The sequence below is a fragment of the Helicoverpa armigera genome, chromosome 7, assembly GCF_030705265.1.
Source record: "Helicoverpa armigera isolate CAAS_96S chromosome 7, ASM3070526v1, whole genome shotgun sequence".
Lineage (NCBI taxonomy): Eukaryota > Metazoa > Arthropoda > Insecta > Lepidoptera > Noctuidae > Helicoverpa > Helicoverpa armigera.
In genome coordinates this window covers 5,730,248-6,305,977 of record NC_087126.1, presented here as the reverse complement: position 1 = coordinate 6,305,977, position 575,730 = coordinate 5,730,248, and the positions used below count along the sequence as shown (strand labels likewise).

General features: G+C 36.0%; 28 protein-coding genes, 6 long non-coding RNA genes and 1 other non-coding gene across 52 annotated transcripts; 15 read left to right on the top strand and 20 right to left on the bottom strand.

Annotated features, from left to right (window-relative positions):
- The first annotated feature begins 1,623 nt into the window (after positions 1-1,623).
- LOC110381258 (palmitoleoyl-protein carboxylesterase NOTUM) lies at positions 1,624-6,152 on the top strand. The gene is made up of 3 exons (XM_021341532.3): positions 1,624-1,915; positions 4,644-4,747; positions 4,860-6,152. Exons 1-3 carry the CDS (start codon positions 1,856-1,858, stop codon positions 5,998-6,000), a joined length of 1,305 nt encoding a protein of 434 aa, XP_021197207.3. The 5' UTR covers positions 1,624-1,855; the 3' UTR covers positions 6,001-6,152.
- Positions 6,153-6,228: 76 nt separating this feature from the next.
- On the bottom strand, positions 6,229-15,219 carry LOC110381257 (uncharacterized). 2 transcript variants are annotated; one of them, XM_021341530.3, is made up of 8 exons: positions 15,059-15,137; positions 11,865-11,948; positions 11,193-11,344; positions 8,991-9,238; positions 8,507-8,719; positions 7,772-7,859; positions 7,283-7,517; positions 6,229-6,899 (listed from the first exon to the last, which is right to left on the bottom strand). In XM_021341530.3, the coding sequence occupies exons 1-8, from the start codon at positions 15,120-15,122 to the stop codon at positions 6,556-6,558; spliced, it is 1,428 nt and encodes a 475-aa protein (XP_021197205.3). In that variant the 5' UTR covers positions 15,123-15,137; the 3' UTR covers positions 6,229-6,555. The 2 variants fall into 2 exon arrangements, with proteins under 2 accessions (XP_021197205.3, XP_021197206.3); XM_021341531.3 differs by lacking the exon at positions 11,865-11,948 and having other exon boundaries at positions 15,059-15,219.
- A 4,687-nt stretch (positions 15,220-19,906) lies between these two features.
- On the bottom strand, positions 19,907-27,533 carry LOC110381276 (glutamate receptor ionotropic, kainate 2). Its single transcript, XM_021341570.3, has 16 exons — positions 27,208-27,533; positions 26,803-26,943; positions 26,048-26,365; positions 25,260-25,351; positions 25,039-25,155; positions 24,332-24,514; positions 23,724-23,870; positions 23,227-23,424; positions 22,840-23,082; positions 22,526-22,749; positions 22,259-22,396; positions 21,716-21,914; positions 21,267-21,495; positions 21,045-21,160; positions 20,608-20,760; positions 19,907-20,196 (listed from the first exon to the last, which is right to left on the bottom strand). The coding sequence occupies exons 1-16, from the start codon at positions 27,299-27,301 to the stop codon at positions 20,014-20,016; spliced, it is 2,775 nt and encodes a 924-aa protein (XP_021197245.3). The 5' UTR covers positions 27,302-27,533; the 3' UTR covers positions 19,907-20,013.
- A 163-nt stretch (positions 27,534-27,696) lies between these two features.
- Positions 27,697-34,130, top strand: LOC110381266 (glutamate receptor ionotropic, kainate 2). The gene is made up of 16 exons (XM_049847730.2): positions 27,697-27,886; positions 27,954-28,091; positions 28,176-28,279; positions 28,372-28,534; positions 28,869-29,083; positions 29,421-29,567; positions 29,708-29,884; positions 30,028-30,228; positions 30,306-30,533; positions 30,679-30,902; positions 31,186-31,323; positions 31,512-31,710; positions 31,935-32,166; positions 32,442-32,557; positions 32,794-32,946; positions 33,216-34,130. The coding sequence occupies exons 1-16, from the start codon at positions 27,793-27,795 to the stop codon at positions 33,411-33,413; spliced, it is 2,727 nt and encodes a 908-aa protein (XP_049703687.1). The 5' UTR covers positions 27,697-27,792; the 3' UTR covers positions 33,414-34,130.
- A 49-nt stretch (positions 34,131-34,179) lies between these two features.
- Positions 34,180-41,952, bottom strand: LOC110380093 (glutamate receptor ionotropic, kainate 2). The gene is made up of 16 exons (XM_021339968.3): positions 41,408-41,952; positions 41,185-41,280; positions 40,748-40,891; positions 39,412-39,521; positions 38,302-38,458; positions 37,842-38,050; positions 37,264-37,449; positions 37,030-37,182; positions 36,505-36,942; positions 36,203-36,426; positions 35,986-36,123; positions 35,708-35,906; positions 35,384-35,615; positions 35,090-35,202; positions 34,741-34,896; positions 34,180-34,361 (listed from the first exon to the last, which is right to left on the bottom strand). The coding sequence occupies exons 1-16, from the start codon at positions 41,418-41,420 to the stop codon at positions 34,182-34,184; spliced, it is 2,748 nt and encodes a 915-aa protein (XP_021195643.1). The 5' UTR covers positions 41,421-41,952; the 3' UTR covers positions 34,180-34,181.
- Positions 41,953-73,289: 31,337 nt separating this feature from the next.
- Positions 73,290-98,092, bottom strand: LOC110380091 (glutamate receptor ionotropic, kainate 2). Of its 6 annotated transcripts, none has more exons than XM_021339963.3 (19): positions 97,759-98,092; positions 93,050-93,126; positions 92,057-92,212; positions 89,976-90,160; positions 86,220-86,377; positions 85,762-85,903; positions 85,302-85,469; positions 85,189-85,209; positions 84,852-85,004; positions 83,605-83,823; positions 82,938-83,188; positions 82,544-82,723; positions 82,090-82,221; positions 77,698-77,896; positions 76,564-76,795; positions 75,895-76,010; positions 75,018-75,173; positions 74,440-74,448; positions 73,290-74,373 (listed from the first exon to the last, which is right to left on the bottom strand). In XM_021339963.3, the coding sequence occupies exons 2-19, from the start codon at positions 93,123-93,125 to the stop codon at positions 74,215-74,217; spliced, it is 2,712 nt and encodes a 903-aa protein (XP_021195638.3). In that variant the 5' UTR covers position 93,126; positions 97,759-98,092; the 3' UTR covers positions 73,290-74,214. The 6 variants fall into 6 exon arrangements, with proteins under 6 accessions (XP_021195638.3, XP_021195637.3, XP_021195640.3 ...); XM_021339962.3 differs by lacking the exon at positions 82,090-82,221 and adding an exon at positions 81,349-81,486; XM_021339965.3 differs by lacking the exon at positions 74,440-74,448.
- A 27,615-nt stretch (positions 98,093-125,707) lies between these two features.
- LOC110380092 (glutamate receptor ionotropic, kainate 2) lies at positions 125,708-134,109 on the top strand. Of its 2 annotated transcripts, XM_021339967.3 has the most exons (18): positions 125,708-125,973; positions 126,061-126,221; positions 126,294-126,461; positions 126,545-126,711; positions 126,799-126,995; positions 127,116-127,381; positions 127,451-127,555; positions 127,634-127,750; positions 127,821-128,027; positions 128,172-128,333; positions 128,604-128,803; positions 128,879-129,080; positions 129,192-129,283; positions 129,415-129,551; positions 132,665-132,780; positions 132,991-133,143; positions 133,544-133,620; positions 133,801-133,936. In XM_021339967.3, the coding sequence occupies exons 1-18, from the start codon at positions 125,901-125,903 to the stop codon at positions 133,820-133,822; spliced, it is 2,622 nt and encodes an 873-aa protein (XP_021195642.3). In that variant the 5' UTR covers positions 125,708-125,900; the 3' UTR covers positions 133,823-133,936. The 2 variants fall into 2 exon arrangements, with proteins under 2 accessions (XP_021195642.3, XP_021195641.3); XM_021339966.3 differs by lacking the exon at positions 133,544-133,620 and having other exon boundaries at positions 133,801-134,109.
- A 1,856-nt stretch (positions 134,110-135,965) lies between these two features.
- Positions 135,966-147,707, bottom strand: LOC110380097 (glutamate receptor ionotropic, kainate 3). Its single transcript, XM_021339973.3, has 17 exons — positions 146,918-147,707; positions 146,508-146,653; positions 145,027-145,194; positions 143,399-143,550; positions 142,235-142,431; positions 140,627-140,874; positions 140,347-140,451; positions 140,083-140,196; positions 139,788-139,985; positions 139,181-139,342; positions 138,655-138,854; positions 138,145-138,343; positions 137,889-137,977; positions 137,643-137,773; positions 137,457-137,572; positions 137,127-137,273; positions 135,966-136,571 (listed from the first exon to the last, which is right to left on the bottom strand). Exons 1-17 carry the CDS (start codon positions 146,988-146,990, stop codon positions 136,314-136,316), a joined length of 2,703 nt encoding a protein of 900 aa, XP_021195648.3. The 5' UTR covers positions 146,991-147,707; the 3' UTR covers positions 135,966-136,313.
- An 18,903-nt stretch (positions 147,708-166,610) lies between these two features.
- Positions 166,611-249,029, top strand: LOC110380088 (monocarboxylate transporter 10). Of its 5 annotated transcripts, XM_049847760.2 has the most exons (12): positions 166,611-166,736; positions 178,890-179,660; positions 179,765-179,997; positions 240,516-240,689; positions 243,863-244,022; positions 244,306-244,613; positions 245,003-245,224; positions 246,555-246,692; positions 247,038-247,164; positions 247,326-247,432; positions 248,143-248,363; positions 248,646-249,029. In XM_049847760.2, exons 2-12 carry the CDS (start codon positions 178,981-178,983, stop codon positions 248,886-248,888), a joined length of 2,613 nt encoding a protein of 870 aa, XP_049703717.2. In that variant the 5' UTR covers positions 166,611-166,736; positions 178,890-178,980; the 3' UTR covers positions 248,889-249,029. The 5 variants fall into 5 exon arrangements, with proteins under 5 accessions (XP_049703717.2, XP_049703720.1, XP_049703718.1 ...); XM_049847763.2 differs by lacking the exons at positions 166,611-166,736; positions 178,890-179,660; positions 179,765-179,997 and adding exons at positions 222,022-222,233; positions 231,308-231,738; XM_049847761.2 differs by lacking the exons at positions 166,611-166,736; positions 178,890-179,660; positions 179,765-179,997 and adding exons at positions 222,022-222,241; positions 231,308-231,738.
- Positions 207,094-207,165, top strand: Trnag-ucc (transfer RNA glycine (anticodon UCC)). The gene has a single exon. It is a non-coding gene; the product is annotated as a tRNA-Gly (tRNA).
- A 223-nt stretch (positions 249,030-249,252) lies between the features above and the next one.
- Positions 249,253-252,769, bottom strand: LOC110380090 (uncharacterized). Its single transcript, XM_021339958.3, has 7 exons — positions 252,583-252,769; positions 252,235-252,314; positions 251,438-251,595; positions 251,006-251,077; positions 250,759-250,897; positions 250,314-250,432; positions 249,253-250,229 (listed from the first exon to the last, which is right to left on the bottom strand). Exons 1-7 carry the CDS (start codon positions 252,633-252,635, stop codon positions 250,083-250,085), a joined length of 768 nt encoding a protein of 255 aa, XP_021195633.1. The 5' UTR covers positions 252,636-252,769; the 3' UTR covers positions 249,253-250,082.
- Positions 252,770-252,890: 121 nt separating this feature from the next.
- On the top strand, positions 252,891-282,739 carry LOC110380087 (DNA mismatch repair protein Msh2). The gene is made up of 16 exons (XM_049847727.2): positions 252,891-253,364; positions 254,275-254,324; positions 269,961-270,155; positions 272,042-272,233; positions 273,156-273,308; positions 273,595-273,830; positions 275,039-275,197; positions 276,126-276,333; positions 277,083-277,242; positions 278,052-278,226; positions 278,887-279,071; positions 279,500-279,721; positions 280,429-280,661; positions 281,358-281,449; positions 281,766-281,991; positions 282,470-282,739. The coding sequence occupies exons 1-16, from the start codon at positions 253,328-253,330 to the stop codon at positions 282,698-282,700; spliced, it is 2,754 nt and encodes a 917-aa protein (XP_049703684.2). The 5' UTR covers positions 252,891-253,327; the 3' UTR covers positions 282,701-282,739.
- On the bottom strand, positions 254,209-266,038 carry LOC110380089 (mediator of RNA polymerase II transcription subunit 12). The gene is made up of 3 exons (XM_049847716.2): positions 265,878-266,038; positions 258,072-259,948; positions 254,209-257,117 (listed from the first exon to the last, which is right to left on the bottom strand). Exons 2-3 carry the CDS (start codon positions 259,927-259,929, stop codon positions 254,509-254,511), a joined length of 4,467 nt encoding a protein of 1,488 aa, XP_049703673.2. The 5' UTR covers positions 259,930-259,948; positions 265,878-266,038; the 3' UTR covers positions 254,209-254,508.
- A 1,491-nt stretch (positions 282,740-284,230) lies between the features above and the next one.
- Positions 284,231-425,538, bottom strand: Diap1 (Death-associated inhibitor of apoptosis 1). Of its 5 annotated transcripts, XM_064035467.1 has the most exons (4): positions 425,528-425,538; positions 295,341-295,405; positions 295,072-295,134; positions 284,231-286,773 (listed from the first exon to the last, which is right to left on the bottom strand). In XM_064035467.1, the coding sequence occupies exons 3-4, from the start codon at positions 295,130-295,132 to the stop codon at positions 285,692-285,694; spliced, it is 1,143 nt and encodes a 380-aa protein (XP_063891537.1). In that variant the 5' UTR covers positions 295,133-295,134; positions 295,341-295,405; positions 425,528-425,538; the 3' UTR covers positions 284,231-285,691. The 5 variants fall into 5 exon arrangements, with proteins under 5 accessions (XP_063891537.1, XP_021195650.3, XP_021195649.2 ...); XM_021339975.3 differs by lacking the exon at positions 425,528-425,538 and having other exon boundaries at positions 295,072-295,208; positions 295,341-295,411; XM_021339974.3 differs by lacking the exons at positions 295,072-295,134; positions 295,341-295,405; positions 425,528-425,538 and adding an exon at positions 291,113-291,462.
- LOC110380096 (uncharacterized) lies at positions 335,735-337,327 on the top strand. Its single transcript, XR_007511828.2, has 2 exons — positions 335,735-336,160; positions 336,808-337,327. It is a non-coding gene; the product is annotated as an uncharacterized LOC110380096 (long non-coding RNA).
- Positions 352,476-363,862, bottom strand: LOC110383246 (baculoviral IAP repeat-containing protein 3). Its single transcript, XM_064035466.1, has 10 exons — positions 363,195-363,862; positions 362,146-362,288; positions 361,363-361,524; positions 358,906-359,110; positions 358,064-358,231; positions 357,683-357,748; positions 356,966-357,068; positions 354,753-354,897; positions 354,039-354,351; positions 352,476-352,657 (listed from the first exon to the last, which is right to left on the bottom strand). The coding sequence occupies exons 1-10, from the start codon at positions 363,606-363,608 to the stop codon at positions 352,535-352,537; spliced, it is 1,842 nt and encodes a 613-aa protein (XP_063891536.1). The 5' UTR covers positions 363,609-363,862; the 3' UTR covers positions 352,476-352,534.
- On the top strand, positions 363,923-366,429 carry LOC135117077 (uncharacterized). The gene is made up of 4 exons (XR_010276632.1): positions 363,923-364,298; positions 364,402-364,542; positions 364,996-365,078; positions 366,009-366,429. It is a non-coding gene; the product is annotated as an uncharacterized LOC135117077 (long non-coding RNA).
- Positions 369,330-371,562, top strand: LOC110383245 (3-ketodihydrosphingosine reductase). Its single transcript, XM_021344013.3, has 3 exons — positions 369,330-369,969; positions 370,113-370,354; positions 370,749-371,562. Exons 1-3 carry the CDS (start codon positions 369,426-369,428, stop codon positions 370,950-370,952), a joined length of 990 nt encoding a protein of 329 aa, XP_021199688.3. The 5' UTR covers positions 369,330-369,425; the 3' UTR covers positions 370,953-371,562.
- LOC110383244 (uncharacterized) lies at positions 371,551-375,710 on the bottom strand. The gene is made up of 8 exons (XM_021344012.3): positions 374,995-375,710; positions 374,696-374,853; positions 373,074-373,182; positions 372,911-372,996; positions 372,698-372,838; positions 372,497-372,596; positions 371,917-372,069; positions 371,551-371,686 (listed from the first exon to the last, which is right to left on the bottom strand). The coding sequence occupies exons 1-8, from the start codon at positions 375,587-375,589 to the stop codon at positions 371,586-371,588; spliced, it is 1,443 nt and encodes a 480-aa protein (XP_021199687.3). The 5' UTR covers positions 375,590-375,710; the 3' UTR covers positions 371,551-371,585.
- Positions 378,291-379,430, top strand: LOC110383243 (pupal cuticle protein C1B). The gene is made up of 4 exons (XM_021344011.3): positions 378,291-378,433; positions 378,641-378,811; positions 378,943-379,098; positions 379,181-379,430. Exons 1-4 carry the CDS (start codon positions 378,422-378,424, stop codon positions 379,280-379,282), a joined length of 441 nt encoding a protein of 146 aa, XP_021199686.2. The 5' UTR covers positions 378,291-378,421; the 3' UTR covers positions 379,283-379,430.
- LOC110383240 (protein farnesyltransferase/geranylgeranyltransferase type-1 subunit alpha) lies at positions 379,753-382,961 on the top strand. The gene is made up of 5 exons (XM_021344007.3): positions 379,753-380,202; positions 380,518-380,641; positions 381,112-381,202; positions 381,514-381,653; positions 382,082-382,961. The coding sequence occupies exons 1-5, from the start codon at positions 380,073-380,075 to the stop codon at positions 382,596-382,598; spliced, it is 1,002 nt and encodes a 333-aa protein (XP_021199682.3). The 5' UTR covers positions 379,753-380,072; the 3' UTR covers positions 382,599-382,961.
- On the bottom strand, positions 382,892-384,179 carry LOC110383241 (uncharacterized). The gene is made up of 2 exons (XR_010276629.1): positions 384,039-384,179; positions 382,892-383,378 (listed from the first exon to the last, which is right to left on the bottom strand). It is a non-coding gene; the product is annotated as an uncharacterized LOC110383241 (long non-coding RNA).
- LOC110383247 (uncharacterized) lies at positions 388,048-389,103 on the bottom strand. The gene is made up of 2 exons (XR_002430042.3): positions 388,947-389,103; positions 388,048-388,206 (listed from the first exon to the last, which is right to left on the bottom strand). It is a non-coding gene; the product is annotated as an uncharacterized LOC110383247 (long non-coding RNA).
- On the bottom strand, positions 389,950-393,162 carry LOC135117182 (uncharacterized). The gene is made up of 2 exons (XR_010276683.1): positions 393,078-393,162; positions 389,950-390,169 (listed from the first exon to the last, which is right to left on the bottom strand). It is a non-coding gene; the product is annotated as an uncharacterized LOC135117182 (long non-coding RNA).
- Positions 410,957-411,882, bottom strand: LOC126056119 (moricin-like). Its single transcript, XM_049847787.2, has 2 exons — positions 411,705-411,882; positions 410,957-411,071 (listed from the first exon to the last, which is right to left on the bottom strand). The coding sequence occupies exons 1-2, from the start codon at positions 411,801-411,803 to the stop codon at positions 410,991-410,993; spliced, it is 180 nt and encodes a 59-aa protein (XP_049703744.2). The 5' UTR covers positions 411,804-411,882; the 3' UTR covers positions 410,957-410,990.
- Positions 419,866-424,140, top strand: LOC110370287 (uncharacterized). Of its 3 annotated transcripts, none has more exons than XM_049847502.2 (7): positions 419,866-420,572; positions 420,675-420,800; positions 421,026-421,226; positions 422,000-422,065; positions 422,299-422,421; positions 422,871-422,998; positions 423,415-424,140. In XM_049847502.2, exons 1-7 carry the CDS (start codon positions 420,452-420,454, stop codon positions 423,553-423,555), a joined length of 906 nt encoding a protein of 301 aa, XP_049703459.2. In that variant the 5' UTR covers positions 419,866-420,451; the 3' UTR covers positions 423,556-424,140. The 3 variants fall into 3 exon arrangements, with proteins under 3 accessions (XP_049703459.2, XP_049703458.2, XP_063891645.1); XM_049847501.2 differs by having other exon boundaries at positions 422,299-422,433; XM_064035575.1 differs by lacking the exon at positions 420,675-420,800 and having other exon boundaries at positions 422,299-422,433.
- Positions 425,539-427,521: 1,983 nt separating the features above from the next.
- On the bottom strand, positions 427,522-432,138 carry LOC110370320 (lamin-like protein). Its single transcript, XM_021326066.3, has 6 exons — positions 431,957-432,138; positions 431,165-431,282; positions 430,196-430,331; positions 429,030-429,093; positions 428,719-428,873; positions 427,522-428,085 (listed from the first exon to the last, which is right to left on the bottom strand). Exons 1-6 carry the CDS (start codon positions 432,038-432,040, stop codon positions 427,962-427,964), a joined length of 681 nt encoding a protein of 226 aa, XP_021181741.3. The 5' UTR covers positions 432,041-432,138; the 3' UTR covers positions 427,522-427,961.
- A 25,434-nt stretch (positions 432,139-457,572) lies between these two features.
- LOC110370327 (uncharacterized) lies at positions 457,573-489,795 on the bottom strand. The gene is made up of 5 exons (XM_021326074.3): positions 489,529-489,795; positions 466,395-466,524; positions 463,947-464,092; positions 462,470-462,611; positions 457,573-458,890 (listed from the first exon to the last, which is right to left on the bottom strand). Exons 1-5 carry the CDS (start codon positions 489,563-489,565, stop codon positions 458,674-458,676), a joined length of 672 nt encoding a protein of 223 aa, XP_021181749.1. The 5' UTR covers positions 489,566-489,795; the 3' UTR covers positions 457,573-458,673.
- Positions 489,796-491,546: 1,751 nt separating this feature from the next.
- Positions 491,547-493,318, top strand: LOC135117100 (putative nuclease HARBI1). The gene is made up of 5 exons (XM_064035522.1): positions 491,547-492,064; positions 492,163-492,495; positions 492,573-492,717; positions 492,801-493,127; positions 493,203-493,318. The coding sequence occupies exons 1-5, from the start codon at positions 491,831-491,833 to the stop codon at positions 493,262-493,264; spliced, it is 1,101 nt and encodes a 366-aa protein (XP_063891592.1). The 5' UTR covers positions 491,547-491,830; the 3' UTR covers positions 493,265-493,318.
- On the bottom strand, positions 493,309-494,436 carry LOC135117101 (uncharacterized). The gene is made up of 7 exons (XM_064035523.1): positions 494,369-494,436; positions 494,212-494,278; positions 494,099-494,134; positions 493,898-493,990; positions 493,746-493,820; positions 493,561-493,652; positions 493,309-493,468 (listed from the first exon to the last, which is right to left on the bottom strand). Exons 1-7 carry the CDS (start codon positions 494,381-494,383, stop codon positions 493,316-493,318), a joined length of 531 nt encoding a protein of 176 aa, XP_063891593.1. The 5' UTR covers positions 494,384-494,436; the 3' UTR covers positions 493,309-493,315.
- Positions 494,437-532,646: 38,210 nt separating this feature from the next.
- On the bottom strand, positions 532,647-534,644 carry LOC110370301 (tyramine/octopamine receptor). The gene has a single exon (XM_021326048.3). The coding sequence runs from the start codon at positions 534,420-534,422 to the stop codon at positions 533,031-533,033; it is 1,392 nt and encodes a 463-aa protein (XP_021181723.3). The 5' UTR covers positions 534,423-534,644; the 3' UTR covers positions 532,647-533,030.
- A 1,511-nt stretch (positions 534,645-536,155) lies between these two features.
- On the top strand, positions 536,156-538,778 carry LOC110370254 (transmembrane protein 127). The gene is made up of 4 exons (XM_021325996.3): positions 536,156-536,377; positions 536,958-537,191; positions 537,523-537,822; positions 538,233-538,778. Exons 1-4 carry the CDS (start codon positions 536,353-536,355, stop codon positions 538,511-538,513), a joined length of 840 nt encoding a protein of 279 aa, XP_021181671.1. The 5' UTR covers positions 536,156-536,352; the 3' UTR covers positions 538,514-538,778.
- A 1,012-nt stretch (positions 538,779-539,790) lies between these two features.
- LOC110370255 (nuclear receptor-binding factor 2) lies at positions 539,791-541,653 on the bottom strand. The gene is made up of 2 exons (XM_021325997.3): positions 541,503-541,653; positions 539,791-541,419 (listed from the first exon to the last, which is right to left on the bottom strand). Exons 1-2 carry the CDS (start codon positions 541,524-541,526, stop codon positions 540,646-540,648), a joined length of 798 nt encoding a protein of 265 aa, XP_021181672.3. The 5' UTR covers positions 541,527-541,653; the 3' UTR covers positions 539,791-540,645.
- Positions 541,654-544,806: 3,153 nt separating this feature from the next.
- On the top strand, positions 544,807-546,306 carry LOC110370281 (protein D2). The gene is made up of 4 exons (XM_021326026.3): positions 544,807-545,150; positions 545,281-545,373; positions 545,478-545,532; positions 545,638-546,306. Exons 1-4 carry the CDS (start codon positions 544,920-544,922, stop codon positions 545,829-545,831), a joined length of 573 nt encoding a protein of 190 aa, XP_021181701.3. The 5' UTR covers positions 544,807-544,919; the 3' UTR covers positions 545,832-546,306.
- A 3,636-nt stretch (positions 546,307-549,942) lies between these two features.
- Positions 549,943-550,849, bottom strand: LOC135117157 (uncharacterized). The gene is made up of 2 exons (XR_010276665.1): positions 550,648-550,849; positions 549,943-550,208 (listed from the first exon to the last, which is right to left on the bottom strand). It is a non-coding gene; the product is annotated as an uncharacterized LOC135117157 (long non-coding RNA).
- Positions 550,850-575,730: the final 24,881 nt, after the last annotated feature.

Sequence of the window (575,730 nt, the reverse complement as noted above, 5' to 3'; positions counted from 1 at the left end):
ATATTTTTTTAAAATTGTATAGTTTATGATTGGTTGATTGAGCTGTTATTTATCCTGAAAAAGCCTAAATGAAAATATCCAACATTCGTAGGGTCTATCGACAAACAAGTAAAGTGAGTTTGAAAAAGGAAAATATACAGGCTCTCCGGCATTTTACAGTTTTTTAAACATCTTTTATTGCTTAATGCTCATAATGATTTAATAATAAGAAATATAAAGAGAACGCGGAACGAAAAAATATTATGTTCATTGTTATGGAAAATGGGCCGTATAATGGTCTTTTATATTAAAAGCTCTTTTAAAAAGGCCGTCCCACTAAGTCTTTAATGGGATTGAATAATAAGCTATAAAGATTTTGAATGGTCTAACTAAATGGTTTATTCTTTCCGCCCTGGTTGTGAGCGGTAGCGGGTAATTCTTTGGATGCCCGATTCACTATCCGGGATAGCTAGATTGTTGTATTGGGAGTCGATAAAATGAGCTTAAATGGGTTCGGCTCGTATATCAGAGTCGGCATCATAAAGGTACCAACTGTCAAATGGCTCATTGTGGCGGCTTGGCTTTATGATGGCATTTTTACAGGCAGGTACACGCTTTGAACGTCTGCCATGCCGCCCGCCAATTATATTCTACTTAACTCGGTGTCTACGTCCACTTTTATACACTTCGGACAATTTGCTTTGAAATAACACCTGCGGGCCATACATATGTCAAATCATACGATAAAATCTTTATTGACTTGAAAACTTGGTTCTTTAACTTAAAAGAAATTATACAACTTCTCCTTGTTAAAAAGCGATCGTAAAGTTTTAAGGCTTTCCTAAATCATTGTCACTTTACAAAAAACTCTTTGAGATATTATATTATTAAACGTAAGATAGCTTGAAAATAATCGTTAATAATGGAAGGTGGATGGAATATAATGTTAAAATTCTAAATTGGAGAAGTAGAGTGAGGTTGAACTCTACATAAAAAAGCAGGTTTGCTAATGATTGTTAAATTGAAATTAGGCGTCCCAAATAAGCAACTTTTAAATACACTTCAAATTACATTGAATAGCAGCCCCTAAAATCGTTCACCGCTTCCGACTAAGCTCTACTTTCTCGACTTCTTACGGTTAAACTACGATCCCGAATCTAAAGTAGAGTTTGCCCTTTTGTTACTGTTGGGTCCACTATATTGTGAAAACTTCAATCATTATAGATCTTGAACAGAGTTCCCTGGCACGACATTAAATATTTGTAGTACATCCGCTGCAATGGAGTAATAAGCTGAATTTATGTAATAAAACATTCAAGTCAAAATTAAAGCGCCAGTGCATATGAAAACATATTTGTCTAAGACACCTGCGCTGGCTATGCTTTCATCTTTGAACTCGTATGTTTGCAAGAGTTAATAAGGTGCAAAATGCTACTCAAAGGGAATATAATGTATGGCTAATCTGTGGAGGAGGCGGCGTGGCAGGCCGGAGGGCGGTGGTAGTGTGCGTTGACAGGTGGAGGGCGCAGGCCGCGGGGGGTGGCGGCGCCCGCGCAGCTCGCGTGGCCCTCTCGCCTGAGTCACGCGCGCCTCGTAATGCTTGCATAATAATAATGACGGATGCCGATCGCGCGGCGGCTCCTTTGATCTGCGGCGCGTTTGATCTCGCCGCCGGAGCCGGTCCCGCCGCCCCTGCCGCACAAACGAGCCGCCCGCTCGCCTACTCGGTCGGGCGGCGAGCGCGGCCCTTCGCCCTCGCTCTAAATAGAGGCTTTATTTAGTAAACAGCGGGAGTGCTACCGTGCGCGTGGTGCTGCAGTGGTGCGCGTGCGCCCGCCAGTATGGGGTGTGCTCCGGCCCGCTGTCTGCGCCCGCGATGACGCGTCTCCGCGGCCCGCTCCGCCGCATACAACACTGGATTGTTTGGACACTCTGTGTACGCATTGCTTTATTATTTTCTGACATGTGTTTTTCACGCTGATCTTAGATAACAGTGAGAGTAAATAGTGAAGCATCGAGTGATTTACTTCCATGTTTGTGGTCTTTAGCTTCAAATGGAATTTATATTGAGAGTTTATTGTTGATATTATCGTGTTCTTTCGTCTCCGTATTGTGATAAATGTTTTTTTTTTAGATTATTTATTACAAACTAGGTTTTCACACATTTTTAGAACTTTCTCAAAACAGTTAAAAAAGCTTGGATTTAATTAGTTTCTTTTTCTCTTACGTTGTTTAGCTAAGATTTTCTTAACATTTATTAGAGCTTCATTTAATAGTATTGGTTAGGCTGTATTACAGTGGGGGTAGTGAATCGTTTTTGCAGTTTATAATTTGTTACTTCTCTGTTTATTTAGATGTTTTTCCAATTAACGCACGAAGATGTAGGCTACACATAAAAAAAAGTATTTATTACAAATATGGTCTATTTATTTAGTTCTCTAAGAAATTTTGGTTTCGGTTGGGTATTGAAAATTATTTTTTGAAAGTATTTTCTGAACTTCTGGAAAACAATTTTGTGGGTACCTATCAACTCAAAACAATATTTCGTTTACGGTTATCAACCTATGTGCCTTACACTTTACATCGTAACGGCAACATTTTGTTTGGTCGCAGGTTCTCATTATTATCATTTAGATGAATTAAGTAGTTAACAAAGTAATATTTCTTATTTTTCTTTCATCAGTAATTAGAAAAATACGCCTTTTAAGTTCCGTTTTATTTGACCTGCAGACTAGGGAGATTGTCCAGTAGAAGCATAGACCCTAGAATAATATTAGCAGATTTGTCTAACATAAGCCGGCTTAGCTAGCTTTGTCCAGAAAAACAGTATTAGTCATACAAACAGATCTATCTCCGAGATTTAAGATTTTGATTCTTCTCGATCTTGTATTTTTTTGTGAAGATGAACTTCGCAAACGTTCCTTATTTACTTAATTAATATGCTTATACTTAATACATCTATGTCCTAAGGAAGCATATTTTGAACGACTGAAGCATTAACTTTTTATTTCCATTTACTTACTAGTAAAAGGTACTTACTACATAAAGAAGTAGATACTTATACATGCAGGAGTTAATAGTGATTACTATACTAACGATCCAAGATTCTACAAGTTGCTAAACAACATCAAACATATTCAAATAAACATTCTTACACCTACTTGAGTAAAATCACAACTTCACAAGCTCGAGAAACAAGATTTACAAGAGTTGCGAATAATTCTAGTAGGATATGGACGCCCACACACTCAGTTACCGACTTACCGTACTTTGCAATAATCTGTATCTCGATATAAATATCTACGAGCTGTTAAATTAAATTGAGTGTCATTCATTAGTAATTATAAAATGGAAATCTAAGTGGAACAGGTATTTAGTAAGATTGGTCAAATTGAGGATACCGAAAGCGGACCCCGTCACAAGACGGGATAAACGCTAAGAAGAAGAAGGTCAAATTGAGGATTTTCGTAATCTTGTTGTCATTTTCTCTTGTATCGGACTTGTGTCTGATTATATTCCTTCTACACCCCTCTTGAAGTGGGATACCACCAGATACCTTTCCGCTGCACCCACAACAGGTCGGCAGTATTTACTGACTAAGGGTCAGTTCACACCGAGACGCGACGCGACGCGACGATACTCAAAGAGGCCAATGATTTCGCGCTGCGCCGCGCTGCGCCGCTGCGCCGCACAATGTAATGTGTATCTTTTCGTGTAGTGAATAAAGTATATTCTGAGTCGCTCTGTGAAAAATGTGCGCGCAGCGTCGCGCCGCGTCGCGTCTCGGTGTGAACTGACCCTTAAATTCCCCTTGGTTCTTCACGAGCCCTTTCTGTACTAGGATCGCGGTAACTCTTCTGAACAATACCACAACTCAGATCCCTCTACTATAACAAGTGTGTTGTAGTACAGGTGACAGTGAAAATTCTAAAGCCAAGCATGAGTCCGAGGTGTTATCACAATTCTCTATACCTTCATTCTGTTGTCAAATCAAACAGGAAATTTGGAATCGGTCGTGTAGTTCCTGAGATTATCCCCTTGATTCTAAATAACTTGGTGAAAACAATCAGTGTTCACAACATAGATAATGTTCTTTCAAATTAAAAATAATAACGGTCCTCATTTCTACAGCACGATATTTTAGATAAGTAGGTAATTATTAAGGCTCATTAGTAAGTATGTCGACTATGAGGCACCTAACTCAATTACTTGGGAAGGTACCGATGAAGGCACCTTTATCTCATTAGTTATTGCCTACATGTTGTCTTTAGCTCAATTCATAAACACCAAGCGGGTTGAACATTAATTTTGTGTCAATGAAACCTTTAAGTATTTCTTCTTTTATCTTTTAATGATATAATGTAAGGAAAACTTCAGCTACATTTTTCTAAATTCTACATAGCCCAGTAAGTCATATCCAAAAAATATCTATTACATTTGAGAATTGAAAATTCGACTCTCAATATATAATTTCATTTCATAAGAGCCGTATTGTTGGGAATAGCAATGATATAATGAAAGCAAATAATACATGAATGGGATTAAAATCTTGTTTTACAAATTGCTGCTACAATTGGCTGTAGCATTTCCATCTTTTATTTTTTTAATCCGTCACGGTGTAATTGTGAGTTAAATTAATTAATTATTATTAATTGCATTTGCAGGCGATACTGTGTGGATCATGCGAGAGCTCGGCGCCGCCAGATAGCCTGCGCCTCGTGTGGCTCTCTAACACTTCTCTCGCGTGCAACGATGGATCCCCCGCTGGGTATGTCTCTATATTTTTCAACAACTAAAACAAGGGCTAGAATAGATAAACGGTACGGTTTTTCACATTACTATCATGTTCTTTGTATTGAACACGTTATTATCATTTTCAGGTACTACTTTCGGCGCGGCACAAACAGCGACCACTGGGTGGTGTACCTCGAAGGTGGCGGCTACTGCTGGGACACGGCGTCGTGCAACGCGCGCTGGCGCCGCCGCCCCGCCCTCATGTCGTCCACGCGCTGGCCGAGGGCTCGCCGCGCCCCTGCGCTGCTCTCTGCCGACCCTGCCGCGAACCCCCTGTGGCACGCCTCCAACCACGTGCTTCTACCCTACTGCTCCAGTGACATGTGGGCCGGGACCCGAAACTCTCGTCACCCCAGTGCCGGATTTGTGTTTGCCGGCCGACTTATCGTCCGCGCTGTCCTCTCTGATCTGTTCCGCTATGGACTCAAAGGACGAATGTTGCTCGTTGGCTCCAGCGCTGGCGGCGCAGGAGTCATGTTGCACGCGGACGCTGCGAGACGTTCGATGCGCTCACGAGGTGTGCGTGTTGCCGCTATCGCCGATTCTGGTTGGTTTCTGGACCGTCCTGCACGGACACGGAGAGCTCCTGCCGCCACGGTGGCCCGACTAGGACATACCCTTTGGCGAGGCAAACCACCGTCTTCATGTGTCCGTGAGCACACTGCGGAGCCGTGGCTCTGCTACTTTGGCTACCGACTCTATCCACATATACGCACGCCCTTATTCATCTTTCAGTATTTATTTGATTCAGCTCAGTTAGCTGCTGAAGGCGTACGGGCTCCTCGCACTAGGTCTGAATGGGATGCTGTCCATAAAACAGGTTCAGCGTTACTGTTAAGTTTGGCCCCGGTTCGAGCCGCCTTTGCGCCGGCGTGCTTAGCACACGGAGCGCTAGCGCGGCCTGAATGGCAAGCTATAAACGTATCGGGCATAACATTACCACGCGCTATTGCCTGCTGGGAGCAGAGGCTGGGAGGAGGCCGCAGGAGAGCCCGCGGCGGGTGTGCGCCGCGGCGGCTGGTGGAGCGGTGCACGTGGCCGCAGTGCAACGGCTCGTGTCCGCGGCTGCGCGACCCGCGCACCGGCGAGGAGGTGGCGTTGGCGTCGCTGCTGCAGAGCTTCGGCCTGGACGTGCGCGGCGCGGCGGCTGCCATGGGGCTGGACGCGAGGGCGCTGTCCCGCATGAGCCGAGCAGAACTCTTGCCACTATTGGCGCCACATATGTGACATAGTTTACAATATGGACTTTAAATGTGCTATCTAGCACGGTGAATCTACCTCGTTTTTGTTGCACAAGTACAAGTAATATTACGTTTAGATGTTAGATATTATTTATTGTTCGTCGAACTCTTTGTATTTAGTAAAGGGCTGGAACTCTTTCACTTTTGTTTTAATAACTTTCTCACTCACAAAATCTGTTTCTCACACGCAAAATCACAATGAAAATGCAAGATATCTTTGGCACACATGTATTTTATGTACAAATTAATACCCACCAGTCCTTTTAAAGGACCGACAGACTAGTATGGGTCCATCTACAAATAAAATATCTAAAAATATCTCACTACTTGTCCACTGGCCGCTTTGTGTATGGCAGTGATGAGGCGGATATTCGCGATCAGCAGGTAACTAGTTGAATTGATTGGGTAAGTATAGGCGGCGCGGCGGTTCCGAGCGGTTTCGACCGCGCGGCAGCCACGGACGGCGGCCCGAGGCGCCGGCGCGCCCGCGTCGCGACACGTTCACGTGGAGTCCACCACTTCGAAATCGTCTTTGGTGCCGTCATAAACGTGAGGCACGTTCTACACTGATCATTATGGATAAGTCAACTACGTCATTTCCTAAGAAGAAGTCGGTAGAAACTATATTGGCTCGAGTCCTCCAGCGTGATGCGAGTCGTGCAGTCACGTTGCGGTTGACTTCGTCAGCGTTCTCTCGCAGGGATCCTCGTAGGAAGAGTATGTCGAGTACGGTCGGCGTGGTCTGCGCCATCGCCGAGAACAGCGGCGAGCGCGCCGTCGGCTGCGGTGATGCGGCGATGGCACCGTCTAAGTACTGTAGCAGCACCGTCGGACTGTTCGTGTTGGCCCACAGGTGAGGAAGAATGGGCCACAGCCAGGAGTTTTCTGTAAATGCCAAATACAATTAAATTACATAGATTTATACTGAATAACAAGAAGGCACAATTATTTTATTAGTGATTTAAATTCTTGAATTGGATATGATTGCGTTATTGAAAAACATGCTTTATCATTATTTACTAATTTAATTAAGAAGATATTGAAGTTGAATTATTTTAAATTATCATAACTATCTGGTAATAAGAGTCGTTAGTAAATTGATAAGGAAATAAATTAATTTAATTCCACTAACTGATATTACGTTCTGTAAGAGTTCAGATTATAATAATATGTGTAGATAATAATGTCAAATGTTACAAATAACATCACGCCATGAATGTTTGAGGTAAACAAGAAGCTTAGTGAGTAAAGTTAAATATAATACTAACGTAATACTATGGAGTTATCAACATAGCTGAACAATAGTCGCTTGTTGGCGTTGATCAGCGTCTGCAGAGTGGGGCCTCTGGTGCCTACACCAGTGCCGAACTCGTTGGCTGGGGCCAAGTGGGGGCCCAGTTCTCTTTGCACTATTTCAAGAAGTCCTGCGTGAACACTCCATATAGGTGCCCCGTCAGGTTGGTAGAAACCAACGGGAAAGTGATGGGCATCCAAGAATACGACCTGGAATCACGGAATTAGGGCCTTAATACCTTTCTAGAATAATGTAGCATTTAATATAATGTACAAATGGATGTTTTTTATTTTATCATATCGAGTTGTCCTATGTGCTCAAAACCACAGAAAAGTTTTAGTTCCAGATTATTTACTTGTGTTACAGCTGCCCAAGAACCACCATTACAATATAATTTAATACGAATACATATTTTGATTTTTGATTTTTAGGCTTCTAGGATAATATAAAATGTTTAACTTACCTCCTTAGTAACGTCAAGGAATTTCCTTATTTCTTTAAGAAGTGGAACTAATGGACGGACTCTAATTAAGTTATGATTCAGCCAGTATCTGAAATTATAAAAAAATCTAATTAGCGCGAAAAGTAAAAGGAACATTTCAATTTTCCTATACCTAATAATTTCCCTTCATTTGACAGCAAAGAAACTTCTGGCTTACTTGTGTAAGCAATCGAAGTAGCCATGCGAGACCATTGAGCACCTGACCGTTTAATGTTTATTTGGTATTTAGAACAATAGGTTTACAGCCACATAATTTGCATTGACTTCTGTTACATAAGTTACACGCAACTACAAGCGCGCTTCAATTGACAGAAGAAGGCGTGAACTATGTTTATTGTCAATGCTGTGACACTTTCTTTGCGTGTCTTTGCCACGACTGTCCTGAGGGGTTCAACGCAACGATCCGATGACTCGGTCAAGTATTGCTTGAGCTTGGCCATTTAGCACATCGAGACTATTCCAGATCTTCAAGAGCACTCTAGCCGTCGGTCTCGGTTGTAATACAAACACATGTGGTTACTGTCATGGACCAATTGACTCCCGAAACTCGAGAGACATAAGTACCTATAAGATATGGGATATCAGTGTTGAGCGCTTCAGATGTTTTTGGATAGAAGAGACTAGAGTCTTCTCTCTGTTATGTAAGTATCATCTGGTATATAATAAAGTACAGCACTAGGAACATAGAAAGTATACCTGTCTTCCTCATTTTGGTAGAATTCGTAGTAAGCAATTCTGAAGTCGAAGTATCTGATGCCGTGTACGAGTTGACCCCAGATGGATCGGTCCTGGCACAACACGAAGCTATCCCTCGAGACGGAACTGATCTCTGTGTTGAACTTCCAGGCTCCTGCATTGTGGGTCCCTGCTATCGCTAGCTCACCGATGCGGAGGTTGTTAATTTTGGACCTGAAGTTCGAAAAATATAAAATAGACTTATAGAGCTAGGAGTGTTGGTTTTGGCATAGATTCAAACTAATATATAATTTATCCTATTTTAATATGGGTGCGGTGTGGTGGTATTTCACAATATGAGGTTTAAGAACACTGCAGACTAAACTATCTGCCAACAGTTTAGCCTACGCGAACTCTATCAGTACTATTTTGTATCGGTATTCCTGAAATCGGTGTAGCAGTAACATGAGAACAATTAGAACAAATACAAATAAAGCGATCTTACCCGAGGTCTTCCATCCACGTAGGCTGTATTTTCAAACAATTGTAAGTTTGTATTTCATGTAAGTCTCCGGCTCCCGCCCACGGCCAGAGGCAGTGGGGCCCTTTAGAGCCCGCGCCTGCATCCCAACCCGCCGGTAGGGTTCCGTGACCAAGAGACATGTTGGTGACTACATGACCTTCCATAGACGACACGGGATACACTGATAGCGCGCTGAGCCATGATTGTGGTCTCTCATCAAACAGACCAATCTGCAAATAGGAAAGAGTGAAAGTTACAATACAGATTAAACCCTTCCTATAAACACGTAACAAATAAGTGAATAATGGAAAGTTCTAGCTACGTTCCACTGCTCCATAATTTTACCACAAGCAATAATAAAATATTATGAAATAGAATGCAGGAATTTAATAACGAGATAATTTTGATTGGTCGTTGCAGTCGATGGCTAAAGCGTGATACATGACCGTTGATTTCCTGCCTCACATTCACACGCAATTGTATTTGATATGTGGATATGATCATTCATCGGCAGGTGACATGTAAGCGAATACACTTCCACTATTATTATATTTCGTAACGTAGTATTTGAAGGAGTAGTCAATGACGCAGTGAACAAAATTGATAGTCACCGGACGGGGCGTCACGTCCGTGTCATTGTCATACTTGTTACGCAAAAGATGATTTGTAGAAATGAATTTTGTATTGGTAAGTAATGTAACAACTCTTTTATGGGTAACTTTAACAATGAAAGTTCACAAAGTAGCAAACCATTGATGGCGTCTGCGTGTTTGACCGTAATTACGGTTTCTAGGCAGACATAATGGTGGTGGAGCATTTCGCCATAATAATCTTCTTTTTGAAGAACTGCTAAATAAAGTTTAGTTCCTAATTCTATCTCACTAACAGAACAAAGCGGGGAATAATAAAGTGGGTGTTACACTGAACGGGCAACGACTTTATTAGTGTCAATTTACTGAGTCAGATTTGTTATTTATCGTTACCAAACAAAGGGTGGTTTGTTCAGAAACTCTAAATAAGGTGTCAATTATCATTAAGAAGTTTAAGTGAATCAACGATGATCTTATTTCTGTTCAAGTCCTTAAACAAATTGTTTGGAGTTTAAGACTAAAACTAATTGTAATTGCTTTAGTTCGTATCGTAGGTTTTGATATGTACGTGGTTCGTATTGATCCTCAAGATTTCGAAATAATCAAGACCAGATCAATGGTTTAATTGAAAATTCATATTTTTTTATTGTTTTGTGATTGAGATGACACTATAATGTTATGAATGTAATGTAAGCTTTACATGAATGTCCACAGATTTTAGCCCACATCACGGGGGAATAAAAATAAATCTAGTCTTCAGATGTTTGTCATAGAATTATTGTAACGTTATAATAATAATAAATAATAAAATATGTTTATTTCTCCCAATAATACAAATGCCGTTCATTTTAACAATATTAATGTAAGGAAGGGAGACATGAGCCCATACTAAGTAAAAAACTTGTGACATGGGTCTCCTGGCCTCCTTGACCCGAACAAGTATGTTGGTTCTAACAAAATAAAGAACAGTTAGTTTGGGAGTGAGCTAGATGAGTGAGTTATGGAAGTGAAAATGTTTTGGGGTGTGTGTGATTGTGCGTGCGTGTGAGTGTGAGTGTGTTGTGTTTGTGATTGTGTGTGGATGTTAGATATCTTTGTGCGTGTTAAGTAGTTCCTCTGTTTCCTCATACTTAAGAGTAAGAAGCCATTTGATCACTTTTTTCTTACATTCTAGAGTTGTATTTGAGTAGATTGAAAGTTTTCTATTAATATAGTTATATAAACGTGCACCTTTAAAAAAGAAATATTTATTGCTGAAGGCTGTTCTGGCTGGTTCTGTAGGGCATATTTGATACTTACGACGCTGAGACAACGTTGGGTTACTTGGGTTAAATAGAAGAAGCCTATGTTGCCTAAGAACAACGGAAAGAACATACAGTTGCCTAACTGTTAGTACCTCAGCTAGTTCATAGAGTTCCGAGGTAGAGAAAAGCCTTGGTTTAAATAAACTAATTTTTAATATAAGTCTTTGGGCCCTCTCTAATTCTATTAGGTGGCTCTTAGCTGCTCCACCCCAGGAAGAAATGCAGTAGGCAGTTATGTGAACTGTAACCATAAATGTAACAGTATAAAAATAGCAATGTAATGTTATTACTTGTTTAGGTAAAGAGAAGCAGCCGTTGAAGTCCCAGTTGAGTTCCACGGCATCCAAAAGAGTCACGCCTGCGTTCATGCGCACCTCAGGCGAATGAACCGTCACCCATACTCTGCCGCAATGTGACTTCTCCAAAATCTGATGCTCTGAAGCTGAAAGTAAATATGTGAATGTCTTAAAAGCTGTATGTAAACTGTTAAGTAATAATTTTAGGGTATTATTTACAACAAATATGTAACCATTTTGTACCTCTCGCATTCCGTTTTTACCATACAAGTAAAATTAGTTAATATTTGCGTCAGTGGTATTTTGTATCGGATCGTCGATAAACAGTTATCATGATATCTGAATAAGTAGTGACGTGATTTCAGCTTATAAATTGAGATAAGCTGATTATTTAAATCTAGGTAGGTATAATAATTATGTAAACTAAAAGATTTATTCTTACTTAAGTACCGTTTTTCAGTTTTTTAGAATTGATGAAATACTTATGTTTATTTGTTATATATTACAGCCATAACCAGTTAAGACGTAGATACAATTTTGTTAGTAACGGGTTATTGCCCGACTGTTAATGTTAATTATTCATATGTTTAATATTTTTGCAATTTACATAGCGTGCCTCCAAGCTAGTGTCACCAGTGACCCTTTGGAACCTTACAGTTTACGTACATACACGTTTAAGGGTCCGTATGATCCGGCTCGGTTTTACGACCGGTAAGACAACGGGTGACTCCTTCTGTGGCACTAGTGACACTGAAAACGTTACATGCTTGTTAAAGAGGTGTAGCGAAAGTAATCGATGTGCTGCGAGGAATGGCAATGATGTGTCTGAAATAAGATTTGAGATAAGCGGATTATGAAATAGTGTCTGTATAAAATTGCAGCTTTTGACCGATGTCGCGATGTAGTTGGTTGCTGAAATGTCAATTGTGTCGTGAAATTTCCATAAGCGCGAAAAGAAACTACTTAGTTATCAGCTAGGTTTAGTTTAACAATTCCACTCTCTAAAAGAGAATCAAAACCGTGATCGAAACCAAGAACAAAATTGGGATGATTATCTAAGCAAGAATAAAATTGATTGCACTGGTAAGGCGAATTAAAGTGAAAAGATAACATCTGTTTTAAAGGCATTTTAAGTATTACCTACATGAGAACCTAATCTTCAGATCAGTGTTCTAGATTGTTCAAAAGCAACAACGTACATAAATTCATTGTCCAGACAAAACACTATGTGGACTGAAGTCACGCAAAATAGTGCGTGTCCTTAAATTAGAGCCACACGCATTAATTGACACTGAAACCGGTATATCGATCATTAATAATGTATCAAACACGGAAAACAATGAAAATTATAGTGTTCCGCGAGTTCCAGCGAAGTTAAGTAACACGAGGCTAATGACATAATTGCACAGGCCATGTGTGTCGAGGCATATTTATTAACTATGTGTTTAGTAAGTCCATCGCGTGGTCCTCCGGATGCGTCTGCTTATGTAACTTGTACTACTGTTTTTGTGGCTGGACGAACCGATGTTGCAATGTAATGCTGCTTAGCCTTTTGAAAGACAATACTTTTTTTGCTGAGAGCAATGCTATTGGCCTTAAAGTTGAACTTCGTTTTTTTCTCAGTTTCCAATTTCAAATCCATTTCTCTGTTTAAAATAATTTGGGAAGAAGGGACATTCGTATTAGTTTTCTTCAAACAAATGATGCTTTACTGTATGAACATTTACCAAGAATACGGTTCAAGTAGTCTAAATATTATTTTTCCTGAAATTCTCATTTCAATTGATTTACTTAGAAGTTGATACTGAAGTAAGTACTGCCAAGCACGTTATGAGAGAAAACCGTTATGTAAGATAAATAAGATGAGAATTTCGGCTTGATACAGATTTGATCAGATTTAAATATTGGGAGCAGTACAAGATGATACAGTATTTTATTTATGAACCTTCAGATCATCCGGCCAGGGTTTTAAGTGCAATTTGAGATATGTATGTATTTAAGGTTAAGGCCAAATACGATATCAGTCAATAATTATATTCTTATTCATCGTTATGGAAGAAAGCAGGTTTTCTTGTTTTTGTGATTTCGCTACCGATATCGGAAAATTGCTGCCTACTTTGGTTTCTGAAATTCATTCGAATCGTGAGTGGAAATGCGAGCCGCGCCAAATTGGTTATTATACGTAATACTGGAAAGGAAATTAAGTATTATCTTATCTTATCTCAAAATAACATCTTGTCTAGTTTGTTATGAAAAGATTTACATTAATTAAAAACACATCAATCTGTATTTGTCATGTTTTGATAAAATCGGGGTTTTTAGTAATTTATGACGCTGTAAGAATTATTTACTTGTTTTGTTGAAATAATTAGGTACCTAAGCAAATCACTATAGCATCTTGTGATTGTATTTGCTTTCCGATTGCGCGTTCATTTGATAAAGTAGGCAAGTAAGACGAGGGTACAAAGCCCTTAGCTCGAAAAACAGATTTTGTTCCAATTCATTCCATGTATTCGGCGAAATCAGAGCACTCTGCCATGAATTGATTTGTTTGATTCGATTTATAGCTGGCGCCTGTATTAGAAGGTAAAGCTATGAATCAAATAAAACAAGCATGATGTTCGTTTTAAGATTAATGGCCGTCAATTAGCAAGTTAAGATCAGAGCTGTGATGTCAGACAAAAGAAGATCAAGGTTTGCATGATAAGTTTCAAGCTTGCAAAATCAGATACTTACTGAAAATAATATTACATTGTCTTCATCTTAACTAAATGAAAATTCGGTGTTATTTTTATTTGGTATAAATAGAAATAATACGAATAAAGTAAGAGCGTGCGCCAAAACATGAAAACGGCGTTGTAAAAAAACATTGAGAATCTAGGTTGCGAATAATTGGCTTATTTACTGTAATTGCTTATTAAGTTTTTATGGCCTAAAGCCTGACTTATAGCAATTTCATAAGGTGGTTGTGTGTGATCCGTGAAGGCCGAACGGATGGATGCTAGCAGCTTTGAGCATGTGATCTGTATGTAGGAGACTAAGCAATAGCTCTAAAGGGCTAAGAAGTAAGAATGGTCCATCTCTTAACCGTTTTAGGACTTTCTTCTGTTTGGATGTTTGCCTTCGGGTAAAAACAAATTTTTCAATTGTTCGGCGAATATTAGCTACAAATTTGGTACACTAATTAAATACACTTTTTGATAAACAAGATTACAATTTTAATTGTTGTTTTATAATACTTAATGGTGAAAATATACTTACAAAGACTAGTGTTACAGATTATCTCTTTCCGGACGTATTTAGAATAAAATGATGCTGTACAGATTTAATCTATTTTATTACGTAAATAAGTAACAACTCGGAAATAATTTATCTTATGTAAGGCAGATAATTGAGAGTCTGAAGCAATATGAATCTTTTTAGTGTTTGATGTTGTTGTTATTATTTTATCATTATAAGAATGGTGTGCAAATTAAATTATATTTTTAATATTTTTTTTCGGTTTCATTTATATTTATTTGCTTGCTTTGCTTTTAATTGCTAGTTGTTTACTTCATAACTAATTCATAAAACATATTTTTAAAATAATGTTATATGGTTTTCTGTGAACATTTTTTAAATTAATCTACTCACTGATACTTGTGAATGTTGTGTTACGTAAAAAATATTTGAGAGATAAGCGATTAGGTCCTTATATTCTATTTATCACAAAGCCAAAATCATATTTGTCCTCAAAAAATATTTAAAAAAGACTTTTTTTATTCTTGAATCACTGTGCTACGAGCGTGCATAAAAACTCAGACACGTGACAGAATTTCAATCACTAAAATGAGACTTGTTATGAAAACATAAAAACTCACGTCCAATAGTGGCCCCGAGCGCTGTGGCGGCGAGCGCGACCACGGCGTACCACGACACAACCATTTCGCAGTGCGACTCCCGCGCCACTGAACTACGACCACATCGAGTTCTTGCGATACAATTGACGGCTGCGCAGGAGACGTGCCATACGCCAAACTCCACGGCACAACCTGATTGTTAAGCATAGCTTGACTCATTCCTGCCCGCACCACTAAAATTCGCACACACTCCCGCGCTAATGGACTGTGTTCAATCAAATTCTCTCGTGGGGCCACAACAGCCATGGAGTAGGTAGACGTTAATGGTAGTGCGGGCTTCCGACAGTTCCCTCATTTCCGATCGGGTATCGCGTGCTTCGACGCAAGAGCCTGCGTTTTGGACCACGTGCAGCTCGCCGGATGTCGCTGATCAGCTCACAAAACGGCTTAAAACAGATTTGTTTCATTGATCGAATGCAATTCAGAACCTCTTCACACTTTTTAAATCATTGAATTGAGTGTGCTGTTTCTTCTCGTATGGATGCCTGTTGATAAGTACAGTTTTGTATCAACATTGTCGAAGCGAATTGATGTACTTAAGTTATGCATACAGTGAACCCTCGTGCGTATAGGTACAATGAAGTGTACTTATTACATTTTTAGAACACCGATCCAGATTTAATTTAAAGTTAAATCGGTTTGACCCAGCTGGGCTCCATCAGGCGTTGGCCTGCGTCTTTTCAACGTTATTAGAGAGTGCAAAAGGTTCAAACAATTTCCTTTCCTCACAAAGTGATTAAATTATGAAATATTTGTTCCCCAACTTTGGGAAATACACAAAAGACCGTAACTTTCTTTAGTAAATCTGAAGTCATCTAAGTTTGGTAAAGAACTGAAATCCAATCTTCAAGTAACCGTGAGATTAATATTATTTGTTACTTTTCTTTAGTTTAACCAAGTATTTGGTATTGATGTGTTGCTATTATTTTGCTCATATTTTAGCTAGGTACTGGTGTAGGAACTTTGCTCTTATAAAAACAATGTATGTGTATGTATGTGGTAATAGTCTGTCTGTGCTACAAGTACAACTATTGGACTTTGAGGTCCTTGGGTCGATGTACCAAACTGAAGTATTAATTAATGACTCCTAAGTGAGGTTTTCCAATAATTTTGCTGTAGCCGAATGTGGGTCTATTCACCAATTCTTGTGTAAGCATGCCGTATCTCATAAATGTAAGAATATATTCTAATCAGCTTATATCAGATTATAGTACTTACGTATGCTAGTCCATTGATGTAATTAATTGTTTTAATCTCTAGATAAGTACTTAATGTTTAAAATCACAACATGAAGGTTAAGGTCACTTTTGTTGTCAAGTGATAAAGTTATGATCTGGGTAGTTAAATTAACAAAAACAAGTGAAATAACAACAACTTCACTCAATAAGGGGAATTCCTGGAAAGCTGAAATGAAGAATGGACATAGTTTTTTATAAACAATGAGTCGATTTAAGTAATTGATTTTCATTATTTAGGTATCTATATTCAAAGCTAGACTTCAAGTTTCCACTGATAAAAAAATGCTACAATAATGTACAGACCTACCAGATACCTAGAAGATAGAAGCTTAAAATAATAAATAACTATAATTTGTTCTATGTACCTAAACGAAAGTTAAGTAAAACTTGTAAGTGTAATTTTAAAGGTAAAATTTGTAAAGGCAAGTTATGTGATACAATGTGTTGTGTATAAGTTATATAGTTAATTATCTAGATTTTAGTTAAATTGCTGCAAGGGAACAAGGTAATGTAGGTATAACTAGGATAAGGATGCATATCTGTAACAGTACACATTTTGCAATACATAAATAACTATTTGAAAGTAACGAAATAATTATAATTATTAATTTTTGTCCTGTTGACGACAAGGAAGAACTAGCAAATGATAGGAGACAAACTATAGATTTTCATAAGTATAGCTGTAGGTTTAAGTAATGACAGTTTCTAGAAATTATACGGGTTTATGGCACGGAAAACTGACATGTGATTACAAGGTTAGAAATTATAGTTCTTACATGTTTCATGGAAACTGTAGTAGTTGACATTGCGAGGTACTTTCCTAAAAGAAAAGAGTAAATATATAGTTAACTGTTGCTGCTACCGTACCAAAAAGTGTGCGCAGTGTAAAATAAATAAATTAACCTATTGCGTCTAGGGCGGATCCACCGTTGTGGGCACGATGGGCATGCCCACAACCTTATTAGACTTGTGACATCACACTTTTTCGGTTTTTTGAAATCGATAGGCTGATGATAACACTAGGGAACAGAATAAGACTTTTTTGTTGCATTTAATTTTATGACTGCTGTTTACTAATAAATTCGAGGTCACCATATTTTTTTTCTAACAGCTTTAGATTTTGAGGTACTTTTGTGTCCCAAAACTCAAAAAAATTCGCGCTCGCTACGCTCGCGGCTTCTTCACTTTGAGGTGGTTTAAGTCCAATGTCGAAAACGTTAGATTAGTAATTCAGTTAAAATTGAAAGTAGAAAAGGATAGCACCCCCATAACGCCCTCTTTCAGCACTTTCTGGTTAAGAAGAAGCGGTGAAGAACGAAACAAACTTCCCAGCAACGCAGCTGTCTATTACAATAAAATTATTATTATTTACAGTTACATTTTTTTAGTTGTTTTGGTACTGTTTTGTACCAAAACTCAAAAAAATTTCGCGCTCCCTACGCTCGCGGTTTTTCCACTTAGCAGTAGCTTCTTTTTTACTTGTTTGGGTGATTTCGTGTCCCAAGACTCCAAAATTATGCGCTCGCTACGCTCACAGCTTCTTAATTTCACAGTACTTTTTCTACCTCTATAATTTCTATAGGTATATTTGTGGCACAGAACTCAAAAATTTCGCGCTCGCTCCGCTCGCGCAACTTTATACGGTTTTATACCACGTCTTCGCTTTTGGTTCTATAACTTGGTAACTACGACGAAATCTTAAAATGTTCTGGCTTGCTACGCTCGCGCACAAAACAAAACTACTCACAATCTTTCCATACGTTCTTTAGTAATGATTGCACCCGGTAGGTACATAAGCTAGAGACGGAACTGATAGTGAGCATACATAATATGCGTTTAGACATACTTACTAAAAAAAAAAATACGTCAAATATCGTTACTCGCGTTTTTAGCATTATTAGATTGGTTCGTAATTTTATTTTGTCGTCTTTTTTTTTGGGGTGCTCAATAGGTAGCAGCGCTGAGTGCCACCCGATGCTATGCCGCCACTGGTAATAGTTGAGAAGTGCACCAAATGCGTCAAACCCTTCCTATATAGGCTTACTGACTACTAGAAGTTATTGATTGAAATAGGTTTGGATCGAAACGGACAATTTATTTTTATCGGGTCCTACTTCCTCATAAGTTTATTTTCATTCGTAGCCGCTTCTAGTTCCGATTTTCTAGTAGCTGTGACCACAACCTTTTTTGAGGGCTGGATCCGCGCTTGGCGTCTATGTTATTAATAAGTTGTTGATGCCATGACCTATCTCTGAAGTAAATTCCCTTACAGACACTACGTCACGTTATACGCATCTAGGTATAGCTGTCAATATAAACAAGAACGTATATTATTGATAAAGCAATGCTTGTAACGTTTCATCAATCTCGTCGGAATTGTCGACCAACAAAAGGTCAATTAGCGCACATGAGACATCTGATATCAGGGTAGTAATAAAAAGTTGGTTCAACTTTGTAACCTGTATCCCTATCTAGTGTAAGAGGTCTTGCAGTTTTTACACCGCGAGTTAATTAGTACCTTCAAGGCGTCAGTTTGTTATCACTTTCCTGTTTTATTTATTTATTTATACAGCATGGAAGACTTACAGCAAAGTAAAATACAATGTAATTTTGAATGGTAATCGGACAGCCAAGTCCTCACGTTTAACACTAGAGTATAAAAAATAACCATGAACTACGGTTTAGAAAAATAAATAATAAAAATTACCAAGGAACAGTACTTACTACTTATATAATAAAAGCATGCATAATATGTGATTACTATGTGATTACTCCACATTGTTGTTTCTGAAAAACTCAAGACTTAGGCGCCTCCTGGCTGTGACTATACTAGTATTAAACACATCAATATCATGCTGTTTACATAGCCTATTTACACAAGCAATATTAAATATTTGCTTACAACCACAATTGATGGTTGTTCTTAGAAACTGCAACAGTCAAGCACTTCGTTGCACCAGAGTAGAGGTACGTAATATATTCATTGCACGTTTAAGTGAACATATAAACATCAGGAGTTTATGAGGTGGCCTCATCATTACTTTGTGTTATTTTTGTAACGCCAGCTATATTATATCCCATACTTATATGAAACCGACAAACCTTCATTAAGGTCTATTCATTCACTTTAGCCAAGTTATCCAAAAAGTTCATTCGCTCACTGCCAGAGCAAAGGTTTGTTAACTAAGTATGTCTGCGCCCGTAACTGCGATAAGTTTATTTAGTTTTGATTTAATATTAAATTAATCTATTTTGATTGCATTAATTGAGTCTTTCACCGTCTAGTCGTTTTATGATAGAAGATAATTCATTTGGAAGAGACATGCACAAACAAAATTCTCTAATATTTATAGCTTTGATATCTGATTTAATGCCACGGCTAGACTTATGACCCTTTATTTGAAGTTTTAGACTGAAGTTATCACGTAGCGTAATCTTATTGCTGTACAATGTCAGCAATTTATTAACGTTTGATAGAATAATGGAAAAATAGATTTTATATTGCTTTGTAAAACAACTTAAATAAAAAATACTTTGGTTATCCTCAGCTTAAAGATGAGATAAAAGTCTGTTTTCTATTAAAATGTTGTGATTTATTAAATTAGTTTTTCTATTCATTATTAGTAAATAGCTACACCAATTTATAAGAACACTAAATGCGACATTGGTTATTGTTGATCAAACAGCTTTCTCTAAATTCATAAAGTTTTCGATGGCTTTAGCTTGATTTTCTCGTCGCTCGTCACTGCCTGAAGACGCGATTGACGGAGCCCTACTGGGATTGCGAAGAACTGGCTTCTGCAGTTGGAAGAAGTTCAGGGATGCCTTCAATTCCTTTATAAAGACTTCCTTGTGAGTGACCTGGAAGAATATGTACAGTCAAATAAAATGTAGCTAATGTTTTTTTGTGGCTATTTTGTGGGTAAACATCATAAAAGAGCAGTGTTTCTTCTCTCCACTAACTTTCTTTTTCTAAGACATAGTAAGAGAGACGGATAATATTTTAGGAAGCGCGTTCTTTTACGCACGTAACTGAAAAAAATAAATAAACATGTTGTATCACCTCGGTACCTATATGTATATAGGTAAACATACCGGGTATATAGATATTCAACATGTTATCTTATTGTGATGAATATCTTATTGAGATAGTGATTATAATTTGCGAAGGTACACTGATTACCTGATACCTTGTTGTGGACTGTTATTTTTTGTTTCAGAGACAAACAAGTTTATCTATTATGTAGCTTACCTAAATACAAAACAACGCACCTGTTCCCGCACGACAATGTTGCGGACCTCGTTCATGAACTCGATGGCTGTTATAAAGAGGCAGAAGACTAGCCCCACCACTAGAACCACGAATGCTCCCATCAGATTCTCCATTTCTAAATCACCTTCAATGTCGTTTTCGTCAACCGTTGGCTGAAATCAAGTAATTTTTGAATCAAAATGTTAAATATCAATCATTAATGTAAAACCTAAAAAGTCTAGAGAGAAGCCTTGAACATGATATTACAAGTTTCTTACAAGAACAACCCTAATTTTGGCTATAAAAGCAATATTGGAAGAATCTATTTCCAAGTCATAGGTTTTTTGTTATCAGTAATAACGGTCAAAATACATTATTCGTTTTCTTAGTATTCGGAAAAAGTAAGACGAAGAAAAAAGTATGAATTGTAATGTTAGAATAACTGAAGTCTCCATACTTCACATTTCTGCGCTCCGTATTTTTCGTGCCACCATTTATTTTTAATTTTGTCTAACGTAGTCAATTCTTTTAGTCTTAAAATGGCTCTGTTTATATCAGTTCTGAATGGTGAATCTGGAAAATAATTATTTTCATGTTAAAAATTCTCTCTTATATTCCCTGAAATGAATGCTTTATATTCAGCTTTTGTGAGCCTAGATTAGTTAAAAGCTATACTCACTAGCAGGCATTGCTATTCCATAATCTTTGCTATCCAATTCGCCACCAACTTTCTTCAATTTGCAGTTCCTTTTTAATTTGTACTCTATGGTACTGGACTCCATAAAGAAGGCGTACGTGTTTTTACTCTTCAGAACTCTTTCTTCTCCTTCGTCATTACTGGTTACTAAGACAGCTGGATTGGCATTCATAGTCTCGTACATGTGTCGGTATGTTTTGTCCTTAGAAGCCTGGTGAAGAGATAAGTGCATTAAATAATAAGAAAAAGATTTCGACGAACTGAGAACTTCCTCTTTTTGGGAAGTCGTAAAAATATTGAAAAGTTTATTTTCATTTGGCGTTTCTAATCACGAGAAAAGAGATATATTTTAATGAATGACATATGTTTTTTGACAACATTTCGGTAACAGTATCCAACCATGTTTAGCATTCCAGGTATATTTTTCTCACCTTAAAAAATTCAAGTGTAGATCCTCCAACAATGGCTCCGTAACGAATCTTAGTTTGTTTTGCCAAATCATCGACGCTGTTGATCGGTTCGTTTTCTAACGCTGACGTCATAGAAGCCGACAGCTGGGCGATGTATGTCTGACATACGATCACTGCGAAGAACCACCACATACCACAGACCCAGCGGGTGCCGATTGCTCTGGAAAAATTAAAAGAAATATTATAAATGCGATGGTTTTTAAGGATATATGGATGTATGTGTGTATATAAGTATGTCTGTATGTTTGTAAATCTTTATCGTTAACACTGCTGGTCGGATTCTAGCGCTAATATGAAATTTAGCGGAAGAACGAATTGGCAATTTTTATCCATGTGCGGGAAGAAGTTGAATCGAAACGCGGTAGCAAACTCGGGCAGAAGCTAGTAGCTTATATACCTATATTTTGAAAAGAAAATAATTATTGGAATTAGGTAACGAGGATTCTATGAGGTTCATTAAAGCATATTGATCGAAAAGATTAAAGAACGGCGCAACAAAATTACTTGGGCAAGATGTCGCATCCTTGCGTCATGATGGAGCCCATAGTAAGCCAGGCGCAATTCTTAAACGTCCATATATTTTCTAGCTCCTCTGGGTCCTTTTCACAGGGTTCTGGGTTTTCCCAATCAGCTGGCGATATTCTGAAAAAAAATAGAACATTGAACCATCATATTTTCATCAATTTTGACTATGAAAGTGAATAAAATGAAATATTTATAAAAAACTTGTTTTTCGATTGTTTCGAATGGTTTTCATAAATGAAATGTTACCTGGCACAAATGAAAAGGACGATAGAAACAACACAATAAGCGGTGGCCGTGTGCATCCAGACCTCAAAAGTGTATGGATTTAGGAAAGAAAACATTCCTGGCTGGACTTTACGATCCTGTGTGTATAGGATACTAATTCCAAGAGACATGAAAGGTACTGAAAAGTCAACTACTTTTTTCCTTTCTTCTGTTATGGTTAAGTCACATACTGCCAAATCAGCTTTCTGAAACGACATTATAATCATTTTGTCATTGACCTACTTATCTGGTTATATTGTACGAACTATGTAATCGAATTACTATTCATTACGTACTTTATCCAATAGGTATCCTACAAGCCCAGTCCATGTGTGTGTAGTTGGATCTACTTTACCATATTCCATGTCGTAATCATGAATAAATCTGTAAGTATAGTTATACTTTTCTTCCCTCAATATTCGGAATATGTTATCGACTAGGTCGACGGAGAAACCCTCGAATCTGTCGTCATCTTTACATTCTGTTTTTTCACATTTTTCTTTGAATGAGAAATAAGGTTTTGCTCGACGGGATATTACCTATGAAAATAAACAGAGCATATAACTATCCTGGCACCTAAATTATGGTTAAATAGTATACAATTGTTAAAAGATATTCTTTTCATGAATGGAAAATGATGTAAAATCCAATAACAATGTAGCAAATACTTTCTAAATACTTACAACAAATTCCTTACTAGACTGTTGGTTCGCAGCACTACTGTCCAGACGTTTGGTTTCATTGATCATGCCTGTGGCCGACTCCCACCTACCTATGGTCTGTCTGTCTCTAATGTGTATTTCATTTATATACAGAACGTAGTTTATTCTCCGACCTCTTTGGTCAAATTCTACATTACCCGTGACGCCGTAGGATTGAGTCTGAAAATACATTTAGTTGAATTTAATAAAGCTGAACATAAGGTTGATTATTTTAACCAAAAGGTTCAGAGAAAATATTGATACAAACGCATTTTGTTCGTTTTGCAATTATTTATTTTTCGTCCTTCATACGTCTGACTGTCGTTTATGATTATTTTCACCTATTCTTTATTTGAACAGAATGCAAACAAAACACAATCACCTTAAACCAGATTAATTGTTTTCTTTCTGGTGTTTCTTTTCTAACTTCAAAACGGATTAGATTTAGAATTAGAACATTAAAATCTGGAGTAGTGTACCTTCAATATTTTCTGCTGATACGCAGCACCATGAGCCCACGGTTCCTCATCGCCGGTACAGCTGAAGACAGGGGGCTGAGCTATGTCTTTCACATCCAGCGCCTTTACTAGGTGACTCGCAACATCGTCCATTATTAATGAATCGAGCTGTTAGGAAAGAATAGTTGGTTATTCTTGCTTCTATTTTATAAAGTAATGTAATATTACTTTTTTAAAAGTCTATAAGAAATCTTAAAGTTTTTTGGTGTGATAACAAAGATAGGCACGGTTCGCCGGTTATGATAGGAGGTTGGACCAGACAGCGACCGCTGCTCTGGTTCACAAAGGGCTCCAAAATGCACCTATGTTAGGTGAGAAAAATAGTTACCAGACAATAATTATGAAATAACATCTTATGATTTACTAAATGCAACCAGTATACCAGAAGGTAACGTTAGCTACGTTAACAACATTAAATTCATTTACTATTAACAAAGTCAATTACAAGTTATTACATATACAAGCAATTACCTAAAATATTCAATTAGAATTCTGTAAAAAAAATATTATAAATAAAAAAGCAAGGGCTGCAAAAAAGAAACTAATAAGACAAAAATAAAGCTTCTCACTTTGAACTGCACCACGGACGGCGACTCCTCATTAGACCGCCAGTTGCCCACTCTGGTCGCCAGGTAATGTCCCCCATCCTTCAGCTTGTCATATTGAGTGATGCTCAACCACGTTATGTTCGATGGCATTTTTATCAGACTCTCAGCTACCGTCGACGTGTCCATGGAAACTAGGACAAAGTGCTGGAAAGAGCATGTGTCATAAAGACAGATTAAACAAATAAATTTTAGTTTTTACCTACCTAAAATTTTTTGTTCTTAGTTTAGTAGTTATTTTTAGAACCTAAATTGTCGAAACTTATATTGTAAAAAGTTTTATTTTCATTGTTTTCAAGTAAATGCTCCAAAACTACAAAACGGTTTAGGAAATTCTGTATCCTCTAAACATTCTTTAATTTATTCGGAGATTACTTCTATAAGGAACGAAGCTGATCCCCTTGACACGGATAAATAAATAAAACGGATAAAGAAATAATAGAAATAGGTATAAGGACTTTTTAAATAGAATTTCGAAGATGATTCCAGGAATTCTTATGCCTATCGAAAGCTACTAGAAATTTAGGTAGACGTAGGAGTATAACATTGAATTCTATTTAATTAAAAAGGATTGAAGGACTTTATTTCTAGCACACCTTTGACCTTTAAGATCAACATTTTATTAGATTTAACTAAGACATTGGTATTAAATTATTCAACAAAATTCATACCTGATATTCGCTGACTAACTTCGCATTGTCAGCTTCACCCAGGTAACGCAAAATACGATCTGAATGACAATCGAGTAGGAAGCGGCTTACTTGAAATTTTCTTAACGCCTTGAAAATCTGAATCAAAAATACGAGTATAATAAAATCTAGGTACTTTTTTATGATCTATTGATTTCATTTATTACTGTGGCTTACAATTAATACAAATTGTAATCACTTACTCTTCGATTATCGCCCTTCGGATCCAGTTTATACATAAAGATTTGTGACTGCAACGATACTTCAGCGAGAATTTTTTGTACTCTCAGCAACCCTGAAAACACGAACTATTCATAGAAATTATGTTTCCTTAATTTAATTATTTATATATTTTTAGAAGTGACGTGTTTTCTTATAACTGTTACGGCCTTTGTATCGTCCCACTGTTGGGCACAGGCCTCCTCTCACGCGGAGAAGGATTGAGCATTTCACCACGCTTGCTCAATGCGGGTTGGTGATTTCAGACTATATATTCCTATTTAGACTGTATAGTTTTCTCATAAACCTCAAGAAAAATCTTTGTCTTTGTATCTCATGTCTGTTTTCGAAAGCCAGACGTACTCGTCCATTGCTACATGTGAAAGATCATTAAATGCACTCCACGTCTAAGCTGGTTTATTCTGATAGCACTAAGTTATTCACATCATATCTTTAGCAATTAGGAAGATAGGTATACATAAGGTTACCTATCTATTTTGAAAAGTATTTCTGTTGGTTTTAAGTTATAAGACTTCAGTAAAAACTGATTAAAACTTAAGGAACAGATTAAGGTACAGAAATACATTGTAATAAAGATGAACAACACCCAAGTATCAAGATATTCTGCGTTTATATTTCCCATAACTTTTTATTATTATTTTGGTAGTCGTTAAGTTAGCTTTAAATATACTCTGAAACCAAAAATTAAGACTCGTTTCTCTTTCAGTGGTCTTTAAAAACTTTCAAATATAATATTATTTTTAGTACCTACCAAAGTTATCTTCATAAAGAGCAGCAAAACCTCCCCATTTGTAATACTGCAGAAGCTTTCCATAAGCTAATGCGATTTCCTCGGAATCAGGATAAAAGTTTATGGAAATCTTTTTGAATGGTATCTCTGATTCCTCGTCTTCGCCCTCCTCTTGTGCAGTTGTTTCCTCATTTAGCTCCAAGTCGGGATCCATCGACTGCCACGTGGCTTGAATGTGCGGTATGTTCGCAATAGCGCACTGGTCTCGAATAGCACCGTCTGTTATTGGATTTTGTGGACCAAATACTGCCACCGCTTGTATCGCATTGTTTGAACATACTGCAATTGAAACAAGAACGTCTGTACTGCTTGTGCAAATAAAATCAATAGAATAATGTTTGTGCAATCTCTTTACGAGCTTTGGCGTAGGATTATATATAGGAAAGCTTCGCTCATTTTGAAATGAAATGAGTGCTTGAGATCTGGGAATTGTACTGTATAAAGATTTCATTATAAGATAATACGTACTTGACAAATACAAAGTATGGTACAAAGCTTTCAAAGAAAACTCACTGAAATATTAAGTATTAAATTATAAGAAGCCCGTGGGTACGAATAATTTTGTACTACATTTAACAGGAAAGCATTTTTATGAAAATAAAGCGAAATACAAAATCGGAAAACAGATGCAGAAAAAAATATGTAGATACAAACTTTTCCAACGAATAATAAAAATAATGCCAGGGTGTTGTTCTATATTAACAATTTTTACTTACATTCTCTCCAGACGGAATAGCTGTCAGTTCTCCTTGGCTGCAGGGTGGCCGGTCTGATCGTCACCTCTTGGACATGGACATGGTTTAAACTGTCGTTGAAAGCCGCCATCTGAATCGTGGCGTCCTTCTCAAATATACCCACTGCAAGTATATGGAATATATTGAAAGAAGGTACCTACCTACATTTATCGTTTTTTTAGAAAAAAATCTGCTGTACAAAGTAGCATAAAGCAGAAAAAGTTACTTGTTTATTGACAAACTTCAAACACAAAAAAGGGAAAATTTATCACTTAAAGCTCGGCACGAAATATGATGAACAACCAAGATAGGTCCTGATAAGGTTCCGAAATAGTTCAGTTGTCCTTGTTTATTATTAAACACATTTGTTTATTAGAAAATACTCACCTATTTGATACGAAATTTCGGTCATTTCCGTGTATACAAATTGCGGAGTACATTTTTGAACACAAAGTAATAACACCAGTAAATACCAACACATGGCGAAAAAACTTTAATGTGAATGCATAGTTTACTTCATAAAAACTGTTTCACGATAATTTGTGGGCGCACCGCTTAGCGAATGAACGTCTGGATAGCAGTTCACTCAAATAAAATTAACTTCTTCCAGAGTTATGAACAAATGGAGACGGCAACGTAGCGAAAAAGAAAAAGTTTTTGTTTAGTTCTTTTCGCAGGACGAACGTTATATTTGGATGTGGTATCTGCAGTTATGACTAGACATTTGAATATGTTTGCTAGTTCCGTCAATTAGGTCATGATTCAAATATTTCCTCCTATTCCACATCAGTCAAGTTTGGACTCGATACTCTGAAGTCAGACGACAGAGGCGACAACGCCATGGCGACGCGTGATGGCACACGTGACCTAAAACTGCTTTCCAAAAATACTTCAGACAGCGGTGAGGCGGCCGGCGCGCCGCATGCCGCCCAAACAACATATTGTATTCATAAACCAACACCAGCTTCCACAATGATTACTTTGAAAGCTTTTATTATTGCCATCTCAATGGTATGCTCGTTCATACACAATTCCCATGCGCTCCGATTGACCGCTTTCCCCATAGGTACGTGAATATTTAAATAAGTGTGTCACAAACAACTTTGTCAACATTGAGTTGTGTATGTTTTCAGGGGGCCTGTTTAACCGAGAGACGTTGCCGAGTTCTCTACAGGTGTTTAGCAACATGATCGAGGCAAACAGAATGACGACGTATCATGGACGATCCTTAGTCTCGAAGGTAGTTGACAGCTATTCCACTTCTCTAGAACGTAAGTTATACACCATGTTTCTTAACCTTTTAGCTAAGTTCTTCCGATATCAAGGACCATATTTATATTAAACTGTTGTTTCAGTGTGTCCATTTACTTCAGAGGACAGGGGAATTGTGGCTTTAATAGATGCTCGTCCAACTTACGGCATCTGCGACATTACTTGTTTGCTGTGTAACAGATTAAATGTAAGTCAATCATTTTTACAAAAGGGTTTCACTAAATCTTTTAGTGTAACTTTAACTATACTTTGAATAATGTAACTTTTTCAACATTTCAGATAACCCATTTGTCTTTGGGATGGGAGCCTACAGACACTCAATCGGAAGATTTTTTCTCATTCGCGTATTATCCACCACCAGAAATGATATCAAAAGCTTACGCAACACTCATCAAAGACTTAGGTTTTGATAAGTTCACAATCCTGTACGAAGATGACGGCAGTAAGTTCCATGATTTAATTTAAAATTATGAACGTGAATATTTTTTTAAACGCAATTCAATATAATCAGTATAATGGAATTTGGCAGTCTATTCATTTCCGTTGGTAGATCACCATAAAAGCCGAGGTGAATTTAGTAGATTTAGGGAAGCGCGTTTTCTATAAATTTTACTGGTCGTAAATGTATTCCTTGCAATATGCAATGAACGTTTTGCTGTAGCACAGCACGTAATTTTCTAAGAAATGTAAGAAATTTGGAATGTAGACCAAAACTCTTTATATTCCATTCCTTGTAATATTATTGTATCATAATTATCTAATTTCATTGTTTTCAGGTTTTATACGTTTGCAGCAAGTAATAAATACATGGCCGACTACAATGGAACCAATTTTATTCAGGAAGTTGGATCCCTACGGTGACAATCGTGAAACTTTCAAATACATATTCAAAGTGGCAAGAATGAGCTACCATGTACTAGACTGTAATATAACGAACATTCATAAATATATGAATGAAATAGTTCAAGTTGAAAATGCCACGGAATTTCAGGTATGAATTGCGAATAATGGTGAACGCACGTTTATCAAAGCTCAAGGCGGGAAACGTGCCGAATGAAATGAATTTTATAATATTTATTATTTTTCTCTTTAATATTTATTATAATTTATTATTATTTCATATAATCTTATGAAATTTTTATTTGCTCACGTCGAATAGGTTGAATCGTCCGAATCTGGAAGCACTCTACTTTCAGCAACGATTTCTTCCTCTCTTGACTTCAATTCATTCGGTTCTATTGGATCCAATAACCCTCTAAAGAATCACATAACCCTTTCTCAAAAGAATAGGGGTTGATTGCTTATATGATACGTCTATTCTTTTTCAGAGTTTTATACTAACAAACCTAGACGCATACAGCCTTGATTTTAAAGCCATTGATGACCTCATGGCGAACGTTTCCACACTACACCTGACGACACCGAGCGAGGCTACATGGAAAGACAAAGGAATGCTGGGAGCTAGGGCATTCGGGGTATTTTGCACTTTTTGTAAATTTTTAACGTACTTTTTTAAACTTAAAAAGTGCTCATCTCGGATATTGAATTATATTTTCTCCATATTTCGCCAGAAACGATCAGTTTGACATAAATTGACTTGTCGGTTTCATTTTAGCTCGAAACAGCTTTAGCAGCCGATGCTTTGAGTCACTTAGAAAAGGCAATAAGAAGCCTTCAATTGACCACTGACAATCTCCCAGACCCACCGCCTCTTTGCCAAAAATCTACTCGATCAGAATATGAAGAAAGTGCATGGCCGTTGGGATATGATCTTCGCGAAGCTCTTATCAAGGTAACACATACATTTAAAAATCTCTAATGAATAAACATATACATTTTTGAAACTTAAAATTTTACTTCATCTGCAAGTATAAACCAAAGCACAACTTTATTGGAATTCGAAATAATTTTAAATCTCCGTTGCTTTTATTTCAGACAACAACCAAAGGTTTTTCAGGACACATTGAGTTTGATTCAGAGGGCAGAAGGACCAATTTTATGTTGCACTATTCTAAATTGGATAAGGAGAGCCAGTTTGTATATGCAGGGGATTGGGATTATAAGACAAATGTTATCACTAAGAAAGATCACGTCGATGATAGATCACTGGCTTTGAAACCGGGCTCAAAAATACGGGTAAAATAAATCATATACCAGTATATTACAAAAATGTACAATTTATATTCGCCGATTACATTGATGATTTTATTTAGGTGGTGACCAAAACGGGGAGTCCATATTTTTCTGTAGTTGACACACCCGAAGGAAAAGTATATCGGGGCTACTGTGTGGACCTCATAGATGCGATATTTAAATACATTAAAGAAACCAGGAAAGAACATTTTGAATATGAGTTCTATATAGCTCCAGGAAATGAATACGGTAACCAGATAGAAGGTACTAATAAGTGGACGGGAATAATTGGAGAATTGATGGATCATGTAAGTTGATTCCCTTGATTACTTTTGTCCCTTAAGGTGAAGAGTCATAATGCTACTCGTATATCAGATAGTATATGTAAATAGTCATATAGACTTTAAAATAATGGTTTGAATACAATAAATATGCACACATATTTTTTTTCAGAAAGCACATTTAGGCATATGTGATTTAACGATTACCTCCGAAAGGAATTCTGTACTGGACTTTTCCATTCCATTCATGACTTTGGGTATCAGTTTGTTGTTCAGAGAAGAGGATCCTGAAGCTCCAGATAGATTCTCATTTATCAAACCTTTGTCGTTAGACGTTTGGCTGTATCTTGCGACTACGTATGTGATTGTGTCATTTGTGTTGCTGGTTTGTGCAAGGTTGGTATAATCATCTTTATTAGGACTAGGATTCATTAAATACTATCATCTTTATCCTTTATTATTTAAGTTATAGTAACTAACTGTAAATTGAAAGTAGTAAAAGAATGTAAGAAAGTTCCAAGTGAGATTTATTTTTATTTCACAGCAATTCTACTACAGTGAAAGAATTTTCTGCTAGCTACATATTGTTTGTGTAAAGTTTTTCTACGTATTTTGCCAATTAAATACATGTGTCATTACAACGTTGGAAACAATAACTATTTTTTATTTGTATTTACAGAATGAGCCAAGATGACTGGGTGAATCCACATCCATGTAACCAAAATCCTGAAAATCTGGAAAATATATGGAGTCTGTATAATTGCATGTGGCTTACAATGGGTTCTATTATGACTCAGGGATGTGATATTTTACCTAGGTAAGATTTTTTAAAGTAAATTAGGTACTCTTCATCCATGCAAAGATACACCAAGCTAAGCGGTGCTTAACCTTTCGTTCGATTGACTATTTAGCTACAAGCTCCACGATTGTCGTTGATAAAATCAGTATATAGTATATATTAATGACTTTGTTTAAATTGCAATTTCTCGATATCTATTTAACCAGGGCAGCAGGTTCTCGATGGATAGCAGGCGTGTGGTGGTTCTTCGCTCTGATCGTAACCGCATCGTATACTGCCAACATGTCCACTTTCCTTAGTAACAGTCGCCGAAGCAACGTCATCAATGATGTCAAGGAATTGTCGGAGCAGAACAAGATTTCTTACGGAGCGGTATACAACGGTTCTACTTACAGGTTTTTCCAGGTAAATAAATCTTACTAGTATTGTTAGAATTTTTGTTTGCTAGTTTGTTTACCCTAAAGGCTCCGGAACTACGAAAGCTATTTGGAAAATAATTTCGCTGTTGTCAAGCTACACTATCCCCGGATGACGTAGGTAGTATTATATCTGGGTACACGTAAAAATTTCCAGAGACGAAATGGAAACAATGAGAAACAGCCAATTGAATATATTTTACTATTTTTTAGACTTCAAATGATACAGTGTACTCAAAAATTTGGTCGGTAATGAATGCCGCAAAGCCTACCGTATTCACGACCAGTAACCTTGAGGGTAAAGATCGTGTCACCAGAAGTAATGGGAAGTACGCGTTCTTCATGGAATCAACCTCTATTGAATATTACATCAAGCGAAATTGCACGTTGAAAATGTTGGGCTCTAAATTGGATTCTAAGGAATACGGAATCGCTATGCCAAAGAGTAAGTTTAAAGTAAAAACTTTATGAATATTTTTTACTACTGTTCTTTTTGGGACGGTTTTCGGACTAACCTGATGATAGTACTAAAAGTTTTAGAAGCTTTTTCCACTTTTACGATAAACACATAGTTGTCAGTTCTTGCTTCTCAACTATTGCTAGTAAACATAATCAGCCTAACACATGGTAGCAACCGGATAAGATGTTTGGTGTTCTGACACTTAACAACGAGCCTTTCAATAACAATAAACTAAAAGTATAATGTTAAAACATTTTCAGATTATGGATTCAAAGGAAAGATTGATCACGCAATTCTGTCATTACAAGAATTAGGCGAGCTTGAGAAACTTAAAAAGAAATGGTGGGAAGATGAAGATAATCAAGAACATTGCGAGGTTTGATTCCGTTTACTTTATTTTTTTATTTATTTATTTATATTTTTACAATAATGATAAAATAATATCCTAGTAAAAAAAACATAAATATATACTTTTGCAAAAGGGCTTACAATATGCTTCATCTGATGTATTAAATCTTTTCAAGTAGCTATAAGAATGTTCTCGATATATATTTTTTCACATAAATTACTTTCGTGTGAAAAATTATTTCAGTTATTCATATTATATTTCAGAAAATAGTCAAAGAAGAGGATGACAATGGTTCTCTTCAGATGAAGAATACGAGTGGTATCTTTTTAGTACTTGGAACAGGGGGGATCCTAGGTCTTATTGTGGCTATCATAGACTTTATGTTCCATGCTCGACAGATCAGTGTCAAAGAAAAGGTAACAAACCAATTTTACAGTAGTAAAATGCATAAATGTAGTACGTTGTGCGCACTATAAACCTTTCTATGTCCATGATACGAATACAAGTTTTAAATAAATGTATTCACGGAAACCATATTGCTAATTTTTTTTAACTGAAATGAATATGCAAAAGTCTGTTTCCTTTTAAAGGTTTTATTATTTATTAATATGTGATAAAATAAAAACTAAAAATAAATAACAAATAAAAAAAATACAAGACTTATTTCACTTGACGTTGATTACAGGTGACGTTCAAAGAGGCGCTGTCCAGCGAATGGCACGCATCCCTCAATCCCCGTGAGCTGCACAAGCCGACCGCCCCCCCGCGCTCCGCGCCCCCCTCCACCGCCAGCCCCTCCCCGCAGCGCGAGCGCTCACAGTCACGAGCCGTATCTGTGCTCAGAGCAGCCTCTTCTTTTATTAATTTTGATGAGATTTATTGATTAACATCATTATTTATGTTACGATGCGGGCACAATCTATGGAGATTTCGTAATTTGTTGCTGGAATAATCAGGCGTCTAAAGACAAAAAATGTTCTTTACTCTCAAAACTATTGTGTGATTGATGCTAAGCAAGTTACTAATCGGTGGGAGCACTTTGAAATCAACTAGCATCAACATACATTTTGAATTACACGTGCTCGTATTTTTAACCCACGCCAAGCAAGCTCCACTCTGTTTGTGCCTTGCCCAGATTTCTAAATCATACGCATATACGAGTATTTATCATCATCATACATACAATTATGAGTATAAGGAACATTTACGGTGTGAGACGTTTGATTGTTCCAAAAGCAAATTTCGAAATCTGCCTAAATTGGAACAGCGAGAATAGCGAACACCTAAGAGGGTTTTGAGAGGGTTTCATTACATCGACAGGGAGCGTGAATTAGCGACGTATAATTGATTGGCCCTAAGTGTGTTAAGTAACAGTGCTAATCTAGTTAATTATTAATTAATTTGTGGGTGTATATCAGGCGGAAGCTGTATTAGTTACATTGTTATTAGTGTTCGAGATCGTTATAACAGCTGTTATCTAAATAACTTAGTCGCACGTGTAAACAATAAAACAAACCTCATTGTTATTATCATATTTATTTTTAATATCTAAAGTTATTACCTAAGCAATAAATAAGCTCGTAACAAATGTCTTGCACATTGTAAACTAGTCAATTTAAAAATAAATTATTTTATCAATATTTGAGCACTTTCATTTGAAAACGTCAAGATGGAACAGATCAGCCGCAGACCGGAGTACGGAGGAGGCTCGGGAAGCACCTTGGGATTCTGACGCACTGGACGACGGACGCGAATGCTTCACTGGCTTTTCAGTCTCCCAGAAACTTAGTGCGAATGTCAGCTCCGCCCAGAATGCTTCTGATTGAGTCATCTGAATAACAAAGAAAAAAAAACTGATTGAGAACCACCTATTTTTTTTATTCGATTAGTTTAGGCGTGAATCAAAAATGATTCTCTGAGTAATAAACCATTTTCATGTTATTCGGTCTTGTGTTGTCTATGTTCATAAAGTTAAAGTCAAATTGTTTATTCTATGAATTACTACATAAATGAATTGAGAGTTGTGTCTAGTTATATTTCCAAAACATTATTTAGATCATTTTCCTTTTAGAAACGACCGAAATTCCCAAACAAAATAACGACAGCTATTTCATGCAAAGCGGCGAATATGTGCTAGTCTACGTTCCTAAGTCCTACATATACAGCACATTAACATATGAATGCTATTTGGCGCTAAGTGAAGTTCGTACCTTCTGTTCGACGGCGACTTCTCTGACGTTCCAAAGGAATTCAAATATACCCATTGCGGCGGCCATACCGCATCCAGTACCCAGTACTACGAACACACCGCCGACATTCTCCACGCCTAATTCTCCAGCCGCTCCTTCTTCACTCGCTTCTTCAGTCTGAGAAGGACAAAAAAAGGACATTATTTGCTGTTTTGCAATTAGAGATTGAATTTCAATGGAGTTTATGGCAAAATTCAACACAAAAAGGCGTAGGAGAGATCGTTCTTTAAGCTAGGTTGTATATGTATACTTAGATGTTATAGTTCACTTTAGGGTAGTGCATGAAATCACTGTTTATTAAGTAACTTACGACACACGCTTTTTCCGGGGGCGCTTTCCACCACCGGTTTTTAATCTCCACCAGTTTGCCACTTTCGGCTAATTTCAGTAATGCGTTGTCCACAGCTGTTCGGTACGAAGAATCTAATAATGCGAGATTAGTGTAAATAAGAAAATATAGTATAATGTTTTAAGCAAATAAATCGAACATGGCATCAGAGCATTAGAGTAGAATAAAAAGGAAAACGATTCAAATCTCGATTTTCTATTCAGATGAAAAATGTTTGGGGCTTAGTTTTGTGTTGTTTATATTGAAAACACTAACCAAATGGCATGGCTATACCATATCCTTTAGAGTCGAGTAATCCTCCAACTTGCATCAATTCACAATGTCTCTCCAACTGATATTCTATAGCCGTTGATTCCATAAAGTATGCATAATCCCTTTTGCCTTTCAACACTCGCTCCAAACCTTCGTCGTTATTTTTGACGTAAACAGATGGGCGAGCCGACTCCATTGCTCCGTACATTCTTTGGTATATCGAGACATTAGAACGCTGAAAAAATATATAAAGTAACAACATATGAGTACAGTATGTTTGTGAAAGTTAAACCAATAAAATAAAATAATTTGTAATATCCATCGAACCTTAAAAAATGAATACGTAGATCCACCAATCAAGGTTCCATATTTAATTTTAGATTGCATAGCAAGGTCTTCAGCACTTTTGATCGAGTCGTCCATTGCAGCATTGGTGAGGAAAGCAGCTAGATTAGCTGTATACGACGAACACATGATCAGACCAAAAAACCACCACATTCCACACACCCATCTTGTTGAATATCCTCTAGAAAAAAACAATATTTAATTCACAGTTCTTAGACTAAATACATTTGCCATGTAAGTCTTTGTGTAAGATTACTTACTTTGGCAATATATCAGAACCCTGTGTCATAATTGAGCCCATTGTTAGCCAGCAAGAATTCTTAATGTGCCAAATATTTTCCAATTCCTCAGGAGATTTGTCACAAGGGTGTGGATTCTCCCAATCGTTCGGCGCCAATCTAAGTGAAAATAAATCATAGTATTCATGACAACGTATAACTTGAAATAGCTGGCGTGATTTGTAATTCTATCTCTCACCTAGCTAAAATATGAAGCAATAACGATACCATTAAATAAGCCGCTGCCATATAGATCCATACATCAACCGAGAATGGCTTGAGAAAGGAAAATAGCTCCGGTTCGGGAGGAGTGGGTTTCAAATATAAAATACTTATGCCTAAAGTCATGAACGGGGTCGTAAAATCAACAGATGATCTCCGCTCGTAAGTTATGGTTAAATCACAAATTGCTAAATCAGCTTTCTGAAAAAAGAAAATAGAGGTTAAGATTTATAAGGTCTGTTCTTTATTTAAGATTACATTGTAATGTTACTCACGAACCCTTTCTAAAAGATGTCCCACAAGACCATCCCATTTCTTTGTCTCTTTGTTATATGAACCGTAACCATTACCAGGCACTATTTCGATTTCATAGTTCAAGTGTAGTAACTCTTTTAATATTTCATGTATTAAATCTTTCGAATATCCTTCATATCGATCGTTGCCGGTTAGCGTTTCGCCTTCCTTGGGGACTACTTCAACTAAGAATGGAGCTCCAATGCGGGACACAACTTTGAAAGTTTTGTTCTGCCATTTTTCTGCTAAGCGGTCGGATGTTTCATCCGCAGATCGACCATATTCAAAACCAACTTCTGGGTTCCACTTAGCTATGCTATTAAACCCACTGTTCGATAATTCCATAATTTCGACACTAAAATTCATTCGCTCACCCGTAGTGTTGTCTAAATTAATTTTATTAGTGATACCGACAATAGGATTCTGTAATTAGAAATACTTAACAATTAATCGCTTGAATTTGCATCATCGGTAACATAATGATAATCGTTAACAGTTATTGTTAATTACCGTTAGTAAATGATTTGTAAAATCTTCCCCACTTTCCCATTGATCCTCGGAATCACAACTAATTTCCTGAGCTTCTAATTTGAATTCTTCAGGAGCATTTTCAACTGCATCTGTTATTAATCTGGCTGCATCACTGGCGAGTGCCGCTTCTACCTGAAAGTTATGTAAATATAAAAACATGAAGAGATCGCCTTTGAAGCATAGTAAATATTGATTTAATAAATGAGAGCTCACTGTGATTTCATATGATTGCCGTGGAATCTTTACGTCGTCTGAGCCTCTTACTTTCCAGTCTGCTAAGTAAGCCCTAGTTCTTGAATCTGAGTGATCAAATATCCTTAAACATGTCACGTTTGATAATCCATAGCGCAACTCTTCCAGATCCAAGGTATGGGCATCCAAAGACATCAGAACGTAACTCTGGAAATAAAAATCTTCTATTTACCAGGAACTTGTGTCAGTTGAATATTGAAAAGATAAACATCCGTTTATTTTTCTGGTATCAAGGAAAAGACTCGTTAGTATAATTCATTTAGCGGCTGTATTTGCCTTAATATTGGGACTCAATTCTGCTTAGGTAAAATTCGCAGCTTTTTCCTGGCGATAACGAGGTACAAACAAAGCGTGTTTGTTTTATTTATATCAAGTATCTACGTTGTTCTAAGTTTATAGATTACAGTCATATAGTTGGCCAACTAAAGCACCATCCAAAGTTAAAAAGTTTTGATGTTTCTTTTAGTTTGGAAATACTAGCCGTCATTACAATATTGGTGTGAAATGCAATAATAGAGTTATCATCTACCAAAACATACCATATAGTCTTCGAAAAACTTGACCTCATTGGCTTGCCGTAGATATTCAAGCACCCTGTCTGCAGGACAGTCTAGGATGACTCTGGTTTCACCGGTACCCTTCAATGATTTTAACAACGGCCGATTATCTTCACCAGGCACTAGTCTTCGCACGAGCCATTTTACTTCTGGGTTGGTATGTTTTAGTACTTCTTGTAACCTTATAAGTCCTGCGAACGGAAATATGTGCGATTGTTAATGTGGATTGCTGGGTGATAGATTTGGAACATTTTTTTTTTATTTTGAGTGTGTTCAATTTTTATTGGGACTTTTTAGAGAAAGTGCCTGATTATTAGTATTTAATAATTATTGATGTGAGTGATTAATGATTAAAAATTCTGTGGCGTTCGAGCAATTACTATATATTTATTTCATTCTTTCTTAATTTAAAGTAGTCCTTTAATAAATAAAACCTAGTTACCATGGTCATCATCATATAACAAAGTATAAGATCTCCAATCACTGTCGTCTATAAAGAGTGCGACTGCTTTCGACAACGCCACGGCTTCGGGGTACAAGTTGATGCCAGGCGGACTTGGTTGCTGCTCACCACGGACCGGTGGCGGTCGCCATACTGCCTAATTAATGAATAAATTAATTTTAGCACCATTTGCTCAATGTTTCCAGGTTTGTTAGGTGGATATTGCTCAAAGCTTTGACTATTTGTAAAGACACAATATTTACTTACGTCTAACTAAATATACATTAATTATAATGTATTTCATACCTTACTAAGTTGATTATTTCAGCGTCGGCTGTGATATATTTAGTGAATGTATTAATTAGGTCTGCTCCAAGCCTGTTACCTTCAGAATCTTACGCATCGCATTACCCTAGTTATATTGCCAGCTCGTTATCACCGCGTCAAGTGTGTTAACAAGTTGTATGGAATACCATTCTGTAACTACAAGTTTCTAGCATGTCATCTAAGTTACTGTGAAATGCATAGCTTTTGATGAAGTTCACAATTAAAGCACTACGTATACCTATAATTTATTACCCAGTGTTTCTGTGTTATATAGTACAAATGCTGAGGCAACGGTCCTAGATTACGAAGTCAGGCAAATAGATAGTGTACTTATTCATGAGCAGTTTTTCAATAGTAATCCAATGTCTGAATCCCGATCGACGGCAATAAACTTGCCCTTATTATGTGCGATCCTCTATAAAGCTAACAAAATGTGGATGTACGTACCCCTTCTTTCTTGGCGAGTCGATGGCAATCAATCTTATATTTTAGAGGTTCAATATTTCGCCACGGAAACTGTGTACCCCTGTCTTACGCTTTAAAGAAGGCTGTCCTGATCCCTTATTCGAAACTTTTATGTCGATGTGACCTTTAAGGGTGCATGTAGCTGAAGCAAGTTAACAAACGCAAGTGACACGTGACAAGAGCACGCGGGTGGGTACTCTACTTAGGTACAGGCGCGAGTCTCTAGACCCTTTGGAACATGCGCAAGCTACTTGCACCGTGTAGATGCACCCTTATTTTGTTGTTTTGGGATCTACAGCGGTGCTCAATCATACGTACCTGTATGTGAGGTACCCTGGCGGCTCGGCAATGCGCCTCAACTGCCGACGCCGACACCGGGTCAGTGGGCCCGAATACTGCGATTACGCCTCCGGACAGCAGCTCACATGCTGCGAATGCAGAATAATGCAGGTGAATAAATTACACTAACGTTTGTTAATAAATCGAAGAGAAAGATGGTTGGGACAGAGCGAAGTGGAAGAAGAAGGTTCTAAAAGGGGACCCCTTCACAAGACCGAATAAACGCTAAAGATTAATAATATGAAATATCCTTACATGTATCACTTCTCATATGGCTCTCTTGTTCCTCACTAGGTTCAAACATTTGTATACGAAGATTCCTTGTATTCTAAATGTAAAATTAGACAAGTTCACCGACAGTTTAAACGTCGTTTTTTCTTAAAACTACTGTTGACTTTAATAATTGAACGGGAAAATTCATAGTAAACAGTTGTATGAAGTAAACTGATGTTTATGTTGTCGTTGAATTTAGGCCTAAACTGAAAGCACGGTAGAAAATACATTTAATTATGTTTTATTAATTCCTCAACATGGTTAATAATTGTTATAATTGTAAAAGCTTTTAATTAAATAGAATATGCTCTCTAAATGCAATGTAAATTGTTCGACTATTTAAACATTGTGTTTAAACAAACCACTTCATTAGCCATACGTAAATAGTATATTATTACTGCAATAACAGCACGTAACTGAAAGCTGACGATCTATTTGTGCATTTGTTTCTAATCACATGAAACTGTAGAGTGTCCAAGCATTGGATGTCAGAGCAAATTGTAGTAAAGGACAATAGGAATGCCCTCAATGCGGTGTTAATAATTTAAACAGTTGTGGTGAACGCATTGTGATCGGAAAATGCAAAATTGATCAAACAACGTGCGCTGTTTATTTAGCGTGTGTTGCGCAAAATTAATCTAACATTAATGGCGTCAAATAATAACGGGGAAGCGTAGGTATTGTTTGCTATGGGAAGCACCGCTTATTATGTGTTGCTAATTGAGTTTCTCGAGAACTGTTTATTTATGATTGGGTAAATATTTTGTTGTAGATATAATATATTGGCTACGCTTAATCGATATTGTAATGAAGTGTTTTGATATACGCCGATTAAACCAAATCTTAGTACCTGTATACGTTTTATTGCTCGCTTATGTAAGCTTATGTTAAGCTAAAGATATCAATGGAGAAACGAGTAACAAGTAAAACGTTCAAATAAAGAGATAGAGAACTATTTTGACATCATAATATACACATTAGTTGTAGAATTGATCCGTAGATTCCTCATACATTATGGAAATTAAGATAATACGAGACTGACCTGCTTTAGACGCCGCGAAGCTGTCTCCGTACGGCGAGTAAACCGCCTTCATAACAAAATGGTAATGTTCACTCTCCATGGAGGCTCGCGCTAAGGCCGAGGCGAACGCTACCTCCGCCACCGTGTTCGGAGGAAATATTGCACCTGAAGAGCAGGAAATTGTTGCATATAAGTATATTGATATGTTAATACGATAAAGTATAAAGGTACACTACTGATCTATATTTGTGCATAGTGTTCTAGAATGGTAAAGACAGACAGTTCGTTATACAGTTGTGTCATAATTTTATATTTTTATTTTATTATGTGAAAAGTATAGGAAAGACTGCAAGAAAAATGAATTAGCAGTGAAAACTTGCAACACTCTAAATGGCATTTCTCTCTTAGTAGGCCAAGATATTTGCACAAAGTCGTATCTCAGTCGTAAACCAACTCACCGATGTTAACAGTCGTCTTCAGAGTTTCGAATTTCCGAAGTACGGCACCAACATTCCCAAGAATTAATATAATTGTTACCACCGTCACGTACACTCCTGCAAGAGCAATATTGTAGCAAACAACTTTGTTTCGATACTAACTGAAAACAGATTTAAATGACACCGAGATAAACACAAAATTATTTCTAGTAGAATTCTACTAAAGTAAAAACTTGGTACTCGCCCCGGAGTAACATTTTCGAGACTGGATTTTCCGGAATAAAAGTAGTGAATTGGAACAATGAGATTCAGCGCGGCACAGCTGTCGCATTACAAGTTTGTCGTCGGCGGGTGTTTACTGACACATGGCAAACATCGGATGGCCGGATGTCGGAGCGCCGTGCGTGGCGCAGCGCGGGATGCACCGCGAATCGTCCCCGCGCTTTGATGCACATTATCACAGCTGTTTCGCCAACTGAATTTCGGCTAATAATAGATATCGCTATCTAGCATAATAGTGCAATGCCCTAGTTTTAGTTTAACAGGTGACAAAATCAGCTGCGATCTCATATCTGAACCACTTCAGATTTCTCCACTCATAAAGTCTGAGCGATCGTAAAATATCACCGCTTCACACTCCTTGTTTGCGAATTCCAGAACATTAAACCCAGGTTGCCTTTTGCGATTTTCTTTCAATGTAAGGAAATGGTGTTTTCTGTTAGTCTGCGAAGTACAATGTTGTAACTTTTATTGCGTAATTTTTATAGACTTAAGTGTCCCGTAAATCACCAACAACAAGAACATTACAGAAAAAAAGGAGTAGAAGTTTTTTGGAAAACAAAATGTTCGTATTCAGTTTCTCCAAGTTTTTTGTTCCATACAACGTGCTGAACGTGTTTGACGATATTTTATGTTTTAGAAAAGCAATTTTTTCGTCACCTTTTACTTAATACAAGATCGGTACCCATCAGACACTTCAAGGTATCCAATGAAGGTGGTATTAAGCGCAATAATTTTTTGTTAACCCCTCTGCAGTTAAACCTATATATCCCTAGCTATATTATAACCTAGTGGTGCAAACCAGGTGAACTGAAAACGCCATGGTCAGACAAGTTGGCCGTGGTCCAGTGTCCCGACACACTGTCACGATTACTATCATCGTAGGAGACTGCTGACGGTTCAGAATTAACTCGCACAATAGTTCTGCTAATTCGGCTCTGTTAAATAGCTCCATGAGATTTTGGATTATTTGGATAGTGTTAATACGCTACTGAGTATGAAAATGTATGTAGGTTTGAATATTTTAAATAAAGGATTAATTAGGTCATAAGTTAGATTAGCTATTTTGGTTTATGGATTTGAAGTAGGTAAATAATTAACTTTAGCATCCAGAGATTTAGGACTCTATAGTAAAAGCTTTTACTAAAATTTCCGTTTAATAAGTTTTCCCGTTTTTCCATAAAATCTACCTAAGTAACCCTGAGTGATCTCATAATTTTACAATAAAACATCACGATTTTAATATCAAATCATTACGCTTTACATAATTACATTTACTTAATTCAGATTCATCGTTACACAAATTACTTCGCCAAAAATAATAAAATAAAAGTTGTTGGAACAGCAAAATCCTTTTCAGCCCCTTTCATCGTAATTTAACGAGATCTGAAAGTGAGTCGGTAATGATCAACGAGAGATATTCTACATTTTCGTCAAACTTATACTAACGAATACAGAGGAGCCATTAAAATTAATTGAATAAGGTTCAAAATGAATACGATGGAGATAACTGTAAATAAGTGTTGGTTTTTGGTGGTACTGTCAATTTATCTAAATCGATTCGAGCAATTTTGTAATATTTATAAATTGTAGGACTAATGGACTGATTCCGTAGGTAATTGTTTTATAAGTGTTATAATAGTTTGTACGGTACTGAAGAAAGTAGGTGACAAAGTGAGTTAAGAGATGATACAAATCGATTGGACGCCGTTTCTGGTATTTTATTACAAGTTAGCACTTGTATATTACTAGTATCGCTTATACTAAAACATATGTAGATTCGTATTTTATTTTACTGATAAAATGAAATCGCAAAGCCTCAAAGTGACTGTATGACCAGCTTTTTAATTTTCACGCATCATCGTAAAGTAATTTCCCACACGTGAAGAGTGAAGCCATTTATTGGACAGCCGACCGGATTTAAAAATGTAATAAACGTGCTCCAATCGTGGGTATCGCTCATCGCTGAAAAATATATTTTGAACGTATTTTTTGTTACACCCGCTACGTTTAAAAATCAAGCATAAGCCCCTTATAAATTTATGGTGTAGATAGCCAATAAATTGAAATGATACTAGTACCACGGTGCCCGGGGCATTTCTGGCTATTAGTACATCATATTTTAGTAGGGAAATTACTTATTGAAGTGCAAAATTATGTTAGACAGATTTCGGTTATATTTAGCATTGCAACCAAATAAAAAGGGGTTGACTGCCGAAATTTAACCTATTCCAAACTGTCAACCCCATGGGAACAGTTGTGGCTAGAGTGGTTAAAAATACTTTCCCCTCAAATGTAACCAACTGTATTTAAATTGTCGTCACGTTCGCATAAATCAGATCGACTTTAGAGCTCAGACCTGAATCATTTCTAATTCGCCGCAATTTCCATTTTAAAGTAGCGTGGGAAGCGTCTGAATTTCCTTTAACCCCCAAAGTCCTTTGGTGCGAGTCAAGAACTTAATTATAACGGGTTGGTCGGTGCGGTCTTCACCAACGGCACTTAACTCTTCGTGTGTGGAATAAAAGGCGACCACACGAGTTCGTAATTGTTCGCACTTTGACGCATCGCCCGAGTCGCGACCGACCTCAAACAAGACTAGTTCACAAACTTATTTGGAATGTAAAGCTTCAGTAATGAATTGTGTTAATTTCTTTGAGTTTTGGAAGCTTCAAACTGGTTGTTTGATCTCTTTGTGTGGGTGAAACAAAGTCGGCTTTAGTAGATCGAATGTTACGCCCATTGAAACCGAGTAACATGAGACATGACGGTAATTTAATGGTAGGTTCTTTATTGGAGTAATTTGGACGAGCGACACAATATGGAGCAAGAAAAATCTTTGTGTGCGCGTTAATAGGGGCAGATAAGTAGACGTACTTAATTATATTCCGAGAAAGGTCCAGCCGATAAAGGTGCCAAATTAAGACACGTAACGGAAGAATTGAATTAAATTAGATATATTTATGTCTAAGTACATTATTTAGATTTATAAGGAATACTTTTATTTGATTGATTTGTTGATAAAGTTGTGCGATGTTAGAGTGAGATGGTTTGAAGTTAGTAAGTTCAACTGTTATGAAATAGAGTGTTGCCACGCTGAAGCAGCTAAATGAAATTAAAGAGCAAAAGTCGCCTGCGGTCGTTTTCACATTCGCGGGTCCGACACTTACTTGTTTTCAATGCCTAGCCCAGATACAGTCGCATAAAATTTTATAGACTTGTGTAAACTCGGTCTTGTTCAAGTTGGAAAAGTGGTAATGGCACCGCGCGGGGTTTTCAGAGATCCTCTCACTGGAATACTATTTGAAAATGGAAAATAATTTTCACTCAAATATGGCCGATGTTTTGAGATTTTTGGATGAATAATAACTGAGACGTAACATAACTTATGAATAGCAAAGTAAATATTGAATTGATTTCGGTCAATAAGTTACGGAACCTTAGTTTTTCAATAGACATGCAACAAAGTGTTCGCTAACAAAGTTGTGTGGGCTCAGTAAGTTGGTCTGCGCGACTGGCGGGCAGGGCGCGCCGGGTGGACGGAACTTGAGCGTTTCTTAACAGCTTCATTACCGACGGAAAACTTCTAACTGCTGAAAACCTGATGAAAACTAGCCAGCTGAGACTGCCGCCTAGCTTTCTCAGTAATTGAAATTACTCGCTACTATATTACACAAGTTTTTGCTGACAGAACGTTCTGCTGATATTGCTGTAACCTCGGAATAATACGAATAAACTGTTCCGGGTTTTATGGAACCAAAATATCAAGGGAGCTCTAGATATTTTCATAGTAATAGAATTAATTCATAAAAACCTATCGACACTTTAGCAATTGAAAATTCAGATTTAGGACTGCTCATGGAAAAAGACGAGAAAATTTAGTACCAGTGGGTTAAACGTGTAGAACAATAATAAAAAGGTATCGTATACCTGTTTGAACTATGAAAGGATAACATGGCTATAAGGGAAAATATAATGTTTGAAATGTGTTTGTTTGTATTTGCGGTTTTCATTATACCCATGTAATACTATCCTGAGTACACAGTAATATGTGCCATTTAGATTCAAATTGAGATGGTTGAACTGTCGAATTAATATCTGTTACTGGTATAATATTCACTATTACCTGTTTACATACTTACCTCTGTATTATGTAGTCATTTGTTTTCGAAGTACTGCCAATGTTGTTGATTAGAAATTTTATGTGTTGACCACTGACATTCACAGAGGTAATTCTGTAATTAATTAAATCATTAATTACAGGTGGAAAAATGATTTGTGGTACATTAACCAAAGGATATTTAATTTATTGTTAAACAATTTACTTATTCCATAGGTTAAATACGTATAGGTAATATACGAAATAAACCAATTTGGTAAAATTATTTTTCTGATCCTAAAAGCGAGTTTATAATAAAATTAAATTTAGCTAGCGTCTATTCTTTGAAAGGCTTTAATTGGTTTAGGTCGAACTAGTTTAATAACAGGTCGTAGTGACTGTGAAATGAAACTATAATCTTAATCTTTTTTTTCTATAATCATAATCTAAAACTATATTTTTTTTCTAAAACTATAATCATAATCTTATTCTTTTGAAACTATAATTACTATTAAAAAAAATCTTTTCGATTAAGTACCTACATTCTTATTTTAGTACAATACACCTAAAATCGTGCGACTCATATCCATGCAGTAAATTATAATATTACGCCCCGACTTTCCACTTAAAACAAAAAGGATCCTTTCCTAACCGATTACGCAACCTACATCCATTCCATGCTAAACCGTACCTGTTCTTGACGTAAACTCCAATTTCATTATGCATTCCTCAAACATGTCTGGAAGCAAAGCGCCTTCGTCTCGCCTCGTCATCCACCTGGCATGCAGCCAGTCCTCAGGACACAAGAGCTATCGAAATCTATCTACGAAGTACACCCCCAATAATCCCTTACCTGTTGAATAATGGATGGTTCCACGTATTTATTCCTACTCTCAATGCTCCCCCGAGTCCAGTTTACCTACTCCTTATTTGAATCGCATTTAATGATGTTTACGACAATAGCCCTCCGGGTCTCAGTTGGTTGTCATTGCCAAATATTGGGATTGATTGGAATACTTCGTTCTAAGAGATTACTCCTCCATAAGATGTAAGCATTGGTATACCTACCTACCTATATGTCGAAAAATACAATTACCAAAAGCTTGCCGAAAAAGTTGTAGCAAAATATCGAAACTGGCCTTTCGATATCCGTAACTATTTATAGGTACTCTACAACTGTTTTGTTACAATACAATGTTATCATCAAGCATTTTGGGATTAGCATAAAACCTATTTTAGTAGTTAAATATCTTGTTAGAATCTGTATTCCAAGTTTGGCTGGCCGTCGCCGTGGGATAGCAGTTTACGTGCGAATGGTTACACGTTGATAACGTTTAGCTACAAACTCGATTCGCTTACCGGTAGTTTACAAAACTTGCAGCGTCGGCGGACTTGCTTTCAGCGAAGCAAAATACAAATAATAGGTACTATTTTCAACACTCCTACTTTATTTAAATTACATAGATTAACTTCTACAATATCAAAAGTATTTTAGTATCATTTTAAAGTGGAAAGAATTGCTTAGATTGATGACACGGATTAAAAAGACAAGAAAAAGCGTCGGGAGATTTCATAGGGCTGAACTTAAAAAGAAATGAGTTAAGGAAAACGTTTTAGACTGAAGGTTAATAAATTTTCCTAAACTTTGAAATGAAATTGATAAAGTGAATTAGCATCACTTGAAAGTAATCGCTTTGTGTCCGAGTACCTACTTTCTTTGTTTTATAAACGAGTATAAAATGAGAAGTAACATTTTGAGCTTTCTATTAAAATTAAAGTTTTCCTCTAGTTTTGCAAAACTATTCAGAAAATAGGCCTTTTTTCGTTAATTAACTGTTTTTGGTACTTATAAAAAGAGAATGTGTTTTAGTCAGCAAAATTTTCCTATCTGTTGTTTGTTTCGAGATTAAGATTATCTGAAGGAGTAAACACGTGGGCGGAGACAACGATTAACAGTTATTTTTTGCTTCCAGTTATCCTGTTTATTCGTGGAATTTTTCTTTCGCTATGTTTAGTTTTGTAATGGATTGTATTTGTCACTATTTTAGGTTTACCGATGTAGCGTAGGTTTGAAAGGTGTTAAGGTACTCAGGTCGGAGTCAGACAGCGTGTCGTGTCAGAAAGCCGGAGCTCAAGTAAACGTGACAAGTCGTAAGTATGAATACATAAGCGTTCATTACACGCATACACATTTGCATCTCGCGTGGGCGCCGTACGTAACTCGACTCAACTCAATTTCCTAGCACTCAAACGGTTTCCCGGTCGCAGGGGGTGAAGCCAGGCCCGCCGCTAGCTGTTTGTTCGCCCGCGTGCAAAACCGATTATGCCGCCCTACGACTACATATTATACTGGGTTTTGTCAAAAAATATATAAGGGGGGTCCAGGGGGTCCGGACCGGATTCAGTAAAATATGTTATTAATGGTTTTTGGTGGGTTTCCCGTTGAAAAAGTCAACGCATGAGACATATTTCATATGTAAGGAAGCGCGAGCGAAGCGAGCGCGAAATTTTATTAGTCTCAGGACACAAAACAAATAAAAACCATTGTAAATTAACAAAGCAAAGTCAAAAAGTAAGATATGCACAGAAACGAAGTGCAAATGTACATAAAGCCGCGAGCGAAGCGAGCGCGATTTTTTCCTTAGAGTTTTCATGAAGTAAACAAATCATAAAAAGCCAAAGTGAACAAAAAGCTATATGGGACGTGCGCGAAAAATGATTTTTCGGAATTGAATGCCTGATCAATTAAACAAAGATAAATTGCGATCAGTGCCGGTTTTAACTCTACCAGCACCCTGGGCGAGATTTCTACGGCGCCCTCCAACTGCAATTCAAACCCATACGTACAGAGACGTATGTAGTTACCGATTGCGCGAGCGAAGCGAGCGCGAATATTTTTTTTATAGTTAACAAGTCGAAGCAAAAATTACGTAAAATGTAGCCCAATCGAACATAAGTTATTGCTGGTTGGTGAATGCAAAAACATTGGAACAAGTCTTTTGAATTTTTTTGTTATATTTTAGAACTCAAAACAAAAATTACTTAAAATTTTGCCCAAACGTACATAACTCTTTGTTGATGATGGCGCCTATGTATTAAAATTTTGGGACTTAAAGTAGTACCGTAAATAAGAAAGTTCATATAGAAACTAGAAGTTACTTTCTTATTAATAAAAGAACTTAAAAACGTCGCTCACTTTTTGCTACGGTAGACTAGAAAATTCTTGAAAAATAAAAACATAAAATCAACTAAAGTGAAGCAAGCCCGAAAATTTTTGAGTTTTGGATCACTAAAAGTCCTAAACATATATAATAAAAAGCGACTGTGAAGTGAAGAATCCGCGAGCGAAGGGAGCGCGAATTTTTTTGAGTATTGGGACATTAAAAGTAGCTATATGTGATAAAAAACTGAAGCGCAGAGTAAGGAAACCGCAAGCGCGAAAAATTTTGAGTTTTGGGACATAAAAGTAGTGTTTCTTCGAGAATTTCCCAAATTTAACGCGGAATTAAACACAAATTCGCTTCGGCGCCCCTGAGCCCGCGGCGCCCGGGTTATTCGCACACGCTGCACCATAGGTTAAGATGGCCCTCATGCTATCGATTCATTTGTATACAGTTCTTGTAAGTTGCAATCTTTGATGAAATTTAAAACAAAAATAGGAGTAACATTCTGATCAAGGATTGGTTGGGCGGCACTATTATCCGGCGCCCTGGGCCGTTGCCCAACCGCGCCCTACCCTTAAACCGCTACTGATTGCGATAACTGATATGGAGGCGCGAGCGCAGCGAGCGCGAATTTTTTTGGGGATGCAAAGGATGAACCCGTCAAAATTGATAGAGGACGACCAAAGCGAGGGCGGCTTTTTCTGAAATTTTATTGCTCATCTATTTTTAGTAAAAATATTTTTATTACGTAATTATGGTTTAATTTTGCCGCCCCCTAAATAGTGCCGCCCAGGGCATTTGACCCCACTGCTCTCTCCCCCCACACTACGCTAATGGTTGATCTTAAATCGCTTGCAATAATTTTTAATTTTGAAAATGATTAACAGATGTAACTGAAATCGGCAGAATAAGTAATATTCTTAGCGCTATTGCTGTGTTCGGAAATATTGAAATCAAATAATTGGTAAAAAGATATTGTATTTTTTTAATATTACGTGATAGGTCGCTCGATTTGCCGCCCCCTAGGACGTGCCGCCCGCGTGCGGTGCACGCGCTGCACGCCCGCTTACGGCGGGCCTGGGTGAAGCCTGAGGATCGGGGGCATTACTCATTTCCGTATCATAAAGCACTTGTGCTATGCAAATTTATTTACGCTTTACAGTACTCTGTAAATAAGGTAATAACACTCGTATAATTGCTGTCGGTGGCGTAGCACGTAATTATAAATAAAATTAATTTTCAATGCAGTAACAACGTGAAACGTCGCGTCTCGTTCGTGGAACAACCGACAAAAATTCGCTTCGTAATACAGGGTGGTGCTTGGAAGCTCTATTTCGTAATTTCGAAATGGTTGATGCAATCACATTCTTGTTATTTATAGAATGAAGTAGGTACGAGGAACCTGCTCTTTGTGTAGGTGTAAATATGAATCTCTATTTATAGATGAAAGGCTTTGTGTGCTGATATAATAAGCAACATAGTTTGAAGAACAAATAAATTGCTTTCGTGAGCTTACATATTATATTCTATGAATTTCTCACACGTGTTTCATTAAGTGGGTGGGTACAGTGATTTAACAAGTCGAACAACACATTATTCGAAATAAAGTAAGCAGCAATCTCATTAATTAATATTTGAAAAAAATCTAAAACACCACAAATACCAATAAGAAAGTACCGCACCGACTTAATTACCTTGATTATAATGGACTTTGATTTATTACGACCAAATGAAATTGGGCAGAAGATTGTTTAAATTCGACCGCGTCGCCGAGCCATCTGTCACTCCAGTCTGTTGGAATAATCGAGAGTGATACAGTGTGATTTAGCTACATCCGTCATTCGGACACTGTTTGATATTCCTGTGTATTATTTACCATATTGGTGCCAGCTTAATTTGTGTTTTTTGTCGGTGTTAATAAAGTTAAAAGCGATGTGCTACGAATATGTAATTGATATGAGAGTTCATTGTCACCATCGTATATACTAGCCCACTGTACATCTCGTCGCCTTTTCATAATCCAGCATATTGTTTCGAAAATCCAGCTTCGAAACGTGATTCCGTAAACTGGAAAATTCAATTACAGTTTTACTGGAGCGAGTGTTTGTATGACGTTTCATGGTAAGCTTAAAATCAGAATAGCACCGCTTGGCCATTCGAAATTCAATAACGTTTCGACGTTTCGTATAGTTAAAAGCGAATTCGTAAAGCGAGAATATCGTATGCACACTCTGACTTTCACCACTGCCTACTGCGTTTGGTAGGTAACAAACTTTATATTTCATGTAAAAGTAAAAATTTTGTTAGAATAACCACACACATCAGACTAAACATTCGGCCAACAGTTGACTCTTTGATTTATTTTTAAAGAAAATCTTGATTCCAATCAAAGTTTGCAGTCGATCTTATTACATTCAAAAAACTAATAGATTGCAACTGGCACTCTATTATACAGGTATAACCAAACTTATGCTTTTTGGTAATCCAAACTATCCGGGGTTTGAACAACCATGTCTCTTACAACTGTATCATCGATGTAACATAGTGTCATATCATGTAGTCACGAATCTGTTTTGAATCTCTTAAAGCTATCGAACGCAGAACGAAAACATTCATATTCGGATTCTTCGAAGCTTTTTCATTTGCGTTTGCTTTTACAACGTATATATGAAACGGAATGTGATTTTGCTCCTTTTAAGAATATCATTACTCGTCTTATTCACATCTTGGTCTCAGTATTTATCAAAGTAAACTAACACAATTTATATGGACTTTCTAAGAAGTCTGAAGCAGGTAACATATACTCTTGAATGCATATCTAGTAAAAGATTTAAGCTCTCTGGATTGAGCAGAGTGTAGAATCAACTAATCTCGGTTAGCTTCGAAAATATTATTGTTTCGCGAAAGTGTTATGACAGTCTCACTGATAATTTAAATAAATTAACGTTTCCATTAAATTATACAATCAGTCGCGCCCACTGAAGGTCAGTTATATTTAAGTCCTATGAGATAGTGGGCGATCCTATTTCCATCACTGGACAGATTTAAATGCTACGAACTCGATTTCAAAGGTGTCAAAAACAAAGATCTGAAAACATCAGTAATACGAATAATTAATCACTTGAAGAGATAACTAATGTGTGTACATCGCACTAAATAGAACTATTTCTATCTAGACACACGGCAGTGTGTCCGCCAAGTTCGAGCAAAAAAAGCGACACACCGGCCGTGGGTTATATTACACGAACCATTTCGGGCCAAATTCGACCCCCCTGTAACTCAAAATCTATTTTATTTACGCATATCAAATTTCTAGTATCTGTTGAGACCCCCTCATTTATCTAAAATCCAAAATTTCATTAATATACCTATTGTAGGTCTTGAGATATTGACTTCACAAAATCGCTATTTTTACTATACACTCACTGACTGACTGACTGACTGACTGACTGACTCACTCATCAAAAACCTAGACCACTTCCAATGGTCGTATTGACTTGAAATTTGGCATGGAGGTAGGTCTTTATGTCAAGGTAAAGGGAAAAATCTGAAAATGGCCAAGTGTGAGTCGGTTTCAAAATAATGAAGGTGTTTTGTACCCGGTGTAAATTTATACCCCTAAAGAACTAAAACGAACTAAATGTATCTATATTTATATAATATATCTTCGAATGGTACAAAGGTTTGTATTTAGTCAAAGTAAAGTAAAAATATGAAAACGGCCAAGTGTGAATCACTTTCGAAAATAACGAATGTGTAACTTTGATCCACGAACATAATATATGATAACATGTCATGTCAGTCAGTTGGTAAATCTAGTCCATTTTGTTAATCTAGTTCATTTCTTTGTAAGAAACATAGTGCATATTAAACAATCTAAAAGATAGTATAAATGAGACATTTCTTTAACTAACTTCATCATAAGAAAAAAATAAAATAAACAACCTTACAAAAATAAATGAAATCCCACCCAAAACAAAAATGTGAAAGACTGCCAAGTTCGATAATATGGGAATGCTTCGCCTATAAAAGAAGTGAGATCTGAATAAGTACCAAGTTCCATACACATACCTCATTTAAAAATAGTTACTTTTTGATGATGTTACTTGGCAAGTTTTAATAGAAAATTAAATACTTGATTCATTGCGTTTAGTAGGTTTATACAAGGTGTATGAAAACTTGCCAAGTAACATCATCAAAAAGTAACTATTTTTAAATGAGGTATGTGTATGGAACTTGGTACTTATTCAGATCTCACTTCTTTTATAGGCGAAGCATTCCCATATTATCGAACTTGGCAGTCTTTCACATTTTTGTTTTGGTTAGATACACTATGTAATCACTTGGCCTTTATATACTCCGTTAGGTCCGGTCTGGCCGATCCGTCAGACTTATTCCATAATTCATATCTATTCTTTTTCCTTCAATTTGGGTCATTGCGAAATAGAAGACTAATGGAACTGGATTACATTCTTATTGTAGTTTTTAGGACGATTCGTGCCTGTTTTTGAAGACATTTATTGGGTTCCTATTAGGCGTAGAAATATCCAGGCATTGAAAATCTTGTCTAAAAAACAAAATTAATTTAACCTTGTATAGTTATATACATAGATGTTTACAACACGACATTTTTCTTCATTGTTTTATAAGTAACTTCTTCACTCATACTCGTCCTGATACAAATATTCCCCAGTCAAGAAGTTATAAAGAATGACATGAACGTAAAAGACAACCAAAACCTTCTTTCAGCTTGTATAGGCATAGTGATGGGATCTAGGAAAAAAAATTGTACCGACGTTGTCGCCGTTGGCACTTTACGATCCATAATGGCTCTCTATACAATAGTTTACGTAAGCCTTACTAACTTAACTACTAGTTTCAATGATGGATCGCTCCCTTTAGTCAATAAATCTGTAGATTGTTCACTCCATCGTACACCCCCTTTATAAGCGAACCGATACCCGTCGAAGTGTTCACAACGAAACTTTAAGTGTATGAAAACAAAACTTCACAACTCTAATATTTTGTAATCAACTTAAGCGTCTTTATCGATACTCATTAAGTTTTTCTTGTAGTAAGTTTATAAAGGTATGGATCCGCTTGAATGAATTAGAAACTCAATTACAATCCGTCTTTGTGTGACGAATTCCATATTACGTGGCTCTATTTGGTAAAAAAAAACTCTCCATTTTACAGTTGGCCCTAAAATCTTGTAAGATATACAGCGACATATTGAAGACAAAGGTTCTATCTAAATATAAGGTCACCGGGCGCGGACATTAGTCAACACCCGCCGCTCGATGCTAAACAAATAATATATTGTCCGGGATCGCCCACTCCCGGGATGTTTTTATTCCGTGTCGTGAAATCCTTTAACGATCGTATCTTACTTCTTGTTTTACTTTTACTTTTAAATAAGCTGCGTAAGTTTGTGAGAAATGTTGCGGAAGCTAATGTACGTTGTTTTATAGGTCTAGACGTGTAGGAGAACATGGGTTTATCGACAAGGCCATTTGTTACCCCACGCCATAAGGTTGTTTTGACGTGGTACAACAAAAATAGAAAACTGTTTGCCCAAGCAAATAAAACTAATCAAATAGAAATGTAAAAAGCTAGTAAAACGTCAGACGTTGAGCTAGTTTGGAAAAGTAGAGGTATTATTAAAATAATTAAAAGTTTAGATGAGGGAAGTACCGGAGTGGGCGTTGCAGAAATAAGAAAAAAGGTATTAATAGGAGAGTTTGTTAGCTGTGGGCGATGTCGAGGCACTTTCCTTGCCAAGGCAAGCTCCAGCCATTTTCTGGTTAAAGAGTCCTTCTTGTGCGGCGAAAACGTTTACCATTCCGTTAAAGCCTTCATTTTGCATACCCCGCTCACCTTTAAAATTTGCAAGCAGAAGATTCTCCTTTACTGTTCCACATTATTCCAGTAAGTATGTTTATGTTCAGAACAAACACGATTGTAGAATATTTTAATCTAAGAAAGGATGTTATCTTGCTTTCATAAAAAAATGCTTATTCACAAATTACTATTCAGTTCCTGAGTGTTGTTATCTTTTCGGAATAAAACCTACCAGTATAACAAAGAAACGCAAAAAAAGTCTAGAGTCTTCACCCACATTTTGGACGAAGCCTACAATTATCTGGATAAAAACTACTGTATTGTTCTAAGACAAATGGTAGGCTAGTTAATGATGTAGTCACTCTACGGAATACAACTTCCCCTAACACGTTGTTCTATAATCTCCGTTTCCTATGAGGCAAAATACAGAACAAAGGAACATATGTCACACACACATGTCCTATGTCACATTAAAAAGTAGTAGACATCATAATACATTATCCACTAAGACACACCGCACTGCAGTATACGGTAACAGTATTTTTTGTATGAGTATTAAAATATACAATAAACTTCCCACAGAAATTAAGAGCCTAAAATCTGTTACCATATTTAAAAGGAAACTCAAAGATTTTCTCATTCAAAAAGCCTATTACTCTGTAAAAGAGTTTCTCGAAGAAAAATAATAATATAATGAGAAACGAATGTGATATAAATAATATGATCTCACTAAATTTAATTCTGTAATAGTAATTAGTTTTATTTATAAGTAGTAACATAGGAACCTAATGTTAATGTATATAAATAAGTTAATAAATTGCAATGCCTTAACGGGCAACTAAGTCATAAGTACGTACCTAGTGATAAGATCCTTTTATACCACTTAGTTCGCAATAAAGACTTTGAATTTGAATTTGAATTTGAAAATTTGGAAAACAAAATAGGATCGCAAAAACTGCTCTATTTTTGACTTAATTTCGCGTTTGAGGCAAAAACAATTGTGCTTGTATAGGATAGGTAATTTAAAACGTTCTCGTATTAAATAAAGGAATTGAAAAAATAAATAAGGTTTTTGTTACTCTGAAAGAACCTAATTTAGGGAAGTTTTTGAAATTAATAAGCCGAGTGTCGAAAGCAGATTAAGACATTCCATTTGCAATTTCAATTTGATAAGGGGAGATGAAGATTTTTTTATTGCTTTTTAAGCTTTACATTCATTATAACAATAGGTTGCCAAATTAAAAAAAAAATCTTTTTGCCATTTTAAAGTTTTGATTATTTTTGTATAAGTCAAAAAGTAACAGAACAATGAACCCACAAGAAGAAAGAAATATTTGCTAACGGAACTTGTAAAATATAACGGCTTTGACCATGTAATTATGGCACTTGGATATATTTCCGTCCATTAACCCTGCGCTGTATTTATTATTCTGGTCGAAGATATTACTGCACCCTTGTCAGCCTCTTGCCACACTCGTTTGTATTCTGTTACTGGCAGTATTGTAACGGTTAGTTCTTCATAAATGTTGGTCCAAAAGTAAGTAGGTACCAACCTCTTTAGCTAACTTTCATGGATATATTTTTCTTCAAGTTCTGAATGAATGAACGAATTAACGTGGGAAAGCATTAGCGAAGTTTACTTGTCCATACTTATATTGAGGTCTTTCGAGGTCGCTAGAAGGCGGAAAATGTAAGTAGGCATGAGGTTCAATGACACCAGTTTATCAACAAGTTCTTGATGCAAACTCTTGCACTACTTTGCCAAATAAGATAATAAGAAAGCGTATCGCTTACCCCAGATTCCCGTTACATGAACAAGAGATATTATCATCGGGATGGCATACGTTCCACGTACTCCAAGCTGCTAAGTATATGCAGATCCTTGATGAGAACAGCCTAAGTTGTTCTCTTAATGAGTTCTCGAACCAAACTTTAGGCGTAAACTGCTCTTTTGACGAATTAATTTTGAAGTTTGACTTAATAGCGCTGTAGACAGACTTTTTGCATAAAGCCGAGGCATTATTGCTTTTAATAATTGCTTCCGAAATACAAAGAAGATAAAAATGTACGCTTTTGTTAAACGAAGGAATCTTTGTTCAAAAAAGATTGAATAAATAAGTGTGAACCGTTTATTTTTAACGTCCTGAAATAAAGAACTGGAAATTGCGCTGCGAATATAAAACAGTTATGTTTATACTAATGCTCCTAGTCATTGTACAAAAGCAACGTCAGGATCTTTTTCTGAAACGTTTTAATTAAACGTCACTTTAAAAGTTGTAGCAAAAATGGAATAAACAATTTTGGTGTTGTCGGGAGTGGTGCTGACCGCTTGGATTGCGGCCAGAGATACGAATTTTGCGGGCATTTTTACACTACTTTTGAACGATTCGCGGCGTGTGTAACTCAGGCATGCCTATATAACTGGAGCACTTTATATCTACGTGCTCAGACCAGTTGTAGGGTTGAAATATGGCTTTTATGAATGGACGAGTTTGTGCGGTTTTTAGGAAGCAACCTTTTGATGTTTGAGTAGCATTCCTGCTTTTAGCTCACTTTAAAATTGTTTGTTTTTCTCTAGGGAGAAACGAGCCATTGTCTGAGCTGAGGTTTATCAACGTTCATCAAAACTTTTCGTTGCTAGAAGCGGAATAATTGGTTTAAATTCGTAGCACAGTGGCACTAAATTTTACAATTAACCTGAAAGTTTACGAAGTTACACATTAATTACACTTGTACTAATATAATTTAATTTGGGTTTAGTTTAAGTGGTTTGTTGGTTGAGGACCGAATATTATTTTAGATGGCTAAGAGTTAATTTTAATAGGTAGGTAAGTCGCTATTGAATTCTCTACACGTACGCACTAATGATTAGTTATTGTATGAAAGGTTACCTACCTAAACCATGCAAATGCTGTGAGGTTTGTTGTCTAATGTTTGATTCCCAGTTCAGCCTAGTATTGCTGGATTACCATGGGGAACTTCTCAGTAACAGTCCGTTTTGGCTTTGTGCCCAGTTGATGGGAATAAGCTCTGGGAAAGCGAGCTCGAACGGCACAATGTGGGTTGATTTCTTCAGCTAAACTTTGCAGCCAAACATATAGGAGATACATTGATATACTTAGATATAGGTTATTTAGCCGAGCTAATTAATACGACTTTGTCTATTACAATTGTTTGTATATAGGTCAACTAATATTGCTATATCGGCCGATACTATGAGGACTAATGAGATCTGTAGGCCAGACTTGATTACAACGTGTCTTGATGTGATAAGCATCTTGAGGCTCGAACACAAATGGTTTAACCAAAGGAGTATTAGGCAGATTTAGCTACGTAATATTCAGGGTCTGAGTTCCTAGAAATGATTTCAAGATACAAACTTTCGTTTATATAGGATAAGTACTGGTTAAAAATTCTTTAAGCGATTTTTTTAGTATTCTGCGAAATTTTGTGATCGTTAATTAAGCTGTTCTTATTTTAGAGGTTTACAGTGGGTATTCGACCTCGATACAATTTTGAAAAGTACCTCTAAACAAGGAGAAACTTGTTTCAATAACCTTTCAAGTGTAACAAACAGATCGCTGATCACCGCTTATTGTTATAACCGAAAATAACTCGCGGTTTATATACACAAGTACTTGTTACACTGTTATCTTATATGTAAATGTATCTGTATTATCGCCTTTTGCGTTTCAGCATCTCATGGGATAACAACCATGTTTCCCTATCTTCCGCAAACTACTTTGAAAATATGCGCAAGGAATATTCTTTGTTCAGATGTCAAAGGAAATATACGTCAGTTTCGCTGTGAAGTAAAATGTTAGAAAGGATTTGCAACTTTTTTTCTATCGCTCGAATACGATTTGCGAACTATCGTTTTGAAGGATCTTTTAAGCCATCCTTTTCTTTTTCTATTGTAACTTTCATAAGTTTAATCTTATTTAAAACATTTCGACCAAATGTGCACTCTGCATTTGTTTGTTATTTTGTTGATTGCAATTTGCTTTACTAGTAACACGGAATGAAACGAAGCGAAACTTTAATGCTGTAGTTGGCTTTCATTTCATAGTGTTTACCGAACTTTCTGTTATTTACGCAAATTTATTTGTGAATCCATTACGTGTGCTGTTTATTTAGTTCAGCTTTTTGTTAATTATAACGATGCTAACTTTTTGGATTTCAGGACGAGGTCGTGGTACAAAAGTTATATCTATTATTATCATTGCTCTGGATATGAAAATAAATAAACGTGAAAGGGTACACAAATTAACCCACTATACAATGAAATAATTTAATAATAAACCAGGACTCAAAGTAGTTTCAAAATTATAATTAAGTACCTTTGTAAGTGGATTTTCTTAGTGAAACTGTATCAACTTTGCATATCAATTCAGAGGGGTGGTTAGGGGCTAGCTTACAACTATTAAGCATAATCTTATTTAAGTCGGGGTTAACTTTAAATATATTTGGGTTTAAAATGATGTTCAGAGCATAAAAGCCTACATTTACTCCTCTAATTATATTCTCCTAATATTATGTTTATTTAAGTGGAACTCACCAGACTTGAAAAGCACAATGTTTAATGTTTTAAAAATATTTGCTTTGTATTCAAAGAAATTGTAATTATCATTTCACGAGCTATTTATTTTTGCATGAATTTATTGCAGATAATGAATTGTTAATTTGCAGACAGGTACATAAATTATGGCGTTACAAGTTATTTTTTGCAGAAGATACATTAGTTTTACGAGAGAATTTTAAATAAATAATCATTTGAGGTAGATCGCTCAGCTGCTCACAATAATGTCGTCGTGAGAAAAATTGTCTAGTATCAAGATTGTTTTGTCAGGTGTCAATCTAAGTAATATATTGTTATAGGGGAGCGAAACCATCCAGGAAAATTGTTTATGTGGGGAACCAATGCGGGTGAAAACGTTTATGTGTATCTCGACATGACACATTTTGTGAGATAAATCTCAGCGGAACGGAAAACAATTTAAAATGTTATTCTGAGAGTTGAAAAAATATACGACATTACTAATAGCAATAGCATGAACTAGCTACTGAAAATATTATTTTTATTATGATTCATATAATCCTGTTGGTTATTGTCTATTGAGCATAAATAAAACGAGTTTGCTACATAAACAAAGCTTACACACCGCAACCAAACAATGATCGACGAAGACCATAAAGGGTTACTTATGAGCATTAATCCCGAAGCCAAAGTGTGATGAATTGATTGATTCTGTCTGCCGCTGGATAAACAACATCTTGCCGCGAAATATCCTGATTAGTAGGGAACAGGAGTACTACGAACACGATTAACACCAGTTCAACTTGACCCTAAACGGTTGTTTGTTTTCTCGGTTTGTTCTACGATACACTACAAGCCCGAGGGGTCTATGTAACTGGTCGTACTTCCCCACTGATGTTAGGTTTAGTAGTTGCGGTTTTAACGTTTATCCGTTCATTTGTTCTTGTACGTGTGTTTAGACATGAATTACGTCTTGCTTTTAGTTTAGCGGAGCCGGTCGTTATTGACACATTAACGCGTTTCAGAACTTTTTATACAACGTATAGATTCATTTATATCTTTGAAGGGTAGAATAATAAAAATCTAATACAGCATAGATAGAACACCTTCCACTTCAAAAGGTTCGGCACTTCAATTTGTACGTAGAACCCTTGAGCAGCGCCAAATATAATTTTATTGTCAATGATTTCAGCGTAAAAGCTTCCACACAAGCTCTAATATTGTATCACACGACATTAGGCGATGACTCGCGATATTCCGAATGTCGACCCGGGCGGTACCATATTACGTAGGTACGAATTACGAAAAGTTTTATAAAAATCCCAGTGTCAAAAGGGACCAGGAACGCGGTGGGAAATTAAATTTCCGAGGCACAGAGTTTGATTGCTTTTCTGTGGAATTGAATATTAAAATTGGAGATGTGATGAATTATATTTGTGTGTTGTGTTTCCTGAAGTCGAACTATGGCGTACAAAATTGGCATTAATTTTCAGTTGAGGAAATGTTTGTCATGCCTCTAAAATGACTTTAGGCTTTGTTTCCTGTTTATCATGGAATATGATTGTCAGTCATGGTGACTGGCTGTCCCACGCTGACGTCGGTCGCGTACATAAGCAACGCGTACATACATATACATTACGCCTATGTACACAAACGCACAGTTCTACACTGACATTCGCATATCATTTGCCGACGGCGATGTACGGTTTTTGTAAGCTAACAATGGAAATGAGATACAGGAATGTATGTTTAAGATAATTAGACAGGAAAAAATAATAATTGCATAAAATTGTGTATGTTTAGATACCTGGTTTTGGCAAACAGACCCGGTGCTACAAGTATTTTCTAAGAGAACGGTCTAATTACTGTTCAAACGATAGTTAAATAATATGCCATATATACCTATGTAGTTTTATACCTCACTACAATCCTGGCAATTTATTTTGATTGCCAGGTTTAGTACCAGATTGCCCTCTTACAATTAATTGATTTTATTGTCCAATCATTTGTTATGGTCTGCCAATGAAAACAATAGAAATACATATACGAGGAATGTTACCTTGACAAATAAATATCTTATTTATGTTGACGATACTTAAAGTGCTTATTTGAAGTAGATACTTTAACAACAAAACGGAGATAACTTAATTGAAAAATGCGATCTATTCTCATGATGTGGACGCGAAGCTTCTAAATACAAAAACGTTGAGATTTTCCTGAGTGCGGCGGTCTAGCAGAGCGAACTGTCGCGTGGAATTGCCCTCTGCATATAGACACCGATTGTCAGAAGCTGGAAATGGATTCCGCCTGAATTCAGCTTGGTTCGTGAAATCTGGGAAATAGAAGCGAAACAGACACGCGATTGATTTGTTTCTGTTTATGTGGCCATGCTTTGTGAACACCTAAATATTTCGACACAATTCCTGCCTATTTTAGTAAGGCATGGTGTTTGTTTGCTATCAGCATGTCCCAAATGCTGGTCGCTTTGTGTACTCACAAAAGCGACTCCCATTAGTCCAAATATTCGTAGTCAATTCGTAAAACATTATAGCTAAACTTTACCTGTGTGCACGCCAAACCGACACCATATTACGACGCTATGTTAGAATACACAAACAAATATATGGTGGCAAACGCAAAAACATCCCCATAAACGTTTCCATCGTAAATTCCGAAAATATATTTGTGAATTTTGACGTGCGTATGTACCAAACAAACCCCTATGTATTGACGTTGATAGAACTGAGATAGAACACGAATATTCGAGCGTTTGTTCAGCAAAAAAGTAGAATTCAGACGTGTCAGCACAAACGGGGTTACGTTAATCTATTGCAGATTACAGTAACGTGTATAGGTACCACATAGGTACATTATCTGGGTCACACACTGAGGTATTATAGGTTTTTCTAAAAATGATGGGTTGAATATAAAGGTGGAAGAAGGGTGTCCCGGTTACATAACATTAGGGATACGACGGACATCGAGTTCATGAATTCGAAAGCCGTCTTTTATTGGAAAAGGGAGAATATGTAGAGAATGTCGTAACTTGCGTAGACTCGTGTAGCATTGCGTAGGCGGACGTAGCGCCGCGTAGCTCGGCGTAGCAGAGGTAATCTTATACCATCCTCATGGCTCACCATATCTAATCAGGCAAAACAATGAACCAATTTCATTCAAGGCAGCGTGGGTACTTAATTTAATGCCTTAGGACCACATCATAAAATACATTGTTGTTTAGAAAATAATCTATTTTATAGCTTTAATTAAAAACAAACAATGACACCAGTTTGTGATAAATTGTTCTAAAACAAATTATTATCCTTTCATTAAAAACGTTTGAAACGTTTTGTCGTGACATTCGAACAATAGACCGAAACCAAGATTTATAGGTTTTGTAATACGGGACAATCGGTTTATTCTGAATTAATTGATTATGTAATATATGTGCTGTGAACAAATAACACGCGAGATCGGCACGGTGTGAAACAGTATCGGTTAGGACGTGTTCGTACTTATGTTTATATATAGCCGTTTAATTTGGCAAAATTTATTTGGGTCGGACTGTTTAAATATCCACTTTAATTATATTAAGCGGGCCATAAAGTTATTTTATAAGCCTACGTAAAATAAGGTTGTGCTTCGGAATACGCTCCTGTATGCCCGCGGACTCTTTGTTTAAAATGTTTGCAACATTTTCCTTATTAGAAGGACGGTTCACAAGAATTTTTCCACAATTTTAACCAGACCGTACTTGTCTTTCAATGAGTATTTTCTGTAGGGTTCCTTTCATATGCTTTTACAGTCTATGTTATTTTTTTTTATAAATTGTAGGTAAAGCAATGATTTTTTATAGTATAGATTTGTTACAAGCGCGCGCGTTGTGAAGACTCAAATACCACCCAATTAGGACGTTTAGTAGTTAGTAATGAACTAGTAAACATTTGAAGCGCAATGACTAAAACAATAACTATCTCTTTCATTTGCGTGCTTTTACGCATCTTTTGTTTTACTCATCAGTAAAAGTTGTCAATGTGTGCAATTTTCGATTGCGCGGAACAGATTGAAAACTGCAATTACATGAAGGTAACATATCTGTACTATAAAAAATCATTGAGGTAAAGCTTACGTTGGAGTTCGTATTATTTTTAATTAAAATGTTATCTGATAGAAGAGGATAGATAGGCTATTCAGATCTAATTTATATAGGGGGACGGCTAACAAGGCTAACAAGAAAAAGTAAATGTCCAAGCATTATACTGCTATTCTATCCCAAGACTACGAACATATTTAAAATTTTGAAACCGAGACAAAAACAACATCTTTATTCCGACAGAGTTCACGCTAAGACACGTTACAAACACACATTATGCACCACTTTATGAATACTTAACAAGTTAATGAGATGCGTCAATATTACCCAGTTACTTGGGAGCTCGGTACGCAAATACGTGTAAATACACGTTCTAAATAATTAGTGTGCCAACCTAATAGGTTGCGGCGGATGCTAACGAGCGGTGCCGTCCACATTTGCGAACGAAGCGCGGTGAGGGCGCCTTGGAAACTAAAGGAACTGGCTATACAGTAAGCGGGGAAGCAACTGAGCGATATAAACCAGGAGAATCACTGAATGTGAAGAAGTCTTCGTTCATCAGCGAGTATTCATTGCTAGAAGATTTTTGAGATAATAAGGATGCCACGCCATAGGCAGTATTTTTCACTATCAGATACTTAGGGATCGACCACATATAATCCTATGTGAAATTGCGTATTCAACATCATCACAAATTATATTTAATTGTAAAAATAATTAAATGTAATACTTTTAAAAACTTTTAGACTTTTTAAAAGGTAAATAAAAGAAAAATTATCTATCCAAATTAAAGCAGCAATTTTCCGTCAAGCAGTTACATAGTCCCGCAATCCCGCTGCCAGTATAGCACAACCCGTAATCAGCAAGACCTTGTGTCCCTCACAACCGATATGACACCCACGACCTTTCCTTTGATAAATTATGCATATGTCACGCCTCGCGTCCCCGCATCATCGATGTTGTGACGGCTAAATAACATACACTTTGCTCTCTGACACTCGCTAAAGGAAAATTTACATGCAAGAGGAAAAAGGGAATATGTTTATACTCAGATATTGCTTTGAAGATGTTTCACGTTGTCTCTCGACTGTGAGGATTCTTACGTGTAAAAGGTAAGTGTTGTCTGTGAATAATACAGCAAACGAAGTAGTTATTATTTTATTATAATGTATATTTTTTTGTTGCTTTGATCAACTCTGTAAGTACCTATTCGCGAGGAATTTTAATACATTTATTATAGTGGTTGTGAACCCGATGACTTTAATTGATTCACACATGGCATTGGGAGCATACAACTGCGATGTTGAACGCAATTTGTGCTTACCAAATATTGTCTCACCATTTTTATCAGCCTTAGAAATGTTCAAATTCCAGATAATTGGATCTACCAATAAGCTTTATATTTGCCATAAAACCTGAAGTAACTGTTGTATGTGGTGATTTGAAAATAAAGCCGACTTTACGGTCTCTCTTGTAACAAAGCCGTATAGTATCGCTGTGTTCTCAGCTCAAAGCAGGGCATTGTGGCAATACAACGCCGCTTGACGACAGCTTTTATCAAAACGTTAGGTAATCTTTTCAGAAATAAGGCCGTTGGTAAAGAGACTCATTAATTAGACCCCATGTTTCGGATAATAGCTTTAAAAATCTGGTTTTAGTTGGTTATTTGACTAAAGGCCAACATTTTGCTAACCCATTCTGGGCTACGTAATTAATATAATTGATATGGATGTTATTTTCCGTCTTAGGTCCGCTTAGTTTTGTAAAGCCGGCGTAAACTTGCAAGTTGCAAGATGTTTCCTCGGTGTAAACCAGATTAAGAACTCAAAAGCCAGCGCCAAGTTGGTACTAGTTTTAATTATACTTTTGTGCTTGTAATTTCTTGGGCCATTCAGTTTTAGACCTACGCTTTATCACCGTTAGCACAATCAGAACTTAAACTGTCAAATTTCGTTCAGCGTTAAATTCCCTAAACCCATTCCGCGATGTTTTCTTAGGAAAAATTCCGTCATTATTTTAAGCCGAGCTCAATTTAACTCTAAAAACAAGTCCCCTGGGCGTATCCAAACAACCATTTGTAAACAGGCGGATCTTTTAACCGGATCACAGCAGCAGCGGTGACGGCGGACATTTAAGCGTAAGTTCTTTTTTTGTTTTGAGTATCTTTAGTAAAATTAAAAACATCGGAGCGATTTCACGGGTTCGGTGTGCTGAAAAGGCTGTATAATATAAGTTATTGCTCAGTTACGATATCTGGGCTCGGATATCAAATGTTGGATGTAGAATGTCGTCCCTGGGGCGTGTTCAGTGCGTCGCTCGTCAATCTTGCCTATCCCTGCGGCTCGTCAAATCGCACAAACTTGTCTGGTATTTTCAGTACCTTTCAACATCCCCCGGGTTGTGACGCACTGCATGACATATCGTCGCCTCACTACTGTCTGAGTAGTAAAGTAACAATAACTTGTGAGTGGGAATAAACGTTCCCTTATTTGCAGGGATCATTGTGTCACGTTTTACTGTAGTCAGATGTTTTGACATCTTATGTGGGATACATCGGATTTATGGATCACGCTTAACATTGTAAGCAAATTCTTTGAGCACGATATCTATTTTATTAACCTATTATCATCTTGTATAGTATTCGAAAGCTGTAAGCTATTATGTATATGTCCCAAAAAGATCGTTTAAAGAAATTGGGTAGTACTGCTAAAAAGTAGGTAATATAAAAAGTTTACAAAAGGGAAGGTCTTAAGGTTGTAATCTTAATTGAGTGTACTTCAAACAAACAAATGTTCTCATTGTCTCAGAAAATGGTTTCTACCTCAAACATTCAAGACGTGTTAAACTTATAATTTCCATACTTAATTGTTATAGAGAGCGTCGTTTAGAACGTCGGTTTGATAACGATGTGGTGAGCAATTTGTCGCTTAGTGTTCGACTTAGGGAGGCTAGTAGTTACGGCCGGGTGCTAATGGTTGTGTGTGAGTATGTACAATGATATGAAGTGGGAATAAAACCGTATTCTCTAGAGGAAAATGTGTTACGACAAGCGTGGCTAGAGGTAGGCCAATGTCACCAGACTTTGCATGAAATAAATTATGTGTGAACTAAGTTATGTTTTCACTTCGCTCATTGAAACGTGATCTAACGTGACAGGGTCGCTTAAAAAATATGGCCTGGTTTTTTTCAACGGAAAATCATTAACGAAACTCAGTGAATACTTTTTTACATGAAAGGTTTTATATTTTTATTATGTATCTATAGATCAATACGGATTGATTACATCATCAGAAGTACATAATAAAACTAATTATTTTTCACTACTTGTTTTATATGTTAAAACTCGCTAGGATAGAATATATGAGTGACTGTTATGGTGGAGATGACAATAGCTCTAGAGGCTACAGTCCTATCCATTTACTGAACCCGTATGAATGAGTTCTCGATGAGATGTCTACGGCCCTGGAAGAAATCTCCGTAGGTAACAATCTGAGAGGATTTTCCATACCTTTTGAACTGAACCAACATACTAGTAATATACTAAGGGATAAGCTGCTTTATTCTTTTATTGATCTAATAAGATACACCTGGCAATCATCAATTTTATCGCCGAAAACATAGCCGTACAAAATACACACGACTAGAGAAAAAAATATGTTGTAACTTTTTTCTTATACTAGCTACTTTACAGTTATTTGCCTCATACGTCTTACTTATTCGTCTGAACACGAGTGGGAAAGTTACAAAAGAACAACTAGACGTGCGAAATAAAATATTTTTTCGTAGAAATTCCGCATCATTTGTGCCATGAATACTGGCTGAAAATTCTAGGAATTGTGTAAATGACGTGTGTCAACTTTGTTCGTGAAACTCAGTCACAAACTGCAAAATTTTACGTGAATATTGTTTGTGCATATAATTGGTGTATAGTATATGGTATTACCTGGAATTCATTAAAACAGTTTCAGGTCACGTAAATTTTGATCGATATACCTTTTGTTATGACTATGTTCAATAATTGCATATCATGATTACTTTGATCGTACTTGTAGATACGTTTATGGAACGTCTGATTTTAGAAATGTGACGAGAAGTGACAGGGGATTATCGTGGGATTATCAAAGGGTAAAGCGACATTAACATACCTACCTACATTAAATTAAAGCGAGATCACTGATTTTGTCATACGTTGTGAAACAGGGTTTAACCTGCGGTCGAAATTTTGCGGTGTTTAATCTTTATGGAAAACCGTTACGTGCATTATTATTTGACCTTTCCTTGTTTTCGTAATATGGCCTATAATATTCGTAGAAGTCAGGTAATCTTATAACATTTTTTGATTTAGGTAAGACGATTTCCTAAAAGGTCATGGAAAATAGGTATGCTTGGACATGAAAGCTGACCTTCAAATTTTATTATTCAAAATGGTTAGTGATTCCCTTCTATATGTGAGTTCAAGTATGCGTCCTATTATTACAGGCGGACCCTTTTACATGGGTTTTGAGCATTTTGTTCTCTATGGTTCCGAGCCATTGCAGCTTTCGAATCTAATCTAAAGTACTGCTTGGGGCTTAAGTGAGGATCCTGAAGTATATGGTAAGATCCAAACATTATTTTGAGGTTGCTTCTCATCGTTTCCCGATTTATATATAGTACCTCAACCAAGGATGCCCCAGAGATCCTGTCAGTGGGAATCAAATCTCATTTTGTAATACATAAATGGATATGTTTGTTTACATATAAGCGGGTTGCCGCGGGTTGCACTGTTGGAACTTCGCACTGATTTGCATTTAAAGTACCTTCCTGGGATGGCCATTGTGGGCAGCGCGCACCGGTACCACCCGTATGGGGGATTTAGATCGAAACCATATGGTTACAGACATATATGTATGGTAATTTTGTGGCATTATTATTAGTAAATTAGAGTTATTTGTATAAGAATTGAGCTATCTGTAGAACGGAAGAAAATGCGTAACTGTCTGCCAAGTAAATAATGATATTGTTTAACAATTTATAGGTAGGTAAGTCAAGAACAAAGGGACTTTAATTCAAGGCAAGGTAAGACTAAGATTGGCGAAAGAGCTCCTAGCTTAGAACCGAAGCGGCAATGAAAATTCTTTAAATCTCCGTGGCACCGTAGCATCATTAAAATGCTCTGTTTCAGTAGACATTCATCAAGCGGTAGTTTAATTAAAACGAAAGTCTTGTGGCAACACTTTTTGCTGTTGACTGACCCAACAGGGTAATGTGATTACACGGGGCCATGAGAAATTAAAAATGGAGAGTTAAACTGTTATTTTATGGAATTCAATTAAATACCATTTCAGAAAAATATTTTTAATAGAGTTAAGTATTGATCTTACGCATACTTAAAACTATTAGTTAAATTAGTCAAATGAAAGTTTGGCATATACCTAATAAAAGTCCTACCATGTTAGAGTAGTTGTCTAATTTAGACTGACCAACAGAACGCCCACTTTTCCATGACCTATGTATTTCATAGAGTAGCGCGTTTCAGTCGAATTCCCTGTAAAAGCTGTCCGAATTCTCCATTTGATCATAATCCATGTCCCGCGGTCATTAATTTATGCTAAATGTTAGCGATATTACCCGCCGCCCGTGTAAACATAATGCCGTCCGATGCATTGAGGATAGAATTTAAATGTAAATTTGTACTTTTTTTCTGCCCATTCACGCCGCTTTTTTGTTACATTTACATTTTGAGATTCAAGGTTGAATTTGTATGGAATAATGTGAAGTGGGTTTTATACAGCCGGATGATTTGTATGCGTGTACGAGTGAGTTTTATGTTGATTTAACATCGTCATTCACTGAATTTGTATTGGTGTTTTTTTGTTCGGTTTGTTTAGATATATTTTGTAACTGCGGAAATATAAGTGCGCGTTAGGGAAGCAAAGTTATCTCATAACAGTCGCTTACATTTTTTGCAGTTTTTGCCTGCTAGAGATCAATTTCTACGCTTAACTTTTTCATACCCGTATTCATCTCAAAAACTCAATATAACAAGCAAGTGATATATTTTGATGATCGTATTCAATAGGGTATAGTTTTCTGCTACAATACGAAATAGAACCGAGCACAGTTTTATTCTTCTCTCGAGGCGATAAAATGTATCAATGGCGACAATTCTTCGGCAAACAGCGATAAATTCGGTCCAATGTGTATCCTATCCAGGCTACTAGTATTGACACCATTTGTGGCAATATCTACTATATATTTATCCATTTCGAACGACAAGTCACCCATTTATTGTTTCTATTTGTGACTCCGAAACGTGAAAGCTGTTAATTTCTTCTCAGATATTGAAAAGTTACAGAGCTATCATTTTAATTTTGTGTCCTCTCATTTCACAAATAGGCAGTTAAATGTCTTTGGTAGATGTTACTAGGATGCTAGTTAATCTATACGGTTTCATACGTCACCGCGTCCGATACGTCCGAATGACCGGCGGCCGAAACACAGAACGTGCATTATTTGCGTACGTGAGTTAGATTTACGATGGTTCGACGCGCTCGAGAGATTTGGCGATATCGAAGTGATCCGAAGTCAGGCACGTTTGCACAGTCAAATATACTCGCTTTGTTCTCGAGCGGCACAAGGGCCCTTCGGCTACGACCCACAGCTTCGCACATCCGCACGTGATCATTACGCACACACTACTTCCATTCAATTTGCACAACTAACGAGATGCAGTACTTTCAATGTACTGCTTCTATAAAGTATGCAGCGATTTTTTTTACTTTTATTTAAAAAAACATCAAGCAATAAATGCAAGTAAATATAATATTTCCGAGTGTAACGTAAAGGTTCGCCTTTTACGAGTACAGAATTATAACTTGTAGGTTTTATTGCACAATCAAATTGTAAATACGATTCAAAGTGAGGCCTTTCATAGCAAGAGAGCAATATTGGAGATAATAAAAACATAACGTATAAAAATATAAATTGCGTAGCATTCGTAGCAGGTGCCTCGAAGCGTGAACACTGGCGTTATTATCAGCGCGCGGGTTCCGTCCCAAAAACCCTTTTCCTCTTAACCGTCTAACCGGAAACCGGAAAACCCGGATTCAATGGGTTATCGTTGGAAATTGTGATTTGGAAAGCGTGTGAGTTTTACACCTCGTATTTTACAATTCATCGCGCTAGTGCTTTTAGATAAAAATGCGGTTGGGAATGAATTGCACTGAATTTTCCTTTCGTTACAGTTTGAAAGGATTTTTCTTTTCAACACCCATTTTTTGCTCGTGTTTTTCTTACATTGTCAACATTCTTTACTCATTTCGATTTTACGTAAGTAAACAGTCATTATTTGCCTGTATAAACATTACCACAAGCAATTCGCGTAAAACATTCCGTTAGATAAAAGGTATAAAACAAAAAATAATCCCGACATGTCCACATTGAGCCGGGAGCATGAATACAAAATGTTAATATAACTGGCATTCTGTTAACACGGGGTAGCGTGGGCCGTACGTTACGGAGAGTAAACAACGTAGACACAAGTTATCCGCGGCATGCTCGCTTCTCCCGAACTCACTCGCGTCTCCCAAACTCACCCGCGACTCACTCGGGACTCACCCGTCTCTAGCCACGTCGCGCCATTTTGTTTCGGCTAATTAACGTAGGATTGTCACAGTTCCCCCGGGACCTTGTTAATGTACCTGTGTACAGAATGTCTAGCTGGGGGTTAAATTAATATTGTTGTCAGACTTTCACGTGTATTTTATTTTTTTGGGAATTGCAGACTGGTGCGGTCTCGTGTAAGATTTAATGATCAGGGTTATGTTGACTTTCCTATAAATGGTAAAATTTTCCATATGTAATAATTTGCGATGGAAAATTACTGAGGAAAATTGTGTTTATTTTAACTAAATTACATGATATCTATCCCCGCTGGTTAATTTTAACAACCAAACTTGATAGTACCCAAAAACAACTATCTAGAATCTGGATAGTTACGAGCGCTTTATGTTCTATTTAAAAAAAGTGAATAATGAGTCGAATTATTAAAAAAAATACAGCTGACTTTTATTAACTTAAAAAATAAAACTAAGTATATAATAAAATGTTGTGACATATTCTGTTAGCACTACATTATTATTTGGCTGTAAACGTAACAGTTATAAAGCTCACCGAGATTTGCGCTATAACAAGTTTAAGGGTGTCTGTAAAACATTTTTTCCCTTTTACCACAAAACGTGATCACAGTAATATAACTTTTATTTTTAGTAGAAAAATACTTAACTTGATATACGGCGTAGTAAATCATTCCTTTTACAGTAATAAGTCTTACGACGGCTTTGCTAGACAGGTGCAGTAGTTTCAAACCAATTGCGGATTTAAAAAGTTTCGTTAAAGTCCTACACTGGACAACACTTTCATCTTCACTAAAATCTAAGCCATTTTCAAAGTGTTGAAGGATTTGTTGATTATGTCTGTGACAAGTTTTCATCAGGGATTTAATTGTGTCATTTACCTACATACATGTGCAAGAATATAATAATCCGAATCCGACTCATTTAGTACCATAAAAATAACGTTTGTATTAAGCGTACAACGAGCTACAAGTTTATTCCCCTCAGCAATACAGGCGAGAGTTCATACCAGTAAGTTTAAAGTGCCGATAAATTATAGCGACAGTATAAGTAACACTTAACAGGTTGAACGCAAAGGACCCATGGGGTCACACACGCAGTTACACAATTTCTTCATTACCCTTTTGGGGTAGAAATGACCGCATTATATATACGGCCGTATTTACGTAATATAGCAGCCGTCACAGGGGTAAAAAATTGCGAACATTTTGCCGCACTCCAAAATAAATGACCCTCTATGTAATTTGACGACCTCGATGGCGCAATGGTCACCATGCCGGACTGCCGAACCTGAGGCCCCGGGTTCGATTCCCGGTTCGGTCGACTTGTGTGTGTTGAGCATGTTTGTTGGCCGTGGTCTGGGTGTTACAATATGTATTTATCAATATGTATATATGTAGCTATATGTAGTTTATCAGTTGTGTTAGCACCCATAACACAAGTTAATTAATAACTTACCATGGGGCTAACCGACCGTGTGTGAAAAATGTCCAGACATTTATTTATTTATTTATATAGTGTTTATACGAACTCGAATCCAAAAAAAACTATATTCAATGTGACTTTTTAGGATCAGTCATACTTATTACAGAGACGTTTCGAACTCGCCTTTTGTTCGCAAGTATCGGATAAATCAGGTTTTTTGTGAAGAAAACTACGACTCTTTCAGCAAAAGTTCAGTACCTAATTAGTTGGCAAAATGGTTCCTTTTATATTGGGCTTCGAATTTAGTTTCGCTTTTATCATACTTCGTTCGTTTTTCGTTTCATTTTCTGCTTACAGTCAGTTGGCTACAGGTTCTTTCTTCTCATTAAATAAAGTTTGTTCAAACATTATAGGATATGTTACAAGTCGGCAGTATTTACTAATTCTGTGATCTTTCTTTGATAAAAATTTCGGATCTTCTACTAGGTACCTATAATAGGAACTTTTCCTCCTCATGTGTACAGACTATAGAAAAGATTGCCATAGATAGAATATGGCAAAAGAACCCAAGCTTACTACCGCAGGTACAAATATAGTAAGTAATACATTAGGAAACGAAATAGCATTTCTGTGTAATAAAAAATATGAAGAAAAACCACTTCACGCCAGTGACAAAGCAATATTTTGATAGGTGTTTTGGTTTACTACGTCTCGTATAACCAAGGATAGAAGTCCCGCGCTAGATCGTATAAAAGCTGTAAAACGGTCGTGAACTAACTCTGACTCATTTACCTGCCTCCTATCTATATTTATTTTATTTCTAGTTTTATATCGTACACCTGTGTCACTCATTACTTTGTTTTGATAACAATACACGAAGGATTCCTCCCCGCATATTACAAATTGTTTGATTTCCTTTTGGTTACTAACTCATGTGGAAATCGCAGCATTTCATATTAATCGCTGTATATTTCTGTTTGTAAATAATGGATTCAGACGGCTGGTGCTTCATTAACATTCGGCAGTGTACACAAACGCGATTTTCAATAACTCGGATGTGAAATAACAACATGTGTGTAATAAAACAATTTATTTATTTAAACTCGGCAATGTAAACTTACAAAATATATTACAGACAGTGAACAGGATATTTGGCACATTTTGGGCCGTGGAAACTTTTTCGATACCAATTACAAGTAACAGTAGGTACTCGCGCGGCATACAACGATAATGCTCTCACGTCAGCATCGGTTCGTTAAGTTTTATCTTTATTCCAATTTACATTAAGTTTACATACAATTCATTAAAAGGAAAATATTTATAATTACAATTTGTCACAAGTCAATTTACTTTGATCCATCATTATAGCGAAAAACAAATTATTAAACTTATTAATCCGTTGTAAATTTACCTAATTATTATTAAATCTACTTTGGCAGTACCACTGTATCGATTTATTTACAGAATTATTTCACTGGAAATATTAACATTCTCTTACACTAATTAATGAAATGTCAATTTATTCTAATCGATTCATAGATATAAAACATCGATATACCTACTGATTTAACGTATATCACCAATCGGTATAAAGGTATACAAGAATTCAAAATCATTGATTAGAAAACTATTCCAGACGTGCCAACAGTGTAGACACATGTTTGACTTATCGTAATCGTAAAATTTGGCACAATACATCTTTGGCAAAGGGTTGCTACAAATCACGATTAGTTACCAAAAGAACTTGTCCAAACATTAACAGAAATTCGTATCTTCAGGTCATACAACAGCACTTAGCCTATGAAATTAGATATGAATTTATTTACAATAATATATCGTAAACGTCTACGCTACTCGGAGACGATCGAGCCTTCGAGTTTGAACATTGTCAGCAGGCTATATGGGTGTTGTGGCCAGCCGGTAGCAGCGAGGGGGTTATTGGAGCGTCCGCCGCGGGTTGCCTACACGTCGCTGGGTGGCGAGGCGGCGGGCTCCGGCCGCTAGTGCAGCTGGCTCTTGGTGCTGAACCCATAGTGCAGGTAGGGGGACCCAGCGCCGTCGCGAGCGCCCCCGGGCCCGCCTCCTCCGCCGCCCGCGCCTCCGCCCGGACACTTCAGCGCGGAACGCAACTCCGACGCCATCTCCGAACACAGCGACGCCTGCGCATCAGACTATTTTGTAGATATGATACTTTACAAAATCTACCTTACTTTGAAAGAACGTACCTCTTCCTTCTGTGATCCGGGGTAGCAGTGAAAATTAAGAATTCATGTGAGTTGAGGTTGAGTATGCTATGACGAATGCTCAAAAACAATAGAATGTTTAGTACCTAATTAATTTAAGTATCTAGCTAAATGTGCCTGGCTATGAAAAACAAACCCAAATCAAGTCTGTTATCTACCAACAATCTCACTAGCATCTACATATTTACTAGTAAGAAGACTCACTGCAAAACAATGTTACCTATGTATATTTAAAAATAAACCTAGAACAAAACAAAAATATAATTAATCATCGAAAGTAAATAAATTAATAAAAACACCATGCAGCTACGGCGAGTTCACACTCATTATTAATTAATTTGTAAATAAATTATTTATGTTGAACAAATGTAAATTAATCCCGACTGTCGAACATTTATTGTTGGACCGCAAAAAAATGTGAGCTGCTTTCAATTTTCCGGCGTTGATAATTTACCTATAGAGGTGGAAACTGTTCCAATAGAAAGCTTGGCTGATAAATAGGAATTTTGAAATAGTTGTAGTTGTCAGTGTATCTGGTTATTTAAAGAAGAATTACTCACGCGTTCGTCAACGGCGACTTTGCGCGACTTCCAGACGAATTCGCAGACGGCGATGACGCACGCGACCCCCATTCCGCCCATTAGTACGACGAACACGCCGCCGACGTTCGCCAAACCGAGCTCGTTCGCCGTCGATGATGATTTCGATGTTTCGTCCTGTCATCAAAATCGGATACATGGTGATGATGGGCAGTTTAGGAAAACAGGACACATTCAAAAATAAATATTAACTTTCGATAAAAGTATCTATTTACCAATAATGCTATCTAAACATTGAATTTAGAAAAACAGTAACCTCAGTACCATCGTAACTCGAGTTTATATCGATTTTATTGTATATCGTAACGTGGTGTTGATCCAGAGCGCGAATTGAGGTCCCCGTTTTATTTCGTCGTCGTCATGATTGAAACATTGTTCAGTATATGTGACATGCTTGCCCTTTTATATCCCCCATAATACCCCATAAACGTTTAGTGACGGCTCCTGACGTTTTCCGAGCAAAAATGCCAGCTACAAGGAAAATATTCGAGTTCTCTAGATACTGTGAAAGGAAGAAAAACGATGGGTTTTTAATGAAAATTCTTCCTTTGAGGCTGCCTACAGTATTTTCAATAAGGTGTTTAGTAAAGGCTAAAGCTTAAATGGAGTTTGCTTTTAATTGCTTGAAGTAGTGCAGAGCTATTTACGCTATCAAGTAAGCATCGAATTTTAATAAACTCCGTTCTGTTTTCTTTTCGCAATATATTCTTGGTATTAATATTAGACGTTGAGAACAAGCTAGGCAACAAGAATTCGGTGTCGTCGTATAACAGTTAAACACCGCAGAGCGCTCACTGCGACTACTGGCAGTCTAACGACGTCGTTTTCCCTTACTTACCCTACAAGACCCTCCGCCACGTTTCTCTTTCCACCATTTTGTTTTCAGAATGTGCAATTTTCCTTCCTCTTGCAGTTTGAGAACGGCCCCGCTTATGGCCGTACGGTACGGTGAGTCTAAAACAATTTGGACATTTAGGCAATAAAGACCTGAAGAAGGTATGCTACTATTAACTATGTGAACTACTTTTCACAGAACTTTTACAATACTTTCGAACCTATATAACACACTTGCACACGTCGACAAAACTCGCTCATAAAAGTTTATACCTATTGGTATAAAGCTACGTTTTTGCCGATACAGTTATAAAAGTTTTCTCATTATTTCAGACATAAGTATAAATTGTTTCAACTGTAGTTGTGATCGTTATACTAATTTAACTAGTACACGAACGTCGCACGAATGAATGAATTTTTTCACTAAGTTTGAGACCTAATTATGAGTCGTAATTTGCTCAGGGCTCTGAAGTACGAATAGGGGTCAGGGGTCATGACTCCACTTAGACAGACTTTATTGGACTTTTGATTTATGTTTAACTGAATTGGCACTCGAAGTTAGTCAGAATGTCACGAGTCTTTGATGAATTATGCGTAGTCGCCTACAGTGATAATCTTTCGAACATATCATGCATTATCTGTAAATACTTGTATGATCATCGAATTCACTTACTTGGAGGCATAGCAATTCCATAGCCCTTAGAATCGAGCATCCCTCCCACTTGCGTTAGGTCACAGTTCCTCTCCACCACATACTCGATGGTGGTAGACTCCATAAGGTAAGCATAAGCTCCTTTTCCTCGAACAACTCTCTCTTCCCCCTCCTTGTTACTTGTAGCGAAGACTGATGGCCGGGCTGACTCCATGAAAGACCACATTCGTTGGTATGTGGAGAAGTTTGAGTCCTAAGAGATTTGAAATAAGAATTCATCTTCCATTTAAGTTTCGAAAAAGTTAGGTTAGTAATAAAAGTATTGTTGAATAATGAACTGAGATTTTTGGGTGAGAGAAAATAAAGTTGTTGTCAAGCCGAATATCTTCTTCAAACTTTATACTATTATGGCTGAATAGAGTCTAATCTTCATAAACCTAATATGTCAAATAAAATAGGGTACAAGATAACACGTCATAAATCCACGCTATTATGGCTAACAACAAAATACAGGAGCGTTTCATATTTATGAGATGCTCATACGGAGGTTAAATCGTGAGTTAAGCTCTTTAATATCGCATACTTATATTAACTTTCTGAGGAGTAAGAGTATCCGAACCTGCACACTGTAGACTAAAAGAAAATCGTGAATCACATAAAGTTTTTATTCTGTGTAATACAGGCCAAATAGGTATAATACCTAGCTGATCGTTGTTATGTGCTTACTACCATTCTTAACAAGAACCCGAATAAACTGTCGGCCGACTAAAAAGTCTTTATCTAAGTAGTTATGCATACCTATAGACGTTACACTTTCTTCTAAGAAATCAACCAGCTCTTCTAATTTTATCCAGTAGCTACCTATAATTTAAAAGGGGGAACCATCTTTTGGTAACTTAGTGGTTTACAAATCTACCGCGCCAATCGCGAGAGTTAGATCCCGTTTCGTTAAGCTGTCACCACAGACTGATAGAAATCGAGGAGATTAATGGCCTGTCTTGAATTTTGGTGAAACAAATTGGCTGTGTAAATTGTTGGTAAAGTATAATTCGTTTTATAATGATCTCAAACATTTTACTACCACTGGAATGTTGGTGCCAACAACCAACTATGTATCACTACACATTATTTTGGCACTTAGTACTGTGTACTCACCCTGAAAAACGCGGCAGTAGAACCTCCTTTTAGGGCACCGTACTTAATCTTGGTCTGTTTGGCTAGATCCTCAGCACTCTCAATGGGCGAGTCCATTCGTTCCACAGTGAGGAAGGCCGCTAAGTTGGCCGTGTACGAAGATATCATGATCAGAGTGAAGAACCACCACATCCCCGCTACCATGCGGGTCGATACCGCTCTGGTGCAAACAACAGTGTATTAATAACAACAACTTCAGTAAAAGGGGTTCAACTAACGAGCATTGTTAAAATAAACTCTATGTTACTGTTGAACTTGCACTGAAACTGTTGTGGTATCACAACATCGACATAAATGAATTACATGTGTGTGTAGGCAAAGCATTCAGTGCAATTTCAATCTCTATCAAATTGTGTGTGATAGTTTAAAATTCAATTCATACAGGGTGTTTGGCGCATGGACCGACAAAAATTTTTGGGGGATTCGTGAGGCCATGTACTAGTTTTCACTCATAGACCCAATGTCCTATATGTCACTGTATTCGAGATACGATTTTTTTTGTTTGTTTTTAAAAATTACCGGAACTATCACCTTTAAAACGCTATAACTTTTCAGTCTGTTGTCGAATTTACACCAAATCACTTTCATTGCGTTCTCTGATGTATTATTATTCCAAATAAAACATAAATTCATAGCACTAGATGGAAAAAAAATACTTGTTGAGCTTCCAAACTCTTAAAAATGAAAAAACGTATGAAAAATGTCAAATTCAAAATTAATTATAAAAAAAAGTAAAAGCTTTTATGAACTTCGTTTAATAAAAAAATTGCCTACTTAATACCCTTTCCAACGATATGCCACATGGGTGTGAAATCATTAATAATGTCGTCAAAATCAGAGCAGGAACGAACACGCACTCTAACGTCTCTAACAACGAACCCGTTTGATAGAACAATGGTAAGCAGGTAATTGGCAGGTAAACTGCCTGTCTCTTTCTTACGCATGAAAAATATCTCTTGTCTTTGTCTATCATTGGGTTGGAGTTTGTTATGTGATCCTTGTTTAGTCGAGATTTGACTATCTCTGCTATCGGAAGTGTCCGTGTATTTCACGTTTTCCTATTTCGTTGTTTTTTGTTAAAGTTTGTTTTTGTTAAGTTTTGTTTGTTGAACTTTTCTGTTAAACTGTTGGTGTATTCACCGTGCTTGTTACAATGCCTAACTTCAGCAACGAAGAGTATGCTGACATGTTGTTGGCATATGGCAGCGCTAATTGTAACGCTCGTGAAGCGCGTAGAATTTACCAGCAGCGTTATCCTAACCGGCGTATACCACACCACGAGACGTTTGCTACAACCTATCGACGTCTGAGGGAGACTGGAAACATAAATTTCCAAGAGCCTCGCGTTAATGTGAGGCAACATAATGTTGTAATTGATGAAAGCATTTTGCAAGCTTTTGATGAGGATCCAACGACAAGTATTCGAGTTGTAGCTGAAAGACTTCACTTGTCGGTTTGGAAAGTTTGGTCAGTTCTTCGGGAAAATGGAAAGCATGCGTATCACTACACTTCTGTTCAAGGTACGTTAAGTACTTTATTTATTTTATCAGGCGAAATCGTAAAACTAAATTTTGAACCAGTTATCTTCGACCTTATTGTGCTGAAATTTTGCACCCAAAAAACTTGTATTTTAAAATGGTTTTAACCATACACTTATTTTAAACGTTTACAAATATCCTTGTAGCTTTACTGGTTCGTTTTTCAAATAAATACCTAGTAACTTTTATTTTTCTAATTTTATCTTTTAAATTTATGTTAGTTTTGCCATTCAAAAGTGAATTTTTACCAGTCTTTAATGGATTGTTCTAGGTCTCATAGATGATGATCACAGGAGACGGCTCGATTTTGCCGATTTATGATGCATACGGACGTAGATGATACAAATTTTTAAAAGAATTTTGTGGACTGATGAATCCAATTTTAATCACGAGGGAATTGTGAATCTCCACAACCTTCACCATTGGGCGCAAAAGACAAAATCCCGCAAGAAAAGACAAAGTTCCTTTCAAACTAAGTTTAGTGTAAACGTTTGGGCGGGGTTATTGGAAGACACCTGATCGGTCCACATTTCTTACCAGAGCGCCTGACCGGAGAAAATTATTTGAATTTTTACTCGAAGATTTACCTGAATTGGTATTACCAGTATTAGATGGAGAACCAATTATTTTCCAAAATGATGGCTGTCCAGCACATTACCAGCGAGACGTGCGAGAACATTTGGACAACTGTTTTCCAAATTCATGGATCGGAAGAGGCGGCCCAATTCCTTGGCCTGCACGTTCACCAGACCTGACGCCCTTGGATTTTATGTCTGGGGCCGTGCAAAGAAATTGTGTATGCGACTGAAGTACCCACAAGAGAAATTTTAATCGAAAGAATAAATTGCGCCTTTGAAATTATGAAAGCAGAAATGCGACTGAGGACGACGACTGTAGAAATTAGAAAAGATGCCGTGCATGCATTCGCAACAGAGGCAGTCATTTTGAACATAATTTATAACTTAAATTTAATTAAAACATTTTAAAACATTTTTGTGTTTTCATTACCCTGGCACTGGTTAATGTGTACCTTTAGGTTTGTGACGACATTATTAATGATTTCACACCCATGTGGCATATCGTTGGAAAGGGTATTAAGTAGGCATTTTTTTATTAAATGAAGTTCATAAAAGCTTTTACTTTTTTATAATTAATTTTGAATTTGACATTTTTCATACGTTTTTTCATTTTTAAGACTTTGGAAGCTCAACAAGTATTTTTTTTCCATCTAGTGCTATGAATTTATGTTTTATTTGGAATAATAATACATCAGAGAACGCAATGAAAGTGATTTGGTGTAAATTCGACAACAGACTGAAAAGTTATAGCGTTTTAAAGGTGATAGTTCCGGTAATTTTTAAAAACAAACAAAAAAAATCGTATCTCGAATACAGTGACATATAGGACATTGGGTCTATGAGTGAAAACTAGTACATGGCCTCACGAATCCCCCAAAAAATTGTGTCGGTCCATGCGCCAAACACCCTGTATACGTGTGTATTCTATGTCGAACCAGACATTAATTTCATATTGTAACAGTGCACAGTAGATCACAATGCCAATGTGAAATCAATATCAAGTCGCATCAGTATCTAACAAACTTTGATGCAGCAAGCTGTGGATACTGCTCAAGCAAGTCTCGAGTGCGATATCAGTTACCTTGTTTCAACTAGTTATTTATTTAGCTACTAAATCAACGGTAAGTATTTAGCTAAGTACTGTGAAATGGGAATCAAGGCTAGTCGAAATTGCCGACACGTCTCTATTTAAATTGGACGCTCTAGGCGACTACCGATGCTTGAAATTCACAAAGGGCTGTGGTCGCTTTGAAACTAATTAGTAAAAGGGAGTTCTTCATCCAAGCTCTGCAACTGAAGGCTACATTTCCGTTTTGTAATTACCGCGAAATTGTTCTTTCAGTCAATTTTAGTCATTCTTATTATTTCTTATTGCGTTAAATGACAACCGCTTTGGTCTGATTTTGGTCAATTGTGAAACAATTGGTGGTCATTAGTCGGCCTGTAATTTGTGGAGTTTATCGGAATTGTAGCCGTCAGAGGCATAAGGGACTTACTTCGGCGCGATATCCGAACCTTGCTGCATCAAGGAGCCGATAGTGAACCACAGCGAGTTCAAGAGAGTGAACTGATTCTCCAGCACCGGCGGCTCGTCTAGGCAGTTCCTGGGTGAGTCCCACTCGTACGGGCTGAACCTGCGCCCAAATACTGCCCATCAATCATTTACAATGTATCTCACGATCGTTTGCCAACTTACTCCACGAGAAAATTCAACGCTCGAAATCGTTTTAAAAATGCAGCGTCACCAAACATTGGCGTGCTCTTCACACTTATTTACGAATCTCTATGTAAAGTTTTATCCCTTTGTGCATAAAATCCACTCAATATTCAGCCGAAGTTAATCCAAATATTTCGTATTTAATTTATGAAAGCAAAATAAAAAGATCACGCTGGTTTACGTTGAAAAGATATAAAGAGTGTATGTAATTAAGTTGATAAGGACCCAAGATATACATTTGTAAAGAACGTTTCCGGAATTGAAATTCACTGGCAAGTAAGTTGGCGAATGATTGAACAACCCCTCTTTTTATGTTCATCTTGTGGACTTCGCTGAGTTCACTATTTTATCACCAGAAATGAAACGCGTGTTTAGAATGCGAACAAGTTTTTATTACTTTCCTCTCTTTTACCACATTTGAGCGACAAACATGCTTAATTTCATTTCCGGTAAGGAACTGCTCATTGGCAGTCTGGTGCTAATAAAAGTTAATGTAAGGGGTCTTTCTAAATTATCTTACTTGGGCAAAAAATCACAGCTTTGCTGCATAAGAGATCCGATCGCAAACCACAAACAGTTCGCTAGAGAGAAAATGTTTTCCATTTTCTCACCGTCAGGAGTGTGCGTTTGATGCCATTCGTATGGAGTGAACCTATCGGACAAACACATTAGCGGCCTAATTACAGTCGGCACTTTTCCAACTGAAGCGAGCCGATGTTTCAGCTGAAACATCGTTCTGCTTAGCTGGCGCCGTCTCCTTATTGAATCCAAATACCGTGAAATATTCGATCTTTCATGCTGCGTGTTGAAAATGTTAAATGGTCTGCATACGTAGCCAATGGAAGTAATTTTTCGTTGTAATGTGCAAATATAACAGAGTGCTTTAAAGTGATTACTGGTATTAATGTAGTTATGTATAATATACAATGTATTGTGAGATGCTACAGTCACACAGTATGTCTACGACTACGTACCTCGCCAATATGAAGAGAAGTACTGACACGCCGAGATACGCGGTGGCCATATAAATCCACACGTCGAGGGAAAGCGGCGATAGGAAGGAGAACAAGTTCGGCGGTTGCTTAATGGGCTTGCGGTAGAGCACGGAAATGCCGAGATTCATGAACGGCATTGTGAAGTCAACCACTTGCTCTCTGTACAAACGAAAATAATACAATGAATAAGGTAAACACAAAGCGCTTCAGCGTTCCACAAAAGGTTGCCGGCCGAGAAGCAAACAATACTTTAGTGCAATTGTTTTGTACTGCCGAAAATAAAATACTGAAATCATTTTCGGAATTAATTCAAAAGGGAACTTAATTGTCTTACTTTCATTATGAATATTGTGTACACGTATTTTGGTCGTACCTGTCGTATGTAATGGTGAGATCAGCGATGGCTAGGTCGGCTCGCTGCTCCAACAATTCCCTTATCATGCCGTCCCACTCTTTAGTCTCACGGTTGTACGACCCGTATCGACCGTCAGGCGCCAGCTTGAATGTATAATTGAAGCCCAGAATTTTAGATATCTCGTGAATTAGATCAATGGCGTAACCCTCGAATTGTGCGTTGCCCGTGAGCTTCTCGCTGGCCTCTCGCCTCATACAATATGGTGAGCTCTAGGGATTAACAGAACAGATTACATATGTAAATGTGTTAAAAAAGAATTACTACATCAGTGAACAGAGTTTATGTACTTGGGGAATACACGTAAAATGAATTCGTAAACAGTGAGCTTGGAGAAATGCTCGAGTGATTTTTTTTATTTAAATACAGGTTTGTCTGTCTTCTGTGTTTCTGTTTAAGGCTTTGTATGTATCAAGTCATGAATACGGATAAATGTCTCGCATGAATGTTTTCTCTCAGGGAATATATTTTTACTGTGAGCCAGTCTACATAAGTCCTCTTTTCGCTTCTCGAGAGAACACTCATATATATGTGCGATACGCTAATTTTGCTTTTGTGGGCCACGGGAGAGCAGTAAAATGTTTCCGGTAGATTAATGCCTATATCTTGAATGTTATTTATTACTTACCAAAATGGTTGTAACGATGAGCGTTTTGTTCTGCAGTATTTCCACTATCTGTTTCTGGTTCTCGCCGTAGGAGCGCGTATAATTGACGCCTTCTGAAGAATTCCAAGTTCCAGCTTTTTGCAGGCCGTCCCTCGTTAATTCAATTATATCTAGAGTGAAATCGCTTCGGAATCCTTGATGGTCAAACTTTATCACTCCAGTTAAACCTTTCATTTCGACCTGTTCATTGAATTAACGACTTGAGTATTGTGGAAGTTATTTTGGTTATCAACTTCTAAGATCTATTGTAATTAAGTTATACGTATAAAGTTTTGGGTCAAATGTAAGTCCGTTAAAATTAAGGTTCACTCGTTGTCGTTTATGGAAAATTTGACTTATTGAATATTGTTAATTGAAAACTGATTCAATTAAACACAAATTGATATGAATTACCATTTCTATGATTTCATATATCTTAGGGTTGGTGAATTTGTATGTTGACGTTAAAGTTAAGTATCTTATTATAAAATATGAAACACTTTGGACAATAATATAAAATAACTTAATAAAGGGGGTAATTTAATAAATTCTCACGATTTGTGCTTTTTGTACGATTGGAATTCAAAACACATCTAAGAGAAACTATTCAACAAGTGGCACTTCAAGATAATTAAAAAACGAAATGCTATCAAAAGCACACCTAACTTAAGAGTTTAGTAGGTAAATGAAGACTCGTGGAGATTGCCATAAAAAGCGAAATCCCGAGGTGCTTAAGCGGAACATTGCCGTAGCAGTTAATCCGTCAAGTCTCACGTTCCAGTACTTAATCCCACTATGTCGGTTGCAGCTTTGTTCAATGACCACTAATCTTCTCTTTTTATTGCGAGAATTCTGTTCGCTTTAAACGAAAGCAGGATGTTTGTACAACACTGATTTTGTACAAAGCTTTGCGGATAAGCGAATCAATAGTGGTGTAATTTACTGAACTAATTAATCTTATGATCGGAATTTCTTTAGTTTTTCTTAGATAGAGATAGATCGATTAAAATAAAAGAACACAAAACGTTACATGTAGATATGTAGCTTTTACATTAAGAAAGAGTATAAAACGCGGACAATACCGTGGCATAAGCGAATCAGCTAAATCTTGCCATGTCCTATAAATTCAACAAGATTTATAAACCTGAACAGCTAACGGTTTACAATCCTTCTTACAAGAATTTGAACAAAAGATTTATGTTTCAAACAAGTTTAAGGAATAAACTTACGATTTTCATGTAATTGATGAGGCTGTACCCATGGGGCCACGTGTCTTCGGCTTCGCACGAAAGAGGCCTCACGTCAATTTGTTGTGACGTATCCAGATCATGTAAGGCCTTTGCGAATAAATGTACCGCATCGTACATAAGCGCCGTTTCCGTCTGTATATGAAACTGGATATTAACTTCAAAGAACATTTTAATATTATATTAAAAGCAACGCTTGTATCAAAGCTTAGGATTCTAAGAATTTCTATGTTAAAAGGAATGTTAGACAAAAATCGAGAGCGTTTTCAGTATTTACGGAATTACCAACGGTATAACTGTATAATATAATTCATCTCACCTTAATAAAGGTCATGTTCTCCTGTAAACAAACAATTAAACTTAATACAGCTCTGTTTATGTTTGCTCGTACATATAAGTTTATCATTGGCCTACATACAGATGGGTAATTACCTTAGCCGTCGTGTGTCCCAGTTGGAGTTTACGTCCTTTTCGGGCTTCGTCGTAAACCCAATCCCTTACGACTCTTTGGACATCAGCACGCTCAGGGTCAAGCAATCTTAAAGCTGTAATGTTTGTGCCGCCATATTTGAATTCTTCTAAATCTACGCTGTGGAGGTCCTGTGTCAAAATTCAAGATCGAAACTCAGTATAAAGATTAATAAATTAATACATTTTGTCTGTCATTGTACAAATGTTCTTCTATCTGACAATATGGGTGATTTATGTTATTTTTTCAAGCTTTTAGAATAATAAAGTTTATTTTCAACCAAAGCAAGTGAGAAACGGGTAAATTTAATTCACTTACATTAAAGAAATATAGAATAATAGGGCATGTTTTATTCATAACTTACAATTACATTAGCACATTCGTACTTCTAAGAATGCATGGAAGTTTCTTTAAGCTACTTACCAAAGAAGTGATTAAGTAACTATGGTAGTCAGACATCATTCCTATTTGCTGTGCTTGTTGGAGCACATCTCGTATCCTCTCCGTAGTACAGTCTAACACAATATGTGACTCGGCCGAATTCTTTATTTGCTTCAGAAGTGGCCTGCAAGGAATATTGAGCTTAAGCCTTTGATGGAATGACCTGGTATAAATCGCAACAAAATGTTTAAAACAGACTAAATTCAATTCAAGTCATATGACGTTGGGTTCCTCCATTTAACTATAACGATAACCGAACCATTTTCAGTTGTCAAATCACCGAGTTGACCAACGGGCGACAATTTCACGGCTGGGTATGGTTTGGCCAGGAAATAGTTAAATGGTGCGACTCACCCTTAACGTTGATTATGTTCAATACAGACATTTTTTTAAAGTAACTGTTTTTGTATATCTTAGTAGTCTTATAAAAAAAGTCATACCTGTAATCATGTGAATCTGGCAATTGTCTAACAGCAACAGGCAGTTCGGAGGGCCCATGGGCTTTGAGCAATTCTTGAAGACGGACTAAGCCGTCACTGTTCTCGTAAACTATGGTGAACGATCTCCAACCCCACGCTCGCACTAAGTCCACGTACGCCTAAAATTAAATATCATGATGTAAATACATTCTATTAAATTAGCACAAATAAATACACAAATTAATATGAAAATAATTATGATGGTAATAAAAGTACATTTCGATTAAAATGTAATTAAATACATTTTGGATGATACGAAAATATTTGATCTAAAAATTTCGATATAATTAAAATGTTTTAACAACTAAACACCAAGTTTTCAACGATATATATTACAACATTTTTTTAAAGTTTTAACATTAAGTAAGTATTATTTAATGTATTTTTGAACAATCCTAATTGTGTATTTGAGCATACGTAACAACAAATTTATTACAACACAACTGAGCAGATTTAAACGAGTGACCTGATTTTAATTCCCGGATTTATATAGCAAATTAAATTGAGTGCTGTTTCAATATATTTCAATATACACTTCAAATATGAAAATTTAAATTAATGAAAATTGAATCTGACAATATAATCATAATCTAATTTGTATTCATATTAACAGCTTTGTGTTGGTAAATTGATTTTTGTTTTATAATTTTATTTTAAATTGGTTGCGTTTGACTGCTGCTGTATATTGTGTGTGTATGTATGTATGTGTAAAGGCCATACAAATGGGCGATCGGCCTAATTGCGGATGTCCAATCTTCCGGGTGGGTGGACAATTTCATTTTTGTCAACGACGGATCCACAGCCACATGTGCGTTTAATGGCCGTTTCATTTGATACTTAATTTTATTCGATATCTGTTTTAGAAAGCTAGGGGATGAAACAAAAGAAGTACGTAGGTATATTAACGTACTGGGGAGGTTCACTCAGTTTATAATTAGCAAAGGCTTCGAGCTTCATTCGATATTATAAACTTGACCTTTCAACAAGTATCAATTCTCTAATTGAAGCAGCGAGCAATGACTCGAAACAAGGGCATGTTGTTTAAACTGAAAGTGCCCTCAGACAAGGAGCGTTTGCCTCATTGAAATAATAAGGAAAGCTACCGAAGAAATATTAGATATATTTTTGTTACAGACCTTACGCAGACTGTTAGAAAACTTATATAGGTACCAATAGGGTAGTGTCCAGGGTCGAAATAATGAAATAATATTTAGTCCGCTTTTTAGATAATCAAAAAATATTGGATACGTATTTTTTCTTTTTTTAATTAAACATAAAATGACAAAGATAATACGCTTCAAAAATTAGGAGTGGGGGCCTTTTACGTCACAGTCTCCTGAAAATTGTAGCAACTTGTGACGTCACACTCAACTTTAACACGCTATATCTTAACAAGTTCTGATCCAATTTAAAAAAGAAAAAATACGTATCGCTTAATTTTGGACAATCTACAAGACGGACTAATTATTATTTTTTAGGAAACTACCCTATTGCAATTTAACCCTAGACAGACTAAAACTTCGTCGCCAAGTATCAAAGTCTAGATACCTACACTACAATGTCTATATTTGAATTTGAACCTATAAAGGACAAAATTAATTAAAACATTTGAAATGTTTAACAATTAATTCATAAAGAAAGAGTCAACTTTAATTATAAGCAGTGTTCTGTAAAACAATAAGTTGTTCTAAGCCTTTAAGGATCTTGAAGGCTGGGATTTAATTAATTCATTCAAAGAATTTTAAAGTAGCTAGTTGTTCGTCACATAAATATCACGCTTGTTTGCCCCGGAGGGTTAAGCAGAGCTAAAATTATGACCAAAGGCCAGATAGACATACCAGAAGTTGATACAACTGGACACTAATTGAGAATCCGAGCTGCTACTAAGATGTGAAAAGTTCAGCAATTTTTGGACAACCTGGAATGTGGTACTTTTTCTTAGGGAAAATGATTCAGGTAAAGGTACTCCCGATGGTGTATCAGAAGGGAAAGCCATTAGCTGAATCACTTAGTAACTTGACCTGTGTCTAATTCCCAATAAATGTCAATATTAAAACTTAACACTAATTGGCTTTCAACCCAAAATTATTAACTCCTCTTGAGTGAATTTGTCGGAGACTGTTAATATTATTACGCGTAATAAAAAATATAAGGGAGTATGTGTATAGTGCAGAATATTGACACGCTATTCTTTGTAAATATGTGCTCTATATTTTCTTGTTCATCGGTATCGCTACTTCCATAAACTGAAGCACTCCTTTGGGAGGAATTGTCGTCTCCACAAGGAAAACATTTTCAATGTGCACGTTCCCGCGATAGGGTCGACTAAGCCTCGCATACCACTTCCCGCAATTAAGATAATTAATTAATTAAGTTTTCTGTGACAGTTTGTAAGCCGTACGTTGTATGTTGCCGTTACTTGGCGAGTGGTCAACGTTTGCCATTTAACTGCTTTATTACTAATTCCTGAGGTCTCATTCAACTCTGTCTTAAGGCACTTTACAGCCATGTTTGATTAAATTTGATTAAGCTGAGTGAAAGATCCGTATTTACTAACCGAAGAGTGCCTATTTATCCAAGACTGTGTTATTTTCAAAACTGGATCTTTCAGAATGTTACTTATTGCAATATTTTTGAAACCTGTGCCTAGAGACAAGCCCATATTATGCTTCAAAATATAGTTGCATACTTAAAAAATAATTATCTTATTGTTTAAAAACCTCAACTACATAATTATAGCGTAGCTTTACCCTAATACTCGTAGATCGACCTCTGCGGCTGGTAATGGCCCACGAGTTCCTTCAGTAATTTATGTTGAATAGACTTGAGATAAGCCAGATTAGACAGACTCAGATGCCTTAAATATTCTATCTTTATTAATAATTACCACCCGCGACCCGAAGGAATTACCTCCCGTAGACGGCTAGAGTACCATACATGTTATGTTTCTTGTGGCATTAACATAATTATACCGATTATACACTTTCTTAATCATTATGTCATGAAAGTCAGACAACAAAAAACAAACAGAGAGACTTTTTATAAAACCTTGAACATTGAAAACCTATCGTAAATAAATTCATGGTATTTACTGTAAATTGTCTCGCAGAATGAAATAATCTTTCCTAACATTTAATGTCATGGATTCCCGCAAACTAACGCCTGACACCAAAATTTAAAATAGGATAATTATCTAATTTCACATCTCAATTAATAATGCTCGAATAATTAGTTTGCGACCACCAATTTCTAATCCTCGCAAATTCCAGTTAACTATCTGATAATTATGTAGCTAATATCCGAATTGGGCTCGTTCATGCACATCTGTTCTAATACGCTTGTATTATTCGCTAAACAATATGATTAGGTACACATTTTGTGTAGTTCGTTTGGGGTTAAGCAGAAGTCAGTCTTTAGTATCGTATTTTTGCAACCTGTATTTCATTTAAGGGTACTGATTTATCTTTGCTTTTTACCCAGAGCTTAAAACCGACTTAAACATATTGATGATTTAAGAAATTGCTTATTTACTTTTTTATCCAATTACGTAAGTTTTTAAATCTCATCTAATTTATAAGTGGCGCAGTTTTATGATGGCTTAGATAGATGTCAGAATATTTATTGCATTAAAAAATCTAATAAAGACAAAAATCCATTTTATACATAACTTAAGAAATCTGAGCTCTGGAATAAAAAAATAAATGAAGAAACACTCACTCTGCTCAGCGCCGCTGGGTGTGGGTAAAGATTGACTAGACAGGACTCTCTCCTCGTCCGATAGTCCCACCGTGTCTCCAAATGAGGCAGTTCCATAGTGTCACATATTGACTGGACGTGAGCTGCTGCTGGGGCCGACTGGGGCCCAAAGATGGCTGCTACCCCACTTCGTAATAGATGACATACTATTAAAAAGAAAATGTGTTTAGATTGGATGGTACCTACTCACTGAAAAGAAGTGATAAAAACAAATTGAGACATGTACTAAACTTGCTATTCTTTGCCACTACGATATAAAAAGTGTAACTCCTAACACACAGAAGTATTGAATCAACAAAACCTACTTAGACACAATAAGGTTTACTCGGGTCAATACCACGTACAGCATAAACGAACCACGAACATCGAATTAACAATATAACAACATCTTAAAAATACACAAATAAAAGGAGGGAAGCGTCACGTACAGCTCGGTCACGTTGTCATGGCACTGTACGTGATTGTACGGTAAAAACTATATAACGTCACATCCCGCGGTACTGATTGTACCCAAGACCCGGTTAAATAAAATCCTACAACTGCGAGAATAGACCTCACCTAAATATATTACGGACGAAAGAGGCTTTTTCTGATTTTTTCGTAAGATTGATTACAAATAGCTTTTTGACAGGGAGCCTTGTCGGACTTTACTTAGGATTGGATATTATTTGAGCCTTCATGACTTTTCACATTGTGAATCCAAAAAAGTACTCGAATGATGAATGTTCCTTTTCGAAATAGAGTTGTGCCAAATAATGTCTCTAATATACCTACTGGAGATTTGTGTATTTTGCCAGTAATTACACAGCATTCCAGCTATAAAACCGGCCTTTCACAATTAAACCAGAGCTGTTTTCATAGAACAATGACATACGCCAAGATCCTACCGCAAGTCAAAGCTAGCAAGTCTGGTCAGTTTTATTCTCCACTGCCAAGTGTTATATAGACGTTCACCCATTTATCTTCATTAAATAAAGGGTGAGAGGGACATAAAGAAACGTCGGGTGATATATTATGGCGGAAAGATTATGGCTTTGAAGTGACGCCGACGGTGACGGTGCGATAACGTCGGCGCGTTAGCGGCACCCCACTTTGAAATTTGCTTTCCTTAACAACTGCCTACCAAGATTTGGGATAACTTATGGCTGTGTTAGTTTCCAGTTCAGAACTTGTCACTTTGAAGTTATTGTTCCCATTTTAGAGAAGGCATTGCATAAATAAATAGAGGTATAGGAATATTTTTGTAGAAAAGCCACATTTTTTCAATACAATGTGTCACTCGAATTATGGGTCAATTGTAAAAGGGGTATGGAGAGGGTCGTTTAAGTACCAACTTTTTGCCTTCAGAATGTCCATAACCCTATTTCATTTGATCCACATTTTGAGGGACACCCTACATAAATATTTTTGCACTTTTTGCTGACGAACTTGATACTCAGTTATCAAAAACCCTAACAGTTTGGCTTTGTTTGGCCGAGTTTGTTTTAAAAAGCGCACCTCTAAATGCGCCGCAGGTGTTGTGGAGAATTTTGAAGCCTAAGTCAATATGAGGCTTTAGTTTTTTGAGCTTTTGTTAGGCCTCACAAACAAATCCTCTTAACAGTAAAGAGCCCTCTACAATTTTGAAGTGTGTGTTAAAATATTTAAGCCTTTTCACAATAGAATTATATCTAAAGCTGGTAGTTGCGCACTGCTTATGTTACATATTTGCAAGTAGGTGCTGTCAATCAACATCCCTTCTTAGTGACAGTTTTGACTATGTTATTATTTTAGAGGCATACCTACCTATAGGAAAATTTTAATGCTAGAACCGACCTTCCCACCCTCCTTACAGTGGATTTTTCCGCGTATCGAGGTACCTACATGCTTCTTCAAGGCCACATAAATTAATGCCGAACACTTCAATTGTCTCAGCCTCATAAGAGCGTAACAAACAACAGTCAGAATATCTTTTGTTTTTATAATTTGAGTAAGAATTTTCACAATCCATAGGTATACAGAATCATTAAAAGCTATAAACTTAATCATATACAACCACAAACCTCTTTTAGAAGCATGAAAGCTGTCTTGCGGCGAGATGGTTTCCACTTGAGCCAGCAGCTTGGCTCTCGGTAGCACTGCCCTATCGGCGTTCACTCGCTCCACCGCGTATCTAAACGCGACTTCTTGCTTCTCATCCTCGGGGTGGAATAGACCACCTGTGACGAAACATAATGTTATATAGGTAATACAAGATAAGAACAGCAACTTTTTAGGTATGTAAGAGATATCACTTCTGGTATTTTTGTAGTGTTACTAGAGGCAGTATTTTGAATCATGTTTTTTAGACTAGTCGAGGTCTTTCATTGGACTGTGTTCAAATAAAAATATTTTCGGATTTAAAATTGTTATTTTTTCAGAGTGGTTATTTCTTTGATATTGGTCAGCCAACACATAAAACTAATCCTCTACATGGGAACAGTACATTCCAAAACGGGATGAATTCTGCGAATCCGTTCGGTAATTCCACAGTTACATACCTCCGACAAAATATTCGGAGCACTTTAGAATAATATAATTTACGTAGGCACGTTAATGTTAGCTTCAATTACATGGATGGGATCTTGAACAGTTTGATGAAGCGTGTTTTCCTTTCATGCCCAGAAGGCCAGAACAACATTTACTCTTACTTGTTTACAAATCAAATATTATCAGTAAGTTCTCACATATGTAACAAGACTCAAGTACACGCGTTCTGCTCACGCGCTGTTAAACAACAACCAATTATGTTTGCGATTACAAATATTATCTGCTTCAATAGAATTCCAGCAGCGCGAACAGTAAAATCCAAATTCAAGTTCAAACACAGCGTTAATTTACAATAATGCTTTAAATGAAAATTTAATCGCCCGAAAGCTCTCTGAAAACCCAATTATATTCAGATCATAGCTTCTATATACATTTTTGAATTAGCAATTGAACATAAATCAACGTTGAATTAAGATTACGCAATAATTAATTCATTATTATAATGAAGTCGGTAAAGTAAGGCTTACCTATTCGGATGGTGTCGGGCAGCGCAGATAGATGGCCGAAGAATAAAATAAGGAATATTGCGTTCGCCCCTCTCATCCTGAAACAAAAAGTAATGACGTCATTTCATGGTCTCGGAGACGGAATGACTAATCATGTTTATTTCAAGTTTATTTTTAGAAACATTCATTCATTTTCCCTGTTTTATGAAGCAAATATACGGATAAATATGCATAAGCTCCTTCATGGGATTGCGTTTTTTTTGTTATAAGTTAAGATTCAAAATGGTTTGGTCTAGTACTGTAATCAGTATCGTTTTTTTGTCTTAAATTAACTAGCTGTCGCTAGAATACACCACCAGTTTACATATACCTAGGTACGGTTAAAATAATAATATTAAATCTATGGCCTACAGTGGCCATTATTTTTAAAGAGGGTCAGATAAAAACTGCAACTATTATTTTGTTATTTCCATTTACAGGTTTTGTTACGAATATAAATCCAAAGTAAAATTTTCACCGGAAAATTCTCAGCGGGGCTGTCTGATTGTTCGAAAGAGTTACCGCGGCCCTGGTACGCAAAGTGCTTCTGAAGGAACATGGTGGGTTTTAGTCAGTTAGTGTATGTCGATTTCCACCAAGAGAAATGTGTTTCTTCATAAAAAAAATATACTATGACTAGCTGGTGCCCGCGACTTCGTCTGCGCAGGTTTAGTATTTCGAACAATATGTTTACAAATTGTAGCCTATGTGTTATTCTGATGTATAAGTTATATTATTGTAAAGTTTCATTAACATCCATTCAGTAGTTTTTGCGTGAAAGAGTAACAAACATCCATACATCCATACATACAAACTTTCGCGTTTATAATATTAGTAGGATTTAAAACAGAGAACTCCACCACCTACGCTAGTTAGTCTTAGAAAAATGTTGTAGGTACTGTTTTTATTGCTAGTAATATCTATTATAGTTATTGAAATGCTTCTTTGTGTTCTTTGAAACACTGTAACATTATGTTCTGTAAATAGATTCCTTTGTTGCATTGTTAACAAGGCCAGCAGTATTTTCCATGAAAAATTAAACTCAGCAGTTTTGCAAAATTATTCATCTAATTAAAATAAAATCACAATGTATTTCGACTTAATAGTATATACGTAAAAGCAAAGATTCATCCGAAATGGTTCATTAACAGCAATAGTTGGTAACTTTTACTACGAGTATCTACCAAAATAGTTTTACGTCAATTACCAAAGTTTCGTTAAATTACATTTTCGTTTGACATAATATATTACTAGCGCGTTCTATTTCTGTCTCATACACTTACGTTACACAACAGATGCGGCCATCCCTTTCTTTTGCTTCGTCAGCATTTTTAAAACGGATTCTAAAAATAGTCCGTTTAACCAATCTTTTACAACTGTTTTACTTTCCTTGCCTTGGATACCATTTATATTTAACTTGGAAGGAAATGTCAAGAAAGTGCTACTTTTCAATTAGCATTATTTATATGTCAGAAGTTCAAAGAACAAAGGGGACTAAAATAGAACATTGTAGCGTTGAAGGTTACGAAAGCGTTAATTATTTACATTTAATTACGATTGTCTAAATTGAAAATGTTGACAAAAATAGTGTCGAAGTTAAATTATATGAAAGTCAACTGAGTAAAAGTAAAACTAATAAAGGTGGTTTCTGACCGTTAGCTGTGTCTAATACATATGTATGTGGCAACCTTTAAAGTCGGTGTGACGGTACAGAGGTCACAGCAGTTTGCAAAGTTAGCAATGTAAGTGCAGTCACGTCTAGGAATGTCGTGAAATTGTTGTTGGAACTGACTTCATGCACGGTGCAGCTGAATGGACTGTCAACATTAGAGGTATTTAGGATCTATGTAATTTAACACATATTTTTTATGAGAAAAGCCGTTCGTCTCAGTTCTTTAAATAATTCGTTGTAAAATATAAAATAACTACTTTATGGTTTTCAAGCCTTTTTGATCTTTGAAAAAGGCTTTGTGATCCTTCTATTCATGTCTAGTAAAATGAAACCAAATATCACTGCCCCGATAGCCTAGTACTTGCTGCTTGCAAGTTTAGAAAAAACATAAATCTGCTCGGAAGTAAATATGTTTGGGCTTATGGTATATTAGTACCCTAGTACTTAGACCTACAAAGGGCACGTTGAGCCAAAATCCCTCGATGCTGCCTTGATAGCTGTCAATTCGGATTTAAGTGTACTTTGACACTAGAGCTTGTTATAGTACCCCAGCAGCCTACACATAAAAAACTACTAATTGCTTTAGCATATAGCTAGTGATATTATAAGACGCTTGTCCGTTTTGAAACGTTTTGGTTTAAGGTTGTCACAATGCAGCTTAGACCGTTTGGTCATTCGGATGTCGCTACGACATCTTGCTCGCAAGGCTTAAACTTCTGTTAGATATATCATATTTCCAGAAGAATACAGATAATAACTGAGCGTTGTTACTCAGTAATAAGCTTATACAAATCGCAGACGTATAACTACATACACAAGAAAACTAACTTCCATCTTAGATCCAACTTATGGAATTAGTCAGTCCGTCTTTTGCAGGCTATGAAACTTTTTGGCTCTGAAAGCCAAACCAAATCGGCTAGCTAACTGCCTTGATCTTGCATCAGCTTTATTTATTTACACTGGTTGTACGAGGATATTCGTTTCCCTAGAAAATCAAGCCCACTAAGTTCCCATCCTGATTTCTTATAAATCAAGTAAATTATTTCCGTTCTACTTTGTTCAGTCGTTTTCTCATGCGTGAAAACGTTGGCCAATTCACGCCGCATTAGCCCTCCATCTTCATTCCTCTCTGTCTTAAGTTTTCTGCGAAACCATTACAGCAGGCTTCGGCGATCTATCATGCCATCGCATAGGTGAGCGTCTTTTGTTTGTTCTTCCCTTCTACACGCCCTATAATAATTAACAAGATCGTATATTAACCTCGACAAAATATTATCATTATTAACAAAAGTAAGGTGACAAATAATGTAATGAATGGCTCTGGTTAATAATAGACGTCTAATTGTAGTGTGTCCTAATTGAGAGTTGACAACAATGTTGGACAAAGGTTATCGTCTCTAATACTTAGTAAGGGTAAATTGCTGGTACTAACGCCGAACTTAGAAGCCTACAGTGTCATCAAATTATTATCTTTGTTTATATAGCACCACAACATGACATCAAGAACCCTACCCTTAGTGCTCATAATCTTCACCCTCCAGACCTTATTATGCGAGGCTTGTAAGACGCCTGTCATGAGGCACTATAATATTATAACAACGGAACAATACTCCTTGTTGGAACAAGAATTAGCACTCGACTAAGACCTTTAACTTCAACTACGAGGATCCTCGAACTGAAGATATTATATTACTGTAATACAATACCGTTTCCCTACGGTTTTCATGTCGACAATGATAATTGCGACTATATTAACCCATAAGCAATACCTGACAGGTATTACACTACCAGGTAACCTGTCAAGCTAAAACTATAAAGGATTTTTGTGAATACATTACGTAGGTATTTCTATTTCTCAAACAAAAGTACCTACTGTTTCCCAAATGACTCCAAATCATCCATTGTTAAGCTTCTATTTATTGGCAAAAAAACTCAAATCTAAAAATGTTCTGAATTCAAGATGGGTCTCCCAAATAACGGTCATACCGTCAATCAGGACAGGCGGCCGCCCGCAGTTAATTGGTTTTATCAGAAAGGCGGATGTACCCATCTTCCTTATATGTAACTAATACCAAAATAGCCTATTGGCCCCTCCTTATACCGACCTCTATTGTCACCATGCTCAAATTAGATAACCGAAATTACACGTGGGAAAAGCGATACCATTTACTTGAATATTCCTAGTTTGTATTAAGAAGAATGACTACATATTACAACTAAATAGCCTATTACACTAAATGATGTCGAAAATGGCCTTCACTGACACTAATCTCACCTCTTACAGAACATTAAACTGACCTCATAATGAAATTATACTGCAAGGAAAGCGGTAATATTTAATTTTCAATTATACCGCAAGGAAAAATACGAATCTCCATAAAATGGACCGGAGTGCTATAACAACAGAATAAAATTAGAATCTAATAAAGTATGGCGATGTAAATAATATTGTTTGTGTTTTTATGACAAAGTTTATGAATGAAATAACTTCGTGACGCACGATCCGTGACATAAAAATAAATTAGGACACAAAGGGTCGTTGTATGTTTGCTTTAAAGCCTTCTTAAAGTGTAATTTGCTAATGTCAGACGTTAGATCTGACACATCTTGACATGAAGGTTTATAAGATTTTAGCAGGTTTCAGGCTGTATAGTTTCATTAACATTTATTGCGGAATAATGTTTTCATAATATTATTGCCTGAAAAGAAATGCCCTTCTTTGTTTCCATGATCTTAATTAGCCTTAATTAGGATCATCTGAGCAAAGGACGATTTTATTCGTCGTCATCCACAAAAGGAAATGAATTATCCTGCTTTGCTACACAACGATAATCGTTGCTTCTATTTATAAGGCTTTCCTTAGTTACTACCCAGCAGGAGAGCTTAGAAAACCATTTATAACCTAAAAATAGTAACGTTTCTCAAAACTATTATAATGTTTTGGTTATGCAAGTCTTTTGAACGTTACTTTATTTTATATATTGAGCTTTGATTTAATTGTAGTAAAAAATTAACGTACCTGTAAAACTACTGAATGCCACTCACACACGAAACACCTGTGTTATGTACACATCGTCACCAATTAATTTACTACTACACGAAACACACTAACCATTCACTAACACCAATCACAGATAGCATTATTACATTGTAATTACCGCTGCAGTGCGATAATGTACGCGAAACTGTCAATTGTTGCGTTTTGAGCATACGATTCGTTTGGCACGTTATTCGTCTTGATTAATCGGATACGTATCGATTTGTATTCGAGAGGAGAATCGAGTCATGTGTGTAAGTAGGCCGGTAGAGCTCGCGGCGTCCGCCCGCGCCCGTGGCGTCGTCGAGCTGACGGCCGCGGGCAGGAGCGCAGAAGCCTCAGCGCGCCTGCGTGCCGACACCCTGCTGATAGTCACCCATCCATTGGGATATTTCACTTCATTAAAATATTTTAAATACATTGCATATCCATGATCTATGACGGCATTGCGTAAAAATATTTTCATTATTTTTCACAAATATAGTTTTCTGACAAATGTTTTGTCAAAAAAATATTTTTGAGAAAATATTGCAACATGAAATATAACGACAAGATTAAAGTAAAACAAATACAAGATGGAAGTCCTAGGATGTCTAGTCCGTCTGCTTCGCACGCATTCCACCACCGTCCGTTGAACTTGCGTAGAGGTTTCACATCGTGAACGCAAATTGTCTTTTCATTATTCACACCGCGATTATTTCGCCCTTTGACAGTAGACAATAAAAGTTTGTGCACAAGAATGAAAGCGGTACTGTCATGGAGGGAGACCTCAAAAATCTTTCACTATAAAGAAGGATAGAAAAATGAGATCTCTGTTACCGTTTATTTAGTCCTTCAGGGAATGAAATTGCTGCTCTTATTTTAATTCTCAATTAATTAAAATCCAGACTAAATGTTCTGGACGGTTATTTATAATCCTAACTTGCAAATAAATCTACCCACTGAAACATTTTACAAGAAATTATTTTATTAATGTTTGCTCGAACCATTAACAGTTTTATTTTATTCAGTAGCACTAATAAACAGCTGCTAAAGCTAAATAAAATACGGAGGATAAAGATTAAAGCAATTTTGAATGCTATTACAGTGAATTATTTTTTCTTTCAGCTTTATTTTCGCAGCGAAATCCAATTAGATTGGTCGATTAAATTTTGAATTTCAATAATTTTCCTCTTTATTTTTGCAGTGAGTTATATTATGTGGAGTGGGAGAGATTGTAAAGTGTTGTTAGCGGTTGATGTATCAGCTACACGAGGCGGTCTCGTTGAGTTCTTGGTTACAACCAATTTCCTTGAACAAGCTTTGATAAAGTGCTGAGATTGTAAGTAGTTGTTTGCAACGAGTCTACATCAGCCAGAAACTTAATAAGTTTTTCCTCTCGATAATTCCAACATTTTAGAGATAGGATTTTGCGAGCAGAACTCAAATATAGATATAAAATGCGATGGACACAGGTCGTGTCGCTGTCATTTCTATATTTGGAGTTCCGCCAATGCAAATAACATTACCAGCAACGTTTGCACTGAAAACAGAAATATCCAAGAGTGGTCAAAGCTTCCAAAGTTCAGATATTATTAGGAGGAAATTAGATCACACCGCTACTACGACGTGACGAATTTATGAAGGTTCTATTATTACATCTTGTGATAAAAACAAAAACTTGCTACGGCGAGTTGGTTTTTCATAGAACATGAACAAATATTTGTAAAGGCGAAAAAGTGCCTAGAAAAACGTTGCCTTTTTAGGGTTCAAATAGCTTTTCCTTTAAGTATTTCTTGATATCAATGAGAGATATTCTTTAGTGTTAGGCAAACAATGTAAGTATTTGGCTTTTTTGCAACTGTTGTCTGTAAATCTAGACACACGGCAGTGTGTCCGCCAAGTTCGAGCAAAAAAAGCGACACACCGGCCGTGGGTTATATTACACGAACCATTTCGGGCCAAATTCGACCCCCCTAAAACTCAAAATCTATTTTATTTACGCATATCAAATTTCTAGTATCTGTTGAGACCCCCTCACTTATCTAAAATACAAAATTTCATTAATATACCTATTGTAGGTCTTGAGATATTGACGTCAGAAAATCGCTATTTTTACTATACACTCACTGACTGACTGACTGACTCACTCATCAAAAACCTAGACCACTTCCAATGGTCGTATTGACTTGAAATTTGGCATGGAGGTAGGTCTTTATGTCAAGGTAAAGGGAAAAATCTGAAAATGGCCAAGTGTGAGTCGGTTTCAAAATAATGAAGGAATTTATACCCCTAAGGAACTAAAACGAACTAAATTTATCTATATTTATATAATATATCTTCGAATGGTCGTACCGATCTGAAATTCGTTACAAAGGTTTGTATTTAGTCAAAGTAAAGTAAAAATCTGAAAACGGCCAAGTGTGAGTCACTTTCGAAAATAACGAATGTGTAACTTTGATCCACGAACATAATATATGATAACATGTCATGTCAGTCAGTTGGTAAATCTAGGCCATTTAGTTAATCTAGTTTATTTCTTTGTAAGAAGCATAGTGCATATTCAAAACTTAATAATAAGAAAACAATAAAATAAACAACCTTACAAAAATAAATGAAATCCCACCCAAAACAAAAATGTGAAAGACTGCCAAGTTCGATGAAATGGGAATACTTCGCCTATAAAAGAAGTGAGATCTGAATAAGTACCAAGTTCCATACACATACCTTAGTTAAAAATAGTTACTTTTTAATGATGTTACTTGGCAAGTTTTAATAGAAAATTAAATACTTGATTCATTGCGTTTAGTAGGTTTATAACAAGGTGTGTGAAAACTTGCCAAGTAACATCATTAAAAAGTAACTATTTTTAACTAAGGTATGTGTATGGAACTTGGTACTTATTCAGATCTCACTTCTTTTATAGGCGAAGTATTCCCATTTCATCGAACTTGGCAGTCTTTCACATTTTTGTTTTGGGTGGGATAGATATTATCTTTATCTACTGGTAGTAAATTGACACCACTCACGATTTCGGAATTTTATTCAACGTATACTTCAATCCGGACATACCGAAGACGTAGCATTTGTCGACAATGTGATTTCAAACCCTTTATTACACGCTTTTTATTAGCTTCACCTGTATGTTTGTATGTTTGTAGGTTTGTATGTTTGTATGTTTGTATGTTTGTTTGTAACCGACTTCTTTGGGCGCGATTTTGACCCACTTTAAACGGCCAGATTTCGTTCAAACTTTGTAGATTTATTGAGGACCGATGACAATACACTAATTTGATAAAATTATTCCATTTTAACCGACTTCCCAAAAAGGAGGAGGTTACACATACACATCGATTACTCCGAGGTTTATAGACCGATTTACGTGATTCTTTTTTTGTTCGACTTGGAATAGCTGCCAGTTGGTCCCATATTCATCAGGTCAGGATCTGATGATGGAAACCCTGAGAAATCGAGGGCAACCTTCAAAACTTGTAGGCATACATAGGGTAAAAACTTGACACTTAGGTGTACGCCTAAAAGCACTATTCAACTGTGAAGATTTGGAGCTGACCTGATGATGGAGACCAGAGAGGGTCGAGGGAACTCGACAACTGAATATGTAAACTACCTCGTGTTTGGGCTTAAATTATTTGTATTGACAAGACCTTTGCAACAGTGAAGGTTTGGAGCTGACCTGATGATGGAGACCAGAGAAAATGGAGGGAACTCGACAACTGAATATGTAAACTACCTCGTGTTTGGGCTTAAATTATTCGTATTGACAAGACCTATGCAACAGTGAAGGTTTGGAGCTGACCTGATGATGGAGACCAGAGAAAGTCAAGGGAACTCGGCAACTGAATATGTAAAATACCTCGTTTGGACTTATATTCTTTGTATTGATGAGAACTTCCCACTTGTATGGATAGTGACAACTATTCGTATCACTGAAAAGCTTTAAATAAATAACCTTTTTACAAAAAAATTTAACCGAGTTCCCAAAACACTAAAAAGCAGAAAAAAAACTAATTTTAGGTGCATCGGCCTAGAAGTCGGTGGCAAAATTAACTTAGTAACATCCATAAGACACCAACTTCTAGGCTTTTCAATTTGCAAAATATGATCTTTGTTAATTTATATAATTTTCATCTATAGTCGATAAGGTAAGAAAATTAATTAAAATTTTCTAGAATTTTTCTCTACAGTCGATAAGGCAGGACTCGATGTTAATTTTTATTTCCAATAATTATCTTTAGCCGTTTTCTCTAATATTGACAAATTTTTGTATACCAAAGAGAATTTTAATTCTACAAAACAAATAATAGTTTGAAAACAAACTAAAAAGTAGAAAATAAATAATAGTTTAAAAAAACTAAAAACACGCTTTTATAGAAAACGAACTAAAAATAGGAAATAAATTTTAATGAATTTAAATTAAGAAAACAGTGTTAAAAATTTCAATGAATATAAATTAATAATAGTGTGAATACAAAAAAAAAATATTTAAAAAAAGCGTGGGGTGCTTTTTAAGATATTATCGAAATGAAAATCACTGTACTCATATCTGTCAATAAAATATTTATAACTATTGACACCATGCACCCCACGCTTTTTTTTAAATATTTTTTTTGTATTCACACTATTATTAATTTATATTCATTGAAATTTTTAACACTGTTTTCTTAATTTAAATTCATTAAAATTTATTTCCTATTTTTTAGTTCGTTTTTCTATAAAAAGCGTGTTTTTTAGTTTTTTTAAACTATTATTTTTTTTGTAAGATTTTTTTTTATTTAGCCGATCAATTTAATTTTGTTTAGGCCAGTGTTTAATATCTAATAACTCACTAGTAAATAGGTAACGGCATAAGTATGCTTTTAGTAGGACTTTTCAATAGCACCACGATGGTACTAAACTTGCCCGACAAGTTGAGTACCAATCCAACTCTGGCTCATGTCCAAGAGATAAAAGTCAAGTCAACCGCGGCAAACGTACACAGCATAGCATTTTATCAATTTCCTGCCCACGTTTGATATTAATCATCCGTAAAAAATCACCTACTATGTGCCTGAAAATTCTTCTTCCATTTTATATTTGGTCTTATTTCGCCTAAGTACTCCACAGATTTGTAGGTAGGTAATAACGAAATCTAAGAGCATAATTGAACACATTCTCTCTTTGAAAGATCAAAACGCCGGCAGACATAAATAACAATTGAAAATCGTTGTGAAACTCGGTCTTCATGCCACAAAAGTTGTAGATTTGTTTATTTTCTTCCATACACCTAAGTAAAGTTTGAATGGGTAGCAAAAGTTTTCGAGCCTTTAAACAGTACAAAGGGGCAAGAAAGTGTAGGAGTTATATTTCGAGAGGCACACTAACAAGCAGAGACTGTATTTCAAAGGGAGACGACCGAGAAAGATACGTGAATGTTGCGTTTCTCTCTTTTTATGTTACCATTCAGAAAATTGCTAGTTTCTTAACATTAGTCGATGTTTCCTATATTTAAAGTCGGGCTTTGTGATCGAGAATAAGCTTCTTTTGAACAATATTCTCTGCTCTATTGTCGTAAAATGTCTTTACATTGAGATAAAAACTCCAGTTAGGATGCTTACTTAAGAGGATATCGCTGAACCGTCACATAAGATTCTACTACCCCCCGGGGAGAGACTTTTGTCTTACAATATTAACAAGTGGGTGTACAAGACCTTAAACAGAAAAACGAGTTTCGGCAATAGCTCATTACATAAAGTTTATGTAGATACATACTTAGTAACGCTTTTATTGAGCAGTCATATATAATGAGTGTAATTTGACAAAAATGTATAGTAGTCTAAAAAACCTCACAAATTCAATTCCCAATATTGACAGAAAAGTTTGTCAAAAATAGGACGCTATTCATCATTTTAACTTACATATTGCAGTTCAAGTACCTAACAAAATCTTCAAACGGAGCGCTAAAGTGCGAAGTTTGAATCTATTCTAAAGATTGTAAAGGGGGAAGATTTGTTTGTTTGAATTGCATAAGCTGTTAATATAATGATTTGAAAAATTGACACTTTTGGAATGCAGCACTATCCCCGTATAACAGTGCCTACATCTGACGCGAGTGAAACTGCGAGAGACAACGAGTACAAAAATAATTTTGAATTAAATCTCTAAGAAACGTCAACTTACTTTGCCTAATACTCGCGTCAACTGTAGCCATAAATCCTGAAAGATAAATTTATATAAACGCTGGTTTACTTACATAAAGCCAGTCTCCTAACTCTCAAGAGACGTCTTCTGCGAATACTTTTAAAACTTTCATATTATGTGTACCCAACTACTTGTGCAGTCGAGTTAAATCCTGCTGAACTTATAATTGCATGTGGCTTTACATTAGTTTAATAGTGTAAGTGAATGCAGAGAACAGCACGTATAGTTAATTTAGCGAGATTATCTCGGTGGAGCATATCTAATAACGTGCTAAGTCGTAAACAGGAACTGCACTGTGGTTCGCATTGTCTCTAGCCTAAGTTACGATCGCGCAATGCGCCTCCCTTTGTTTAACACTCGCTTTTATTTTTACTACGTGGTAGGGTAAGATTAGTGACCCTATACTATACTTAATCTAGGTTGAGCGAGGCTCAAGGATAGTTTATTTATGACCCTACACCAGAACAGTTATCCTTCCGGCAGGAATTTGATACTCGCCGGTTCCTATGTTTTTGGGTGAATTTATCTCTAGGATGTATTTCGCAACAATTTGATACCGACGTTGTTTACAGTTCCGTTAAATTAGGCTGAAATTGAAAGCTTAATAAAAGTTTATCAATACTATATTATTTGAATTGACTATAACTTTATATGGTAGTGTAATTTTAAGCTCAAAACAAATAGATTTTCAATAAAAGCCAGTTGCTACCGTAGTTCGGCAATGTGTTAAACGTCGTAGCGTTGGGAGGCATTCGTGAGAACTGTTATTGGCATCTAAAATTGAAATGAACCATTAGGAGGGATGCTGCTTCTCGGTCAGGAATTCAATTACGTAATGGTTATGTGAATACATCTCCATGATATCGACGTTATTAGATAGATATAGGTTCCTTGCTTAGAGGATTAAGTTATTGTTTCAATAAGGTACCTAATGTAGCCATTCACATTCATGTCAATGAGATGGCCAGTACCTACAATGTAAATAATGTTATGTAAGTTAATGCAAAGTGACGTTCAGACAACCTTCCATAAGTATGTTATGTATGTTTTTTAGAGAAAATAAATTCTCATCCATTATAAAACCTACACTGGATTAGATCTTATGACAGACTTACTTAGTTTTTCTCGGAATTTTGTGGAGTATCAATTTATAGTCGTAAACCTACCTAATATTTTTTATACCCAGTTTATTTTTTCCTTCAATAACCCAAAATCACATCCCACTAAGTACAAGGTACCTAAGTCTAGGTAGGTTTACGTTCTTTTGTTGTGCAAACAATATGTATTTTTTTAACGACGTCAAAAATCATCAAATGACCCCTCCCGCTGTGGGTTAGCAGCGGTGAGGGAGTGTCAGACTCTTACTGACTAAAAACCGTCGTGTTCCGTCATAGGCCTTTTATGTACCAGGGCCGCGGTATCTCTTTCGAACAACCCGCAGCCCCGGCAGGCCTTGGCCCTACTGGGCCCCGCTGGGAACAATATGTATCACAATCATCAAATCACAATATGACCACTAATTAAATACATTATTACTCTTTTACAAATATAAAGGTACCTATATTTTGATTTGTCTTCTTACAAAAACATACCTCGAGGCTCATGTGAATTCTTTGTATACTTTGTGTACTTATTTGTAGCCTTCTAAGAACAAATGTATAGAACTTTTTAATTAAGGTTTTCTTTCAGCTTCCTTTTCAAAGGTTCTTTGAAAAAACGTATTTACTTACTACAAGTTACGCTAATGAGGTCAGTTCCTACTAAAATAAGCCCATACAAAATATTTGTAATTAAATAAATAATTGTGAAGAAATAATATGAAAATTTAATAATATTATTTTTAATCTACTTTTGTTTAAACCTTCGTTATTAAAATTAATATGGGGTTATTCTGCATTTCTACTTATAATAAAAAAAAACGAAATCAGATTACTTTTTGTTCGATTTTACTGGGTAAAAGAAATTCAATTTATTTTTGTCTGAAAATCAGTACAATGTTATTTTATTTGTTTGTTGTACTAAAAGTCAAAGGTTTTTATTTCTTATGGAGCTATCACGGGTTCTTGGGAAACGGCAAAGGCTAGGTGCATGGTTCCAGGGAGTAGGTCTTACGGAGAAGAACCGGCAAGAAACTCCATAGACAAGCGTTCCAAAATAGGACTGTTTACATTATTTTACTATAAATCAACTCTGAAAAAATTATACCATACAATTCAAGCCAGCAACTTATTCGAAGAAATTGTTAATTAAAAATACTCGCATAGCGAAAGCCTATTCTTACTAAGTAAAGACCTATTTCACAGAAGTTTAACAAAGAAAAGGCTGAAAATAACTTAATATATTCAACAATTCTTACAATAATAAGATTTTTGTTAACATTAAAATATCAAGACTTCTTAGTCGACCTAAAGCTCGAATTTAACTTGATCTTATCTAAGAGGTATAATACAAGAATCGAAGACTTTAAAAAACTATGTCTTAGACAAGCCAGATTCAACATTAAGTTTTCGTCTTATTTTCTAATGCACCTACCATGTTTTTCCCTGCATCACCCTAAGGTTGACTGGAAAGAATGCCTATGGCATTAAGTCCGCCTATGTAATATTTTTGTTGCATAAAGTTTAAATAAATAAATACATATAGAGAAGAGGTGTATTTTTTACGGGGAAACGTGAATGCACCTTAGGTATATTGCGTCATGAATATGGTGATTTCAACCCTCGCTGTGATGTGGGTGCCATTGCTTGGACTTGGCACACGCAATAATGCACGGCAACCGGATTTAGGAAGATTCTTACTGGTTATGATGAAGAGACATGGTGATATCCAATTTTTTTATCTATACTAATATTATAAAGAGGAAAACTTTGTTTGTTTGTTTGGTTATAATGAATAGGCTCAAAAACTACTGGACAGTTTTTAAAATTCTTTTACCATTCGAAAGCTACATTATCCACGAGTAACATAGGCTATATTTTATCCCGGTACGGGCAGTAAGTAGTTACCACGGGACGCGGGTGAAACCGCGGGAAAACGGCTAGTTTGTTTATAAAGTCATTTTTAAGTTTCAAATAAAACCATGTGTTTCAATACGTGACTAATATATCAGACCCGTGCTTTTGAAAGAATTGATAACCTACACTTAAATCTCGGGTTATTAATGTATTGTCTAAATGCTGTTCATTTCATTAGATCTCATTGACTTAAGCAGTCTCTTCGATTACAGTATTAAGTACCTTCTAAGTAAATGTTGGAATAAGGTTTTAGTAGTAGAAAATTTCAATTTAGCAATTGAATAATTATCAACTGCCTCGTTGGTCTAGCTGTCGCAAGTGCGGCTGCTGAGCACGAGGTCTCGGGTTCGATTCCCGAGTCGGGCCGAAATCGCTTTGTGGGTTTTAGAAGACTTTCACAAAGCAGCCCGGAGCCTGGAAGCTGGTGATTGATACACCCGTGCATCGGAGAGCACGTAAATGTCGGTCCTGCGCCTGATCTCTCTCCGGTCGTGTCGGATTGCCGTCCCATCGGATTATGAGAGTGAAGGAATAGGGAGTGCACCTGCGTCTGCGCAAATGCTTGTGCACTATAATATGTCCTGCGCAATTGGCTGATCTCCTTAAATGAGAACAGCCGCCGTAGCCGATAATCGGCTAGGAGGACATCATCATCATCAATTATCTAAATTCGAAAGCCTATCAGTGCTGAGTATCTACTTCGTTGTTAGAACAGGCCTTTGAGTGCTTTCAATAATTCCCACAATTTCTGCCGCCATTAACTGATAGCTCAATATTTAATCAGAGAGCTCTTCGCTCAGTAGATACAAGTACCAACTGTAATTGCATTCGATTGCCGTTTCTGTTAGCTTTGTACTTTTAAGTTGATGATACCTGTTTGGTAACTGGGCCATTTTAATGGACTTCGAATATAATGAAAATGTACCTACGTCACTCGCTTATTGTAATAAATACTCATCCTTGGGACCTTCCCATAATGCGTATCATGTTCGCCATTAATAAGAGGTGCGATGAGTTACAATGTCATCATCTTTTCCCATGAGTAATTTTCAAAATAATATGCTGTATTTTTTTGTCAGAAACCGTACTCCCTATTATGCATGATATATTTTTCTAATTAAATATTATGGTATTTTAGTTCCAGAATAAAAGTCATAGCACAAAAGAATCATAAAGCGAAATAAATTCAAAGTATAAAAGGAGCCTGTGTCTTAAAGAAGGGGCAATGTCAGTGAAATAATGACCTAATTTATTTTGCCAAGCAGTTGCAGGGGAACTGAATATAAAACAGGTACATATCTCGGCGATGCGCACTTGAGTCAGGCTTGAACATTTAAAAGATTTAAGTACCATACATAATATTAAATCGAGATCGCGTGTCCTATAAAATGTATTCTCCCCCTAAAATCGGCAACTTTGTAAAATATCGCTCGGTTAACTTTGGGGTCCCGATATGAATAAAATTGGCTCGGAAATATATAAACCGCTTACTATGAAGACATGAAGAGGCAGAAGGTCTGATGTAAGGCGGCCCGGGAGCTTCCAATGCGTCTTTGAAAGCACATTGGGGTTATTAAGTGAGGCAACAAGATCAATAATGTATAATGTTCGATGGTAGGGAGCCTAGTGTTGACCTTTTGAAAGTTCCGGTGAGGTCGCCCCGGTGGTTTGCAAGATGAGGGTATTAGGCATCCGCCCTTCTGTTTAATTAATGGAGGCTTGACCCCCGTCTAACTTTCTCTGCCTGTGTTTAAGAGACCGTTATGTACGTAGGCATGAAATAGTTTCATTGTGTTTTTATGTCAGTTTGTAGATTATGTTATATTTACCTAAAGCAAGACAGACAGCTTTTTACGTACAATATGGAAACCTTTTTCATTCACCCGTACAGGCTTATTTTATGTCTACTTCTTATTTGATATTATTATGTAGCCATACCTACAAATATACGTATTTTTGTTTAATTTGTCAGAAGTATAATATGAAAGCGTTCATTATCAAACCCGCTTGCTTTAATTAATTTAAAAGTTGAGAATGTATGTTTGCGACTCATACCCGTAACATCAAGAAACTCGATTATGAATATTTATGTAAAAGCATGCGAACTGATGAGCTGCGCTCAGTAACAGTAAACAAAGTTTATGCATACGAAACGTCGTAAAGTCATACGTCAAGACAACGCCGCGACAATTTTCCTCGCTACATAAATTCGTCGAGTCTCTGAAAGTAGACAAGTTAATATGAGATTTCATATCGTACGGCGGAAACAACGGTACGTCGAGCTCAGCGCTAATGAATAAATAACACGCTTGTATGTCTACACTCGCTCGATCTCCCGCGAGCATGCATAAACAGTTTTTTCTTCTTTGAATTGTACAAAATTAAATGTAAATAAAGTACACTCGTAAAACATACCCCTGTTTTGTGGTAATTAAAATTTTTATTTTTTGTCATAAAAAGCCGCATACACACCACAATTCCGGTAGGTTAATTGGCATCAAGTGTCTGAAAAGCTACACACGAGTACAACTCTCCATTCGGGACTGTTATTATTTGTTGGCGGGATAAAAATGGGAGATCAGTGAAAGAGTAAAAGGATAATTAAATCTGCGGTTGGTTAGGCGTGGTGTATCACGTATCGAGCAGTTTCAATAGGTGTGACAGTCGATGGCCGCGCTCCCGTCAGATTGCCCGGGGCGTCGCGCCCGACGTCAGGCACCGCGGCGCGACCCATTCACGTCACGTCGGCGGCACTCAGCAATTTTTTAATTTTACGAATAACGACTGCTTCATTTCTATGACAATGGCGATAGCAATGGCGGTTTCTTATTTATTTTACTGCTTTCTTTTCTATTACTTATTTAAAAGTAAAGACATTATACATACACGAAACACGTTAAGTGAATGAAATGTACAGTTTGAATGAATTAAATCTAAATGCGCCCTATAGATCCACAGGTTCTCCCCAGAATAAAACCAAATCACTTAAGCACCATCTACTCGATTGGCAACGTTAATTTGAAAGGCAAAGCCTTTTAACTCGCCGCGGCCAGGATGGACGCCAAGAATTACTTCTATGCACTGCTAAGCTCGTAGATAGTGTCTTAATTGTATTTAAAAGATAAAAAGAACTTTGCCTTTTAACAATCCATTATCGCGCACAAAGTAAGACGAAACGGACGTTTTATGACTAGTCTTTTTAATAGTCTTTCAATGTTTAAGAGCTACGAGATAGGTATTTAGCAACAAGAATTACTTTGTTACGTGTTTCAACCTGATTAATAATGAAAAAGTTTTCTCGTTACCCTTTCAGTGATTTTCTAAGCTCATTTTTACTTGTCCGTCGAAGCTATCAGTGATCCCGACCTTCTACAGTAGATAAAAAAGTAAAACTTTTGTCTTTGATTTTATTTTGAACAGAAGATCGTTGAAAGCAACATTAACTTTCATAAAATAAATTGTAGAAATTCCGCGATTGATTCAGCTGTGATTCTAAGAACAGATGAAAGTACGAATAGTTGGAAAACCACTATTTGTAATTCCTGTAAAACATTGGCTAAACGTTATCTAAACGTATTCTTTTATTTTTTTCAAGGATGCAAGAACACTCGTAGATTCGGTACAGGCCGCAAGTCACGTAGCCTCGCTGCAAGTAACGGAACTTGCAATTGTAGGAGCCCCGCGCCGACCAGCTGCCTCCCGGGATGTTTGTGCAATGGCTCCCCGAGGAACTCCCCAGCAATTTAAATACTTTAACTAGAATAACTGGAAGAATTCTTAACACAAATGGAAATAAAAGGCAGCTTAATTTATAGCTTGCGGATGCTTTTAATTTTTTATTGTTGAATGAAAGTTTTTCTTGGAATTGCTTTGATCAGCATTTTTAATAATAAAAGCACTCGAAGATATGTTATTTAATTATCTGCAAAATGAATAGGATTTATAAAATACGGTTTAATACAAAATTGGTATTTAATAAGTTTGTTGCAAGATATTAATTAAAATATATTTGTTTGGCTTACAAAACGCATAAAATACAAGAGGTTTCATTAAGTTTAAAAAAAAATATTTTAATTATATAAAATTATTACTCAATCATTTTTATGTATTCACAAATACCAATACAACCGTTCACAAAGGCTAGCTTAGAATAGTTTATACAAATACGACACAAATACTCTAAGGTAAAAAGGTACAAATGAAAACTTGTTATTCTACTAGAGTTTTAACTAGCAACATGAATATGGCAATAACGAAAAGTTTCACAAATAAAAAGAGGACCTTTGGGATCCATTTTCAGCCTAAGCATTGTCTGCCTAAAGTAAATAAATTGTTAGTCACACCGCCAACTAATTTGAATAAAATATGTAGGTCATAACTGTGGCTATTCCACAATAATAGGCTAACTTATAGCACTAAAGTACTCAACATTAATAAAAGAAAGCAATGAAACTATCCAGACGATAAACAAAATCGTTAATACAATAATAAGCTACTTCCAATAAATCGATATTTCACGCTAAAATTGAGTATCAAAGTGGAAGTCTCTCTACTGTTGAACGTAACTATCTCATAGAATTGAACAGATTGATCGATTGGCCGATTCTTTCGATGATCGAGTTGTAGGAGTGTGTGTCGAGTTGGTAGGTCCAACTCGATATTTGACCGCAAAGCCGTTCTTCATCTTTCTCTTTTTAATTTAAAATATATTGTAACAATATGAGAACAATACAAATGTAGTTTGGTGTGCATTCTACGTTACATAAGTATAACTGAGCCACGTATTCGAATAATTCATTTTAATGGCCACCTCGAGGTTAGTGCAAGAGATATACGTCGTCTTAGTATTAAATATTTTATCCTTATGCATTCACATACTTTTGTTTTGCAATAACCACTAGAAGATACAATAGTTTTATAATCTAACTTAAAAATAATTTATCAATTACTTATTGGAAAATATAACAAAAAATTACGTTATTTTCTGTGTATTTTCCAAAATCAACTTAGCGGTTTGATCTTAGCTTCAGGCTAAGCTTTCAGATAAACTCCATTGAGTACAGAATTATCTAAATAAGAAGTTTAATATCCTATTTCAAGGAAAAACGTTACGAAGATAAGCAATCTATGTCGGTTTGTGTACATAAATGTAGGTTTAACGTTTATTAAGTTTTGAAACTTGACTGAACTGTCTTGAAAATACTAGACTGTGTTTTTTAAAGACCTAATGATAACTTCTCGTCTTTAATTCAAATATTTTCAAATATTCAATGTTTTCATTAAGTTTATTCCTTTTAAAACTACATGTAACCTTCAACATTATCATATCAACACACATTATAAGAAAAGTAAGGTTTATATTAGGTAGAATCTTTCACATCACGATAAACTTTCAAGCATCTCTCGGAAGCTATTAAAACAAGATCGGAATACATTGTTTGTATGTTTGTACAAGTATCTGAACAGTAAATCAAAGCTCTTATCGTGTACACTGTTCTGAGTAATCTGCTTGTTGATGGAGAGTTACGAGAGCGTCAACAATGTCGTGGTCACAATATGTTGACCGCCGGCTTTACTCACCGATACAAGCCCGTTGATTGGAATATCGATTAAGGCCGGTGCGGCTATGCGTATAGTCCCTGTGTGCTTTCTATCAGACGGACAATTCATTGTCTTTTGAAGGTTTGAATGGATGAATTCGGCTGTCAGTTTATTAGTTTCAAGTTTTGGTTTTTGCAGTTCTTAAATAAGTAAGTACTGCAGCTGTTTTCATCGAATGAGATTGTTTTAACATTTTATTAAAATGTAAACGGCTCAAAAGTGGACGGTTCCAAGTATCTTTCTTGCTGTTTGCAGGTCTCTTCATTCCTGACGGTTAGCCTTTTCTGTAGTCCTCTCTGTCTAAACTCTAATCTTGCTAATTAAAATATGTTTATATACATGTTTTGCTAAATCAGCCCCCAAATGAATTTATAAATGTGTGAATATATTCATAGGGCAGCCCAAGAGCTAGGTTCGTCATTACACTCCACACACTATGTATTTCGACAATGAATGGGCAGACGAGACTACGCTCATCAATACCCAAAGTCTGGTTCTCAAAGGCTTTATTTAGTTAGTTCTCCACAAGATAAATGTAGGCTCGAAAATAAATGTACGAACTATCCTACAACCTAAGTGGGTTTTGCAAACGGTTGTACCCCGAAATTGAATCACTTGACATGTAGCTTGTACGCATCTGTTCAAGGCTCTTGTTTTTATATGTATCGCAATTTATGCTAAACAGCTGATATATTTGGGTTCAAACGATCCGCCCACGGCGATATGTAAACTAGGACAGCATCTGTCGCGACTTTCAGTTGACCTTAACTTAATCTTATGATTTATACTCACGTAAAGGTTTTGTATTCGTTTTATTGTTTCTGAAATATGGGAAAACAGTTTCCAATAAGATTAATAAAACCTGAATTTTTTGTATCTTTTAAAGCATGTTTAATCGTTTCGAAAAAGGGTCTGAAATTCTTCAGAACGCAAATTGATAAAGATGAATACCTTTTATTTGATCAATACCTACGCTGTAAAAATTATCCAAGTGTAAGTCGACTCTTAGTTTACATTTAATCTAATCATTTCAGTCCATTTCCCTACTCGACGTACTATATTTAGTGAAGAGCAATATTGTACCACTTTCGGCGTCGTGTTGCGCAAAATTAATTTTGAAGTACTTATATCGTTAGGTATTATTAAAATAACTTTCGAAGAAGGTGCAACTTTCGAACAACGAAGGTTAACATAGTTTTGTTTTGTTTATGAGCACATATTATGTTGTATTTAATTCTTAATAAGATCTACTTTCATAACATGATTATAAGGGCTTATAAGGCTTTTTAATATATTTGTGTGAAATAATTAAAATTACAAATACCCGGAGTGCTATAAACTCCTCTACTTGCTCTATGCTATCTTTCTTTTTTTTAGTCTCGTTGTCTTAAACGTGTTAAATAAAGTCTATATTTTCTTACTTCACAATGTATTTAAAAAAACTTGTGCTTAAATATTAATCCAAGTTTTTCGCATATTAGGTGCCAAATAGTTTGCTGGCCAGTATAAAAGTAATAAATTTACTTTGTGAACTATTTACGGAATATCAGGAATCCGGTTCGAGATGGAAGCTTAAAATCCTCTAAAAATGTTCACTTTCTTCACGGTTGGCCGACACTAACGGGATTGAAGGCTATACCTGGATTTTCAGCATCGAACCACATTTTTGTAGGACAAAATTGACCTTTGGACACGAAGAAGCAATTTTGTACCAAAGGTCTTATATAACAATGAATTTAGTTATGACTACAGATTTTACTTTAGCCGTTACCGTTTTCGCTGTAAATCATTATGATTGCGGAGGTTTCGCTAAAATAAAACTAATTTAAAATTCTCTCCTTTCTTTCAGAAATTCAAGTTTTGTCGAGTTTGTAACAATCCTTAATCCTGGATTACAGTGTTTGGCTTAGGGTTCTTTCTTAGGTATATTTCAGGTAGAATTTAAGGTTGCTAAAAGTAATAACTGGGTACTTATATTTCATTTTCCTTTACACATTATCTAAATATCACGCACGTGGAACATTTATTATAATATTTTAATAAAATATTACATTGAAACGTAAGCAAAGGCTTATACTACTTTAGAAGCTTAATGCTTTTAGCGTTTTTATACATCGTGTGCCTAAATTGGATTTTGATTTTGAAGCTTATAAATGTATAATGGTAAAATACCATTTATGTACTGCAAAAAGCTGGTGTATTACATTATTCATAACTACACGAAAGTAAGAGAAGCGAGACAATGTCAGTGAACTTGGCAGATCATTGTCTAGCAGATCAACTTTTTTTTTGAGTTCTTATCGCATGCAGATGAGTTCTATAGTTCCTGATAGTTTTCAGGAATAGTTCTGCCATTTTCAGCTGAAAAACGATAGTTCACAAAATGATCTGCTAACTTCCGGTAGCAGAGCATTTTTCAGAAAATAAAAAAAAAACTGAGATATTGTCACATAAAGATGAGTTCCATAGTTCCTCATACTTTTCAGGAATAGTTCTGGCGTATTTCAGCTGAAAAATATTTTTTTTCCCAATTCACGTTTGAGTGTTAACAGAGCATGAATAAAGATTAAAGTGTTATTTTCAAAGTTCAATCCAGATAAAAGGGCGAAAACTCATTTGTTTTCGATAGATGCTTCATGAAACTGTAATCTAGACTTCAATTCAAATCTAGAACTATCATTAAAGTATCAGCAGAGCATGGCTGAAAGTAAGAAACTGTGAAATTTCACATTTTAGTATGAAAAAATATTCAAAAAAATATTTTCGCGGTTCCAATTACTCTAGGAGGCGAGAACTATCGCGTTTCTGATAGAAGAATACCAGCACCATAATATAACAGCAGATTCAAAACCAGAACTCTCACTAAAGTATCAGCAGAGCATGGTTGAAAGTAAGAAACTGTGAAATTTCACATTTTAATATGAAAAAATATTCAAAAAAATATTTTCGCGGTTCCAATTACCCTAGGAGGTGAGAACTATCGCGTTTCTGATAGAAAAATACCAGCACCATAATATAACAGCAGATTCAAAACCAGAACTCTCACTAAAGTATCAGCAGAGCATGGTTGAAAGTAAGAAACTGTGAAATTTCACGTTTTAATATGAAAAAATATTCAAAAAAATATTTTCGCGGTTCCAATTACTCTAGGAGGCGGGAACTATCGCGTTTCTGATAGAAGAATACATGCACCATTATATAGATACAGATTCAAAACCAGAACTCTCACTAAAGTATCAGCAGAGCATGGTTGAAAGTAAGAAATTGTGAAATTTCACATTTTAATATGAAAAAATATTCAAAAAAATATTTTCGCGGTTCCAATTACCCTAGGAGGCGAGAACTATCGCGTTTCTGATAGAAGAATACCAGCACCATAATAAAACAGCAGATTCAAAACCAGAACTCTCACTAAAGTATCAGCAAAGCATGGTTGAAAGTAAGAAATTGTGAAATTTCACATTTTAATATGAAAAAATATTCAAAAAAATATTTTCGCGGTTCCAATTACTCTAGGAGGCGGAAACTATCGCGTTTCTGATAGAAGAATACATGCACCATTATATAGAAGTAGATTCAAAACCAGAACTATCACTAAAGTATCAGCAGAGCATGGTTGAATGTAAGAAACTATGAAATTTTACACTTTAATATTCAAAAAAATATTTTCGCGGTTCCAATTACTCTAGGAGGCGAAAACTATCGCGTTTCTGATAGAAGAATACTAGCACCATAATATAGAAGCAGATTCAAACCCAGAACTCTCACTAAAGTATCAGCAGAGCATGGTTGAAAGTAAGAAAGTGTGAAATAACACATTTTAATATGAAAAAATATTCAAAAAATATTTTCGCGGTTCCAATTACTCTAGGAGGCGGAAACTATCGCGTTTCTGATAGAAGAATACATGCACCATTATAGAGATACAGATTCAATACCAGAACTCTCACTAAAGTATCAGCAGAGCATGATTGAAAGTAAGAAAGTGTGAAATAACACATTTTAATATGAAAAAATATTCAAAAAAATATTTTCACGGTGCTAATTACCCTAGGAGGCGAGAACTATCGCGTTTCTGATAGAAGAATACCAGCACCATAATATAACAGCAGATTCAAAACCAGAACTCTCACTAAAGTATCAGCAGAGCATGGTTGAAAGTAAGAAACTGTGAAATTTCACATTTTAATATGAAAAAATATTCAAAAAAATATTTTCGCGGTTCCAATTACTCTAGGAGGCGGGAACTATCGCGTTTCTGATAGAAGAATACTAGCACCATACTATAGAAGCAGATTCAAACCCAGAACTCTCACTAAAGTATCAGCAGAGCATGGTTGAAAGTAAGAAACTGTGAAATTTCACGTTTTAATATGAAAAAATATTCAAAAAAATATTTTCGCGGTTCCAATTACTCTAGGAGGCGGGAACTATCGCGTTTCTGATAGAAGAATACATGCACCATTATATAGATACAGATTCAAAACCAGAACTCTCACTAAAGTATCAGCAGAGCATGGTTGAAAGTAAGAAATTGTGAAATTTCACATTTTAATATGAAAAAATATTCAAAAAAATATTTTCGCGGTTCCAATTACCCTAGGAGGCGGGAACTATCGCGTTTCTGATAGAAGAATACTAGCACCATTATATAGATACAGATTCAAAACCAGAACTCTCACTAAAGTATCAGCAAAGCATGGTTGAAAGTAAGAAATTGTGAAATTTCACATTTTAATATGAAAAAATATTCAAAAAAATATTTTCGCGGTTCCAATTACTCTAGGAGGCGGAAACTATCGCGTTTCTGATAGAAGAATACATGCACCATTATATAGAAGTAGATTCAAAACCAGAACTATCACTAAAGTATCAGCAGAGCATGGTTGAATGTAAGAAACTATGAAATTTTACACTTTAATATTCAAAAAAATATTTTCGCGGTTCCAATTACTCTAGGAGGCGAAAACTATCGCGTTTATGATAGAAGAATACTAGCACCATAATATAGAAGCAGATTCAAACCCAGAACTCTCACTAAAGTATCAGCAGAGCATGGTTGAAAGTAAGAAAGTGTGAAATAACACATTTTAATATTAAAAAATATTCAAAAAATATTTTCGCGGTTCCAATTACTCTAGGAGGCGGGAACTATCGCGTTTCTGATAGAAGAATACATGCACCATTATAGAGATACAGATTCAAAACCAGAACTCTCACTAAAGTATCAGCAGAGCATGATTGAAAGTAAGAAAGTGTGAAATAACACATTTTAATATGAAAAAATATTCAAAAAAATATTTTCGCGGTGCTAATTACCCTAGGAGGCGAGAACTATCGCGTTTCTGATAGAAGAATACCAGCACCATAATATAACAGCAGATTCAAAACCAGAACTCTCACTAAAGTATCAGCAGAGCATGGTTGAAAGTAAGAAACTGTGAAATTTCACATTTTAATATGAAAAAATATTCAAAAAAATATTTTCGCGGTTCCAATTACTCTAGGAGGCGGGAACTATCGCGTTTCTGATAGAAGAATACTAGCACCATACTATAGAAGCAGATTCAAACCCAGAACTCTCACTAAAGTATCAGCAGAGCATGGTTGAATGTAAGAAACTATGAAATTTTACACTTTAATATTCAAAAAAATATTTTCGCGGTTACAATTACTCAAGGAGGCGGGAACTATCGCGTTTCTGATAGAAAAATACCAGCACCATAATATAACAGCAGATTCAAAACCAGAACTCTCACTAAAGTATCAGCAGAGCATGGTTGAAAGTAAGAAACTGTGAAATTTCACATTTTAATATGAAAAAATATTCAAAAAAATATTTTCGCGGTTCCAATTACCACAGGAGGCGGGAACTATCGCGTTTCTGATAGAAGAATACTAGCACCATACTATAGAAGCAGATTCAAACCCAGAACTCTCACTAAAGTATCAGCAGAGCATGGTTGAATGTAAGAAACTATGAAATTTTACACTTTAAAATTCAAAAAAATATTTTCGCGGTTCCAATTACCACAGGAGGCGGGAACTACCGCGTTTCTGATAGAAGAATACTAGCACCAGACTATAGAAGCAGATTCAAACCCAGAACTCTCACTAAAGTATCAGCAGAGCATGGTTGAATGTAAGAAACTATGAAATTTTACACTTTAATATTCAAAAAAATATTTTCGCTTTTACAATTACTCAAGGAGGCGGGAACTATCGCGTTTCTGATAGAAGAATACTAGCACCATAATATAACAGCAGATTCAAAACCAGAACTCTCACTAAAGTATCAGCAGAGCATGGTTGAAAGTAAGAAACTGTGAAATTTCACATTTTAATATGAAAAAATATTCAAAAAAATATTTTCGCGGTTCTGGGTTTGAATCTGCTTCTATATTATGGTGCTAGTATTCTTCTATCAGAAACGCGATAGTTCCCGCCTCCTAGAGTAATTGGAACCGCGAAAATATTTTTTTGAATATTAAAGTGTAAAATTTCATAGTTTCTTACATTCAACCATGCTCTGCTGATACTTTAGTGATAGTTCTGGGTTTGAATCTGCTTCTATATAATGGTGCATGTATTCTTCTATCAGAAATGCGATAGTTCCCGCCTTCTAGAGTAATTGGAACCGCGAAAATATTTTTTTGAATATTTTTTCATATTAAAATGTGAAATTTCACAGTTTCTTACTTTCAACCATGCTCTGCTGATACTTTAGTGAGAGTTCTGGTTTTGAATCTGCTGTTATATTATGGTGCTGGTATTCTTCTATCAGAAACGCGATAGTTCCCGCCTCCTAGGGTAATTGGAACCGCGAAAATATTTTTTTGAATATTTTTTCACATTAAAACGTGCAATTTCACAGTTTCTTACATTCAACCATGCTCTGCTGATACTTTAGTGAGAGTTCTGGTTTTGAATCTGTATCTATATAATGGTGATAGTATTCTTCTATCAGAAACGCGATAGTTCCCGCCTCCTAGGGTAATTGGAACCGCGAAAATATTTTTTTGAATATTTTTTCATATTAAAATGTGAAATTTCACAATTTCTTACTTTCAACCATGCTCTGCTGATACTTTAGTGAGAGTTCTGGTTTTGAATCTGCTGTTATATTATGGTGCTGGTATTTTTCTATCAGAAACGCGATAGTTCTCGCCTCCTAGAGTAATTGGAACCGCGAAAATATTTTTTTGAATATTAAAGTGTAAAATTTCATAGTTTCTTACATTCAACCATGCTCTGCTGATACTTTAGTGAGAGTTCTGGGTTTGAATCTGATTCTATATTATGGTGCTGGTATTCTTCTATCAGAAACGCGATAGTTCCCGCCTCCTAGAGTAATTGGAACCGTGAAAATATTTTTTTGAATATTTTTTCATATTAAAATGTGAAATTTCACAGTTTCTTACTTTCAACCATGCTCTGCTGATACTTTAGTGAGAGTTCTGGTTTTGAATCTGCTGTTATATTATGGTGCTGGTATTTTTCTATCAGAAACGCGATAGTTCCCGCCTCCTAGAGTAATTGAACCGCGAAAATATTTTTGAATATTTTTCATATTAAAATGTGAAATTTCACAGTTTCTTACTTTCAACCATGCTCTGCTGATACTTTAGTGAGAGTTCTGGTTTTGAATCTGCTGTTATATTATGGTGCTGGTATTCTTCTATCAGAAACGCGATAGTTCCCGCCTCCTAGGGTAATTGGAACCGCGAAAATATTTTTTTGAATATTTTTTCACATTAAAACGTGCAATTTCACAGTTTCTTACATTCAACCATGCTCTGCTGATACTTTAGTGAGAGTTCTGGTTTTGAATCTGTATCTATATAATGGTGCTAGTATTCTTCTATCAGAAACGCGATAGTTCCCGCCTCCTAGGGTAATTGGAACCGCGAAAATATTTTTTTGAATATTTTTTCATATTAAAATGTGAAATTTCACAATTTCTTACTTTCAACCATGCTCTGCTGATACTTTAGTGAGAGTTCTGGTTTTGAATCTGCTGTTATATTATGGTGCTGGTATTTTTCTATCAGAAACGCGATAGTTCCCGCCTCCTAGAGTAATTGGAACCGCGAAAATATTTTTTTGAATATTTTTTCATATTAAAATGTGAAATTTCACAGTTTCTTACTTTCAACCATGCTCTGCTGATACTTTAGTGAGAGTTCTGGTTTTGAATCTGCTGTTATATTATGGTGCTGGTATTCTTCTATCAGAAACGCGATAGTTCTCGCCTCCTAGGGTAATTAGAACCGCGAAAATATTTTTTTGAATATTCAAGTGTAAAATTTCATAGTTTCTTACATTCAACCATGCTCTGCTGATACTTTAGTGATAGTTCTGGGTTTGAATCTGCTTCTATATAATGGTGCATGTATTCTTCTATCAGAAATGCGATAGTTCCCGCCTTCTAGAGTAATTGGAACCGCGAAAATATTTTTTTGAATATTTTTTCATATTAAAATGTGAAATTTCACAGTTTCTTACTTTCAACCATGCTCTGCTGATACTTTAGTGAGAGTTCTGGTTTTGAATCTGCTGTTATATTATGGTGCTGGTATTCTTCTATCAGAAACGCGATAGTTCTCGCCTCCTAGGGTAATTAGAACCGCGAAAATATTTTTTTGAATATTCAAGTGTAAAATTTCATAGTTTCTTACATTCAACCATGCTCTGCTGATACTTTAGTGAGAGTTCTGGTTTTGAATCTGCTGTTATATTATGGTGCTGGTATTCTTCTATCAGAAACGCGATAGTTCCCGCCTCCTAGAGTAATTGGAACCGTGAAAATATTTTTTTGAATATTTTTTCATATTAAAATGTGAAATTTCACAGTTTCTTACTTTCAACCATGCTCTGCTGATACTTTAGTGAGAGTTCTGGTTTTGAATCTGCTGTTATATTATGGTGCTGGTATTTTTCTATCAGAAACGCGATAGTTCCCGCCTCCTAGAGTAATTGGAACCGCGAAAATATTTTTTTGAATATTTTTTCATATTAAAATGTGAAATTTCACAGTTTCTTACTTTCAACCATGCTCTGCTGATACTTTAGTGAGAGTTCTGGTTTTGAATCTGCTGTTATATTATGGTGCTGGTATTCTTCTATCAGAAACGCGATAGTTCCCGCCTCCTAGGGTAATTGGAACCGCGAAAATATTTTTTTGAATATTTTTTCACATTAAAACGTGCAATTTCACAGTTTCTTACATTCAACCATGCTCTGCTGATACTTTAGTGAGAGTTCTGGTTTTGAATCTGTATCTATATAATGGTGCTAGTATTCTTCTATCAGAAACGCGATAGTTCCCGCCTCCTAGGGTAATTGGAACCGCGAAAATATTTTTTTGAATATTTTTTCATATTAAAACGTGAAATTTCACACTTTCTTACTTTCAACCATGCTCTGCTGATACTTTAGTGAGAGTTCTGGTTTTGAATCTGCTGTTATATTATGGTGCTGGTATTCTTCTATCAGAAACGCGATAGTTCTCGCCTCCTAGGGTAATTGGAACCGCGAAAATATTTTTTTGAATATTCAAGTGTAAAATTTCATAGTTTCTTACATTCAACCATGCTCTGCTGATACTTTAGTGATAGTTCTGGGTTTGAATCTGCTTCTATATAATGGTGCATGTATTCTTCTATCAGAAATGCGATAGTTCCCGCCTTCTAGAGTAATTGGAACCGCGAAAATATTTTTTTGAATATTTTTTCATATTAAAATGTGAAATTTCACAGTTTCTTACTTTCAACCATGCTCTGCTGATACTTTAGTGAGAGTTCTGGTTTTGAATCTGCTGTTATATTATGGTGCTGGTATTCTTCTATCAGAAACGCGATAGTTCCCGCCTCCTAGGGTAATTGGAACCGCGAAAATATTTTTTTGAATATTTTTTTAACATTAAAACGTGCAATTTCACAGTTTCTTACATTCAACCATGCTCTGCTGATACTTTAGTGAGAGTTCTGGTTTTGAATCTGTATCTATATAATGGTGCTAGTATTCTTCTATCAGAAACGCGATAGTTCCCGCCTCCTAGGGTAATTGGAACCGCGAAAATATTTTTTTGAATATTTTTTCATATTAAAATGTGAAATTTCACAATTTCTTACTTTCAACCATGCTCTGCTGATACTTTAGTGAGAGTTCTGGTTTTGAATCTGCTGTTATATTATGGTGCTGGTATTTTTCTATCAGAAACGCGATAGTTCCCGCCTCCTAGAGTAATTGGAACCGCGAAAATATTTTTTTGAATATTTTTTCATATTAAAATGTGAAATTTCACAGTTTCTTACTTTCAACCATGCTCTGCTGATACTTTAGTGAGAGTTCTGGTTTTGAATCTGCTGTTATATTATGGTGCTGGTATTCTTCTATCAGAAACGCGATAGTTCCCGCCTCCTAGGGTAATTGGAACCGCGAAAATATTTTTTTGAATATTTTTTTAACATTAAAACGTGCAATTTCACAGTTTCTTACATTCAACCATGCTCTGCTGATACTTTAGTGAGAGTTCTGGTTTTGAATCTGTATCTATATAATGGTGCTAGTATTCTTCTATCAGAAACGCGATAGTTCCCGCCTCCTAGGGTAATTGGAACCGCGAAAATATTTTTTTGAATATTTTTTCATATTAAAATGTGAAATTTCACAATTTCTTACTTTCAACCATGCTCTGCTGATACTTTAGTGAGAGTTCTGGTTTTGAATCTGCTGTTATATTATGGTGCTGGTATTTTTCTATCAGAAACGCGATAGTTCCCGCCTCCTAGAGTAATTGGAACCGCGAAAATATTTTTTTGAATATTTTTTCATATTAAAATGTGAAATTTCACAGTTTCTTACTTTCAACCATGCTCTGCTGATACTTTAGTGAGAGTTCTGGTTTTGAATCTGCTGTTATATTATGGTGCTGGTATTCTTCTATCAGAAACGCGATAGTTCCCGCCTTCTAGGGTAATTGGAACCGCGAAAATATTTTTTTGAATATTTTTTCATATTAAAACGTGAAATTTCACACTTTCTTACTTTCAACCATGCTCTGCTGATACTTTAGTGAGAGTTCTGGTTTTGAATCTGCTGTTATATTATGGTGCTGATATTTTTCTATCAGAAACGCGATAGTTCCCGCCTCCTAGAGTAATTGGAACCGCGAAAATATTTTTTTGAATATTTTTTCATACTAAAATGTGAAATTTCACAGTTTCTTACTTTCAGCCATGCTCTGCTGATACTTTAATGATAGTTCTAGATTTGAATTGAAGTCTAGATTACAGTTTCATGAAGCATCTATCGAAAACAAATGAGTTTTCGCCCTTTTATCTGGATTGAACTTTGAAAATAACACTTTAATCTTTATTTATGCTCTGTTAACACTCAAACGTGAATTGGGAAAAAAAATATTTTTCAGCTGAAATACGCCAGAACTATTCCTGAAAAGTATGAGGAACTATGGAACTCATCTTTATGTGACAATATCTCAGTTTTTTTTTGATTTTCTGAAAAATGCTCTGCTACCGGAAGTTAGCAGATCATTTTGTGAACTATCGTTTTTCAGCTGAAAATGGCAGAACTATTCCTGAAAACTATCAGGAACTATAGAACTCATCTGCATGCGATAAGAACTCAAAAAAAAAGTTGATCTGCTAGACAATGATCTGCCAGGTTCACGGACACAGCGAGACATGACTTTAAAGCATGAAAATGTTCATAAAAAACTTTAACGTCGTTTGTTCAAAATCTTTGAATAGATATATTTATTATACTTTTATCCGTCCTATGTTCATTGAAACGTAAAATATTTATACAAATATTTATTTCGTAGAAGAGGAACTTTTTTTGCACTATTTACGTTTACATTTGTTTTGAACTAAGTTCGAATTTAATTTAAAATAGGATTACTTCGAGTGGGAACACGATATATTCTCTGAATGCATCCTGTATTTCTCAATTTTAGGCTTAGCGCGAAAGCGGTTTGGTGGTTAGCGACAAAACCGTTCCAATCTCCAAGTTTACGATGCGATCCCAATTTGCCTCAGCCAGAGCAGCTTTTGGTTTGCCTGAAATACTGTGACATTTTCCTAATTATTACGAGTAGTAGCTGCATGGAACGAAATGTTGTGCATAGAATATTTTTAATATGCTGTTGTGTTGTACCTACTCCATCTATGTATTTTAATATTGACGCTCTAACTCCTATCTATTTATGAGATTTGGTTGCTTTAAATTTTGAATGAATATAACCTAATTAGGTACCGGTGACAGTGACGAGGAGCAATTTTTTAAGTTACTTTTAAGTGTTATGTAAATATGTGTACATTTAGGTGCCTACATACATTCGTATCATTTAAAGGTTTTAAGTCGAAATCTACTTAAATAATATTAACGCCGAAATTATAGCATTATCAAACACGTTGCGCCATCTAGCAACTTTTGATAGATAAAAGTTTCTTGATGCTTTCCCACTGCTGGGCTAAGATCTAAGATGATTTCACTTAAGCTTCCACCGGTCTCAGTCGAAACCTAAAAGCTAATTCGCAAGGAAGCTACCCAAATATTCAAGTTCTTCATCCATTTTGTTTAAAAAGAAAGTATATGGGGTAAAGTTAGACTAAGATCAGATCAGAAATATTTAATAATTAACACATTTAAAATACGTTGTTGTTTTTTTGGGAATTTTATTTTGCACTAAATCCATTCTCATTGTAGTACAGTTAACAGTTCAACCACTGCCATCTAGTGGCAGAGTGAAGAAATAACGAAACCAGTATAGGCCGATAAGGACTCCAGAAACTTTCAGCTGGGAATCAATCTTTAACCACGGTGATAAAGGGAAAGGGCATGCTGAAAGATACCAGAAATTCCCGTCAGATGTCACCATCAAGCATTGAAATAATATTTACTACTTATTGTTGCTTTGCTCTACAGTGGAAAGTTAATGTTTCAGTTGCTTTGTTTTTTTTCATTTCTGTTTTCAGTTCGGTAAATCAATTTCATAATGAATGTCTATAGTAACGCATTAATCAGTTTTCAGTCTTGTTGATTACGATATACCTAATACTTGTTACTCACAGATAATAACGTGTTATACATTCAAATCGAGAGCGTCGCTAATTTTAGCGCTGCAGTTACATATTAGAGCCAGTAGAATAGCATTCGAAACAATTATAGTTAGGGCATTCGTTCCCGCATAGACATTTGGGTCAAGTGGCATCGTTTCTTCTGGACATTCATTAGATCTGTAATAAAGGTTTCACCAAATCTATGTTAGGAATTTTATATTGATGTTGTGTTGGTTTATGATTGAGACGAATGTCAAGATTACTGCTAAAATGGCTTGCGGCAACATTATGTTTACTTCGCGTACATGGAGATAGAACTTTGGGTATGTTTTGTTACTTTATTCGATTTTTAAGCAGTTTTGATTTATTTTGTTCTTATTTTACTCTACTTTTGTATTGTCTGTGTTCAGGTGCCATTTTCGATGACGGCACATTTTTATTAGAAGCCGCATTCAACGTTGCAATTGCGGCGGCATCCGAAGACCAAGAAAATCCATTTGTAGCAAATGTCATAAAAACATCTCCTTCTGACTTAACTGAAGCTGAAAATGCGATGTGTACGCTTTTAGAGGTAATTGTTATATTCCATTATAGCTGGGATACTAGTATAATAAATATAATTTTAAACAAACTTATTTTCTAGAGTAACGTGTTTGGAGTTTTTGGTCCAACAAAGAAAGGTTCATTACAACATATTCAGTCTATAGCGGATTACCTGGAAATACCTCACATTATTACCGATCCTGTGGAAACACAGAATCGCAATTGGTCTGTTATTAATTTGTTTCCACATCACTTGGCTTATTCTCAGGTATTTTATTGTTTTATATAGATGATATAATTTTGCATTCGTATTTTAACACTTTGTTAAAATTGATACACAATTTTCCGTAGTTGTTTGCAGACCTCATTGAATTAAAAGGGTGGACGGATTTTACCATAATTTATGAAGGTGCAGAACTTTTACCATTTTTCGACAGCATTTTATCAATGCAAGATTTAGACACTGGTCAGAAAATATTAATAAAAATCGTACAATTACCTGATGGTGACGATTTCAGGTAAGCTACTACTTTGTCCTAAAATAGGTATATCATGTGTATTGCGTTTTTGAAAATATACATTGAAAATTGTAATTTATTTTCTAGGTCGCAATTGAAGTTCATTAAAAAGTCAGGATCGGTAAACTACATAATAAACTGTAAAAGAGAAACGTTGCCACTAGTGCTGGAACAAGCACAGCAAGTGGGAATCATGTCTGATGAACATAGCTACTTAATCATGAATCCAGATTTCCAAACAATAGACATAGACCCATTTAAACATGGAGGTTCCAGTATTACAGGTACTGCTTTTAATCAAAAATATATATTATTAAGAATCTAAATAACTCGTATATTCTTTCTAATTGCAAGGGTGCGCAAACATGTTGACTTGCTACAATGTCATTGTTTTTCATGTCCAGGAATTCGGATGTTCGATCCAAGTTTAGAGTCCATTCAAAACTTTATCACATCTTTAAATGAGAAAGTAGCCGAACTATCTGAGAACGAAATAGAAAATGCGATAGCAGAAAATGGTTTGACACTAGATTTAGCTTTGGTATACGATGCTGTTACCTTATTTGTTTCAACTTTGAATGCTATGTCTCTTGAAGAGGGTTCCAATGTAACTTGTGATGACGCAGAAAGCTGGGGCTTTGGATCTAGCATTGTAAATTATGCGAGGACTGTAAGTAATTTTATCATCAGCTATATCCTTATATTTTTTTCTGAAATAAAATAATGTGTTTAATTGTAGATGGAAGTTGATGGACTAACAGGGATAATAAAATTTGACGAAGATGGTTTCCGTTCAGAAATTGAAATAGACGTACTTGAAATTATGAGCTACGGATTAGATAAGGTATTAATATTGCTAATTATTTTTTGAATTTGTTATTTTCTTGTTAAAATAATATTGTAACTGCTACTTACACTTTAGGTAGGAACGTGGACGTTAGAGGATGGTTTTGTTGAAACAAAAGACAATGTATCGCCAGCAGAACAAGAAGGGTCCGAATCAATGAAAGGCAAACATTTTGTCGTTCTCACAGCATTGGTATGTAATAATTTCCTTTTTTTTTAGAAAATTAAGATATCACCTAAAATTTAAAATGTGTTATTTTCAGAGTGCTCCTTACGGTATGCTCAAAGAATCTTTGAAAAAACTTGAAGGCAATGACCGATACGAAGGCTTCGGCATTGAACTCATTGACGAATTAGCTAAAATAAATGAATTTAATTACACTTTCGATATACAAGAAGATGGGGTTTATGGCTCGTACGATAAGAAGACAGGCAAATGGAACGGAATGATGGAGAAAATTATGGACGGTGTAACTATCATTTGCCTTATTTTGGCCAAATTTCACGAAACTTGTGACAAGCTCTTATCTTTTTCTGGTATTGAGTAGTTGAATTCACATTAACCTATGTGCAATATAATGTTGATATTTTTCCAAAATCTTTCCATGTTGCAGAGAGCAGATTTCGCTATAACGGACTTAACCATAACAGCAGCTCGACAAAAAGCAGTAGACTTCACTAGTCCTTTCATGAACCTAGGTATAACCATATTGTATAAGAAACCAACAAAGGAACCACCAGATCTCTTTTCCTTCATTTCACCGTTTTCCATGGGAGTAAGTATAAGTAAAAAGCATTTATATTGTAAATCTATACTAATATTATAAAGCTAAAGAGTTTGTTTGTTTGTTTGTTTAAAGGCGCTAATCTCAGGCATACTGGTCCGATTTTAAGACTCCTTTCAATGTTAGATAGCCCATTCATCGAGGAAGAGGTTATAGGCTATATATCGCTAAGACAGTTTTAATTGTACTCGGACGAAGTAGCAGGCAACCGCTAGTGACTTTTAATTCTGCTCCATTTTAAAATATCTGTCACTATTACAGGTATGGGGATGGTTGGCTGGAGCGTTTGTAGGCGTATCTTGCCTTTTATTTATATTAGGACGACTGGCTCCAGAAGAGTGGCAAAATCCATATCCATGTATAGAAGAACCAGAAACATTGGATAATCAGTTCACTTTAGCCAACTCTTTTTGGTTTACGTTAGGAAGTGTGCTTACTCAAGGATCTGAAATTGCACCCATGCAAGTATTTAATTCTAAAGTTGATCTTCTTGTTTGTTAAACTAATGTGCATTTATTTTTACATAAATGTTTTAGTGCCGTATCAACTCGTATGGCTGGAAGTATGTGGTGGTTCTTCACTTTAATCATGGTTTCATCTTACACGGCTAACCTAGCTGCTTTTCTTACGGTCGAATCAAAGTTTTATGCTATTAAAAGTGTAAATGACCTCGCAAGCAACCCGTATGGAATGACTTATGGCGCTAAGAAAGGAGGAGCTACCTTCAGTTTCTTCAAGGTAACGGATATTCGTGATGAATAATAAATAAGTATCGAAGGAAATTTCTTGAAAGATATTGACTGGCACTAAGTAGAAAATCACATTGTAATTAACTTTGTTTTTGCTCAGGAGTCAGATAATTTACTGTATCAAAAAATGTATCACTATATGGAAGACCACCCAGAATTACAGACAGCAACAAATGATCAAGGTTTGGACAGGTGAGTTTTATTCTATAATAAACTACTACTTCATAAAGCAAAAATGCATCAGTAAGTAGTCCTCGCCTAAGTTATTAAATTATTATAAAACGTTCGCGTAAAAGAAGATCAATTGAACTTTTTTCCGTCAGAGTAAAATCGGATTCAGAAAACTATGCATTTCTAATGGAATCTACATCGATCGAGTACATGGTCGAGAGAAACTGTGATGTCGCACAAGTTGGCGGGTTACTGGACAGTAAGGGCTATGGCATCGCTATGAAAAAGAGTAAGAGAATTTTATTCAATAACTAGCTGTTGCCCGCAACTTCGTCTGCGTGGGCAATATAGAATAGTCAAAATACTACTTATCCCGTAGGTGCATTCTTTCACGTGACAGTATAATTAGGATTAGCACTTAGCAGTCGCATAGATTCATTGATCAAGGTTGTGTTGTGGATGTGACCATTTATCTAAACAAAAGAAGTAAAGTTTGTGACGTTGTGAATATCTCTGGATCTAGTCAGCCAATTTGGAAAATTATTACGTATGGTGCGTAAGTAATTTTCACAGGAAACAGTTATAATCTATGTCTATATGCTTTGATCTCAGTGGCGTGCACTTAGAGAGGCCTATGTCCAGCAGTGGACTGCGATAGGCTGATGATGATGATGATGATGATATGCTTTGAGTCTGACAAAGCTGTCATTTGTACATTTTCTGCAGCTGCTGCGACTAATCAGAAGCCAGAAAGTCTGTCAGCCTTACCATGGATATCGGCTTGTGTAGTTGACTGGATTGAAGATAGGTAGATAGGTAGTCGCTCCAAGCAAAATATTGGTACTCAAACAGATTCGGTGACTGGAAGCCAACACCAACATAGTTGGGGAATAGCCGGATGGATGATAAAATGAGTCATCATCATCAGCAGGCGCATAGGGTAGGATAGTTTCACTACTGGGGAGAAACACTTGTATGACGGGGATTTTCTGTGCACTTACTCACTATGGTAAGGCTGACCCCACATTAGGCGTGCGCGATCCTCGGGCGTGTGAGTAGCGCGGGCGTCGCGAGCACGCTGCATGAACGTCGCGTTTTGCTGCCCTGCGGCATGTGTGAAGAGTGCAAGCGACGCGGCGCTCGAGTTGCGTTCTTACCCTTCGCCTGCTATCCCCGCCACCCGCTAAACGCCTTAGCAGTTAAACGTCAGGAGAGCGGCGCGCGCGCGCGACCTCGCTGTAGGTAAATGCCGCAGGGCAGCAAAACGCGACGTTCATGCAGCGTGCTCGCGACGCCCGCGCTACTCACACGCCCGAGGATCGCGCACGCCTAATGTGGGGGAGGCCTAAGCCGGGACTCCACCGAAATGTTTGCATTAGTTCTCGAATAGGCAAAATGTACGTATCTGTGAGAGTCCACTTCATGTGTTCGTACTTGAAACCTGCAGTTTTGCCAAGATTTTCAAAATGTACGCTCTCAATTTGTCATTTCTTGGTGGAGCCAGCAAATCAAAAGAAACAGAAGTGTTGTATACTGTGCGTCACTACCGCACACCAGGAAAATTTCGCTCTTGCGTATAAAAGCAAGAGCGAAATTTTACACCATTTTATACCATATTTTGTGTCACACGTAAACAGGACGACAGTAAGTAAAAAAAGTCCACCGAAAAACTTTCAAAGATCTGATGAACGAACAAATCAGACCTGACTTGGTCAACTGGGGCCAATCAGAGCTCTATGAAGCGATCATATGCTTTTGCTCCTACTGTTATTGTGGTTTCTGAAAATTTATTCACCTCATTCAACGATGAATGTAATTCTGATGGTACTATTAAGAACACTTGCTTAGCGCAGAAGCTGACGTTGGCAGGTCGACTCTTTTGACTTCTCGAATAGGATACCATTGGTTTTTGTGCAATGCACACCTGCAATGCATGCTGGATTAGGATAGGATACAGGTGGATAGGATTTGCAACAGAAAACAATTCTGTCTTTGTGATTGAATGACATCAAACGTAGTTTTATATAAAAGGTGTTTTTTTAGACTTGGCTCGGGTCTTACTGAGACTGTTCGTAATCGTGACCAGTGTATTTGCGATCAGAAGTTGAAAGTAAGCATGTCTCTGGTATGCGACGCGCAATTTGTACGTTTTCAGACGCATAAAGCATTTTACGTGTGTATGGTATTAAATCGAGAAAGCTCCCATTTCTTATCTGCACTTTGTATCTGGGCTTGTTCTTAAAGCTACAGAATCCTACATTACCTACCTACCTCACGCTTAGCAGCACTTGCGAGACAGATCCTCCTTTCTTCTAGGATTAAGTTTACATACTTTGCATCAGAAAAATAATGAAGGTCTACTTAATACTATTCACTCAAAGTAATTTGTTTTAAGGCCACCACATTAGTGGAAGAGAAGCTAAACTATGTTTATGAAAAATCCTGATATAAACTCCATCTGTAACTTTAAATGATAATTAATTGTTATACTAAAGTCATCATTTTTGACATAATATTCAAAAAATAATTTAGATGGCACCGTTTTAAATTTGGCTGAGAACTATTATTTTCCTTTCATCAAGGTAATAATTATAATTGGATTTTGATGTGGCACGGCAAACTGACAAACACTATTGAAATGTCTATCGAAAAATTACACTACGTGTTAAAATATGGTGAATTACGGAAAATACACAACTCCATCTGTTGAAATAATAATCCTCTATAAAGAATGTATGGTAATTTATTGTCATTTACCACCTCGCTCCTTTGACAAATTTTATGTATTTTATTTAACACAGATTACCACAGATGGAGCTACTTTAACCTTGGCTAAACACAATTTTCATTTTTTTTTTCTTCCGAAGTTACTTATGAAGGTGTGATTTTCTGTGTAAAGGTTAATAATAGGCCGATCAACTAATATAAGTACAACATTCAAATGTACAGTTTTGACAAACAGATTGCGTGTCGTAATATTTTACATCTTGAATTCACAAAATTAATCATATCTTTTGATAGAGTGAATCGATTTCGATGAAACAAAAACTAAGTAATACCCCAAGTTACGTAGAATTTTTGTATATAAGCATTGTCTGCATTGAATTCGTAGATTTTACGTGAATCCCGAACGAACAAACAGATAAACAGACAAACAGACAAAAATGACAAAAATGATGGAAATGGGTTCTGTTAGTTATCCTTTAACATGCTGGCTATTTTTTTTGCCAATTTCTTCAATGTACAAAAATTACTTTTCTACAGATTTATTATATGTATGTATAGATAGATTATAATATTTATTCCTTTTTTTTGCCTTTGATATAATATGTATAAGACGATCTTATCTTAAGTTCATAACGTTAGGGACCCATTTTTATATTTTTGCACACTTTTTTACAGATTCTCCTTATCGACAACCAATGAGCGAATCGATACTGCAACTGCAAGAAGAGGGAAAACTAACGAGAATGAAAGATAAATGGTGGAAAGAAAAACGTGGAGGGGGTGCTTGTGCCGTACGCTAATATTTTTTACCCTTAATCCGAAATAATGGCACTAAATCAACCATCAGGGACAATTTTTTTTAAATATTTTAATTTTAGAAAGCTTCACATAATCACGCGTAACACAACTTTAGATCCCTAAAACATTTAGATCGCTCCAACACCATTAGTCTTCATCGTGAAAATGTTCTGCTGAACCATTAACCTATCTGTATCGATCAGGATGACGACGCGGGCGGCGGTGAAGCCCAGCCCTTAGTGCTAGCGAACGTGGGCGGCGTTTTCATTGTGCTCGCTGCGGGTTCGGGCATGGCTGTCGTCTGCGCCTTTGTGGAGATGGTATTCGACGTGTGGATGATATCCCGCAAGATGAAGGTATTTTGTGTCATTAATATACATTACTTTTGTTATATTTTCATTTCACTGTTTGACGGTGGTTTAGGGTTAGCTGTTTTTTAAGATTGTTGAGATGAATGATGAATAGATAAAAGGGCTTGTGACTTGGTGGTCTGATGGTCACAGTTTAGGTATGGAATGGTTTCATTTATAGTATGAATCAGTGCTCTTTAAAAATAAATGAAAATCTTAGAATATTCAGTCTATTCGAGTGTTTATTTATTTCATTTAAATCCTCCGTTGCAGTGGCTTTTGGGACAAATGTAGATTTGAGTGTGACAATTGCATGTACGAATATTCACACTATCCTCCGCTACAGAAACTCCGTACCCATGTTGTAAATAAATTATTCTGAAATTGTGTTTTCTCATTTTACCAGAATTGCATGATCCAGTTTGAACCCCTACCAAACTGTAGTTGCTTCGTGTTTCTCCATAATTATTTTCATTGCCATTGGTAAGTTCTATACCCTTTCTGTTATCTGTACCTCCCTGTAGTTTTTTCTGTTTACATTCCATTCTGCTACCCAGTGGTTCCACTAAAAAGTAGGTATTGAATTTCATCAGTAGTGTAAATATTATTCGACTAGCAAGCATCGCGGTTCTCTTTTTTTACACTGTTTTCATAATTTTGCAGGTATCGTTCCGAGAAGAGTTGAAAGCGGAATTGAAATTTATTCTGAGCTTTAGTGGGGATACCAAACCTGTTCGCCATAGAGAGTCTACTGGCAGCGGTTCTGGTGGCTCTAAGGATGATGGGGAGAAGAACGCTGATGCAGAGTCGCCAGATGATGATGATCGCGCAGACCCATCACCCACCCCGCGATCTGAGAGGTCGGGACATTCTCATCATACTCTGCATAGTAGGAGACAGAGCAATGCGGTACAGATGGCTAAAATGAGGAAATATAGCTTGCGAAGTGCTATGTAGGCTACAAATAAATTAATATTTCATTCTACAACTTTTCAACATTTAATATGATTATAATGTATCTTATCTAAAATCACAGGACATGTTGAATGTTAATTTTAAAGTGACCATTGTGATTTTAATGCAATAAATATGTCATTGGCTTTGTAATTTTAGGTATGTCGATCATACAGATTATAATGTCCATGATATCGCAATCTAATTAACTAATGTCAACATTAATTATGTAACCATTTGAATGTGATAGGTACTGTTATGCAATTTCTGATTGTATTGCGAACTGTTAATTATTAAATTAAGCTTATTGAATGAAAAAAGCTTTAGTTTTAGTGTCTCTCCATAATCTTACTTTGACTTCAATATTTTCTTTGATACACCTATCAGTAAAATTTGCCTTTAATTTTTCTTTCTAAACTGTCTCAATTTTCCCTTAGTATTTACCATGAACCGTGTTATCCAACAAATGAGTGTCGAATTCCATGAAACAACTACGTAGCTACCAGCTAGTTCATATCATGTCAAGCTGTTAATTAGTACGTGGTTTGAGAAATGCGTGGCAGTCCGTCCTTGTAATGTGTCGACGGTGAGGAGGGTACGGTAATGAAGGAGCTTGATTGAGGAGCCGCCACTTCTTGGGGTCATTCCTTATATTTCAGAACCGTTGACAACGAGTCCAAGGGAAAGGAGGCTCGAATTAAATAGTAGGTGCAGTTGTTTATGGTGCAGAATTTTTTGCGTGTAAGGATCTTGGATCTTGTTATTAAGTATACTTGTTTGTCTTTCAAATTATCATCACTTTATTTACTCAAGATCTTTATGATAGTTACTATTTAATCCCGAAAAGCGTTATGTATTTCACTAGTTCCAATTTGGCAAAATAAATCCTAAATTCCACATGGTCTTCAAAGAAAATTCTACATTGTTTGGTTAGCCGGTGACTTGACTATAAAAAAGTACATAAAACGTTTTTACTGTAGGAGTACCAACCGCTTATTTTTATTACATTAAACCCAAGCTCCTGATGTCTTATTCATATAATTAATCTGTAGACCGCAGTAACACCACGCAAGTTGTAAGTTGGTGTCAGGCAATTATTTATGCTACTGGACGCGCTGAGGTCAGTGTCCACTCCGCTTCGGACACTGAAATAGTGGTTTTATGTATCCCTTCCAACAGTTGTGAAATTCGATCTTTTAGTAGATCGAAATAATTTGTTAAAGTTGACAATGAATGGACAACCTCCCAATTAGATAATTATGGATCTCACTTATAAAGAAACAGGTAAGTTGAAACAGGTAAACAACCTGTTTCTTTATAAGTGAGTGAATAGGATTGTATTGAAATATTATACCTGCACTGATCGGTACCTACCCGTACAGGTTTGTCTGTACCGGAAACCTGTTTCTTTATGTAAGCACCCTCAGTGAAATTACCAAACAAAACTGGTCAGGAATATTTTAATAAAACTGTACTTATTCTTAAATGTCCCATAGCTGGCAAAGGCAAGGTAAATTGGCAGCTAATTTGATTTTAAGAGTCATTAGTCGTAGCCCGCATTACATCGGGGTCACAGAATTTCGCCTCAGATATAATGGACGCTATAAGTGAAGCCAATTTTTTATCCTCCTTGACAATAATCATAAATAATTCCGTGAAGAATGACATATGTGAGGAAAACAAGTCGTTAAGTAGCTGGCAAAGTGAGCCTATTTTAGAAACCTCTTTTTAGACGTGCCAAAAAATAAAAAGACCTATTTTTAGACAAAGTAAAATTTATTTAACGGTAAACAGTACTTTTATTTTATTCAACATACATTATCATTATAAATATAGAAATAAATAACTAACTATATTTTATAATACAAATAAATTCATATGAAAATTGGTATGTTAGAAGAAGTTAACAAAAATCTTCATTTTTTTAATTCAACTAGTTTAAATTAACTCACGCTATTCCGTTTCACGTTATTTTAAACAACAACATTAATTTTCAAAAGCTTGTTTGTAGAAATGTAGGTAATTAATTTCCCTAGAAATGGGCTGAGGGCGTTATACCATCTCGCCAAAATTATTACTATTACCACATTGGTTTCTGTCTCTAACATACACTATGTTACTTGGTTCCTTTGTAACGAAATATACTCAAAGGCTTGACTTAAAAGGGCATATCCATATTCCTTTCAACACCACGTGTACCTACTACTTAAATTAATATCAATTTAGCTATAAGATCGTCGCTTAGCGAAAGCCACACTAAGACTTCGTGACGAATGCCTGGAGCTATGCGAATGATGTGTTCGATGAGTGTCGCAGGACCGAATCGAGTGTAGCGAACGTATATCATCCTTTCCCTCAGCTTTCGCCAGCGCTTCGAAGCTGCCGTCGATCGCCTTCTGTGGCCGCTTAACGGGTTTTATATGACCGCTGAACTTTAGAGCAAACTTTAGCTCTTCTATCAGCTCGTATTTGAAGGTTGTCTGAAATAAATCGAAGTAAAAATATAGTACGCCTTGCATTTATAAAATATCTAAAACATTTGCCACACTGGGACATATTTCTCTTGAGTTACAATTCCTACTTAATGTACAGGGACCCACCCATTTTACAAGAAATAACATACATACATGGTGTCATATGTGTACTGTAGGTATACCTATAGTTATGGGAAGGGTTTCGTAGACACTCTAGTTTAATCTAGTACTCAAACAAACATCTGTGTGAACTAAGACCCTCAACTCTACGTTTGTGCTATGTTTGTACAAAGGACTACCTAAATCAATTTGTTGATAACGTAGGTAATTATAGTTCAACAATGAGGCAGGAGTAACCTCTCTTATCTTATATTTTCCTCATGATATGGTACATCCTTCCTCATGATAGGTATACATTGTATAGGTTACTTACCTACGTTGCAACAAATTGCTGAGCTCAGAAAAAAAATAATTCCATATTTAACAAAACTCTACTGATTGTCTAAAAGATATCCAACAAATGAAAGTTCCGCTTCCATAAAAAAGTCATTAAGTACTTACGCTATATTTAACGGATCTCTTGAAAACTCCCCACAGCATATCTATTATAGATATAAACAGTCCTATGAGGCAGCCAACGCCGAGCACTACGAATGCACCCAACATGTTCTTCATACCCAACTGCTTCTGATCTGCATCACGTTTTTCCTATAGACACACAAATAAACATTTTGAAATTCGAATCCAGATATTTTTTTTATAAATAGGTATGTAACAAGAAGGTCTAATACAAAATGTAGCCATAACTCCAAGAGATTCTTTGGAATTAACTACAAGTTCTGTGACGGTGATATTATTATTAGTTTTCAGTAAATAATATGTATAACTTACTCCACACTTCCCACCACCTCTTTTCTCTTTCCACCAAATGTTCCTTAGTTTTTCTATTTCACCATTTTCTTTGAGTTTTAGTAATGCATCATCAATATATTTTTTGTAAGGCGATTCTACAAACAAAATAAGATGTGAAATAAAGCATTGGTACTAATATAAATAATATTTGAATGTAATTCATACTTTTTTTCATTCCGATGCCATAACTTTTGGAGTCAAGAAGACCACCCACTTGCAGTAAGTCGCAATGTCTTTCCTTATAATATTCCAAAGATGTGGATTCCATAAAGAATGCATAATTCTGAGTTTCAGCCCTAAAATAAAATTTAATTGAGGTATAATATAACACTGAAGGTGAATATTTAAAACTTAAAAATATATTTTTTTTTCTTTTGAGGAAATGATTTTATTTATATAGGTATTATTAACCAGTAGACACCAATGTCGTTCTCTTTGGCCAGCCAATTGTGTGCCTTCATTTTTTTGAACATAGCCTGGTATATCGGGTTTGTGGAATTCTGTAAGAAAACATAATAATTTCATTACACAATAAATAGTGGACTCCAGTATGTATTTATGTTAGAAGACAAAATGTAAAAAAGAATGTAGATACTTATAGTTTAGAATTTACAAAAAAGACTGATGATATTGATTTATGTCTAAATAATATATTAAATTGACCTACCTCAAAGAACTGTTTAGTGGATCCTTTTTCCTTGGCGCCGTAAGTAATTGATTTTGACTCATAAAGCTCTTGAACTGTTTCGAAAGGCAAGACGTTTTTCTCGACAGTGAGGAAGGCGACTAACGTACCGACGTATGATGCCACCATTACCATGGTGAAAAACCACCATACACTGGTTATCATACGGGGACCTATCGCTCTGGAAATAAACAATAAACTTATGTGTGTACTATTATTTTCACACATTGTCCTTATTGCCACTATTGTAGGCTCTACGACTATTAAATACGATTCAAGAAATAATATTGAAAATTATAACACAAAATTACCAAAAAATAGGTCATCAACTGAAAAGAGTTAAGTTTCAGGAAAAGTAAAATACAAATTAAATATCTGAAAAATAATCTTCCGTATCGATAAAAACATTAAATGTCACTACATAGTATATAAAACAAAGTCTCCGTCCGTATATCCTTAAATCTTTAAAACTACGCAATGGATTGTACTTACATGGGTGCAATTTCCGATCCTTGCTGCATAACAGATCCTATAATAAGCCACACGGAGTTGGCGAAACTGAACTGATTATTCAATTCCTCAGGAGATTCTATACAGGGAACTGGATTCTGCCACTCCTTGTTTGATATACGGCCCACGAAGATCATCGTGGCTCCCAAAGCCAATTGGATCAGCATCATGTAGTACCAAACCTGGCGACGTTTTATTATTTTTTATATAAAAAAAAAATATTAAAAGTAAAACATCACTAGCAATTTAATTTACGTATTTTCTTTCACAATTTATATAATTTGTATTTTTTTTTTTCAATTTTGGTGTTTTGCAACCACCAGCATTGCACAAGGAATAATAGAAAACCTTTATCGCAGGAAAAAATCATCCCTTCATAAGATTCAACACTCAAGAGCTCAAAGATGAAAGTTGATTTTAAACAATCCACTATCGACATGATTTCCTTATTTGCATAATAATACGACAAAATACACATATTGTAACACTAAAACCTTATTAAAAATACCTCCTTAGAGAAGACAGCCATGAAAGAGAACATCTCAGGTGGCTGCTTACTGGGCTCCTTGTACAGTATTCCGATACCAAGTGTCATGAACGGCGTGGAAAAATCTATGCCACTCTGTCTCACTGCCGTTATAGTTAAATCACATATAGCTAGGTCAGCTCTCTACAAAACAACAAAGAAGTCAATATCAGAATTTCTTCAAAATCCCGGCTATTTATAAAAAATGTGAAGACTATATGTGCGTTACGTTTTTAAACAAGAAAATAAAAAATAAGACTTTTTCAAATAATTGAGAATTTAAGATGAGAGTTTAAGCATAGGAGGCAAAACACAAGCTTCAGAATTTCTTCTGTGACAGCCGATACGACAGACAAGGTTATTAAGTTTAATGACAATAAAATACCTAATCTCGCACGGAGCTAATTCTTGCTACCAGCGAAAACATAAAATAAAATAGTAGTATCTTTTGCTTCTAACCGCAACAAAAAATAAAAGCTAGAATCCCCACCAACTCTTGCTTTCACAATTTTCTCAATAGATACTAATTTTCACATTTGAAATATAACTTGGAGTAGGACTTTAAATATAAGTACAAGTACGTACTTACCTCTTCTCTAAGCTGAAGAGCCATCCCAGTCCATTCACCGGACTCAGTTTTAGTGCCATAGTCGTCTTCAACGGCGAATTCGTAGCTAAATCCTAGGATTTCACTCAATTTATCAATCAAATCAATTGTGAATCCTTCGTACTGATCGTTACCCTCTAATTTCTTATCTGATTTTCTCATGTATCCGTATGGCGGAGCCTAGAACATACATATAACCACTGTACCATTATGTGCCTCATGCTTATAAAATGACGTGGATGTATGAGAACACAAAATATTGAATAAGAACACTTACCAAAGAAATCAGTACTCTTAATGATTTGTTCCTAAGTGCTGACTCTTGCGTGATTTCTGCATCAGCTACAAGCGGTCTGTTTATTTTCAATTCATTGTTTGTCCAATTACCTATCTGTAAGAAACCAAACATTATATTTAACAATACCAACATGAACTTATTCAGAAAAAATCTTGTTGAAAAAAAAACATTTCCAAAAAGTTTTAGATTGAATTTAAGATGTTATTGCAAATGTCATAGATAAAAGTTTCAGAGTGTCCTTACTGATTGATTGCCAGCTGAAGTTAATTCAAGTATATTGAATGTGACATCAGTCCGCTGTCCCACCCCGTCGAATATCAATGACCTTGTTAGTCCTTCTACCTTGTTCTGTAATAAATCAAACATAGGTACTGTTGAAGCAATTGATAAAGTTTTTTAGCCATGATACTCTCAAGCCGTTCGATTTTTAAAAGCTCTCAGGTCCAATAGCTTGTACTGCGATAAGCCACGTCATTAAAAAAAAGAGTAAATGACTGTAAATGGACCATAGACCGACACTCACCGTCTTCATAAAATTGAGTAGTGTCGATCCGTAACTCCAAGCTTGGTAATTGTCACAGCTCAGAGCCTCAGGTTGTACCTTAACCTTCTTGAAAGCAGCTGCGAATACTTCGACTGCATCATGTATGAGTAACACTTGGGTTTTAAGCTGTTCAGGTTTAAATGTTTTTCCAGTTTCTAAGTTGAGTGTGGATGTAAAGTTCCACAGTTTCTCATTGTCCTTGTCTTGTAGTTCTACTAAACGAAATCCTGAAACGTTATTGAGAATGTCAGTGCCGTAACTTCTTAAATCTTTATTAGTACTATAAAGGTGAAGAGTTCGTGTGTTAGAAGCGCTAATCAAAGCGCTAATCTCGGGAATACCTGTAGGATTTCAAAAGATCGTTGAGATCATGTTTATCTAGACATTAGGTTATCTCTTTATCTCGGTACACCATGTAGCTACATTCCGTCTTGACGCGGAAGAAACCACTTGAGAATACTATGTATATAAAAATTAAATTATAAATTTAAAAAAACCCCCGACCCAAAAAAAGTACGCAATAATTATGACAAAAGGTTAAAAACGCTAAACCCTATAAAAAGCAAAAAATAACTTTTAACACTACGTAAACTAAATTTTGTCGTGTCGGGGGACCGCTCTAATTCATTACTTTAGATACGTTTTTTTTTTAAACGAATGTTGTAATTAGGTAGGTATCATTTGATTTATATAAGTATTTATGAAGGTAAAAAGCGGTCCCCCGACACGTCAAAATTTAGTTTACGTAGTGTTAAAAGTTATTTTTTGCTTTTTATAGGGTTTAGCGTTTTTAACCTTTTGTCATAATTATTGCGTACTTTTTTTGGGTCGGGGGTTTTTTTAAATTTATAATTTAATTTTATTTCATGCTTTTTAAAGGAGCTCCTTAATTTTTCCTTCTTTCATTTAATTTATTTTATCTTAAGATGGGGTCGCTATGTGCGATCTCGGCCAAAGGAAGCTGTTTAACAATCCTCATGACAAACTGGCTCTGGGAGAATTGCACAGATTGAGAAACAATAAAGATTAACCTTTGGACATTCTAGATATTCAGCAAAAATATAAATCGGTTTATCCGTTTCATTCCGGCATTCCAGGGTTTCATCCGCCACATCCCATTTCCAGCATCAGGTTCTCGTCAATCAGAAACATGAAGAGAACTCGTCAAGACAAATTTAACGAGCCCAAACTCGATAGATTTACTAAAAGGCAGTTCAGGGTTACGTCTCCTACCTTCGTGCCCTAACAGCAGACCAGCTCAGTGGTTCCAAAAGACATTAGTGTTTCAAATTTCAGATCCCACATATACTTGCAAGTAAACTGAGCGTGTAACATTCCTATCACATCTAGCAAACGAGCTGATGACCTTGAAGACCTGAACCGATTTCCACCAAACATAGCTAAGAACACTCCTGACTGACATACCTTTTAAACAAAAAAAACCGCATTACAATCGGATCATCCGTTTGGGAGCTACGATGCCACATACACACACACACACACACACACACACACAGACACGTCAAACTTATAACACCCCGTCGTTTTTGCGTCGGGGGTTAAAAAATGATGACGAATCAAACTCACCCGTCATATTAACTCCTCCATATTTGAACCGACTCATGTCCAAAGTAAAGAGGTCGGGCGATACGAAGATATACGAATGTTCCTCAGCCATCATGCCCACTTGCTGTGCATGGAGCAATACTTGTTCCAAGTATCTTGATGGAGAATCCACCACGAAGTTCTTATAACCATTGTGTTTAGCATCGATAAGTACGTCCCTATGAAAAATATTTTAAAAATTAAAATATTTTACGTCGAACTAAAATGAAATCTAATTATTGTAGCTTTCGTTCAAGTAATTGCCTTAAAATTTTAAGTGAAGATAGATGAGAGAAAGTTTCAGGACTAATAATAACGCGAGTGACTTTGTCTTGAAGAAAAGTTTATAACTTTATCAATGCACCGCCTAACCTTGTGCATACAAATCATTACGAGTCTAACACAAGTATTATTTTCGTGCTTGGGTAGCTAAGATAGAGTTTCCGATTTAGTTTATCTTTAACCTCAAGGGAAAATATATGAAGTCACATAAACAAATAATATCCCCGTATTCCCATGAGCAAAACGAAACAACTAAAGCAAAACTTGTATCAGAGCGGAGATTTCCGTATTATTCCCTATTTTGTTTAACGAGTAGGAGTATAAAAGAATATTAAGAAAAATAAACTCTGTAACACGCCACAGCTTGCAGGATGACGCCCACATTTCGGAACTACAGAGAGATTATTTTATCTTTTACAAATAAAATGCATACTGTCTGGCTGCAAAATGTACCCGTATTTGTACTGTATGTTTATGTTTTGTATCACGGTGCAATGTTGTTTTGAGTGATTAGTGGTTGAACTTTCCTCTGAACTGACAAAGAAATAGTACGGTGAAAAAAGATGGCGGGATTATTTAGACTTCTTCTCTTTGAGAAAATATTAAAATGGGTGAAATAATTGTGATCCCACTGTGTTATTGGGCAATGATTTTTTCTAAATCTCTAAGTATAGATTTTAATAAGATAGGTGAGATCAAACGAACTTATTTTAATTGTACGTTTTGAAAAGAAAAATAGGAAAAGAAGATTTAGAATTGAACTGAGAAGCAGCACGATCATGTCTAGCCCAAAGGACGTACAGCTAAAGGAAACTAAGAACAGTATACGGCATTCTAAAATATTTATAATAAACAACAGTTTACCTGTAATCACCCCCGCTGAGTTCCCTCAAACTGACGACTAAAGTGTCGTTGCCCATCTGCAACAGCTCACTGACGCGAATCAAACTGTGGCCCTTCGTGTACAGTAGAGTGAAATTCTTCCACTCTTTGTGTAGGATCAACTTTTGTAGCACCTGAAAACATAAATTTAAAAATTCAACCAGAATCACAGCTTTGAATGTGCCTTTTTTGCGTTCTTTTGACAAAACCTACGTTCTCATTAGGCTACTTGCCCACAGACATCAGACCCTTTGTAGGACTGATAATCGGATCGATTTTTTGTGACACTATCTAACAAGGAATTTCTTACCGAATTTTTGTAGGACGTTTGCGCTGCACTATTGGTGTCAGTGAGTTCTATTGTTGTTCTACAACAAATCGGTCACCGATTTATCGGACGTGGGCGGGCAACATTATAGTTGATATTTGTTTGTTTACCAATAAAAAATTCATCATCATCATCATCATCTCAGCCATAGGACGTCCACTGCTGAACATAGGCCTCCCCCTTTGATCTCCACAGATACCTGTTGGAAGCGACCTGCATCCAGCGTCTTCCGGATAAAAAATTACCCTTGGAAAAATGATGGAATGAGTTCCATTTCTCCTAGAAAGGGTTAAGCACCCATCAGGATGTAATGTAAAGGAAATACACGCATAACTCAACTCAGTTGCTAGGTTTTCTTCATGTAAAGTGCTAAAGCATTCTTTATTTCTGAACATTAAAATCAGGTCTCATATCGTCGTCAAATCTTCATGAGCATTTCTCATCAGATATACGTATAGTTTTGATCCTCGCAGTCAGATTTCAAACAACATTTTAAAACACCGAATAGCTTTTTACTTGCGTTTTTTTTTTACAGGCTGAATTTTGCTTTTAATGTTTTGATTAATTTTTCATGCTCTCATATATTTTTAGTATCTAGTTCAGCCTTAGTTGCCTCTATTACATACAAATTAGCAATTTTATGAAAGCTTTTAACAGTCTTTTTTAATTAAAAGGCATTTTTATTATGCTCTTAGTCAAATTTGTTAACACTGAAAGTTGACACAATAAAAAAACTCTTCGAAATGCAGGCCTTTAATAAAAAAGTTAATAATGCTTCAATGGCCACTATAATGGACTTTACAAAAAATACATAAGACATATAGGTAAAAAAGATATATCTACATAAGTACAGCTAAATATATGTAGTTACGCTATTTATTACAGATAAGTAGTTCAAATGCAAGGTTCAAAGTTAAAAGACAAGCTTGTTACTGACTGATGATTAGATCTACAGTTCAATCATAATTTTAGCCCAGCAGTGTCAATAATAAAATACATAATGATTTGTTTTGTGTACTTTTATCAGTTACTTTTTCCACTATGAAGTTGTTTTTTAATATACGTACGTTTCCGCAGGACAGTGATACGGCGGAATACTTCGACGCCCAATCAATGTTCTTCTATACAATATGTTTTCATTTTTATATTTTTGTAAATAGTATTTTGTTATTTAAAAAGATAATTACTTTAAGCTTGTATATATGTATAGTGTGTAAGTACATATGTAGGTATTAATTTTCAAATAAAGTTTTAGCATATAAAAAAAATAAGGATTCCTTACCATATTATAAGCAGTAGGGCTAGGATACATGTTTAGCACAAACCAGTCATCAGAATATAAGTCATTATGTTCTATACTGATGTGTGGCAGTTCCAGCGCGTCACATAAACCCTGAATGATTTCACTGGAACGGCCTCCTGTACCGTCTATGATGCCGATTACACCTTCCTGAAAATTTAAATATATTTTTCATTAGGTAAGTGAATAAGTTCTTTAAAAAGTAGTAAGAAAGCGATTAAACATAAACTTGAAAAAAAAATAGTTTTAAATATTTGTTGAATTTAGTATAATTTATACCAGTAAGTAATATAACATTTTTACCTGAGTAGTGGCAGATCTTATAAAAAAGCGATTTACTTTTAAACCCATACATAAGGTCATCATCATCATCTCAGCCATAGGACGTCCACTGCTGAACATAGGCCTCCCCCGAAACAGACAATACACGGTACTAGATTTTAATCAAGAAGATACAATTTTAAAAACTCTACTATAAACTACTGACTATAAATACCTCAAGATTTTATTACGATAAGTACTATTTATTCAAACGAAACAGACAACTAGACTAATAACAGAAATATACGGGGAACTAGTTTTTCTTTCCTGCAAATATAATCATAGCCCAAGGGTGCGCCATAATTCCATTTGTTTTGGTTTTCGCTTCCAATATGCAGTCCAACAAAGAAAATATGAATGCAAGAGAAAACATTTTTGTTTTCTTGTTCAAGTTATCAATGTCACTCTACATACTTTGTGTAACTTGTGTGACTTCGTATTTGTAAATTCGCTTTTGTTTTAAACAAATAAAAACAGTAATATAATCAATTTACTCTATAAGACTAAATTCAATTTGAATCGAAGATGAACACAAAGTTTGCTTTCTGCATCCAAATTATCTCGTACCATGTAAAATAGGTGGGCGATGAAAAACAAATGAACAATTGAATAGAACTCGTAAAAAAGTTGCGTTTTACAGTCAGATCAATGAACAGAAACCAAGACAATTGACGATAGTAGAAAAGACAATCCGTACTAATATTATAAATGCGAAAGTAACTCTGTCTGTTTGTCCGACTTTCACGCAAAAACTACTGAGCCGATTTAAATTAAATTTGGTAAAAAATTAGCCTTAAGCCTGCGAAAGGTCATAGGCTGATTTTTATCTCGTGCGGGAAATAGTTTTCTCGGGCCGCGGGTAAAACCGCAGAAATCAGCTAGTTGTAAAATAAAACGATCCATATCAATCGCAGGATCACATTGTTTCAGACGACTGAATCCAAATTGAATGGGCACAAGCAGTAACTTAAATGAATTTAAATATCTAGCAATTAATTATGCTTTGTATTTTAACTAGTTTTACACTTGACTTCATTTTATTTGTTTTTAACCCTTGAAATCGCTTAAATTTTTAGTTTCAAATGTGTTTGTCCTGTGAAGTGAACTGGACATATAAAATAGTTGGTAAAGTTTATGCATACCTCCGCTAGTTGGCATACATATTTGCTTATTTCCAAAACTTCTCCTCGCGTGGATACTTCTTTTATGGACGCAGTGAAATTAAAACTTTTTGCGCTCACCTCCAGAGCAGCTTTCATGTCTTCTGAGTCTTTGTAAAATATTCCTCCTGGAATGTTCAATATTGGGGATCATTACAATATTGAATAAGGGATAATAGAAACGAGATATTTACAAAACAAAACGTTTTAGGATGCCTGAAAGTTAGGAAGTTTTCTAAAATGTTTTTCTACAATAAAGAAACGTTCATAATAATAGTATGCAAATCTGAGTGTATGAGTAGATCACATGTATTTTATGATACAATTAACAGCCTAAATATGCAATAAGGTTAAGTATAACTAAAAATAAAAGTTTGAAAATTGAAACTAACCGATCGGAGGTCCTTCTTGCGCTGAAACACATTGTGACACACAAACCAACAGCAACGGAACCAACACATGCATATTTCTATGAAATATTTTCACAACCACATCACTTTAAACTAAACATTGTCAACATAATCACAACACTGGCCGCGGTAACCTCGTCTTACATTTCCTCTAAAAAAAAGTAGCTTTAATTTCTCCTCAAATTAAATGAGTATACGTCTCAGAACTGTGATTGCTGCAGATTTACAGTTAATCAATGTTTTAGAACATTGGCGTAATAAACGCTCAAAGTTTAGGCGGCGCGTTCGTAATGTGTTTAGATCGGTATTGGACGGCACGGCGCTCGCGACACCACGCGTCAGAAATAATCCCGCGCCTATATTTAGGACAGGTTTTCCACAAAACGACATACTTTATCTCGATACCGTCTGTCTCAGTCTGGAGTGACGGTTTGAAGAAACACGATTTACGGAAAAAACGTGTTCGCTGTTTTTCAGCTTGTCCCGACTTTTGGCGATACAATACTAACGTTCCATCCATTTTTTTCTCAAACGAAATAGAAATCAAACGATGTTTGAGTAAAAAAAACTAATAACAGGTGTGTCTCGTCAGAAAATAGACATGTGGGATATTTCCGTATTCTTTTTGACTGAAATTGTGATACATACATAGATCTTAAAAACAGTCATTGAAAGTAGAGATTTACTCTTGGTTGTAGGAATGCTTACTTATTAATTTATTATTTCTACCTATTTGGGTATGTACATATATAATGTATAGGCATTGGGGCCGTAAAACTACTTTTAGGACTAGAAAAACCGATCCATAAAATAAATGAACCCAGTCCTATAAGTGGTTTTATCGCTGTACCTACTGCTATTTAAGAGTTGAAGGGAACAGACCAGTCCTATATAAACGTAAAACGATAGCAGACTTAATGAAAATGACCAATCAACCTGATGGCTCTTACCGTTTGTGCTACGTCCGTCCACACACCAATGCACGTTGAGAGCCATTCAAAGCGGCCAAAGGGAAATTATAAATAAATCATTCATTTTCTTTCTCTGTATTGAAAGATTGATTTTTTAAAGTATTGGTACCTAATGGTAAAATGAAATTCAGCCAATTAGACTTTATTTTTTTGGATGTGGTTGTTTACTAATGTACCTACATATACTACCTACATATATCATACTACATAATGAAGATGCTTTAGTAGCTAAGAATCAACATGTTCTAATAACACAACGCATTTATTAAATCTATTCGTTTATTTCAATACTAGCCTTGTTATAATGTGCCTAACTACCCTTTATCTAGTAATAGGACTGTAAAAATATATTCTATACTTATACATTTTAGGGCTGATTTTTCAATCATCAGTTAACTTCTATCTGAGGAATAAATATGGCGGTTTGACATATTTTCCATACTAAAACTGTCAAAACGTTAAAAATATTCCTCAAATAGAAGTTATCTGGCAATTGAAAAATCAGCCCTTAAAGAAAATTGTATCGTCAAATAACAAAAGTTGTTTTAGCTACATAAACGTTTTGTCGAACTTCTGGCAGGTAAACTCGACTTGTAAAAGGTTTGCACTTAGTAGAAACTGGGTCGCCATAACACGTTTTATAAGGGAAAACTCGTAGTGGTAACAGTTAACGGAACCCTCGAATCCAATTGTTCTACATTTCATCAAGATTAGTTCGTATGCAAGAGAGTGGTCGGCCATTGACGCATCGACGCGCCGTATGTGCTTTAGGAAGGACACAAACTTGCTTTTTATTTCGACAACAAACAATAAACAGTATATTTTCATCAAATGGGATTTTCCAAAAAGAACATAAGTGAGTTTGTCCATCTAATAATTAATTAATATGAACGATTGCATTTTATGTAAGAACAAAAACCTAATTATATACATAAAAATAATAGCATCACGCATAATCCTTGCTCACACTTTTTTGCATTGAAAAAAAAATATGTAAGACAAAAGATAAGTGAAAGTCATTATAGTCAGTATTTAAAGTAACTTTTAGGCCAAATACATTTTCACGGCTTTAAAACCAAAATAAACTCAGTAAACTCAGCTTACTTTGTTTGCTAATTTTAAGCGGAAAGTCGTTCGCGTAAATTCGCCCTAAATAAACACCAAATGGAAATTTACAATGGGTCGATCGATGGAGCCCAATAAAATGTTTACGAGCACGATTTCGAAACTTCTGTTTATGAGTAAACCTATAGCTAAACAAAATCTAGATATTGCAATAAATGAACAATTGCAAATTCAAACTAATTTTGTACAAAATGCCGAAGACTGAAAAGTGATTAGGTACCATTTAAGCAATTTGAACTCCTTAATTTTCTTTGATGTCTGCATATTCTGAAATTAATTGACATTTAGACTTGGTTAATTCATTTATTTGTACGGCTCAGTGAATAAAAACCTTATTTAATCTTTCGTTGTGAGTGTCCAAACCTTTTATTTGTAAGTATATTTATCTGTAACTAGCTCTTTACCTGAGACCATTTTTTTGTATTTTGCAAAGGACCATTCATAATATGTATTCGTATTTTGAGAGATTCTAGACATACGGCCTAAGTAAATATTAGTTAGTAAATATTTATTTTGCCGATATAACTACCTACTTACCTACTACATATACACATTTGAAAACATTGCATATTAATATAATTAATTCTGGCTCTACCTGGGCAAAAAATACTTTTCATTCCAATAAAATATTATGGACAGATATATTTCAAAGAAATCAGCAAACGGTACCTACAGACCAAATGCTCAATTTGATGTGTAAACAAGATAGGCTAAAAGTATTTTGCCGTTTCACGTCTTTACTTATAATTGTTGTTATTTTTATAGCAATAGCGTTTATTTTAGGCTGAAATCTATTTGTTGATACAATTCAACAAATCTGCTATTTCTTTTTTGTACAATTTTTATAGCTTTTCATGAAAGTGACAATGAACTTGCGTTATGTAATAATCATCATCAAGTTTTATATAATACCTAATCACTGAAAATACATTCAGAAAAAAGTACACAATAAAACCCAGGACATTTTCCCGGAAAATTGATTTGTTTTCAGGTTCCGTTCAAATAAAGAAAGCTTGGTTTTCAATCCATTTTGGTCATTTTGCTAGCGACGCGGAGTTACATTTTTTTTATTTAGCCTGTGTTGTCCCAATGCTGGGCAAAGGCCTCCCCTATAGCCTTCCATCTTTCCCTATCGGTCGCCATTTGTGGAGTTACAATAAGTTAAAATAAGATCAGGATGTAACACCTCTTTTCGCAATGTGAATGAAACATTAGGGTCAATATATATTAAGGTTACTGTGTGAACATGTTGCATGAAACCATTCAATTGAAAATCTTAGCGAACGAAGTGGTATTTCCTAAGAGCGTTGAGGTTTTAATAGCTTTTCATAACGTTAACTTCTATCTGAATGAATATCTACCTTTAGTATAATAATTGCTAGATACAGATATTTCAGTCAAATATTATTTTAACGTACTTAATTACCTACTGGCAGTCTACATCAAATAAATATGTTTAAAATCTCAAAAGACCTTAATTCTTTTGCATAAAATTGCAAAGATATGTGGTACAAAACACGTACGTATGTATATTTTATTAATTGATCAAGTTCGAAGAAAGTCACAATTTCTTATTTATTCTTACTTGTTGAAATAAGAGCCTTGAAATATTAACAGCAGGTTAACTAAGCTATAAAATGGTCAAATTCATCTTAACTGACGCAAAATGCCTATCCTGCAAAACTTTAATGTGGCTTTTTGGCCGGAAAAAAGAAAATTGAAAAACGGTAATGGCGATTAAATTATTTCTATTACCGGCCAGGTGGATTTCATGGGAAAATAATAGCTCTTGAATTTTTATGAATGAAATAATTAAGTTGATAACTTATTCTTGTTCACGGTCATTGACTTGGGTCAAGGTTGAAAGAATATCCTTGTACCATTAATGACCTTGACGAGATCTTGTGAAAAATGTCCTTGGATGATTGCAGATTGAAATCGGCAGATCTGAAATGGATACAAAAATAGTTTTGTTAAGAAAATAAAAGGGTAAAATATCTTACGGTCCAAAACATAAGCAATAAAACCGTAAATAAAGTCAAAGAAACAAACGGCACTCACCTCTAATCGGTACAAGTGGCCACGAAGCTAGAGTAGCGCAATAATTCAGTACTCGACATAGACTTCAATGTTAAGACAGCCATTTGTCAGAAAGCTCCAGACAAGTTAGTTATGGGGTACAACACTATACATATGTGTTAATCGATTCTTGATGATGTACGTAGTCATACTGATTGTCTGATTAACCTGGTGGTTGTTAGAAGACTCAGGAATATTGAGTAAAAAGCCCTAAGGACCAACCAAGATTATAACAGGATAGGTTCCTACTAGATTCCAACCTAGTAACAAAAACAACGTACTAACAATTTGGGTCTCAAATGAGTGTTACGTAAACGCGGATTATTGTCATTTCTATACAAAAAGTTACATTTCAGAAGACATTTTGACAATTTAATGATCCATGTTATCGTCAACAACAGAGGCTGATTTGATAAGGTAAGGCTGTTATAATTATAAAAAAATTGCATGTTTGTATAAAACAACAACTGTCCTACATCCCACATTCAATTTGTCCTCTTCATTTTAAAAGCAAAGGCAAGTGGTAAGAATGACGTCATTAAGGCAACACTCGGTGCCCACGACAGCACGTTACCAGCAAACGGGTCATCTATTGGTACCTTTCGTAATTAAGCAATTTCTGCAACAGACAACTAGAGTGGACTTACGAGACACTAGGTTGGCGAGCTTTGGTAATGAAAGTAAGTTCTTATCTCAGGTATAGTGCAGTATACAAGCTGTTGATTTGCATCCGTGCCATAGTCAAGGAGGTTAAAATTAAATACGTAAATAATCGATTTGAATTACGGTAGGTGGGAAAAAGCTAATATGCGCTGCTTTTTTTGATGTTGTAATTTCATGGTATTTCAGAATTTAGCCCACGGTTAAACACAAATCATAACAGAATTCCCCCGCGGCCACAGTGTGTGCGTGATGGCAGCTATGTGTGCGTAGACAGAGAAAACTAATGTCTACGTGTGTGCGTGAGTGTCGATGTGTGAGTGTCTTATCTACGACATGACAGCGCGAGCGCGCGAGCGAGCGAGACCGAGTGATACGCGATAGCAATCATTTTACCTAAAGTTTCGAAAATCACCTTCATTATTGTCATTAACTTCGTTTTACTTTACTTAGGTACTAATTTTTGAGCATAAATTTAACACAGATATCTTATTAACTACAGTAATAAGCAATACTAGTGCGCGAAAGAAAGTTCACTAACATGTTAACAGCTGATTGATAAAATGTTCGTTTTGCTTTATCTTTCAGCATAAAGTTTTCGCAGTGATTTAGTTTTTATTTTTGAATTAAATTGGTTAATAATTAGAAATTTTGCTTCCTTCTTAACGGTCTTAGGACCTTGGAACACGGAAATCTTATTAATGACGTAATACTAGTGCGCTAAAGGAAAGTTCACTGACCTGTTAACAGCTGATTGATAACATTTTCGGTTTGCTTTAACATTCAGCGTAAAGATTTCGTAGTAATTTTGTTTTTACTTTTCGATTAAATTGGTGAAAGATGTGTTAGTTAAGTGTAGGCACGAGGTGATTCTTTCGGCTCGTAGGTAGGTATTATTGGCGTGGTTAAGAAATCAACTTATTTACACTAATAAAATTGATTAAGCTGACTACGTATTTACAAAATGTACAAATAAATTAATTACCTAGTTTAGTTACCCGGAGGTACTGTTCAAAGCTGTCACCTTCACACTCTTGGCACAATCGAGCACGACGAAGTAGGTAGCTGGTTGTCCTTCAGCTAACATAACACTATCACATTCGTTTTTAATGTGTCGAAAGCACTAAGTTAACGGTCCTAGCACATAAGTCTGTCACATGACCAGCATGACCCTCCGTGATGAGGGTTCCCGGTCGGTAAACATTTCCCGGAACATAGGTATGTACGGCTGTCATTGCACATCCTTGGCAGTCGTAACGGGTAGTCAGAAGCCAGTAAGTCTGACACCAGTCTAACCAAGGGGTATCGGGTTGCCCGGGTAACTGGGTTGAGGAGGTCAGATAGGCAGTCGCTTCTTGTAAAGCACTGGTACTCAGCTGAATCCGGTTAGACTGGAAGCCGACCCCAGCATGATTGGTAAAAGGCTCGGAGGATGGATGGCTGTTAGTACACTGTTGTCACTGATGGCATACAGGCGGACCATCGCCACCAACTCGTGTTCGTGTAGTTTTCCGTCATTTCGCACTTTGTACCTACACGTCGCGGAATTCAAAGCGCACGTACGCAGCAGCGGCGGCGACATCAAACACACTGCTTGCCGTCGGGCGGCGCTTGTTTGTTCCGGCTTCAAGGGCACGCGGGGAGCGGCGAGGCGAGTGTGTGGGAGTACTCGCACTGTGATTGGGTGAATTTGGGTAACCTGGATGATCTACGATTTTTATTGAACGATCGTTGTTGCGTATGCTTTGTGCATGTATCGTTTGCGTTTGTGTGAGTGCGCAGCGCGGTAGTAAGGCTAGTAACACACGCGCCGAATTAAAGTACGGCTGGGTTACACTGACGGATATACGTAAATAAGAAAAAAACATGAAAAAATTACCTACACATTTTTTCGTTGATTTGGGTCGAGAATCATTAGCATATTTACGTCCTTGACTATGGCACATTTTTTATCCAGATGCACCAGGATTTAAAGTAGATACTAAATCTCGACAACAGGTTGTAGGAATCTTAAGATCATTCTTTTTACGTCGCGAAATAAATACGTCCAAGTTATTCAAGAAATTCGTTCTTGATATTACGAAACAACCAGTTCATATATTTGTTTGCCATTTCCATCCGCTAGCTTATCATTCATCTACATATGTGGAACTGGGTGAAAAAACGCCATGCTTGTATTTTTAGATGGGATATTTTCAATGAAATCAGTACATCCTTCCGTTTTCTGATAAAAGAAATAGAATTTCATTGTAAACAGTCTTCCTACGCATTGATGGCATCGTCGATTGTACACAACCATTTAAGAATTTTCCAATGTCTATAGTTCGCGAGAAACCAAATACAGACAAGCATGAGTAACTTCTATGTAAGTTAAAGAAATTTAAACACTTTCTATCAAGTTCCGACATTGCTACGTTTTGCTCTGATTTTAATTGAGTAACATTACCTGCTTAGTTTTTGTGATTGCAATTAATTCAAATGTTGCTTTGGTAGGAAATTATGTTTGTTGTTATATTTAACTGTTACAATCAATGTGACTCAATCCTAAAGGTTATAATGTGAATTCATCAGCCAGATTGTGTCGATAGACGCGCCATATTTTACACACATGAGAGTCCAAAAGTATATCGAAAAAAATAACTTGACACGCTGAATATAGAAACTTAGTCATAACTTCACCAACAAAATTAATATCCCTTTTGCACGTTCATATTTTTAACTATTTTAGGCAGTTGTATTAGGAAAAAAAGTAACGTTTATCTTAGTAGTGAACTTATCACCAGCTGGACGCTAAGGTGCAATGCGTTGTCCGATCTCGTTGTCAGTGTGACCACTTGCAATTCTGCCACTAAGTGGATTTAATATGGCGGACAGGGCTCGCGTGCTCGAGTTTCTCGCAACCCACCGAGGACCACTCTGGCAACACTTTATTTCAACTATGGTTCCCGGTATTAATTAAGCTTTACGTAATAGGTGCCGACAACTAAACTGCAGTCGGTTGATACATTAATTTTTGAAAATAAATTTAATGTTAGATGAATTGGAATGATAAAGAAAGACCTGTAATGGGAGTAATAAACAAAATGTTGCTAATCCCAGCAACTTGTAAAGTGACGTGAGGCTACCATACAAAAATACAGCTGGTTCGAGACGACCACTAAATAAAAAATACAATAAAAGTCCTAACCTTCAGACAGAGCAGTATAACACATAGACACACAGTTATAATTTTACTGCAGTGGCATTTTGTAGCTCTTCAGTCACAAAGTATGAAAATAAAATCATTTTAATAGCGCAGATGTCTTTATAATGCCATTATATTGATGGATACTGTCCAAGCCGTTGCAGACATGTCATGAATATGAAGATGCATTGCGAGACGTGATTTCGAATGAAGACATAAACTTTACGAGGACCTTGCAAATATCAATAGTGCATCATGAGGGATAATCCACTTTACTGTGTGATCATGCAAATCCTAGTCTACGATAGATAGAAATAAATTGATCATAAATAAAGTCTTCGACCTTCTGAGGTCCCATCGAACATCGACAAATAAATCACTAAACTGTTTATCTACTTAAATGTAAAACGGTTCATGTTTATGCTGTATGATTTGATTTAAAAGTGTGATTAATATTATCTGCTACTATAGTGTAAAAATAAAAAGGCTTTAATTTTTTTTCCAGATAACACAATTAGAGTAGGTACATCCTATTTCATTCTTCTCTGTATTATGTTACATTTATTCAGAGTTCCAAATTGCAACCAACACACAACTGTGCTCCGATTCGCCCAACATTTTGCAGTTGCAGCTATAATGTTAAAAGAGAATTTTGTACAGATGGAAATATTCAAATTTTATAACTATTGGGTCATCACAACAAGAAATAGAGCTTCAATAATTAAAAGCAGTCCATTTCTACATAACAATTAATTAGAAAATAGACGTCCCTGAATAGAGAGGGGCCACTGCATAGAAACGCGATGTTGAGTGGGAATGAGGACGATGCATTCCTAATGGCGTTTAAAAAATTAATAGGTTACCTAGACATCTCTGGCTTTCTTTAGAAACGAGGTTGTACTCAAACTAATTAAGGTTTTTTGTGGTTTCACGTTGGAGTAAGCTGTGCACCTACTCATTATTTTATATAGGTATTCAGTTCATTTATTGTGGCTTTAATGAAAATTGTTGTACCAGGTCACGGACGAGTACTGCCTCAATTTAAATTTATTTTAGCTAGTAATCATTTGGCGTAGTGTGTATTTTATGTGTCATTCTCGTTTAATTTTGTGACAATTAGCTAATGAATATTCAAATTGCAGTGTGATTCAATAAATTAATTTGAAATAATAACAGCTTTAGAGCTTTTGACTAAACGGCAGCGTCCATAGTTCGTTTTTCATTTTATTATTTTCAGAAAGTTTTATTATCTTCTACTTAGTTGCATATAGATGTAGGAACTGTTTTAAAAACAATAATATAAATATTATTACCGCTTACAGTACATACTGGTTATGTTTGATATTTTTGTCTAGACATTGCTGCATTGGTGCGAATGTTCAAAACATACTTTCGTCTATTACAGATATACGCTTAATACTAACTACAGCTGTAAAACGAAATTCGTTCAGTGACGTAATTACGCTTGATCCTTTCGCATTGTAGTTCGACAAACTTCAGATAACTTCAAGAGTCGCTATCGATCTAGAACAAATATTGTCTAATACTCGACCGAAGCGAATTTTAGTTTGTTTGAATTACTTTTTCTGAACAAACAGTTTTAGAAGAAAGAGTGCGTACCTTACAGGACGTGCATCAATTTGATTTTGTTTTTCCAACTTCGAAGTCTGTAATGCATGCTTGAAGAATTTGATGGAGCGGTTCACCTTTCCACTGTTATCTTTCTCAATACCCCTTGAAATCTATAGCTTAGTTTATGATTTCAGTTTGAGTCTCGTCAATCCACTTGGAATGCTATTAAATTTATGAACATCGTCAAAACAAAGGTCCTTATTCTGCAGTATATTATTTATGTTTTGGAATCCATTGAGACAAATATTAAACATATATAAATACTTGATACCTTGATTAAAAAATCATTTAAATTTTACATGTGTGGAATATTTTCTAGGTTTTCTTTTCCCAACTTATGACGTGTGTGTGAATCCAATATTAAAATTCTCGTGGCGTGCCTTAATCAACGGCTGTAGTGTGCATATCTTTGTCTATGCAATCCGTACACATACAGTGTGACCCGGTTTTACGCAGCTTCTGCGGCCGATGTTACTAGGACATTTTGTCACAAATGAAATATCATTTTGTTTCTACTGTTCAGTTACTCGTGTTTGTATTCTACCTTTATATATTTCTGAATGATTGTTTGAGTACCGAACTAAGTATAGTAAGTATCTACTTTATAAGACTTTGTGTATTTTGTGAACTAGTGAATACGGTGAGGCTACTTTTTCCACGTGATTAAAACTACGTAGAATTGAATATACAATTTTCAATTTTCAGACCAGTAATAAATGCAATTTTATGCTGCCAACCGTTGTCCTAAACTTGAGCGCCGCTGTCTGCTCTCATAAGTATCATCCACATCGCTAACGAGACGTCTCTTCAACAATAAGAACAAATCTCTCACTATTTTTGAATTATTCAATAAAAACCGAATGTGAAGCCAGTGACACAAGTCGCGATGTGTCGAGACAATGCGCGAATTATAATAAAATATTGAATTTTTTGCATGAGAACGAATCCGTCGTCGATCCAGACAAAGGAAAGCATTAAAATCCTTTTTGTCTGACCCTTTCAATAAGTTATTTCTATAGAAAGTTATAATGTACTTACGGCACCTTTTGGCGTGGTGACGAATCTCAGTGTTTTACTCCAATTTGTAACTTAAAGTTCTGGCGCGGGACTTGTGATTAATATTTTATAGCCATGTTTTGAGTAGTGCTTAATGATTCAGGTACCTTCAATTTTTTTTTCTGAGTACATTTAAGGAACTGATATAAGAGGTGGTAATTAAGACGAGAAATACATATTTTAATGTATCTAATAAAAATTGCATATGAAATAAGTAAACTGCCTGAAATAAAAAGAAATCGCATGTGACAAATAACTAGGAGTACCTATAAATAAACACATGCAATCCAAAAACAGATTAACTTTAGACGGTAACTCCAATGATACGACACGACCACGATTCTCAATTTTCGATATAACCTTGGTACGACATTAGTCTGAATATCAGAACATGAAACTTAACGACAGCCGTAAGTATTTATGTAGAATCTGGAAAGTATTTGGCTAACGCGTTATCTGCGCCATCAATTTCCACGTATGATTGGACAGTAACTAAACGTCACTTTGAGTAACCGATATTTTTGAGGTCATTATTAGGAATTGAGACACTTTATATATTGAGGTCATTATTAGGAGGAGATCTTTACAAGGAGGTCGCTCCTTGTAAAGCGCTGGTACTCAGCTACATCTGGTTAGACTGGAAGCCGAGGCCAACATAGTTGGGAAAAAAGGCTCGGAGGATGTGGATGTGTATTAGGAATCCAAACATTCAGGTATGACCATCGCTCGATTATTTCACTATATCGGTTTTTCTGTCGGCAGAAGTTCATACTTTGCTGGACCAGGAAATCGGATGCTAATTACAAAAAATAGGGCTCGTACAGCAATTTTATTCTTATAAAAATAAAACGGACCAAACTCCAAATTCCAGTGCAGTCACCTAATCCTAATCCATTCGATTGGCTTTTGGAATTTGGTTCAGATACCAGATTATTTGCTCAGCCCAATAGAGCTCAATAGAACCATGTAAACTAAATAGATTCGATCTTCCATCCATAGGTACATTTAGTTCTAATCCCATAATTCTATATTTTAAATAATTAATTTTAACACCCATCGGTGATGCAACAGTTGTCTATCAAGTTTTAGGTATCTTCCATTTTAAAACATTCGTAGTGGAAATTCAAAGTGTTTCTTTAAAGTAGTAACAATACAATAGGTACCACCATCTGTCCAGTTACGTGTACTAAGTAGACAGATCAGTACATCGTGTAGGACGTAGATAGCAAAGATCTCTTTTCGAATACACGTTCAAACTTTATCAATGTCCAATGGATGTCGCTAATGCTGTTTGTCTTGGAGCGTAGGTAGCGCTTTGCATCTTTTGAAGTTTTGCGCTAAAGAAAATGCACAAAAGTTTTGTGGGAAAATGTAGAATTGTGAATTTTTATCCAGTTACTATGAGATTTCAAAATAATAAACATACTTACATGCATGCAATGACACATTCAAATTATCCTGAAAATAAATGTCTATTTTACCCTGCGCTCTAACCGCAGCAGGATCGTTGCATCAAAAAGGTAACAAAAACGTTACTGGCAAAGGAAATAATTACAACCAAAAAGTTTTCAGTGAACCACTCAACGCTACTCCAGAGTTCAATAATTCACGTTGTGGACATAACTCTCAATATGGCCGGCACCTGCCAAACAAGGGCTTATTAAAAGCCAAAATTGATGCACAGTGGTCTCATTCATAACGCGCGGTAATAAATCGCTGCCATTAGGTAATGTGTTTGTAGCGAACAGTGTAAAGTGTCGCATTGTGCAGTCGACGTCAACACTGCACTATCATAAATCAATCTTTACCAACCCAGATTGCTCGAGTAATATGAAACAAACGAATTTCGCTGTATCGGTTTCTCCGTTCGAAGTATTGTACATTCCTGGAGAATAAATTAACCCATTTACTGTTAAATAGTGGTTCAAGAACAACAGTGTAGGGAAGTAACTCGGGTGCGGAACTTGAGCCAAATCGTTTTCCTAGTAAACTATTGATCCGGGCAGAGTGACTGAATGTAATATGCATGAACGGGCGTTTGTATAGGTTGCACTACGCTACGCATAGAGCGCATACGCAAAGAGTGAGAAGTATGGACTATTCATAAAGCCTTAATCCACTTTCTATCTATGGAATGTTATGTGCGTTAATATTCCTTTGGTTCAGGTCAACGTAAAGAAAAAGTTTACTTAGAGTTTTAAATTAAAATAATTTCGTTATATTAAGTACATTGTTCGTTGATGAGTTCATCGGCGCATATTCTAAATATTTAATATAAATTAATATTTATTTAAAACTAGGCTACGAGTAAATATGGAGTGAATTCCATTCACTAACTACTCTTTGGCGCTCTCCTTGAAGCTGGCAACACTCTTGTAGCAGCACAAGCTACGATTTACAGTGTACATTGCCTAAGTCAGCTGTGTAGACTGAAGTGTAGGACGAACATCCACCCACTATACAAGAAATGGAAGCAAGCGATCCTTTGAGAATCTTTGCATGCAAAGAAAATATGAAGAATTTCATTTTAATATTCAACCAATCAAAACTGTAAAATAAAGTTAAGAGCAAGTTTTTCAGCAGCATCTGAAACAATTCCTAGACCTAGATTAGGTGCAAAAATTAGTCCGTATGTGTCTATGTTATAATTAATAACAATGCTGAAAATATCAAAGCTAATAACAAAAGTAGGTACATCATAATTAATTTTACACACAACCATAAACCATAATCCGCAGAATATTAATACATCGATTGGCCTGCATCCGATAATTGCGGAACGAATGTAAAATAACAATGAAAATGATGTGTGTGACCCGATTGCCATAAATATGTGAGAGAGTAGGTACCTACGTTAGTGGTGTAGAATATAAAAAGGCACTTTCGACACTAGCCTTACACACACCTTATAAAAACAGTTGTGAGTATACGGAACTACGAATTTTATTACAAGTGGTCTTACATAATTGATTGCAGAAAGCGAGCCACGAAACTCATCACAAATTAACATTATTTTCGTGCGCACTAACTGCAATTGTTTGGAAGTGGAACAATATTACTCGTATGTGTGAGTGTGTAGAAGAACATTTTTCGTGAATGAATGTGAAATGGCGAAACGTGTTTGTATAAGTGTAACATTGGTCTCGTTCTGGCAGAAAAGAACTAACTATTTATTTAGTACCGCTGAAATTCATTTTGGAACCAAACATTCTATAAATAAATTAATTGGTTTTATTGTAGGTACTGCTATAGGCTCTTTCTGAAACAGAATAAAACTTCGTGAGTAGACCACATAAACTTAGAACAGACTCACTGTAGGAACTTATGCATATTGTAACATGTATGGGGGAAAATTACTCGCGAAGGACACACACGACCTTGTTAACTTACAGTGATTCAATAAATATTAATCTCGCTTCGTCATCCGCTTACGCTAAACATTTATGACGGACTCTTCATTGTAGAGATTATCACAAAGATTACCTATACGCAGGTCCATTGCTATGCGCTTTCTAAGAAAAATGAAAAACTATAGTTCAAAAAGTAACTTTTAAAATCTTAAGAGATACTGATTATTTCATTTCATCATCAACCTCCTACCATTATCAAATTTATCGTTACTTTTATTTTATATTTTGCTGCGAATTTTGGTTTAACTTTATTATTCCTTTTCTCTGCGACGTTTGTGCTAATGTCAAACTAATACATATCTTCTTTAAATGGGCATTGTGTCTTGTAAAATTATCATTTAACACGATCAGAAATCTCGTCATTTCAATCACGACCACGAGTGAAGGCTTCAATTATTCTTGAAATAGAGCACACAGCATTGTTTATTAGCTTTTACGGAAACTTCCCCTCGTTTCTGGGACAAACATCCATAATATACGCTTTTATTAATGTCTTAAGCCTTGTGTGGCTTTATGATTGATACTTTACATTACATTATGACACTTCAATGGTAGGTCTGAAAAACTATTGTTGTATAAACAGGCAGTTTAGTTTAACTTGTCTATTGAATGTGTATGTCTCATAAATTAGCTCACACGTGCAGCTAAGTGCTTTTGTAGCAGTCAACGTTTGAATCTCTGACTATAATTCTTGTATATTGAGAGTACATAATTTCTCTTTTATGTGTTATGTGAAGATCATACTTTTAAAAAGCAGAAGCCAGTAAGTCTGACACCAGTCTAACCAAGGGGTATCGGGTGGCCCGGGCAGCTGGGTTGAGGAGGTCAGATAGGCAGTCGCTTCTTGTAAAGCACTGGTACTCAGCTGAATCCGGTTAGACTGGAAGCCGACCCCAACATGATTGGGAAAAGGCTCGGAGGATGATGATGACTTTTAAAAAGCAATACCTAAGTAAATCAGTTATATGTTTGAAGTACTACGTTACAATTATTTTTGATAGTGTAGAATTCATCGCTTATTTACATTTCATTAATCGATCGATTTTATTTTCTCGCAGCACAAATAAGTTGTGCATGTCCCAAAATTAAGATATTATTAAATACCTACTCCAGTTTCCGAGTATACATTAAGTTATTCTTGTTGCTCCTATACCGCGTGAATGGAATACTAATGAGCTCTCTTGGTAATATACTCGTTCTTACCATAGCTCATAATTAACCCACTCGAGTGACAACTGGGTGATCGGAGTATAACCAGTGGCGTAGCGTGGGTATCTGCCGCCCGGGGCAGTTGTCGATTTTGCCGCCCCTTCCCGTGTATTTTTTTTTTTAACAAGTGTTACTGGCCGTTTGTCATTTTTAACCGACTTCAAAAAAAGGATTTTTTTATGTATCGACGTTAAAAATCTTCAAATGACCCTTCTGTGGGTTAGCAGCGGTGAAGGAGTGTCAGACTCTTACTGACTCAAAACCATCGTGTTCCGTCGAAGGCCTTTTATGTTCTGTTTTATGTAACTCTTTCGAACAACCCGCAGCCCCGGCAGAAAGGGGAGGTTCTCAAGTAGACTTTTCTTTAATATCTTTGTTACTTGATTTCTGGAAGATTCTAAACTTCCAAATGCGCGAGCGAAGCGAGCGCGAAATTTTTATCGGACTTAAACCAAATATTACGCAAAGCCCAAAGGTACTTAACTTTTTCTTTGTTGACAAATGCAAAATTAAGCGCAGACAGTTTCTGAATACGCGAGCGAAGCGAGCGCGAAATTTTAATTATTTTTTATTTAAGACCAAAATTACGTAAAATGTAGTGTCACGAGTGTTTTAAGTAGGTACCAAATTTTGACAATAATTAATTTTAAGTTTAAAAAGTTTCAACTTTCTTGTTTAATGTTTTTTTATTGTTAGACAGTTTTATGTAGCGGCGCAGATACTAGTTGCGAACATTTTTTTTTAATTGGGTAAATTTTGCCGCCCCCTATAAGCTGCCGCCCGGGGAATTTGCCCCCCCTGCCCCCCCCACGCTACGCCACTGAGTATAACATCATTATTACCAGATATATAATGTCAGCCATTCCTCTCAATTTATGTGGAAGAGTTCTTTGTGGCAGTTTATATGTGGGCTGTGATGGAGCAGTTCTATTTGTGTTCAAAAGACATACAGCCTGACAATGGTAATTTACCTTTCATCTTTTACCATTTATCTTGTTTAGCTCAATCTAATACAAATAAAGGGGTATGTAGCTGTACTATGACCATAGATACGGTTCATATAGGTAAGGCCTATATTTTAAAACCTCCTTTTATCACTGGCATGAAATAAACGTGATCTTGAATAAATATGCGTTTTGCATGAATATGGTTTTTTCATGAGGTCAACCCCGTTTGAATTTGGAACGAATTTGTAAACGATTCATGAAAAATTCGATTAGAACGCATCGTTCGCTCGTGTTCACGGAATATTACGTACCCCTGTGCAGAGCCAGCAAATCCGATCGCTTACACTACATCTACTCTCAATTAGGAAAGCTTTTCCATTTCAAACGTGAACGTCTAATCTGTTATTAATTGATCATTGCAGAGAAATGATTTTCCACCTTTTTAATGGCTTTAGCGTAGCGAATGTGGTTCTTTGATCGATCATAATATTTCAATCAGGTATCATTCGTAACTGCAATTTCAATTAGGTTACTAAAATCATTGTTTATACAATAATGGGTGACCAAACTAACTCACATAACGGCAGAGATTCTTTCATTGATACCTATGCAATTTCTTTGCAATTTTAATGGCCTTTGAAAACTTTTTTCCATAAAACAGAAAGCTAATCAAGCTAATTAGGTGATTTCGAGACATTACCTCCATTTAACCTGTTACCAATATGTTAAATGAAGATAGGCCGCAGTATTGTATTACCTTCACTTCACTATATACATAGCCATAGCTACATCTACACTCCTGATGTTATATTGTCAGTAGGTACCTATCTATACCCATACATAGTTAGTAGTTAGACAACGCATGTCCATTCCTTAATTAATTGGTCAACGGTGATTGCATAGTAAATGTCCAATACGATCTATTCCTAGCTTGCTAATTGTAGTTGATTAAGAATACGAAAGTGTCGAAAGTTGGGTTCATCGAGAAGCGTCGGCGAGTGACACACTTAAAATGTTCGTTTATTAATCTATATTTTAGCCGATGTCAATTTGCAGATCTACTGAATGGTGCAAACTTAAATATAGATTACGGTCTTCAAGGAAATAACGTTGGTAATGTACACTACCTTTCACATAGAATTTCACCTCTGACATTTGACATTATAAATAAACAATTTTTTCCGTATCTTTTACACACAAAGTGCATAAGACAGCAATTTAACGACGACTGCGACACACGAAGGTTAAAATCTGGACTACATCCAACTAATACACTGGTTCAATAAATTGTGACATTAGTACCACATCTGGGATACCGTCAACCATTTCTATGCTGATTCGGCAGAGACCTTGAAGATCTAAATGCTCCTCACCTTAATTGGTAAACATAATTGTTGGAAATGCTCGTAAAACCTGTCATCGGTAATTAAGTCCATTTACGGCAGCGATTGAGCGTCAGATGTTTATTTACTTACTTATTTCTTTACTTCAATAAAAAGTAAGTCGACCATTTACATAATTTATGTTCACACTCGTGTTTGCAGTTTTGGCGGTATAACTTTTCGGGTTGGATTGTCTACTTTCTGTAACAACCTATTTCACGAAATTTACTTGGCTTCTGAAGCGGTAGGTAATGTTAATACATTAAGAAAACTACTCATATTTAAATATTTCACCACAAAATATACAAGGGACGTGAAAAAATTGTTTTAGTAAGTAATATTTATAATGGGTATTAACTGCTTGAATGCCGCTAATTAGAGAACAATAGAAAATTAATTGTGTCTCGCTTGGATCCACGCACCGGCATTCAAGGGGTTTAAAGATTGTACATAAATGCTATTATGAAAATCTGACAAAAAGACAACAATGTCATTCACTTCTAGAGCATAATCTCTTCGGCCACACTCCTGGCCCAAATTGGGAAATCCTAATTTATTCGGTCAAGCCACATGTCTTCCCCAGGCTTATAGCAAAGCCCTGACTCCTTTTCCTGCCCTTTCTCCGTTGTCACGGGTAATCCATGCAATGTTACCTTTTTCTTGGTATGTCTGTTTTCAAAAAGTAGGTATATAGCTCGGATTAATAAATAAGCAAGTATGCTTCATGAAAATATTAATTAGACCACAGCTATAATTTCATGCTCAGATAATCATGTCTGTCAAACTTTACGGTAAAGTAAAATGATAATGCACTTGTCAATCGCCGGTACTAGAGCTGCCAAAATAATTTAATCGTTAAACTTATTCCCGAAGGATAACTTTATTAAACAAAGTTTATTCCAACGTATTAAGCACCCAAAATTACCATATTATCCACTAGCCATTTTCCCGCGATTGTACCCGCTTCCCGTGGGAACTACTACTCGTACCGGGATAAGACATAGCCTATATTACTTGGGAAGAGTGCAGCTTTCCATTAGTGAAAGAACTTTTAAAATCGGCCCAGTAGTTTTTTTACTTTATCCATTACATACAAACAAAATATAAATACATATTTAGGTACAAAACCTGGAAGGATTATTTAACTTGCTTTTATTGGTAAAAAATAAAGTAATTTTTATTACTCGTTAATTAATTTATGACCGTTTTTTAACTAGAAATAAAAAGAAAGTCTTATCAGTTGAATAATATCAGCGGAAGGTCCCGTACTTGTACGTTGCATGCATAATAAGTTGGTTTCTACGGAAATTATGTAATGAGAATCATTTTTGCCAGTCAGAACCGTTACTTACTAATTAACATACACGCTCTTTAACCTATTATAAATGTCGTATAAAAAGAAATCCTTCAAGGGTTTCCTATAGTTTTTCAAATGTGATGAAATGAAAACACTGTGGTTTTGAAAGTCCAGATGCAAAACTTCATGATAAGATGAAAAGGATGGAATCTGAACGCTCATTAACAAACTTAGTTTCCTCACCACATCAGCTGTTGTACTGTTTATATTTTTTTCGTTCAAAGCTTCTGATGGTATGTTTACAAATGCTTCATAAATGTTACCAAACACTATCAAAGAGAATTTGAGTGGTAACGATATTAATTTGCCAATACACTAATATTTTGTGTATGTTTGCATGAATCCGTTTATCCTATTTATAATTTATACACGAAAAGTTTGTACGTATTTATGTATGGACGTTTACTCAACAAAATATAGCGGCTACTTTTTATGTAGTACTCGAGACGCGAGGAAAACTGTGTTAGTTTAATTATAAAAACGTGAAAATCGTATCAATGAAATTTAAAATCCTGCCAGCCAGAATGGATGCAACAACGAATTTCCTGAAAAACGTGAAATAAAGATAACAAAGAGTGAAACCTCCGCTTTATTCCCTTGATAATGTGTCGGAAGATAAACGTAGGTGTACAATAGTACGTGCAGCGAGATGGTATCACTTCTCTTTATCACAGTGGCCAGTGTGAAGCCGACAGCGGCATGGAAGACACGCGCGCTTGCCGCGTCGCGACGCTACGGCTCACGCGATTTACGTAAACGCGATCGCGAGTTTCAAAGTTTTTTTGTAAGGTAAGTAATTTTTTTTTGTTTTGATTATAGTGTGATAATTTATTGTAGAAGTTGGTAAATATAGTTAATTGGTTTTATACGGATTTATTTATCCAAAATTTATCAGTTCATTAATACAATGTTCGTCACAAATTCAATTGTTTATATTTTATAATTGGTGCTCATTTTCCTTGTCATAACAGTAAAAGCTTGCTAATTGACATGTCTGTGAAATGACAGTAACAATATTTCAGTTAAATTATTCATATTTGAATGGATGAAAAGAGCCGACATTCTCGAACTCATTAAAATCATATCAGCCTATTGAAACCAATATGCCTTTTGTCAGACTAAAGTAGGTATTGAAATTAACTGTCATTTTTCATACAGAAGATAGGTATATATTTTAGGTAAAAACATTTGCAAAGTATTTGCTTTTTAAAGATTTACTTATTTATTTTATTTTATTTTTTATTTTTTTATTTATTTTGATTTCTATTAAGTATTCTAAAACAGTACCTATTTCATAAACAGTTGTTCATAACTTCATCGTGAAACCAATTCCAGAATTTCCAGTTTCATTAATTTTATGATAACAATCAAACGCAAATTCACTTGGAGACTTTCGGCACCTTCACGACGGTTTTAATTTAAGCACTCACGGATTGATGACAATTTTGTATTATGTTCATTAAGAGGGTAAACAAACAACTTCTTTCGGCTGTCGTATATGTTTGTAGTAGGTATATGCGTACTCTTACTACCTTTCAAAATATTCTGTCTATTCATTGGCTTACTTACAAAATATGAGAATTTGACATTACTAACTAATAAGCAAATCAACAAAAAGATAGAACGTATACTCAGCAAAAAATAGTGTAACAAGAACTTTGTAGATTTTCATTCTTCGATTTTCAAAAAGGAGATGGCCAAAAAAACACCCAGAATCGACAGGAACTTCATATGTATGATTGGATTCAGTATAATTTGTGGATTTTAAAAAGTATTTCAAATCATCTAAAAACCATGGGGTTCTCTTTTTATAACGTTTTTTCGATCAAGATTTTAGTTCACAAAAAAGTTTACTTTTACTATTTGATGTTCGTTAGAAGTTGAATGCAGACTCGTGATTGGCCCGTTTTGCATTACGTTATATTTGACAATGTCACATGGCGCGATTTTCAAAGACAATTTCTCCAAAAACATTTCAGTGAAGGTTGCATGTAACTGCGAAACCTCTCCAAGTAGGTAAGGCCGGTGCTTAATCGTATCTGGAGTGGTTAAATACAAGACCTTTTAATCTCCAGGCCAACTCTGTAACTATGGGGATATTACCATTGGCTTGTATAATGTTAGTGTACCTTGTTTTTTATGTGCCTTGATGTAAATAATCTTATAAATCAACATAAATTCAACATAACTTATTTTTGTGAAAATATGATATAGCTCCTATACCCCATGGATTTCAGGCTGGATTTTTTGGCACCATCAAAGGTCAATAATAATGAACCCATTGGTACCCATTTCGTTGCTGTCGATTCTGGGTTTTTTTTCTATGAAAATTTGGCCATCTCCTTTGCTATGCAAAGGCATAATGCAATGCAAAACTTCTAGAGTTCATAAAAGTTTGTAATAGACAACAAGAAGGTTCAATTAAACTTAGGATCTTGATTTTAGGATCACATTATAAATTGAATTAAGAATAACAATTTTCTGAGAATTTTCCAACATTGATATTTTCATAAAAACATTTTATAATCATTGTTTGATTAAAAAAACATGAATTCTCAGTAAGCTTTAATTAAAAATCGCTATTCATTTTTATTAGATTGTTTATGCAAAACCTGTGTATCAAAAATTACTTTCATTCGAATTATTAGGTGCTACGTACGTATCAGATGTTTATAAATTATTCATAACACATATTTTATAGCTTTATTTTTTTTTCAGCTTCTGAGTAATACAATAGATATGAAAATAACTCTTTATACAGTTTGATCAGTGAGTGTAAAATCAACTTTTCTTACATAGGAGGAAAGATTACGAGTATTACGACCTTTCCCATATAAACCGCATTTCACCGTTGGTATGTTTTCACGATGTTGGTCGGGGTTCAAGAATGAAGCGAATACGTGGTCGCATTCCGGAACTTTCGAGAGCACTGCATGGAGTAGAAAGAAAATGGATAACTTTTTTTAGACTGGCCATGTTTTATGTATCCAACCTGAGTCCTGTCATATTTCCATCTTGACTCCTAATGGAAAAGTAGCATAAGCCGCACTTGAAGACCAGAATACGATTTTTTATCCTCTGCAATTTTTCAGTAAAAATGTAACAACCAAATAAATGCCCACTACTACTAGCTTTCATAATACATCAGAATAAAAACGAGAAACAACAATACATAGGTTTAGGTATGCACTCACTAACTTCTATCAAGAGGCACGTTAATCGGTTTATTTGTACTATAATCTTCTAAAGTTACTTATCTTCAGTATACACAAAGGCTTATACTGCAGCTTCACGCCATTCAAAAGCCTCGTAATATTCCTTCAGCTGAATACTCTCATGTCCATTGAGAATTCTTGAACATCGCGCGTCAATGATAAAAGACGGTCGTTCATCACCAACTATAACATTTCCAATACATTTTACCATCAAGTCACTTTTGATGTATAATTTCCGGATCTTTTGCCGTGAATAACATATTTACACCTACTTAATATGCGCACGCATATACTTACAGATTTGTATGAACGAAGCCATGTTTCTTTCTGAGCGAAATTTTTACCCAACTTTAATTTTCGTAATTATAATCCTGTCATGAGTTATGCTACAGTCAACATACTTTGTAGCGTTTTTTTACGGGTTTACTTAGTACCATAAAACTTATTAAAAAAGGTTGGCAAAATGTCGTGCCTTTCATATTTTATTTTACAGTCCGAATGAATAAACGCGTTAGAAGGGTTGTGCGCAGGATACGAATGCTTTTTACTACTGACTATAAAATAATACTTTTTATGTGCGAACACTCAGACAGACAATTTAAATGTTAGCTCCATTAACTTGAACGTTATGTTAACAGAATATGGGTCGGGTGTAATTAACAGCTGTGCCTACACTACTACGTTTTTCGCAATTGATGTTATGGATCTACAGACCGTTGCGCTCAAAAATAGAAAAATAACAAAGCTCCGCTTTTATTCGTTGGTCCAATAAAACTTTAGTGCGTGAAAAAGTTTTACATAATCCGCGGATGCAAACGGGACCTAGAATCGAAATAAAGTTCGATCCGAGTTTTGCTACTTCTAATACTGTTGCACTACAAAAAGTTATGAGACAATAAAATGTTATCACTGATGCACAGTTTCAGCTACTGGGAACTGTTAAGACTGACAAATACGTAACAAAGTCGTCACTGCACTTCGCAGTAACAACTACCAGGAACTCAGTTACACTATGAATGAAATTGTTAACAAAGATTTTGCGTAAGAAACATCTTCATTGCATATTAATTTAATAATTCAAACCAACATTTAATTGCAATATCATATTATAATGATGTTGATATAAAAAAGCGCAACTTGATACTCCACTTCATTTTAGATGTAAATCCCTGTGTGGGACCGATATTTCCCATAAGCCTTCTGAACAAACGCGTGGGATGTTACTCGTGGGAAGCGATAAAGGTCCTTTTAGTTTGGTCAATGAAACTCGTGAATTTAATACAATATTTTTTCTATTATGAACAAACAGGTAAAGAAAACAAAGTACTTGAAAATATAACCTAATTTTAGTAAAGAAAACCTCTCAAATGCCGTCTAAAAATTAATTAGCAAGTAGCATTTATTTTTGTTCACAACAACAGCTTATTTGAGTGAAATAAGCTTAATATTACGAATTAAACTATTTCGGATGAGTCCCAGTGGTAGCATCTGTCATATTGCTAAGTTATTTAGAGTTCAGTACAAAATTGTAGTTAAACTAACTTTTCGAACTGTTCGTAAATTTTGCTTTGTACTTTCACACGAATTATTAAGTAGCATTAAACTGAGTCGTGACAATAATCAGCCATAAATTAAACTGAAAATAATTAATACGAAAGTATCTTGTCAACTTATTTATAGGCAACCACCACATGTGTATCATTATCGAATGTTTTCATTTATACCTAATTTATCGATATCGGTAGTAAACCACTTCATTACAGCTTTAAAATTTCTCTTTTACTCGTTCAAGCTTTAAAAGGTCGATCAGAAGTGGAATAAAATCCGGCCGTCATGCCCAGACCTTGTTAGTACCACATATTTTTTACAACCACTTATTTACGTTACTGTGCAAAATATGCCTATTTGTAAAATAATAAAATGGGTAACGAGCGGGGATTTTTTATAATATGTTAAACCTTTTACGTCCTAAGACACAAAGACATAACTTCTATGTGCGTACAAGATTTTGTATATGAATAAGTTTTGTTTGGGATTGTTCCCAATAGTCCAATGCTATATAACCTTTGCCTTCGGGCCTTTGGACTTATATATCAGTTACACCCATATAACAAAGCTATGTAATTAAAACTTTTCTATGGTAAAGTGTATCGATACAATTTCCTATACGCCTACAGGTTACATATGTATACAGTTACATATTATTCTAATATCTATTTCTTTGGTGCTATCGTTTAATAGATTATTAGATTTATGGAAGACTTGTTATTTATTGGTTTTACTTTTTTCTGAGTCTCTTCTGTTAGGTTTTTTGGGTTCATGATAATAGTGTTTTCATTAAAACTCAAGAAGTGCTTGATTGGCAAGCACTGCATGTGGATTTTCTAAGAAGCAGCCCTTAGACTGAAATGGTAAGTTTTCTTGTTTTTCAGGGAAATCTCCGGAGGCTTAATTTTATTGACGTCTAATTCTAAGAAAAACTAGTCATAAATATTTTTTTCTGAGCTCTAGCCTACGGTTACAAGACAAAGAAAAAAAAACAATATAAGTTTTGCCGAAATCTTAATTATAAAGCAACTTAACAGCAGTTTAACACAACGCGAAAACTTTAATACCCAAAGTTTATTTCAAATAGTATTCTTAAGCAAAGTTAAACTATTAATTTCAAATTTTAATTACATTCAAGTCTAGCCTATATGTTTACAAAACTATTTAAAAACAAATAAACATCTATTGTTAAATATTTAGAAAACGTAAATTATATAGACGGTTTAATATACAAGCGACATTATAGTTTCTCATCTTAATACCCAAAAGTATACAGGGTTATTAGGATATATATAATTTAAATCATTTAAACTCAAAAAACAAAAGTTGTTGATTTAAATGATGTTAGTAATATACTTAGGTTCTAGTAGTCCTGAGAAGTTGCCGATGTTAACATTATAACCCTATAAATTTTATAGTATTTCCTACTTTTCTCACATCATCTGATAAACAAGGCTCCAATTAAAAGACTCCATATACATAACCCAATAATTCCGTGGTGGTCTCATGACGTCGCGCGTCGAGGCGTAATATCATTCTATAACAATGGCACTAATATGAGGAATTTTCAGCCGCTCGCCGCTGTCGCCACCGAGTCTATATTCTACGCGTCCATAGCGAGTGCCCAGGCATGTAATTTGTGGCCCAGAACTCACACAATAGCAATGCAATGCGAATACTCGAGCCTGGTGCAAATGTCATGATGAATGCCATACTGATGGCCGACAAAAAGCGTGGAACTAAATTACTTTTTTAAGTGCAATTAAGTTCATGTTAAACCTGTTCGGTGACTGTTTAGTAGGGATCAGTTGGTCTATTTTTAGAAGAAGATTGATGAATATTTATTCGTCGATTAATCGTTTTTCTAAAAAAAGATTTCCTTGAATAAAACCTCTAGAAAAATTATAATAAGAGTCTGTGCATGGCGCTAGTTAGCCATTTCTGCAAAACTTTGAAATGACTCAAATAATAACATAACTTTTCTGTGAAAACTCATTTTTCCTGAATTCACTGTGACGTTTATTACTGTAACCACGGGAACAATAATAATTCAGACACTGAAATTGCGAATCATATTTCCCAGAAACAATATGGAGTATGAGAGCTGGTGTATAAGTTTAAAATTGCAATATTGCCTCTATTGAGTAACCTACGGCTTATGGACGAGATGAGAGTATATCTCAATACCATATTATGCATTTCCAATACTACCAAGACTATGTATCAAAATTGAATAAATAAAATCATGACGCAATAGCAAAAGTACTCAGTAAACTTTAATAGAAAGTTAACACACCTTTGGGAAAACTAGCAGAGAAATACAGCAGTCGTAAAATAATATTGCTTCGATAACAACTATCACTCAATATGTAGGTCAGGAAACTGAACTGAAAATAATAAAAATATCAAAAACGATATCTGTATTGATGAAACAATTGATAGTGACTCACTGTAAGCATTATAATTTCCATATCTAGTTCACGGAAAGCAATTAAGAGACAATCGGAACACATATTGTCCACAAAAAGCAATTTTCCCGGTTTCAAACAACTAAGTATGTATTTTAATATCAATATGTATTCCAATTTCTATGTACTGTGAAATTAATAACGCTTGAGTGTGGGCTTATAGTTGTTGCAGCTGTAGTAGTTAACATGACCATAAAAAGTAATATCGCTTAGTGAGGTCGTCAGTAAATCGTTTTATGAGCACTATATTGACTGATATGAATGTAAATGCGACATTATTGTTCATCATCCATATGTTCCATAGTATTGAAAACAAAAGAGGACAGTTCAAAACATTACAAACGCAGCTATTGGATCAGTTCGTTACATTATTCCCTTTAGTCTTTTGATCATATGCAATCCACTTTGCTGATTTGGTTTTATAACAAAGTAAAATAAATGCAATAAGTATTTTAGGTGCTAATTCCATACATTTTAAGTAGTTATATTTGAGTTTGAAACTAACTGTAAATCAGTTCTAAATTAAATCCAAAAATAATCTTATTAAGTAGAATGACGATATTATTTCTCTTATAAAGCTTCAAATCTCCTTGATTATTTTGATACAGTGTGGAATTAACACCGAAAATCTTGTCACATACGTAACGTACCGCAGTGTACCCTACCGTGGAAATTGAAGGATTATGTTTGCAGTAAGCAACAACACGTGTGAATTAATTGGGTATTATAATATAATACTGTAAACAGACCTACATACTGAAGCGAACCTTAGTAGGCAACTGTATTTGGGTTTTAAGCTACGTTGCCACAATTAAACAGTGCAGTTATAAAATAAATACAAAAATATGTCAACTGCTTAGTATTGTTAATCGTCATTTGTTTCCACGTCCACGTCCACGTCCACGTCCGTCCGTCGTTTACCTTGTTTATTCAACAGTACACAATTAGTTTCAAACTCAAATATAACCGCTTAAAATATAGAATATTCACAATAACAAACACTTAGGGAGACACTAAGAAAATCAAATTCAAACTAAACTTTCACAGTTTAGGAATTCAATAAAAAGTTCGGATCCAGCGTCTGTCATGAACCCTTTTAAAATTAGATCTTTTAAAGCGATTTCTTATAAAGGATAGCTTATACATAATATCGTAGAAACCGCCTCGTCTAGTCGGGTAATACCGTTTAAGACTCAACTTCTACTAATTAGAGCGTCCGTTTTATTAATTTCATGGTAATCTAGCTAGATTCTAAGAATCTATTATTATTCTCTTAGGATAAAACTTTTTGCGATGTTACAAAGACTTGCAGAGAAAGGGAAAACACATTCCAAAAAGTGTAGCTATTGATTTGGGCGTAAGAAATGCGGCAATTAAAGGAATTCCACTGCGTTTAATTGGTAACATTCCACAGTACGTGAGCAGACAACACTAACTCTAAAACAAAAAGGAGTTATTTTGAAACAAGCCTAAAATACCAATACAACTCGACGGCATGTTTACGTTCCCGCTATAAGTAAATCCAGCTGAATTATCTTAGATTGTATTAGGATCAAGATATAATTCAGTCAGTTATTCTGGAGGCAAATTGTACGTGTTCGTACCTTGATGTTAATTAGATCTGCTCCTTCTATATGAAGGGAGGTTAACAGGATTTTGTAGTTAAGACTGAAGGAGTCGACAATGTGTTAGAGGAATGCTGTTTTGAAATGGTGATTATAGTAAGGATATGTGTGTGAGACATAAGAAAAGGTTGATTGATATTCAGGTTAAGAAATGCTTGTCGTGGTCGATCCGTGGGTTGATGATCATCGTGTCAAAACGAATTTCTCCTTGATTTGGAAGGCTTTAATTGATGGGTCCCGGCTGTCATTTGAATGTCTTTGCTAGTTTTATTTAAAGGTACTCATCGAATATACCTCTATTTAGTATGAAGTTATGAAATTGTACTAGAATATATATACTTACTCCGTTTGTTTTATAACCAACATGTAACTTCATTTCCGATGTGGCTTTCGAGACCAATACTTTTTTATTTCCGCAAAATTGACGTTTGCGCCAAAGCAGTTGCAATCAAATTCTATTGTTTACGAATACACGGGAGAGATGTACTCTGTATTGAATGAATGCTGTAATCAAAAATCTTTGCATCTCAAACAAAAAACGATTCAGCTTTTACAAAAAGTCGTTATCAACAACTCGATATTTTGTTACAATTTTGAATATTGGAAAACGATTTCAACTGATTGATTTATAAAAATCAAATCATGCATTTTTTCGTCGTGTTAGCAGATTTTACTCAAGTACTTACTTAAATATTATTACGAGGTTTAAATTGCAAAATAAAATAAAGCTATATTTTCCTCTGGAACTTGATACTTAGTTCTCTGTTAGGTACACAATGTTTACCGTAAAAAAAGGATACATGGCCTATATTCGTAAGATTTATACTCTTGTACGTTATGAATACTTAACAGAACAATGCAATTCTAATATCTAGTTCGGTACCTATAATATTGTTATTATTCTAATTGTTTAGGTATGTGACCAAACTATAAAACATTAGTTAGTCCCAAAGGAATAAATTGCGAAGTTCTGACGGACGAACTTGTGTAACCTTTACAAACGATCAGTATAAAATTTCTTGTTTCGGTTTTGGCTAAGTTGCCATAAGTAATTTATAGACATAATACAAGTCGAGAGCTGAGATAAATCGCTCCTCTCCAGCCTTGAACCGCAGCCCCGGCTCGTAATGAGGATCTCGTTGACAATATATTAACGCACAAAAAATAAGATTGATGTTACTTACAAATAACTAACTAAAAATAAAAGTTACAATAATAGCTCTAGCAAAGACATGTAAGATATAACAAAGACACAATTTCCACGGAATACGAAATCTATTTCTGATTTAAACGCAGCATTAATCAACGAACTAACCGTTTGATTAACGAGTTTTCTTCACCACGACTTTAACTAATAGTCCACTACACAGCTGGACAGTTCATGCCCTATAAATCGCTTCAACTGTATATTTCTTTCAAATACACAATTCACCATTGACGTATTTTATTGACGTTACACAAATCTTTCACGTGCAAAGTTCCTAATTAAGAAATCGGGGAAAGTGTAGGAGGTTTCGTGTCAGGAAAATTATTTCTTGGAGATACATATCTTTTCCCACGCAGAAGTCTTCCAGACTTCTACGATAAGAAGCCATGATACCTTGGAACTACCTACTACCCTTCTACCACTTGAATTGCCTTAGCACTCCATAAAACTCCCACTAGTCACTAAAATAAGGCTACAGCACGATTTTCTAAAATGTCCTTCAAGTACTTACTAATTTTAAACGGATTAATATTAAAAAAACATTGTATCATTTTTGTTTGCATTCAGAAGACAATCAATCCACTTGGGAAATGGCTTTGTCCCTTCCTTCAAGCTAAAGTCACGTTGCAGCAAAAGGAATCAATTTAATAAAATTTGAATCGAGGATACCTTCCAGAATATGATACATTTTTCAATGGACCGTTATTTATTTTAAACCTCGCCCATTTTCCAAAACATTTAAACCATCGCCAAAGCATAAAAAAATCCAAAACGTGATAGGAATCCTAAACTATTCATAACTAAAAATTGGAAATGTCAAAAAAATACGCGTGCCTGATTGAGTGCTTTCGATGAAACATCACGCGGACGAAATGCGAAGATTCATCAAAACACTGCCAAACCGGAGCCAAAAACTAATAACGGAATTTCTGCGTATAAACAATAGATTAAACAAAATGAAAAGAATCAAGCAATTTTTCAGAAACATTAAAAGAAAGAATGCTTGATGAGGTCGGCAGTTGTCCCAAATTGTGATTTGAATATGAGATTAATCAAAGTCAGAATAACACGTTTTGCAGAAATAATAAATATTTATCTCTCCCAAACCGAATTAAAAGCGATTTCACTATTATCACTCCTCTCACTTTAGTGAACACGCGATTAATGTTTCTATTTATAAGAGTAAATTATTATGAAAATAAAATAGCAAGCCAAATAGTTCACGACGTTGTTCTCCCGTTTGGTCGAAGTAGTTAACTTTTACGAGGGCCAGATTTAATCCCAACTATCGTAGAATACCGTAATAATGACATACATTAACGATGGATTAATTTAACTTAAAAATAATAAGAAGTTACGAGCTGATAGTGCGTTTAAGAGCATTTTATGTTCCACGTTATTTTGTCGTTACTTTATTTTGCTTCGAAAATATAAAACTCAAAAATGATTCATACAATATCGCTCGTAAAAATCCGTCTACCTCAAAATGTGAAGCTATTACCAGATCGATGCATATCACTCCTAAAATTCATAGCCCAGACACATTACCATACACCAAGCAGCAGTTGAGTATTTACTTTAAAAGCTACCGATACCAGCCAGTCTAGGGATCATCCGAGGATACCAAAAAGAATAGATTTGAAATTCAATTGTCTGCCAAAGCGAGGGCAACAAAAGAATCCGCGCATGTAATTACCGACTATGAATGGCCAACAGAATGGAATGATGTCTGAAAAGTTCCAACATTCAACCCCTCATTAGAGTGTTAGTTCTCATTCAATTTTCAGATGTTTTAAGTTTGTTTAAAACTGTCTCGTAAACGTTTGACCGTTTGGTTTAGAATTTATTTAGTGGTAGTGTGATTCATGGAACCACTTGCTCGTTGTTTTTTAACTCTGCTGTATCATTTTGTTAAGATTAACATTCTTTATTCATTCTGTAGAAAAAAATCTCGTTAGTTTTTAAAGTTTGTAGCATCCGTCGATTTATTGGAAAATTGCCAAACTTTGAAATGTAACGAACTCAAAAACCACTACAAAAGCTGTATTTTCAGTATCACTTTTCAACAACTTTCGAACTTTTATACTTAAGTTTTCTCAATGTTCGTAAAGTTGTCATTGTTTTATCTGAAAACGTTTCGGTACCAAATCGAATCGCTTACTCTTACAAATAGACATTCATTAGCCTATAAATCCATGAGTCTACATCCGAACGAATCACTAATTAAACTTCAAGATTAAAGTCAGTTCAAGACTATTCATCAGATCACTATCACTAACGAATTATTGCTTTTAATTGTTTGGCAAATGGTTACAATGACTTTTATATCTAGTTAACTTATCAACGGCAAACACGTCACATAAATTAGTAGATAGTAATGAAGTTCATCAAGTGTTTTTATATGTCCATCATTTGCAGCCCTTGCCATAAATTGACTTTCTTCAGAGCCAGAATAATCATCATTAATCATCCCCGGATTATTTCGGATACACAAATTTAACATTTTCGAATCTCTTTCAGCTATCCGGCTATTGCCTTCAATTTCCTAAATCTCCTTATTTACATAACATTTAGTGGATTTATGAATATTTCATGAGAATATTAATAGGGTAGCATTATTTTACCTCAGGTACAGAAGCAACCTTTTATATGAGTCACTTAGCAGAGAAAATGTTTAATATTTTTCTTTTGTGTTCCATTATTTACTACCAAAATAAGCAAGAAAGTCATTGTCATAGCCCATATCACTCAGCGTCAATAAAGTTGGAATATCCCAAAAAGTTACGTAGTACGTACCTACTTTCACGTACTTATTTCCCTAATATTCTTGACAAATTATCCTACATATTTTATGACTTACTATTATTTCCTTGTTCCAGATAATATTCTTAAATGTGGCGAAATGTGGAAACGTTGAAAACGAACAGTACATAAATGAATGTGCGTTAAAAATGAGATCTCTAAATCTAAATGACAATGACGCTCCGCCGGTCTGACAGCTTGCCCACGCGACTCCGGGTGGCGCCTGTCCCGTCAGACCCTGACAACACCCAACCTACGGAAAAATTACCCGATTCCTACACCATCCCTAATTTTAGTGACCCGCCGGCTCGGGAAGAAGTCATCGCCACTTGGAAATCCTTGCACACGGATGTCAAGAAGATAAAAAATGGATTCACGCCTAAAAACGACCAACCTAGTGATAGCGAGAAGAAGAATGACAACGGCGCTCAAACTTATGTTCCTACTTTTGCATGCAATAGTGGTAGAAGTAGCAGAGCTGGCCAGAAGAGAATTTATCGTGATAAAAAGCAAGCAGACGTCAGGCCGCGTGAAAGCAATCGCTGTACATCATTCCTTCTGGACACTGGGCAAACAGAGACAATTGAGTGTGGGAAAACCTCAGTGCATCGTCGCCGGTCCTTGTTGCAGCGTTTGTTGTCTTGGAGGACACCAGAATGTGACTGTCGTGAAAGATTTGAACTGAAATATCAACCAGCTCCAAGTATACGTCCTGAAGACTTGTTGTGCACATGCGGCGTTAGTGGCAATAGAATTAGGATCGAAAACAAGTGCAAACAAAACAAGGAACGGGGTCGTTCAAAAAGTGTAGGCTATGAAGCGGCTCGTGAAGTGGCTCAATTTCGTCGGTTAGTGCAGTGTATTGGAATGTTTTGTTTTACAGGATTGTCTATTGGTTTTGTGTTAGTAGATTGGTTCTGTTTGTAGTGGCTAAAGTGTTTTGGTGCGGTAGGTGTGCGAGTGCTGGTGCTACGGTTGGTGCTGAGACGGCGGCAGCTCTGCGGGCGAGGGCTGCGCTTACGCTCGCCCGCCGATACTACCCTGAAGGTGGTTGGGGCTGGACCATAACCGTGGTCGGCACTATCGTACAAGTGCTGTCTCACGGTCTGCAACTGGGCGGAGGTGCTGGGCCCATAGCTTGCACGGCTGCTGTCAAGTACCATGTTTCGCCTTTGTATACACACGGTGAGTTTAGATTTTATTTACTACAATTTTCACAGCCTCAAAACTTATGTTTATTTGTTTTCTTTTTATTAAAACTAAACATACCTAGAAAGGAAAATGTTATGAAGTAAAGAGATTGATGTCAGTCAACACTGCGAATGTTCGGTACTCTAACGTGTAGACTGATGATGATGACTACCAGAAGCTTAGTACCCAACTCATTTAATAATACGATTTGTGCATTTAATTACATATTTATTAGTCTGCTAAAATATAATTCTGAGGAAAGTCTCCGGTAACACCACACAAAAAAGTTTTTAATGGCATTCTGGCCAAAGTAGGTAGGCCGTCTACGGGTAACCCTTCACCATACCCTTTTCATGTCACCTTTGTGACGTTTTCAGTGCTAAGGCTATTAGTTACGTACGTATTAATATATGCTCGGAAATATTATATATACCTACTTATCGAAGACAAATTAATTCATAGTGTGAATCAATGAATTTGGACGTATTATTAGGATATTTAGTTATATGATATGTGTTCTTGATTACTTGATTCAATAAAGGATTATTATGAACTATTCAGTTAATTACACATTTTATATTGAACAGGTAGAAACGTTTGAATTCATGGGAATTCTAGGTCAATTTCATATTCATACACTTACCTACTTTGTTACGAAAACCCAAACAAAATTGAAAACGTAGCCCACATCATAGTTTGAAATTCTTAGAAATTATGTATCTATCTTTTGCGCTGTTCAAACCACAAGTTACATGAAAAGCAAATATCGTAAACTATATTCGATAAATTACAGTAGTTCTCGTTTATAATTATATGAACAGGCATACGTAAACACTATTAAAAAGAACACAAACACTCCTTATTAATATATTCCTATCAAAGCAAAACTGCCTCTCTAATATGAATTCGCGTTCTAATTCTTGGGTGAATCACTTCACAAAACCGCTCGGAAAGATTAATGAAGTAACAGCTAATTTATCATGTAAAATGTTCTTAACGCGCCTCTTCACAGAAGTTGAAGATCGTGACAGCTCCGTGCGCTTGATCCTATCTATCAACACTGCGAATCTCATGTTTTCATTCCTAAGAAAACCGACAAACATGATAATTTTTGCGGAAAAATAGTAGACGTTTATCGTTTACGATTATGTTTTTATAATCACTGTCTTCATTTCAGTTCGTATCAATAGCTTGTATAATGAAAACATTAAATCATTGTTTTACTCAAATAGGTACACTCCATATTCACATTTGCATTAACGTGTCCCAATGGTATTTAGCTTGTTCATTAACTTTCTTTTTTGCTTAATTCCCACAAGCCCATAGGTAATATCTATCGAACTGTGAAGTCGAATTCAAATCTATGTAAATACATGTAGGTAATGCCTTAGGTTCAACATTTAATTTTGCATAGCAAAATTATAACGAAGAAACTATCATTATTGAATACATTGTCATATGGTATAATTAGTGCTACAGAAGTGAACAATCCAACGGACTTTATTCTAGGTATCTCCTCTCTAACTTCTTATTTGTACAAAACTATAAATATTTCTCACTCAGCCAATTTAGTCTTCTGATTAATTGCATTGCGGTTTCGAACCGCTACGGTTAAATCTTTTCCTGAAACTTACTGCCATTCGAAACGAAAGGGTTTAAGAGTGAGTAAAGTTTTTGTATTTATTTTTTTAATGCAGAATATTTTTTTCAGAGTGTTTGGACTCTGATTATATTTTTAAAATTATTACTTTGATATAATCTATGGAATGACTGTCATAGATGGAGTTTCGTTAAAACACCAGTATGTAATAAAAAGTTGCTGACATTCTGATCTAACAATTACCTATGTTTTTTTACTACACATCGTAATTGTTATTCGCTTTTAATACTTAGTAAAAACAACAAAAATAAGTCGCAATCAGTGGCTTGTTTACTGTCAAAGTCTTACGGAAATTGGTTATTGTTTTGCTTACAAGGCGTTTCGCATTTCTCGGCTATGATAGGGATACGACCTCGAAATCTGGAGCAAAACTTATCTACAACTAATATCTGAGCTGATATTTCAAGAGAATATGTAGAAGTCTGTATTTCAATGAGATCGCAAAATATATTGGTAATCCGTTTGATCTTACAAAATATTTCGGAATGTTATATCCGTTTTATTACGAAAATGAATCGAAACATACATGTGCATATAAAATGGTTTATATTTAAATCAATATTTACAGTATATATTATGCTCGTAATATTCTAATGTTAAGGGATTTCAGTTTCCTGGAATTATGTATGAATTAACTGGTTCACCCATGTGAAACCGCGCAGTCACCGGCAAAATGTGGTAACCAACAGATATTAGTTAATCATGAATTTAGTTGGGAAGTCGACCGTTACAATATAGCACGATTTCTATAGATAAATAGGATATCTATCTGTTGACTTTTGTCTTGCATAGCATTTTAATTATCCAAATGTTTAATTCACATCAAAAGCGACTATCCACGTCATTGCGATCGCTTCTGCTAAATATAAGTTCTTGTCAACGAGTAGGTAACTAGATCCTTTAAGTTAATTTTAGGCGTTATTCGAACATCCTCAATAAGCTCGCATTTATTACCGGCTATAGTTAGATGGATTAATACGAGTAATATTGTCGTAAAATCTTGCAACAAAGTGTACCTAAATTACACAATTTCCCCAACAACAAAAGACCAGACACTTCGTACTACGACAGTAAAAAGTCTTAAGTGTTCATAACAATCCAAGAAACACGACTTTTTACTTTCAATTTACAGTTAAGCATCTTCCCCACTTCTCCCCTCAAGATTTGTGGGAACAAAATTCCTTAAACGACAATATAACACCCTATCCATCTCTGTCTTAACCGCTGACCCATTTCGTATAAACTTTGTATTAACAATGTATTATGAAAACCAGTAAAAAGTTCAATTTTCTTCTCCCTAGTGAGTAATACCCGGCTTTACTCAACGAACCGAGGCATCCGTATCAATCTCTTCTACTGTAAGTGCAAAAACTGCCTGAGAAAATGAAAGAGAAACATTTCATTTTATTTATTTAAGTATGAGTATTTTCATTTCTTTGTTAGGTACTGTTAAAGTCTGTGAAGGTCCAGTAACCTTTTAGATTTGATCATCTATTTACTGTAGGCGTCTATTTAAGCAGGTCTTATTCGGATAGGTATAGAATAAGGCAGAGGTTATATTTTTAAATAAATATGTTTTTCTTCAAAATATGTTCAGTATAAGTAGTTCAAGCATTTTCAACGTAACCAAGAATTGTGCTATCGATTTTCAATTTTAAAAACTATTCGAACTCCTTCATGAAATAGCGCAGTTTAACTGAGATACGGAAATAAGTGTCTTCAATTTTTATGTCAGAAGTTCCTTCTTGCTATTAAAGTATTTTTATGAGCTGCGTCGAGTCAGAAAGAGTTCAAACCTAATATCCTCTGTAATATATCGTCTTTTAAACTCTGACTTTATGAAGAACATTATTCTTTTGTAATCTTAGAGAAGACTTGAATACTTGAAGTTTGTTAGTTTTGATCCTGATCCTCTATCACTGGTTTGTGAATACAAGCCTAGGTTTAAACAATGCACCTACCCATGCAGCCTTGAGCCTCCATTGACTGACTGACATTGGATTTACGTATTGTGCAAGGAACAATATCAATCGATACATTGTTCGTTGTCCTATCAACTTGGCTGCAAAGCTAACTGTTTCCTTGTTTAGATGGTTTATCTCAGGTTGACCCACACTTGTATGTATAAATGTACGTGCACATTATCTTTGGTAGTTAGTTACAGCCCTTTCATCGTCCCACTTCTGGGCACAGGCCTCCTCTCAGACGCTTGCTCAATGCGGGTTGGTGATTTCAGACTATATAGTCCAGGTTTCCTCGAGATGTTTTCCTTCACCTTTTTATCAGCCATTGGTGTCTACGTTATAGTTATAAATTACATTTAAACTTAAAAAAGTTGCATTGGTACTTGCCTAATCTGGAATCGAACCCACACACATGAGTTGTTGCTTTACCCACTAGACCACCACGACTATTTTAGACATTATATTTGGTAACTCTGCAATCAACTCTCCCGAGCTTACGCACACAAAGACAAATGTGCATGTACATTTACACTCACACGTATGACTCACCCGCTTTCGTGAGATAAAACCTCTTTACACGGCTATGTTCACATGAATACCTACATACAAACAAGATGTTCTAACGATGATTTATAGATGTTACTTTATATAAGTGTATACACCTACCGTATTTTGTAGCCACACTGTGTTTTAACGTAGTTAGACAGCTGCCGTATAATCGAGTTACGTCATAATTGCGACTCACTGTCTACGTAAAGGATTTTCATGTACATTTTCTTAGGCAGGAACTTGCAAACGTTTGTTTTAAATTGTGTGCTTACGTTTCATACGGAAGTAAGTATGCATTCATATTTCGTAAGGTAATTCACAGACAGTCTTTGAATCGGAATTATATAACGTTATACAATATTCTTTTGTTTCCCACCGTGTTTTGTTAATTTAAAACAGTTCCATTTGTTGATAAATCTCATGATTTTATTAATGCACTTCCAATCACGACCACATCATTCATTTATTAACTAGGTACGTACAATACATTCATCTCCATTCTGCCAATTCCAGTCCACTGCTGAACGTAGGGTATCCCATAAAGGACTGACACATTATACAATATTAAGTATAACGTATTTATTTCAATAAAATTAAATGCAGTTTAAGGACCGAATGTACCTAGCTATTATATAACGGATGATTTTCTTATCCCTTAAAACCTCTTGAAGATATCGGCATGCTCTAAACCAAAAGTTCGAAGACCTCTGCCGTCCATCAACCCACATTAGGCTCTCGTGGATTAAAGCCCACTCCTTTACTGACAGGGCTGAATTGTAACATTCAAGGCATTTAGTGCTGATTATCCTTCCTGATATAATTGAGCCGAAAGGAACGCCTGTCTTTCTTCAAGATGCCTTGTGTGCTAGATAAGGATATAGGGATTTTTTTCACTGGGTGCATGAAGTAGTTGTTATGGTGAGAATCCACCAACAATTTCGCGAACAAAAGAGTTTATCTACAAATGTTGCAATTACGTTGGCAGTTTAAAAAAGTTTGCATGCAGTTTGTTGCTATTTGCTAGAGCGAATAAACCAGAAAAGACATCCGTACGAGTCACAGCACCACACACTGTTGCACACCGCTGGAATCTCGCTTTTGAGGTTGAAATCGGTGGATACTGCTAATTGCCACAAAATAGAGGTTGTTTATCCAGTCTGCCACAGGGCAAGCCTGGCTGAGTAAATGACAATATGTAAAGTTGGATTTATAAATACAAGGATTCTTAATTCAAAAAAGTAACATGATGTCTGTGCCTCCAAATCATATGAAAGATAAAGTCTCTTTGAAATAGGTAGAGGAAACGTAGACGTACTTTTATCTGTCAATCCACTTCACTGAACTCTTGAGACGCCTTTATGTCACTCTACTGTCCACTGATTTAAAAAAACTAAGATCAACCTAGTTACTACACACTACGTTGAATCTCAACTTAGTTACTACAACTTATAAAAGGCAAATTCTCGTTTTTTTAATAGTTTCTGGGCAAAACGGATGAATGATCAAGATGACGCAAAAGTGGAGACTAGGTAATATCTACAAATTCGTTTTTGCAGCACCCTTAGAACACACACAAAATTCCAGGGAATAACAGTTGATATAAAATTCATAAGCTATTGAAACAGTTTTGATACTAAAACCACGATTAATATATCGAGATTGCATTGAATGTTATCTATTTGCGCAAATACGCGACCGGTCAATATTATATAAGTTTAATTTACATATGTACATTTGTAATGACATCAGCACCGCTGACGCAGAACTTTATTGCTTTTTGTAAACCGTTAACGGCATACAAAACATTTAGCATTTTGTCCATATGTCTAAACAAATAAATCAAACTGCCCAATATTTGGGCCCATTACCCTATTTGTTTCACGATATTAAAAACGTGATTCGAGTTTCTTTACGTGTTCGCACCAAATGGTAGTTCTATGTACCCTCTGTCCCACTTAATTCTCCTTTTATTTATTCGTTTACATAGGATTCTCGATAGACCCAGGCACAAATTCCAAACCTAGAATTTTCTTGTTCCGCGCACGGCTACAATTTCGCGGTTGAAGCTTTCAATTTTATTTTTTCGTTTCAACGCGGAAAATTCTGAAATTCTCTCCCATGCTCAAATATCTATGCATCAACAATGACAATTTGTGAACATAAAATAACACAGAGGGGACTATTTGTGGTTTTACCTAATCTGTCGGTAATGTGCGCTTAGAAAGCCACGAACTATCGAATAATCAAAAGCGTTAAATAAATGATTGAATATCATCATTGGCCCAGTTATTTCTCGACTAAGTTGAGATCGGCTTCGGACAACTATTATCAAATGTTACATAGGTATTTGAATAAATCAAGCGTAAAGATGTTGGGATTATGGTCATATACCAGGACCAGATCAACATTTCTTTATAATCGTGTCATCGATTTTCTTAACAGAGACTTAAGTAGGTGCTACTTACGTTAATTTGCTTGCGCTTAAGGTTTGCTTTTTCATCTCCTTTTAGTAACTCAAAAGAAGTTTTTCCCAGAAATATGAACAGAATGCGCTGAGCTATTCAGCTTTTCTGCGGTACCTAATGCTATTTATGGCTCGTCATACTTTACCCGAAGTAGCTTTTAAGACTTTAATATAAAGGTCCTTTATAGAGAGATCACCAGATGCGAATTCTTAGAGAGTATACTTGAATTTTTAAAACAACACACTATTCATCTTAAATCTTAGAACAAAGGTTCAACACACTTCAAACTTCCAAATCGGAATCGCAAAGATATATCAATTCAACAGAAGGTTCTCGATTCATATTCAAAACATACAAACTATCGATAAGTTCGGCTTAAGCTTTACCATTCGTACACAGACTACTAACGATTAGAAGGAACAGTTGCCAAAACTTAAAGGCACTATCTATAAATACTTGGACAGATTCTATCACGTACATTAGGCCGTTTACCTCGAACAAGACGTGCCAAAAAAGTACTTGGCAATAATCGTTTTATTACTGGGAATGGTCTATTGACCCATAACGGCCACAACAAAGCGTTTTAGCAATTGTTCATGTCTGGTCATGTTTCTTTGTAGTATGGAAATGTGGATTTATCTGCCGGAACGTGAGCAATTTTTCATGTTTTGTTTTAAGATTCTACATTAATCTTAATTATAAAAAAATATAATGTCCGAAATTTTTGTTCGAGCTAGCAATCTTTTTGCGCGGGCAATGTATAAATCATCGGCAAGGATATTGAGCCCCGACCTTCACCTGCGCAGAAGTGATTTATTGGTTTATTGCAATAAGTGTACAGTGCGCAAAGCGATCCTCACTCTTCCGCTCATTATCCGTGCCGATAACTATAACATCAACAAAAATGTTTGTCAGAAGAATCGAACACAAACATGCTGTTATCGTAGCAATAAAACGTTAATATATGCAGTGTATAAGCCCCTGGATATATTAGCACTTGTGTAGCCTAAATTGAACCTAAATCGATCTCATTATAATTCATACCCTTATCTAGATAACAGTGTTTTTCGACTAGTACTTAATTTTTAGATAACAAAGGCAGCTTTAATTTTATATAACTTTTTAGAAGTACTTGAAAATCGGTCATGATAACATCACGTCTACGTCGGTCATTATTAATAATAAGTTTGATTTATCCATTTTACGTGCGATAAATGCCAAGGGAATAGTAGTTATCTGTTCGACGGAACATATAAATTTTCATCTTTCAATAAACTAGATTAGACTAGGTTAAGCTCCAAGATTGAAAGGCAATTTGTCCGAATTAGTTTGGTTTAAGCATTAAAGATGTCAGGAAGGGTAAGGTCATTCGGTTTCAAAGGCGTACTAAGCTTATCTCAATGAACTTTGGGCACTCTTGTACTTCTAGTTCATAATTAAACACTATTTTATGTACCTACAGGTCCATTTCAGATGATGAAATGAACAGTTTACTAGGAGCGTCAAAATGTTCCCGTAACCATGCTTATGTGCAAGAGAAGGTAACAATACAATGGTCATTCCAATTACAAATCACTTTGACAATGGCTAGACAGTGGCCGCATTTCCCAGTATTCCAAATTCAAACGTCAAACTGCAGAAACTGCGTTGAAAGCCGGCCAGTAACACTCAATTGTCTATGGAGCCAACAAAATGTCTATGTCATTTCTAATTCTGACTTGAAAGTTTAAAGCTTTGAAGTTACGAACAAAATTCATTAATTCTTTATAAAATGTCACAGTTTATTAGCAAAATCTTATACTTACTTGTAGAAAGAAAATATAGCTGTGAATGTCACCCGTGGCAGCCACTGTGAGCACAAGTCATTATCTCAACGTCGTTAGATAGAAGGATTTAGTCTATTACTTACTTTGTCGTAACTTGACTTTGAATGATGTTGGCGCTCTTTGTGTCGATTTTGTTAAGGTAGGAACGTACTATTACCTATATGTATAGCGATGGTCACATTTTAAAATAATGATAATACCTACACGTACATTTAACATCATCACAATAGTACATTATCGCAATTGTATCAAACTAATTGAGACTTACACGGTGCCAAAATGTATCATATCTTTGCACAAATTTCACAAAAATACTCCGTGAATATAAGCTTGACGAACAGTTTAGACCGCACCCGAGATTTCGACAGAACTCAACAACATTTTCCGTGTCTATCCCAAAATTCCACGAATGCAGTCCGCACCGCACAAATAGACCAAAAAGGCAATCTGAATGTAGTTCACACAGGTGGATGTAACGCAAGCATATTCTCCAAGCGATTTATATCGGGTGTGTCGTTCATAATCACATCAAATGAAATGCGTTAATATACTGGTTAATATATGTCGATTAACATAAAGAAAAAATAAAAATATGTAAAAACAACTGAAATTCTCCCTTGAAAACTGACAGCTGTCAACTGATCAAAACATTCAATACTCCTAACTTTATCTCTGCTTTACACATCATGTTGTAAATTATAAAAACGAAAAATGACCACTGAATGGATTTGTTTGTTTTTTTTACCATTCGCCATAGAATATCCTAAAGTATATGCGATAGGATTTAATGTGATTGTGAATGACACACCCTGTATGTCTTCTTTCACTCCGTAGGTATTACAGGATAGATACTATTTGTATGAAAGGGGTTAGAAAATGGACAAACGTCCGCGCCATTGCTGACTGTCTTTTGTTCACGTTCTCTTTATGAATTGCGAATGAGAGAAAAGTGACAGGGAACCATTATTTATTTATTATTATTATAGAAGGATTTGTATTATGTTTGCACATATTGTAGTAATTGCCTGCATAGCTAAATAATCACGTTCGATGTGAAGCACCCTTGCTAACTGGTTTTCACCCACACATTTGGTATTGAGTGCTATTCTGAATTCAAATGAATGCTAAATAAAGCTATATTTAGTGTTAGTTACTCGATTCGGAATTAAGCCGAGACTGACTTAAGTAATTGACACTTGGAATTTCTTCTAGCCTAATTGGTGTGATGTAGAGTCGCAGTTTTTATTCGAATTAATTTAGTAGTTATTTAAACTACGTAAAATGTAAATTATATTTATTTTGTGCTACTTTTCTGCTACACTGCATTAGCGTTAGAATCTCTAAGTAGTTTACGACTGCATATGTTTACAACTTAGGTACACTACTAAAATGATCCGAAAAGTGAATAATATTAAAGTTATAAGTACGAAGCGAAAGTCGGTAATAAAGTATAAATAGTAATATCCGGTACATAAATGGCTTCAAAACAATCTCTTGACAGCGTGAATTTCCGATAGTCACGCTATTTTTCCACTCTAGACTGAAACCTTGCCCTCCATACACTACGAAGCCATCCTCCCTAGTTATTGGCAGCTAAGATGAAACTATGTTTCGAAAAAGGTTGTATAGGTTTTAAGTTTGAAAACAATTTCATAATTACTGTAATATCATCACAACTCTTTAAGGGAATATGATTGGGATGAATTGACCTGGCAGAAAACTTCAGTCTTTACAATTCTGTACGTTATACATACTTACCGTCATGAATGTACAGAAATTCTTACTTTAGCATGTATGAATTAATAATTAATTTATCCTTGAGAGTAATGTTATTCCGTTCTTCCGTTAGGAACTGTTGAATTACTGATCATTCCGATAAAGGAAAGAACGCATTTCCGACACAATCATATATTTATAAATACGTATATTTCCTTGAAAAAGAGCGTACATACTATGTACATCTCGTATTTAATTATTCACCACAGTCTTCAAACAAAGAGACGATGACGGATGAATAATAATTCATTAGGGAACTTTTTACGCTTACACACATGCCTATCAAATGATTGTCTATGGGTGTGGGATAGTCTATGTATCTATTCATATAGTGTAAGTACCTACTGGACGATCATCGCAATACATATACTTACTTATCTACATAGCAATAAACCTAAAAGGTGATATTCCCAAATAATTCTCGTAAAACGTTGATGAAGGTCTAAATCTTTGTAATAATATTGTCTTCTATATTCTAGTGCCTTTCATCCACAATTTTATTTCCAAAACTTTATTTTCATGAAGCTATCTTACGTTTTTCTTGAGCACCCAAAACATAAAAGTTTGTATCCTGAAAAGAAACTAGAGCAAGTCCGTATTTAGGAAGATACTTTAGTATTACTTCATGTCCATAGAATGACAAAGGCTTTCACATAATAGTCGAATATTAAAAGCTTATTGCCCTCTCCACAAAATATTGTTACAATTTATCTGCAGCTGTGTTTCAGTTGATTTATAGCAAACATAACCAAACTTTCCATGAATAAAGCCTGAATGGGAAAGTTTAAAACAATGATTTTGCAACATTACGATGATCGATGGGCTTTCAATACAACTTTTGACTTTGGATGCTTCGTCGCGAAACTGTTTGATCTAGATTGTATTAAGTTACGTCCATTAACCCTTATCTTTTTCTTTTTATATACATAGCTTAGCTTCTAATAATCTTCTATATAATCTGTTGTCGAATATACGATTGTTGTTGTTGCTCTGTCCGGCTAATGACAAGGCAGAATATTTACGTAAGAGATTATGGCAGTGGCCCATATCTGTTAATAGCAGCTTGGTGATCTTTGATAATGGGCTGGCTAACGGCATTGTGCATTATCATTACCTATGCCAGTATTAACTCAGATCAACTGATTAAGAGATGTTCTCATCTGAATCCGAATAACAGTCATGTTTATGACTTTTCACATACATAGGTACATTGAAACTTTGCGTCTTAGTTTTCTATCAATAGATCCTTCATTGAAGGACTTACAGGAACTGTCCATTTGTGCATTTCAAACATTGGTGTCATTTCCCAATTAGTAAAATAACTGAAGATACCCATGGGAACAGCTTATTTTACTTTAGTCAACAGACATTATTGACAATGTCCCGCGAAGCATTTCTTCTTCGTCGCGGAGTTGTTTAATCAATCCGAAGGTCGTAGCCTCCAGCGTGAAAGACGACCGGATTTTCCTCGATACGAACTCTCTGAATTTGATGGGCTTTTAGAACCTACTTTTATGGCTATGACAAACTGTTATTATGCTTTATGTAACAATAAAAAATTATGGCGTACCAATGCATTTTACTACATCATACATGATGTATGATGTATGATGTAGGTAATGCATTTTACTAAATTAAATTATATCATGACGTATATTATTTTTTAAATGCACTTTCAGCAAACCGAAATAAGGATAGTACGCGCTTAGGTGAATCAGCTGGGTTTGTATATATTTATCCAGATGTATGATTCAGTTGCGAGAATCATAAACATTATAATAAGTTGTTACAAATATTTGAGGTAAAACCATATCAAAACACTTTCCTTAAAAACTCCATAAATATTATAAAATGCCAATAAACTTAAAACAACTGCGTTGAGTGTAAAACAATTTTATGGTTTCCATTCAAAAATAGAGGGAAAAGTCTGGTTTATGTTTTTAAAACTGTGAAAACAAATAAAATTGTTAATGCTCATTTCGCGTCAATAGGTGAACGTAAAAATAAGCGTAAGAGCAATGCTCCATATTTCTTGGTAAGTGAAAAATAATGCGTATTTCACGAATTACCTCGTTACTGATACAAATGTTATTTGTTCAAGAAGAAATAGTTTAAATAAAACATTGAATTTTCTAATAATACTTACCATAACTTCCAGTCTGCCATCTTTAAATAATTGAAATACTTTTAAGTAGAAATTGAGACTTGAGTGCCTTATTCAAATTATTTATATTAAATATCAATAAAATTTTGGGCGACGTTAAGTGCGATAAATATGTTCAATTATGCAGAAATCATGGAAATACCATTTAATTACCGCTATCAACATTTCAACATCATTTTTTTTCTTAGAATTGGACCTTTGAATATAAATTACATTCAAAGATTTTGAAAATGGTTTGAAAAAGCAACTGGGTACTCAAACGTTTACCATAAATCGGAATTATAAAAATGCTCGTCAATAAAAAATAAATCAGAAGACACCTTATGACTTTTGTTTGTTTCTTTATTTAAATGGCTTTGAATGTTTTTTCTTCAAAACAATAGCCAGAGATAATGAGCAAGATTGCATGTTGTTCCATATTTTGTAGCTCATTCGAACAAAACAAGGTAATAATCTTAGAAAACTCTTTACAATTAAGAAAAAAATGTTTCTTTGTAAATCTAAAAAGGTTGTTTGCATCTTTTGTGAAAACTTAAATTAGATTCCTATCCCGAAAATAAACCCAGCAGTGTTATGTAAACTATATCGTAATTTTAGACAAGAAAGTGGAAACATTTACGCCATCAATCAATTACTGCTGAAAATTGGGTCAAAGTGAGCAGCCGATGGGGGCGAAAGCGTAATAGATAGACTGTAACCGTAGACATAAACATAGAATAAAGTCAAATACTTACGAAAAAAATTAGACATGATACCTTATTTCAAAAGGATTACTTTCAAATAATCTAACCTATTTTCTGCAAGAATCCTTACCAACCCATCAGTTTCCGCTATGCGTTAATTTATCAGGCAGTATCTTTAGTCGTAATACAAATCTTCACTATAAAAACAATAATATAATTTGGCACAAAGTCACTAAGATATTCAAAATTGCCTACAATTATAGTTATCTTAATAAAATAATTATTAAATTACATTTCAAAAGTTTTCACAGGCTTTCACATAATTGCTTTAAGAAATTACTTTAATTGCTCAAGGAAAGGGAAATTAAAGTGGGGAAATACTTAAAGCGAGTAATAATATTTAAATAATAATTTTGCAGAAGAAAATTACCGTTGAAAAGCTTGGAATACACATGCGAATTTTAAATAACTTTTCTCTAGATACTGAAAGGAAAACTTAAACTTTGAAAGAGAATCGAGGGCTCTCAGCTGTGACTTTTATATACCAATATTTTTCAACACAATTTTCGTTTACAATTTTTAGCATTCCCTCCTGCGTCTTTATTCTAATTTTTGTTTAAATATTAAGCCTAGTTTATTTGAGCATTTTTCCTGCTTCTGAATTTATTGTTTTTGCTTTTGACACTTACCACGGCCTGTATGTAATGTTGGCGGCCCGCATCTTTTCAGACCGTCCTTCTTTCTGTGTTATACTTTTCTCTTATTCTTAAGAAGTATTTCTGCATACAAAATAGATAAAAACAAATTAGAACGGCTAATTCCAAATTCGAAATTGACATGTCTCGGTTTCGAACATTGAAATACCTTGACCTATACCTACATGTTACGTGCGATATGACGTCATAACTGGTTATTACTGCCTATAGCTGCACTCACGATGATCTATTAACAACTAACTGCGATCTGCATCAAACAGAGTAATTATAGCATCATCCCACAAGATTGATCGATCGCCTCATGCAGCCGCAGAGACTAATGTACAGACATCAACATTTACATACTTGCATATGAAACTAAGTCTGATTTCCTCAATACTCTCGACCGCTACAGCTTCTGTACTAAATGCCCATGCCTTTGTCATTGATCACTCTATAAGTGTAATGGAGAAAACCGCGGGAAAATAACTTAGCCGGTTTTGAGTTAGGTGCTTCAGACAGACTCGGCGAAATACTTTTCTTTTAGATATCAAACGTTTCTAAGTTAAACATAAATGTACTCATTTCTATTCCTACATGATAAAGTGACAATCAAAACGTGAGGTTTAGCGAGTCGCAAAATTGAGTGACGTGTCAGTATTGGAGCGTACAATATGTATTCTACGCGCACCTATGTCACACATGTTTCGCTTTATAGTTTGCGAGAAATATGATAACGTGCCAACTCGTTTCGGATCACAGAGAGAGGTAAATGGCGCCTAACTGCATTTGAAAATCAAACGACACAACATTTTTGTTTTTACGTGAGTTTTTAGCAAAAAAATTGGTACGAACAAAAAAGCTTGAAGTTTTTTATATATTTTTTTGTCAATGTGTTTTCTAGAATTTCTACCACAGTTCTGGAATTACAGTTCTAAATTATACATATATCGAAACGAAAAGCAATATACATACATATCTATGTAATGTTCGGGAAACTTTGTATGATTTGTATCATGTAAATACTATTTATAGACATGGTTTAGACAGGCAAACGACACCCAATAAATTATTTTAAGCCCATCAAAAGCTCCTAAAATAGCATCCAATAAAATTTAAATGTAATCAATTTATTCTGATTTATTTTGAGCATTGAACTATGTTTCTCATTCTGTTTACGATGTCGCGATCGTGTGATTCGCAGCCATCGAATTGCAAATAAGTACACAATACCTTAGCTTACAGTCAAAGACGCACGTTAGGTTCGTACGTGTGACAAATTTCGTCTAGGTGTGTTATTGACACCGTGAAAATTAGATAAATAAAAATTTACATTACTTACTTGTTTTTCTGAAAGATTTTTTTTCACGCATATATGGAACTATAATTGTTAAAAAAATAGGAAATATATGTAACGTTAATTCAGGCAAAACACGCTACATATGTTTTCTCAAAGTAATGCCTAATTCCATAATTTACATATCTTAGTGTCATTGTTTTCAATAAAAGAACCATGAAGTATCCAATTTGTGGACTAAAAATCAAATCCTTTGCAGGGGTTAGGGGGTTAGGGGGTTATTAAATACTCTTTGATTGCATCTCTTTTACTTAACTTTTCTCTACTTAGTAATAATATAACTTATGTAATTAAATATTTAATAATTAAAATGTTCCAATGGCTCAGAAAGTGAAATGGAGATTGAATGAATAAAAAAGCTGACAACATTTTCAAAAAATAAATAAATTGTATTTACCAAACAACCTTAAAGGTTGATGGAGCTTTACATAAACAAACAGCGCGAAAAGCCTAAATGGTAGACACGCTACATTTCAGCCACATAAAGTAAATTTACTTAATGTATTATGCTAATGACACCTTTTTCTCATTTTCCTTTCTTTACACCCACATTATTGAGTAAGAGGTAACTGAAAGGTAAAACAGTTTCATAAAAGAGGTTGTAACTGTTTAAAAAGTGTGTTCATCCTAGATACACCTTCATAAAAGAAAAAAAAGAATTTCCACGTATGAAAAGTCTCTATAGGTCTTTTGAATTTGGATTCAATCCACGGACCGCTGGCTGGCTGAAAAGAAAAACTCCAACTGTGCGCCTGTGTTTCTCAGATAATTTGAACTTAGAATATGAATTCAAATGTGTTTCCTTTTATGTTTTCATTGACTGTTAATTATAGAACATAAACGACTGTCTGTTATTTTTGCCGTTTCCAATTCGTTGTTTCATACGTCCTTTTTATAGACTTAATTCCACTGTTTGGCCTGTGGGCGGATGACTTTTAATTTCCTGGTTACGGAATCTAAAACCGGTGGGATACCAGAAATGACGTTCAATAAAATAAAAAAAAGGATTTTCATGAGCGAAAACCGTTTTCCGCATACATAATCCGCTCTATGAAAAAGTATGATTGAATTATGCAGGCGTGGAATATTTTAACCATAGTTTTAAAATAAAGTATAAGTATTACCTACCTACATAGTTTCTTTTGACTCTCATTTCTTTTGCATGTAGTTCAAATAAGTATATTTTACAGAAAACTTTTAACCAGAAGTTTTTCTACATATGACAGCAAAAACTTTTTGGATGAATTGAGAATTAGGTTAACAGACGTTTATTAATTTAAATATGCTACTGCTTACTTATAACAAACACAACAATACAAAATAATCCCTTTATTATTTTCTCCCAAGTAGATCTACTGCTTACACTCCTGTCCAGTACAAATCCCTCATAATTGCGGCAAAAACATCTGCCATCAAATAATTTGGTTCCCTATCATGTAGATAGGAATTGTGTAAGCGCCCCGATGACTGGTCTACATTGATGGATGGTCGTCCTACCGATTACTGCCGAGTATTCCCGAACTCCCCCGATTAACTCGCTCCTCTAATGTGAATAGAAGAGTGATTTAGCAAATATGAACACCTATTTATCCATCTGTCTATCATCGCATACAATTATTGTAGGAAATCATTGGTTCGTGTTTATAATTTGATGTCAGTTTTGAATTCAAATTATAATTAATCTGTGTGGATTTTCATATTACAATAAATAATCTGATTTAATTCATGTATAAGTAGTGAGAATTTGTAATTGTGCCTATCTCTATGGCATGTGTAATGCAATGAATGCCATATGTTTTTATGGGACACACCACGCGCGTTGAATTTAACCAGGGCATAATAATACCCTTAAAGTTAAGGGTTTCATTTAAGCAATTACGAAAGCACACCCAAACTTTATTTTGACCAATAAAATATTAATTTTCAAAATAATTGACTTAAATTGGGCATGAGGGAATCGCAATTGTCAACTTTATAAACACATAATTTCATTTATGAAGTGAATTGAAATCGTTGTTGATTCCATTTTGGGATTAAATCAAAAATTAAGCGCTGGGAACGTTGGTCACGCGAGAACGATATGTTTAAACTGACAGCTTACGTAAAACGTGTTGTTCAAACTGAGCGAGCTTTATACGCTATTTAATTCAATTTATTTTAAAACAGTCTCTTACTACGAACGAGGCACTTTTCTCGGTACTTCAACGGCGCATTTTTATGTGTATTCTTTAAGTAGTTCTACGACACTTTACTGAAAACTGAAAACACCACTAAAATCCAACTGTCTGACTGCAACTTCTCGCCAAGAGAAATAAGTAAATATCCATTGAGGTAAATATCACCATTAGCTATCGTATCACACTTATTTTATTTAGGTATAAATCATGGGGAAATGATATATGAAATGGGGAAAAAGAAGAGAAGAAGAAGAAGTATGCAAATTAAATATACAAAAACACCCTCATAACGAATATATTAAAATTAATGTAAGAATAACTTTGGGGTGACCATAAAATATCGGGCCGTGACCAGCCATGCGTCTTGTGGCCGTGAAATCCTTAAGTCCTCTATAAATTACGGGCCTAACCTAACCTATGTCAATTTTCTTTCTGACCCATGTGCGCACTTAAGTATATCTAATAAATATACGATACTACACTTATGGACAACATGGATGAAGTTCAATTGGTACTTGATTTTAGCTTTTTTTATCGTCATTGTCCCCAGAAGCTATAAACTATTTAAAATAATACCTGTATTTTTAATAATCAAATTGTACATTTCTAAAAATATCGTGTTTGAAAACAACGTTTACCCGAGTAGCTCGTGTCTTCTAGAGTACATTTCTAGAACTGGCGCCTACAACGATATCTCAGGCTCAAGGAATGTGGGTACTTACCTTACCTCCTAGCCTTAGGGAATCAAAGTCACGCGATCTCTCTAGGGTCGTCAAGAATTTACGATTCGCAAATATTGTTCGTTGTTCAACCTCTCGCATCCCAGGAGACTTCTATTTTGTAAGGCACAACCTATTTAAATTGATAACGTTCCTAGGCTTAGGTTTTATTGACACTTTCTTCACTATAAACTGAATTACACAGCAAATTAAGAAGAATAATGTTGATAGTGAAAATCGTGACGGGAACAATTATTTTCTACAAATCCTTTATTTTTATATTCCATACCAAATTATCTGCTGGCTGTATAAAATGTCTGTAAAAAACTTTTTTCTCTCTTGTTATACATCTTCCTTATGTATGTAACTCATAATTGGAGCAACCACATAATATTACATCTCGCATCTCTCAAGTTCACTCACTCAGAAATATTAAGCTGCAAGATGCAAAGAACGAAAAAAATATTTATATGGGGACTTACTTGCTTATTGATTGGCATAGGGACCTAAACAATTACAAAGTCGCCAAGTTTGAGAACTCCACTCCTCTTTGAGCAAAATCTTTGGTTCTCGCATGGACTTGCGCGAGACACGGCTGTTATATCCACTTCTCACTCAATTGCTTGGTAGGAAATTCATCATAAAAGCTTATCGCCTACAGTATTGTAGTAATAATTTGCAGTAGCAATTTTATTAATGTCTAAATCTCTTAAAGCAGCTAATCACTCCGTTTTTGTTTCGTTATTTTTGCTAAAGCTCGGTCGCTATGATAGAACAGCGGTTTTTTGTTCCTAACATCCCTAGGATATAATGGATTTTTCTTCACAATAATAATTTAACTTCAGAGAAGCCTGTAATTTGCCGTTCTTGATAAATGAGTAACCCCAAGGAAATGATTGTTAGGATCCATGTTTGTAAATCATGTTTTACAATGAAAGTTTAATGACACGAAGCGTCCGTCCTCCCACAATTTGTACTTAAGTTTTCCTGACAGTGGAAACTATCTTCTATCGACCACGACAATACCTACATTCAAACTATTAACATGAACATACTGAATTAAAAATTCCATTAACTGAGCCTTGTTAAACCGTTTGTAAAACGAACACGAGCGAATCTCACCGGTCTACTACAGCGGAACTCATTTCCTCGAAATCAAATTCATTTATACACATAGAAAGTAATTATTGAACATTCTGCAGTGTCTAAGTTTCGATTGACTTTCGAAGTAGACAGCGGTGAACAGTCATACATCAAAAGCTTTCTGTTGTCGTGTATTCAGATATCAGTTCTGATTTCAAAGAACACTGTTGTGGCTGTATTATGAGACTCGTGCTATATTTTACAGTCACGGAAACGCTTGACATGTTTTATATTACGTGACACTTTTCTTTGTAAATAAATAGGCGAATTCTGACTATTCGGATCAAAAATAATTGCCTATTCTAAGTGAATGAGTCACTGAAGACTTAAGTATTCTTGGAAGGAAAAAGATAAATAAATAGTAACAAGGATATACGGACAAAACCGTTAAAAATATTTGTCTTTCCCTACATCCCGCGCATTCAATCAATTGATACAACCCCTGAGCTAACAGACCCAAATTCAAGAACTAAATAAAGAGGAAACGTGACGATTTAAAGATTAATCGAATTACTTTTGGCGACCGACGAAATAAAGTCGAAAGTTTTGGAGGAAAGGGCATTAAAAGTGTAAACTAGAGCAGTCTTTATGAAAGGACGTTTGAGAAATGCAGTTTCCCGTTGCAGTGCAGATGATGGCACTATTCGCTCCACTGGCCCCGCCAGCGAGAGACTTGACCTCTCCACGGATATTCGCTACATTTCAAGTGACGACGATAACCGCAACGATTTTGAGGCGATAACGTTCCGTTTTCTCGCTCTCGAGTATAAAAATTTCGCGGTATTCTTTTGCATTTTCATGAAAATTTCTACAAACTTGTTCTGCTTTCTACTCAATCACCAAGAATTCCCGAGAATATATACTGCAGCTCTATGCACAGAACTGTAAACCGTAAATTATTTATAGGCAACCATGTTTATTTACCTATTCACTATTGATATTTACTTCAACACAAAATTACATATTGAAAAGTTGAGAGTCGAATTTATCATACTGAGCTGATCTGCTGTAGGTAAGTTTCTGAACACATTTGGTGAAACAGCCCCTTTGTTAATACCAAGCTGTAAATTGTAATAAGTGGCATAGTTTGTATGAAATGTGGGTTTACTAGCACTAAAATGTCTATGTTAATGTAGCCTAAACAAACAAATTGGCGACCCATGCTAAGTTGAAAGTTTACCTATATAAAAATTACATTACAGGTCGTAAATGGCGTTTCAGGAACACTAAGTTGGGGATATGAGAAAATCGTTTTTGTGTGCGGCTAATCCGGCCACCATGTGTAAAGTGAAAGTCATAGACAAATATCATAAATTGTGCTCAACACACGACGACACTCATGCCTTGTTTGTACCTAGGTACTTGGGTACGTTCCGCAAAAGGTGCTAAAAGTATTATTTATTTAGGTATTCTTTAGCTTTGCTCCAAATGTGTCAAAACAAAACGCTTAGCTTTCTCACAATAAGAAGTTAGGTTCTTATATCCTACTTATCCCGACAGCATCGCACATATTTTTTGGTTTATATTGTTGCCCCAAAAATATTTTACTAATAGGTACAAAAAACAACATCGAATTTTGAATATTTAATTTAATTACGCTTCAATCCAAAAGCAGGGCATTAATTACTAACAATATCCAACAAGACTCCAATGGATAAATATGTTTGTGATTATTCTGCTTATACACAGGTTGGGAAACTTTTTGTACGATATTGAGTAAAGCGCCATCTATCCTCAGATCTAGGAACTCCAACTTTGTTTACGGTCCACAAACACATCTCTTGCTTCCAGACACTCGCTTATGCGTTGTTCAAAGATGAAGACAGATGGCATGACAGTAGCTAACTACTGAAATACATACATTACAATGAAAATTCTCTAGATGGCAGAACGCGTAAAATTATAAACTGAAAGTTTGCTTACTACTTTACTGGAAAGGCTCGAAGCATAAGTTATTTGGGAAAAGTCAGTAAAACATTAAATTGGTAATGCTTTTAAATATTAAGATAATCTCAATGATTAGACTATTTATTACCTATTTACTTCCAAATAATCTCCATGAGCTATGCCAGTTTTCCTCAAAAGGGGTTAACGTTCTCTTGTATATTTTTCTCATGAAAATGATTTTTGTACTTTCGGAATTCGGAAAGATTGAAGGAATGGCTAGCATCTATTTTGAGCTAACTGTATGTAATTCACAAAGGATGAATGGCAGGCATTTTACCGAAGTGCTAAGGACCTTCTGAAACTTGAAAGGCACACCTGTTCCCTGTAAATATCGAAGTCCCTCTTTCGGCTAAGTCGAGTAATTATTCATTAACTAACCCCTGTCTCGGGTGATAGATGCGATACCAACTTTGGTGTGATAGGAAATCATGTTTTCGGAACCTATATTATATACCCTTTTTTTTAACGACGTCAAAAATCATCAAATGACCCCTCCCGCTGTGGGTTAGCAGCGGCAAGGGAGTGTCAGACTCTTACTGACTAAAATTCGTCGTGTTTCGTCGTAGGCCTTTTATGTGCCAGGGCCGCGGTATCTCTTTTGAACAACCCGCAGCCCTGGATATTATGTACATACCTTTAAGAATAGAATTCTGTACATATTTGGATGTAGCTACCCCATCAGAAGTTACCAACATGGGCGTTCATAAGAAGTCTTCACAAGTTTGTCTATCATTCATTTTCATAAGATAGCCAGTCTAACAAACTTCCTAGACTAAATAAACAACATATACATAAATAATCTTGATCACCCATGTAGGTGATTCAGTCTGAATACTTACACGAATATTTCTATAGGTTCCTATCAATTTTATTTTCTAGAGTTTATATGTTACTGGTCCAATTTGAAAAAAGATGTCATGGCGTTGCGCGAAGCAGTTCCGAGACGCGGGTGCAAGCCCTGCTATTTGATATAGGTAGGTACTTAGAACTTACTAAGGACTTAGAACAAAATGCTACATAAAATGAAATTACTGAATTAAGAATTGAACTTGTATTGAACTTGAAATTACCTACTGAATTAAGAATAAACTATGGTGACGATCGAATCGTACTTTCTTTGATATCTCTACTGCAAATAAATTTCTAATATGGTGTTAGTGGTCTGTAAGCCGAGGGACAACGTCCAACTGGAGCAAAGAATTAACAAACTTTTACTAAGTTTATTCAACTCAAGCTTTTTAATGTACTTAACATTAAAAATAATAAAACAGAAACGACACAAAAAGCAACCAACATCAATTATAATTATACCGACTATGTAAATAAGAATCTATTTATACAATAACCTCAATGTTTATTTGACTTGTTTTGTCCGTTTTGGCCAACAAGTTTCGGATGGCAGCCGACTGAAAAACGCAAACAACGGAACAAATAGTAATAAAAACACGACAACAACTAGCGTTTAGGTTTCCTGTCGCGACGCTCTCACTTGGTCACTCGAACTGGAATAAATTGTAATATCGGTCACGAACATGGAGAATGAAGAAATGGAGGACTGACAGTTGACGGAAACGTGTTGATGGAAAGTGACTGGACGTATTTTTATACGCTAAAGTAATTTGAAATAACAATGTCACTTTTCACATCACACGTTATTTGTTGGGAGTAGACATGTAATTCACAATTGTATGCCCGAGGTATGAACAATGAGGATGATGAATGATAGGTATGAACTATAAGGACAAGGAGTCGCTGAAGTGTTTTCAGTACCTAATAAATTTTCCCGATCACAATTTTACTAGACCTAGAACTAAATATTTTGACTATGACTACAATAACAATAAAAGAAAACTTAGTCCATGATCTCCTTTACACGACATTTCCTCAATTTCAATGTCCTAGAAAATGTGGACATATAAGTCCTCCATTTTCTATCACATCTTGGAAAAACACAGCAGCCTCCTCGCACGGTGATTTATTGTTTAGGCGGTTATTTATCAAATAAGCGAGGCGGGCGTCGTGGGGCGAAGACCGCGCCCTCCGCGTTTTTAATACATTTTTCCGAGTTTTTGTATCGTCAGCGAGATAACGAGCCCGTTTGGATACATTATATGCGCTTCTTTTGAACGGGGATGCGATCGTGCTAAGGTTCCGATTTCAAGAGGGCGGTTTAGATTTATGCTTCAGTGATAAGGAAATAGGTACTTAGTGTCAATTTCCGTGTACTTACTGTAAAATGAAAACCTGAAACCCTACATTACTACAACTATTTCGGTATAACTTATCTATCTATTTAGTAACTTAAACGCAGCAACTGATTTTTAGTTTGACGATTGATAGGAATGATCTTGATATTCAAATTAATAGTCACTCGAATAATTTGCAAGATTTAGGATCTAACTTCTAACAGCTTTTAGTTCTACATTCTGATGTCATCTCATCATCCTCGGAGCCCTTTTCCCAACTATGTTGGGGTCGGCTTCTAGTCTAACCGGATGTAGAAATGGATTCTGATGTCATCTAATTACCAATTTATTTCAACATTTAAATCTTTTCTTCATCTCTATCATAATTTGTTGCGAGATTGTACCTATTGTATCTCATACTTTTGACGTGATATTTACGCGTGACGTCACAAGTTTTCAGGGAGACATCGAGCTGTAGGTATTCAGCATTTCTTTACGACGCAACATTCTGAAGATAGTGTATCGCACAGTTTATTGTTTCACACTTTATTGTTATAGGACAACTGATAATGTAGACTAAAATTTGTATAGAAATGAGCAGAAATATTCAAGGATTCGTAGAAAAGCTACTTAGAATATTGTGTATGTAAAATATCTAATTCGCAACTAAATTAAATTCAAGACTGAATTCTAAACAGGATTGAAGTTTATAAATATCAACTTTACCATAAATTACAACTTTACATTAAATAAAAACTTGGGGACTTTACAAAGAAGCCGCTTATTAAAAAACAATTAAGTAAACTCATTAATAAGCTGTGATATCTGTATGCGTATCCTAAAAGGTGCAGACATATTCAAACAACTGTTTTACTCAACACATCTTTTGATTTCACCACCTTGCAACTGTAACATCATGGTGCATTAACATATACACACAAGCCATTGTAGCCATACAATGACTTGCATTCAACATGCAATGAAAACATTCTGAGGGCGTCTGACATTGTTAATAGTAACATAGCCCTAAGACATACAAGTATTGTTATTCACCATAAAACACAATGATAATACTTGTACAACATCATAGTAAGTAACTATTGTAGGTACAGAAATGGAGATTGATCTATCTTTAGTCTCGCTACCCACATTAGTTAATCTCTTGATAAGAAAATAATTAAGCTTTCATTAGGACCGCTGGATAGATGTGGATCAGTGCCTAGAGGGCCTAGAACATCCTCTTGATTAGTAAAACAATTAGTAGGTAAAGCTAACTCACACCGTCGTTCTGTATATGATCTATGTATTTACTATAGATTTTTTAAGAGTGATGTTTTTGATTGTGTTTTAATTGATTTACTTATCACATGAAAAAGGACAGACTTCACAATATTATTACAACTAAGTACTTCTTTAGCGCTACACTTTTGTAAGGCTATATAAAACAGCTGAAAATCATCATATTCGATAGAACTATACTCATACAAACAAACCAGTATTGAAATTCAAAACACCTGCAACGCAACACCCTGACTAGAAACAATAGTTACGAATGACAAAGCCTTTCACGTGCAAACTGAAAAAATAAATAATAAAGCCAACGAATAATTGGTAGCGAGCGAAGGGAAATAGATTTCATTGTTTTACGAACATCGAGTAAATAAATTTATTAAGCCCTTTCACACTGGAACGTAACAAAACGGGCGGTTCTACACACCGGTTGAATGTTTTTGGATATTACTTCGTATTCACATAAGCATTTCGAAAGCTTTGGATAATTTGTTGTATAGCTATCTATAGAAGACACTACAAAGAGAGAAGACTTAAGTATATTTCAGGCTTAACTTTCTGCATAAAGTAGTCTTTGAGTTTTTGTGACAACAGGTGGTAATATTTTAAATGTTGTTGTAAAAAAATTGTATCTCTTCACTATGACTTTAAAAGTTATCACGAAACTTCATAAAGTCATATTAAAGACAACCCACTGTTGTCTCCCCTTGACTCGTTTTATTTATTGGACCATTACTTTGCAAATATGAACGGATCTGTCTGCAGTTTCATATCTTATTTTAATATACTCCCACAAAGCCCATTGAATCCATTGTTGGTAAACAATTGTAAATTATATAGAAATAAAACGATATTGTCAAAAGTGGTCCCTGTGGGTAGAAGATATGAAAGAGCGACAGTTATGGCTGAAGACGCAAATCAGTTACTATTTTAAGAAACACAAAGGTTAGAAAAAAAAACATAATACTTATAATTTTAGAACGCCGTGATAATTTGCCCGTTAAACGCTGTTCGTCTGTAGCGGTCTTTATAATTGCAACGGAAGCCTGATTTTCGCACGTGGGCGGTTGTCTACAAAGTTTACAGTTTCTTGCTAACGACTAATTAATCTAGTTTATTTATTTTTATTGTGGAATATAAGTTTCCTCTCGAGTGCTCCTTTAATGAATCTAATAATAAAATATGATACTTGTGTTAGTTCAACGACCACTAATGTTGCCTACGTACAGAACTTTATCCGACATGTGAAGATAAATGCTTCTAAGTTATTTATTTGTGTATTTCAAACATGATATCGTGTGGCACTGAAGGTGGCTGAAAGATAAATATCCTCAAGAGCTAAATGGACTCATTAAAAGTTCCAAAGGAAAAGCACCTACATTCTTAACTATAGGTTAATGTCAACACGTTAGTATTAGTTAGTAATTATTTAATGTATTTTATATAAATCTGTTTTTTTTTTCTTGATAGCATTATCTGGTACCGTGGGACCGATATCTCACACAAATTTTGAGAGATTTTGCACCCAAAATGTATTATGTCCCTGACGTTTTCCACATGATAGTGTATTTGGGTTGTTTTTTATTAATTAGGCAATTTATTTTATAAATAACACATGTCAGTTATGTTCCAAATGTTTTTTTAATCTACATTTTTGTTAAAATTAAGATATTCCGGATTAAACACTCGTGAGCATGCTACATAGACTTGCCCATTGGAAAAGCGGCCTTTATACACTAAGTGAAAGCCGATTTAATAATCCTTTACAATGTATAATGGTTTTGTAAGTTAAAAATTAAACAACAACACGAAATCATCGAGATAAATAATTAAAATTAAACAAGGGACCAAGTATCGGACACTCATACTAATTAACTGATATATTCATTACTTCAATAAGATGCAGATCGCGGAATTAATTGCTGGTTGTATTGAAGCAAAAATATTATCAGATTGTATTCAAAGTCAGTCTGGTAATGCGAGTATTTCAATGAAGGTTAAAATAATGGTTTTAATAAATGCTTAATTAATTGGATTATATAACTATATCCTTCTTGGTCTAAGGTCATGTAGGTCATGTTTTTACATGTAGGGGTGTGTTGCTTTGGCATGGCAAGCCACGTATTAAACAATTGAATGTACCTAGCTCATTTTGTAAGTTGCAGCGCTATAATTATAACTTAAACAACCAATAAAGTAAATAATAATAATTTAAACAACCCAAGATTGTAACGCCTATTCAGAAGTCAAACACCTGAAAACAGCTATCCAAACACAGATGATTCTATGTTTTTGTTGAAATTGAGGTTTGTGAGAAGTAGTTTTATTATAATGTCGCCGATTGGATTTTGTAATTTGAACTCTACAATCACAGCAGTAATGACTAACATTGCGCGCATCTTTATTGGTTTACTAGAAAGTAACATTTTAATAGTAACACAAAGGTAGCTCTTTGTAACAGACGTTTCAAATAGAGCCTTCTTTCAGCGGCGTTGGTGGTGTAATGGTCAGCATAGTTGCCTTCCAAGCAGTTGATCCGGGTTCGATTCCCGGCCAACGCACACTTTTGTTTCTGTTGTCAATATAATTTTCAGTTTTTGAGAAGAATTTCCTAACGTTTACTGATACCTAATAGAGAGGTGTTTTTATTGTTTATACCCTAAAGGCTCAAAACTAATTAACCTATTTCAAAAATTCTTTCACTGTTAGGTTAGAAAACGACACTCTTCCCGAGTAACATGTATGTAGGCTATATTTTATCCTGGTACTGCCAATAGCTCCCACGGGAAGCGGGTGAAACAGCGAGAAAACGGCTACAAATCCATAAGGAACTAGGTGGTTGAGGTAAGGATTATGGCACTTTTTGATACCATAATGTATTGTACGAATTCGCATACTTACTTCACGGTACTAACATTGGCAACTTATTACAGTAAGGGTATGTTATGTCACAATCTTACGGTCGTAAACAAGGATATTATTAGTCGTAAAAGTAAACCAATATATACACAATATGTTCACCGGGCAATATATTTTATGGGCAAAAGCAAAAGGAAAATAAGTGAGTTCTTAACTGTTATGTTTGATATAAATATGCGTACATGCTTTTACGGAATTTATTGTTACATTAACTTGTTATGATAGAACGTTATATTAACCTAATCAGCTAATCATGTTCACGTTGTTATTTTTACAACCAATAGGTATGTTGCGTATTAGGGATCCACTCCTTTACATATGTACGTGAAACAGAGGCAGATTGTAACGGCCTAATTTTTAGATATTTGTGCAAGCGTTTAAAAGAGTTCCTACTCTTTTTGTATCTAAAATTGTTACATCAGAGTTTGAATGTTGTATAAGAGAAGCTTTAAGATGAAATTGTAAGTTCGCGGGATCCTAGAGAGACTGGTCCTGTACATAGTATTTTAACTTTCAAAAAATGACTTCTGCATCACCCGTACCATACAGTTATAGGTAGGTACACTGCCGTTTTATAATCAGCTGCTTGAGTCACTCTTATTTATAACTACCGACGATAATAAAGTTCAACAGTCATTGCACTCTAATAGATAGAAAGTATTCAACGAATATACAGATCATGCCTCAAAATCAACCATTTTACCAAAAATGCAGTACAATCGCACACAAAAACGTTCACCTACTTCAGCTTACTTTTATCGTCAATAAATCATTGAATAATTGATTCCTAGCGCCATTGATCGCCGTTATCATTGAAAGTTTATTGGGCGTGATAATAAAATGCTTCCCGCGGGCGCAATGACGAGTTCATTGAACTTTCCACCACTGCCTCTGTCACTTATCCACTCCCTTCGTCACAGGACACCGTAAAAGATATTTGTTATGCGTTTAGTTCAGCCTAATGGCGGTATTGGCAAATTTCCCTCAACGGCTAAAGAGGGTTTCGATATAACTTTCGACTAAGGTACACTCGGGACCACTAAATGCGGGCCAGTAAGAGACACAGTTGCTTTGTACAGTAAGTGTTGGTTTTGGCTAAATGGTAAAATAAAAAAAAACGGATAGAATAACGAAAGCAAACTACACATGGAGGCATTAAAAAGTAACGAATGTTAACCTTATAAGTATATAGAACTCGCAAATTATCAAAAAAATAAAATTACAATTTTATGTCGTTTAAATCGATACTTAAATGTAACTTCAGCACCTTATCTACTGAACGAGCGTATGGTGAAAATTTATTGATCCATAAAAACTCACCTTAATTAGTTACCAACATAAAGTGCACTTATAACACTTAAAATCGAGTAAATAATTTTGAAAAATTATGATCCATATATAAAAGTACATAATAAAAAAGTGTAAAATAAAAAGCAAACATGTCTACCTACTCGAATTTTGGTTTTGGAGCAGACCTGATTCCAAATAACGAGATATACAGGGTGTGCCATTTAGGTCCAGTTTTTGAAACTTGTTTATAAGATAAGAAGAATGTCAAACAAAAATAATTACACACTCTTTGGATATTAAGATAATTTATCTAACGTATCTTTGTTAAATTAGCTATGGTTACGATCAGGACAGTTTCAGTAGTCAAACGTCAATGCGTGCTCTTGAATAAGAAATGAAAAAAAATGGCATGAGCATAATTTATTGCATAATGCATAAATATTTTACAAGTGCTGGTAACTGTCAATGATAACGATTTATTTACACATCAATGTCATATTTTGTTAATGTAGACGACTTTATGTTCGGAAAAGTTTCACAAATCAATACACAGTCTTATCACTTTCTTTATATTTTACCTGTTACTATTTGGCCACGTATACTGCCACAAGTGGGTTCAATTCCGGGTCAGGCAAGCACCAATGCAACTTTTCTAAGTTTGTATGTACTTTCTAAGTATATCTTAGACACCAATGGCTGATAAAAAGGTGAACGAAATCATCTTGAGGAAACCTGGACTATAAAGTCTGAAATCACCAACCCGTATTGAGCAAGCGTGGTGATTAATGCTCAATCCTTCTCTGTGTGAGAGGAGGCCTGTGCCCAGCAGTGGGACGATAAAAACGCTGTAACAGTACTGCTACAGTTACTTGTCTTCAAGGCTTAATCTTTATATTCTTATTTGTTGTTATGTTCAGTATTAGGCCGCTGCCTCGAATTTTGCGGGCAGCGGGGCGGCAGCGGCGGCGGCGCGGGCGGTCACCGTTTTGAATGGAGCTCACCGCTCGTTGCCCGCTCCCGCGCCGCTGTATTCGAGGGCCGGTCCATTTGATTATACGCGTAAGATCCTGCCGCTCCCGCGCCGCCGCCGCTGCCGCCCCGCTGCCCGCAAAATTCGAGGCAGCGGCCTTAGGGGCATACTCTTCTTTTAGACCCTTTTATAGCAACATAAAACCCGTGTCATGTTTACTAATTATATTGTTTCAACACTCGTTGGTGGTCTATTAATAAAGTTCTTAAATCCGATACTGAGTAGTGTAGGGTAACGCTATTTTTAAGGTTACAGCTGGGTAAACAATAATATGGACGATCATTAAACTGTAGTTGCAAATAAAACTGCCATAAACATTGATGGCGTCTACAAAGTCGCTAAGTAAGAGATACACATAAATATGTATATTTTATTGTATGCAGCATTTTTTGTACCGGGAAAATAAATAAAAAATAAGCATAAATAAACGAAAACTTTTTCAGCACTATGTAATCGAGGACAAATGTAAAATGTTTCTATACCCGGGTTAATAGTGTACCTATAGAGCAGGTAATGCTTGGAAACTTGAAGCGAGCTGGCAGGTCAGTGAAACAACTCGCTAAAAATAAAATAGCAATGCAAGAGAGCACCCGACTGTGAAATCGGAGGATAGCATCTCCAACTCTAACTCTCAATTTCAAACAAACTTCTAATAAGAAAAGTTGCACTGAAGTAAGATTATGAGTATATTTCCTAACGCTCAGCTACTCATTATTTACCTCGCTTCGCAGACCCCTAACAAAAGGAAATCGTTAAAAGAAATTTCAAGAAGGAATCAAGATTATTAGAAAAGGGTACTCATAGTTACGGACGAGAGAGCAAATTAGCGATAGTAAGAATAGGTTACATTCCATAAGTAAATCTAAGTAATTTAGCTCTCTGAGACCAGTGAACTGAACTAACATTTTATCGGACACCGATATTGAGCTGTAGAACAAAGAAGAAATTATGCAGGGCATAACATTATCGTTGTAAAAACCCATGAAGCTCTGAACCTGCTTATCAACTATCATAGAAGTCAATCAATCAGTCTATTAAACGAGCAGTGTAAAACCCACATCTAATAGCTGTCCGAATTAACAGAACAAAATAAAAGAATTAACAGTAACATTAAAAGCATTGAGGTGTGCCCGAATATGAAGATAACTAGACGATAATGTCTTAATGGAATTTGACTACTTGACAGTTGGATTAAACACGCAAGTAGAGGGCAACAGGGCAAGCTTAGCATCCAGTATTACTTGAACCTTCGTTTAGAAGTGTTCTTTTAAAGACAAACAGTTCTTACTTCAAATTTTCCTTAAGAATCTTAGCTTCATCTGTCCCCACAGGTCAGGATATAATGGATGCTAAACAAAATGAAATCTGCAACATACGTGACAGGCTGTTACACATTTAATCCACATGATACCTTTGCTCCACAATTAAGAAAGGTTTTCGAAAGTGAATGTAGCAAGTGTATTTTTAAAATAACCGGCTATTCCCTGTAGCTGTGACCTTTGCATGTCATTACTGACACGACACGTGCCATGGTTGCCCTGATAAGTCTCAATACAACTGGCCAAAAGTGACTTGGACTCGAGCAACTAAAGTTTCCAAAAGCAGATAAGATAAAGAAGAATATTTGCTTCTAGGAGGCTCGTGGTGCTCCAGTATAGAGTAAGTAGCCTCATAATACCGATTCTTTTGCAATGTGCACAGAATTGAACAACATAAGCAGTTAAGAAGAGGAATCATTGGTTATTTCTTGTTTTGGAAGTCGGTTTAAAAGTTCCTGGCATCTAAAAGAAATACTTTATTTAGACCTCGTAAAAGCGGTTCGTAAGCACCACAAATGATCACCAAAGCTGTCATTTTATGACGAACAAATAAAAGGACTGTCACTCGTAAAACGGTTTTAAGATACAATAAAATAGGCATTCGATTCGAGGTGAAATTGCCAATAATAAATCAGTTCTTTCGACCATTTTTATTTAACATTTCATTCCTGATTTTTGTAATTAAAGGAATTTATTGTGACAGGTAGCAATTAATTTTTAATTTATGTATTCATTAAATATCAAAACAGAGATACAAACGTTCCAATTCAACTCACTCCAGTGGTCAAATAAAAAATAAATTTTGTCTGTGGAAAGGCAAATCCTCTCGAGAACTTTAACCCAAAATATTTAAAATTATGACACGTTATATAACCAGATAATCTTAATGGCAGGACTTCTTCTTAATTGAATTTATATAATAAGTAAGTAATCGACAGAACATCAAAAAAATTACTGAGTTCTCCATCTTGGGAAGCTTGTTTCTAGAGATGAACAAAAAAAAAGTTTATTTTGATGTTCACCAGTCGATAAGGAAAATAATTAAGACGTGTTATGACATAAACTGATATTAAAATCAATTAAGGTTTACTCTCAAGAAACCTCAGTGATGACAAATCGATTAATCATCCCGCATCAGCTACAATCTTATCCAATATGGGCGCCGAGGATAATCAGAAATATAAACAATAAATTTCTTAAGAGATTGCGATTTATAAATCATAAACGATCCTTGACATGAATGCTGGGGAGGAAGATGGATCGTACATAACATTATAACATAATGGCGCTATGGTAGTAGGCTGTTTCCGTCTAATTTGTACGTAGAATAAAATGCAATCACTCCGTATATCGCAAAATAAACATTATTTTTTTACACAAGTTACACTTAACAATATTCATATCTACTTTTAGAGGAAAAAATAGCGATTCATGGTCCCTACATCAATAAGGTATCATATTTACATCACCATTTACCTATATTTTTGTCAAAGTTATTTACACAGACTAAAAATCAAGTAAGCAAATCAGGTCTCTAACTTTTCATGTACAAATGACTGACTATATTGAAAACTACGTCTATCACTTCGTTTAATACAAAAGTACTGTGAGAAATTGTTTGGTTGTAATGGATAAACTTAAAAACTACTGGACCGATTTTAAATATTCTTTCACTATTAGAAAGCTATATTATCTGCGAGTAACATAGGCTATATTTTATCCCGGTGCGGGCAGTAGCTCCCACGGGACGCGGGTAAAACCGCGGGAAAACGGCTAGTAATATATATTATGTCTATGATTAAACCAGTCATTTCGTCTCAAAGATGTCGATGTCGATGGTCGAACTGTATAAAGTCTATAAGGTTAGTCTGTGGTCCAAATGTGTTGACACCACTTTACACGGTTTTGAACTTTTGACACGGCGGCGTTTCGGTTCATTACGTGCCATCAATCTTTCCGTGCGAACACGTCCCACATTGGTCGTGATGCGACACTGCGATAGCTATTTGTGTTACCTATAATCAACGTTCATACAACATACGGCAAGCACGATAAGAAAGTCAGCGAAATATTTGTAAAAAAATATGAGCTGGGGTAAGTCTGAATCAAACTCATGTGCAGACGGTTTAATATGCTGAGATATATCAAGCGTTATTCGACGAACACAGACGTGCTCATCAAGCAACTTAAAAATAGCGTAATTAACAATTTTTTTATTGTGACCTAGTTTTAGAGACATAGCGTTTTTGTTGTGAAATTATACAGTATTTATTACAAATATGGACAAAAAGTGATCTACAATTATGGATAGAAGCCCCTCCCACCGTGGCGGACTGCCACATTGCTCATCGCCACCAGCAGCAACACCCAGAAGTCACGCACAGGATGAAACAATTGAGGTTTTTTCTACTCCTGAAATTCAATCCTGGATGTCTAGTATTGAGCAGTGCCTGAATGAGGTTTCTATCACGGTTTCGGAAGGCAAGATGAATTCCGAACAAAAACTAAGAGTCACTAGCCTTTGTCGCAAAGTCGGATACGGAGTCTCTCAAATGGCTGTGCAATATCAGTCATTGAAACATAAAGCCCTTCAGAACTACGCCACCCTGCAAACGTTAAAGGAAAATCAAGACCTCGCTAGTAGTTTGACTGAGATCAAGCAGGAACTACAAGATACTCTCATCAAACATAAACCGGAAAGCACATCCTTCGCAGACATGGTGAAGGGTACAAAAAGCCTTATTAGGCCTCATGCAACCAGCTCTGTCGCTATATATCCTAGTGACCATACTAAGACCAGTGAAGAGACCAAAAATTTAGTCCAAAAAATTGTATGCCCTGAGGAAATGAAGCTAAAGGTACGTGGACTTCGGAAAACAAGAAACGGAGGTGTTATCATAAGCACAGAGACTAAGGATGACATGCTAAAAGTGAAAGAGACTGTCGAGCGTTCCACATCTGCACTTACTGTTGATGAACCTCAGAAGCGGAAGCCTCGCATTATAATTATTGGGGTACCCACTGATATGGCAGAGAAAGAAGTTTTCAAAAGTATTTATGACCAAAATATCGTAGACAAACTTCCAACATTGACCAAGGATACCTTTTTGACCTCAATTAAACTAAGCCATAAGTCAGGAAAAAGGGATGCTGACAGCTGCAACTATATTGTTGAAGTACCAGCCAGCATCCGGAAAGTCCTAGTAAATCAGAACAGGCTTTACATAAACTGGACGTCGTGCCCGGTACATGATTTCACCCTTGTGACTCGGTGCTTCAAGTGTCAGCAGTATGGTCATGCATCTAAGACTTGCAAATCTGCTACCTCTACTTGTGGCCACTGTGGAGGAGAAGGACACGCGACTCAAGAGTGCTCTTCAAAGGAAGAACCGCCGAAATGTGCAACCTGTAAGCGCTATAAAAAACCCTACAATCACAAGACGGGAGATTCCGAATGCCCTGCTAGAAAAGCCGCTGAATATAGGTACATCAACTCCGTAGACTATAAAGGCGTCTGATAGGCTCTCTCTCTCTCTAACTCTAGATAATGTTTAGCTGTAATCATTTTTACACATTATATAATTTCATATTTTACTTAGGGATAGTGGATTACTGATTATTTTTAGGCCCGCATATTTACACTCAAATATTGTAGGTACGCAATATGTATATTTTAATTAGTATGTAAGCATTATAACAAACATGTGTAATAACACTGTATTTGTCACATTGACCTAGTTTTTAGTTACTAGCAGCAATTTATTGTTAATTAGCTATAAATATTATAATAAGCACTTTTACGCCCGAGACACAGGTTTTTACCTAGTTCGGGCAAATTATACATCAGCACTTTTTAGAATTAGCAAAATATTGTAAAATTATGTTCAAAGAGAAGTAATAAACAATTTATTTATTTATTTTATTTATATACCTATTATGTATGCTTACGGAATATTTACTAATTGACATCATATCTACACTTAAAGTTTTGAAAATTACTATCATAAAAAAATGATTTGGTTTTCCTATTACCTGATTAACGAGTATATTAAGGTTAATGTTTACAATTTATTTCCGTCAAAAAGGGCTGACCGAGGTCGAAAATAGAAGCGATTTATTACCATAGGAACATACGATTTCAAGTACAACTAATTACAATAAAATTATTACTTTTAATTTATATATAGACAAATAATTTACGAACATTACACATACACAGGCTCAAGATCTTAATACTTTTTTCGCATCATGCAAAGTCTTATAAACACTGTCAAATTACAGATGTAAACCACAAGATAGTAATAAATTCGGAACATACACACAAGTGTTGATTGTATTGGATATCCAACCGCGTGCGTTTGGCAATAAGATTAATTGTTTTAGCCTGTACATATTGTCATAATATGCCCATTCATTGAATTATGATAAGGCTGCAGAAACAATATTTTATACCAGAACATTAACTTTTCCCCTAAAATATGGGGGCACATATTTCGTTCAGTGAATGCACTTTAAAAACACATGAATGAGTATATCGAAAACTCAACTGTTGAGATTCTTGAAATAAATTATATAACGTCGAGACATCGTTGAACCCTGGATTTAGACTGCTCTTGCCGACCGCGCTTTGTTTTGGCTGACAAATAGCGAATACTTCGCACTCACTCTCAGTAAAATGAACAATTTAAAATTGTTGTTTATAGAAGTAATCTATACTGGCAAACCAATCGATATGCCAGGATCCTTATCACAGAGATAATCTAACAAAACAGACAAAAAAGTTGCTCCATAAAAATATGGTAAAATTACAATAATTTATAAGTTATTCAGTAGTTTATGGTGAAACGATCAAAGTTACGACGTTTCGAGTGAAGAAGCGGGATCAATTTCCCCTGTGAGACTTATTGATAAGTTGTTTTTCTGTTCCTTGATATGAAAAACAAGGCAAGTTCTAATAAATTACATACAATTGTATGTACCCTACGTGAGAAACATGGAACGAGGAAATGTGGACCCCTGAAATGGAGGAAAAGGTAATCCTGCTAAGTAATAATATAGGTGACCCTTGAGACTGTTATTGGGTAGGTGTTCTTTTACCCTGGCGTGTGAAGAAGTTCTTGTGGACGTGGTAAAATTGCAGGAAAAAGTTGGTAAGTATTAAACAGCACATAACCAAACCGAGCATTTCTGTATAAAGTCATAAATATGGGGCAGTGCTGAAAACATAAACACGGATAAATTGTCAGCCGCTTGGCCATAAATCTCTCGCAGAAATAGTAAAATTCGTTTGAAAATTAGGAGGAATTCTGTAATCCGTGGGAATTTATACATGGTTTACTAAGTAATAAATCTTCCTTCGAATCGGAGAGGACCTTTAGATTACACAACTGACAGCGACTGCATTTATGCAAGCAATGTTGCGTCGCGCCCATACAAATTGCTCAAACACGCTCTGATATAAATCGTGCCCTTCCGCGTGCTCGCTACTGCACACAATTTTAAAACTCATTCATTAATATAAGTCAGTGGCGAAGATACTTGTGGACTGTCCCCAAATTAGTTTCTTTATCTTAACTTAATATACAGTCTGTTTGCACGTCACGAAAAGTCTTTAAAACTGTACTTCATCTGCTCTATCTTAAATTATAATCAAACTTCTTTTAAGGGAGACGAAAACGTTTAAAACTGGCAAATTGGCCGATTTGCTAAGCGTGCAGACCGCGTGGGTTTTAATGAACTTATTAATCTAATTGAGTCGGGTGAAGTAGCCGTACTCCATTTAATCGAACTGTATCTCAAGTAATCAATATTGGGCACATGACCAGCAATAGAAAGTAGTGCTAAAAACGTGTACTATATTAGTAGTTCGAACGAAGTGCTACATAGATCACGTTCGTTCTTCCATCTACGGCCGCTGACGAAAATACACTCACATTTTCTATAACGCGATATTTTGAAAGCATAAACCTCGTACCCGTGAACTGTGTGATTTATCGGCGGATTGACTTAGTGATTGTATTGAGCGGTGCACCCACACAAATCAAGTGGGACATAAATCTGGGAAGCGAATCGTTCGTACTTCGCACCTCGTAAACTGGCGCGGTCGCGGTGCAACTGTCCCGTCGAAATATTGCTCGCTGTTTCCACTCGATATTACTGGCCAGGCATTTTATACTGAAAACTTGAATGCGCTTACGTGCTTTATGATAATGGTGTCGAGCATTTTTTCGTATTGTAAGCGTGCCACGTACGATTTTCCTTTAATTTAATTGCAATTTTATATCTGATAGGGTCCGAATCTGAAATTAAATTGATTGAAACTACAGACTTCTTTTCGAATGACTATTGACTGTACACTGAAATATGTTCCATGAGAACATAACACAATACAAGAAAAAACAAACGCAAAAACAAAAGATGTCATCTTTTCAAGATTCATGATAACAAAGTAAGTACGTGAAACAATGCACAAGGAAAACACAGGTTTATTCAAAGCTCACGTGCTGATATTATCAGTAATCTGTCATTCCCACAACGAATAAGTAACCCGAGCTACCTTGTTTATGTGTTTTCAATCTTACAGGGGTCGTATTAGGTTTCAAACCGAATAGAATGGGAATAGTTCACGTAGAATTTCTTTTCCAAATTCTACACGCGTGTGCGACAAGTTTAACTTTATTATTATAGTCGAAAATGTGATTTCGTGGATCACCCCTTCCAATGTTATTGCCATACTTAAATGTTATTGAAATGCTTTGATTTGGACACGGGGCGTTACAGTCAGTTAAATAAAAGTACGCAAGTGCGACTCCGCCAATTCTTTTGAAGAAGTCTGTCTGAAAAGTAATGCTGTCTATAAGTAGCGTAAGTTTTCTTTCCAATCCGAAGTCCTGTCAATGTTTGGGATTGCAGATTATTTGTTTTCGTTAAAAATATTTGCTCAGCTAAGTCACATTATTATGGTATGATTGATAAAAGTTTTAGATTAGTGTCAATTTGCATAGCTTGTATGTAATACATTGAGTCAATTGTGTATGGCACCACAAATCGGTACAGGAACGTCACCCAATGTTGTCGTCATCCAGAGGTGCTCCGGCGCTCATGACGTCACGCCCTCCGTGCGCCTCCGACTGGCTCCAACCAATTTGTAATTGCCGATAAATTCGCAAAGTACATTTTTTGTCTCGTAAATAATGTTAAAATTGCCGGTGCTGCCCATTTAAAATCATTTTAACATACCAATTAGTTAGCGAGAATCTCACAATTCCTCATCAATTTTCCAAAGCAATTAAGGTTGTTTGCAATAAAAAACATGTATTATGACTTCGATTCACGAACGTACTACCTTTTTCGGACCACCCGAAAACATCGATTAGTCGTACGTAAACCTATTGATAACATCAAACAAACTTTACGTGAAACCGATCTGAAAACCGCTTGAGGCTGAAATTCAACCGAAGGTTTGATTAGGTATCCATACCCTCTGCTCCACTATTTTTTGTTAATTAAATTTCTTTTCTTGAAACCAGAATGTATTTTTTGAGAGACGAGGTTGTCACTACAAATTACTCCAAAACTTCAAATTAAATAGATATCAGTCGCAGCATTACTCCAAAAATGGCGTCCAATTTTCGTAACCGCGCATTTCTTTGCTAATGAAACTGTTGTTATTTGTTTCAACAAACGTCTTTGTCTCCTGCTGATGTCTGCTGTTCAGCTTAACAATGTAATTTTGCTTTGCAACAAGCTTTTTTTCTCCAAAATCAACAAATAAATTGTGTGAAGAACGCAAATGTTTGAGTGCTTTGTTACGATTTTTATTTTTTTCTAAATTAATTTTATACAATTGTTTGAATACACAAAGTTTTTTTGATTACACGTCCTTGCAAATAAATATATCACACAATTGTATTCAACTTATTTTCAAACGCGAAAAATGTTTATATTCAACTCAAATAATTTGTAGTGGAAACCTCTCGATTCGAATTCATTTGGAAGTTTTGCAAGTAAATTCATTCCTTTTACGACGGTCGGTGACAGAATAAAGATTACAAAGTCTATTTATACACTTGGTTTCATAGAATTGAACTCCCCTTTTATGTCGAAAGTTTGCTAGAAAAAATGTTGTCAAATAACAGGAACTTTATTGTTTATCAAAGTCAAAGCGTTTGGACTTACAGACTTTTTATTATCAAGATATGTAGAAACGTATTGTAAGTACCTCTATCAATGAGAAAAGTGCTTTAGCGATTTTATCTATATAGGTTCCCCTTGAGTATTTTACATAATTTCTATGTGTTTTTATAACATCTCTGGATAACTTAAAAACAATACTTTTTTTCCAATGCGTTAATGTAGTCACGTCTGTCATTCTACATTTACCAACAGAATATAAAAACAAAACAATCTCAATTTTATTTGGCACGTTATGTCCGGATCATGCCGGATGTCGCCGTAATATTATAATGTCTTTGCTTTGAAATATAATAAAACAGGTGTCACCTGTCACAGTGAGGCTTCATGACTAATATAAACCATATTGAATTTCTTGAACGCCTCAGAATAATTAAGATGAATTGCCCTCATAATTAAGTTATTACAGTGCTTAAAGCCTAAACTATATTATTCAGTCATGTTAGAGCAGTTTAGTTGGAGTAACTAAATAATAATTGCTTCATGTTAAGCTAGTTCATTTTCGAAGAGACTGCACTAAAATTATGACAGAAGAAGTTAAAAATATATAGTGTTTAATACCATTAAGAAAATACGTGACTACACATAAGAAACATTCACATATGCCATAGAATATTTGATCAGTTAATCCGAGTTTAGAAATATGAACTTAAAACTTTACGACACATACTAATGTATTTAGTGACAGATACAAAATGCGCTACGATTAGTTCATTTGTAAAAGAAGTTTGTTTGACATACTGTCAAGCTTGTACGCCTTAGAACGGGGCTGATCTGTACCTAAGTATTTCAAAATGGAAATATCTACTACTCAATGTTACTAGTGTAACATCAATAGAATACAGGAAAAATACAAATCATGTAATACCATCTGCTAGATTTTTTTGTCGGCGCAAAATTTTAGGAGGAAAATATTGCCAGAAATTGCGATTGAACATATAGTAGGTTCAACTTAACATAGAAGTTTTTAAATTGAAGTACTTTATTGCTTCAATCATGGTACATTTGAATAAAAATTCCTTTGGGAAAACCAAAATTTGCTAGGTCCATGATTTTTTATATCACTTGTAAACTTTTCCCCTAATCTTAGCGTTTCGTAAAGTTTCAAAGTATATTACCTAACTTGTATATACAAAAGTATATATTCCTGATTAAATTATTTTTATCTTATCCCACGACGGAAATGTCGACTTTATAACGCGCAACTTAATTATAACTCCCAGACTTTTGACTAACGACGATCAATTTTTTAATTTATATTTTGACATGTTATGAATCACATTAAATGGTAGGCAAACAAGAATTAATGTAGTTCGGCGCCTTCTTATTATAGACATTACACAATTGATTGTTAGTGAGCGCGCTTTCTATAATTTATTGATGTACTTATATTATTTCGACACGGATAACTAGAGTCGGTAGATAATTCATGAGGATATCTCATGAATTATACTGTTAATTGGCAGTTATATTTCTATGTGATTGTGATTACTATCGACCTCCGTGATTGTCTTGAGATGGCATAAATTCTTCACTATTTATTAGGTAGTTACGTTCATAAACTAAAAGTACCTATGCGCAGTTAGCGGTACGTAATTAAACAGCAAATGGCACAAACCCCGATAGCATCGGTCTCTGAAAGCTCAATTTCCTCAAACTTGAGCAAACTTTGATCGAATTTTCATTTTTTTTTTTTTAATTTAATAGATGATAATGTTGTTACGTTCAGATTTAGAATTCTTTATGGAAGATGCACCAAAACTGACTACGACATTCAACGTTTTGGAACTAATTACCAAAAGCCGAATTGAATCAGTAATGCATCAATTATAAGTATACAAATTCAAAAACTCTTCTCTATTTCGAGTTACTAATGTGTGACAACAAGGAAGAAAAGCAAGAATCCATTTTCCATCTTATCAGCAAAAAACAAATCTGCCTCATACCACATAAAAGGCCCATCACTAGACAATAAACATGCTAAGTAAATTACTTTATGAACATAAAAGTTTATCACGAGCTTACCATTTACATAAAACTTCAGATACATAGTTTTTTCTGATACTACTCGATATTCGCACAAGTTTGCTTAGACTGCTCAAGTGAGTATTTAGACATCTAATCTCCATATATAGTGTGCCAATTACTTTATTATCGACGCTAATAAGTGAGAATATCGAGTGTATCCACATTACGAAACCGTAATAGTACGTAATTGTATCGGACACGTCGCAGGTAAGTGAGGTAATCCAACCAGTGGCAGAAGTTAACTGGCTGCGAAGCTGAGGCCGGTTGTTGTGGGGAGCCGCGCCCGGCCGGCTAATACTTGTGAATCTGTGGTAGGGTTCACACCTGAACGCATGCTAATGTTTGCTAATTGTCAATGGCGGAAGTTAGGTGCTGTTTTACATATGGAAAGATCCTGATGGCTGTATCAATCGAGCTTTAGAGCACGGAACTTGATGGATGCATCTCATTGTTTCTCAACATGTCCAAAACTTCTGAATGAGTTTAAAATGTCTTGATAATAGCTAAGTTTGGGCCATTGAGTGTTGATTGGCAACTAGCAAGACGTAAGTGGTGTCAGCCCTACTGGTGCACCGCGTATCACACCGGTCGTCGAATGTGGAGCAGGCGGCGGGCCAGCGGCGATGCCTCCGACAAAAAATCAGTGTAAGCTGTACACCAAGGCACCGCGGTCGCGCGCTCGCTCCCGCCACTTTCAGTCAGACGCGTGCCCCTAGCGCACGAACTTACCGCTCCGGCAAACTTACTCGCAACTTCCGAACCTATTCGGCGGTCGAACCTCTCGATCTTCAACTTTTTCCTCAATTGACTTACTACTCCAGTGGAAATCTAAAGTGAAAAGTGTCATATTGTTAGTTGGTGTGTAAGTTAACAACATATGGCCGTGGCCCGAGGTCCGGTCGTTAGGCTGCGATCGGTCGTGCCGCCTCGCCGATAGAATCACGACCGAGCACGTGTGTGCCTATTGCGTCTGGAGGCTCACCGTTCACTTCACCTATTTTGTCATCTCACACTTGCATTGAACTGTTTTTATTTTCGAAAGTATCGATAGAAACTATATTAGTACCGTGCCTAATTAGGAATCTGACAAACTGAATTGAGCGTAAACGAACACCAAGAAATACAAACACACATAGACATGATTTCACTTTGTTATGTACTTGTGAGTCATGTTTTAGCTATTTAATACTTTTATTTGCTATGAATTTCTCAATAAATCAAACTGATACCTATAGAATTACTAACCAATCTACTTTTACATTATCTACTTAATTGCCTTTCAGTAACAGTCTATCAAAAGTTCACAAATGATACTCGTAGAATTCTATGTAGGTATAGCATAAGTATATGAGTACTTATGTGCTTTAAAATATACATAGATTACTTTTTCTAAAATGCTCTACAAAGTTTTATAGATTCAATTTGTTCCACCCCACTCTCTTCGAAGCTGTCTCGTTTTTTGCCCAAATCTTTTTAATTAATTCACTGCGTTCAAACCTCTGACGTCTATTGTCTAAGAAATTGACCTCCCAGCTGTTTTTATTTCGAACATAACTCTGAAATCTTTATTGGCAACTGGAGGGTAAGAAATGTGGGAACTTTTTCCTAAATAACTAAGTTCCATTAATTTATTGTGAAGTTCGTTCCAATTTTTTGCATATTATTGTACAACTTAATGGTATTCTATTATCGCTTTTCCATTACAGGTTTCCGTTTCACAATTTGTCGTGATAAGAATTTATTAACGCACAAATTCTGCGCGAACATGATGCAATTAAATTAATTGTTATAGCTACAAACTTATTTTGGGATTTATTTAGACTTAAATAGAAAACAAAATACATAAAAATTATGACATCATCGAATTACTTCAAACATAAATCAAAAAAGCATAACAAAAACTAGTTTATATTGGTACCTACGTACAAACTTACCTACTTACTTAACACTGATTAAATATTACTAGGTCAATTAATTTCCGTTCTCATCATATGACGTGTATGTGCGTCGCTATTTTTATCCAAAATAAGATCTTAGAAGCAATAAATAATATTACGAAACTGATCACTTCTCGTACTAAAACAAAACTTAAAGCTTGCATACAGAAGAAAAAGTTGAAAAAACTAGGATGACGAGAGATATATTCGAAAAAGCGTAAGCAACAGAATTTTTGGGAGGACATAATTAGTGGCTGCAGTTTCATCCGTCCACTACAAAGGGATTTGAGATAATTAGTCACCTCTAAAAGGGCGTCAAATAACTTCCTTAAAGCGGAAATATTTGGCCGTCAGCTTAATGGCCCGAAGTCAATGTAAGATGTTATTAATGTTATTTACTTCATTTATTACTTACAATTAGAGTCGGGCTCTAAAGACTGATTTATTTCACTCATTGCTATAAGGAAGGCCGCCGTAATTAAATTTAATTTATAAACTTGGGTAAAATAGCAACCTTAACACTTCTGATAAAAATATATGCTCTACCTGTTAGTGCTCCTGTGTAATATACTAATTACACATAGGTAACATTACAATTATAAATATATAATATTGAATAGCTGCAACAGATTCTTAATACAAACTTCTTACGAAATTGTTTTTCAATGATCACTGATCATTGAAAAACAATTTAAATATATAATTAAAGTATATAAAACCTGGATTAATCTAAAATTCTATCAATCCTAAAAGAACATTATCAAATACTCGCTGGAATAATGTACTCAATTCAACGAACATGAAACTATAGTGTTAGTTTCAGTAGGAACTTTAGGGATTTGTGGGTCCTACCAAAACATAGAGGTTCGAAAAGTCGCGATTACTTTTTCGTGAAGTTCAGTGCGACCCAGAGGAAAAGTTTTCCATATGGAGTCATGAATAGGCAATTCGCAATATTTCCGATCACGTATCCCCGACTTTGGGCCTTGGCCAAACGTCACCAATATTTTTATTTCAATACTACACCACAAACTGTGAACTTTCTATAAGCTTGGAATTAAAAGGAAAAAGAGCTTATGAAGGCAGCTCCGCAAAGTTCGAGTCAACTTCACTCTTAACTTATCTCATAAGGGCTTAGCTATGTACCACACTTTAAGGACTCCAGTCTTACTACAGTTCCACGTTGAGCTCAATCTCATATTATTTTTTAATAAAATAGAATAATAAATAAGTAATTTATCCTTAACTTTGTAAAGAAATCTATGACATTTTCATTACATTACAGTCTTCCAATAGGGAGTTATTTCCGAACTATCTAATTTATTAGCTTAGTATATTTCTGCACAATCCCTTATAAAGCAATATTGTAAAAGCGTGAGAAAAAGCCTAGTTCCCAAATAAAGTTTGCAGCATAAAATAAAGTCGGCCACAGTGGAGCATTGTTCGATGGTGTACAATCCAGTTCCGTCACAGTACGTGATATACTGGCGTTGGGAGCCTCCTCAGCAAAGAAACACTAATAATGAGGATCGTATTGGTATGTAATAAATGTTCCATTGTGTTTACGGTTTAATCTATCGCTTTTTGCTCTCGTTGTGATGTACCGTAACCTGTCTTTACTTAAAGATCGATCGTCTGATATAAACTGATGTAAAAGTATAACAGTCGTTGAACCAATCACTTGACGGAACTGTAAAACTTTACTACCTTGTCGTAATTTTCCACTTCATAATATTTCACCCATTTCCCCCAGTTTTATGTCGTCGCGGTATACGATTATTATTTCTTCCCTAAGAGACGCAGGACCTGCAATTTCCGAAGGTTTCCCTTATCTTATAAAATGATCGGTGGCAATGTCGCAATTATTTACGATATTTTTAAAATCGTCTCCAGCTACTCGTATTCATTGTCGCATTGACACAAAAACATGATAATAAAATATGTATGATTTGATCATCCCTGGTTGTGCTGCACCGTGGGACGTCGCCGGGCGAGTGTTGGCCTTCCTTTAACGGCTAGTGTTCACCAAATAAATTGTACGAATGTACAGTTTTACTTCACAAATTATAAAGTCGCAATAAATACGCATAATGTTACTAAATAAAGTGGGTATGGTGGCTTTGCTGTAATAACTCGGCATTAATCGTATGTCTAGAAAGTGAAATATGCCGCAGCGTCAAACTTTGGACGTTTAAGAGCTTTGTGATTGATGGAGCGGTGAGGATTGTTTTAAAACTCGCCTCGCAAGTAATTACTACTCGTACAACATGAATGAATACGTGCTAATTTCATTAGATATTAATGTGCCAACTTTTTAGATTAACGGTACACACCACAACATTTTAAAACTTTGAAGTCTTGAGAATTTGTGTGGCTTATTTCATACAAATGTTGTGTTTGCGATACATAAAGATCAGTATTTATGAGTCTAAATGACGATTAACGTGTCTAGTAATCTATGTTAATTTTAAAATCAGATCATTTATGAAACACACCTTAGCCCGTACTACTTAGTAAGTTATCTATAGTAAAACCTTACACTTAGATTAACACAAATCAAACGTAGCAAAACCTTCATGCATTTTCCTTCAGCTTTATCTAAGCTTCGTAGTATATCAGTAAGGAAGCCGAAAAATATTTTCATAGGGAATGAAATAGCAATTGCCTAATGAAATCTTTGATCATAGCGCTACATACAAATGGAGTGCTCAGCCATCAAATCTTATAACATAATTGTGACGCCAGCTTGGCTATCTGACCCAGATGCATGAGTTACTGGCTTCTCTGCTCGATTCCTGTCGACAGCAATCAACGCCCCACGCCCATGACACACGCTGCAAACCCTAACATCATTCATATTCATATTGTCACTTACACAATGACTGTATCAAATTGTACGTAGGTACGAGCTATTTTTGTGTGTCCCGAAAATATTACGCGGAGAAGATTGAATCAAACATATTCATATCGTTTTAGTATACAAAGAAAATGACTATTTTCCCTGGGAAGTTTTTCCAGAGATAGGAATGTTATTAAAATTTGGCAGTTTGAACGGTAATGTTGATTGGTTAATAATTTACATAATAAAATATATATTAACATTGAAGTAGGCGAAAAGGTCCTTAAACAAGGCTAAGTACTCGTTTATTACTTTCTGATAGATGATACTTTAAACAGTGCAAAAATATTATCTTTATATCTAAGTAATAGAATATAATAGAAGACACGATTTCATGTTTTTTTTATCGTGAAATAGTTTTTCACTACGTACCATGACAACCGGACCATTACAACGTTGTAACAGAGGTCGGTAGCTTCGAAAGATCACTATTAGATAATAGTGACAGCATCAACACTGCAATATATAATGTAACATTTATGTGGCAGTAAAGTTTATCAACTATCCACCGTACGAACTCACTCGATGGTATCAGAGCCAGTAATAAACAGAGGATAACATTACCCTTCTTGCATCCACCTCATCAACGCATAAACTCCGTATCACGATGTTAAACCACTCTTACGATAGATGGTATGACATAAAATTTGACAGGAAACATGGAATACTATCAGTGAAACCCTACAGTCATTAAAAACTTGAGATTCAAAAACTGTAATATGTAATTCTTGCATCTATTTTAACTCGCATAGATAAACACATGGGCATACCTAATATTGTTTACCAACTGTTGGTTAAATTAAATTCTGATGGCAATGCAGATGAGGCTGCTGCTACAATCTGGTCTAGAATTTAATCTATGTCTATGTGGTTGGTTATATATTATGCATACTTTGTGAATTGTGTTAACTTTTTAATCACAATTGAATTTTGAAAACGTCTTCTAATAGCCGGTTCATGAGTTGTTCATTAACCAATAAATGTAAAGCGGTTTACGTTATGGAATGGGAGATAATTTTATAAAATTACTCACGTATGTTCATTAAGTGGGCCTAAAAACATGTATTTATAGTTTCTTCAATCGTCAATGAAATTACATGTAAACCGCGTTTAATATTTCATCATAGCTTAAAGGAAGCTTAGGTATTACATTGTAGGCTTGACAAAAGAACTTAAACTAGTAGCTTAATAAACGAATTTATAAGTTATTACTTGGCTAAGACATTACCTACTTCTTCTGAGGAATGTCGTAAACCAAATTACCTACCACAAGCTTTAACCACTCCAAGTACGGTTTCGTAGGCATCCCATCTCCTGGCAAATTACTAGGGATAGTGTAATTGCGATATCCCATGGGGAAACTCAATCAGATTTTTGCTTCGTTGCAGCCGGCTCCCTATTACACTGGTCTTAACATAACTGACGAAACGACCTTCACACAAAACAGGCCTGCTGTTAATTTCTTGTTTGCTTACTTAACTCTTTTGTTAACTGTACTTAAGCAGGTAGACGCCATAAATCGTCCTTTCGCGCCACGAAAAGATATGCCCACATGCGTTTATCTACTTATTGCTCAAGACTTGGCTTTGATTCCACTATTACAATACAACATCGAGCTTAATGGTTCAAAGTAACAATCTATTATTGTAGTCAGTGCAGTTGGGACATAAATGCCACTCGTTAAGTAGGTTAAATAAGTCAATTAAAATAACTTTTAATTCTTTTATTGTTATCAAAGAAATTAAATGGAAAACATGACAATAAATCATTTTTAAAAGGAAAACAGACTCATAAATTACGCCCATTTTTGAAATGCTTGGTCACAGTTCTTTTAATCGATGTGTCAGATATTTTCATATTTCTACACACATTAACATCGTACAAACGAGCATGTCATAATTCATATACTTTGTATGACCGAAACCAAACTTCCTCTCCTTTTGTTCCAAATATATTTTACAAGACTGAAATGGTTTGGAAAGAATTATGAGGATGTAAAAGTGACATTAATGCCCGCTCGAATAGTCGCGTTAATTAACTAAATAGTTCATTTATGCGTCGCTACGATGAGGTACAAATCTGTAACAATCACACTATGGGACATTAATGGCCTATTAATTATTTATAAATGCAACATCTTCATAATTTACATCGCAACGCAGATTACAGGGCAGATAAAGTATCCCAAAATTACACCCAAAAAATCCAATATTGCATAATAATTTCGTCGTAAATTATTACGTGTCGTGTTTTGTTTGTAGAATAATATTTAAATTCAGTACAGCTATTATTCTTGCATGTAAATTAACTATGTGATTATTATTATAAAAAGATGCTACACCATACTAAAATTTATTAAATTAAAAACGAGTCGTTATCAAAAATTAAATTTAAAATTCCGAAACAAAAAGCGGCAGTGAAAATGTCTGGACAGATCGCTTAATAAGGGCCCGTAACGAAACAGGGAGTAATCAAAAACAAGTGAAGTGCTGTTAGTGCTCATAAAAAGCTTTTTAAACTGTCCCAGACTTCATAACTGACAACCGCTTAAAGGCCAAAAATTTCACAATTGCTTCCATTTCAAGCAGTTATTCAGATTTCATATGTTGCGAAACAGAAATATGATTTTATATTGTTACAAGAATTCTGTTGTAGGTATGCAGGCAGAGTAGCGAAATTTAATTAAAACTAATTTCATACCAAACAAATTCCTTTTAATTCTCTAAATCCATTAAACAAAACAACTTAGGTACTACTATACTAGCTAGCCTTTTCACAAATTAAGACCAATTGCATTCCAGTGAATCTATTTGTCGAATGACAAACCCAGATCGATCTACATAAACGCGATTTAAATTTCTTTCTAATTTATTATGCGTCTCAGTCAGACCTCGCCAATAAAGCCAGTTGTCCCTGAAGATTTATAATGGAAATTTCATTAGGAATTTATTTTTAAAACGTACCAATTTCACGACAGCTGGGAAAAATTATCACGCAATTAAAAGGATCATCCCCAAAGGGACAAAAAGAGGAAGTTTGGTCAATATTCCGAACTGTTTTGATATAGTGCTATTGGGAGCACGGCATTGTCTTGCTCGCCTCGTGTAGAGAGGCAAGACAATATAATTATAGGGACCCCAGATGGCCCATCATTCCATTAAATACCAGCAACGTGGTTCGGGTATTAATAGTACGTTCATTTGTATCAAAAGCTTAGCTAACAACCATTATTGACTATCGATATGCTTACTAAGGATTTTTTATCAATTCTGCATTGAATATCGTGTTTGTACGTAAGAAAAAGACAAATGATAAACATCCGATCTTCAACTAGCACTATGAAATGTCGAATGTTTGAAGGTTATCTTCGTGAAAGCGGTCACACCCTCGTCAGGAAATATAACGAGATCATGTTTTACGAGCTTGTTTATCCGAACTCCTATATACATTATATATACTTACGCTCGTTTATACATAATTTATCAATACACCAATATCACACTGAAATTCTAGACAACACAGAAAACAGAAATATATTTTCCGGCAATTTACCGCTGTAACCTATTCTGAGTAAAATTGTGCTGGTATGTTTCCTTGAGTAGAAATTATGATTACATACCGACCTCGTAACTTACGTTAAGTGTTCCAAAACATCAAGTAAATGATCAAAAACAACGGCTTGGGAACAAATACTTCAGTTTCGCTATGTCTCCGTAATGTTTGGCAATAAATTAGGAAGAACAAACAAGCCTTATCTTATCCGTGCCGGTGCGAATCTTGGCCGCAGTCGAAGCCTATCAACTATATTTTCACAGTTTCCGCGCCATTAAACCGACAAATAGAGTCACATATTATGTTATTACACAGAACATTATCTTCGACACATTTATAGTGCGCAATAAACAAAGTTTTGACCGTATTTACCTACCTACTTTCAATTTAGAGCAAACCGTTAAACCAAACTGCATTAGACCTTTCGCAAATTCTACGGTCTATGTTCTCAATCAAAGAAATTATAATTAAGCTCATCAAGTGAACAGGACTTTCCATTACCAAACAGTTAATTATGACATTACAAGTTCATAAAGCTCTTTTCTTATTCGTGCGAAGATATAAATCAAACTTATTTTTGGCAACTTAATTATCATCATCTTCATAAATGTATTAATTGCTCGCGGAATAAAGGTCATTGCGCAATTGAAGATTAACCGTTTATTAATTTTACGTTTTTAAGTTCACATAACAGTGACAACGGTTGTGGTTTCAACAATTCAATTTTTCATTAAACGTAGAACATGAAAGCTTTTTAGATTTTTCAAACAAAAAAATAACTTTAAACTTAGTAACTATCTTGTAACGCTGAATTCGTGCAAATCTATGTGCATTGTATTTATCTATGGTTACAGTCTATAAACACTCATAAAAACGCTTAAATCGTAGATATCTTCGCTTCAAAACTTTTATTATGATTTTAGTTTATATGCAATAAACTCATAAATTGAATGGAAAAAAGTTTAGACATTATTTATTTGTTAAATCTTGGTAAATATCGCTTTTGTGGAAAACACATGACGCATTCAAAAACACTCAAGGTATAAACACGTTTTCATATTTTTCTTAAGTTGTAACTTAGTACATACGTACTTAAACCATTAATAAGTAGATAGGTATTATGAAGTAGTTTCTATGTTTACTTAAGTATAGATGCTTGAACTCCGTGAAACTATATCTGCAGTGATAGTTTGTGGAGATTAGTGGGTAGGTACTGAACACTGATGCTCGATCTGGCAAGATTTATGTCGGTCTAGCCAGACGGACGACCCGCTCGACTATCCTATCTAAACCTTATGCAATACGTTACTGCCTCATGACTCATCTAATTCGGTGGATTGTAGTTTCTATCCTGACTAAACAAATCAGTCTAGGTACTTACCTAGGTATATTTTAGTAGGTTAGGATAATACAAATAGGTAATTCAATTTCTGACAAATCAAAATTACTCCCTTAAACTTTTAATACAAAAAAGTGATACTCCAGACGCAAATCAACGGCGCGGGCGGCGGCTGATTCATAGCGTATTTCCAATAGGTGTCAAATTTTAATTCAAAGCAGCGGAAGAAACACTTTACGTATTTAAAATTACAAAGTGATGTGTCCCCGGACATGAGAGAGCACGAAGGAGTGAGTGCGGAGCGGCGGTGATGCGTGCGGCGCATGATGCGCGCGCGCATTGATGGAAGAGTCATGGTCGTCGGGCGGCGCGCCGCTGCTGCGCACGAGGTCGCTGCCGCTGGTGCTGGAGGCGGCGAGCGGCGCTGCGCCCACGCGACAGGCCAAGCTCGACCCGCGCCAGCTGCTGACGCTCACCCGCCACTACTACCCGGAAGGAGGGTGGGGCTGGGGCGTGGCCGCCGCGGCCACTCTCGCGCAGATCCTCGCGCACGGCCTGCATCAGGCCTCCGCTGTCCTCGCCGTGGAAACCGTCAAACGGTTTGGTCCGCAGACCCGCATGCAAGCAGGTAGACTCTCAACGGAATAATAGTGATAAGTTTAGCTTGTTTACCAAAAAATACTTTATTGAACGGAGCACGGTGTTTGTTTAACATAAGTGATAAGTACCCTCACAAACCCAACCATCCCTTACTAAAAGAATTTGTCCCAATACCCTTAAAAAGGTGCAAGCCCATAAAATATCCCAAATAAAGACGTTACAATTCTGCCTTTTGCTCCGTGTCTATCAGAAATGAAATAAATCTTTATGTGACATATTTCTGCTCCAATGAAATATCGGGAAGGTCAGGATGTTAACGATGTCCGCGTGAGAAAATAATAGGCTTAACCTTTTCGTATATTTGTTATGTTCGCCAATTTTCCAGATTTAGGTGTCCCTGTCTGGCAATTTTCCAGATTTAGGTGAGAATCTATGGATTCCGTATCTCAAATCTATACAAATTTCAATTGGTAGAGTTCTATGACTGGACTTAGAAAAGCATTAAAGCGGGTGTATAGCTAATCATACTTCTGTATTCATTATTTTTACATTAGGAAAATACCACAGACCCACTATTAAATCTCATACTCACTCGCACATTTCGAATGGAAAAACAGATTCAAAATATTATTTTAAAACTTATAAAATGTCAACATCGGACACCCCGACAAGAACAATATACTGATTTGACAAGAACTTTAAGTACCTAAATATAACTGAAAGTCCAACATATCCCGCCGAGACGGAGTGTCCACTCCATTGTATGTAGACATATCCTATTACATTACATTTGGTTATCTGAGCGATATTATTTCTATAATGTGGCTCATCTTACTATGAAAATTGGTCTATGTTCAGTCTAGTCTATATTATTTGTTTGTTATTAAAAAAACATGGTAGGTACCTATGTTTTGTTGTATTTATGGTATGGTATTATTCCAAAAGATATAGATATTTATGGTATTTATTCAAATATTTGATCGCAATTTAACATACAACAAAATAATGAAAGAAAAGATATTGAAGCACCAGGATAGTTGTACACAATGAGTTTACTTTTCAATGCGGTAAACTTATTTCTATGAGCATGACAAATATTTTAGCAAGTAGGTAATGGGACACTGGCCACATGAAAACCATTTTTAATACAAACTTTTAAAAATGTACACAATATCAATTTGGAGGGCATCCAATATTCCCTAGTTTGCATGTCAGGACACTAAGCTCGTTATCCGCTGCAGAATAGTTTGCATACACAAGCCATCTGATATTTCCACCGCGCTGGGTGCAACCAACGTATTAAAAAAACTTTAGGGACAGAGGTGGAAAACTTAGAATGGCTGTCTACCCATTATATTCAGCTCCAACTCTTTCCAGCTACGATTATTACCAGTAATTTGCTTACAGTCTACAGTTTCAGTAGTAATGCCTTCAGTTCAACGCTCCTTCGCCCGTAGACGCTTTTACGATTTCCCGCGTTCAAATATGTTTTTCTCTACGCATGTAAATACACTCGAGTGAATCACGGCCCCTCAAACTTTGACAACACGCAGATCATTTTACTTGGGAGAAAAATGACTACATTTTTCATAAGCATCGGCTTTGTTATCGTTATTTGTTATCTGCAAGGTAACCAGTAAAGTCGCAAAGAGATTGAAACAAATCTTGCAGACTGAATACGAAAATGCAGATGGTTTGCCTTCTCTAATTCTATTCATATGAGAGAATTCACTTAACTAACTCATGTAAGGAGTGGATTTGTATAAAATCTTAAAGTAAAATCACAAATACGAGTAGTCTTTGGGTGACTTTCAGTCGGGCAGAAAATTTGTGATCGTCGCTGACTGAATGCATCATATACAGTCTAGTAGAGACATTGATCTTGACATCTACATAATGTAGAGCTTCTTTTGCACACTTAAAATAGGTGCTATTGTTACTTTATGTAAAATTAAGAAATTGCATTTGTATCTCTAAGATGCAAACCGTCACCAAGACTTACGGATCTAGTATTTCGATGATCTAATGAGAATCTCTAAATATTTGTGTATGTATAACTAAGATCAAACGGATGGAATTGGTTTATCGATAACTATTAGCCATTCCATTTGTCTGTCGCAAAATAAAGTTGGCTCAAACAAGTGCTATCGCGCAAAAGGCTGGATGGATCCATTACCATTTCCCGAATGAAGTTCTATTCTTGGTGCCGTAAGTGTGTCGTAAAAATAATAGTCGATAAATACAGATAGATAATGTGCTTGAAAGATCGTCAAAAATCGATTACTTGCTGAAATGGGATCTTTCAATACGCGGACTGTGTGTTGTGTTTTTAGAGACGGACATTGAAAAGTTAACAATAACATTTTTACCTAAGAGACGTATCATAACATAACCTATATGAAAGTTAATTAAAGGCAACAAAATAACTTATTTTCCCTGATGTCGTCAATAGGTTAATATCTATTAATTTTGTTACACCCACACTTTAACGAATACATTTTAATAAATCTAATCTCTATCAGATTTTGTCGTTCTTTGTTGCCTAGTTTATGTTCCAATGTTAGGGAAAAACTTGTAGCGTTTATATTTTAGCGCAGAACTTGCGAGACGAAAATGATTTTCTCAGCATATCTAAGGATGATACGGTAGGGTGGGTGTCCCAAATGTCAATCATCGCCAATCGTTTATTAGGATCGAGGCGAGGCACGAGACAGCCCGATGCGTGTGTGCCTCATAGCACATTTATCATCTTACAGCACATTTAATATGTTTCAGTTAGGCGACAGCCTCCGTGATAACGTGTTGACGACAAACGATTATAATTCGCGAGCTTTTTCAGTAATAACGTCATTAATATTATTTTTATATATCCTAACCTAAACGCGATAAAAAAAAAGTTATGAAAATACCGCTACAAAAGTGATTTTTGTAACATATCGTGTTCATTCCTCATAATAAAATCATGCAGAAATCCTTTACCTGAGATAGGTGAGCTTTAAGAGCGCTATTACAAAATCGAATTGCTCAGTTGTAGGTAAATTAGACGATAGCCGGCAGCACTTGCGCATGTGTGCGTCTAGTGAAATACGCAACGAACACCTGCGGACCGCCACGCGGCACAAACAAACTTGAGACTTTGCCACTTTTTTCCGAAATAATTTATTGTTTTTATAGTTTATGAAATATTATTTGTACCGATGAATTTTATAACCTAGAATAGCTCGATTGAGTTACAATAAACAAGTAATCGTTTACAATTTTTAAATTATTTAATCGACAACCAAACTTTTCACCATGTTTATCAATTATAAGTAATTGATTTATAAAAAAACTAAAATCTATAATTCGTCTTCCATGTATTGTATCTTCATTTTCCTGCAACAATGAAAACTAGGAATGTAGATAGTTTATTAAAACAAATATGTCACGTATACCTTTTGCGGGTGACAAAAAATACTTACCATATTATTTGTACTGGTATTCAATTGAGTCTGATAGTCTGAATTAAATATGCTTTCATTATCCTGCAAGAATCAAAGAAGTCCAATTACATTATTATGCAACAGCGAAACTAACGACGATGACATTTACGTACATATTTCTTTATAACCAACATCAAAAAAAGAGAACCCAATCTATAACATTTTCGAATTAGAATATCATGGCCTAATACTTATGTATATTACATTTCAATCAGATCATTATAACTAATAAATAAAATAAAACTCACTAGTATCAAAACGTGTTAGATGCGTAGGTTGCGCTATATTTTTCGAACTCCGACGAGTTTACGCGGCGCAACAGCGAGCGATACGTCCCTCCTCGGTAAGCGCCTGGCGCTGACTAAAGTTGAACACCGCGCGTCACAAGATTTATATTGATTTTTGCATTGCAAACAAAAATTATTTTAAAATATTGTTTTACTTTTAAATAGACCAATTTTTTTTTCAAGCTTTATAACAATACCACCTTAATTATTAAATGTTTTTTATTTGAATTTGGATTATACTTTCATAGATAAAAAATATAGTTTCGTACGGAAAATTGTCAGTAACTCTCAGTTTTATAGAATTATTTTTGGTGTAATACTGTATGAATTGTAATAAATTGATTTAAGCACTTCCAAGTACAGATATAGTTGTATCTTGAACATTTTTATAAATGGTTAAATTGCTATATCCTCGGAGTACCGAAGCATCAAAAGATACCCAAAAGCAACATTTTATGAAACATCCTTTGCAGAGACAAAGATTTTACTGATGTACGTGGACAAATTAAAATATTTATTTAATACACTTTCAAGATAAATGATCAAACTTTCTGAATCTTATTTTTGTTTTTTTATTGTGACTATATCCAAAGCATCAAAACTCGTATAAAACGTTAAAATTCGCGAAAATTTGTGATAGCCCTCTTAAGAGCTTTGCGTGCTTTCTGGTTTCAGAAATGGAAAAGGCAGTTTTGTTAGAATTTATGGATTGTTTTGTTACCTTCTTTCTTTCAAAGCAATACCTACATATTTTTGACTTTCAAATATTATTCTTGAAACTTCGTCTTTCATGCGAAGGGCGACATAAAAATATTCACAAAAGTGATTTCTTCAGACACCTTTGCTACTTATTATCCAAATTGTGTTTGAAACTTTCTCTGCAAACCAAAACTTAGTCAGTAGTTTTTAATTTATTAGGCCAATAACATCAATCCAAAAGGTAGCGCAAAGTCAACCTTTGTTCGTAAAGCTTTTTACATGATATTGTAATTCATTGATGGTCTAATAAAATAGATTTTCTACGAACAAAAAATATTCAAATAGGTACCTACTCACTTTTGAAAACAATCTTTGCTGATGCAGAAAACCTTAACAGTTAAAAAAAAACTTTGCATACAAGTAACTCTTACATCAATGTATTACTATTTACCGATTTTCTTCCGAATATACGGGTCAACTATAGGTATGTATAGTCAAAACATAAATAATATTAGCTATATATGAGCGTATTTGTATAGGTTACATGTTTGTATCGGCGCGAAAGTTTTTCTATTTTTGTTATTTTGGGATTGGACTTTTCTATTAGGTGGTGACCGACTTTACCTCACCCCGAACGAAAAGGGCCAAGCAAAACAAAAATAATGTAGCCAATCAATATGTTTCTGTGTTTATCGAATTTGTTTCAGAACACAGTTTTTGCTCACTGGTAATTGTTAAGAGTCCATTGGCTTAGCCTTTCCAACTTGGCGACAACCTTAGTCGGAATTTTGGTGTCGTAACAAGGATGAAAATATGAATTTAAACAAATGTAACTGAAGGTATTTTTAAAGATTTTATGGAATCTATTTTTCTTGAATTTTTCCTTAATTCAACTTAATAATTTCCAAAACTTAGTAAGCTCTTATTTTTAAAACTATGTCACAATGTACAAAACATGTAGGTATTGAAGTGTTAGCTCAGACAAAGCGCAATAATTTGAAACTATCCGTAAAACAGTGCAGATGGCGCTGCAGCGTCATATGTTCGGTATCATAAAGTTTGAGAATCTTACATCGTTCGGTTGTACCTACACTACTTCTATCCTGTCCTAAACTTCTATTTTTTGGTAACCCTAACATAACCAAAACAAAACTTTTTTATAGGTGTTGAATTTATATTCAAAAGAAAGCAATTTCAGTTATTACTTAAATGCGTCCCTGAATCTAATAAAAAATAAGTACCATAGAGAACGTTATTGGAGATAAAGACACACTTTTTCGATTTCATTTTATTGAATGTGCCATCACATATTAGTCGATAGTGTCCGATATGACTCAAAATAAGTTAAAAACGGTCAATTTGTCGATTATTTACAATACGATGAGGCAGCGCAATTTCTTTATTTCGATCCGATTGAGACGAGCGACCGAAAGCTCGCTTTATATGTTCCATTGCATTGGCGTCTGAAGAATAAGCCCAGCTCTTATTTATAGCGGTATATTTCCCCTTTACTGCTCTCTTTTCATATAAAGTTTCATTTTTAACAAAACCCTTTAGAAAAAGCTAGGAAACATTACATAAATATCTAGGGGAACTTTGGGATGTTTGGAGACTTTTACTGCTTACTTTTGGACATTTCTCCAACCAACCATTCAATTTCTTCTTCCATTTTCTCATAACGATTTTTTTATATTCATCTCATTCATATTACCTACCTTTACATTTACTAAATAGCCCTTAAAAGTCAAATTTCGAGTCCCTGCTCACACAAAAAAAAATTGAAAGCAAAAGCGACAGACGAAAAACACGATTTCTCATCAATCTGTAGCAACATCTCAGCTAAACAACGTCTAGTAGATCTATTTGTCAGATGTGTGGCCGATGTGACGCTCCCTGTCCATGTCGACGAACTCCACAAATGCCCGTCCGTAAAGTTTTTCAATAGAAATATTTGTTAGACATAAGACGGAGCCCGCATGAATCCGCAACTGTATACTCAACGCTTGTATTATTTTACAAATAGCACTTAAAGGTTTCTGTCCACAGAACGCCTGATAGAATTGCGTAGTTTTGAAGTTGGGAGACAATCCGTCTTCTCTATGCAGCACTAAGTTTTCATTTATTGTTGAAATCCCTCAGTTAGAGTAAATCAGAAAGGGTCTTCAAAGAAAATGTGGTAATATTGAACTCAGTTATCATTGTCGGGGAAAAATTTAAACGCACATCACCATTCTCCTAGAATCCTTCGCAAGGCTATACATGTGAACAAAATTAAAGCTTTCGTAATAACAGAATCAAGTCGTCTTACTTGCAAGATTTTAAACAAATAAAACTGACTGCAAAGTAAGTTAAATGAAAAACAAACCCAAACTGAAATTCAGGACACTGGAAGACTCAAAAGTTTTGCAGCAACATAATAACAGACACAAACGCAACAAGGGTTGTTAATTTCGCAAACTGTTGGATATGTGGAACAACAAACATAATTCCAAAGCAACGTTGAATCAATCGCAATCACAAAAATTCATCAGAAAATGTTACTCAATAAAAATCAGAGCAAAACGTAGCAATATCGGAACTTGATAGAAAATTTCGTAATGGTAGACCCTAGAGCACAAAGTTAGACGAAGTTCTTCTTACAGTCGACTGCTATAAGTACATCAGAAATTGAATTGCATAAAATTTACTTATTCATTGAAATCACACCCTAACTCTTGTCAGATGAAAGCGCTGACAAAGACATGAGTGCATTGTTTTACTTTATTATACCATTGTTTTGAAATCTTCGAATATTATACATTTTTGTTACATTCCATTCTTTATATCATAATATTTTTGCTGATTTCTCACTATTCATGAAAATATAACAGATGGCTGATACGTCTGATAATGAATATCTCTCGGGGCGATAATCATTCAGCTTAATGGACTATTTAAATAATAAAAGGCCTTTTATGTCAATCATTTCCATTTAACTAACGTGTCAGCCCTCATATAAAGTGAACATTGTCGAAGCCCTGTTAGGGATGTCACGAATTTCATAATCCCACAAGAGGATCGTACGAACTGACTCTCGAAGACAGTAATGAAAAGCAAAACCAAATTATTGATTGGAGCCTGAGGGATTATGAATATTAGCAATTTGTAATGTAGTTTAAATCTTATGTTTTTACACTAGATAACAGTTAGACACTTCACCTGGGGCCCGATTCTCCTAAATTAATAATGTCAAAATTGAATAAAAATCGAATCGCAATATGATCGCAATAGCAGTTTTAACCATAGGTATCGGGCATTCTGCTACTAATATAAGACCAATCGTATTCCAACGACATTCGATTGGTTTGCGATTGGTCTGCTATTTTGGTGATTTTGGTCTATACGGTAGTTTGCTCTACAATCATATTGCAATCGTAAATGATTTGCAGACAAAATGATTCATTATGAGTGACAGAAAAGGATAAAAACGATTATTTCAAAGAAAAAATAGCGGTATGCCACATACGCTTCAATCGTAATCGAGTCGGGATTGGATCGCAGTCGAATGTGAATCGTATGTTGCTTAAGTAAAATTAGGAGAATCGGGCCCTGCTTCTCTGGTAGGTCTACATGGTCTGGTATCTACATGGACAAGCACGGCATATGTCCGAACCCGGAAAAGTTTACGTGGTTTGATTGTTGTTACAATTCTCGGTATTGCATCAGACACCCTAATGGACACAGAATGGGCCTAATGCCAAAAATTTTGCCTCACTGACACTTTTATATGCAGCACCTTACGTTTCAAGGAAAGCAACGAGACAATACTTTTAACTCGGCAATAAATCACAAAATGGATAATTCATGAGTTCCAAAAACATTTGTTGGGAGAGTACTTCATGCATAAAGCAGATGTACGACAGTAACATTATGTCAAATTATTTAAACTGCTGGTTAACACATATAAAGGTGCGTTCATACATATTTTTGTCATAAATCTCATGTAGTTTGAGGCAGCCCTGTAGGAGCCACGCGTCCCTACAAGGCAGACGGAATGCCTGCACGCGAATCTTTACGACGTCGGATAACAATAAACATCACGAGCTTTTTGTACTCGTCCGCTACTTGGTAAGCAAAAACGTGGCGTAGACGGCTAAAGCACTGAAGTTGGACTATTGTGTTTGAAGAGAAAATCTTGGATACGTATACAAATTTGATTTACGGCTTAGCGTCCAAAAGAAAATATATGAGATTTTGGATTTCTGGGCATATTGTTTTGGAATAAATAAAGATCAAACACCAAGAATGATAAACCATCTACCATCTACATTCTAAAGTTCCTTTTTGTTTTTTTCCAGGATGCCTAGGTGCGCTGTCAGCGGGGGTTGCGCTCGCGCTGTCACCGGTGACGGTGGCACTGTGCGTGCGCAAGTCCACGCGAGTCACGGCCGTCGTGGGAGGCCTGGTCGCGGCCCTCGGCTGCCTCTTTACCTCGTTCGCCACGCAGTTCCACCAGCTCTTCTTCAGTTATGGTAAGTGTTCTCATATGTAAGATAAAGTACTTCCTAGGATTGGAATCAAGCCAGATGTGCTGCAGCACTTCTTCTTAAGTCTGCATTCAAGTAGAACTGTTCGCAAAACTTGAACTCAAAATCGATACTAGCAAACCCTTTTAAGTATTTTCTTAGATATGCAATCTGTATTGAAGGCGCTATTTGGTAACAGAAATCTTTTTACGGCTGGTGAACCGTAGGTAATGCAGGAGAATTATATTGAGGATGAGCCTAATAATACTTAAATGTCGGGCGGAATTCAGTCCAGGACGTGCGCGTAACTTGCATTAACACAGAATAAAATAATTGGAACGTAAATGCACCTGAAACCGCAACCCGCACTTCTGACAACTCAATTTATTTCATCAGATTCATATCCGAAACCCGTTTAGTGAACTTCAAAGGTATCCGCTAATTGGGCAACAGTGTAAATAAAACAAATACATACCTGTACCGACAGATATAGAACCCTGAATATTTTCCGAAGTACCTAAGTTATTTATTACACGATTTATCAAATAATGTCTGCGTTGGCAGAATTGAAAATATAACAACTCTATTTTTATCAAACGGTTGAATAGGACTGAATTATTTATATCTCAATTCTGAGAATTTGAAGTTGAATTTTCAATGCAGTAAATAATCCTAAGAAATAATTCAAGAAACGAATCTGCTTTTACGGTTTGGCTGGCGGGCTTTTACTGAACAAGCCACAAATCGGATCTGCGTGGCGTGCTTTATAGAATTGAAAGTATATTTGGGATAGGTATGTAGGTAGGTACGTAGGAGGTTCTAGCGAATGACGTCGCGTCTTTGCAAGCTAAAGAGTTTCATAGGAAATATTATAATATTAAAGCAAACTGCACTGCGTGCTCACATTGCACACACTAAGCTAGTTCTATCTTCAAGGATAACGCGTCGGCGCCCGGCAGAACGCGCCATTAGCATTTAAATTGGGAAGCTACCGCCCCGTTACAGTCAAGTGCCTGGATACTTGGTGCTTGCTACAAAGCTCAACTAATGCAACCCCTTTAAAAATTTTAATCAAGTACTAAATGCCCATTATTTAAATATTAAACTGTTCCGCTGTGCAGAATCTCCATCCGGGATTAGAGAAGATTTTTCGGAGAGGAAAAATTTGGACGATGAATGTAAATAAAACTGAAACTGGAATCAAAATCATCACGAAACGACCAACTTCAACATAATTTCGTTTGATGCTCACAGCACACAAGGAAATAATAACTGCGTATTGGCACAGACTTCACCGCATAAATACCAAAACCCAACTGGGGATCACACAGCTAACGACAGCTAAAGGACCTATTACAGTGATGATATCACACTGTTACATGGTTAAAATACTGATATTGTTGTGCTCCACAATATAAAGCGACTTTCGATTGGCATCGGAGAGGCCACTGCAGATGCAACGAGCAATGAATGTCGGAATAACGATAGCGCTCCACACTGAGTGTAACACACACAATAACATTAAAACGCAACTGATATTGCGGTTCTGGACGTGACTAGAAACGGGGTAAAGCTGAGGTTTCATGCGAATTATTTGCTAACTGAACGTATTTTCATTCGGGAGAATTGATTAGATTGTCACTATTGATTGATAGGTTTTTCTCCTAAACCGTATGCAGTCATAAATGGTAGGTGAGAATGAGATCTTTCCGGCTGTTTTACAATAAATTGGTATTTAAATTAACACTGCTATAAAAATCATTACCATCAATTTACGCAGGCCGTAATTTTCACCCGACTTATTCCAAACATTGAGATTCTCAATTCTTATTTAATTGTTAACCAAACAAAGTTAAAAGATACTGGAAAGGTCCTATGTAGATATTATTCTCTATATTTTTTTTAACATAAATCACGACCAGAAATTAATACGTTAAAGTGCCGATATTTCAAAAGGCTATCATTATTATTTATTAGAAATGGCAGTGGCACAAATAAATGAGATTTATCGGTCTATATTCAATACCTAGAAGGGATCTAGTAAAACCGTTTCATGAAAGAAAATAGACGACATCGTCTGGAGACCGCAATCTGATGCAGCTTTATCAGACTGCTTGCTGAATAAACATGATTGCTATGTCTAATGCTATTGAACAGTTTCGAAACACTACTAAGTCGTCTATTGTAGGTAGTTCTCACATTTTAGTCGTGTCGTTTTTAAGCGATTTTCTTTTGTTTTGTTGTTTCCATTAGTAGTATTTAATTCTGCGTGTAACATCTGTCTGTCTCCCATTAGTTTCAGTAATGGCAGGACACTGCTGAAAATAGATTTTTGTACCATTAGCTATGTGGACTAATGCGTTAGGTAATATCGTAACGTACCATGCTGGTATGCTGTAAAATCATTTTAGGTTGCTTGTAGATACAAGGCACGTGTAAATGCATACTTAAACATTTTTGAGTTTTATGGACGATATCCGTTAAGTGATACCTAATTTATATGCAATTAAAATCAATGTGACCCAAAAAGGAAAAAAAATGAAGGCCCAAAAAATAAAACCCAGTTGAAATAAATTGAAGCAAGTGGTAGTCCCGTAATGTGAGGACAAAAAGGTGATTTATCACATGTCATATTACTGCTCCCCTTGTGAGTTCCAACAAACGGTGATATCCTGAACGAGACGATTCATGGACATCCCCAGTGCAATGTTACATTGAAACAATTTAAATAAATGAATATTATAATTAGAATAAAAAAAACGTAGGCACAAATGTCGTAGGCTCTCGTAGGCGCGTAGCAAAGAAAACATTAGGTATTATTCAGTCGTGTGACTGCAGATTATATTATCAGTATGCCTGAAATAGATAACATTGACGCAGTTAGATATTGATTTTCAGCCCTTATTTTTTGCGAATAATCTATTTTGGGTACTTGAAGTCATTAATCTTTGTTGACTGCCTACTACGAACCTACGCGATATTTATGTAGCTTTAGGAAAAAATGAGAAAAAAATGCTTATTTATAAAGTAACTAACCAACATAAATGTCTGTTTTGTCTTGTCTAGATGTGTTTAAGAATACGTTTTTATATTTCAATTGATGTTTACGTGGGTTATATTTGACCAGATAAGAAGAGCTTTTAAGAGATAAACTTAAGTTCTGCATTCGTATTCCTCAGGGACGGTGGTAGGTGTGGGCGTGGGCCTGACAAGAGACTGCTCAACGCTGATGGTGGCGCAATACTTCAAACGGAGACGGGAGCTCGTCGAGATATTTATCGTCAGCGGAAGCGGACTGGGCATTGCCGTCATGTCCACGTTCATCAAAGGTGCCATAAGGTAAATATTGGCAGTTCCGCGAAGACCTAAAATGTTCCACTTCCTATCTGGACAGAACGTGGAAACTGATTGTAACACTGAACGTCGATCTCATGCATATTTGAATTTGTAATAATTAGATACGATTTCATTTCTTGAATGCACTATTCAAAGTCAATTATGTTTTTTGTATTATGGGTAAAGTATCATTCCGCATATTATAGGAACTTTTCATTTAGTAGGTGCATTGAGTAGTTAAGACTTTAAAAGACATTGTATTCATTTCATTGTTACAATGTTTCAGAGCGATCGGCTGGCGACTAGGACTGCAGGCTGTGACAGGAGTAGTATTCGCAACATTCATACTGGGCACCTTTTACCGATCTGCATCTCTATATCACCCACAAAGAAGAGCGATATTGCACCTTAAAAACCAGAACAAGATTAAACGGAAGATGAAAGACAGGAATAAAACCGATGACCGGCAACCATTCTTCGACTTCTCCACGCTGAAGTCAAAGACAGTTCGAATCTTGCTCATGTCAACTGGGATATCGGCGTTTGGAATCAACACGCCCATATTCTATTTGGCCTATCATGCTGAAGAAGAAGGTATGCTTTTACCTAGACGACCGACCTCATTAATTCATTGTGTTTATCAAACTGCAAAATGGAATGCATTTAAGATCGGGTGCGCCGTTATCCAAGCTAAATAAAAATGGTTCTTCCACGAGCCACATGCTTTAAATATCAGGCACAGATTTTCAGACTTCATTGACTCTCTTCTAGGTAATTCTACAGATAAACTCCATCCAAAGGTTGTCTGGAAGAAATTGCTATTTAGCAATAAGACCGCCGATTGTACTGTGTTTTTGTATGTTGTGATGTCCTGTGTTGTGTCTTGGTGTACAATAAAGAATAATCTAATCTAATCTAATCTAATCTAATTCTTTACCATAGAAATTAATGTAAGCAAGCATCCCAAAATATATGTTTTTCAGGTCTAGGCGACACAGTGGAACTCTTGCAAGCATACCTCGGGCTAGCCTGGGCTGTCGGATGTGCAGCCTTTGGGCTACTAGTGCGGCAGAACTCAGCAGAATGCAGAATAGCTCGCCAGTACCTCACTCAAGCGGCCGTGTTCGTGTGTGGACTAGCTACCATGGCGCTGACTGCTGTGGAGGGATCCTACCGAGGATACGTCATGTTCGCTTGGGTTTACGGTAAATAAATAAAAAGTATTCAAAGAATTTTTAAAACTCGTTATGGGGCATGGAATGTACCTATGGTTTCATCTCCAACTCCTCAAAATTGAGAGAAACAGATTCTCACTTCGTATTGGAACATTATTCGACTTCTTTACAATTTCTCGACATCATCATCATCATCTTCAGAGCCTTTTTCAGTGTTTTACGATTTCTCGACTTGACCTTGATTACTTAACTGTACTGAATTCGACTGTGTTCCTCGCATGATGATCCCGTGGGCGCTGCGGTCCAAAGGGGTGCCAGAAGTCTATGTTGACATTATCCGAGACATGTACCAGGATTCCGATTCAGTGGTTCGGACCGCGGTTGGTGACACTACACCCTTCCCTGTTACCGTTGGAGTACACCAGGGCTCCGTCCTTAGCCCGTTTCTGTTCAGCGTGATACTGGACTCATTGACCGAAAGCATCCGAGATGCGCATGAGCAGCCCCCGTGGTTGCTCATGTATGCTGACGACATCGCGCTGGCAGACGCGGACAAGGGACGGTTGGTGCAACGTGTTAACATGTGGAAGGAGTCACTCGAGAACGGCGGTTTGCAGCTGCATGTGGGGAAGACTGAGTACGTGGCCTGCAACTCGACAGATCCCACCTCCGTCTGCATAGACGGTAATATGGTCGAGCAGACGGACCAGGTCAGGTACTTGGGATCTGTCCTTCACGCGTCTGGTGGCATCGATTGCGACGTCAGGGCACGAATTTCGGCGGCATGGGCCAAGTGGCGTGAGGTGTCTGGTGTCATTTGTGACCCTAAAATGCCGGTTAAGCTGAAGGGACAGGTCTATAAATCCATCATTAGGCCTGTCCTTTTGTATGGCAGTGAAGCGTGGCCTGTGCTTGAGCGGCACAAGCAGGAGCTGCGGGTCACGGAGATGAAAATGCTGCGCTGGATGTGTGGAGTTACGCGGAAAGACCGCGTTAGGAACTCGCGCATCCGCGGCAGCCTTCATGTCCGTGACATTGCAGACAAACTGCAAGAGTGTCGCTTACGCTGGTACGGACACGTTTTACGGAAACCGGCCACTTACGTGGGGAACAAATGTCTAGCCATGGCGCCTCCGCCCGGCCGGGGCAGACTGGGTAGACCCAGGAAATGCTGGCTTGACGTCGTAAGGGATGACATGCGTGCCAATGGACTAACCACCAGGGATGCCGAAGACCGAGCGAAGTGGAGGAGAAGAAGCAGGAAAGCGGACCCCGGGCCCGGAAGGGCAACCGGGACAACGCTAGGATGATGATGATGACTTAACTGTACTGAATATAATAAGCAGTTTGTTCTTTCCAGGTATATTCTGCGGAGGCTACCACTATTCGCTAAAGATGTACACGTATGAGCGAGTGAGATCGCGGAACTTCGCGCGGACTTGGGGCTTTGTTCAGTGCTCACAGGCCGTGCCCATCGCCATAGGGGTGCCGCTGTCAGGTAAGATGCCATTAAAATACCAGTTATACCGTCAGTTGCACAAAGCTCCATTAAAGTTAAAGATTCTTTAAATCCATTGCTGACTCTTTCTCTATCAACAAGATAAAAAGTGTCAGCAATAGATTTAATGAAGCTTTATCTTTAATGGAGCTTTGTGCAACTGACGGATATTGAGATGACTTATTTAAAGTTCTCAAGTCAAATGTCAACTCCTGCTTAAGTTTTCATCTCTGATGAACTGGAATTTGGATCCCATCAGCTTCTCATTCAACTTCAGTAAGAAAACTATGATCAAACGCAGCAAACGAAAAAATGACCTTATGTAAAATTGTCTTCTGTTTTCAGGGTATATAAACGTGGGATGTGGCGGAAAAGCGGGCTACTACTTTAGCTCGACTTGTTCCCTCATCGGATCCCTGTCTCTCTTCTGTATTGATCTTCATAGGCGCAGTGTAGCGCACAAACACACCAAGTATGTTTCATTCCATTTATTTCCAACTGCTAATAGGACATCTCTCACGTTACCCATTTAATGGAAGATTCAGATCACGTTACAATAATTCCCAGGACAAAATCTTTCACCCACAAACTCAACATTGCAATCGCACCTATATCATAATTTGTTGTTTACAGAGAAAACGGTGGTACTGCAAATTGCGAGTCCACGTGCGAGCCGTCTCGACGAAGCAGAAGTCGGGAACGGGAACCGCGCACTGCCGCAGGCGCAGCCACCGCCTTAGGTAATTTCTTACACAAAAAATATTTTAGATATATCAAGGACTGTATGAAAGTCTGAGTACTCTCTCAAAGAAGACTAAACGTTTAAAACAAGGACCCAACGCGCAAAGGAAACAAGAAGCGAAATTCGCACGTTGTGGTAGCATTGTGTGTTCGACGATATTGCGCTACTTTTGACTGCCTCGTTGGTCTAGTGGTCGCAAGCGCGGCTGCTGTTCTCGAGGTCTCGGGTTCGATTCCCGGGTCGGGCCGAAATCGCTTTGTGGGTTTTCTTGAACTTTCACAAAGCAGCCCGTAGTCTGGAAGTTGGTGATTGATTCACCCGTGCATCGGAGAGCACGTAAATGTCGGTCCTGCGCCTGATCTCTTTCCGGTCGTGTCGGATTGCCGTCCCATCGGGCTATGAGAGTGAAGGAATAAGGAGTGCACCTGTGTCTGCGCAAATGCTTGTGCACTATAATATGTCCTGCGCAGCTGGCTGATCTCCTTAAATGAGAACAGCCGCCGTGGCCGAAATCGGCCGTGGACGCCATTATTATTATTACTTTTGACTTTGGAATACCACATAATGGAACAAACGACTGGCCACCTTCCTTCCTTCACAGCTTTAGCCTTGAACCCATGCCGCTAATTAAAGAACAATAGAAAATCAAATGTGTCTCGCGTGGATCTGCGCACAAGATACAAGGGGTTAATTGAGCCACCTTTAAAGTTCTAGGAGCAGAATTCGTAGCACCAGGCCGCACGGGCCGCGACCTCTTGCTGGACAGCATTCGGCCCGGCACCCTCGGCTCTCCGCCGCCGAACGTGCCGCCGGAGCTGACGTGCATCAGCGAGGAGGGCGGCCTGGACCTCGACCTCGATCTAGATATACCGGAGCATCTACTCGAGGACCTAGACTGCGGGGGTGATTGTATCACTAGTTGTAATAAGGTAATGAGTTCCGTTTCGATCTGTCTACTTCCAAAATATGCATGGTGATTAGTGATTATTAATGATCCCCTCATTAAGTGCAAAAATGTAGTCTTCAATTAAATATAGGTACTGTAACTACCAGCTGTATATTGGTGAAATATATCTACGTTTTTAATATTGACCTAGGTACTACTTACTTATAGTGGTATTGGTAGCAAAAATTATGGAAGTGATTAGGTACATATTAATAGACAGTTAAAGTTTCTCTGAAGGTACTAAATGCTAATATCTTGTTTACAGGTCGAAAACTATTTAATGTTAAGTGAATACGAAAACAACCTAATAGCCGAGCTACCGACCCTGAACGAGCGGCGTGGCCGACGGTGGTCCATTGTCGTGGCCAACTCTTCACCACAAGCCTCCACCATCCCCGAGCGCCCAAACTCCCCAGAGGTTCACGCCAAAAACTCTATCAAGTGGAAGAAAAAGTGCCATAACACTAACAACAGACTGATTACAGTGATCAACGAGGCGTCTCTCTGAAATGCTAGTGAAATAATATTCAGACAATAAATAGAAATAATCGGTTAGTGTACGACCTATAACCTCATTAATTTATTTGATGTGTGTGAATAAGTAGCGTTTGTGTATTGTTCAAAATAATTTATTAAATTATTATTACAATATTGTTTTATTTATTCATGTTCGCTATGCGTAAGTATTTTTTCACATTATAACTCATATTTTACACAAAAGTACAACATCACATAAGGGAAGGCCGAAGGAGCATACATTACTATAAGGACGAGAAAATTATAGGTAAGTACTACATTACTGCAATAAATATCTGAATGAGAGCTCATAACTTTATCAGGGAAGCACCAGGAATATACAAATAAAACTAAAATTACAATGTAGTTAAATATAATGTCATTGATATTTCGTAATCTTACACAATAATGAATACTGCACCAAAAATACAAAGGAACACAATATAATTATTTATTACCGTTGAGGAACCACAATATCTTCTAAGAACTGGGCGAAACAGCGCATCGCTTGCAACAAGGCAGCGAGAAGTATTGACAGAGACAGGCTGAGCAACTTCTGATTCTCGGTATTCACAAGTTCGTTGTTCGCAACAGGAACTAAACTTTGGCTCGATTCTACACTAGGTATACTTGAATAATCACAATCAACGTTACGTTTTTTTGTACCGACAACCTTTTTTTTACCTTTAGACAACGCACGAACGTTGTCGACATCACATGTCAGATCTATCACAATATAATCCGAAACTTTTTTATCAACATTCAGATCTTTAGGCTCCGCCTGGTGAGACCTGGCCTCATCGTTTCCAATAAAAACACTTACATGATTAACAGCGGTCGAACAACTCGGAATCTCATTCCCGTGCTCAGCACAATGAGGTTCTATAGTTAGGCACTTCGTTATTACTTCTTGTTTATCTTCTACGATTGAACTTAAATGTTTACTTACGTTATCATTACTGTTAGGGCTTAAGTTTAGTTTGAGAGAATCATCAGTTTCCTCGGATGACATACCGCTGTCATTGTCCTCAAGAGGGTCTATGTGTTCTCGTTCTTCGTTATTATTATTTTGCTTAATATTAACGACGCTTATTTTAGTGTTACCGAAGCTGCCGTAGGAAGGCGACAAGGGAGTCCCGGCAGTCGATTGCTGGAGTACCGTGCCCGCGTCGGGCACGGCCTCGGGTCAGGAGACCTTGGGGCACGTTATGTTACCCTTTATGACGATTGTACTCGAAGTTGATTCTTGGGCCCCAAATATGCTATCCATGTCCGACAACGATGCATTGTCTAACGAACTGCCATCGTCGAGCAGAAGCTCCGATCGTAAACCCTGAAAATATCAAATTAGCATTTAAGTATACCGAAATATTTAAAACAATTTTACATCAATAACTAAATAGTATGATTAGCTTACCTCAGAAAAATATTCATATTCTTTTTCAAAAGTCAATATAAAGACGCAAAATATTGCCGCTAATATGTTGCTACAAAGGGAAGTCACTACGAAACAGAAGTAGATTGCGCTTGAACCATCTGGAATGCAGACATAAAGATTTTTAATTCCGTATTTATTCAACACTAGACTTTTTGAAGAATTTTATGACTCAGGCCTACTAACATCACTACACAAATTCAGTCTACTTTTGCCCGCCTTAATAAAAGAATCTGGAATGTCATGCTCCGCAAATTCAACGAAGCATTAAACATTCATTGTCATTGATTAATTGATGCCTGCTGTTCTATTGATAAATATAGAATACGCTAATTTTATCGTTCATGGACTGATGCAGACACACCCTCTATTGTTACAAACTTTTCGAGACTAATAATATGTGTAAGAATGATGTGTAGGTACTTACTTAATGGCAAAAATGACGTCACAGTGCCGAATATTGCCATCAACACCAAAACTAGGAAGCTCAAATTGGCAAGGCATTGTCGAAACACCGTTAATCTTTTGTCATAAAACAGAGTTGAGATATAAGTCGTGAGGATGCACTGGAAAAAACAAATGACTTATTAAAATCAACTCGCATGATGCATAGCGAATTGTTTTCACTTTCGCCACTATCTATATTTATCCTTATCTAAGTCTAGATCACATACCTGCATCCATATGTATAAAGTGCCAAATCCACATATAAAAATATTCAATGCCGTGAGGCAATGGTTATCCACCTGCAAAAACATTACATAATTTATGTGTAACTGTATAGAGATTTACTTCATGCTTATGACCATTTCAAATGGTCATTACTAAAGTGTTTATATGATGAAACCCAGCCATTACGACATAACAACTAAGATGAATGTTACAGATATTTTTGTTAACATATTTTATTAGAAATGTATATTTAATTATGTTAGTTCAAGTTAGTGAGATCATTATACACATCATAATGATTTAATTAAGATATTTTTTATGACACCCTTTTATTCCCATGCTGAATTTTAGATCAATTTTTGAAGATAAAATCTACAAACTGCCTGACCTAAACTGCTCGTAAAATATTAGTTTTTGTTTTTTAATTAACTTACCTTAAACAGGAAAAGGAAGAAGTATACCAGGAAGCCCAGAGAGAGGAATGAAGCTGAAAAGGAAGCTATCCTATTCGCAAATGAAGTAACATTTGGATTTGGTGTTAATGAGCCGAGTATATGTATTTGCTGGTATCTGTCATATAATATTTTGCCAGCTGTAAAAAGACACACTGTTAGCACAAAATTATTAGTAATGACAAAAATATGAAAATGTTTATTACGATATGATACTATAAAATATAAATGATTGAAAAAAAAATTAAATATTTCATAATACCATTAGTAAATTGGTATGAAATGTCATGACTGTTATTCCGTCCCTACAATTTTCCCCTTGACTACTTAAAGAATGTATAGAAACTTATAATCTGCTTAATATTAACTGTATTTGTAAACAAAATACACATTAATGAATATTACAATAATTCAAAGTATAATGTCAAGGGAAAAATTGATGATGCATGTAGACAAAGTAATTTTTATGAAAATTTAGTAGGTATGATGTATTAATAATGTACGGAAACTCTTAACAATTGCATTCAGTAATAAAACATGCTTTTATATTACTGCTGTAGAATGAAGTTCAATATTATTAATTTAAACCACAACAAAACAATATTAGAGTACTATCAAAAAATTCACAACAAGATTCAAGTTGAAAAATGCTTTACTGCATTCTTTTGTAAAGCAATTCAGGTACGGCGTTAAGATACATTCACATTGTAGACCGACATCGGCAGTTCACAATTTCATCACACTTTATATAACAGTAAACACAAGTCCCTCTCACTCACCAATAGCTCCGCTGGCTATGAACAAAAAAGCAAGGCCAGTATCCAAAGAATTTGTGTCTTGCGAAACTTGGAAACACAGACTGAAACATAAAGAAAACAATAAATTAAAAAAACCGACACATTCCTTTTAGAAGTGAAAGTAACGAAGAATGTTCTAAGTTTCTCAAATACAACCACTATAATACGATATACTATTAACAAAACTTGTAGCTTCAACGTATTACCTAGGAAGCATAATTTATGGAGCAAAATGTATTAGATTCTGCATTTTTATGAGCGAGTAATTACAATACAAAACAACAAAAAACTAAACAACATTATTTCTTAATTTCAGGGTATGGTACTTACGATACGATATATGTCGCTGTGAGAATGATCAAGCCACACTTAAATATCAACATATTATGCTAAAAGAACAAATTAGAACGAGCCAATATTTACTTCAACAAATTCGTTTCTAAAATATACAAAGGCAACTGAAGGCAATGAGCGACCTGCCTGCCTGACATTTCGAATTTGACGTATGTTTGCTGACCTGATATTTTGACAGTACAAACTTTTTAAATTATTTCTTTGGGAACTGAGGCCTTTAAAATTTCGAGAGATAAAATAGAATTAATTATATGTATTGTGCGAAAGTGTGTATCAAACACTCTCTTCATGTGATAGTTAGAGGAAATAAATAAAAAACATATATATTGATTAAAATCTGAAATTAATATAGTACTAGTTTCGTCTTCAACTTTATAGCACTAAGTTCTTCTAACTTTTTTTATTTTTTTATTATTTGGAACTAAATAAAACTTGCCATCTGCAGCTGTTATTTGTTGAGAATAACGATAAATATATGATCGTCTTTGGGGCTGGGATCCTGTTCAAAAAACAAAAAATCGAAATGTAAAAGATATTTTGTTCTCATGAAGTTCGTGAAATGGAAAATGATAAACAATTGACACTGACATCGTTTGACAGCAGCCTTAACAAATCTATTGGCGGGATTTATTTAACTGTCAGGTTACAAAGTCAACAAAGAATTCATCAAATATACAGTATACTGTTTATTTAACTTAAGTATTTACAAAAAAAATAAGCAATGTCCTCGCTACAGCCTATCCAGGCATTAAGCTTGGGTAAGTAACTTCTAGTAATTCCTACAACATCATGCCATTTTGCATGGTTCCCTGCAGCTAGTCAAGATAATGTAAAACTGTCCGGCAAAATCTTATAAATTGGTCACAGGTTATATAGTCATGACCGTACCACGTAGCTTAAAATTATGATTTCCACATATATAACATGCTAAAATGCTAAAATGCTTTGCATTGATACTATTATATCATCATCTCCCATGCCTCTTCACAACTATGTAAGGATCATCTCCCACTGAAAGAGCGCCGCGCTGCGCCGAGCGGCCCGCCGCGCTCTTACATTGTCCGTGCCCTTACGGCCGCTGCCGGCCGCTGCTCTTTCAGTGGGAATTGACCCTTAGGGTTGACTTCCAGTCTAACCGGATGCAGCTGAGTACCAGTGTTTTACAAGAAGTGACTGCCTATCTGACCTAAACACAGATACCCGGGCTTCCCAATACCCAAATATTTTTTCTAAGTCCTGAATCTTTTGCAACACTCTTACCGAAGGTAGTCATTCTTAAGGCATAAGAGTAGACTAGAACTACAAATGCAGAAACAACCATAAGTTTTTTGAAGCCTAATATTATTAGTTTGAAAAAAAATAGCAGATAGACAAAAATAAGGTATTTTGAAAGTTTCGCAGCTGTAACTATTTATTTATTTATACTTGATGCCACTGGTAGATCTCTTAGGCATTTTCTACTTACTGTTATTTTCCAGATCAGGACTACTACAATTGATGTAGTATCTAATAACATCACATAAAACTAATATCTTTAGATATTTAATCATATTTAAATCTATTACTTGTGTATTTTATTTTAATATTAATCATACAAAAATAGTTATAAAATAATTTTATTAACAAATAGACGTATAAACATTATAAATATACATGTATTCATTACAGATTCTGTTCAGCAGCAGGCTTTCATCAAATATTTTCACTCTTTACCAGAGGTAAGTATACAAAACATTACATACTCAACTTTTTATACATACCATACTATCACACACTTATACCACATCAAATCAATCATATCATAGCAAATTACAATTACAAATTAGCTTAACAAATTTATCATTATGACTAGGTAATTTAATAAATATGCTTTTTAATTAAGAATATTCTGGCATGTGTTCTTTAGAACCAAGATGCTATTTTGGTTTTTGCTTTGGAGAGTTTATTTCCAATAGATTTCCAGAATCCAGCCTTTTCAGTCACTGACTCCATTTGCGGAGGTATTTCAGTACCTGGATTTTGTACATTAGGAGCCTGTAAATCATTTTTCTGTTTTTTCACTATAGCGTCTTCAACCTCTCCAGAAGGAGGGAAATAAGTTGCTGGATGTTCATATTTGCCAGAGTATTTTAAATTTCGTTCTAAATCAGTTGATTTCTCGAGGTTTTGATTTGTTAACTCTGGGTGTGCATGCTCTAAGTTTTCATGTTTGCTAAAACTTTGCAAGTTTTGTTGCTCTAGGTAAGCTTGCTGTCCAAAATCCTGTAAGTTTTGTTGCTCTAAGTTATGATGCAAATTATGTTGCTCCAAGTGAGCTTGTTGCCCAAAATCTTGTAGATTCTGTTGTTCCTGATTGACTTGCTGATCAAAATCTTGCACATTTTGTTGCTCCAAGTTCTCATGCTGTCCAAAATCTTGTAAGCTTTGTTGCTCCAAGTTCTCATGCTGACCAAAATCTTGCAAATTTTGCTGCTCTGAGTTCTCGTGCTGACCAAAATCATGTAGGTTTTGTTGCCCCAAGTTCTCATGCTGACCAAAATCTTGCAAATTTTGTTGCCCCAAGTTCTCATGCTGACCAAAATCTTGCAAATTTTGTTGCTCCAAGTTAGCTTGCTGTCCAAAATCGTGTAGGTTTTGCTGATCCAGGTTAACTTGTTGACTGAAATCTTGTAGGTTTTGTTGCTCCAAGTTCTCATGCTGACCAAAATCTTGCAAATTTTGTTGCTCCAAGTTCTCATGCTGACCAAAATCTTGCAAATTTTGTTGCTCCAGGCTAGCTTGATGTCCAAAATCGTGTAGGTTTTGCTGATCCATGTTAACTTGTTGACTGAAATCTTGTAGGTTTTGTTGCTCCAAGTTCTCATGCTGACCAAAATCTTGCAAATTTTGTTGTTCCAGGCTAGCTTGCTGTCCAAAATCGTGTAGGTCTTGCTGATCCAGGTTAACTTGTTGACTGAAATCATGTTTGTTTTGTTGTTCTACACTATCCTGACCAAAATTGTGTAGGTTTTGTTGCTCCAAGTTAGCTTGCTGGCCAAGATTTTGCAAATTTTGCTGCTCCAAGCTAGTTTGAGGTAAAAATTCTTGAAGGTTTTCTTGGTCCAGGTTCGCTTGCTGCCCAAAATCTTGCATGTTTTCTTGTTGACTGAAATCTTGAATGCTTTGTTGTTCCGTTTTATTATGTTGTTGACTTGACTGCTGTATGTTGTTATGTTGTTGCAAGTTTTCGTTCGATACATGCAGATTAGACCAGTTCTCATTCTCACGACGCTGTGTTCCTTGATAGTTATTCTGTGTAAGTGTCTTGTTTGTGTTTGTCGCACTATATCCGTTCTGTTTATTCTGATCTATTGGTTTCTGTTCATGCAATCCCAGAACACTTAATTCATGATCGGGTAAATCTGTTTCTTTTTTAGGTTTTTGATTGTTGTTGTGTGTTTCTACATTCACTGGTGTGTCAATTGAGTGTTGGTATGGTTTTGAGTCAGATATAACTTCAGGTCCTATATCTCCGCGACCTGCGTCTGATGAACTTTCCTTTGATGTCTTGGGGCTATTTTCCGTAGTGTCTTTTTCGTTTATGTGGTGCATTAGATCGTAAAAAGGATTCATATGATTGTCATGTTGGTCCTGAGAAAAGCTTGGGCTCGACCCTCCCGTATTTTGTGTCTCCACTTGCCTAGAATTTTCATAAGCATTCTGAGTGTTGTTTTGAGTAAAACCTCCTTCGCTGTTATCTTCTTTATCAAATTGTTCAACATTATCTAATTTGCCCCAAATGCTAGAAAGGGGCGAGTTTTGTGAATTCACTCCAAAAGCATTAACTTGGGCCAAGCTTTCGGTGTTTGTGGTTTGTTCATGTCTGTGGCTACTTGCATAGCTGTTCCAATTGTGGTTCTCATGGAAGCTATGGCTTTGTTGAAATGATTGTTGATTGTGGTTAAATTGATGCTGTGAATGTGAATACCCATTATCTACAAAATAATGTGCAGGGTAACTTGGTACAGTAATTTCTGGTAGTTTATGAGATGGTTGGGCATCATCAGTATTAATCTGATGCCAAACAGATTCATCACCTGAGTTATAGTTTACATTGTGATGTTCTGATTGAGTCAGATCTGCGATATTTGCAGTGTTGACAGGCAGCTGATCTAAGTCTCTGTGTTGGGAAATAGAACTAGAAGTTGTTTGTTGATCATTCGAATTGACATCTTCTTTTTTGTTGTGTTCAACATTTTGGAATGATCCAAAGTCTAACTTGTCCCAAACACTCATTTGACTGTGTGGTTTGTTAGAGGTTTGAAAGTACTGGCTGAAAACATCATCGTCAGTAGTGCCAGGCTGGTTTACTTGCTGATCAAATTCATTGGTCTGTTCATGATGTTGATTGTACATATTTTCTTTCTCTTCCTGGGTCTGGCTGGTAACTTCCCACTCATTCTGTGCTTCTTGGTCTTGTTTATTATTTTTTAAATCACTTGTGTTTTCTTGACGTCGTCGCCCCAGATCATCTAAATGAAGAACGTCTTATTAATTTCTAATACTTTTTTCAATAAAATCAATTAATTGAATTTTAGACTTGTTTAGATAATACATTTAAATAATATTTGATCTGTGGTTATAATATAATGTTTGATATGACATGAACATATGAACACATAGTGTTGTTTTCAAATACCTTTCATGTAACACAGAAAATTATTGGATGTTGGTTTAATTTTGTATCGTTAAATTACTCATTTTAAATTTACGAGACCGTTCATCAAATGTTATATCCTTATTGCTGGAGAAACTGCAATTCTACTTTCTCCAACATCAATCAATTAATATATAATTAGAGAGCTGAAGAGCTCCTTGAATTGTTACGTATTCATTCTATTTTAAACAATTAACTGTAGTCAATTTGTAATTGTTACTGTTGTTCTTATAATTCGCTACGTAGATCAGTATTATATCGTAAATATGCAGCTGTATGCATTAATAAAATGGTAAAGATCGACGCATTTAACCATCATGATCTAGCTTAGCTGGTCCAGCAACCGGCCATATTGCAATTTTTTAAATTAATAGGTTAATAACGATAAAAAAAAAATCATAAAACCTATCAGAATCTAGAGGTTATTACGATTTTGTTTGCAATATAAGTATAGTGATAATTGAACCAGCCACCATATTATTAGGTACGCCTCTTTTACCTTTTGTCGTATTTAACCAAAATAATACAGATGTTTGAAGAGATAGAGGAAAGTATGGAAGTGATGAAAGACAGAAAGTTCTTTTGATTAATTTATATTCGTTTGTTAGTAATACTAAACACTGATATTTACATTAGGTAAATTAGAAACAAATATAAGTAAACAATTATAACTAAGCAAATAAAGTTAGTTACTTTAGTAATGAGCGATTATTATCAATGCTGCCACCATACTGAGTGATTATTATGTTTACGACAATTTACCACTTACTTTGATTATTTTGTTCAAGATTAGATATTTGCGTATTTACGTCTTGAGGTTTTTGTCCCATGTCTTCGAATTTATCCCAAGCTTGATGTAAGTCGTCCCACTTATTATGTGACTGTTGACTCAAATCTTCTAAGTTGTCCCACGTATTTTGAACCTGCTGAACATCTTCTCCTTGGCCCCATTGAACTTGTGTTTGTTGTCCTAAATCCTCTACTTGCTGCCCCAAATCTTCCAAATTTTGGCTTTGTTGCTGCATATCTTGAAACTGATCTGCGTTGTAGGAACGAGCCACGCGAATATGGCCATTTTCGTCACAATCTGCTCCACTGTGATGTGAATGTTGGTAATGTGAGCCAGACGCCGTACCCGCTGTCAATCTTTGGGCAGAGGCGTCGTAGTAACCAGCTGATGCTGGCTTAATGACGTAAGGGTCTCCTTGACGCTCCCACGATTTGTGGTAAGAATACGAAGATTGATAACTTTTAGGTTTTGTGTTCAAATTCTCGACTTGACTGTTCAGATCTGTGCTATATCCACTATTTTGAGCTGCTTGAAGAAGAGAACTGGCATCTTCCACTGCTGCATGTCCTTGATATCTTCCGGTATTGTATTGGGATTGCGTGTTATAACCATGAGAACTAAGGTCTGCTGCAGCGTTGTGATGGCTGGAACCTCTATTGTAACCCGCCACAGTGTAGGCGTTTGCAACATCGTGCGTTGAAGCTCCAGTGTGTTGTGTGTTATAATTTAAACGAGATTGACCAGATGTTGATTTAACATTGGCATCATATCCGCTATATACATTACTTGAATGAGCTCTTTGAGAATCCACTCTACCCGCATCATATTGAGCTGTGTGTGCTTGACTGTCCTCGTAGAGTTCACTGTTTTTAGGGAAAGGGTTTTCTGTAGACGTTGCTGGTACTGGTACGAAAACGGCTGAGGGAATAGTGTCATGTTTTTCCCATTTTTTACGATAGTTAAAAGACGATTCATAATGTTTAGCAGCAGTGGGTCTGTAAACGGTATGTTGAGTATCAGTATTTAAAACTTCAGCATCACTATTGAGAGAATTTTGATCCATTAAAGAAGACCCGTGTGTAATGTCGTATGTCTGGGCAGCTATTGGTATGGCCACTCTCATGCCAGGTCTCCCAACAATTCTCACTGGCGTTGCACTTATCAATCTAGTGTGAATATTTGATCCATAGCCTCCTGAATGTAAATTAGCATTACTGGCGTCAAAATCAGTATGCTGTTGGAAGCCGGCCTGAGCATTATATCCTGCACTGTGACTTGATTGCCTGCCGTAACCATAGGTTCCTTGTGTGTTATCTAGTGACTGAAGGTCATCAGAATGTACATTTAAACCAGAGTGTCCTGTCGCTTGATATCCACTGGCCCTTGAACTGTGTGATCGGCTATTGTAAGCGGCAGCATTGTAAGCTGCAGCATTATAAGCTGAGGATGAAGACTGATGCGATGCTGAGCTTCCGTAAGTTTCGCCCTCTTGGAAGTTACGCCCAGCGAGGTTGCTGAGATCAGAGTGACTGGAGCCGTATATACCTCTAGAATTGGCTGCTGTGTAAACGCTTCCAGCTTTCGTATTAGCTCCGTCACCTAATTCACCTTCGACTTGTTTCACGAGGCCACTCATCTGATTTTGAGCTAAGGAGTCCATGTTGTGAGCACGTTCGTAGTTTCCACCCATGTTACCTCTCTGAGCTCCATAATACCCGGACTTAGTTCCATCATCCGAGGAGCTCCTTGAATACTGGAAATCTTCCTGTTCTTTATATTGCTCAGGTCTAGCCACTGCTAGAGCCCAAACAGCGCCTAAGATCAAAAGACGCTTCATGTTGATGTGTTGGTCCACTCTGGAATTAACAAAAAATAGATATTATATGTCTTCGAAAACACAGCAATGATGTGAAGAAGCAGTCCTATGATTCTGTGAAAATATCGAGAATATCAGTCATATCTGTATACAAATCGAGAATATCCTCCCAATTTCTGTCACCACAGGGCTATCTGTCATACTTTACCGCCAAATTTTCAACCGGCGACATTGCATTCTTGTGATTCGTTCAAAACGCATGAAAATTTTTTTGTCAACTGCAAAAAGTTTAAAAAGTGACTGTAAAAGTGAGTTTTTCAGTGCTTTTTCTTTAGAAAACACGGCAGTTTATATAATAAAATGGATTCGGTGAGTAATACGTGCGAGAACCGCGAGCGAGACGCGGCCGCTCCGGATGGAGGGCAATCGTCGTCGACAAGCTCGAGGGCGTTGGAAAGTAGTTCCTCCTCATCCTCGGAGTTTGAGGAGGGCACGGCTTCGCCCTTGCCTAATAAGCGTTCTCGTGCGTCGGCGAGGAACCGTAAGTACAAGTCTAAACATGTCCGTACCGATCCTCGTGTTGATACTTTGATGTCGCAAATGGCGTATTTGTCTAATTACTTAAGTTTATATCAGTCAGGTTACTGCTATAATGGTAGGGCAGCGCCAAATAGTACAATAACGAGCTCGCAGCCTTCTGCTGCTAAGGACAGTTGTGCGGAACAATTTATTACTTTGCCGGCACAGCCCGAGTCGCTCTCTCTAAATTTGGGTGTCTTAAACACCGAGATAGACAGTAAGAAAAATATTCCACCTAGTGATAAGGATAGGTTTAATGAGTTAAATAAGCTGCAACAATTTGACTCGCAGGCTTGGAAGGGCATTAGATACAAACAAGCTTTGCAAGGTTGCCTTGCAACCCCAGGATTTACAGGCCTTATGGTCAATGATGAGTTGTGTCACTTTAATAAGAATAAGGATTATTTAGCTGCTACTGAAATGTTTTTAGCTGGTATATCTAACAAAGTCTTAGAGCAAAGACAATTGTTGAAATCGGGTTTACAGAATATTGTAGATTGGGCTAGCGCGGATCCAACTAATTTGAACCCCAAGTCATTGGTGGACAAAATGTCAGAGATTTTTGGACCTGGGTCTTCGAGTTATAAAAATTCAGAGACCACAATGCAAATTATTTGTGGAAAACGATCTGAATCTATTGAGGTTAGGCGGGACAAGAGACAAGAGTGATTCAGGATTTAAAGATGCAGGGCATCCTGGAGAAGCCAGCAGTGGTGGATCCCGGTTTCTTCTCCAAAATGTTTTTAATAAAGAAGGCGGATGGGGGATTGAGACCCATCTTCGACCTCAAGGCTTTGAACAGGTACATAGCCACAAAGCATTTTTACCTAATTTCACAATTAGACATAGTTACCTTTCTTCAAGCAAACGACTGGCTAGTGAAGATAGATCTTCACCAAGCCTATTTCCATTTGTGTGTCGCGGAGACTCACAGACGGTTTTTGAGGGTTGTTTACAATGGAGAAATTCTCCAGTTAACTGCTCTGCCATTTGGCCTATCATCGGCGCCCCGTGTATTTGCGGCAGTCTCAAACTGGGTGGCAGAGATCCTCAGGAATCGAGGCATTCGTCTTTTGGTCTATTTGGACGACTTCCTCCTAGCTTGTCAGGACAGATCCAAGTTAATGGCACAAGTTGCGGAAACGTTGGCCGTCTTGGAGTCTTTGGGATGGCACGTGAATTACCAGAAGTCGGTGACGGAACCAACACACAGGTTGGAATACTTGGGCCTGGTCTGGGATACTCAGTACCTAACAATCGCCTTGCCCATCAGAAAAGTAGAAGGAATAAAAGCCTCCCTGACAAAGCTATTAAAGCGGGACAACTGCTCGTTAAGAGAGTTGCAAAGCGTGTTGGGAAAACTAAACTTCGCCAACTATGCGATTCCCCAGGGCCGTCTTCACTGTCGAAAGGCCCAACTCTTCCTGAGAAAGTTCTCCCGGAGAAACCAGAAGAGAAACTTGAGTTCCGGAGTGCGAGAGGACTTCCGGTGGTGGTTGGAAGCAGTAGAGGGCTGTCCAAACCCGTTACTCAAGAAAGAGGTAACGCATTTCTTGACCACAGACGCAGCGGATGCGGGCTGGGGAGCAAGTCTAAACAGCAAGTACCTCTCAGGCAAATGGGCCACGAACCAAAAAGCCTGGCACTCGAACCTAAAAGAGATGTATGCCGTTTATGCGGTAATAAGGTCACAGGGGTCATTGTTACAGAATGCCCACATTTTGGTTCAGACCGACAATCGGACTCTAGTAGCGTACATAAGGAATCAGGGCGGGACTCGGTCCTTGAAGCTGTTAGGCCTAACAACCCAGTTGTTAGAGTTGACTTGTCGGCTGAACATAACGCTGACAGCGTACCACCTGCCAGGAAACCTAAACGGCATTGCAGATTGCCTGTCAAGGGGAAAGTCAGTACCCGAGTGGCACCTGCTGCCACCAGCCACGGAGGCAGTGTTCAGACAATGGGGGGTTCCAGAAATAGATCTCTTCGCTACAAGAGACACGGCAGTAGTTTCAAGGTATGTCAGTCTAGACTCAAGGGATGGCTCCGCAGAGTTCTGCGACGCCTTCAGCCAAACTTGGGACTTTCAGACAGCTTGGGTATTTCCACCTCCAAGCATGATGCCCAGGGTTCTGGCACATCTGAACAAGGCAAGAGGGACATACTTTGTGATAGCGCCACAGTGGACCCAGTGCTTTTGGTTTCCCGACCTGAAGACACGCGCGCAAGTACCCCCACTTCCCATAGAGAACCTGAGGGAGGTGCTGCTGGACAGGACGACGGGACTACCTCCACCGTCAGTGGACAAGCTGGTACTTCAGGCTTGGAAAATTGGGGGTGGGGAGATCAAGTAAAGGACTGGAGCACGGACGAACAAAGATTGTTGAGAAGTAGCTGGCGCCCCTCCACTATTAATACGTATAGTGCACCTTTAAAAAGATGGATACTTTGGTGTGAATCCCATGGAGTGGATAATAAGTGCCCAGAGGGCAAGGACCTAGCCAGATTTTTAGCTAATTTATACTTAGAGAAAGGTTTTGCATACAGCACGGTAATGTTACACAAGTCTGCTGTCTCAACTTACTGTGCACCTAGGGTTGAGAACTTGGCCAAAAATTTTTTCGTTCAGCAGGTTTTAAAGGCAGTGAGTCTAGCTAAACCACGCCCAGCAAAGCTACCAGTATGGGATGTTAAAATATTGTATGAGTGGTTAAAGTCTTCAGAATTCCCAGACACTCTTTTTTATCAAAGCAGACACACTGCATTGATTCTTTTACTTGCATCTGGCCGAAGGTTGCATGATCTTACACTTTTGGAGCTTGGTGATCAAGGATATGCTGAAACTGAGGACACAGTAACATTCTGGCCAAAATTTGGCTCAAAAACAGACACAAGTTCTCATAGACAATCAGGCTGGCTTCTCATGAAGCACCAAGATTCTAAGCTTTGCCCAGTCACTAACGTTAAGAAGTTAGTCAAGATTTCAGAGACTAGACGCAATCAAACTACAAATGTTAATTCCCTTTTTATATCAATCACCGGTGATACAAAGCCTGCCTCTAAGACCATGATCTCAGGATGGGTGAGGTCAGCCTTCAAATTGGCACAGATAGATGGCTACTCTCCAGGCAGCATAAGGTCAGCAGTGGCCTCCAGGGGATGGCTAGACAATAGACCTATACAGGAGATATTAGAAAGAGGAAACTGGAAGTGTGTGGAAACCTTTTCTAAATATTATTGTAGAAATATAGATAAGCCTGTCAGTGAGGATGTCCCTGGTCTACTTTATAATAATTTTAAAACAATGTGATTAATAGTGATTATATTTGATTATTTATGATAATTTGATTTTGATCTCAATTATTAAGGCTGAGCAGCTGAAGTGTTTATGTTTGAAAATTATTTGTTAATCTGTGGCAGTTAAACTGCATTTTTATTTATCAATCCTAAGAAGGAAGTTATGTTTTTTGTTTTCATATTGAATTGTTTAATTTGAGTTTCTTGGTAAGAAAAATATAAATATTTTAAACTAATAGTGTGGTTGGATTTTGTTCTTAACATTTTCCCAGCAAATATTGAAAGTTAAAGATGGTTCAAAGAGAGTGATAAGAAGGTTTGTTATAAGGAAGTACCTAGTAAATGATATTACTCTCACATTGCATTCTTGTGTTTTATAATTTCTGATCACCAGCAGATATCAAACAGGTCTTCACATCATTGCTGTGTTTTCGAAGACATATAATATGACTGTTTTGCATTAAGACAAAACAGGTATTATATGTAGAAGAAAACACAGCAATGAGCCAAGGTTCTTGCTGATGATGAAGACTGCAATGGCGCCGGTTGAAAATTTGGCGGTAAAGTATGACAGATAGCCCTGTGGTGACAGAAATTGGGAGGATATTCTCGATTTGTATACAGATATGACTGATATTCTCGATATTTTCACAGAATCATAGGACTGCTTCTTCACATCATTGCTGTGTTTTCTTCTACATATAATACCTGTTTTGTCTTAATGCAAAACAGTCATATTAAAGTTTAAATAATATAACTTGAAAATTGCTACGGAGGTTGCTTAGCACCAGAAAAAATATTTTTATCCCATTCGGGTATGGGAAGTAGTTGCACTGGAATATGGTTCTAAACAAATGTATAGTTATAGTTTTAATAACAAACCTACACCTAATAATTCAGCTCGAGAAAGTTGTTTAATTTAGACCGAAACTAACAATACTGTTCATTTTAGAAATGTGTAGAATAGATTGAAAATACGTACATAGTTAATTACACATTAACGTTGTTAAAATTTTACATACACTTTGTAAAGGGTACATCGTTATGAGGCCAGAGGAAACATTCTGTAAATTATATGTTTATTCATCGTTAATATTTAAGACAAAACAAAAGTCTAATACGCATAACAAATATTAATCAGATTAAGGGAAAAATATTTAACTAGAGTTATTAACGCATGACGTAACATTCTTTAAAGTTAATGCAAATATCGGAGGCGCGAATCATCCTCCGAGCCTTTTTCCCAATCATGTTGGGGTCGGCTTCCAGTCTAACCGGATTCAGCTGAGTACCAGTGCTTTACAAGAAGCGACTGCCTATCTGACCTCCTCAACCCAGTTACCCGGGCAACCCGATACCCCTTGGTTAGACTGGTGTCAGACTTACTGGCTTCTGACTACCCGTAACGTCTGCCAAGGATGTTCAATGACAGCCGGGACCTACAGTTTAACGTGCCATCCGAAACACAGTCAATGATGTCTAAGATATACTTAGAAAGTACATACAAACTTAGAAAAGTTGCATTGGTACTTGCCTGACCTGGGATCGAACCCGCGCCCTCATACTTGAGAGGTTGGTCCTTTACCCACTAGGCCACCACGCGGCCACGCGGCGCGAATATTTCCCAAAAAATAATTAATGCAAAATAATTTATGTAAGTAACAGAATGGTGTTGCCGCATAAAAAACGTATCGATTCATATCATTTAAACAGTAATAACAATCTCTACGAACTTATTAAAAGGTGTTGAGCGTATCAATTTACTGAACCGATGACCATTTTATCAGGTTGGCAAAATATTATTCGTTAGGTAGTTATAGGTATAAACTATTTTAAGTTACTAACTGACAGATAACGCACAGCTTTTACCGAAAGTCGTGAAAACGCTTTCACAATTTACGAAAGAGTTTTCACGTCACTGCCTTTATCTTATTTATAACAAAAATCCAATAATGTTTTTCAAGTTAGATATTTCAAATGAAATTAAATGTCACAAGATTTTCTAAGGGGTAGTTTATTTATTTAGTTAACTATGTTAATAAGATTTACTATTCAAGATGGAGAGAGTTAATCAGCACAATATATTAACTTACCTATTAAAAATATAAATCAGAGCACTAACACAATTATTTACAATTTCTCACTGCGACTACAGTCCGTCGCTCACTGACATTGGTTCACCAGGACGCGCCAATTTATTGAGCTTTAATATTCTATCTCCAGGCAGATAACCTCATGACCGGAACATGAGTGATCTTTTATTCTCAGAAGCGGGCTTGCAAATAAACTAAAATCTCAACTCCAAAACCTTGAGTAGCCCAATGATCACATTTATTTATATTGGTGATTGTCAATGTAAACGTTTGTGGGCTTAGTGATTCAGTGCAAGAGTGACTTCATTCATAAAACTTGATTTAAGCTAAAGTATAATAACTTTGTACCTACCTATTAGTCAACAGGTAACATAACAGCTAAGTCAATAGTTACAGTATTCACTTGGTCCGGTTGTACCTTTTGAAATTGGTATTGTTTTACATGTAACGATACAAGACTGATAAGTTTATATAAAGCTGTGTACACACTACGAACAGGATAAGCATATTGAGGCGCTAAATCAAGCTTCATTGCGCGGAAATCAAGAACTAGCCTTTTTGACAAAGATCCTGTAGATATTGTAGGTACCTCTTAACTTTTTGTTCAATAGGTATATTCACATACGATTGGCTCTATCGAGCAGGAGTGGCTAACGGGTTTGGTCGCCACTATTTAGTTCAGTTGAACGTTGTAAGGCACTGAATTGCACAAGCTTTCGTCAGTAAACATAAGACATTGGGTATTGTTGGCTACCACTGTTATACATAGACATAGTCATAGTATAGTAGTGCCTTTTATAGTTTAACAACTTTGGCTTTAAGACGCCACCGTGATTTTGATAGCCGTTTGCCATGCCAAATTATAGGACTACCAGCTTACCAATGGATCTGAAATTTTGATATAGGTAAATTGATATCTTTATCTAGATTCTGCCAGAACGAAAACACGATACTGATAATTTTACTCGATCATAATTAATTCCGAAAACACGTCTAAAAAAGTACTATTTTTGAAATTACAAGGAAGTTACACTATCTTTATATTTCAAAATTACTCTAATATATTCTTAACATCAATATTAAGGTTTTGTCAAAGGCATTTTTCCATAACTATTACCAAACATTTTTAATTAAAGTTTTAAGATATTGCATTTTTTGAGCGGCCGCGATCATGGTAGACGCTACGCAATTCTGAACCTTATGTCAGTGCTCTAGCGATTGATACACAATGCGTACGGAGACTAGCCAGTCCGGCGATAGCCCTCGTCGAGGTCGGACCTGTGCATGTTGTCGCTCCGGCCGTAGGTATAATAATTTGTGACGATAACTCAGATTTGCGAGCGGCCCTATGTGTGCGTCGGCTTGTAAATATACAACTTTCGTTCGTGTGACAGTGACGTCGTCCGAGCATGACGTGTTCTTATCGCTTTTTGTTATGGGTAGGTACAGTCGTTTACAAAAACGTCTAGTTCTTCACGGAGAAAATGTTTAAGGAGTCAGGTAGCGTTTCAAAAAATGAAACAACATTCAAAGCTTTTTATTATTACATCTTACAGTTTTTCATTATTTTCTCATAAGTTTTTTCAAATTGACATTGACAGTATCTAAGAAATAAATGACGTGAAATATCTAAGATGAATTAAATACTCCTTACATATTTTCTAGCTCGGGGTATTTTTCAAGTAGCGATTCAGAATCATTATAAATAAATAAACATTTTTATTGGGTATTAAACAAATCAAAAACTAACTTAATAATTTCAATAGATATTTACACAGATAAATAAACATTAAATTACGTAATAACTGTTTTTCCTTAAACAGCCGTAACCCTAAATAACTGTATTTGTACCCGACTGTACCTCTTGTCACGCACACAAAGTCACTGTATATGTACAAGGGTTACCCACACAAAGGCCGCGCAAGACTGAGTTCAACTTACTATACTACGTAAGAGAACAAAAAATCTATGGAGACCGCGTTATACTATAAATTCTTTTTTTTTACATTATATTATTATTTACATTTCAGTTTTAATAAATATGTTTGAAAATGAATTACTTAGCTTCATTACTTCTTTGATACCTTACACTTCACTACATACATTTTTTTAATGTTCAATACACAAGATCTGCGACGTTTTTATTCCTAAACCACTTAATTTTTACTAGCTGTTTAACGCGATTTTAGCCGCATTCCCGGGGAACTTCTTCCTGTGCCCGGATAAAATATGGCCTACATTCACTAGGGATAGTGTAAATCTCTAATTGTGAAAGCAAATCAAATCAGTTACGCAGTTTCAGAGCTTATACAATCCACAGAAACAAACAATCAAATCTTCCCTCTTTATAACATTAGTATAAATTATTTAACACTGGTCAAACCCTTTCATTTGATACCCGTATTGAGAGAGCTATAAAAAAACAATGCAATTCAGCATTTTCTGGCGGTGGCTATCTTGGACTTTAAATAATATTATACATAATTCTACTAATCAAGCCCTTTCATTTGATACCCATACTGAAGGAATTGTAAAAAAAATATGTTATTCGCCATTTTGTGGCGGCGGCCATCTTGGGCCGATATTCACCAAATAAAGCTAGGAACACTCCCGATTAATTTTCATTTCAAACAAAAAAACCTAAATACATATCGATTCTTCCGTTCTGGATATACAAACACAGATACACGACACACCACACATACATACACACAACCATACGCGTCCAAATTATCATATTACTCTTCATAAAAAATTTTAATTACAAATAATTTTTGTAAGTACAACAAAAAAAAAACCGATCAAAAAATAAAAAAAAGTTAGGTAAGTTGCGGCTCCTTATGTTCCCTGTTCGGTTCTCCTGACCCCGCGCTGACCTCGGCGTGTGCGATTGGCGCGAAATTCAAATTTTACACATTGAGTGAAGAGTATAGCTTGCGCGACGCGCGATAGACGCGGAAGTGTAGTGGGCGGAGCTATCTAAAATCAAAAAATCCGCGGTGCGGTCTTAAATGGATTATCAACAACACGCTCCGTGGACGCGCCTTAAGCCAGCCAAGTATGCGATTTGTGAATATTTCTGATTAGATTCATGACCTTTTGCATTTTCTTATCATTATCTCCGAAATAACTAATATAAGACTTATTTGTCGTCACTTCGTGGAACACATACAATCTAATATAATATGTTTAGCCAATGTGTTTTGTTTTGCTTTTTTATCAGGGTTTTTTATAATGCATTCTAAGATTTTATGAACACAAAATGGTTTCCCAAATAGGTAACAAACAATGCCAAGTCCTTATCGGGACCTGCTTAGTATTGCTACACACTAACGCTTTCAAGTCTTGAACAATACAGTGAATACGTAAATTGGCAAATATGATTTTGACTCTCTAGAAATATCTGAATGTATTATTTTTGTAATATTGTACGAGTGAAACCGGGTGTTGAGATCTACGGTTACAAATCTAAAATCACCAAAGCAAACAGTTTACCTTACATTTTTCTGTATCAAGAGGTGTTTAGTGTCCAATAATTACTTTATGAACAGGTAAAGCTGTCAATTTATGTATAAGTAGTGTAGGTTAAAGCAAAGAGAAAAGATAAGTAATTCAGCATGACAATAGCCAATCAGACAATGGCATTGATCTTATTTAAAAATAGGACACCGACGAGACTCACAAGAACTGGCACTTAATAACTTATATCTTTAACAATATTTTACCCAGACTTGACTTGTTTACTTAAGTTTTCTGTGTTATTTATTATTAGGTTTTATTCTTTGCGTTAATGATAACATGGTTTCTACGGAACTCGCTTTATCACACAGTCACAAATCGTAGCAAACTGACAAGATTTGTCAATAAATAATGTATAATTGGTATTAGATAGCTTCAACAATGTAAACCTTGGAAGACCTGACTTAGTCAGGTCTTCCACTTTCGTCGTGTAGATAGCTTCTATCTTATTTTCATACAATTATTCTTCAAAAACTTAACTCGAGATGTTTTTAATATTTTGCTGGTTTAGAATTTGAGGTACTTAAACAAAATTAATAAAAAAAAAAACCATTAAATTTCCAGAAACCCGCGACAACAGTGAGGATTTTTGACCGCAATGACTACTACAGCGTCCATGGAGCTGACGCATCGACCGCAGCCAGGGAAGTTTTTAGCACTGTTGCCAACATCAAGAAGATGGGCCTTGAACCTAATAAGCTCGACTACCTTGTACTTTCCAAAGGAAACTTCGAAATTCTTATCAAGAAACTTTTGTTGGTAAGTCCCACATCCTTGATACCGTTTTTTTGTGGGAAATCATCAAATGACTCCTTCCGCTGTGGGTTTGCAGCGTGAGTGTCGGACTCTTACTGACTAAAACCCATCATGTTCCTTCGAAGGCCTTTTATGGACCAGGGCCGCGGTAACTTTCGAACAATCCCTCAGCACATCCTTGATACCTAAATAATAAATCCTCTTTTGTTATGCATAATAATGTTCAGTGTCATGATAGATATAAAAGAACATTGAACTATGTGTCTCACACACGTCGTACATGACGATATGCTGAGGTCAAGTGTTGTATTGATATTTTAACACCTAATCATCTGATACTTGTTATTCGCTTATTTCTTGCCAGAGATTTAAGAGAACCGAAATATTATAATTCTTTTTATTTTTATTTTTTCTTTGTAAATAAACTATAGCTTTTGCCTACGTATCGAACAAAAAATTTTTCTCCCAATATTTTTCTTGATAGATGAAAAAGACTCAAAACTATTTTAAATGGTAGTTAATTAACGTGTACCTAAACGTAACAAAAAGATAAAAATAACTTATTCGTATTTATGTTGATTTCTATAGAAATTAAATTAAATTTATGAAATATATTAAAGTTTTTTTATTCATTGCTATAGCAATGAATAAAAAACTTTAATATTAATAAATTCTATGAAACGACTTTTTGATTACCAATACTGTCCAACCCTGCACAAGATTTCTAAGAAATAAAGATCGACCACGAATTAATTAGGTGAAGGTCAGAATGAAGTAGAACTAAATAAGGAAATGAAGAAAAAAATAACAAACATTGATTCACTAAAATATATCTTTAGTTATCATCTATACTGAATTATAAAAAGCTCTGAAACTGCTGAACCTATATGAAAAAATCTTTCACTGTTTTGAATCCACACTGTTCCCGAGAACACGTATTTAAAACGGCAAAAAGTCCTCCCGGGACGTGGGCGAAACCGCGGAAAAAGAACTGGTTTGTTATATGTCTAGGATTCTCCGGATTATACTTATCGGTGACCGTTACTGCTACGTTTCCGATAAAGATATAATAATATCGGAAAGGCCTAAACACGAGTGCGTATGCGCAATGTATAGTTAGCGCGTACGGACACGTGACCTTAAACTTTATCACGGATATCTCACGTTTATCTCTCGTTCTCTAGTTGTAAGTAAACACGGATCAGCTTATACACGTTTTAGTTGTAACTGTTTCACTCAATTAGATGTATTCGTCATTGAACAAACCGCAGTTATTGGTTATATGGTCCGACACATCATTTGTTATCGATTTTTTTACACAGGCTAGCACATGCAAGCAAAGTAATGTCTAGGAACTGAATTTACTACACTTGTTTTTGGTTTCTGTTACTCAGAAAAGATTCCATGTTTTTTTTAAACGACTTAATTATTAATGCTTCTAACTATGTAATTATATAATTTAAACAACAGTATCGCTTGAAATGGTCACGTTAATCGGCCCCCCTTGTGCCATGAATCAGCCCATTCCGGTGTAAAACAGCTTCTCAATCCGTAAACACAAGAAGCAACAAGGACTACATTAATCAAACACAGACATTATTTACACATACCTTCACAATTTCAGGCGATTTCGAATTCTGCATCAGCCCTCGGACCGTGTCAACAAAATGCTATCGTGAATTTTATATTATGAAATACATCGCAATACAAATTCGGTACATACTAAAAAACTTTATGACTAAAAACAAAGATTACCAATATCATTTTCGGAACGAGTAAGACTGTTTTGATACGGTTGAGAACAAAAATTGTAAAGGTTCTGGAAATAATTTCTCATTTCCCCTAAGCTCAAGGGAAACAGTGTTTAAAGCTTATATAATCCTTTACAGGTCAGGCGTTATAGAGTAGAAATATACGTAGCTGAAGGTTCCGTGAAAGGCAGCGATTGGTCACTGAAATACAAAGGATCGCCTGGCTACTTGTCACAGTTAGAAGAAATTCTGGGCGAGGGATTAGGAGCTTCCGACGATACCACACCCTGTTTGATGGCAGTACATATCAAGACCGATGCTGTTACAAAAGTACTTTTAATTTTATACATTATGTTTTTACTAGAACAGGTCTGAGAAGCCCGTGGGTATGTAACGGATTGATCGATTATAAGGCTAAGTAACACTTGGCGCGGTCGGTCTGTGGATGGATGACCATCTTGGCATGACGGGTTCATCCGCTTTTCGGAAGGCATCCCTCAGTCTCATTGACCACCATTCTTACCAAGGAGTATTATATGGGTTTACCGACCAGGCAACTGGGTTGAGGAGGTCAGATAGGCTATACACTGGTACTCGGCTGCATCCGCTGTGACTGGAATCCGACCCCAACATAATTATGAAAAGGTTAGGCAGATGAGGCAGATAATAACTAAAACAGTTTAATGGGGAACATTAATCACCTATAATTATGTTAGGTGTTATGTCATGTCCTGTTTATAAAATTAAAACTTGTTTTATGTGGTCTTTATAGAGCAGGAAGCTCTATATAACAGGATGCATCTATGACATAGTGACATCATGAGACATGATCTCATAGGTCTTGCTTCTATTGCCATTTTAAAATACCTAAGGGTGACAAAATTAAACAAGCCTACAAGAAGTATTAATTATTTCTTTGTCTTACCGATTCTTCAAACCATATAGACAGAATTGTGTAGAAAGATGAGCGGGCCTTTGTGGAGGCTGGCTTATTATTATTTGGGGTAAACATTTCTCTTTCTAAGCCTTTTGGCTAGTTTCGACTACATTTGCGGGCGAGTGCCAAATAAATGTAGCTTGTAGTGTGTATTTACTGTGTGTGTAGTTGTTACACCATATTCATCCAACTGCATGAACTTTCTGACGATAGGACAGGTGTTAAGAATTGCGGCTTTTTGGATAAAAATGTAGGTGGAGACTCCACCAGGTCAATTATTATATTAGAGGCTTATTATTATCTTTAACATTTTAGGGCCGACTCCTAGGCGTAGCTTGCGTGACGGCCGGTGACTATCAAATGTCAGTGACTGAGTTCACCGACGATGATTTGCTAACGGAGTTGGAAACTATCACGGTTCAGATGGCGCCTTCTGAATGCCTTGTGCCTATTAGTGAACATGACGATGTAAGTATACAGAAGTTTTAGATTTTAAAATAATAAAAACAAAAACTTATTTTTGTGTGTGTGTCTCACCACACGGTGACCAAACTTTGTTATGAATTTGAGCCCTAGAAGCCTTGATACTTACAAATGGTGTTATGTATTATTATGTTTGTTTGGGATATACTTTCTACAGGGGTTTCTAGGGAGAGAAACAACCAAAATACAAAAACATTTCCATATGCTGTAAATCCTCTGATTTTATAATCTTAAATTACAATTATGTCACATTCCTAACGCTTGCTTTCAGTACAAAGCGTTAAAAAAAGTGATGGAAAGAACAAACGTGACTGTAACTAAATTGAAAAAGAGTGAGTTCTCAACTGAAGGGCTTATACAAGATCTGAACCGGCTGCTGAAATTCAAAGAGAATCAGCAACAAGATGCGAATGCTTTTCCAGAGACAAGCAAAGAGGTTGCCATGACCTGCTTAGCAGCAGCTATTAAATACTCGGCACTACTCAATGATAGCACCAATTTTGGAAGGTATTGTGTGAAAATTCATTATTACTGTGTTCTTTGTGTGGCGCTAATCTTCTGCTATGAAACTTTCCTATGAATTTTAAGTTTTCTGTGGAGCACATTAATTTGCATGAAGCCAGTACGTAAATGCGGTTTTGAATTCTTTACTGCACTTAGGTTGACATGCCAAAATTGCCATATACAATGTGTCCCGGGCATAAGTGACCGCCCGAAATTTTTTGAATATTTGTGCAAAATTAAGGATAATTTCCTTTATATTTGGGACTTACCGCCTTTGGTTTTTTTTTAATGATTTTTAGTAAATACTGTGACGTGCTGCAGTTTTTTTAAGATATTTCCTAAGTTTTTACATCTTTTAAAATTCTTTTTTCTTTATTGACTAGCCGACATCATAGTTTATCAAATAAAATTATCAAACATAACAAAAATGTAATAAAACATTTATTAGAAAAAAAAGAAAATCAAAAATCAAAGAAAATAACGCTTTTTTTTCAGTTTTTTTCAAAATAAGTCCAATAAATGCCCCCTTAATATCACTTTCTTTTAATTTATTAATAAACTACATGATATTTCCTACAATAGCTCACAACAATGTTTGCTGCTATTTCAAACAAATGCAAAAATACAGTCAGCTGAAATTTGAAAAAAAAGAGCAAAGCCTGTTATTAACAGGCCTGACAATAAAAATTTTTTAATGATTTTTTTCAAAAATATGAATGAAATTATCCTTAATTTTGTACAAATATTCAAAAAATTTCGGGCGGTCACTTATCCCCGGGACACATTGTATAAAGCATCACAAAAAAAAAATTTTTTGGTAAATGAAAAGAACTGGACTATACTCTATTTGAGTAGGCATTGGACTATAGGTAAACAATATTGATAAGACTTATTTTGAAACTCGGTTTAAAAATAAATTACTGCTTAAAATTATGCAAATATAATAACAACAATAACCTTATCAATTGAATCAATATTTTAAGAAGTAGTATATTTTTTGCATAGTTGTTTGACAAAAAAGTGATTGTTTACCTTTTCTTAAGTGCCGTCTTTTTTTTAACGACGTCAAAAATCATCAAATGAGTGGCAGACTATCGTGTTCCGTCGTGTTAAGTGTCGACTCAAATAGAGTATTGGTTTTACTTTTTCCGCAGTGCATATGCTGATATAATTTCAAAAAATTGTTCTAATTTGTAAAACAACTATTCCAGGTTTCGTCTGTCAACCATTCAAGCTGACTGTTTCCTACACTTGGACTCCGCAGCATTATCAGCTCTCAACGTGTTTCCTGAGCTCGGAGACACATCGCATGCGCCTTCTAGAAGTTTGTACGGGTTGCTCGACAGATGCCGCACTCAACAGGGGAAACGGTATGTATGGCTAGGGAACATATATTTTGATATCTGAAGTTATTTCAATGAGCCTTATCCCGTAGTTGTAACCTCATATTAATTGAACTACTTCACCCGGATAAAATAAAGCGTAGGTTATACGTGATATAATATACCATTGTTTAAAGCTAAGAGTAGCTTTTTAAGGCGTCGGGACCGAGAGACGGGTACTTTTTTTTCTAACATTTCCTTACTCTGACTATTTTCGCATTGGCCGCGCAAAGCTGTCGCACAGATTTTTGAATGGGTTCAGTAGCTATTGCGTTTACCTATTTGTTACTAATATAGTAGTTTTCTTATACGATATAATTCGTAGTTCCATATAACTGAGCGAAAATAACGACAATATATTAACACAAGTGTATTTTTTTTTTGTAATTAGTAGTTTCACAATATACTAAGACGTTTTTTCTTGTTATGAGTCATCAAAACAAAGTTATTGTGTTTAATTTTAATAGGAACTTGCTTGGGTCATTCTGACATCATCTTGAGACACTTGTAATGTCATTTTAACAATATAGCTTACCTATTAGTAATCCTTAGTACGTAATATTTTTTTATCTCAATACAAGGACACTGCGCACTGTCCTAGTTGAGATAAAATTAACCTCATAAAGTAAATAAGATGGAATTTTGATTAACAGTGAAAACAATTGTACGCTGTTTTTTATTCCATTGTGCAAGATATTTCGTATTTCTTATAAACTATACTTATATTATAACACTGAATAGTTTGTTCGAAACTTAGGAACTACTGGATAGAATAGAGAAATGATGTTTGTGTGTGATTCAGTGTTAGATAGACCTATCGAGGAAGGCTACTTTTTATCCAGGTGTTCGAAGTAGTTTCCCTTCCCACGAGAAGCGCATGAAACAACTGACGGAAAAACTATTATTATTTTTTCAGTCTTCTAGCCCAATGGCTACGCCAACCGCTCAGAGACATAAATCTAATTAACGAACGCTTAGACATTGTCGAGTTACTAAAGTCCAACTCCCAACTTCGCTTACAATTGCACGAAGACCATTTAAGACGGATACCTGACTTGCAAGCCTTGGCAAGAAGGCTTACAAGAAAGAAGGCCAACTTACAAGACTGTTATAGAATATATCAGGTATGTACTTAATAAAAAATTAAAAAATAATAATTACTAAAAATGTATGCTAATTTTAACTCTATGTATATGGGACACAAAGTCCATAATTGAAACACAAAAATGTTTATTTTTAGTAACTAAAAACTATGGAAATAACGTAGAAGCTTGATAAATTAGCCAAACATAATAAACAAAGTGTTATCTTTTGTTACCGTGAAATAAAAAACCGACGATAATGAAAGAATAAAAAATGCACCCATTTGGTCTTTCAGATTACTTTTTAATAACAAAAATTATTGTAAACACATTTTTAAAGTAAATAACACCTATGTACATACTTTAATGATATTAGATCTCTCAATAAGAGGCTTTGATAACTTGATATTACATTCCTAGTATACCTAATGTAACATTTCTATGCATTGAAGTTACAAAATCGTTCAGTTTTACATATAGATGAGACAAGACGATTTCAGGCAATATTTTTGTCTAGTTTATACTGAAACATAAGAATTAACATAATACGACAACAATATTATGTATACTAGCATTCCTAAAGTTACTTATCTTAAGGGATATTTCTATTTCCTCATCATCATCATCATCAGCCTATCGCAGTCCACTGCTGGACATAGGCCTCTCCAAGTGCACGCCACTGAGATCGGCTTCTTGCATCCAGCTCCTGCCAGCCGTCTTGCGCAAGTCATCACTATATACTTTAGTATTTCTATTTATCCCTTATAAAACCAATAACTAAATAATTCCAGGCTATCAACAGACTGCCATCTTTACTGCGCTGTTTAGCCGAAGCAGAGAACCCAACAGTTCACTCATCGATCACTGAACCAATCTCAGAGCTGAATGAAGACCTCGGCAAGTTCCTAGAGATGATAGAAACTACCGTTGACATGGAAGCTGTTGACAGAGGTAAAATTATTACAATTTTAAAATTTGTTCGTGATTGTCAGCATATGTAAATCTGTGGGTATTCCTGTAAAAATTTTATAAAGAGGCAGCATTTTTTTACTTGGTAGTACCCTAATAGAAGTTTCAGACCAGCTGATCTAAAACTACTGAACTGGATAAAAAAATATTTCTATGCTGGAAATAGTGTGTATTCCCGAGTGACATTGGCTATATATGTACATATTATCCGGGTGAGGGAATAAGTTCCCCTGGGACGTGGGTAGTACCGCAAGAAGACAGATACATAGTACCAACATATAACAACAGATGCATTCTATTGTTAGTCCAGCTCTCGCAGTAACTATGCTTTATGCAGACAAATTAACTAGGATTTTTGGGGTGCCGTACCCAAAGGGTAAAACGGGACCCTATTGTTTTCGCTTTTCTGTCCGTCCGTCCGTCCGTCTGCCACCAGGCTGTATCTCATGAACCGTAATAGTTAGAGAGTCGAAATTTTCACAGATGATGTATTTCTGTTGCCGCTACAACAACAAATACTGAAAACTAGAATAAAATAAATATTTCCGGGGGCTCCCATACAATAAACGTAATTTTTTTGCTCATTTTTGCCCGATATCCATAAATATATATATAGAATATTAGTTTGGAGGGTACGGAACCCTACGTGCCCGAGACCGACTTGCACTTGGCCGGTTTTTTTTTATTACTAATCTAATTTGATCTACTGATCAAATGTTGATATTAAACCGACAGCAGATTTTGTTGGCAAAAATATATTATTTCTAATAACTGTCACCTGTCTATTCCAGGAGATTTCCTCGTAAAGCCATCGTTCGACGAGCAACTACAAAGCCTAAGTGAACAGTTGGAACAAATGCAGTCTTCAGCTGACAAAGAATTAAACAAGGCCGCTAAAGACCTAGGCCTCGATGCAGGCAAGACTATCAAGTTAGAGAGTAACCCACAGAATGGATTCTGTTTGAGGTAAGTTTTGAAGAAGTTTTATTTGAACTTCAGCTTGAGAGTCAAAGTCAAAAATTATGGCCTATAGAAGCTCTTACGAAACGTCAAACTAGGTGCACGGTTCCAAAGAGTTCGTCTCATGGAGAAGAACCGGCAAGAAACTCCATGGACAATCTTAAAAAAAAAAAAAATATTACCTACAATACTTTTCTATCTAAATAATAATATGTTGAAAAAACATAATGACACGAAATGAAACATTTCATTGTGCTGTCATTAACTATGGGCTTCGATATTGTTCTTTCGAGACGGTTTACTCTCACTAAATCTATGAGGTCTTAGCTCAATGTTTTGATTCTCTTTGTCTCTATTTAATAGACGTTAAAACATATCTGTCAATCCATTACTTTTTTGTTGCCGTTTCTCTCCGAATATCAATACTTATAGCCAAACAACCGTCGTACCACAAAAACTTTTAAACGTCTGTTGAACACTTTTCTAAAAAAAATACAAATCATGGCGTTGAAATAAGGTCCGTTTTGCAGATACATTCTTTTAGACAAATGTTCAACGGATGTTTAAGTTTTTGTCGTAATTCTGATTGTGTGTAGCTCCATGTACTGAAACAAATCTTTTTACAATGTACCTGTTGTCTTAAAGAGTTTTGATTGGTCTTCACAGAGTAACAAAGAGAGAAGAGCAGACACTACGTGGAAACAAGAAATATACCATAATAGATGCTGTGAAGGGAGGCGTGAGATTCAAAACTAAAGCGTTAGAGAATATCACTGAAGAATATACCACGATCAAAAGTAATTATGAGCGGGAACAAGATAAAGTAGTTGCTGAGATAGTTGGTATTGCAGGTAAGAGACAAGCCATCGAACAGGTGGATTTTATTTTATACACCCGTTTGTTTGAACAGAAAAAATTACAATAGTAATATTGTACATTTTTTATGTATTTACGATGCCAAATTACCGTATTGCAAACTTTTTTGTTCTTACTTAAATAATGGCGTCCTAAGAAAACAAAGATGGCTTCTAACTTATTTTATTTTGATCTCTGTAGCACCATTTAACTGTAACGATAACCGAACTATTTTCAATTGGAAAATCTCCGATTTGACTAATGGGTGACAAATATATGGCGGGTTATGGTTTGGTTATATTTAAAGTAAAATGGTAAAACTCACCCTTATTTACCTTACCTTTTGTTTAATATCAATCTTCTCTTAATAAATGACCTTATTAAATATTATTTACAATGTTTTGACATCTAATAATGTTTTCAGCGGGCTACTCAGAATGTTTATTCTGTCTATCACACATATTGTCTCGGCTCGACGTGTTAGTATCGTTCTCAGTGGCGGCGGCTTCAGCGCCACATTCGGCGTACATACGACCTACTATCACTGAAGATCTTAATGAATTGGTACTGAAGGAATTAAGACATCCTTGTTTAGAAGTCGCTGAAGGCGTCTCTTATATACCTAATGATGTTGTGTTTAAAAGAGGTAGGTTGAATAAACTTTTAGATATTAGCTTCTTTTCTCAGTCCTAAGGATTAGGCTCCTAAAACTGGCTGCGACTTATGAATTATTTGACACCCAAGTGTTTGTGTGTACAATTGGTAGTAGCGCGTGGTGTTTTCTTGTTTTCTCACCAATAGCAGAACCATTGTTTCCTGTCAGAATCATTGTATATCCTTCCGCACTGACTGGGGATGATACAATTGATATGCAAATAAGTTTAAAAGTGATGATATACCAATCTACAAAATAAACGATTTTATTTCAATAATACCTTACCAAACTCTGGATACTCGTGGTGGCCTAAAGGGTAAAGGACCAACCTCTCAAGTATGAGTGCGTGGGTTCGATTCCAGGTTAGGCAAGTACCAATGCAACTTTTCTAAAGTTTGTATGTACTTTCTAAGTATATCTTAGGCACCATTGACTGTGTTTCGGATGGCACGTTAGACTGTAGGTCCCGGCTGTCATTGAACATCTTTGGGAATCGTGAACGTGGAGGTGAATCGTGATCGTGATCAGAAGCCAGTAAGTCTGACGCCAGTCTAACCAAGGGGTATCGGGTTGCCCGGGTAACTGGGTTTAGGGGGTCAGATAGGCAGTCAGATTGGCAACATAGTTGGGGAGGTTTGGAGAATGATATCCTTAACAAAAACTATAATATCATATAATATTAAACAAAAACATTACAGGAACAGGCGTAATGCACATAGTAACAGGCGCTAACATGGGCGGCAAGTCCACGTGGATGCGATCCTGCGGCGTCGCCGTCGTGCTCGCACATGCCGGGTGTCCCATACCCGCCTCAGCAGCGAAGATACCTAGACTGAAGGCTCTGGCCGCACGTATTGGGGCTTCTGATGCCGAGGCTAAGGGACACAGCACGTTTATGAGGGAAATGATTGATACTGCTGCTATACTCAGGGTATGTTTGTCATAATGTCTACTTGGTAGAAGATTGATATAGTAATTTGAAGTGATGTGGCATCGCGTGTGTTATATCGATATTGATTATTGCCACATACCAGATTAAGACGTTGATCAATTAAATGTTTGCAACGATCTCAACTCATTTATAACAATGTGTTATAGTATAATCTCACTAATCCGGCACTATTGAAAACCGGAGGGTGCCGAATTATTGGAATGTTCGGATTACTGGGTTGTACAGAAAAAGTCATAGTTAATAAAGGTGATTTGAAATAATCCTTAATTGAGGTCTGCTTTTATGCAACTTGTAGTAATTGCCTAAAAACCTTTTCTCGCATGTTGCGAAGAATTATAATATCTTTGGCAGATATGCTGTTTTCTTCTGCTCCGACGACGGAATGACCAAAGCGTACAGGTACAGAGGGGAGAGAGAGATGTGGGCAAAGGGTGCCGGATTATTGGACGTGCCGATCTATCAAAGTGCCGGATTAGTGAGATTATACTGTATTGTTAAAACAAAATATGTTTTAATTTTACATACAACACTTCTTACACAGGTGTTTGATACATTTATATGGATGAGGGAGCGGATTCAATATAAAATACCATAACATATACATGGCAAAATATTACATATCTCCATTATTTTTACCACAAAACACACATTGAAGTATTGATTATTATTTTTCAGACGGCAACACCGGACTCGCTGGTCTTGATCGATGAGTTGGGACGAGGAACTTCCACTTATGAAGGCTGCGGCATAGCTTGGGCTATTGCTGAGTAAGTTTCATGTATTATTTTATTTAAAACTTCACTATCACGCAGCCAAATATTCTTCTAATAAGCTTCTGTGGAAAAAACGCAGGATTAAAAGAAAGCGTGTTATACATACAATTTTATTGAATCTGCTTTTGTATTTGATACCACAAATATTCATTTCCTGCAATCCAATTGGGTGAAACTTGAATCTGAAAAAAAAAGCGCTTTGTCAAAGTATGCTGAAAAACAGCATGTTTGTATGTCAAAACAGAATCCTTTATTGTAAGAGGACCTCTAACATATACAAGCTAAAATTTAATATACAATATTCCAACAGGGAACTAGCAACAAAAAGCCAATGCTTTTGCCTATTCGCGACCCACTATCAAGAATTAACCCGGTTAGCCAGCACCCACCCGGGCGTCATCATCAACTCTCACGCGGAAGCCTCGGTCGTCAAAGGTCAGCTGCTGCTGCTGCATCGCATCGCTCCCGGACCAGCCATGCATTCCTTAGGACTGCATGTCGCGAAGCTAGCTGATCTTCCTGATTCTATTATTGAGGTGAGAAATCCTACTAATGTTGCATCCATTACAGCCGTCCAGGTTACAGGTTGTCCGTCTTCGGAAGTAGGCCTCCTCTAAATCTTTCCATTTCTGCCTACTAATATTATAAATGTGAAACTTTGTGAGAATGTATAGATGTATATTTGTTATTCTTTCACGCAAAAACGGCTGGACCGATTTGGTTTAAACTTGTTAAGTAGATAGGTGATACCCTGGATTAACACATACTGACTGACTTCAGAGGGGTTCTAAGTAATTTGTACCTGCCTATAATATTTTCAACATTTAATCTAAGTTTGAATACAATTCCAGCTAGTGAAATACCTACAATACCTGTGCAATTGAAGAATAAAATCGCAGGCTAGTCCTGTCAGCTGTCACCGTCCCGACACCCGAAGAATTTGCCAAACTATAATACCTGTAAATGTTTTGATGAAATATTTAAAATTATCTAATAAAATCAATTTCATTACAGTATGCTGAAGCGAAACAGGCGCAACTTGAAATCAACTTGTTCGACGTAGAAGCAGCTGTCCAATCTGAAGAAACTACGGAGGGTCACAAATTAATTGTAGACTTCTTACGTAAGTGTAAACAAATACAAGAAAGTTCGCCATCCGATAACTCGATGATGGAGGAAATAACGAAACTAAAACAAGAATTGTTGCAAACTCAAAATAAATACGTGGAATCTCTTATGGCATAAGTTTCTTCTTATGATAATAAAGATCTTTTTTCATTTTTTTTAATCATTGCATTTCATTATTAACCACCAAGGTAATGCAAAAAAAAAATTTGAACAAATACACACACCACGAAACGTAGCTGGGAAACATTTCTGGAAGTTTGAAAATTGATAATTTTAAAGATTTTGAGGTGTTATTTTTCGAATTACCACTTCGTATCTTACCTGCTATACTAGTAGCGGAGTGCCCGATAAGTTCAAAACTGCTATTGCGATTACATGGTAATCAAATCTTCACATTATTAACTTAGCAGAATCGGGCCCCAGCTCCCAACCTTCAACGGAAGAACTCGTCATGACATGAAAAGCAAAAAGAACAAATTTTAGGTGCATCGGCCTAGAAGTCGGTGTCTAATGGGTGTATCTAAGTTTACTTTGCCACCGACTTCTAGACCGATGCACCTAAAATTAGAGTTTTAGTGATTTTGGAAGTAGGGATTCTTTTTAGGGTTCCGTAGCCAAAATGGCAAAAACGGAACCCTTATAGTTTCGTCATGTCCGTCTGTCCGTCTGTCCGTCTGTCCGTCTGTCACAGCCGATTTACTCGGAAACTATAAGTACTACAGTGATGAAATTTGATGGGAATATGTGTTGTATGAACCGCTACAAAAATATGACACTAAATAGTAAAAAAAAGAATTGGGGGTGGGGCCCCCCATACATGTAACTGAGGGATGAAATTTTTTTTTTCGATGTACATACCCGTGTGGGGTATCAATGGAAAGGTCTTTTAAAATGATATAAAGTTTTCTAAAAAACATTTTTCTTAAAGTGAACGGTTTTTGAGATATCAGCTCTCAAAGTCGTAAAAAGTATGTCCCCCCCCCTCTATTTTTATAACTACGGGGTATAAAATTCTAAAAAAAATAGAGGTGATGCATGCTAATTAACTCTTTCAACGATTTTTGGTTTGATCAAAGTATCTCTTATAGTTTTTGAGATAGGTTGATTTAACTGTAATTTATTTTGTAATAAGTTTTTTATTTTTGGCTTTTCGGTGATAAGCATACGTGTCACTATTCACTGTTGAATAGTGCTATCGGGCAAATACACCTATATACACCTGAGTGTCAAATTTTTACCCTATGTATGCCTACAATTTTCGAAAGTAGAACAAAATCGAATTGAGGACCCCCTTTTTTGAAGTCGGTTAAAAATGGTCACCCTTTCACGGACCGACCGCGGGAAGCGACCTATGATATTGTGATCGATCGATCCGCGTGGCTTCGACTTAGCGACGAGCTCTGTACTGAGTAAGGGTAGTAATTCAATGTTTGGGCTTGGTAATACTGAATGTTACATGGTGGTTTGCTGACGGGGTTGTTTGGTTAGGTTTTGTCATGGCTGTATTTTTAGAATGGACACTATCAACTGCACTGCTCTCTCGCAGACTGTAGGTAATATCTTTGGCCACAACCCCTGTGTGGGTATAGGGAAAGATAATTTCTATATTATATATTTGTTAGGAAGTGTAACAATAAAACAATCACATATGATTTAACAACTTTTATTAATAATGAAATAGTAATCACATATGAAAAACAATTTAATACGCCGTTTAAATTAAGTTTCTTATTTATTATTTTTATATTAAATGTCAAAAACGATATAATTCAGTGGCATGAGTTGTATTTACTAATATTAAATGACCTTTGTAGGAAACCTCTACTTCAAATGATATTCCTATGACAAATACAGTAATGCGATTTGTTAAATACATTCCTTCCGTGATAGAACGTCAAGAAAAAAGTTCTGGAGTTAGCATATTAACAAACAATTGATATGCAACTTATTTATTTTCTTATAAGCATCGCACGCCAGTGTCATTAGTCTTAGAAATGCTATCATTAAAATAACTAAATTCCGAAACAGTCAGTAGGGCTTCAATGATTCAACTTGAATTTGCATTATTAAGAAAATTTACTCACATTTACATTTAGCTAGCACAAGGAACAAGGCGGATTTTTGAAAAGTTTTATGTGAAAATGCATTTTTTTTGTATCAGTCTCGTTATTTGTGCTGCCAAATGTTTCAACATTATTTACACTTTTGTCGGTGGGACAAAACGATAAACTAGGATATTTACATTAAATTATTTACATCATTTATGTCACATGAGAAGTACGCACATTTTTGGACTTTTTGAAAAAAAAAAACAGTATTATAACTTTTGCACTTTTATCTAATGCGTTATTTAGACTAGCCTTTTGGGTGAAAATAAGTCTTAATAGGTATAATAAAATCTATGTTTACTATATTGACATTAATATTTCCCAAATGTGGACGTTCTGTATGTATCTATTAATAATTTAAAATAATTTTAACATCAAAAAATTATATTGTCTTATAAATTATTATTTAACGCGGAGTTTTAAAATTGCCCCACCGCTTTTAATTTATTAAATCACGGGGCGGCCCCTGTATGGCCACGCTTCCACAGTCAGAAATTTTGAAAATTTCCATAATAATACTTAATTTTATCTGTATATGAAGACAAAAAGGCTTATTTGCTGTATCTATTTAACATGATGTTTAACGGGCTTACGAAATCCCACTTAAGATGAAATTGCAAACAAGCAATATAATTTATTCAAAGCTGCTTATAATATAAAATAAATACTTGTAATATCACGAATAAACCTGAAGTATGTATAAAGTAAAGTAATAAGCGTATCTATTCTTCTTCATATATGTCAATATGTTTACCTATGTATTTTAATATATTTTACTATTAGGTACACTTCTCGCTCCTAAGGACTCAATCTCTACCTATCAACAGTTAAGCGTATTTTTCTTGTTACACTAGCGAGTTCCTATCTAACTATCTGGGAATCAGTTTAAATAGGATTCTCCGCCTGTGGAAACGTGACATAGGAGCTCGTGGTTTCAGCACATAGCTCTGTCGGACCGTCCCTTAAGACTAGAATCGAGCCTTCGATTCGTTGGCTCTTCTCATGAGAAATACAATCGCACTGCATTCTGAAACGTCCTGCGGCACATCGGGCACTTGTCTGCCGCCAACGCGCACTTAGCGCAGGCCACCACGTGTCCGCACGGTACGAAGCACACGTTGCGCTCCTCTGCATAACAGATTTTACACAATTTGGAATCGTCTACGGAGTTTTCCGGCGTTTCGGGTTGCGTGCTGGGTGTGGTGGGCTGGCTGGGCGGCCGGGCCGGCGCCACGTCCTTCTCCGCCTCGGCCGCCGTCACCACGCAAGCCTCGGACATCACCTTCTGTACGTACTCGCGGCCCTTCACCAGCTGCACGTAGGCGCAGCGGTCGAACCAGCGCGCGTGCTGTTCCCAGGGCACGTCATCATTTTCCCAGTCTTTCAAACCGCCGTCGCAATAGAAACACTTGGTCTTATCCCCCTGACCGGTGTAGAAGAAACCAGCTTCGGCAAGTTCCTCTGGTTTTTGCCGCATGCATCGCGGCCAGTCTTTAAAACTGCGCAAACGCGCAGCTTCGGAAGCGAAGCGTGGGTGTACGGGGCCGGCCATGCGTGGGGGCGTGGTGCTGGTGGCGGCCGCGCGGGCGCCGCACTCGTCTCGGCCCGAGCCGCTCGAGTCCGTGCTGGCGCCGCCGCCCAGCTTGCGAACGAATGGGCATTGTGGCGCCCAACGCTGATGGTCCTTGGCGGGATCATCGCCTTCGACCCATCTCATTATTTCAACTTTGCAGAATGCACAGCGTACTTCATCTCCGCGGCCAAGATAATAAAATCCATTCCGAGCGAGCTGTTCTCCGGGTAGAAATGTGACTGGCCATTTTTCGAACGTTTTTATTCTTTCATCTTCTCGTCGCATATCAATTGTATCGGTGCTGAAGCCAAACGTATCATGGTTGTCGGTCTTGTCGATGCTGAATGAAGAGGAACAGGAAGGTGTAGAGGGTGACGAGGCCGGAGAGCCGGCGTTTGAGTCGTAGCTCGGCGTCGGCAGCACTAGCGGCCCAACCAAAGGTCGAATCTTAGCCTCGCGCGGAGCGCTCTTGAATAGCGTTAATGGTGAGGCGGGGCCATTGGATGCCACTGGAAATAAAGAAAAAGTTTTGTTAATAATATCCTGTGATATTTTAGTTAAAGCATTGGTTCAAACCTATTAAGTATTCAGCAGAGTTAAATAAGTGAAGGTTTATCAAGACAAGACATAAGATGAGTTCAGAGCTAATTGAATATAAGTAACTTATACATTAAAGACGAATTCTTATGTAGAAGATGTCGTGCGTGAGTGTGCGTTTAAAAACAGTTTCACATAACAACAAGTTCGCGGCCGCCGGGGCCGGCCCGGCTGGCTGCGTCATCGACATTCCAATGCCTGCCCTTCTCCCTTCAGCCCGCCCTCACTCCTCCCTAAGTGCACTCAGTGCGCATGTACCGAATGGCCACTTTTCTAACCCTTGGATCCAGACTCCAAACGGATAGTACGTAGATCAATTTTCTTTGCAAGCCTGAAGAACCTATCCACTATTCAAACAACTAAATGTTAAAAATTCATTGGCCACAACAGCTTTTCCCGACTTTCTAGAAATCGGGTCAATTTTCAAATGGCATATTATACAAATTCATAATTTCGGCTGTCTTTTAAAAGGAATTTCAACATTTCTTGTTTGAAAAGTACGAAAAAGTCCACACGTTACCAAAACAATAGGCCTCCAAAATTGCTAATGGCCGACAGGACACGGATCGATATTTACCATTTCTACTTTTGGTGTCGATTAAAAGGGGCATTTTGGCGGTTTAAATACACAGAAAACTTTTCACGTAACACTGCAAACGCACATTGCAAAAAAACTAGAACTTTTGCATATAATAACTGTAGAAATAAAATGATAGCGCGATATCGTACGTGTGAGTACGGACATAGTTGGCTGTACGTATACTGTGCCGCCTGGTGGTGATATCGTGCTACAACGACCACCCCACTGCGCAAGCGTACGCACTTGAAAAGAGGGTTTAAATAGTCCGACTGCAACCCTCCGCGCCTAGGAGTATTGTCGTGCACATGGGGTGCGCCGTGCATTTCGGCAATTCGCCATTGTGAGTATATATTGGACACAGCTGTTACATTCTATAGACTACAGTAGGGACTACAATAATTGTATAAGTTGATAATGCTAACTTTAAACAGCAAAAATATAACTAACCAATACTACGATTCTGGAATCTTAGATCATTGATAAACTTATGGCAATATTTAACGTGTTAGAGAAAACTCTTCTTGAAACTCACTGTTACAGTATAACTAGGTACTTTATAAGTTTCATAATTAGTAAATCTACATTTCGACGAGCAGCAAAATGTCTTATATTCTATTCATCTGGCAACACTGATAGTAAGTTCTCAATCAGGCTAGCGTCTGGTGCGACGTTGCCGTGCCGTTCACAGCCGACCGGATTTCATTCATATTTGAGACGCGACGTTGCCGTCTTCAGCGGAAACCGCGACCACACAGCGTAAAAAAGGGCCTGTGGAATGTGGCAGTAGTTTACTGATGGGCGGGTCTAATACAACACCAAATAAAAAGTAGACAAAAGTGGATGTTTGGAATGCGGACACTAAGTACTTAGGGAAGAAGTGTACACTGTAGTCTAATATAACTTTACTTTTTAGTAGGTAATTGTAGTTTCGGACGTTTTTGTGTCAGTCCTATTAACTACATTAATTTAGTTCAGCTTTGTTTTCAGTTTAAGAAATAAATGTTCGATGTAAGTAGGTACGATGGAATTAATATGAATTAAATGAATTATTTTGCTATCCCTGGTCCTATAACTATATGAATAAGCAAACTTGTTAGTTGTAAAGTCCAACCAGCGGACTGATATCATGTGCAAAGTTCACGTCACTCGCTGCAAAAAGCAAATGAAATTCAGCATTGTGCCTTAAGAGAGCGGCGAGAGGCGGCGCCGGCCGGGAGAGCAAGCGTGGGGAAGGGGACGGGGCCATGTTCTCATGCCTATGGGTGGTCGGCGCTCGGCTTTCGAATTCCAATGCCTCGCCTGTAGCGCCTACGCGCTAGACTGCTATCTATTTAGCTACATACGTCTACGTAATTTCAGTACAGTTGTCTAAGCAATTTCTCCTTATATAATTCAAACAGTTTTACAGATAGGATTCGATTTTCTAGCAAGGCAAACATAATCTTTAATGAATACGAGCTCGAATGAGATTGTATGAATGAAATTTATGCTTGTTGTTTTAGCGTAGTTTAAACAAACCGTGGCTTCTCTCATCATAAAAGTTGAAAAAATAAACTAAAGGATAGCCCGGAATTGGTGTCAGCGGAAGAGAACATCCGCCAGATGGGGCACATACATATCAAAGAGTACGACGGCATTGAATATAAAATGTACCGAGGCAAAAGGAAAAAATATCCTGCTAGAAATACCCGACTAATAGGTACAAAAAACGTTTATATCGCGACGATAAGATATACCGAATGGCTTTTGGTTTGATTGTGGATCAATAATGATTCTTTATCATTGACGCGTTATCTAAGTGCCTATTTTATTTAATGTGACCTAGCAGACATTCGATGATATTCGATTCGCATTTCGGTAACTGGGGTACATTTGAATATTAAATGTCCAGTAATCCGCTTATTTCTTTATTTTATTCTCCCTATTATTAATAAACTGAAATTGGAAATGTGTTTTAATCTAATTATAAAAAATACAATTTTTAGTTTCGTGAATGTAAACGGCTGCTTGTTTGTTATAACTGCCTTTATAATATTTATATTGGCAACACTCTATCCTGTCAACAGTTTTGAAGCTTTATGTGGTTTTTGTCCAAATGGGATGTACCTACATTATTTTGTAATTGATAAGATAACATAAACAATTACAGAATTTGTGATAAAAAAATATTAAACAAAAAATTACAACATTGCAAATACATAGTTTGTAATTCACCAATAACTTAATCATTTACTTATTGCTAAATGTTAAATATGTATGATTATTTTTACTACACTACTTTCATTCATTTTTAGATTGAAGCCAGTACTCTAAATATTTTTTTTAAATAAATGTAAATTAACTTCGAATATTGCTAACAGATGGCGCTAGTAGGACTGTAAGTTAGTAGCAGCTCACTTACACAATGTTCATTACATTATCAGAGACCAAGAGGAAAAGAGCTATTTTAACATTAAACTAGCACAATTATTAAGGAAACATACATACAGGGAAAATTAATGTTTTTTCTTAATAACTACGATTTATAAGCATTCAGGTATTAACGGTTATTACAATATATTTTTCTGATCACCATGGTAATATTAAACTTATAAATAAATTTAACAGTATTCATAAAGTTTACATACTGCCAAGTTGACAACACTTACCAAAATCAGCAATGAGGCCCCATTGGGTAGAGGTGGGGTATGTATCAATTGACAAGGCCATAGCCTTACTAACAAAACTACTAAGCAACAAAAAAACCAGTAAGTAAGAACGTAGTGTCAGTGACAGCTTATGCTTTATAACAGAATGATGTTTTGAGGAAAAGATCAAATGAAATATATACTATCTTCATTGTGATATCTTATCAGCTTCAAATAATTCTTTGAAACGGTACATAAGTCATATAATGATGATTAAAATCTTTAGATTTAAAGGGTTCTTGGAAATATTCCATTTTTTAAGTGAAGGCTTCTAAAGAGCCACTTATTGGTTGCTCTGTACTTAGACATTCAATATTCTTTTTCTTTATGACATCAGCACTTTATTGTATCTTACAGTTCCACACTATAGATGGCGTTGGTGTACAGCCAAAATATTTATTATTTACAATTTTATTTCAAACCAGTGCTGTTTTTTATATTAACTTATTGACTGTATTATAAATAAACTTTTAGACTATTGAGGATTGAAGCTAGTCCTAGCTTCTATCAAAACAATAAACAACAATTTTATTTTAGCCGAACAAAGAAAAATAATAACACTAAATTAATGGATCAGTCTCAATAACAACAGCTAAGGTGTTTACAATTAACAGTATTGAATTAAATAGATTATGAATGTAAATATTGACCTGAGGGTTATGATAAGACAGTAGGTATTTGGTACATTATGGCAAAAACATGTTTGTTAATTTTGAAACAGAATCTTAGTAATGATTTTACAATTCAATCTTCTATTCTAATTCTATTGAAAATTAAGTCTTCTCGATCTTAAACGTTAAAAGTACTATTATTTTATCCATCCATGTCAAACCAAAGCATTGTACCTACTGCATGTTCACCGATAACAAAATAAACGCTAAAAATAACACTATGAATCCAGTAAAGAGGATAAGTGACGTCGCCCTCGTTCCAAATCTAAAAACATATGGTCATGAAAAGGTTATGTAAGGAAATCGCTTTTACCTTTGGTAATATCCATTTGTAATCCAGTATTTTTTGTATGTACACAAGGTAAGAAACACGACCACATCAAATTGATTGTTTTGACTAGGTTCCAAATAAATTGTTCTCACTCTCACTTGTCAAACGTAACGCGGATTGACAAACAAACAACACAACTCTCCAACATGAGTGCGAAACTCGCGACTAACGAACGTAGTGACGTCCACAGCAGTTCACGATCGATCGCGGCTCGGCCCGAGTATTATAGTAAGTACCGAAACATGCGTCACCCGTCGACGTTCGGACTGAAACTATTCATCGCACAGCACACCAACACCACACGCCGCGCTACTCGGTTCGGCTCGCTCGCTCGCTCGCATCGATGCCGCCCGCAACGAATGCTAACTGATCAGTGTTGCCAGATAAAAGATCGAAAACTATATTTATACGTATTTTGTACCGTTCGCGTTGGTGCTAAGAAGTATTGACGAGATTTTTTTTAAAGGTATAAGAACTGGAACTACTGATATCTTGACCAATTATTCCTACTATCGATTTAATACCTTCGTTATTATCTAATGTACTTGTAGACAAAATTCCCAATCACATAGAAATCAAAAAAGTAAGGCGGCCAACCGTCCCGCATTCTGCGGGACCGTCCCGCAATGCTTGACGAAATCCCGTTTTGAAATTATTAGTAAAATAGTCCCGCAAAACGTTGTATGCGTCCCGCATGTCCCGCATCCCTATTTTTCTACCACACTTCTACACAACACCCACCTGCGCGCACGCTCTACAGTGCAGGAACACAGATTACCTATAATATAATCTCGTTCTCTTTATATCTACTGAACTCGTGAGGCCTAATGATTTTGAAAATAAGACATTAGTGCACGCTATTGATAGGTTAAATTATAGCTTTTTGCTTACGGTTTTTATTTTATCAGTTCCGTCCGATCATTTTTCAATGCCCAAAGCCTTTTCACGAAAGGTTAAGTCCCGCATTCAGTTTTCGGAAAGTTGGCCGCCTTACAAAAAAGTTGTAATTGTAAAATATATTATTATGTTCTTACGTTTACGCAACGATAGCTATAGCTCATATGGGTAGGAAACTCATTCATTTATACCATTTGGTACAAAAACATGGCAACATTACTCTACGCGCATACTTTGGTCTGCAGCGGTCAACTGCTTCATAGTAAAAAAAAAATTTGAACCATTTATGTAGGTATCCAGACAGGTACACCGAACAGTCTATCTTTCCCCCAAACCACTTTATCTAGCTTAAAAATGCCAAAATTTGCTACGCTCGGACATTCCTTGTCCTTTATGTTCTAATAAATAAGAAAAGGAATAAATAAATCCAATAAATAAAAAGAAGGGAAGGTATAACATAACGCACTGTCACCTTGTATCGTTAAGTAGGTACCTATATCTGTCAGATTTAAGTAAATAAGAGTTCGTACATTTTTCGGTAATCTATAGGCAAGGACGTACCTACCTATATTATGACCAGTCGGTGGTAGGTATAAGATGGAAAAAAATATTTTATCAATCTGCCAGTTTTCGGACACTTTTTTATCAGATTAAATAGGGTCATTTCGCCTGTTCGCGACCATAGCCCAGTTCGCGTCCATTTTGCCGATCTCCTTTTAAAAATCCTCGAAAACAAGTCAATTAACACACTAATCAAACGAAAAGTCATTACCGCTAATACGTTAATGTATAAGAGGCACGCACAGATAGACAAACGTTCTGTACGTCCAACCAATCCTTTTAGAAAAAATAATTAGTCTAGGCTCTTCAACAAGAAAGCGAAAACACGCAGAATTTTAGATAAAAATTAGTGTGCAGCGGCGTGTTTGATGGTAAGTTTTATATTGTTTTATGTGAATTTTAGGATAGATAGCTATTTCTACAGTTTAATGATGAATAAAAGTATAATGTTTATTATGAATTTGGTAATGTTTTTTATATTTAACGAGTAAAATAAGGTGGACGCGAATTACTACATCGAATTTTACGAAACTTCCACTTTGCGTCCACAATGGACGCGAACTAAAACTATCCTCTATAATAATAAACCAAATTGCGTCCACTGTTTTCGTTAAATACTTGCTTATAAAAAATAATCAAAACATACTGTTTAATATTAATATATTAAACAGTACATTTTTTTATTAAGATATATACGTGGTTATAATTAAATTATCAACTGATATAAGTAATTTCATTTAAAATAAGTTCTTCCGATACAGGAAAAAAGAAGGAAAAGACAACATACACAGAAGATTTAAATAAAGCGTTAAATGTTATTCGAGAGAAGAATAAATCGATAAAAAATATGCAAAGAATATGCTACCTTGTCTGATAATTTATTGACTCAACAATTCTTTTAGTTGTATGTTTACACAAAATTATTAAATTGTTTTGTTAATTTAATATGAAAGGAAATCGATCTACGGATCGAAAACGCCTGGAAGAGCTACTGGTCCATGAAGGGAGAACTCCCTTTATGTCTGAAGCGGAAACTAGTCGACATGTGTATTCTGCCCATCCTAACCTACGGCGCTCAGACTTGGTCTTTGACCGAATCTCAAAAGTCCAGGCTAAAAGTATGCCAAAGGAGCATGGAGCGTAGCCTGCTCAGCATACGGCTTAGTGACCGGATACGCAACACCATTATCCGGTCCAAGATCCGGGCATAGTCGATGTGGGCAATAAGTCTGCAAAGTTGAAGTCGAATGCACCCGGACAAGTGGGCCAACATCACCACACACTGGATCCCTGAGGATGGAAGGTGACCGAGAGGGAGACTAAGAAAACGCTGGAGAGAAGACTTGGACAGCTTCCTCTCGGACTGGCCACAAATAGCGATGGACAGAGAAAAATGGAAGGCTATGGGGGAGGCCTTTGCCCAGCAGTGGGACAGCATAGGCTAATAAAAAAAAAATAATATGGCCAAAAACTTAGTATAATCAAGGCGGATCTTAAGCATTCCCTGTGATTTTAGAGTAAAATTAACAGAACTGACTACTGTTTATTCTTCAAGTTGCAAAATTAATTGCCTAATTTTAAGTTACTTAAACCAATGTTGAGAAGAATTATTTTTATTTTTAAACGGTTTTATTTAGCTTACCCTGTTTGTTTTTTAAAGTGAATTTTAAATGATGATAATGTTGATTTTTAATAATTAAGTTTATTGTTAAATAAAGAAATTGTTCAAATACAATCTTTCTTTATTAATTCTTAACAATTTCACCCCTATATTCCTTTTCAAAGCCGCTGGACGCGAACTGGACCATGGGTGGACGCGAATTGGATTTTGTGGACGCAAACTGGGTAAAACGCCTAATTCTGAGGTTTATCGATTTAAATAGAAAACGTAAGATATTTCTAATACAACTGAAAGTTAATCTTAAAATAGAGTATATAAGGAATACATAACACAAATTTGACATGGAAATGAGTGCTGGAGCATTTTTATTATCGCCGTCAAACTTGCCAACTGCACTAAATGGTCGCCAACAGGCGAAATGACCCTAAATTATTCTTTGTTACGTAGGTTGGAATTTAGATAACAAGTCAGCAGTCTAAAGTTAACAGCCGGGATCCATTATTGGGATGATACTCATACGGTCTATGTATTTGGTGGTTTTTTATCGATACCAACAATGTCCTCCAGCAAAGAGTAATTTGCTCGATTGCGGAAAAACTCACAGATGCATACGTTACACTGATTTACTAAATGACACTTAGGTACCTAAAAGGCATTATTGGAAACCCTAAGGATCCCTTTGAAGCAAGTTCTCTTCACTATACAAATATTAAGTAAGTAGGTTCATATATTAGAAAAAAACGTTAAGCACCCATTACCGCACAGAATGTGTATTAAGCAGGCACCTATGTACCTTTCTCAGTAGGTACGTCTGTAGATAGAATAGGAAAAATAGTAAAATTATGTTCTAATAGGTATTTACCTGGAACTGGAGTTTTTACAGCTATGTTTTCCACAACTTCCCTTGATATGTTTTCGTCCATGTCTACAGGTGCAAAAGAAATAATGTTAAGTTTCACTTGCCACTATTAGAACAACCATTTTAGTTTTCACACACACCTAAAAATAAATATTGATTTTAGTCAAAATTTTATAAAAGAAATCTGACGTTTCTCACACTCAATGAAATGACAGTTAACACCAAAGAAAAACAATAACAAATAAAATTATGAATTCAAGGAGTTAGGTTACCTGTATTGGATTACTTTGTGAACTAGCGAGCACTGCAGCTGTCGCTTCAATGCTACATGTAAACTAAGCCAAGATACGACGATAAACGTTACCTACGTAAACACAACGTAACAAAACGTGTCCAATGATTAGCTCATTCGTATTGCACTGCATTGTTCAATCGGACCCAGCGTGGTCTGGTGCAATCTGCACTTCTGCCGGGAATGCTCATCTGAATCATAGTTAGATTTTGCCCTTGCTCTCAAATTACCTATGTACCCACAAGTATGGTTCACAAAACCGATCCCTAATTACTTAGTTAGGTACCTAATCTAATAATTCGTTATGTGTTCTTATAACAGCTTATAAGCTAAAGTAGATAGATGTTGCTGCTACATGCAGTTTTGTTTTGTGGCTTTTGGTTCCTACCAAACAGCTGTTAGCTTAATCAGGGCAGATGCCAAGGCACCACCATAATATTGCATTGTGAAGGTAGTACGTACAAAAAGTTGGGAATATTTTGACGTTGGCAGGTGCGCGAGCAGCTTGCGCGAGCGCGGGCGGCGCGCGGCATCAGCTCGGCACAGCTGCCGCTCCACGTGCTTCGCAGCTGTCGCCCTCATCCCTTACACCCCACCCCCACCGCACCCCCTTAATTCATACCTGAAATTAGCCAAAAAACAGACCAATTTTGGTTGCTGCTTTGTATAAACGACGCGTCGTTTGTTATAGGTATCAATTTATCCGATGTATGCCTATTGTGAATAGGTAGATGGGTATCTACTATTGATTGTAACAACGGTTCAAGAACTCGGAATAAACGTGGCAGTGTCCATAGCTTGAAATTCCAAAATCTAACTTAGAAAGTAAGCACACGCTCGTTATGAAATAGGATAAAACTCACAAAGGTCTGTCTGGCAGCGGCAATGCACCACAGACGCATGTTAGTAATAATAAATGCATATTTTAATGAATGAACCCGGCCCGACGAGAGTGGTGCCTACAGCGCTTACTTCGTGACTTAACAATGACCATAGAGTAGAGGCTCACAGATGTTATGTGCACATTGTGTAGTTAGGTCGATGGACAGAGAAAAGAGTTAACAATAAACGTGGGAGCCAAAATAAAAAAAAATGCTTGTAACTAACTGAAAGGAAACAATTAGTAAAATGAAAACCATAATTCTAATAGCACATCTTCCTCCTTATATGTAATAATATACTTACCTCTTTATTGTTTATGGCGTGATTACATTTGGCATTTTCTGATCTTACATCAGTCACTTAGGGACCTTAAATTAGTAACTAGTCATTTTATGGCCCTTTAAAATCTTACGGGCACTTTGAATTCATACTTTAAGACAGGCCCTCTGTTGCTATGGACAAAATGTGCCGCTTCTGAAATGTTGTCTTTGAGTGCGGGCGGGCACAAGGCAAGGCGGTCCAATAGCGGCTCGCGGCGTGGTATGCGGCCTGCTTTTCCCAGAACTCTTCGCTCCGTGCCGCAGCCCGCGGGACGGGATCAGTTGCACGAAGTAACCAGCCAGTCCGCCGAACACGGGTAGGTATCGTGCTGTTATAAAACACTTGTTATCAAGAGGATTATGCTTTGAAAACTCGCAAATTCAGTTTTGCTTAAAGAAATAATATGAAACCATAAACTATTGAAACTGAACATTTAAAGTTCAGTTTAAGAAGTCTATGGTCGGTAATTACCACAGGAACGATAAAAATGTAGGGATAGTTATATTAGTTATCGGTCTTGTTTTTATTTTTATAACTTGGCAGAAAAACTCAAGATAAAGGAAATAATACCAAAAAAATGTGACCATCAAGTAAACAGCCTTTATTTATTTAAGAAGTTGATCAGAATAATGTAGGAACTTTATAGAAATCGAAGCAACTCAGCCTTGAGAAGTACATCAGACTATCCATTTTAAATGAGAAAACGTTACGAAAACGTATCACAATAGATGTCTTTACAATGCACTATTTTTTCCTATCCAAATCCGTTACATTCCATTCCCCGCAGCCGCGGGTTGGGCACGGAGCTATCTCGTCGAGATTTCGAAATTCCAAGAAAGGCAGAGCCTTATAAATTATCTCAAAAGCGCCGACGCGGCCCTGCAGCCAGAATGCTTTTTTTACACCACAGGTAGGCTGGCGCTAAGAAGGCGAAGGAATTTATAGTGTGTGCTTTCGAAGTTGATACTTGAAGTTAATATTTTGTGATTTTGGTTTTAAGTAACCGTTGGCTTGATCTGGACAATCGAAATAACATTTTTGTGTCATTATGTGCTCATTTTCCTCGCAAGTTAGAGGCACATAGCACAACAAGTCCTTACCTTAGTGTAAAAGATAGAGATGCACATTTTACAACTTAAGCAAACGTCTAAGAAGGCAGGTGAAGTTAGGTTTTTAAAATGTTTGGGTGAAAACTCGTTACATATCATGTACAGCCAACTATTATTTAAAATCATATATTAGTTTGGGAGAATTAAAAAATACCACTGGCGCAACACGAAGAGTATCAAGACTATTCAAGTCGGGTCTTAAAGACTACATAATACAGTGTAAAAAATGTGCGTGGTACACGCGTGCAGCACGTTTCTAAGAAGATAGCACTGTTGGAACAACCCAAGGCATTCTCGAGACCAGGCAGCCCTGAAGGTCGGCTCCACTAATAATAACAGCTATTGTCACATGGCGCCCATCATAAACTTTGTTCATCCTTGATCCTATACAACACGGCCTCTGCCGCTTCGTATGGAAAATAAATTTTATCGATCCCGTTTTGCATGGCAACATGAACGTTCTTTTTCAACTCGCAACCGGCTCCCTTTAACAAGCTCCGATTGAAATTATAATCAATTTAATGCCTTGTTAAATTTATCTGATGTTACTGAATACCTCATGAAATCATGAAAGGGTTTACTCCGTAATTGCCTGAAAAGATTTTGCTAATATCGGCTCCAATTCATGTTTTAAGATGGCGGATTTTATAAAAAGGTACGCTTAGAAAATAACTGCCTTTGAAATCGCTGCGACCATAAAGCATCTGCTAGACATTAATGCTAGAGTCGCGAGTCGCTAGATCAACGAAACAATGGTCTCTCTGAGGCACTGTCGCAACGCAATGCAGGTTTTACTGACATAGCGGTTAGGTTGGTATTCCATTGAGCCATCATTACGGATGGTGTGCTGTGGAATTTGGGGCACAGAGCTGACTCAACGATCTAGTCCCTTCCCTATCGCGAAGGTAATCTTAGTGAAGTAAAACGGCACGGATGTTAACAGTTATCTGCTTTCCGATTCTAGTAAAATTTAACTTAGGTTTAATTAACTTATCTGAGAAAGGAAGCTCATCATTAGTTTTGTCACCACTCCTTATGAGGCTTTTTATTTACAGCTTTTACGTCAGTCTCTATCTAACTTTGGATCCAATCAAGCAATACTCGTAAACTTCAGTAATGTAACAGCATTTCCCTACCTATTTTGTGAAGTAGACTACCAATTTGAAAGTATACATGTACAGGAAAAAAAGTTCTTCAACGAATTTACCTTTTACTGAAGTTTTAGGTTTCAAAGAAAACGGTGTATGTATATTCGACAATCTTTTGATCAGGAAGGCAAAATCCAACCAGATATCATGACGCGGCAAAATTTGTACCTCATGAATCATTCTGAATGTAAGTATAATCTTAGGATTACCTACTAGAGGGTCTGTAAAGGATAGCGTCGTGAGAAAACCGTAAAGGATAGTTTCATTGATGATAATAAAGTCGAGGCATGGATAGGTGTTTCAATCCAGTGCCAAGAATTCAAACAGTGCCTGACATTATTGATAAACCTTGTTTGGACCATAAACGTGAAGAAAATAAGGTATCCAAGAAGAAAGATATATGTATGGGGAAGAAACAGGGTTCCGTCACAGGACAGTTTACAATGTAAATAAATGTCCGTGGATTCCTGATATGGGGGCATTATTAATTGCGAATCACATTACTTATTGCCATCTGCATCATTCAGAAACTCTAGACGTGAGTGCTACATCTTTTTCAATACTTAGCTACTAGATAATTCAAACTGCCCAGAATCTAGATCTGAATAATGTTGCCAGAAAAAGCCACGTGTAATTTCTTGCTGCAAAGATATAAATAGCGAAGGTTAGTCACCACAATAACCAATTGTTGCGAATTCTCAAAATAGACTTCAGAAATTCCCAGATCTTTCCAAACCTGTTCAGTATCTATTATAGCTAAGTAGATATCGAAATAAACTGTGACGTTGTGTCTAAACTTTTTTGGCCTGAATAACCTGATATTTTCATTAAGCAGAAGTTCGGAAAAAATTACGTACCTATGTGTTTTTGCCAGAAGCGGGACTGAGATGGAGCTAGACTTTTGTCCCGTTTTCGCAACTGAATTATGGTACTGATTGATCGTAATAAGGGTAGTATTAATAGTAGTAGGTATGTAGTACAAAGTGTCCTTGATCGCATTGTTTATGTGGAAAATAACAAAACGAGTACCAATGTACTACCAGCACCTACTTAATATAAAAATATCCATCTACCCTCATTTCCAGAAGCCATTATATTCGTCGGGAAGGTAAGTAAGTCTACCTATTCAAGTACATATTTCTTTTTTATCAATTGCATTAAGATAATAGTCGTAAGTCAAAGTATCTTCATACTTGTACTTTTGTACCATGATCTTCCTTCAATCTGTAGAAAAAAATATATTTTTAGAAATCTTTTATGCTGCATGCATTCAGTAAATTTCCATAATTCGGTAAACCTCTTATGTCACGCATGATCGAGATGGACAAGGCAGTTGATATGATGACTCATATATAAATAAAGCTTATCGGGGGCTAGGGTTAAGAAATTAGTCATATTCGTCTTAAAAGGGTTACTATTTAATGCGCTTGCGTCACCCTTGCGTCGAGTATGTTTTGATGAGATTACGTCATTAATTACTTTAGTGCTCAGAATTTCCGAGATGAGGTATATGTTGTTATGTTATTTTCCGAAGAAAAATACCTACCTACAGTTCCTTATTAATTTGTTACATTGCTATGTATGTATTGAATTCGAAGTATTGTGGTATTTTTTCCTGTTTTTTCCATCTGAATATTTTTAAACATACCGTCCGTTCGGCGTCGTAGAGGATATTTACGATAGGACAATAAATTCAAGTTTTCATCAATGCCATGTTAGTGGTAGTAAGTAGTTTCTCACCACAAAGCCCGCATGGACCCGATGGACTGGTCTCATTTCTTTTGTTATTGTCTGTACGTTGAACAGTAATGTCGTTTTCTTTTGTTTATCGCTCTCAAACAACGACTACGTTTCTCATTACTGTTCACACACATCTTTAAGCTATCAACATTACTAATTAGAGAATAAATAATCGTTATTTGATAGCGAAGAACCTAACTAATGTTTATTTGATTAAAATGTGTTGGACTTTGAAAGATGAAACATCCAAACAAAAATTTAAGCGAGGAGGTAAACAACGACGCTATTCAGATGTAATTATTATTTTTTATATGAATGAACAATTGTATCATTATGTTTTATTATGGCGTCATATTTTATCTCTTTTTATTTGGTGACCTTGTTGTTCAGCCTCTGTGACAATAGGTTTCCCATGACGCGTCACATTGCTTGCAACACAATTTATTAATTATTCACGGACGTTTCTATAGAATTTAATTATAAGATACATGCTAGATAGGTATGATCACTATACCTAATTACTTAGGTACTCGTATATTCGCGCCATTTCTTCATCCTATTTGAGTCTCTCATCAAATAGTTACAAAACGTATTTACGCGGCAAAATGATACTGGCCAGATTGTTTCATTAATGTGTTCTATTTTTAAAAAGACTTAGGTAGTGGCACATGGTGGCACACTTTAAATTAGTGATCAAGGCCCGAAATAAAAGCCCATAAAATTATTTTCATCCCACCATCTCGGAAAGAGTAGTTTTACCCTTTGATATCTGAGCGCAAAAGCCGTTTTTAGGGTTCCGTAGCCAAAATGGCAAAAACGGAACCCTTATAGTTTCGTCATGTCCGTCTGTCCGTCTGTCCGTCTGTCCGTCTGTCCGTCTGTCACAGCCGATTTACTCGGAAACTATAAGTACTACAGTGATGAAATTTGATGGGAATATGTGTTGTATGAACCGCTACAAAAATATGACACTAAATAGTAAAAAAAAGAATTGGGGGTGGGGCCCCCCATACATGTAACTGAGGGATGAAATTTTTTTTTTCGATGTACATACCCGTGTGGGGTATCAATGGAAAGGTCTTTTAAAATGATATAAAGTTTTCTAAAAAACATTTTTCTTAAAGTGAACGGTTTTTGAGATATCAGCTCTCAAAGTCGTAAAAAGTATGTCCCCCCCCCTCTATTTTTATAACTACGGGGTATAAAATTCTAAAAAAAATAGAGGTGATGCATGCTAATTAACTCTTTCAACGATTTTTGGTTTGATCAAAGTATCTCTTATAGTTTTTGAGATAGGTTGATTTAACTGTAATTTACGGAACCCTTCGTGCACGAGTCCGACTCGCACTTGGCCGGTTTTATCCTCTAGAGCGGCAAAGTGATTTGAATTTAGAACATCGTGTGCAATACTCCATTTGTGACAATCTTGATAAGACTTTTCAAACAAATACATATTAAACAAATAAAATACTGCTTAAAATAATTATTAAATTACTTAAAGTAATTTTATTATTGTTTTTACACAGATTTCTAACCTCATTTCATTTTTAAACCGAGTTTTTAAATAAATGAACTTTAATAGGTACTTCTTTTTAATTTGATACTCATATGTGCGCGCCATTTTGTTTTTTTGCATTTAGTAATTTCCTGGATAAGGTGGGATGAAAAGTTACGTGTTGCACTCGAGTGCAAAGATTTTTCACCTTGTGCTCTTTTGATTCCCTCGCTATCGCTCAGGATTCTAATTATTGAAACACTCGCTACGCTCGTGTTTCAATTTTAGAATCCTTCGCTTGCTCGGTCATCAAAATTGAGCCCGCGGTTAAAAAGCAACTTTGCACTCTTGTATAACAAATAACTATTAAAGAAGTCAATTGAGAGGACGTACTGATAAGGTTTTTTATTGACCTTAGTACCTATGCAATTGGATTAGTAATTATTTCTGTATTACACAAACCTGACCTGAGACAATGCCATAAGGTTTTCATTGTTTTGTTTGTATGGATGATACCTAATTGGATTAGCTACTTAACACGTCGGGTTTTCTTTCCAGTATTGCTAAATCCTGTTTTTCTAGATTTTTTTTTTGAATCAAAGCTGTTATTGTTTTAGCTCGTGTTGCGGAACTAGTTAACGTATCTTGTCTCTGATTGAAAATTATCACAATGGAAATAATTTCTGACTAAAAAATTGCATATGAAATGAAAATTCTAGGACTAATCAAAAAGTAATTTAATACAAAGAGACGTTTTAGAGAATGTTACACACAAATAATAAAAACTTAAGTATGTGCCACACATGTAGATAAGTAGTGAAACATGCTAGGTATATGCATAGGGATCACTGGATTAAACCGAGGCTCTTTATCTTGAAAATTTTCACGCTCCGTACGGGAGGTGGACCAGAGCTAGGTAAACTAATACACTTATCTCTAGAAAAGACTCACCACACTTCTTCAGATAGTAAGTAGAACATTTAAGTAAGAAGGCAGTTAAATATTTTTCAGTGTAATTAGGTCCTCAAGTACTAGTAAGAAAAATACAAATTAATTTACCTACACCGTTCCTTTGTCATGTAGGTAGATGACCTACGGCCAGATGAGAACATGCTTACCAAGGAGGTAAGTAATAAGTAGCTACTTATTATTTCGCAGTACAACATGCACAATTCTATGATGTAATTCGAGAGCATAAAAAGTTATAGTTTTTTGATAATAGTATATTATAGGTAGGTACCTATGTGTGAAATACAAGTCTTACTGCGCAGTTTAACGAGAAGCCACGACGCCAACATTAGTACACGTTAGAGGTCGAACGCCTGGCATTGCCAAATTTGAACAGATGACATCATCTTTGGAATACTTTGAGCACAACAAGTTTATCGCTGTAGTCTCACTTGCGCTGCTCGGCTAAGACCGAAGCAAATCTCTTCTAACTACGGGCAAGCAATGTATCTCTAAACTTAAGGACAAACAAACATTAAACATTAGATTGTAAGACGATGGAAAAACAGTCACGTCTTTTGCTCTCAACGGTCGATGTCTCCTTGGGAAAAATAAAGAGGTGCTTAAGTTACCCAGCTTCTTTAAATAGGTAGGCAATTAGTAGATATCTGATTCCACCACACATTCGCCACAGACAAAGTATATTGTTACCGTATATTTGCATATCTTATTCATACAAATTAAGGCATAAACACGTGACTATATTCTACATTTCAATTCTGTTGGATCTTCGTGTTGGATCCATTGACGCGATGCCTTTGTTAAGTTTCTCCTATCACGCCTCCTAGTTGATCTTGCTTGAATCTTCGTGACCTGAAAATTAGACACATAATACATATTTACACACTTCTGGAAACACTTCCTAATTAAAGGACGTGATGTCGAAAACTGGACCATCGAATCTGGAGCACACTATGTCGATTGTGTTAAATTTGAAGTTTGATATAAGTACCTAATCGTTGTTGGGTTCGTCCAAAATATGTATATGGCTTGGCTTAATTAATTCCAACGCATTTAATTTACATCTTTATTACCTACTGTCCTGTTTAGCAGGTGTAAATTCAGCGATGCGATGACCTTTCCGGTTCTTGCAATACCTAACTATATGTATCTAAACATTAATATGGGAATACCTAGTAACGATAATATCAAAGATGTTCTGATGATATCAAATTAATTATAACAATGATAAAGATAGCTTGTATTGTTTTAGAACGAGGCCAGACACTCCGACAGGCTTGTTGCGTAGGATCCCATTTCACGTTGCTTTAGCTCTAGCACAATGAACATTGTTCACCATATTCAAAGAAGAATGCCTCGCGGTTATTATGATACATCGCATTGTGTTCGCAAAACACACATGTGCAGGGAACAGAGGGATATTTACACAAGACCACGTCACCAGCTCATCGAAGAGATTATGCCATCGATGTACCAAGAAGAAAGCTGGCTGATTTTTCAGTGTTATGTGTTACTGTTGGGTAACAAACGCGTCATTCTTGGGTAACGTACCTACATTCTAAAATCCTGTTCTGTGGTTTATTTGCTGTAATTCTCGCTGTTCCACTGGATAACAGAACATTAGGCATTGTTGCAGGATTGCAGTTAAGAGTTAGGTACCACTGACCTCCTCCATCTTTAACCTCGGTACTTTTAGATAGGAATCATTAATTGAATCATAAGAAAATTGTACTTACGGATAACAGCTTAACTAAGAGGAGGTTTAAGAAGATGTTTCTTAGTGTAGAAGGAATGATTTCCTGTTAAAGAATAAAAGTGAGACAGCGTATTCTCCGAACAGACTAGTTTACAGTAGAATGTCAAATACATTGGCGGAATCAGTGCTGAAAAACCTAACATTATGAAAAATAACAGATAAAGTAAGTTACTCCTGTAACGAAAGTATGAAGTATAAAACGTCATTTTTCGTAACTGACTGTTGTCGTGGTCGCATAGATTTATCACAATTGGTCCGAAAATTCAAAATTGATTCCAGCCCAACATGGTTTGCTTATACTTAAGTACCTCCTGTCCCTGTATGCTATTTTCAAACAGTAAATGTCATGAAATAAGCTAGGAAACAGCATCAGAATGGTTGAACAAAGATCCGTAGATTGCTCACGCCAGCTTTCTATTCGAAAGGAGCCGACTAGTTGGCTGTTCGGTCTCTCAATGGTAGCTTTCGCAAGTCGGTGCATCGATGCGCTCGCGCCGGCCGCGCCGCGTTCGCGGATAGAAAGCGTCGCGACCTCACTTTCACTGTGTACTAGCAAAACCAGAGAATGAATAACGTCACCCTGCATGGCATATCGTCATAAATTGAGGTTGAGTTCATTCAACTTTTCAATTAGTACCGTACAAATAAAGTTTTAGTCGGCCAAGTAGTAGGTATGTAAACTTTTGGCAGGTTCATGTATTGATGATTTTGCTCAAATTGAAATAACACTATACATTCTATGAGTATATATAGATACATATGTAAGAATGAAGTAGTTTTTAGATTAAATCTTTGAAACAGTTCTGTTTGTTACCTACCCTAAATACTCCTTTCGTTTCCGTTATAAACCAATCGCTAAGTGGCTGTCGAAAGTCGTCTTGAAATAAAAGATAAGCCATTCCTCTTTACGTGCTAAGTTACTGTAAACTTGTATAATTACCGAGAATCATAAAACACGATATAAGCGAACGTGATGATCAGAGAGGATGTCACTCATCCTGCTCATTGAGTCAATATACTTCGTGTCAATTGATTTCCAATAACAGTTTACAATTGAGACAGACGACGCATGCGGGGCCCGCTCAATTGTTTAATCAACAATCGACTGCAGCAATTTGTGACGCTATTAAAAGTTTGTAAAATAAAATGCCATGAGAAATGTAAACTTCCAGGGACGCAGTGACGCGGCGGGAGGTCCCAAACTCGACAGGCAAACAGGAAAACTTCGCACGAATCAACACGCCTTAAGACCATTCGCACTCTATGAAAATTTACGGCCCTTGACGTACCAGTCAAAACACAAACTCTTTGAAATATGAAGTTAGATATTTGTTTCCTTTAGCCGTAACCAATAAGATTAGCACGGTTTCGACACAAAAGATTGTTATAGTTGCAACACGGTCTGCTGTTTGCGCATTCTCTGACCAATCGCGGACAGTCCCTGCAGACAAAAGATATCTTTGATTGCTAAATTATAGAGAAATTGATAACTTTGTGCGAAAAGGCTTTGGTAAAGTAAAATACTTGGAAAATTACAACTTGTATGAGGCAGGATGCACGGTACAGTGGAGCGAAACGGTTGCGCGCTGTAGCGCAGAATGTTCGTGAACCGTTAAATTATGTAACAAATTTAAACAAGCTCGTTTTAAACTTTATGTGATAGCCCTAAAGACCTAAAATTGCCTGTAAATTCCTCGGTACTTGCCGCGTTAACTCCACAAACTGAGATAACATTTCGTAGCCGTCAACTTCGAGAATGTTACATCTACGAAATTAGACTCTAATGTGCATGCTCACGGTTTAAATTCGTTGCACTTCGTGAAGGTTCGAGAGACCTTCTGGAACTTTGTAGTCCAGTTCTATGAACCGCTTCCGCCGCTGCTCCTTCCGTCTCGGGTTGCTGGTTGCAGACATTCCTGAGGCGGACACCGGACCCCGCTTAAGAATGCTGACCAGACGGGGACGCGCTGATGGCATGATAGCTTAATGCTCCCTCGAACGACGGCCCTGGCTGGCATTCCATGCTCGACAAACAAAACCGAACCACTGTTAGTCGTGAACATTGATGTTGGTATTCCCAGAAAGCGGTTATTTTCAGCGTTATCCGAAATATCGTATTTTTGCTTCTCTGCCCTCGTCTGTAACTACATGTTTTATCTAACAAATTATCAGTACTAGCCGTCGGGTCATGGCATAAAGTTTTTCTGAATGTTTAAACCGTGAGAATGATTATGGGCTGCGGTCCCATGTCTTTGGTCCATTCATGGTGCGCTTAATACTCGGTCCCACGCACATTTGTGATCCATGTGTGACTACAAAATGCTCCTTGCATTTATTGCTTTAGCAGCATCGTACCTATTTATAACACAAACATTTTTAGCCTCGGTAAACTTAATTAGGTAGGTACCTTCTAGTAATTATATTTTTCAATAATAAATAAAAACATAATGGTAATTAAAGGAAAACAAGTCTTGTATGCATGTAATAAACCTACGTAAGAAACCACGGTGTATTTTTTTTACTCCGTGTACCAACACACAAACCATTAATCTTGATATCATTAAGTAATGTAACCAAATAGTCAACAATGTATGAAGCTATCAGCATTTTTATTATTTAGTAACACACTGTTCCAGTTTAAACTGATTCCCGCCACACATATGGTCTCTTTATACAGATTTCTCAATGACAGACATTCACAAGTTATGGGAACATTTTTTCGGGAGCGTAACGGTTTTTGTATTATTTTTTGTCGCCTTTGACCGTGTGAAGGGACCTCAATGGATGCATGTGAACGGGTCGACCATTTACAAAAGAGCTATGGTATTACGTGTGCTACCCTCAGTAAATGAAGGTTTGTGCCTTTAGAGAGGGGCGCGGGAGCTCTTTCTTCGTTGGTGTTATGTTAAGCTTCTTCAATGAGCTGTTTCTTTGAGAACGTCTCTCTTTCTTTGCATTGTTAGACATTTTCACATATACTTGTTACGAAGAATTGTGCAAGTTGTACGAAATTATCTTGTTCTAAACTTGCAAGCAATAGTGATGACGTGGAATCATAGAAATTGCTGTACCTAATCTAATCAAACGTCATTTACCTATCTCATGAAAGACTGTGAAATAGGTACCTACATTCCAATTGAGTGTAAGTTCTTACGACAAAGTAGTGTATCAAGGCTCTCTGTTATATAAAAGTTACAAAATGAAAAAGTCCGTAACGAAGTGAACCCTTTCCCTTTGCTATGGAATGTCGGTCCGTCCGTCCTTCAAGCGATTATGGGACGTCGACTCGGCCCAAATTACCATAACACGTTCAAACTCATTAAAATAGAATTAGTTAATTGTTTAGGAAAATCAGGTTGATTGACAGATATCGAAAACTACATTCTGTAAGGTCGTTAGGTATACGTCATAAGAAATGTATTAATTCATTCATTAGAACGGTCAATTCTAGAAAATATCTAATTCGTTAATTAAGGTTAGTTAAAGTTGTTTTCTATAAATTCCTATTGTAAATTATTTTGTTGTTTACCTTGTCCTTTGTTCTTAATTTTATTGTTGTTGTTACTTAATGTCAATAGGTAATACTGGGTATCTTCATTCTTTCCAACATAGGTATATCTTGCTTCAAAAGATTAAGTTAGTAAATACATAGGTATTGATTCTTGATGATTGATGCTACTAATCTTTAATTCCAACAAACCTCCTCGCACTCAAGTGAAACAAAATATATTCCTCAAAAGAAAACTATAACATCATGAAAAGTGGGTTTTCGCGAATTCCATTTGACCTTTCGGTGTTGCGGCATGCGAGGCGCGGCGCAGGCGCAGAGCTCGGTCGCGTTCTCACGGGAACGCGCGGTGATTGCACCGCATTACGCCCTGCACTGGGTCGGTACGACCGCCGACACATACAGCCACCCGATGCCGGACAAGCCTTTATTTTAGTCATAATAATACCTTCAGGCAAATGTAGGTTCATAACAGTGAACATGGCTTGTTTAGTTCAGTAAGTTACTAAAGTCCCTATGTAAAACCAGCATTCAAAAGCTACTCCGATCACATAAGCTGCATTCCAAAAGTCAAAAACAGGTTCTCCGTTTCAGTGTAAAAGTTAATACCTATTTCTTATTAATGCAATTTCTCAGACCTCTGAATCATCAATGGAGGAAGGTCATTACAGAAAATAAGGTTCAAATAAAGTCTCGCGTCAGCAAGACCACGAGTGCAACTACCTGCAGACGAACCTTTTGCTGACGAGAATTGCGTCATCACCAAATCCTGCTACTTACGAGAAAGAATACTACGAGGATCAATACTACGTCATTCGTAGTAATTGCGTAGAAGCTGTAGTATTTGCGTAGCACTATCGTCGAGACTTCGTAGAAGTTTGTAGACGGCTTGCGTCGCTACAACCAATACTTGAACCGATAAAAAGGGGAATCCCCTCTTTATTGGCTACTATCGATAATTGTAGAAATAAGTATCTGATGCATTTTATATACAAACGATTCGATTATATAACTTTAATATATCGTAGAAGTTAGAAGACTGTGGCGCTTCCAACAACGCTTTAACCGATAAAAAGGGGAATCCCCTCATTACTTATCGGCTACTATCGATAAGTGTAGAAATAAATATCTGACGCATTTAATACAAATATTTTGATTATGTAACTTTAATATCAACTGTTTGACTGTAAACTGAGTGAACTTTTGTATGTTTAAAAATGCAACTTCCTCAGTTTATGGGTCGGATGAAGCCTACAAGAAGATTTGACACCTAGGAAATACTTGGAATATGTATTAACAAACTGCATCAGACAAAAAGCATAACGTAACGTACATTACCTACTTAAAAAAATCTACAAGAAGTAAGAACTCTAGAACTAGAAGACTCTTTAGTCCCAAAACCATTGCGTTTAGTAACATTTGACATAACCTTGCACTGTCCCTTGTGTGAGTTGGTATCCAAGATACCGACTCCACTGGCATTGCGTTCATCGCTTCATAAATTCAGTGCTGTGCGACTTTTCCCATTGGAGCGCGCGACCGCGACTTGTTTCCAATCAACAATGGAATGCGTCGACTTTTTGGTCTGCGCCGGAGCAACTGCTCTCGCGCACGGGAAGATCAAGTTTTTATCCAGTCCGTGTTAACTCAATTGGAAACAAGGACCTTAGATTACCTTAACTGTTATTCCTAAGTAGCTTTTGGTATTTGACGACTGTCGAGAAGTGGTTGATCTTGTCAATTAATATATAATGGCTGTAAATTTCTCATCTTGAAAAGAACGCTGTGGTTATGACATGAGGCAGCTATGTTAGTACCGCTGTGTAGTTAACTTAGTTGTTAAGGCTAAACGGTACAATATGTTTTCCTCTAAAGAATTTGTTGCTTGTGTTCATACTTGAAGTCTTATCGCCTGTCAGCGATATTAAACTTAATAATTCTCTAATTTATTTTTATTGACTGACAAAACAGACTTAACCTATTACATAATGTTAAAGGAAAATATACCTAGTAAATAATTAGTAGACACAATATTTACCTATTGAAGTTTCAGACATGACACAACCATTTGCGTCAATGACGATGTTATTAGGTTTGCCATCTATGATTTTGCGGTGATGTAACTCCAAGGGTTTTTTGAGCGATTACGTATTTATTTACTAATGTCAGTGCATACAATGATGAAAGTGTAAAAGTGAAATATTTTAAAAATAAATCGACATTAACGCAAGTTTTCACTAAGACCATGACAATATGCGCCGTCTGCTAGCAAAGGCCTTATAACGCGGAGCATGTTAAACTGTGGGTTGTTGAAAATGCTGATGATGATGCTATGTAAACTTCGATTTTGCTTTGTCATCCCTACCATTAGCATTTTTCTTATTTGGTTGGTATAATATATGCAATCCAATCTTGAAAAACAACATCAAAACTGACATCGGAACAAATCGAAAGGCTACGATAAAAAAAAAATAAGCAGGAACTGTGGTCTTTTCATCAATGCAGTTCACTGTCGAATATTAAATGCAACTGCGCTATTAAGACATGGTTATTAATGGAACATTGAGCAATGGCTGCCATAAACTTGTGATACGCAATAAGCTAATTGAAGGCTGGTCCTTCGGTAGCTTGGTGCATTAGAATAATGTTATTGGTCCTATGAGTCAGAGCTGATGCGCCCACGCGTCGACACTTGCTTTTAACATCTAAATATACTTTGATATCGTTATAGCAACGATAAGATTATTTGGTAAATGTTTATCATGTTGTTCAGTTGATACGGTGAGAGGTGACTTTTCGCTCTAATTCTGTTACTGAGATGAGATAATCAGTCGTGATTATGTATCTTGTTTGCCTGGTTCAGTTCAGTTGTTGTTGAGCTTGGAATACGAAACCTTTGCCACGCCTTATAGCCCACTTTCTAAGTACTCAACCTAGAAGTCTATTGATATGATTAGTTCTTGTCTTCCTTACCATTTGGTCTTTGTGTCTACAGTTTGATATCAGCTAAGTCGAATAGAATGACCAAACGATGAAGACGATTCAACCAGTCCTTGGAACAATGTTTTTTATTTACAACCTGTTGTTGTCGTGTCGTATGTTGACTTCTAGGATTATCTTCAGTATCAATTGTTTATCAAACAAACATTCTATTAACAGTAATTTGTCCAGGTAACAAACAAACAAGTGAATAGACTCGTTGCCCTAAATGACATTCATAAAACTACCAGCTTAGTATAACGAACGTCTGGAACAGGCATTTTCCTTATTTGCCTTGCATTGTTGCTGTATATTTCCTGTAAGCTTACAAATAATATTTTATCGTTTCTTCTAAGAGTTAGCTTTAATCAAGGCTCTAAAATTGAAGTTAATCTTTTGCCTAAGAATGTCTGAGAAAGGATATATGTCAAAAGTCTTTTATTTCATCTCGCACAAAGGTTTTTTCATATTCTCGCTAAACGTCCTTCACTAGTTTATATATTTTATATAAAAATATGGGTTATTTTTATATATTAACACATTATCGTTATCAGGTTATCGTGGCCAGCCAACGGTCACCGCTGCGGTATCAAGCACAACTATGTTCACGACCTAGTTCATAAGTGCAGGCCGTAACTGTTGCTTGCCGACAACCTACATATTAGGCATTTGTAGAAATACTTCAGGAAGCAAGTAGGAGTTTTAAGAAGATAGGAAATATTTAGGTCATAGTCCACCTTGTGGGTTAGCCACACCTCCTGCTGTGGGTTAGCAGCGGTGAGGGAGTGTCAGAATCTTACTGACTAAAAACCGTCGTGTTCCGTCGTAGGCCCTTTATTTACCAGGGACGCGGTAACTCTTTCGAACAATCCCGCAGCCCCGGTCTTAGTCCACCTTACAAAGCATTCATTTAAAAAATAAATAAATGTTTATTCACAAACTTTTTTTACAAAAATTTCACTATGATTAATAGCAGGAGTATAATCATCTACTTACTATTTGAAAGTCAAAAACTGAACTTTAATTCGCACATCCTAATTTCATAAGAAAAACAAACCTACTTCATAGAACATGGAGTTTCGAAAGTAACGGATGGCCTCGTTGCGGTTCGATTGCCATGCTACTGCCAAAAACTGGCCAAAAACAACAATACGGTCGATGACCTTCAAACGGCCACTTTATCTAGGAATCGGTGAATCACATGGGAAGTCAGCTAAATTAAACTTTATGAGTAAACTGGCCTCCAAGTCAAATTATTTTCCTTAAAGGCCTCAGGTAAGACAAAAAGCTCCAGCGAATTTTTGACCACAAGCTGACCGATTTCCAGTCTGTTTCTTGAAATTTAATGTGTAACACGATATGAAGTCGTTTCTGAATAAGTGACATTTAAAATTTTATATAAGTGTCATTTTTTTAGTTTTAACGACCAGTAGCAAGTATAAACCAAGGTAACGAAACCACACCTCGGTTTTAAGAAGTTATATCTCTGGACATAATCAAAGTATTTCCTACAGGCGGATGCGATATCAAGGAACACAACAGGATCTAGCGAGCCATACTTCTGATGTATCTGTGTTAAGCCAAAACGATTTATGGTAATGCATATCAGCAGTCGCAAATGAAATAATGGCCCACATTACACCCACATGGATCGACAGGTCCAATTCGGGAGTTGCATCAGGGCGGCTGTTTATTTTGGTCACATGACTCGAAACATGACGGAGCACCAGAATGAGATCACCAGTTCTCATTTTCGACCAATTGAGAAGCTCGAATTGGTAAAAAAAACAGTCACAAGAACAAACCGTCAAATCACTTAACGTTTTTTATTAATTTACCTTCTAATTCTAAACATTGCAAACAGTCGCTTGATAAAGAATTTGTTTTATTAAATGTTGTTTGTCTTGGCGTTTCTTAAAACGTGTTTTCAGATAATTATTAACCATATTTTCTAAGTTAAGAGTGTATTCCCCCACTGATTATAAAAACAGACCACCGCGAACATAGCGCTACTTTTAAAACAGTAACGAACGAGAACTGATGTTTAAATACATTGGCAGTTATATTAAGACAAGTTCAAAAGTATGCTTAGATAAAACTTTATATCAAGCTACTAAAATCTAGAATAAATATTAAGTACATTTTAAAATTTCTGGGTACAGAATCCCTAAAAAAGCGATAACAAAGCTTAAGAACGCCGAATCTTTGTCGACGTGCAAAAATCTATAGGTTTCATACGTATCTTGATCTTATATCCTAAAAATGACTGATATTGTTATTATTATTTCCTATTTGAATTTCTTATTTTGCAAACCGGTTTATATTTAAATAATTTCATTGCTATTATCATTATTATATTGCTGAGACAACTTGAAAACTAGATCGTTCTCGGTTGCTTTTGCTTCGATTCACGTCATGTCTTTACTGAGACAAAATTTATACTTATTTTAATATTATCTTTGGGGCCAGCATCTCGTCTGGCTACATGTCGAAACTTGTTCAACACACGTGCAATTAGAGGGGGTCACACAAATAAAATCAGATATTATTTAAAATTTTCGCCATCCATTATTCTCTCCCTAATACTGGGCCCGTACCAAATTACGTATTAATGTATTCAATCCAGTTTCTATTCATATGTAATTCAATGTTTTTGTAAGCTTTTTAGAGCAAGAACTGGGTCGCAGATGGGCGCTGGATTGAGAAATTTAAATAAAAACTTGGTGCGATCTTTACAAATAATAACGTTCATGAATAAGTAATAACAATGAATCCGCATGGTTCAGGGCTTTTATTTGCTTGTAAAAACTAGAAAGCAGCAGACAGTTTTAAAAGTGTAACGAAGCATGACCGTTTAAGCCAGTTTAAAGCTATATTTGTTCACATGTTTGATGATGTCAAAAAAACCTGACATCATTCAAATGCCTTAAAGTTTTTCTAAGCGATGATTTCAGCAGTTTGTAAAAGTTCTTCAATAGACACTTTTATTTTCGAGTGAACTCCTATTCCCTTAATAGATGCCGCATGATCTATTCTGGCAGGTACACCCATTTTATTTTGGGAGTCGCTAGTGATGTGATGTGTAATAAATCCTTCGATTTAATGACTTTTGCTCGGACATAATGCTGGCTGGTTATGCGCGCGTGCGCACGACCTAACTATTGTCATTTACATCATTGACTATTGTTCCCTGTTCCGTGACTTCAAATAGCTTAGTAAAATACTAATTAGCTTCCAAAGTAGATACGTACCTAACAGAGCCCACGTATTTTTTTTTATTATTACGCTATTTTGTCGCTTTTTTCTATTGTGCAATATTCTGACGCAATTTAAAAACCAAAATTATGCGATTTTCCAATCCGCGTTATCATACAGTATTGATTTTCAATGCTTTGACGTTTGAAATTGCGTCATTTTTATTACAAAAGGAAAATGTAGGTATAATATAAGTGCCCAAATCAAACAAAAAATCGTTAATCAGAATTCGGTTGAATATGACTAGTGTGGTGCTGATATATGTAGTTAAGCCGTACAAAAACTTTGAGGAAGTTGCTTAAAAACAGTAATAATAGGTAGGTACTAGGTATGATTTTACATTGACTCATGATATAGAGCAATCATAATCATACCACAACGAAGTTTTTGATACACTCAATAGTTGGGAAAACTAGTGAGAAGTGGCATTTATAAGATTATTAACTTGCGGTTTCCAAACGAACCTTGTGACTAGCAAAAACTTGGTACAGTCACAACATACAGTGATTTACGTGTTTCGCAATATGTTCGCCAAGTTATTTAACGTATAGCGAATTGCAAAACTGGTGAATGTCATTCTGCATGATGTATGTCCGAAATGATAGGAAACGCATTACTGCAGCCTAGTGGTGTACCGATAGAGCGGATGGTCCCATTCCACTGCGATAACGGTACCAACCGCCGCTTGCGAACTGTGCATCTACCACTAAGTTCCGGTGATCAAATGTATGTTATGTTACATTGATAATTACGTGTTCTATTTATAAATTGTATTATGAATGGAGACAAAAAAGCGTCATCTGTGCCGTGATAAGCAGCGTTTGACTACTTTTTGTAATGTCATTTAAAAACTGCCTATTCCATGCACTCTATTGAAGGTGGATGCAGTTCTATAATTTTAATTGCAAATCTAGATAAAGTAGAGATTATTGTTGTTCATACCTCTTGCGAAATGGTAATATTTGTAGTTTCACGTAAATGGTTGCCAGTAAGAGCTTTAGATTGCTACTCTCGTGGCAATTTAAACTTCACTTTATTTTACACTCTAACATCATAAACTCTTTGCTGATTGGAATAGAGTTCAATATTCATAAATCCAATATTAGATTTATAGCAATTGGCGTTGAGAGCGAGGTCCATTTAAGTCTGTTGATTTGTGTTCTCACGCCTTAAAAGAATAGTTACTTTCAGAAGTTTATGGCACTATCCGTTATGTTCATTCGCCGGGTCCTGAATTAATATGCCTTCGCTGTCATCTTGCAGATAATTGTGTTCTCTAACAGCTGAAGTTAGTAGAATTTAGTTAAAAAAGCTGGCACATCCATAATCGGTGTGTGCGAAACGTGCGACCGCAACATTCCCAGTGCCTCAAACGATGGCACTTGTGGCGATCGGCGACAGACGACCGTTTATGGCGAGGACGATCGCGAAGGAATGTGGTCTGCTCTTCCATAGCCGCGCCACATGTCACGAGTGGAGAGAGTGCCAGCAAACTTGGACGAAAATGCCAGACTACAATTGTGGGTTAGGGAAAACCTCACAGCTAACGCAACCAAAAAGTACCTCTGGATTTTATCAGGAAGGAAGAAATCAACATGAAACCATGCTAAAACCAATGAGTAAACCACTTTGGACATTCCAAAACTTTGAGGTAGGCAATGAAATTACTTTACCTTATGAAATCTAATGCAAAAACATATTTTTCTTCCTTAACTCTTTCGAATTAAAGGTGTGCATGTGGTGATATTTTTACCATTGTTAAGTTCCACGATTTGCCTGCATAGCTGACTCTTGTCACTTACGCCAAATTACAAAATGACTCGACAACCGCGAGAATGCATGCTTGCCAACTACATACTTAAATGACACTCAAACTTATTTGTTTTAAATGCTTGCTAAGACTTAGGTATTTATTTTGATTGCTGAATAACTAAATGTTACACTGCCAGCCTACGTAATGAAGCAAAGACATTCAATTTGTCTCGAGCTTACTAACAAATCTGTAAAGACATATAAATTGTATCATTAACAAGTGCAGGGAACTAGGAAGTCGTTTGGTGTACAAGCCATGTACGGGTCAATGCACAAAGGTGCCGACGAACGACCATCTAAGAGTGTATCAGGCCCACACAGTGCCCGCCGCCGGCTAACGGTGCCACGCTCAAATATTTTACCATTACACTGAGCATGAACCTAGTCAGCTAACTGTGAATATATACAAGTACCCACTGTACCTATCAACTTAAAAACATGTAAATGTTATGTACAGAGCTGATATTCTCTGAAGATATACATATTTAGGTTGCTAAGTGACGGCGGAGGGCCGGTTGCGGCGTTTCGGACAGGCTCAAAGAAGTAAGTGCATGCGAAGTCCTTGCCTTCGCGAGCCTGTACGTACAATGTGGACAACTGATGCGGGTAACGTCGAATCATGTAGATTGAAATGTCGATACGATATGTGGATCCACTTCAATACATCTCCCCGTTGATCATAAACTCGCTCTCCACAATCTTGCGGTTTGCAAGCCCATGTATTCATCAAACAAACTTCGCAAGTAATAACATTTCTACCTCGTAAACACTGTTACGTGGTTGTTTACGTATTGTGTTAAATAGTAACGGTTTCAGATTGAACGGCGCGTGCTGAAATGCGGCCAATCGATTGGGAACGTATTTAGCAAGAACAAACGTATGAGTAGCTAGGATATAAGTGGAGCTGGCAATCCTACGCAATCTTAAATAGAAATAATTACTGTTCCTGACCCGGCGTTGAGATCCGTTGAATCATCGAATCCATTTCAAAAGAGCTTTCGTCGAAATCACTTTGCCAAATGTCAGCGAGCTTGACAAAAACATGAACATCGATAAGCACTCAGTCATCCATTGTGCTGTGACTGACTCCAGGGTATTCATACTTTTTTGAGAATTAAAAGCTTATCTTATCCTTTTAACTTAGGCATTTAACTGGATAGTCACTTCCTTAACATGTGCTGTACATAGATGAATAGAATGATGATTTCATAATAACGTCATACGTGTTAATTTGTCACTGTTTGAACGGCGAAAAAAGTCACACCCACTGGATTAGCGTGAGTAATTAAAAATCTTGGCAAGGAGAAGAGTTTTGTCCTATAGGCAGCTGATATGCAAAAACTGCAAAGCAAAAGAAACGTTTCTATACACAGGTACTTAGCCGCGTACTTTGATCTTATAAGAACGACCAACGAGATGACTTATAAGAACGGCCATCGGTCACGTTGCAGCCTGCGTCGTGGTATCAATCTTTTATTGAATAGACTGCACTTGTTATGTGTGTAAATGACAGCAATTTATTTCCCGTCGTCTCGAGAGCGCCGCACTGGAGGTCTGCGACACATTCATTGTACACTCATGCATCATGTTCAACACGTTTTGCTTTTTGCTAAATATTTAGTTTATGTCGCACCACTTTCAGGCTTGCATTCTGAATATTTATGTATTTCTGTTGTGGGGCAGATGTTTTCATATGTATTGAGTCATTCCACCATTTAACAAAGAAAAGCCTAAATAATATTTCTTAAAAACCGATCGGGAAATAATGGAAGAAAGGCTCGTCGTTCCAAAAGTTCCAAATTATGCAGAATTTAGGGGCGCGATATTGTGTTCAGTTCCATTTCCATTTTGAAATGTCAATCGAATAACATCCGTTTGACATCCTCAATAAGGCCATTTAGCTTTTTGTTCCTAAGGGTCAGTAACATTATGTAAAACAGTTTCTTCTAGTAATAAAAATGAACTAGAACGCAGTTCCTTCACACGCAATGCAACGTGCACTGCGATTGTTTACATTACGCCACTGTTTTCATTTCCTTGCAAGAACTATTTGCTATTAAGTTTTCCTCATTACTCTTCCGTATTCCAGTGAATTGGTGCACATAAACCTTATCAAATTCCAATATTATTTCTGATAATGATTGCTCATTGTTAGTAACAAACAATAAGGCATTGCAGTATGAACGATATCAATGCTAGAACAATAGGGTTGTTATCAACATACTATTGCAAAGTGAAATGTCGATGCGAGCGTTGACCGCTGAGTAACACTTGTTGCGATAACCCTGCTTTGTCCATGTTGCTTTATTTCTGCTCTCCCTGGTGGTAAACATCCGTGCGTCATCCCCAGTGGTCTCTGATCTACAAATAAATAAACATGTGGTTTCTTCCAGCTTCGTTTTACATTAGAACCAGACATTAGAGTCGTATCCATAATTTTTATGGTTTGTAACCTAACTTATGATTCTTATCGTCAGAATCCCGTATCGCTACTTTGTAATGACTATGGTGTCGATAAAGGTTCCATTTTTAACTGCCGACATTTATCAGAATTGAAAGGATTCTCTTATTCAAGAATTATGTAAAACGGCCATGTAAAACGTGATTGTCAGGTTTGTATTGGCAGGACGCATCTCATTAGCAAGGATATCCATATGCATCTGTCGTTTGAGTTTGAGACAATGGCTGGTGCGGTAGTCGTGACTCGGCCGCTTATGACATGCGATGTGTCAAAGAGGAGCATGTGGATCGGCTCAAGACTCTCCACCACTGTAAACACTGGATGTACCAAGTCATTTGCAAAACAAAGACCGCAGAACGCGGCCGAAATAAAAATATTTACGCAGCCACTGCTGACTCAAGCGCCGCTTTGTTTGGACGGAGGAATAACCTTTTTGCAAGAAAATAAATTAATGTCAAATCACAAAAACAACAAGGGCTTGATTATAATCCGCTGAGTTTTACCCAAATTGGACATAAGGACACCTAAATTACGAATACGCTCCTGAGGTAGGTAGTCACTGCACAAAGTATAGGATGGCATTGTTATGGACGCTACTTTAAATACTCCATACAAGGCATCTTACTATTGAGCCTGGAAAACAGAAAGCAAAAGGGAATGAAGGGTTTATAATAAAGCTTTTAAAATTTTGCACTTATACTAGAGGAAAAATGCAATAAAAACTGGCATAAGTATTTATAAACAACAGTATCAATTGACATTATTTACAATGAGCGGCGTCGGCACGCGAAGGCGACACGGGTCCCGCCGGACGTGAGGCATTAGTTTAATGAAATAACGACAATTTGCATGGAATAACTTACGCCGCGTCCGTGCACCCGCGGCCTTATTCCATGACTGCTCTCAATGACTGGCCCAAGAGCTATTTGACTCATGCTCAATGAACATGAATCTTAATTGAAGCGAGGCAATGTGAATTGTTGATGAATGTTTGCTTTTGTGTTGCCGTTATGCACACTGCATGCTGGAATTTATTTATATTTACGTCCAAAAAAGGAATGAATGTGTTTGTTTTCGTTTTTCACATGACACACATTCAGATTCAGTCATGTCGTGACTTCATCCTTGGTAGGGTTAAGGGACACGACACACGCTTATTTAAAAAAAGTAAATGTTAAACACAGCATACAGCTAAGTTTAGCAAAGGAAGTCACATCTTCTATTGGTGTAAAAAATCTAACAACCAAAGCGAAGACTTCATAAAACTCAACAACAAAACATACATAGGTACCTCTTTTTATATGTATTGATGACTGGCAATGGCTCGTGTATTTCCCCAAGTAAATAATACTTAATTAATTTATGCATCATAACAGTAGTAGGCAATCAAGTATTGGATCCGAATGTAATTATTGAATGATATACTTTCCGCTTTGTAGGTAATTACTACTTAATGTTGGTTAGAATTACGTGCACCCTATCATCTCTCTCCTCTTTCTCATCAGTTTCATCTCAGAATTATTAAGTATATCCTTTAGTAGAGAGCACATTTCCAAAAACATTCCTGGCTTTTGGTACATACAGCCAGTTACCAACGAAGTCCAATAGTTCGTGCTTTCGTGCCCCAGCATCAACCAGCTGGTGTTAGGTCTTCGAGTTTTTAATAGCAGTTACGAAAATGACTTTCTGATCTTAAAGTCCTGTTACCTGCCTATGTCATAATTTTTACCTAAGTCTGACTACACACTAATGAATTTCTTCGAAGGTTGAAGTTTTGCAATAAAAGATAGGTATATAGGTACATTGTCTATGGAAAACTAGAATTCTCTGTCAAGTATTTCTTTAGGGATCACGTTATGTTGTGGTTTTACATTCAATAGGTTTGTTTTCCAAATAATTCGACTGTGTCTATCTACCCGTCCAATCTATTGTACATTTATATGTCAACTGATACGGGTGATGGAGTATGGAATCTAATCCCCTCAAAAGGCCGAAACGAATTTCCGTATTGTCGCTTAAAATTACCTGATGGAAAAACCCTGTAACAATTTTCTCATAGTGTAGACATTACGAGAGAGATCTTTATCTCAAGATCTTAGTCTGTTGCATTGTAGTAACTACTCCTATTCAATGAATTCTTGTCACAAAACCTTGTCTAGACTGCAAGTTACGTCATTCCTTGAATGTTAATAAAATATGATTGTTCATATTCATAATAAGCGAGCCCTTGGCATATTTCACCCACACTCACTTTACGCAAACAATTCTCAGAAATACCCTTCAGTATTATCATGAAGATGCGTCAAGATAACTCCGTTTAAGATGGATGGAAGAATATGATGATACCTAATCTGCGACACACCTTGAAGATTGCATTATCGATGGCAGCTCAGTCGCCATCAGCAGTCGTTGTCACCGGCTACACAGACAAGTTTTCCAACGTTTTATATGAATGCCGACATCAATAACAGAGTTTAATAGCTGGACATTTGTACCCTTCTGACTATATGCAGTCTTAGAAATATGTTCTTAATGATCTTATAAATAGCCGTTAACTGATATTATCTACTTAAGTTACGTTAATTGTGAAAGAGGACGTTTTTAAACGAAATATTGAAAGGGAAGGACATTTTTATTGAAACGTTGAAGTTGTTATCGAGCTTATCACGCTTAGAATGTATGGAGATAAGCTGTGGTATCGAATACCAACGCCTGGCGCCGCGGGCGGACGCCGACGCCGTGACGTCACACCATGATTGTTGTGTTCCACAACTTTATCAGTTTTTTTATCCGTAATGAGACCATTTCTCGCTAATTCGAAAATAACTGCGATGTTATTTTCATTACCTGCTTAAACAATATTTATTTTTATGCCCCTGATAATAGACTTTTAGGTTAAATGGTTTCACATAATATGGTACGTAGGAGGTGATTTTATGAGTGTTATTCAATGTGATCACGTTGGTCATACCTCTTGAACAACGTGATGAAGTACTTATTAAGCTAGAATTATACCTAGATTGCCTTGTTAGATCACCGACTAGCTATTTTCAGACTCAAACTATCGAACATATCACCTGAATCTGCTAATGAGTAATAGATCTTCCATCTGTATGTAGGTATGAAGTTTACGTTTCCTGTTGATTACGCTTAAATAGAAAGACCTTGACCAACCCCATGAAAACATCAGTAGGTATTATTGCACCATGTTACTTGATTGAGAGCAATTCTGTGTCAAGATAACCATATGTACAGATGAATGAGTACAATTTCCCGGAATAGTTGCGGGACCTCCCGGAAGATAACAATATATGCCTACATTCATGCATTGATTGCGAGAATAAACAAATTGAAAACTCTGGCAGAAAACACTTCGTTTTCGAAAAATATTCCTCCAAAATTATCCAATTGTGTTCATGCTTAAAATCTTTGATTGTTGATTTTAAAATCGCAGTAAAAATGGCGGAGATATTGAAACAAAAAAGAGTCCCACGTTGGGCGACAAAATTGCAGCTTGCATTTACTAAGCTACAGTTTCTAATGTAGGTCAAAACAGGGTCTAAAAACTAGAATATTAGCTGCAAATGGCACTCTCGTATTTGGAGTGCTCTTGAACACATTAACATTTGCCTATCTATGAGTAGTTGACGTATGTTCAGTGATATCAGGGATTATCAAGATAAGATAATAATGGCCGCCTCGTGTATAGTATGTAATGTTGGCTATAAGCGCCTCTTTTATTGCAAATATATGTCCTATATGTATATACTTTTATAATAATAAAAGAAACGAAATCCCAACAGTTTCAAATATGGCAATGTACAGAACATTTTTACTCACATTAATGTCAATTATTTCAACGTAAAAATCGAAAAAAACCTCCTCAGGATAATGGTTTCGTACTCATTTATGTACCTACCTAAACGCTTATTCATATGGGTGGTTAACCTTCCATATTTATAAATTATTAGAATTCGTAGGAAGTTTAAACAATATATTTTCCGCGATTATTGACGTAAGTGTTATTTACCACCAAAATAACATGGGTTGTATTGTAATGAATACCTTTTACCTCATTATGGTTTCATATTTGTAGGTCCTAGAGATTGATCAGGATCAGGCCGCAAATGCGGATGGCAGAATTTAAATTAAAACTGCAGAGCAGACAGCACCATTAGATCCATAGGTCACACCAAGCTTAACTACTTTGCTGTTTTTATGCAATTCGTTACTCAGGAAGTCATTGACCTACAATATCAGATAGAAGAAGAAAGAAGACAGAATTCAAAATTAAAACTGCAGCAGACGGCACCAGTGGATCCATCGGTCAAATCAAGCTTGACTGCTGACTTTGCTCATTTGCTGTCTTCAGTGAATTTATTACTAAGGCAGTCATCGGCCTGCACCAGCAATTAGAAGAAAGAAAACATTTTAAAACGGCTCGCTAAACGTACTTTTGTTCAGCATACATCTCAGTTTACGTCTGCATTAAACAGGAAACGATTAACTAAATTTAGGACGCCATGTGCTTCGTTTTTGGGCAACATCACTTTCGATAAAGTATTAAACAGGTGTACTTTATTAATAGAATCGAAATAGTTTCGTGATTGTTATTCAGCTCAAGTCTGACTATGATGATTCTAATACGTACGACTGTCATTTGAAGCACTCATTTCTTTTTGGCAGTTATTACGGGTAGTCAGAACAGAAGCTAGTAAATCCCACAGCCTGTTTTACCTAGGGGTATGCATGGGTTGCCCGGATAACTGGCTTAAGGGGGTCAGATAGGCAGTCTATCCTTGTAAAACACTGGTACTCAGCTGCATCTAGTTAGACTGGAAGCTAGCCCCAATTAATTTCGGAAAAGGTTAGGTAGATGATATCTAGTCCAGCCCCAGATAATATCCTGTCCAGTCCAGTATATGTTTTTTGGTTTCAATTTTATTAAGCTTCTGCTTAGTTTTGCTAAATATGGTTAAATAAACTGTCTGAGGTTTTACCAGGTGCGATAGCATCTATCAATGCCTCACGTACCCCAGCCAGACTGGTATCAATAAGTATACACGAGGGTCACAATAAGGCCACTGATAGTGGGTTGTCGCTGTTTGAGCAATAAAGATTGTTGCATTTATTTTATTACTTATTTATTGCAAATTCTCGTTACCTACTTTTCATAGCTAAGGTTAGCTAGACCAAAAAGGTGGCCATGAACGCCAGTTAAATTAATTATGAATTTGCGGTTTAGCAATCTAATAAAAATATATCCGTTTGATTTATCTTCTTCTTTGCACGTTAAAAAAACATTTATTTTATGTATTAATTAGGTAGATGGTATTAAACAAACTAATAATTATTGACTGAACTATAAGCTACGACCACAGGAAAATAATGAATATAATAATGATTTTTTCCTCAGAATGATTTCATTGTTATTTTTCCTTTGGGCGAAAAGTAGGTGCGGATTGTGGATAGGTAGGTACATTCATTCTTTCCTTTGAAAAAAAAACCATATTTGAGTATATTGACGTCAATTACCAACTCACAGTATTGCCTTAAAACTAGCAATAATTTAATGAAAACCTATAAGCACGTCACTATGTGGTCACTATTTTAGTACACAATGATTTATTATCTAATACAGCGCTGAAATAGGAACAAACATACCAATAACGTAGACGATTACCAATCACGGATATGAAATTCGTGCACCTAGTTATTAGCTTATAATTCATTTAATCCCTATATTTTTCTTTTCTGGTGTGTTGAGAGATCTTGGTGAGCTACCTCTCATAAATAAAAAAAAATAATTTACTTGCAAAACTCTTAAGGGGACTTCGGAGCTCTAGTATCCTCGAATGACTGTTTGTTAATAAATGCTTTATACGATTTCTGACATATCCCTATTTACTGGGAAAAACACAATACTCATTAATCTACTATGTACCTAACAGAGTTAATGAGTCAATTTTACCGCAGTATATACCTAACTGATTACATAAACAGTTGTTTTCAATTAGTGGCAAATAATTTCAGTGTTGCCAGAGAAATAGAAAGATAAGTTGCTTATCTACCTACTTTTAATAAAAAGTAAAAAAAAAACGAAATGAGAAATATAGGAATCAGAGGTGAAAAAGCCACAAATCGGCTGCTATGCGTGCATAATGTAGTTATAGAATTGTTCGAAAAAATATCTTTGCCCTAGAACCTAAAATGCTCCAGAAGAACTTATCACTTTATCTGTTTATTAAAACAAAAAAGAAATACCCAAAAACCATCCAATGGAATACATTGATACTTATCAGCTAATTACCAAGATAGGTGTCAATTGTCAATTAAGTAGGTATTAAGATTGCTGCGTAGTAGTTTCTACTAGCTGTAAGTAGGTGAAGCCCATTGTTTTATATGTAGGAGACGTCCACTACAGTTGTAATTGTAATCAACAAGATACCTGAGTATGTTCAATTGGAAAACGTCGTAGTTTATCAAGTGTTGCCAGATACTTACCTATTTCAAATTATTGCGTATTTTTAATGTGGCCTCTTTATTATTGCGTTTCTCGGGAAAATACCAAGTTGCTTCATTTCTCAGTACATATTTAAAAAATCGCATATTTTTCCTATACGTCGATTAATGATCTTATTATTTTACGCAATAAAAAAATACTATCAAGGCTTCTTAATTACCCAATAATTAAACGAACGGTATCCATAAATGTTAACGATGACATCAGCCATTTTAAATTCAAATAAAGAACCTAATAGACAGTCTTTAATGGATACCATTTCAATGAAGTCAGCCACTGATGTAGGTTAACCTAACCACTTGAGAACTATAAAGTCTGCAAGGTCCGGTTGATTCCATTTCTTGAGGGCAAGGACGGCACTAAACCGCAAAGCCTTGTTCTATTACTTAGTTTACTTACATGGTTGTGTCTAAGTCTAAACACATGTTTGTCTAGGAATCACCTTACCTTGCAGAAGGTATGATAGATACCAAACTTCAATGACATTAAAGAGAATTAGCACGAAATAAATACATCAGATTCAAGCTGAAGTAAATAAATCTAATATAAAGATTTCTTTGACCTGAGACATGAATGGTATTTCACTTTTTCTGTCTAAGCTAGTGTCGCGCTAGTGTCAACTTTTTATGCCCCAAAAACGTCCGTGGTTTCGTAACTATTTGAATTTGTTGTTGAGAATTAAGCAGGAAAAACGGAAATATTAACCAATACCTAGTGTTTTAACAAAAACAATATTTTAAGGTTATTATCTGCTATATTATTACAAAGACACATATAGGTAACTACAGACATCGCTCGATACAGTGATGCATCATCATCTCCCGAGCCTTTTTCCCAAACTACGTTGGGGTCGGCTTCCAGTCTAACCGGATGTAGCTGAGTACCAGTGCTTTACAAGGAGCGACTGCCCTATCTGACCCCCTCAACCCAGTTACCCGGGCAACCCAATACCCCTTGGTTAGACTGGTGTCAGACTTACTGGCTTCTGACTACCCGTGACAACTGCCAAGGATGTTCAATGACAGCCGGGACCTACAGTTTAACGTGCCATCCGAAACACAGTCGTTGGCGTCTAAGATATACTTAGAAAGTACATACAAACTTAGAAAAGTTGCATTGGTACTTGCCTGACCTGGAATCGAACCCGCGCCCTCATACTCGAGAGGTTGGTTCTTTGTCCACTAGGCCACCACGACTTACAGCTCGATACAGTGATGGTAGCCTACAAATCTAGTCTAAACAGTTAGTTGTAAGTCTTTCGTATATAAACGTGTTCACATTCTGCTTGCGAGGTATGTACAATAATTATTCAGCAAATTCATGCTATAACGGGTCAAATATTCCACATTTGCTGACTGTCCATATTTTTTGTGGAGCAGCAAATACTTTCAAGAAATGCTCAGAAAGAATTTAATTACAGTAAGTATTATGAGTCGGGTTTCCATGACACAGAATAGAAACGGGTTTATACTTATGTGGGTACTTTACATTATCGTTACGTTTACCTCACATTAACTGGGACACATGTGGCTTATTATCACTAAACTCACTTTGAATATGTAGGTAACTAAACGCAAGTGATACTTGTCTTAAATATTCTACAAATACAAAATATGCAACGAGGTTTGTCTATGGTACTTAAGAGAAACGCAAATACAATTACTGCGAACTAGGCAAATATGAATAGTTGGCTCATGTTTTGTTCAAATTATTGACTAACTGCCTAAGCCGCTTCTAAATGCATTAAGTTACACCTGGCTAAACCACAGGGGAAATTTTTAATGCAAAATTATCCATGTTTTCAGCTGGAAGACAATGTATCTATTGCCAAGAATAAATTTAAAAAAAAAACATTTATGCTATCCTTTTTGTCTAGAGATTGATGGTATCGACAACTTTCTAATTAAAGTTGGTGCATACATTTTGGTAGGTAGATATTGGATTTTGAATCATTTATTTCTTTTTCAAACAACAACACACAGAGGTTGATTTGAGATACAAAACAACATTATCATAGCCATCATGAAAACAGACATTACAGCGACCGAGGTGTATAATGATAGGGCATTTGCCTCTGTCCTTATTGAAATACTGAAAACATGAATAAATAACGCAAAGGAAAATTTTTAATATAAATTATTGATACATTTGAACCCGATCGAGTATGTTCTTCAAAACATATGTATGTATTCGCAATGCTTGTATGTATGAATAATATGCCTAACTGAAACACAGATAAATCTGGGCACCCATTTTTATCTACAATATCTACCTACAGCACTATGAAGTCTTTAAACGTACCTAGTCATTCCAGTTAAAGATAGAATTTCAGTTAAGTTTTCAGTTAAAGGTAGATTTCAGTTGGAAATTCCTCCAATGAAAATAGAAGAAAATTCGAAGAGGAGAAGAAAAATCAGTTGACCACACCACCATGTGGGAAAGAGAAAGATAATACAGGAAAGTAGAAAATTCCTATATATAATTTGTTACTGGTCATCTTCACAGTGTGCATAGCCGGCACGTCCATGATCTTCATTAACAAAACTGATACAACAATATAGAGGGGCTCATTTGTCACATAGCTCGTTCTTTCATTATCTGCTCACCGCCGGACGGAGCAGCTTTCATCTCGCCTCTGACTGATGACCTGACGGACACTTGAACGATTATCGGCTGATCCCTTTGTCAGTCAAAAGGTTCAGTTCACGTATGTAACAATGAGGCGGCTGATCAAAGTGTTGCTAAGCTAAAATTGCTCGTAAAACGTTCGGTTTTGTGAGCAGCTTTGTTATAGTTATTTAGACTCTTTAGTGTTTCGAAAGGGACGTCAAAGAAGGTGGAAGGGTTAAGATTGTTTTATTTGTACCTAAGCCTTTATTGATTTATTTCGGGCATCATTTCATAAAGTGCCTTTGGGTTTATGGTAGAAATTGCTTATAGATACCTAAGTCCCATGTTTCCATGGATCCTACTCGTAACGGAGCGATCCCCAGTTTGTATGGAGTCGAGAAGATCTTTCAGAGTTATAAAGTGTAGATTAAGGAAGAATTAGGTCTTCCACAAAGGCATAAGAATACTTTGATTCAGTGGCATTGTTTCAGTTCATCGACCTAACGTTTCTGTAACATTAATTATTGTTCGCGTTTGCGTGATGCAATGTCGGTTACTGAATGACGTCAAACCAAACGCATGGAATCGTACTCAGCCGATGTTTGCCAAGTAAATGTTGCTAATTTAATGTATTCATTTATACAACAAGTCGCATGAAAATGCAACTTTCTGAGAACTCTAGCCATTTAACTTTAAAAACAAGTGGTGGGCCGTCATGTAAATATGTGACTGTATAATATAAATAGCGTGTGCGTTTTACATTTTTGTTTGGTAGGTACATAAATAAACTGAAAGAAAAGAATAGGTAATTTGAAGTGCCGGGGCTGCGGGTTGTTCGAAAGAGATACCGCGGCCCTGGTACATAAAAGGCCTATGACGGAACACGACGATTTTAGTCAGTAAGAGTCTGACACTCCCTCACCCACAGCGGGAGGGGTCATTTGATGATTTTACGTCGCTAAAAAAAAAAAAAAAAAGGTAATTTGAATTCATGAAATACATCATTGTTTATATTGTAAAAAACCTTTTACCTATTGTTAAAAATCCTAATACAATTTTAATGGCCATATTTGACCGCAAACCCCGCAGACTTAAATCTATTCGCCGATTTAAAAAAGGCGTCATCATAGTTTTTGGTTTTAGAGAGAACAGTGAGAAAGTAAGTAGTATTTGAGCTACTTATAAAGTAACACTACAGCACTAAATATAAAACGGCACATACAGAGCAACGACCAGTGTTTATTGCTTGGAGCGGAAGCTCCTTTGACCCTTTGTTTATCAGCACCGGAGCGCGGCGGCGCAGGCGCACCCAAGCCGGATATGCAGTGTTGCTGACGGAAATGCGTCGTCAGCGTGCATCATAGCTGCACTTGCAGGTCTGACGTAGGGCTGTTATGTCGGAAATTATTATTGAAGTCAGAACGAACTAAACATCAGGTCTTAGAGTAAGGGTTGGTGGATATTTGGAAGTGCTTGAAACGCAAAGGGCAGTTAAGGAAAATTAATAAAATTGACGCAGTTAATATGATACTTACTCTTACTACCAAAAGTCGCCCTCTTGGTGGGGAGGAGGCGTTTGATAACGGATTATTAGAGTTATCACTAAATTTATTGGGTATCAAAAGCTTTTGCCTCATTTATGCAATAGAACTGCTTTTATAAATAAAATTTTAAAATAGACTTATCGCTTTATGTTCAGCTTATTAAAGTATATATATTAAAAAAAAAAGTTTCTTCCTGTAAGTAATTCTGAGCTTGATAGAATATGCACTTGCTTCGATATCCCGTTATTAATTTACTGCGCTTGGTTATGATTCTTGACTATTTCTATTTACTGAACTGGTTAGAGGCATAGAACTAGTATGGCATCGAGGTGTGAGTTAATAGAAAGGTGACAGTCATGACAGCCCTAGGTAAACATGTCGTGTTATTGTCAGCGCGCAATTCGTCACGACCCAAATATCGAGCGATTCTAACAACGCTAACTGTGCACTTCTTGACTGCAGTAACCGCTCAGTACATCTGACATGTGTTTTAAACTGTAACTTTACTGTACGAATGACAATAGTAGGGCTTCTTTTACTCCTTATTACAGTAGGTATCTTTCTTTCTATCTCCTAATGGTAGAATTAAAGTCGGATAGGATTTCATCACCTTTTTACTATCGACTTAAACTTAGAAAATGGTCTAGGAAAATGTTTATCACGGACAATCAACATATTTGGGACGATTTATAGAGGAAAAACCAAATTGACTTAAATTTCTGTGTCGCAAAAACAAATGGTAAGCGTCTGGTCACAGTCTGGCGTTAACTTTGAAATTTCCATTTTATGTTTTTACTTTTTAAATAAAAGAATTATTATTAAAAAAACAAAATACCCGACTGCACACTAAAAAAAGAGTAAAACAAGCCCCACAATAATATTGATCAATCAAATGCTAAAAACTAATTATGTAATACCGTTTAAACAATACCTATATTAAAATACACTACAATATGTGTTCGTAATCGATAGTTAAATAAACAGAAACTTATTTTGAATACAAATTTACTGAATATAATTTATAAATATTGATGGAAAGCATCGCAGGCGGGGACCAACAGAGGCTTATTTATAGTCATTTCGGTTGTGCACCATTTAGCAGAATTTTCGTTGGTGGCGGTCAAGGTGGTCCCCGCCTGCGATGCTTTCCATCAATATTTATAAATTATATTCAGTAAATTTGTATTCAAAATAAGTTTCTGTTTATTTAACTATCGATTACGAACACATATTGTAGTGTATTTTAATATAGGTATTGTTTAAACGGTATTACATATTAGTTTTAGCATTTGATTGATCAATATTATTGTGGGCTTGTTTTACTAGTGTGCAGTCGGTATTTTGTTTTTAATAATAATTCTTTTAGCTGTTTTTATTTAACGAAAATGTTGTAGATGTAGAAGACTATGTACCTTACTTTACCTTACTTTACCTTATGCGTGTGCCCGCATTCGGGCTGTATACTCGAGCATATCCCCCTCCGCACCGCGCCGCGCGCCGCATGCCAGGCCACGCCCTATCTTTTTGCTTGCTAACGCATGAGTTGCTTTGCGTTGACGCAGAATTAACATGTTCCCGTGGAATTTTGAGAAAAAACGTATCCTATATTAATTACTCCCGTGATTGAAATGAATCTAATGATACCGCATACATATTTTTAAAGGAAATTTAGAAAAATATCCCGTGGGACTTTTAGGATAAAATGTATCCTATGACACTCCCGTAATCAAGACAAATCTAACGATACCTCATACATCAAAATCCATCAAGCCGTTTAGGCTACAGGAGGTCACAAAGGAACAGACATACATACATACTTACATACACTCGAAAAACATTACCCTCCTTCTTTGGCAGTCGGGTAATTAATAGTTTGCCATTTCCTATAACAACGTGAGGGTTTACCAGGAATTTAATGATAAATGAAGGTTTCTAACTTTCCTAAGCGTCAGTCTTACGTGTGGGTGAAACAGAAACCAGTGACGTGAATTTTTGCTCGAAGACATCAGTTCAGAACCGGTTATGGTTTACGCAGACTAAGGTCACATACGTACATGTTTTGGGGGTGTGGTCGCATTTTACTATGCCATCGGGTTTTTGAATAGGACGAACTTTCATTCTGTTTGGCATTGATGAAATCTTCCAACTACATTTTTTTCGAGCACAAGTGGGTATGTACTATACCCTTTTTCTTTTGGGAGGGGGAAATCTTCATGGACTTCCTCCGCCTGGGGAGAAGCAAAGGGGTGTGCCGGACTCCTACCGGCTAAAACCGCCCTGTGTCCTCCTAGCACGCGGGCGCGGGGCCGCGGGTTCATACTTAGTTCAAGTTCAAGTTCAAATAGGTACCTACCTTGGTATATAAAATGTTTCTAAATAGGTAGGTAAGTACTACCCGTGCCAATAAAGAATGGGATTAGAAATCGCGACAGCTGTATTTACCTCTCGCTCATGTGCTATAGTGTCCCATTCTTTATTGGCACGGGTTGTACCTTTATATATTTTTTTACAATAGTCACGTATAAACTAACAAAAATCAAAATAGTCCATCAGTTTATTAGATAGTTTTAAGAAACTAATAGGTACCTAATAACAATCAGGTACGGCACATAACTGGCCGGACGACGCGAACCCAAAATACATAGGTACAGAAGTCAATCTACATACAAAGCGCGTTCGAGTCATGCAGACATAGGTGTCTATGTGTGCGTGTTCACAGCGCGCAGACGCGCGGTCCCAAAACGAATCAAAACACTGCGAGCGCGGCTGCCGCTTGAGACACGCGCGTCACACACCAGATAATAAATGTGCACGCTTTGTGATACCTAACTGTAATATTTTTGATTTTAATCACGAAGGAAAAGTAATAATGGAGCAACAAAAAAAGACCTATTATAATTGTTCAGTGGACGGTTGTTTTAATTCAACAATAAACAGTGAAATGTCGTTTTTTAGCCTGCCTGTTGATTCAGAGAGGTAAGTTCCTATAGTATGTACCTACTTATTTTCTCATATTTCGATGGTTCGTTTAATAAACGCAGTAGGTACAATTAGGTGGGTAGGTAAGCGCCCCGGCGGCGCGGCGGGCGGCCTCTGGCTCAATGCCGTAATAAGTTTTGCTAGTGTCGACACAGGCGAACCTACCTACCTACCCTCAAAGATTATTACTAGTAGGATTTGATAATTTTTGTGATCATGGCCAGAGTACCTATGTTGTAAGGTAGGCGGAATAAAACCGGTCAAATGCGTGTCGGACTCGCACATCAACGTTTCTGAAGGTAGAAGCTAGCTTTGATCAGGGACAGCATCAACCCATTACATACAAAAATTATTTTTTCGCCAGCAAAAAGTTACTTTGTTTTACATAGTGTTTTATGGTATAAATGTATGAATAACAAAATTATAAATTGCGGTTTCTGGAAAAGTTCGGTATCTCGTTCAAACGAATTTCCGTTGAAAGTGTTCTAAATAGGTAGGTAGGTATACAGTATTTCAGATATAGCACTTTTTCGGAAACCGCATACTATAACTTTGTTATTCATACAAGTACTATGAAAAACAAAGTTAATTTTTGTTAGCGAAAAAAATTTTGTAGGCAATGGGTAGGTAGGTACTGTCCCTGATTTATGCTTGCTTCTACAGAAGCCTTTCTGTGCGAATCCGACTCACACTTAGCCGGTTTTTTTTGACGTTGCGGTACTTAGTGTTTTTTACAATATTGATATATTTACCTTGTTTCAGGAAAACCGAGTGGTTAAGATTGATGCATAGAGAAGATTTAAAAGATAAAACTTGCTTGCGTGCTCGTGTGTGTGAAGCTCATTTTTGTCCCAACTCCATTATACTAAGATCAAATCGAAAGATGTTAAAAAGAAATTCTGTTCCACAACTGCTCTTACCATTACCAATTAATAATTTTGCAAATAAAGAAACTCAAACGGTTATTGAAACAGCCCATGTAAATGTACAATATGATTATAATTTTCAAATGAATGCTCAAGTACAAACTCCATTATATCTTTCAAACGACACTCCTCGAAAAAGAAAACTTTTAAGTGAGGTCCATAGATGCCGGAAGAGGCTCAAAGTAACAAACAATAAGCAGTCTGAAGCTAACACGTTTCTTAAGTTATGTGACAAATTTTTGACCCCAAACTTAGCGCATGTTGTTAAACAGCAGACCAAAATTAAAACTCATCAGGGAAAAGGGAACAGATATAATTTGCAGTATAAAATTTTCTGTTTGAATTTATACTACGTATCTCCACAAGCATATAATCTATTGAAAAACACTTTATCTTTACCGAGTAAACAAACACTAACGAAAATGTATATACCTGTAACTACTAAAATTGATAGCCATCTCATGAATGTTCTTAAAACCAAAGCACAATATATGAGTGAAATGGATAGAAATTGTACACTTGTGGTTGACGCTATGAGTCTTAAAGCAAATTTAATTTACAACATTAAAGAAGACAGAATATATGGTTTCCATGAAGTTGACGGTGTGCAATCTCCTGAGCCCGCGAAATACGCTTTAGTAGCAATGATCCATGGCTTATTTGAAAATTATAAACAGCCAGTAGGTTTTGCATTCTTAGCTGAGCTTGAAAATTATTCAAGCGTAACAGATTGGATTGATAAACTAATTTTAGAACTTTTTTCAATTGGTTTCCATGTCCGATGTTTAGTGTCAGATACGGGATCAGATTTTTTGAACAGCGCCAAAAGAAGATCAGTATCTGCAGAAAGTCCCTATTTTTTCATTGGTGACAGAAAGATATACTACATATTTGATCCACCTGACTTAATAAAATTAGTGCGAAATAACTTGATTAAATATGACTTTCATTTTCAAAACAATGTGGCCAAATGGCATCACATACTTCAGTTTTATGAGATGGATAAGTTGAAACGATTAAAACTTGCCCCGAAGCTCACGGATAGCCATATTAAACCAACAAATGTTGAAAGGAGGAAAGTGAAGTACGCTGTGCAAGTTCTTAGTGCTACCGTTGCAGCCGGCTTATCTACATACAGGGATTTTGGCATAATAGAAGATTCTGCAGAAGGCACAATTCAACTGATTGAGGCTATGAATGATTTGTTTGATTTTTTGAATACATCATCTCGCTATGGAAGCAAACAATATCAGAACGCATTTTGTGGCGAAGATTACCAAATTGCTTATATTAATAGCATGTTGAATTTCTTTGCGTCGTTGAAATTAATTAACCCAAATAGTGGTCAAAATGTTACATCTAAAGTAAAGTTTATTGAAGGTTTCCAAATAACCTTAAAATCTTTATTAATGTTGTTTGATGATTTGAGAATTGAAGGTTTCTCTCATGTACTGACCAGACGATTAAATAAAGACTGCTTAGAAAACTTTTTTGGTCAGATTAGGACAAAGAACGGAAATTCTACGGAACCAACATCCTGGCAGCTGATTTCAGCGTTCAGGAAAATATTTTTCATTAATATTTTAAAGTTGCCTAAAAGTGGTAACTGTACAGAATACTTAACTAATTTTTTTATCGATAGTGAAAAATCATATGCTGCATTAGCCAATGAGGCAGGTAATTCAGAAACCACTTCGACGGTACCGGAAAGAAAAGATGATGAAAGTTTTGCCAAAGTTGATTTAATATCAACTTCGGATTATAACACACTTAATTTACCTGAAGAAAACGCGTTGGTTTATGTCAGTGAGTATTTGTTGAGGAAATGTTTAGATCACCACAAGAATTGTAATGGCCTTATGACTTATACAAAAGGAGAAGGTAATGCACAAAACTGTTCACAAGACACTACATTTACCTGTTATAAAGATTATTGTAAAGACGGTTCCACACCTTTACTAGCCATACCACCAGACAGTTTTGTGGAATTTGTCCGATCAATAGAGGAACGATTCTGCAACGTTTTCAAGAGGAGCCATTTGAGCTGCACCATATTAAAAGATCTTTTAGATGAAGTAAAGACTCTAACTTTTAATATGCCTTGCAGTTGCTTTCCTCTAGCGTATTGTAAAAAATTATACATAAGAATGAGAATTTATTACACTGTTAAATATAATAATCGTGCATTCCGCCAATGTCGAAATCGTCGCAAAATATTTTCTGTGAAGCATTTGTAGGTAATTGTAATACATGACAATCACATTAAAATATTTTATTATTATTGGTTTATATTTCATTTTTTCCTGTTTTATTCTCAACAATAAATTAAATAATTAGATACGAGTACCACTATCACGTTAGTTTTATGTGCATAAAAAGTTGACAGTACGTTGAAACGCGCGCGGCGCGTGTGACTGTGTGAGTGCCGCTTCGCTTCGGGCCGACAGCGGCCCGGGCGCGGCGGGCGGCGCGGGCGAGCGAGTTGTATAGGCAGTTATCGCGCGCAAGTACGTCGAGTGCCAGTGGCTTGGTAACTGTCCGTCCCCCCTGCGTGCCTACCGCTCGCCGCCGCGCCGTTGGGTCTTCGGAGTTCCTAAACGCAGAGGGTTTTCAACAGTCACTACCTACTGTCGTGCGCGTTAATATTTTTTTTTGTTGTGTAACATGATGTGTATTAAGAAGTCAACATCTGGCCAGTTGTGTGCTGTACATGGATGCAGAACAAGTAAAAGAAACAACAAACTAAATCTTTCGTTTTTCTCATTACCTAAAGAAGAAGACAGGTGTGTGGCATTGTTTATTTTTAGTTTAGTTCAAAAATTAAAAAAAAAATCTGGGGCACGGTTCCGGTACTTTACTAAGCGTTATACGATTCACATCCGACTGAGATCCAATCCCGACTCAATTACGATTGAAGCGTATGCGCATGCACAATTTTTTCTTTGAAATAAACGTTTTTATCCTTTTCTGTCATTCAATAATGAATCATTTTGTCTGCAAATGATTTAATTTTATAATAGACCAAAATCACCAAAATAGCAGACCAGTCGCAAACCAATCGAATGTCGTTGGAATATGATTGGTCCTAATTAGTAGCAGAATGCCCGATTTGGTTAAAACTGCTATTGCGATCATATTGCGATTCAATTTCTATTCAATTTTGACATTATTAACTTAAGAGAATCGGGCCCCTGATTTGTGTAGAAAATACACATTCCATATATACCTATGTTTGAGTTTTTTAAGATTATTGAGTTTTTAAAACTATGTATGGTTAGTAGATACCTATCTTATTTATGTAGGTATGTAATCTGTGGCAATGGTATCGATCGACTGTCGCTGACGGACGACCGGCGTCGGGTCGCGTTCGTTTTCGTTCGGATTTCGTAAGCAATATTATGTTGAGTACCTAAATATCTCTTTTTTTCAGACGCAAAAAATGGACAGAATTGATTGGCAGACCTGATTTAGATACTTCAAAAGCAAAAACTACTTTTCTGTGTTCACTACATTTTGACCCTTCTGTGATTATAAATATACCAAAATTACATCCTGATGCTTTGCCGTCACGTTGTCTTCCGTCTGAGGCTCAAAAGGAAGATTTACATCCTGAACCTGGAACAGCATTTTATAATTGTACATTAATGAAAAGACCTACCCAGGAAGCATCTACTCAGACTGAATACACTGCTGAAACATTAAAAGCTCCTGCCGCCCAATCAGAGTCAGAAAAAACTACAGCCACGGTTTCAACCAACACACCAAGAAAAAGAAAGCTTAAAATTAGATCGAAGCAATTAACCCCAAAGAAAAAGAAAACCCAAGAATGATTTGGACAGAACAATCACAATAGTTCAGAGGTGCTTTCAGAAGTATTTTTTCAACCTGTCGATCTATCGCAATGCTTACAAAGTAGCAACAATAATAAAAAATAAATGTTATCTTTATGACCCAGATTTTTTATTATTAACTATAACTATTTCTAACCCACATACTTAAAAAAGTGTAGGGTTCCGTAGTTTCCGAATTATATATAGCTAGGGCTGCCATCTCGAATTTCGCCAAACCCGGACAAACATGAAAAAAAACCCGGACATTTGGCGTAAATCGTATTTTTTCCCCGGACGAGTCCGTGTTTTTTATAAGACCTAATTTTTAATCCATTTACTATTACATTTATTACCATATACTTAAATTCAATGAGGTGCTTCTTTACATGAAAAGTCAGGGCCGTCTCTAGCTCATGTAGTAGTAGTGTTGAAAGATTATGCCTTAGAGTACCTACTTCGAAGATCATAAATAAGAAAGCTCATATGGAAACTAGGAGTTAATTTCTTGTTAATAAAAGGACTTTAAAACGGTGCTCCCTTTTTGATAGGTTACAGAAAAAATATTGAAAGTAGACGCGAGAGTAGCGAGCGCAAAAAAAATGAGTTTTGGTTCACTAAAGCACCTAAACTTGAATAATAAAAGCAAAACGTAGAGTGAAGAAGCCGCGAGCGAAGCGAGCGCGAAAATTTTTGAGTTTTGGGACCCTGCACCATTGGTCAAGACGTCCCTGTAAAAAGTGTCCGGGTTTTCCCCGGACACTTCTTGAAACCCCGCCCGGACGGCCCCAGGACGGCCTCCAAACGAGGACAAATCCGGGGAAACCCGGACGGATGGCAGCCCTATATATAGCTCATACCTATCCCGGACCTTCAACCTCAGAAAAATCTTATCAGCGCAATAGTCCAAAATTTTTTCTATTAAATTCTTCTTTTTTATTTGAAGAAAATACATTTAGAAAAATAAAATATGTAAGTAAAATTAAAAATTAAAAAATGCTTGCTACCACGGTAAAATTACAATTCAGAAATTATTATGTTAAATCAATAATTGTTGAACCAGTGAAGTTAAAAAAAAGCCCTAAGAAGTCTTTATTTATAGAGATTTTTTTAATATATTTTTTGAGCTTACAGAAAAAGTTTTGAAAAGTGATTATTTCAGTAAACTCTCATGTAGGTATTTTTAAATACTATTCAACGATATACCACACGTTATGGATGGAATGAAAAAAAAAACACTCCCCACTTTACGTGTAGGGGGAGTCAACATTTTTTTCACTTTTTATTTTTATACTTTGTCGTAATTTATTGAAATACATATTGGTACCTCAGCTTTAGGTACAGTCACTGAGATTAAGCGGGACGGACGGACAGACAGACAGACATGGCGAAAATGTAAGGGTTCCTTCCTAGTTACATATACCTACTAGGTACAACTAGTACAATGCCTACTAAAAAAAATGCTGTATTTACAGCATTCAATTCTTTCCAGTCGTCAGCTGGTGGCCAGTGGAACAAGTAACTGATGATGCATCATATTAGGTATTGCGATTTGTGCTCAATACGGTTTATGTCACTGGGTTTTCATTGCCCCCCATTCGTCATCTTCCTTCAATCTACGTACTTAATTAAATAGGAAATAAATTGTGCAATGTTAACCTAGTATTGTCTACGATGCATTTTTTTGTTGGTGATCAATGAGCTTTTTTTTCTTGCTAGGTATTTCTGTATTTTTTTACGCAGTAAGAGCATGACATTTGATGAGGTACCTGATAGCTATTTGATTAACTTGCTACAGCACTATGCGTAGTAGCAGTTGAGTAGGGTACATTGGGGCGTGGTTGAGGAAACTTGCAAATCTTCAGTTTATGGTGGCTCCACTTGCAAGGTCCTGCACGGGCATTTAAAAGTGTTTAGATAGGTACTGAACTTCTTAAATGAGTAGGTACACACCGGCTTCATTCATTGATTTCGAATAGCTTCCCATACCTAAAATCCCAATGAAGCAACACTAAAACAAAGCTACAGACCATCATTTACACTGAACAAACAAATGATGGTGTATGCTAATGTAGCTCGGTCGTGTATCACGTGAGATGGCATTTAGTCGAGCGCCGGCCGGTGATAATTACGCGGCCGAGTCCACCGTCCACGACACAGGGCACCAATTAGCCGCTCCTGCCGCCATTGACTGCGCTTGCGTCGCCATTCATAGCTCTCGCGGGAATCATTCATCCCTGTCATGATACTCGTCTAACTCTTTGTGTTAGAGCCGCGGCGGCGGATAGAATACAATTATGTATCAACATAAATGAGCTACATATTCGATGGTACCACTTACTAAGTACTCAATGAACCTCTCCTAGCTTTAAAAATGCTTTATAAGAAAGATCATTCGAATCTACCCCAAACAGACACTCGATCTCCTGTAGCCAGCTTCAAATAAAGGTAGCATTATGTAAGCATAAAATAAAAGAGTACCATACATACAAAGACAAAAGTGAATTGTTATTGCAAGTCTTTATCGTATAAATAGACAGTAACATTTCCGTGGTCCGTCTCAAGGCGCTCTTGTTCTGAAGCGAAGGGCCAACAGAAGGTCAGTAAGTAAACGTACAAAGCTTTAATAAGATCTCAAGCGAAGAAAAAGAAAAAACTGCATCCGGATTTGTCTAACAACGGGAAAACCGTTTTGAAGCAAGATTTTGTCAGCGTATTTCGAGCTATGAAAGAGTAGCTACAATTTTAAAAGGAAATTACGGATAAGACTGACTAAGTGAAAGCTATCTCCAACAGCTATCTATGATTTTTAGTTGGAATTCTGATAAAAGTAATTAAGTAATCAAAGTATGATTACAACATCATGATTAGACTGCAGCTAAGGAAATCGGTCACGTTTAGAATGCATTGTCACACAAAGTTACATTCATGACGGAATGCGGACCTTTTATTGATGGTCCTATAAACAGAACTATTCGCATAAATAATGACATAAGCTGTAGCTAGGTACCCGCCAGGTAAGGTAAAAATCTTGTTCAGAACATTAAACTGGAGCTGTATAAACAACGTGATCAAAGCTTGCCCTCTATTAAGAACGTTTACAAAGTAACAGCTGTAGCTAAATTGATCTGCTGATTCAACTGCAACTAGTTTATTAAGACTCAGATATTTCACATTTAATTAAAGCTTCCTGAGAAAACTACTCACATGCAACACATACCTAACTTCTTATATGCAACAGGATGATGAGGCATGGTTGCTAAAATCGGTTGTAGAGAATCGACGACATAAATAAATGTTTCTTCAACACAATGACTCGATATCATAATTTAAGTTATGTTGACCAGCTTCTCAGTTTTAAGACAATTGCCAGTCAAGTCAAGTACTAAAATAAAATCGGGGTTTAAACTTGGGACTTAAATCAAGTTCTCAGCGTATTCTAAACCTAAGTGAAGAAAACATCGTGGTAGTTTTAGGCAGTAACTTTATTTTGTTAACGTCTGACTTTCCAAAGGTCGCATTTCTGCAGCAATATCGGCAGGATATTAGCCATCGACTGTGAGCTCATTTCCTCAGTAGACTGTGACTGCCTCAGGAAAAAGTGTTTCATTATACGCGGCGACTTTAATTAAAATATAATTAATTGCTTCCCACTAGCATATAGAACTCCTCATCTTCATACTTAATTTTCTATATTGTATAAAGATGGTTTTGTTTTACAATGCGTCATATTCTTTTTATTATTAAAAGACAACATGTTTGCAAAAAAATATGGTCTTGATAACCCTATATGTATGCTGTGTCATTGGCGCCAGTATTAGTAATACTCAGTACCTATATATTTGTGACTACAGAAGATTTGTTTAGACAATTCCTTGGAATACTTACTAAACCGGACTATCCGAAATATTTGGGTAACGTGGTCCTGAAACATAAAGGTCAAAGGAAAGGGCAGGGTACCATCGGATTCCAATAAGTAAAGGTTGGCGACTCGCTCCGAAGGGAGACAGTCATTTAACCCTTTAAAAAACCATAACTATCATCAAACCTAAACAGAAGTACACCTATAGCCTGTCACTACTAACATTCAACGTCATAGACAATATTATACTTATAGCTTTAAAATTCCAATGGAGTTACTCAACGAACGTGAGTATAAAGCAAGTTATTATGGACATACAGTAATGTACCGAGGAGTCAGCTGTCTGTGTTTTTATCTATCTATTTAAATAAAAATGAGTTGGAGGTTGTTTTAACAAATGTAGGTACATGCATAGATTCCCTGCAAACGATTATACCAATGGACTCTTCGGCTAGATACCTTTTCCAAACTAGAGGTACCTACCTACCTAATTTTGGTAAAGTAGTCCGATCAGATCCATTTTTCAGTACTGTATTTCACAGTGTGACTTGATATGGATGTTAATACATATGTAAATATCGGTTATGGCGTACCTATACCATAGTGGGAAACTGTGGATGGTAAAACCCCGATACAAGCCATACGCACGTGTTCACTTGACTAACAAGAAACGTGGTGTAAAACGTGGTTGCAGTTATACATAGCTATGTTTTCAATACCTATGTAATAATGATTTTTACTGGTTCCTACCAAGTTATTAACAAAAATTTCATCAAGCCCTGTACTGGCTATTTTATTCTGACCTGACTTGTACCTAATACGAGCACGAGGTACATGTGGTTATACGTTGTTTGTTCTTATTCGCAGTGAAAGCCGCATATTGTGGCTTGTGCTTGCAACACCAGTGTTAGCGCGGAAGCAAAACCGACCGACTTGTTCACTGCTTGCCAAATGCTCAGTTCGATTAAATGCACCCAGTAGGAACGTACCCAGATTACGTCACCGTTGCCTGATGGCGCCATTCGTTCCAATTTAGTATGAAGTATCTGAGTGCTTGCTCATGAAATATTCTGATCAACGGGCAATGACTCTCAATTTAGAATTCAAATCAAAATATCACAACAATTTCGTCTGCATGTCTTTGTATAAATAGACCTACATGAAGCATTTCAGCAATCTCGGTTTGTGTTGCAATGACAGACGTTCTTCACAGCTTTTGTTTGTAAAGCGTGTTCGATAAGTATTATTCCAGGGGAATCACCAATCATAGTCGCAATTGAAACTCTTTCATTCACTTTGTTCACGAAGAACCTTCTTCAATTCATTCTATTCGATAAACTGCAATTGTACTAACTCATTACAACGAAAAAGAAGTACTTATATTCTATTTTTAATATAATATCACTCTGGTATGATAATAATTGTATGAATGAAACGACGATTACCAACACAGCTGGTTAACCAAGTTTGATATCAGTTACCTACATCCGCGTTTGGCCCGTCTGTGGGAGATAGTGTGAAGCACATACTATATAGCACCGTCCCATATTAGTTTTTTAACATAAAATATGTTTCTTTTAAGGTTTCAGGAGTCCAGACAATGAAATCTTGGTACCTACATGATCCTCATTTTTCTTCAGTCTCAGTGTCCTTGATCGTCTGATACATATGAGAAGATTTACATAATATGAAAGATACAAAATATGCAGTTGAACTTATGGCTATAAGAATTTCTGGGTTCGGCAAAAAAGGATTAATTTATAACTTGGTACCCTCACCAACTCTGTGGAGCAATGTTAATGAAGAAAAGAGGATCGTGACTAGTAATACGTCGGGCCGAGTCCATAAGTGGCTGGACTTGGTACATCCCTTGTTGGTACGTGTCTGTGAATCAGCGCGTGACTGCCCTGGCGCTGCGTGTGCGCAGAACACTACACATTGTTCCAACTAAAATACAATGGCTGATGTCATACAATAACGTGATGCGTTTGAAGAGCACACAGAAATCTTATAGGGTATTTTATTGTTTCTTAAAGAAATCGTGGTACTGAGTCGTGATCACCTACAAAAAGTTCTACATAACTACAAAATCGCTTTGTGCGTAAGCAGCTAATGACATTTTGGTGCCTTATACTTACAAACTTATGGTGGAGCCTAGAGCTTGTGTGCGTAACCAACTTGTTGAAACAATTATTATGATCCAGATATAATTCTTTTTCAGACATTCACTCTTTTAGGTATATAACGTTATTTCCTATGATATCTGGCAAGGATAGGGGGATATCGGAGCTCTGAGGGATCTTACCTTACAACACATCTTCCTGCTGCTTGCCCACACATCAAAGCTGCTAATGTCGAGTACCGAAGTAAGTATATAAGTTGATGAAGAAACCTAACGTAAGAAGAAACGTAAACCAATATTATTAAAAAGTATTGCATGTCTGGACACTGAATTGGACCTCATCTGAATTCCATTTCAATAGAAAAAGCAAATTAGCAAAACGTTAGCAAAAAATACCTTCTAGGTAAATGTAGTTGCCAAAGCAAAAATCCAACGCAACAGTTCTAGAACACCTACAAAAATAAATAATACCTATCAAAACAACAAGGAAACTACAGAATTAAAATAAATGGCTGTTTTATGTCACCAGCCTTTCCTTGCGGAAAAGTTGCAAATAACTGGGAATAAACAGTGGTTTCTAGAACAATCAAAGCGATTTAATACCGCAGTATGACCTAACGAACTTCACCATTGTTTAAGTTTAACTATACCTAGTAAATTATGACATGTAGCCAAAGGAACTTGTATGTATTCATTCGATAGCGCGGCGGCGGTTATCGAGTGACCTACTGTGACTCGGCGATAGCTGCAGAATGCAAACAATACCCCTTACAAACATCACTAAATATAGAGTAAACATCATGTACCTACTTAACTTTTAGGGTTCCGTATTCTTCTGTTTTTCAAAATCTTCGTCTGTTTACTTGCTCACTGTTTAGACATAGATAAGAGTCATGCTGCTAATAAGGTTTGCACTTTTAAAAATAAAATTTACATAAAATAAATAAATTAAGGAATATTACGCACCGCGCCCGCCCAGTTTAGTGAACCAATTCGTACTGAATTTATTGTCATAATAATGCGATAGTAATAAGATCAAATCCCCTGTTTTCAATTTATTTTCAGTTCAAAATAGTGCTTCTGATACTTGAACAACCTGAGAATTCATTGACAATTATTGACTTCTAGTTATTCTGATAAAAAAATGCTTAATTTAGTGTTAGGTAGGTATCTTTATCCTTTTGCAGTTAGCAACTAATATCTATCAGCTCCGTGGTAATATTTGTGGTCTACCCGAGATAGTAGTTGGTACAGACTTACCTATCAGTGTATATTACAAATTATTAAAAAAAAAACAGTATAATTTCAAAAGTTTGTATTAAGTTAGGTACATTAAGTCATTAGATTTTATATGATATTTTCAGTGTTTTTTTCGCGCTCGATAGTGTAAGTAGCGACATCTATCGTAGCTCTAAGAACAACAGTCAACTTTCTCTACTTTTCCGGGCTGTTGTGTAAAGGTTTATCAAGACGATCCCTTTGGACCGCAGTTGGTCCTTATGATATGCTTTATGTTTCGAAATGTAAAAAAAATAAACTAGAATCTAAAATGTGGCTTTCTAAATGTGACTTCGCACCATGGTTGTCATTAAAACTTTAAGCGTTTTCTTTTACGTGCAAGCTGTGGTTACCCCGTTGATGCGGGCTTGGCAGTCAAACTCCAAACTAAGACTGGCTTGGAGACAAACAAATGCAGGTCTTGGAAAAACACAGGAGTAAAACATATCCTAACCATTATTTCTTTGATCAAAATAATACTAAATTCTAAAATATGTTACAAATTTTAGTTTAGCTACTTATGGAGACATTAGTTTTCATGTGGTCACTGCATCATATGCATTAACGGATAGTTTGAATTACTTTAACTGTACTTCTTTTAAGGCGATGATGCTTGCTACAGATCTGTCCCGTCGCATCTACTTACTCCTTTAACACTTTATGATATAAACAAGCACTTGAATGTAAGTGGTCGTGTTGATGGCGTCATCTCAACAACGTTGATTAGATTGTCAACGTCGGCGAGCACTCCTTATATTAGCCCGAACACTTGTCCTCTTGTATTATTCCAGTAAGTATGTGCTAATTTTATTATATTAAGTACCCAACAATTGCGCGCGAATATTTTTATTATTTAATTTGGACATTCTTTATTTGAAGTTTCATGGAACCATGTTTTTTTTTTACTTTATTGATAAAAACAATTGAAAGAGTACCTATTTATGTAAATTGGCTGTGCATGCTAATAACACGTACCTACGGTTGCGCGTTGATTGCAATTAATGATTGTATCAGTGGCACCTACACGGGTCATTCATGTCGTGGGACTGTGGGACACATTGAGCATAAAGGGCAGACCAAACTGGAGTAGTCAGCTAGTTTCTTAGGTCACGACATTCTTGGTAATGTATAACTTGTGTCCTCATCTAGGTCAGGGCAGACCATGTCAATTGCTCTGTCCTAAATACAGTTCTTTTGTTCTATTTCATTGCCGCCTCCGTTCATAGAAAACGAATCTAAAACGAAATTGATGTTAATACAAATAAACAAGGTTAATTCGTTTGATATCAGAATAACAACTTAAGTGCGCATTAATTTTATTGAGATAAAAAACAAATTAAAAACAGCAGATAAATATAGAATTCTTGGGAACGTGTGAAATCCGTGCTTGCTTATACTTAAGCACGCCTCACATGAGAAAATGTTTTGTAAATAAAGTTTAGTTTGGAGTGACGAAAGGCAAAGTATACAATGTGAGTGGGCCGCGGCTTGAGTCGCGACATAAGGCGGGTAGGCCAAGGAAGGAGTGCCTATGACTCACGCCAGTGGCGCCCACGCCTTTTAAACTTAAATTCTACAAGACAGATGGAGCCATATTACTCCTGTGTGTATTGCTACATTATCGCAATTGATTGTCAAGATTGTATCAAGTTTACCTCGTTTCTATAAGGTAATATCGACCATTGTATGTAGTTCATGTCGTAGCCTTACTTTAATTGTTTGTTTTACCTACAACTGGATTTTTCCAATGTTGAGCGTGGGCGTTACCGTTTCTTATATGTAGGTGGAGTTTATGCAAATTGCATTTATCCTTACTAATCGTACCCTCCTACACGAAAAGCCATGGGAGGACTACTTAAGTTTGATTCCCTTAAAAAATCAGAAACTAGTAGGTATGTACATTCATAGGTTTTATCCAAATAGGTAAATAGTAAAGAAAAACCCGTTACGTTTGCAATTTATGGCTTTGTCACGCCAATTCATGCACTTCCCTACAAGTCATCCTCATAAACCGAGTGTATTAGTTTCCTTTCTTAATTCAAAGACGGTTATGGTTGCGCCGGCGCCGGCGATTCGCCACGCGCCCACATCTCCTCTATAATTGTGAGCCAAAGCCACACCAAGTGAACGAACGGGAACCTTGCTCAGCAACTGGTCTCTGGCCAAAATACTGAACATCTTGATTTTAAGTGGACTCGTAAATCTGCAGTTAAATGTCTCTGTTGAGAAATTAAATTTTAGCCTTCGCCACGAGTTGAAGGTGTCGGACTCATTTAAGTACCTAAACTGCTATTAAAACAGTGATTATTATCTAAACTTAGAAACAGGAAAATTGTAGCGCAACTAAGTGCAGCATTTAAGTAAAACAGGTAGCGTAGAGACACAAAGGTAAAAAACATTAAAAAGAAAAAATAATCGATAACGTAAAAAATGGAAATTAGGTTTACAAGAAACAGGATTGTAGGTATTTCTCGAACCTTAGGGTCCAAAAAAGGCTATGTTGAAGCAGTGATTCAGGTTATTCGCGCGAGAGGGCGGGACGGAGCCGAGCGGCGCGGTGTGCAGGCGCACGGCACGTGATCGCCAGCGCAGCAGCCTTGCAAGGACGTTGCGTCTATGCACCGGCAACTATCGTTAATTAATTCTACCTTCACGCTGACTCACTCGCAAACATCACTAAGTACTTATAGGTTGAAAATCTTTGTAGATGAATTAATCACGTATTACAGCGACATCTATGTTTTAATAGAAACAATTTTATTAAATCGAAAAATATTATTAAGTAATTCAAATTTACTAAGAGTTTTGAATACTAAACCCCATATACTTCTCCAATGAGTACGAGCCTTAATAAATAAAGTTTTATTTTAAGACTCGTGGTAAGTAAATGCCTACTACATAACGGGGACATACCGACTCGATAACGTTTTCCTGGTCAAAGCTCAAAAGGAGTCGTTCACATATGGTGCTTCTGCGAAACGTTGACTCAACTAGTTAGGTACCGATTGCTATGCAACTCTAGTTACTCAACCGTTTTGGTATTCAGTATATTATTTTATGTTCAGATTTCTAAGAACTTTGTTCGAAATTGTGTTGGGTACGTGATTTCTTTTAGTGAAGTACCTATTAAATGGACAAAGATTTTGTTGTCATTCGGTTAACTCATTTAGCAGTTTACGTAAGCGAAAGGTACTGTTGACCGCTGATAGACTGTTACCAGTTTTATGTTACTCCTTTTTAATATTTGTATGTCTCTGGGCAAAATATAATCTCACACTATAGTTATTTCACCTATGTATGATAAAATTAGTCTACCTCAGTTTGCAGAGTCACTACATATATCCATGCCTTCAGTGAAAGCGTGTCAAACAAACTCATTTTAGCTTTTGTCATGTAAAGAACTTTTTGGTATTCCGCTATTATTCTTACGGATGTGAATGTGACTGAGCGACTTGATCAGAAACCCGGTTAAAAAATTATCCATAAAAATAAAATGACTAATATCAATATAACACTAAAAATAATCCATAAGTCAGAGATTACAATCAGACACTTTGTGTGATATAATGGTGTTATTATCCAATACCTACGTAGGATAAGCAACATTATCTTTTCTAATATAGGTACTTAGCGCCCTGATGAGTCGTCCTATTTGACACCTGATGTGGCGCATTAAAATTGCAAGAATCACCATAATATCCGTGGGAAAGTTAAGAGAAACTATTTACGTTATTAAGTCACATAAAAGTAATATAAACCTACACAATCATCAACATAATGTCCCAGGTAACAAAATACTAATGAACCCTTAAGTACCAAATATTCATTTAAAAATATCCGTCCATAAATAGCAAAAGCCAGTGACGGTAACTCTTAACTCACCTTCCGTTATAAAACATTTAGCTGAACTTATTCGTGCAGCCGGATAAAAGTTGCCGTTAAGCGTTCAGGCTACTATCAGATTTTAGCGAAAGCTTGACAACAGACGTAACAGTATATTCATTAGTATAAAAATCTGTAGATAATTCATCAACAGCCTTTTTATCGTCCCTCTGTTGAGCACAGGCCTCTCACACAGAGAAAGATTAAGCACTATCACCTATAGATAATTACCTAAATGCATTTCTCCAGGATGAGCATAGCTCTCCCGTGAATCAGAGTGCAGGGCGCGGTGAAGGTGCGCGACATTCGCATATTAATATTGTTCCAAATGCGTCGTGTCGTCGGCTGGCGTCGTCTGCGCTATTTGTGTGCGCAGAGCCGCGCTATTCCCGGCCAGACGCCCGCCGCGGCGCCGGATCATGCATAGCGAACTTCTTAACACGCACTTCACCTTTATTCCAAAAAAACTCGCCTTTGATCTAACAAAACAAAGACTAAACCGGCCGGCAGCGTATCCGTTCTTATTGTATTGCATCTGCCGTTTGCTCGGGAATGCTGCTTTATAACATTATGCGAATATTTGAACACGCTTTATAAGCTGGAATCGCCCTCGTAGATACGAGTTTTATAGCATTTGCTTCATTTCAAGGCAAAATATAACTGGGCTTCGGAATGAGGAAAGCTATTTCATAAGAAGATTTTGAAAAGAAACGATGCCAAGCCATATGATTGTCAAAGATAGAATGCCGAATCAGCCTTCACATTTATACAACAGGTGCAACATCTGATTATAGATTTTAGTTTTACTTTTTTTGTCACTCGGAACCCTCTTCCTCTTGGAGCTATTTTATAGAACAGCTACCAATTTAGAACAGTTGTTTGTGAAGCAACTGCGTCATAGATATTATCTGGAATTCGCAACGACCCAGTTTGAAATCAGGGTATGACGAGTTCAAAGAGTAAAGAAAACGCATAGTAAACCATTGGTGAGGTTTCAAACCAGTGTATTTGAGTACCATGATATTAAAAAATGACACTGTTTTACAAACTATCCTACGTACCTACAACGTAACAATACCAATTACTTACTTGACGTACAATCGTATTATCATAAATGGCGCTTACACGTTACTCTCAAGGTAGGCTGTGTATACAAAGGCCATAGTTCTTACTTTTATCGTTAGGGTCACATCGTGCCAAGCAAGCGTTTACCATGAGTATTAACTTGACATACGCCAGTGCGATATCACCCTAACAAGACAGATCCGTAACAAACGACGTTCTGTAGGCACCATTTTATTGGCTTGCTTCACACCAAGTACCTACACTTACTTAGTACAGTCAAATTGCACTTTATCTAAGGCCAGAGGAGGGCTTAAACATTACAGGCATAAAGGCCCCTTTTTATATAACTGTTGAACCGATAACAAACCCACCTACATTAAAAGATGTTATAGTAAAACAAAGGAACATCTTAGGAACATAAACTGACATTTCTCGAAAAACAAAACCCCCTTTTTCCGTTGGTATAAAGCAAGTCACTGTTGTTGTAATATCAGATCATCTTATAACACTAAACTTCTATACGACATTATGTTCACTTCGAGAAGGCAAAACGTTAACAGTATGACAAAAATTAGTTCAGCCTTCTCTTTTTACCACAGCCTACAATAAAACTATACACATCAATAATAAATTAAGTAAACCTATATGTAAATAACGTAATATTACACATATAGATAGATTATACATATGGACCACAGAAGACAACTAAGCTGATAAAAAAATCCGTCTAGGGAAACTTTATAGATACTGCGGAATTTTCGCAATTCAAACGAATAATGCCTATTCTCATGAACATTTTAAAGTTGCGCAACGCAAATATGTATGATTCCTAGGCATCTGTATGTTCTTTACATTGTAACAATGTAGTATTTAGGTAATTGCTGACTTACTCCTTGTAAGTCAAACAACACAAGTAATTTTTGATTATTTTTCCGACCCAAATATCGACCAATAGAATTGCACCATTCGACGTCACGTGGTACAACCTACATGGTATTATACTGATAATTTTTTTTGAATATTTTCTCTGGTCGTTGCTACGTCAAACTGACAGGTTGTGGCCGACATTTGGGACGGAAAAATAATCCCCCGAATACCACACGAGCTTCAAAATTATCTGGCATTTCCCTCAAGGTTCCCTGCAAACAAATAATCTCTCTTGTGGTATTATAAGTGATAATTTCCATTAAAAGACTAAAATTTTGATCATTTTAGTTAACAATTTATTGTTTTATAATATCACTTATCAATTACATATTTTACCAATCGTTCACACACATCTAACAAACACAAAAAATAACATTTTAAGTAAGTAGGTATAGTGTAGATGTAGGTACCATAACTTTATGATCACAGAAATTGGGGCACAGGGATATTATAAGCTATCATTGTTTTTTAATCTATAAAAAAGACAAGTTTATTTATACAAATTCAGCTTAAAAGACACATACTTATAATATTGATTGACTATGTTTAATTTAAGGCCGATTTTTTAATCGCTAAATAAATTTTATCTGTGGAATATATTTTGACGGTTTGACAGGTTTAGTATAGAGGTTTTATATGTCAAACCGCCATATTTATACTTCAGATAGAAGTTTACTGATGACTTAAAAATCGGCTCTTGAAGACATAATTTCCATACTTTCCGATCATACCAATGATTTTTATTCAATTTTAGTTTTAGCATTAGTTTAACAAGTAACATAAGTAAAAGTGTAGTTATACTACGAAATTGATACTAAAATTGTTGCAACCGATAATAAATCTTTGGACATTGATAAAAAAAAGTCCAATATTTTTTTGTTAGATTTTTTTCTGAAGATTTAATGGTTTTAATGACATAGGGTAGTAAGTAAGATCTTGCATAACTAAATGCGTTATGGTAAGTATATACGAGGAATATTATCAATTTATTAGCTTAAACCATAGTATACAGAGGCAGATTTATCAAAGCAACATTTCAGCTATAGAATTATACAGACTTCGAATTTGAGTATCTTAAACTCGATGTTTTCCTTTTTTTCTATTGCAAATATTATTTATATGTCAGTACGTTTTTTTTCATATTTTTTCTATTTCGTGATATTTTTTTGTTTTTATTCATTTTAATGGATACATCTAATGTAGGCCCAGTATTAAAGTAACGGATATTTACAGCATGCTTACCCAAACTTATTCGATAGCACTAATGATCTAGTCACCCGCAGCTTATGTATAAAGATGTAACAATGGTCGAGAGTGTGTAGTACCATGTTTTCAATAGCACGACGTTTGATCTGAAAAGGAAATCTTAGCTATAATTCATTTATAAAGCTGTCTGTTTTAAATACAGGGTGCTAAGTGTTAAGGTATATTTCCGAGCATCGCGGCCGATCGCAGTGCCGGGCAGCTGAAGAAAAGATTTGAAGATAAAGGGCCTTACTTCTCAAAGCTATACTAATCATTCTGCGCCCCAGAATGTGGTGGAGGACATAAGTTATTGGAGCAGGAATTTGAGATCCATCCAAGGATTTGGATCCTAAAAAAACGTCCGAGAAGTACTCGCATGTGGCCCATACTCACTCCTACTACCTTCTGCGACCTAAAATTAGTTTGACCGCGCACACGACACCAGGTGACGCACGGCGACAACACCACGCTCACCTGGCAGTAGCGCGTGTAGCGGGTCAGGCGAGGTAGGCGCGTACCAGCGCTCGCACACTAGCGCGGCACAGCGGACACGCGCCCAGCGCCGCGCCGCACCGCGCACACGACACCAGGTGACGCACGGCGACAACACCACGCTCACCTGGCAGTAGCGCGTGTAGCGGGTCAGGCGAGGTAGGCGCGTACCAGCGCTCGCACACTAGCGCGGCACAGCGGACACGCGCCCAGCGCCGCGCCGCACGACACCAGGTGACGCACGGCGACAACACCACGCTCACCTGGCAGTAGCGCAGCGGGTCAGGCAACACCACGCTCACCTGGCAGCGCGCGTAGCGGGCAGCGCGAGGCGGACGCGTACCAGCGCAGCGCGCACAGCGGCACACGCGCACAGCGCCGCGCGCGCACCGCGCACGACACCAGGTGACGCACGGCGACAACACCACGCTCACCTGGCAGTAGCGCGTGTAGCGGGTCAGGCGAGGTAGGCGCGTACCAGCGCTCGCACACTAGCGCGGCACAGCGGACACGCGCCCAGCGCCGCGCCGCACCGCGCACACGACACCAGGTGACCGCACGGCAGGAATACCACGCTCACCTAACACAAAATAAAACATATTATTGTAAAGTCAAACGCAAGAAGAGCTTGTGGCGGTCAAAGCGCGAGGATCGATTAACCGTAAGGCCGCAAATTCAGAATAACGGGCACGTCCAGTGTTGTGTGGGCACGCTTGACGCGCAGCGTCGCTTCCAGCGCGCACGCGTGCAGTTTTTGTTAGAGCGTGTGTGGTCGCGGGGCGTGCATGCAGGTTCGTTGACCAATCAGAGGCCGTCATTCAAAAGCAAATGTCATCACGTCAAGGAACGATGTTACGAACAAGAACAATGAGTACTTATTCAGACTAGAGTCATAAGTTAGGAACATTTTCAATTACAAAAAATAAATTTAAATTATTGCTTGGTAAAAAAACACTCCTAATTAAAAAAAAAAAACAGAAATAATAGTGAGATTAGCGCGTTCAAGCAATCTAACAAACTAACTAATTTTTTAGAGGTACATAACATTTTTTGAAAAATTTTCAGCGTTTTTGGGGCTGTCTCATGTAATCCTGACGTTCGAAAAGTGCTGTTTTCAGCCAACTTTGAATAAATGAAGCCGACCCCAAGGGCTAGGCAGATGATAAAACTAACATTGAACCTTTCTGAAGGAATATTCTGTATTAATCATATTACCCAGAATAGCTCTGGAGCTCCTAGAATAAAGCTCTTTGAATGTCTTATTGCATTGTAACGACTTATTCATTGGCGAGTGTGTGCCAGCATTAGCCGTATACGAGTCACGCACTATGACTCATGTTACTTCCCAAGTACGCGTATATTTCCTGTCTGGCACGACAAATTACAATTAATATATTGCATCGAACATTATTGGCATTCCTATGTCAATGATGTTATAGAAAAAAAATGCTCGTTAACGAATTGGTGTCATTTTTTGCAGATAATTTCAGTAAAGGCCGATTTTTTACTGACGAATAGATAATGGCCGTTTGACATATTTTCTAAACAAAAGCTGTGGCCGTATACAGAAAGAAATCTGGAAGAAGCTGGAACTTATAAGCGCTTATCGGCGATTGACAGCGCTGGTAACCCGCGCAGGAAAATATATGAACACATGCCGATATTTCGCGTATTTTTTTCTGTGTACGGCGTACGGCCTGTCAAATCGTCAAAAAAATTCTCCTGTTAAAGTTTATTGGCGAAATTTAAGAAATATATATTTTAGGATATTATTTACTTAAATGCTGTTTGGCATTGTTTAAAGACAACACATTGTTCCAAGATATATCACTGATAGATACATCATGGAATGCCTTTAAAAATTATCGTTTTTGAATCCCTTATCTAACAAAATTATGATGTACCTCTACTCGGCACCCGCAGTTTACACGTTTATTTTAGTCAATAAAAAATATACTAACCTCACAATCCATACACACTTTACATAACCTAGCTTCCTTCAACTGTCTATTCTCTTCTTCTAAAGACAACTTCTTTCCTTCAGGCTCTGGAGTGTCCTGTTTATCCTCACTCTTAACTTCAGCTTGTACTGTATTATCTGTGGTACGGCTTTCAGTCTCTGTGGTGGGTGATTGCCTACGGGCTGTCACGTCTATGGTATAGGCGTCATCCTCGTCGTCACCGTCTTCGTCGTTTTCGTCGTCATCTGGCGTCATGCTGCCTTGGTCACTGCCGTATGGTCGCGTTAAAGCTGCGACTTGTTGTGGAGGGATTCTGCAATTTTGGATAGAGAGAAATTAGTTTTTTTGTTTCCGCCACAAATAGTGTATTTTTTATTTTATAGGAGAACTAGCGACCCGCCCTGGCTTCGCACTGGATAACAGTGTTTCCCCACTATTTAACGGATGTTATTATACATATAACATAGACAACATCTTATTATGTCATACAGTTGTGTAAACAAGAAGTTTCAGTATGTGATGCAATTACTTACACATCTAACAACAACTCATTGGGATAACTCGGCGTTTAAGTTAAAAAAGCATGCTATGTTATGTAATTTTTAAAATTTACATATATGTATAGAAACCTGAAATGTATGAATATCATTTTTTACATGAACATTTTTAGAAATTTTATCGACTATACTTTATAACTTATCATGTTATAATTACCCGGCTCTCGGTGCAAATTCTCTAAATGTTTCCGACAATATATCGCGGGCTAATCGACTTTGCGGCGTCATAGACCACGGCTCTTCATTCAGTTGGTCATCTAAGACGGCGTCGATTAGGGCCTCCGATGATGTGAATGGAGTACCTGAAAACAAATTGAAATAAAAATTATTAGTACGTGTAAGGTACATCAGTAATTTAAGTAATACATCTTTTAGTTTATATCATATATATCTGTGTATCTAGTGTAAATAAATAATGCCATTGGGTCTCAACTGAGAAAGTTGGCATTATTTTTGTTTGGTGAAACTTTACTAACAAGAAGAACATAACGAGACCCACGCGATACATAGATCTACGGGAGTGTTTCCATATTCCTCAGATTAAAACTAAATTCAAATGATGAAATGATCAGAATACAATATACATCTTCGTCCAAGACAAGACGCTTGTAAATTGTTCTACTATATTGCAATTTTTTACTGTAATAAAAACTAAACATACTGCTATTGTTTTTTAGTTGTTTTGTGTCTATTACAGCGGAAAATTAGCTATAACAATGTAAATGCGTCAGCATTTTCGACAAAATCAAGGGCAACCGAACCGGTACAAACAAGGAAAATATTCGTGCAAAAAGCTCACCCGCTGCATACAAAAAATAGAACTTTGTTATTTATGTAAACAGATGCACGATTATTATTTTCTACTTATGTTTCCAAACTATTGACTACTAATATTCGCCAGCGGTTTCACCCGGTTTCTGGCGAAATCAAACCCGCATAAAAAGTATCCTATTGGATATTCTGATGAAAAAGCTAAAATACCTTTCTCCTTTATTATTTTCTATCTTTATCAACTTTATAACTCATAATCTTCAGTGTGCGTATCATCTGTATGCTGATGATCTTCAGCTTTACACTCAGGCTCGGCCTGAGGATTTGCATATAGCCATTGATAAACTCAATGGGGATTTATCGATCATAAATCAATGGTCTAACCAATTTGGAGTCTCCGTTAATCCTACAAAGTGTCAGGCTATAGTTGTGGGAGGTTCTCGCATGCTGAGCAAGGTGGATTTTGCTAACTCTCCACCGATTGTTCTGGACGGTACTGTTATTCCAATTAGCCCCAATGTCAAGAACCTCGGCCTATATTTTGACACTACACTTGGTTGGCAAACTCAGGTAGCTAGCGTCAGTAAGCGTGTAACTGGAACCTTACGTCATCTAAATCGGTTAAGGAACTTTTTGCCACCGAAGACCAAAGCAATGCTTGTGCAGTCCCTAATATTTCCTATAATTGACTATGGTGACGTGTGTTACTACGATCTCAATGCGGACTTGCTCAACAAACTTGATCGACTTATCAACAATTGCATAAGATTTGTCTTTAACCTGCGGAAGTACGATCATGTTTCTGAGTATAGGACGCAATTGAAATGGATGCCCATTCGCCAGAGAAGATCGCTGCGCGCCTTGTCGACCCTTTACTCGTTACTCAACTCTCCAACTCCTCCTACGTATCTAACTCCTCATTTTCAATACCGTTGCTCCGGTCATTCCAAAAATCTCCGTTCTTCTCACAACCTTCTTCTTCACTGTCCTTCTCATACTTCTGATACTATCCATTCTTCTTTTCATATTAAGTCTATCCTTTTGTGGAATGCGCTGCCCTTAGAAATCAGGAAGTCCACCAGTAAGCAATCATTTAAAAGTGCCGTGCGGAAGTTTCTGCTTAATAAATTGCTAGAAGAATCACCATTATGATAATCATTGGAATACTATATGCTAGTATATGTATTATATAGATATATGTTTATATATATGTACGTATATTATTATATATATATTTTTTTTAATCTTTTGTATGTTATATATTTGTAATAATATTTATGTACCTACTTACGTCTATTTTAGTATTCTATTAAAATGTTAATCTCTAGTTGTCTTATACATGTCTTTCTAAGTAAGTAATGCACCTACCATGTTATCTCTGCATCACCTTAAGGTTGACTGGAGAGAATGCCCATGGCATTAAGTCCGCCTTTGTAATTGAAAGATTGCATAAAGTTAAATAAATACCTACTGCCTTGTTTCATCAAAATCCGTACAGCCACAAAATATACCTACATTTCATGTTTTGTTTCATCAAAATACACATACAAACTTTCGTCGCCTTAATAATATTAGTGTAATTACAAAAGCTAGACATACCAACGGATCGCAATCTATTGGCTATCGCTCGTCGTACGCGAGCGGCGTCTAGCCCAGCGCCCAGCGCCGCGGCTGCCATTGTACTCTCCATACATTCTTCTACCTGGAAGTACATAAAACACCGTGTTTTATTCTGAGGTTAAGGTGAATGCTTCGACAAGCAGCGGGAATTGGGTAGTTTCCATGGTCGAAATAATGAAATAATATTTAGTCCGCTTTTTAGATAATCAAAAAATATTGGATACGTATTTTTTCTTTTTTTAATTAAACATAAAATGACAAAGATAATAAACTTCAAAAATTAGGAGTGGGGGCCTTTTACGTCACAGTGTCCTGAAAATTGTAGCAACTTGTGACGTCACACTCAACTTTAACACGCTATATCTTAACAAGTTCTGATCCAATTTAAAAAAGAAAAAATACGTATCGCTTAATTTTGGACAATCTACAAGACGGACTAATTATTATTTTTTAGGAAACTAGCCTATTTCAAATGTATTTTTTTTTATGTTTTATTTAACAGTCGATAAGAGGCGTGATCTTATCATTCAAGTATTTTTTGATGTATTTGTTTAACTCCGAAAGTTCTTAGAATTCAAAGGTAATATAAATAAATAAATACTATTTCATTTATTTGTTTTCCAGTGTTTATAACGGAAACATCCACATAAAATGATAACATCTAAACAACCCAGTATTATGTTTTTATTTATGTACCTGACTTTCTGTGATAGGAAAGTTATCACCGTTTCTTCTTCTAGCATTGCGGCCTCCTTCAGAAAACTGAAAACAATGAAGAGCTTGGCGTTATGTCTCGTTATATTGCAACTACTATATGAAAGATCGACTTCCCCAAACCATAATTATTTTTAGCCCTGGATAGGCAAAAGCGAGAAAGTCCGACGATCAAGTCCTACTAAGCGGAATTGTTTGGCAACTATGTTGTGGAGGCTGCAAAGGCTGTCTATTAACTCAGTTATGGAATATAGGTACTATGGAAGCTGTGTTCTATATAATTACTTCGTAAAAGGCCTGATAGCTTAATGCCAGGTACAATGCCCTTAATTACATGTATAACAAAAATCAACGAACACTCACGCTAACAGTCCGTTGGACAGAAGTCCGATTCTTGCAGTTGTCCACATATTCTTGTCCTTTTACAAGCAACACGTAACCGCAGTGAGGGAACCAGTGCGCGTGCTCCGACCACGGAGTGTCGCCCGCCTCCCATTTGCCTAAACCGCCGTCGCAGTAGAAACAACGGACCTGGAAATAAGCAGAAGAAATTTTTTAAGTAGGTACCTAAAAAACTATGTTGTAAAAATATCAATTTTACGTAAATGTATGGTTACATGGAAATAGAGAAAATTAAAGAAATTTTTTTGGAGTTTTTAAGGACATAAGTTACAAGAGCAATATGAACAGTTATTTGTCCACACGCTTCCGCGACTTTGTTTGGAAGGATCATATTCATTAGATTAGTTAGCTACCTTCCATTTTAGTATAGTGTGTTAACATAACCCGTCATAGTAACGCACATTTTAGTAGGTCATGTTTATTTATTATTTTACTAGCTGGTGCCCGCGACTTCGTCTGCGCAGGTTTAGTATTTCGAACAATATGTTTACAAATTGTAGCCTATGTGTTATTCTGATGTATAAGCTATATTATTGTAAAGTTTCATTAAAATCCATTCAGTAGTTTTTGCGTGAAAGAGTAACAAACATCCATACATCCATACATACAAACTTTCGCGTTTATAATATTAGTAGGATTTATGACATCCATAAGTGTACAACGCAGGTATTGTATTTCTTTTGTTTTTTATTCCTGGCAAGTCAAGAAACCTTGTTTCCTGGGAACCTGAAGTTCCATTTTAATTACATAATTTATCGAAAACTGTGAATTGTGTATTTGTTTTATATTTTTGTATTGTTTACCTGATCATCTGTCCCGGTATGGAAAAATCCAGCTTCAGCGAGCGCTCTCGGTGCTTGATGTCGGTCCGCTGGCCAGCGGTCGAAGCTGGCTAGACGAGCAGCTAACGATGCGTATTGAGGATGCCTGGCACCGCCGCCAACAACGCCTAGAGTGCGCCAAGTACCGCCTTGGCTTAGCACGCGCTCGTTGTGAGCTGCACCCGACCTGTGTCAGAAATCATAGAAGTAAGGATAAATGGGATGCCATGAATCTTACGGCCGTTGAAGTACCTATATTCTATATGTTGATTCGCTTACTAAACAAAACCTGTAGCCCTATGCGAGTGATGTCAAATACGTATCTCTTATAAGAAAAACAACAGATATTTAGAATATTAGAAAAGGCTATATATGGCACATTGAGACAAAAGGTAGAGAAAACACATTTGCCTTTTTGGTCAATATGTTGCCACATGCTAGCCTTGTTCGCAGAACAATATTAAAATGATTGTGTTGGTTGTTGTCCTATTCATTGGTCTACACAGCTGAGCAATGCTCAACTCGGTAGCTCAAGATGTATAGTCCAAAGAGTGATTTTGTTTAGTCTGTCAGTTTTCAGCACCTATGGATGCACTTGGAGACATTTTATGGTTACAAAAGCCATTTCTTGGTGAAGGATTCCTTTGACAATCCGTCACTAAGGAGTGACTTGAGTAATCAATAAATGTCTCTGGGTGTGGGGGCTAGTTCTACATAGTCTAAGTCGCATTGGTTTGTTCTTAGCACTTGTAGGGTTTCTAACTAACACATTCATGCTTGAGATAAGAAGTTTTTAATCAGGGGAAATACTGCAATCTCACTAACGTAATACGATAACACCTATCGCAAAACCGGTATTCCTGTTAATCTTCTAATATTGTGTATTTAGAGCCTTAAATCTGTGATTTAATCCGTGTAGAAAATAACCGATTTTATCTATTGTATACTCGATTAGCATAAAAAGTTAGTTTAACTAAAGAGCAAGTAGGTACCCGCAACTACCCGTGAGGCTGTGCGGTCTCCGAAGCAGGGGTCGATGACCGCAACAACAATGATTTATCTTGTAGATCGCGCGATCTGATTTAGTTACAGTCAGTTTAGCGAAGAAAAAAGAGTTAACTAAGTATATGACTATGAATGAACTATAACTATAATTATACAGTACCTATGTCTATGTACATGTTTATTACGATGTTCAACATAACCATTTTTTTATACACATATTTTTTGGATCACCTAGTATAAAAACGTTCCATAATAGGTCTTGCAAAAAAACTGACTTTACCTGTTCATGAAGATTTTCTGTAGTTTCTTAAACATTTTGGTATTCCTACACCCAAGACTTTTTCTTTCATTTGATAACGCAAAAAAAAAACAAATCATATGATAAAAGTGCTCACCTAATTCGAATCATTGATATATTGTCAGGTCGGCGTGGTGATAAGGTTCAATCAACTTTCTTCTAACAGATTCAGGTCACTTCAGAAATTCCGAATTGATCCGGTAATAAGATTTTCTTGGAAGTTAGTACACAGACATTCACAGTTCATAAACAACGAACACTCTTGCAGTATCACAGAATTTATAGCCATTTATTAGACAGTGAAGTCCGTAACCTATAGCGTTAGCTATAAAAATATTTAAATTTATAAACACCATTCAGTCCAAAAATGAATTTATTTCAACGCGAACGAAGCGACCGCGCACTCAAGAGCCTTACTAACTACTAATTGTGATATCGGGAACTACCTATTGTGTTATTTGACTGCTAAATGACTAAGTGGCAATGTAGGTTGCTTCCGAATAATGCAAATATTTTCCTACTATTCGGAAGCGACTTATGACCGAGGTTTCAATGTAAATCTTTTGTTACAGAACTACCATTTACGTAGTTAGCAGCTGAACGCTTGCCCTTCGATTAGTTTACCTTCTAAACGTTGTTTAGTTTTCAATGTCAGATTTTAGGCTTCTATTTATTTTAAATCTTTTATGGGGAGTATATTACTGTGTGAAGCTTACTTCCTTATTTATTACATATACGTATTTATTCATTTTAGTTAGTTAGTTAGTTACAGCCTATTTATCGTCCCACTGCTGGGCACAGGCCTCCTCTCACACGGAGAAGGATTGAGCATTAATCATTTATTCATTTTATGTTTACTTTATGCACAATCATCTTGTTAACAACTTTTTTTTTTCTGTTTACCGCTGCTTTCAAATTCAGTTTGTTTGATGTACTTATCTGCATATCAAATTGCCGATAACCATACCATAATATTGGAATGCAATCATTTGTGGTCACATTCAATCAAAATATGACAAAAGAAGTAGTAAGTTCCAGTACTTAACCGGATAAAATAAGGCCTATGTCACCCGGGGACATAGGGGGACACGGTATAGATAGATATACATAGATTACATGTAAACAAAAATACATACGACTGCGGTAAGTTGTTGGGATTGGTAGGCGGCGACTGCGCACGTGGGGTATCGTTGGGCGGTGATGGCGAGAGGGACGGTGACGAAGACGTGGAGATGTTCCCGGCCTGAGCCTGCTGAGCTGCCTCCAGACCTGCCGCGTGCTGGCACCGAGAGAAATACCTGCAAACCACGAGGTTACAATGACCAAGCGATATTTGTTTACCAACCTTCAGTGTTAACAGGTGTTTCTAAAGATAAATATTGTTATTGGCACATGCTTGAGTTTGTTTATCTATATTAAAAACGATTAGTCATACAATTGAAAAGGTTTTTTACTTCTAATCTTAGAATAATCCCTGACAAAATTGATGTGGTTGAAGCTGCAAAAACAATTAATGGAGCTATGTATGTGTCATGGTTTTTCTTATAATCACATCATTACGCAAGACACAATGGGAATACCTGACAGAGGTACAATAAATGCAAGATTTGATTGTGGTGTCTTTTCGTCACTTAATGATTAGAAAATATGTAAACAGCATACCTAGGATGAACAAGAAAGAATTTGAATTGACTTTTTTGCAACCTTACTCCTGAATTCTCTCCTTTTTAGAAGAAGAGATAGGTACTGAATAATCAAATCAAATCATCTTTATTGTCAGGCATCAAAGGCCCATAGATAAATACCTTAAAACATACATATGTTATACAAAATTGTTAGTAAATAAAAACTTAAAACTATGATACTATTATAATTATAACTACTATTATAATTATATTAAAATAGAATATTTTACTTACATTCGGTGTACTTCAAGTGGTGAAACAGAGCTAAAGTGATTGTATGGGGCCAATTCTCCACCGCACCAGGCGCACCGCAATCTACCTTCCCCAGCGTGGTAGAACCCAGCATTAACCAGTGCTTGGCGGGATACCGATGTATCCTATAATAAGAAGGAAATATTACACACATCAATAACCTTTGATGAAACCTAAAAGCTCTAAATTTAAATACTTGTGAAGTTGCAAGACTTCTTACAAATGGGATCTCTTTAAGACGTAAAAATTGTATAAAGCTGGAATGTTTGTTACAAACAGCAATAAAAAAATAATACCAAAGATCCCATTCCTTATGAAGAGTCACTCCATTTACCTATAACAATAAACTATTTTCAGTTGTCAAATATTTTTTTTGCAAATCTGTAGTAATTTCATGGCTGATTTTGGTTGTTTATCATTATAGTTAAATGGTGTAACTCACACATTCAAACAACAGAACAATATCAAATTAGAAAAAGCATTGCCAAGCAATTATGAATTTAAATGCATAATTCATCATTCAGTGCATTTATGTAAATACATTTTATGACAATGTCATGATATTGTTAAGACATCATTTAGTTACAGATCATGTGCTTACAAATGTTCCGTCTAAGTACAAGTGTTTAAAAATAGAACTTTATCTTTCCTCATGCACAATCTTGTTAGCTATTATTTACACAGTTTAATTACGTACTGCGCTGAAAAAGTAATGTTTTCATACATAATTTAATTCAATGATCGACCAAGGGGAACCAGTTAGATCAATATTAATAGGGCCATACTATAAAACTTGGAATAGGTTTTCCCCCTAGATCTACATAATTTAAATGAGAAATTTTATAAATAAACTTCCCAATCTGCAATTTATATTGTTTTTTATTTGATTATTAATGTATGTTGTAGCCTTGATGACCTGAATGCCACAAGGAAATCTTAGCGTTTTAGGGAGTAGATACCAGTTTTTTATAAAATATTACTATGTACAATTCAACCTTTAAAAATTACAAAAAGAGAGATTATGTTCTTACATCCCAATTAATAAAAGACAGAAGTCTCAAAGCATCATTCTTATATGTTTCATCTTCTTCTGTGAGACCGTAATCAGGTGCAGTGTATGTGTGGTCATTCTGCACATCGTCAGGAGGCACGGACGGTCTACGAGTGTATATGGATGGTGGGCAGTCTGGCCCCAGGACTAAAGGCACATTGCCCGAGAATTCAGGATGCACAACGAACGGGCAGTTTGGCTGCAATTGCCGATGCCTCCACATCACCTGGTCTCCATAATTCCACTGCGATATCTTACTACCACAACAAAAGCACTTCACTTCTGTACCTTCGCCCGTATAGAAAAACCCTGCTTTAGCGATCCTTATAGGATCTACGGGTGCTGATGAAGGCCAGTCGGTAAATGTATTAAGTCTATTTGTCTCATAATTCATTTTAATATTAATGTGAACACAACTGCACGGACTGAAATGATAGACTATAAGCTACAGGTACTTATGCAAACTTGATTCTTACTCTTACTGTGTTATTGGTTTAGTGAAAGAAATGCACAACTAAAATGCCTGATGGATGATTTTATCATTAGATGCAGCATAAAAATAAATAATCTCACGAATGACGAATAAACACACGAATCAATCAAATCAATAGAGAAACACAGAAAAAAAATGATTTTTTTTTTTTTTTTTTTTTGGAATTTTATGACCTGGTAACTGAGACCTTTAAGTCAAGTCATTTTTTACACATAAACTTTATCACTTCACTTCACGACACTTAAATTGTTTTGATAGTATTTTTAATGTATTTGTATATGGGTTTATAACTGTTCTTGTCTTTTAATAACTGTTCAAGTGGCGGCGGGCGGGATGAAGAATCAAACTTAATTTTCAGTTCACACAGTTCACTAGCCAACACTAATCTGTCAAGTAGGAAGGTTTGGCAGTCAAAAATAAGATGCTCCATGGTTCCTTCTTGTGATTCACAATGGGGGCACGTATTACTCGTAATAATCCCAAGTCTAGCAAGGTGTGACGGTGCAGTATTATGGCCAAAGCGCAATCTATTTAACGTAGTGATAAAGTCTCGGCTGGCTTCTTTCAGTCTATTGTACCAGGGTCTAACAGGTAATCTTTCTTGAATACTTCCATACCACTTCCCTTTGATGTTTTGATCTTTCTTCCACATTTCTAACCATAAATTATGTACATTTTCATTAATACATTGCAGGAAATCAGTCATCGGAATTTCCATTGCATTTCTAACATCAACAGCATTATTACCATCATATGCGGTTTTATCAGCTATTTCATTGCCAGAGATGCCTCGGTGAGATGGTACCCACAGGAACGCAATTTCGATATGCTTAAGGTAATACTGATAAATTATTTCTTTGATAAAATACAAAATATAATTAGACTTAAATGAAATTGAAAGGTTAGCTAAAGATTTTATCAAGCTTAGTGAATCAGAAACAATCAAAAAGTATTTACAATGATCAAGCTGACGAATATATAATAATGCCCTATAAACCGCATATGCCTCTGCAGTGAATATATTACAAGTATTGTGCAGAACAAAGCTTCGAGAGAATTTTGAATGTGAATCGTATATAGCAGCATGCACATAATCGTTCCCCTTACTGCCATCAGTATAAATAACATAATAACTCTTATTTTCTGCCAAAAACTGCAACATTTCAAAATTATTATTAATTGAATTTTGCATTACTTTAATAGGATGTGTAATACTCTGATAAGAGAAGGAGTAACATGGCCATGGGCACTGTTTTCTAACACCAGTAAAACTATTCTCTGTTTCCAGCAATATTTTGGATAATGTTGGGGAATTGCCACTCAAGAGATCCTCTCCTGTTGTTAGTCTACTAGAATTAGTATTTACAAAAGGTACAATTTTATTTTTTATTTTCTTGTTATTTGCAGCAATTAGCTTAAGGCAGAATCTCCCTGCAAGTAGAATACGTCTCAAAATTAAGGGCATCAATTTAGTCTCCACTTCCATGGCCCTTATGGGAGTAGAGCACATTGCACCAGAAATTGTTCTCAAAGCTCTGTTCTGCAAGAGATCTAATTTATTTACATGAGTACTATTTATATACACTAGAGAACTATAATCGAAATGACTCCTAACTATACTTTTGTACAAAATTGACAATATTTTCGGGTCTGCCCCCCATGAAACACCTGCGAGACATTTCATTATATTTAAGCCTTTTAGAGCATTCTTTGATATGTATTTAATATGTTCCTCGAAAGTTAATTTTCTGTCGATTACTATGCCTAAAAATTTCTTTGAATTTACTGTGTTTATAATTTCTCCATTATAAATTACTTTTGAATTTGTATTTTCATTTCCAAATATCATGACACTGCTTTTGGAGGGGTTAATTTTTAAATGCAATACATCATTATAGTAGTGGAATAGTTCAGACAGGGCTTTGTTGATATTGTCAATCGCAATTTCTACATTATAATTACTAGTGTACAGAACAATATCATCTGCAAACTGCAGAATTTCTACATTACTATTTACAAATTTACATATTTCACTTGTGTATATATTATATAGCAAAGGAGACAGTGTAGCTCCCTGCATAGTACCTCTAGATGTAGATTTTGGACCATACAATGTATTATTGTGCCTTACATAGACTGTTCTATTTTTTAAGAAGTTAAATATCCATTTACACAGCTGACCAGGCACGCCAACCTAGACATAACTTCTACAAGTATAGTCGGATCTAAACTGTCAAATGCACCTTGAACATCTAGAAATACACAAACAGTGTTTAACTTTCTATCTTTTGCATGTTTCAGGTCAAAGATTAAAGAAGTGAAGCTGTCAGCACAACTTCGTCCTCGACGAAATCCATATTGAACATGTGGAATGATGCTGTTAGATTCCATATACCAATCTAAACGATTTTTGATCATGTTTTCAAATATTTTCCCTAGACATGAGGAGAGTGATATTGGTCTATAAGAGCTGGCCAACTTTGCAGGTTTATCTGGTTTGAGTATTGGAATGACACATTGTGTTTTCCATGACTGTGGAATACGTTTACGATGCCAAAGGAGATTAAGAACATTAAGAAATATTTTTTGCGCAGATTCATCTAAATTTTTAATAATACAATATGGAAAATCATCTAAACCAGGTGTAGTGTCTCTCCGAGATATCAAACTCATGTTAAATTCTGACCATGTAAAAGGATGTAATAAAAATTTTGAATTTAGATTGTCATTGTTTAATTCAAAAATACTGCCTAAATTATCAGAATCTTTTAAATTACTATTATCTGATAATTTATCTAGAAATGGAGAAACAAACTCATCACTGTATGATTTGTTGCCAGTTCTAATACCTTTAAACATTTTAAGATGATTCCAAATCTTACTTATAGGTGTAGTTCTATTAAAAGTGTTACATAAGTTATCCCAACCTATTCCTCTTTGTTCCGATATAGTTCTTTTCTTAAGCGCATCTTTTCTTTTGTAATCTAAATAATTCTCCATAGTAGACTCACTTCTATAAAGTTTTAATGCATTATAAGAGGCAATTACACTTTTTTCACAAATGTCATTCCACCAAGGAGCTGGAGGCCTGCTTTTAAAATTATTTAATTTAGTGAGTTTAGGAATTGTCATCTCTTTTAAAGTATCTAATCGAGAACAAAAATCATTATAGGTTGAAATAGGATCATACAATTTTAGGGCTAAATCATTGAATATTGTTTTGGAAATAGTTTTATACTTTATCCAATCTGCTTTTTTATATATAAATCTATCAACTGGGGGATTAATTTGATATTTATCTATTTGTAGAGTAATCTCTGTTATTGTTGGATAGTGATAACTACCCATGGCATCATCATGCACAGACCACTCGCATATTGATGCGAGGTTAGCACTAACAAAGCTAACATCAATTGCAGATGGATTTCGTCTCGGGTTATTAACAGTTGTAAAACTACCATCATTCAAAATACATAAATCCAAGTCATCAATGATATTAAATAAATCCTGACCTCTGCTCTTAGTGGATAGACAACCAAATGCAATGTGATGCGCATTAAAATCACCGCTGATAAAGATGGGCTTTGGAAGATCATTAATTATATTACGCAGTCTGTTGATTCGTAGGTGTCCACTAGAAGGAGGACAGTATACACAAAGAATAGTTAAGCTACCATGCACAGTAGATAAGGACAAAGCAACAGTTTGTATGTCTTCATAAAATCTAGTGTTTAAAACTGTGTACTTTAAGTATGGCTTAATTAGTATTGCTACACCATTATGAGCGTTATTGGAATTTTGATTATAAATATTATATCCAGGTATTCTAAAATTATGATCTTTAAACCATGTTTCGTTAAGTAAGCAAATGTCAATATTTTGTTTTTCTAAGAATTGAATTAATAAGGGTTTCTTACTATTGGCACTCTGTATGTTATACTGAGCAATACGTAGCTTAGATATTGTGTGACTTGGATCCATTACTTTAGATTTTTAAGTAAAGTTTCTTTAATACTGTTTATGGTAGTAGGCGTATTATCTCCTTATTACCTAGTTCCACCAATGTTTGCACCAGGGCCATGAGTACATCATTGCTGGCAACTATTTGTGCTTTGATGTCTACCTTAGGGACTTCCTTAGGTTTATTTACATTATGTACAGTATTATTTACAACAGGCTTATTTACAGAAGTATGTACAGACTTATTTACAGATGTATGTACAGACTTATTTACAGTTTTATTTACATTATTATCAACTAGTTTCATTTTTGGAGGTGAAAGAGGTGGAAATTGTGAAATATCAGTCATTTGTTGTTTTGTCATTGTTGCACTTGCGTAAGTTATTTTATTTTTCTTTTCTAAAATTTTGTTTAATTTAATTGGACACAATCTAGATATTGCCAGATGAGGCCCACTGCAATTGACACAGCAGATCTCTGTTGGTTTGTCACATACTTTGTATAAATGCTCACCTCCACAAATGGAACATCTTTGTTTACCATTGCATATTCTAGCAGAATGGTTAAATTTGAAGCAACGGAAACATTGCTGCAATGGGGGGACATATTCAAATACTCGGTATGAAAATAAATCATATTGTACATTGTCTGGAAGAATATTTGATAGAAAAGTTATGCTAACTGTTTGTAGTGGTACTCGCTCTTGTCCAACTTTCTTTGTGAATCTTCTTACAGCTATTATTTCATAGATTGAAGACAGTTTTGTATATAATTCTTTGTTAGAGATGTTTGCTGGTACAAATCTGATTATACCTGTTTTTTCTATTTGCGCAGCCGGAATAAATGCTTTCAAATCATGCTTGTTAAGAAAAGCAGTATTATTAATAAAATTATTAGCAGTATTATATTGCTTGAATATTACCGCTATTTTATTCGCATTAATGCGCTGTATGGCCGTCACCCCTTTTATTTCGCTAGAAAATATGTGGTTAAGGTAGATAGGGCTCTTATTTCCTATTCTATCCTTACTGTTGGTGGCTTCAATGAACACTTTAAAGTCCACATAAGGTGCATTTTCTGGATATAGTCTTTTATAATCGGGTTTGAAATATGGTGTATAGTCAGTACGCTCACCGCCGCCGCCATCACCACAGCAGTCCATCGCAGTCCCTTCGCCTCCGGCCTCAGACCGGGGACGTTTATGTGAGGTGGGCGGGTTATCCCCGCCCCCCTCATTTCCCACCATTTTCACGTTTTCCACACCTAGCACTTTTGTTTTAATTACTTTTACATAAAAAAACTAGCAAATGTTTAATAAAAACAAATTTTGAAAAAATCCTGAACCGCGCTTATTTAAAGTTCCCGCCAGAATCCGAAAAAAAAAATGAAAGAATGACGGGAATAGACTATTTTTGCCATAAAGAAAGATAGACAATAAAGATGAAATTAGAGTCCTTTGTTGAAAAAAATATTTCCTTATTTTATTTTATTTTTATTTATCTAAATAGAATCGTATTATTAAGATTATATTACCAAGAAAAAAATAATTAAGTGTACTAATATCGATTTGTTTAGCTATTATGATTACGACAATGTATGCTTGAAACGGAGCCCATACGTTAATTTGTAAGTGTCAATGTCAACAGACGTTTATCGGTTTATGTCATTTCAATCCAAATTCCGGCGGCACCGCCTTTTTCGTATCGTAATTTGTTTCGGCCTCCACGTTTCGTCTAGATTGTGTGAAAAACATTAATCATGCTTATTTATATTGCGTTGTTCCTGTTTGTCGTATGTGCCTTAGGACTTGTTGTACATTTTTCATTAGATAAAAAAGTTGTTTACAAGGATTTGAGAGGTAAACATGTAGTCGTAACTGGTGGATCAAGTGGAATAGGCAAAGCTGCTGCAGTGGAAGCAGCCAGACTGGGAGCTCATGTAACAGTTATCGGTCGTGATGTAGCAAAACTTACTGCAGCTGTAGCCGAGATAAACGCCAACTGCTCCGATAAAACTAACCAAAAAATTCAGTATGCGGCTCTAGATGTAACCTCTGATTATAAAGCTATAGAACAATGCTTTGCTTCGATAGAGGAGAAACAAGGTCCTATATTCATGTTGGTTAACTGTGCTGGTATGTGCATATGTGGCCAGTTTGAAAAAATGGAAATTGATGCCATAAAACAAATGATTGACTTGAACTACTTTGGTACCGCCTACCCTACCCGGTATGTTTTACCAGGAATGAAGAAAAGAAATGAAGGTCTTATTGTATTTGTGAGCTCAGAAGCTGCTTTGGTTGGTAAGTGTAAAATTATTACATCCATGTAGGATGAGAGATTGAAAACTCTATCTACTTGAAATAATAATAAAATTATTAATAAAAGAAAATTCCTAGATCATCAGTTCATTACTTTCTCTGACAAATACCTTCTAACTTTCCAGGTATATATGGATACAGCGCCTACAGTGCTGGCAAATGGGCCGTCCGTGGCTTAGCAGAGTCTGTGATTATGGAGCTTGTGGGCACCAGCGTAAGGTTGACAATAGCTTTCCCACCTGACACTGACACCCCTGGCTTGAAGAATGAGGAGCTCACAAAACCAGAAGAGACCAAACTTATATCGGGAACTGCTGGCCTGCACTCAGCTGAGGATGTTGGCAAACAAATGATTCATGATTCTCTTGTAAGTGTTGCTTAATATTTAAAAAAAAAAACATATAAGGTTAGACTTAGGGTTAGGCTGGAAGCTGACCCTAACATAGTTGGGAAAAAGGCTTGGAGGAGGATGATAAGGTTATAGACTGCTCATTGTATCACTTATAGTATGAGTATTTTGTTTTTTTTTTATTAAAATTTTTGTACAAAGTAAATAATAATTATATCTAGATAGAGATAGATATATCTTATTAAAAAACATTCCCCCCATATGAATTAAAAAGTTTCAGTAAAAACAAATGGGTTGTATGTTACTATGGAATATTCATCTGCAGTTGTGCCAAATTGTTATGACAGGTTTCAGAAATGAAACATTTTTTTAACTTTTCTTTATATTAATAATTTTCTTAATATTGTTTCAGGTTGGCAAGACCTATTCCGTATACAGCCTTTCTGGTACACTTCTAACAACTCTGTTTGGTGGTTCCATAGAGAATGGTTCCCAAGTAGCACTGCAAGTGTTCTCAATGGGATTTTTAAGAATCATCATGGTTGGCATCTTATTATCTTTTAACAAAATTGTAAGAGATGGTCTTAAAAAGAAGACTGATGTTAAAAGCAAATAAAATGTATATTTATATAAGCCACATATTATTTGCTTGACCTCTTGTATGTTGCTAGTTATAAAACAATAGAAAATCAATCTGTCTTGCATATTGCAGTCAAACATACAATGGGTAATAAATAAATGTTTTATATAAACATTCAACATATAATGTTGCTTACAAACTATGCCTTACATTATTAAAAGTACATAATCTATAATCTTAGTTAATCAAAGTCATAAATATAGTACTTATTATTTTTGTCAGTTTGTAGAGTAATCATTTTATTATAATGAGCAATAATTTTAATTTGGATATTCAATTTGAGTATGTGTCATATGTGGCTTAGAAACTGCAATGTCTTATGAACTTTAAACAGATTAATAAATTGTTGTAATGCCAAAAAATCTAACCACCGGAAAATATTACTAATTGCTATGGAAAATATTACAAAATACTTGTTCTATACAATTTCTAATAATCAAAAATAATATTTTTATAAGTTTTTTTTTTTCACTTTTATTTTTTAAGAGATAACAATATTCATAATTGAACTAAGTCATATTCATAACAGTATTAAGTACACAAATATTTTATTAAGGGATCAATAAATGCATTTTTGGGATTATAATTATTTTGTTATTATTTTGAATGTTAAGTATTGCATGGATTCTGTTGATACATCAGCTTGAAGCCATCGCCAACGTAGGATTCATCAGAACGAAACCATACTACAATGGGGCCTGCATTATTATCTGAAAACAAAAGAGAAAAGCTTTTTGTTTGTATGGACATAGAAATTCACATTACTATCTATTTCTAAAGCCCTGTAATGTAGAGGAGATAAATCCAATTTTCTCCTGAATTAGCGAGAACTGCTTCAATGTTACTGCATACAAAAGCTTTTTTTTTATTTGTCTCCTTTTCAAAATTTTCTCTATAAATAGCTATGTCAACAATAAATACTGAGAATATTCAAAGTTACCTGTAATAGGTGCATCCACAGTAAAATCCTGAAACACGGATCCGTCATTGAGGCGGTCTCCGCAAAGCCTTGTAGCAGTTATCAGCAACCAATCGTTGGGACAGTTCAGAATTTCCACTCCTGCCTGTCCCGGATAAATAACTGGTAATCCATCTGGAAGTAAATGGGATTAATTTCGTCATTTCGTCACCCACATTTAGTTGGCTATGATTTTGTAAATTGGCACTCCATCGTTGGATTTTATACTCTAACGAAAGTATAATGAAATTCAAGTGTCCAAGAAAAAAACTGAGTTTATTTCGTGACACCCACAAATGGCCTTCCAACGGCTTCAGAAGGATCACGAATTCGATCCCAATCCATTAAAATATTAGCGTAAACGTTCTGTCAGTATTCTGGGTGTAGGACGTGGATTAGCTTAGGACTAATTTAATAATGAAATCATTAAGTAATTTTGCTATAATGTCTATGTACAGTACCTAGTTATAACTATAAGGTGCACTAAATTACGCAGATTACAAGCATAATGATTCATTATGGTGCCTAATGACACTAATGTGGGTTTATTACGTGAACTTACATGTGTCGTAATTGACTATCTCCATGGTACCCGTGTTGGTGTATGTCACGCTACAAGTTTCTGCCTTACGCTCAATGCACATAGCGTAATTGAGATTGTTCTGAAACGTGACAATATATTAAAGGAATATAAATTTTTCATTATGTTACTGCCTTATAGGCTTTTCTTAAAAATATTCGGTAGGTATATCGATATACTTACTAAGTAACTTGGTGTTCTTGCAATAACGATGTCAGATTTATCTCGATAGTTGAAAGATTCTAAGTAGCCTTGAAGTTCTGTGTAGTATTGTAAGCAGCCTGAAGGCGCCGCGAGCTCATCGGACGAGGTCAATTGCGTTATCTAAGTAAAAGTCATTAATTAAGAGCTGTTCGCCTTTGTGAACCTTTTCAAAAAAATCTGCGTTGTAGGTACCTTTATAGAAAAAAGTCTGCTGTCGGAAGATACGGTTTGGAATGTTAAATAAATTGGCCCTTCGACGTCACCAACTTCAATATACACTGAAAAACAAATTGGCGTTAAAAATCTACACTTTAATTATTTGTATGCCGATTTTGTTAATGAGATAGATTCTTACCGTGTTGACCGGAATTGATTCCGCAAAGTATCGGTATTATGTTATTGAGATTTTGTCCTGAAACAATGAACTGGTCATATTGACATGATCCATCTGTTGGTGGAAGTAACTGAAAAAAACAATGTTATATCAGTATGTATTTAGGCATGTAGCTACTATACCTGCACATTCTACACACGCACACCTATATGTATAATCGCATTTCCCCCCGAACGAGTACGATTTTTTTAAAACAAAATAATACCTAATTTGTAAGTTATCCATTTACTATTAACATATGCTTAAATTCAATGAGGTGCTTCCTTACATGTAAAGTGTCCGGGTTTTCCCCGGACACTTCTTAAAACCCCGCCCGGACGGCCCCTAGAAAGTTCCATACACATACCTCAGTTAAAAATAGTTACTTTTTAATGATGTTACTTGGCAAGTTTTCATACACCTTGTTATAAACCTACTAAACGCAATGAATCAGGTATTTAATTTTCTATTAAAACTTGCCAAGTAATCATCATTAAAAAGTAACTATTTTTAACTGAGGTATGTGTATGGAACTTTTTACTTATTCAGATCTCACTTCTTTTATAGGCGAAGCATTCCCATATTATCGAACTTGGCAGTCTTTCACATTTTTGTTTTGGGTGGGATTTCATTTATTTTTGTAAGGTTGTTTATTTTTTTTTTCTTATGATGAAGTTAGTTAAAGAAATGTCTCATTTATACTATTTTTTAGATTTTTTAATATGCACTATGTTTCTTACAAAGAAATGAACTAAATGAACTAAATGGACTAGATTTACCAACTGACTGACATGACATGTTATCATATATTATGTTCGTGGATCAAAGTTACACATTCGTTATTTTCGAAAGTGATTCACACTTGGCCGTTTTCAGATTTTTACTTTACTTTGACTAAATACAAACCTTTGTACCATTCGAAGATATATTATATAAATATAGATAAATTTAGTTCGTTTTAGTTCCTTAGGGGTATAAATTTACACCGGGTATAAAACACCTTCATTATTTTGAAACCGACTCACACTTGGCCATTTTCAGATTTTTCCCTTTACCTTGACATAAAGACCTACCTCCATGCCAAATTTCAAGTCAACACGACCATTGGAAGTGGTCTAGGTTTTTGATGAGTGAGTCAGTCAGTCAGTGAGTGTATAGTAAAAATAGCGATTTTCTGACGTCAATATCTCAAGACCTACAATAGGTATATTAATGAAATTTTGTATTTTAGATAAGTGAGGGGGTCTCAACAGATACTAGAAATTTGATATGCCTAAATAAAATAGATTTTGAGTTACAGGGGGGTCGAATTTGGCCCGAAATGGTTCGTGTAATATAACCCACGGCCGGTGTGTCGCTTTTTTTGCTCGAACTTGGCGGACACACTGCCGTGTGTCTAGATGACGGACGTTGAAGATGTCACATCGTGATCTTATAATTAATTATCGATATTGTATTTGCTATTCAAAGTTGGCTTCTGCTAAATCCTTTGTAAGAAATAAACCTTACCAGGTTAAATGTTTATAGACGTGTGTTATTCATTTTCAAGTACCACTTCTGATCTGACCTCTAAGACTATAGTATCCAAATTAAACCTTACCTACCTCAAAATTAGAGAAGTCTAAACGTATCTGTTTTACGTCTTCAGAAGCTTTGTCCAATGCGAAAGCACAAGACAACCGTTCCGTGCTTGGTGAAGGGAAGTCAGGATTAGTGAACCAGCCCGATTCTGCCGCTGATCGGCCGTCACACGCAAATTGAGCTGGAATATTGACATTATCTTTCATATTTTAGCTAGCTAGATAAGTGCGAGAAGAAGAAAAGTGACAAAACTTTTACGTAGACAATGAAGTTACTGTGCTTTTCATTTGAAAAATACTGGCGTTGTTTGATTAGCACTTACTAACACAACACGTTCCATATCCGTCAGCACAAGTCCCCATTGTAGATCCACCAGATTCGATGCACTCAGCTTCAGGCAGACACGTTCCTTCTAAACCACTGCTGGATACACACGACACATGATCAAATTCCACTACCTGAAACACTTCTAAGAACCTCGTCTTAGATTTCGGTTTTGAATTTAACTGCTTCGATTGTCTCGGTTTCACTGCAGGACACTTTTTACGAACAAGTTTCCTTTTGGGACGTATTCTATGCAATACGTTTATATTTTCTATAGAATTATTGAAATTTAGTATCCGATCAGAAGGATTTAAATAGGAGACATTGTTATCACTCCTTATGTCGCCATTATGAGAGTCTGATGCCGTAAAATAATCGTTGCGTTTAAATTCAGATTTTTTGGGATCAATTAACACTAAAGGCATGAAATTATGCTCATTATTTTGGATGTAACTGGGTCTAAAATCTGTATTTGACGAATTGTGATAAGAGTTTCTCCTTTCAATGATAGTCGCGGAATACCACCGCTCTGACTTGGTGGACACTACGATGGCGCAGAGTATTAAAATGACGTGTTTATCAAAAGAATACATTTTAAGCACAAATGAATGCAAAGACCAGCCACTAATGCACGTACAAATGAATTGCAGTTAGTGTGACGATGCACTTGGCTTGCCCCGTGGGGACAGCGTGACGAATGTAATTATTGCCTAGAAATCGTTCTGGTTTGCTTATTTGTCCCATTTACTGAATAGCGGAATGATGTACCTACCTAAATTTACCATTGCTAGGTAGGTACCAATTTGTCTGACTACATCGTTTAGACATGTGCCATATCAAACTAACCAATTTAACGTACGTAGGTACCTACACATAATAGTCTGGGCTGACAGGTTTAGGTCATACAGATCAGTTTGTCATGAATAAAAGACAAGGCGAACCGCACCCTGTCTGACAATCTAACACGTGCTGATAATATGCTAATTGTATTAAATATTAGGCAAATGAAATATTCAGTTCTCGTATATTTATCTATTGACTAGTTATCGGCTAAGAAGCAAGAGTTCGATCAAAAGTTAAGCGCTCATTCAGAATTCCTTCGTGCTTTGGAAAACTTCGTCAAGATGTTTCTGACGGGTTGTTATGACGGGTGGTCAGTAGCCGGAATGTATATTATTATGTCCGGTAAGACTGGAAACTGATCCAAATACAGTTAAAGGGACGCCTAGGTTAACTATAAATCATATTATTCATTATTTTAATTTTAATAACTACTAAATGTTCTAATCATCATATCCTCTTTAGAATGTCTGTCGAGGGGATTTTGTGGTGCCTAGGTAGGTATCTACTTATTTTTCTTTTTATTCTTAGTGGGCCGAAAATCGATTTCAGTGGCGTGCACTTGGAGAGGCCTATGTCCAGCAGTGGACTGCGATAGGCTGATGATGATGATGATGATGATGATGATTCTTAGTGGACATATTATGTAAATCGATAAACTAGTTAGTTTCCTGATCATGCCTATATTTTTATGCTTTGACAATACGGCGTAATTAGGTTATACCCAAGAAACAAACTTGTTGAGTTTGAAGTAAGAAGTTCTAGATAAGTTTAATAATAATGTAGGCACCAAACTGGGCCAGAACAGCAATCAGTCCTATTATAAGTAATTCACCTATGTCACCTACGTATGAAACTTGACGAACTTGGTCTAGATATAAACGGAGATTATTGTTATTATCATGGGTACTAGGTAGGTATTGTTGGTTGGTTGTTTAGGTACCTACAGCCGAGGTGGGTCAGTAGGTACCTAAGTTCATACACTACCTACATACTGCGAAGGTACTTGCGTTACTTTTTTATGCTTAGGTACTTTCATATCCACTTATATAATGACGCAGTGTTTCTTGAAATTGCACTCAGTGACATTAGAAACCAATTACGGGACTAACTTACTATACTTACTTAAATTATTTGTTATATTAAATATTTTGGGTGTTCGTTCTGCAAAGTTTTAGGTACTGCAACGCATCTTAAATTATGAAGCTGGCCAAATAAATATAATTATGAACACACATGACCTGAAGTTGACATTATGAACATACAGTCAACTTCAGGTCAGTGGTAACAATTTTATAGGAAAATCGCACTTATAACTATTGAGTTAAGGTGCATGACCGTACCTACCTACTTTAATACTTACCTACTTGATATGCACTCGGGTGCCGTTTAAATAGCCCAATGTGGAATACGACATGGAATGGCTTCTTACACACAGAAAATTAGTACCTATCTAAATATTAGGGGTTAAAGTATGAAATTGCCGTTTTATTCTAGTAGGTTTTTGAATTGCCATAGAGTCTTCATGGTTTGAGGTTTTCGAATGAAACTTTTTTCACGTGGTTTCTGTGATCGATGTTCAATTGTTTTTGTTATTCAACTTAAACAAGAAAGATGGACACTGCGAAAATTTGAGTAATTTTTGAATATGAGTTCCGACGCGGAAGTAAACGGCAGAAACAGCCCGCAATATCAATGCTGCATTTGAAGAGGTGTCTGCTAATGAACGCACCGTGCGATTTTGGATTAAACGCTTTCGTGGTGGAAACTTCGACTTGAAGAACGAGCCATGAAAAAGACCGCCTGACAGGTGATTAACGAGAAATTAAGAGAGACGGTGAACGCCGATCCTAGTCAAACTACCCAGATACCCATCCGAAGACGAATAATGTTGAAAAAATTAGCAGTAAAACAGCCACGACTCATGAATCGACCTTCACCGTTATTGCTTCATGACAACGCGAGGCCTCATACAGCAAAAGAAACCGTTTTAACTCTTCAGGAACTGCAGTTGGAAACTATTCGTCTTCCTCCATATTCGCCAGACCTTGCTCTAACGGACGACCATTTTTTTTTGTGATTTAGACAATTATCTGCGTCACAAGAAGTTTCTTTCCAGGAGGCAAATCAAAATTCTTTCACACAGTTTGTGCAGTCTAGATCCTCAGAGTTCTATCGTAACGGCATACATGACCTTCTTATTAGATGGCCGCAATGTATAGATAATAATCGCAACTATTTTGATTAAATAAGTTTGTTAAAAATTAAAAAAAATTACAATTTAGATTTTCAGTACAAATCGGCAATTTCATACTTTAACCCCTATTATTTCAGCACGTTATTGACTTGCCGGCCGGCTGGTCAGGCTGCCTATGTATTGTCCTTGTTTACTTGCCACGCCCTGCGCACGCGCTTTTTCCAAAGCTCTACAGACACGCATACAATGAATGCTGTCATACATTATGTTGCGTATGCCTTATCACACATGTGTCCCTTCATTCTAACATACTGGGCCAGTATAAAAGGCTGACGCGCCTGCCGATTCAAACATATTGGTCTGAGCTTTGAGGGGTTGAACACTAAATATGCTTTTAAAAGTAAGTACCTCGATACCTATTAATTAGTTACAATTTATGCTTATGGTGTAATTAAATATATTCTATCACGTCAATAGAAATCCCTTCTTTGGCTCACAGAATAAGTGAAGGTGAAGCCAAATAAGTTTTTGGATGGAACTTTAAATGTTTCGTGGCTAAGCTTAAAGCATAACATCAGCACTAAAGCTATGTGTTTTCCTTTTCTAGTTATTACTTTTGGTGTGCCTGGCTGCCGCCGCCCACGCTGGGCTCGTGTCTCCTGTCTACAGTTCTCCCTATGCCTATGGAGGCTGGAACCCATACAGCTCCTACCCTGCTCAACCAGCAGTTTCTTCTCAGCATTCTAATATTCTGAGGTCACCGTTCAATCTTGGCCAGGTATATCATTGCTGTTTGATTCCACCCTAAGGAAATTTGTGTCTCTGAGGGTTTCTTGCGACTTTTTGTCTTCTTATTTACCTACTCGCCTATGTCTTTTCTAACGTTTGTTTTTTAAATATTTTAAATAGGTATCCACATACACGAAATCGATTGACACGCCTTTCTCAAGTGTCCGGAAAGCCGATGTCCGCGTGAGCAACCCCGGTGTCGCTATTTCTCCTGCGTACTCGCACGGTTTTGCTTCACCGCTGGTTTCCCATGTTGGCGTAGCTCCCGTCGCCAAGGTAAGCTTACTTAATAAAATGTGATTCGATATTACCTGATTATTTGCCGATTCAATTTTAATCGTTTGTTTTTTTCTCAAAGGTCGCTACTACGGCTGGTCTTCTAGGCGTAGCATATTCAGCCGCACCTACAGTCTCCCACATGACTTACACCAACGGACTTGGCCTCGCCTACGGCTGGTAATAACCAGTATGATAACGGTTGTTAGAAAGTTTATTTTTAAATTGTAAATGCATAGATGATTCCTCTTAATTTGTTACCTGTTAGTTGTTAACATAAATTATTTACCTTCGTGGTAGTATTTTTATGAATATATTATTTTCAAAAATAATCTGTTTTTTACTACACACACATGATTTAATAAAATTACTTTGAGCTTCAGATTAATCAGGAACGGAACACGTTCCAAGATTTCGTAGGGCTGGTTCCTTCAAAATGGGTTTATAAGTTTTGAAACTCACTGATTCGCAATACTAATGAAACTAGAAGGAACTAAATCCAACATCTTATATGTTTCTTGAAATATAAGACAGATTTAAACTCACAATATAAACTAGCTCAAAAAACTGATATTCCACGAGAGCAAAGGTATTTCAGCATTCAGTCACATCTGATTACGTCAAATTAACGTCACATATATGTCAATGAATCCTTTGCAGTTCTGTGGCAGCAGCAGGCGATTGTCAGTTTTGTTGACGTAGTTCTAGTTGCCATTTTTCATTTGCCAAGTGGAATCTGAATAAATAAAACAAAAATTACTTGTGTATAAATAAAGATACGGGACTTACCTACTTTTAAGTCAGTAATACCTTCGGCCTAGATACCTGCGCTTGTTTGTTCACGTCGCGTTACTCCTGTGTGCACATGTATTATCTTTATAGCCAGTGAGTGAGTGATAGTGGTCGTAAACATTCACATTGTACTTGTGTAAATTGTCTGGCAGGTTTAGTTGTAGTCTTGAATCGTAGTGAGTATGTCTGATAGCGGGGACAGCGACGTTGCGTGGACGTACTACAAGGATCGTCCAGAATGGAGCGACGTGACTCCCGTGCCTGAGGATGAAGGTCCTAACCTAGTCGTTGTCATTGCTCATTCTGAGAAATGTACGTATACGGTAACTTCAACAACATACAGTTTGATCTTAAAATTGAGTTAATATTCCTATATTTAATTACATCATTAAATTTTAACCTTCAGTTTAGAAAGGACACGTAAGTCATTAAAGCTCAATGCATTAATTTCCATAACTTGATTATGTTTTCCAATATCATGCTGATGACCCTAGAATGACCCTTTGACTGCTATATTTCACTTGGTATAACTTTTGAGAAGTTCCATCACCAAAAAAACTATTACTGAATATATGTTCCATTGATAAATGTTCAAAAGTCTCTAACTAAATGCATTTTTAATTCCAGTTGTGGATGTGTATGATTACTTCCGAGCTGTACTTAAAAACAATGAGAGGTCTGAACGAGCGTTACATCTTACTAAGGATGCTGTGGAACTAAATCCGGCTAACTACACAGTGTGGCAATACAGGTGAGTTTAAAATAACATAAAGATATGCCTGTCTTCATTAGCAGTGGCAGGAATATATTTATCAGCTAAACACTATAATGAACCTGTAAATTTATAATGACTGGATGACTGCCAATGATACCAATTAGATCAAAAATAACATCTTGTTATACGCCTATTGTTTTGCATTGTAAAGGTGATATATGTATGATCAGGGTTAAAAATAAATATAGTTATGAGATGTAAAATTTAATATTTGAGTGTATATGTAAGCCTTTCTTTGGTTGAAAATGGGCTTATCATTTGTTTTCCATTGTCATGGTGTATCAGCAGATAATGCCATTTTAAATCAGTTTTGATTATGTTGATTGCCTAATAGAATATTTAGTTTGATAGTATAATTTTTACTTCCAATAAACAAGAATATGATCTCTTCAAAGAACTATTAAAAGCTATAAAAATAATTATATAATTTGTTTAATTTATTACAGGAGAGATCTGCTGAAAGCTTTGGGGACTGACTTAAGACAAGAGTTGGATTATGTAGAAGTTGTCATTAAAAACTCACCCAAAAACTATCAGGTATGAATCATTTATTTCAATTGATAATTTTTAGTAAATGTATAATATAATAATGTTAATAAATGTAATAAGGTTTTGTACTAAACAAAATTGTTTATGTTATAAGTACACCTTGTTAAAGCTGAGAAAAAAAAAACGACACAAAATATTTTCCTTGTTGGCCAGGTTTTATTTATTTTATTTGGGAAACAAACAGGTACTATACAAAAACAACACAAGCAATATAAATTACACAATATCCAAAATATATATATTATTACATAATATATTTTCTCAATAGAAAAATTGAAAACTTAACATTCTGCCCACAGGTTTGGCATCACCGGAGAGTACTTGTTGAGTGGCTGCAAGATCCCTCACAGGAGCTAGAGTTAACTAGAGACGCTCTGATGCAAGACCCTAAAAACTATCATGCATGGCAGCACAGACAATGGGCCATCAAAACTTTTGGGTAAATATCTGCGCTATACTTTATAAAAACTTTGCCTGTTTATTTAGATATTTGGTTTGTTATTTAAATATTGAATTATGAACAGCCAATGAGTGCTGTGCTAGCTTGACTTTATAATTTGCATTGTTGAAATGATGTCATCATGAAATCAATAGATTGATCAACATCTTGACTAAATACTGTCAGCTTAGGCTGTTTTCATATTGCACGTTTCTTATGGCCATGACAATTTGGAGTCACTACAGTTTGGTGAGTTATGATTACCATGAACACCACTTTATATAAATAATCACGCAAAAGCCTCAAATGCTTGAACCGAGAGAACCTATGTGTTAGTTGTTAGCTTTCCAGTCCATAATTTTAGAGGTTGTTAGAAGAGTTAAATATTGTCTTAGCAAGGTGATTTATTATGATGTTGATTTTCACAGGCTCTATGAAAAGGAAATGGACTTTGTTGATCACCTTATCACAGATGACGTGCGTAATAATTCCGCGTGGAACCAAAGGTACTTTGTCATGAATAATTACTTAGGCTGGTCAGACCTGAATGTACAGAAAGAAATTTGCTATGCATTGGAGAAAATTAAATTTATTAAAAACAATGAAAGTGCATGGAATTATCTTAGAGGTGTACTAATACATGACAAAAGAGGTGAAGGTGTAAGCGGGAATGGCGTCGTCACTTCGTTCTGTGAAGAACTTTACAAGAATAAGTGTCGTTCTCCATACTTGCTAGCATTCCTCATAGATATTTGTAATGAAGCCATCAAAAAAGAGGAGACCAGCTGTTTACATAATGCGACTAGAGCCATAGAACTTTGTCAAGCGCTGGCGGGGAAATACGACAAAATTCGTAGCAAATATTGGAATTACATGGCTGAAAAATTCAAAAAGATTCAACAGGAAGAAAGCAATAAAGATAAGGAGAAAACCGTTGACGAATGATTTTAATAAGGAAAAGCTTATGTTTTATGTTAAATATTACAATGAATTTAATCTGTGGTATTATTTTATCGAACACTGTTTGATGAAGTATATCTGTACAAACTGTAAGTAACAGCCGATAAAAAAAGTATAATGATTAAATAGATAAACCATTCAGCATTATTTCTGTTATCGTTTACCGTTTTGAAGAGTCTTAACCAACGAACGTCGAACCTGTTACGTTTTAATCGTTTGAACACTCGATACCAAAAGGATCTGCCTCTAAAAAATACTTTACACCAAAAGACGATGTCTTTATAAATATCTTTTATATATTTTGTGTAATTATTTAACATTTTCATCATAATAAAAGAACGTAAAAGATGTTGGTATTTTTTATTTGGACTTTGCTATATCAGGCTGCATTTTTTCACTGCCTGTGTTTCCACCATCTTTCACTGGGTTTGAGATTTCTGTATTTTCTGGTAGGGTTTATGGATGTTTGCAGAATTTGGGGTCTTTGGGCTCTTTAGGAGCTTTGGGCTCTTTGGGGTTTTTGAGCTCTTTCGTCTCCTTGAGGTCTTTGGTCTTCTTCGAGTCTTTGTGCTGTTTAAGCACGCTTGGACTGAGCACAATTTCGTTTTCCTGGTCTCTCAGCACTGTATCGCGTATGTTTTTCAATCCCAGAAACCTGGGCACATCATCGCTTAGGGCGCGCGCAGTTGCTTCACATTTACACGTTCGGGCTGTTTCCAGGTCTGGTTCTATCGGACAGTGCTTACATGGAGTTGTTTCAGGTTGCTGCGAACAGATCAAAAGAGGTACTTCATAACCTGATCCTAAAAATAAAATAAAAAATCCGGCCAAGTGCGAGTCGGACTCGCGCACAAAGGGTTCCGTACCATTATTTAAAAATAAGCAAAAAAATCATCATCAGGTTCATGAGATACAGCTTGGTGACAGTCGGACGGACGGACGGACGGACGGACAGAGGAGCGAAAACAATAGGGCCGTTTTACCCTTTGGGTACGGAACCCTAAAAAACAATACAACAAAATATCTGCTAGTGTCATGATGCTGTTACTAGTTTTTCAGATTTTCAGCTTTTCAGCGTTCAAAGATAATGCTCAAAAATTATTACAATTCACAATCTAATCTAATATTTATTAAAACATGAAATTTTGTTTGTAGTTATTTTAGTGTTTAGTTTGTACCCCTAATTTAAAGGCTAGAGGCTAATTTAAAAAAATCTTTTATAGTTGGTGTCCACGATATACTATAACTCTACTTAGAAAGTACACAATCTTATAAAAGTTGCATTGGTAGCTACTTCCCTGACCTGGAATCGAACCCAACGATTGAATGGTTTGTGTTTTACTCACTAGGAAACCACTACCTAAGTTACAAGCATAGTGTATAAGAAATAGGTAAACAATGTGACTACATAATTTCATTTTGTACCTTGCTTTGTTTTTCCTCCGGTTTGCACTTTGCGCAATTCAAATGCAATTTTGACATATTTGTAATTTCGAATGTTGAAATGAAATGGTTTCGGGTTTTAGTGTAGGTAGATCAGCAGTTTCTTTACGGAGTTATTATTCAGATGAACTGGGAAAACTCTAGAGGCTGTTTTGACCGCTTCTATGAATCAACATACATAACTTTTAGAGAGTTCTGAAGTCGTTGATTCCGTGTACTTTTTAGTGCTGTGGACTGATAATGTATCTTAGTATATACATGTACACAAGTACATGTCTACGTCTGATTCACATATAAATCTAGATTTCCCTCCTGATCCAACATAGGATCGCGCGATCATTTCACCTGCTATAATTCTATATTCGATCTTACTCGTCGGTTGTGGGTTACTGTTCTCACGAGCCAATAACACTTTCATTTTTTTTCCTTCTTATTAGAGTTGCTTGGCTTTGGAATGCAGGCGGCGGTTTTATGAATGGAGGTGCACCGGTACGTCTCTTCGTCGCTTATTTTAGGGGTTGTTGTACCAAACACACACGTTGTTTCCGTTACAGTAATAGCCAGCATTCCCAAAATGTCTGGACATTCACTGCATGCACAGTTATGGCAATCGCAGAATGGCTAAAATTTTAATATTTTCTAAGTTTTATTTACCAAGACTGAATATTTAAAGATATTTCATATGGTTACCCACGTTAGACGTCAGAGTCGTATCAACATCCTTTTCTTTCGTTTTCGTCCTATATGCGCAGGAATCGGTGCAGCCTTGGTGATATTTCGACATTCTTTATTTTAATATATTATCATGGCATTGGTGAAATACATATTTCTTGATTTTAAAGAAAATGGCAGGCTTTGCTGAACTTTGTGACAGGTCCAAAATGGCAAAGACCAGAGAACCCGTAGAACCAAATAGAAAAAAAAAAAAACTATTTCTAGACCTTTTTAAAACCATAAACAGATATTTTATGCCAGCGGCCAGCAACACTATGAGAAATACCATCGAGGTGTCTTCGAGAAAACGAGAGACCAATACTTAGTTTAGTTTGTCTCGTTGGTCTAGCTGTTGCAAGCGCGGCTGCTGAGCACGAGGTCTCGGGTTCGATTCCCGAGTCAGGCCGAAATCGCTTTGTGGGTTTTAGAAGACTCGCAAAGCAGCCCGGAGCCTGGAAGTTTGTGATTGATACACCCATGCATCGGAGAGCATGTAAATGTCGGTCCTGCGCCTTATCTCTCTCCGGTCGTTTCGGATTGCCGTCCCATCGGGTTATGACGGTGAAGAAATAGTGAGTGCACCTGTGTCTGCGCAAATGCTTGTGCACTATAATTATGTCCGGACATCATCATCACCTAGGAGGAAATCCTCAATTCGACTACCTACCTATATTTTTTACTTGACTTCTAAGAAGTGTTATATAAGCTGATTTTAAAAAATTGGACCTCAGTTATAAGTAGATAACAGCTTTTTGCATTTGTTTTTTTTCTCAGTGTTATTTTAAGCGAGTACAACAGTGAGGCTTACATGAGCACACGACTCCAAGAAGTTTGGAACAAAGTTCTTGCATGGCACTTCTGTGTTTTGTAAAATTGAGTTTCAGTTGTCGCCATTGGTTGTCGCACTGACATTAACAAACAATTCGTTAAAAGTCAGCTTGATAGCTGTTATAACAATATTTAAACGAAATGTGATCTTAAAGTTGGCGAAATTTTAGTGGCTACAAAAGCCACATCAGATGTTCGACATTTGGCTCAATTGGTAATAATGAATTGATAAGTTGCAATTAAATTAAGATGAATCCGTGTACTGGCATTTCACCATATGAGTTTTAAAAAAGCGCACCAAGCAACCTGCATACAGGAAATGATGTGGCAGACCATATTATCTCCTCAGTATTGTACAGAGCCTATAGAGCTTCGCAAGTTGAAGGAGCAGTTAGCTAATGTAAACTGTCAATGCAGAAGTTGTAATTACATTTCCTGTAGACCGTTGTGCGAAAAGCTGAAACACACCAAGGATATCGAAGTGCAAGCTGAGCGATATCCAATTGATGCGCAATCGCACATTCCAGAGAATAACTTCAACAATACTGTTTGCCCTTCTTGCTGCATGACTTTCAATATGCTACGTGGCGGCACAGTCAAAGTTCTTAAAGACGAAGAGTCGGAAACGTTGGCATCAATGTTCAGCTCTGATAAATCAACAGAGAAAGAAACCTGCTTGCAAGAGAAAACTACGTCAGTAGAAAGTAAACCATTTTCAGAAGATTTCAACTTGACTTGTGATCAATGCGACAACACGAGCGACATCAATATACACAATGTTGGGTCATTGAGCAACCATCGGAAACGACACTCTGAAAGAGTTACTTTCCAGGACTCAGAGTATCAGGGGCACATTGAAATAACAACGAAAACACCTAGTGTCAATTGTTTGTGCTTACAAGATTTCATTGATTCAATACGACCACCTTTAGATTTTATGTCTAGATATGGATAGGTACTGCGATGTTTGACATATTCATTCATTCAGTACCATAAAATGGTTAATGCCAATACACTGACTCATTGAGGCTTTCCCGAGTAAACATTCTCATAAGGGATAGCTACATACATAGACGTCAGCTTACAATCAAATATTTTTTGCATTTTCTACACCTGAAATAAAATATTTAACGAAAGAAAAAAGTTTCATTGATCATCACTGGTACCTACGTAAAGTTTATGATTATTAGATAACCCGTATTACCAATCGGGTTTATCTTATTGTATTGAAGTTGAAGTAAGAGGAAAATACGAGTTCGTATCGGGTTACGCACCCTTTCGTCGTCACGTAGCCGAAGTGGATCGCACTCGATACTTAAATAGGTACCTACTCAAAATTTGTAAAGTGATCTAAGCTCTCATAGAGTATCGGGAGGATCTTTATCAAAATCCCACGAGTAATTAACTTCATAGAAGAGTAAGGTGTTATTTGGACCGCAACTTATTGATCTACGATAAAATCTACAACATAAAATAGGAATCTGTCTTCCGTAATCGTGTCTACAGGGTTTTGCTAACAACTGTCGGTATTCTTGAACAACTGCCAGTTCGTTTTACATAAGTTTTAAATATTCTGTTGACCTCATGTTTTAAGCTCATCTATGTATTTTAGAAAATAATTCGAGACATTTTAGACAATAGCTTTCTACTCTCTTTTTACCTAAATCTTTGAAATATTTATACAAATCCACGCATGTATATGATACGGTTCATAAAAATAAGTAAGTTATTACAAATATTAAAAAATATATATAACGTAATATAACAAACATACCTATGTCTTCACAGTATTATGGCCGCCATTCTGTTTATATTTTCCTTGTAAAAGTAGCTATTGCTCAGGAAATGTCAAGCAATTCTCAGCAATTGTAGTAGTAGCAGTAGTAGTATCTATCAATCATTTACTCAGGCTTTAGGTCAGTTGACCAACGATATAGCGTTATAGGTATTGATTATGCTAATGCTGGGTTTTTAACGCGAGCACGTCTTAAGTTATATAATTACATTAACAGGTAAACAATTTATTATTGAAGAAATTCGATGTAAATACTAATAAAATTAAGACGAGTGGTATTTTCTTGTATTTATTTAATGTAAACAATAGCAAACATTGCCAGCAAATACCATAAACTTTTAATTTAAGCTGGGTCCCGCAGTTTCACCTGTCCTCTTTCGATGGAACTACATTTTACAATACATACTAGCTTTCCGATAAGAAGTTTATGTTACCCATTGCTCATCTATGACATTTTTGAGGCAGTCAGATTTTCAGGAAGTCTATACCCAGCTGTTACGATCCGAATAAGAAATGCAAAATGAGTTCACGTGCGAAGAATTTCTTTTAGTTTGAGAGAGTGTCTTTAGAGGTTTCTCGGTATTCAGTTTACTAGAATGGTCTCGACAATTTAATGAATTATTTTTATAATCAGGATAATGTAGCAGATTTATTATTTTATTGATTGTTTATTAACAATTTAAAACATTTACAAAATAAAATATGTAAATAAAGAGTTTATTTAAAACTTAAGAATCAACCTTTCCTGTTCTTAAATTTTTCATAGAGTTCGCGAGCGGTAGCGGCGGCGGCCCCGGCTCCAAGTCCGCCTTTCTGTAACAAAATATTGTGAATTCAAATAATGGGAACAACGTACATAAGCGTACAACAGTCTGTTTTGAACCTCCTGTCTACCCTTTTCGGTGAACAGTATGTCTGATGTGTGTAAAGAGTAATTGGCTCGAGAATGTAGAGGCCATCACAAAGGAGACCTTTCATGCACAAAATTGATAGATTGACTGACTGTAAGAAAGAACTTTTTGTCGAAGTATATACCTTCAAGTATTTTTAACAAAAAATAAATGTAGATTTTAACAAGGAAATGTACAGAAACATTTTCATGAAAGGGTGTTTTATTAACTTTGGGGTCAATCAAGATTAGGTGAAATCCCCTTGGCTTCCTGGGATGGATAGGAAAAATAAAAGAGTTGAAAACTGCGGTACTCAGGAGGGCTTATGATTGTGAACAAAAAGTGGATCAGGGCGAGGAGTAGAAATTTGGAAAGATTTTTTGATGAGATAAAAGGAACTGTATTATAAGGGCCGTTTTCTGAGCACCTTTATGTTTATCTATTCATTTTCCCTAGGATAAAAAAAGCTTAGGTTTTCAGGCACCGGCCCTGATTCTTGTACAGAAGTAATATTACATTATTTTTTTTATAATATCTATACTGAAAACAGATTTATATCTACAAATAAAAACTTATAGCCAGTGAAAAACTAAGTCGCAGAAACATAAAATACCTACTTCGAACTATATTCTCCATTGAATAATTATTAAAAGCAATACTTACAGCAACCTTAGCTCCGGTCCTGAGCGCACTGCCGCCTCCCTTAGGGCCTGCGCTCGCGCCGCCCATCAGCATAGCGAAGACCGCCAGCACAAGAACTACTAAGCCGAACAGTTTCATGTTGATAGAGATGCGTTGCAACTTCTCTACAAACGAATGATAACTCATGCACCGCTAAGGTACCTTATATACGACATATAATGACTAACAATTGGTGCAAATCCTGCGCATTGTGGAAAACCATAAGACATTTTCCTTAAGCCTGTGTAACACAGCCCGTTTGTTTTTGTTTACGAACAGTCCACGCATATCTGTATTAGAACTGTTTGTTGGCTGCCGAAATGCAAATCGTGGGTAACTTCTAATTTGAGTCGTAATTAACTTTAATAATGCGGGATCTGTAATGGAAATTTAACAGACGTCTTCTTTTGAATACACAATGACAACATGTACCTACATTTTTACAAATTAGGTATGCAAATAATTTAGGAAATAATAATCTCGTGGAGCTTCAGTTTTGGTGAAATTTTCTTTCCGATTTCCTGTGTTTTAAAGCAAGTCGCGGTCAGAATTTTTTGTCAGGAAAACTAGCTACCTATAAAAGGTATCATTCTAACACATAAACCAACATACACTACGATGTGTAATGGGACAAAAATTCCTATAGGCAATATGAGTTATAAAAAACGTATCTGTGCTTCCTAGAACAACTGTTTTCTAGGCATGTAAACACTGGTAGGTACTCCATAGTACCTGTATTTCATAGTATATTTATTGAATATTCTACATAATACCTATGTATATTTTTTATTGTGTGACTAGATTTTCCCCATAGTTCCACTCGCGTTCCGAGCGAACTACTTTCTGCACCAAAATGAAAAGTGAACTATTTCCTTTCTTAGGCTGTTTGACTTTTCACTTCATAGGTTTGGTTTATAGATGAAATTTCTTAGTCGAAGTTCTACCGCCAGGTAAGCTTATCAAGGGATGAAAAATTAAAATTAGGTTGTTTGATGTTTATATTTTTATTAGGAGCTAAAACTTAGGTATGACTGTTTTATCACAGGAGATGCTTATTTTTTAACAATGGTAGGTAGATATGGTATGGTTTTACATTAGTTAAAAATGGAATTTATTTACAATGCTTTAATTTAACCCCTGTTCTTCACGTGCTGGTAGATTTCATGGCCAGTGCCGATCGCACTAATAGCTCCGAATCCAGCTTTCTGTAAAACAAAATAAAAAATAATTAATACATTTGGATAAAGCTCACTAAAGTGATATTTCCATCGTAAAGTCATCATCCTCCGAGCTTTATCCCAACTATGTTGGGGCCGGTTCGGTAAGTATAAAGTGGGTACTAGGAAATAATAATGTAATACTTACAATAGCCTTAGCTCCCTTCCTGAGCGCGCTACCCGTGCCCTTGGGCGCTGCGCTCGCGCCGCCCATCAGCATAGCGAACACCGCCAGCACAAGAACTACTAAGCCGAACAGTTTCATGTTGATGAAGATGCCTTGTTGCTTCTCTATGAACGAATGATAACTCCCGCCTCGCTGTGGTTCCTTTTATACCATATAATAATATGATGACTAACTTTTGGGGCTAATCCTGCGCATTGTGGAAAACCATAAGATATTTTCCTTCTTGTTTCACAGTGCCCGTTGTGATTGTTTAAGAACAGACCTAGCGTCTGTTGGCTGCCGATTTTTTTTTGAATACACATTAAAAACACGTAGGTACCTAATGACGAATTAGGTATGCAAATAATTTAAGAAGTTTTTTTTTTTGGGTACTGAGCTTTCAGTACTGGTGAAAGTTTCTTTGCGATTTCCTATGTGCTTTAAAGCAAGCCACATCCCAATTTAGTGCGAACATTTTTATAGAGGTATAGGTACAAAAGATACCACTTGCGTTATATTTACAACAAGCGTCTGTTCTTCCGAGAAAAACCTTCATGAAAAACCCAACTATTTTCTAGGCATGCAGCACACGACTTGAAAATCGGACTCTGTACTCTGTGCACTGTAGTTGAGCTTGCAAACAGAGTTCTTATACATATGAGCCAAGTATTTTACTTCTACGTCCTGCAGCCGGATAAATTCAGTCATGCCTGTAGCACACCTCCGCTGCGTTGTCCGCCAGTTGTCCGCCAGTTGTCCGCCAGGGCGGAGATGTAGACGACGCCTAAGCAAATGAGCGAAATCATGTTAGAAAGAGACAACGTCATAGTCAGTTTTGTACGTTAGAGCAGGGAATTTCGCTATTGTTTCGCCGCCCAACAACTCACAACTCACAGCGAAACTATGGCGGTTTCGCCCTTTGGGTTTCGCAGCGGAGGTGTGCTACAGGCATCATGGTATCAAAATGATCAAGATTTTATGGGAAAACGCGACAGACATACAGTTTTTTCGCATTTGTAATATCAATAAGAATTAGCAGCTTCTTAACTTAATTGCATTGCAAAGTTGCATTGGTACTTACCTGACCTAGAATCAAACCCACGCCCTCATACTCGAGAGGTTGGTTCTTTACCCACTAGGCCACCACGACTTTTTCCATACTGATTCCCATTTTTGTCGACGAGGAAATGCGTTCGGATCATATTACAATCGTGCAATCGACATTATTGATGTCGCTAATCAATGTTGTTACTGGCATCATCAATCAGTGTCGATTAGAACGATTCATGTTTACTGTCGAGAGCTGGTCCGATCAGCTTTGCGTTGATCACACTATCGATGTCATGATCAGGTTTTGGTGAATTGATCGATGGTTAAGCTAGTGCTTTGACTTCTCTATTGGTGTAGTGTTTATGATTGTGATTGGTGAGAGTCAATTTGAAAAGCAATTTTCCGTTGTTTCACTTCATTCTCAAGAGGAGTACCTACTTCGCGAACCTAGATAAAAAAAACAGGTTTAGCCACCAATTAATGAGCATTATATAGGTAACACAGTTTCTTGTTTCTAATAGACACTTATTGTATTTTACAATCGACCGTGCTGATGTAACTTAGCCACAAGCTCCTCTTTGACTGGTATAACTATCAAACACAAACAGTAGGATTCGTAGTCAAGACCTACATACCTATACTATCAAGAACTACTACATACTACGACTATTAACATCACCATCAACATCATACCTACTTCATAGACATGTGTGGAACGCCTTGCGGCACGACGAATCGACGATTTGAAGAATGTGGCGAGTTGCAGTTGGAAGCGGGCTGCATTAGTTCTGAATGAAATTTCTTTGTTAAGAATCTACATAGAAAATACATAAGTTGGTATGTAAAGTTCCTAAGTTATTGCCAAAGCCAACTCCTCTAGTTTTCTAATTTCAGGTTCAGGGGTATCCGATTTTAGGATCTTCAGATGGTTGAACGTCTGATTATTAGTTTTTAGGCTCGTATTTGTATGTAAGTATGTGCCATTTTCTCTTGTTTTGGGTAATGGTGCCTTGTCGATGACAAGTTAAGTAGGCACAGTAGGTTCTTAATGTACCTAAGTATGTATGAAAAAAGTAAGTTAGTTCTGTTCCTACAGTTAATTATTTTCATTCATTGCTGGCTTCACTTCAACAATGTATTAGTAAACTAAAGCAATTAGGTAACTATCTGTAGCAAATAACTCAATTGCTGTATCGAACTAACTCGGCAATAGGTTTGGTTTATTGATGAAATTCCTTAGCTAAAGTTCTACCGCTAGGTAAACTAGGTAATCAAGGGATGAAAAATTAAAATTAGGTTGTTTGATGTTTATATTTTTATTAGGAGCTAAAACTTAGGTATGACTGTTTTATCACAGGAGATGCTCATTTTTTAACAATGGTAGGTATAGTTTTACATTAGTTTAATATGGAATTAATTTACAATGCTTTCATTTAACCCCTGTTTTTCACGTGCTGGTAGATTTCGTGGCCAGTGCCGATCGCACTAAGAGCTCCGAATCCGGCTTTCTGTAAAACAAAATAAAAAATAATTAATACATTTGGACAAAGCTCACCAAAGCGAAATATTTCCATCGTAGGTAAGTGTAAAGTCATCATCCTCCGAGCCTTTTCCCAACTATGTTGGGGCCGGTTCGGTAAGAATAAAGTGGGTACTAGGAAATAATAATGTAATACTTACAATAGCCTTAGCTCCCTTTCTAAGCGCGCTGCCGGTTCCCTTGGGCGCTGCGCTCGCGCCGCCCATCAGCATAGCGCACACCGCCAGCACAAGAACAACTAAGCCGAACAGTTTCATGTTGGTGAAGATACCTTGTTGCTTCTCAATGAACGAATGATAACTTACGCTTCCCTAAGCTAGCTTATATACCACATATGATGATGATGACTAACCTTTGGGGTTAATCCTGTGCATTGTGGAAAACCATAAGACATTTTCCTTCTTGTTTAACATTGCCCGTTTGTGATTGTTTATAAACAGTCCTAGCGTCTGTATTACAAAATTACAACTGTTTGTTGGGTGCCGAAATTCCTGTTGAATGCATAATGAAAACATGTACCTAATTACAAATTAGGTATGCAAATAATTTAAGAAATTATAAGCGTTTGGGGTACTGTTCTTTCAGTTCTGGTGAAATTTTCGTTACGATTTCCTGTGTGCTTTTAAGCAAGTCACACCCCAATTTAGTGGGGAAAATTTTATATAGGTACAAAGGATACCACTTGCGTTATATTTACAACAAGAATCTGTGCTTCCGAGAAAAGCCTTCATAAAAAACCCAACTATTTACTAGGCATGCAGGACAAGACTTCAAAATCAGTCTCTGTACTCCGTGCGCTGTAGTTGAACTTGCAAATAGAGTTCTTATATCCTGCAAGTATTTTACTTCTACATCCTGCACCCGCATAAAGATAAGCCTATGTATTTTTCAGTCAGGGTTCCAAAATTCTGTAGATTTTATGTAAAAGCGTGACAGACAGTTTCTTTGCCATTAATAGTATTAGCAAGAATTAGCAGCTTCTTAACTTAATATCGTTCATGGTGTTCCATACTGATTCCCACTTTATTCGACGATCAAATTCGTCTGGATCATATTACAATCGTGCGATCGACATTATTGATGTCGCTAATCAATGTTGTTATTGGCATCATCAATCAGTGTCGATTAGAACGATTCATGTTTACTGTCGAGAGCTGGTCCGATCAGCTTCGCGTTGATCACACTATCGATGTCATGATCAGGTTTTGGTGAATTGATCGATTGTTTAGCTAGTGCTTAGACTATTCTATATTGGTGTAGTGTTTATGATTGTGATTGGTGAGAGTCAATTTGAAAAGCAATTTTCCGTTGTTTCACTTCATTCTCAAGAGGAGTACCTACTTCGCGAACCTAGATAAAAAAAAACAAGTTTAGCCACCAATTAATGAGCATTATATAGGTAACACAGTTTCTTGTTTCTAATAGAGACTTATTGTATTTTACAATCGACCGTGCGGATGTAACTTAGCCACAAGCTCGTCTTTGACTGGCATAACTGTCGAACACAAACAGTAGGATTCGTAGTCAAGACCTACATACCTATGCTATTAATAACTACTACATACTACGACTATCAACATCATACCTTCTTCATAGACATGTGTGGAACGCCTTGCGGCACGACGAATCGACGATTTGAAGAATGTGGCGAGTTGCAGTTGGAAGCGGGCTGCATTAGTTCTGAATGAAATTTCTTTGCGAAGAATCTACATAGCAAATACATATGTTGGTATGTAAAGTTCCTAAGTTATTGCCAAAGCTAGCTCCTCAAGTTTTCTAATTTCAGGTTCAGCGGTATCCGATTATAGGATCTTCAGATGGTTGAACGTCTGATTATTAGTTATTAGGCTGGTATTTGTATGTAAGTATGTGCCATTTTCTTCCACTTATCTAGGAGAATGTTAGTATTGGTGCTTTGTCGATGACAATTTAGGTTGGCAAATTGGGTAAACTACATCGGTTTTGAATGTAAGTAGGTAAGAGAAAAGACTCCTAGACTTATTTATTTTCAGTTGTTGCCGGCTTCACTTCAACAATGTATTAGTAAATTAAAGCAATTAGGTAACTATCTGTAGCAAATAACTCTATTGTTGTGTCGAACTAACTCGGCAATAGGTTTGGTTTATTGATGAAATTCCTTAGTTGAAGTTCTACCGCTAATTAAGGGATGAAAAATTAAAATTCTGTTGATGTTTATATTTTTTATTAGGAGCTAAAACTTACTGTACTGACTTTTATCACAGGAGATGCTTATTTTTCTAACAATGGTAGATGTGGTACGGTTTTACATTAGTTTAATATGGAATGGATTTACAATGGCATAATTGTCTAATTGGTGGTTTAATTAACCCCTGTTCTTCACGTGCTGGTAGATTTCGTGGCCAGTGCCGATCGCACTAATAGCTCCGAATCCAGCTTTCTGTAAAACAAAATAAAGTATAATTAATACATATTTGGATAAAGCTCACCAAAGTGATGTTTCCATCAAGTACCTAAGTGGTAAGTGTCAAGTATATATACTAGGAAATTTCACAATACTTACAATAGCCTTAGCTCCCTTCCTGAGTGCACTGCCGGTTCCCTTGGGCGCTGCGCTCGCGCCGCCCATCAGCATAGCGAACACCGCCAGGGCGAGGACTACTAAGCCGAACAGTTTCATGTTGATGAAGATGCCTTGCTACTTCTCTATGAACGAATGATAACTTACGCTTCCCTAAGCTAGCTTATATACCACAAAGCGCGCAGATGACTAACCTTCAATGATTATCATTTTGCCCGCTGTAAAACCCATGATGTTTATTTACCTCAAACTTAAGCTTTTGCGGACAAACGAGCAGTGAATGTTTAAACGAGTGTAGGAACTTTTTGGTACGTTGCCAAGTTTCATCCTTGCCATAGGTAGGTACATGAAGCGTAGATCCTTACTTGCTTAGGTAATTTTGACATATAGGGCTTATAGGGCTGGATAAAGACGGGACATTAATTTACACGTAAGTACATAACTAACTAACGTAACATAAGCTACTTTTTATTCGGATGTGAGAAGCAGTTCAAACAAAGTTAGTCTACGATATAATTTTGTGGATATGTTGAAAAAGTGAGTTCGCAACCGAAAATGTGAATCGAAAAAACTCGACATGATAAATTAAAATATCAAAATACAGAGAGTGCTAGCGTCGCTCAAAGCTGTGAACGTGGAATAAAATAAATGGAAGTATTCTACTTAGTACAACCTACATCATTCATTCTTATTCAACCAACAGCGACTAAAGAAACCTTTTCGCAGCTGTAGTTCCTTTTGTGAGATTTGATTTTATTCTAAAAGCCAGCGCCATGCAAATAACAAAAGAATTTTATGTTTTCGAGTCCTTTGTACCTACAGTTTATAACGTAGGTAAATGCCACCATTTTTGAACGTCTGAGAATGCACCTTCGAGATTTTCATAGTATTTTCTTTAATACTGGCTGTTTCCCGCCGTTTCACATTCTACCCGTACACGGACAAAATATAGACATATGTTACAAACAAACAAAAATGTTTCTTCTTTATTATATTAATTTTAATATGACTAGGTACGAATGCGAGCACCTGTGTTTGCTTGACATTATGTTGATAGATTGCATCGCACAAAATGTCCCATCATAGGTAAACGTGAAAGTTTAGATGTGTGGGCTTTCACACAAAGACCGAACACCTGAATAAAATAATTTCTGGCCACAGTTTATCCTAATATAATAATTTTGTTACATTTGTCATTGGTTTCTTTTTAATTTAACTCAGAAAATATTTTACCGTTTTAATCGACGAATCAAAAAGTGTGTTTTTGAGTAATAAAATATTTACCAAATTATATGATTTCCTTATCATATTGACGAAATAAATTCCATAGTTAAGTATACCTAGTTAAAGCTCATCAATAAAACCGATATTAAAATAACATAAGGAATAATTCTAAACGACCACAGTGAAAAACCCCTCAAATGATTGAATTCCTTCGTCTATGTCTTTTTCCTCATATTCTATATCTAAAGAATAATAATTTATTATTTCTTAGTGCGTGATGCGGCAAACCAATGGAAAGGTCACAATAAAATGTGTCATCATGAAACTGTTGGGTATTCCTGACCAACATCGTGGCCCTTGCGATTTTATGGCCTTCTGGTCAAACTTGCGGAAAATTTAAAAGCTTCTAAGGTACGGGAACAAGTGAACCTAAGGATATGCTTATTTATGTAAATATTTTTTATGAAAAGAAATGTTAATAATGAGTACTAAAATACTGCTTATCAATCCTTTTCTTTATCCATAGAATTATATAGGTAGGCAGTATTTTCAAGTTATAACCTAGTAATTGCTAAAATAAAAATAAAAAAGTACTTATCATAAGGTCCTACCTACCTACTGTACCTAGCATTGAGATTTTTCTAGGTCGGTATATTTTGTAGTCAGTAAATTCTGGCACACTTCCCGCTGCACAAAAAGGGTACATTACCTTGAGGATGACAGATTATATAGCTCGCAATTTTTTGAATTTTTGTCTAAGGCAGTAAGTCGCCTGCGTAGATCTGCACCTATGTAAGTATGTAGGCAGTGGTTGCATACAGCTGCATGCAATGTGGTGTTAACTAGCAACTCTAGCAAGCTATCTTCATGCGGTTAATTACAAACGATAGAACTTGGCGAGAACCCTGTCTGCATCCTATTTGCAATACATAGAGCTGTATTAATTAATTTGCAGTGGAAATTTCGTCAACTGCGACAACACGCAGCATGTGCGAGATAATTAAACGAGTAAGGGGGAATATTGTAGTCACAATTTTCAAAATACCTATGTTTAGTCTATCAACTCAGGACTACTTATAATTATATGTACATAGTATTTTAATTTGCAATCTGTCTAGGTGTGTTTCTATTGACTATAAATAAATAAATAAATAAAAATAAATAAAATTAATCTATTAAAATAAGTTAGAAAGGTATATTTTTTATGTTAGGTATGTATAAAGTATTAAAAAGCAATTAATTGGAAAGGGTAAAAGCCGTGATAAAAGTTTCATGAATTTCGAAAGTTCGGAGATAATCCTACCCATCACAGTGTTTTGAATACTTTTGGGTAAAATGTTATTCAGTTGTAAAATCTAAATGTTTTTTTTTGTTTATAACGGTATAATTATATTATATGTAAATAAAATCAAGCGGCAAATAAAATCCAATCTCACATGACAACTTATGAAAAAGTATAAAAAAACTTTTACAAGTACAAAATACTCAACTGAATCCGTTTAGACTGGAAGCCGACCCCAACATAGTTGTGAAAAAAGCTCGGGAGATGATGATGAGTACAAAATAGTTTATTATTACATATTCTACACTCGTAACGAAAGCACAATAATACTTACTACGATTCATTCAACGTGTTTACTACGCGCGGTTCACTGAGATTAGCTACTAGGAAACTCTAGCTAAAGTGACGAGGCACGAAAAAAACCCTATAGGCATTTGAAGATGTTTGAGGACTGACATTCCCATAGAATATAACTTCGTATATAAGGGGTATTTGTCACTGGAAGATCATCACTTGTCCATTGTCTTCGAGACGTTGACTACTGACTCTTAGGCGTCACTCTTCAATTGTTTCTCCTCATCATGAAGCTGTTCGGTATGTTGGTGCTGATGATGGCAGTGCTCGCGCTGCTGTCGGGAGCCAGCGCCAGTCCTAAGGGCATCGGAGGCGCGCTCAGGAAGGGCGGCAAAGTTATTGTAAGTAATTTGCAACTTGATTGTTGTCATATTTCATAACATGTCAAGTTTTTTTTATACCATACGTTACGTATACTTACTATTATGTTTAAATTACGTAGGTAGGTATACTTTTATTTTCAAAATGTAGCAGGCTTTTCTTTACACTTTATATTTCTTTTTCTTTTCAGAAACACGGCCTCAGCGCAATTGGTGTCGTGGGAACCGGCCATCAAATATATCAGCAGTCCCAACAGCAGTGAAAATGGACATAGTTAACAGCCATGTTACTCTACAACCTATATTGTATTGTATGTAATTTATCATCCCTTGTAAAAGAATATATTTTCATATGTCACAATCTACCTCGTAATAAATAAACTATGAATTTCAATTTCAATTTCACCGTTTTTTTAACATATTGATGTTATTTGGCATTTTCCGCCATCACATATCCTGCGAAATTCTCAAATACTGAATAACTTAGAACTACTTTTTAATAAAATCAAAAACCCATTTTTTTCCTTTACATAATATTTGTAACAAAATGATTTTGGTTTCAAGCAGTTTCCTTCCTTGTGGGCTATATATTCTTGGTTTCACATCAACGGTACACCGGCCGAGATGTAACATACGAGATCTCGATCAGTAGTTGTCATCATCATTTCAGACGTTCATTAGTTTTTGTCAGGAGCAGGCTGGTAGATGGATGGACGACTATCCAGCAGAGGTTGCGTAAAAAATACTGTTTGGATATTAGGTGGGTACCAATGTTTCGGATGCTACTGGCATTTACAAATTGTACCTACTTGGTATACCTACTCACTTATGTACTTACTTACCTTTGTGAACGGCATCAAACGATAGCTGTAGGTAAATTAATCCTACCCGACCGATAGTCCCACCGGGTTCATTTCCGTTAAATTGAAACAAGGCACAATTCAGAGAAACAAGCTAGTCTATTTGTCACTGTGGGTATTTAGACAGCCTACTAGTATGTAGGTATAAATGTATGATATAGTTGCAATGTTTGTAAATAAAGGAATGCCAATATTGTCCGGTAACAATTCTTGTAATTGACAGCAATTAATATGCTTAGTTATTTATCCTCAAGTTAGTTAATGACACTGCGCATGGAGAGGTATAGGGTTTGATTTCAGCGGCAAAAAATATGTTTTTGGTGACATACCTATTTAATTTGAAAATGTTTAGGATTCTGGTGAGGTCAGAGTCTGATACAGAAATAGAGTAGACTTATCTACTTATTCATATTGATATTATTGTAGTATAAGTACCTTTACATAGTTTACATACCTATCACGTTTTAGAGTAGGTACCCGTACATTACACACTAAACATCGACGACATAGAAAATCGTCAATCAATCAAAGTTTTTATTCGGTCTGATACCGGCCAAAATCTGATCGTTGTTATCTGCGAACTACCATTTATCTTCACACTGATTTATGAGCCCAAACAAACTATCGGCCTAGGTACTAAAAGTCTGCAGTGTGTTCTTAAAATAATTTGGTAAATCTGGGCTTGTTGATATATTTCCATATTCATCAGTTCTAAAATCGTGTTAACGTTCAGAGCAAAACCACGTGAAAGTGGAACTCTCTGAAGCATGCATCGCAACGTCGTTTTAAGTACCTAAGTTCAAGGTCGTCAGATATAGAGGATAACTTATCTCTTACATAATTTGCAGAGCATGGGCACCTACTTCAAAAGGAGTAAAGGAGTATTTCTCTTATTATTAGGTATTTAGTTACACTGGGTGCTTGGAAGATTTCATAAAAGATTTTGAGAAGTATATAAGTAGGTATTGTAGGATTCTCCTATCTATTTTCATGGTCATCATTGTGAACTGATGGGAAACGTAATCCAATAACCAGAATGTGAACAGTTTCAGTGGCTGATTCGTTTAGCTTCAGGCGTGCTGACTAATGCTGAACTTTCACATATATTACTGATATAATAGAGTACTAGCGCTTCCCATAGCACTACCCAAGAAATGGAAAAAATTTCTGGAATATCGAATTTCAGAAAATCTTTCTTAGGACCTACGCATATCATATATTTTAACAAACCAATTTCATGAGTATGAGCTGAGTGAAGGTAGGTGTATATAATAAGTATGTCTGTGCTCACTAATAGGGAACAATAAATTGTGGAAAATATGCTTTTAAGCCGGACAGTTTATTTTATACCTAAAATAAGGTGTTGTTGAAGGGTGGGCGTTTTGGGGGCTGTCTTATGTAAATTTTTTTTTGACGTTCGAAAAGTGCTGTTTTGCAGCCAAGTTTGAATAAATGAGTTTTGATTTTGTTGTTCAAATTGAGACACAATATGTTTGAATTAACTTTTATTTAAAACTTTATTTATAGTTACCATTTTTATAAATATTTGAGGTAATATATTGAGGCAGGTAGACGGACTGAAGTTATGTTAAATTAAAACTAGTAGTCGAGCTTCTCTATTGGTGGTTTTGTTGGTAGATCTCGTGACCAGTTCCAATAACGCCGATCACGCCCAGTCCATGTTTCTGTAAATAAAGCCAATTTTCATTAGTGTCGAAAAGTTTTCCTAAGCTTCAGTTCTGTTGGGTGGGACGAATTAATGCCTAAAATGTAATGTAATTAAAATTTTGTTCCGTAATTGGGAGTATCAAAAATGTTATTACAAAGTTTTCCTGAAGACTTCATTTTTTACATAGAGAAAAAAGTTTGAACAGAACAAGGATCGTCAGCATAATAATTATTTGTACTTACAATAACTTTGCCGCCCTTCCTGAGCGCGCCTCCGATGCCCTTAGGACTGGCGCTGGCTCCCGACAGCAGCGCGAGCACTGCCATCATCAGCACCAACATACCGAACAGCTTCATGATGACGAGAAAATATCAAAAAAATTGACTGTTGCTTTATAGAAGAAGTTTAAACTTCGAATGATGTATGATTGACATTCGAATTCCCTTTATATAGTCATCAAACTAATACGAGCATATCTCAGTCTGTCGTGTCGTGAGAGGGTTTTTCGTCTTAGTCATTTACCTAAGCTTAGAAAACTGTATGAAGAAACACGTGGACAATAGGGATAATCAAAATAGAATGGTACAGGAGTTTCGCAGAACGTTTTACGTCACGCGTACTTACCCAGTTTAGTACACAAGTGCATATTACTTTTTTTTTATCAAGTTGCTGATGCTGCACAAATATTTTTACTATAACAATAGTGCATATCCGAAAATCAAGAAGTAATCTCTTATAATAATTTACCAGGTTCAGTAAATGGTCTTATAAAACCCCTCTGCACGAAAATGCCACGCAAATTCAGCTGTATATTTAAAATTTACATATATTTTTCATAACGAGAGGCATACCTTTTTTACTCGACTGCCAAGAAGGGTTATGTTTATATTCATGCAATGTTAGAGAGTTTGTTTGTTTATAATTAATATTTTCTCCGTTTTTTCGGACTTTGTTTTACTTGCCGAGATAATATTATCTTTGGAAACAATCTGCATTTCATAAAACGCAGCGGATAAAACAATGTCAATAAACGGTTCTAGGTAAAATAGCTGTGATGTTTTACCTAGAATATGTACCTATTTACTTGTTATATATCTTTGAATTATTTTAACTCAATAATTAACAGTGGAAAGAATTGTTAATGGATACCGGGTCACTAAACAGTGTCAATAGTTTTATGTTCTAGATATTCTTTGTATAGGAAAGAGGTCTGAAATTGAGAATGTTATTGCATGTCACTTGCCTAAATTATGCTATTGACCCTATATCATCAGGTAAATAATTGTTCACATTATTTTTGGAGTAGTAGTAATTTATTTTTAGGGTGGTCTCTCGTCACCCACAATCCCAAAATATTTGAGTGGTCTTTAATTTACTTATTTTGAGTGGTGTTATTTCGCATATTTACGTTGTTCGCTGAGCTTTATCACGCACAACGTATATTAAATTGTGCTTACTAGGAAACTCATGCTAAAGTGACGTAGCAAGAAAAAACCCGGCGTATGGAGACGATCAGCAGCGACTTTCCCACATGAATATAATTCCTTATATAAGCGTTAAGTGTCAAAGGAGGATCGTCACTTGTTTCTGGTCCTTGAGACATCAACCATAGGTTTTTTAGCACGATCTTCAACTGTTTCTCCTCATCATGAAGCTGTTCGGTATGTTGGTGCTGATGATGGCAGTGCTCGCGCTGCTGTCGGGAGCCAGCGCCAGTCCTAAGGGCATCGGAGGCGCGCTCAGGAAGGGAGGCAAAGTTATTGTAAGTACCGATATCATTTTTAATTTTATCAATTTTAGTTTGATTGGTTATGTGTCAAGGGGTTGGCCGGGAAACCGGGTTGAGGAGGTCAGGCAGGCAGTCGCTCCTTGTAAAGTACCTACTGGTACACAGCTGAATCCGGTTAGACTGGAAGCAGACCCCAACATAGATGGGAAAAGGCTCGGGAGATGATGATTGGTTATGTGTTATGTAGAGGGTATTTAGTTAGGAAATCTTTCAGTTTCATGGATGTGAGAGATTCTAGGAATTTCTTTATAGATTGAACGTACATTTACCTGATCAAGATCTCTTTAAGTTTAACTCAAAACAGTTTCCTTACGTCGACTTTCGTTGCTTTAGTACGAGTACTAAGAACTTTTCAAACCTAGTGAGGTTTAATTTTCAAAGTATGTAGGTTGTATCTAGGAAGGAATTGCCATTTTCAAAACAGGGATGTGAAATGATTTTCATTTTCAATTATTTTCAGAAACATGGGCTGAGTGCAATTGGCGTGATTGGCACAGGACATGAAATCTACCAACAAACACGTAATTAATTAAAATATGTTTCGAATTTCTACTAAATTAATTAGGAACACATTTGTGTATAGATATGTACAAACAGATATTAATAATTAATTATTTTAATGTGCCAAATAAATTATTTTACCATGTCAATGTTATTTCATTTGATAAGTACTTTTCTACGTTGCATAACTGTTAATCGCACTCCAAACTAAATAAAAGCATTATTTATAATCAATTATAATGCACATCTATAATTAATATAATTCTTTTACATGTCCGTTACAACAATTGAGAAAAGGCTATTCGCAAAACTCATGTGGTATCTTATATTTTTAGGAATCTTATTTCCTACTTTATTTCTCTGCTAAGATCTAGTCTTAAGCTTAGCCGTCCATATGCAGAGAGCTATTTGAAAGCATTACCTAACATTACCTTAGCAAATAAAGTACATACAATATCTTTGTAGGTACATTTATTACCTACTAGACGTTTTCCCGCGATTTCACCCGCGTCCCGAGGGACCTACTGCCCGTAGCGGGATAAAATTTAGCCTATGTTATTCGCATGTTGTATATATATATATATGTTTATTTTAGCTTTTTATCGAGTTTATCGATTACAAACAAACAAAGTTTTCCTGGTGTTACGAAGGTACGAGCATCTGATAATAATGTTACAAAGCACGTACGATTAAATACGGTACTCTGACAGTCCCGCGCCTGTGTAGAAGACATGTGCTCCGCATTGAATAAAGTCACTATTTTCCTTAATATTAATATTCTACAAATTCCGCAGTGTGAATACACTTAAGTCAGAACGTAGTATCCTCATGTAGGTACGCATTTATAAGATTGATAATTGTTAGCTAGAATATTTTGATTGATGGTGATAAATTATTACTGTTTGGGAGGACCTTAATAATTCATTGTTTAGGTAACATTTCAGGTAATATATTATTAGGTTATTTAGAGCATTCAGAATCACACTTCAAACACACTTAACTTAGCACACTTAAAACTTTTAGTCTGCGAATAATTTGTTTGGGTTTATAAATAGCTGATGTTTATATCATGCTAAAGATGAATGGTAGTACTACACACATTACAAATATCAGGTATTTAGCCGTTATCGGACCAACTAAAAACTTTTATTGGAATAAAGATATTCTTTACAAAAAAATTTGCCATGCAAAAGTGGGTCAACTGTTAGGCGATTGTTTAGACTGCAGTGTGTAGCACTCTTATTGTTCCATTTATTCACCGCCTGGGGCATGTTTTCGAAGCTTAATATATTAATAAATTGCTGGATGGTAGACTTCACTTAACTTCTTATAAAACGCAATATTTTGCATTTCTTGGTGAACCAATATGAAAAGAAAAGAAAACAAACAACAATGGATAATAAAAGCAAGAGGATGGATATTGCTTGTGGGAGCCATTATAAGGCAATATGTTGCAAATTAGAGCTGCTGTTGGCAAAAGGATTCAGTTTTCGAAAATGATTTATTACCTACTGAAATTAAGGTTAAGGTTTTATTACCTACATTATTAGGTATAATCAAAATTATGATAGACAATAACCTGACCTAAACGAGAGCTATATAGGTACCTAAATAAGGAGTTATAGGTATATTGTTAAATATCGATTGTATTGATAAAATTTTCATTACTCATAATACATATTGTGGTATGTTATATTGCAAACTGCTCATGGAAAGCATGTTCTGCTCCGTAACATGTATGTTTATTTGTTTGTGTATTTACTAGCTGTTTTCTGCTACTGATTTTTGAGGAAACTGCTTCTCACATTCGGATTAGAAGATTACTCTTTCTCATTGTCTAAGTAACTACTTCTTAGTGATTTCAAAAACGATATTGCATTGGTGCCTAGCCATAGTTCAAAATATTACAAGAAATAAAAAAATACGCTGCAAAGGAAAATTGATGTAAAAAGAAAATTATCGCAAAAAAAAATAATTTGTTGTAGTGGTTGTAGGTAAAAACAATGTTATGGATACAGTAATTAATAATTCCTCAAAGGAAAGTGTTTCCTTGAAGCGTTAATTAACTTACGATACTGATATGAACTCCGATCTATAAACATTTCCGTATTTTTTTCTGACGAAGAAAAACTCAGCTAATAGGCAGATATTCGATATCGCATTGTTTCCTAAGGGAAAATAGAAAATAGCGTCTGCCCCGGGAAAAACTTACTTGGCTATTTTCTCTTTTAAGTGGGTATATTTTGTTCCTTTCATGTTTTCTCGACGATTTTTTTTTTAAATCTCAGGTTGATAAATATCTTTTCATTTTGATGTTTGTTGAATGCATTTATACTTTCAAGTAAAGTAGATATGTTTTTCAATAAGTAAGTATATTTTCTTTTATATACTTAATTGCAGACGTGTGTTGCTACTACATGTTGTGACGGCGAAATCAAATAATTATTTTAAAATTAAGTTAACAAAATACATTTTTCATTTTCTGACATTTTTAAGTTCTGTTTTCATGAATTTCTATGTCAGTTCTATAAAGCTGTGTGAGGGAAACGTATTCGCAAACGAGTTTCGAAAGCAATGTTAATGTGCGCGAATATAAAATGTAATAGCACCGACAGGGTAATGTGAAAGAGATCATCGGTGTGTGTAGAACGAATATGTTATTTCGGGATTTTCAGGAAAAGTATGGAGATTTATAAAAAATATTTAACTTATTAGGGAATGCTGTTTCATAGTATTCTTGGCATACTACACTGACAGACAAGCTAAACATATAGCAATATTCAACAAAAAATCATATAAGATGGCGATCTTTTTAACACGCTTTTATTAGCTTCGTCTTAGTCTTAATTTGACTTACTTCCCGGTAACAATAAATCTATCTGTCCAACTCTTTATTAAGCAATTGAATCTCTGTTGGTACAATATTGGATTGATACACTGGTACACAGCGCCTATGTAAAACGCGAGGCAGTATAGCTTCGCGCGTGTTGCCAACTATTTGTGTATTCAAAGCACCTACATGGATGGTTAAAAAATGTACTTTGGATGGCATGAAAAGCGTTTCCGATATTCCCAAACCCACTTTGTGTATTTCACTTCCCGTCATCTGTGACGCATGAGAAAATCCCTCTTTGCGTTACGTAGTAAAATATTATACCAGCAAAATAATTGTTCGTATAAAATAATTTTTGTTCACACAACTAACTGTTGCTTAGTTAGGTTCACACAAACGTTTTGTTGTCGCTAGGAAATAACGCAAAGCCGTATTGAACATTTTTAAAAATGCTCTTCATATATTGATAAATTAGTTTTCTGCTATCTGCTGAATGATACTTTATACAAAGGTACCTTGAACCATTTTCCATCCACTCGTACGTTGTCAGGATTTTGTGTACTGAATTTCTCGCGAGCTAAATCATGGTACAATGGAGGAATGGGAGGGAGGGGAGGACTTCAGATCCTTTCAAGTATTTGTAACACAATCTTTTCGGACAAAGAAAAGGCGGTGTTCGACAACATATCGAAAATGCTTATTTCTTGAACATGGTTTGCCAAGCACATCCGAACATCCGATAAAATAAGATTAGTTAGACCAAATTGTTATGAAAGTAGGGATCTCTCGTTTCCTCAAAGAGAAGTTACCTTCTACGTCAATCTCCCGACAATATATTTTTATTGAATAAGAAAGATTGCTGTATTGTTCCTGTTTCTCTGCGCATCACATGAACCAATCTCTTTGGATAAATTAAATCACATTGTGCTCAAGTATGCTGCCCATTTCCTATTTTCCCTTATCCTATTATTTTTTCATCACATGTGTGTAAAACGGAAACCTCATTCTCAGGTATATAAAAATTTCATTGGCTTCTCGTGACAGGTGACTTATTGTAGTGTGTGAAGTGTATATGTTATGGACCAAGTGATAAATTGGGCAGTATACATAATGCCCGGTCATTATGAATAATGCCCAATATGAGAGTGCAGTTTGATAATAATTATTCAAACAATCAAATTGACCGGGCACTATACATATTGCCCGTGACCTTTTGGGCAAAGTAATACAAACATATTTAATTTCTTTTTTTTATTGTTATTGACATTTAACTTAAAATAAACTAAATATAACACATCCCATATCAATTGACAGAGCATAGAAGTAAGCATGCAACATGCAGCAAGCATGGCTTCCGTCACGGCTCCGGCGCTGCGGGGTTCCGGCGGTCCCATGTGAGCTTATCGTCGCAGATAGTTTTCACGCTCACCACCGCAGCTTCGGCTTGCTGGCCGGCTCCGCCGGCCAGCCTAAGCCGCGGCGGCGAGCGCTGATACTACCTGCGCCTCAGCTCGCAGGCCGCCTCGCCCCTCAGTGCCTACGCGGTTTTGAATTGCACTCTGGGGGTAGGGCAGACAAGACTACGTGGAGTCGGTTTTGCAGCGATTCATTTTCGTCACTAAGTTCAGATTTTAATACAATGTTTTGAATCCAAATTAAATTCTATGATTAAGAAAAACGAGCCAAGAAAAATTAGGCCGAGTTAGTAAATTAGATGACAATTGTCCAATTAATAATTTTGTGGCTAGACTTATAATTTCCCATTAAAATAGAACATATAATTTAAAACAATAATCATAAAATATGTAGCAAGTAACAGGATTTATTTATTAGAACAACTGCCACCCTCGCACCGCATAAAATATAGCTTTATTATCAAATTGCCCAACTATCATGTAGCAATATAATAATGCCCGTGCAATGTGATAAATAATGAAGTTAAGATAGTTATTAATCACATGGCCCGATAAAGCTAGACATTATTCATAATGCTCGGGCATTATTTATAATGCCCGAATTAATCACATGGTCCATAACATATATTTCAATCGTGTGTGAGGAACTTTGTTTTGCTCTGTAAATATAAAAATAGCTTTTTATATTATTCTATTTAGTTTAAGTTCAATACCCCTGGGATATTTGAATATGACTAGTACCTTAATTGTTACGTTTTAATAAAAAATGTTTTATTAAATAGAAAATTATTAACTTAGAAATCATTTTAAACTCCTATTTTGTAAGTATTGTCCGGTGTCCTTGTGAAAATGTTTGAATGTCACTATAAAGGTTTTGTTCATTTTATTTCATATTTCTGCCGCTGTGCTATGGCTTGGGGCCAAAGGTAACAACAAAAATTCATATAAGAATCCATTCAATTTAGTGTATAGTTGTGAAACAGTGCACGATGAATTTTATATAGGTGCCGTTTATTTCGTAACAATGGTCTTTGTTCTTTTGCTTGCACTACAATGTTGAAGTTTTGTCGGAATGCAAAAAAAAAGCAGTTTAAAATTGTAAACAATGTTGGCAATAATATTAACTGTGCTTCTGAGGTCAGATAAAGGAAGAAAAATTAATATCAGTTCACGTATGATATAGTTATCGGCACGGATATTGAGCTCGCAGGTGAAGGTCAGGGCTCAATATCCCTGCCGATGATTATAAAAAAGTTAATGTTGCCTTTTGTTTTCAGTTATGTTAGTTGATCCTAGATCTCTACATATAGTCTGAAAAAAAAGCGTCACTTTTGTTTTATAGATTTTGCTAAGAAAACATAAATAAATAACCACCTTTTAAATAACAACGGTAAACAAGAAAAGGTATTGTCATTGTCTTGCGGCTCGTTGTTCAGAATCTTTCTTGTAAGCAACAAAAGGCATCCTGTATTCCATGCTTACTCCTTGAGTACCCACGATAAATTACAGTTTCTATTTGCCAGACAAATTAAATTCTGTGGTCTTTTTTACTTGGATAGAACGGTATATTTTCTGGAATACTAAATGGCACATTAATAAAGAGATTAGGTACTCTTAGTGATTTTTTTGACTTCGCTGAATCTATGCTCTGAAGCTATCGGGAGGTAAATAATTCAATTAGTTGAAACAACAAAGGAGTGGATTGAACACTTATGCCTGTAGCACACCTCCGCTGCGAAACCCAAAGGGCGAAACCGCCATAGTTTCGCTGTGAGTTGTGAGTTGTTGGGCGGCGAAACAATAGCGAAATTCCCTGCTCTAACGTACAGAACTGACTATGACGTTGTCTCTTTCTAACACGATTTCGCTCATTTGCTTAGGCGCCGTCTACATCTCCGCCCGTTGTCCGCCAGTTGTCTGCCATAGGGCGGTTTCGCCCTTTGGGTTTCGCAGCGGAGGTGTGCTACAGGCATTTTAATATAGATAAATAAACAGTTTTAACATAAGTAAAAAAAACCTCTTGTTTCCTGTTATAATTTTGCTTATATACTTGAGTTTGTTAATAATATGCAGGTCCATCCATCACGGCCTTTGGGTTGTCGACGTAGACCTCCTGCAAACCTTTCCATCTCTGTTTATTTCTTGTCACTTTAATGCATGTAGGTAAAACTCTTGAAATAAAAGTGGAAAATAAAAAAAGTATCTGCATGTTCGATTAGACAGAAAATTAAAACAAGTTAGTCATAACTCGATTAAAGAAGAATAAGACATTAAGTAATTAACTTAAGCTAAAGTTTACTAAACGGGTTACCGATAACTGTGAGCCAATTAACAAACCTAATTAATGATAAATAAAGTGGTTAGGAAGGGACTCTGTATTGGATTAGCGCAAATGTACCTACTTTAAAGTATTGCCGAGTAATTGCGGAATTTGTTGTCGAAGTTTTATTGTGTTGCTCTAGTTAAGTAATACATTTGGGAGCATTTACGATGGAGATTAAACGAACAAATCAATTGTTTCAACGGTTTACAAACAAGAGTGATTTATTTAAAATTATCGTCATACCTAGTCTAATGAGAGATTTAACGTTTTTTTTTTCAGTCAGGAATTATCTTGGTGTATTGCTGAGTAAATAATACGTATTTATAATTATATTCGCATTAATTAGGTATACCACAAACAAAGAGTGTTAATGATGTTCAACGAAACTGCATTCAATGTTCAGTTGGGCAGCTTAATTAAACTTTATGCGAATATGAGCGGCTTTTAAATTGTAAGCTACTTATTTTATTCACAATATTTATTAAAGACTTTCCTTGTAGTAATCATAATAAAAGTTTCTATATAGTGGACAGTGCTCACACATGGACGTGTTTTCTACGTGTACCTAGTATCTGAACCGCCATGAATATGTTTCCACACTAATAAAATAATAAGGGCAATATGTAATGTGGTTTAATATACTATAAACACCCTTACTATCGCTTGTTGGTCTTTCAGTGGTCATTGAATTCAGAGGGCGATAAGAATCTTGACTTCGTATTAGGCCATTTAGGCAAGCTCAATTGCTGAGAGAATTGCAAACCTATATCTACTCTCTTTTTACATACAAATTGAACTATAATGTATTAGGTATTTAATAAAAATGCACATATTTACTAGATCATTTATTTTCAATAATACATATTTTCTTTAAAAATACACTATGAATATAAAAAAAAATTAAGACCTAAGCATGAGATGCTCTAGCCTTGCTTCTTATGTTTTATAGCTTCATAAGCATCGTGCGCAGTGCCAGCTGCATTAATGACGCGAAGACCGTTCTTCTGCAAAGGGAACAAAAGTTAAGAAAACATTTAAACATTTGTTTTCGCAGTAGGGTGATGGTCAATCATATACCTGTGTTAGGGTCAATCCCCACTGAAAGAGCAGCGGCCGGCAGCGGCCGGCAGCGGCCGCAAATGCAAGTGCTTGAGCGCCGCACCGCGCCGCGCTCTTACATTGTCCGTGCTCCGGCCGCTGCCGGCCGCTGCTCTTTCAGTGGGAATTGACCCTTAATGGAACTGTAAAGTCTAGGAATTGTAAAAATCCCCTGGGCTTTAAGGCAATATGTACAATGTTGTTTCAAAGACTATTTAATACGCACATACTAGGAAATGTAGGTTTATCATTCCTAGAAGTACTTTTTGTATAGGGACATTGTGAAGCTAGTGCTTTCTGTTAAAAGACTGATAGTTACGCGATAAAAGAGGAGCTTTACTGAAAACACTAGTTTTTTTATTGAGCAAGGCAACGCCTACGAAAATGTTCATAGCTAAACTTCTTTCAGTGAAATAATCAAGCTTTAATTAAGACACTGTATGATGAGTTCGAGGATAACCACTAAACAGTATTCTATAAAAATTTTAAATCACTTTGTTTAAACTATATTGTCAAAATAATGTAGTAGGTATACTTACAACAACCGACCCCGCTTTCACTTTAGGGTTGGCTTCAGTCGTTCCTATGAACATCGCCAATGCTGCCAGAATCACCACGAAGAAAGCCATGAATTTCATTTTGAAAATATTCTTAGTTTGCTTACTTGATGAAAGGATAACGCGTTGTGATCGAGGAAGATGGCACAAGTGATATTTTCCACTAAGAATCCATCTATTTATTTGATTTCGATGTTCTAGCACTAATAATGAGATAATGAGTGCTTACGTAACGAATTTTCCACCTCATTTCAGAGCTTGTCTGGGTAAGGAAAATTATGTGTCTGGTAAGGCAGGTCACGTACACAATTATATTCAATCATGCCAAACTCAAGAACAAGAACACCAAGATTCGTAGGATGGGAGAATCCCGACACTAATTGCTTTCTAGGTACCGCATTTGCAGTTTGGAATTGTCAACATTTTAGAAGATTCAGGTAAGATAGATATCAGGTAAGATTAAGGTATCGGCAGGTAACGCAGGCAGTGAATGCAAAAGTTTGATTATCTACGCTTCACACAAAATTGCATATTAGACGTAGGTATTTGTGATTAGGTACTAGATCAAAAAGCCGACAGAAACTAGTTAATCAAAACAAAGCAATAATTCAACGTTTTCTTGAAATTACTATTATCCATCGTAATTCTTACTACGAAAAGCTAAAATGAAGATAAAGCAACCGTGTAGTCTGAAACACAAATTTATTGAAGAGTGAATTTATAAATCTTCATCCATAGCACGTTGGGTTTGAGCTCAGATTTATATTCGGGATTAGCTCTAAAAATATTTTATTCAAATAAGGCCTCTCATCCCTGTGAAGCAGCTGTTGCATATTTTACTTTAGTTCAAGCCAATCTCTTGGATAGTGACACTCTCGTAGAGTGCCTGATATTTTCTTCCTCAAATGGAGTTCCCATTTTCCGTTTCTACCCCAATCTTTAGGTAATACTCGTACCTACGTTATTCCTTTTTGTTACATCGGTAACTGAATTTTGATTTCTTTGGGCATAAATACTTACCTTTTTAGTAATAAGTTAATCTTATAAGAGGAACCGTCTGTACAGGTGTAAGTCGTGCTTGGTCTGGATTTTCCTGCTATTTTTCATCTTAGAATTATTCTATTGGTTTTCTTCAGAAATGTAATTTTGATATAATTATGTAAAAAGTAGGTAAGGCAGAATAGGAAAATACGAATCCATATAGGCACCTACTATGTAAGATACCATCGTATGATTCATTCAGTCAACATATAAAAGAACGAAACCAGACCATGTTCTTTATATTACCAAAACAGAATTCATGGCAAGAACAAGCATCACATTTTATTCACATTTGTTGGAAAAGTTCTAAGTCCACAAACAGTTACTCAAACATATAAACTCTTTTGCAAAAAAAGCGGGCACCTGTGCGAAATCTTAGTTTTAAGGACTTTACGTGTATTTCAAAGGGTTTTGATGATTGTAGTATGTTTCTACCGTCAAAAGAGTTAGCCGAGCATGCGTGAGAGTGTATTCTAAATTTGAATTTTGTACAATTGCTAAGAAATTGGTTAAACCTTGTTTTGGACTAATTGCTGACAGAAAGTTCGTCGGTGTTTCGAAAAGTTTTTGAAGTGATTTTCAGGAAAATGATAATGCAGTTTTAATTAATGATTAATGTACTTTTTTGTTAGATCAAAACATTTTTGAAAAACTATGCGTATTTGTTAAAATTTTAACCTGCTCTAAATGGGTTATACTGATGGTTGATGGCAATGTTAAGAGTTTCGGTATTTTAGTGTAAAGCGTTCTATTGTTTAGATATTGTACCCACGTGTTTTAAAATATCGCTTTTTCATAATTAAACACTATTTAGAAGAGTATCAGTACCTTTGGCTGCGACAAAACCAATTTAAAGTAAGCAGTGCCGATCACAACTCGTCTCCTATCGGACTTTGACATTTTTAAAACTCTTGAAATTTTACAAAATACAGAAAATAGCGCATAGACTGTGAGCACGAGGTCTTAAGGTCTCGTAATCACTGATTTTTAAACAACCTCGTCTCTTGGGAAACTCCGTAGACCACTGAAGATCTATGAGTCTGAGCGTTCATATAGCGTGTTTTCATCCCACGGACATTTTATTAAATAAACTTGCCTACAATGAGATTTTCTGGCATCTACAGCACTTTCCTGCTTAAATCATAACAATAATTGGCTATCTGCTCATTTCTTAAGAAACATACGTTTGGCCAATAATTCTGAATTCTTGACTCCCTTTCAGCTAAATCGTCGTTTAGTAACCCGATACCTATGGAGTTATCGAGACCTTCAACGCGGCAATAATTTGACTTTTCAGATAGCTTTAACCCTCCTCATCATTTTTCATGTGGTTAATTTTAACATTTATCACAAAATTTGGTATTTTTTAAATGTCACAGTCTGTTAGGAGACGAGTTGTGATCGGCACTGCTTACTTTAAATTGGTTTTGTCGCAGCCAAAGGTACTGATACTCTTCTAAATAGTGTTTAATTATGAAAAAGCGATATTTTAAAACACGTGGGTACAATATCTAAACAATAGAACGCTTTACACTAAAATACCGAAACTCTTAACATTGCCATCAACCATCAGTATAACCCATTTAGAGCAGGTTAAAATTTTAACAAATACGCATAGTTTTTCAAAAATGTTTTGATCTAACAAAAACGTACATTAATCATTAATTAAAACTGCATTATCATTTTCCTGAAAATCACTTCAAAAACTTTTCGAAACACCGACGAACTTTCTGTCAGCAATTAGTCCAAAACAAGGTTTAACCAATTTCTTAGCAATTGTACAAAATTCAAATTTAGAATACACTCTCATGCATGCTTGGCTAACCCTTTTGATGCTAGAAACATACTACAATCATCAAAACCCTTTGAAATACACGTAAAGTCCTTAAAACTAAGATTTCGGAAAGGTGCCCGTTTTTTTTGCAAAAGAGTGTATATTATTTGTGATAGTGCTAACTAACTTATTGTGTTGCTTTATACACAGAATTTATTTTGTGTATTCGTTTGAAACTTAATCAATCGCAACTGTAATCTGTATATGTTACGTTTGCTAAATAAATCATTTTTTTGATACCAAAAAGCGTTGAACGGTTTAACAAACTATGTGGCCCTAACGCGGTTACCGTCCAAAACGGTTGCCGAGATACAGCCAAACCACAGGCTCGACGGTCTCACGAAGTTTCATACTTTGACCAGTTTCGGCTCTCGGCGATGCGTCAAATATTCCATAAATTGCTGAATATTCGGCTAACATCTGCCTGTGAGAATTTATTGATCTATTGAGGCGTTTTAGGTTGTTTAAAAATTGTCTCATTGACTGTGAAGTAATTATATTATCTGGTACCAATGTTACATAAAATATTTTCACACCACCGGTAGACGGACTCCATTTTACATAAGGTCCAGAGCTTAAATATACTTGATTACAGACATATATTGAGCTAACAGTTATCATTTCAAATACAACTACGAGAGTAGAGCTGGTTGGAAACTCCATACCCACTGTTATTTAAAAGAGCACATTGTTTTTCTCGCATTAGCAATAGCATGCATATAAAGATATGGATATAAAAAAAAATGCAGCCCTTTTGGCAGAGCAGCAAACAATGAACGAGGAAGAAGGAAATCCTTGAAAAGTTCTGACTCGGTATCATTATATCACATTTATAACCACAGTGCACATCACTATCTAGTAGCGTCAAGTTTTATAATTTTTATGCAAATAAGATTATTAGATGTTTTTGTCATCATCAGCCTTTTTATCATTAGAATGCTGGGCACTGGGCTCCTCTCACACAACGAAAGGTTTTTTAAAAATCTCGTAATTCCTATTGCCACACATTTTTAACATGCATAAGATAATTTTAGACATGTGAGTGAATGCTCTGTGTCCTGAGAGCGTCAAATAATATTTTCCCTAGTGTGATGCAATAACAGCAACTAAATACCTTCTGAGGGAAGAAGTGCACCTGTTGCTAATTCTCCATTAGAATAGATGCCACGTGGATGGCATTAAATTAAAGGAAATACGACTGTGAGAAATCATGACTGGCGATATTATGTTCGTATTAAATAGATGAATACCTACCTATTTAAGTTGCTCCTATGAGAATAAATAAAGGCACTGTGCTAAGTGTCGCAGGCCTTTTCAACAAGAAGCAGAGTTGTCTATGGTAGATTGGAAAATACGTCAAAAATAGTCTTTTGCTTATTAATATTTAACCAGTATTAAAAAAAACCTGTTAATAATGATCGTCTATTTCTATTTATATCAATAGAGCTTAGCACGTATTCCTACTTTATTTAAAGAAAAAAAATATTGCCAAACAGTCGGGGAATTCTAAAACCAGTTTTTCTACATTTTTGATGTTATTATTAATGGACAAAGTCCAAGCAAAACAGGTAGTGCAAAGGTTACCGGGTATCAAAACATCACAAAAAACGTGGAAAACCTTTTGTAGTTAGATATCAAGAGACCAATGAGCTTCTCTAACAAAATTATATGAACTTTGACCGGCGACACGTTTTTGTTGTTTCTTGTAGGTATCAAATTATAATGATGTTCATTATGACCTACAGAATCACGCAGGTGAAACTTAAATTGCTCACACGACCTTAAACATGTGTTATAGTGGTTACCGCTTCAAACGTATATTTGTAGAGATTGAAACATGTATTTTTCAGTTTATACCTAAAGCTTTATTTTCAGCATCACACTACAAAGCCACTGAAACTTAACAAATTGTAATTTTATCAAAGGGAAACTGTATATAATTTTTTGAACCCACTGAACATTAATTTGAGCCCATTCAAATAAGAGAAAACTAGAATAGGCACGAAGAGAGAGGGTTTAAAACCCCGGCAAACATTAGACACTACCTTTATGTTTCGTTTTCAGTTGATAACTCGACCAAAATAAATGACATAGGTACAAAGGTCTTGTTTGTTCATTATTATGTTGACATCGTCTTTCATCTTCATACATGCATCTCGTTCTTATATAAAACAAAGTTGGCTAGGGAAAAAAATGCTTTTACATAAGTATTTTAAGTAATAATGTCACTATAAAATATGAATTAATTAAAACATTTACATTTCAACAAGACGAAGTAGCTTAATGTTGATGTAGGTAAGTAATTTATCAATGTACGTCAGAAAGTGTCCATATTGGCTATTGTGTTACAGTCGATGTTTAAACAAAATCCATCAATCTTGCCGATTTTAACATACCTATAAACGTGTATATTTTACTACCTTTGTAGGTAATTATGAAATCTTCATTCAATGTTATATATGTATAATGTGTTAATGGATATACATATATTTTTTTCATCTAAAATAAACTACTGACAAAGTGGCGTATTTTCATTATGATGTACCTAAGCATATCATAATGAAAATACAATACTCGCATAGAGGTCGATGTTAATATTTAGAAATCACTGAAAGGTACTGATGCGAATTTGCTTTAGGTATGTTCTATCCAAATCTGCAAATAGTGGAAAAAGTTATTTTAAGCTACCCTTTTTAGGGTTCCGTAGCCAAAATGGCAAAAACGGAACCCTTATAGTTTCGTCATGTCCGTCTGTCCGTCTGTCCGTCTGTCCGTCTGTCCGTCTGTCCGTCTGTCACAGCCGATTTACTCGGAAACTATAAGTACTACAGTGATGAAATTTGATGGGAATATGTGTTGTATGAACCGCTACAAAAATATGACACTAAATAGTAAAAAAAAGAATTGGGGGTGGGGCCCCCCATACATGTAACTGAGGGATGAAATTTTTTTTTTCGATGTACATTCCCGTGTGGGGTATCAATGGAAAGGTCTTTTAAAATGATATAAAGTTTTCTAAAAAACATTTTTCTTAAAGTGAACGGTTTTTGAGATATCAGCTCTCAAAGTCGTAAAAAGTATGTCCCCCCCCCTCTATTTTTATAACTACGGGGTATAAAATTCTAAAAAAAATAGAGGTGATGCATGCTAATTAACTCTTTCAACGATTTTTGGTTTGATCAAAGTATCTCTTATAGTTTTTGAGATAGGTTGATTTAACTGTAATTTACGGAACCCTTCGTGCACGAGTCCGACTCGCACTTGGCCGGTTTTTTATAAAAAAAAACCGTCCAATTTTAAAACATAGAGCGTATCGTACTTATGCCTAAATGCCTGTTCTATTCCTTTTATAGAAATGTGGACTGACATACGGGATATTCTATAGGTACCAATTTTCATTATGATTTTTAGAAGGAATGCTAGCGTGATACCGATCGAATTGACAAATATTGACTCTGATCAGTTTTGGTTTGATCTGAGTATTTAATTTATTTTTGAAGGAATTTCTAGAAGGTAGGTAAGCATTGATTTACTCAGCAGATCCGTTTTTTATTTCGTGTCAGGAAATAAAATTGCTGAATAATGATGAAATAATCTTCATGTATAGTGCAGGGAAAATGCTCTGTAATCACGGTGAATATGTCTTAATGTTGTTTTTCGATACATAAGATTAAGGGTCACCAGTATTTCGGCCTTTTTAGAGAGCTGATACGCGGGACATCCCGTCGAACGTCCGTTGACGTGACATTTGGCAACACAACCACTGAAGCGTGATTCATGATGAGTCGATGGCCGGCATTTTCCTTTGGTCACTTCCTCATTGTTCGGTTATGTATAATATGCTCACACTCACGTATACTGTACCAGGTACCTACTAACAAATTTTTTTGGGATTCACGTTTTTGTTAAACGAATGTATTTATTTACCAAAAAACTAAACCATCTAGCTTGATCATTATACGGGATCAAATTTAGATATTGAAATTGAATTATATCTATCACTTTTGATATTCTGTAGTGCATTGTTCGTTTCTAGATCTTAGAGTTGGTATATCTAGTAGGATAGGTATGCGGGAAGGTCGTTTCCCCGTACGTTCACATAACATTAGGTATTAACCAATGCCCAGAGTAACTGATACAAGTTCGATTTATCTCAATGTTTATATTTATCACTAGAATATTAAATGACGCAATCCCTCAGATGCGCAATTCACAGAAATTAACACAAGTTTACATACTTCATCACGATTTCGATATGCACCATTTAGGGAATTGTAAAGTCCCGGTGTCCGTTTATCTTAGTGTATAAAAACTTGGTTCAGTAGTTATAATACTTCATAATTTATTGTCTACTTGTAAATACCAGTTGGAAGTAATTAGAATCATGAAGTTCACTAAAGTTTTTGTAATTTTTATTGTTGTGATTGCATTACTGGTGCCTTCTGAGGCAGCGCCAGGAAAAATACCAGTTGGTGCTATCAAAAAAGCGGGGAGAGCAATTGTGAGTATTGTCGTTCATACACATTTATCATAGGAGTAAATTAGACTGACCAGAATGCTATTGTTCAGTTGAATATAAACTATATCCATAGCGGGATGTATTTCTTGCAGACCCAGGTTAGCCTCTATAGACTTCTTCGATTAAATGAGCTATCTAACACTGAAACATTTTTCATATCGGATCAGTGATTAGGTCCTGAGATAAGAGCATTCAAGCAAACAAACTACCTCGGCAGGTTTAAAAGTAAATAAAATTAAATAGGTATACTTAGTAAAAAGTATAAAATTCCTACTATACGAAGTGCTAACTATTTTCAGGGAATTTAAAAAATATTTTACAATATTGACTACGAAGTTGATAACTATTACCTACCTAAAAATAGTGGTCTCTAGCATCTACATGTTTTTTTGAATGATAAGGTTTTATCCATAGAAATTGTTTTAATTATTGTTTGGGTAGATTTGACTCTTTCTTTAATTACTTATTAATATTCATTTGCATAGACGACCTTATAAAGGTCGCCGGAAGACGTTGGATGCAGGTCGCCTCCAACAGGTAAGTATCTGTGGAGATCTAAGGGGGAGGCCTATGTTCAGCAAAGGACGTCCTATGGCTGAGATGATGATGATGATGATGATTTACTTTAAGACAGAACATTATTATTTACTCAGTGTTAAACTATCTTTTCAGGGCAAAGGACTCCGGGCGATCAACATAGCGAGCACGGCGCATGATGTCTACACATTCTTCAAGCCAAAAAAGAGGCACTAAATATATTATATTTTTTTAAAATCTACCAAAAAGTTACGAAGGTTAAGTTAAAAGTAAATGTTTTCCTCCACAACATTTTAATAATGTCTAATGTCTAGTCTAAGTCTCGTCATATCAGTCTATGTCTATAATACACGTATTGTATATTATCTATTGTTATTTTATTATACCTATCTATCAAATTCTTTGTCCTGACTGACTGACGCAACAGACTACAGCCTGCATCATTGGACGCAGAGACTTGAAGTTTGGAAGAAATAATCGTTATGTGACCTAAGGTGCAGATAAGAAACGATATTCGGAATTATAATCCATAAGAGGGTCAAAATAAGACGTAAAGTTTGTACGGGAATAAATTGAAACCGCCATTCGTCATTACATGAGTGAAGTTAAAATAAATCGGTGACGCCATGGTTTCAATATGGCTGATAGATAAATAACAACCAACCTTAAAAGCTAGTAATAAGGATAATAACGAGGATATATATGTACCGACATTATTATTATTATTTTAGAGTTTGGACAAGAGTTTTGCGATATTTACATATGTACCTATATAATTAAAGAGTGCGTTCGCTCATCATGATGTTTGTGATTGTGAATGTATATTCCTCTTTTATTTTATTTAATATTTTTTTTATTCTATTGTGTCCATCGAATCTGGCGCTAAAAGTAACTGTGTATGATAGAAGATTGCATGACCGTAAGTTAATACACTGATCAAATAATGGCTTCAAATAATTTGCCTCATGCCTCCGTGAATAGGGTATAGTAAGTGAGGTTAAAATAAAAGGTTTGTTTTCAGAAAATACCTGGCTACAAGTATATACTGGTGCTAGCTATAAGCTGCATTTTCACTCCGATAGCAAATTAAGTTTCTTCTTAATAGTACTGGACAATAATGACAACTTGCGTGTAACACCGTACACTAGTAAGTTTTTGATGAGATATCATTAAATGACTAATCCTGTTCACCACGATTCACGGATCGACCGTTGATCCGCGCGGCTTTGACTTATCTCCGACTTATTAGAAGTAAATGTATACAAGAAATAATTTAATCTGCATTTCAACTATTGTGTATTTTTGTTACCTAACAGCTAGGTGGTTCTGATTATTATCTGATTTAAAGTTATTTTTTTTTTTTTCGTTTCAGACAATAAAATGAAATTTTATATTTCGAACTCCTCATTGTCATCATCAGCCTCAAATCATTTTTATGCAGTCGCCTCTAATTTAGAAAATACCTTTATATTATGTATTACTTTGAAGATATGTACGAAAGAAAACATATGCATATCACCTATCGTTGTCAAAGGAAGATTTGTTTCAAATAAAACTCCGCTCTCAAGAACAGGTACCTACATACCTCGTATTATATGTATAATACGTCCAGGCCACGGCGACTGTCTTCACATAAGGAGATCAGCCAGCTGCGCAGGAAATATTATAGTGCACGAGCATTTGCGCAGACACAGGTGCACTCACTATTCCTTCACTCTCATAGCCCGATGGGACGGCAATCCGGCACGACCGGAGAGACATCAGGCACAGGACCGACATTAACGTAATCTCCGATTCACGGGTAAATCAATCACCAACTTCCAGACTAACACACTGCTTTCTGAAAGTTTATAAAACCCACAAAGCGATTTCGGCCCGACTTGGGAGTTGAACCCGAGACCTCAGACATAAGCAGTCGCGCTTGCGACCACTAGACAACGAGGCAGGCTCGAATTAAATAAAATACAGACGACGCTGGATGGATTTCATTTACTTCATCCAAGTACCTATCTCAAGTTGTTGCTATACATCTGTTTTTTTGGTCCTTAAGTATTAGATACATTCCTTCCACAGAAGGTTTACTTTAAGCCTGAATATACATATTTAAAACAGAGTGGTTAATGTCTTCTTAGTAACGAATAAGCAATTTGTCCTGCGACTATTAATGGTAGAGACACGTCTATGAACTATCAAAAATTACGAAGATTTTTTTTAGCCTATTAAAACGCTCTTTTTGGCGATGCACGTCGCAACGCAAACTCGATTTTAGCGTTGCGCAGTAATGTTTCAGCCCTTGAACAACACGTGATAATATGTGGAATCGTTAACTGCAATTTTATTTTTCAGATAAAGTTTGCTTACAGAGCGTCGTAAGTTGTAGCGTTGTGGTGAGTTTGTCAAACGTCACAACAGGTACGTACCTACGACACTCTGTAGTTTATATGCTCACGAGCAATTCTTTATTATAAAAATATGCTATATCGCTTGCACCAGCATCTATATCCTCCCAATACTCAACACCAAAAATAATTTAATGTTCACCGTGTCTTAGTAAACGAACATTCTATTCTTGCACGTTGAGGCGTAGACTGTATCATTATAATTACATTGCATTCTGAGTAGTAATTTGAATTAATTGTTTGTAGCCTCTGTCCTGGAAAGAAACGGAACACATGTAACCAAGACGACATCGTCTACAACCACTAGGAAGCCGGTGACGAGCGTTTTCGGTGTTACTGATCGGCCAGAGATAGTTGCCTCCAGTTCGAGTGAGTCACACTGTGTGTAGCTATGCAGCTGATTCATGTTCTAGTGTGTATGAGAGGGAAAATATCTTTATTGCATTTATTGATTGACAGTACTATGACTGTTCAAAACTCAAGTATAAAGTCAGCCAACGCAGCAATTTGCATGCGTACAGCTCATCCGTGTGTCTAACTGATGTAGAAGACTGCCTGCCCACGTGCGATAAACGGTCGATGACCAATTTTTCGTAGGAGAAAAATCACACACTGATAGCAGTAGTGCAACGTACAAGTCCTACAAAAAGACAGTCAGAAAATCCTAGTAAGAACATCCTACAAAAATCGGCCCAATAATCTGTCCTACAAGGCAGGGTAATCAGGATGTACCTCGATAGTGACATGCACAAGCAGTTTTGTCTGGCAGGCACGTTGTTCACACAGATCCGTGAGTTATACAGACACATTATTTCCAGATTTGACAGCGACTATCCTTATGGTTATGGTACCATCGGTGGTGGTGTTGTTGCTGGCGATCATCACAGTGACCTGCATACGTTGCCTCCGTCACCCACGAAAACCTACTCAGCCAGCTAAAGACAACGTGAGTACAGTTCGCCACCACTCAAGTCCGCCGGGATCATGGAGAGTAATGACAAGCAGAGATGCCATAACGTAAAATCTCAAGTCGTAAATCGAAAGCATGCGAGTGTTTGAGGGACGAGGAAAGTTCCTAGCTCCGCCCTTATACGCCGATTTTTGAACCTGCCCAACTTTTTTGAAACCAAATCACCAATCTATCAAGGCATATCTTTGACAGGTGGAAAAACTGTGAACGAAAGTTTGACAGTCACCTATATAGCTGATACCTGTATCAGGTATACATATACAAATGTACTCTGTGGGTCAAGACCAGTATTACCAGATCTGGGAAATTCAATAACTGAAAAAATTTCATTCGAACATTGAAAATAGTTTTATGAAAATGAAGTAAAACGTTGGCACACACGTTTGTTTCAGTTTTGGAATCGGTTCTACGTAAACATGCTGATGCGAGAGGAATGCGATGCGGAGATACGCGAGCGCGAGCTACGCGACGATATAGAACTGCAATATGATTACGTGTACGCCGGCCGACCGAGATATGCCCCTCGTACATAAACAATAATGGATCGTACATAATGAATACTGTTACACTCGGCATCAAACATCAGTTTTGAGTGCAGTGAAGTGCCGAACTCAGCTATTCATCTACCTACGACTTGAGTTGATCTATTTTGTACATCCATTAGCACGACAAGGCAAATACTAACGAGACGATTTTTGATTTATTATTTTTTTCTATTATCGTAGCGTTAGGTATTTTTATATGTCAACATAATTTAGTAGGTAATGTAAAAAAATCCTATAACAACAATAACATAAGCCTATTTGCTATCAGCAATGTTCAAAATAATTTGTTTACCCATATTATGTCATTAGTCTGTAAGCCTTCTTTATTACTAATAAAAAAATGATGCTCCCAATTAGATAGCGCAATGATGTTTAGCGAATACTAATTTTAATAATTGCACAATATGATTATTCTAATACTTATTACACAATGTTCTTGCAGGACTAGGGCTCGCCTTACATGCGATTTGTTCAACTCTAAATGTAAAATGTATATAAACTCAAAATCAGAATTCTTACAATTATAATATTGGTATTATGCTATGAAATAATATAGGCATTATGTGCTTGACATAACATACTTATATTATACTTATATTATATTATAGACATAAATTAATTAATAAAATTATAAAAATAAGAATGTAATAACCGTGCAATATCATAGATTTAAAGTTGTCAATTATAGTTATTAATCATTACTTCTATTAAAATACATTATAATCTATACTTCTATTGTTGTGTGTTTGTTTGTTTGTACCCTAAACACTCCGAAAATACTGAAAAATTCCTTTCACTGTTGGAAAGCTACATTGGCATAGCTATATTTTATCCTGGTACGGACAGTAGTTCCGAGGGGACATGAGAAACTGCTAGTACTAAATAAAATGTGTGAAAACCTACTGTAATTCACGCAACTTTGGTTTGTATATCTTTTCTAAGGTACAGAGGAGTACCCATTCCTACATAAGTTTAAGTATGAACTTTTAGTATCTACTGCATGTACGCTTGTCGCATATTATAGACGGAATAGGTACTTAAGAGGACGAATTGGAATTTTTGGCGCCAAGGATGTCAATTTTTCTCAGTAAATACAAAACGGATCAAAATACAACTTGGTTACCTGAAAGTTCATGATATAAACCTTATTTTGTTAGTTGTAGAAACATGATTAGGTAACTTTTATAACAGAGAAAAATATATCAAACATACCTCTTTTTAAAAAGAGATTCACATATTATGGGCAAACGGGACCGATTTAAGCCTCTTAACTTTTTTAGTAGTTGAGTATATACATACTCTTTAAAATTGTAGTAGGAATTTTTATTAAATTATCATTTCTAAATATTAAAATTACAAAACCATTTTGTCGCTTACGACTTTTAGTTATAAGCTAGCGCGCGTATTGTTATCCTCGCCCCGCTCAGACGCTCCGACCCCTTTTGGCGCCTTAGATGCGCGTGCCGGTTATGGAATTATTGTTGACCAATTCCTCGCCTTAAGTAAATGGAAACCTTAAGAATTAAAGAAGCGCAGGACATGGCTGAATTGAATAAGATCTGAGTAATTGAAAAGATTGCAATTTTCTTTGGACTTCGATATAGGTTTTTTATTATACTATTTATAATTATAATTGACTGACTTTAAAGTTCATATAACAGTCACTAATCACACACACGCAAAATATTTTTCCCGTATATATGAGTCTATTTTTAGTACTAATCGAAATTGATTATACATTTTATTGCTCAATCCATAATTTTAAATGTTAATAACTTGTTGGCTTAGTGTAGAAATATGGAAATATTTTGCGGTAGCCAGATAAACAATGATGATGTCCTCCTAGCCGATTATCGGCTACGGCGGCTGTTCTCATGTAAGGAGATTAGCCAACTACGCAGGACATATTATAGTGCACGAGCATTTGCGCAGACACAGGTGCACTCCCTATTCCTTAACTCTCATAGCCCGATGGGACGGTAATCCGACACGATCGGAGAGAGATCAGGCGCAGGACCGACATTTACGTGCTCTCCGATGCACGGGTGTATCAATCACCAGCTTCCAGGCTCCGGGCTGCTTTGTGAAAGTCTTCTAAAACCCACAAAGCGATTTCGGCCCGACTCGGGAATCGAACCCGAGACCTCGTGCTCAGCAGCCGCGCTTGCGACAGCTAGACCAACGAGGCAGTCAATAAACAATAATAATCTATGGAACCTTATGTCAAATTGCTCGTGTTGGGTTTTTACGCGATTTATATATGTAGGATTTTTTATGAAGATGTAAACTGGCTAGAGCTATCAAAAGCTGCGTATATTCCCACCTTTTCATAAATTCGCGTTTTATATAAAAGCCGAACCAAATCTATTTGTTTCAATGTGATTTGGTGTTAAGATAGGAAGGCACGATGAAGATCGCTGTGGCAATTGTTTTTGTGGTAGCATTATGTTCGCACGTGTGTGAAGTGACGAGCGCTCCGTCAAATTCACCGGCCGTCAGCGGCTACGGTCCGGCTCCAGCGCCAGAAAAACATTTATCCGAGAGGATCAGAGAAGGAGTGGTATGTAATTTTATACAAATTGAATTTAGTATATAGCTATTATATTTTTAACGACAGAAAGTTTAAACATAGAACAAATATAGTTTCCACAAATGAAGTTTGCCTTTACGTTATAATGCACTCATTGTAATCAGATCATAACATGCATTATTAAACGAGTTAAGACTAAGTTTTCCTGTTATTTATCTATTATTTACTCATGTGTGTGTAGGGAAAATGTAATAATGATAAGGAAAAATATCTTATTTGATTTGTACATACAATAAATTAATTCATACTTAGTCATTAAACAGTTTTAATATTTGTACGATATAAACAATACAGTTTTACATATATCGCAAATATGTTAATTACTCATAAAATTTATGATTTCAGGGTAAAGCGGTACACGCGGCCATGGTAGTAAAAACTGTCGCTCACGGGCTTCACAGCATCCGTGAACATAAAGAGCAACATGATTCAGGAGCGTCGGCGGGACACAGCAGTGGACATTCTCCCCGCGTTGTGAAACAAACTGGCACAAACTTTTTAGTTCTCCACTAATTATTTTTAACCTAGGTACTTTACTAAATACTGCTTACTTAGGTAGTACTACTTTATTAAGTGAAAGTGTGACTGATAGTGAAACTTCATCATGAAGCTTTGTGCCATGTGCATCACAGAGTACATTATTGCTATACATGCGCATGTTATCTGATAAAGCACATGTACACATGTAGGATAAGAATTACGTGTAAGAAACATAGACTTAAATACTCGTGTGAAGAAGAAATGAGATTAGCAATAAAAAACCTAAACTGAAATAAAATGGGCATTTTCTTTAAATCACCTTCCAGCTATTTTTAGTTGTCTATTTACGTACAACGTGGAGGTGAATGAAAGCGCATCTTCAGTTGTGAACAAAGATACGAGGTATTGTATCTAGTTCGCCGACATATATCAAAGTTATGAAAGACGTGGTGCCGGCGTCTGGTGTAACAGGAGACGGTCTTCTAACAACTGGACTGTCGCCAACAATGGAACGGAGCCGACACGAGGCACCGCCCACTGCACTTTGTGAATGATCAATACGTGCCCATAAGATCTTACATGGATTCTTATACTTAGCACCTTTCGTAGAAAAGTTTGATACAATAATTATGCGAGGAAATACTAGTTTTGTCTTTGTTAATTTAATATCAGAATCACGAATTAAAAACCTCAATGTAAGTGTAATGTGCGTTAAAATTTTCAGTAATACCTATATTGTTTTAGCTTGTAAATACTTTATGATACGGAGTCAAAAAAAGCAAATAGTCTGAGTTTGTGTGATAACATACTTATCCCAACTTTTAGTTCATTAGAAAGTTCATGTTATCTAAAGTCCTTCTAAAACTTCATTATAACATCATGAAGTTTAGATGAAAATAAAAGCTGCAAGGAAAAAAGTTTATAGAAAAACAAACAACCCGGAATATTCTATCTTCTCTTTATTATGTAGGTACTCAGATGCTATTACTCAGGGCTCTACTTAATACAAAAGATCCAATTTGATAAAGTAATGAGTAATTTGATAAATACGTACTTATAACGGGAAAATTACAACACAGCTGAAATTGTAGCTTAAATTGTATCTAAGTACGAGCTTGTTACATTTGATAATTGAATGAAAACGTTCTCAATTCTTCGTTCGGAATTTTACATCTGTCTGTTTTCTTATATTTTATCATTCTCTAAGTATGCTAAAGTATACCAATTACTAAAGTATCTGTTAAATTAAGTGAAGTTTAAACAATAGTAATGCATGTGAATATTTGTTACAATCTACTTATAAAAATAGAGAACTTTACAATAATTACTTCTTTTCTGTAGAGAAATTCATGAAATTGTTCCGATTAACAAGTAACTTGTGTTTATCGTTTAATGCTTCAAGCTTTTCAGTGAGCTCCTTTACTTTTGCATCTAATTCCACTTTACCTCTGTAAAGGGAAATATAATTAAAAGTCTTTGTTCTGTAACATACTTGCATAGTCAATTCTGTCTGTCGGGATTTTGAATTACGTTATTTACTTGACGGGAGACAAAATGTTTGAACTAAAAATAATTTTCGATCCGATCTAGAATCAAAATTGGAAATCACATTTTGTGAATTGCGACACCTGGTATGAGTATTGCTTTGAAATAGCTTCTTTGAACCATTCGTGTCTGCACCAATTTAATGCAAGAACGTTCAGAAAATGAGGTTACAGGTTTGGTGACCCTTCACAAACTTACGACTGTACTACCATTTAAAAATATTTTTTCAAGCTATAAAAGTTATGTTTTTTGCAGTCAAGAATAACGTCAAAAACTGGCCTGGAAACAATAAGCAATAATGTTCATCAAGTATCAAACGACAACAGCCATTCAGTAGAAAAACAAAATAAATAAGACCCTTTGTGGATTCGTTTTTCTTTTGCGTAGGGATTGACTGTCAATCGAATAGCATTTTTTATAAGGAGTTTGGAGAAAACGAAATAGGTACGTGCTGAGTGTCCCAAACTTTTTTTTAGCTTAACGAACTTTTTTTGGGAGAATATTAATAAAGTCTGGTTATTAAAAAAGTTACTCACATGATTTCAAGAAGATCTTCAGGTAAGGATGGTTTGAGCTGGTTGAGTTGAGATTTTAACTCGTCAACCATTGCTTGTCGCTTTTGCAACTCATCTTCCAGTTCCGAGACTTTAGCATTGACGTTTTCAGTCTCCTTATTAACCTCTTCTTCATGCTGTTTTATAATCAAAATATGTACGTAATATTTATTGTTTCCTAATGTTTTGGTATAATTGCAGAATGAGTGAATAACATAATACTACATATAAGTAAAACAAATTATATAGTCGATAGGTAAATTAAAAGTAAGCAACAGGCAAAAAAAACTTACGTAGTAACCACGAGTTTTCCTGAAACGATCTGCTATTTCTTGTAACGTGTCTTCATATTGACGTCTGTGAAAAAGTAATTTTTATAAAGCTAATCTAACTTACAAATATGACCAGTAAAAACGATAAAATACATAGGGTTAAGAAAAGTATATGCCAGAAAGAGCTGATAAAAAGGGACGTGTTTGTGTGAATGTGTTAACGGATATTGCAATCACATGCATGGAAAACACTGACGGACAAAGGAAAAAAGGTAGCAAGCTGAAGTCTTGTTTTAGGTTTAATCCCAGAACACCCTAATTGTACCTAGTTAAAAAAAAAAACTAAGTATAGTACTGGAGTATCAACTCGGTACTTATTTATTTAAGATGTTAATTAAGTACAACCCATAATACGTGGGAATTTTAAGCGCCTTAAGAATTTGTTGAAGCAACATCTTATGACGAAGTGTGGAGTAGGTGCGAAATATTTAAGATCTAAGAATTCCCATTATTTTTACACACACGTGAAAGCGATACTTCATTATGTAGTTATAATGACTTATCTAGTTGTTGGAAACTTAGCTTCATAAATACCGATATATTGTGCTTGGGTAGAAGATCACATTAACAGTAGAGTAGATTTAAATATACCTATAGATCGGTAACGATGTCTATCTTATAATATTTGGACAATAAGTGTTTTTTCTTTATATTACTTGAATATTTTTATATATAAGAATGCTGACAAACTCCATTAAAGTACAAATACACAATACTCAATTTGAATTAAATCCTATGTAAATAAAGTAACAACGAAAATAATGAATAGGTGTTGGCTCAATAGAAAACCAGTGAACCGTTCTTGTAGCTATGTGTATTGGATGTCACCGAGACTTTTGTTCTGTTTATAATTGAAAAGGCAGGTAGATAAAGGGTTGGAATCTGTGTGTCAATAGGTGGCTAGGTATAGCCTTTATAGGCCTTCCAATAACGTATATAGCACACGTATCTGATACCTACTTGAATTAGTGACCGAAATAAATGTAATAAATGTATTACCTAATGCATCCATTGAGAAAGTAATCATGTTAAGTAAATCATGCTAACTCAGAAAGGTACGAACCTTAATCGCCGCCAAAGATTAATGAAATCCATTGATTACCTAAAGTAACAAACTTCTAACTTACATAAGGAGTTCTGTTTCCTGTGCTTCTTGCTCCACTGACTTAGCCAGTTCACTTTGAGTCTCCCGTGCCCGCTCCACACTGTTGCTTATATCATCGCTTTGGCGTTTCAGCTGCATACGCTTTGCAGTTAATCGAACTGTAACAAAACAGCTTACAAATCTAATATGTGTATTCAATTTAGAATCTTCTGTAGGTCTAATATTCTTTAGGTTTTCCGCTACTACAGATGAACTACCCTGATATCTACGCCAGTCAGGCCCATAAATTGATGTTTCCTATCATATGACTAGTTGAGCACTCATTCAATAAGAAAATTCCTAGAGTCCGTTCAAATCGTGTGTTCTGAAAGTTACGAGTAGTATCATTACCTACCTATATTTCTAGTTGGGTACTTGTGGAAACTGAACTGTTGGTATTTAACAAAAATATCTCATAAAGGAATAGTTATGTCAGGAAATGTTTCAATTTTCAAATATGTGCAATCGTCATGCTGGCTCCTTATTTTAAGGTGTATAAAAACGTCACTCAAAAATCTACCTATCGCGCAACTTTGCTTTGTTGATGTGCTAGGGGCACTAATCACGTTCCCAAAAATTTACTGCGGTAATCTTTAATGCCACTGAAATTAGCCGAGTCATACTGACTAGCCCTTTCCTAGTCCGCACCGAAGCGCGGATGATGTATGAATTGGAGCAAACAACGCTCCTATCAGAAGAAATAGCTCATTGCGGTCAATATGATTGATTGGTGAACATACAATAAATAACGTATCATTTTAAAATGCTATTGTAAAATAAGTTGTAAAGTCTGTAGGTTGTTCGTCTGTGTGTAGTCACATTGTTATTTTATTATTATTTGACATCTATTTATAAGTCTTTGTTTGGCAAACCTAATGAGGCTGATTAAGCGCAGCAGCCCTCAAGCTTCAGTAAAAATAATGCTGAAAAAAAATGGCTAGGTAAAACTTACCATTTTCAAGTTTAAGCCGTTCAATTTCTGTGTTCAATGAACGGGTAACTCGCAACGCGGTCATCGTGTCCCGGTATTTCTGCTCGTTCTCCGCATCCAATGCGGGTAATGCTGAGCGCTGAAGCGTTACAGATAACATCACTATCATATAACTGGGTGTATCAATATTATGTTAAGTGACATTCGGTATTATACGTGTCATAGAGCGGACCAGTGACACTTTAATACCCTAGTTAGTTTAATCGGAAACAGGTATTCCCAGTCAGCTTATTTAATTATCTAAAGTCTAGGCCTAAAAGGCATTATTGAAAAGCATATGGCATTATGTAGTTGCCAGCTGCTAAATGTCTCTGGATGAAATTTACCTCGAAAAATAAAAGATATTTTTCTAAGTTAGAATCCAAAATATTTCATACATAATTAGATAGCTACGTAGGCCATGACAAACAGCAGTGAGCGTATTGCTCATTCGAGAAACTTAGGAATACTTTTCTTGAACAATTCCATTACTTAGGTATTTAAAAACAATTTTCTGAATATCAATATTCATATTCGGTAATAAAATAGTTTAACTTCTAATTAGTTTCTTTGGACCAAAAAATAACTTGTGAGAAATAGCACACAAAAGGCAAACATGTTAAATGTGTATTAAAATGTAATTTTGCTATTAGGGAACGTCAAGGACCTTTAAGGGGTTGCAATAGCTATTTCTTTAGCTATTGCAATAGTCACAATATACATTATTTATCGTTCTTAGCTGTTATTATACTAGCTGCATAAATCATTACTTACCTGGACGACTAAATCATTTTCAATTTCTTCCAAATTAGATTTTAGTAAGCATATTTCAACTTGCTGTTCTTCTGGCCTGAACATTGTTTTAATTAATTATAATTGTGTTAAAACTCAACAAAATGTACTCTGAATATGGAAAATGCAGGAAATTCCTTTCTAACAAATGATGCACGCAAAACTTTTTATTTGCCGCCAAATAAAGACTTCAATTTTATTTAAATTCAATGGAACACTCTTAAAAAAAAAACACATTTTTTTTGTTGCCTGTATTCTCTATGGTTAAGGCCAAATAGGTTTTATGATTTCGATATTTGAAAACTTTTTATTGAATACAATGAAACGCGTATTGATAGTGTATTGTTAGACGTTCCGTATTTTATTGATAGATGGTTATTGAAATGACATTTCCTAATTTCCAATTTATTACGCATTGCATAGTTGTCTGTGAACTTTTGTGTAGTTAGAATTGAAACGAAAATTTAATTAGTTCTGAAATATAGTACCTATATAATAGAATAGTAATTAATTACTTACCTAGATACGCACACCAAAATTAAACAATATGTTTTCGCGTGGACATCATACGTGGATATCATATGTGAGTTTAAATTTTAGTGAGGACAAAGGTGTCGTGGGTTATGAAATAGCATAACTTTGAATATAACAGCATGAATTACGATTGTACCCTTATAATTTGTTGCCCGTAATAAAGGACAATGCCGGATTTTGTATGGACCCTGTCCCCACCCACCAACAGATTTGAAACTAGTGTCATCGGAAGCGCATCCTTCGATAGATCATGATTATCAAAACGATTTACTCCAAATGTATGGGGTTTTGGAAATACACGACATTTTTAACCACGCAACTCCGAGTAATTGGTTAACGAACTTGAAGTTAATTGATACTAAATTGTCTTATAGTTCCTAAACCCCATACTTTTGGAATATTTCTCCATAATAAGAAATGATCTATCAAATGAGGCACATCCAATGACACTTAGTTGAACTCTGTTGGAGGTGGTTAAGGTGTCCTTACGAAGTACTACACCGTCTCATCAAACCGATTATTTTAACCGATGATAACTCAAAAACTGCTTAAAAGATCTTGATGAAAATTAAATTAGACTAACTTTGAGATAGATTCTTTAAAATAAAAATAAAAACATCAAAATCGGTCCACCCAACTCCGAGTAATTGGTTAACAAACTTGAAGTTAATTGATTATTAAGGATACTAAATTGTCTTATAGTTCCTAAACCCCATACTTTTGGAATATCTCTCCATAATAAGAAATGATCTATTAAATGAGGCGCATCCAATGACACTACTTTCAAGTCTGTTGGTGGGTGGGGACGTTTTTAGGCATTGTCCTTACCAGTGTTTACGTGCCCAATTCAACAAAACAAAACCTGAGTTATTCAGGTGTGTTGGAACAAAATTATTTACCAGCCGTGATGTGAAGTTTTAAATACCTACATGAAATAAATTAATGTGGTTACTGTCACATAACGTCTTATCAGTCAGCTGTATGATAAATACCCGGCGAAATGCACATGCCGCTATCGTTTAGTTCAAAGATAAACACACTCGGTGTTGTTTACTGTTCAATTAAGGTAAAATGTTTAGCATAAGCGTTACACCACAACTTTCAGAGTTAATTACAAACCAGCGTCGAAAACTATTAATTTTATGTTATTCAAAATGTTTTTTTTAGATTTCCATTAGTGCCTATCTATCGATATCAAACAGGCTTATGTTCACCTAAAGAAACCAATTGTAAAAAAAAAACAATGTATTTATTTTTTTCCCGTTCTCAAGACACCGATCACATCCATTATTCAGTTTCCATACATATAGTCGCGATTTATTAGTATTAAAAATAAACAATGAGCGCTATCAGCGTTATTAGATAACAACCGCTCGTATTACCAGTGATTATTAAGTATCGAGTAGTAAGTTAGGTATTGAATTGATAAAGAATACGTAATTTCGATTATTTGCAATCAGATCATTAATTTGTGCAGGACATCAAGATCAAGCCTGTGTTGTGGATCTTCATCTTCATAATATGTGTGTCTCTTCACTAAGAAGGGAAGCACACAGTAATTAAAAAATATTCCTGTTCGCAACCATCGCATCAGTTGATCGCCCATCTAAAATATACTGTTCTCGCCAATATCACTTTGGAAAGTGGCATTCAACATTATAAGCGTAATTCGACACTATACGTGCCGATTTATTTCGTAATTGTTTTAGTTATGATTACGATTTGTAGCTTAATGTCAAGTCATAGGATTTAGTTCCGGAACGACAGCCAAACTGAGACAACATTTTAAGTAAGTTTGATTGATATATGTAGATATTGTCTGCTCATAATCAATTTGTTCCATAAAAAATAACTGTTTGCACATTGCCCCGCATCGTCGACACTGCAACAAACGTAGCCCAAGTCAACATCACAAATCATTAGATATTCCACGAAATACACGGCACTTGGACCACACGGCAATTGGAACCCATTTTTATATTTTTATTCATGTAGCATTTCGAAGAGGAAGAACCAGTTCGATTTGCAATGTCGTGGAAACGGCCGGCTGGACAGGGTCCCTAAGTAGTTTTGCTCCGACATTGTTCCATCAATATTATGTAGAACTATCCAAACGCAGAAATTCACTTCCAGTCATATCATGTGAAGTATTCATTTACTCATTTTTTTTGTTTTATTCTAGACAACTACAGGCGGGTATGTTGAAAGAGCCGAGTAAGTAGTGATTTTATGAGCGCTATAGTAAGTTCAACTCAGTTGTGCGCGCGGCCTTATGTGTGGGTAACCCTTGTACATATACAGTAACTTTGTGTGCGTGACAAGAGGTACAGTCGGGTACAATACAGTTATTTAGGGGTTGTATACGGGGGTTTAAAGAAAAACAGTTATTACGTAATTTAATGTTTATTTATTTATAATGATTCATCATCATCATCATCATCATTATAATGATTATGAATCGCTATTTGAAAAATCAAATGATGAATTTTCGGATTCGCTACTCTCCAAGGAGAATTATAAATTCTGACTCCAATGTCAAAATGTCTATAGTATTCTTCTTTTTTCTTTTCTACATGTCGACAAGTATTACGCCACATCCCTTCATCAATTTGACTTAAACGTTCATTTATGAGTTTCATTATTTTGTTATTTTGGTCGACATTATGCGAAGCAATATAACTTTTTAAAATTCCCCACACATTTTGTTTACATTATTATACTAGATTATACCTCTTTTTACATTCTTAGTCCACACTTTTATTTATTGTCCACGTACCCCGAGCTAGAAAATATGTACGGTAGACCGCACATCAGTGGTAACTGTCATGCACCTTAACTCAATAGTAATAAGTACGATTTTCCTATAAAACTGTTACCACTGACCTGACGTTGACTGTACTTAAGGAGTATTCAATTCTTAGATACTGTCAATGTCAATTTGAAAAGACGTATGAAAAAATAATGAAAAACTATATTTAATAATAAAAAGCTTTGAATGTCGTTTTATTTTTTGTAACGCTTTATCTGACTCCTTAATAATTTCTCCGCGAATAACTAGTATTTTCGTAAACGACTGTACCCATAAGAAAAAGTGATAAGAACACGTCATGCTCGGACGACGTCACTGTCACACGAATGAAAGTTGTATATTTACAAGCCGACGCACACATAGGGCCGCGCGCAAATCTGAGTTGAACTATCTATACCTAGTTATTGGTCCACTAGAAAACAAAACGTTCGAATAGCTTGGTCGCCTCCGATATAATTTAATGTCCGTCAAACAAGGTGTAGTTGTAATTGTAAATATTGTATAGTTGAAAAGGTTGTCGTAACGGAAATTCAGTAAAAAGCGAGAATTAAATATTTTTTCGAAACAAATTAAGGAATCACCAACGGCACTGCGTTCTACCACGGTAGGCGGTGAAGAGGATCTTGTGGTTTACATTGGTCACTACGAAATCAATCCTTTTACACGAACAGCACTCCGACAGGGCATCGAGCAGTTTGCTTTCGTATGCCGCATATCAGATAAAAAGTATTTTCAAGAATGTCGAATGCAGTTTCGTTTTGTAGAGAATTCCGATTTCATAACTGGTCAATATAGTCGATAAGTCAACATCAAATGTTTAGGACTTATTTAATGTATGATAAACCAATTCACTCCTATGGTGAAGCAAGTTTGGTGATGACAATCGCGAGCAAACAATGAGCCGCACACTTGTGACACGGACGGTCGCAAATATGGCCAATTCCAATATTGATTAATTATTCACAAAATTAATTCTTATTGAATCAAGTTTTTTGTACATGTAGTAGGTATTTAGAAAACAAAGAAACAGTTCGATTTTCTTTTACTTTTGTGAGAACGTGAAATTTCTTTGGTGATTGCATCAATTGATGTACACGACTGGTGATGTCTTGGACATACCTATTCGCTGCTGTTAAGAAAGTGATTTGTGCAGCTTTTCGAAAAGAACCTGTTCGTTTGCATTTTGCCTCGTAGACACGCCAGCAAACGAAATCAAGACAACGGCCGGAATCATTATTACATATGTATCTACTTTCGAATTCATATTCATTAGTTTGTTGTAAGCTAGCTGCGAAAGGATCCGATTGTTTGCATCAAAACCACGAAAAAGCAACTGTCATGTCCCATTGGCAAAAATTGAATTTTCTACAATAGTATGCCTTTCCGAAAGTGGCCAGCTCTTTGAAATCTGCCATCTTGAATACTATCGAAACAAAACTTACACAGGAAATTAAGAATTCAGTAGCAACTTTGGTTATGGAGAATAAAAAGTTGAAGGAAGATTTAAGTGCTTGTTTGGAACAAGAACTTGTTTGGAAGAAGAAATTAAATGTCTGAAGAACGATTGGATTGTCAGTACGGCTGCCCAGCCAAACGCAACGTTGCCGCGCGATGTTCCCGAGCGCCGTCGCGGCCGCGAGGCCCGCCGCCGCCGCCACCACGCAGTTCGCCGCCCGTGCCGCCGCCACCGCGAAAGTCGCACCAAGCGCGCCCCCACTGCCGGCCGCTGGCTCAGCCGAGCGCTACCTACGCGGCGGTGGCCAGTAAAACAGCGGTTGGGGAAAATACCAATGATAAATGGATTGTAGTGGAACACAACAGCAAGCGAAATAAAACTGTCGGCAGTTTCCGTTCTTTGTGTAATTTCTTCAATGTCTGTTATTTGTTTGTTTAAATTGATGATGTCTTTAGGGGTCCGTTCACACAGACCGGTTCGGAGAGGAGAGCAAATTCTTAAATTAAAACTTAGTATTTGAAGTAAGATTTATTTTTGCATGCGTGCACATTCAAAAATAAACCACGAACAAGCAACTGTCATGTTCCATTGATATAAATTGAATTTCCTACAAGAGTATGCCTTAACGAAAGTGGCCGGCACTTTGAAATGAAACTGTCGGCAGTTTTCGTCCTTTGTATAATTTCTTTCATGTCTGTTATTTGCCTGGTGATTGTGTACATTGATGATGTCTTTTACACATTCGTCGGTGTTTTCTATGTTTTTAGAATGCATTAATTTCCTATTTTCGGCCACGTCAACACCGAATCAGCGACAAAGGACAATGCCGGATTTTGTATGGACCCTGTCCCCACCCACCAACAGACTTGAAACTAGTGTCATCGGAAGCGCATCCTTCGATAGATCATGATTATCAAAACGATTTACTCCAAATGTATGGGGTTTTGGAAATACACGACATTTTAATATCCTTAATAAATAATCAATAAACGTCAAGTTTGTTAACCAATTACTCGGAGTTGCGTGGACCGATTTTGATTATTTTTAATGCAAAGAAGGTGTCTCAACGTTAGTCCGATATAATTTTCATCGGGATATTTTTAGCAACTTTTGAGTTATCAGCGGTTAGAATGATAATTGGTTAAATGATTTTGTATGGACCTTTACTGACTCCAACAGAGTTGAACCTAGTGTCATCAGAAGCGCCTTATCCGATAGATTTTTTTATTGCGACGACATACTCTAACTGTTTGGGGTTTAATGAATTATTTTTTATTTTTAGATTATTCAAATCTCATAATTGTTTTTTTTTTTTAATATGAACGTTTACTAGTCATTGGATACCTACATGAAGTGGGCTGCCGTTGTAAGACGACTAAAAAGTCACGGTGTATGCCTACTAACCTAACCTAACGTTACGTTAATTGTGGATACTAAAATGTCGAATATTTCCAAAACCCCATACATTTGGCGTAAATCGTTATGATAGTCATGATCTATCAAAGGAGGCGCTTCCGATGATACTAGTTTCAAGTCTGTTGGTGGTGGTGAAGATGTCCTCACGACATCCTACATTGCCTCTTCAAACCGATTATTTTAAGCGATGATAACTAAAAAACTGCTTAAAAGATCTTGATGAAAATTACATTAGACTAACTTTGAGATAGATTCTTTAAAATAAAAATAATAACATCAAAATCGGTCCACCCAACTCTGAGTAATTGGTTAACAAACTTGAAGTTAATTGATTATTAAGGATACTAAATTGTCTTATAGTTCCTAAACCCCATACTTTTGGAATATGTCTCCATAATAAGAAATGATCTATTAAATGAGGCGCATCCAATGACACTACTTTCAAGTCTGTTGGTGGGTGGGGACGTTTTTAGGCATTGTCCTTTTGTCTTTCGTTATACTTTCGACTTTCTTATGATTCGGAGATTTATGATCACTGCCACTGGTGCAATTTAAACACAAGGAATCAAAAGAAAACGACAAAGACGACTTTTTTATTTTTTAAGAAAATAACTCTTTTATTCAAAAGACTACTAACTACAACTACTAACGACAGTTGGGAACAAGTGTTTAACTCTGCACAGTCTGGCTTCAACATTGTCTATAGATGGCTAGAAAGTAACATCCTAACCTTAAACGTCAACAAAACCAAATACATCGCATTTGCGCACAGACTGAACCTCCTTCCCCATGCCTCTCTTAAGATAATTGCACATGATTGCACAGACTGTTTCACTTGTTGTTGTGTCACTGTTTGAGTTCATGCCGATCTCTCTTAAGAACAGATGGAATAAAATATCTAGGCGTTACAGTTGATCAGACTCTAACCTTCAAACGGCACTTGGATATACTTGTTGCCAGAATGCGGAAGCTTATATATATATTCAGGAATCTCAGAAACATTGCCGACCGACGAACAATCAAGATGGTTTATTATGCTCTGTGTCAATCAGTCATAGATTACTGCATAACATCGTGGGGCGGTGCCAGTAAATCCTATCTTATAGAAGTAAAAGGGCCCAGCGTGCCATTCTCAAGGTCGCTTTTGGACTTCCTTTCCGGTTTCCGTTTCATGAACTTTATAAAGAATGGGACATCCTGTCTGTTAGGCAATCCTTTATTTTACATACCATTCTTAGGAAACATGCCCAATTGCAGTTTGACCCAAACTTAAACTCTAACAAACGGCGGAAAGATAAGGTCTGTCCAACTACTAGATCAACATAGTCAAACCACTATTCATGTCACTCATGTGCTTCACAAAACCGAATTTTAATTTTTGTTTCACTTTTTTAATAGGTATTAGTATTTATGCTTTATCACTCTTCGTTACCATCCTGTTTGCCATGTAACAAATATTGTATAAATTGGATGCTAGCACCGGGGAGAGGCCTGGTGACCTGTAATTCAGGTATTTACATACCTACCATAGGCACCAGTCTCTCATAATGTTACGTTCATATATATACTATAAGCAACTGTGTTTAGTTTTTAAGGTAACTTTGTGATGAGAAAAATAAAGAGTTATATTAATTAAATTCAAAAAACTGCCTGCAGCATTTCGAAAAGAAACTGTTCGTTTGCAGTTTGCCTCGTGGACACGGCAGCAAACGAAACCAAGAAAACGGCCGGAATCGACATCACATACTTTCGTATTAATATTCATTAGTTTGTTGTAAGGTAGCTGTGAAAAGAAAAGATTGTTTGCATCAACATCACGAAAAAGCAACTGTCATGTCCCATTGGCATAAATTGAATTTTCTACAAGAGTATGCCTTAACGAAATGGCCGGCACTTTGAAACGAAACTGTCGGCAGTTTTCGTTCTTTGTGTAGTTTCTTTAATGTCTGTTGTTTCTCTGGCGATTGTGTATATTGATTATGTCTCGGACACATTCGCTGCTGTTAAGTCAGTGATTGTGCAGCATTTCGAAAAGAAACTGTTCGTTTGCAGTTTGCCTCGTGGACACGGCAGCAAACGAAACCAAGAAACGGCCCGAATCATTATCACATACTTTCGTATTCATACTCATTAGTTTGTTGTAAGGTAGCTGTGAAAGGAAAAGATTGTTTGCATCAACACCACGAAAAAGCAACTGTCATGTCCCATTGGCATAAATTGAATTTTCTACAGGAGGTATGCCTTAACGAAAGTGACCGGCACTTTGAAACAAAACTGTCGGCAGTTTTCGTTCCTTGTATAATTTCTTTCCTGTCTGTTATTTCCCTGGTGATTGTGTACATTGATGATGTCTTTTACACATTCGTCGGTGTTTCCTCTGTTTGTAGAATTCATTAATTTCCTATTTTCGGCCACGTCAACACCGAATCAGCGACAAATTTTGTCCTTCGTTATACTTTAGACTTTCTTATGATTCGGAGATTTATAACCACTGACACTGGTGCAATTTAAAAACAAGGGATCAAAAGAAAACGACAGAGATATGGTACAAATAATAAGCGGTATATTAACTATTTAATTTACATAGAACATTTTTATATTATTTTTGGATCCAAAGTTCCACTCTATTCGAAATGATGATTGTGCGTCGCTGCGGGATCGTGTCGTAAGGTGATTAGTCCGAGTCGTCGTGAACTTTGCGTCAACGTCTTATACTATGGCGTTGGGATACAGACGCAAGAAACTATCAACATAGTGGCTTCTTGAAGCGGGCTCTGCGTGGATTGTGTCGTATCCTAAGAACCACAACAACTTGAAGAGCGCTCGTCGCAACGTCTGCAACACTCTTGTTTTCATGTTATTCAATGCAATGATGGTGGTGATTATATGTTTATCCTCGGAATTTTAATGATCGACTGTTTTACTTTTTTTGGAAATTCCCCTTTTATTCAAGAGTATGCCTTGACGAAAGTGGCCGGCACTTTGAAACGACACTGTCGGCAGTTTTCGTTCTTTGTGTAAGTTCTTTCATGTCTGTTATTTCCCTGGTGATTGCGTATATTGATGATGTCTTGGACATATTCGCTGCTGTTAAGTCAGTGATTTGTGCAGCATTTCGAAAATAATCTGTTCGTTTGCAGTTTGCCTCGCGGACACGGCAGAACGAAATCAAGAAAATTGCCGGAATCGAGATCACATACTTTCGTATTCATATTCATTAGTTTGTTGTAAGGTAGCTGTGAAAGGATAAGATTGTTTGCATCAACACGACGAAAAAGCAACTGTCATGTCCCATTGGCATAAATTGAATTTTCTACAAACTGAATACTATCGAAACAAAACTTACACACGAAATTAAGAATTCAGTAGCAACTTTGGTTATGGAGAATAAAAAGTTGAGGGAAGATTTCAGTGCTGCTAATAAAAAGTGCACTTGATTGGAAGAAGAAATTAAGTACGAATAACGAAACGATTGTCTGCCGTCGCGACCGCGCGGTCCGCCGCTGCCGCCACCACGCAGTCCGCCGCCCGTGCCGCCGCCACCGCGAAGGTCACCCCGAGCGCGCCCCCACTGCCGGCCGCTGGCTCAGCCGAGCGCTACCTACGCGGCGGTGGCCAGTAAAATAGCAGTTGGGGAAAATAACAATGATAAATGGATATGTAGTGGAACACAAAAGCAAGCGAAGTAAAACTGTCGGCAGTTATTTGTTTGCATAAATTGAATTTTCTACAAGAGTATGCGTTAACGAAAGTGGCCGGCACTTTGAAACAAAACTGTCGGCAGTTTTCGTTCTTTGTATAATTTATTTCATGTCTGTTATTTCCCTGGTGAGTGTGTATATTGTTTATGTCTCGGACACATTCGCTGCTGTTAAGTCAGTGATTGTGCAGCATTTCGAATAGAAACTGTTCGTTTGCAGTTTGCCTCGTGGACACGGCAGCAAACGAAACCAAGAAAACGGCCCGAATCATTATCACATACTTTCGTATTCATATTCATTACTTTGTTGTAAGGTAGCTGCGAAAGGATAAGATTGTTTGCATCCACACCACGAAAAAGTACCTGTCATGTCCCATTGGCATAAATTGAATTTTCTACAGGAGTATGCCTTAACGAAAGTGACCGGCACTTTGAAACAAAACTGTCGGCAGTTTTCGTTCTTTGTATAATTTCTTTCATGTCTGTTATTTCCTTGGTGATTGTGTACATTGATGATGTCTTTTACACATTCGTCGGTGTTTCCTCTGTTTGTAGAATTCATTAATTTCCTATTTTCGGCCACGTCAACACCGAATCAGCGACAAATTTTGTCCTTCGTTATACTTTAGACTTTCTTATGATTCGGAGATTTATAACCACTGACACTGGGGCAATTTAAAAACAAGGGATCAAAAGAAAACGACAGAGATATGGTACAAATAATAAGCGGTATATTAACTATTTAATTTACATAGAACATTTTTATATTATTTTTGGATCCAAAGTTCCACTCTATTCAAAATGATGATTGTTCGTCGCTGCGGGATCGCGTCGTCGTAAGGTGATTAGTCCGAGTCGTCGTGAACTTTGCGTCAACGTCTTATACTATGGCGTTGGGATACAGACGCAAGAAACTATCAACATAGTGGCTTCTTGAAGCGGGCTCTGCGTGGATTGTGTCGTATCCTAAGAACCACAACAACTTGAAGAGCGCTCGTCGCAACGTCTGCAACACTCTTGTTTTCATGTTATTCAATGCAATGATGGTGGTGATTATATGTTTATCCTCAGAATTTTAATGACCGACTATTTAACTTTTTTTGAAAATTCCCCTTTTATTCAAGAATATGCCTTAACGAAAGTGGCTGGCACTTTTTCGTCTGTTGCTGTCGCTGCTGTTAAGTCAGTGATTGTGCAGCATTTCGAAAAGAAACTGTTCGTTTGCAGTTTGCCTCGTGGACACGGCAGCAAACGAAACCAAGAAAACGGCCGGAATCGACATCACATACTTTCGTATTCATATTCATTAGTTTGTTGTAAGGTAGCTGTGAAAGGAAAAGATTGTTTGCATCAACACCACGAAAAAGCAACTGTCATGTCCCATTGGCATAAATTGATTTTTTTACAAGAGTATGCCTCAACGAAAGTGGCCGGCACTTTTTCGTTCTTTGTGCAGTATCTTTAATGTCTGTTGTTTCTCTGGTGATTGTGTATATTGATGATGTCTTGGTCACATTCGCTGCTGTTAAGTCAGTGATTTGTGCAGCATTTCGAAAACAATCTGTTCGTTTGCAGTTTGCCTCGCGGACACGGCAGAACGAAATCAAGAAAATTGCCGGAATCGAGATCACATACTTTCGTATTCATATTCATTAGTTTGTTGTAAGGTAGCTGCGAAGGGATAAGATTGTTTGCATCAACACGACGAAAAAGCAACTGTCATGTCCCATTGGCATAAATTGAATTTTCTACAAACTGAATACTATCGAAACAAAACTTACACAGGAAATTAAGAATTCAGTAGCAACTTTGGTTATGGAGAATAAAAAGTTGAGGGAAGATTTCAGTGCTGCTAATAAAAAGTGCACTTGATTGGAAGAAGAAATTAAGTACGAATAACGAAACGATTGTCTGCCGTCGCGACCGCGCGGTCCGCCGCTGCCGCCACCACGCAGTCCGCCGCCCGTGCCGCCGCCACCGCGAAGGTCACCCCGAGCGCGCCCCCACTGCCGGCCGCTGGCTCAGCCGAGCGCTACCTACGCGGCGGTGGCCAGTAAAATAGCAGTTGGGGAAAATACCAATGATAAATGGATATGTAGTGGAACACAAAAGCAAGCGAAGTAAAACTGTCGGCAGTTAATTGTTTGCATCAACACCACGAAAAAGCAACTGTCATGTCCCATTGGCAAATTGAATTTTCTACAAGAGTATGCCTTAACGAAAGTGGCACTTTGAAACAAAACTGTCGGCAGTTTTCGTTCTTTGTATAATTTCTTTCATGTCTGTTATTTCCCTGGTGATTGTGTACATTGATGATGTCTTTTACACATTCGTGATGTGAAGTTTTAAATACCTACATGAAATAAATTAATGTGGTTACTGTCACATAATGTCTAATCAGTCAGCTGTGTAATAAATAGCCGGCGAATTGCACTCGCCGCTATCGTTTAGTTCACACATAAATACAGTCGGTATCAAATCATTTAATTTTTTGTTGTTGTTTACTGTCCAATTATGTCGTGGTGGCCTAGTGGGCAAAGAACCAACCTCTCGAGTATGAGGGCGCGGGTTCGATTCCAGGTCAGGCAAGTACCAATGCAACTTTTCTAAGTTTGTATGTACTTTCTAAGTATATCTTAGACACCAATGACTGTGTTTCGGATGGCACGTTAAACTGTAGGTCCCGGCTGTCATTGAACATCCTTGGCAGTCGTTACGGGTAGTCAGAAGCCAGTAAGTCTGACACCAGTCTAACCAAGGGGTATCGGGTTGCCCGGGTAACTGGGTTGAGGAGGTCAGATAGGCAGTCGCTTCTTGTAAAGCACTGGTACTCAGCTGAATCCGGTTAGACTGGAAGCCGACCCCAACCTAGCTTGGGAAAAAGGCTCGGAGGATGATGTTTACTGTCCAATTAAGGTATAATGTTTATTTAGCATAAACGTTACACCACAACTTTCAGCCAGAGTTTATTACATACCAGCGTCGAAAACTATGGATTTTATGTAATTAGGTATAAAATGTTTTTTTTTAGATTTCCATTAGTGCCTATCTATCGATATCAAACAGGCTTAAGGCGAAAGCATAGCCCAACGACCTTGAGGAGAGATTGGCCTCCGCGTCCGAGCGAGCGCGAACGCCGGCGCGAATGTAAAAATATGGTTTTATTGATTTAATGGCACGAAAGTAATATATGTGAAAAAAAATAACTTAAACTTAATAAAGTAATAAATTGACTAATTTATTGTGAAAAAAATATTTAAATCGCTTCAGTAGTTTGAAAGCAGTAAGCAAATTATTGGAAAAATAAAGAGGATATATTAGATTTTTTTCCGACTAAAGTATAAACGATAGTAAAAAAAAATAACTTAAAATTGAAAATCAAATATGTTATGCGTATCAGGTTTTTTTTTAATATTATTTGGTCAATTCGTCTAGTAGTAGAAGTGTTTCAAAGAGAGGTCCATTTTGTAGTTTGGCGTATCCTTTCGCCTTAAAGTTCACCTAAAGAAACCAATTGTAAAAAAAAAATGTATTTATTTTTTCCCGTTCTCAAGACACCGATCACATCTATTATTCAGTTTCCATACATATAGTCGCGATTTATTAGTATTAAAAACAAACAATGAGAGCTATCAGCGATATCTGATAACAACCACTCGTATTACCAGTGATTATTGAGTAGCAAGTTTAGGTTTTGAATTGATAAAGAATACGTAATTTCGATTATTTGTATTCAGGTCAATTGCTCTGGGCAATAATCAGCATCGTCACTTTTTACTTATAGCTTTATGAGTGTTCAATACTTGTAGGTAAGAAATCTTCGCAAAGAAAGGAAGCACACGGTAAAAAAAATATTCGTGTTCGCAAGACAACCATCTCATTAGTTAATCGCCATATAAAATGTACTGCATCCGCCAATAACATTTCGGAAGCCGGCATTCAACGTTATCGGCGTAATTGGACACTGTACGTGCCGATTTCTTTCGTAATTGTTTAAGTTACGATAACGATTTGATCCGATTTGTTTGCATCAACACCACGAAAAAGCAACTGTCTTGTCCCATTGGCATAAATTAAATTCTACAAGAGAATGCCTTAACGAAATTTGCCGGCACTTTGAAATGAAACTATCGGCAGTTTTCGTTCTTTTTGTAAGTTCTTTAATGGATGTTATTTCCCTGGTGATTGCGTATATTGATGATGTCTCGGACACATTCGCTGCTGTTAAGTCAGTGATTCTGCAGCAATTCGAAAAGAACCTGTTTTTTTTTTATTTCCATTAGTGCCTATCTATCGATACCAAACAGGCTTAAAGTTCACCCAAAGAAACCAATTGTAAAAAAAAAACAATGTATTTATTTTTTTCCCGTTCTCAAGACACCGATCACATCCATTATTCAGTTTCCATACATATAGTCGCGATTTATTAGTATTAAAAATAAACAATGAGCGCTATCAGCGTTATTAGATAAAAACCGCTCGTATTACCAGTGATTATGGCGAATCGAGTAGGTAGTGAGTTAGGTATTGTTTCGATAAAGAATACCAACGTAATTTCGATTATTTGTAATCAGATCATCAGATCATTTGTGCCAGCCTAAGGCCTGTGTTTGTGGATCTTCATGTTCACTTTTTACTTACATTGGTGTTTCTTTATGAGTATTCAATACTTGTAGGTTAAGGTATCTTCACTAAGAAGGAAGCACACGGTAAATAAACAATATTCCTGGTTTGCAAGACAACCATCGCATTAGTTAATCGCCATATAAAATGTACTGCATTTGCCAATAACATTTTGGAAAACGGCATTCAACGTTATCGGCGTAATTCGACACTATACGTGCCGATTTCTTTCGTAATTGTTTTAGTTACCTACGATATCGATTTGTAGCTTAATATCAAGTCATAAATAAGGTTTGGTACCGAACGACAGCCAATCAGAGACAACGTTTTAAGTAGGTAAGTTTGATAATGTAGATAATGTCTGCTCCTAATTATTGTTCTATAAAAAAAAATATCTGTTCGTTTGCACATTGCCCCGTCGACCCTGCAACCAACGTAGCCAAGTCAACATCACAATTCATTAGATATTCCACGAAATAACTGTGTGAAACGGCAATTGAATTCCAATTTTGTATTTTTATTAATGTAGCATTTCGAAGATAAATAACCAGTTCGATTTGCAATGTCGTGAAAACGGCCGGAGTCAACATCAAATCATAATTTTAACCTTAAAAATGCAAAAAAATCACGCGATTAAAGGACGGGGTTCCTAAGCAGTTTTGCTCCGACATTGTGCCATCAATATTTTGTACAACTATCCAAACGCAGAAATTCACTTCCAATCATGTGAAGTATTCATTTACACATTTTTGTTTTATTCTAGACAACTACAGGCGGGTATGTTGAAAGAGCCGAGTAAGTAGTGATTTTATGAGCGCTACCTAGTTATTGGTCCCCTACGAAACGAAACGTTCGAATAGCCTGGTCGCCTCGATATAATTTAATGACGTCCAACAGAAGTGTAGTTGTAATTGTAAATATTGTATAGTTGAAAGGTTGTCGTAACGAAAATTCAGTAAAAAGCGAGAATTAAATCTTTTTTCGAAACAAATTCGTTAAGGAATCACCAACGGCACTGCGTTCTACCACGGTAGGCGGTGAAGAGGATCTTGTGGTTTACATTGGTCACTACGAAATCAATCCTTTTACACGAACAGCACTCCGACAGGGCATCGAGCAGTTTGCTTTCGTATGTCGCATATCAGATAAAAAGTATTTTCAAGAATGTCGAATGCAGTTTCGTTTTGTAGAGAATTCCGATTTCATAACTGGTCAATATAGTCGATAAGTCAACATCGAATGTTTAGGACTTATTTATAGTATGGTAAACCAATTCACTCCTATGGTGAAGCAAGTTAGGTGATGACAATCGCGAGCGCCGCACACTTGTCCAGTAGTTACGCCAACAAAGATGGAGTTCACGCATATTGTATAGAAAATAGATACACAAAACTCTAGAAACTTGCTTTCGTTTCAAATTGAATTTCACATTCATAAAAAGCAAACGCACGGTCGCAAATATGGCCAATTCCACCTCAATATTGATTATTTCACAAAATTAATTCTTATTGAATCAAGTTTTTTGTCCGTGTAGTATTTAGAAAACAAAGAAACAGTTCGATTTTATTTTACTGTTGTGAAAACGATTGTGTCAAAATCATGAACGTTAGTGTTGTGAAGGATCATATTTGCATCAACACCACGCAAAAGCAACTCATGTCTCCATGTAATAAATTAAATCATCTACAGTGGACTGCCTTTATGAAAGTGGAATTCATTTTGAAACGAAACTGAAGTCCATTTTTGTGAATTATGTGCACACAATTTCTTTAATGGCTCTTATTTATTTACTAATTGTGTGTACATGACTGGTGTAACGTAAACACAAGAGATAACAAGAAAATCTTGAACAAGAAGTAAGGAGTTTATTAAACATTCAGACACATTTAACATTGTACGTTTTGTCCTAATATTGTGAATCTAGTCAACACCACAGTAACTTTAATAGCACCATTTTGGATCCAAAGAATCGCAGTATTAAATTTTTTTATTTATTGTTCTTCGTTCCCCGCAGCATCATGTCATAAAGTGATTGTTCCGAGTCTTCGCAAAGTGTATTGCATCAACGGCTACTACTATAGCGTAGGGATACAGGCGCAAGTAATCATCAACATCGTAGCTTCTTGTAGCGGGGTTTGCGTAGATTGTGTCGTATCCTAAGAACCACAACAACGTGAAGAGCGCTCGTCGCAATGTCTGCAACACACTTGTTTTCATGTTATTCAATAAAATGATGATGGTGATTATATGTTTATCCTCTGAATTTTAATTATGGACTGTTACATAATTTTGTAAAATTCCCTTTTTATACATCTTTTACATCCAGATTTCACGTCCAGAATTTACGTATTTTGGGTTAATTTTCGTTCGGAACTGTGAAATCCCTTTTTCTGAGCTTTGTGTTAAAAGTCAGTGGTAAGTGCAGCATTTAGAAATTAACCTGACCGTTTGCACTGCACCTCGTGAAAACAGCAAAGAACGTAGCCAAGAAAACAGCTAACAAAATTCATCATGTCGATCGGTACAGGAGTTAAAAACAGGCAACATAGACCCTCTATAGCAAAGCCAACATGAAATATGCGGATTACAGAAAACCAAAACGCGGTTCTTTTCATGATAGACTGTTTGCACGTAGGTATTGCCCGTGCAGGTATTATGTTAACATTCGTTGCAAACTGAAAGCCAATATAGGTACAATCTAAAAATATGTTCGTATCGTTTTTGAATACGGTTGCCGCATTATGGGGAACATAATACTTCACCATATTGGTAAGTGCGATTTAGTAGCGTTACCCCAAAGCATTTTCTGCACGGAGTACCTCACCATTTCCATAATCATTTTTAACATCGAATTGTATTTTTTACAGTGATCCATTCGGTTATGCAGCAAGCACATCTGCGCAGTCGGGCTGTAAAAGGTATTAGCCGTGCAACATGAGATTCATTGCACCGCCTAATGCGGTTTTAGGTGCCGAGTCACGTGTGTGAATTATCTAACCTATACCCACGTACTTACTTAAAAAAATAATACGATAAATACTTTACCAAAAACAGCCTGTAGCTACCTAAGTATCTATATATTTTCTAAACTCGCGAGGAAACTCAAATCCAACCTTGTGGAATAATGAAAACTTATGGATCCAATATTGTGCGTAGCAACTGGGAGGTGTTCGTCTTGTATTTTTATTCTTTTAGACAAGACATTGCAGCTGACGGCTTTTTCTACCTGACAGCTTTACGTGTCTCATAGCACATTCTGTTGGAAATTACAGTTTTTACGAGCACAGTCCGTATGTGTCTGTTTACTTTCCCTTATTGTTTCACCGCACTCCGTTCCTTACCTGAGTTCAACGCTGCTGTCGTTCCGCCAAGCATTAAATTAGAGGATATAATATGTAAGTTACGTAGTTGAAAGGAAAAGTAAATTTTGGTTTTCAAACGAAAGTGAGCTAGGTTGAGCAAGGACGTTCTTAAAAGAACAACAACAACACTGACCGTTACTGTCAGTTGGTTTAAAAATCACTGCAAGGAATATCTAATGTAACGATTACAATCGTACGCCAGAAAGAATAATGATTTTTGTCCACGACGCATGTAGGCAAGTAATTGCATTTAAAAATTTTGGTTTTACAAAAGGAAAACTGTTTTAACGCAGCTTTTGCTAAATGGATTTGATACACGAAACAAACTATTCATACGTATCTAAAATTAAAATCTGCCAGTTTGTCACAACGAATCCCGGGGTCAAACGTGCCACGTACCTTTGAACCGGTTTGTGGCATGACAAGGGAGGAGATGAAAGGTGGCTTTTCATGTTGATCATGAGAATTGAGAAAATAAAACATCAGAAGCCATAATAAATCTATAAGTATTTAAATAGGTTTAAAATATAAACTTAAATAAGCAATGAAGTAAACAACATTTTGTATGTGTATTAACATAAAAAATGTTGTGCTAATTAATTAATTTTAAACCATGATAGTTTGAACTAAACTTCTTCCATTACACACATTCTTATCTTCCATTTTCAATCGCTAGCTAAGTTCAAGGAACTTTGAACTCTCTTAAATACATTACATTCGCTTTACAATACACTCGATACATTTGCCCACATGGTCTTCATTTTCATATAGATAGTGCTCTTTGTTCTGGAAGTAACCTAGGTATTTTATTTCTGAGCGAATAAAATTGAAAAGTATTTTTTTTATTGATTAGGTACCTATATCTTATTATTGTACTTATAAGTAGCCTGTTCAACTTGCTCTATTTACAGTTACCTGTTCAAAATCTACTTGGATGTTATCTCGTACTTACACCCATTTTCATTTTCGTAATACATATAATTATGTAGGTATGTTGTTATATGATACCTACGTACTGAGGAAAATGAGATCTTTTTACTTCAAAGAACAAAAAATAAAGGCATATCGCAAAACAAACACGTCTTACACAAAACATTTTATTTCGCGTACCTACTCACGTGACATTTTGGCTCTAAAAGCCCGAGTAAGTAAATTATCTTTAAGTAAATTAAGCGTCACACAAAATTATTGTACACACAATTTGATAAAACCGACGTCGCTAACTTAATTTAAATAAATTAGAAGACAATCGTGTTTATTTTGAAGGCTTCTTTATTAAATTAATGAAGACAATACACAGGTGATTTTTGAAATATTACATTTTCAATATCGTTTTCGTGTGAAATATTCCAGACTCTTGAATTTCTTTCAAAGCTTGTAGGTATTGTTGGTTACTAAGAGGCGATGATTGGCGCATTCAGTGTTCGGTATCTCGAACCCTACCCAACAATTCATTGCCAATTTAGGGGTTTATTTTCTGATAAACAGGCCTTCTAACAACAAATATACAGATAACAATAGGTATTTCGTATATCTACAAAAAAAATATGAAAATATAAGTATAGGTAAATAGATTTCTTTTATGTTACATTTTAAATATCTAAATTGTAAAATAAAAAATGTTACCTACTAAATCCTACATCCTACATCCTACATATATATATTATAAACGTGAATGTTTGTGAGAATGTATGGATGTATGTTTGTTATTCTTTCACGCAAAAACGGCTGGACCGATTGGGTTGAAATTTGGTATGTAGATAGGTTATACCCTGGATTAACACATAGGCTACTTTTTATCCCGGTCAACAGGGATAAACCGTATTTTTATTAATATTTTGTTAAATTAGTATAGACGGCCTCTTTTGAGTTTTGCTGTTTCTTTTTCTGAATCCTGTATTTTTTTTGTTTTAGGGTTCCGTACCCAAAGGATAAAACGGGACTCTATTGTTTTCGTTCCTCTGTCTGTCCGTCCGTCCGTCCGTCCGTCTGTCACCAGGCTGCATCTAAGGAACCGTGATAGTTAGAGAGCTAAAATTTTCACAGATGATGTATTTTTATTGCCGCTATAACAACAAATACTGAAATACTGAAAACTAGAATGTAATAAATATTTTGGGGGGCTCCGATACAACAAACATGATTTTTTTGTACGATTTATAAATAATGGTACGGAACCCTTCGTGCGCGAGTCTGACTCGCACTTGGCCGGTTTTTTTTATTAGTACGCAGATGTCAATCTTTTTATCATGGATGCTGTCATAGATTTAGAAACCCACTACCCTTTGATAGATAGGCGATAATTTTATGCGATAAGAGTCCAAAACCTGACCACTGTAGAGGCATGTAGCTGGCCCTACTGGCTGGAACTAGAATGTGTTAAAGCCAAATTTTAGTAACAAAACAAGCGATACTTTAAAAAATGTTTAACATTTTTTATGAATGGATTCCAAAAATTAAGAAACGCTATAAATACTAATACGTAACTCTAAATACTATAACCTCTACATAAAAAAGTGTGTTTCGTTTTTGGCTTCACCAGAAATCACATAATGGTCGATCTATCTACTGTTATCTATATCTATTGACAAATATGTCTGTCATACTGCGCTTTGTCTGTCAGGACCATTGGAATTTAACGAAATTCTCCATAATCCGAATTTTGCGGATATATGTTGTCGATTCAAAATCAATATTTCTTTATGTTTTGTTATTCATACCTATAAGGTTTCGATCGAGTCTACCGTACTCCTTGACAAAATCATTAATATACATAGATTTGACAATTGGATAGCACCAGAAATGAAAAATGTATTGTTGTAATTTTTATTAATTTAATTAAAAGTGCAATATAATAAGAAGTATGCCGGGAAAGCGTAAGTCAAATCTTTCCCAAAGCAGTCAAGCTAGACTTATGAAAATAGCTAGAGTTAACGAGACGTTACAAGCAGAACTGCGAAGGCTTGAACAGGCGGTACGTGAGGCAGTTCACAGAGCTGCTGAGACATCGGGGCAGTCTCAAGCTCGGCGACAACAAAACGCTGAGTATGTGGCAACTCAACGGGCAGCTGAGACGCCAGATCAGTCGCGAGATTGGTGTCGACAGAATGCTGAGTATCTGGCGTCTCAACGAGTTAATGAGATACAGTTCAGTCACAAGTCCGCCGACAACAGAACGCTGACTATCTGGCATCCCAGCGCAGTTTATGAAACACCCGAACAGACCCCAGCTCGGCGCCAACAGCAGGCTACTCGCATGGCATCCCAAAGAGCAGCAGAAACTATTGAAGCAGCTGAATCTCGCAGACGCGCTGTTGCTGAAAGGGCACAACAGCGACGTCTCATATTCTCGAGAAATACATGGGGGGGTATTTGACAACGCTGCATTTGATTACGACGAGTCTCTTTATTATGAAACCCACAACCTTATTACAATAGAAATGATGAATAAGGTAGATTTTGCGATGCTCTCAAATGGAAAGAGAAAGCTGCAGGCATGTGTTGCTCGGGTAGTTGTAGAGTTGCTTAAAGAACTGTTCTCCAATGATACGGACGAGTCTACGAGAAGCTAAGGGACACAATGTACTTATACCACGGATCCCTATCATACCCAAAAACTTGCCATTTAATTTTAAACGGCTGCAGTTTCCGTTAAAAGTTGCATTTTCCACAACAACACTTTTTTTTTGACAACCCTTAAAGGTAGCAGGGTTACATTTGGGCTCGCCATGTTTTTCCCATGGTCAGCTCTATGTGGCTTGCTCACGTGTTTCTAAATCGCAAACTCTACTCGAAATAAATCGTTTAATATAGTTTACAGGAGTATATTGCAGTAGCTACCTATAACTTTTAACTAAATTCAAAATCCTTATTTGTGAACGTATCATAATCATCATCTCCCGAGCTTTTTCCCAACTATGTTGGGGTCGGCTTCCAGTCTAACCGGATTCACCTGAGTACCAGCACTTTACAAGAAGCGACTGCCTATCTGACCTCCTCAACACAGCTACCCGGGCAGGCCAATACCCCTTGGTTAGACTGGTGTTCAACTTACTGGCTTCTGACTACCCGTAACGACTGCTAAGGATGTTCAATGACAGCCGGGACCTACAGTTTAACGTGCCATCCGAAACACAGTCATTGGTTCCAACTTATGCGTTAATTCCAACTTATGCGTTGGGAAAGTGCTGTTTTGCAGCCAAGTTTGAATAAATGAGTTTTGATTTTGATTTTTGGTGTACTAAGATGTACTCAGAAAGTACATACAAACTTTGAAAAGTTGCTTTGGTACTTGCCTGACCTGGAATCGAACACACGCTCTCATACTTGAGAGGTTGGTTCTTTACCCACTAAGCCATCACGACTTGAATGTATTATAATAAGATTTACTTATGTAATTACATAAAATAAACAAAACATACGTTTTATGAAGTTTTTATAATCTTACCTATTAGTTAGATCCTGATCACTACGTATGGACGGACGGACAGTGGAGACTTAGTAATAGGGTTTTTACCCATTGGGGACTTAACCTTAAAAATAAAACGTACCTTTTATTCATATCGAAGTATGAATGAAGTTTTGTTATTTTCTCTACAGGCTGTTTTTATTAATACAACACGCGGGCGAAGCCGCGGGCGGAAGCTAGTATAATATAAAATAATCGAGTAGAAAAAGCTGCTCATCTTACTCACTGAACTGTCGTTTCAAGGAAAAATGTGAATTTGTGTTACTTACATAGATAAGTTACTTTTGTAGCTTCACTGATTTATTCAGCATAATGCATTTATATACCTAGCTGTTACAAAGCCTACATATATTAGCAATAACATAGTCGCAGGTTATAGACATTATGTGCCTAACAAGACCAGCATACAAAACTTTACCTTTACTTACTTTATTTGATATCATGTTGTCGGCAGTTTGAAACAAAGGATCAAAAGGAATTTCCTCAAAGTTGAACAAAGGAGTTCTTAAATATGCTGTTGATGATAAGCTAAATTCTTACTCAACTAAATATAAAATAATAAACCAATGGCTAAAATAAGGGGAAGTCATGAAATAATTCTTTTTTTATAAATTGACTGTAATTTATTGCATAAAGATACATATATTTTTATAAAATCCAAGGCCGAAGAGAAATATCGAGTAAAATAGCAACGACAGCATTATGTTTCTAAACTGCTTCTTTGTTATTAAAAGTCCGAAGGTAAGAAAATTATTCACGACATCAATGAGCCAATGCATTGTAATCGCGTTCTCGCTTCGTAGCACTCTAAATGCAAACAAGTCCTTCTATAAGGAATACAAATAAATAATGTAATTATTCAGATTTTTTAATAGAACTAGCTATAGTTGAACATAACATTACAAACGTCGATTTGATCTTGTTTCGGAAGGCTCGTTAAAATGGAGAGTCTTGCCCGTCATTTGAATATCTTCAGCAGTCATCACGGGTAGTCAGAAGGCTGAATTCAAGTATTGGTTCTCTCGGTGTCCGGGTTGAAGAAGTCAGATAGGCAGTCGCTCCATTAAACACACTGTTACTCAGCTGCATCCCGGACAAATTACTTAGATACACCAATCGAAATTAGAGGTCTCATTAACTTGTCATCACCAATAAAGGAGTTAGGATTAATATACCTATGCAATGTCAGTACCAACGAATTCCATTTTACAACTTATTCAAAGGTAAGTTCCCGAACTCCTCGTTTGCACATCAATCATTGGGGAGTTCTTTTGAGTTATTATACAACCAATTATGTAAATTACACCAATCCTATGTAATGGAATTTTCATTTTGTCTGACTAATAAAATTATCGTCAAGTGGCCGTTTTCATTGGCATCACTTTAATTGTTACTGACTTATAAAAGACAACGAGTTTCCTCGGAATAATGTCAAAGTTTTGATTGGTCGTTATTAACTTTCTTCTTTGTCGTCACACTCTTGGCAGAGTGGTCGTGGTCGTCATATCAGGGGTGGTAGCAAGCTTCACAATCCGTCGCCACTCGTCTCGCACTGTAGCTCTCCTTGCGCATTCGTGAAGTGGACCATTGAGTGCGGTTTTTATTTGGTCAGCCCAACGCATTATTAACTTTGGGAATAGCATTAATTAAAATGAAATCACTTCTGTTAATTGCGATAAGAATTGCGACGACACTTGTAAAGCCAATTGCTGATAGAATATAATAATATATAAATAGCAAGTGCAAAAAATTCTGTATGATTGACGATGAAAACTCAGTACTTTTCAGAAATATTTGTAACATTATATTAATCTACACCATCTACCACCAAAAACCTCCTGTAACTTGATAAACAATTCTGAAATATATGTTCGCAAACACTGTTTTTCTACTCCGTTTACTAGTGAATGGTTTACGGTGGGTATGAATCATCTTCTTTCTCGACGCGAGTGTGAATGGGAAGATAGCTGGCATTCATCACAATGATTGACATTCGATTGAGTTTTAGTCATTTTGAAAGTGAAGAAGTTGCTGTCATAAATCTTTCTACTGAAAATACTGTTTCGTAGTCTTGTATTCTTTTATTTGCTGTTGCCCGTGGCGTTTTCCGTGTAGGTTGCATAGAGCAGCAAATTACAACAACACAAAGTATATGTGTCATATAGGTACACATAGTAAGCAACCTAAAAGCTCTGTCTAAGTTAAAGACGCACGGGTCGCCCGATCAAAAAGGAGCTGTAGATGCGCGGTGCCCGTATCCTTGAATCGGTAGGCTTTGAAAAGTACGTCAAATTCTGAAAGTTACTTCGACAACGTAATCACAAACCAGAAAGTTATATATTCTTACCGTCATCATCGGTTTACTCCATACATTCACTATTCATCACAGGCCTTTCATGTTTTGTCTAGTCCGGTTAACCGAGGTTTTCCAGCCGGCTTACACTTCGTTAGACAAGATACAAGATTCCAAGTAGTGAAACTTTGAAGCGATGCATAAGTAATTCATCAGGTGCAGTTTTCAAAATCAGATTGATAATACATGAGTATGTTCATAAAAACAACCATTCATTCATAAAATATGGTAGTTTGCACGGAGTCACGTAAAACCTCTTTTGAAGCAAAAGTGATTTTAAAACAATTGGCGTGCATTAAAACTTTGCACTGAACCTGTGATGCAAAAATGTGACATCGCATTCGTGTTATTTCGTAGTGACTCTATGGTAAAGTGTAGTTAAGTAATAATGTTAGTTTTAGTTTGTGTGACCTACTGGTTGAATTAATGTAGGTGCTCTAAAAACTTTGTTATGTTTTCATTAGTGTTCGTCCGTGATAGAGCGAGGCGAGGCAAATATTCAGGATATGTTTTTTGTATTACCTACCATTCACGTGAAAAATGAAATGCTTGATACTTTTTTGTATTCTTTAATTTTACGGAAATTATTTTTCCGAAAACAGCCTCTCTTGAAAATATATTTATTTTACCAAAAAAATTGGATGAGTTGAATCTTGGAAATTGATTTTAATTTGTTTGTACATTTAAATTTATTTTTTAAATTGCTGAAGCGACGTTTATTTCTACCCGAGTGAATCATTTCATCATTTCATCATTTCATCATTTTTCATGAGTTAATTCCGATACTTATAGCCTGTCAAATGAAAGTGGAATTTAATAAATTGTAACCTTCAATAACAATTATACAATGAATTCGCGAAATGAAAACCAGCAGAAGTGTTTTTACATTCACATTTATTTGTCCCGAAACATTCAACATATCCATCATTTTCATTATAAAATTACTTATATTTCAACTTCTATAAATTATCTCAATACTTTAGTATCATAATCGGCTTATTATTTACAATAAACTATATTTTTATAAACACTTATAAAGACACATCGAACTAATGACCTAATGTTAAAATCACATTTCATAAATATCTACTAGCTTAAACTAATAAAAAAGCTTATTTTTAAATAAACTATTTGTTGCTTAGAAACTTCTTTATAGATTTTAATACAATTACAATAAACATGCCGACAATTATTAACTAAAACTATTACATATTTACACTTTTCTTATTATGGCTTCTTCTTACTTAAAATAAGAAATTCATCCTGTTGAGGTACTCTATAATAAACTTTGCTTTTATTCCTCCTTGTAAATGAAAATGTCAATAGATACAAAATCACACCATTGTACAAAAATAAGTTAAATATAGCTTTAAACAATCACCAACATGGGCTTAAAAGAATTTTTACTGTCAGCAAATAAAGGGGAATCAGGGTCAGTAGTTTATTAAAAAAAACAATTACATTTTTATCATCAACTCCTCTTACGATTCCAGGTAAATTGTTAAAATGATAAAAACAGAATTCTGAAAATTTTAATTCACATATTAAAAAATAATAATAATAGGGATTCAATTTATGAATTCAGAAACGCGGTGGGTAAAACAAAAAGCCGTATATAGCCGTGAGTAGTGCACGCCGCTATGTCTTGCTTATTTCAGGAAAATTGATAAAATTATTACAACATAACTGTGATTTTAATTTGCAAAATAATCTTTAGCCGTGACTATAAAATAAAGAAACTCTATTTATGAATTTACAAACGTGGTGAGTAAAACAAAAAGCCGTATATAGCAGTGAGTAATGGCGCAGTGATCGGTGGGGGTGGCGCAGCGCAGTAAGACCGCGGCTGCTGGTTGCAGGCCCCTATGATTTGCTTATTTCAGGTAATTTGATAAAATTATAGAAACATAACTGTGATTTTAATTTGCAAAATAATCTTTAGACGTAACTATAAAATAAAGAAACTCTATTTATGAATTTACAAACGTGGTGGGTAAAACAAAAAGCCGTATATAGCAGTGAGTAATGGCGCAGTGATCGGTGGGGGTGGCGCAGCGCAGTAAGCCCGCGGCTGCTGGTTGCACGCCGCTATATCTTGCGCTAGGACCCACGCCATGCGCCTGAGCAGCGTGCTCGCGGCTATCGAACACGACCGGCCGGCGTTCGCCACGCATTGAATGAAGTCGTCTCGTGCGCTGGAAATAAAACAAATAACTGGTATCTTTGGTTTTTGACACATAAATTATTTTTTGTGACCCTTTTAGTACTCTTCACATTTTCCCCCTATTCTTCCCTTCTTACAAATCCAAACAAATTGCGATTTCTATTCCACATCAATAGACTAATCAGGGAATTCTTGTCCCGGCAATAAGGTTAAGGAAATGAAGTAGATTTACAGAACCCATAATAATTATTCAAGACTGAGTTCCATAAAGCTAACAACTGATGTAACCTAAGAACACTTGTATCATTATTCTTATTTTCCCCCTAATTGGGTAGCAGAGGTCAAATGGCATTCGGACGGCATTAATTACCGAGCCAACCCCATCTGGGCACAATAGGGGTGAACCTTAAAATTTATTATTCATTGTATATGGGCTTACTTTTATTAAACTTGTTTTCAGTTTATGTAGACATCTCGTGGTTACAACTTCCAAGCGTTTTAATAAAAAGTAACAAAATTGTCTCGAATAGCATAGGTACCTACAAGGTGGCAAAAAGATAGGGGACGCCAAATACGTTTTTAAATAAAGAAAAGTTTTTTTGCTGTCTGAATTTCCACCTAGTGATTTTTTTATTTTATCTGTATTTCGTCAGTTATCATACCTACCCAACAAGTGGCTTGAAATATAAACAAAAATCCTTTGGTATAAGTACGATACGTGAAGAAACTCGAAAGAATATGACAGCCCAATGTTTTATTGAGCACAACAGAGAATACTTGACAAGTTAGAATAGAGAGAAGTTTGTCATATTTTATTTACTTAAAGTTCTTGAAATGTATCAATGGACAGCTTTAGTTCCAAAATTTCGTGAAAGTCCTGTTAAGTAGGACATCCCAGAAGTACTATATTGGGTGAAAATAGAATTTCCTCGTAAGCAGGAACTCCCAGAAATAACATTTAGACGTTTGTAATTATGAAGAGAAAATGGTATATCGGTGTCGTAGAATCACAAATTCTAAGATATTGTGAAGTCAACTAACTGGTGTCTAGCTAACTTCTGCTTACTGGGAGTATTGAGCACCAACTGGGGAGTATTATGCTCTGATTTATGTGGCCACGTGTTAAACTTAAAGCTACAATGGAACTTCTTGGAGACGTGATCAACGTGAATCTTGCACTACAGACCATTTAAGCCACTGAAATATACACTCTCTGATAAATAACATAAGTTGCAAAATCGATAGTTCTCGATATTTTATTAGCAGTGGGAGGCTACTAAGTTTCCTAAATATTGGAGTGTGATTAGAATAATAATAAGTTATTGTTTGTAGAGTTTATTGAAAATGATCCTTGAGACGCAATTGTAAGCTGAAACTTATGAAATGAGAAATGGCAAAATGGGATTTCTATATTTCATATACACTCAGCGGCACGGAATTTGGCCCAAGCACATTTGGGCCTTATAACCATTATTTATATGAAAAATCAGAATTTTTATTTTAAAATTGTTTAATTTACTCATTTTCCAAAAGAAAATGACTAACAAACAACAGAATTGTGAGGATTTTCATTAAGTTTCATTAAGTTAAAAAACAGACTCCTTTACCGCAATAATCACCATAAACTTAAAATTCAATTTTTTTAACCAAAACAGAAACTTATCGAATTTTAATAATGGGTGTTTCTTCCTCTTGATCTGATGACTGCCTGCATACGATCTGGCATGCTCTGTATGATGTTTTTTACCTCCACCTGGGAGATCTCCTCCCAGGTGGAGGTAAAAAGCTACCAGCGCGGTTTTCAGTTCAATGAGAGTCTGTGGTGGGTTACGACTTGCTTGGACCTGTCTTTTAAGCATATACCAGACATGTTCTACAGGATTCATGGATGGGTTTATTGCAGGCCAATCCAATTTTTGAATACCGACCTCGAACAAGTAATCGGTTACGCAAAGAGCTGTGTGAGGTCGAGCATTGTCCTGCATTATACGGAATTCTTCACTTCCTATCCTTCCCTGACAGGGTAAAACATGATTTTGAAGGATCTCTTCAATATTCGGCACTGTTGCCAGACGGCTTTCGACAACCAATAATTCAGTACGGGCTTCTAAACTTATGCCTCGCCAAACCAAGATGGACCCACCATGAAAACCAACTGTTTGCTTGGTAGTGGTGGGAAGAAACCATTCTCCGCGCTTTCTCCATTCACGTTCACGGCCGTCTGGAGGTTTTAAGATGACTCTGCATTAATCGGTCCTTAAAATTTTACTCCATTGGTCACGCGTCCAATTTGCATGTTCTTTTGCAAACCTAAGTCTGGCTTTGCGATGGTGCGAGAGAAGTTCCGGGCCTCGAGTTGGTCTCCGAGCACGCAGATCCTGTTCCTCCATCCTTCTTCTTATTGTGCACTTACGGACGTTGACTTCTCTTGCTGTTTGCAAAGGCTGGCGTGTCTCTAACGCAGTGAGAAACCGATTTTTCATTATTGCAGGTACGATAAATCGGTCCTCGTGCGCCGACGAACACCTTACACCGCCACTTTCTGGTCTTCTTGTGTAAAGGCCAGTCTGGTCATACATTTTCTATGCATATCTTTAACTTGTACGCGGTGCACTTAAAGTTTCAACCATCTTCCGCTGCGTACGCCCTTGACGTCTTAGCAACACTACTTGAGCAACTTTAGCTGCAGTAAGGGTAATTTTCAGATCAAATTGTGAAAAAAGAGAAACAAAAAACGATCATAATCATTATTTTTTTTGGAGCGTGCTTAGTACGTCGGCAATTTCTATCTGAATTTAAACTTAACTTTCTGCTTTGTGTGCCAACAACGGAATCTGTTTCTAGTGTTATAAAAGTTAAACAGACACACATTTTTCTGTATTTTAATTAACAATTAGGAAAGGACTGACAATATGTCATATGAAATTAGAATTCACAACAGCTATCTGGGCTGATATCTACTTGTGTTTGTTTGGGCCAAATTCCGTGCCGCTGAGTGTAATAAGCCCAAAGAATAAATAGTAAATAGAACAGAGACTATTAATATCTTTATTTCAAAAGTCCTGAAATGAGATAAGCACAATAGATGTGGATAAAGAGTATCTACGGATTTATTAACACTTGCTTTTAATTGCGTCTGCAGACAAAGAGACTCGAGAATAATGTTTCAAAATACAATTAGGAACAATGCATCCCCTTCAGTTCTGTGAATCTTAGTATATTTGTAATTATTATCGTGTATCTTAGCGAAATATTTCGTGTTCATTATCTTGAATTAAGTAAAGGATGGTATTCAGAATACATACTTAGTTGCTTTGTAGTTATTTCTTAGGTACCTGTTTGTTTGGGATTTAACTATCTTGTTTTAAAGCTTTAAGATACAACAACTGCTACAATGTATTGAAAGGTAAGGTACCTACATATATAAAAACCAGAAATATTATTAAAAGTAAGATAAAATTTACAGGTTTATTTCGTCAACACTTCAATTAATACAGATCTCTCGTGGAGACTATGTATTTATTTTGTGCGGAGAATCTCCTTTTAAGTATTAGAAAAATAAAAATATCATCTTTATACATGAAATAAAATATAAAGAGTAGATAATTACCAACACAGTTCGGCGTTCCTATTGAAATATGTGAGCTGTTGGGCGCGGTCCGTGTTCTCTCGAACGGCGACTTGCAATTCATCCACACATCGACTCCAGTCGGGGCTGACACGACCCCAACACGTTGGCTCCTTCAAAAATTCTAAAAGTATACGAAAGAATTATTTAATAGCTTTATAGAATGCCGAAGAATGGACGGTTTTGCGATTTAAGTCTGAAAAGGCATTTGGTTATATCCTAAGAAAGAACAAAATTACGACTTGTCTATTTGTTTTAAATGTCTAGGAGGCCATAAGGCGGAAAACGAAGACCACATAAATAATGGACATAAATAAGAAAAAGCTATAAATATGACACAGTAATCCGGACTGAGCATGATTGGTGATCGATGTTTGTGGTACAATATTAGTTTATCTTTAATAAAAAATAAATTACTAAAATAAATGCTATTTCGGGTTAATCACAAACTGGAATCTTTGAATTTCAGTTCCCTTTTCATGAATGGGGAACTTCAAATATTTTCCTTGAATGTCTTTGTCTGAGATGTAATGAAAGTCTTATCTATTTGAAGGTTCGTAAAACAATTTGGCCTTAACTGATGGACTCCTAAAACGAAAGATAAATCAGTTTTCAATCCAATGGGAACAACAAAGTTTTATTTATTTTCAGTAAGCGACCATTCGACGCCAGTATAGCTGGATGATGGATCGTGCAGAACGTGTAAACTTTAGTTCAAACAAACATTCATAGAATACTGAAACAAATGAATAGCGCCATACGAGTCTGTTTCGTTTTCATTTTATAGCCATTACGCCTGCAACCGGCCAGCCATTTTTATAATTCAATTTAAATGTTTCCGATAACATCGATAATCCTCCTTGATTGTGGATTTGCACCTCATCTTTTTTATAAAACTTTAATTCCCCAATGATGGGATGCTGTTAAGTTTGTTTGTATAATTAATTTTAACTCCCAAGATTTTCCTGCTCACCTTTCCTTATTACTTACGCTTGACATTTCTCTAAGAGCAATTTTTAGGGTTTTTAATTTTATCATTAAAGAAACCAAAATTATTAATACCTGTAAGTATTAATAATATCCCAAATTATTATGGAACGTGTATAATATAAATAGCAGTAGATAATTAATTACACAATATAAGTACATTGTTTTAGGTAAAATGAAATTGAAATGAAAATGGTTTCATAATGCAAAATGAATTTCGATGCTCATTTAATGGAAGTTACTAATTTGAATATGGATAATTGTAATATCTATTATAATGTTCATGATATTTAGCACATTTATTAAACAGTCTATTTAATAATTCCTAAAGGGCTAATTAGATCCTGTGACCTACTGACAAAAACCTTATATACTTTACGATATATACAGGTTGCCTTATATCTTTTAATTTAAAATTACTCAGTAACGTGTAATATGTATTTAAAATTAATATTATAGAAAAACAACTAACCTCTCCTCAGAGCCGTGTCATTCGTACATAGAAAGCGCATGAGTGCGCGCGCGCCTCCGATCTGTTGTTGCAGTAACTTCTGTCCGTCCGTGGGGAGGCAGCGCTTGATCCACGCGTCCATACACACCATGCCTGTATGGTATGCCCTGGGAGAATATCGAACTTATAAATAATCATGTCATAGAAGAAAAAACAGGTATGTCTGCTATAGATTTGCATATTTAACATTTAAGAGTAAATAAGATTGAATTTGAAGTGGACTTCGGTCCATCAATGAGGTCCATTTTCGACGAATTGAAACTCCAACTGGAATACAACTATTTACTATAAGTGGAGATGTAGGTACACTATAATTAACAAAACCCTTCACGAAAGTTCAACGAAACAATAAGACTCGATTTCACTTATTGATACTAAAAACAGATCACCCTAGAGCTATTCTATTTGCGAAAACCAATAAGTGAGATCATCATCAAATGCCAACATAATAACAAAAGAAAAACACAAAATAACGAAACTTTGTCGTTTACTGTCATGCGAGGGTTAGATATAATTGGCCAAGTTTATTCGCAATGGTGCCATATGTCGAAATATTGTTTTGTAACTTTTCAATAAATGACACACGCTCCTAAGACTTTGGTGGGAACATGACAAAAGTCGTTTTGAATTATGATTAATGGCGTCATTATTATTTCCAACTCGTTTTCAAAGTTTGTATATTTATCATGTGTTGTACATATGTTGATAAGACCTAATTGTCATTTTATAAAATTGATCTCTGTATTTAATAAGTCAAATGAAAGCTATCCGTATAAGTCGCGAGGCACCGATCGGCCGCGGTAATAAATCTTCATTTGTCGACGCTGCCGTGTTTTCAAACCATTAATCGTAGTTTTCAAGTTATAAAAGAACTGGAATGTATATATTATCGTCAATTACAGCAGTAAATAGTTGCGTGAGATCCCTGAGGTGTCATTTACAGAACATCTGGAAAAACTTGGGAGCCAGTCATCAGTTTGTAACTTTTGGGACGACACGTCGCAAAAGGATCGATGACTAAAGGTTTTTGAAGACCTTTGTATCTTTCCCCCGAGAATAGAGAGATGTTACATGACATTTGGAATATGATCTGTTGTGAAAGTTAGAAAATTATACTGTAATATAGGTCTTTGATCAAGAGATTTTGATGATAAGTTGACTTAAATCTTGGGAACGGGTCGTGTCAAAACGGTGAGGTGAGATCATTAGTACGTTTTCAGCAGAAAATGTTGTTTTCGCCCAACAATAGGATAGAAAGTTTTCCTACTCGTTGTAGGTAAACTAAAATGAAATAGGTACAACAAGTTCTTTGTCCGTATATCTGTAATAGCCCTGCCCACGAGCACTTGTGGTGGATTAATACAACCGCCGAGGTCTTACGTCTGGCTATTAGGAACATAACATGACATTAGTTGGACGGGAGCACGTACTCCAACGGTTAAGAGTGGCCTTGCTATGTCGATTTCGTCGAGATGTGCGTGTCCCAAATGTACTATTCGAATAATTGGATTACTATACCTAACATTATTTTGAGACGGGGTAAACGTCTTGTTGAATGTCAAAATGGTGGTATTAATTAGTTAGGTTAACCTCTATATGGCTTAATTGTGTAACTGGGCATACTTCTACCTCTATATTGCTTAATTGATAAATAGTATAACTGAGCAAATAAACAATTAGTTAGATAACTAATTGGTAATATATGATATCAATAAAAGGCACATTATTAAATGACTCGATCTTTATCGGAATTCGTTCGAATAATAGAATATGTATTATCGATATTTCTTTAATACCAACGGCTTCTACGAATAAGTGAAGACCGAAAATTCTTTGATATATTTCTTGGCTGAAACATTTCACAATCTCGCCACGGCGCCGTAACACAAATCTCACATTTCATTTCATACTTTGCGAAAGGTCTTAAAGAATAAAGGTTTTTTTTATTAATTTTGATGTGGGTTACATGAGAACCTGTAGAAATACTATATTAGGCTGGACGTTTACTGAAATTCAATATGAAACCTTTTAGCCAATGTTGAAAGTAGGTACAAAGGTGAAATTAAATAAACGTTGAAGGTTGCTCGACGATCTTAATTTTACGTGGGTTATGAAAAGGTTTATAAGTTAGTCAGGCATGTTGATCACATTAGCCGACAGCCCATGAATTAACAATGTGAGCCGTGTGAGCTTTTGGCATGCCGCTAAAATAATGAAAACAATGCCCATTATGTAAGAGCATGGAGTTTATGCAACATTAAAGCACTTTACAGACCTATTTCTCCAATAAATGATATTTCAGAAGTCCAGAAAAAGCCATGAAGCAAATTACCTATCTAAAACTACTTTGAAATCTGTTACTACGAGTTTGAAACTATGTATATTGGGGTAACTATTAGGTTTACTTACTGGCAGTGCGCGTCCAGTTCATGTTTGTTCCTGGGCAGGCCGACGGGTGTGCGCGGGATGAGGCTCACACACATGTTCAGGTCTCCAGCGTCACAGTTTTCTGTCTCCCCTAACTGTGCTCCTCCGCCTCCTGCAAGAAAGACAATTAACAATACAATACTTGTATAGACTGTAATAGCATAATTCTCATTCTCCTGCTCAATGTTTACCTAAGCAAAGCTTCGTGGATGGGTTTCGCCTGTTATTTGAACATCTTGGCATCTTGACGTGCGCGGGTTCCTGGGTTGAGGAGGTAAGAAAGGCAGTCGCTTTATGTAAAAAACTAGTACCTACTCAGCTGCATCCGGTTATAAGCCGACCCCAACATAGTTGGGAAAGACTAGGAAGATCTCTAATCTTGTTCCAATATCATATTTGGAGCATCATGTCTAACTTTCTGTCGACATTATAATACGTTATAATGGAGGTAACACATACAGCACTACAGTGCGCCCGACGAACCATGTACGGCGAGTTTGAAGTTAGCTGTTAGGCTGCTCAGTTAATCATTTACTAACAAAATTGTGCTGCGTCGGGCGCACTGTAAACTAGTGTGACACAATTTATGTTAGAGCGATGTGTTATTACAGAACGTGGGTATTTTTTCTAATTAACGTGTCGCAGAGGGTAGATGGTGGATGGTGGATGGTGTTTCTAAAAGGTTTTTGGTCTAATCTTTGGTATATACGAGGATATACGAGTAATCGCATCAGTCTTCAACATATCGTTATATTTCACACTAGCCGTTTTCCCGCGGTTTCACCCGCGTCCCGTGGTAACTACTGCCCGTACCGGGATAAAATGTAGCCTATGTTACTCGTGGATAATGTAGCTTTCGAATGGTGAAAGAATTTTTAAAAACTGTCTAGTAGTTTTTGAGCCTATTCATTACAACCAAACAAACAAAAAAGCAAAGTTTTCCTCTTTATAATATTAGTATAGAAGTATAGATAAGAAGCCAGGATTTAATTTTGATACTTAGTTCGAAAGATAGATGAAAACGTAGGGCAAAGGCAACTATCTACATAAATAATCCGGGAAGTGTGTGGAAATCGTAACTGACAGCGATTTCAGACACATTGTGTTCGGCCTTTATATCTGCGTCTGCAATTGCTCTATTGTGAGGATGTCCATTGTTATCGCAACGTCATGTCAAACTGTATCATAAATATTGTATAGCTGAGAAACTACGTCGTTTGGATTGATGAGCCGGTGACCTAGAGCAAAAAAGAAATAAATAATTGATTCTCGTGTTCCTTACTCCAATTTTTCGTTGGTAAAAGCTAGTAACGTTCCAAAATACCTATGTCTGCTTTTTTCGCATATTTGCTGAATTCAAACACATAATGAATTACAGTCTCTTCAGAAAAACAGTGGTTTTTATTTTGTGTTCAACAATGAACTGGCTGTGCGCATAAAAAGCACCAAAGTTCGTTAAAAACTGCAACATTTCACCAAACTTTAGAGCGCACGTTGTGACACATATAACGGAAAAACCATGCATGACATCGGACTGTCAAGGCGAGAAAAGTGAGAATCATTTCTAGTTTTACGAGGCACGTAGTTCTGACAATAAGGCAAGGATAACCCAGCCATGTTGAGCTAGAAACCAAAAACAAAAGAAATCCGTGACACAAGCTTGGATGGCTCCATTAGGAGAAACGAAAGAGGTGGGTGTAATCCATATCTTAGAGAACAGCGAAGTGATTATCTTTTGAAACGTGATAATTTTAAAGGTCTCTTTATTTACCGTTGAAACATTTCTTTGATATCTGTCCTCAAATGAAACAGCCAAAAAGCTTGAAAAAAACCGAGTTGTGATTTTACCATATGTAAAAAAGTCTACAAAAGTAGATGGAAATAGGTAGTAACCTCCAGAATTTTGGTTATTACATTAAGTAGCACTCACTGAATCTCCTGTCTGGATTCAACTACCTACTCAAACTAAAGTGGTGTAGATTTCAAGCGAGGTTTGAAACTGACATATTGTTGTCCTTCAAATTGTCACTTTTGGACAAACCCTCCTCATACTTGTTCCATGTGTACAGTACATTAGAGTAAGTTAAGTAATTAACGTTATTGTTGATATTGTTAAAAGTAGCGGATAAACGTTTTTCAAAATTAATTAAAAGTAGCTTGACATTTTATGAGATTTTAACACTGGACACACTGAGTTTTTTTAATGAAAACTTAAGGTACATGTGGGTATATAGTTATAGCAATTGCTATATTGTATGAGTCTTGAAAAGAAGAATAGTGTATAATGCACTCAGAAGTTTTAAAGGAGAATAGAAATTGAATTTGAAAGACCATGAAACTCTCATAGACTTTTGGTCTTCAGGCTAAATTATACTGCCTATAATTATACCTCCATTAACATTGGGCTTTACAAGGTTTAATGTTCATATTGGGAAACCAATACGAATCTCCACTTTCCGCGTATAAGTTATTAGAAACAAATAGATATTATATAACATTAATTTACTGCCTATGGTAATACCCCTCTATCAGTTCTCGATAAAGCATTCATACTGCTTTAGATAACGAATTAATATCTACAATGAGTTCAAATTAATATGGCTTAGATTGATGAACTAACTAAGGTAAACGTACCAATAGTCGTCGGATTTCGGAAATCACTGACTTTGAAGCTCTACTGTGTGCTAAATATTTAACAGAAAATGACAATTTTTGCATGACGTGATAGATAATTTATTCGTTATTCTAAGTAACCAATGTTTTTTAATCATTTTGATGGGTTTATGTATTTATTAAGGAAAAAGTAAAAAAAGGGCGATTTGTACCAGTAGTCGTCTGATTTGTACCGATACTCGTCAAATATTCCCAGTACTCGTCAACTTCTAGTGCTAATATGAACTCTATATTCTTGAACATAAAGTTCAAGTTATGTACATTTTTTTGTGCTTGAATTTTTTAAGCATACTTTTGCCTTTGAAACATACAGATAGATAGAAAACCAAATCCCTATTTAGAATAGCAGGTTACAATCTGTTAAGAGCAGGTATTCAATAAAACAGATACGTAGTTACATTTAAATTTATATTCCTAAAATCAAACGCTTGGAATCACAAAATCAGTCTATAAAATTAATCATAATAATTATATTTTCTTTATATTTTTTATTTTCTTAATCATAATAACCCTGCAGTCATGTGCATATGTAGCACGAGTAAAATAATTACTATTAAAATATTGAAATTGTAAAATAATCAGGTTTTACAAAAAATAAAAGCGACATTTATTTATATAGCTTTCCGCGAAATAATTACTAACATTCATAAATATGTAGGTAAGGTTGTCATTCATCAAAACTTCTGAACTGCTTAGCGCATGCAAAATTATGATTACAACTAAGCGTTCAAACCCAATAATAGGGCATCTGAGGCGGATGACGTGGAGTAGCGACCCCGCGGGGCTATATATCCGAGTGCTCCAGGGAGAGTATACTGTCCCCCATCTCCGGCCTGCCGGAGTGAAGCATGACGGGGGATAGGTCTCCCACCTCTTGGCTTGCCTTCACCGGCCGGTCAGAGTGGAGTCGCTAAAGCAGAGTTAGCAGCTCTGCTCGGAGGGTAGGTGCCTCGTGGTAAGTGGCTCATGTCCCTGTTGCCCTCTTGTTGCTATTCAGTGACTGATTCCCAGGGGCCCAGTAAGTGAGCTGGCGAGCCACCACCTGCCATTTTAACATGTATTTTATACATTATCATCAGCAGGTGTCATAGTTCCTATAGTTTCCTATATCCTAATCCAATAACATCCCGACGCAATAACCCTAGTAGTTTTCCTCCATAGTTAGCAATAGTTTAGCACAGAACCGGGTATTTTCCTTGGGTACAATTCTATAGTGTATACAGGGATAATCGCCGGTTTTGTGTCACCATTTCATTAAAGTTGTCTCAAAAGGGCTTCAGCGTGTTGGCTTCGGCCCCACGTTCGCCTCCCAAAAATCCGGGACTCTATAGTCCCGAGGTCTGTAGAGACATACAAATCCATCCTCCGAGCCTTTCTCCCAATCATGTTGGGGTCCGCTTCCAGTCTAACCGGATTCAGCTGAGTACCAATGCTTAACAAGAAGCGACTGCCTATCTGACCTCCTCAACCCACTTACCCGGGCAACCCGATACCCCTTGGTTAGACTGGTGTCAGACTTACTGGCTTCTGACTACCCGTAACGACTGCCAAGGATGTTCAATGACAGCCGGGACCTACAGTTTAACGTGCCATCCGAAACACAGTTAATGGTGTCTAAGACAGCTGTTCCCAAATGGGGTTCCGCGGAACCCTGAGGTTCCGTGACAGGCCCTCAGGGGTTCCGTGGAAAATTCAAGATTTTCATACGGTAAATCGTTTCACTTTTGACAATATTAAATTATTATTAATTTTCAATTAAATTGTTTTAAATATTGCATTCCAAAATTCCATTTAGGCACCATGTAGGTGGGTACCACTCGGGAGTGTAAGTACGAGTTCGCGACAAGTGGTGGGGGAAGGCCACGGCAGCAGATAATTTAATTCCGTTTTTTACAAATTGTAGATTAACTTAATACCTCCAGGTCTTCGGCAATCGGCAAAAGTAGGTAGCGAGTCGGCCAAAAATCACCGCATTTTTTGGGCTCATTTCATCGCCAGGATTATACGTTTTCATACATTTGACAGGACGTGAAATGACACGGCATACGAGTATTTCTAGTGGCTATTTTTACCATGAATCAAAGTGTGACATTATTTCCAATTTTTGCACCTCCGCGAATCCGAATTTCGCTCGCTTCGCTCGCGACTCCATGTTACGTGTGGTGCTTTTATGTTCGTTTAATTGCTCAAGTATCCAACACCGAAAAAATTTCGCGCTCTTCCGTCGAGGTTTCTTTTAATGTCTATTTTTTATTCCTCTGGTTCAGAAGAAGCAATAGCGCTTTCTTCGCTAGCTACTCATTCATTTGCATTTCCTTTTTTGTGTGGATATTGTACTTTTTGAGACCTATTAATTAACAGTGTGTTTGTTTATTTTGTGTAGGTACTTAAACTAAAAAAAAATCGCGCTCGCTTCGCTCGCGATACCGGCTACCACAGGGTGCTTGGAATTTCTTCTTTTAGTTAAAAAAATCGCGCTCGCACCTGTACAAACCCAATCTATTTCTTTTTGCGTTTACTTTGTCAGTCTTCAAACTGAAAACTATTCACATAATACACAAAGTCAAGGGCGGCTAAATTGTTTTCTGGCCCGTTTGGTCATGCTACGCCCGAGTATAATGAATATGTCTCTAACCATATAACCATTTGGTGCGCTACCACACGCCACGAGCCGTACCTAAGTGTATATACGTCTTTAGTTTACTTCTTCAGCTAAGGTTCCGCCGAAAAATGGTGAGACGAAAAGGGTTCCGAAGCCAAAAGAATTCGGGAACCGCTGGTCTAAGATATACTTAGAAAGTACATACAAACTTAGAAAAGTTGCATTGGTACTTGCCTGATCTGGGATCGAACCCGCGCCCTCATACTTGAGAGGTTGGTCCTTTACCCACTAGGCCACCACGACTCAGACAGAGACATACAAATAATATCTAATAATAATCTTAATTAGCCCCGAAGGACATCTGAGGCGGATGACGGTGAGTAGCGATCCCACGGGTCTATATATACCGAGTACTCCAAGGAGAGTATACTGTCCCTGTCCAGCTTCAATCCAGGTGGCCGGAGTGAAGCATGGCGGGGGATAGATCTCCCGCCTCTGGCATGCCTCCATTGGCCGCCCAGAGTGGAGTCGCTAGAGCAGGGTTAGTAGCCTGGCTCGTAGGGTAGGTGCCTTGAGGTAAGTGGCGATTGGGCCGGTGATCCTGGACCCGCAGGGAGCGCGTGATCTGCGTTTAAAGTCCGCTGAGGTATCCTCACCCTTCAGCCGCTCATGTCCCAGTTGCCCTCTTGTTGCTATTCAGTGACTGATTCCCGGGGGCCCAGTAAGTGCCATAGTTCCTATAGTTTCCTATATCCTAATCCACTAACATCCCAACGCAATGGCCCTAGTAGTTTTCCTCCATAGTTAGCAATAGTTTAGCACAGAACCGGGGATTGTCCTTGGGTTCATTTCTACAGTGTATAATATAAGGATAATCGTCGCTTTTGTGTCATCATTTCATTAAAGTTGTCTCAAATTTTCTTACTGCATCTGATGGTGTGGCCCCTTGATTTACAGCTTCTATGACTTTTAAAAGGCCCTCTTGCTTGTAGTTTCTTTCAGTCACTACGTACATACAATTTGAAGTAAAAAATCTTACTTAAGAATTACTTTTTACCCATCAATATCGAATACGACAAGCAAAGAAGTGACAGCGATGGAAGCTACATATACTACCTCTTAAAACTGATTTTAATATTTTTTGCGTCAAAACTAGTTGCATGACATAATTTTTATAAAGGCGCTATCAAGGCACGTCAGGGAGACGCGGTACAATACGCGTGACGACTTGCAGTTATGTCGAACAAAAAGCATAGTGTAAGAACATTCAATTTTTGGTTGCCACAAATTGTAATACAAGCGTTGTAGAAACAAAGGCAAGTGGTAGACCTACTTGTAGCCAAATCGAATGGCGAAGTCCTACAGCGGCCAATGAATAAGTGCATACTTATAGAAAACAGGGGATTTAACCATTAAGAAACAAATTAGTTGAATCGAATAACATGACTGTGTACGTGCTTCAATAACCAGCACAGTAAAATATACCCCTAAGAAAAAGCTTAAAAGAAACGCAGTTTCATCAACAAATGTAGTCTAAACCTTAAATATGTTTGTTCTAGAGAGGTAAAATTGGGTGTAAAAGTCCCGTTATTAGCTATTTATTCGCATTTTGTACTGTAAAACACAAAATATCCTCGTTATGACGAGTTTAGGTGCAACTTTTGAGCATGTCCCAGTACTCGTCATAATAATTCTAAAATTGACGGGTTTTGGGTCAAATGGGAGTTTTAAAGTACCAATAGATGTCAAATAAAAAAATTATATGTTCTATGTTAAAAGTATTCCAAATTGCACATTACATCGTTAGCAAATAAACTTAACTATCTAATTAAACAAAGAAACATACCACAGACCCCACTGGAGTTATGTAAATCAAAACACAAAACCACGTGCTGAGTTTCACTTTTGACAGCTGAACTTCAAGAAAAAAAGATTTTGTTATAGCACACACGTTTCGAATAACATATCTCCGATGCCATGACTGTTAAAACCCCGTGTTGTCATTACAATTGTGCAATATGTTATCAACAATATGTTGACATATAAACCGGCCCATTTTAAGTTATGTAGAAAGAAATAATCAAAGTTTTTAGATTGATTGACGACTATTGGGGCATGACGACTTCACCCGCGTTTACCTTAGTTCTCTGAACGTGAAATATTCAAAAGGATATGTTTGCATATGGTATTTTATTTAACAGAGAATAAAAACGATCATTATATTTTTATCTGTTGAAAAGATATTTTTCGAATGTCGAAGTAAGTATTCCAGGAATAGAACGTTATTCGATTGAACGAATCGATCTCAGTGGCGTGCACTTGGAGAGGCCTATGTCCAGCAGTGGACTGCGATAGGCTGGTGATGATGATGATGATGAGAACGTTATTATTAAGCTTTTGTACCTATTCAATTTGGAATTTTCCGGTCACGATCCCACTGTGAGCTGAATCTGAATTATACTAAAGTTTCAATTGTCAGTTTTTCGCAAAGGCAAATAAGTTCATACATATTGCCATCACGGCTTGGAAATGTCAATAAAGCTCTTTTATAAATATTGGTTCTTTTATTTTATTGTCGATGTTCTACAAAAATATCACAATGAATAACAGCTAATGTTAATAAAAGTTACCTAAAATTGGATAAAATAATACATCATATAAAAGCCAGAATCCCTTACAAATAATATTCAATTCTTACCAATGGAATGTTTTCTCATGAAGACGCACGCGAAAATGGGGCTCATGGGAAATATTTTATATCCCGGTCTACTGACTGGGCCTTTTACATAATCCGTTTTTATCTGCCTACATATGCCCTACATTAAATATAAACGAGCGAACGCGGATTTAACGCTCGCTCTGAGTATAATTAAGTACCGACACGCAAAAAACTCGTATCGTTTGTATGTTTGTACGTACAAGCAAAACATCTCGTTTATGATCCCGCCGGCTATAGCTGTCACAGTTAGCAACAATGTCGGCGGGAAATCAGGAGCAAAAACGTCGGGTTATGAACATAAATATATCACAATTACAATAACCTTTATGTTTAAGCTATCAACAACACTGTTTTACAGTTAACAAGTACTTTATAACATGTTTTGTATTTTATTTTAATTATTTTTTTGTAAGCCTGTTTATTGGACAATTCTGAAATACCGTATATAAGTATCGTAATTTAAACTCAAAGCGCTCGTGTATCGTTTCAGAATTTGTTTGAAGTCTTTGTTTCTATGAAATAAATATTGAAAGACAGCGGATTGCCGCTTTTTCTCTTTGCAAATTCGAACTGCCAGAGTTCCGAAACATATTTTTTCCTGTCTTTTTAAACAGTACCTTAAACCCTTTATAAATCCTTTGAATTCTCTTTTTTATTATTAGATGAAAGTGGACTGCTCGGAATTGATAAACGACTGAATAAGCAATCCCTCGAAAGAATAGGGCAGATCTTTATTGGTTTACCCATCAGTAGGGTTGCAACGTGACACACGAACATATGCCTCGGAGACGGTCACACCACTAATTTGACCCGTATCGCTATTTTGGGAGCCAATGTGCCTTAGGAAATGTTCAGAAGTTCCACAGAATAGGTAGGTACTTTAAATTAAAATACAAAAAAAAAAACATTAAAACAATCTTTCTAAATGCAAAAAAAAACGAGCAATGTGTTTTTGTTGATGCATTTTCAATCGCATGTCTGTAATCTATAAAAGCACTTTAAAGTAGAAAAAACGATAGTGCTTCTAAAATAATCATAACGACCAAAAACGCTCTGTGTTCGATTCCATCTGCTAATATTTATAACTGTATAGCACTGAACTGCCCCTCGAGATTTATTTCTAAACGCAATAATAACCTTTAGCATCTGGCTGACTATGGTATTAAAATCTAATCTTATAATACTTTTATAAATGTTTTTTATTAAAATGCTTTTGTTGCTAAGCGGGGCAAATCTGCGATAGGCAGTAGGCAGAATTTGGGTTCGTCTTAATGAGAACTGTTTCTTTTGGTAATGAGAAAAGACAATAGTTCCAAGTGTTAATTGAATCATCAATTAGACATAAGTAAACGCAGCGATTCTGGCGCGTCATTTCAAGATGATTCCGATTGAACCTTCTGAGACGATCGTATCAGGTGTGGTAAGGTCAGATTATCTTCAACTTCAAGCTGCCATCGCCACCCTGCGGCTAACTTGTATCCGAGACACGAATTACGTGTCACTCACTTTGCCTTACCCACCCACCATGACTATATACTCGAACTACAGACATACATAACATATACTAGGTACTATGTACATATTCTCGTTTCTATCCCGAGAAAAAAGTTTGGTGGTTTATTTTTACGACATCTGTCATCGTTTCGATATTACTTGGCAACATTTCAGTACTTTGTAAAAGTTTATGTCTGTTTTATTTTGATAGCGTACCTACCTATATAAATATGACTATTAGATCGCTAAATAACAGTGTTATGAGCTGGTTTTTCTTTTAAAGTAGGATGAATTTACTAAGCATAATTATTAGAAGAGCACCTGCTAAGGATCACCACTAAGCTCGTGGCCTTATCATTTTATCGAAACCTACATTGAGTATAAATTTGTAAATTGGCAAATAAAATAAAAAAAGAATCAAATTGATATCTCGTATCATGTGCCTATTATCAAAGACTCTGAATAAAAACAGTGCGAAATGCGCATTGTTTTCCAATTATGACACCCATTTGAACACACAATGTGCGCGTGATCTCTATTTCTCTGGCAATTTCACGGCGCGAGGTTACTTGCCGAACATAATACAGCCCGGACTATTTGAATATATTTTCACGGTTTTCTTCCTTCCAAGGCGATATGGTGTAAACCCTCGGTTTATCCTCTACTGATCCTCCCATCACATACTGCCGGAGGAAAAAGCCAAAAATTGGTAGATACGCGATTTCGGATGCCGAATGTTTTTACGACTGTAAGACAAAACAAAACTTACAGTGTTTTTCCTCAAATCTTGTGGTTTTGTTGTGTAAAGTAAAAGGAAAAACACGCAAGATTTCCATTTTAATCTTTGGCGTCAAAGAAACTGGAATCATTTTATGCGCCCTGTTCCGATCTTGCGAGTTCCGAAAGCTTTTCAAAGGAATAAATTGGTTGCACGGTGACCGTGCTTCGTAGGCGACGCTGGGCGGCGCGGCGGGGTAATAAAGTAACCTATGACATTTTATGCCCACTACACATAAGGAAGATTTACCGACGTAAAGGTTGTGCATCATATTTATAAATAAAGAGTGACATTATCAAAATAGCTACTTTGTTACACGAAATACGTGGTAATTTTAGTAGGTGTACGTGAAAACATTGGACTACTTTTTACAACAAAAATCTAGCTATGAAAAAGGCGATCGCTCAAAGTATCGTGCCGCTGTCAGTTTTTTACACCTACTTTTATACGAAATTTTATGAAACTGACTTCATTTTCATTAGCGCCATTTGCTTTTCAAAGGTATTTAATTAACGAGGCAAACAAAAATGTTGTGCCTACTTATGATTTTTAGACACAATTTTACATGATCTCATTAGAGCTACCGTTTGAAGCTTACTTTATCTTGTTTGCTGCTCATTATAACTGACAAGAACGGAGAAAAACATATCGGAAACTACTTCCTTTAGAAATAAATTAAGTTACTTTAAACTATGAATACATAATATCCAACAATACCTTATGAACAAACTTACCTTACAAACTAGCTTTTTGTGTGAAGGATCACATAAAAAGCTATTTGTAACAATAGATGGTTCTATGCAGGTATCTTTTCTCATGACATATGTGGGCGTGTTGAGAGTATACTTAATAAAAATACACACAAAACAATTACGAATCGCAACATTATATCAGTATGCGTGTACATAATAAATATATAAGTGCATAAAAGGTCATAAAAGTTCGCAGTAAATGTGTCCAACGATTTATACATATACCTACTATAGGACATATCATAGACTATAGGTATTAATTGCTGTATTTTATGACACTAGTTAGCCATTATCCCTGTCCACTGCTTATAGGACCTCATAAATTATTCCTCATAAAAATAACAAAGAAAAAATTTACGACATTCTAAGCTTCAGAAAAAATATTAACTGTCTTTTTTATAGCGTGATACAATACAGGGTTGTTAAGTAAGCAACATTGTCACATTAGTACAGTCATTTTAATCACACATACCAAAAACTTGACGTTCGTAAATGTAAGATTAGCGTCTGTACCGACTTACTCAGTAGAAAAACTTTGTATCCATAAGGATTAGATTAATCAAGATCTTTCAAAAATAGAAACTACCAAACTACAATCACTTGAAATTATTTCCATTAAAACGCCAGTTTAAACGAAAAGCTTAACAATTTGGCAAATAAATCAAATGAATTGCCGATGGAAATAAATGGAACTCGGTAACCTAACAATTTGAATAGCGATGAATTTTGTGAGATCAATGCTCTTAATCCCTACAATAGCTAAATAAATAATTCTGATAAGCTCCATATAAAATACCTGTAATACCGAAATTCATATCAATAACAAATCTAAAATTATCAAAGAGATGATTATGTAGATTTTGTTTACGTCTTTATGCTAATTATATCATTTTTGATTCTTACATAAAAGGAGGTGATAGCTTCTTTGAAAATGAAAATTAGTTATTTTTCAACGAAAAACATTGATTGACACTTCAATTAAACAAAGATGGTTAAAAAAACAATCTTTAAGTACCATTGCACACATCATGCTTTGTTAAAAAATACACAGAATAAAAGCTTTTATTCGATATTTGAAAGATCTCGATTTCAATTAAGAATTGTTTTAACCTTCCATAAATCCTGAATACACAATAGCAACCGATTTTGATTAAAGTCATGAAAATCGGATCAGGAATAGTTTTGTTGAAAACGTTTTATTTTTATTGTAAGATTAGTTGAGCTCAAAAATACCGATCGGATTGTTTTCACTTGCCGCCAGATGGAACCTTCCTGTAAACAATTCAGCAGGAAAATCTTATTTCCTGTTATTCGCGTTTTAGAACCAAAATTCTATTATATTTTATGAAAACTTTACTTAGAAAATAACATTATGTGATTTAGTGGGAAACTTGAAAAGATTTTCACGACGAACAAGTGAGTGAAGTGAATAAAGGAGCGGTCTTACAAATCATGGAAAAGTTTTTCTGAATAAAATCATGCGACCTCAGACAAAGTTACTCAGCTTTTGACACATTTAAGCCCGGTACCACCCGGTACATAATTAATACGTATCCTACAGTTTTAATTAATTTTAATTGTCTGCCATTCAACGTGGCAATGCTGTCAGCCTTTTTGGGACGGTAACCTCTGACATGGATATGCAAGTGCTGAAAATAGTTTGGTTACATTAATTCCTGACCATTTTACTAATGGAAATAAAATAAAACTTTAGGTGTATATGATTCGATTCTAAAATCATAACTTTACGCATGTAAAAATACGTTGTTTCAAGTGTGTTTGTAAAAGGATTAGACTTGTAGATTTGTTTTCTAATGATTTATATGTTTATGCTTCATACTACTTAATTGTAACGGTTAACTGCCCGATGCGGTACCGTTATTTTAAAATGTATAAGTATCGAGCCTAATCCTCTTGTTGAGAAAAATAAAATATCAAAAGGACCAGCCAGTAGCAGTTTAATGAAATACGTACAATACTTTATTTAATACCGTAAATAAAACGGTCTCTATAACTCCTGAAATCATAACATAAAATGAAACGCGATTTCTGGGTGACGTTGACGGTCGAAATAATATTCTGTATACGTTAAGGTCGAAAGCCTTTGTGTTTTCCTGTACTTTGATGTTTTATATAATGCTCCATTAAAAATAAACTCAACAAGCGATATTAACATATTGCAGCGGTTCCGAGATGAAATAGTTAATACTTTGTATACATAAGTAGCAATTTTCGTCTTATTGCAGTGAAAAACTATGTTTGCATTAACCATCCTTATTTCTTGTGTGCTTTTTCTCCACAACTGTTATTTTTCCTTTATTTCTTTTCCCGAAATAGGTAAAAACTTTTTCATTTGTTAGACACAAACACAGTTACTGTGGTTACATAATATCACTTTTCGCATATATTTTCCATAAGAATAGAGTTGTAAGGAAGTCTATTGTTACGCGAATGGGTTTCCCAAGCGAGTGCTTCATTCAGATTGTGGACTGAATCTTAAATTAATCTGGTGACGGCTGTAACTTGATTTCGGCGGCAGGTGGATTCAATATACATAAAATAAATAGTATCAAAAGGCTAATCCACGAGGGATTGCCCTCGAGGGAAAATACGAAACTAAAGGAATATAATATCAAGACTTTGATTGCCCTATTCGGGTTACTTAGTGGCTCTTTTTTGTAGTTGTGTCGTAAAATATCTCAGCTTTCGGTTAAACCAAATGGACAAATGCTTATTCTGTACCCACTTAAAAAAGTAAGAGAACAACGGAAATAGGTCAAATAATTTGGAAAGAAAATAGTATCAAATGTAACGTATCTCATCTTCCATCTTTTAAAAAAAGTAAGAAGCTTTTAAATAAGTACCCTCTTAATAACCATTTAAAAATTGAGAAACACTAAAACTTAACAACAACTCAAATCCCGGTGAGCCAAATGATGAAGTCATAATTTTGTCGTGAGAACATTTAGAACAATTTAAGTACTTGGAAATGAGAAACCAAGCCACAAATTAAAAGCAAGTTAAGCTTGTTGTTTTGTTTTAATGGGAAGGATACACCGAGGCTTTGCATTTGTACCTTCATAACAAAGGTTTTATGTGAAATGGATACAATTGGACAACTATAAGTGTTCACCTCATTGTTACCGGAAAGTTCATTAAAATTAACAAACTAATTCAGACGACACAAGAGCTGATTACTTTTAGATGGTCTTTCTCTTTTATCCGGAATCCTAAACTCTAGCTTATGCAAAAACTTTTTAAACGAAGCTTGGCCGTCGTTAACCAAGCAAGTAATTTGCCTTTTACTTATATGAATATTTATATCACTTTATCTACATATCATTCTGAAGTTTGACTCTATAACGTTGGAAGACTTTTGAATTATTAATGAGACATTTTCTTCACCTCTTTTCATATGCCCTTTGCTCCATTTTATATAATTTTCATACTATCCGTAATTACTCACCTTTCAGTTCTCCCGAGTTTCCAACTTTACGCCTCATTTGTAGGTTGAAGCAAAGCCAGTTTTAATTTTGTGGTCTCAAATTTCTCTCTTTTTCGCACCGCATTTTTATCGTAATTTAGAAACTTTAAGCACGTTTTGAAAAGAATGGAGGTATTTTTTGCTGAAGAATGTGATAACTTTATCAAGTAGTTTTTTTGAAAGAATACTTTTGATCAAACAAAACTAAAATTCAAGCATAAAAATGATTTAATTAAAGAACAGTCTGCAGCTCAACTAATTTCTATTTGCGTGTAGACATTAATCCTATACATTAAATTCAACGTATTGCTTGCTATCTATTTGATAAATTGGTCCATTCTTCAAAATCGACGTGAGCGTATGATGCTTACACACATCAGTGAATGCGGTATGCAAATGGAATTTCAGATGCTATTTAGTTGACATGGCAACACGGAGTAAATATCGCCACAATAGTTTATAACAGATACAATTTTATTTATTGCTTGAAATATTCTCATAGTTTATTTTATGGCAGCTAAATCAGGTCCGTCAAATAAATCTCCATTTCGTAATAACAAATGTATCAAAGTCTATTTCATGAGTAGGTAATGTTTCAATTAATTTTTATGAGCTTGAGTCATTAAAAACGACTCAAGTTTCAGGTAGTAACGTTTAATACCGCGTTAATTGCAGCCGTTGATCATCCCTTTCATTAATATTCAGTCTGATATCCATTTCGGAGATTAGACTTCTAATCAACGTAAGATGATTCATAACCATGCAGGTATCTCTTGATATTAATTATTATGTCACTAATCAGCATTCCGACTTGTAGGTGGAAGCTTAAATATAGGTACATATATAGGTACATACTAAATGATATGTCACACATGATTGGCTGCGTTCACACCTAGCATAAGTAAACTATTACATATGGTCGCATTGGGAGTTAGCAGTTTCCCCGATGCTTTAATGGCGTATTGCTGGAGCGGTGTGAACGAAATGCTGAATTTGCATATCCCCTCGTATGTCGTGAGTTATGCATGTTCGACTGCGCGGGCCTCAGCTAAATATCTGTGCTTTGTCTGTTAAATCCCTGGTTATTAATGTGTAACATTCACACACATTTAATATTATCTCTTGACTGTGCTTAAAATATTACTCAATTTCTATAAGCTCTATAAAAACATATATTCCTATTCCAACTGCATAAGGTACGCTCAAGCATCTGAAATGTTCTAATTTAAATTTTAAAAACGTTTAGTTTGCATATCCGTACAAAAAGGGAATCTCAATTGAAACTTTTTGAATCCCAATTTGAACTTTTCCCTTTATTAGAGAGTCATAAAGGATACTGATACTAAATACTAACTTATATTAAAGGCTTTCAGCAAGAGATAGCTTGCAGCGATAAGACCGACCATTCTGTCACCTTGATCTTAGCTTCGATTTGTTTTGTAATAAGTATAAATAGGAAGGTACAAAATAATGCTTCTTATAGTAGGTAGTATTAAATATAAAAAAGTAAACTCGCTCTATCTTGATTAAAAAATTACATATTTTTTGTAGAGCATGTAACTAACATGATGAGACATGAACATGAAGAATATCTATTATGCATCTATCGTCTGCTTTCAATACCGTTACTTAGTTCTACGACTAGTACTATCGTTACAGAGTATACAGGCAGGTACTAGTAGCACAGTAATCAGATGGAGCTACATATTTAGAAGAGTCGTTTACTTTCCGCACAGAAATCTGGATTATAATAACGCGCGATAAAAGTGCCGGCGACTAAAACTCTGTAGGTAAAAGTAAATAAACAGGCAGCCTGTAGGCACACCTAGTCGGTGTTGCCCACAATACAACGACCGTACTTATGGAAATTGTACTCGTTTCCCTTATAAGCTACCCTTGTTTAAACTTTCATCGGCCTGTCGCTCTGTTGCTACGTGGTTTGCGAACAAACATTATTTTTTGTAGATACACAGTCTCATCATGTTAGTTACGTGCTCGAAAAAATATGTAATTCCAGTCCGTTCTGTACAGTTTTAATCAAGGTAGTGAGAGTTTACTTTTTATGTTTAATACTACCTACTGTAAGAAGCAATTTTCTTAAATAAACGAATAAAATAAAAAATAATAAATAGCTTTTCACTGTTAAAAATAATAATGGCACGTAAATGTAAAACCGGCTACTTTGTGCATAGATGCATCAAACCAACAGTGCGAACACTAGACACTCAATTAAATTTGTTTTAATTAACTTTATTTAACGAGCACTCGTTTGTTTTATGGACAGTGAAATCCATGTTTTTCATTTGTTTTATTTTATTTCTGCGAACCAACTTAACTTTATTTTGCTAGTTACAGTATTATGAAGTCATTTTGGTCACGACACTTACTATGTTACTCGTAAAAGTGACCCAATGGCAACATCTAGCTTTTTATTGCTAAGTTTATGGATCAAGTTACAGAAATATGGAAGGTATAAGTTGTTATTATATAATAGCGGTTTCCCCGCGGTTGAACCCGCACGCCGGGGGAACTTTTCCCCGTACCCGGATAAAATATAGCTCATCTTACTCGAGAATAACGTAGCTTTCCAACAGTGAAAAAAAAATTCAACTCGTTTAAGTCGTTTCGGAGCTTTAATGGTACAAACAAACGCAAAAAATGTTTCCTCTTACATAAATATAAAGGCGCGTACGCACGTACGAACACGAACATAGCGAACACAAACACCAGACCCGAACATTTGGTTCGTACGTATGGACGGCATATTCGAACATGAACGCAAACATAGTTCGAGTCGAGTTCGCGAACAACAGTCGTGAACTCTATCTTAGTAGCCATGACGGCGCCGTTGGAAGTGGTCGATTGTGAAGTTATTAAGGCGCTTCGAACACCGTCCATACAGAACACACTACAAGGATCGCCACGAACATGTTTGACGAACAGAGTGTTCGATGTTCGATAGTGGTACGCACGTGCGAACCAAGTTGTTGCATATCATGTAACGCAACAAATTTGTTCGTACGTGCGTACGCGGCTTAAGAGCTTATACAAGTATAGATTTAGAAAGACGAAAACAACACCACAGCAGATTGAATGATTGACTACACCCATCATTGTTATTGAGAGCATGTGTTAGCCCTTCTCTAAGATTGTGTAATCAATATCCTGTCTTGAACAAAACGCTATCGTAAACTACAATTGTCTCGTATCTGTAACCATTTGTATATAGAATGAATATGTGTTTATTTTTCGCAGTGAAACCTTTTGAAAGTTTATCATTTTGCTCAATATTTTTTAATACAACTTTGTAAGATCGGATAAGACAAGACTTCAGTGTTATGCGTAATAGGTAAACTGAAAATATTTTTTAGGTAAATATTTACGCAATTGCCTGCATGATAAATCTTTCCTGTTATTTGACATCTTTAGCACAACCTAGCAAATAGCAATTCTCTATGTAATAAAACTGACACAATTAAGACTGTCTTGATAAATATAACTACGTATTAATGCTCTTATTTCGGATTGTGTCTATTCACGTAATATATTATGGTAATTAGTCGTCACGTCATTTAGGCAGTGACATCTAATTATAAATGGATGCAAACGTTTTCCTGGAATATTAACGATAGGGATTTCTAGAACGCTGCGACTTGATTGAATACGCCTGAATGCTTCACAAGATTGTTTTCTCATGCGAGTTTATCATGTAGGTGTGTGAAAACTTGGGATAATGATACAAGTAGGTTAAGCAATAGGGTATTACATGCATTTTTGAAATATATCTTAAATAAATTCTTTAGTCTTAATATATCTCTAAAAAATTAAAAATATTTTTTTTTCTCACTTGTTGTACTTGTTTTTTGGTCATGACGTCATTACGTTAGTAAAAAACTACAGCTGTCAGTAATACATATTTTGATATGTATTGAAAATTTTAACTGACACTTTTCTTTACTACCGTAATGACGTCATTAGCATGGCGGCGACATTTCGTAGTGTTCAAAGACAGATAAAAAAACCTAAAAACTTTAAACTGCAATAAAAAATATATTTATGTACCTTACGAAGTGAAACTAACATTTCCCGATTGCTTTTCCTCTAAACAATCATTGTAATACACTTTTAATTTTTTTCTCATCTAGACTAAAATACCCTATTGTTTCATGAAAGAATTCTGAACGAAATACTTACATTACTATGTATTTATAGCTTACGTCATATATATTATATCGTGTAAAGGAGAAGAAATATAAAAAATAATTCTTAAACTGATCACGTTGTTACGACTTCTCATTAGTTGTAAAAAATAGGAGATTACAATCTCTTGGCCGAGGATAGCAAATACTAATGGTACAATAATCAAATTGTCATCAGTGATCGCTCGATTAAGAACATTTTCACTCGATATCTCATTCGTTTTCCTATCACGTGCTCGCAGAACTCGGCTTCGCGCTCTCCGATTTTCCGATAAATTCCTAAAAGCTATTCATTCGAGTTATTCCAAATAATAATTATTTTGTATAATATTTTGATTGCGGGAACCAGCAATTCTATTAGGTTTTTGCTATTTCGGGTAACCGCGACGATTTACACCCAAATACAACTCGGTCGTGCGAATAACTGTAATTGCCTGGAAATAATCGAAATGTATCGATAAACCCACATGACAAAGGATGTCGTTTGTAATGTTTGTTTGGGTAGCTTTTGTTCAAAGGTCCCTTTAACAAACCATACCTTATTTTATCTTCTATTCGAGATCTGGATCTAACCACAACATCTACAAACTACTTAATTGGATCCTTACTTCTTAGTGAGATCTCTGAGAAATTTAATCTAACCTTTGCTAGTAAAATAACAACTACAAATTAAAAATTAATAAAAAAAAAAATGATTTTCCTGGATTTGCTTCTGTATCCGATAAACAAGACTATTTTAAGAATTGTTTGTTAACGTTTTGTTTAGCAAAGTAAAAATCGAGTGTCTTTTGTTAAAGCGAAATTCGTTTATCATTAATCCGAAAATATAAGGGATCTGCCCATTTTATTTCCATTATGGTTCTTTTCTATAGAAATATTGTATATTATTTCGACGCTTAGATTGCACATTAAAGTGGGGTATAATAAGATTAAGATCTTCATCATTTTTAAAGCAATCCAACAGCCTGAGATTACTTAACTTATTTAACGTAAAAGCCGGTTGGTTTGTACTTTTTACCTAGCTGTCATAATAACAGCTTCTAAAAACAGGCGGAGACCTAAACCTTACCCGACATAAATTCTATTTGACATTTTCAGGATCTAACTGCGATTACGTGATTAAGCACTTAATCTTTTAAAATTAAAGCTGTTTGTAACAAACCCAAGAGTTCGATTAATTACGTTAATTGATTACGTATGAAAATGGTAATTAAATCGGTATGGTGCCACACACAGCCATAAAGTTAGCGAATGTTCCGGCAGACTTAATGACCGACGCGTTTATTAGTTTTATTGTGAAGGCGACGATAAAACTAACAGGATTGTGTGAAATGGGATAGATAAAGATCTATTTTATATCTTCGGTTTGTTGTGATTTGTTTCTGAATACCTACTTTGAAATAAATATTCTGTTCATCTGTATCCCGCTTTTTTTATTTTCAACTGAATTGAAGAGTAGTATTTGTAAAGCCCTATTGAAGAAGCTCCCTTTTATAACGAAATATTAAATTGAAAGAATATTTCTTAATGAGAACGAAATGTGTATACCTACCTACTTCCGTAAAACATATAAATTAAAAAAAAACGTTCTACAATATTACTATTCTCTGGGAAACACAAAGTAATAAATATCAACATTAGTTACACTTTCGCACTTCACTTCCCCGCTAAGTATTTCATGAATACGAATGTTTCTTGCTAATCCAAGCCCCTAAGTTACTGCACTACTTAATGTGAGGACTTAAGTAAGTAGCCTTTTGCCTGATTTACTATTAAATTATAAAAGTACCTCTTTCGTTTGCAAGAGTTAATGTCTGTAACATTTTCACGACTTACCGCTGAACCGACTTTGATTTTGCCACGCGGATTTAATACAACCCTAAAAAGGATTTAGGATACTTCTGAAAACCTTCCAAATGAAGATGATCTTTATGGCGCGCTTGTATTATAGCTTTCCTATATACTTTTTTCGTGTTAAATACTTTTTAGATACTGTAATAATATTTTGAGTCACGAGCGCTTACAAAAATGTTTATACCTACTTTGAAATCATTCTTAGTTTGTTGTTACAATATTATTCTTTCATGATCCTTTTTGTATGTTCAGGTAGGCTACACATAATAGACAAAATCTGGTGGTCTGATATTAACATTGTATGTACATACCTACCCATATGAAGTTAGTGGGTCATTGAACCAAGTTGCCGAAGACGCGAATACTTGGCAATCTTGGCATACAGTTTAAATTGTGTTAAGTGCTCCCACGTAGGTACCTGAACTAAAATGATATGGGCTACTTACAAGAAGTAAGTAGAGCCCCCACTCTCAACTAGGGAGTAAGTTTTCAATTTATCCTTCAATACCAAAAGAGCCAAAAATCTTTTACCATAGGTACTAATATCTACGCGTGGAAGGAATGCTAAAACCTGTCAATCAACTTGGTACTTTTGTGTCGGTTCACAGAATTCGCAAAACTTATGTTTATATAGGGATTCTTTTGTCTATTGTTTTACTGAAATATTCAGGTTCATTTGCAAAGATACCCAAGTTACTAAAACTTTTTTAGTCAAATAATCTCCACGCATAAAATTTATAAGGATATATTCTGTATACTAAATAAGTACAATCATAACGTTCGATTATGATAATGCTAATATGATTACGTCCTTATAGTGATATTGATATAATAACATATAACCATTAATTCATATTGTACAAATTGGGACCAAACATACTTACTTAGTAATTAAATGTGTGATTTGTTGAATATAAGTGTAAAGGCGGAAACATCATTACATACTTACTGAAAACATTTCCTGATAATACCTTTACTTATGTGGAAAACATTGAATTTAATTACAACGGGTGCACGTATTTAAATTGGGACCTCTCTCCTCTTAATTCAGTCATTTTTGTTCTTGTTACTGAAACAGCTGAATCGTTATATTTAAAGTTAAAGTTCCACTCAAACCTAGTTTCCTCGTCGGAAGACGGACATATTTTTTCACGAAAAACATTGTGAATAAAATATCTAGCTGCTTACCCTAACAACGCTCAAGTGACTTGAGCAAAATAACAAAAATGAACAGTCAAGTTTTCTTCTGAAACTTGGCGATAAAAACAAATAACGCGCCAATGGAACCCGAATTCCAAGGTGAGTGACAAATGTTAATTTATGGAGATTGCCTCTCCTGGTTTTTATTTTCAGGTGTACAGAATTCATGATATAAATTCGATTTTTTTCCCAAATTAAGAATGCCAATCTTAACTGACGGAAGTTTATTTGGACATCAGATATGTTTTTCTGTCAGATTTTAATTAATAGATATATCATGAAATAGATGTTATATGATATTTCGAAGAATAAATACTTTTACTAGAATATGTAACGCAATTAATAACAACGAATAGCTATAGTTTTGATTAACATTTAAATGGGTTATATAAAATGATACTTAATTAATTTTACTGAAGGCTTAAATAATAATATGATTTTACGTAAGAGTGATTACTGGCGAACAATTGATTGGTATTGAATTGAGATAAATTCCAAACTATGGTAAATTGGCCAAATTCAATAGTGATTGGTACTTACAATACCTTTCAGTTAAAAAGGATATTTCAGAATTATAAAGTTGCTTTTGTCACTACAAAACATAAATGTTAAACAATGAAGAAACCTCGTTATAAAGAATTTATAAATAAATGGTTTAATAAGTACCTATTCGCCGCGTCCCCTCCACTTACCACCAGTTTAGGTACTCCAGTAATTCCTGAGATTAGTCCGTTTAACCTAACAAACAATCTCTTCAGCCTTATAATATTATTAGCCCTATTACCTATCACAATATTACTTTGTTATCCCATATGGTGTAAGTATCACTTCAATGTCACTATGAATGAGAAACGTTAGTACCGATAAGTGTAGCATTGGCACGTTGAGTGGCGTTTATTTTCGCGTGATAGAACTACAAAGCAGTGTTAATTGGCTTATTGTGCAGACGTTAAGTGCCATATTGACGATACGAATGGATACGTGAATGGAAGTTAGAGGAAGTTTTGTGTAGTACTCCTATTATATCACGTAGATATATATCAGTAGTTTGTATGAAAATATCATCTCTAAGTAGCTTACCACTGAACGAAAGACATTCACATAGGTAATTGGTTTTGTGTGCGAATTATTAAACTTGAAAATCTTTGCTTTTTTCTCGTAATATTTACTGTTCTTATTAACTAATCAAATATATCTCGTAATAAAATATAAATAGAGAGTTACATCATACACAGCTATATTATGTGCCGTAAAAGGCATATAGGCGTAATAGAAAGAAACGGAAAAAATATTAACATGCCATATTTTATTAAGGCAATAACAACAAAAAGTTAGTAGTAAAAAGGCCCAAAATAACTTACCCGCAATAAACAAACCACTTAACAACCAGACAATCATATTATCTGATTAACAAAACTTTTTCAAACTTTCAACAAATCAATCAAATGTTCAGCAAAACAACTTTTTTTCTTCTCAAAAAATAAAAATAATCTTTCTAATTTTGTAGCAAACAATTTAAAGTTAATGAGAGAACTTCCAAAGATTTTCGATAAACATGTACTTGACAAGTGCGATGTGGGAAGATGGCGTTCGTTGCCCACGGGATCTCGCGCCAAACTGAACGCTACGGGACTCTGTGGTCCTCGGAATGAGAAATCCTTTGGAAGTTTACACGGACCTCGACAACGCAGATCGTAGGAGCTGTACACACCGCGATAACACAACGCTTTGTTATATACGTTGAACATTATGAACAGCTTTACGAAGTAAAATTGTGCGCCACGAAACACTGATTGACGTGTTATTTTGAATGACAATGATTTCGCGCCTGCCTTCGTTAATCGCCAAAAATGTATAAAGCGTGGGACGGGATGAAAATTTTTATCCAACATTTTGTTCTTAAAATATTATTCAAATAAGGGTGTCCATTTATTTTATTCACGCATAAAAAAGTTGTTGGTAAGTGATATAAAAAGCATAAGTTAAATATATAGTGAAACATTACCTACTCAAGTGTCACAGTGGTTTCCAAAGTAAGACATGCTTGTATCTTGGGAATCTCCGCTCTAGTTGTGCATACGTCACCAACGTCCCAGTTTACATTCGTGGATATGGTACACATATTAAATGTAAAATGAGTACTATTTAGGGATGTACTAAAAATATTCACAAGTTTATGCCTGTAGCGGAATTCGCTCTTTTTCACATTGAATGAAAACATTGGTGTTAGACGCCCTGGATCGTCTTATTGGTGAAAGTAGCTTTAATGGACTGATAGTCTAACGATATTGTATAAGGTTCAAGGCATCATACATATAAAAGAATTATGTGACCTCTGACTGAAAGACCTTACGAAATGTTTGTTTTCACAAGAGACTACTGCCCAATTATTCTCCGCGTGGCCTATGTTTATCCCAGATACATAAGCAAAACAAATAATATATTACAGTGATATTACCTCGTCAGATAAAATATAACTGAAAACGTTTAGACTGTACATGTATACCTTTTATTACATACAGCATTTTTCTTAACTTTTTGTACCCAAGGTCCCGAAACTATTGAACCGAACTATTAAAAAATACTTTCACTGTTGGGAAGCAACGCTATCCCCAGCTAAAATGGGTTATTTTTCATCTAGGCTTGGGAAAAAGTTTCCACGAGACGTGGGTAGAACCGTGGGAAACAGCTAGTAACTCATCAGGTACCTAATATATTATTGAAGTTATGTAGGTTCTTACATAACTTAATAACAATGTTAACATAATAGACCTGTCTCTCTCCTTTATTACATACAATGCTGAGAAACTTGGTTTAGCGAATTAGGTACACAGATATTAATTGTCAAGACTATTTAATACAGCAAAGCTTCGGCCGTGAACAGTTTATTCAAAATAATGATAACATTTTAATGAATACCTACATATTATTGGCAAGTAATGAAATTATTTCAAGTTGATTAAACTGATGAGTTTATCGGTGTATTAATTTCATCTTGTTAACGCCGTTTGCGCCAAACCAGATATTTGTGAACAAAATTATGACACAAAAAAGATCATTTATGATTTACTTTATTTTAATATTTACGATTTTGAGAGTGTTCTTGATCATTTCTACGCTGAATTCTGAAATAAGCTTTGTATTGTGTAGGTACAGGGTACCTCACATTTTTTCCATAATTTTATCAAAAGCCCTAGAGATCCAAAAAGCAAAGAATAGAATTTGAGGCCGTAGAAATGATAAAATTAATAAGATCTTTATTCTTTTTTTGTTATTATTCTTATAAAATATTATCGGCCCATTGAATAGAAAAATTATAGTAACAATAACCTGACAAAAGATTTCACTTTAATTTCTTTCAGAAAATGTAACCACTGGGCCTGCAGTCTCGACAAAGATAGCGATCGCTTAACGACAAAATTCGGTCGATAAGTCCTAACGATCCGATCGTAACGATTTTTGGTAGTCTCTACTGCCAAAACTATCGAGTGTCATCGCAAAGTTACCGAATATTTTCGGTAAGATAACGATTTATCGTTATGTCATAGAATTTCCTTGCGACAGTTTTTGACAGCCCGCTAAGTGATAGCTACTATCGATATCGTTCCTATATTTGTTTATTTTACGTCAGAAAATATTAAATAAATAGTAATTTAATAAATAATGGCTTCTGAATATTTAGCATGGGACTTAGTTGTGCTCGAGCACAGACGCGATGTGCTTATGGGTCGACAAATAGCACGAAACAAGCGAAACGATGAAAATCCCTTGGATTTGGAGGATGGCCAATTTCTTCAAATGTATAGAATTTCAAAGGAAATGTTTCACAGGCTACTAAGTGAACTGCGTCCATCTCTCCAAAGACGACGGCCTTACGGACTTTCTGTGGAGTCCCAAGTAAGTGTCTTTGCGACCTACCGTGCATAAATAATATTTCTATAATATATTTTTCTTATAACTAAGGTTGAACTTTTTTTAAATTTTCTTCTTATTAGATACTGACGGCACTCCGATTTTACGCATGTGGGTGCTACCAACAACCTGTTGGCTTGCAGTGGGGTTGTAGCATGAGCCAAAAATCTGTTAGCCGAGTCATCCGGGCTGTAACTTCGGCAATAAATGAAAAACTTTTAAGAAAATATATTAAATTTCCAATGACTCAAGGAGAACGCCATGCGGCAAAACAGAAATTTAGAAATGCCCCACAGCCATTCCCAGGGGTAATTGGAGCCATTGATTGCACCCATATAAAAATTTTAGCTCCTAAGACCAATGAGGAGTCTTATGTGAGTGGTCACCATGAGGGCCATTCATTAAATGTGCAAGCTGTAAGTTGACCTTCAGTTCTATAATATCTAAAAATATTGTTTGAAAAATATGTACTTACATATTTAATATATTACAGGTGTGTGACCCTGATCTTATTATTTTAAATATTAATGCTCGATGGCCAGGAGCGAGACATGATGCTCACATATGGGCAAATTCACCGGTGCGCTCAACAATGAAGCGACATTTTGAAAATGGGGACCGCCGTGCTTGGCTGCTTGGTAAATAAATGAACATTATAAATCTGCCTCGAAGAGGTTGCCCATTCGACTTCTGAAATTACTTTGTATTTTTAATCTTTTAGGTGATGATGGATATCCTCTGGAACCGTGGTTAATGACTCCCATAAAACATCAACAGCCTGGCACACCGGAATATAAATATACCGAAGCACACTGCTCAGCTAGGAACATCATAGAAAGATGCTTCGGTGTGCTAAAATCTGTGTTTAGATGTCTATCACACCAACGCCAGTTAATGTACGAACCCTATATGGCTGGCCTAATAATTAACGCATGTGCAGTGCTCCACAATATGCGGATAACATATAAATTACCGGAACCAGAGTCCACCACATCCATGCAGCTGGTGGATAATAGTAGATTCCATGATGATATGTTAGAAGTTACAGGTAACTTATGAACTGATTTTTTATTTTACTATGTATGTATACCTAACACCAATACATTTTATTTTTGTTATGCAGGTTCTGGGCGAGCTGTTGCAGAGCGCATAAGAAGAAGGCTAATTAACACTAGTTTCACATAATTATTATACTTTTTTCATTTATGTACTGTTTCAAATAAAAAACATTTTATATCATTTATTATTTTTATTTATGTAATTATTTATTGCGTCAGCTATTTTGTTTCCGACTTTTACCAATTGCAGCGTCGCCTCGGCTTGTACCTTGGCTGCCTCAGCCTGCATCTTGGCAGCATCTGCTTGCGCTTGAGCAGCAGTTGCCAGCATCTAAAAAACGTTGGATTTACTGAATGTGTCTTAATGTTCTCTAGCATGCTAGTGTGTATAATAATTAAGAGGAAATTTACACTATAACACACCTTCATTGTAGCAGCATTTGCTTCTGCAACTGCTAGAAATTCTCGTCGAGCTGCACTATATTGCTCAGAAACACTTTGGCGAGGATTCAGATCTGAAAATACCCAAAATTATTGGTATTGTAGGAATTATTGGCTGACCCACCTGCAGAACTAATGTTTTTATTATAAATAAAATTTAAGCTTACTCCTCTTTCTTCTGGGTCTCTGTCGCAGTGGTGGTGTTGATGATGCAACAGTTTCTGTCCTTCTGCCACGTACTGCTGGAATTATCAATTATAACACATTAAATAAAAATCAATGAAAATAAACATAGGTGAGCAAAATAACTGCAACTTACTCATTTGTAGTACTGGCGACTGAGGGGCATCTTGCACTTGTTCTTGGATGGGTGGTGGTGAAGAACCAGCCGTTGCTCTGCTGTCATTGATTGCTAAAATATTTTGTTAATTAATATTTTGGTAACATTAGTGTACAGATGTATACACATAATAAAATATATTATAGCAGTAACCAACTAGTTACTAAAACTCCAACTTACTTGTTTCAGTCGGTAACAATTCCACAAAATCTCTAGCTGTAATAAAATAAATAGTAACATTAAAATTAAAATAATTATATTTTGAATTGAGTACCTATTAATTTAAAACTTACCCTGAGAATGAGGTAAGGTGAGAACCTCAGAGATTACCACCCCAGCCTCCATCTCATGTTGTAATAACTGTAAATAACAATAAAAGTATTTTTAGTGTTATCAACATTCAAAGATTGAGAATATTAAATTGTATTGAATACAATAATCACAACTTACATCTTCCTCTGGCATAGCGTCCGGGCAGTCTGTCCCAAAGGAATAATCTGCCCCAACTATTGAAATTATCCGCTCGGCCTCGGTCAGGAGCAGTGCTGACGCCTCGGTTGCCGGTACGTTTTGTTCTTTTTAATTTTGCCGCCTTACTGCAAGCGCGGCTTTTAAGTCTCTCCAAACCTACAATTAGAATAATTAACTCAAGTAAATAATAAAAACTGACGTGGCATGTACATGCTTATAATTAAAACCAATTCAATCTTTGAAAAGACTTACCGTCATCCACTGCTCTGGTGTCTTTCTAGACCCGTTAGGAGATTATTGAGCTCCTCGGCAACCTCCCTCCAGCCCGTTTCGAAATTTTCCCGGCCCTGCAAGCCGGTAAATTTCCGCGTGCAAATATGGACGCGCTTCTAATATTGATAGTAGTGCATCAATTTGAGCGGGTGTAACACGAGGGCTACGCAGACGCTTACGCCTGAAACATTAAAGTAGTCATTATGTAAACACAGAATACTTCGGATGTATACAAAGTATTCAATTTAGTAAGTACCAAGAATAGGAATAAAAAATTCTCGTTGTAGATGTACTTACCTGACGCTCAAGCTGCTGGCACCCGGCAGGCCTGCGCCTGTTTCAATGACTTCACCGTCCATGAATAGTAATGAATACACCGTTCTCCTTTATTATTATTATAAATCAAACCAATGTTCAAGTGCACAAACAAACTTGACATTGACAGTTTGTTTATGTTCTATGTCTGTATTGCAAGTACGCAAACTATTAAGATCTTTAATATGTGTTTTCTTAAAAAACGGTATGTTTTACTTACACGGTTCGATGCAAAAAGTTTTAATATGATAAGGTTCATCTATTTTCTTTATAATTGTCAAAGGAAACAAAATTGGTTGTGCAAATCTTGTCTACCATTTCTCCCTATAATACAAGGATTTTTTTTACATGCAACATTTTAATACAAATTCACCGCACTATGAATACGGTTTTCGCTATCGTACCGACACGAATATGTCATGATAATTAGCGATGTTGCCCGCTATCTCGGCTGTCGAGACTTGCGTTTATCGTTACTGTCGTTATGGCAAGCGAATATTTTCGTTAATATTTAGCGACTGTCAGTTTGCGATCGAATCGCTATCTTATGTCGAGACTGCAGGCCCTGTCATATAAAAACACTTAAGTACCGGCTGTTTAAATAAATAGTAGTCGTTGGTTCTCAATGTAAATCAAGGGTTTACGAGTTAAAATCGTATTTTTACGATCTTTACAGTATTTTACGAGTTGTAATTTTTAAAAGCGGTATGCTTTTCATATTCGTGCGTCAAAAAAACTGTCGTGTGATTCCAGTGTGTCATCATTTGTACTAGGTAGTTGTCAGTTGTTTATTGTCGCCCATCGACCCGTACGGACTGTTTACAACGTGCGACATTTTCCGAACTGCAAAAACCTGTCGCAGTTTCACGAGTCCAGTTTGAACCAGTTTGAACTGTCAATCCTTTGTACGGTCGCACGACTCGCGGAAAACCTATCGGAAAAGCCGCTTGTATGAAAGCGCTGTTATGTGTATTTCAATACAATAAAACCTTTTTCAATGTTTAAATTTCAAAGAAATAGGATTTTCGAAGTGTGATTATAATTTTCCAAGAACTGTAGATGTACACAATACTTTTCTATCAAATCTTTTAGTCTATACAGTTACTTATTCCTGGAATTTCAGATAGCTAGTCTTTGATAGGTACATAAAATATAACAACCTAGTTGTTCACAATAGTTGGCAAGGTCTGTCTAAAATTGCCGGAAAAACAAAAGAAAACAGCTGTGTCATTTTAAGAGAAATAATGTTATAGGTATAAAGGAAAATTTCGTTATCATCCGAGTTGAGCGAATGATAGCGTGTCTGGGAACACTCTATTTCTTAGGAATTTATTACCTCGATGACACAATATGACATAGAACAGTACAATGAAGTTTTATGTTTTTTGTACTTGGATAATGGCTCGTTGCTAGAATTTGCACTGAACAAATACGATATGCAAATACTTGTGTAGATATGAAAATGTAACTACTATTATTGATATTAATTTTTTTGCATGCCGTATAAGTGAAACTTGCCCTTTCTATTTTTATGTACGTAGGTACCTAATATTTTAATTATTGTGCAACAATGAAATAATACCTAATTATGCATTTGTGACCCAAACAAAACTTTAAAAAACTTGTTAAAAAAAGATTGTAGTGGAAGAGCACGATAAGTGAAGAAATAGCTCTAGTTCTCAGAAAACTTGACAAAGAGTGCCATTCAACACAATAGGGAAGCTACTTTAGCCATGTTTAAAAGAACAATTTTCAAATTAGTCGTTGGAAAATGAAGACAGTCTTTGCTTATTACGAAAAGTTAAAATGCAATAACGTTTTTAAGTAAGCTTCAGAACTGCATACTTATTTGAAATGTTTTAATATTAATGATCTTAATGAACAAATTCAGAAATATTTATTTCTTAGTAGTTAAAATGATGTCAAAGCTAAAGTGGTGGTTTTAACAATCCGACCTGTTACAACCCTCCGCATTGTTGCGGACGCTATAAGAGAGATATTTGCCATAAAAAGGTACTTTACGCCTAAGTATATTCATAATTACAATAAAGGTAGCAATCTCGACTCGGAGCGACCGCAACATTGCCGACCACTTTCCTAAACACCCCTTAATTTAATAAATGGGCTCAAAGTAAGCCATGAAAGCTTTCCAACATATTTCTTTTTTACGGAAAATTAAGTGACACTTAAAGACCCGAGTAACCCTTCTTATCAAATCAAATTTATGTTATCGTATCACTTTCAGTTCATAACGTGAGATATGTTTCTAATGCCTATTAAATAGGCATTAGAAACAGTTTATTTTACTTACTTCTAGCTTTACATACAGATACCTACATACATAAGTGATCGTTTCTCATGGTTTCTGGCAGAGATTCCTTTCACATATTTCATGCGCAATGTGCTTTTGATGGTGGAATTAATGACTTTGACTGATTACTTGCGAATTGGGGCTAAATGCTGCAACCAAACTGATATACTTGCAAGAATTTGATGTTGAGATAATATATAATATTTGTAAAGCAATTATAATTATGATATACATTAAGTTTCTTTATTATAAAGTCGCAATAATAATAAATATTACAGCGTAGCATCAATAAAAATAACAGTAGGCCATTTGGAAATTAAATTCATATAGGCAATAACAGTTACGTAAATGGGTCTTGCTAGGGATTACTGTGTACGTGAGAAAGCGCTGGTCCACGGAGTTAATATTGTTCGATTTCATATAACAGGCAAATAGGTAGACCACACCTATGGTGTTAAATTGTTTGTCTAGTTTGTTTTTCCTTTCCTGAGCACATAGGTCAAGTGGATTAATGCGTTTACTTACATTGCGTACACAAAAAGTTTTAAGGCGACCTCTCTGTGACGAAATTTTTGGCAAGAACTCTGAAGCCTAACCACTTTTCCTTGAAAATAGAAATATAATTTTAATATCTTCTTTATTGATCAAACACTTGCCAGTAATTCAAATTTTAACATCTCTTGGAAAAGACTTTTATATTGGAAACTTAGAGGTTCCTAATGCTCAAATAATAATTTAATTTGAACACTATAAAGATGACCCAGATTGTATTCACAGATTTATAAATACGACTGATGTTATTTTATCATTGTGTTTCGTTTTCAATGCTTTGTTTACCTGAACGAGTTCAAATCTGAAATAAACATCGTTCATTCCCTTGCTCTTATCGCAATTTATTATTTACCTTCTCATCTGTCGTCATCTTCCAATTCATATTTCTTGCAGCTTTATCGACTTTCACACAATCCATTCTACGAAAATTGAACTTCCTGTACGTCTATATCCATTATCATTCTTCCACATAACATACCCGTACCATGACAGGTGTATTTCACGTAGCTTCTCTATTACGACTTCTAAATTTTATATCATAAACCTACCATTCCCCTAACACCACACTAAATCCGAAACAAACATGATAGCAATAAACATACTAACACTTACCTAAAGAACAAATCTTTTCCTCTTTAAAAGCAGTGAAAACATCGGATCCTACTATTAGATTAGGTGTTAAGCTGCCCTTTTTAAGATAAACGGCCAGGATTAGATTTATATATCCATTTAGTGCTCAATGCTCAACCCTAATGTCATTATCTGTGAAACATCGGGGTAAAGACATGGTCACACCGAGGCAATACCATTAAATCTTGTAAACAGTAATTTCGGAGGCGACCACAAACTTCAAAGTTATGTACTATGCAAGCTAAGTACTAAGGATTTAGTTATTGAGCTATAACTTAGTGGTCTCTAGATACAATCACTTAGAAACCTGTCTGTGTTGAAGCTGGTTTAATTGGGCCCTATGTCTTCAATTTAAGCGAAATATTAACTGAACTCAGTTATCTCTGAGTTCAGTAAGTGGCCAGCTCTAGTAATAATAAAGGCATTTTTATTCAATCATTTATCAGATATTTAATCATTATTATGATTCGGTATTTTTTCAATACGAAGTCTTTACTTCGTTGCAATATTTCTTTTTGCATTACACAATAATTTAAATATTATTTTATAACTATTTAATTTTAGTTAATTATTTATTAATGATAATTAATGCTCAATGTTGATTAATGCTCAATCCTTCTCCATGTGAGAGGAGGCCTGTGCCCAGCAGTGGGACGATAAAAAAAAAAAAAAAAGTCTGTAACATTATTTTATAACTATGTGCATACATTACTGTGCATAAGGCAAAATAAAATATAAGATTAAGCTTACATTACATTAGGTAAAGACGCGAGAAAGATCCCTATTATTATAAAATCTTGAATACTTAAGTATAACACTAGATCGATTTGGGATAGTAATTGATGTGTCATTTACGTCAAATTAAATGAGATTACATGGTATTTAAATGTCATTATCGCAGGCATTTACGCAGAGTCATAAGAAAAACCACTTTTAGATAATGTTACATTAATATAAGTGCGTCAAATAGCTGCAATGTTCCATCTCTATGTTACGTCGAAAGTGCCTGAATATTAGTTGCTCATTCTCTCACATTTGCCGCTAAATAGGTTACTATGCCGACTACACCCGACAGGCTAGCCGTCGACCCGTCAATGCGCGGAACTAACTAAAGCTGTAACAGAAATGCGAATAAAAACTGAAACGAAACTCGCGGGATAAACAATACTTTTATATAGTTATATCTAATGGTGGTCTTTTACATAAATTAAGTAACAATTTTGTTTCAGACTAAATTGCCGGCCGATTGAACAATTTACGCACAAAAAATGTGAACATTAAAAAACAATTAGATTTTTTATTGAAAATTTTATAAAGATAAAGTTGAATAGAAGTTCAGTAGCCCCGTAGAAACTCTTCTGTTGGTAACAAACATTGTGCGAGTACGCAACCAACGGACTCGTAAAAGTTTTTTCATTATGTTGGAAAATTGCGAAAAATTTACCTGAACCCCAATGTACCTATCTATTATCGTTATTAATTAGTTTTTTTTTGTAGCTGTGTATCATTCATAGGGTTATGAATAAGTGACAATACGTGTGTGTAATTAATATAATTATTGGTAGGTAACAAAATTTTATTTATTAGAAGGGAAACTTGTCATCTATTAAATCCAAATGAGTCGCAGAATGAAAAAGCTATGAAAAATTAAATGTCAGAAAATACATAAGCAGTTTTGAGAAAAATGAAGGAAAATAGATTGCCTAGAAGCTCTATTTATAATGAAATATTTTCCAACGTCTCGATCATTTCTATGCAAAAAGTTCTTCAAAGGAAACATTTATTCAGCAAATGGACTACGGCATTAACATATTAATACAAAATTATTATCGTCTAAGAATAACTTATTTCAATATTTTATGTAGCCGACAAGGAGCTTTCCAAAGTAAAGTGCGCTGTAAGTTACTTTTTCACATAAGCTAGGCAGCTCACGCCTATCGCATTTTTGCGAAAAATAGGACAAAGTAAATGGGAAGCCTGTGAGGCCTCTACGCAAATACATTTAAACATTCAACTTCAACACTTTCATGTACTCGAACATTAAAAAACTCACCCACACATGTCTGCCCACACTGTATAGAATAAAGCGTTGAGTTAGTTAAGTTAAATTTAAAAGGGTGCTATATATTTTTTTCTTTGCCGCCACGTAATACAGCTTTTATTATATGAATTTTTAAGCGTTCTGATGAAAAAATATGGCATAAAATATTGTTAAGTGTCTTCACATTTACGCCCTCGTTATCATAAAGACTAAACCATTGTAATGATTTATGACTCCTCGTACTACTTATACCTACGTGTCATCATCATCATCATCCTCCGAGCCTTTTCCCAAACATGTTGGGGTCGGCTTCCAGTCTAACCGGATTCAGCTGAGTACCAGTGCTTTACAAGAAGCGACTGCCTATCTGACCTCCTCAACCCAGTTACCCGGGCAACCTGATACCCCTTGGTTAGACTGGTGTCAGACTTACTGGCTTCTGACTACCTGTAACGACTGCCAAGGATATTCAATGACAGCCGGGACCTACAGTTTAACGTGCCATCCGAAACACACTTATACCTACGTGTATTCGAATAAAAAGTACTTATTTTGTAACATCATGATTCAGCTTCATCTAAAGATAATTTGAATTCTTTAAGTTCAGATGTAATGAATTTAAGAATACAATTAAATTGTTTCATTATAAAATACCACAGATGTTAAGAATTAATGAAGAATTAATCAGTTGTTTTTTCTAAATACATAATGTAAATGCGAAAACAATGTTGATCGAGCATTTCTATTAAAAATACATACATTAATCATTCAATATGTAAAATTATTCGTAGAAAACCGATAGTCATTTGCACAAACCACTCCATCATTTTACGGGCAAACAAGTTACGGGTTGATTCCGAGTCTTTGACTCTTAAAAGACAAAGTAATTTGTACTTCGTAACGCGTTTCAGCCGAATACAATAGTAAGTAGATACATATGATACGGTTCCACTAAATATGTCAAAATGTACAAATGTGCATGCGTGACAATGATAGATGACTTCAGAGGGGCAAAGTTAACTAACCATAATTAACCCCAACTTTGCCAATATCAATATCTCTTGAACTTTTTTCGAAAAATAAAACAATATGTTTTACCTCCGCTGCATATAAAGCATCATCCTTCAAATAGTGCAGCAGTCAACAAGATAACTTTCAGTTATGTGTAAGATTATTTCAAAAGTCCAATCAATGACTACATACCTACTCCGTCAGTAGACACACAAACTATTCGCATCACTAGATTATTTCTGTCTATCCTTTGTAACAGGATTATGCGTCCATTTTCCGTCTCATCCTCATCAGGTCGGACTATTATAATTTCCGCAGATGTTGACAAGTGCGCTTGACAGCTGCATCCGATGCCATTTACTAGTAGCTATTGCTTTAGATTAATTATTGAAATACATGTAGTTGATGATAGATGAGGTAGTTATAGAAACCGTGTGTGGCTTACCTCGGAAAATCATTTCTTATAGACTACCTAAACTAGGATGACTTTATAGATACTGGGTTCTTAGACTGTCTTATTTCGTTGAAGGGAGCGATTCTTGACACCACTGTAAGCAACTGATTAAAACAATATTTTTATATTGTGACAGACTTGCTCAGTGTTGATTTGGGTCACTGAATTGATTAGAAACGGCTTAATCGGTTTCTCGGTAATAGGATATTTGGATTGTTTCTCCTACTCAAAGTTACTGTCGGCTAAATTACATTTGCCAAATTGTAATCTTCGCTCGTAAAATAAGACCAAAAATGTTAACGTATTGCTGTTGAAATTCATTTCTTTTTAGACTACAATGGCGGCTATAAACATTTTGGATTCAAGCCAAAAATGTAATTCTTACTAGAGTTGTAGCAAATTTCTATTGTTGCGCTGTAATGTGATTCTTATTATGTGAACTGTTCTCAAGATTTCAATGCTCAGTGTTTATGCAAACGGTTTCCTGAATAAAACAACAGCTAGCTATTCCGTTGCATTTAAGGAACGTACAATAGGGGTATATTCAAGCATGACTTTCACGGCAAGGATAGGCAGACATGACAGCAACCTGAGTCGGTTGTGAATTATCTTGAAAAGGCACTTTACCTCCTTGGCTTGCACTGTTGTCAAATATATTATATTTTCAGTTGTGATACGTGTAGCATAGAAGGAAAATACGTGTTCCGCTTTTCCTCATATCATAGGAACCAACGCTTAGAAATTCTTGCTACGGATATCTTAAAATCGAAAGACACTAATAGACAAGCCAAAGACTACGAGAAAAGCGAACTAAAACCTTTTTAAGTAGGTACGCAATTTACGGACGCTTTACAAACTGCGAATCTAGTTCTAAGCTTTTAACTTTTTACCGAACAAAAAGCTAGACCAGGTACAAGGGAAATGAATGGTGTGAGCCAAACTCCGCATTGCACCATTGTAATGGCAGTCGCCTATTGCCGCGAGGAACCAATGGTATTGTCAACATGATTTATGAAACTATCAATGTATGTGTGTAAAAACCGTTTCTATCTACCGTAACCGCTGTGAGTGCGTTTGTGGATTGGAATCGCACTTGAATTTATGACAGATTGCAAATTGTGTGGCAGAAAAACTGCCAGCTCGGCTATCATACACATATAGGATTGAAAATTCTCTGAATTAAAGCTAATGATTTTACGCTGTATTTACTCCTGACAGTAATTAAACAGCATGAAAATAGAGATAATTATCAAAAACTGTGTGACTCTTGAACTTGAATATAATATGAGATCGAAACGAGACATATAAAACTTTTGTGGAAAAGTTTAAAGCATCAACACAAAGGTATTTTCTAGAAACGAGCCTGTTACATTTAATTCTGAGTTTCAACACTATTTCAATGGGTTAGATAAATTAATCAAGGAATATTGAAGTGCCTCACTACTTAATAGAGTTTACTTCAAACTTGCGATAAAGAGGATCTTGGAAAGCCTTCGCAGAAAGTGTTTCGGAGAAGTGTTCTTCTGATTGGTGTATATTGTATATTGTACTAATTTGTATATTGTATTGAACTAATTTGTGGCTACATTGATTGTAGTATCCGGGTATTCTCAAGGCCATGAAAGGTGTAGATGAATTGATAACGGCAATAGCAAATACCAGGTGAAGATGATTAGAAGAAACAGCTTGAGTTTTAAAAAATCGATAAGTAGGCTTAACTCTGCCTCTTAAGGGATCTACACACCAAAGCCGCTGACCCGGCGGCACAGCCCGGCGGCACGACTGCCGCGGCATGTGGTGTTCTAGTAATTGTCAAATACTCTATGAAAGCCGGCGGCATGATTGTACAAAATACGGCCGGCGGGTTGGGCCGCCGGGCTGTGCCGCCGGCATCAGCGGCTTTGGTGTGTAGACACCTTTAAAATGCAAAAATCTAACAAGGGAAAATACCTGCCTTTACAAATAGATTACAAATGAGTGTAAAGTAAACACTAATTATTTTTATGTACATTGAATAATTGAACAGTTGATATTACTCTTACCCATCAGGTCTTTACAATACGGAACAATAGCATTCAATTTGTTACAATGGACCGAATGGAGGCGATAATGGTTTTGATGAAAATTTTATTCTTCCGACTCAATACGTTTAACCAAAACATCATTAACTTTATGGGTCTTAGCCATTAACTGGTTTTATTTCGCAAGAGAAAAAAATCTAGTACTTTTACGCTTATTGTTGTTAAGTGTTGGTTTGCTATTTTATTTTGGCTTAATTTAAATATAAAATTTGAAACTATTTCTCCATTTAGGACCACTTTATTCTTACTTTGCTTTTCCATTTACTTTTGAGTAACTGTACCATGTTTTTATCAAATAAACTTGCTAAGTTTTGAAAGTCTAAGAAGTTCTAGACTTAGCTGTGAATTTTATTTATTACTCCCTTTTGTTACTAGTAATAGAAATGTCAACTTCAAAGATTTATTTTATATTTTAATACAACCGTTTTTCGATTTTGCCTTTATTTTAAATTTTATAATTTATTGCTCGACTTACATCATCATTTCGCTGTAACTCACTGGAAATATACGACACTGAAAAGAGCCGAATTTAGGAACAATTTGTGTAACACAGTTATTTAATTACAATTTACATCCTTAACCAAAATGTAATGTATATACATAGTGTTCAATAACTGAGAAGACATACTCTACCTGATTTGCCGTAGGATATACTTTTATGAGTGAAATAAACTGGGAAACGTTTCCAATTTCCGTAAAGTCAACACCACAGCAACCGATGCAGCCTGCCACAGATTGCCTAAAATGAAAAGTTTTTTTGTTGTTTTAGGAACTTTTTCCTTTCTGGGACCTTGTACCTAAATTGAATGTTCGGGATACTGGTTTATTACAAGTTTGTCAACCGATTCAATATTGGTATCGACTTTCATGATACATATACGTACATGATCGAACTTGTTCTGATTCCATTCGTCCGCTTTCAGGGTAACTATATTTGTATCTGTGGCCCCTGATTACAGACAATACCAAACCAATATTTGAAATCATAATCCTTTGACAAACTTGTTCAAAGCCGAATTACATAACCAGCTTAAGTCAACAAAAGTTTAAGCGGTAAACACGGGTTGGCATAGTACTAAACAAAGTTTCAGATTAAAGTAACTCTTAATATCATCCCCATACTAAAATAATTTACCCTGATGACGGTTCCGAGTAATTTTGTGAATAATAGAATCCAATTTGGAAACTAAAGTTCGTCGCTCACAATGGCCTGATTTCGGGTACTGTTGAATGCATGCCAGCATGATTAAAATGCTGGTGCACGTAAGAAAGATGAAGTACTGCTAAACGAACTCTGAATTCTAACAGTTTCATTGAAACGCCTTATCTGAGGTAAGTATTCAGAACATATTTTAATAAGACGTTATGATATTAAATGAAAGTACCTTTTTATGATTTGAATCTTCTTTTATGTCGTTTCAAATATGTTTTTTTATCAACTTAATAATCAGAAGGATAAAGTCCTATGACCTATGAAATACTTTTGAAATTGAAAATCTGAAGTATCTTGCCAGGGTACATCAGCTCGGCAATAAGTGATGACTGCTTGTGAAGACATCTATTCACGGGAATACACTCAGAGGATCTATCTTATAAGCCGGTCCGTAAGTACGTAGCAACATTAATTGCTAATCGACCATCATTCTATGTGGCGATGCGATGGTCGAATGACTTCAATACCTTTGCAAATTGAATTGGACAAAGGTATCGGCGTAATATCGGCCATTGTGTATGGGAGGCTTAAAGACAGGGTCTTCCTGTATATTGTTCGGCAAAATGTCGCTGATACCATACATTTCTGTTGACCCACATTTGTGCCTATAAGCCTTTAAGCTTTCGGCTGCTATCAAGAACAGTTAAAGCAGAAATGCAATTATGCTTGCTTTGTAATTATGTCATACTCACACAGAAGTTATATAGTAAATAGTAAAAACGAGGCCATGGTACGGCTTTTGATCTTGGATTACTCGAGGCAATTTTCATCTCAATGAATATTGTAGAAAGTCGTGAAGCGCATTTAAATTAGCTAGTTGATTTAGGTAGCATCTAAGCCAAGCCCGTAATAAATTCTTTGGCCTAATAGCTTTCCTGGAGATTCAGTTTGAATCAGTAATTTTAGTACGCTTTTTGAAAGCTCCATTATCTACAAAAAATGTTTGGTTGTTGAAATAAACTGAGAGATCATAGAATTACCTAACACGTAACTTTTGCAATAAAATTGTTTGCCGATACTTGAATGTTGAATACTAATAAATTATCAGCAATTTAACCGTGGTAAAATGTTTGTTATAATAACACTTCCGCATGAATAACAATAAAATAAAATAATTTAATTAATTGATTGTAATTTCATAGCTTGCACGATTAATTTCCCTCGTTGTGTATTTTTGGCTGTTCAATGATTCGACAAATAAATGAACAACTCCGACAAGTTTTATCTGTATATTTTCCAGACAGAAAATACCTACGACTTTTGCCAAATATGTAGTTTTTACCTATGTTATTTTAATGAGGTTTTTCATTAGCTTTCATTTTGAGTACAGACTGACAGGACATATATTTCTTTGTTAATTTTTGTATTATTGTCTTATTTTCTTTAAGATATTATAGAAATCAACCGCCCAGGGAGATGACTTTCATTTCAAAGGCGTTTGCAAAGAGAACCTCATTTATTCAATATCTGAACGTAATGTAAAAAAATGGACGACCTTGCTCTAGTCGACTTCCTCACAAAGTAAATATTGCTAGCTGAAACGCTGATTAAATTAAGTAAAAGTAATTTTATTAAATGAAGACATTTTTTTGAAGGTACTGAACAGGTAAGAAATCTTTAGGAATATCATAAATGACAAAGTTATTTAGTTAGTTAAACGAATATATAACTAATTTATTTACAAAAAAATAGTTAACTAATATAGTTTGTTTAATGACAGTAGATTGAGTTTGAAGACTAAGGAAAGGGAAAGTTTTAGTGATTATCACATATTCTCAGATGACGTGAGAAATTACTGGAATAAAACTTCTGCATACTGTTATATCAAATCACCGCAAAACAAAAAATACTTGCATACTTTTTCAATCTGCATTGTCTAAAAAACCTATTCCGTACAAAAAGTAATATCCGTAAACGCATATTAAATGTACCTACCCATATTATCCTCCTTACGGAAATATCAACTTTGTAACAAACAAGGTATAAGATAAAACAACAACGCCAAAAGCTCGCCCTTTGTAGCAATCTGTTTTAAAATAAACGAGTTAGATATACGTGCATACGTAAGTAATCTAGTTTCTTTTATGTGTGTCGTTTACCCTCTTAATGTAAACGTTTTCCATTTTACGCTCACACGCTTCCTCGTAAAACTCATTGGAATTTTGTCGGAGGTATATCACATACGCAAAAGTCGGGTCACGTCGTTATACTATGACAATTTGAACAGTTGGGTTAGGCAATTGAATATTAGATTGGCCTAGTTTAATTGAATGTGACTCTTTATTTTGTTAAGTTTACCTATAAGTTTTATCTTATACAGTTCAATGGGTTCACTGCCCACTACTGGGTAGCTCAAGGCACCAAATAAATAAATGATAAAAAAAAATATCGGCAAAACCATCGAAATTCATTAAAATAACCTACGGGCAAAGTTGTCATACTTAATCGTGTCATAATCCCACAGTAGAACAGTAAGGTCGGTTTCACTACACGTCAGAAGGAAGATAAGTTTCTTACTAAGCATAGAACTATTTCTTGTGTGACATTGGATGACGGAAACCATATTTTTGGCCTAACGAAACTAATAAAGTTTTGCTACATCATGATAAGGGTTTCAGGAAGCAATACGGTGACAATGAATAGACGAGACAGCAATTTTATGTAATGTGGTCATGAAACATCTACCTACTACACCATATAGGCACGCATTAATTGTGATGGTTAAATTTTGCAATGATCCAATAATAATTAAAATACAAGCATCGATTCATAAAATATGAATTTGTCCTGCAAACTACCAGCATCCGTTTGTTTTTTTCTTATTTAATTAAAAAACACGTTGTGTACGCAGGTACTGTGATTATGTACCTAGCTAATATTGTAATGTATATTGCTGAGCTACTACATATTTCCTACACCGAAGTCTCATATGGAAGTAATAGCAGTAGTTTCTAACTATACACCAAAAACAAATATCTCTTGAAGAAATTGCTTCACGCTTTTAAAACTTTTGCTCTTTGCTATACGTTAATTAAAAATTTAAAAGACTTTTATGAAACTGTCATATTTCGCCACTTTATTGAGGCTGAAACATTTTCATAAGAAATTTAATATCTGCTACCGTATAAAAAGATAACACGTTTTATATTTCATACACAAGGGATTGCAATATATTAAATTCAATAAAAATATGATTATGCTGGGGTTCAAAACATTTTTAAGATTACAAAAAACATGTTGAAATTCGGGCCTATAGGGATTGGGTATAAACAGTGGTGCAGCAGTTTCAAATATCTTTAGATCTAAAGTACCTACTTCTGTGATATCTAAAGGGCTAACAACAGCGTAATTTTTACACGAAGCTTTCTTAGGGAAAATATTAATACCTTTTTTCTCAAGTATTTTTTTATATAGTCGCTTATTTATAAAAAAGAGGCCTTTGTGTTTGCAAACAAAATATTATTTTGGCAAAAACCACTGTTTTAGATCTCACGAATAATTAGGTACTTAAGCATTACATAAAGCAACATAATGTTTTACTTACATAAACATGGTACCGTCTAATCGTTACACGGAAACTTGGCCAAGTAGGACAGAATCCTTTTAGGTTCTGGCCAAGAAAGATTTATCCAAAGACTCAGCACTTTCTTAGACAAACGCTAGGGGGAAGTCCCGTAACGCCGGGCGGCACCTAGCGCCGGACACTCGTACTATTTAAGCGTGTATAAATCTGTTCGATTCAAAATACAAGTGAAAAGGGCGCGGGGGTCACACAGGTACAGGAACATGCGCCACCCCTCACCTGTGATGCACACGACCACGGCAGGAGCAACCGTTAGCTGGTTTAGGTGCGAAATCACTGCGACAGCTAAATATCAATGTAAGTAATTCTAGTATATTTATGCATTTACATTTGAGTGGTATTCAAAGATAAAAGTAATACTTGATTGTTATCCGTAAAATGGTAGAATATTATTAGATCTTTTAAACAATTTTGGTAGGTACCACCTAATGAACGAAAATGTCTGTCCCTTAGCGCCGGACACTAAGTCGTCCCTTAGCACCGGACAGTAAACATATGAATATTTCTTGGGAGAATTTACGTCATTCATTCTAGTTACTTAATTTGTTTTAGATTATAGAAGAAAGAAGATAATTAAAATGGAAGTCAAGAAAAAGAACGGAACCTGGGAGCCACAGAGCTTACAATCCGCTATTGATGAGGTTATGCCAAAAAAAGCGAGACAATTTTCGTAATTTGCTTAGAAGACTGGATCCAGTGCTCATCCTGTCGTCGGTGGATACGTGAAGTATGTGAAGACATTCTAGAGTGTGAAAATGGCTAAATATGCTGGTTATTTTGAAATTTCCAGTGCTAGGGGTATGGCGCAAATAGCCGTCCGGTACTAGGTGCCACTTTTTAAAATTACGTTTTTTCTTATCAAGGTTTGATTGATAGTATTAGTTATTCTGGAGCAGAGGTTGCATTTATGATAATTTAATTTGATTTCTAACTTTGTCATCTTATATAAATCATAATTTAATAAACATTTCTTAAACTATTTTTTGTTTTATTTATAAATAACCTTAGGTGTCCGCCACTGGGGGACTTCCCCCTATATCTTAGAATGGAAATAAATGGCACGGAATATGTAGAAGAAAAGCGTAATTTATCAAAAAAGTAACGTTTTTATTGTATGTGATAAAATATTTGCGTTCCGCGAAGAATGCATTAAGAACTATTTTGAACTTAAGAAGAAGTTTTAATTTTCTTTCTTTTGATGCTTGCTAATAAACGAAATTTTGAGACTTATGTTTACTTAAGTAATAAAATGTGGAGGAGTAAGCTTCACAAAGGGCTTACTTTAGGTATTTATGTTGTATGTATAGTCTTAGTACTAACTCCTCAAACATTCCTACGTACAAGACGTTTCATTTGAAAAAAAAAAAAAACTTCTCAGTAAAGTAAAAATACTACAGTCAAAAGATATTCATAGCCTTATGTAAATTAACAGATCATATCAAATTAATATTAACAGAAAGTCATTGTTTTACAAATTCAGAGCCCGCCACAGGTGGAAAATTGAGCTTCTCTCGTCATCATCAATTCATCATAATGACTAGCGTTATGGCCGCGGTTTCCACTATCAGTGTTATAGAGTTACGCGCTGTCAAAATGCCTAATACATCTAGTAACCTGAATAACTGGATAGGGGATTTATTAATTGCTATTGCCTACGCAGTGTATGAATGACGTCATAGTGGCATTCATTGCGTGGGTCATTTTGTAATAGGAATTGGGGGGTGATTTTAGGTAACGTAGTAGAATCTTTTTGATAATAGAATGCATGCGGCGTAAATGAACGGCATTTGTTTTGTCTTTGCAAGCTGAAAACTGAAGAAGTTTAATCAATGATGTGGATAAAATACTTAATCGGTTACAGCCTTTTCATCGCCCCACTGCTGGGCACAGGCCTCCTCTCACACGGAGAAGGATTGAGCATTAATCAAAACGCTTGCTCAATGCGGGTTGGTGATTTTAGACTTTATAATCCAGGTTTCATACTTAATACAAAATACTTTTGTCTTCTCGCTCCGTAATGTGTTGTGCGGTAATAGATTGCCGCCAGATGGCGAGCTGACGCCAGAGTTAACTGCAAGATGCGCACTCAGCAGCTTTAATACACTCTTATCACGCTTTACTCAGGTAGTAGAACTTAAACAAGTTACAAACTGTGAGGATTAGTCTTAATTTTATTAAACCTACGATCTCTTCCCACGGTTTCACGTGTATCCTGGAATTCTCAAAATTCCCTTAGGTACTAGTGCATACTTTCGACTTTCCATGTATCCAACACTTTATATAGAAAGCCATGCACTAGTTTGAGCTTTCTTTTATGCTTCATGACCCAATAGTTAAATATGTGGGCTGATCAATCAGTCAGTGAACTAGTCTTTTATTTAATTTTTTAATGTTGTGTTTTACAATAATACAAATTTCAATAAAGGTAGTAATAGTAATAGTCCTGACGAATATTTGGTACCTTATTTCCAAAACTCCACTAACATTACCTACTTCTCGTCTGATGTTTAATACTGCATTTTGCACCAGCGAACAATTATCTTACGGTTATCTTATTACATTCCAAAGTTCGCTGAGATTGGTTTCGAAACTAATAAGTTCGTACAGGTACGTCGAAATTAGAACTTGTAGTTTCATACAATGATCACGTGCATATTCTAGTATTTGGAACATTCGAAATTGGATATGAAAACTTTCTTAGGTGCCACGAACTTTGTCACCGATAACTCTTGTCTTCAAGTTTTTTATAAGAAATTATTTGAACAAAACTGAACTTCTCTCGTAAAAGTTTTGTCGTTAAAAAGTCTGTAAATAAGGATCAATTTAGTAAAGTTGAAGCGGTAAATTAAAAATGCAGCGATATTTCCAAGCGATATAACTTTTTTATTTATATTTTATATTACTAGCTGGGCTGCTATAATTTTTTCCCCAGTTTTGTAGATTCTAAGTTATGATATAGAGTAAATTCCTTGAATAATCTTCCCCTTTGAGACAGGTGCCGCTGTCTCATAATTATGTTCCTCATTAAACATTACACGCGCGTCTCCTTTGTCAAATGACATAATTAATCGAGGGTCTAGTTAATTCCTGTAAGGATGGAAATCAGTTTCATCCTCATTCGTCCCTGGGCAAGTAAACGAAATGAAAGACTTTCCGGTGTCTGTAGGATTGTGACCTTATTTATTAGAGAGCCTTTCAACGATATCCGGCTACTTGGGTACGGATGTATCAGTCCCTCGTCCTAACTTATTCTAGCAGAGATTTTTACATATATTTTCCTAAAATATATGCACTCATTTGTTGCTATATATAAAGATGGGATAAATTTAAATTATTTAAAAAGGTAAACATAGTCAGCGTGTATATTTTTGAATAATCAATTTCACTAACAGCACCTGCGTTCAAAATTGAATTTTAAATCTAGACTTCAATCTTATTTATCTACCGTGACATTATCATAACTTAGACAGCAGTTTAATCATAAGCTTGGCAATTTGGACTGCAACTAGTTTATAAACTTTGCAATTTAGACTTAGAGTTTATCATAAACTGTTAAACTTTGTACAGCACCTTGTAAATTTGACCCACAATAACTTGGCTACAATAACACCGTCATAAATCGAGCACCTTTTGTTAGTCCCGGTTTAATTTAATACCATACCTCAAGTTAATACCTATACTAGAAAACGAACAATATCCGAAATGATCCCAAACAATTTATGGCTTAGATCCAACCACAGGATTTACGATCCAATCGACTTTATCTGATTTTGTTTGTTTAAACATCTAACTTGAGCTTTTGAACAATTTTGATTAAAATTATATCCAGCCATTGAAACCAAAAATAACTGCCTTTTCATACTCTCACAAACAAGGCTTAGATAGGTGCTCAATTTTATCGACCTCGAATTCGAAGTTAACCAAATTCAATTTTGTATCAAATGGGTGATCTTAAATGTAGGACGCTTGGGTTCTCGTTGAAAATGTAACATCCAAACAATTGAACTTAAATTGTTAAAACTTTATTGCTTCGGTGGTCTCCGGGCGATGTGGTTGGTGGAGTGTCTCCGAACAGAAACGAAGTGAGGACTTGTGGATCCCGGTGAGCAAATACACCAAGTTCCAGCTCGTTTAACGAACATCCAAAGAAACTTTTGATCGCTTCTCCAAAACTTGTGAATTTATTGAACCCACTTGTACTTTGAACAAAGAGCTCGAAATGTATTTTATTGTTCAACCATTTAATATAAAAAAGAAAAGGTTTCTCAATATTTTCTTAAATTAAAAAAGTAAATTTCGACGAAACAATAATGAATTATTGTTATTGTGTATGCTATTTAATTTTCAAATTACAAAGGTTATTTTGTTAGAAATTATTTCATATTTTTTAAAGCCTCGTTCAAGGATAAAAGGTCTTTAAAAGTAAAATTAGACTAACACGGTATTCAAGTAAAATATACATAAATATCACTTTGGTACCAACTGTAATAACTAGGCATAGGCTTTATTAGTCGTTCGGGAATTTCATTACAGAACTATCTTATAAATGAGCCATTTTTTCAACCTGTTATTACATGGATGGTGAAAGAGGAGCCGCTACAGTTTATTATACAGCTTATTCTTAATTATTTTGGCTCCGAAATGCGCTAAACACCATCATCATTCAGGCTCCGTGAATGACGGATAGTACGATTTGTACAGAAAGTTAATAAAAGATGGCGAAAAATATGTGTCGTTGGAACTACAACCAAGTACTTTTTGTATATGCAAAAACGTTCTTTACCAGCTCGGCAGCTTTGTATAATTCACGCCATTTGAAATTGGTCAGCTGCGGTTGGCTTTCAGCCAGTTTATGGGTAATACTTTACTACCACACTTTCTGGATAAAAAGCAGTTATTTACACAAATAATTCAATTACAGCTGTAGATACATATAATTCTTCGGTAGACAGTTACGGCTCTTAGCTTAAGTACTTGTAGGTACTTGTTGCCACTGCGATCTAAGGAATAAGCAGTAAGTACAACATGGGTAAGTAGTAGCAATAATTTCCGGTTTCTGAGCACCTTTACCAATGGTCTAACAAAATGTACATGACGTACAGGTTAAACTGAGAACCTCCTTTTTTAAAGACGGTTAATAAACCGATAGTAAAGTTGCTCAGAAATTGCTCTTAGGTAACTCAATGTCTTCATGGATGTTCTACCATTTACTTATTTATTTAGTTACTTGGTTTAAATCTGAGGGCATGGCAATGCCCCCGCCAAGTGAAATATTCTAGGAAGATAAAACCTTGGAAAGGAAGACTATTGTTCGTTCAACCTCAAAACGTCGAGATTTTTGACAGGGGCACAGAGTAGCTTTTCCTTTTCACCTGTACTTTATTATTCTAGTTCAACTATAAGGCTGAGACGATTTTCTTTAGTAGTCTTAATTCCAAAGCTTTTTCACCTTAATCTTTCACTAAAGATTACATCGTAAGCTCTCTTGATTTTCCGCTCGATCTTATCCTAATACCAGGAGGATTACTTCGAGATGTTACAAACAAGTGGGTGAATGAAGTATTTAATTTTATATTTATAAGTAAGTGCTTGAGACTCCTTGGATAATGTCAGCCTACATTTTTGTCTCTCCCAGTCTTCGTTATAATTGGAGCGGATTTAAAATAATGAAACTATTTGAGATAAAGTTACTTCAATGGAAATACATTTCAGTCGATTTCTTATTTGATTATTTCGATCGTATAATCTTCCTTGCAATATTTTCAGGATTCATGGCAAAATACTTACTTGCAATATAAAAGGTTATGACTTGTTAGGGGTATAACTAAAATGTATGTAAAATGTGTATACGTAGTTGATAATATTAATCATTTCTGACCTTCCGAAACATAACTACCTAACTAAGTAAATAAGCTCTCTAAGGAAGTCGTTTATGAATATTTGCATGATAGGTAGGTACTTAGGAAGTGATGATACCTCTGTTGTCGGTAAGTGAACGCTCGTACCTACACGTATCGTGTGCCAAAAAAATATCTTACTCGAGCACTGAATAAGATAACCCTGTAAACGACCTCAAGTAAGTATACCTACATTCGTTTCCCGAATGTAAGTACTTACAAAGATAAGAAATGAACAGATCATTGCCTTCCAATATATTTTTATTTACATTTCTTTCAATATCTTCGTCGTCATATTCTCGCTTACATAATATTGTAATTACAGGTCGGTCTTTGGTAAACACTGCTTTACTCAGCTGCACCCGGTCAGACTGGAAGCCGACCCCAACATGGTTAGGGAAAGGCTAGGCGGATGATGATAATATTGCAATTCCGAAAAAAAACGTTTGTATGTAATCAAAAACCGAAATCATCAAAATCCCTGCACAACCTTCGTAATATTTACTAGTAGAAATATGAGCAAAAACTGTAAACATTCCACAATATCGTAACTAAACCACGTAAGCATAAACCGCCAACAGATACGTACACACGTGTCACGTTACTATTGAGACAGGTTAGAAATGCAGATGACATTTAAATGCACATTTATGGCCACGAGCATCCCCACCGGTCCCAACTTGGTCTAACTTATAGGTACTTAGGTAATGCAAAACCTGCTTCCTTCAATAGTTCGCTAGCATTAGTTATGTGACATCTCCTTTCGTGGAATACGGAATACGAGACCACTTCAAGTCCTGTTTAAGTTTTTATATTCTGAGAACTGAAGGTAGTGAAATGTAAAGTTTTATTATCTGTTTCTTACCGGAGACAGTTGTAAAAGTCAATTGAAAAACTTGGAGCACATTCGCGTAAGTCGTGACATGCTTGTGAGACGAACAAATAAAATGTTTAATGTCCACGATTAGTATTTATAAAGTCGTGCTAAGAGAACCTCATAAACTTCAGGATTTCGTAATTTTTCAAATAAATTGTAAGGTATATTCGTCTGAAAAGTATAGTCTAGATATATCTATTGTACAAACTAATTGTTCCTATGATAAAGAGGTATTTTATAGATAATCTAGTGCGATATTATCACATCACACTACAGAAGTAAGTTTGTATAAATAACTTACCTAACCCACCCAAAGAATGGACGAATTAGTCAGTTCATCAGCACAACTTACCCTGAACATAACATAAAGATTTTCATATAAAATGCGGGTGGAACCTGGAGCAAACATAATTATATATTCCGTGTATCTGTTGAAAAGGAACAAATCTACAGCTGCAGATAAAATACGTTTTCAAGTATTCACGTGTGCAATTCCTTCAACATTGCATACCTTTGCGGTTGTAAAGGAAAATAAGATACCGTATACAATTTTCACAGGTCTTGTATACATTTTATAGACGTACTATATTTTTGGAAACTGAATTTTAAATTGGTAACCTCTACTTACATTTTATTCATACATGGACATATCGTAGTACATTCGATTCACAGTAATATTGAAATGGAAATTGAAATATGTGTACTAATATTTTGGAGAAAAATAATTTCAATGACGTTAGAGTGCTTCTTCTTGTTCTATATTCGTTGATTGGCACACCCTGTCACCTGGAGGCCAAATTGACATGATCAATGGTTACTTTGGTCATCCAACATGGAAATGCTCTCTGGCTGTTGAGTTGTCCAGCAATCGGACGAAGGAAAGTTTTAAAACTCCACATATTGTATTTTATACCTAAATCAATCAATGAGTAAACAACTGGTTATAAATAATGTAATGTAAACCTACCCTACCTAAAACTTAGTAACCGGATACCTCGATATCGACAGATCAATAGTTAACGTCAAAATTGAGGCTCCTTTATAAATACAATTATTACCACCTATCCAAGTATCATTTTAAACTGAGAAAATTTAAAACACTTTCCAGCATCGATTTTAATTTATTAAAAGCTAGTGCAAGCGCGTCCAAAGTCAGATAACTAAAGTACGTAAGTAAAAAGAGTGCACTAAGGGCACGAACGTTCCAATTTCATTAAGTCCTTTCTTAATCTCTATAAGAGCAAAACTGCATTACAATGAGAAAAAAGATTTCAGTGGAAGCTCTATCTGTTATTGAAACTTCTTTTGTTCGATGCCAAACTATGGATCCGACTGAAAGTGCAGACAGCGACAAGCGCTGATAGAATTTTTTATCAGTATCGTAATATTGTTTCGAAGTAGCAGAGTGGGCAAGTGCTACTGTTTTATAGGAACCTGTTTGTAGGTATGTCTGCAAAGTTTTCTTTCTACTGATAAAATAACGTTGGTAATGAACATACATACGTACAAATGTCATATATTGATCCGAAAATGTTGCAGATTATCATGTTAGTAATCCACGTCCTACTCAGCAATTTAGCATCCCCGTTGCATCCGTACGTGCATCGCACTCATACACGAGTATTAGGGTGGCGGTACAACGTCACTGATTTACGGCCCACCAGTGGTTGCAAAACCATTACGTATTTTCCGAATAAAACTATCCGAGATTCATACTCAGCAAATTGAAACGCAAATTATTTCCGCTCCCTGCCATATCAGAAACAGATCTATCTCGTACTCTCGTATTGCACTACGTAAACAACTTTTGATTTGATTTACGAGATATCCAAAGTTCAGATAAGCGCGAACCTGTATTAATTACGAGAAGTTTCAGGTCGTCACAGTATGGTATAAATGTTAGTTGTCTGTTTTGTTTCCAGTCATCCTTTCTGCTGAAGGAACTTTTAAATAAAATACAGGCTACATTGTGCAGTTTCCATCAGGTTTTAAAGCACTTTTCCTGTATTCACATGGCGTGACTACACGAGCTGGTAAGTCTATTATAATTTTAACTTTTGTATTTTACTCCCACTGCATGTTGCAAAAGGTTTTTCCTGTGAAACATTTTTCTTCTACTATATAAATCGCGAAACATAAGTAGGCATTGTTTTGTAATCGAATGAATTTTTGATTGATAAATATTTTATTACTGAAAATAATAAATTAAATTCACTAGTCCTTATTAAATATTATTGGATTGAAAATTGTACTGAACGTAGGTACTTAAAGATGGGCCCCGATTTCACTTAACATGCCTCAGGTGAAAGGAATGTTTCAATATTAAAATCTGTATTATTTACTGTTCAAAAGGAATAAGATATCTCAATTTACTGAATTGTAAATTTCAGCACGTTTCATTTAAAATATTTTCAAGTAAACTTAATCCATTTTGATGCTTACTGCATATTAAATGTACTGAGATTTAATTTCAGGCAGAAATATGTAAAATATAAAAACAGCGTAATTTGAACTTCAGCAGATGTAGGTAATAATTTTATTAACTTTTAGCTTACAATCTTGTTTCCATACAATATGTGTGCGTTTTCGGGCGTTTATATGCAAGACCATTCATGCCACTTTGATTACGTCCTCGTAAAAGTAGTCTATATGTAAAAAAACTCCTTTACTTTATATCCCTTGTCGATAAGTCGTTAGACGAAACAGATAAATTGTAAAACAGTACAAGCGTTAAAGAAATACTGCATCGAACAATTGCACTTAAAAGCGCTAAGCACGCTCTGCTACAGGTAATAAATGGGATTAAACTTTAGCCGGATTTCGGTAAATACGACTATCTGGAGCTGGGAACACTTTGTACGTTTAAGACCGAATTGAGTACTTCAGTAATATTGATTTTACACTGACCGAAAACCGCTTTTCCCAAACAAAAGTTCGGACGGAGCCTCAAAATTCATGTTTTGATCTTCACGACGTGACATGGGTATTCTTAGTGATGCTTCTCCGAAATTCACATCAATAAGATCTGACGTTTTGTAGCCTTAAGTCTGTTAACACACGAATATTGCATGGAACGAAATATTAATAGTTTCATTTACGTGTTCCGAGTGTTTGCAATAACTGTCAACTAAGTTGAATTTATATTCGGCGCGCAAACACTTTTCTTGCTAATTTGGTGTAAAATACTGGTATTTATTTGTACATATGTGACAGCAGCTGTAAATTTTGAACACGTAAATTGTAATAGAATCCTGTGTCATGTTTGCTGTAAGTATAAATATTTTGATGGGTTCAAACTTCAAACAATCATAATTATGTTAAAAATAAATATTTCACTTGAAAATATGAAAAATATATTATGTACTCGGGTAAATTTCAAAGATTTTAGGAGAAACTTTTTACTTTGTTCTTTTTCTTGACTGCTACCTTAAGGTAAACAAAGTTAATGCTATTTATTTTAATCAAAGGCGCTTTGAAAGCTAGATGGTTCACATTTTTCGCGTGTAGCTCAAAGAGTCTTGGTAAAAAGAGGATTTGTCCAATTAACTAATAAGCATAAGTCGCTTATCACGGGTGACTAAGTTGCAGGAATATATCATACTCACTCACCCTTTACTTTTGTCACTCAGAGCGGAATAAATTAAGATGTCAGCGAAGCTTGCGGAATTTACTCGTACCTAATTACTTAATATTTTAAATTGGATTATACTTCTCGATCGACACTTCTGAGAGAACTTAACTTTAAAAGGTCATTTACCTAATATCGCGTAACGTTCAGCTGCAAAAACTTTTATATTTTGTTTAAACATTTCTTTTTTATCTGACTGCTGCCCGACATCGACCAAAAAATGAACTTGCAACAACATTTGACTTCTTAACCAATTCAAAACAAAAAATCTGCTAAAGCATTCTCGCATCATTACTCCTAGAAAAATGTTTTGTGATCGTACATAATATATTTCACGTTTCGAGTCGCCTTTAGACGTTGATTAATTACTTTATTGTACCATCTCTTGAACTCGAGCCATTTTTTAGGATTTACAAATTCATTGTAGACTTACTCGTATAATTTATCCATTACGTTTACACGCCGCTGATATGATAAAATTAATCTTCTTCCGACAATTCCTTTGTTTGACATAGCTTTCATTACTTACATTCTTCTTTTAATTTGAGTCAGTCCAAATTATTCTCACGCGAATCCGTATCATTTTCGTCTACTCAAAGCTCCTTATTTATTTCTTTTGTTTAATTTATTACAATGTTATAAAGGGAAGCAGGAATTCTTATTAAAATAAAAGTTGGGCATAGTTTATAATACGACTACATGTTTTGGGTACGAAAGTTACCTATGCCCGACTATGTAACAAAACCTTAAAAATATGGAAAAAGGTTGTCATTATTATGTGTAGTTTATACTAAAAATATGTAAAGCACTGTTCGTAAACAATTTTATCGCAGCGACCACGGCAACGTTGAACGTGTTTTTACCGCAAAGTTGTCAATGTTAGCACTATCCTTAGGTTTTTATAAACATGAGTTCAACAACAAATATAATTTTGAGTATGATTCAAAATTATATTTGTATAGTTGGACCAACAACGCTTGAAAGGTACATGAACCTATTATTTTAACACAGTTCAGTTGAATGTATCAAATATCAAACAACTTTTAATTATCAGGTTGTAAGTCAATATTTTAGCAACATCAGTTTTAATGAAAGGCACTAATTAAATATTAACTAAATTAAGCGCTTGTGTAAAATCCAATTTATCGTATTTGGTCCATTTCTATATAAACGAGGATAAAATACGTTTCGCCTTTTAATATGATCTGTGCAGAAATTAAAAGTAAATATAATTAGTTCGTTAATTTCGTATTGAAGAAGACCTGGGAAAATATGCTTAGTACATATTAAACAGTTTAATGAAAGTGCTTGTTCATCTCGTATCACGAACAATATTAATTTTAAGCTACACCGCAAAAACTTAAGTTAGCATCTACATCGTGCGGAGCGCACGTTGAATTAATAAATGTTACCGAACGTTAAACTCTTGTAAAAGACGCAAACTTTCAGAGTTAATGTAGTTTGTTAAAACTGCCAACACTTAATCTAGGTTTTCACACAATAAAAAAGTGAGCTTACAAGTTTAATTCGCCTTTTGGGTTTGCTAGAACCTCAGACAACTTCTATATAAAATAGATTCAAGGTACTTCAAAGAATACCAACTTACTTTTATGTTCTTTTCATTGTTTATTTGCTTACTCAGAAAAAGTATCTGATTCTTAAACAACCTTCATTAATTAATTCGTTCAGCAACTAAAGTGCGCTAAACAAAATAAGTGTCTGATGCATCTAAGTGTTAAATTACTTGTGAAAGGCAAAAAGTCCAATGTTGTTGCCAAGAGAATTGCGCTGAAATGGTAAGGAAGCTCATGCGAACTTGCAGATTTTAGTTTAGCAAGTTTTTGGCCGCAGTTACGTTGCAATAAGACAACTTTATGATTTACTAGTTCCTTAGCGCTTCTTTTTACCCAGCTAAATGGAGTAAGCCATATCTCTTCCGATTTTTAATGTGCTTTGTTCTAATTTCCCAAAGGGACCGTGCATTATTTGGATCTTTGCCACGTTCGAGGACACCTAAATATTACCATAATTTTCGTTTAAGTAAACAATATTTTCATTTTATTTGCTGCAGAATTTGAATTTTGAACAATTTATTCGTTTTACGACTTACCAAAAGATAGATAAACGAAAATGGTAAAATGATTTTATTACCTTAGGTACCTTCTCAAGCTTCACAACTTCACTTTTGAAATCCCTGTTTCCGTAGCTGTATCTACCTCTAAGCTGACTTCATCTTCTCCAAAGCCTAGATTCCGTGCAAAATGCAATGACAACACGGAATTTGTAAGATAATATGCAAATGTGTACCTATGCAATATGCATGCGGCCGAATGAACGCATCAATATTATTGAGGAAACAGTACCTTGGAATAATCTGAGAAACCCTGTTTGTTTACCTTAGATTACATATTCGAAAATGTTTTGTAAAAATATCGGTACCTACTAATTTATACGACGTGGTGAATAGTTTCTTCTATTTGTTTTTAAAGTAAAAAAAAAATGAAACAAAACGAGATCATTCAATTTTAATATTTTTTTCGGAAATAGACATAGAAAGGCCATTACCGATTTAAAAACAAAAGAACGAATTTACGGACAGTAACAATCATATACAACATGTAACGTAATTAACGCACACCCTCAGACACCCCAATTAGAATATTATATTATAATCATAATACATACACTGAATTTTTAATTTAACATGTATATGCATTGTTATTTACTAAATTAGTTATACCAATTCTTGGAGAACTTTTTGGTCATACTACTACGCACGCAAATATCGCGCCGCGCGCCGCTCTACTCGACACAACATAACGAAACTGCGGAAAAAGCCGACAATACACGAAGTCTTTGTACTTTGAGTTACGGTCTATTTGAATTTGTTTTGACTGTACAGGGTTAATATGACAATAATTTGCGTAGTTTTAATTATTTTTGGGATAAAAAATTACCTATATTAAAAATGATATAAATCGATTCAGTAAACGATTCTGACCAAACTAATTTCAGGATGTGCGTTAATTAAGTTACATGTTGTATATTGCAGGCGCGTTTTTGTTGAATTTGGAACATTACAGCGCTCCAGGAGTGTTGTATGAAAAAGTATGGTCATCATGCTCCGAGCCTTTTCCCAATCATGTTGGGGTCGGCTTCCAGTCTAACCAGATTCAGCTGAGTACCAGTGCTTTACAAGAAGCGACTGCCTATCTGACCTCCTCAACCCAGTAACCCGGGCAACCCGATACCCCTTGGTTAGACTGGTGTCAGACTTACTGGCTTCTGACTACCCGTAACGACTGCCAAGGATGTTCAATGTCAGCCGGGACCTACAGTTTAACGTGCCATCCGAAACACAGTCAATGGTGTCTAAGATATACCTACTTAGAAAGTACATACAAACTTAGAAAAGTTGCATTGGTACTTGCCTGACCTGGGATCGAACCCGCGCCCTCATATGTATGAAAAAGTATGGTGGGGTTATTAAATAGGTTCTCTTTGGTATAATGTTTTTCTTTTTTTCTACCTATCAAATTTTCTGATATAAATGACACACATACATACCTACCAATCGGTTGACTGGCTAGACAAATAGGTGATTTCACTGGGGACGACTCACGACCCGACCCCGACTTTCACAGCCTAATATAATTTACAAGATATTCTCTACAAAAGCACAGAATTTTACGCAGTAGATAGGTTTCCCTTTGTTCTTACAACATTATTTGTTTAGGGGCTGACCAAATTCGTTGGACCATTTAGATCTAAATAATCAAATATATGTTTTTTGTACATTGTTTGTGCATGATATATTATTTTATTTTACACAAAAAAAAATATAAAGGCTTTACCACTATAGTGATTTGACTATAATCAGTTACTGGTAAGGGCAGAGCAATAATATTTTTGGCAGAATGCCAACTGTATGTTTCGTTGAAAAACATAATTAAAAGCCGATTAGCAATATAATTTAATAAAATTATGAGAACGAGTTCGTTAATGCTGGTCAATATAGGATTTGTATGGTGGTAAGTACAATAGGGTAGTTTCCAGGGTCGAAATAATGAAATAATATTTAGTCCGCTTTTTAGATAATCAAAAAATATTGGATACGTATTTTTTCTTTTTTTAATTAAACATAAAATGACAAAGATAATACGCTTCAAAAATTAGGAGTGGGGGCCTTTTACGTCACAGTCTCCTGAAAATTGTAGCAACTTGTGACGTCACACTCAACTTTAGCACGCTATATCTTAACAAGTTCTGATCCAATTTAAAAAAGAAAAAATACGTATCGCTTAATTTTGGACAATCTACAAGACGGACTAATTGTTATTTTTTAGGAAACTACCCTATTAGACATGATCATCATGTCAGAAACCAGACCACTCAGAATGAAATAAGTAATGTAGTACGTTCTTATTAGTTCCCTCAAATCGAACTTAAATACTTAACTAAGACTGATCCTGAAGTTCCAAATAAATCTAAGTTAGGTTTTTGCAGAATAAAGAGCTTTGACTTTGCTTAAATGAAATGGGACCTAAGTAGCAATATTAAAAAAGTTTATAAATATAGCTTAATCTAGTTTTAGCAATAAATTGAGAATAATCATTTGAGAAAGGTGTCTAGTAGCCAAGTTTATATAAACTTCACACGATACAGCATTAACTAAGGTATTGTTAACGCCGTGTTATATTAAATTTTGTAAGCAAGCGGCGGATTTGCCTCCCCGCTATGTTCATAAATTATTCCAAGTTTCTAGTAGCACAGGATATTGGGAAACTTGCGAATTTAAGGTCTTATAATGCACGGACTGTGAAAGGATTTATGTTGATTTTTTTACCTAAAACAATATCGAAACTAAGCAGAAAAATCATACCCGAAAATACTGCATAAAAATAAAAAAAATATTTGTCATAAGTGTTCTTGTTTCGTAATTGAGTGCCAATCAGGCCTTTGCAACTATTCAACAATGCAAAAGGATGCTTCAAAATATTTGTACATCGCTTAGCCTGTCATCGGAATAATTAAATATCACGACGAATCTCGGAATAAATACTAACGTATGTATTAGTAAAAGCTTCTAATAGGCATGTAACTTAAGTATGGGCTTTTAGCAGAAGGAATTCGTGCCCAAGCTGGATTTCGAGGAGACAACATGATGGATGATGTTTACCACGATTTGGTTGGAGAACTTCTAGTTGATCACACAATTGGGCGGCTAATTAAGCTTTACATCTCATTTACAAAGTCTAGACATGTTATTTGAGAGCAGTAAAATCATATTCTGCAACTTGAATATTTAAATAACATTATTTTGTTTATTTGCTTTTAAGTTCTCTGATGAAATGGAAAATGTTTCTTATTTACTGAAAGAAAAATAAAAAGAAAAAAGTAAATTGGAATAACATGTTGAAATTCTTGACAACTTTTATATTAGCAGCATCAGCAAAAACTCGTAAATGCAATCTATAATGAAAAGTAGTCAGTGTGACACCTATTAGGTAGGAATCACAGTAAGTAGTTATGTTTGGCGCATGTTACCGACTATACCTAACTTCAACCGGCTAGAAGAAGGACTACAACTGTCGAACGAACAAATCGGCAATTCTGAAGCTATTATTTACAGATCGAAGATCAAAATATACCCCACTTAACTTACACACTTCTAATACTCGCTTAAACATTATATTGGTGTGAGTTACGAGATATTTTCGCCATAAGGAAATGATAAATGGGCTGGATCGTTCCCGTGGAGGGCGTGACCACTATAAATCATTATGGTATAATAAAAGGAGGCCCACATATGTCTCTCTGTCCGCGTTCTGTTTCATGAGAAAATATAGTCTGCTGTGGTTGTGAGACCAATGAATGTAAGCTTGTGTTACCTAATCGAGAGATTTATTGACAAGTCACTCAATGAATGCATAATTTTAAAACATATGACTTACCTATGTAGGTAGGTAAGTCTATGTAGACAATCCAAGACTAGTTCTCAAGACTATGTAGTCCTGAGAACTATGGACGTGTTGTAATTTGATCATCATAGGTATTTAATCATCATCATATCTAGATATTTTGATCTACTTGACAATCATCAATTTAAAACTAGTGAAATAGAAAAAATGCCACTGATGTTTTGCAGTCACTAAAGAGACGTCAGAAACTATTTTCTTGATCTTACATCTTTCTTGATCTTACATCTTGAACGATCAGGCATGCAAAAACGTAGGTATCAGAAAAACCAATTGATTTGATGGGCTTATAATAAAAATGGATTAACATAGCGTAATCGTTTATCACGCCTGAATACCTTCTGTTTTAATATTTCAGGCGATGATTAATGTTAATTATTCGTTCTAAAGTTAAATTGTTTTTGTAGGTAGCGTCAGATACAATAATGGAAGGCTTAGAAGGAGGCAAACTAAACAGCGTGGATTTCATCCAAATCTGCAAAATTGTTCGAAAGATTAATTTCGGAACGAATATAATAAGGTCAGTAAATAGTCAGAGATCCTCCTTCGTTAAACTAAGCAAAAGCCACGTTATAGGCTATCATCACTTAGCTATCCAACCGCTTTCACGATATCATTCGATTAAAATAAAGAAAGAAAACAAAGATGTTCTTAATTTGGTGGGACAAGACACTGATTCAGGACGACCTCGATGGCGCAATGGTCGCCATGCCGGACTGCCGACCTTGAGGTCCCGGGTTCGATTCCCGGTTGGGTCGACAATTGTGTGATGAGCATGCTTGTTGGCCGTGGTCTAGGTGTTTCAATATGTATTTATATATATGTATATATGTAGCTATATGTAGTTTATCAGTTGTGTTAGCACCCATAACACAAGTTAATTAATAACTTACCATGGGGCAAACCGACCGTGTGTGAAAAAGTATCCCGACATTATTATATTATATATATTATATTATATATCCTTTTATTTATACCCGGAAAACATGGCGCCTCGATGTCGATTGAACTCAATACCTATTTACACAAATGACTGCCCTGCAATCATAAAACCTACTAATGACATTTCAATGACCACAACAAATGGATTATTTATTCAGGAACCCTTCCCAAATTAAACAATACAAAGTTTACCGTTTCCTAAAAATATACACGGATATAAGGGCAAGGAATATTTTCTATAGGGGATAGCGAATTGTTTGCTTTTTACAAGAATTTACAAGAGACAAACCTCCATAAATACCACACAATTTGCCTATCCTACTTAAAACCTTTTAAACTTATTTATAGGTATGTGTAACAGAACGTTCCTTCCTAATTACATTAACATAAACATATTTTGAACAACACAATGAAACTGTGTAGATTCTAAGAAGGTTAAATTGCGCGCTTATATCACACTTACAGTAGGTCATAAATAAACATACAATCTTCCTTTCTTCCTTCCTTAGCAGGGTTGTATAACCACGTTATTAACTTTGATTTTCTTTACAGGCACAAACAAACATATTTGGCCGCACAGTTTCAAAAAGTAATCAGAAACAAGAAGAGAGAATTTAATAACCTCAATTTGGTGTGCAAAGCGCTGTTTGCACCGCGCAAACGTTAATGCTTGTTGGTAGAAACTGTAAATTGTCTTGAAGAATGTTCCTCTAGCGTGGTTCTAATTCGAAAACAGTTGTGAGCTTAGCCGCAACGATCTCTAAGTTGATACAAACATCCCACGAGATTCAGCTCTGAAATATTTAGTACATCGAAAGCCCATTATGAAGAGTTTCGATTTTCTCATTTCATTGAAGAAATACGATACAAATGAAGAGATTTGTATTGATCCAGTATTAATAATCAGCCTTTTATCAATGTTTCTAAAAAGATTTTGATTGCCATTGAACAAACTTGTACCGTCTTACTTACCTTCAAGGTAGCTATAATGAAGTTTGGTAAAACTTAAACTAGTCCTAGTTAACGTAAGCTAATAATAGTAAGTTTGTATGTATAAGAAATTAACTTTGGTAGAAATAATACGTAGTTTCAGCCATAATGGGCGTCCTTGCTTTTAGAGAAGAGAAATGTAATTTCCTTCAGACACTTTAAAATTATTATTATTTCATTTTACATAGGTAGCTTTCGCCTAACATTTTCAGTGTTAAAATGAAACATGTTTTAAGTTCATTAGCTTATCTAACCTCGTTTGTGTCAAGAGGTATAACAATTTATTACGTTTACACATTTGTAAGTTAAATTTTACGTAACGCGAAGCCCTATGGACCATCTGGTTTCCTAGCAAAGCAATGAAATATCTATTGTTATCGTTATTGCCTTGGAAAAAGGTATGACTGATGTCTTGTAATGAATTCAGTCGTCGAGGACGTCAGGGCAGGGCAGTAAGTAGATGGCCTGGTTCATGTAATACAACAGTGATTAATTGTTTGTTTGCTTACCATAGTTCTGTTTTATATCTAACACTGTAAAAAATCTTATTATTTCGAAAGCTAAACAATGTGTGATTATGTTTTTGGTCAACTTTGGCACACAAAACATGCCAATGAGTTTTGTGAGCGTTCTGATAGAATTTCTGATTTATGGCATGAAAACTGATTTCATCGGGGCAAACGAAAGGTTTTAGTTGTAACTTAACTATGCTTTGAATGTGCCACCATCCTAGTCTGTTCGGAGATCGTCTTATGTCAAAAGATATCCAGTGTATTAATGACATAATGAGAACAAGTCATGATGATTGAAAATGCCTCTCATAATTTATAATATCTGTAAAGAAGTTGTAAAAAGGGTAATAAGCAGTAGGTACCTATAGGTAATAAGTTGGCCAAAATAGATTAATCATTTTCAGTGGCTGTATAGTGAATGTTCAATAAAAAATGCCTTTTGAATTTAAAATACTTATGTAGATTTTTTCTTTTCACAAACTAATTCAGTTTTTCACAAAGCATTTCTGTTTCACATTATTCAAACTGGGAAAGCTGAACTGGTTCATGCCTTTCAAAAGGTTAACTTTTGTCACTATAAATGCTAGTTGTAAGTTCAGTACGAACAAAATAAACATGGCATATTTTTTGTTACATTGATTCACCCGAGTGCACTAGTTGCACTTTATCATAAACTTGGACTGGTCGATTGAGTGAAAAAATAGTTCCATATTGATTAAGAACCGTGCGTATTTAAAAATATAAGTAATATGTACACAAATAAATTTCGTAAATTGTGATAAGATTAAAAAGTTTCCACACAATACTACGATTCAAAACATTCCCAAATGAAGCATTCATTAGGTTTTTCCGAATAGTTTTCAGGAAGTCATAATCTTGCTGTCTCGTCCATACTGAATAACGTTTTTTCAATGTCGTAGTCGTAATTCTCATCTCTTCATTGCAAAGAACATTGTTGATTAAAATGTCAGATAAATAATGCCCTTGTGGTAAGTTAAAAATGGTAGCATTATTAATTTTCCAAGAATAGGTGAAATATTATTAGGCTGGCATTTATAATGTGTGTCCTCAGATGTCCTCTCTTAGATACATCTAAAATTAACATTCTAATTTAATTATAGCGCACTTTACCAAAAGGTGAAAAAGGACCTTTATTTCTGTTTACCAGCGTCACTCACTATAATACCTAAGTATGTATAATGTTATACAAGGTATTATTATTGTCATATAAGTTTGTTCCAGTAGTACCTAGTAGAAAGAATAGTTTATCCTTTGGTACTTCTACTTACTGATAGGTACTTTGGAGAATAATCGTTTTTTTACATAGTAGGTACCTAATACAAAAAAATTAACGTTAAAGTTAAGTTACCTAATTTACGACTTTATTTACCTACCTGGACATTTCAGAAAATAATAGATTCAAGGCACTGAGAGCTTTGATTTCGGATAGATCGCTATTTGTTACTGCTTAGAACACTTCGAACAAAAATTTTGGCTTTTGAACATTTCATTTCAAGTAGAAGAATGAAAAAAATAAGTACAAAGTCAGATCGCCGTCACTCAAACAAAACTTGTTTCGTACAGGGATCATAATAAAACTTCAAAAGAAAGAATGTGAAAGGTCGGAATTCTCTTTCGAACAGTTTCAGGAGTAATGCGAAATGTTTGATACGTTCAACAGAAAATATCAAAGAATTTCAGTTAATTAATATAAATTTCGTCGTTTAATAAAATAGCTAAGGGTCATTGGACATGGCTAATTAATTAGGTTCATTTTATTTAAATTGGTCTCGGTGTGAATATAAATAGGTGCCTAGTAATGTGACAAAGCTATTTAAATGATGTGGTTATTGCTGGATTGTAGCGGATAATGCCTACAAACGGGATTTGCATCGAGCCAGCGGGCCGCAACCTCAGTCGTTGTGTGCAGGAAATGCAAGCATTAATCACAGCTCACACTGAAATTACGCTCAGTGCTTTGCAACAAACAGAACAAAGCAGACAGAATCGTCAAAAAAGTTTATTTTTTTACGATGTTTGTGTGTAGAAAATAACTAGTACAATTTTCACTGTAGATTTTTAGAAATTAAAATGAACTAAACACTTTTTTTATTCATCTTGCTCTATTATAGCATTTTACGCTACGTGCTCAATCGAATGGTCCAATGTCCATGAAAATCAAAAAAGGTTTTGATTTGTTAAAAGACTTAATGGTTTTCCCTAAACGGATTTGTGGATTAAGTGCTTATAGAAAACTGGTAACCTTAGAAATACGGTCGGCATCATTATGGTATAAAAGGGCATTTATTTGATGTAGATTTAACAAAAGTACCTAAATAGTATACCTACCAATATTAAGTGACTACGGTACCAAATCTGAAAAGTATCCTTGTAAACTGAAAATTGAAAAGCTAGTTTGGCACGTCAAATACCGAAGAATCAGGAAAAAATCCCAAAGAAAATTCTGTTTCCGTTTAAGTGTTGGTATAGTAGTATAAAACAATACTTACCTAATTAAATTGTCACATAAAACATAAGAATTCGTTATTTAAAGATATGAAACTGGTAACAAAATGCAAGAGACTTTATGAAATCTTTCCTATGTTATGAGGCTATTTCTCACAGCTGGCTGTTATTAAGAACTACACACTGTGAAATGAATTGCAGCTGCTAAGAATAAAATGTTCTTCTTTCAACTACAAATGTGGTTCAATGTGTAGGTACAAAGATGATAGTTAGGTGCACCTGTTTATATTGTACCACTTAGTATAAAAGGTTACTTCAACATGTAAGTAGGTACTTGCAGTTATTAAAGTAAGAAACACAGAAGCCAACTATGCGCATGATTTACAATAAGTATCTATTGTTTTACACTTTCTATAAAATAATATGATATGCCAGTTACTTTTGCCGTCACCCTTCGATATCACTTGAACAAAAACCTTTATAGCACATCAACATTACTGAAAACTTCTTTTCTTTATCATATTAGGTAAACAAACGCATGTTTTGTAGAAAAAAAAACTGATTTCCAATTCTTCTTTATGAACTATCAATAGATAAGACCCTTCTACTAACCTTCAAAGGTGTAAAGTATCCTCCTGGGAGCCGCGAACACTCAAAATCTCGCACCGACATTGTCTTAAAGGGTAACTTGGTAAAGTTTCGGGTCGAGAGACACCTATGAATTCCAATGCCCGTCGAAATTTGAGTACTTTGATAGTCTACGTGACACGTAAGTACTACCCTGTGATAGGTATGTAGGTACTAAGGCAAAATAAAGTCAGCAATCCACCATTTATTTATTACAATATACCTACTTTTGAAAAAATTGATACAGGTTCATACAGGCAGAAACAGCACTACATTATATTTAAAGAGTTTTTACAATTCAAGTCTCTACAAGATGCGGAACAAAATAATATATGTACCAACAAAACAATTCATAAAGTCTAACTTAAAACTACGCCAAAGGCAATTTCAATGCAGTCATACTAAAAGCCTCTGTACTGTGCCAAAACAACAAGATGCACATAAAATATAGTCCTAGTTACGCCCAATCCCAATGCAATCCCAACGAACATTAGTATGCATTCGACACTACGACCATCTGCCCCTAGCTACACGCAGACATCTGTAATATTAACCCTGATAATAAAATCGATATACTCACAGCAGTGAATTGTAAAGCGAAGTGCACTTCTTAAGGTGAAAGATCCCTTCATTATACATAGAGAGGATGGTATTGCCAGGCCCATACTGACAAAGCCAGTTTCATTCTGTAGCTCGTATTGTTTTAAAGTTACGATTAAACATAATTATACTTACAATAAATAACTTAGATACCTACAGTCTGACAGACATAGACAAAGATACCTATATAGATACGTATTAAAGATTCGAGAAAATGGCAACACAGGAAAGCCTGCAGGTTTCCGCGCAATTTACTTCTCCACTGACATGTGAAGTTGCTTTAAATTTATGATCTTACGTTGAATATTGAAGCTAACATTTATGCAAATGGAAATTAATTTTAGAAATATTAATTGCTACACAAACTACTTACGTATGATAATACTTATGATAATACTGACTTGGAGAGAAAACATGGTTGCTAAGAAATTTTTTACATTAGCTACGCTGTTAGAAGAATGGTTTTTGCCTTACACAGCCAATTTTGTTAAAAACAAGTCCTGTTTTACCAGTGAGCTTCTACTGATTAAACTTGTCGTCTTAAATTAACTGTCTCGTGTTGTGATATTTTCTCAAAATGAACGAGAAACTTAAGCATAGAGGTGCCGTACCTACTTGCATGTTCGCTGTAATGAAATGGAGTGCTTTGCTTAAACGAGATAAGAGCTCGTGTAAACTATTTCACTTTTTCTTACTAATTTCATAAAATATCTCGCTCATATTAATTTGTTTCGTGATTTTTTTCTCCTCTAGGTATATAGGTAACTTCAGATAAAGTACATAATTTATAAAAAAAAATGAAAATCAGTCTCACGAAATAAAAATACAAAAATATCTTACTTAAATTTTTAATCTAATCATCTGTCTTGAGCACTAATTCAACGAAAACATGGTACATACCTACATAATTAATTTAGATAATTAAAATCTTAAGTATTTAGTATTGTATCAAAGGCAATTCATCAAGCGAATGTCTCTAGCAAGTGATGCCACAGAATAGGTTATTTGATTGATAGCGCTAATTACTTCACACTACGTCACAGTAATAATTTAAATCAAAATACAGAGCAATTTAACTAATGAACCCAAAAATATATTCAATACACTTAATTTCAGTCAGACCTATCGTTTTTGAGTACATATTTCCATTCATCCATGCATGAACCCAGCAGACAAATAATTTATCAAGGTAAAGATGAAAGCATAACAAACTGGTAACGAGAGTACATAATATCTACTCAAGTGTTACAATGCCAATATTATAATAGTACCAATTTAGAAATCTAATTGAACACAATCGAGAACAATGTTCAGATTTAGTAACAGAACAAATGAATGAAGAGATACAATGGATGGTAGGTGTGTATAACATTATGTGAAGTATTATTATACATACATACGAGGCGTAAGTGGTCGAGTCTCCTCAAGCCAGTTGTTAAGGACCGTCCGTACGATTGTCAACGAGGCTTCAAGTCTGTCGACGAGACTCGACCTAACTACGATTTGTTTAGGCTCTATTATTTAAAATCTTAATCAAAACAACGTTAAAAACATTCTTCCTAAATTTTAGCACATAATTTGTACGATATTTTGGTTAAAACTAATAATATTTGGTAACAATTCCGTCAAAACAAAAGCTAAGCGTTACATTGAAACTTTTCTATTTCAGTCCTAATAACTTTTTGAAAGCTTTTCTAAATTCGATATTGAAAATGGTATAAATTAATGGATTTACTGTTGAGTTGGCATACCCTAACCACGTGATTACGTTAATGAGCCTTAGACTAGGACAACAAGATGAGCAAAAGGGTAATATTAAATACATTAGGAAAAATGGAAGCCAACAGACAACAAATACACCCATAATAATCCCGAGAGTCCTCGCAGCACGGCGCTCCTTAGACAGGGAGATCTTTTGCTTTTGTTCAATGAACTGATTTACTACGTCGCCGCTTTTATTGACACTTGCCAACAATGGTTTCTCCTGCTTCTTATTCTTGTGGCTCATTTTCTTCAAAGAACCAACTACTTTCGTTTTATAACTTCCACAACTACCTGGTGAAACGTCTGCTTGCATCTGGTTCATATTCGATTCAATCGTTTGACGCGCAACTGGATCATTCAGTAACAGAAAAGGTACAAAGAAGTTTTTCTTTATATCTATAAACGCTTTTCTCTGACATCTTTTAATACTCGCTCCACTGTCGGATTCATTGTCTGAATCGTCTCTATTTTCTTGGCTTTCTTCTTGACTTTGTATTACCAACACTGGATTTTTGTTTTGAATGCGCGTTACTAGTACACGTTTTCTTAATCTTTTTCTTGCAGCTATGTATATTTTGATATACACTATTGTCATAATAAGAAGAGGAATAAAGAATGATCCGAGCGATGAATACACAACATAACCGGGTTCTGAGGTCAACTGGCAAGGAGTATCTGCGGTAAACTCATTTGGCCAATCATTCCAACCCAAAATAGGTGGTGAACTTATTAACAAAGACAGGATCCATACTCCAATTATTTGGTACACTACTCTTTCCAATGTCCTCTTATTAGCGTAATTAATTGGATCTGTTATTGCCCAGTATCTGTCGAGAGCTATAGCACACAAGTTCAGGATCGACGAAGTGCACGACATTATATCACAAGTTAGCCACATTTTACACAATTGTTTACCCCACAACCATCGTCCTAATGTCATGTACGCAACATTTAACGGCATCACTAACACTGCCACTGCTAAATCGGCTGCTGCTAACGACACAATAAAAAAGTTTTGCACTATTCTCAAGGGTTTATATGTGAAAACTCCAAGTATTACCAGGATGTTTCCAAAAACAGTTCCAGCGATAACTATGAACAACATCACTATTGTAGTTAATGCTTCCCATTCTGGAACGGCTATTTCAAAGCCAAAACTTGAGTTGTAGAGAAGGTTAGTCGAATAACATTCTGTTCCCAACGACGAATTGTATAAGGAATCATTATTGTTGAATGATGAAACATTATAGACGTAATAATAGTCTACATTAATCAAAATGTCATTCATGGCGCTAAAATATAATGATTCTCTAAAATATGCGCAAAAGTATCTTTAATTAATTTTCCATCCTTGTCACTCGGGAAGCGAAAACATAGTAGACCCTCGTTTTTCATTTATTACACAAAAGTTGATTGTTCTCCTGTGCCGTTAATTAATTAAAGAATCAAATGGATACATTTTTACTATTCACTTTGGTATTTTGAAATACAATAGCTGCGGAATCGAATAATTCTTTGCAGCCAAACGGTTCGTACGAGACTGGAGGCCTACGGGACTTTAAAAGTCGACCCACATAGCGGAGATACTTGTAAATAATCTACATGCATAGTTAACCGTATATCTAACTTGTGTTCTCACGACAAAGATACAAAGATCTTTGTATATAGCCATGTCAGTGTCGTGGACGCCTGGGGCAGTGTGAGAGCTTTCAGTCTATTTTTATACGACTACCTATCTAGAGCACCTTTCGTGGGATTACAGATGACCTGTAGATAGGTATAAGTATGTGGATATTATTTCTGTTCAAATTCTAGTGCAGCTATCTAATGTGAGAGTTAGATTGGGTATAAATATTTTATTGTTTCGAGTATCTACGTTTCATGTAGGTACAAACTTAAGCGATTTTTTTTGGAAACAGAACGTAACAAGGAAAAACATTGAAATTCCGAAAAGTCGTGTTTGTTTTTTATCTATCCACCTACAACAGTTTTTACAGTTACAGGGAACTATTCTACAAAATAAAATTCCTGAAAATATTTGATATTTTTTTTAGATAAGAAGGCTCGCGGCCGGTCTTGGCCCGCTTTATTAGCAAAGATACCTTGTCGTGGTACTCGTGTCATTGAACCTAATCCAACCTAACTTCTAATTGAATAATCAGTTTCGCAAGACGGTCCTTCCATGTTTATAAGGTAAGGTATATACGAAACTCCCCGGTTAGAATGGAAACTAACCTCAATTTGGGTTGTTAACAAAGTGCTTAGTTGGGTAGGGCTCGGCAGAACTAAAAATTAAATCATTTTAGGTTACCAATACCTATTCCTATATGGTAGGTAAGCGGAGGTATCTTAGTAAATACCTCAAGTACCTACTCTCTTGTGTAGGTAACACTTAAGGGGACTTATGTACCTACATAGTTACATTTTTTACACCCTTATGAATGACCCCTAACTAACTACCGCTCTTTTATGTACGTACTTCGTTATGTAGTCCCTTATCTAATCCATAAGGTACCGACTACCACTATGTACTCAATTAGGTACTACCTTACCTTAATTAATATGAATTTCCAACCTTTGGTATCGGATAGATATAACATAAAAAAGTAATAATAAAACGATTTTTTACGTTTCCAAACAAAATACCTCTGCTGAAAAAAACAGTCAACGCACGCCATCTACAGCTTTCTTTATTAGATGAATAGACCGGAGGGCAAGCTAAGTATCATTAATTGTGAACGGTAGAGGTCACTAGTCAGAACTCTTATGTATCGCTTTTATTAAAAAATCCTTCAAAAATTTGTTTTAAGTACTCTTTAAAATATTTTTGATAAATGATAACTCATCATTTTAATAAGAAAACAAAAAGTTATATCTCAAATTTTTAGGCTGCTTGGAAAGGAGTGGATATTAAGACTGTCAAAAAAGTTTAGCAACAAGTGGCGCTTGTGTGCTATGCTGTTGCTGTTGCCGTTAGAGAGAAAGAGAAGTCCGATCCGATTATTTTGATTCTCATGTGACAAGATTTTTTCTGTTTGCAGTTCTACACCTTTTGCGCTAGCTGTCAAAATATTTAGCGGAGACGAAACGCGACAAACACAGTTTAGTAAAATATCGCGTCTAATATTGCGCTTGCAAAACATAATAATCAGCAAGAGTAATATACAAAGTGTCTCCTGTTTACTTAGGTGTATTGTTCAAATGATAAGTGCAACATAATGGGGTGTTTATCGTGGATCCGAGGTATGACGTCCAATCTTACTGACTGTTTTACTCAGATATTGGATATTTTCAGTGTTTTAATTAGCTTAACGATCACTTTAATTACATTTTCACGATGTGTCTGTACGTGAGTTCTTTGTTGCAACGTTTTTCTATAACTGTGATGGACCGTGCGTATGACCTTTTCCTTGAGTTAATGTTATTAAAACGCTGCGTACGTATTTGCATTACGACATGGTATCAATTACATAGGCAACATATTTGGCTAGAAAATGACTACCTAAGTTAATAGCAGCCAGTCGACCTCCCTCGAAGATACGCCTCCCCTAAGGTGTGAACCTATTTATAGCTCAATCATGATTGACTTTTACTGGAAGCAGACACTATACATCATATACTTACCAATTTTATTACTATGTTGATGCTATAATTTTGCCATAAAACATTAAAGAGCACTAATAAGTACACTATTATTATCCACACCTTATCTTTACCAAAAACCCAATTTTACATATAACTCCATACATTTTCCTTATGTTTAATGTAGCTAATAGCTTTTATATACTGATAGGACTAACACAATTAAAATGTATGATTACAGGGTTCAAAATGCCTTTTCCTTTTAAAGATAAGGAATTGAACAAAATAGCAGCACTGTTCAATGTGTCCACATTTCTCCTGACTTGTGCTGCTCTGGTTCAGCCCAGTTGGTTCAGGATCAAAGGCCTGCACTGTACACAGAGCCTGTCTTTAGCACAATTCTTCTCATTTGATAATGATGATGATGACGATAGTCGCCAGAGTATTGAGTATGATCCTAGATCTGATTATAATGGTAAGTTTGTTGAAATAGTACTTTTAAACCTACCTATATTCCATACCACAAATAGATTCCATTTCATAAGACCCATTTGCCCATGTTTTAAGAAGAAAACTGATATGTATGTTGTCTCTAAACTTGTGCATAACTTAAACAAACTCCCAAGTCTGCTGAGGCAACAAAAGAATTTATCCTACGTCACTGGGGTCACCTAGAATTCATGCAAATGTTACTGGTTTTCCTTTTTAGAAATATTTTGCTCATAACCATGTAAATTCATGTTTCCTCTTAAGCTTGACTGATAAAGAATTGTATTTATACATATATATTTAACAATGTTTTGCAGGTTTACCTCCATGCACAACACCAGAGACTATAACACTTATGAGAGTTCTAATATTACTATGCTTTATGGTGCTACTGTGCTCATGTATTGGTACCCTGATCAACCTCACAAGCCTCAACAGTAGAGCCATCAAGATGTTGAGAAGGAATGCCATTCCAAGCATAATGTGTGTATTTTGGGTCATAGCTATTGTCGGAGTATGTTACTACACAACTGTTGTGCTTGGAAATGCAAACAACAGTGATCCAAATACAATACAAGTGGATTATGAGTATGGATTCTATACTATTACAGGAGCTGGTGAGTTGCATACCTTAAACATTGTTGCAAAACTAAACAATCAATTGATTACTAAATAGCAACCTTTTAATTCTAAGTCTATGGCTACTCATATCAATGAATAATAATAATAGTTCATTCAAATGTAGTCTTTAGAACAAATTCCTTATTATATTTAGTGTAAGTTGAGTTGCTACAAAAAAATGATAAGGCCATGGATTTCCTATATGACAAGGTTGGCCAGTTGTTGAGTTTTCCTGTTCAATAATTCTTTACAATCTGTGACTTAAGTAACTTACAAATTAATGTTAACACAAATGTTTATTTTTCTGTTTATAAAATAGTTAATTACTTTAGTCAGGGAATTTAAGTATTTCATTTTAATCACTACTGAATTTATTTAACTGCATATTTAAATTTCAATGTTACAGGTGCACTGGCCTTGTTAGCATCTGCTGCCAACCTTTGGGGTGCTCCTTTATCCAGTGACGAAGATGTTCAAAGGCGAAATTTAATGGAAGACTGGGATGGATATGAGGCACACAGTGTAGGCCCCACGCCTGCCGTGCCCACTCTGCCGCCGTACACGCCGAGTGCCGACTATGTGCCCACCATACACCCACCGTACGCACCACCAGTACTTGGAACACAACAATATTTCCCATTTGATGACCTGTCTGTTCTTCCACCGCCTCCCCCTTATTCTCCTTGATTTCCCTAAACTTATCCAGTTCCCTTCTCGAATCACCCAAATATTGATGTATTTTTAGTTTGTAATCTACAGTATTTATTATTTTAATTATATCGGCATAATAAGTCCAATGCTGAAGGTAAGTTAAGGCTTGTGAGATGTTTGGAGCCTCTATGGAGCTACTGAAGAAGTTTTTGCTAAATAAAATTGAGATCTACAAATTGCTGAATGTCAAACATATTGATGTTTAGTTATAATACGCACATGACGTAATGCTACTAATATTTTTGAACAAAATTTGTTGCAAATATATTTCGCAAAAACTCGTGCTAGCCAAACTTCTAATGAAAGTATGATGGAAGGAAGTAATCTCAGCTGTTATGGATAAAAAAATATTTAATGGATTTCTGACTTACAAATCCAAAGTTGGTAATATACGTTTTTTACTTTAATTGTGATGAATGTTTCTTTATGTTAAATTTATGCATAGGTAACCTTAATTATATCTACTCTAAAACGCCTAAAATCTAAATGGAATTTTGGTTTATGTATGTATATATTGTGGTTGTGAGTTAATTAATGACTACTGTTCACTTCTACATGTGATTTGCCATTTTAGTGCCTATTCATGTCGTATTTCTCGAAATGCTTTAAGATAAAATAATAAAAGTTCTGTTTATTATTTATAGCCTAATTAGGTGGTATAATTTTGTAGATTAAGGGCTGATTAACACTAATTGTAACGATTGTATATTTATGAAATGTACCCAATCATTGATTCAGTCTGTCCACTGTTCCAAAAATGATCATACGACTGGATTTACCTGGTACGTTTGTATGTTATCCCGTTACAATAACAGACTATGTGAATGACTATGAAATGCCAAATGTATTTATATCTCCAAACGTTTACCTGTTTCGTGTTTACGACTTTATCTTATCATTACTAATACTTTAACAAATAGATTATCTTTGAAACACTAATTGCACATGCTTTAATTTCGATAATGGGACACTATCAAAACATTATTCCCCATGTCATTAAGTTACTCTGTATTGGTCTCATATTGAAATGATAAAAGGGTCATTTTGTTACTACATGTGTATAACTCTTACCTACTTATGATTTGATGACCACTTCCAATATGAAATTAAAGCAATCCATCACTTAATGCCTTTAATGTTATAGAATGGTATGATGCCATTGTAATTTAGTAAATATTGTTAAATTAGATGATAAATATTACTAATACTTATTTTTGCATTACAATTAATATGTTGCAAATAAAACAACAAACTACTAGAGCCAAAATAATTGTGTATTTTAAGGGCATGAGTCAGGGCATAATTATACAAAAAATATCGAGAGATCTGTCTCATCCAAAAGATACAATGTAATGAGCTTTTTAGAATCTAGTAAATATAATTTGTGGTCTTGACTGCCACAAATAACTAGACAAAATATACCTAAATTTAAAATCGATGTATGAGTAATAGTAAATAGTAATGGTAGCATCCCTGTATAATATTCATGTTACCAAAAATATAAGCATGTTATTAGTTTTATTGTTTGTTAATGTATAGATTCCTTATAGGGGTAAGAATAGTTATTCCTAGTATATCAACTGGGAAGTTTATTTTTACATTAAAACAAGAGTAAAATTTTATTTTTGTGTAAGACCAATATGCAATACATATCTATAAACAAAATTGTTTTTTCCTTCTAAACAATCTCCTGAAATCTCATCCCTGTAGTATAAAATTGTTGCTTGCAATAGGTACCCTATGAATTTTCTACCATAAATTAGTACACAGGTACTTTTTACCAACTTACTATAAAATAGTGCATATAATTAAAATAAAAGAACCTCTTGATGACCTAACAGTTTAATGTCATGGTTATCTATTTACAGCAATAAATAAATGAAAATATATCTCAAGCATGGCAGTTTTAAGAAATCATAAAACAATTTATAAATCTACAAACATGTATTTACTTAAATAGACTTATAAAATCACCATGTATTGATTTAATTTCTAAATGAGCAAAATTATACAAAAAAAAAAATACTTTCAATAATAACAAAATCAAATAAAATTAACGATCTAAGTGTATTTTTATGAATAGATATTTATTCACAGGTCCATTTCAATTATAAATCTTTCAGTGCACTCAAGTCAAAATGAGGCAGAGCCGCTCTGTCCGCTACATTGATAGGTCTGCCCAGCTGAGGTTCTTTAGATGTAGGCATTTTTTGAATAAAATCATTTTGAACACCTTCATTTCCTATATTGATATTGGAAAAGTTCCTTTGTAATAAATCATTCTGAGTAGACGGAAGATTCAAATACTTGACCCTTTCTTTTTCTAAATAATTTACCCTCTCTTTTAAGGTCATGTTTTCATCCTTAAGTACTTCTGCTTGCATTACTAACTGTTCCACAAGAGAATGTAGGTTCTGATTCAGTATTTGCAACTCTTCTATAACAGTTTCCTGACCCTTTTCATTCTTCTTACCATCTACAACATCGGTTTTAATAACTGCGTCTTTCACTTGGCCTTGTTCAGCATTTCTATTGATTAAAGTGTATAACAAAGAATCTGCTTCATTTATTGTTCTATAAATAGCGACTTGGACTTTAGAACTATCATTTGCTTGAATATTGTAGGTGGGGTCTTTCCCCAAACCTTTGATATTGTCCATTGCTTTTTTGACTCGTTCGTATTGTTCCTTTTTGTTCTTGATGAGATCTTTTTGTTTGAGATGATAACTGTGTTGCAATGTGATAGATTCAAGTGCGACTGACGACGTCGTGGACTTCATAGCGTCCAGTAATAGTTCAGCAGCATTGTGATGGCACTGCATCGCCTCGTCATACCTATTGTTTATCAGGTGCGCCTCAGCACGACGGTGTTGTTGATGGGCCTGCAAACAGGAATAAGCATTTACTAGTTTCAAGCGGTAGTATAACTTCCCCATGGAATAAATTGTAAGAATTTAGTCATTACCAGATTAAGTGGATGTGATTCCATTACTCTATTTTACTACAAAACTACTTTCCAGTGAAAAAAAAACTATTTATTTACTACTGTTACTGAATGAATAATATTATTATGTCAATGTCAAACAAAACTCTTCTGTCAAACCTTGAGAAAAAATTGCCATTATCAAAAAATATTTTTGAAGCTGCAGAAATTCTTCGTCTTGAAACGAACCGTGAAATTCTGTGTTTTTTATTTTGTACATACAGGCAAATCATCAATGAATTTTGGAAGCCTTTTTTAACATTTACCTGAAGAATTTCTGCACTTCTATAAATCTCATTCTTTAAGCACTTAATACAAAAATGACTAGAATAGATCAGTTCTTCATTAATGAACCTTTATTTTCAGATTCAGATGTCCTTTGCCGCCTATTTCGACTGAATGTCCAAAACCTCCTCCAGGTTCATGACCATGAATTTTGGATACCTGCTTACTTGTAGTTCCCAACTACACTATCTTTTATTCCTGCGACAACGCCACAACGATTGAGCGGTAGAAATAGAAACGCTTTTGTCTATTAGAAAAGAGTTTCTCAAAATGTTCCTGACTTTACCTGTGACAGCGTGGTTGTATCGTTGTATTGTCACTATATTGTACTAATTCCAGAATAAAATTCGGCATGATTACGCTTCTCTGGAGATTTATTTATTTAGTGCTGTGATTTCGTACCTACATACCTTCCAATGACACTTCAAAATGCAGAATTATCGTAATTTATGTACTTCCTGGACGGAAAAGAGCGAAGAAATATTATTAAACTGTTCAAATAATACGTCTATTGCGAGAAAAATACTTGCTTATAAATTATTTTTGAGACCAATTTTGATTTATAATTGGTTTGAAGAAGGGTGCAACAGGCATTCAAGATCTCTAGAAGTTCAAGCATTAAGACATATATTCCAAATAAATGATGAGCGTAGGCTCTACAAACAGTTCACAGATATTGATGTGACCAAATACATGAAGTTACAAGAGATACGATGGAAACGCTCAACTGGAGCCAAATTAAAAACCATTCGCAGACTGATTCATGCACTATCTGGAAATGAGTCTGACACATCAAGATATTTCACCAGGGCTTGTGATAAGCAAAAAAACCAGAATAGCTTGTATAGCTCTTGCTCTGTGTTAACAAGTATGAATTCTGAAACTAAACCGTCCGCTGCTGTTGTGATTCGAAGGCGCATCCGACTAGCAAATAAAAGAAGGGTTAAGAAAAGCAGACGTTGACCAACTTTTTTTTAAGCCAGATTTTCATTTCCTAACATCTTGTACCAAGCTCTTCTTTACTTACCTAAGCAAGTTTTAATAACAAAGATTCCTACTTGCAAATAAATTATGTGTTAAATACCTGCTGTTTCTTTATGAGCGTATGGATTTCGCAAGCAGATGTAGGTAAATGAGATACAAAATAAAGATATCATTCTCCTAAGGTAGGAGAATGGTATCTTTTAGTTAACTACCTGAGTAGATACTTTGTAATTTAGGTGTATGAATTTCAGTACCTACGTAAGTAGGTACATCATGGAAGTTATTTTCATGCAGCTTTTTAGCTCTAAGGTGTATTCAAAACTGGAAAAATAATGACAGAAAAAAAGTCTTAAACATTTTAATATGTAAGTTAAATATTTCTTACTGAATCCAATAATTTTCGATTAATTTAATTTTTCTTTCTTCTTCCGACTTCAGTATCACTTCATCTTTGCCCTACCTTATTTATTATCTTTAAAAAATGGTAGGAATTCACTTTTCTGCTCTTTATATCTCAAGGATATAAAGATTGTTATCGTTACTGATCCTGAAATGTCGGTTTGACTGAGGGATTACTGTCGCCACCATAAGTTCCACATTAGTACCTACATTGCAGCAAATAAATCATCCTGGTGAGTCATCCATACTATTTTTGCGTGAAGAAGCAGCTGCCTTATAGTCTGTCAGTTCTATATTCTGTTCTGTGGAAATATCCGGTTGTGAAAGATGCGCTCTAAACCTCTTAATTTGTACTTCATCGCAAAAACGAATACACGCATGCCGAAATCGTTGCCGATGTCTCCTTAGAGCTACTTCTTCGCGTTCCAGCAATATCGAACAACATAGACGTTCGTTCTTTATATGATCTATGACATCACTTGTTCGATATTTACTATAAACGGTCCTGATATTAGGTTTTAATTTGTTAGGATGCCTGTGAGGATAATTTGATTTATAAATTTCAATCAAGACACTACTTTCAAAACGAATCAGTTTTTTTGAACTACATTCGTCTAAACACCAAAGCTCGCAACCGTATGTTAGTATAGGTCTTACAAACATTCTATATATTTCAAATTTAGCACGACAGTGCAAGGCGGGATTGCATAATAAACTCCAGTACCGTTGACACCACAATTTTGCGCATCTTAGTCGTTCTGTTATTTCGAGATTCATCTGGTCTCTGGATAACTGCATGGTTTGGTCTAGGTATACCTAGTTTATGGTGGTAAATAGGTTGCATTGCTGAAATTAACTTTGTCACTCCAAATAACGTATCTTCATCATTGCTTGTTAAAAATCCTGCATATATCTTATTTATATTGTACTTTGGGGGTAAGTGTATAATAGTGTCATTCCGTGTCAATTTTATATCTGTCATTTATGCCAAGAAACATGACCAGAAACCAGGATTTTTTTTTAACAAATCAGGATATCAATCAGGTCTTATGAAAGTAGTTGGTAGGTACCAATCTTCTGGGCTGCGGGTTGTTCGAAAGAGGTACCGCGGCCCTAGCACATAAGGCCTACGACGGAACACGACGGCTTTTAGTCAGTAAGAGTCTGACACTCCCTCACCGCTGCTAACCCACAGCGGGAGGGGTCATTTGATGATTTTTTACGTCGTTAAAAAAAAAAAAAAGGTACCAATCTTCTTCTTATATATAAAAATTAATTGATGTTCGTTCGTCTCACTAAAACTCGAGAATGGCTGGACCGATTTGGGTTATTTTGGTTTTAAAATGTTCGTAGAGGTCCAGGGAAGGTTTAAACGATACGAAGTTTGTTGGGTCAGCTAGTAAGGAATATAATAGGTAAGGAAGAACGAACTGGTAAATAGATACATATTAAAATCATTGTGTATATTTGCCTTGTGAATTTGATATTAAGAATCAAAGAAGGTGAGACACGGTTCCATTACCAGATCAATAATACATAATTGAACTTATGAGGTAAGCCCCTTTTTATTCTCGCCATATACATCAATGTTATCGGGTCTATTGTTTGCAAATTCACCTTTTGATTTCAAAACAAACATCTGGCATTAATACAACATTTCACACGCAATCTTACTTTTTACCGTTAGAATCTCAGTTGCTTTAAACTGTTCGGATCTATAAGGCTTCTAAAATGATTAAATGCTATTTCGTCTTAGCTTTTTTATGGAGGGTAGTGCACGGAACCGCTTCCCAGTGTTCTCTGACTGAAGTAAAGAGTCTTATGGAAGGCTGTGATCGTCTTACAGGGTTAAACATCACCAGTGTTGGAGGAACCATCGTCAATGACCATAACTGCGATGTTCTTCTTCCAAAACAAGTATTCATGGAAGAGCCGTTATTCCAGTATCCTTTGGCAGATTCAGTAAGATTGATCTAATTTTTCTTTTTGATTATTTTCGGTCAGCATACCTAATATTTCTTCTAAAATCTCTCCGTTACTTTTATTTATCGAGTGAGCTTCTTCTGCGTTTTTATTTCTTTAACTGTTGCAGAAAAAATTCTACACTTTAATTATGGTTGACCCGGATGCACCGCCGCAGTTGGACGGTGAATTTTATTTGCACATGGTGAAATCTAATATACCAGTAAGTTTATGTATCTGAATATGAATGAACTCTTGAGCTTCCATATAAATAAAGCTTACCAATGTAATTGCTCTTGCGATCTTCATAAAAGATTTTTGTTCCAGGGATTAGCGTTAAAAGCTAAGGAAAGTAGTAAAACCGTTGGCATAGATTATAGGGGTAAGTCCTACCTTTTGTTGAGCAAAAGCTGGAATAATATCTTACGCCTTCAACATTCTAAACTTAAAAATAAATAATTTATTTTTTAACTCTTGTACGCTATAGGGTACAAACCACCAGCGCCACCTCGCGGCACGGGGCCACATCGCTACGTTATCCTACTCTACGAACAGGCCGATGGAAACAACTTCTTGCCCACTGTGCCTTCCACGCGACACCGATTCACTCTCGCTAAATGGCTCGTCGGTAAAAACCTCTGTGGACCCGTTGCGGGAATTGAATTCAAGACTGAATTCTAGATGGCGTTAGTAGTTTCGATGGCGACTGTAAAATTCTTGTTTTGATTCAAGCAGTCTAGAATTATTGTAAGATAATCATGGCAAGTTTTATTTTGATTCGATCGTTTTTATTTGTATTAATAGTTAAAGTCAAGAAATGTTCACACAGTCTTGTGATACGATGTTTTTAGTTAAGATTAAGTTAATTTGTTTCTGTTCTAAGATACATTACCAAAAATAAAATAAATAAGAACTTAAGTACATTGATCTTTATAAATTGTTTAGGTAGGAAGTAGGTATAGAGGTAGGTATGTAGGAAGGTACTTTAGTTATTTAAATAATTACCTTCTAGATATATTGCATTATTTCATATCATATTTAAATATGAGAAGATATAAGATGGTTCCCTGTAGCGTAACTAGCTTATGCTATAAATTGTAGTTGATACATTAAATTGTAGCCTTAAGATCGCCTAATAAGAATTAAATAAACCAACATAACACATTTTGGTTTTATTACCTTCTCAGTATCAAGCTTAACGAACTTAAAAACGGGAATTTAGAATCTTCGGGAATCTTAAACGGGAATCTTAAAATAAGGTTACGAACCTATCAACATTTATACAAACGCCATTTATAAAATAATTGAAAAACATAAAATATCCGAAGCTTTCAATAAAATACAAGTGACCACTTAAGCACATAGTACCTGCTAATGGTATAATTAAGCTAGTTGGTAAAGTAACCAAAAGAAATAAATAGATTTATGTTGAACCGTATTTACAATCGAAGACAAATACTAAGGGTTAATTAAAACAACGCCCATAGGTACTCTTCGTGCTAAAACACATTTCTTTTATTTCATTTCAACGGACAAGTTGAAAAATAATGGCGGCACGAGCTGAGCGTAGGCTGCGCGCGCGCACGCGACACTTCCCTCTCACCTCGCGTCCCACGCGCCACCACCGTGCACCGCGCCTAATTTATATAAACAAATTATTTTCTCATCTCTAACTACTGGTTTTATCCAGCGTGATTTATCGTGGACGACCTAATGATATACATTTTCGAAAATTACCTTTTCTTTGGGAGTGTTGTTACAGGTCACCAAAATAATGCGAATGTCACGTGGTGTGACAGTTCTCGGAATAAGGACCATGGTCCATGACCCGGGTGGTCCCTCGCAGTTTTATAGTGGTACTTAATATGTCAATGTATTATAGCCGCCGTTGTTTTCGGACACTTTTATAAAGTATCACAAGGTTTAATTGTGTTTATGAAAGTCAATTTACTTTCAGATAAGTGTTGCTTTTAACATGACGTTAAAAATATGTCGTCGTTCTTCGATATTTATTGCGTGCTTGTATGTATTTTTTGTGTTGTCATATGGTAGTAGGTATATTGTAAGCTAAACATTAAAGTTTGAGCACAAATCAATCTGTCTCATGAGTCAGGATAATCGAGTGGATAAGTTTCTACCGTAGCGTACAGTTTCAAATGTAACGGCAAATAAAGTTAAAAAATAAAAAAAAATAATAATAAAAAAAAAAAAAAGTCTGTCTGTCTGTCTTTTCTTCACGCCTAAACTACTGAACCGATTTGTGTGAAATTTGGTACAGACATAGTTTGAAACTTGAGAAAGGACATAGGATAGTTTTTATTACAAAAAAATAAAAATAAAATTATTCCGGACATATAGCGCCATCTATTGGTCAAATCAAAAATCTGCTGGTAGTCACTATTCCACGCGAACGAAGTTGCGGGCAAAAGCTAGTAGTATATAATCACGAAAAATTTTTTTCTAACTCAACTTATCTACGAATGGAAGTTAACCTATTTCACAATAAAAAATTGACAATTCAGTTTATACAATGTGTCCCGGGGATAAGTGACCGCCCGAAATTTTTTGAATATTTGTACAAAATTAAGGATAATTTCCTTTATATTTGGGACTTACCGCCTTTGGTTTTTTTTTAATGATTTTTAGTAAATACTGTGACGTGCTGCAGTTTTTTTAAGATATTTCCTAAGTTTTACATTTTTTAAATTCTTTTTCTTTATTGACTAGCCGACATCATAGTTTATCAATTAAAATTATCAAACATAACAAAAATGTAATAAAACATTTATTAGAAAAAAAAGAAAATAAAAATTCAAAGAAAATAACGCCTTTTTTTCAGTTTTTTCAAAATAAGTCCAATAAATGCCCCCTTAATATCACTTTCTTTTAATTTATTAATAAACTACATGATATTTCCTACAATAGCTCACAACAATGTTTGCTGCTATTTCAAACAAATGCAAAAATACAGTCAGTTGAAATTTGAAAAAAAAGAGCAAAGCCTGTTATTAACAGGCCTGACAATAATTTTTTTTATGATTTTTTTCAAAAATATAAATGAAATTATCCTTAATTTTGTACAAATATTCAAAAAATTTCGGGCGGTCACTTATCCCCGGGACACATTGTATATAGGTACAGGAAATTAATCTCAGAATTTTATTTACCTTATTTTTGAGTATCTAGGTACAAAGTGGTACCAAATGACAAGACATTGATTAATGATGCTTTAATGGCTGTTATTTATCTACTCTACTAAATAATGCACTAAGCTTAAGAAAAAAAAAACAGCTACCTATCTGTTGTCCTAGACCGTGAATGACGACATTGTAGGGTCAAAGTTTTATTTTTAACTCGCAACAAAATACCAATGGGTACCCATCAACCTTGAATTTCGCTCAATAAAAAATTGTGAGGGCGAACTATTTATATTTGCAAGTACAATTTTAATTGGGACTTAAAATAATCCCCTGTAAGAGCAATTAGCGTAGGGAAAATTTATGGATATTTCGTATAAAAAACGTCGGTTTATCAGAAATATGAAGGCCAAGTGAAGCTTTCAATAACATTTGCTACCTGCTGAAATGCGTCATGTCTGGCAAATGTTTACAAAATAATGTCTTAAATTAGACGCGTAGATAATTGAGTGTTCATTTAGAAATGTCAGTGGTTTAACAATATAAGGTATCTCCTGTTAACAAGTGTCTTCTTTCACAACAATAAATATCTTTAGAAAAAGATACATTTTTCATTACGTTCAAAGAGTGTTCATTTGTACGTAATTGCAGCCTACGTTCCTGTAGCATACCTACTCAGTTTATTTCAGGATCACTGCTGTGACACATACCTACACCTTTGTGACTTTATTTTGCTGCGGGTCACAATAAAAATAAATATCCTTAGTTTTAGCTAATTAATAATCCTAGCTAATAAATTACAGTTACTAGAAATAACAGTCAAGAAAATTCTTATAATTATTATTCTTAATGCACACAGATCGAATTAAATTTAGATTTTGTAAACACAAACTTTATTCTTAGAAATATATAATACTGAATGAATGATTAATTCTGGTTAACCACGAAATGACACACAGTGCTCATAGCAGGGCTAGTTCTGGGAATATATTTGTTACAACATTATTTTTTATTCCGCTTTAGGTAGTATTAAGCCGAAGGTCTTGACTTAGTTTTGTTTTTGTAGCTATAGATCACAAAACAAGTGGATAACAATGACGTAATGCGACCAATATATACTGAAGTATACATCTATATATGATTCAACAGTGGGATAGACGTGAAGATTAATGAAAACACAATAAGAGGAATAATGAATCAGTATTACTACTTATGTTCATTCATAAAAATCACTGGTCAAAGCATAACAACCTTCAACTTGTAATACTAATTCCACTATCCTAACTGAAGATATTTGCAATAGTTGTAAGAAGAACTTAGCCACACGCAGGTACATAAAGCCTTTATATTGTCATGGACTTTGATACACTATTAGAAATTGAATCAATTTAATTTCTATTATGACCATGAATTATTAACCCTTAATTTGGCAAGCATAATCTTTATCAAATTTTATAAAAAAAATACTGTAGTCTAATTATTTGAGGTATAAGGAAATAGAGAAAAATATTCAAAAAAAATTTTTTTCAGTAATTGCGCTGAAATAATATGTATCTTATTTTACACATTGCCAAATACGGAGGAAGGTATAGTTTTTCGATAATGTATCCAAAAGGATACATTACCAAATCGGGGTTATAAAATAAAATAGTTAATTGGTAAGAAAATTTATTTTTTTACATGAAAATCGTAAAAACAGTTCCGTTGTTTAGTTAGACATAATCTCACATTATATTTTATCCGAATCCAGTGAAGGTGTTGAGGAACTACTATAAGAATCATGTTGTATTCCATAAACTGGCAATGTTGTGTCGCTGGCTGTGTTATCTTCCTCATTGTCTGTTGTGTCACTGTCGTCCGATCGTGCATTTCCTGCAGGAATCAACGCTAGAATGCGCTTTGATCTTGCTCGTTTTAATACCTACGAACAAAAAAATTGCACATGCAACCAAACCAAACCCAAGCAAACTGAACACTGAACTGTTTATATGAAATTATGTCAAAAATTATGCAAAATAAAATCTAAATAAAAATTAATTTTATCCTACGGAACCTTACATGCTGTAGGGTCTCACATGCGTGTAGTTAATATTTTTTTATATAAAAATTACGAGAATTTTAACGTGCGATAATAGGTTAACTTTTGGCAATGTGTCTTTAAAAATACAATGTTGTATAGTCGACATTTGAGCAAAGTATCTTTAAAGATACATTGAGGTTTGACACCTTGTCATGGCTCGATAAATACATTTCTATGCCATTATTTCAGCTAAATCGTTAGTATATTACGTTACACACATAAAATAGTAAGAACCTGACATCATCACGTATAAAAAATAATAAAAATCAATAAAACTTACAGCTTTGTTGTTCTTCGCGACCGTCATTTTTTCAGGTTGACGTAAATCGGGATGTCCAGTTGTTGAAAATGCAATAGACTTACTTTTCCTAGTGATTTCATGAGTCAAACTTTATAATTAAATCGATCGATTCAAAAAAACACAATTATTTAATGTTACAGATTTTTTTAAAGTTGTTGTATCTTTAAAGATACATTTCCAAATTAAGGGTTAATTCATTCAGAGATGACATCACCATCCGAAGGTACCATGGAGCCTATCTTAATTAACAGTTCTGTTGAAAGGTAAAAAGAAACAAAACTTCGATGGCTATCTAATGGTTGAGTTGTCATATCACGAGGTTGGATGTCGCATCATTTTTGACAGGAAGCTCGTCTATCGTAAATTAATCGACATGGCTCTCCAGAAACACCAAATTACTGAACCGGTTTGGCGTGTGCGCGTTCGGTGACCCTCCGGAAATACTTGCGACGCAACACCCATAGAGAAACTCGCCACGTTTTTCTTAATATTCAAATGGAGAACATTACGGTGCATGATTTCGAACCCTCTATGTCATCAATATTCTACATTCTATTGAAATTTTTGACTTGCAGGTGGTTTGCTTTTTTTTTGCTTGGGGTCAAATATGTTTCACATATTCACTTCAGTACAATAAAATGACGAATACTACTTATTAGTTTACCTATTTGTGTGTTTGTGATAAAATCACTATAGTAAATGATTGAGTCTTATATTTCTTCAGGGTAAAGCGAATTTTAGACGAACTTATAAGATTCGTATATAAGATTTAACGAATAAAATAAACCTATTCATTTTAAATAGATGTAGGTAATAGATACCAGGAAAATACACTTACACATGGTCCTACCTACTCAGATATATTTCCATGTAAACTAAAATATTTTACTGAGAGATCAATAGTATGAGTATTATCAATCGTCTATAAATAATTGCTAGAATCTAAAGTAATAGGCATATAGGCACTCGAGCCTACGTATAAAAATATTTAAAAAAAAATTTTCATGCCCAATTTGAATTTCGTGATACATAAAAAGTTGGTGTTGTACATTTTTATCGAGTAGGAAGATAATACAATACCTACCTATAAATTTTCACAGTCAAAAACAAGCGAAGCTGCGGGCTATAGTCAGTCCCGAACAAAATGGAGCCGTGACATTGGCATTGTCCGCTATTCTCCTTATTACCTATTATTACATCGTCCACCTAAAACGTTCAGTTATCGAATTACATACATTTGTTAAACGTGTAATTGACTTAATAAAATCATTATACATACTTTTAGTGGTTTGTCTTGAGGACATGAGGACTGGCCAGATTATACCAATTATATTTTAGAATTATACATAAGTATACACTCTAGGTAGGTTGTTATAAGAAATTGAATTTGAGTGACGTGATATTTCCATAACTGGATTTGAGATGTGAGATGGTTGCTTGCAGGACGAGTCATAAGGTGATACATGTGGACCTGTGCGTTTAGTAGAGCCCAAAATGGTTATATATCTGCTGAGACAGAATTGCATAGTGATTAAGTAACTCAGGATACAATGTGGTAAACTTTTTTTTATTTTAAAGGGCCGTCTTAATTTTTTTTTACTATATTATAGTGGAAAAATGACAAAATGAGTATTGCATAACTTCAAAGCCAATAAATATTCCAATTACGAACACACCACGCGGCTTCTGTTGACTAGAGATTTGTTCCACGTGTAAGATACTGCGAAGGCTTATAGATAGATTGATGGTCTCCAAATCCCTTAAAGCTTTACTCTAAATGATTTATATAGAAAACATGGTTGTTTACGTGTCGCAAGTGCTGTTATATGTGAAAAGCCAAAAGTTACGGCTTCCTTCCGGTCGCCCACGCTGCGCCCACGCCGGCCCATCGCCCACGCCACGCAGGTAATATCAATCAATTCGGCTAAATCCACTTCTATGATAATGCAACAGTTTCAAGTTTATATTGCCACATTGTGTACCGAAATTAGCTTGAAGTTTGAATTACTGGGACCACTGAAGTTACTTGAAGAATTGCATTGATTTTACTTAGGTACCTAGTTAGGAGCTGGCTTGTGCCAACCTGTTTTGATACTTAATATTTAATTGAAGAAATAGATAGCAGGTTTTCTATTGTTGTGTGTATAAATTGACTACAATGTGAGCAGATAACGATTTGGGTAACGGTTGAGAGAGCAGGACATGACTTAGAAGACTGGGAATGTTCGCTTACTTATGCGTATGCTTCTTGTGACTTCGATAATAGACATTGTTAAAGTCTAAAAAAGCTCACAGCCACTTCATCTCATTATAATCAGTATCCAGCTGATTTTCTTTAGGCTTACCATGTTTAGCATTAATACTTTAGGTAACAATAAGGTATATTAGCAATATTTGTATAATAGTGTATAGCCTATTTATTTCACCTTACCGGCCTTTGATACCAATATGGGTACCGCTCCGATTAACAAACAAAACAATATCTAATAACTCGAAAATAATCAAGTAAACATTATCAACGTGTGCTTTATTGTTAAATAAATAAGGCCAAGTGCGTTAGATAAAGTTACATTAAGAGAGTTTCTAATGCAGTCATCGCCAAATACAGCGCAAGCGCGGCCCGTTTCTCAATGGCCGAGATAACTGCGCGCGCGACGTCATGGTTAAATCTGAACGAAGGCTGACTGGAGGCGTTAGCGGAGCCCAAGCAATTAAATTAATTAATTATTTCCTTTCAAATTCGCTTGAATACATCAATATACTAACATTTTTATAGAACACGTGCCGTCTATTGAGACGAGCCGGATGATATTAATTAAATTATCAATTATATCAGATCAGTAATCGATTAAAAGATATCATGCGTAATAGTGAAGTCGTAATCAATAAATGTCGATTTATGATACACATATAATTATGTTTGAATTGGATAAGCTATTAAAATGTTTTGAAATCATGATTTGCCTATTTAAACAAACACATAAAAAAGTACCTTAGTGTAGCTGCAATAACTACGTGATTTTGTAAAGGTTTATTAATTTGCGTAGAGCTTAACGAAAACTAGATATCTGCTACAGAAAGATACTGGTTTTATAACATTAAGCAGTAACCATTGACATGATATGTAGATTTATGCGTGGGTGTATGTCACTCGCTTTGAATGACCAGTAGGCGCTTATCAGCGACTGCGGAGAACTGTGCCATCTTAATGAAAGGTTAGGAAGTAACGCAACGCATGTGAGTGTGCGTTGACATTCTCTGTTAGCAAGGTTGGTGGTGGATGTTGGCGCCGGGCGGGCGGCAGGGCACGACGCGTCGCGATGCGGCGCGGTGCGCGGCCGTGACACGCGCGATGCCGCCGTGCGTAGGAACGCCACAAATTCGCCGTTCATTGATAAAAACCGACTCCCACTCGCGTCGCAGAGGCTCCATTCACCGGCGCCGCAGGTTGCGCAACGCGCATGCGTGGCCCTCCGACTCCCCCCGCGCCCCGCGCTCCCGCCGAAACCTTCATTCGAAGCACTAACAGCCTTCCGCAACGCTTGTCACTATTTCACCAGATGACGCGAATTCTAGCGCCTCGTGTTCCGTAACATTCATTCACAATTAAAGGCTTTTAAAGCGCGTCAGATATTTTATTAAGCATTCCTGTTACTAACCATTCCCGATCTCAGAAATTGAATCGGATGATATGTTAGATTCTACGAAATCTGCATTACCGGGGAAGTCATGTTGGTCTTCTTGTATTGAATGCGTTTAGATTTTACAGTAACCTCACTGTGAACTACCAGCTTACGAATGATTTATACCGGGTACTCTGGAATCTCCACATGAAATCAGCGTGAACTGGTGTCCTGACCTGCAAACAACAAACATCAGATTTAGATGTTAACCTTTCAGTATTGTATTTGTTATTCTGCAATCTTTCTTGAATGGAACCGGAAATGGAGAGATTGCTGTACAATGCCAGATAAGACACCATCCCGAACATATCTAATCCGCGTAATCGGCTCTTCTACAACAAAAGTAACATTTGAAGTATTCTTAAGTAGGTAGCCGTAGGTAAACTTCATAAGCCAAGCCATTGCCATAAAGATCTAGTAGCTTAGTTGAATATCAAAAGGTATCGAGTATAATATACCTAAGCTCGATTTTAACGACGATTTTACATCGCGAACATTAAGTAGAGCCATAAACGGGTGAAGGGAATCTGAATTCAGATTATCGGTTTACATATCGTAATATAATATCGTGATACGTTTGATACTCACACAAGTAGAAGTCAGTTTGCTATCACCTTAACGTCTCGGAGAGTTATGCGGGGAATATTAATTGATGTTATTTGCGAATTTACACGCACTTTTCAGGTGGACTTACGTAAATATTGCAGCGTTATGTCACAAGTTCCTTGCTTCCTTTCTTCGTTTCCTACAACCACGTGGCGATAAGAAATTGTTCTAAACATCCTTTTACTTATTACGTTGGTAATGTGACATGGCAAGACAATGTCATGTTATTCACTAAGATTCATTAAAATCAGTACACGGAAAATACAGCAGTGTGGCACAAAACTTACAGCCTCAGAAGCTGCTGAAAGTACCTTTTAGTTAGTGCGAAAAACTAACTCATAAATAGCATTATAATCAGCGAACAGAAACTTTGTTTTCAGTTACGTGATTAAAATGAACTCTAAACCGCTCCTCTATATTTTTTGCGCTCAAAACATTCTAACAGACGATATTTTAAATTTTGACTTAATATATCTGATATTGGAGTCAAAATTGTTACTTTGTCATGTTTATGATAAAATAACGATTATTAATAGATAACAAAACTAGCTTATTATTGAGGAATATTTTGTAAAAGCCACGTGAGATGTTGCTTCTTAGATACAGAAATGATATTAGGTATCCACAACGGAAGTCTCAATGACTATTTTATGAGACATGGGTCAATTTGAATGTGAAAAACAGCTTTTGCTATTTCAAGTTATAATAGATCCAGTATTATTAAAACAACGAATCTAGAATTGGGAAGTCCGAAATTTATTAATGAGGTGCATAAACTCCGCCCACACAATGTTTCCTGACTAAATCTAGATGGATCAGTTTATTGTTTGGAGAATACAAATATTCTCTGTTTTAGTTTACATTTCAATTGCTAAAGTTACTTTTTTATTACTTTACTAATCACTTGAAGTCCATCTGGTTAGCTTTTCCACGAGGTACAACTATTTATTTATATAACTTAAATTGATAAAAAAACATGTGTACGGGTGTGTGTGCACTTATTTTCCAATTTCTAATTGATTTACCCTGCAGGCAATTTTCAAATTATTTCGGTCTGCGTTTCTTGAAATACGAGTTCACCGTCTAATTAATCAAATCAACGCCGAGGCACTTCGAAAAACGGTAAGTAGAGTGAGCGACAAATACGATATAGGTACGTACCCTAAATGCAGGTTAACGCACCTGAACCAGTTCGTAATTAAGAATACATTTAAATTCATTAAAAAGCATTAAACTTTCCTCGGCCGATACACATTCAATAAACGACACGGTAAGTGGCCCCATAAGTGGCTAAGTAGTAAGTAGCCGAACCTAATTATGTCGTGAGTACTTGTGTCGGTACCACAGATCTAACTATATGAAGCTTAACAGTAAATAGTGCAATAATATCGATATCATATTATCTAGACTAGATATTTTTATAACCCGATTTAAACCTGGTTATCATTTTAATTATCGAGCAAAGCTTTATCTAGTGATATTATTTTTTATCTAATTAAAATCATCTTTGATATGCATATGACTTACAGTCACTTATTATTTTATATTACGTGCTTAGTAACGATACGAAACTGTAAATTATGTACTTATGTACTTAATTAGATATCATTAATATTATAAATCCGACTTTCAGTACCCCAGACAAATATTTTCATATTTTCTCTCTAGCTAGGGTATCTATATAACACTTATAAACTAATAATCCCACCGTGTCTAATCAGGAATTAGATTCCATTTAAGTCGAATCATTAATTTTTATGTCGAATTTGCATTGAATTATTTAAATTAGCTCACATAAAAGTATTTCAGCATTAATTCTTGGTTTTTATGTTGAAGAGAATGGAAAATGACCCGGAGTATAATTAAGTATGCTCATTTACTAAAAGACGTCAGAAATGTCGATAGAATTTTTATTGACTGGAGGCGATAATGAATAGGTGTGCCTCTGTGTTGCGATGTTCTCAAAGTGTCGGCTAACACTGTGTGCCATGAAGCTCAGTGTCGCCTCAAGTGTCACGACTACACTCACAAGTTCGCGCGAACTCCCCGCTAGAAGAGGTCAAGGCACCATTTTGTAGATATAATGTTTCAATACAAAGTGATTGTTGTCGAGGCCTCAAGTCAGGGTTATACGCAAACTAAGCTAAGTAAGTAGGTAGACAAGCAAGAGCCGATCATTAACCTAACCTCAACATCTCATTTCAAATTTCACGACTCAAGATTCAAACAGGAAATCGACATTTACTGCAGTAGGATAGAATTAAAAGGTATTAGATCTCAGTATCTGTTTGAGACAGTAATGATAGTGAAGTACGAGCATATAATGAGCCTTATCGCTGGCAGGAAGTGAGAGGTTGATGGTGCAAATGAAAGACAATACGACTGTATTGGCAAATAATGCGTTTGTTTAGATAGGCGCGTGCGGCGCGCGGAGGCGTCGCGGCATGAATGGCCGCGCGTGATTCACTACGGCCCATTCATAACCGACGCGCGCGCATCACACGCCACGAAAATCAATTCAATGCCACTTTATGCCGTGCTGCAATACGTTTGCGAAATAACGAATCTATTCTCAACTAAGTGCCCATCACGGCGGGTGTCGCTCGCAGTACTGTTATGCGATAAGTGCATTTACATTAAGAAGTACTGAGGTGATTAGAACGCAGTTTTCACAAAATTAATCAATTTTGGTTCCTGTATCGAAAATACGCTAAAATTATATCAAAACACAGGATACCGAAAAGAGCGCCTATTAAGGATTAAAAGTACAGGTTACTGATAAAATTGTATCAAAACATATTTACCACTTCATTCATAATGTACCTAATTCAATAAATTATCGAGCTGTGTAATTCAACCAAGGAACCTCCTACACGAAGCCTTCTGACACAGAAATACTAATTTACACATCTGATGAGACTGATTATGTAAAATCTATGTATATAGGTCTTAAACTGTGAACTTCTATCATGTCTAAACTTAGCTAAGCTAACCTCAAAGTTAAGTAATCTGGCTGAGAAGAAACTTGCAGTGGAACAATACGAAGGCCGATTAATACTTAAGTATTACGTAATTAGGAATTTGTCTGAACTTCTGGGCATTAAAATATATTTACCGTATTTCTTACCAGAATATAATTTTGTTTAAATTTTACCTCAAGTGTAAAAGCTCTCTTCGCCAGCTTGACGCCGTAGGCTCGTATATAAGTACAGTTGGTTTGACTCGAAGGCAAAAGGTTATGAGATTTCAACCCATAGATTTGCTGATAGCATTTAACCGGACGGGTAATTGTTTGGTGAACGGGCTATTAATTTTATATAATGGCTTCAAGTCCACATTAAAGTTACCTAACGAAAATTATGGTACGGACCTCATGTCAGACTCTATAGAAAACTTTTATGCTGCACACAAAAAGCCTGAATGAGTTATAGCTTTGTCTTGTGTTCGTGTTGTTCAAAAATAATTTTATTTGTACCTACGTATAAATATTTATTTTCCTGTTACGTCAGATTTCTCGTATCTGAACACGGCGCGAAAGCTTTATTGATTTCTCACACATTGTACGCTTTTCATAGAAATAGGTAGGCCCATTTAGTGCATCTGTATTTAATTGCAGAATTGCTTTCCATGTACCTCTTCTTCTCATCTTTCCACATAGCATTGTGTGTTAGATATCGGAAATGACCAAAACGGTACAAATAAATCCACCCACGTTTATCTATTATTTGCCTGGGATATATCAATAACCATGGAAAAACTGAAAGCACATAATAATTTTTAAATTGTCAAGAAAACACTTTAAAAAGGTTAAAAGTATAACTAGAATGCCTGTCTAAAAACCATTATGATTAGCAATGTTTAGGACTTTCAGATTACCCCATAATTGTCTATCAATCAGATACATCGTAGCTACCAATACACCAAACGATTGCGCAAAACGTTTCATGATTCTAATACTTCATTGTTCAGCAACGTCAATGAATAAGACCTGTTTTAGATTGCAATGGTAGCGACATACAAGCAAAATATATTACACAATAAACAACGAGTGACTCCATAAAAGTTCAGTGTGACGATAAATGGAAATAGTATCAGATTATGTGACCATACGCCGATATTTACAACACACAATTTGCATGAAAAACAATCACACATGGCACAAATGGGAAATGTTCTACAGAAATGTGCCGAACAAGGGCATCTATAGCATTTAGTTAGGAATAGGTAAACAATAAATAGTTGAACAAGGCGTTCGAATGTGTTTACAGTTTAAGTGGCCGGTAGATAAGGGCTGCCATACACTAGAAGTTGTTGCCAATGTAAACAAGATCCGATTAGAGCAGTCCATGAATAATCTGGCTTTATTTAGTACATATTACCTATTATATTCATTTTAGTAGCTGGTTTCGACTGTCACGTTTGGAAAAGGCAGATTAGACAGTAAGTTTTCTGAAAGCATTCCGTATTTGTGTTCCTTCTTTAGGACCCAAACAGGATACATGATTAGGAAGATGGTTTGGAACGTCTAAGTTGTTTATTTTGTTCTTACTTAAGTTCTAAGAAAGGAATAAGTAAAATAATACTATTACTATCTCACCTCACCATCAGCGTTCGTACAAAGTTTCAAATAAAGCTATTAAATTCCCACTTCAGTCGGTTACTAATATAAACACTGCGCGGATTAGTTTTATAGTGCGATAAGTTATAGATAACCATTGGAAAACACAAGTTATTATGGAAAATAAAATAATAAACGTAAAGTAAATATACCATAGATGTCGCGATTTATAACGACATTATAAGCAGGTAATCTGTGTTCGCAATTAAGCTGCAAGATTAACTTTGTGATGTCATTGCAATTCAATACAAAGATGTTAAAGATGATTACAAATGTGATTGAGCTAAGGTACCTTAGGGAATATACTTATGTTTTTTTTTTTATCTTTAACTCTAAATTCTTATGGTAAATGTCTACTAGCACAGCTTTCAAGTCTGCAGTAATTCCAATAACCACCTAGGTATGTGTATTCTTATTAGCATCTAAAATTAGTAGCTTAGTATATTGATGATTTCTCCTTAGAAAACTGCCAAAAATAGTATAATACCTCCCACCTTTGCACTTTCAGTAGGACAAAAAAATGTAGGCTATCTCACATAAGCTCTGGCATATTAAATTAAGTAGGTAGGTATTCGTGTTACAGCCGGTGGCCGATGGCCAAGTTCATATCAGTTTTCGGTCACGATCACCATGAAGGCTAGCCACGCAATAAACATCCATAATTTACATCGCATTATTGCCCACGGCTCAACGAAGTTCCTGGTTGGCTTATTTAAAATGACCAACTAGGCTAAATTGGTTTAACGCATATCTTACATCTTGTGTATAAAGTAAGGAGCCGTAAAGAACTCGCTTCTTGACCACGCGATGGTATCGGCTAACTAGCTGTCGCTATATCGCCAGGTATCGTGTTAAACTGTACCATCTAATACTATTTCTACTTGTGTATTTTAATTTCTAGAATATGTGACACTTCTATAGCTTTGAGTTATTTTGGGTCGCAGATTTATACTTGGAAATAAAACTAGAGGCTGCGCGGGTTGCTTTGAAGGCATGTAGATGCCTCTGCTTTACGTTTTGTTAGCGTGCTTCGTAGGTGCCAGGTGGGTAGTACTAAACGTAAGCTTCCAGACACAGTTTGTCTGCCAAGAAGTAATGAGTTTTGATGATCATATTGAAGCCCGATGTAGACATAATTCCAACTCCTTCATTTCAAAACATAGTTTGTAGTCACAGCTAGTGGTCAACGCAAACAGTGTACCGAACCGTTTCATGCTAAGTGTTTACATATTTGTTTGTGCGTGTATGGCGCTCAAATATTAGCTATTTTTGAAACGTTGACGACATTAGGCAACAGTCGCGTAACATTCCAAGTCCATTTGAATGAGAAGTGTGTCAGTAGTTGTTGCATGAATTGTTATAAAACGGGTGTTGCGTTCGCCCACCGTCGCGCCGTTTCTAGAGGTGGATTTGTGAATGGAGCGTCGGTCGGCGGCAGAGCCCGAGCCGTGCTGATCTGCACCGCTTGCAACAGCATTCGCCTACGTGCGTTTCGAGGTCGCCAACTTTCATTCATAGGCACGACGGTCACATTTGCAACGTGAAAAATCTGCAATCTAATCGCAACTGAAGTAACTGAGGTAATAATGTTGCGCAACATTTTCCTAGTCTGACGTAATGCTTTATGCAGGTATCTTTGTCCAGCTTTATGGCTTCCTGTCTGCTTAAGATTGAAAGTTTCTGCGTACTCGGAAAATGAGTAAAGATTTATTATGATTGGAGAAGGTGAGATTTATGATCAAAGATTAATTATTACGGTGACTGTCGTATTGTCTTAAAATCAATTATAGGTATAAGATAGTTATTTATTTCATAGAACAAAAAAGCTTTTAAGTTTGCTAGTCGTTGCTAGTTTTTATGAAACATTAATGGGCACTTAAAATATCTTAGTGGGGTTTTTAACACCTTTGTTTCCACGGTAATAAGGTACTTTGTTAAGGTAAAAAGTGAGACCCGAAGAGTAGTGTAAACGTGCTAAATTGAAAATGCAAACAATTTAACAGTTTGTTCGTCTTCTTTTGTTATATTGAAACAATAGTTGTTTTTCAACATATTAACAATAATTTTTGGAAATTTTGTTAAAAAGTGAGGTCAAATGAATTATTTTTGTAAATTAATAAGAGATTTGAATATAACGAAAAGTCTATGATTGGCTGTCGCCAGAAATCGTTTTAATATAAATTGATATAAACCTACTATTCAAACGAGCGTCTATTAAACGGCTTAAATCATGTAACCCGACAACTCTGACTCGTCTATGGCGTCTAAAATATTCCCGTCGTTCATTGACACGTGCCAAACCAGTTTTTCGGGCAAGTTTTTCTGAATGGTCGCTTCCTTTGTGAGAGTAAACATATTCAAATGTTGCGATTAATTCATAGTCGGATAGTGCCATGGTTTTATGAATGGAAGCCAATGCAAGTGTGTGGGTGTGCGGCTCCGTAGCATGCACGCTCACACATACACGCGCGGATTTGCATACTGGCTCGAGCGAGCCACGTGTTCCTCTCAAGCACAGTTACCTCTTCAATATTCGAGAAGTTAATTTTAAATGTAAATGATATTTGAAAGTCAACAGTTTATAATACACCAAGGAAATGAGATCTTTCAATGTTTGCAGAGCGATCTCCTTCCGGGTGCGTGTTAGCAGAACCAACGGTTTCAGGGAACCGTTCCACGGCTCGTGCGCTGACAATTCCTAACAAAATGTTGAGTTTATAGTTAATGCTGAGAGTATTAACAATGTTGTGAAAATAGTTTATCTGAAATCAAAATGTATCAAATGGCGCAAATGTGCGATGGCGTAAATATTTAATGTGTTGTTATGTAGATATTGGGTTATATCGGGTGTGTCGTTCACAATCACATTAAATCATATCGCATATACTTTGTGATATTCTATGGCGAATTGTAAAAAAAATAACCTAATCCATTCAGTGGTTTAGCCACAGGAGTCATTTTTCGTTTTTATAATTTACAACATCATGTGTAAAGCAGAGATAAAGTTAGGAGTATCGTATGTTTTGATCAGTTGACAGCTGTCAGTTTTCAAGGGAGAATTTCAGTTGTTTGTAATGACTGACTTTTATATGGTGTTCTAATTTTTGCACATTTTTATTCCATTTACTTTGTTTGAAAAAATCATTTTTTTATTTTTACGTATTTTTCTATTATCTTTGTGTTAATCGACATATATTAACCAGTATATTAACGCATTTCATTTAATGTGATTATGAACGACACACCCGATATAAAGTGTAGACATGATCAGGGTTTAGGTGTATATCAGATTATTTAACAACATCTCACATGAGCGTGATTGCAAATCTTCTGCAGACAGAAAATACAAATATAAAATTCAACTTCGACCAAGAGGCCTTCTTTGAAAAGAAACCTAACAAGAACTTACTAAGTATTGAAACCTGCTAATCTGATACCAATAGAATTATTACCATTTCCATGTATTAGGGCCTTAAGTAGTACGAGTTCTTTAATAGTTCGTTAGGCAGAGTCATTAGGGGCGATATCACGGGGCACGCATTGTATTCATCCTGCACAAAGGATGAGCGCTGGAACCACAAGCGCCTAGTTAGCATGATTTATAGCGAATGCGGTATCTGCCAGTTTCAATAGTTGATTCCATATATGCTGGTTCCTGCTTGTACTATTGTTGCTAATACGCAGATTTTTGATGTAACTCTGAATTCTTTACTTTCTTGACAATTTCTTTCGCTTTTACCAGACGCCTACCTATAAAATTCATAAAATATCAAAATCAAAATCCATTTATTCAAAGTAGGTTAAAAATCAGCACTTTTTGAAGGTCAAATTTACAAAAGACAGCCCCCAAACCTCCGTCCTTCACATCTTTAGTTATGTGTGAAACTTTAGACCTACTTACCAATAAAAATTCATCACCCACCTCAAGAAAATGTACCCAACATTTCCAATAACACAATAAATAAGACAGCCAATTAATACAGCTTTCAATATGCAGCGGAGACAATAGAAACACGCAGATAGTTAAAGCTATAGAGGATCGCGTGCTTAGCCAAGGGCTTCGATGAGCAAGGCACGAGTCATTTCCGGCGCTAAGGCTGTTGTCGCATCCACGCTTGTACGATGTTGCAACTTGAGACTCAAGAAGAATCGTTGCTAATAAATAATCGTCACTTTCATAAACACTGAGTCATGTTAGAAGACGATTGCCAGTTGTTTTGCTACCTCGTGTTGGCGGACTGATGTTCATCATGTCATCTTGCGCAATCGACCTCATCCCTGATCACTAATATGTGGGTGATAATTATTTTTTCTTGCCCACGCTTTAGCTTTGTTTAAGCTAGTGCTAATGTAGTGAACTAACAGTTGAGGCTTTCAGTTGCTTTTTTTAAATGTCGAGGTTTTCGATATCAAGTCTCTCTTTATTAGCGAATCATATAAACGTTACCTAATTGTAGCATGTACTTACGTGCAAACTATCAAACTGTAGGTTCTTGGGTTATTTTTCCAGCTTCCTAAGATGCTAGTAAAATTGGTAACATATAAGTAAACCACCGTAGACTGTTAAGTAAAGCTTCATTCGCAAAAATGTGTTTCTTCTATTTTGGATTTGTTTTAGCAAACAAATACTCTCGTATTTTGGAATGAAAACTCCAAAATATATTCATAACATGAGTTGTGTTAGCAAGAAATGCATCGCAACATGGAAATATCTAATTATGCAAATGTGTGGAGCTATTGTGTCGCCTGTCACTATGTATCGGACGCTACAAGATATGCGCGTAGTGGCGCAGTGGCCACTCGAGCGGCCGCGCCGGCGCCAAACTCGAAAGCTAAACCATCCCATTTTTTCATTTCCATCATTAGTAGGTTAAATCCGATATAAAATTTATTTATACACATTTTAGTATGTATTTATGCAAACTATAGTGACAGTGAACTGGACTTAATCGCAGCATCCAATCGTAATTGATTTCGTTATAGAAATATGCGTTCTTCTGATGCAGGTGCTCAATAAGGCTAAAGACATTAACAGTATTTGAATTAATTATTTACAAATTCATTCACACTCTCCACGGTACAAGAATAACAGGATAAATAGGACGAACATTGAACAGTGTCCAGAACAGTGAACGTAAAATCAGCTGACCACCTAAAACCTTCAAAGCCAATCTAACCTTTGAAGGTTTTGACAGCAGCTTTTAATATAACTTACTAAAACAAACAAGTAATTTGTATAGCAGATTTCAAGGGTCGAGTAGTTCGACGAAGCTCATCGCGGTTCGTGGGCGTCTAACGGGACCGTGCGGCGCCAGTCGTTACTCTACGGTGTGGTGCGGTACCGTTCCGAATGCTCCTACCAGTCGGCACGTCCGAACGTCCGATTCCTACGAACCTAGGGCCGCCACAGCTGGTATTAAACCCAGCAGGACGCGCTCAAAGAACAATCAGTAAATATCCCCAGTAATAGCACCGATCACCTAATGATCTAAAACCGGACCAGAACTTTATAGCTTATGTGGCTTTATAGGCAATCTTCATTGATCATGTTCGTTAATGGAAAAGGCCTTTGCGATACCTGTTAGTGTCAGATTTCCTAGCCATTAAAGTCTGAAGAAAGGCTGTTTCCGATGTGACACCATGGGCTATCGATAGACGGACACATTAAGGCAGATATTAAATTTGCAGGTGTCTTTGGTGTAATGATGAGGTTAAAGGCCAAAGTATCATTGGAGTTCACTCTCTTTGGTGTTTTACTTTGCTTGGCCTATCTTTTCAATCAAAGGTGAAGATGGCATAGAAACAATTAATTGCTTATGTCTCCATACTAAAACCAACTAGTTCTAACAATAAAATTTATGTGGTGTACATTGATTGTGTTTGTATAGAATTTGCTGATTTGCTGCAAGCATTATATATAGGCTACTACATAGGCAAATGTTCCTTCGCAACATGAAACAGCATATTCAGTTCAGATTTTAGTACTAGGCAACCCATAAACGACCATCAAATTGCGCACGCGACACGATCTCATCAAAACTTTTATTACTATTTTCATATTACCGTCTAACCTCAACTACAATACAAAGTGCTACTGTATTCCGTTCCGTGTGTATGACGCAACAACATGAAATCAATCCGTGTGTTCGTATGTTGATATATGGCTGGCGCCCACACTGGCTCCGTTGCAGATGAACCCATCAACCGTGCATTGTGTATGCTAATAGCCGATTATGGATATAGGTTACGCTAACTTAGCCTTCAAGCTGTTAAGGCAACTTCAAGAATAGTGAGGAGGAACTTAGTTACAATAATGACCTAGGCATTTGATCGTCTTTTGTTCGAGTCCTCAGTTCACCTACTTCGGTAACAAAGAAAATAATCAAGACTCGAAAAACAAAAAGTAGGCCACTAGGCCAAACAAATAAGTGGCCATTTTAAAATCTAACAAAAAAATAGTAAATTGGTGCGTCACATGACATCCAATCAAACAACAGTTGGTGTAATAAGCGGGGGCGTTACGTAAACAAAGAGTTGGGCGGACCTGCCACCGGGCGCCACCTCCCCGCCCCTCCCCTACCCTCGCTTGCACCTGCATGGGCACATTTTCGCTTTCGCAATCAACACCAAATTGAACAGCGAGAGGCGACGTGACGCGCCAGCCAAACGCCTGGCGCCATAACAAAATGTGCTGCGCCGGCGCAATTAATATGTAAACTTTCGGCGTTGGCTTTCTGCGTGATAGAAAATGCCTATTAACATTGAGGTTTATATTATGCGTGTCTAATGTATTATAATTTTAAATGATTGTATTAATTACACAATGCGCCGGAGTCGTGTTATTGATAACCGTCATTTTGGCACGCCAAATGTTTTGTGGACGACAATGTGACGATTGTAGAAAATAAAAATATTTGTTTATAAATATGATTTTACAGATAGAATAATGACTCAAGTCACAGCAAGCTATTTAAGACTAAACAGCTCTTGTAGAGAGTCCACCAGGTCTTGCCACACTTCCTCATTAACAATGAAGCTGATGATAAAGTATGTATGCATAGGCTAGGTAACTATTTAGAGAACACTAGGCACTTTCACTCTACGTAGGCAGCTAGTGTTAATCTTCTGTTCAAAGTAAATAACCAACATGCATTAATATTTCCATCTCTGGTTCCTTTGTTAATTTGGAACCTACAAGATCTCAGTAGCTCAGCTTATCTGGTCGAGCGACTAAACCGAACTGCCTACCATAAAAGGCAACCACAGAAAATTGAAGGGGCAAACAGTAATGATTTTCCTTCATTTACATTAAACATTAACAAAAAATATTCTTTAAAAGTCGACGCTAACTACGACCACATATGGCGTCGATTCGCCGCCACCTACTAATTGGGAGCGACACTAGACAAATATATCGCCTTTTATGGTCGCGCTGGGTATTAACTACACTGATTGGTAAATAAACAGAATAAAGGATCGTAAGGCTGAGATGAATCAGCTCTCGATCGAGCCGTGATTAGAGACGATTAGCATGCGCCCTCGCACACCGCGCTGGCTCCGCGTCTACCAGCGCGCGGCGGCCCACGTGGGAGGTGGGACGGCCCTGCACACCCATTGTCTTACAACGCGTTATAGCATTATAATAGCACTGCTATTGCACACTATTTATGTAAATCTATTTGAGAATTCAATTTGTCTATTGTAATGTATTCATGAACGGATATTAGTAACTGTGAGACAAAGTGATTCTCGTCAACAACCTGTCAACTAGCAAGGGTCTGTTCGCTTGATGTCATTTGTTACAGTTGTGGCTAAAGGTGATCCAGAATCGAACTAGATTACTTAAAATCATCGACGAAGATATCTTCTCCAAGTTACAGGTTGCGCTATCAACATCGATTTCAGACCAAGAAGAGTTTCATAATCCTCGAAGATGGTAATAGTTATCCTAAATGGCCATTCGCTTATCATCAACTCCATTGTAATGCACAGGTTGCTAATCCTCACCAGAGAACTACGTATCATTAAAAAGATTTTCGCCATCCCAAGTGTTTTTTACAAATTAGTCCGAATGGTCGCGTCAATAACGTATTTCGTACCCTCTTATAAGAAGTAAATGGGAAGTGCAGAATTGTCTTGCAACTAAAAACAAGCAAATAAAACATACAGGCAGGAACAATTCAAAGGCGCAAGTGAAATGACGAGTTTAGGTCAAAGATCGAGTTGCCTTCCATTTGTCTGCACGTACTCCCCGAGCATCGGCACGCTAACAGGTAACCAGCTTTATTGTTGTCCTGTCACTGTAATGTATGATCCTCGCAGACCGATGTAATCTCGACGCATTTCTCGCAATGATAACAGCATTAAAAACGATAGCCACATCTGAGTGGCCTGAGAATCTGTGTGAGTTATCGCTCGCAGAACGCCACTTGGCCGGCCGCGCGTGCGCACCGCTGCCGCACGTTTTATTGGTGTCGGCGCCATCGACAACTTTCTCGTCTCGCAGACAATAACGCTCAAATTGGAAACCAAAATGATTTTTATAACTCGCATCTACGCGTCTACAGGCGTTAGCTTGAACTCGATCGCCTATTGCCTACTCGTGAAATGTCGTAAATTCCAACAGCGTAGGGCCACTTAACGCAGGAGCGATACTCAGAGTTATTCCGACTGTTTGCTCGTTACGGACTGTAGTAGGTACTTCTAACGAAGGCACCCAAAAACGTTCCCACAGTCGTCGATCACCGCGGTAAAAAAAACCAAGTGTCTACGAATTAACACGTCCGCGCGTTGTGTGTGTATGAAAACACTCGGTGGCCTCGCGAAGAGCCCTCGTGGTGACGGAGAGCTGTCGGTGTCGCCGAGCCTGACGCCTGACGCGACCGACGCCACTACACGGCGTCGCCCAGCATACCTGCTGCATGTCTTTAATTTACTTTAATTTGAGACGTTCAAGATTACAAGCGCACGGTTTCAAGGGTTCTCAGTAATGATTGCTAGTCAGTGACGCACGCCCGGTGTTGTTTATGCTCGTTGATCTTGAACGCTTATAACAAAAAGCCTCTTCTTGAATGAATACGTTGTATCTGCATGCGTTGTGCTTATTTACACGTACGTGCAGGCAGGCTTCATTACCGCGTCGGTGTGCTGTCGTCATCCGCGACAGTTACGCTGGGCCACTAATGCGCAGAACAAACATGAGCAGAGCGTGTGTGAAAACTCAGCCCTGTTCAGATCGGACACGCTCGTTAATGCACAAAGTAAACTACACTTAATCTTTCACTTTGTGCCGCTTAGAGAGAAATTAACAAAGAAATGTTACTCAAACACTGGCTATGCTCAACGTATTAGCGTGTTTCTTTGCTGATTGCGGGAATTTACCAATCATATAGAGAAGGGTATTAATCAGTGTTAGTGTGCCGTGTGACTTTACTGGCCAATATCATCTTCAGTACTTGAACTTTGTTGACCGATAGGTACCTACTGACAACACGGTTTGGTAGTTGCTCTTGACCCTCAGTAAGCAGTTTGGGTTGGGCCGAGCTCGGTTGAAGATAATAATATAATAAACACGGAAAGATTTAATTACGAGTTAACTATTGTAAGTATATCGTGATAGAACATTTTCAGAACTCAACAGTGATACCTAATTTATGCCAACTTGGCATTTGCTAACTTCCTGTCTCACTTTGGGTCGTCATAATTATTCAAATAAATATTTGAATTTGAATAAGAAACTAATTAATCATAGCACAGAATTGACAGACCTATATAGTAAAAACGTCTATCAACTACTTACTTTAAGGTAATAAAACTATCCCTCCGAGTACCTACCTACAAAGGTTTTCTCTCTATAACTTAATTTACACAAACGCTTCCATTACACAACCGGTCATACAAATCAACAATTTAGCATTTATTTGCGTCCACGAGTTTTAAGATAATAATATTACTTATTACACGTTCCCAGCGGCTATAGCTCTCCGCAGATCATCCGGCAATAGGAAAATAAATAGCTATGTGCATGAAACAGTTACGCGTGTAGTTTATTTTACATCGCAATCAGCAATAGGTAGGCAATAATAAGTCGCGCGACACAGAGCGAGCGTGGCTAGAAGGGGCAAATAAATCAGCATTTGCCGGTAGATGAACTGTTTAATTATTGATTTATTGTGCAGTGTTCGGAGCAAGGCGCCAACTAATTGGTGCTGGCGAATGTTCGCGTGACACCGGCCCTACGCTGGAATTATTGAGACAAAATCGTCCAATATTGAACAAAACACGACCGTGCATGACTTCGTTACCTTTATCTATTGCAGGCCTAGAATGTATTATGCTTTTGGAATTATATTTATTATTTTTTATCCCTATTACTGACTTTGTAAGAAATATACGACTGGATACGGATTAACTTCAATTCTTTCGTCACGTAAACAAATATATTGAAGTTTCCCATAGTTCCCTGTACGGATACCAGGACGTCGATGATTTGTTTAAGTCGGTGGCTATGCATAAATCAATAGTCCTAAACACACGTTGTGTAGTCGTATTACGTGCATACCTGAACAGATGCACGCATGCTATCTAATTGGATCATATCGGCTAATTGATGACTGTTGGTCGTACCTACTTAGTTATGTTTATGAGCAAACAAACATAGAACAATGATTTAAATACAATAAATGTTTTGTTTATATATTGTGAGACTAATAAAAATATAAGACGGGCAGAAAAAGGTACTTAAAACTGTTTTTAAGCACTACAACTTAAAGATGCGAAAGCGTAAATCCAAGCACCCTTGCAGTACATATCTAATACCCATCAAATCCCAGTCTTCTAAAGGTTGAGGTCAGCTAAAATTTTCTAAGTAAACAGAAACTGGTCGGAGGCTGTTGGTTTCGCAGCGAGTGTGTTGTGAACTTTACCGGACACTGCGCGGTGAACCGTACCATCCGTTGTCGCGAGAACAAACATGTGCGTGAGACTCTCTTCTTAAGGAATGTTAACACTACGAACCGTAGCTATAATAAGATATATGATAGATACAATGTGATGTGCTGTTGTAAACGATGACATGTAATTTGTTTCCTAGCCGTAGCAAAAAATGCTACGCCGTAGCAATAATAGTTTCACGTAATTATCAAAAAAATTGCATTTGTGTGTGCGCTTGTTTGCTTGTGAAGATAGTTTCTGATCACCTTTTTTTGTTGCAATAAAACCAGAAATTCAAATAAAACTTTTAATTTATTTTCGTAAGGACTTCCTTTTTTCATCTTGCTCATCCTAAAAAAGCACGTCAACATTATATCTGTGTCTATGCCATCACCCTACCATGGACAAGCACTGTGACAGAGGCAAGCACGCACTCGGTGCTCGTTTCAATATTTTAGTAGCGACACAAGTAAACACAACTCCTTTGTTGGAGGTCAGACGTGTGTGAAGAGAGTTTCCGTGTCAGTCTCCGCTTCTCAGCCTTAGTTACACATTAGCAGACTTCGACAAATATTTTTTGTTCTCCTATGATCACCTTATATTGTTGATCTGAGTTCCTTGTTTGTTGTTGTGACGTTCCGAGGCTGTTCGAGTTTTTTTGAACAGGTTCTCTGATTGACAATTTGACATTGAGAGTAGCGCCTACCTTTTATAAGTTGCAGTTGTTCTTGTTAATCAGCTAAAGTTTATTCCGGCATGTGTTACTCAGCTTGGTATAATGGTAGCAAACATCAATAGCTAAACCCGAAAATACGATAACAATCCTAAAAATGGAATGAATACACATCAAGAGAAGCCGCAACCTGTAGCTCGCCGGAACTCGAGATAGTCATTCACAAAAGGCTATAAAGTCGCGAAGAATATTCCAGCGATGCTTAAGTGACAAGCCGCGGTCTCAGAGATAAGCTATCGACCGCCCCGCGAACATTATGAGCTGCGATAATCATCGCGATCACTTCACTCGCTGATAAACAAATATTTTGATTAGTCTCCTCACTACAAATTACCAAAGATAGCATCTACAGACGTCCGCAATCCCCGACAAAGTATCTACACCTAAATTAATAGAACCTTTTATGTCCTGGGGCGGTATCGAGGATCATGCGGAAAACGTCCTCAAATGTCACCATATCGCATTAATACTAGATTGCGGGGTCTTAGGTTTGTACCAGTTTTATGTCCCACAGATAACACTGTATCTATAGGTAAGTTATAATGTTGATAATAGACACCGGCCCTATAAAGAAACTTGAGCGTAAACAGCCAATAAATAAACATGAAATTATGTTTGGACTTTTTGTATTATCATGTTTTGTGTTCTACAAGGCCATCAAGATAAAAGTCACGCTAGTTGGTCGCGTTAAGGCTTAAGAAAGAAAACTTTTACGATCGCATGGAATTGTAAGTTCAACTCAATGTTCAACACAATGCAACATGTTTTATAAAATATGAACTTAATTCATACTAAGCAATGCACTTAAAATAACGATAATCGCAAACAAAATATTAGAATACCGGAAATTACTTATCTATAGCTAATAAAACTTGATTTGACTAACTGACGACACTTTGATTATATTATATCTAATAATATCTAGTTTGTAGAGACTCGTAGCTCGTTCATAATACTAACAATTTTGCATAGATAAGCCAAAGGATAAGTTCCTCTCGAAAAGCTGTTTCTATCTCAACACCATAAATAATTGATATTTTAATGTCACAAATGATCTGTATGTAACTATGAAATACAACAATTGGCAAATAGCCTTAATTAGAATTCTGGAGCAGGACTAAGTTGAAGCTTATTTTTAAGGATATTAGTGCTAAAGTTGCTTGACATTTGTGTGTATCTTACGATGTTAAAGAGGTGTTCAATCGAAGCAACGTGTTTTTCAAGCGAGTGCCGTGCCTAGCCCATAAGTTATCGTATGTAATAAAATTAAATGTAACACATTTCTCTTTTTCATGTAATCTTCATAATTTATACACATTTTTAGTTTGCGACGTGTATCGGCGCCTGCGGCCGCGTCGGGTACGTGCGCCTCTTGCTCACTTTGTACGCGTTCGTACCAACTTGTACTGTGTGTATCGCTTTCGGAATATCATTACATGAACATAAATTTATTTTCGACGTCCACAGTAACTTATGCTTGTTTGCGCTCAGTATTGACTAACTTACGTTGATTACGATTGGAATCGTTTACGAAACGAACAGATTAACCATTTCACCTGTTCACATGCTTACTTATTATGGTTTTATGATTTCTTTTGATGTATTAATTGATTATGGAGGCTGTACCGAAAACCACTGCTTAATAAATTAATCTGCCGTACCGTAATATAATTATGAGGAATTACTTATTAAACTAGAACAACCACAAATAAGAACCATTCAATCAACTTTCATAATAAAATAATTACTATTCACATAAACATAATTGATCGCTGCCGTGCTCCGGCGCAGTCCAATTACTCGTCTTGTCCTCTAATATCTGCCTACACGAGAATATATCGCGGCACTCATCGTTGCGCAACTGAATATCGTTTAATATAATTAGATTGCCAGCTTTAAATGTCACTGAGTCAACAGTTGCTTCTGTTCGCTTCATTGATCCAGCATCGCGTGCTTTCATACTTTCATCGTAACCTTATTCAGTAAATTGTCGATCATCAACAACATTAACTTGAGACTTGCTGCGGTAATATAAAACAATTTAATGGTGTTCAATTCGAACAATATCGAAGACAATAAAAAGGGCAGGAAGGCAATTTGTACAGATATCAACGCTGAGCATTGAATGGGCGAAATCCATCAACAGATAATGCTGTTATGTCCGCAGTGATTTATGTGGTGAGGGCGCGTTCCGCACGCTTGTTCCCGGAGGGATGCCGCGGACTTAGGCAGAGGTTACACCGATGAGAATACAGCGGATGCAGTCACCGATTTATTCTTAAGACGCCCAAACTTGGACAATGTCAATGCTGAGCATAGGTAATCGTCTCTTACCTATATCAAGAAGGGGTGTATAATGCTAACTGTAAAACTGGCATTTTATGAAGTTGGGTTTGTGAGTGCAGCTTAAGGCACCAAACGACATAGTGCTAATATCCGATCAGAGCCAAAATCCTTGTTTAAAGACTGAAGAACTGAATCATTTTATATAAAGAGCATGTTTACCACTCTTCGCTAATTAAACATTGTGACATCGACATCCTTTTTATACCGCAGCAACTTCGCTCTTACTGTCCCCGCTCCCGCTACATCAATGGGGACAGTCAAGCCGATTCCTTTCAGGCAATAGAGAGCCTCCCGCGGCGTCGGCTACTCGCCGTCTCCATCAGGTGGCGCACAAATAACGCAATAAATACACGCTTATCGCAAATCAGCTCGTCTCGAGGGGCGATTTATTCATGAGCCCTGCATATGCTTAACCCCGCTTACATTTATCATAGGTACGCAGCTCAGTCAATTAAATTAAACTGAATCGATGACAGCAGAGCTAGATATGATTTTTGATGCATTTGTGTTGTTTATTGTTGTGTTCTAATATTATTTTTATTGATTATACCTGACTGAAATAAACCAAAACCTTTTGCTTAACAACATGTTTTTAACTTTTCAGACACATTGGATACAATATGCAATTGAATGTGAAATAAATAATGTCAGTAAGTTTTCTTAAAGTCTGAAAAAAAATCTTGAAGATTTTTCATACAATAAAAGAAGTGATAGACGTACCTATATTGTTTTCCTTATGAAGAGATAATGAATCACTAGTGTTGTGAAATTTTAATTAATAAAGCTTCGTAACAATTTTATTGTTCTTATAAATCTATTTTTTTAGTACTAGACTCCTCAGTTGATACTCAATTTTCTCACCTTCATTTTCAAAATATCTGTTTAACAAACATATAATACATATTATACTGCCAGTACCAATGTGTGATGTCATGTTAGTTCTGACGAATGAACAACATTTCATTACAGCCTTCAATCTGAGATTGTAAACATCGATCAATTGTCATTGTGGCGGTTCCCGTATCCGATCAATTCTCTCATTATGCGAGTCACGTCGCATCTCAATAATAGTACAAATGTTTCATCTGCACAGAACGTCAGCAAACAAATACGAATCGTTACTTGGAATAACAGAGATGCCATCGCGAGACCTGCATAATACATAAATATGTAGATAGATTTCAAGTAAAGATGAACTGACAAGTCAACACTAATGTTCATCGAATAGGCAAGCGCCCGATGTCCTCGTTGGTACTCTGTTATCGCCGCCGACAAGGCTCCGCTTTTAACACGCTAAACGTTTTATACGTTCATCACAACATTATCCTTTCGACACGGTAGCACTAATTGGATGAAACATTTGAACAAAAAATCTCTAAGAAACAAACACTTTAATAACACGGACGTTGGTAATTTTGAGACGCGAAGGGAATTCCATTTAACATGTGAATTGGATGTGTCAGGTCGGCGCGAGGGCTGTCATTAGAGGGCGTTGAAGAGTGCGGGCAGCGGTCAGAGGCGCGGGCGCACGCCGCGACACCCGAAGGCAGCGCGTCAACAGCGCTGATTGATGGCCGGCCGAGCCTCGGACCCAATGATTGTTAGTGTTTAACTAACAGTTACCATTCAACAGATCTTGATTGATGGACTAATGATATAAAGTAAACACGCGGCCGCGTCGTTAGGTGTGTAGCATCCGTCGCCTGCAGCTGACTTATTCCCATCACTCAAGATTTGTTGCGGACAGAACGGTTTTAATCAAAACTTGCTTTCAATTTAATGAAACATCAATACATTCACTGTTTTATTACACTCCAAGCAATAAATTATGTGTCGAACTAGCAACTAAAAGTCAGCCTGCAGCATTATTTTCGTTTAGATCTGACATGGCAAAACCACACAATTAGAAAGGCTTAGTAAAATAAAACAAAACAGAATTAGAACAATAGTGAGACACCCCATTAATACTAAGGAACATCGAATTGTGTAAGCAATTTGAGCCGCCACCATTCTGGGATAATTCATCGCATTATGATCAAAAATTTTACACTTAACGATTATTTCCGGCCACATTGACCCGTGAGCCTATAGCCGCACTTCGCTCTGCTCCATCACGTACATTTAATATTATAAGCTATTAGGCG

Excerpts from the sequence above, each read along its gene's own strand:
- LOC110383246 (XM_064035466.1), bottom strand. The coding sequence starts at position 363,608 with ATGAATTATGAGACAAATAGACTTAATACATTTACCGACTGGCCTTCA. Across the intron at positions 361,525-362,145 it reads CCACTTGAAGTACACCGAAT|GTATTTCTCTCGGTGCCAGC; the intron begins GTAAGTAAAATA and ends CGTGGTTTGCAG. Across the intron at positions 352,658-354,038 it reads AAGTGTGTATGGATTGTGAG|GTGAGCGTGGTATTCCTGCC; the intron begins GTTAGTATATTT and ends ATTTTGTGTTAG.
- LOC110380090 (XM_021339958.3), bottom strand. The coding sequence starts at position 252,635 with ATGTTGATATTTAAGTGTGGCTTGATCATTCTCACAGCGACATATATC. Across the intron at positions 251,596-252,234 it reads CATAGCCAGCGGAGCTATTG|CTGGCAAAATATTATATGAC; the intron begins GTGAGTGAGAGG and ends GTCTTTTTACAG. Across the intron at positions 250,898-251,005 it reads CTTTATACATATGGATGCAG|TGCATCCTCACGACTTATAT; the intron begins GTATGTGATCTA and ends TGTTTTTTCCAG.
- LOC135117101 (XM_064035523.1), bottom strand. Across the intron at positions 493,653-493,745 it reads GAGACCCAGAAGAAAGAGGA|ATCTGAATCCTCGCCAAAGT; the intron begins GTAAGCTTAAAT and ends GGGTATTTTCAG. Across the intron at positions 493,469-493,560 it reads CAAATGCTGCTACAATGAAG|ATGCTGGCAACTGCTGCTCA; the intron begins GTGTGTTATAGT and ends AACGTTTTTTAG.
- LOC126056119 (XM_049847787.2), bottom strand. The coding sequence starts at position 411,803 with ATGAAATTCATGGCTTTCTTCGTGGTGATTCTGGCAGCATTGGCGATG. Across the intron at positions 411,072-411,704 it reads TGAAAGCGGGGTCGGTTGTT|AAGAACGGTCTTCGCGTCAT; the intron begins GTAAGTATACCT and ends TTCCCTTTGCAG.
- LOC110370287 (XM_049847501.2), top strand. The coding sequence starts at position 420,452 with ATGATGTTTGTGATTGTGAATGTATATTCCTCTTTTATTTTATTTAAT. Across the intron at positions 420,573-420,674 it reads TGATAGAAGATTGCATGACC|AAAATACCTGGCTACAAGTA; the intron begins GTAAGTTAATAC and ends GTTTGTTTTCAG. Across the intron at positions 420,801-421,025 it reads GCGTGTAACACCGTACACTA|ACAATAAAATGAAATTTTAT; the intron begins GTAAGTTTTTGA and ends TTTTCGTTTCAG.
- LOC110383244 (XM_021344012.3), bottom strand. The coding sequence starts at position 375,589 with ATGTATTCTTTTGATAAACACGTCATTTTAATACTCTGCGCCATCGTA. Across the intron at positions 373,183-374,695 it reads TAGACTTCTCTAATTTTGAG|TTACTTCCACCAACAGATGG; the intron begins GTAGGTAAGGTT and ends TGTTTTTTTCAG. Across the intron at positions 372,839-372,910 it reads GCAGACTTTTTTCTATAAAG|ATAACGCAATTGACCTCGTC; the intron begins GTACCTACAACG and ends ACTTTTACTTAG.
- LOC110381276 (XM_021341570.3), bottom strand. The coding sequence starts at position 27,301 with ATGTGTTGGTATTTACTGGTGTTATTACTTTGTGTTCAAAAATGTACT. Across the intron at positions 23,425-23,723 it reads ATCAGCAGAAAATATTGAAG|ACTCAATCCTACGGCGTCAC; the intron begins GTACACTACTCC and ends ATGTATTTTCAG. Across the intron at positions 22,750-22,839 it reads TAGGATACCTATTGGATAAA|AAAGCTGATTTGGCAGTATG; the intron begins GTACGTAATGAA and ends ATGTCGTTTCAG.
- LOC110370327 (XM_021326074.3), bottom strand. The coding sequence starts at position 489,565 with ATGATTGTCTGGTTGTTAAGTGGTTTGTTTATTGCGG. Across the intron at positions 464,093-466,394 it reads GAACTGGACGCGCACTGCCA|GGCATACCATACAGGCATGG; the intron begins GTAAGTAAACCT and ends ATATTCTCCCAG. Across the intron at positions 458,891-462,469 it reads AGGAACGCCGAACTGTGTTG|CGCACGAGACGACTTCATTC; the intron begins GTAATTATCTAC and ends TTTTATTTCCAG.
- LOC110370281 (XM_021326026.3), top strand. The coding sequence starts at position 544,920 with ATGATTAAATGCTATTTCGTCTTAGCTTTTTTATGGAGGGTAGTGCAC. Across the intron at positions 545,151-545,280 it reads AGTATCCTTTGGCAGATTCA|AAAAAATTCTACACTTTAAT; the intron begins GTAAGATTGATC and ends TAACTGTTGCAG. Across the intron at positions 545,533-545,637 it reads CGTTGGCATAGATTATAGGG|GGTACAAACCACCAGCGCCA; the intron begins GTAAGTCCTACC and ends TGTACGCTATAG.
- LOC110370320 (XM_021326066.3), bottom strand. The coding sequence starts at position 432,040 with ATGTTCAGGCCAGAAGAACAGCAAGTTGAAATATGCTTACTAAAATCT. Across the intron at positions 431,283-431,956 it reads AAAATGATTTAGTCGTCCAG|CGCTCAGCATTACCCGCATT; the intron begins GTAAGTAATGAT and ends GTAACGCTTCAG. Across the intron at positions 429,094-430,195 it reads CAGGAAACAGAACTCCTTAT|ACGTCAATATGAAGACACGT; the intron begins GTAAGTTAGAAG and ends ACTTTTTCACAG.
- LOC110383240 (XM_021344007.3), top strand. The coding sequence starts at position 380,073 with ATGTCTGATAGCGGGGACAGCGACGTTGCGTGGACGTACTACAAGGAT. Across the intron at positions 381,203-381,513 it reads ACTCACCCAAAAACTATCAG|GTTTGGCATCACCGGAGAGT; the intron begins GTATGAATCATT and ends TTCTGCCCACAG. Across the intron at positions 381,654-382,081 it reads TGGGCCATCAAAACTTTTGG|GCTCTATGAAAAGGAAATGG; the intron begins GTAAATATCTGC and ends TGATTTTCACAG.
- LOC110380089 (XM_049847716.2), bottom strand. The coding sequence starts at position 259,929 with ATGAAGCGTCTTTTGATCTTAGGCGCTGTTTGGGCTCTAGCAGTGGCT. Across the intron at positions 257,118-258,071 it reads TCTTGAACAAAATAATCAAA|ATGATCTGGGGCGACGACGT; the intron begins GTAAGTGGTAAA and ends TTCTTCATTTAG.
- LOC110370254 (XM_021325996.3), top strand. The coding sequence starts at position 536,353 with ATGGGGTGTTTATCGTGGATCCGAG. Across the intron at positions 536,378-536,957 it reads GTGTTTATCGTGGATCCGAG|GGTTCAAAATGCCTTTTCCT; the intron begins GTATGACGTCCA and ends GTATGATTACAG. Across the intron at positions 537,823-538,232 it reads CTATACTATTACAGGAGCTG|GTGCACTGGCCTTGTTAGCA; the intron begins GTGAGTTGCATA and ends TCAATGTTACAG.
- LOC110383243 (XM_021344011.3), top strand. Across the intron at positions 378,812-378,942 it reads CACCGTTCAATCTTGGCCAG|GTATCCACATACACGAAATC; the intron begins GTATATCATTGC and ends TATTTTAAATAG. Across the intron at positions 379,099-379,180 it reads GCGTAGCTCCCGTCGCCAAG|GTCGCTACTACGGCTGGTCT; the intron begins GTAAGCTTACTT and ends TTTTTCTCAAAG.
- LOC110380092 (XM_021339966.3), top strand. The coding sequence starts at position 125,901 with ATGTCAAGATTACTGCTAAAATGGCTTGCGGCAACATTATGTTTACTT. Across the intron at positions 125,974-126,060 it reads ACATGGAGATAGAACTTTGG|GTGCCATTTTCGATGACGGC; the intron begins GTATGTTTTGTT and ends GTCTGTGTTCAG. Across the intron at positions 126,712-126,798 it reads CCTGATGGTGACGATTTCAG|GTCGCAATTGAAGTTCATTA; the intron begins GTAAGCTACTAC and ends TTTATTTTCTAG.
- LOC110380087 (XM_049847727.2), top strand. The coding sequence starts at position 253,328 with ATGTCCTCGCTACAGCCTATCCAGGCATTAAGCTTGG. Across the intron at positions 272,234-273,155 it reads AGACCGATGCTGTTACAAAA|GGCCGACTCCTAGGCGTAGC; the intron begins GTACTTTTAATT and ends TTAACATTTTAG. Across the intron at positions 273,309-273,594 it reads CTATTAGTGAACATGACGAT|TACAAAGCGTTAAAAAAAGT; the intron begins GTAAGTATACAG and ends GCTTGCTTTCAG.
- LOC110380097 (XM_021339973.3), bottom strand. The coding sequence starts at position 146,990 with ATGCATGTGTTGGTTCCGTTGCTGTTGGTTTGTGTGTCACAATGTGTT. Across the intron at positions 146,654-146,917 it reads GCAAGAAGGACCTCCGATCG|GAGGAATATTTTACAAAGAC; the intron begins GTTAGTTTCAAT and ends TGAACATTCCAG. Across the intron at positions 140,452-140,626 it reads TACTCAATTTTATGAAGACG|AACAAGGTAGAAGGACTAAC; the intron begins GTGAGTGTCGGT and ends GATTTATTACAG.
- LOC110380088 (XM_049847760.2), top strand. The coding sequence starts at position 178,981 with ATGACAATGACGCTCCGCCGGTCTGACAGCTTGCCCACGCGACTCCGG. Across the intron at positions 240,690-243,862 it reads CCAGCTCTTCTTCAGTTATG|GGACGGTGGTAGGTGTGGGC; the intron begins GTAAGTGTTCTC and ends CGTATTCCTCAG. Across the intron at positions 247,165-247,325 it reads GTAGCGCACAAACACACCAA|AGAAAACGGTGGTACTGCAA; the intron begins GTATGTTTCATT and ends TGTTGTTTACAG.
- LOC110370301 (XM_021326048.3), bottom strand. The coding sequence starts at position 534,422 with ATGAATGACATTTTGATTAATGTAGACTATTATTACGTCTATAATGTT.
- Diap1 (XM_021339974.3), bottom strand. The coding sequence starts at position 291,179 with ATGTGGTCGTGTTTCTTACCTTGTGTACATACAAAAAATACTGGATTA. Across the intron at positions 286,774-291,112 it reads ACAAATGGATATTACCAAAG|TGGCATCCAATGGCCCCGCC; the intron begins GTAAAAGCGATT and ends CTTTATTTCCAG.
- LOC135117100 (XM_064035522.1), top strand. The coding sequence starts at position 491,831 with ATGGCTTCTGAATATTTAGCATGGGACTTAGTTGTGCTCGAGCACAGA. Across the intron at positions 492,065-492,162 it reads GACTTTCTGTGGAGTCCCAA|ATACTGACGGCACTCCGATT; the intron begins GTAAGTGTCTTT and ends TCTTCTTATTAG. Across the intron at positions 492,496-492,572 it reads ATTCATTAAATGTGCAAGCT|GTGTGTGACCCTGATCTTAT; the intron begins GTAAGTTGACCT and ends AATATATTACAG.
- LOC110370255 (XM_021325997.3), bottom strand. The coding sequence starts at position 541,526 with ATGGAATCACATCCACTTAATCTG. Across the intron at positions 541,420-541,502 it reads AATCACATCCACTTAATCTG|GCCCATCAACAACACCGTCG; the intron begins GTAATGACTAAA and ends TCCTGTTTGCAG.
- LOC110381258 (XM_021341532.3), top strand. The coding sequence starts at position 1,856 with ATGACGCGTCTCCGCGGCCCGCTCCGCCGCATACAACACTGGATTGTT. Across the intron at positions 1,916-4,643 it reads GGATTGTTTGGACACTCTGT|GCGATACTGTGTGGATCATG; the intron begins GTACGCATTGCT and ends TTGCATTTGCAG. Across the intron at positions 4,748-4,859 it reads AACGATGGATCCCCCGCTGG|GTACTACTTTCGGCGCGGCA; the intron begins GTATGTCTCTAT and ends TATCATTTTCAG.
- LOC110381257 (XM_021341530.3), bottom strand. The coding sequence starts at position 15,122 with ATGGTTGTGTCGTGGTACGCCGTGGTCGCGCTCGCCGCCACAGCGCTC. Across the intron at positions 7,860-8,506 it reads TACCAAAATGAGGAAGACAG|ATACTGGCTGAATCATAACT; the intron begins GTATACTTTCTA and ends TTATAATTTCAG. Across the intron at positions 6,900-7,282 it reads TGATAACTCCATAGTATTAC|AAAACTCCTGGCTGTGGCCC; the intron begins GTTAGTATTATA and ends TGGCATTTACAG.
- LOC110380091 (XM_021339962.3), bottom strand. The coding sequence starts at position 93,125 with ATGAGAGGGGCGAACGCAATATTCCTTATTTTATTCTTCGGCCATCTA. Across the intron at positions 90,161-92,056 it reads CTTTCATGCTTCTAAAAGAG|TATGTCATCTATTACGAAGT; the intron begins GTTTGTGGTTGT and ends TCTTTTTAATAG. Across the intron at positions 76,011-76,563 it reads TGGAATTGCTATGCCTCCAA|ACTCACCGTACCGTACGGCC; the intron begins GTAAGTGAATTC and ends AAATTGTTTTAG.
- LOC110380093 (XM_021339968.3), bottom strand. Across the intron at positions 36,124-36,202 it reads TTGCTTCATATTTTAGCTAG|ATTGGCGCCGAACGATTGGG; the intron begins GTGAGAGATAGA and ends ATTTTCACTTAG. Across the intron at positions 35,616-35,707 it reads CTACGTATTCATTTTTTAAG|CGTTCTAATGTCTCGATATA; the intron begins GTTCGATGGATA and ends ATATTTTTTCAG.
- LOC110383245 (XM_021344013.3), top strand. The coding sequence starts at position 369,426 with ATGCTTATTTATATTGCGTTGTTCCTGTTTGTCGTATGTGCCTTAGGA. Across the intron at positions 369,970-370,112 it reads CTCAGAAGCTGCTTTGGTTG|GTATATATGGATACAGCGCC; the intron begins GTAAGTGTAAAA and ends CTAACTTTCCAG. Across the intron at positions 370,355-370,748 it reads AAATGATTCATGATTCTCTT|GTTGGCAAGACCTATTCCGT; the intron begins GTAAGTGTTGCT and ends ATATTGTTTCAG.
- LOC110381266 (XM_049847730.2), top strand. The coding sequence starts at position 27,793 with ATGATTACTTTGAAAGCTTTTATTATTGCCATCTCAATGGTATGCTCG. Across the intron at positions 29,885-30,027 it reads TTCGCGAAGCTCTTATCAAG|ACAACAACCAAAGGTTTTTC; the intron begins GTAACACATACA and ends CTTTTATTTCAG. Across the intron at positions 32,167-32,441 it reads CGGAATCGCTATGCCAAAGA|ATTATGGATTCAAAGGAAAG; the intron begins GTAAGTTTAAAG and ends AAACATTTTCAG.